General features: G+C 39.9%; 2 protein-coding genes and 2 long non-coding RNA genes across 8 annotated transcripts; 3 read left to right on the top strand and 1 right to left on the bottom strand.

Moving 5' to 3' along the window:
• Positions 1–9578: 9578 nt before the first annotated feature.
• On the top strand, positions 9579–13323 carry LOC122823021. Its single transcript, XM_044102217.1, has 5 exons — positions 9579–10212; positions 11513–11645; positions 11713–11926; positions 12013–12297; positions 12662–13323. Exons 1-4 carry the CDS (start codon positions 9835–9837, stop codon positions 12230–12232), a joined length of 945 nt encoding a protein of 314 aa, XP_043958152.1. The 5' UTR covers positions 9579–9834; the 3' UTR covers positions 12233–12297; positions 12662–13323.
• A 78443-nt stretch (positions 13324–91766) lies between these two features.
• On the bottom strand, positions 91767–534470 carry grid1b (glutamate receptor, ionotropic, delta 1b). Of its 5 annotated transcripts, XM_044102209.1 has the most exons (19): positions 534027–534470; positions 510444–510599; positions 277504–277788; positions 227739–227944; positions 164787–164840; positions 159439–159612; positions 154253–154414; positions 150858–150977; positions 135371–135472; positions 134386–134508; positions 132494–132568; positions 131997–132342; positions 130446–130584; positions 119904–120099; positions 115513–115679; positions 109151–109391; positions 102659–102797; positions 96272–98720; positions 91767–94489 (listed from the first exon to the last, which is right to left on the bottom strand). In XM_044102209.1, the coding sequence occupies exons 1-18, from the start codon at positions 534106–534108 to the stop codon at positions 98254–98256; spliced, it is 3234 nt and encodes a 1077-aa protein (XP_043958144.1). In that variant the 5' UTR covers positions 534109–534470; the 3' UTR covers positions 91767–94489; positions 96272–98253. The 5 variants fall into 5 exon arrangements, with proteins under 5 accessions (XP_043958144.1, XP_043958147.1, XP_043958146.1 ...); XM_044102212.1 differs by lacking the exon at positions 96272–98720 and having other exon boundaries at positions 91767–95114; XM_044102211.1 differs by lacking the exon at positions 102659–102797.
• Positions 159537–170350, top strand: LOC122823019. Its single transcript, XR_006369270.1, has 6 exons — positions 159537–159622; positions 160762–160911; positions 162513–162694; positions 162802–162855; positions 162933–163006; positions 168159–170350. It is a non-coding gene; the product is annotated as an uncharacterized LOC122823019 (long non-coding RNA).
• Positions 527041–528554, top strand: LOC122823020. The gene is made up of 2 exons (XR_006369271.1): positions 527041–528150; positions 528229–528554. It is a non-coding gene; the product is annotated as an uncharacterized LOC122823020 (long non-coding RNA).
• Positions 534471–541906: the final 7436 nt, after the last annotated feature.

Here is a 541906-nt window from a genome sequence, read left to right as displayed (position 1 = left end):
CATTTTGATCAGACACTGAGGAAAGTGTGGGTAAAAAATGCTGGGACAAACCAACCCGGGAAGCTGAAAACGGTTGAAATGAACAGTTGCGCAAAATAACAAACGGCAATGTTGGCTGTCAGACAACGTGCTTGAATGTTTTCCTGTTTTTGCTCTAGCTGCAGCGAAGTGAATGCCCGCTAGCCGCCTCATTGTTCCTCTGTGCTTCCATCGGCGAGACTTTGAAATAAATGGGATGAAGCACAAAATACGGTGATGAACTGTTCGCATCTCTGCTGCAGAGCTGAGAAGGTGTATTTAACTTCCAGTCAGGTTCCTCCAGAGCAGAGTAGAGTGGATACAGGTAAAAGTGCTGAAGCTTCTCTCCTCGTTATTTCCCCACACAGATGGATTTTCCTTTTTCCATCCAGCTAGTTACTGCAGCTGAAGATTACAACTCCAAAAAGACGAGAGAGGAACAACAGGAAGCCATGTAGCAGCTCTTCTAAGACCAAGGTCAAAGGTCAGCACAAAAGCAAAGACGCCTTCTGATTGACTTTTTAAAATTTCAACTCAGACGCTGCTGTCTTTAACTTTTTACGCTAGAAAGATAAGGGCATATGGCTTTAAGGCAAATGGTTTTCAAAGCTTGCCCTCACTTTAAATTTCACCCGAGCCATCAATCATAATTTTAATTCAGAATTTTTTATTTTTTTTTTGGTAGATCATCTGGTTCTGTTGGTTCTGAAGCTAGAAAAATGCATCTAATTTAGGAATAAGGCAAGATGGAGTCCTATGGTACTCCTTTGATGTGGTGGAAATTGAATAAATTTGAAAAACAAAACTCGGAAGTTGAATCTTTGCTCCATATTTCAATCCTCACCTGCCGACATTAGAATTATCAGAGACATACGTATTCCACAGTGCACAGAGAACTGGGACACGACATCAAATGCATCAGTTCCTGAACAAACTTTGACTTTACAGTGGCATTTAAGTGAAAGTGACTGGCTGGAAACTTTTGAGTGGCAAAAATGGTTGGGACCACTCCATTTAATGACCAAAACACAAACAGCTGTTGCTGAAATAACTTGAAACTGACAAACGTAATACTGAATAGACATGTACTTAAAATGAACCAATGAAAATTAGAAGATGCCAGATAGGACAACATTTACAGAACGTATAATTTAGCGAAACTGTTGCCTGACTCCTTAAAAAGGTCCTTGAAATTGAAGCAGCGACATGAAGTATATTTTGATTAAACTTCCAATCAATTGCAACAACAACAACAAAAATGGAAGGAGTAGCTTTAAGTTCACCTCTGAAAGGTTCACACACACAAAAAGTTTTGAGTGGTCTAGTCAAAGTGCAGCCTTATGTGACATGACATCAGAAAGTCATTTTAAAACTCTTATTTCCGGTGTGATGGTGGCGTTGCGTGAAAACGTCTTCCCGTCATTAAAAAAGAGAGCATGTGCTGCTTTTCTGATTCCAGGGCCTGTCTACGCTACCCAGACAAAATGTTGCGTTCAAATGATCCCATTCCTATTCTTGTCATGAGCTGAAAGCGAAACCGTCCGTCCAATTATCTTCATCCTCATATGAGAGCTTCTGGCAATCTTGAAAGTGGATAGATCCTGCAGCACCGTTGCAAGTAAATGGGGTTTTAATGAATACTGTTCAGTTGTTTCGGCACACTGTGAGGTCAGTACAGCTACAATATTAAACCGGTTTTTTTAATATTACTGTTGACTGCAAATGCAGGACTGCGAGCGTCCTGAGGTTGTTTTTATGAGACAAAACAACAGAAACATCCGAAATTCTTCACAAAAAAGTGAACGTGGCTGCATATCTTATGTTCTGCCTCTTCTGCTCCCATCAGTTTATCTTTAAGTTCTGGAGGCGGGCTAATCACAGATGGACTTTTTTTCCGTGTCATTAACGTGAAGTTAAGCAGTGAGGCTCGCCGCGGTGCTAGCTAATTCGCAAACATAAAACGTGTGTGCGTGTTTTATTAGTGGCTTGACCGTAGGTTTAAAAAGAGATAAAACCTGCGACGGCTAAAATGTAACGGTCAGTTATTTTAGAAAAGAAACTGAGCAAGGGGTTTACAATGAAGCTCTGTGATGCATGAACGTGTACAGTCACTTGAAAATGTTTCCACATTTTGACATGTTGCAACCACAAATTTCTTTCTTTTTTTTTTTTTTGCTCGCACGTTATTTGATAGGTCAATTCAAAGTGGGTATTAATTGTAAAATGTACAAAAAGTGATACATGACTTCAAAAATGTTTAGACTAAAAATTTTAAAATGTGTGGTGCTATCCAGACCTCTTTATGCTAATAGGCCTAGCATGTTAGCGTAACAGTCAACCTAAACCTGCATGTACTTCAGTCTCAGTAAAAATCCATTTCTGTGGAGCTCCTTTTCTTTTCTAAAATACATCAGTGAACAAAAAGTATAATAAAGACTAAAAAACACAGCAGATAGGTCAGGGATAAATAACATCTCATGAAAGAGTAGAAAAAAAAAAGTGAAAACGTCATCTCATTTTCCTTTCTCTTTGTTTTGGATAAGCATCTTGTAACACGATAAAATACAAACTATATTGCCACCTGGTGGAGGAAATAATGATGACAACTGAAATAGCAAGTCCAGGTACGGTCAAATCTACACGGATTGTTTTTGCCTCTAACTTCAGAAGCATCTCAAAAAAAGTTTTTCGAAATAACCTCAAATAGCTTCTTACATTACTGGCAGGACAGAAAGATTGTTTCCAGTTGACAAAACAAGGAGCAGCTGAATGAAGCCATTAAATGTCATTTACATGCAACACATCTCCACTTCCTCAAACGGCAGGCTTTCATTGTTTCACTCAGTTTGTTCTTTAAACCCAGCGTTGCTGAGCCGTGACATGTGTGAGCAGCGATGCGGAAGTTTAAAGTGTTGTGATTGTTGAGAGTCGCAGAGGGCAATGATATCAGCCAACACATCAGCTGAAACAGAAATACAGGAGATAAACAGCGGCAGAAAGCAGGAGGTGGGAAGGACGCAAAGCCGGTGGATGAAATCAAGTGGAGGTGAAAAACAAAAGTTCGTCCAAAACCGACTGAGGAACAGACGGTTGTCAAATGAGTGTGCAGTCATCTGCCTGAGTGTTAAATAATAGGTTACTGATAAATCTTCAGCTAAGATTTATCAGTAAAAATGTGAAAAATTCACAGTTAAAGTTCCTTCTTTCCTTGATATTATCTCAAGGAAAAATATCATTTGCAACAAGAAAATTCTAGACTTAAGAGAGGCTCTCTTCTGTGCAATATAGACAAAGTAACTATATTTGATTTCCTTTGCCTCTTTACTCTTTCACCGCTGGGTCATTGCCTTTCACATATAATTGAAAACATCTTCACCTTTCAGCGTTTCCCTCTGTCAGAGTTCAGAAACAAACTCCTACTTTCTTTGGGATCTTTCAAATTCCTTTTTAAACTCATGTTCTAATAGTGTCATAGAGAACTGCGCTAGAAATTGCTTATTGACGAATATGGTACCGAACCCATTAAATATTACCTTTTACACCTTTTCACCTCCTGTAGGCGCTAGCGGTCAATAACAGCCCACACCACCAGAGATTGAAGCTCAGTTTCTGGCCTTAAGCCAGCAACCTCCGTCTAACCCTGATTAAGTTTCTCTCCCTGCTATGTAATACCTTAACGTTATTAGTTTTCTAATTTAATATCTAAAATTTATGATTATTATATATGTAAAATGACTTGTGTGTATTTTGACAGGGGGAGAGAGGTTGGCTGCTTCTTTAATATTTTATTTAGATTTGAATAGTGATTTAAAAATCTTTTCAATATGATACTTTGCCTAGTTCTCATCATATTTTACAGGTTTTGCCACTTTGAGTTCACCATCATTATATTAGTATTTAGATTGAATTGTTATTGTTCTTTTATTTTATTTATTTGTATTTTTTCTCAGCGGAAATGTAGGAATAAAGTCAATAAAAAGTCCAAAAACAGAAAAATAAAAAAATCAAGTGGCTATTTGTCTTGGTAGTTCACCTGGAATTTACTTATTTATTTTGATCTTTCCAATATTCTACACAATTAAAAAAAAAAAAAAAGCAGCTCACATGCGCAATAAGGAATTTTAATACAAACAAGCATGCTGCTCGTAAAAGATAAAGACATTTTTTAAAAGTGTTTAAAGTTGGTGAAAATTTGCAAAGACTGAAAAATTCCAGTCAGACATCACTTGTCATTATGTAGAAGTAAACTCTCCCATTTTGTTTCTTTGTGCTTGAATGCATCACGTTGGAGCAGATGATGTGTCAACTTTGGAGGATTAGATCATGTGGAGGAAACCTGACAAGCATCTTAAAGAGTGTTTAATGAGTCCTGCTGTTACACGGAATGAAGAACAAGTGAACCCGAGTAAAAGTAAAGAACCTTATTCATGTTTGCTTTATGCTTAAATGTTGACTCTGCGCTGACACGCTGCTGCGTTTTGTGATTTATGATTGAGCTCATAAATAAGCTAGACTTTCCTGAACTGATCTATGGTATATTCGCCTGATTGGCTGAACACAAAACTAAAAAATAAAAGCTGGATGAATGTTCTTCTTTTGTGGTGTGATGCATCAGAGGATGCTGATTGACGTCTCCGTTGTGCATTGTGAAGAAGATTCTGTCCCTTCGTGAACCGGTTCGTTGAAAGCAGCCAGAAACCTGCTGCGTAAGATGAGTGCTTCCTGTGTGTTGCAGATGAATCTGTAGTTTTGTGTGTGTGTGTGTGTGTGTGTTTTGTCCCGTTCTTGCCTCTCAACTGTTTGCACGTTGCTTTGTCATGAGGGCCTCGGTCTGAAGTGTGAAATAGCTGGGCTGTTTGTGTCCTCGGTTTGTCCTCCTCTTAGGTTTGGCGCTTTATTTTTTAACACTTATGTGGAAAATGGGAGGTGCGTCTGCGTGAGGCTCGCAGCTGAGACTGCATGTGTTCAGTTTATTGTAAGAGCACAGTCTGTGATTTACATTTAGATGGCTGTTGTCGCTGCTCAGTGTGACACCGGCGGTGATGGAAAACCTGCTGAGTTGCTGTACTCCAAGGGCGTACATAGTTGTTGTTGTTTTTTTTTTTGGGGATTATGCTAAGTTTGTTGTTTTCTCCAGATGATATGCTTATTTTCAGAAAGCTGTAAAGAAGAACATCTGAACTTTTGACCTCACAGGGCCTGACTTTTAAGTATTTAAACAACGTAAGCAGTATTTCTTTTGAAGTGCGAACAATTAGGCACAAAAACGTAAAGTTTCCTGGTAGATTTGGGTTGAAGATCATCTTTTATCCTTACTAATAAGTTTCTCCTGACTAGAAGTAATATTAATATTTTATGGTTAAGTCGGAATCCTGACTTGAATCTAATGATTAATCTATTGAGGGAGCTAAAGATTAGGGAGATGGCAAGGAAACTTTTTTTAATCTCAAAGACTCGGAGCTCATGCCCAAAGATAAATTTTCAAGAAAAACTGGAAATAGCTACTCAGCAACCACAAGATGGGTTTCAATTGTCGACTGATTATTTAGAAGGGCAGAAGTGATTTTCAACGTGCCTAACAATTTTAAAGCAAACCTATTGGCTAAATCAAAAAGACGCTTAAATTTAAATCTGCCAGGCGTATAAATAATTCTGCACCAACATAAACTTGTACGATTCATCACTACTATTTATTTGGCCCACATAAACTTGAGTTTATGTAACTTTTAGAAAGTTATAACATCGGTATGTTTTATGTTTTTTTTAATGCCACATGTAACCTAAGCAACTTCATTTCCTGGTTTAAGAGTTTAGTATTCACTTTGAATGGATTTGATTGCTAAAGGGACCATAATTAGTTAATGTGGTGACTATTCAATCTGGACAGTTATGAAAGAATATTTGGTTACTGTAAGTCTGCGAACATGAGGTTCAGTGAAGAAGAAGGAAAAAATAAATGGTTCTTAAGGGGAAATTGATCAGTTTTTAATAAGATTCCGGCTCATGTGTTTGTAGAATGTTGCAGATTTTTCCATGAAATAGATAAGAAGTGAAACATATTCAGAAACCCTCAGCAGAGTTCTCTAAACCTGTTTTATGATTAGCATTTTGTATATGTGTGCGTGTGTGTGTGTAGGCGTGTGTGTGTGTGAGTTGTCGGCAACCTGCCTCAGGGAAGGTTGCCTGACTCTCGGCATATGTAATCACATCTTTATGTACGTGTCCTGTACTGTGTTTACACATTTCTACACTGTTCATTCCAAGTGTGTGTGTGCGTGTGTGTGTGTGTGTGTGGTAATGAATTTGCAGTTTCTATGACTTATTCACATTGAACCTTCTGTCAGGCAATCTCCATTTTATTATTATTATTATTATTTTATTTTTTTTGCTTGAATCTTTCCTTTAACAACCTCACGTGGTGAGTTGATGGCAGAAGAGTGTGAATGTGTGTTTGCGTGCGCAGCTGAAGCCAATCATGAAGGCAATCTTTGGTGCCTGTCGTCCCATCAGAGCGAGTATATAAAAAGCGAGGCGGCTGTAAATCGGAATGACGGATTTAAGAGCCGCCGCCGCTGATTTTTTTATTTTTTTTTTTGTGTCACCGTCTTTGCTTTTGGGCGCTGCGCTGCAGTTCTCCCATCCGGGCTCACAAACAATATTACCCTCATTATCATCTGGTTGTTTCTGATGATGTCCTCGTTGTTGCGTCCTCAATCCTCTTCATTTGCATCCTGTGCGCCTGCAGAACGGACACGCTGCGGACAAGCCCAGTTTACTCAGGATAGTGTTTCAGTCCCATTTTTTGAAATCGCAGTGGGTGAGGTTTAATTTTCATGGACTCTTTTCATTCTTTCCCAGAACTTTTTGGAGGAAATTCTAGATGGAAAAAGATGGTTAGTAAGATGTTTTATCTTTATCAAGATATGAAGTTCCCTAACCTGCTGCCACACATAACCCAAAAACACTGTTTAAAGCCAGTACAAAGTCAGATCCAGGTGCATTGGGATTGTAAATCTGTCACTAAACTGGTATTTGAAGGATTAATCAAAGAAAAAAATAATGTTTTAATGTCTGTCAAAGTCCTTGTAACACAGATTTGGCAGCCCAAATGACAAAAAAAACATCAACAAAAAAAAAAAAAGGAATTAACAAACCACTCCTTTGGTCACAATCCTCTGCACTTTGGCCCTTGAGGGCCGTGTTCATGAAAATAACGAAAGTGGTTCAAAAATAATGAATTAGTGTGTTTAAATTTTGTCCCGATTTTATGTAAAGTTAAAGTTAATGCTTAGTAATCTTTCACATAAAAACTTGGAGTGCCACTGTTTCAATACCAAGTGTGTAGTCAAGTTTTTTTTGTCTGCCCACTAACAAGTGCACTAATATGAGGTTATGACTTGAGTTTAAGGTGTAGACCTGAATCATGCTTAAGAGGCACAATAGCTGAATCTACTCACTTAACAGAAAACATACTTTGCATTGAAAATTGTAAGTCTTTTTTTTTTCATTCATTTTCCTGCTTAACGGAAATATATTGAAGGATCTCAAAGGTTGACGCGATAAAGCAATATTACCGCCCCACTGAAGCTGAAGCTTTTTGGCAATTACTGTGGCGTATTAAAACTGTTTGACGTTCTGAAAAAAGGCCAAAGCTTCCTATTGTGTCCGGTTGGTGGGTTTCGTTTGATCCCTAAAGACAAAGGAAACTTTAATTAAATGCAGTGGTCTCAAAATGTCCCAGTTACATGCAGGTTAATTGGGTGTTTGAATGAGAAGCAGAAAGAAAGAAAACAAAAAACAAAAACACGTCATAAGCAGCGACATTTTTCAGAGTAGATCTTCACTCTGACATCTCACTCTGTTCTTGTTGTCTCCTGAGGGACTTGTGATGCTGAACGGGTGCCGCGCGAGAGTCAGAGAAGCGGAAACAAGGGACAGTTACAGAGAAATGAGCAGAATCAGAACAGGTGCAGGATCATTTTAGATTCCGCAGCTGGTTGGATGAATCCAAGGTGGTAAATAAAGACACAGCGGAGGCTGTGAAGACATAATCTGTCTTCAGCAGATGTGATTATCTTGGGTATTTACTGTCAACCCGCAGAGGAGGGAATGCGCAGTAATCTGTGGTCAGGGAAAATCTGAAATGGAGGTTTGATATCTGCATCGTGACTGAGGCAGACAGATGTGAGCTTTTACGCGCTGACGCTGGGACACAAATTGGCTTCAAAATGAGAACCTCAGACAAGCATGCCATACAGGTGGAGGGAAGAGAAATCCCAGTGTGGGAGTGATTTCATGATGTAAAGTGTTTTAATGGGTTTTATGGAAATCGGGGAGGCACACGGTGACTCAGCAAGTGACTGAGCACAAACGCGGCTTTTGTTTCATTACAAAACAAATAACCTTAAAGGGGTAGCAGGATGTAAAATCGACTCCCCCTCTCCTTTTACCACAAACATACCCAGAGTATTGTTTGACTCATTCACATATGTTTGAGAAATCCTTGAAGCTCCCGTGGCAACCATTCAGGAGAACAAAAACACCTGGCGTAACCGAGGACCGAGGGCCTTTCTCTCTGAACTGCAGTCTCCAAGCCAAGCTTCCGCATCTTTAAGCACCCTCCTAACCCCCACAGCTCCTGCAGGCTAGCAGCAGCAACAATTAGCAATAACAGACATCTGTTAAAGCTGTGGCTCTGGCCAACCAACCAAAAAATATCAAGAAGAAGAAGAACTGAGCATGAGCGTGTGTTCCAATTGGGAACACCATTTACAGATTTATTCTGATGGAGTCAGGCGGAGGTCAGAGTTGTTCTTGAGTCGGGGCTGATGGTAACTTTGCTTCTATTCCCATCTGAGGAAATGTACCACTCCCGGTCAAAAACAACCAATCAGAGCCAGAAGAGAGGTCTTAGCACTTTCAGTCACCTTGTGTATGTGGTGCTCAATGTGCTAATGGCAAATAAACAACTTACGGTGACAGAAAGACAGTTTTTTTTGCCATCATCAGTGGCCATGCTAACTAGCCCGAGCATTTGTGGTAGTCTCCATTGTGGTGAATCATTTGTAGCCTACCAGAGAGCAAGGGGGAGTGTCTGAGAAGCATGTACATCAGGATGATTTACAGCACTGAGCCCCTCCTCCTCGCTCTGATTGGTTGTTTCTCCAGATACCACTGAGAAGGCAGGGTTTTTTTTTCCACAGATTATCTATGTCATACCATACTGTCACGACATAGTTTTATCAAATATGTAAAATTTGTGCATATATATATGTTGCATAACAGATGGAGCACATATTTTTACATTTTATGTCTCCATAGCGATTCAAATGGGGTTTTATCTTTCAGAAATCTGAAGAATAAATTTTCATTAAGTGTCAGAGGAGGCGGACACTGAGAGGATAACATAATTTATTTGTCTCCCATGGGAGGAATTTATCTTAGAAGAGGGGATGAGGCTGCACAAGGACAGCAATAAAATCAATAATGACAAATACATAAAACTAGTGCAAAAGATTAAATAGATATGTGGAAAGAAGCACAAAATTGTATCTTAATAGTCAATGTGAATCTTGTGGCAAACTGTGGATCTTATTCTGATGGAGTGCAGCAAGTTCAGCTTGGATAGTAGAACTCTCTTTTCAGTGATGTTCAGTATGAATTAAAACCTTACTTGGTTTAACATTACAATTGCAAGGAGTGTTTAAATCCCTTATGGCGTTTGTTTTTGAAACAAATCTGTGATCAAGTCATGTAGTACGCCATCTCCACCAGCGAGAGGCAGTAATGCGCTAGTTGGTGCACAATCTACCGGAAATGGCAGAAAGAAAATACCAAGAAGAAGAACTCCGCACATCTACTGAGCTAACTACTCAGTCCAGTCCTTTTTGGATTTCACAAAAAAAAAAAAAAAGAGAGAAAGAAATGAGAAGAAAATGTATTTTCGGATGCCCAGGAGACTACCCTCTTTTTAAGCTTCCCAAGGATGAGACGGTTCTTAAGCAATGGCTGGACTTCATTATACAAAATAACACTCCGACGAAAAAAAATTGGCATATCTGTGCGAGGCACTTCACCGATGACAGCTTTCTAAACAAAAGGGAATTTGACAGTGGACTAATAACAAGATTATCACTAAAAGACGACGCAATTCCAACGCTCAGAAGAGCCCATACGCCGTTGGCGTCTGCTCAAGTAAGTTGAAAAACAACTCATTGTTTTTGTTAGCTTCGTTGTTTGCCCTATGTATGATCTACGGTTAGCATTCATAATATTTTATTATTATTCTTATTATTATTTTATTACAATCTGTGTTCATTAGCTGGCTTACACCACATTTTAAGAATACCATATTCTGCCACGTTTGTGGTGCATTTTCATTTACTGAAGCTAAACATGATATAAAAAGACAGAAGTTTTTCTACAGCTGTAGAAAAACGGTTAGCTAGCTGCCGAGTCACCTCCAGTAAATATGACATTTATACAATCCCTCTGTGAGGGTTCATGTTTGGAGAATATACATAATGCTTGCTTGGCTCGCGAACTTTCAAAAGCCTCAAGCTTCATTAGTCTGTTGTCACATACTTCCTGGTTCTTGCACAGATGTCACAGAGCTAACCAATCAAGAGCAAGGCGGAGTGAATTTAGATTATGTGTGCACCGATTGCAGTTTTCTGGCCGATTCTGATTTTGGCCGATATAATTATAATTTTTTTTGTCTGAAATGTCGCTAAATATAGCAAGAAAGTTGCTGAGTTGGTAACAGTGAGGTGACTATTGTTAACTGCAAATGTCCAGATGTGATCTGGTGGGCCGGTCTATCAGTCAGACCTCTCTCACTGGAGAGCAGAAGAAGACAGTTGTTGACTTTTAGACCTTTGCTGGGGCAGATAAGATGAGATTCACATGTTTGTATTTGGGCGATCACAGATCTCCCAGAAGTAAAGAAATCAGATGCAAATCGGTGTGCCCCTAATTTAGAGAAAATGAAATGAGCAGATTAAACAAATTAGAACGCCAACTTTGTTTGAGTTTAGCCGATTAAATGCAAACATCAAGGGTGAAAAAGTAAATCAGCAATTAATAATTAGCATATCTTTCAACCTCTTTTAATGAGTTACACAGAAATACAACAATTAAATATTGATCCTTACTGATAGTAGTATCCCAGTATTTTACTCTTTCCATTGTTAACAAAGATTTTGTAATGTAAAATATTAATTAAGTCATTGGATGCTACAGTGTGAAATATGTTTACCAGTAATGACTAAGCATTTATAGGGTTAGGGTTATCTTTTTTTTTTTTCCACTTTTTGCAAAACATGGAAGATGTCCGCAATAACACTGAACTTATTGTACTCAAATGCTAGTAACATCCAAGTTGTATATTTTATGAAGTAATAATAATGTCAATTCAAATTGAACTGATCATTCTTGTTGTTTTGACTTCATTCTACCCAAATTTTACTATTTGTTTTGACATTTTAATTCCAAGGGACTTAAACAAACTCGTCCGCCTGGCGCCACAAATTCGGCATTGGAACACACTGAGTGTTTCCTTAGTACAAGATCGGTGTCTACACAGTTGTCAGCTGGAACGTTGAGGTTACAACACTACCGGAGTAAAGGTAAATATGGTGTTTAACTTCTAAAGTTATTGTATGCGTCACACATTTCAATTGTGTTTCTGCACAGGTGTACAAGCCACTGTTCACACTGCAAGCAGAGGCACGGACGCTGAGCAGTCTTTACCGCACTTCCTGTCAACACCGGGGAAATCTGCACAGTCAAAACGACCTCGAATGGAAGTTGGGAAGGAAGAGGATGATGACTTCAGGATCTCCAGTCCTGTATCTCAAGATTTAAACTATGACCCAGGAGATACAGTCACAAACTTCTCTGACTTGATGTAAGATTATTTTCATAGTTTTTTTTTGTTTTCTATTTAATGTGATTATTTAATGCATTTAACATGATTCCATTTTCTTTGAACAGTGACATGGAGTCTCCCTCTGAGTTAGAAGATGCAGAATACATTGTATCTGAAAGCGCTCTTAGGGAGATTTTTGAGAACTGCCCTGTGTGCGAGAGACACTGCATAGTACATCTGCGCAGATGTGGAGCAGTTGTTGCTTTCAAGCAGGACTGTCCACATTGTTTTTTCACTCGGAAATGGCAGAGCCAGCCAACGTTGGAGGAAATTACCACAGAGTAATCTGGAAGTCTCGACTGCAGTGTATTTCAACGGGGCGGGGAGAATCATATACGACATTTCAAAGGGTAGGTTTCATTATTACAGCATAACGGGGTTTCCTTCAGTTTATTATAAGCCTGGAGGGCCACCAGGCTAAGTATAGCTAAGTATAGCTTTGTTTTTAAATGTTTAAAAAAAACCTGAACACTTTTTAGTTGGTGTTCAGGTATTAATCTTCCAATGAAACATAATAATCAAGGGATATTTTCAAATTTCCTGTCAACTTGAAGACATTTTTTAACTCTAAAACACAGCAGGCCGCTTGATGAAATGCTGCTCGACAACCACCAGGCTTAGCAAGTTTTCTGGGGGAAACCTCGCATGATTACATTCTAAATTACATGCTAAACATAATTCCTGACGTATTTTTCCTAATTGTGTTTTCTGTAGATTTGCGACACCGTAAGCTTTATGGTGCACCGCTGTGATGCGCTCAGGAGGCAGAGGATGATGGGACGTCGAGATTTAATTCAGCTTTGCTTGGGAACCAACATGGCTTCCGCAAGAACAACGACCCCAAATCTGTCGCCAAGGAATTGCCAGCATCAACTCACTAAACTAAGACATGTCAGAAATCCGAAACGTCTGAAATTATAAGAAATTGTAAATATTATAACTATTAAGGATTATAATAAATGTTTGTACAGTTTGAAAGGTTTTTTTTTTCCTATTTTCTGAAAATATTCACTACCACTGTTTTTCTCCAGAGTAGTTCATTATCAACTCTGTCTATATTGGTGATATTTTGTAGGAAGTTTACCTGAAATCCAGGAAGGTATCTGATGCAATTTAGTTCTGCAGGCAGCTGATAAATCCTCCACACCTTACAGAAAAAATAATGTTAGTTTTTGTTTTTCCTGACAAAAAAATAAAACAAAAACATTGACATTTTCTGTCAGGTAGTGGTTAGACTTTCTTCTCATTCTGTCTAACCAAATAGGATTATACCTTTGACAGAAAAGACCAGATTAACTTGTCCTCTAGGTAATTAATGACATACGCATTTCTAAATAAATATGCTGACTAAAACTCTTGTTTTAGTCAATCTTGAATGTTTTGAAATGTTCCTATCAGAGAAGAAGGGACACAGCTTTGGGATCTCCTTGCAGCAACCATAATAGAAAATATTTTTGCAAATAGAAACGTGTTTCTCTTTTTATTATTAATTTGAGGAATTCAGTCAGAGATTTTAGTTCTGAGAGGAAGAGAGTAATATATGTTGAGTTTGCAAACTTTAGTTTGTGAATGAAAACATTCGCATATGTAATAAAATGATCCATATCTTCAAATTTGCAATTTCCTGAAAAGGTACGGTAGTCGGCAACATCTATGAATTTAGCAAAAATATGGTTAAGTAAAGTATTAAAGTGCTTCTTTGGCTTTGTTAGAGAGAATATTTGTGAGGAGAGTTTGTAAATTTGTGCTGAAGTGGGATTGTTGGAAATGTAGGGGGTTCTTAAAGAGGCAGGAACCCAATTTCAAGGTTTTAGATACAGCTATGACAGTAAGTCAAATCAGTTTTTCTTATAGACAGCATTGTCATCACTGAAGTTGACATAGTTACTCGACTTTGGTATAGAACCGCCTGGGAAACGGCCAATACTGCCCCTTTAAATGTTCTTGTCTTCCTTCCGACCTTGTTTTCCCGTCTTCCCGGTGCCTTCCCCTTCAAAACGATCACGCGTCTTTGTTGTTTCCCGCCCTCCGTGAGATCCAGTCTGAGCGTTGCTCAATCAAAACCTTTGATCACCTCCATCTCAGCTCGGAGCTGGTTGTTTTTGATCATGCGGCCGCAGAGCTCCTCAAACAAAGCCCCCTCTCTAATCACTGTAAATACTTATCCAATGAAACGCTGTAGCTGAAGCGTCTTCAAGGCCCGTGCTCTTGTTTGGATCATCGGCGTGGATTACGGCTCGCTGAGAGGCACTTGCATCAGATTCTCACCGTTTGGGGGGAAAAAAGGGGAAAAAAAAAAAAAAGAAGTGAACAAAGCCAACACTGCTAAGCCTTCTTTAAACCTACAGCGCTTAGCGGGTCTGAGATTTCATTTCTGGGAAGAAACGCACATGCAAATGTGTGTGGATATGCTTCACAGCTGGGACGTGTTTTCAGCGGGAGACTCCAGACTCACGTCTTGTTATTAATAAGGATGAACCTCCTATCAAACCCCTCTAGACGGCAAGAAGGAAGAAAGGCTAGTTCACACACTTTAAAGTCTAGAATCTCGATTTGACTCTGAAGACTTTCTAACCTGATTGTGCAACTGACAACAAAACAAGAAGTTACTATTTGCTTGGCGTTCATTTAGATTAGCAGTACTGTTTAATAAGGGTCTAGGCTTAGTTGATGTTGTAAATATGGCTGGAACACCAGAGTCAGCACTTAATATTGCTATAGATATGCATTAGAGAAGCATTTCTTTCAAAAATTAGCACTTTCAGTGGGGATTATTTCTGTAGAAAAAGTTGATGGTCAGATGAGAAAGACTGAGCCGTTGGTTCACAGTGAGGAACTTCTGGATGAGTGAAGTTGAGGTTTGCAAACATGAAAATGATTATCCAAGCTCGACAGTTAGACACTCCTTATTTTCATGTGTCATACTCCCTGTTACAGGCGTCCCTGTTAATGGGCTTACAAGACACAAGAAAAACATACAAACAGCCGGTGAGACAGGAATATTCTTTTAAACATAATGTGTCCTCTTTCTAAGGTGCCAGGCTTTCAAAATAAAAGAAATCTGGATAAACATCAAGTATTTTAGTAAGTAAATAATTTCTCAAACTCAAGTACAAAGGACAGTAAAACAAAAAGTGCATTTCACTCAATTCCCCCCCACCCCCAAGTCACACAAAGAACATCTTTGGTCGTCCTCTGGGGCCGAACGAGTTGATTACAGGGCAGTAAACTGAATAAATTCATTGACTAAACCTCAGCTCAACAGCTTAGTCTCAACCGCGGGACTCTGACGCCCAAACTGGTTTGGGAAATGGATAGAGAGGGTCGACGTTTGCAGAATGCCTTTTTCCAGAAGTCTGACCTGAACACTATTAAAAACTAGACTGGAATCAAACCAGTTTAAATGAGCTCTACCAATTCTGTCAAGACGACTCGTCAAACTCTTAGCCAGAACGATGCCAGGAAAACATGGTGCGACTCGCGACGCACCTCGCTCAGGGATTTACTGAATACATATGTGTCGTATAGTAATTCTCAAGGAGGATGGAAACTTCTAGATTGACACGTTTGTCCACCAGTGTTTATTGGTTATTAATGCCAACAAAAGAAGCATTTCAACAGCCTTTAACAGGCTCTAGACCAGAAGCCAGCTGAAAATCCTGACCTCTGTAATTGTAAACAAAGGCTTCTGTGTCATTTTACATGACACACTTGTTTCACGGATCAAAGTTCAAATTACTATTTAAAAATCATACAGTGTGAAGTTTCTGGATTTTTTAAAACATGTTGAGATATATTACAGTTAAGGTGAAGCTTAAAGATTACAGATCTCTCCATTCCTTTTAAATTGGAAAAACTAAAAAAAAAAAAAAGAAGGAAAAGAAAATGGTAGTATATAAAATACTTATTTTCCCCCACTGTAAATAACTTTTAAACCTGCCTTGGTTTTCAGAAAATGGTCACCAGTTCATATTTCTTGTGTGCTATGATAATTCACGGAGCCCAACGGGTGTCACTCTGCATTTGTAGAAATGTCGGGCTTTTGTGCCAGTGGGTGTTTGCTGCAGATGAATATCCCAGTGAGCAGAGCCCGCGTTAAGGATTGTATGTTTCCATCACTTTTATATAGTTCTGTGCAGCTTCAGAGGCTGAGCTCGCCCTCTAGAGGTTCCCTCTCCAATAGCATACAGAATTCACATTCAGAATGTGATGCGGCCATAAACGTTGCGTTACGATACACAGTTTGACGTTTCCGTCCTAAACGCAGGAAAGAGAATAAAAAAAACAGGTGATAATGCCGTGGATGTTTCTTTTTAGTTCTCGTGGGAGCGGCGTGTTTCTGCAGGGCAGACGAGCTGATCGTCTTAACAAGGAGATTGTGTGTGTGTGTGCGTGTGCGTGTGTGTGTGTGTGTGTGCGCCCGTGTTAGAAGTCAGCCTTTGTTTTCTGCTGGGTATCAGAGATACGGGAGACTGCCGAACAGCTGAGAAGAGCTGCTAACCACGAAACCATGGCAACATCAAAACCTCAAACATGCTGCGGCAAAAAAAAGCCCAAAACAAAACAGAATCTTCTTTTCCAAAAGCGAAACAACACCCGGTGTTTTCATGTAATATACAAATGATGCTGTTGTTTTCTGTCTGTGAAAGCTGTTTGCTCAGCTGCGTCTTTCTGTAAGGTTTGCATTTTTCATGCAGTGAGACGTTTGTGTTGTACCAGACTGTATTTCTGGAGATAAAGAAAAAGAAGAAGAAGAAAAAACCCCAGTTCTTTTGGAAACTAATCTTAACGTGCCAAGAGCAGACAGAATATCACTTTGCCACACGGAGAAGGATGCTCAGTTCTTTTTATTGACACCCAGATGAAGCAAAGATGAGATGCATAAACACATCTTAAGTTACCTGCAATGACATTTAAAAAAAAATTATTGTTTGGATCTTTTTTTTGTTTGTTTAACTTGACAGGGTTCACACTACATAACAGGAAGGGAAGAGTCCCTTACGAACAAATATATGAACAGATCTTATCGGTAATGCTTATTTATGAACTGGAACCGATAAGTGAGAATTGAAGATGCATGGAATAAAGATGATAAAGTTGGTAGGAAAACAAGATTTGTATGCGGAAGGCAGTGAAAACGTGACCCACTAAAGAGCCTGTTGAATGTTGGCATAATCTGGACTTTGACTGTGCGAGGAAACCTTCTCCAAGACATTTTCTTCTCATTACGCACAGAGGCGAATTACCGGGGCTACCCTCTTTCCCAGCTGATGGTGGGTCCTCTTCGTAATGTTCTGGTTCGTCCGTTTAATTGGTCACCGGCTCACCACAATTATTGGATCACATTTATTGTATCCAAGGGTCTGATTACAATCTGCAGGGCAGCCAAAACACTAACGCCAAGGTTTAGGCCTTCGATGGAGTAAACCTTCACAATAAAAGCTTTCTCAAGGTATAAAGCGCTCTGACCTTTAAATTGTCTAAAGCTAATTAACAGCAAGCCGACTCATAAACTGCCTGGTGCCTTCGTGTAAGGCAGTAATGCTGCTTATTATTCTGTTTTACTGTTACTCCTGTTCCGACTCAGAACCTAAAGCCCATTTCTTTTGAATTCAACTCGATTCAAACTTCAAAAATACTTTATTGATCCCAAAGGGAATTTCAAGTAATAGCATGAAGTTATGAACCATTCAAAAAGGCTGATTCAGACGATTTGGATGATTTACTTTTAATCTCCGCCCTGCTTGTTAGGAAAATAGGAATGCAAAATTGACACAAATTTCTAGACCAAACTATAATCATAATCTGTTTAAAAACACGTTTAGTCTCCATGTCCTCCGTCGGTCTTTAAGAATTTCTGACCGGGACTCGGTTGTCATAAATGCGTTGTGCTTTTCAAACGCATTGAAGCCGTTGTAATGGAAATCATGGTGAGCACAGCTCATTCTCAGTCAATTATAGTGAAGATTTGCCGTAAAATGAGGTTTTTAAAGCCAAGAACTTCACCAGGCATCTACAAAATCTACAAAAATGGAACTAGGTAAATATTACACAACAACCTTTTTTCCTCTTTTTTTTTTTTTTTTATTTATTCCAGCTTTCAGTCGAACCTCTACACAAAACCAAAATTCTTGGTTTTAATTGCCAGCAGGAGTTTTTGTTTAAGGATCTGTTTAGAAGTTGTGAGCTGATGTTTGCTGTGTCTTTTTTATAATTGTTTTTCTTTTTCTTTTACGTACTATTCCCCGCACATAAATGTGCAAATACATGCTACCTCCAAGCTGAATTTCGGCTATGGAGCTTGGTTTGGAGAGGTTGTTTATTTGATCATTGAACAGACAAAAGTGGAACCATAAGTTAAAAAAACAAAAAAAAAACAAACCTAACATTATTTAATTTTTTAGAGCTACTCTGTGCGTTTGTATTTGATGACAAAATTAAAAATAAAAATCAGTCAAGTAGCTTATAAAAATCAAAGTAAACATTAGAGAGCCAAGAACAACCTACGCATTTATACAGACCTACGATATCGTGAAGGAAAATGAATATTTTTTTGAGATTGTTGTCAGATATCAAAGCAACCAAGAGCGCCGGTGCGCTTCCTGGGGTTTAAGAAAAAACACATCCTGACCTTTTGCAGGGTCGGCCTTGAATAGACCAGCCGTTGATGGCCACCTCCCACAACTTCTGTAATTCTGGACATAAAATAGCCATCAAAGGGGAAATATTTGTATCAAATGTCCATGCCAGCCTGGTTCTGAAGCAGGAATAGAGCGTGAAGCAAAGAGAAGAAGCACTTCTGAAATCAGATAGCATTCTTAAACCATTTTATATTTTCTGACAAAATACTGAATCACTGCATCTTTTCAAGGGGTTGGGGGCAAAAAAAAAAGAAGAAGTGTTTAGACTTCATTTTCCTCATTTCCACCTCCACTCTGATGTCAGCAGTCATGGGATTCCGCAAGTATTCCAACGCATTTGTGAGAATCAGAGTATCTATGGGCTTTCATTGTATTTTGTGCTGTCTTGGTGATTGCACAGACACTCGAGTGTTCACGGGTCACAGCACGAGGAATAAAAGATGAGACTCTGAGTGTGGGGAAGAATCGATCTTGCTCTTCAGGGAGGACAAAAGGGCCCACTTACAGAGCGGATGCATGAATAATGTGCAGATGATGTGAAATCGGGACGGGCTGGTTTCTGACGCGGCTGACCTCTCGCAAAACCCTCACGTCCGCACGTAACATAAACGACACGCCGCAGAGGGCTTCAGTTTCTCATCGGCTCGGCTTGTCTCGGGTTTGTTAAGGGGCGGACAAACCCGTCCTGACCCCGGGAGACGACTCTATAAAGATCCCATTTAATCTGATGTTATATGTCGTGGAACAAGTGCTCCAGAAGGCGCCCAGCTACGTTCTTTGCCACAGAAGACACAGCCGCTGTTACAAGCTGAGCCACAGTGGAAAGAGAATGAGAAAAATAAAAGCCACACAAGCCGGGATTGGGAAATCATTTCAATGTTTGACTTTGTTTGAGGAGAAGACGGGCAAATAAGGTCTTCCGACGTTCCAAAACCCTTCTTATTCATTAAACCCGCGGCTGACTTAACAGTCGCAGTTAAATTCTTGTTTGGTTAGGATCAAACGTCATGACGGGTTTCTCTTGTGGTGTCGAACGTTCCCTGGTAACAGAAGCATCACATGTTAATTGAATCCGCAGATTTGTTGTAGCAGACTGATCCCGTCACTCAGCTGCGAAGCTTATCTCAGTATTTAGTGTTTGTGCTGAGATCTGAAGTATTTCTGTATGTAGATTTCAGAGGTTAGATCTTCAAAGTATTTGAATAGTTGAATATAATTCCATGTTCTTTGGCGTGCCACGATCTACCTTCTGAAAACATTTGTTGACCTCCAACACAGTGTCTGGCTTGGGTGCACCATTCAAATAAAAATTTAAAAAAACAGTGTGCTGGTAAAAAAAAAAGCTAAGGCTAATAAAGCCTTTTTTGCAGCAGCACAATTTCTCAGGATGATTTCTTGTGAATGGAGTTACCACTGCAAGTAATGAGCAACCTGTTGCTGCTTGTAAAATGTTGCGTTCCAAAATAAATGAGCCCTTCTGTAAAAAGGGTCCTGTTATAGAAATACGGGCAGCCTGGTTTGCTGAAGAGTGAAACTTATAAATGTGACAAATACAGTGACTGGCTGTACTGACGTCACGTTGTGCTAAATAAAACAAATCAGCTTTGGGAAAACCCAGCAGGCTGCAGTCTGGCAGGCAGATTACAGCCTGGCTATGAAAAGACTGAAAATGTTTCAGTTTATTTTCAAAATAATTTTGTTTCATAAGGAAGAATTACAAAGTTTTGTATAATTTGTGTAAAAAGTAAAAAAAAAAGAGTAAAATATTATATGAAGGGATGTTCATGAGATTGGCATAACCCTGTCATAAACACAATATAACACCTGTAATAAACGTGAAGGCATCTTTATGAATGTTTACCACTGTTGTCATTCTGTAAATAAGGATACTTTTACTGCAAAGTGGTACTAAAAGTTGCATTAAAAGTCTATTAAAATTGCTAACTTTGCATTATTTGTTAGATAATGACATGTTTAATGCAGCTTGCGTTCAAAGTCCATTAAAAGTGTCAAGGGTCATTATGTACCAGATGACACTTCATGACAACATTCCTAAAAAGTGCTTCATGTTCAAAACAGGTGCTATATCATGTTTATGACAGTATTAGGTCCGTCTTATGCACACTCCTTCAAATAAAGTGTTACCGCCCCCCAAACATAAAGAATTAACAAAAATTGATTTCCCTGTATCTGAAGAGCATAGCTGATTTGTAAAACAGACAGGCTTGCGAACTTGCTGGAAATAAGAAGATACTCTCAATAAAATAAAATCCAGATTTTAAATGCGCATTTTTATTTTTTATTTTATTTTTAGTATTTATTTCTCCGGGTTGTGGAAGGGCTGAATGCAAAAAGGCTCAGAGACTCTCTTCTGATGCATAAATACATTCTGATGTGGAGAATGTTCTGGCCACAAATCAACGGGGTTATGTTTTATGAATCTTTGCAAACGTATAGAACTCGTAGAACAACGAAAAATTCCCTATGGGCGCTTAATGATAGGTATTTTTGTTTTGTTTGGCGCTTGTTTCCGTTCATCATGAGACCTCGTTGCATCGTTACACGGCACAATTTATCCCGTCATTTGCATGAGCTCCGCCAACATTTCCCTTCTCGCCTCCCGTGTCTCACTCAGCCCACGGCCTCGCGAGTCCTTCGCCGCGTTTCCTTCGCTTGAGGCAGACAAAGCCTTTCTGGTTCTCTTTTTAGCTGTAGAGAGGGAACACAGCCCTTCAGAAATCTGTGCAGCGCAACACATTTCGCAGGACTGCCTTCTGAAAACATTTGTTGACCTCCAACACAGTGTTTTGTTGAGACCCAGAGTGAGGTTTAAGTCGGTGAGCACTCTCCTGAAGTGCAGGCTCATTCCATCCCCTGCCGGACGCTCTTGCCCTCCCCGGCTGACAAAGCAAACAGCAAAAACCTCCAATCCATGTTCTCGTTCTGCGGCCGCTCGATAAGGGAGCCGCAGGGCGGACTCCGGCTGTGGCATGTACTCATTCAGAGCTGAAACACGCCACGCATTGAGGTCGTCTATCGCCGCTGTGCTTCGCAGGCACCCTCTCAGCCTTCACAACAAAAGACTATTGATAAATCTTGTATTCGGGGCCGGCTTTCAGTCGTTTGAGCAATCTGTTTATGTCGAGCACCTTTCCAAACAGCCGACTGTCATACACTTAGAGGATGCGTGTAGTATGCGGTACCGCAGAAATGTACGTTTATTCATTCCGTTTTTTTATTTTATTTATTACTCTGAAGCTTTTCGGCTGCAAAACCTCGTTCTTATTCCCAAATCTCTAAGAAGGCTTGGTTGAATGGTGCTTTTTCCATTGTATCCAGAACTGTTTTCGTCCATAATGTATTACCTCTAGTACTTCAGGGTTTTTTTTCCCCCTGATCTGCCCTGCGTTCATTTTTTGTGTGTATCTGCTCATCCATGCAGAATCCAGGAGAAGCCAGGTCTGATGCACATGAAGCCAATTATTCTGCCCCCTGCAGGATGGCTTCTGATTGGTCCTGACTTGTTTTTTTTTTTTTCCAGGTCGAAATATAAATTCTTGAAATGAACTGCAAAACAATTACTTAGATAAATGAAGTTACATTTTAATCTTAGGCTTCATCGACCCTTCTCTTAAAACATAACAGTTTGTGGGTGCAGAAACACAAACAGCAGCTGGAGCTTGGAAAGATATTTTTACACATTTCTGACTGTAGATACCATGAAACAACAGGGACGTAAACATTCATCTCAAAGATGTTGGTGCTTTACTGAACCTTTGCCTGGACCTGGTTCTGGTTTTGCAGCTCATTGTCCTCTAATTTAAAAACCGCAGCTTACTTATTAAAACTAACCCAAATTTTGTTCCGTTTTGTGCTAAATGCGATTCACAGTCCACAGCCGCTCATCCGTGGTCATGCAAATTCCACTTCCTCGCTGACCTCTGACCTCCTCCTGCTCTTAAATTTTCTGCTTCTCTCCCAGATGAAATGAGAGAACCTGCCTCGTACTCGTTCGGAGCGCTCTGCTGTGAAACAAGGTTAATCATTCAGTAGCAGATTTTTTTACTGTGACCCTGTGAACCCTCAGACTCACAGCGAGGTCCAACCTTTCAACTCAATTAGCTTCAATCCTGGCCGAGCGAGTAAAATGTGGGGCTGCTGGGAAATCAGAGGAATATTTGCCGAATCTTTTTATTATTATTATTATTATTGTTATTTTTATTATTGTTATTATTATTTTCAATGTGGAGTAAAAATATTCCTTTTTTGTGTGTTTGGCTGAGGAAAAAAAATCACAAAGGCAGCAATGATAATGTATCATGGCCATTTATCCAGTCTGTCTTTTTACATTCACAGTGGACTCCTGCCTGCCTGCCTGATCCAGTATTTGCGGATTTTTCTGTGGAGCACAACTTTAAATTATTCACGGAAAATTTACGGATTTTCACATTTGAAAAAAAAATATGCATATAGTCAAAAGAAGATGCAGCATGGGAAGCTGAAATTCATTGGCCCAGTGCTACTTCAGATGCTATTAGTTTGGGTAGCAGCCAATCAAAACCAAGCCATTTTTCTTAGTCCGGATTGGTTATACCCCCAAAAACAGATTAAGAGACTGTTGCTATTAGCAACATTCCTTTCACTAGACACATTAATGAATATTAAGGTGTATTTGTTGTTTGAACTATCAAAGTACAGCTTTTTTTTTTTTTTTTTTTTTGATTTAAGCTATAAAGCCGTGGAGTAACACCTTGTTTTTGAGTAGATCAAAGCTTAAAGTAGAAACTGACCAACATCGTGTCTGTAGATTCAAAGACACCAGTGTTTCAAACTGCGTTAGGAACAAATATGAATATTCGACCCAAATACCGGACGGTTATTTGTAGGTAACAAGTCAAAACTCAGAACCTCGTGCCATATAACAAAAAAAATGCCTGTTTTTTTGTTTTTTTTTACAATGTTGAAAATTTCTCAGCCAACAAAGTCTGACCGCTGTCAGTTTTAAAACAGTTTTTGCATTTTAATAAAGAAAAATCTTAATTGTAACTGAAATATTCTTTTAATATAAATGGAAAAACAGATTTAAACTTACCATTATATATAATTTTGAGATTTGTTTCTCCAGCAGGTAAAATATTGACTGTCTTCTCGTCACAGTGGAATTTTTGAGCTATAACGTAAACCACAATCAGCCTAAATTAGTCCATTCTTGCAGAACTTCCTCACAAGGCAGGATGGTTAAACCAAGAAAACATATTTCACAAATATTTTTCTAATCTTTCGCAGACATTAGGTCATTTTAACATACGAACGGGTTCACCATCTCCGAGCAGAACCAACGAGGGGAAACGCGCTCATTAGTTTCTTGGTTACGTGAAGTTCGACCTCTCTGTTAATTGAGTCTAGCAGTTGTTTAGGCACCGTGTGAGTACGGGACACATCCCTGAGGAAAATAAACCGAGAGAAGCACCAGAGAAATAAGGAAATCTTCTGCCGAACCGTGGAAATGAAGCTCTCCGACTGTAAAATTAATTCTTCTGCTTGAGAACTCAGTTTCGTAAAAAGCCAACAAACAAAAATAAACTAAAGTCTTGGTAAGGATTAATTACCGATGAGTGGAGGAGCTCAAGAGTGAAGTAAACACTTGTGTGAAATGAAATTTCCTCCCTCCTCTCCTCACGCTAGACGTTTTGTACCATGGAGGCTAGCTTCTTAATTTTGTTTTTGCGTAGGCCTACTGCAAACATTTGGACTTGGCATCACAAATGTGTTGAATTTTTAAGGATTTTGTTGCTGCAACTTTTTTTTTTCTTTTTCTTTCTCCTTGCGCACTTTTCCAGCTGGGGAAAATAGTAAAAATAAAAGGCGCTGAAAATCAGAAATATTCTTGGAGTCCTTCAGCCGATGTGCTTCCAGCGACTCCTCTTTTGTCGAGTCATGTTTCTGACTTTCCTGCAGTTTTTTTTACGAGCCCTGGAACGTCTCCTGTCAGGTGTCCTTTATGCGTCTTTGCAGCAACAGCGTCCGTCCAAAATTTATGGCAGATGTCTTCCCTCGCTTGTGTGGCAGTTACAGTTTAGATGATATATGTCTGTGTGTTTAACTGCTTCTCCACAATGTCCTGAATCTCCTTCCTGACTTGGGTTTTATGCGTCCAGGAGAGAAAAGATGCAGCCTCTTCTCTTTTTGTGTGTGTGTGTGTGTGTGTAAAAGAATCTCTAGATTGATGATGGATGTCATTCCTTCTGTTGAGCATTAAAGAGGGAAATGACATTAAAACCTTTCATTCTGTACAGATATTTTGGAAGCAATTTTCTCCTAGCTTCAGTCTGACTTTTAGTAACTCCCCTTGTCATATTGGTAACATAAACGTGTTTGCACTTTAGCACAAGGAAATGTCAGCTTGGGAGATTGAGTATTTTCATGCACCCGTTTCTCACCTGGAGTCCCACAGGGCTCTGTTTTTGGTCCCCTTCTTTTGATTTTCATGTGTTCCTGCCAGGGAACGGCGTGCAATTTCACTGTGATTCTGCTGATAGCAGTCATTTAATTATGCCCTATTATTGGCTGAATAGCTCTTAACTTTTGAAAGTTCAGAGAGAGTAAGACTTAAGAAGGCAAGGCTGTGACCAATTTTTTTCACCAATTTTGGCTGGATTGCTAATGAACTTTATCAAGGAGTCAGCAACTCTTCCATTGATAAGATCATCGACAAAGGAACACATTTATTTTGCACTCTTTTCACTGTTTTTTGACCTGTTTTCATTGCCCTCGATGACTTTAGCCAAACTGATGTGGTCCTACTGACATCTGCAGAAATATACTGCTCTCGGAGAGACACAACCGATCAGTGCCAGTAGAGCCAATAATTGAAACTTACTGTTTGGTACATTAAAGGTGGCATGCATGATAGCTCCTTAGAAAACCATGGCTCTTGGACTAACACTAGAAGAACGTTTCCTGTATTAAAAAAACTAAAACCATACGTTATACTGACATTTTTACTGATTCGTGTGGATAACTGGTTAGGCTGCAGTTCAGTTTTGTTACAAGAATTAAACTCAGTGTAGTTTCATTCTTTGTTGTTCAGGTTTTTCAACTGAATTAGGACTATTTTTGCACCTTCGAATCCCAAAAATCAATTTTTCTCAATCAGGTCAAGGTTTTTTTTTTGTTTTTTTTTCCTAATTTGATTTTGAGAAATGCGATCCTCTGACTAAATTGATGAAATCTTTGTGACATGATCAGTTCATTTTCGTTAATATTCCTCATCCAAAAAAGGTTTTAGGAGGAAAAAAGAGAAAAGAGTGTCTAACAGAGTGTGTTAATTAAATGTTACAAACAAAAATTTCTGTAAATTAAATAATAAACACTGATGTGGTTGTTCAATGTGAATTGAACATCATGTCTTCTTTGTACAAAATTCTCTGTCTCTTTGACTCATCACTGATTGATCCCAGTGTCTATAAGTGAAAATGTGAAAAAGTGAAAATGTTCACAATATCTCTTGACTGATGCGATATTTTTCTGGGTATTCTTTGATACAGAATATCATAATGCACTATTTGCTTTGTAGAGTAGTCTGGGGGATAGTGGGAGTTCTGCTCTCCTTTAGACAGAAACGCGTTTTCATCGGTCTCCACGTAATGCACACGTACTTCCATCAAAAGTTTGACCCAAGCTCCAAAACTAAAATTCGGAACTGGTATTCAAAAGACGTCCCGAGAGAATGAATTTACAGCTAACCAGCTCCAGGTGTCAATAAATAAATAAATAAATAAATTTAAAAAATGAAAATAGAAAACTGGAGAAGGCTGGCATTTAGCTCACTCTGACTCGTTTAGAGATAAAAGCTAATGGTTCATTAGAGAATAACAACCTTAGTGAGCCAGTGTTTAACAAAAGGATTTATACTGTTCAATTTTTTAAAATCTGTTTTCATCTTTAGAACACCATTCTACCCAATGCTACCAGTGGGAGAAATATCAAAAGAAAAATAATCAGGATGTTTTCACCTCTGAGGTGTGAACTGCTCTCCGGTGAGTTTTAACTCATGCACATCTCCCCCGTCGCGTAGGAGGAAACTCCTTTTTAATGATCTGAAACCAGCTACTTCAGATTAGAACTGGGGTTTTTTTTATTGCCATTTCTGGCAGAACATTGTCACACTCCAAATTCCTTGTTAGTATCTTCGTGGTTCAGTACTACTTCATCTGACAATGACCCTGTAAATGTGTGAGTTTGCCGCTCGTACAAGACAAAAATGTGCAAAATTATTGAAATTGGATTGTTTTTTGTTTTTTTTACCAAAATATTAAAGCCACATAGTAACACAATGAACCTTCCCTCACACATTTTACAGCTGTGCTATGTTTTCTACCGTTTGTGGGTAATTTTGCTGTTCATTTGAGTCTTACCTGAAAGTTTTTTTTTTTTCTTTTTTAACCTTTTCACACGCTGAAGGAAATTGATCTTGATGTTGATTTGTTGAGTTTTTGTTTTTCCTGGTTGGGGCATAAATGTCTCGCTTTTGAGCTCATATTGTCTACTGCTTGTTACCAGACTGGTTCTAATTATTGTGTCTGAATAAATCAACGTTTCCTTGGTGCAGCTAGCAAAACTGAACTAACCAAAAAAAAACCAAAGACTGCCAAGTTACAATTTTACAGTCTTCAATCCAGAGGTTGCACTCGTCATTTTGACCAACAGTCAAAAACGTTCCGTCATGATCTGGTTTTACTCGTCAATTTTTTATTTTTTGTTTTAAATGATAGCGAGGACATCTTCAATAATACTTCATTTTCATTTGTTTTGATTTCCAATCCGAACAAGTTGTGCCATCACACATTAAGCACATGAACACAGTGACTGAAACCACTGGCTGTGACACATAAGACTGCATACGACCACTTTAAATATGAACGGTTATCCTGCTGTGGCCTGAATATGGTCTGAACGCGCCGCCTCACAACCACCCCGTCTTCACTGGCAGCAGCTCTCGCTTTTTCTTCCTCGTGTTTTTTTTGGAAGATTTTATGTCCTTCCAATTACAGATCTAGAACAATCAGATGAAAATTTGTTATCTTTTTATAGATTGTGTTCAAATAAAACTAGCTCATTTGTTTCTACCAAAAAGAGCTACATCTATTTCCACCAAAAAAAACCCACAAAAAAAAAAACACGTTACCTCCTGCTGTGCTGTGCTCTCTGAGGCGGACATGAAAACACCTTGTTCACTGTGATCCTCCACTTCTGTTTCTATTGGAATCAGGTTTTAAAGCCAATCATTTTCATCAAAGAAATTCCAGTTGGCCCCTTGGCACCAACCACCAATAGTCGGGAGGCTTGACGAAAACCAGCCCGGCACATTACATTAGACATCAAATACGGAGAGTTATCTCTGTGTAAGCCCGAGGGTATTTTTTTATTTTTTATTTTTTTACCACCAACGCTGTTCAGAAGTGAGGCAGTGTGACTGAAGAGGCCCCAAAACGACCGTAAAGCTTCGGTTCACTTCCAACAGAACCCTCTGTGGAGAAGTGGAAGGTTTGCGCTCTGTCTGTATCTGAACAATTATACGTTTCCCTTTTTTTCTTCTTCAAGGTGTCATAGGGAGGAGAGTTGGAGATTTTTCTTAATGGAAAAAGAATAAATAAATGTTGAATTCTGTGAATTTAGATTCAAATGCAAGGACGGAACAACAACATTCTGTTCAAGAGGCTCATCCAGCAGAAGTTTCACGTTTTGTATTTTGGTTCTTTAACATCTAGACACAACTGCAGGAGCTGATTGACAGTAGAATTTGTACTTTCATTCTCGGCCAGAAATGAGAAATGGTCAGTAAAATGTTCAGTTTTACCTCTGGATGTCTTCTGTATGATTCTTCCCCACCGATTAAATTTTTATTTTAATTTTTTTAAAGCGTTGAGTTAAATGCCTTTGTCAAAAAACATAAAAATAAAATAAAAATTCCAACAACAATTTTAAAAATACTAAAGAACATTTTGTTCACAACCTGAGGCTTCCAAGTATTTTTATAAACTCGGATCATTTTGTGTATCTGCAACTTTTTAACCCGGGCTTCAACTTTAGTGCGTTTTTTTAAAACATTTTTTAAATACTTTTAATATTTTGTTCCATGCTTTAAGCTTAGGGCTGCACAGTGGTGCAGTTTGTAGAGCTGTTGCCTTGCAGCAAGAAGGTCCTGGGTTCGATTCCCGGCCCGGGGTCTTTCTGCATGGAGTTTGCATGTTCTCCCTGTGCATGGTGGGTTCTCTCCGGGTTCTCCGGCTTCCTCCCACAATCCAAAAACATGACTGTCGGGTTATGACAGTCTCTAAATTCTCCCTAAGTGTGAGTGTGAATGGTTGTGTCCTGTCTGTTTTCTGTGTTGCCCTGCGACAGACTGGCGACCTGTCCAGAGTGAACCCCACCTCTCACCCGGAACGTTAGCTGGGGTTAGGCACCAACTATGTATGTATGTATGTATGTACGGATGGATGGATGGATGGATGGATGGATGGATGGATGGATGCTTTAAGCTTAGGGTCGAATCCATAGCAATCAATATAACTCAAAAACACGACGTAACACTTGATTTCTGTGTCTCAGGCTCATGGGCCAAAAAGGAAAAGAAAAATTCACAAAGAACATCTCAAAAGAAACAACAAAAGCGCAAATGAAGCCTAGGCGAAAATTCAAGCTGGGAGACAAAACACAGCCGTCACACATCAGACACTCACCACGCTCCCGCCGCAGCCAATCAGGACAGGTGCGCCGCACCGCTTCAGCCAATCGTCGTTCACGGATCCCTTCAAAGGACAAGCTTCCCCGGATCTTCTTGCTCGTCAGCCGTGCTTCGACCCACCTCCTCCCCATCTCCACCATCATCCCAGGGACATCTTCCTAGCTCCCTCTCTGCTCCTTCGTTCAAGGCTCCGTTCCACCACCAGTATTCGGACCGGGGGGAAGACTACCCTGAGCTAAACCTGGACCGATCACCTGCCTGGTGATCCTCAGCTCACAAGTCTTCCGTCGGGTTCGAGCGCCAAAGTTTCTGTATCATTAAATCTTCTAACTGCTTCTCTTTCTCTGTGTGAGTCTATCCAGATTGAAATAGAGAACGTTAAACCACGTTAAACTCACCAGAATATTTCTAGTTTTAAAATGCAGCCTTGATCTGTTTTTAGCTTCAACAAACGAAGTGTACGAAATCAAAGGGACTGAAAGATGACTCTAAAACATTCTGCTTAGGTCTCGGTTACAATATATATATTTATATAATAGCTGACTCTTCAACTGGGTTATGAAGCTTTTAGTGTTGATTCTAAATCTTTTTAAAAATGCTTTTGTCAGCGATTGCTCGCGGTTCTACGTTGGCCAGAACAAATGTTTCCAGATCCGTACAGCAGCAGTGGCAGCAGGAGATTCAAACTCCTCTCCCCAGAGTGATTTCTCCGCCTGATTAACAACTTTCTCTCATCTATTTTCTGAATTACTAATTACGTAGATAATTAGCAGAAGTGATTCATGAGGCGGGAACAGGCAACATTGTGTCGGTTCTGTACAGTAACTGTGAGCAGATCAACACAAACACAGCTTTTATTTTTTTGTTGTTGTTGTTGTTCAAGAGTTACTCGTCTCATTTGGGGAATTCCTTTTTGACCCTTAGTTTCCATCTCACTGAGAAAACAGTAGGGCTGCTGTGGTGGCGCCAGGGTTATGGAGGCCTCAGTCCCCACTTTCCTGTCAATTCACTATCAAATAAATCCCACTGGAGCCAATAAAACCTTTAAGAAAAAGCAGTAATCAGTCTGAGCCCAGAGCTCATGTAACAAAAAATATTCAGTGTCAGAAGTGGGTTTTTTTTAAAAAAATTGAAATTCATGTGAATGGAAGGAAGTGAATACATTAAATCAATTCGTTCTGCTAAGAACGAATTGAAGTCATCTGACCTGAACTTGTTTCTATGGATCCAACACATTGAAATCTGTTGAACCGGCAGGGACAACAAACACATTTCACCACTCAAAGCTCGTTTTATTTTTATTAATTATTATTTTTTCTTCACCCTCTTCTTTCCAGGCCTGCGATCTATGACATTGCTCTCTGCACATGGTGTCAACTAAATCAATTCTACTCATTTCTGTTTCATGGAAGGTGATTTATTCTGTGTTAAGTACCGGTTCCTCCCTCCTCCATTTCCTGTGAAATTGCCCCCCGTTTGTCAGCGATAAAGACTCGAGGACTTGAGACGTATCGCATTTTCTTTTCCCCTGCCTTCCACGCGCTCCCTCTATTACGCTCCCCCTCATTGTCTGAGCTGACACGTCGGGCTGAGCGGCTTTCATCAAATAGTTTTATCTCAGAGAACATGACACTGTGGGGGGAATAAACAAAGGCTGGGCAGCACATGGAAATGTGAGCGATGACAGCATTTTAAATATGGAGCAGGAAAGTCTTGAATACCGGATTTTATTTAAATCTTTCTATTAGACTTACCTGAACTCAGATTTAATATGTCTCTTACGTTTATTCTTGAGGTTTAAGCCTTTAGAAAATGTTGGGTTTTTTGTTTGTTTTTTTTCACTTCCCACCGCCAAAGTAATATTTAAGCTTTACAATAATGTGATTTTTTATTTTTTTTTTGTCTTTAACATAACAGAGATTTTAATTATAAGGCACATTTAACATAACATCAAAGTGCTGTGCAACAAAAGAAATATAAGACAAAGGTATCCTGGCAACAAAGTTACAGTATCCAGTTGATTTTATATCATGTTTGAAATCGAACAAAAAATATTTTTTTAATATATTAAGTTAGCAAAAGTCTGGTAAAAGAGGTTCTCCTCTATTTACCTTTTCTCTTGGCCTGATCTCAGCGATCTAGTGTGGATGTAGGAGATGACGTACCTGTCCAGTTACCTGATCTCCAACCCCACATCTTTAGTGATTTTGAGGAAATCAGCTGCTTTTCTTCTCCTGCTCATCTTTATATTATTTGCTTTGGGACAACGCCAAACAAACGTTCCAGGATCATCGCCACGATTTAATCCTTCTTTAATCCAATCATCCTCGGTATATGACTGATTCTCTTTATTCTTCAAGCATGTTTTATTTTCACTCAGACTGCTTCGAGATTTTTGTCACCAACATTGTGTTATGTTTTTGTTTATTGAGCTACCAGGACAAAATCCATTTGTTTGGACTTGGTTTAAATGTTGGAACAGTTTTACAGGAAACATACAGCAGCTTTCTTCACACTCTGTGTTTACTTTAAGTTAATTTTAGAATCATTCTGTTTTGGCATGTTCTCTCTCAGCTTTAGTTGGTCTTTGAAGCGTGCAAGCTCTCCCGTCAACTGCAGACTTCGCTACAGGTTTAGACTTGTGCAGGTTTTTTCTTTTAGAAATGCATTTTGCAGCGTTATTTGCATTACGTTTTTGCTCTAGATGAACCAAATCAGATCAAGCTTTATTGTCAATTCTCCTGTGCATACAGTTATAGCGCAGCAAAATGAAAGAGCGTTTCTCCAGGGTCAGCATAAGTTATTTAAAAACTCATATATGAAGTGTCTAAATGAAAAGTCATTAAATACAACTTAGATTTACATATATATATCTCAGAAATTTTCAGCTGATAAATATATTTTTCCTTCAGTTCTCAAGTTAATAATCTAACGGCTGATAATAACTTGATGTGAAAAGAAAGGAAAGACATAAGGTTTTTTTTTTCTCCACGAGATTTTTACATTCCTGCCTGAGGCTGTGTATTTCTACCTGCAGGCATACTCAAACATGACATGAACGCATACATTAGAGTTTGGCTCATGAGGAAAATAATGCGAGAAAGCCTTCCGCACATTTACCAACACATTTTCATTCAACCAGATTTAGTGACCGAAAACATTTACCTTAAGTCTAGCAGATGAAAACAACCCTGTGGGAACACAGGTTTGGGTCTACAGGTTTGTATTGATTGGTAATGCCAGTTCTGGAACCTGGTCTTAATTTCCCACCAGTCCAGTGGCTCAATTCAAACCATGGTATTTTCTGGTCTTGTCTGAACTGGACAGCAGTTTCATTTATTTACAAAGACGTTCCATCTAAACCCTCTCAAATGCTGCTTAAATATTCTGGCATTTTTTACTTCTCGCTATGATAAATTGCTAGCATCTGGGTTGATAGTCTTTACCAGATAGTACATGTATCTTCTTCTGTCTGGCAAATGACTTGTTAGCAGCGCCACCTGGTGGTAGACAAAAAAATTTTACAGGCAGCCGAAGATAAAAACAATGCAAGCTTTGTTTACTCTTATGGAATGACCATTTAAAGATTTGATATTCAGTGGCCATTCCGCTGAATATCAAACATTCAGCGGAATGGCCACTGAATATTTCTGAGAAACTGAGTTTCTCAGTTGCAGAAGTGATTCATGATACAATTGATAGGATCTGGGTTTTCGTTTCAAGTTAAGAACAGTTCATAATTCCTCTCGGTTTAGTGACATTTCAACTAAAAAAAGTTTCAGTGTTATGCAGACCCTGTAATCTCAAAATCTGAATAAAACCCCATCTGGATCCTGATTCAATATTTTAGCGTCCAACCCTTTGTAAATCAGAGTGCCAATTAAAAATTTTGGAACTTTGCCATTTTATCAAGAACAATATTTTTTGTTTTTCTGTGCTTGTTGCTCATTTCTGATATTGGTGAAGTTGTGTAGTATAACACAATTAAAACAGCGTAGAAGACACAAATTGTTCAAATAAAGCGGTAAACAGAGCTTTTACCTGCTGCGTTTTAGGAGAATTCCAGCGTCCATTGTATCATCTCAGCTTGTCTGATGATTATTTGCATGCCTTCCTAAACATCCTCCTGAGAAAGATGTCACATGTCGTATCAGATGCTCCCAGATGTGTCTCTGTCCTTGTTTACAGAGGTTTCTGTGCGCCTCTTCAACAAACAAGTATTGAAAGTGGTACCGTACCTGACCGAGGCCAGAATAAATCCATTTAATGCCTGTAGCCTCAACTCCAGAGGAGCTGAAGCCTTGAAAAAGACTGATTTAACCGATTTTTTTTTTTTTTTTTTTTTGGTTTTGCCTCCGACATCTTAGTAGAAGAAGTATAGGTACGTGTTAATTTTAAAATATTTTGTGTCTTCTAGCTTCTTATATTGTGGTCCACGAAAGGAGTGTTGGTCACTGTTGAAATTTTGATAAGTTCACACAAAGATCCAACCCTTGTTTTATTTTATCCTTTAATTTTGGTAAACCAAACACTGTTCAGTTCATTTTCTCTGTTGTTTTTGTCCAAGAGTGTATTGTACGGTACACATCAAACAATAAAGTCAAATGTAAAAGAAAGAAGTGGTGCCAAAAAGCTATAAATTTCCTTCTTCTCTGTAATATTACCATTTCTGCTACTGATTTGACATAATCTGTTGGTTATCTGCAGCTTTATGAACATAAATCTTCTGATTAAATGAGAGCAGAAGAAAGGGGCGAGAGTTCACGAAACACAGCATAAGAGACCGATCTTGACTTAAAAAAAAAAAAAAAGTGAACTGAAAATTAATGGAGAAATGTCTCAAGGAAGATGAAAGGAATTTGGCAAAACCTGAAATGAGGATTAAAGTGAAAAAGGAGGCAAAAGAATAAGCTACTGACATAGACCAGGAAAAATAGTCGATGTCATGGTTGCGCGGTGAGACGGGAACATCAAACAGCTCCTGTCAAAAGCCCATTTCTACTTAGGCCACTGCCGTAAAACACTTGCATTATATCCTGGATCTTAAAAGGAAATCGGTGGCTCCATGTGACACACAAAGGTTAGTAGCTGCGAGACGGATGGAGGGAGTGGCGCAGAATTCAAACACGACTCCACAGATCATTTCCTATCCAAGCCTGGTGGCAATTAAACTTTTGGACTTCTCGCCTGTTCAGAGACTGGAATAAGAACCTGTATCTTTTCCACCCTTGCCTTTTGTTTCGCTCTAGTGTGAGGAAAGCTAAACTAACCCTAACTTTGTATTGAGATCATTTGAAATAACTTTACACACAGAGAGATGGATCATTAACCAATTTGTTTGGTTAGATTTGAGTGGAGCAGTTGCTTGGTCAGTATTCAAAGCTACAATATCTTAAAAATCTTGGGGGGAAAAAGGTTAAAAAGGACACAAAGTTACAAAAGAATAATCTACTAAAGCCATCAGCGAATAATGTATATCCTTATTGATTCTGCTAAAGCCACTGCCTCTGCCGGGTAAAACAATAAAGATAGAACAAGGATTTAAATGTATTAGAAAAACAACACTTTTTTTTTTTCTCAATGAATGATCTAATGGCTTGGGATTGAGGTAAAAGGCTCTTAGCTGGCATACTTGCACAACAACCGGGGAATATAATAGCCTCCCCGTGTTTTTGCCCCCTTCATGTCCTGTAAATGTCAGTAAGAGACTCTGGTATGTGCTTTTGAATGTCTCTTTAACAACTGCATTGCCGACAAACAAGCAGCACAGGGCGGACCATGGACTCTCAACAAAGTCAGGAAAGTTTAGAGCTTCGCAGAAATCGTTTCCGCTCGGCGTCCTGCTTGAACAAAGCCACACAAAGAGGGCCTGTCTCGTTCAGCATTCTTCTTCCCTGCTGGAGCTCAGGTAATTTCATTTTCCCCAAAGCACCTCATTCAATAGATTCCCCTCCAAACTGTTATTTGTGATTATTACAGGGCTGCATCCGTTTGGGAATGATACTTACTGGACCAGGAAATCGACTGTTCCAGGCACTTCTTTCTTTCTCTGTCAGGGCCGACGCCCGCTGGATCGATGCGCCTCTCTGTGCTGTAATTTTTGTTGAACTGCTTCCCATTTGGACCCTCGCTGTGTCCTCCGCTCGGCACAGAAGCCTCTTCCTCTCATTTGGCGTTTTATTGTGCCCCAACGGAGCTAAATGCGTCGGACGCGAATCCTGTCGTGGTAATTCTCTAAGAAGCCGATTAAACTCGCAGATCTTTCTGTTTAAACTGCTGAGGTACGCGGGGAGGGCTGGGGGTTCTGGACATCTCACCATTCATCTCGGAAACTTTCTGGAACATAAAGGCGCTAACCTCCATCCTGTCAGGTGCCGAAACTTCCCAAGAACCCATCAAAGATTAGTTTTGTGCTGTCAGATTGAGTTTGTGAGACATGTTTCTGAAACCTCCGGCAACTTTGAAACTCAGACCCCCTTTCCTGTGAATCACTGGAGCTATTTGGGCAGCTGTGGGGGCTTAGCGGGATGAGAGTTGTACTTTAAATCTACTTTCCCGACTGTCATACTACTCCGACCTTCCTCTCCCCAGTTTCATCTTCACGTTTCTCCAAGTAACATAGAACTAGTCGGTTTTCCTCCATGCTGCTCCCAGTTTGATACCATCAGGAGACGTTCCAGTTTTGAAAATTGAAACCCACAGCAAACCTGCTGCGGCGAGCCTGCAGGGTCCACAAGCCAGATGAGATGAGTTGAACGATTCAATTATCTGATACTATTATCTGCACCGATGCTCACATGTGACTTTAGACTCAGCTTGCCTGTCTTGAGCTGAAGGCACGACAGTTTACCTGTTGCTCGTTAACACGGAATGAGATGGGAAATTTTAATCTGAAAGATGTCTGCCAGCAAAGATTTAGTGGTTTAAAACAGTCGAGGGCTTTATTTACGATGCGTATTACATGATAATTTGATTAAATCCTGCCTGGAAGCTGGAGAAAAGTCTGGATAAAAATCTGATGTTGTTGCTTATTTGCCCCCCTCCTACCTAGAAGGGATGTCAGATGTCAGGAATCCTACTCAATTACTTGTTTGCTTCAAATGAAGGATTGTATATAAGTTGCATAACCATTCCTCTGTTTGCAAAATGCTATTGAAAAAAGCAGTTTCATTGTTATTTTGCACAATCACCTTCCAGTATTATATTAGAAACCCCTTAGCTGTCACCCTCAAAATACCTATTTATAAGTCAGTGGGTCCACGAGGAAACCGATGTCACCGTGAAGTTTGAAGTTACAGTATATAACTTTTACTCAAATGTGTTTTTTTACGTAATTGTTCAAGCTTTCACCAATGTCGTGACCGTCTAATACGAGACAGATAATCAGTGAAAAGATTCCTGCCAGGGCTACTATTGCCGTCCGGAGAAACGTGCTGCCTCCGAACTAAAACAACCAATCAGAGAGACGGGAGGAAGGTCCTGGCGCTGTCAGTCAAACTCATGTACGTGCTGCTCGATGTGCTAATGGCGGAGAAACAACTTAAGGTTCTAGGAGAATCGTTTGTCCGCCTTCATCTGTGACCATTCCAACACGCATCCGCGGCAGACTCCGTTATGGTGAGCCAGGAATCTCGACCACTAACTAGAAGGTTTCAGTCGTCAGGTTGTCGGGTTAAACAGAGTAATGATGGAGCAGCAGGAGGCCTCATGAAAACCAGGTCTCAACACAGAGCTTTTCTTTGTACATCTGTCTCTTCATATTCCTCTGGTGACTCTTATTTTTCTTCTTTTTTTTTTTTTTTCCATTTTCTCTGCATCTTCCTCTGAGCGCTCCTCTTCATCTTCACTTATGATTTCAGGCCTTAAGAGGCTCTCTCTGATGGAAAGCGGCTCTGTCATGTGTTATGCTCTGCTGGAAATTGCCTCTATGGTAATTTTCTAACTTGCCTAACTCAAGTGTGAGTAATCTTTGAGCAAGGCCTCCATCATGCTCATGTACATGTAGATGCTGATCACAGACGAGGCTCATAATCTCTTTACCATAAATATGGCCTGTTAACAGCCACCGATCTGAAGTTATTTCCATCAGATGTTTTTTTTTCTTTTCGGGATTTACTTTGGCGGAGCATTTCAGCAAAATGAATCGTTCCTCATGTCTTGATTGATGTTGTTATTCTATGCTGCCTATAAAAGATTATAGACAGATGGTTGAAAGGAAGTTTGACTAATTTGGAACTGTTCAGTCTTTCTAATGAGCTCACAAAGGACTAATAGATGTTTCTACTTTCTTAATATAGCATTCAAGACAAGTCAAAGAATTACTTTATTCACATTTTGGGTTTAGAAATTGAATTCATGGTTTCGACGGTCGTTTTGTTGCGTCGCAGTTGCTCGTCTTCCTGAGGGGCTGCCGCGTTTTTCTTTTCTCTCCTCCTTTCGGTTTTCATGCCTTAACGTCCAGGCAGAAAATCACATTGTGGGCTCTCTCCACGCCTCGATCCTCGGTTGCCACGGTGACGGCGAGCATCACTGCCGGCAACCTTAATAACATTCCTGGTAAAGTAAAATGGAATCCTCTCCTGCCTCTTTTTCCCACCTCCTCTTTTTGATAGTTTCTGGACATTTCTTCCCCTGGCCTCTGGTGTTCGTTTCCTCTTCACCTGAAATTTTCTTTTCATTTTTCCGTTGCCCTCGTGTTGTGTCACGCTTGTTCAGAACGTCTCCTTTTTCATAGATTTGTTTTTAATTCTGAACGGAAAACCACTAACCAGAAGAAATGACTTTTGCGAAGGCTCGTCAGTTTCATGAGTCCCATGAAACCTGTTGATTTGAACCAAATCATGCCAACATTTGAATTCTACAGACACAAACATGCACAGATGGAGAGTGAACTAATATATATATTTTTAAGCAAGAGCTGAGCTACAATAGTGAAATAATTTAAAATTCTCTTAGAGACAGTTGTTAACTTTGACAGTGGAGGGATCTCTTCAGAAGGATTAGTGGATAAACTGAATTAAGCGAAGTTTAAATTATATTGCAATAGCAAACTCAAAACGTTCACACGAAATATTTTCATCCTGTTCAGGGTTTTTTTTTTTTTTTCCCGTGGTTCTAACAAACCTCGCCTCAAGATACTTTGCAGTTGAAACCCATCGCTGCTTCTCAAAGAATTAGAAATTACAGAAAATAAACAGGTGAATATGATCTTGGACATCAATGAGGCAACTTGCATGAATAAAGGTCAAAGAAATAATAATAATTATAATTTTTTTTTTAAAACCCCAAAGAATTCAAATTTTCACTCTGTGCAACGAATTTATAGAACTCTAATTTCACTTTTATAAGTGAGAAAAAATATCAGATTTTGTCTTAATCAGATTTTTTTGTATGTACATGTAGAACCCAATAGAGCCTAAATTAAGTTCAGTTTAGTCCAAGTTGTCTATTTGGCTAGACAAGTTGGATGAAACCACATTTAGTCCAGTTTGATCCTTGTTACAGTGATATTGCTCGACTATCATAAACGTGCCAAACTTTTCAGCTCCTAAAAAGCTCTTCATCTGGTATTACTTAGAGCCCTCGAGTGTAGCTATTATGACTGGTTTGAGTTTTCACAAACACTCTAATTTTACTTGTTTTGTTTCCCTTGTCAAAAAATAAACTTACTGTAACTTAACATTTTCATCAAAATTTTAATTAAACGTCAGTTAATATAAAAAATAAATAAATAAATGAGAAGGACATGAATACTAATGTTCACATAAACACAAAATAATCACATAAAAGCCCCGGACAGGTCTTAATTGTAACTCTGGGCAGACTGGAGGACGGGACAGATTGCACTAAACACTGGTTGTTAACAGACTGTTATTACATTTTGCTCACTTCACAGGAAATGTTTGAAATGAGTTTTTCAGCACATCATATCAAGTACTGATGTTCCCACAATTAAATGTGGTTGAGCTGATGCTGCTGTGTTCACAGTGTGACTGCGACTACAGTCCAGTTGCGAATCACCAATGAAATGTTGGAACAGCTCAACCTTTCTATTTTATCTCCAACAACTTTAAGCTCTGTGTTACAATACAACTTTGGCGCTGAAATAAATCCAGATTTATCATTTTTTTAGTTCCCCCCCCCCCCTCACATCAAGTTTTGTTCTTCTTTTGAATTACACAGAAAAAAAAAATCGAAAAGAAAGTGTAACTGTCCAAAGTCTGTGAGGATTTTAGATTATAAAAAAAAAAACAGCAGCTAGGAACAGAAAGTCTCAGAGCAGAGTAATGGGGCTGTCAGTAGAGGCGCTTATTAAAACAGACTGAAAATTAGCAGTGTAATTTTAGAATCATGTAACTTTGTTCTCGGTGATCCAGCCAACAGTTTGCTGTGTGGGTAATTATATCTGACAAGCTTGCACACAAAGAATGAGGGATAATTGGCTTTATGGATGGCTCCTTGTCCTCAGCATAGTTCATCCAGCATGAAGTTCTGCGAGAGCGATGGAAACACAACGACATCCAGCAATAATATCACATCTATTACACATTCATAGTAAAAGCAACACTTTTACTATTCTTCATGTTAGGATTTCATATGCTTTTCCAGGTTTTGTCAGAGTTGGTCCAAAACTGTACTGAGCCCCGAAGCAGAATTTATTTTGCGGCTCACCTCCTGGTAAGCTCGCCAGCCACTATGTTGGTATCGCCCTCACACTCATCCTCACCTAGCGCAAACATTGGTTTATCAGATAGCCTTATCATGAAGCGCTATAACATTACTGACAATGGAAACATTTAACAAGAAGTATTTTTGTTTTCATCCATCTAGGATTAGCTGTTATCGGTTTTCCCTTCTAATGTCCATATGCATCGAAACATGATGCAGCGTCTTACTCAGACACTGACAAGTTTCAGTTGTAATCAAAGATTGAAATTCTTGGTTTACACCTAAACATGAAACGTGTTACCTCATGTTCCGTCCTCTTTGGGAAACAAGCCGGAGGTTCAATCCTAGACATCCAGCCAGCGAAACGATGGAGTAGTTCAAATTAAAACAAAATTTTGTCCAGTCAAAGTCCAGGCCTAAACCCAACTCACAGTATGTTGCAAGATTTGAGTCCAATCAATCAGACTTTGAGTTTGAAAAGATGGTAAAAAAATAAAAATAAAAAATACATACCCTGAAAAACTTGCAGTTTTACTTCCGCATACAGTCCATAAAAATACAGTTAAGTTTGTAGCTCTGATGCAAAAAAAAGAAGGAAAACTGACAATGTTGGAATACTTTTGTTGGATACTGTGTGTACTGTGGCTGAAACATCCCTCTAGATTTTAAAGATCATTTTCTGTAGCATAACAAACAGCTGTCTATCATTTTATGCATGCTGAGCCTCGTTGAAAATGTAGCTGGCCATAAAGTTATTGGATCTTCACAGTTGATCCTGTGTCAGGCCCCTTTCACTGTGGGATTAAGAGCAAGCTCCGCTGCACTACCACTACAACACATCTGAATGTTGCCAGCCAATCAATATGGTTTCTGCTCCAGGATGTTTCCTTCAGCTGGTCAAAGTCCTGATGGATGTGGCAGATTTCTGCGCCTAAACCATCAGATTCAACCTTGCAGTGGAAGAAGAATCTTTCTTATTATTTTATCAACTTACCTGCAGCTTGAGAAGAGATGAAAGAGAAGAGGACTGATCATGCCAATATTTCTAACCCAGGGGGATTCCTTCTGTTAGTCACTGATAACAAGGCACAGCAGCAAAAGCAGAAGAGCTTCTTTTAGTAATGGCTCTATGAAGCTATGCTTTCACATTTCTCCCCCGTTGTCTCTGCTAATAAAAATGCCTGACCTTTTTCTTTGACGCCCGAGAGGAATCATCGTCTGGACCTCACAGGAAACCTGCTAGCAGCAAAACCCAAAGTGAAACTGTTCCCTCCTAATCCCTTCATCTTTTTCCTGGTCACCTCTTCATATCCTTCTACCGCTCTGGTCCTCCTTCCCTTCACAGGGGCCCAATAGTTCCTCTCTGGCTGCCTCTAATTGACAGCGGACCATTAAAAAGCCATCGGAGACGTTTCCCTCTCGAAACGTTTACGACATTAGCCAGAAAACGATTTGTTCTTTATTCCTTTTGCACTTCAAACTAGCTGACCAGGTGAGGTGGGGAAGAGGAAAGTTTAGTCCTTTTTTGTTCTTATTGGATACCGATTGCTCTTTTGATGACCAATAAAATAACCGAGAGGCGTAGTGTTTGGTTTTTGTGGCCTGCGAGATTAAAGTTTTCTGCGCCAGTGACGAGATGTTGCTTTCTTAAAAAAGTGACATGCTGACAGCAGCAGAAGGTTTTACGTTTCAGAAAAAAGTAGCGTTTTGGCCCGACTTTCCAGATTACCAGAGAATTTAAATCTCTAATTTTGTCAGATATGTTTGGATTTGAAAGGTAGAGCAGTTGCACAGCATGAACTGCTTTAGACTGGGGTTACTGGGGTGTGTGTCGTGCAGGTGGCATGTGTTTGTTGCACGCTGTCAAAGGGAATGCGATGCCCAAAATTGAAACTGTTTAATTTTAACCAGGTCATGAAGAAGGTTAAGGCTTTACTCAGTGGAGGATCACCTTGATGTGAAAAATGTCTGAACCTGCCAAACTGGACACAAGGTTTGGACTATTTAGTGCAACATGACATTGCTTGAATCTTTGTGTGCATTGATGTACTCATTATTTCCAATTGAGTACCACTTTGAAGACATTTTTAATGCGACAAATGTTTGCAGTTTAATTTTTTCTTCCAGCCTCATGACTGGTCCAGAAGTCGACAAACTCAGAAGGTTTTTTCGTTTTTCGTCAGCGAGTCTTTCCCAAAACAATTTTTATTAAATTATTATTATTTTTTTTCCATCGTCTGCATGATTTTCTTCTCGGTAGTAGATAGGACACAATGCGAAGGCAAGAAAAAGACTCAACATGCAGCAGCTGAAGTGAAAGGTTCATCTAGTCATCATTTAGTTACACTGGTTGTCAACATCAACAAACAAAAGATGAGTTTCTGAGAAGTCCACCATGACAACAAATATCCAAATGAAACATCGATACAATATGGATGTATTGAACCTCTCAGATTTCAATTAAAGTGAACTGTAAAACGTCCTGCTGCTGTCAGACTTAAAAATTCACTGCCCCCAAAATAACTTTCTATATATATATATTTTTTTCTTGGCTGTTTTGTTTCGCTTTCCATCGTCAGAACTCAAACTCCTCGACCAACTTTCTTGTTTTTATTTGTTGCTTTCACGCATTGTTCTGTTCGGCCTCGTTTCACACAACCCTCCATCAATAGTGCCGAGATGGATTCAGCAAAAGCAGCATCATAGAGGCGAGCAGCTTTTCTCTGTCGATAGTTGTGTGAGGTTTTTCTCTCTCTCTTCTGTTTTTTTTTTTTTTTTTTTTTTAGCCCTCTGCATCTTTTCTCTAATGCACCTGAGTGCCTCACTGAACAGCTACTTGGATCATTTGGGCCACAAAAGCCATTTTGAAGAATCCATTCACTCTCTTTGTCGGTCTTGTGAGGGCTTTGTGTGTTGCTGAAAAGATAGGGAGATTAGGGGGAACTGGAAAAAGGAACGTGATGTTCATCGCTTGTAGTGTTTGAGACAAAATACAACTCTGGATACATTGCCATTCCGCACTTTACAGATTGGCCTCGTTTTGGTTTCATGACTCTCCTCTGGAAAAGTTTCCAGCCTCCCGAGAGCCGAGGCGATGTCTGGCTGCAGCTCCGACCTTTGACCTGCAGAAATCGACTGCGAGGACGATTTGACGATTTCATTGTAAAAAAATTACAATGAATGGAACTGGAGAAGCAACCGTACTAAACTTATTGCTTTTTACGATGGTGCCGTAGATCGTCAACTCCCTTACAGTGTACAGATGAGCTGGTTTGGAATATACCACACATGGATGAATACCTTTAGTAAAGTACTCTGTCATTTTCAAAGACATTGATCAGTTTGTTCCCGTCTTTGTCTCCTCTGGCTTTTTGAGGAATGAACACAGGTCCTTGGAGAGTTTTGTGACCACAAATCAAGTTTTTTATTTCAATTTGAGCCAACTTTTGCTCTTCAGCGCCACGTCAAGGTTGGTATGTCGCATTCTTAAGGAAGCTTTAACCTAACTCTTGATTCAGTATAACAGCTTCACCTGTGCTAAAATAAATGTAGCTGATCAGTGAATTTGTATTTTGTATAAGAATTTAAATTATTATTATAATTTTTTTTTTTTTTTTTTTTGCATCAAATTAGCATGCATCTGTTTCCACTTCTGCTATAAACCCCACTACAGCTGTCATGGATTAACACTATCTTTGTTCAATTTTAGACGCATAACCTGTCCAAAACTATTTTGCTCGTTAAAATCTCTACAGCAGCTAGCTGGAACTTAAAAATTAACCTTGAAACATAAAAAAAAAAAGTTTCTGTGCGTAAAAATGTTGCAGACAAACCTGAACAAAGTTCATCCAGACTTGATTCTGCTCTCCCTCGTGTGTTTCTCTCAGTCTGACCCGTCTTTTGTCGTCCTTTGTGAAAATGTTATGAATAGTCTAACATTCCCAGCATACTTTACAGTTTAATACATTGCTCAATTGTCAGTATTTTTTAGCCAGAGTCACTGAGGACCGTAGTTGATGACTAAAAAGCCACATGCAGTTCCAACGCTGCAGTTTGCAGATCCCTGGCCTGTGTAAATCCTCTGAACATTCTCCGTCATTATATTCTGCTGAGCTCCAGACATTACAGTGAGATATATGGGACGTTTCTGTTAAAGTGCAGCTTTGGAGGACAATTCATCCCTCGGAACTTGGTAGAAAGTAAAAGGACATGCTAATAAATTTAGTGAAATATCACTTTCATTTTTTCTCTGAAGAAGCTAATGAATGAAAAGTCAGATTTCTGTATTAGGTGTACAAGAGGGCACCAACGAGGGCAGACTCTTCAAAATAGCCTGAAGAGTTTACCCTTGAGGAGGAAGAAGAGCTTTGCTGTCTTATCATCCACATAACATCCACTCAAATTTGTAAAAAATAAATAAAAATATAGTCATGTCACACTTACAATCCACCAGATTGCGTTCAAAAGTTTAGCTTTCAGAAAGAGCAAGAGAGAGAGAGATTTCTCTCTTTTCTTTCATTAAGTCAAATCTATAATGTTATGAACATTCATTCTGAGTTTCCTTTGTTTATGCTGTTATTTATCATTGAGATAAATTAGTGTGATTGCTAATAACATGATGGCGTGATTAGGTCCAATATAATCATTAAAATTCCAAATGAAGTGCCAATATTGTGATTGACGTCAAATCATTTATTTATAAATTTATTTATTTTTTAACAACGCATGCCTCTCATTCCTCTTTATGAAGAATGCAATTAAGGCCCGCTGAAAGCAAATTATCCCTCGGAATATTGGTAGATTTATAGACGGATGAGAAATTATGTTTAATTAATGAGACTGATTAGATTCTCACTATATAACAATCTGCTGTTTACGACGCCATCAAAACTTCTCAGCACAGACTGGATTCCCGACAGCGTATCTGAATTCAGACCACTGAGATTTCTTGTGACTTTCTGTTCAAACCAAAACAATCTGATGTTGAGGTAAGTGTTGGAAATCGTTTTGCTCGACGCTCCGTGAGAACAGAGCCTGCTCGTCACAGCCTGCTGCTGCTGCAGCTTTGAGAGCGCCGGCCTCCGGCCTCCAGCGCACAAAGCAGATCGTCACCTCATTCGCTTCCTCCGGCTGCCGGCAGCGACCCGCTCCTCTCTGGGCCTTTGAAGGAGAGAACATGCCAGCTAATTAGCAAACACACCAACCGCCCCGTTCAACGGCCGCCGTCCTCCGCTCCGCCCCGAGGTCGGAATCTAATCAGTAGCCGCGACTAGCCAGCTGATGTAAAGCAGCGTTGTTCCCGTCGACACGAGGGGTTTCCGGTTTCCCCCTGGAGGCCTGAGTTATGGCCCGCTGGAGGTTAATAAGAAACAACCATGCAAACATCGCCCTCCTCTCTCCTCCTTTTCACCTCCTCACTTCATTACCTGCCCAGTCTTCCTTGCTCTCCTCAGTCTCCTCCAGCGTCTAATTTACGAGCCCAGACTCTGAGTCAGTCCTCCTTTGCTCCCTCCTCGCTCTGTTTGAAACAGCCTCTGGCTTTCCAACATGTTCCAGGTGAAATAAATTGACTCTGCCGCTGCCCTCTGCTCCCTCTCCTGCTCGGCTTTATCATATTATCAGCAGATGAAAACTAACAAATCACCCCGAGAACTTAATATTAGCCAGTTAGGCTGAAACGCCGACCCACTGCTTTAAGGTTGCGGGATCGATCCGCGTAATACATTCCTGTTTAATCACACCCAAACTCACCCCTCTCACCCCAAACCCCGCAGTACCACTTCCTTGGCATTCACTGGAAACTGGATATGCTGCCTGTGTTGCAAAATGTTCCAAAACGCTGAAGCACTTCGGGATCAATCTGAAGTTGATTTATCGTGGCTTTATTTGCAGCATTTCGATACTTTACTTTAGCTAGCGACTACCTGTTTTGTGTTTTATCGACTGTCGCGATTTAACCCAGTGGAAAACGTCCCTCATGTGTAAATAATACTAAACTCAGCAGGTGATAAATCTCTAACGAACTTTTGGCTCAGACTTAATAACACTGTTCACTTTTAACAGCTCGATTTTATTTTTCCCTTGAAATAAAGTGACCAGAAAGCGTCGAGCGGCCTGGTCCAGCACAGCCTCGTCAGTTTTTATCACTCTGACATCAAAATGTTGGCTGATATTAGACCTTATCTTCAGTAGTTTTACCAAAGCCATGTTTAGCTTTAAGGAGATTGCCATTGAATGAATTAATAGGATGGTTTAGACCAAGGTTGTCAAACTTAATTTGGGGCTCATCAAGATCTTGATGTTCTCAAGGGTGAGTTGTGCCATCGAGTGTCTATAAAACCAATTAAAACTCTTAAAATATTAACAAATAACTGTCTCTGCATTCAAGAAGTTCTTCTTAAAAAATCAAATATTGAAGATCCTTTGACATTGACCAGTCTCTCCAGGACTTTGCAATTGTTTTTGTAATTTTTTTTTTTTTTTTTGCTATCAAAATCACAGATTTTGTGGCGCTAGTTTAGAAATGTTTAGGTGGTGGTTGGAGGGGTTTAGTTTGCGAAGCCGACTTTTTCTTGCCATCAGTTGCAGAAAGTTGTTGCTTGCATGGGTTCGTCATGGGCATGTGAGGTCGTTTTACCTGACTGATAATCTGCATGTGTAAAAATAGGCCGACAGCATGATAGATGACGGGCGTCAACGGCGGCGAGAAATGAAAAGAAAGTTTAGTGATTGCCAGATCCTGATGAGCCCTCATCAATCTTATCAACACATACACACACGAACACACACCAAGCCCCGCCGTGGCTCCTTACCTGCCTGATGAGAGCGAGTAATGAAGGCGACACCCTCAAATAAAGATGAGTGACTGTGAGCTCACACACACACGCACAGCAGCAACCAACAGCCTTACTGTCATTGTAATGGTAACAATTCAGTTTGTGGTTTTGTATTTTACTCATCCTCAAAACATTTTTGTCCCATCCGGCCTCTGAACATAAGAAAAGGCGGTTTCAAAATATTTAGCCGAAGCTGGACAATTGCAAAGTGTCAACCCAGTTAAAAGCATATCTTCATCCCTACACTGGACTTAAACCATATTTTGCTGAAATCTTTATATTTTAATTGAAATATCAAGAAACAATTACACTAAATGTAAAACATTTTAACTGTTATCCTGTTTATGATATTCTTGGACAATGTTTGTAGGCATAGTTGTGGAACAGAGAGTGTCTGATTTGGGATGACAGGAGAATATCAGGGGTTTTAGCTTTTAATTGATGTCTCTTTTTTTTTGACAGGCTTTCTGGTATCTTCAGGCCATTACCTTCAGTGTGAATGTGAGCATTTAGTGGCAGAGTGTGAATCCACAAAAAAGAGTTTGTTTCTTTAAACCAGGTGTCTTCAACCCTGGTCCTTGAGAGATCCAGTCTTGCAGGCTTTCGATACAACCCTGCTCCAACGTACTTGAATCAAATAAAAACGATTTGCCAAACTTTGTGGCATGCCGAAGCGGTAATTCAGTCATCTGATTAAACTGTGTTGGAGCAGGAATATATCTAAAACAGGGTTGCCTATAGTTGGTCCTCAAGGGCTGGTTTGAGATTTTCGCCCTGCTATACCTTCTCAGCATTTCGATATTCTGCAGAGGCCTGCTGACGAGCTATTACTTGATGAAAGTAGGACGAGAACTAAAACGGGAGGCCAATCTAAAAGTTGTAGGGCGGTAGCTCTATAGGACCGGGGTTGGAGACCCCTGCTCTCAACCTCAGGCCAATGTTCTCAGCTGGAAAGGGGAGAGCGTTCTTTTCAGTTTGGGGTCACTCCCTGCCTCAAGTGGACACATTCGAGTATCCACTTGTTCCTTAGTGATGGCAGTAGGGAGGAGGAGATGGACAGACAGATTGGTGGGTTAATTGCAATAATGAGGACGTCCTTCATACGGTGGGGAGGACTCTGACTTGGACATGAGGCGAGCAGCTCCTCTGGGCATCACATTAGGATTTCAGTGGCTTGCTTTTTCTGATGTGGCATCAGTAATGTTTCTATAGAGTTAACACTGCTACAACACAAAATGCTACAAAGTATTTTTGTTCTAGTTACTAGCACAAATAAGTTAGTGCACTTGAAATAAGACAAACCTAACATATCAGCAGGATAAAGTAGCTTGTTTTAAGTAAATAATTCCATAATATTAATTAAAAAGCACTAGGTCCATTGGCAGATTATTTCACTTATAACAAGACATTTCTCACGTTACTGCAATGCACCCCGCCTCTCCCCGTTGACAGCTAGGCACCAGCACTCCTCCTGACCCCAATGGGTCAAGGGTGTAAGGAGATGGATGAATTTTTCACTTTACTTGTGAAATAATCTGCCAATGAAACTAAGTTTTAATCAACATTAAAGTATTATTTACTTAAAACAAGCTGCTGAAAAGTTACTTGCAAGTTCGTTTTGTCTCATTTCAAAGATACTAATATATTTGCACTAGAAACTACACCAAAAATACTTGGCATGTTGTTCTGTTTCTGCAGTAAAGATTATTAACTCAGTTATAATTCGGCCTGAATTCTCATTACTTGAACGGGAATTGCAACTGTGTTACTTTGGCTTTTACATTTAGACTGATGAACAAGCTGAAAAGGAAGCAGAAACTTGAAAAGGTGTCCTTCCTCTAATTGTCAATACGAGGACCGGATCCCACAGAGCAAAACGACACGGATACTCCCGCCCAACCCGTTTCCCTTTTTCAACGCTTCATTAAAGCTCATTCCTGGTGAGCCGACTCCATAAGCAAGGCTATCCATTCTACTCTCAGAGTTGGTAAATGTTAATGATGAGGTGCCGGCATGACACGATCTGTCGGCCTGCTGGGACTCAGATGAAGGATGGGGGAGCAAAGGAGAAGGCAAAATGCAAGCCTGCATAGTCACTTCATCACCAGATTAGACCTGCTTCTCCACAGTGAGTTTCTGGGTCATTAGGAAACATAATGTGTTACCTCCCAAAGTGTTTGCCAGCAAAAATGTACAACTGACACAAACATGACTTGGTTTTGGGTGTAATAAAACCACTGTGAGAGTCACCTATTTGAAGGACTGCCCTGATTCTTGAGCCAAAACGATTATTGAGGACCACCTTTTTATTTTTAATTTTTATCTAAGACAAAACGAGTCACTGGAGATGCAACTTTCCATTGTGTTGTCTTCTCCTTGACATATTTCACTCAAAAGCAGACTTTGATGTTAGTTCAGAGTTTAGGGCGGGATTATAGTGGTTTTATGGAGGAAGGTTCAAGCTTAAAATTCAAGCTGTATAGACATTTTCAGTGACAGTAGATGAATCTTTGGGTTATTGACATAACTGGTTATAATGCCAGAGAATTCAACAATCAGAATCCCAACAAGACTACTTGCAAATCTTTGAGTCTAGGACTATCTCAGTCACTGAATCCAAAGATTTAGAGAAGAGTGGATGCCGAGCCTTAGTATTTCTGGAAGGTGGCACTAGAAAACCGCTGTGCCAAGGTTCCTTCTTGAGGGGGCAAAAGATCAAGAAATTGTTGTTTTCCAAAAGAAATGCAATTATTTGGATGTCAGTGAGTGAAATAAATGTCGAGTCTCTTACAACCTAACTTAAAATTTGACCCCCATTGTCATATGGCACACAAATCAGTCAGCTCTCTGTGTATAAGAAGTGCAACAGTAATACCAGGGACAAGACATCAGATCCGCACATAGCTTGAATGCTCTCAAAGACCATCGACAGAAAGCTTGCTGATGATGAAAGCTGTTTATGGGCTTTTTGAGGAAATAAAACAAATGCAAAAATTACCATCAATACCCATCAGTCATCTCTGTGAAGCAGGATGTTAGTTTCTAGTGTGAGGATGAAGCTCGCAACTAGGCAACAGGTGCTCGTTAATGATCCTAAACCAATTGGGACCTCAGGCACCAGAACACTGCGTAATGCTGTAATGGAGCCCCCTGCTATAGAGCACATTCATAAACCTGTTTTGGGGTTTGCTGTGCAACATCTAAAACGGGGGTGCTCATTACGTCGATCGTGATCGACCGGTCGATAGCGGGAAGGTTTTGAGTCGATCTCGGCAGTAGGTGACAAACTGAATGCCATCAGGACGATGAGACCAGCACTTCCTCTTTTGACGCGTTTATCAAAATACTCACAAAAATCCTAAACGTTTGTTGCTTCATTACAGAATAATAATAAGAAACAAAACAAAACCTGTTAAAATGTATATTCTCAGTAACTATTGTTTAAAGAAGGTGTTGCGCAATTCAGTGCGTTTCCGTTCCATTAACAAAAAAAAAAAAGCGACTCAAAAACCGACTAGCTACTTTAAAGCCGCTGAAGTTTCTAAGCGTTGGACCAATTACCTCGTTCGTTTGTGAGTATACGTCATTCACAACACACATCAAATAGAACAAATTTATTTCATAAAATTTTAACAAACAAATGGCTTCTATCGCAATAATTATGTGAAATTAAATTAATTACATCCCAGCTTCAGAAGATTTACCTTTACCTTAACAGAGCTCTTTGGTTCCTCCTATCAGTCTGTAGCGTCTCAAATTAGCTGATGCTAATAGCTATTAGCGTGTTAGCATAGCATATTAGCAAATTTCAGATCTACCATAACTGACCGACACCTGCTGGCCTCAGGTTTGCAACCAGTAACCTCCTCCCAGTGTCAGAACCTCACTGAGGAAGAAACTGCATTAGGTTTTCTATCACTTTATTATTTCTGCTATAACTGATCTGTATTCGCATAAAACATAAATCAATAGAGTTTAATTTACAATTTTTATGTCTTTGTGTCATGAGGAGGGTCTCAGCTGGCTGGTGCGAGAAAAGGTAGATCTTGGTCTCAAAAAGTTTGGGCGCCCCTCATCTAAAAGATTTAGACAACAAGGCATGTCTAAGGAATTACACTGAGGGTTATGAGGTGGCCTCGTCAGTCTGCATACACCATTCTATAGAGGGAGCTGGAGGTTTTCAAGCAGGAGCCAAAAGACCAAAATTGAAGAGTTTTTGTTTTGAGGAGTGGGGCCAAAATCTTCCATCATTCCACTCAACATCCAGCTTCTGAAGTCACAAGGGAGCCATCAGGCAGGTCATCCTCCATCTGTGGCAAACTAGCACAGATGGAGCATGCACTTCCACCCTTACATTCTTCCTGCTCTTTCCACATTTAACGCACACGAAAGTGCAGCGTTATTTGTTTTCCAGGCTTTTCCGAGGATTGACAAATCTAATATTATTAAAGCCTGCAGAACATATGAACACATAAGTTGATTCAGAAGACGTTTAGGAGAAAAATCCTGTCAAACGAAATAAAACGTGAACTGATGCTGTCGGTTTGTGCGCCATTAGGAAAAACACTGGCACAGCATGTAATATAATGGTTTCATCCTGAATCTTTATCCTTTTTAGCCTTGGACTTGGTTGGAAATCCGAGCAGATAACCCTTCCTCGTCTCACTTGTATTAGTTAGTAAAATGAAAGTAAAGTAATAAGGGAATGTGCACTTTTCTATGAAAGGGGATCTTTAATATTCAGAGCCTTTCATTCCCGTCTAACCCCCCCGATGTCTCTCCGCGCAGCAGATCTAAACCTTTCATCTAACTCTATCTGATCACTTCGTCTCCAGAGAGTCTCCTGTCCAAAGTCTTCAAGAACTTTCCTTTTTTATTTTTCCTTTTCAGGGAACTTTCTTTCTGATGGGGCTAGATGGGTCTTTTCTGCGGTAGAATGTAAAGTGGCTGAGGAGCTCTAAATATATTTACCTTAAGGCAAAATAAAATGTCTGGAATGTTGACAGCAAATCCAAGACAGATTCAGTGAAATAAAGACACGATTTTAAACTGAGCAGAAAACCCAATGCAACAGTTTTGGAAGCTGAGGAAGACACGTTCTTGTGTCAGAAGTATGAAAACTCTTGCAGTGTATGAAATAAAACAACTTTGACAGTTTGTGAAAGAGAAAATGATGTGGTGTTTTTCCTAAGTACTTGATTTTTATTTTTATTTTTCAATTGGATGATGGTCTGCAGTGTGGCAAAAGCAACAGGTGGGCATTTTTAGTTTGAAGTAAAGCATGCTACTATCATAATACGTCAAAACACAGGAAACTGGTTTTATTTGAACCAACTGTTTCCGTTACTCTTTAGTCAAATCCCAACGGTGTTTTCACTGCTATTGGAGTCAGGAGGGCTGAAGCAGAGAGACATCTAAAAGTTGAAGGACTTCGACTCCTGAGGACTGAAGTTCGAGACCACTGCTTTTAAATCAAGGTTGAAAACCTACTTGTTCAGAGTTGTCGTTGACCAATCACTGGAACATTGAGGTTTGATGATTATTCTCAGTGATTTTGATGCCATTGACAAAATGAAGCGCTTGTTTCACAAACTGTTATGTTTCTGTCATGTAAAGCACTTTCAAATGCCTTGTTTCTGCAATGTCATCCAAATAAACTTCATTTGACTTAGAATTTTGTGAAAAATAATGAGCCCCGTTCATAAATTGCAACCTAACGAAAAGGGGAATACAGATTAGAAAAAAACTAAACGTTTGTTGTTAATTGGAACAAAATGAATAAACTGAATTGAATCACTGGGTTAGTTGTGGAGCTTGTTATCTGATCGCAGCAGAGGCTGTGACCACACAGCACACATTCAGCCATATTTTACATTTGGCAATGCAGTGGCTGACTCAAACAATTAAAAGCAAAGATGAATGAATGTAAACAAAGCCAAGCAAAGAAGTTCCTTAATTATTGTCAACCTGTATTATATATCATCCATGGCTTTGTTTCGCCCCTTTAATATGTCTCAAACGTGCAACTCGGAAGCATTGATTGTTTGACTTTAATCAACGGGGGTATAATTATGGCCTCTACAGAGCAAACAAAGCTAATCCATTGTGTGGCCTACACTCTGGAACATGTTTATTAATGAGGACTGTAATACTAGCAGACTGGCCTCTGTGGCTGCTTTCCTTCTTCCATCTGATGATATTGATATCTCATTACTCCATCTCTATCAAGCAGACCATGTGCTGATGAATGAGTCCCACATGCACAGACACAGCCAAAGGTTTGCAGAGTTCAGCGGAGGTCCGATTATTAGTTCAGGACGGTGGTGATCAGGTGTCACACAGGAACATGCAATCTTTCAGAGTTGAGTATCGTCTTTTACCTGCTGCTATCCATGTCTGGAGGAATCATTTTTCACTTTTGGCTTGGTAACCTTTGGCCATTGGACTGGTCAATTGTACAAGTCAGCTTGATTTTTCTGCTGTTGATAAAATGATGAACCTGTAAGTAATGCCCCCCTAGAAAAGGTTGGTGCTAGTGACTACCAGTTATTTGTGCTTTAACCACAGTAACTTTCAGCCTCTAGCTTCAGTCTATCTTGGATTTAACTTTGATCTGGTAGAGAGGAAAGAACCTCTTGTCTAGAGCAAGGAAGGAGACTAATTCATTGAGACCAAAAACCAATTTAAACAACCCAAGTGCAACTCTTACAACTTGGTTGTGCTTTGAAGGCACCAGATTCAAAACAACTATTGGAGAGACTCAACATTAACAGAGCAACATGACCATTGGTGGGTAGAACACCTGAAAGATTGTACTCAAGAGTACAGTTGAGGAGTTGTACTTGTAAACAGATTGAAAAAAACAAACAAACGTTTTGGTAGAATTGCCAGTTAAACAGAATCAGAACATTTGGGGGATTCCTTTCTCAAGCAGTTTTAACCCCATTCCTCTTGATAGATCAGGTTTGCTGGTTGCCTTGTTCATACAGATCTGCTCAGCTCTTTTTATAGGGCTTTCTTTGTGTTAAATGCTCAAAATCTTGACTTTTTCCATATGCCACATTATGGTCATTCTCTCTTTGAAAGACCCATTTGTCCCCAAACTCTAAGTTTCCTGTTAGATGTCTTCAGATGGGGCTTCAATTTTACCAAACCATGTTTTTCTGTGATGACGCCCAACAAACCTACACAAGATGCTACTGTCACTCTTTTACTTGTCAGGCCTCACACAAGGTGGCAACACAATGTTGCTTCAAAAAACATCCATAATTGTGCCTCTAATTTTACTTGTCAGAAGCTCAGAAATCTGTGATGTCATGGTCTTGGCTTTCCCCCCAAAAATTAAGCATAGTATTCTTATTGTTTTTGAAATTCTGAATTTTTAAAATAGCAATAGATACTTTCTGAAAATTCTCATAATATCCTGGCATTTAGCAGGTGAAAATAATTTGGGTAATCCCAGTCATGTTGAGAAGAATTCTGGTCTAATCTGGATGGAGGACTGAAGCCCCTCCAAAACTTTGCAGCAGTTTCTAACGTTGTTGTCATGACTGTGGGCATTTAAATAATAGACTCTGTTGCCATGGTAGCCTCCTGGTATAATGTTTTTTTTTTTTTTAAAAAAAGGTGCTCTATATCTCTGCAAAGCCTCCACCAGCAGCAAAATCTTCTTGTTGTGCTCAAGCATTTCCTCTATTTTTCCAGCGAGCAAATTGTTTTTAAATGCACTGTCTCTTCCTCTTATTGCTTTTTTAATACTGTGTTTGTGAGCCTTTATTCCACTTGTCGTTTTGTGCTGATGAATCCCATTACTTCAGCTGGTTCTGCGAGGGCCTAATTTCCCTGCGGGGATCACTCAGGTTTCATCTCGTCTCATCTAAGGAGCTGCATTGCTGTGAGCTGGGGCTACAACAAGGCTGCTATCGTGCAGGTGACCTACTGTAGATGCTTGTTCGCCAATGCGGTAATTGTGCAAACTGCCCAATTTCTCATTTCAGCAACGATTTACCCTTTGGAGTCGCTGTTGTTGCTTTCTGTATTTACTGATGTGCACCACCTTCCTGCATTTATGGATTTACTGATAACTGCTTGCAAGTTTTAGCTGTCTGTGTCATTCGCTCGCTAGAACTACAGGAGTGTCACCAAAGGCTTGATAAGGTTTTAAAATTGCAGGCAATCTTATGCTTTATGTCAAAAATTTGAATTATAAACTCCACTTTTAAAATTGGAGGAACACTCCGTCACCTGCTGGTGAAAGATCCTCCTCATTAAACAGACTTATTGAATCATATTGTCTCTGCGCAACTATTGTGCATACAGTTTTGGGGTTTTCTTTTGCATCCAGAACTGTATATGACCCTGTGCACAAATGCGAATGAGAACTGCTTAATGCTAGTTTTGAGCGTCAGTTGATGTTTGCATTTTTTCTTGAAATAAATCCATTTGCGTTGACGGACACTTTGATGCTGCATATAATCCTAAAGTTGACCTCCTGATGCCGATTGCTTTCTCCTTGCCCTCGTATGCAGAGGCAGAGCTCTCTGTAAGTGCGAAAGTGTTTAAAAAAAAAAAAAAAAATGTTGAAAGCAGCTCTGCAGAGCAAACCTGACTGGGAGTGTAATAATATAGGCTCTCCTCCAGTCACGAGAGCAGCCATCCAGGTCTGACGCAAATCAACTGGGAGACAAAGACAGCTGAGTTGAATTTAGATTCTGTAATTTCTCCCGACATTAAAGCCCAAATGCACCAGAGTGAGGGAGAGCTGCTGGTGATTAGATATTAACTCAGATTGTGTTTCCAATCTCTGGGCCTCACGGCCCCTGACCCCCTCTGGTTGTCAGTCCAGCTGTCTAATCAGAGGCAGATGAATTATGGAGCTGGCAGGTAATTTATATGAACAGCAGGAACTAAAGTGGACAAGTTTATTTAATTTTTAATTTTTTTTTTCTAATCTATTTCTGATAAACATATCTGTCTGAAAGCTGTAAAAAGACAAACTCGCTGAAGGATTAATGAAGTGCTGCCTGATGAAGGTGATAAGTCCTCCACTACACTGTAAAAAATAAAGAATCCTACAGAAATGAAACAAAAGAAAAACATAAAATATTTCTGAATTCCATTACATCAGTTGCTTATGTTTGCAGTCGTCGTTTAAACCAACGAAGGCTCTCTGTATCAGGATACAAATTATTCAAAGTTCAAGTTATGCTTTTCTGCAACTGTGAATCAGCAGCCCATACTTGACATAAACCAGCTGAATTATCCTTTTGTTATTTAAGGTATCTGTGGTATTTTCAAAATTTGTGTCTACATTATTTTGCTAATGGCATTTGTTCCCGCTTGTCTTCTTTTGTCTATTGGAGGATGTCTCCTTTTCAGTGACATACAGTTATTAATAGATTTTGTTTCAAAGTATCCATGGTTGGATTCACAGGTCTTCTAACCAAAGTCTAATATGTCGGTTAGACTTTTTAAAAGGTTTAACAACAACTGACGCAGTTCAAACTTAAAGGGGCGGTGTTTTTTATTTTCCACACACATAATGCCATTTTGTAGCACAATCAAGTAACAATGTCAACTTCAGCAATCATAGAAATGCTGAATATGTCAAACATGACTTAAAAGAAATTTGACTTCCCAGTTTGACACCTTGAAATTGGCATCTGTCTCTTTAAGAAGCTCCTACTGTGAAGTAGACACCTTTCTTTAATGAGGCAAACCTATGGAATACTTTTTACATTTTGGATCTACAATAATATACAAATTCCTTTCCAACAAACAATTTGACTATTTTACTCATTTAATTAAACTATTGCAGTATTTTCCTTTTTTTCTCTTATTTTTTTTGGTCCACAAGTCTTTTTTTTTTTTTTTTTTTTTTTCCCACCAGGGGGTCTTTTTGTGGGCTCTAGTGTCCCTTGTACCACAGTAGGCTGACAGGAAAGGGGGAAGTAGAGAGGAGAAGACATGCGGCAAATGTCGTCGGGTCCGGGAATCGAACCCGCGACGGCCACGTCGAGGACTGAAGGCCTCCAAACGTGGGGCGCACTACCCTCGACGCCGCCGGAGCACACCCCGTCCACAAGTCATTTTGACTGGACGATTTTGGCCCACACGACAAAAAGTCTGGACACCCTGGATTTAAGTAGTACCCCCACCGACTCTTCAAGAGAAAAACACACACACACACACGCATACACACAGGGAAAATTAATGCAAAAGAAACATCTGAAAACAATAAATTATTGACTGCATCTGTTTTACTTAATTGTTCACAGCTTTTGATTTTCTGTGTCTTGCTGAGGTACAATCTGTCCCCTATGTGGTTTCACAAATACTGCTTTAAAAACACAACGTATCATATAGGCCAGTGGTCACCAACCTTTTTATTACAGTGGACCGGTCAACCCTTCGTAAATTTCCTGCGGACCGGGGAGGGGGGGCGTTGTGAGGATCGAAAGAAAGCTGTAGTTTCTTTCGATCCAGTTGTTTCTTACTCATTCAGCTGCATGTTGGCGCGCAAGACATAACCGACAACATCCGGTTTAGGATTTTCAAAATAAAAGCTCCTCCAGACTCAATACATAGAACGGCCATATTAAAAAATTTTTTGCGCGGCCTGGTACCAATTGGTCCACGGATCGGTGGTTGGGGACCATTGATATAGGCTACTTAGAAGAAATAGCAAAGCTCAACTGTATACCCGACATGCAACACAATAATTGCATTCAGTTATATTGTCAAATGTACTGATGCTCCACTGGGTGTTTTGTGTTTCCCTAGTCATCACGTTTTCTCTCTATTTTTTTTTTCCCTTTTTATTTCTTGTTATTTTCTGTTGTATTTGTCGTCGTGTTTGGCGTCCAGGGTTGTTTTTCACCTGAGGAAACCTTTCAAACCTTTTTTTTTCCTTTTGGTGTTTTTTTTTTTTATCTCTTCTCTTTGTATTGCTGCTTTGAGGTTATCTTAATTCTTTGCAGGGATGTTATTTTTTTTTTGAAAGTCTTTTCTTACTCACGATTAAGTAATTTTGTTTGGATTTTTTCCCCCTGGTTCTCTCGTCTACACTTACTCGTCTTTCTTGAAGGCCATCCTTTGTTTCTGTGGCAACCTTGTTTTTCTTTGCTTGTCCCACTCGTTCTTTATGGTTTCTGTCCTTTACAGGCTTTTTTTGTTTGCTTCCTTTTGTTGTGCTTACAGCTTTCCAGAAGAGGGGTTTAAAAAGCACTTTCTGAACCCAAATAATAACGTGTAAACGTTAAATTATGACATGTTGCCACTTATCCTTTTATATTGCGTTTATGCCCTGCAGTCGTATTTGTGCAGCTGCTTGCACGCGTTTTATTAATTCGGGCATGTTAGCACCTCAGGAAGTGTTGCAAACATGATCAGTGATTCACTGCCTCCAATTAGTCTGGAAAGTGTTGACACTTCACTGGCAGACAGTGAGTTGACTAATGATTTACACATCATTTTGTCAATAAAGGTAATTATGTGCAGCAGATTGTCATTTATTAATACCTTTCAGGGATAATGAAAGAAGTGTGTCACGGCCGGGCAAGAAGTAGAAAGTGTAATCAAATTTCATCAAAACGCCACCTGCTTTAAGATACAGCAATATTTTTGTTCTATTCATGCAGCTGTTAATCTGTTGGTTGTTTGTTTGCCCCTTTGCAACATGAAAGAAAAACGGTGAAAACATGGTTTTGCGTACGAATCCCATTCTGTAGAGGTCTTTTTTTTCGTAAATACTTGTTATTTCAAACTTTATTAATGTTATCCAAATGCCAACATGTTGTCATACACAGATATCAATCAAGTTGTGAACTTTTGTATTTATTCTTCAGTAATCTGAACAAAAAAAAAGGAACTTAGTCCTAAATATGCAACAACTATGTTACAGTTCAGCTAGCTGTGCTTGGCCTTTACTGTCCTCTTCTCTGAGTTCCCTGTCGTTTTGATCTTTCAATCAGGCTTTGGCTTCATTACTTTTATCAACGAGTGTGTTGGTGCCATCAGTCGCCTTCCTTGCATGACAAATGGTATCCATCGGTTCGCTGGTGCAGAGGGGGAAACCTCCTGCAGGACGATTTAACATCCAGTCAGCACTCCACAATGAGCAAAATTTCACATTTTCGGGTAGAAAGTTCACGTCTGTGCACTCGCCCCACACACACACACACGCACGAACACACACGCCCACACACCGAGGCATGGCTTCTTTTATTTAGGGAGGACAATCAATTTAGAGTAAGAGCAACGGGAGCGTGAAGTTTGATCTCTCTTTGGGAGTCGGCTGTTGTAATTTGTTCACAGAGGGGGAAATGTGCGGCTGAGTTTGAAGTCCGAGTTTAATTTGAGTTCAGTAGGCCATTTTCCTTTTTCTAAACGAATTGTCAGTTAATATGCTGATTTAATATTTCCTGAGAGGATGGCTCTGCTCTTCGTATTTCTGTTGAAATAGTTAAGGAGCAATAAGAAGTTCTTCTTTTTCTATTGGTAATTGGTAACTTAAGGTGCTTGCTTTAGTGTTTTTACAAAAGGACTGATGGGAACTGGACATGATGATCTACAAACTTTTCATAGTTCATCTACTACTGCCACAAAGCTATATAGATGTAAGTATATATATATATATATATATATATATATATATATATATATATATATATATATATATATATATATATATATATATATATATATATATGCTGGCAGGATAGCTCAATAGATAAGTCAGCGGGTTTTCACCCGGTCGACCCGGGTTCGAATCCAGGTCGAAACCGGAAAAAAGGGCGCTATCCTGTCTGGGTCCTTAGGCAAGATCCTTCGAGCTACAGCCTACCTCATAACATGAGAGACACAAAGAAGCAAGGAAACATGCCGGCTCAGACGTCGCCCGGCCAAACAAGGTCTGCGTCAGGTGCTGGGGAACCAGAGCACCTTGATGATAAATGGGCTACTGGAACAACGAGGCGGACAACGAAGCGGAAATGGGCAAGAGATGAAAACTTGGATCTGTTGGAATGCTACTACTCAAGTAGCCCCGATCGGAGGGGCTATATGCAAAGACTGAGGGAGGAATGGTTACTTCGACATCCCCAGTCCACACTAAGTGCTAAACAGCTAGTAGCTCAGTGTTCCAACATCCGCAAACGGCAGCTACTATCACAGCTTGAGATTGACGAAGTACAACACAAACGCTACGGCGAAAAGGAGGAACCTGGATGTCAGAGAGGGCGGGGCTTAACTACAAGCCCCCGCCCAGAGAGGGAATATGCAGCCACAATGATGGAAACAGAGCTGAACGAGGCTGCAACGGACCTGAGAAATAGAATCATGGCAGGAATGACAGACAGATACCCAAGAAGTACAGCCAGATGCACATACCTGAAGCACTCGAAACTGCCAAACAGAGACTCCAGGCCTTGGCCAGCCGCCTAAAGAGATACACAAGGGAGAAGGAATCCAGAAGGATTAACAGGCTCTTCTCCACCCAACCAGCTAAAGTGTACTCTCAGTGGCAGGGGAATAACAAGGCTGGAGACCCACCAAAGCTGGAGACAGAACAATACTGGAAAAGCATATGGGAAAGGGAGGCGTCCCACAACAGCAATGCAAAGTGGCTGATCTCTCTACGAGATGACCACAGCAAACTCCCTGAGCAAAATCCGGTAACCATCACTGTGGCAGATGTCCAAGAAAGAGTCTCAGGTATGAAGAACTGGACAGCACCAGGGCCAGACAAGATCCATGCCTACTGGCTAAAGAAACTGACTGCCCTACATGAGCGACTGGCAGACCAAATGAACCAGCTGCTACAGAACGGGAACCACCCTGAATGGTTAACTGAAGGACGCACAATACTGATCCAGAAGGATCCAACAAAGGGCCCGGTCCCATCTAACTACCGACCAATAACCTGTCTCTCCACAACCTGGAAGCTCATGTCAGGCATCATAGCGGCTAAGATAAGCAAACACATGGATCAATACATGAGCACGACACAGAAGGGCATCGGGGTGAATAGCAGAGGAGCCAAACACCAACTCCTTGTAGACCACACAGTTGCCAGAGACTGCAAAACCCGACACACCAACCTGTGCACGGCTTGGATTGATTACAAGAAAGCCTATGACTCAATGCCACACACTTGGATCATCGAATGCTTAGAGATGTACAACATCAACAGAACCTTGAGAACCTTCATTGCAAACTCAATGGGGCTGTGGAAGACCACCCTTGAAGCCAACTGCAAGCCACTTGCACAAGTATCCATCAAATGTGGCATATACCAAGGAGATGCGCTGTCCCCGCTACTGTTCTGCATAGGCCTGAACCCCCTCAGCCAAATCATCAACAAGACTGGCTACGGATACCGACTCAAGAATGGAGCCAACATCAGCCACCTCCTCTACATGGATGACATCAAGCTGTATGCCAAGAGCGGCGAGACATAGACTCACTGATCCACACCACCAGGATATACAGCACGGACATTGGGATGTCATTCGGACTAGAGAAGTGTGGTCGGATGGTTACAAAGAGAGGGAAGGTCATCCGCACAGAAGGGATCTCACTCCCAGAAGGAACAATAGCAGACATAGAGGAAGGTTACAAATACCTGGGAATATCACAAGCAAATGGCAACCTTGATGAGATCACAAGAAAAGAGCCACAACCAAATACCTCCAACGAATAAGACAAGTCCTGAGAAGCCAGCTCAATGGCAAGAACAAGATCCGTGCAATAAACAGCTATGCCCTACCAGTAATCAGGTACCCTGCAGGAATAATTAGCTGGCCAAAGGAGGAGATACAGGCCACAGATGTTAAGACCGGAAACTACTAACAATGCGGAGGGTTCCACCCCAAATCCAGCACACTGAGACTCTACACGAACCGCAAAGAAGGAGGCAGAGGACTAGTGAGTGTGAGAACCACTATCCAAGACGAGACATCCAAGATCCATAGATACATCAGGGACAAAGCCTCAACAGACAATGTGCTCAGTGAATGTCTCAAACAATGGGGAACAGAACCTGAGGTGCGGAGGAACCATCATGGGAGGACAAGCCCCTGCATGGGATGTACCACCGCAAATAACCAAGTGGCTGACATCAGAAAGTCCTACCAATGGCTGGAAAAAGCTGGACTGAAGGACAGCACAGAGGCCCTCATCATGGCCGCCCAGGAACAGGCCCTAAACACCAGAGCAATTGAGGCCCAGATCTACCACACCAGACAAGACCCAAGGTGTAGGTTGTGCAAGGAGGCCCCTGAGACAGTCCAACACATAACAGCAGGGTGCAAGATACTGGCAGGGAAAGAATACATGGAACGACACAACCAAGTGGCAGGCATAGTGTACAGAAACATCTGTGCAGAATATGGACTGGAACCCCCAAGATCAAAGTGGGAAACACCCCCGAAGGTAGTGGAGAATGACCGAGCTAAGATCCTGTGGGACTTCCAGATCCAGACAGACAAAATGGTGAGGGCGAACCAACCAGACATAGTCGTGGTGGATAAACAACAGAGGAAAGCCGTTGTGGTGGATGTGGCAATACCAAGTGACTGCAACATCAGGAAAAAGGAGCATGAAAAACTAGAGAAATACCAGGGCCTAAGGGAGGAACTGGAGAGGGCCTGGAAGGTGAAGACCACAGTGGTGCCTGTGGTCATCGGGACCCTCGGGGCAGTCACCCCCAAACTGGAACAGTGGCTACAACAGATCCCAGGAACAACATCAGACATCTCAGTCCAGAAATGTGCAGTCCTAGGCACAGCCAAGATACTGCGCAGAACCCTCAAGCTCCCAGGCCTCTGGTAGAGGACCCGAGCTAAGAGGAAGAAGAATCACCACCCGCGGTGGGTGAGAAGGGAATTTTTATATATATATATATATATATATATATATATATATATGAAAAACCCTGAAGAGCATTATCATTGAAACAAAAGAAATTATTTTTGGAGTTTATGCAAATTTGTAAACTTGATGGAGAAATATAATTTTCTGAAGACAAAGACGAAGAGCCTGAACTTCTTATTGAACCAGCGTCTCCCATGTTCACAACATTCTCGTCCCACTGCAGGAAGCTCAGCTCTGCAGGATGCATCAGTTTTTTTCTCTCTTTCATTCAGCTTTTGGCCCTAAAGGTTCTGTTAGCAGAATGTTTTTTTTTTAATGTAACTGACCAATGTTGCCAGATGCCCTCCTTGTGTAGAATTGGGGAAAAATGCATTAAGGACTTGCAGCTCCAACTGCAGCAAAGGCACATTCTGGAAAAGCACATCATGCACACATCATAAAACAAGCAGACAACAAAAATAAGAAAGACATATTCATTACTTTGTCCCAAATAAATCACATGTTGTAAGTTCCAGGGGTGTGAATACCTTTACAAGGTTCTGCATAAATCTAATGGCACCTTCAGTCATGGAAAAATCTTGTGTATAATAACTGGCCACGCTCATGGCGATGGTGTGATTTCCCAGCTGGCTGCAGAAATCAATAGAAAAATCGATGAATGCCCACAGTAAAACTCTTTCTCCCTTGTGAGAAATCAAAAAAAAAAAAAATTCAGATTTTGTCCTTCAGCAAACTGCAGCAGGTCAGAGGTTTTCCTCTTTTGTTCCCCAGAGGTCAGAGGTGACTGAAAAGACCGAACGCTTCATAAACCGAGCTGCGGCGATCCTCCTGTGGGTCTGTGAGAGCGAAGCTGGGAGATGCTGCAAATGAAACCTGTCTCCATCACTGTGGGTTAATTCGAGACAGATCATGTCATACAAAATAATGCTTTGCGTCTTTTCTTTTCTTGCATTTTTATTTTTTTTTTAAATATAATTAAAAAAAAAATTTTTTTTACTGTTTTTCCATAACGCATCACACGGTCATCAGTCACATTAAATAAAATGAACCTTTCTCATATTGTTTACTCTGCAGAGTAAATTCTCTGAATCCCTGAGTTGTTGTGTAACATTTCTCGACAGTTTCATGAATGTCAACTAAAGTGCTTTTGATCTAGGATGCTATTTCCTGGGTAAAACCCAGAATGTAAACCAATCTTCTTTGGAGATCGGTTTATATTTAAAACAGTCTAAAGCTTTCTTTCCCTTCTTCCAAAAGTATAAAATTAACTCATTGCAAATTCCCAGAGTTTGCAAAGCTACGGAGAAAGCACCATCACCGGAGTCCGCTGAAGCTTTAAACGGTGAGTTGGGTTAAAGAGTGAATTATTGTTTTGATGTTTGACGTTTTGATCAAATCGTTTTAGGTGTCACATAAAAGTAATAAAAGCCCAGTTGTATTTTTTATCTCTGCCAGAGTGGCTCTGAATTATGTGGGCTGTCTTGGTGAAGCTGCGGGGACATTTCTTCCTCTCACAGCACCAGGAGCAGAGCTCCCTCCTCCCAGGCATCACTTCCTCTCCCAGACAACGTAACATCTGTCACAAAACGGTGGCGTCCATCTAACCTCCTTTATCCACACGGGTTTAGCTCTTTGTGAGGGATTGGTAAGACAGATAACTTCTTCAGAGACTCTTTTAGGCACAGGTACACACATCTCACACTCCGACAAGAACTTGTGCAGAAGACCTACATCATGACTTTCTTTGAAGGATTTGTTTTTGGATGGCTTTGAGTTCTCATTCAAATAAATGAGGGTAATTAAAAATAGGTAATTAATGACTAAATGGCCATTTCCAACAGTAATTGCATTTCAAGTGAACTTTGTGATTCCTCAAGCAAATATAGTTTTAAAATCTATACATTTTGATACTCTGTAATACTCACCACCCGGATAAAGGGAATTAACTCAGCTTTAGATTGTTCCATGTATGGAAGTCCGTTTGCACCACTCTGATAAAAATACTAAAATAAAATAGACTCTCTCATCATAATGATGTAGTTATCTCATCATAATGAGATATATTGAGTCGGCTCCCTGGCATTCTAAACATCTTTAGTCATCATCAAATGATTAATTGATAAAGATTTTTTTTTCTTGATATCTTAATTTTTACAGGATATCGTAAACAAAACTGTTGCTAACATCATTAATCAATACTTCAGAAGTAGTTTTACAGTTTTTGTGATCTTGCGAGTTTTGGAAGACTCCCGTACTATCAAAAAGACAGCCAAAGAACCAGTTTTGGCTATGAAAAATAAGGCAGATGCGTGTATAAGTACATGTGTTTCCAGCCCTATGAGTTCATAATCAAGAGGCAGAGATTGTGGAGAAGGAAATTTGATGTAGCTGTGCAGCCTGTTAGTGACCACACTGGTTCCCAACATGGCTCCCAGAACCGAGGGCCGCGACTGGGCCTGAACGTGAACATTTCAGCTTTGTGTCATTACGGATTCAGGAAGCGGCAGGATGGGTGCCCTCGAGCAGCTGTACATCCTGTTGGCCGATCTTTGAGGACTGAGGATTGTGAGAGAATGTAATGTTGAGGAAGGCGATTAACATTCACCGCCTCCAGGCTCCTGATCAAACTGGAACACTGATATCTATGTTTTTTTTTTTTTTTTTTTTTTTTATCTTTCTTGGTTCACGGGGAGGTGACGTTTTAACAATGTGTATTCATCTCGTTCCGACGTCCCCCCTCTCCCCCCGCCCCCGAAACAATTTTCCGGTGAATCCAGGAGTATTCTGGCAGCAGCGTGAATTAGTTCGTGGAGGGATTCTTGGAGGACTGTGGGGAGTTTTTAACTAATACTCTGTGTCACAATGAAGCACTTTGCAAAAGTATTCGTTCTCTTGAACCCATTTTACACTTTGACATAAAGTTGGGCATATTTTGTTTTACATAACTCACAAATAAGTTTCTGAAAGGTGTATCAAGTCCAGCTTTACGCTAATGCTTCATTGAAAAACAAGCTTTCCAGTCTAGCAAGTACTACACAGTCTGTCTGCGTCGAGTGTTACTAAAATAGTTTTTTTTCTTAACCTGAAATTACTCTGTCACACCATCACCTGAGAAACGTGCTGGTGGTAGCATCATACCGTAATGACGACTTCAGTAGGGCTTCGATCAGAAAGCGCACATTACATCAGCGGATTTAAAGCTGCTTACTGTATAAGAACAAGTTGAATAGAATAAACATAATTTGCTGCACCGCATCACGGGCGGAAATTTGGGGTTATTGCGCAAGAATATTCTGGAAGGACACGAAACTTTTATCATCAGAAAAATGCGAAAACCGCTTTTTTTAGCTTTTTTTTTTTTCTTGTGATATTCGTTGACATTTTTTATTTTTTTCCCCCAAAAAATTTGTATTCTGAAGCTGCCGGCAGCCAGCTAACCGCCATGCTGCATATTTCTTCCGTTTGTGGGGCTCTCTTCCAGGTCAGCTTCTCTGTAGATTTAATTATCGTCTGGGAGAAGAAAATGAAAACATGGAAATTCCAATAAACTTGAAAAACAAATTAAGCTTTCTTTTATTTGCCTGTTTTAGTTTCAATCTATCCAGGACTAGATTGGAAGCATAATTGCCTTGCTTGAAAAATGACTTTTGTTTCCCCAGCTCCGTTTTTCCTGTTGCAGAACACAAATTGCACTAACAGGCATGTTGACACAGAAGGAGCACATTCGGAGTTGATAACAACTGGTTTTATCGGTTGCTTACTTACTGCTAATGAGAATATCATGTGATCTATGAAATCTCAGCTCACAGAAAAGGCCCCTGTCAGAGTTTCTGAATGTCTGGAGTGTCAGGGTGTAATTAAAAATATTAATCTTTCGTCTTAAGGAATTGATTTGAGCACATATAGTGTGCACACATTATGTCAGCCAGACTCATTATAGAATCACTGGGATGTTCTGTCTGCGTGAGAAACAGTAGGTATGACTACTTGGAGAGTTTTATGTTTCGTTTCCAGGTTTAACTTGGAAAAGTACAAGACATTCATTTCAACAGGCTTGAACACCCATCTTATGAATCGGTCTTTATTTTCTCATCTCTCACTTTTCCCTTTGATGGAGAACGTCTTTGGAACGATATATTTCTTTAGACTACTTGACTCCTGGAAAAAGGTCTGCGTCCTAATCTCAAGATGGTGGGGCCATTTTGTCTGGACTCTGTGGGAAGTTTTAAAACTGCACCAATTGAGCAAAATGTGGCCAAATTCCTTCCTTGACATGAAAGGGCAGGATATGTAGTTTCACCAAAGTCTTGTGGGAACGCAACTGGAGGTTCTATTGCATCCATACCAGCAGTACTATGTCCACACCCCCCAAAACGTCACAAAAAGGTTTCAGCCTTCACTGAATTGATGGTAATGTTTGAGCTATTTGCATATATTTCTTTGTTTGCAATATTATTCAGAAGGATTGCATCTTTTTCTGGTTTAAACTCAAGGTGGCATGAAGAACCCAACAGATCCTCACTTGGCAGAAATCACAGATTAAAACTGTTAACGTCTTCCAATAATTCACACACCCACAACACGCTCTACACAACACGGTACAACAAACCTTTAACCCCTCTTCAGTGAACTTTGTCGTCTCACACATCGTGCGGTTTCCCGGATTCATTAGTCATTTGACACGTTCTGCCCTGAAACACGTTTCAGTTGCCCCAGATACCACTGCAAAACTAAGAGCAAGTCAAGACATTTTTATATTTTTCAGTCTTTTTTTTTTTTTTTTTTTTTCTTAAATTGAACGTTTAGCGATGGAAGACGATATTTCAGATACCAAGTCAAAACAAAACTAATTATTTGACAACGCGTGAACAAAGATGTGAACTAATCCTCAGTTTGTAGATCATTAAGAAAAGGATAAAATGGCCGATAACATGAGCTTCAATCAAACATTCACCACGCTCTCTCTCTCCCACAGATACGGACATGTCTCTGTTTGAACCCCAAACGCCGCTGTGTTCAGATCTCTTTGCACAAACAGGACCCATCTCATGATTTGCGATGCTTGCGTGAAAAGCGTTCGGCAGGCTTTTTTTTCCGCCCCATTCGCCTCCTCCGCCGATTGTCTTTGGAACAAAATGTCACTGTGCATTTCCTAATGTTTCTGTGAAGGTGCTGCCCAGGAGGCTGCCTGAGTGGGCGCAGAGCATTTGCAGGCCGTTACATCTCACAAGATGGCACTGAAGCTGAAGCGACAACCGGGGGCACCCAGCATTTAAATCTTTTGGGCACAAACCGGGATCTCTCACAATTTTATATGTGATATCAACAGTTCAATTAAAAAATAAAATCAGTGAAAAGCCTTTCTATGTTATCATAGACTGAACGTTAGTATTTTTTAATTTTTTTTTTGTTACCAAGCTCCAGTGGACAATAACTTTGTGATGTTAAAGCTCAGTGTTCATTGAGTTGCTGTCATGCTGAATAAATAAATGTGTTCACACATTTCTCGATTTTTAAAGGCTTGTCTTTCTACTCTGACTTAACTGAGCCATCAAAAGACGTCGCTGTGGGAGTTTAGTTAGACAACATTAGGAAAATCTATGTAATAGCTGGGATCTTTTCAGGTCTGTAACCCCAAAAGGAAAGCCGCTGGTTCTCTTCTATTCTCCGGTCTCCACAGAGACATGGATAAATGTCCCAACGTGGCTGGACGGGTCAGTAGATGGAAATCAGAGACGACTGCTCTGTTTTCGTTAAACTTTAAAAGACTGTGCAGTTAATCAGTGTTCTTACCAAAAGTAGGAGCTGATTTGCTGTCAAGAGGAACAACGTTGACCAATAGAGATGTCATGTTGTTTATTAGTCTACACAAATCTTACCAACAACATTTATCAAACCCTGTTTTTTAGTGGGGTAGTGAAGATTTAAGCTTCACTTCCAAGTGAGTCTGATTTTATTAAAACTATCCTTCATAGTTTATATTTTTCAAATTTGACTATTAATTAAATCGGAAGACAGTATCAACTACTACAGTATCTTTTCATAAACATCGTTAACAAAAAAATAATGACTAAAGTTCAGTTATTTGTTTTAGATTCTAAAGCTAAGTGAGATAAATTAGAAGTATTACTAGTAGGAAAAACGATGTCCACTGCTTAACTAAGTCAAAAAATTATTTTCATTGTATTACTTTTGTGCTCAATTTGAAGCTTAAAAGAATCCCTTTAAAGGCGATAATTTATTGACATGCAGTGCAAAGTCTGTCCACTGTATAAAATCACCACCATCATGAAACACTTGCATTCAGGTAGCTTAGAGATGCTGTAATTAAAGAGCCCTGCCAGTAGGTGGCAGTGCCAAAATGAAACGCCAAGAAAACATCTTGACCATGGCTTAATTTCCCTAGAAATCACTTAATGTGGGAAGAACTCTTATCAATGTTTACTCCTATTTCTGCCAAAGCAGCGGCAACATATTTCTCTCCTTGTTTTAGATGAGGATGAAACAAAGCATAAGTTCTTCTTATCCAACAGTGATCCAGCAGAGTTGCATCACCTCAAAGTGCTGAAAAGGAGTCATAAAGGCAGTCTTCATCAGAGACAGAGTTCATTTACTTTGCACAAAACGTGAATAAAAGTTATTACCTGTTCGGACTGAACTTTGTTCCCTATATGGAGGTGTGTGCTGCGGGTCCTCATATAGAGCAGCTTTGAAAACCGTTTCAAGTGGCCCCACCGCAGAGGTTTTCAGTGGATTTAGTGAATAAAACACTGCTGACGGGGCCACTCAGCGGCTGATCAGAAACCTTCTTCGCAGAAAATTCATTAGGCAAGCGTTACGAGGTTCAGCAGAGGACCGAGTGTTCACTCAGCACCGTTAAACGTGCTTGAACTATCTATTGAATATTTATAGTCATGTTAAGCCACCTTTAACACTTGAGAGCCATGTGTCAGCAGCGGTTTCATTTTAAACTCTCATTACTGCTTTTAATAACTGGAGAAAATCGATAAAAGATCTTGGGGGAGAGGGAGGGATCCCGATTTGAGCATAAAATAAAGTCAGTCATGCACTCATTTCAAACACAAGACAACTCTAAAATGCTTTTAATTTCACTATCCACAAAATCATAACCATGAACACACATGCACATATCTGCGCTCTGACTGACCCGGGACATTAAAGATGAACAAACTCCAAACTCCTGTGAACTTTGACACGCTTTGATCCAGTACGTTTCAATTCCACTGAATGTGATGCAACTCAATTTTAAGACAATACAGTCTGATAAATCAGGATGAGTCAACATGAAAAATCAGCCATGTAACCGAGTTTTAGGCGAGGAGGAAATGTGATTTATTATCATTAAACGCAACCTTTCAAAAGAGGTGCGCTTTGCTGATAAATGAGAGAGAATGTAAACTGAATTCACAGGATGCAAAAACTGGTCCGACTGTCACATTAGCAACTCTAACACCAAAATGAATCGGCTAGAATTGGAATTAAAAGAAAACGACCAAAGTATTAAAAAGCGATGGCACGACAACACCTTTGCAAAGCAGGTTAGTTTCCATAAATCATGAACTGGTCAGAGCTATATTTAACCCACACGTCAAACATTTGTGAATAATCTTTTATGCTCACTGAGATCCATAAAGGCTTCAAATTTAGGCTCCAAAATTATTATTTCAGCCAAGTGGTTCGTATGCGACTAATAATTTAAGCAGAGAACATTGAAAATTCCTTTTGAGCATCGGCCGTTTCCCAGCTCTGGTGGAACCTTTCTGGACTTTTCACTTTCCTGCACAGCTGTCTCGGTTCATTTCTAGCTTACTTTGTTCAAAGCAGATTTTCAAGTTGAAACTCCTCACTTGTTGGCGTCGCAGCAGGTTACCCGTAGTCCGCATGGAAAGTCATCCAACGCACCGCGGTGTCGATTAACATCTCCTTTTGGTTTTCTCACTCAGCAGATTGCAGTTTTGATTTTCAGCAAAACTGCTTACTTTCCTTTCCCCCCCACCAGATCTCTGCCACAAGTAGATAATGTGAATCCTACAATAAGAAGATCCAAATCAGCAATTGTAGGGGTTGATAATTTGGACTTTCAAAATAAAGCTAAAGGGTAACTTTTCTGATAGATCTTAAGAAAAAGAAAGCAACATTTTAAAATTTTATGACTGCAGAGGTATGTTCCAGGTGGATATTGATAGAGGAATGAAAAAACTGATTTTGTTGACCTTTCAAAATAAAATGCACATACAGGGAGTTGAGTTTTAAATTTAAAATAGGTTTTAAAGACCAATGCTAATCTATATTTTGGGCCTAAATTCTGGTAGGTTTTTGTTTTGTTTAACATAAAGTCTGTTTTAAATAAAGATAATAAGATAATAAAGATTATCTTATGGTTTCAACCCTTCCATTCTTAAAACCACCTAATTGTACTTGGTCACACAGTAATGATCCAAACTGATCTGTCAACTTTCAGACGGATTCGCTGCCAACAGTTTCCTGATTGTGCTCGGAGATTTATGGAAAGCAGCTCCTATTTGTCTGAAGTGAAACTACCGCGCACATTTCTAACAAGCTATTAAAGGCTTCAATTTTGATTCATGTCAATTCCTCCATTATGCTCCTTCTTGGCAAGCATCGCGACTCCCTTGGCTCTCGTTGGCATCCGCGGATCCCCTACGATGCATCTTGATAATTCTGAGTTTAAATTTGACGAGGGCGGAGGGCTAATTATCCGAATCAAATGGGAGTTTAATCAGCGAGGAAGACGAGGGGATCGTGAGAAGTTTTGCTATGGAGAAAAGGGGGTGGGGGAGAAAGGGCGCGAGGAGGGGTGCGTGCTGGGTTCAATTTGGAGATGTTTGTGTGGGTAATGGTGTGGGTAAATGAGGATGGAGATTCCCCCTTCCTGGCTAACGTTGAGGCAAAAGCCCTGCTGAGACTCAGCGGCCGACGAACGTCGCCGTGACGAACAAACTAATGATCATTTACGGCTGCTTGTATCAGCATCAAACAAACAACATCTGTTCCTCGGAGCCTGTGTAGACTTTGTTGTGATGAATGAACGTCTTAAGCTCTTTGCATGGAGATGAGGCGACATTTGGTGCCCGTGTGGCGTTCATGGGGTTAATCGTCAGTAGGAGGTTGGAGGGAGAATTTAAATTTGAAGACATCATGGAATCCTAAACTATTTCAACATACTTTGTCAGACTCAATCATAAATTACATTTTATCATTAGCTTCAAATGATTAAATCTATTCATCTCAATTTATTTATCGTCATGAAGCCGTCTTCTGTTGAAATATAAGACAAGACGAGATGGGAATAACATTTATATAGCGCAAAATATACTGAAAGCTGACACTTCATGTACAACCGGCTGATTATGTTGCAAACAGTCGCATAAAAAAATGAATGATTAATCTAACTGATATTTTAGATTGATGAAGTAAAGAAGAAAAACATAAATATAAAACTTGCTCACAACCAAATAGAGTTTAGAATTAAAGTTCAGAGTTTTATTAGCTGATTGAAAGTGCGATAACTGTCTCTATGACATCTAGACGCAAACATTTAGCATATAATTTGGAAGTAGAAATGCGCCATACCGTGCAATGAGAAAGGCAGAACTGCAAAGTCCTTTCAGCAAAAAGCTTTTTTTTTTTTCTTTCTTCCAAACAATTTTTTTTGGGTACTGAATATATATTTCCTGGAGCAAATATCTGAGTGTCATCCAATAAAACTGAGGGAAACAATTTTATTTTTATCATCAATGCAAACAAACATTGGTTTTCTGAAATTCTACACAGCAGAATTATTTCATAAAACTACTTTAATGAGGTCCCATTAAATATAAGGATGAGTAAAATAAGGTGTTTTTTTTTTAAAAGAGAAAATAATCAAACAGCTGCTTCTGGTCAAGTATCACTGAGACCAGGATGGTTCTTTGTAGGCATTTTTGAATTCTAAAATCTATCATACAGAAACTAGTAAACTCATACTGGCTGGCACTGGTTGAATGGACACCGGGTTTTCAGCAGATAGAGGCTGAAAACAATAAGGAGGAAAAACCAACAATGGGCCTATAAAAGTAAAGAGAAAGATTTTAGATTTTATTCATTTATTTTTTTCTGATCTGAGGTTGATTCAGACTGCAGCGGTCGATTTAAGTGGGCAGAGGTCACTGGGGAAACAGGTGCGAGAAGCAGCAGCAGGTTGATGTCAGGAGGAGAGAGAAAGGTTTGGAGGTTTGGAGGTGAGGCGGCGCAGAGGAGGTTCCACTCCACTGTGTGACCTCTGACTCCTGGTTTTCCACTGCAGTTTAGCTTTCAGTTCTTAGAGGAGGTGTATAAGTTCAACTAAAAACGCTTTCAGAGCACAAAGCTTTCAGTGACGGAACTGGAGAAACACCTTAATAATGGCTTTTCACAACTAAATAATAATAAAAAAAAAAACTAAAAAAAAAACATCATTCTGATTCATGTCTCATGTTGAGATCCTCTCCAGTTGTTTTTTGTTAGTATCATTATAATAAAGCTGCTTGTGGATAATGTATACACACCATATATATATATATATATATATATATATATATATATATATATATATATATATATATATATATATACATATATATACATATATATACATATATATATATGTACACAAAAAAAACAACATTTTTAAACGCCACATTTTCACTCATACTTTGTCTGCAGAACTGTTACCCGTTTTTGGCTGTGGTAACAAAGTAAGACAAGTGGTGATGCAGTCAAGAAGTTTAGGTTTTGTAACGTCAACAAGATGAAGGTACAGAGCTGAAAGGAGAATTGATATCTAAAGAGAAGTACGTTGATTAACCAGCAACTGAAAGGCTTTGCACAAAAGCAAAATCAGAAAGGGAATAAGTTCTTGTTCTTTACATGACCTGTTATGCAGAATTCACATTTTGCACAACTTTGTACTTCCATTTGGGTTTATACTGCTTCTAAAATACAACCCATGTTATTTTAAAAAACACACTGTTTTATGGTAGCTAGAAAATGAGCCACTTCAAAAACTTCCAGAATGTAATGTCACAAATCAGCAGACACTTCCCCCCTCACCTAGCAACCCCAGTGAAGCCCAGCCTGTCACCTAGCAACCCCAAACTGAGCTGCAGCACTTTGCAGTGCCGGTTTTACTGCTGTATGCGTTATACAATGGCTGCTGGAAAACACGTGTTTTGTTGGTGATTTACCATCCAGAAACCACTTGCTGCATTCCAGTTGGTTGTGAAGTAGGCTCTGCAAACAGATGCACAGTCATACCACCATACATCTTTGAAAATCAGAAGTAGCCATTTTCAGGTGTGTGTTCAGTGTGGGGCATGGCCAGAATCAGCTTTTTTGGATTTAAAGTGACAAGAGGCCCTAAAATAGCTTATTCTGAAAGGAGCTCAAAGCAGGCGGAATGGACCAGACTAAAACCTCATTATCTAAAAAATGATTTTGTGCAAAAGGAAAAAAAAATATATATATAAATAAACAAAAATGTTTTGTGCAGCTCATACATGGAAGTTGTTCAAGGAAGCATAATAGAAAACACTTAAAATTAAATTAGATTTAAAATTCAGAAAACATTCCAACACCTGACAATTTTTGTTCATTCCAAGGCAGGACAGATCAAGAATAATGTCTTACAAGTACTAGCTGGCAAAAGGCAGGCAGGAAAGGGGCTTTGTCCACTTTCTAAATTCTAATTTCAGGAAGACTTTAGTTATCTATCCCCTGGTTTCCCTCCCTGCCTTATTACTGATTAGCAGTAAAACATGTTAGATTTAAATTTTGTTCTTTTTCTGCCTGGACCTATTGACAAAAACTCTTCTAGCTGACTTGTGGTCAGACCTCTGCTAATGACCTTTATGAGAAAAACGCCGACTCATCATTCGGAACCTAAAATATTTCACAAGACTGACATCTTGGATCCGAGGGATCGTCCGTAAAGATTTTTCAGTGTATTATCTGAGCAAGAGATAAAAACCGAGATGAAGCCCTCAGACACGGGACGTGAAGGTCTGACAGCCAAAACAACAACAAAAAAAATAAAAAAATGGAAAGACAATGAAGTGCACAGTAGTGAAGAAGAGGAAAAAGATTTCCTCATCCGAAGGTCACTGGTAGAGGAGAGGAGAGAACAGTCAGAGGATGAGACAAATGGAGCACGGCGAGGAGGTGACAGTATGAGGTTAGGCCACCGAGGCGGGATAGGAGTGACAGGGGAGCGAGGTAAACAGGGCCAGCGGAGGAGCAGCAGAAAGCCGGAGGAGCACAGAGGAGCCGTCAGGGTGGAGATGACTCACAGCAAGAAGGTCACTGCCTTGAGAGGAGGGCAGGGCGACAGGAGTGATGGATGGAGCCGGACGAGGAGGTGAAGAACAGGAGGCCGACGCAGAGGGACACGGAGGAGGCGACGCTGTCACGGCTGTTTGCCGCTCAGACACGCAGGAGAAGGAGGAAGTGAGAGCATGAGGAAGGGAAGAGGTGCTTAGGCTTTTGGTGAGGTGAGGAGAAGTGACAGAGAGGAGCAGAAGAAGACTCCAGAGAGGGAGGCGGGAGACGCCACGCTGGACCTGGCAGACACAGCGCTCGCTGTGCAAATGCCGTGTGACGTGACAGCAAGAAAGGAACGAGATCAGCAGGAAGCGGAAGCTCTGACTCCACCAAACGTCCAAACTCAGAGCCGTCACATTCACAGAGGTTTGAAATTTCAAATGCAGAGAGGAGAGTTTTTTACTATTGTTGTTGTTGTTGTTATTTATTTGTCTGAATCAAGTAACATAATAAAAAAATTACAGATTAAATTTTATTTAATATATCTTCTAAAATCATGAAAGAAACTTTCATTTTAGTATTTTTTTCCTGGAAAAAAATCATCTAGGGATGTACAAAATCTGCCCAACTTTTTTTTCTTCCATTTAGTCTTTCTATAAGCACTTTTAAAATTTTTTTTTAATCATTTCCGAAGCAAGCATTTAGTCTCGTTCTGCTGTGAAAGGCTAGTTTTTCGGTGCTTGTTGTAGTAATTCCTTACTCTACCACTAGAGGCACTGGAGTAAAACCACAGGTATACGATCATAGTGAGACAGAAGTCACTGTGAGCTTTGCTGGTGTGGAGATGGCCACTTTCTAATGAATAAAGATCTATAAAAAGAACAAAAACACATTAAGAAAAATTCCAAATGAATACTCTGATGCCTGATATCCATCTACCGATCCATCTATTGCATTCTGCTTATCCGAGATCAGGTAAAGATAGGTACATAAGAGGCATCCAGATCTGGAAAGAAAAAACAAAAAAAAAAAAACAAAGACAGGAACCCCCCCCCCCCAGAAATGTTCGCATTCTTAATGAATACCTTGGGAAGGCACTGTAGGTGGATGACTTTTTTTTTTTTTCCTGGAGAAGATATTAACTGAAAATCGGATCAAAGAAGGAGAAACTGTTTCCTTTGAGAATGCGAATGGCATTTCGGCAGTTATTATATATCTGCTTCTCTTCCAGTTGCCTTTGAGCAGCACATCAGTCAGAAAGAAACGCTCCTCCTGCTGACGAGAGTTTAACGGGTTCTGTCTCCCCAGGTTTCTTCATCAGTCTTCCACCTCTTCAGCGAGTGTTAGATTTAAAAATGATGCTGCCTCAGGTCTAGAAAACAAACACAAGAAGGGGCTTTAGAGGTCTTCTGTGAAAGCAGAAACGAGACGACGGGGTTAAAATGGTGGTTAAGATCTTATCAACAATCTGCAGTTTACCTGCAACTGAAGTTTTATTGAACACAGTTTGTAGAAAGAAGAGGAAAAAAATCACACTCGGGAGTCACCGCTGCTTACACCGAGGCCTCTGAAGGAGGAAACGTTACCCTATATAATCTCTCAAACTCTAATGTTTTTATTGCTGCAATGCTACAAGTATTTTTCCCACTTTAAAGCTGTTAACATTTTATCACGCTACAGCTGATACTTTTATGTAACAGACCAACACACAGTGGTGGATAAGTAGTTTGCCATGAAGTGTTCATCTGGTGCCATTGTGTAAAATCCAGCGTAAACCAGGTGCTTTCAGAATAACACCTCATTGCTCGTGTGAAATTTAACCTCAAAATACGTCCAGAGAAACACAGCAGCCATGTTGAAGAGCATGATGTGGCTAAAGAAACTAAAGCTGAAATTACAATTTATGCTATGTAATCTACACTATGGGATTTCCCCCCCAGTGTATTGTAAGCCTGGCGGGCCATCAGGCTTTACTTGCTTATTTAATTAGGACCTTTTAAAATGTTTGTAGTTTTTAAGACTTCATAGATGGTGCTCAGGTGTTAATCTTCCGATCTTTGAATAACATGAAGCGATATTTTCAAATTTCCTGTCAACTTTAAGCATTTTTTTCAAACTCAAAAACACGACGGGCGGCTGGATGAATGACTGCCCTCACGCCCAAGCGTCAGGCTTAGTGAGGCTGTTTTTTGGGGGAAACCCTGCACTACATCCACACAAAAGAAACAAAACAACATTGCATAATCACCCTGTGAATGATGAAGTTGTGTGGGTTGATCTTCTCCAGCAGGGACAGGTTTGCTGGTCAGCACTAATGGGAAGACATGTGAGGTAAAAGATAAATCCATGTTCCTGAGCCAACATGCAATGTGTGGTAGCACAAAATTGGTTCAGCAACACTTTGAAGGTGCAAGGAGAAATGTAACAAAAACTATGTAAAGGAATAAAAATAGCACATAAGTAGTGCTGCCATATATCAGGAAAAAAAAAATATTTCTTGTGTACTGCAAGAAAGTAAGGTATTGATTAGAGGTATGGCACTGCTGTAAAAGCTGTCCCTGAGTGTATTAGTGTGACCTCAGCACCTTGGACAGCAGCTCCAACAGCCTGTGTCATGGGTGTGTGTGACCCCCTCAGAATACTGAGTCCTGATAGGTTCTTCAAGACAGGGAGAGGATGGCTGATGTTCAGGGAGGTGTTGATGATGCTCTTTAGTGCCTTTTCTTTTGGCTGTAGCTTGAGAAACGTGAAAGAAATGAAGTAAGTTGACTCATTTCTCAACAACAAAGCAAAACAACAACAAAAAAAAGAATTGTATGCCTTTGAGATGGAGGAAGCACAGATAATGTGTGCAGTTTACCCCCACATCCAACAGGATGTCAACCACATTGGATACAAACACATTTTTCCGATTAGCTGGCCTTCTTAAACCCATCACTCCTCCCTTAGATGTAGTTCAGGCGATTCTGTTTCCGGGCGCCTGATAGTTTTGGCTCCGGGCAACAAAGTGAAGCGGGATTTCTCCGAGGAACGCTGCGCCCTCGCCTCCTCCTCCCATCACGGACCCGTCTCTGTTCCTCTTGTTAAAGAACATTTCTACCTTTGTCTATTTGTCAAACAACATTCCAGTGCGTTTCCTCTATATCCTTCCCTTTCACATTCATCCCCCCTCTGCCCCCCCACCACCACCACCCTTCCTTCCTCTCCACTCTGCAAATATTGATCAGGTGAATTACTTCTCAAGGTTGGCGACATCTCCATGGCAACTGGTTCCTTGTCACGATTAGCCCATCGTGAAGGTTTCAGCCGCCGTCACTGGCTGAAGGCTCCGGGGGTAAACGGCCAAACCCTTCCTGTCGATACAAATGTCAGGTGAAAGAAGTTCACGCTACGACCAGGAGGGTGACGTCTGCCACACGGGGGCAGTTGTGGTAGTAGATCTTATGGATGCATAAGAATTAAAAAAAAATAAATAAAAAAATAAAAAATCAATTTAATTTCCTTAATTTTATGTTAATGATAATTACCTCTATACCAAAAAGAAAAGAACAAGAAAACTCTATCGCAGCCATGTGAGTTTAACTGCGCGTTATTTGTCCAATATGCCCATTAAAATACAGCAGAAGACGTGCTGCTCTTAAATACTTACACATAATAATTAATTGTACATCATAAAATGAAGTAAAATACACACACACATGCACACAAAACACAGATAGCAGAACAAAAAAAAACAGACAAAAAAAAGAGAAGAGAAAAATACTGTTTATTGGCAGAGTTGACCCATCTCAAGAATAAAGTGGATATCAACATGTTAAGCTCAGCCTTACCCACTTTTGGGCTTCTGCTCACCTCTGTCTACCATCCTGTGCCACATGTATTGGTCATATAACCCTGATACAATGAAGCCATCTCAAAAGCAATAAGAAGGAAGAGATGAAGGAAGAGATGAGATAATGGCCTCAATCCATCTGATGGATGACTTAAAGGCAACAGATAACCCTTTTGACAAAGTGTGGCGCATATTCAATGCACCAAATGGCTTCTATAAGATGTGAAGATGTGAGGTCATTAATTAAACAATCAGTCAATAACAGCATAGTACCCTATTACTGTCAACCAAGGCTGCAGGTACTTTATTAGGGGCCAACATATTCAGATTGGGTACAAGTTAGGGAGCCTAGCTTCACCCATGGGGTAGCTGTTCCAATGAGTCCACACACATCTTCCTAAAACTGGCTCTGGACACAGTCCAAAAGTTCTGGTTGCTATGGTGGAACAGAGTTCCTCCTTTGCCTCAATGATTAATGACAGCTGCTTGAGACAACGCCATCTGCAAGATATGGCATTTCATCTTTATGCATCCTAAACAGTTCTGAACACACTTGTAGTCATGCTTAGTTAAGATTATGCATGACATTAATTTCTATTTCATTTTTATACTTTAATTTTTTCACGTGCGTAAGTAGGTCAGATTTAGGAACAAGTACACATTTTGACTGCGGTTTTCCAGCGACAACTGGCGTGTATAAAGTTAAACAACATGGAATAGAATCATTCACAAATATTACGTGTTGGGGAGATCTAAGGATTAAAATGCATGGAAATATTTTGCAGGAAAAATTTGGGGACTAAACAGGGTTAAATACAGGCAAGATCACAGTTCCAGGGAATAAGTGTGGGGTATTACATAGATTTGCAGGAAGGTAGCAAAGTAAATTTGGCTTTTTTTTTTTTTTTCCTTAGCATGTTTAGGCAAACGGTATCTTCGGTCAGGGTTGCCTTGCAGATTCAAGAAATACAAAATTTGCAAAGTTTGGGGCAAAACTTCCACACCTCTTGCACATTTAAAGACGGAGGATGGTTAGAACAGGGTTGCATCAGTTGTGTTCTCCAAGCAAAAGCAGTAAAAGTCCTCCAGTTGTTTCCAGGTCTGATCGCAGCTGAGCCTGCTGGAGGGACTCTGACGGGTTTGGAAGAAGAGATGCTATCAGAAATCTAAAAGTAAACATCAACCCTGGAAATAATTTCCTCTGAACGGAAGCCCGCTGGTGTGACTGTGTGAAACTTGTACTGCTAATAAATGCGGATTCAGAAGTGATGTCAAAAGCTCTCCCTGTTGGGTTCCTCGGGTTTCTACGAGAAAGTGTGAAGTGGAAAGCATTTCAAAGGTTTGGTTAACTTGCATTGAGCTAAACTTTGTTCATGCGTGCATTCCTGTATTGTGGCGAGAGAGAGAAGGGTGATAGGTTTTCGTCGTTTCTCTATATCTGTAAAGGAAAGTATCGACCGATCGCCCGATTAACGAGGCCATAATCAGGAGTTTGATCAAGGCTAAAAAAATATAATCAATCTTTCCGGTCAGGCATTAATATTTGCGTTTTTATCGTATCGATTTGAATGTTGTGCAGCAGCCCGAGCTTCACTTGCTGCAGCTGTAATTTCTGTGACTTATTGTCGGCATTTAAAACACCTGAGCACATGCAAGGAAAAGCAGGTTAGCAGAGGCAATCCTGCCGACACACAAACGCACACGCCCACACACACGCACTCTCACGCAAGCTAATTATATGGTTCATCATGCTCCCTCTCATTGCTCCCCCTCTGCTCTTTCCTCTCCTTTAAGGCCGGTCATTATCCTCCTTGATGCATCACCTTTTCACTTGCAAATGACTGACACCATTGAATCAGGGCACTCACACTCGGCAAGCGGCACTTTTTTTCCTCCAAGAACAGAACCAGTAATAAGTCTCATTGTGGTCAAGGACAATAGGGGGGCTTTTTATCTCCTTAATGACCATTGCGGCTGCAGAGAGACCATTTCTGCAAACTCCTGCATGGATCTGCTGTCGCAGTCCTTAAAGAAACACACGGCATTTTTAGAGCTTGTCAAAAACTAGAGGAATTTGCATGTGTTAAGCGTCGGATGGACAATGAGCATTCTAAGTTAGGGGAGCTTTCGTACTTTGAATTTAGTTTTTCTTTTCTTCCTGTTGGGAAACTTTTGTTTTTTTTATCAAATAGTAATAAGTCGGGGGCCTGGGGGTGATGATGTTTTCAGACTGCTGTTCGCAGTTCAATGACGGACCTTTACAACTGGATGAATGAGTTATTAGGATGTTGTTAGGATGATTTCCTCACTGCTCGGTGAGCAGCAGAACAAACATTTGTGTAAAGCAAAGACGCCGCCGTCAAAAGTGCAGGAAACATTTGAAATTGAAGCAATGTTTGTATTATTTCTAGAGTTTGCGTTACAATCATCTGTGTTTTTAGTAATCTAGCCCACCGATGCCAAATGGAAACACAGAATCAAAGTTAGAAGATTGTGTTTTTTTCTGTTGACAGGAGACAGCAAATTGTGCGTGATCATCTGTGATGTAGCTTCCTCCATAGCTTTCAGAAAGGTCACACAGTGCAGACGGCCTGATCAAAGCTCTCGCTGGACTCGGAACCACGGCGGTGTGGTTCCTCGAATGTGTGGTTGGACTATGTGGCCCCCCTTGAGAGAGAGCCAAGAGGCAAAGCCATCTTCTACATATTCAGCTTTTTTATCTACTCACAGGGGAAAGTAAAAGTTTTGGGAAGTGAGCTTGTTGGGACCAGAATTTTCAGAGAGTGATGATGAAAGGAGAAAAGTCCGACAAAGTCACTGGAAAAAGCTTTACCCGGCTGTTGCTAAGCCGAAGCAGCAAACTTTTTCTGTGTTGGAGAAAAACGGGAAGAGGTCTAATGTCTGAGCAGTTCCTACAGAGTGCATCTTTATTTATTTATTATGCTTGTAGGAAAAGTTTGAAATCTCTATACGTTGTTTACCCCGAACCTTTTCGCTTGCAGGAGTGCGAGCATACGCAGCAGAACACATGGGAAGACTTTAAACCAACTGTATCGTAATGATACTTTAAAGTCTGTTAAATGTAAAGGTTCATGGCAGAGCAGTTAAAAAAAGACTGAACAGGTACGGCTTGAGTAGGTAGGAGACTACCTACTCTTTTAAAAACCATATGGCATGAAGGATTTGGTTCGCAAAGTATTAACCAAAAACAGACCAAGATACAACTTTAGACCATGGATAAATGAGATCATGTGTGGTCATAATGTATTGCTCAAAAACCATATCAACACAAACACCAAATACTAACTTCCAACTATGGTGGAGGGCACATGATTTGGGCTTGTTTCGCAACCACCGGACCTATGCCTGACAGTCTGCGAGTTTACTATGAACTCCTTTAGAGACGACTGTGAAGCAACCTGTCGGACAACTGAAGCTTGGATCAAACTTGGCAAACAATAGCAGAACAATCCATGAGCTGTAGCAACAGGAGGTTAGCTGTGCACGCTAAAAACTGTATTTGGGCTGTAGTTCCTGTAATGGACTTACTTCTTTTGGTTGAGTGACGACAACCTACTATTTTGAGTTGAATTAACTGAAAAGTTACACATTTTTAACTTAAACTTTATACTTTGACTTTATTTGAAGCAGTTAAGTTCCGTGCCGCGTTCGTATCGTACGTCTGACGTCATGATGCAAGCGTCACCAGGGACTGACCCTGTGCTGACCGGGATGCCGTGGTGGTTTAGGGGTGGAACACAATCCACATAAGGAGACCTTAGTCCTCTATGCGGCCATCACAGGTTCAATTCCTGGCCTGAAGACCTTTATCGCATGTCTTCCTCCACTTTCCTGTCTAACTACTCTAAAATAAAGGTCTCTTGAGCCAAAAAAACAACAACTATCCTTTATTAGTTTACTTCTTTATTTGAAGTAAACTTAATGATTTGCGTAAGACTAGCTTAAATTTGTCAAGTTAAACCCACTTAATAAATTAATTCATTATTCAGTGTATATGACAATCTGAGAGACTGACTGATGTAGCACCTTTGCAAAATGACTCCTGTCTCTTAAGATTAGTCACATTTTGTCATGGATTGCTTCTATTTAGCTCCGTCCAGCTCGTCTTCAACTCCAACCACCAGTTGAGTTTTCTTTGTTCGGACAGAATATGTCTGTAGTCAACACTATTATTACCTATGATCTCTGTTTTTTGTTTGGTATAGCACTTAATTGAGGAACGAATCCCTCCTCTTAAATTCGAAACATAATCTTGAGATCTGCTATGCATAATCCTTTAATACTAAACTTAAATCCCCACCAGGGTCGATTCTATTGGAGTTATAATACGGTATTCATTGAGCTGTCTCCTCCCCCCGTTTTTCACTCTGAAATCAGATCAGAGGCCGCAAGGCTCTGTAGGATCGACTGCTGGCCAGCAGGTGAAGTTGCACACGCTGCGTCCTGCTCTCTGGACTTTTCAAAAGGCTCGGGATTGGGCTGCGAGGGCGGACAGACCGTCACCAGCTTCCCACTGATCCCGCTCCCTCTCACTAACTCTGGCGCTTCAGTCTGTTACCACGCAACTGCTTTCAGAGTGTTTGTATGACAGAGCGATCGGCGGGAGAGCAATGTGTGTGTGCGTGTGTGTGTGAGAGAGAGAGAAAGAGTCAGAGAGAAGCTGGTGTATGTGTGTGTGTAAAATGAGGGGGAAAAAAATATGGAGGGATTAATGGGTGGAGGACAGAGAGGCAGAGGTTGTGTCCATGAATGGGTGGATAAGAGCTCAGACACTTCTTCCTCATGTGTAAGAAGAAAAGCTGTGCTTATGCACGTTATGAACCAGAAGAAAGGAAGCGCAGAAACTGACGGTAAAGTGAAAAGTGAGATTTCCCCCCCCCCCCCACCCACACACACACACACACAGTCAATGTTTTTGCTCTTTTCATGCAAGAAAGCAGCGTAGAGGAGGATGTTAAATAGACAAAAGTCACCCAATGAGAGTGAGATGACACCCTTGCTGGTTTTGCACAATCATTAAAAGCTTCACTGAATTCAGCTAAAGAGACGTCTGAAACATCAAGGCCACGTTCACACAGCGGGTCTTGATGCTCAATTCCAGTTTTTTGCTAAAATCAGATTTTTATTTTTGTCAGAACGCAATGAGACTTACGGCATGAACGGTCGACGTTTCCGAAGCACACGCAGAAGAAAAAGGTTGTCGTCACACAGCAGCGCACCGTTTACAGACGCATCGATGGACGGGGTGGTTTATGGATCAATTTTAACGTTTACTCTGCAATGGGAGCCGAGATTAATGTCAGAAGATCGTAACAAGACGAAAGAGGCTAATAAACTGAAGCACAACAAATAGCAATGGCGTTTCGTGAACTTCTATAGGGAAGTCTGTTTGTACGAGTAGTCAAAGTCAGGAACGAAGGGATTGTGATTTGATGCGCTTGAGCGACAGATAATTTCATCATCATAAATTTCAACCATTCTTTATGTCTGGCTAAACTGGCTTCTTCTGGTGGAGAGCTATGACGCTTGTCTCACATGAGTGACATAAAAGCTGGATAAAATGCGACTTGGCTGTTCAGATTGCAGATGCTTTGAAAACAATCGAATACGTATCTGAATCAGAACCGCATGTGGAAGTCGCACAGATCAGATTCGTTTGAGGGGTGAAAAGTTTGGAATTGGGTCGTTCAGATTGCCCTGAAAAAGCCCAATATAGGTCATGCATGTGCAAAAAAAAAAAAAAAAGGATTACAATTTGTCTACTACGCAAATGTAGTCTTAGATGTCGACTGTACTGAATCAATGTAGGCGTCTTAAAGATCAAACTCCTTCACTTTTTTTGCTTAATGTATTTAATGTGCTAAAAGTATTTTGAAGATTTGTGCTCCGCTTCTGCAAATTAGAATTAAAAAATGAATACCCCCCCCGAAGTATGCCTCCATAACATGATTGCCGTGGCGACGTTCTAGAAAAGCCCCGTCATGTCCGACATTAGAGGTTTCACACGCAGGGCAACAACAGCTCAGCCTAAAGCTTCACAGTTTTCTCATCAGTACATGCTCACCTTCATAGCAATTAAACAATAATAATGAAGATCTTCTGCTTGTCAATTAAGTTACATAACAGTTAATCCCTCTAATTACTCCCACATCAGCTCAGAATGACTTTCACTTCACTGCACGGTGTCGAAGTGCTGCAGGGCAGCCGCAGGCTTTGTTATGACATGTTTTTTTTTTTTTTTTTTTTTAAAACCATAGCACTCGAGCCGACGCGTTCAGCTGGAATGCAAAGTCACACGACGCACCGGGAGATTGCAAAATGAGAGCAATCACCTGGTCAGAGTGAGCAGCGGGAGAGGAGAGAACAGGTTTTAGAGGACACGACGGTCCGCAGCCTGCAGGAGGATGTCGGCTGATGGAAGATGAAGTGGCAGGTGTGATTTAAACAGATGTCCATTTAGTGAGCAGCAGGATATGTACGGTGTCTCAAAAATGATCTGCAACACTTCTGCATTTGTCATGTTGCATCCACAAACTACATTGCTTTATAAAGGTTTTTTTTTGGTTTTGTTTTGTTTTGACGACAGACCAACACAACTGGACAGTGCTAATTTTTTGAGAAATCATACTTTGATGATTTACTTATTACTACAGTGGAGGTAAGCTGTGCACATATGGACTAAAATGTTGCCTATTTCATTTTGCAAATGAGCTCAAACTCGCTCCAGTTGGCTGAATGGTGTCTTTGATCATCGGTTTTCTTGCTTGACCACCAGAGGAAGGTTGAATGGCGTTTATCATAAACTTCAGAAATCAGTCGGTTTCTGACAACGCCTCGGAAAAGTGAACACTCCCTATTCAAGGAGCCGTCATTGTCACAAAAACTGAGTCTTCTCATATGTTTGTCAAGATCTGGGATTATTTAGGCTTGCAAAGATAACTGACACTTCTACAAAATGAAAATATTGCAAAGTAATCACTGTTAGTTAAAATCAAAAACCCAAATTTATAATTATTCAACTATTTTCTAACTATTGATTATTAGAGCAATAAATGAATACAGGGTTTACCCCATTATAAACTTGTTCCCCCACCAGGGTAAGCATTGCTTATTTTTTTTTAAATGTTTGCAATTTTTTAAGACTTTCTAGTTGGTGTTCAGGCATTAATCTTTTAATAACCCATAATTATCAAGTGATATTTTCAAATTTCCTCAGCTTCAAAAACATTTTTTTAACTCAAAGACATGACAGGTCGCTCAATGAATGACTGCCCTAGCGCCCAACCACCGGGCTTAGCAAGTTTTCTGGGAGAAACCTTGTAAATAAATTTATTTGATTTACATTGCACTTTAGATTTACATTTATTTCAACTTGACACTAATAAATCTGCACCCTTCTTCCTGAAACAGAGAGACATTTCCTAACGTAGATACTGACTTAAAAGTCATCAGTTGCAGTCCTGTCATCAACTGTTGGGGTAGCACCATCAGAGTTGGTCAGAAAGACTAGTAAGCATGTAGAGATTGCTGGTTAAGGAAGGATTCTGCACAAAATGAAGGAAATTATTGACAATTATTGACAACTCTTCCTCTTCAAGAGTTCTTCTTCAACTCTTCCTCTTCGTCAGTCAGAGGCTTTCGAAGATTCACTGTAATACAGATTGGCACAGGAGATCCTTCCTGCCCACAAGTATCAGCATCTACAAGTACTCTTTGGAGATAATGGTAAATTAATTATATCAATATTAAATTTACCTCTGGGAATTGAATCATGGGAGGGTCACAAAGTGTGTTATCTATAAATTATTTGAATGCATCGCAATCTCCAATTTCTGAATTTCAGGAAAATTATTAGTAACTTCTCCAACCGAATTGTCGTTCTGAGATCACATAAACAGAACTGACTTAAAACAGGACCAGCTTTATTTGCTTTATGTCAGTCAGTGGTGAAAAAAAAGTTGTGTTTTTTTATTTTTTTTCTATATACAGTGTGTGTAAATATCTTGTATCTGCTGTGGCTGCTGCATCTTTGAGTCGAGGGATACCGAGCTCTCGGCACGAACCAGGTCGTGGCCTTTCACAGACTCGCAGGTTCAAATGTGTCACAACTGCAGAGGGGAGTAATGGGGGAAGAGGGTGAGGGGGCCCACTCTCTACAAACATGACTTTGTGTTTCCTGACTCCCTTCGGGGCTTTTCAAGGCTCCTGCTGATTTATTTAGTCAAACAGGTGCTAACTTCAGTGACTTGACTCTAATGATGCAACACAAGAGGCTCCGACAGAAAACATGGCGCCTCGAGCGGATTTAATTTGCCCACCTGAGCTGTTCAATATCGGCATTTGATGGCTGGGAGTCTGCAGCTCGTTCAGTGCATCTGCATATTTATGGCAATAAAGCGGTTTCCATTTCATGCCTGTGTGACTTCAGAGTTTCTCCGCTCGGTAATCGAAGTGCACGGCTCTGCCGCGTTAACATAACCCCACGGCCTCCCGCTTGATTTATGAACACTGACCCCCTCTTCAAGCGTGACAGCGGCTCCGCCTGTAACCGTATAATGGCCCATTACTGCCTGCACAACTGGACACTTACATCCACATCAGCTTTTATTCCCTCCAGCTGCTCAGCGTAAAGTAAGTAATGATGTGTTTTATCCGGAATGCGCAATGTTGCACCATGGATGACGTAAATTTAGCTGTTATGGTTTTAAATGCATCTCATGGAGGTTTGATCAGGGCTAACCTCTAAGAGACAAAACAGACTTAATATTGAAACCTTTTTTTTTTTTTGGTGGAATCCACATTAATTCATCTTGGCTTAATTCACTTGATAAGCACCGAATATGAAAGTCATTCAGAAATTGCATTTAAAATAAACGTCAGCTTGTCAGTTTTTCTAAATTTTCAATATTTACTCGTACAATTGCATGGAGACAATTTGATTGCTGCTTTTACTCTAATTTAAGGGAACTTTAAAACATGGTAGGAATATCTGGTCTCCTTGGGAACCAGAAATTACAAGCGAAATAAAAAGCTTAATGTGCAACTGTGCTTTAGTTTAGTAGATGCTAGCATTCCATTAAATGTCACTTTTTATACCATTATTCGTTTGAAAGAAAAGTACTTTAAACGATGCTAATTCCAGGATATTTTCTTAAATGAAGCAAAAATAACTGGAACGTCTTGAAAATTGTGAGAAAATTTGCTTAAAAATATTTTAGAAGTTTTCTGGACCGAATGAACGATTTATGGGCTCAGAAATCAGCCAATTTAAACCAGATACACCTGCGGTGTCATTGACATAGTAATGAGTAATCCACATAAGGAGACCTTAGTCCTCTATGCGGCCATTCATTGACAATACAATTTATTGACTGAGGTTTAAAAATGCCTGGGCAGTAAGAGAACGATAGTAGGAGTGAGTTGGTGACGGCACAGAAACAGCAGATGAGAGTAAACACAAATAATTGCACCAATCTGAATTTCACAGACACTTTCCAATGTCCAGATGCGTTAAGATTCGATCAAACAAGACAAACTTCATTTGCGTCCAGTTTTTATTTCAATTGTATAGTCAACAACAGAACTCACCAAACCTTCCTGCTAAAAGCAACCAGTTATTTAAATAAGCAGCAGAGGCAACTTCCAACCACGTGAGAGTTATGTTCAATCAAAACTATTTGGAGGGCATATTTAAAAAACTTCAACTTCAAAGGAGACCGCCCCGCAAAAGAGTTTAAAGCTGCACAGGTAGCGCTAAAACTGTGACTGTCGACGTTAAAATGCACTAACTGAATATTTAAACATGAATAATTTACTCTTAATTCTAACGCCATGGAATCCATAAGCATAGCAGCAGCACACACCTCGGGATTACACCTCCAAACACATTGCACCACACACAGCAACAGGACACGATAGGTCCAAGGTGCAACTTATTAATCAGGCAGAAAGGCTGAACATCTTCCTCAGATATCTGCGACCTCTGCCGTCACCTCCTGTAACAGTCGATCGTCTGATCCCACAAGTGAAACCCGACGCCAGCAGGGCGGCCTGCCAGTTGACTGATCAGATATTCTCACCGTCAGCCCCGTCAGTTTGTCTTCCCAACCAGGTGGCACATGTAACCATTTAGTCAAATCGGCCGGCCAGCCTGTCCTTTGCCTGCTCAGACAGCCAGCGCCGTGACAGCCAAGTGTGTTGTGGATGAGTTGAAAGCCAGAGGACAGCTGGCATCCTACACATCTTGTTGTGTCGCTTTAAATCCTCCTGCCGGTGCGTCAAGACTAAATCTTACCCCTAATTGACAGAGCAGAGGATGTTTTGTGCCAGGATGCAGCAGAGGGAGAGAGAGAGAGACGCGTTCACACATTCATGTCTGCCTCCGTTCAGAGTTCTGCAGTGCTGAGCTAATGATGTGGCAGCAAGCAGAATGCTTGGCGGTGTATCAAATATTTTAAAAAAGCGCATACTTATTCATATGAGGGAGGTCTAATAATCGGCAGCTTTTTTTTTTTGTTCCCCCCGCCCCCTATCTACAATCTCAGAAACATTCAGAAAATATTTTAAAATGATCAGCCGTTTCTTACCGATTGAAACTACGCTGGATTGAAGCAATGAGGCTTCTTTAATATCACTCCTAGCCTCAGTTGTCAGGTGTTTGAATAACATTTAGATCCAATTTGCTTCTTAATGTAAGACACGTCTGAGCAGGTGAGATGGAAGGTCAGGGAACATCCTTCAGGCTGAATATAAATCAGGGAGGGATGGAAACAAGTACGCACGGTAGAAAAAGAAATTGTTTCATTTGCTGTCAAATGTTAGATGCAGACGTGTAGACATCTTCCACAAAAACAATACCTCAATTGAAATTAGCTTACTGTAATCTGTAGCGCCTTCCAATTAATTTGTGCCACCTGTTTGACCTGCTGATGAGCTGTTGTCCTTCATGTAACAGCTGAAAAGACGGCAAATGAAATTTTTTTTAATGTTGTTTTATGCTCATTATCCAAACTCGGAAACCTTGGAGTTTCATCGACTTATGGATTTTGACATGGTGTTGTACATATTCAGGTCTCTAGCTGAAGATCCCAACCAAAACTAAGCATGGAGAGAATCTTCTGCGAAATAGAAAGAAACCCCTACCCTTATGCATCTGCTTTGTGATGAGATAAATGTTTGATTCTGTAGCTGACCACTTGAAAAACTGTTTTTATTTATCCTTTCTGATGAAACTTGTTCCTTCAGTTCGACGTTTTTATGTTTCTTTTTCTTTTTTTAAATCTTTGATACATAGTAGGCTTGAAGTTAAGAGAGCTCATCTGCACTCCACATCTTCGTGTCTCTTACATTCCTTGAATTGGCATATGTTGAGTTTGGAAAACTAAAGTTTTCTCCCAAAAAATGCTTAGAAATAAAGACATTTTGTGTTTCATTTGCAGTAAAACAACAACAAAAAAAAGACACATTATTGATATGTCTTCATTCTTTCGCGTTGACTTTCCAGACAGAAAATCCTGACACAATTCTTCACAGTAGACTGTTTAAAGTCCATCATGTTTGTATTGTAGCTTTGGGTCTGAAGAGCTGCAAGTTCTGTTTCAGCCATCCAAAACCAAGCCCATCTATTGTTCCATACATGTTGACTTGTCTGATCAGCCATCTACATTTTCTTTTTTTAACCTTTTTTTTACCATTTCATATTAACCCCAACAGCAAACTCCAACCCCGTCCATCATTGATGCATCCAACTGTCATTTTGTCTGTCCCACCATCATTCATGCCAACCCACACCTACAGATCCATCCATCCATCCATCCATCCATCCATCCATCCATCCAGACAGACAGACAGACAGACAGACAGACAGACAGACAGACAGACAGACAGACAGACAGACAGACAGACAGACAGACCATTCAACTATCTGCCCATCTAACTCTCCAGCCATCACTGCCAATCCACACCCATCATCAACTCTACCATCACCCATACTATACTATGGCGTCGACTCATCCAATTTTCCATCAGTCATATCAGAATGAATCTATTTATACCACTGGTCAACCATCAGATAAGTCAAATAATTCAGATTGCATGCTATGGGACTGCAGAAATGCCTAAGTAAGCAGCTATATATATAATTATTATTTTTTTTTATTTGCCAGATTGTTAAGGGCATGTTCACACCAGTCCTGTTAAATCCCACATTCACTGAACTCTAGTTCCATGTATTTGGGGAGCTGTGAACTCTGGTCCACCTAAAAACAAAGATCTCGGTTCAGTTGAAGTGAACTCTGGCGCGGTTCAAATGTACAGTGAACAAGAAACCGCTCTAAAAGCAGGTCGCTTATTATAGTTCAGGGGATTTCAGGTAACTACAACCAAAACAAATACGTAAGTTGAGCGCTGGACTCGCGAGTCTACCTTTGTGATTTTTTTTCCAAAGACAAGAAAGAAATTCTACAACCACTATACTTTCATGCATTTTATGAGAAAGAAAATTGCTCTCAGTCTCTTCTTCAGAGGGTTTTGTGTCACTTCGTTCAGTGGTTCTTGGTGCAGCACTACCATTATTATGCCAACCCACACCCGTCCTAACTCATCAGTTGTTTTTGTACACAAGGTGAACATTTTTTTCAAAGGGCTTAGTTAGCGTGAAAGCTAACTGGACCAGCTGAAAATAAAAAACAAAAAAACAAATGTTGCAAATTTCTCCTGCACTACCAGGTGGGGGAACACCTGAAGATAGTTCGCGAAAGGAACAACAACAAAAAAATACCTCAAAATATATTTTAGCAGATTTTATGGGGCTATTCGCTAAATATCTTTGTGCTCACCCAACAAGAATCCAGTCATCGACACGCCAGACAAACAAATGTGTAAACCATATTTCTTTATTAAAGATTAAGAAACTCCAAGCAGCATATTCATAAATAAAATAGGGATTTCCCTCAGAGATGGACTCGTGACAGACGATCAGCCTCAACAGTTCGTGTCATCATCTCGATTCAGGGCGCTGGAGTTTGAACATAAAATCCACCTCCGCGTATCTGACCAACCGTAACCTCAGGGTCTTCACTCAGTCAGGATGTGAAGCACAGATTGAAAAGCAAACCGAAACACAAGATCAACTACTGACACCGATAGAAAACATCAATGTAGAGTCTGTTTAGACGGGAGCCGAAAACCTTCGAGCGGATAAAAACAGGTGGATCTACTTCGACGGATCCACTTTAGCACAGTGATATGCATCGTACATGTTCTGCCCTGCCAACTGAAGAAGTACCCACTTTTCAAATGTTTAAAAATATTCCTGGACAACTAATCAGCACAAAATATAACTAAGAGTAAAAAGCTGAACATGATGAATCCCCTAATTTTCACTTGGTTCTGTCACTCATCTCAGTCTCAGATCAAAGAAGGGATAACGACATAATGATTAAATGGAAATGTTATTTTAGTTCTAAATCACCACAATAACCCTCTTGAATAACACCAGTTACGTTTGTACTACGAGGTTATCAGACTGTAATATGACATGTTTTACATTTTCCGGCACATAAAATTCCTCATTTGGTCCTCATCACACCTTAAAATTAGATTAATACCACCTCAGAATAACAACACATTGGGTAATTTAATAATTATTAAATTAATTATTTAGAAAACAACCAAATCATTATAGCACTGTGTGGAAGCTCTATGTTCACTCTGACTTAACAGTTTATAGAATCACTTTAGACACCAATAACTTTGATTTTCTGTCTGATTTTGTGCCCCACTCTTCTTTCAATTCACTGAGTTTTGTGCTTAGCCCACCTCTCTAAATGTCCAACAATTATGTTTCAAACAGGTTGAGGTCTAGACTTTGACTGAGCCACAGCAACACCTTGATTCTTGTGTTTTGGCCCTTGTGTCTTTTGGGTGGGGGGTGTTTAGTCTTTGCTCATTATACTGCTGACGACCATGTTTGGAACAGGCTTCAGCTGTCAGATAAATGGCCTTACATTTGTCTCTAGCACACACTGGTGCATGGCAGAGTTCATGGTTCAGCCATCAACTGTGAAGTGTTCAGAGCCTGTGGCTGTAAGGCAAGTCCCATATCCACTCCACCACAGTGCTGTTACGCAGTGTTTTGTTTCCTCTAAACATGGTCAAGTGAGTAATAGTGAAACATCTCTACTGTGGCCTTCTCTGCTCAAAGGACAGTTGCAGATAGGTCTTCAACCGTTCAACACAAGCCTCGATTCCTTGACGTCTATTCTTGGGAACATGGCCAATTGTTCAAATGTTCTTCATTTAAGAATTAATGTCTCTCTTGGTAGAATGATGGAATTCAACATTTGTAGTTGTGGCCTAAATTACACCTGGGTCCAGTCCATCTCAAAGTCTGCCAAACGTAAACATTTCGCTCAGGTCGGGTATGGGTCACTGCAATAATCCCAGCCAGAGTTTAGGCTTTACCCAGATTGTACGAAGAATGTGGCAGATTAAATCATGAATGGAAGAAGAAAGGCGACAAGGACGCAAAGCTTGTTTTAAATAGATACAGTGAAGAGAGGTCTGGTGTTTTCCCTGTGTGAATAATTTAACTTTCAGAGACACCAAGGATGCAAAAATCTGCTTTGATATCCTAGTGAGAAATCCCTTGATTCTTTTTCTCTGGCCTCTCTCCCTTCACCTCTGCTCTTCATATGTTCAAACCAGTGTGCCATCTAAAGAGCTGCCATGAAGAGTCAGTTGAGGTTGAGTTGAGATTATAGTGGAGCCCCGGTATTCACAAAGGGTAGGGAAATCCGGTGATATTTGAGGTCCCTTTTAAAAAGCCTTATAATTGCCTGTTTTGTTAGTTCAAACACCAGATGTACCTTAACATGCATTAATTCTCACAGTTTAAATGATGTGAGCGCTACTGCAGAAGCTAACATATTCCGTATCTCTGCTCTTGGGAGTACAGCTAGTCAGCGCCAAGGGAAATGAATGGTGCTTCTGGATTGGCTGCCTTGCAAACGTCAACCAATAGTTGTGCACCTTGGTAGTTCAGCTTCCTAAGCTTTCTTCTAACTGTTTTGACAGCCTCTATAAAAACAATCATCAAGCCGGCAAAGTTTCCACAAGTATGGAGTTTTACAGAATATACTGAACAGGGACTAGGCAGGAGTTCACTGCGGTTTAAATAAGAGGATGGGCTTGTCTGGGAGGCTAAAGTGGTTCATGTACACAGGGAGATACATTGGTAATTTTACGCAAAAATGACCAATGTTCTACGCTCCCTCCAAATTCAATAAGAACAAGAAGGTTGGACATAGCTGTCCAGTATTGTGTGGTGGCATTCATCTTAGTTTAAGACCTGTTGAGGACTAAATCATTTCTTAGACACTCCTGAACTGATAAATGAGCAAGTGAAAAGAAGTATTTTCTCTTCAAATTGTGAGTCGTCTTCAACAGCACCTATACACCACCTAGCTTGTTTTTCTAAACGCATTTCTGAAACGCTTCGTTTTGCATTAATCTCAGTATTAGCATATTAGCTCAGATTTGTGAACACTTATGCTGTGGAGTACATGTTATCTTACTTTGTGTGATACTTCTCATCTTTACCTAGCTCTGATCTCGTCATCTTTAAGGTAGCTAAGAAATTCACAGTTTAATCAGAAAATGCGCAGGTTTTGAATAGCCACATTTTAGACATGATTGTAATCCTTTTTGACTGAATTCAAACCCTTCTTGTGAATTTTTCTTCGTGTGGGCTTGAGTGTGTGTGTTGATGAAGTAAATTCCAGCAAAAAGAGTAAAGCGATGCAGTACAGGAGTCTAAAAGACTTCAGTTTCTTATCAAACCGCAATTGCTTAGACACAAAAACAGTGATCCATCTACAGTCTTTGTCCTTGTCAAGGTGGATAAGTGGAGACAACATAAGAAGAAACAAGCAGTTTAAATAACATCAGCATCATCAACAACACATAGAACTTTGCAGGATTTGTGGAATATATCTACTTTCTGCAGCAGAAAAAAAATAAAAATAAAAAAATTCAAACCTGATGTCCAATCTCCAGAAAGGAGGCCATTCGTTCCTGCAAGTCAAAGTCTCTTTATTTCTTCTTTTCCGCATTAGTGCGTGAGGAATGGGAACCCGTCAAAGGCGAGTCGGTCTGCTCCTTGCTGCTTTCTGGCTGTTAATGTCCTGAAACCTCTGTCGTGAGCGATCGGCAGGCTTCCAAACAGCCCGCACTGGCAAATGAACATGAAGTCAAAACTCATTAGGCCTGTACTGTAAATACACATTAATCGCACTTATGACAGCAAAAATGCCGGGGTGAAGTGTGGGCTTTAGATTTCCTTTTAAACAGTTTTCTTTCAAGGCTCGTTATGATATTATGAGGAGAGAGAAGAAAAAAAAAACAACATTCGGCAAACGCGGTAAAACTTCCTCTGTTTTACGAGTAGCTGGGGTATGGCACCTGCCGAATCGCCTCCATCGCGAGCCTGCGATTGCACTTTGGATAATGACGCCCTCCGTCATCCCCTCAGGTGATAATGGGCCTCATTAGGAATGACTTGTGGGAATATGAGGCCTCTGTCATTTTGCCCTCCATCCTGACAAGAATAACTACTGAGAAAAACCTCAACACAAGTGACAATAACTTCTCCGGTAGGAAAAAAACAAAAAACATTTATATCATTTTAATATTCTGGTTAATTACACCAAGGTAAAGGTGAGAGACTCTTAGGCTGTGCTCACACTAGCACCTGTTGTCTGTTACTTTTGTTTCACATTTGCACAATAATTCGAGAGCAAGTCTTTTTCTGCGAGCTTTGGCATGCCGGGGTTGGAATTGTGTAATGGCTCGATTTGATCAGAAAAAAATAAAATAAAATAAAAAATCCATGCAAGTTTCGGTTGACAGAAATGGGCTTTTTGTCTGCATTGTTGATTTTTGTCTACATTTTATGGACTGATGACCCCAACTGTGTCGGTCGAAATTATAGGTTGGAAATGAAACTTCTGGCAATTAAAAAGACAATGCCAAGTGTTTTTCTTTTTTCTTTTGTCTTTCGACATCTGAGAAGTTTTGAAGAATTTGCAGCTTTAATTTGATAGTTTCACATTTGGCCCTCAAGAATGCTGATGATGGATTTTCTTAGACTAACAATAAAAATATGAAACTTTTTAAACCACTACCGGATGAGTGTTAGACATGGTCCTATCACTGATAAGGTATTCTAGGGTCTTCCTGTTATTTAAAGTAATTTTAACCATAACTGGGAACCTCCTAGCAGCTGACTGATAGTCCTACCAGAGCAGATAGCCTGATAACCAGCTAATAGTTCATGTTTTTTTTTTAATTAAGAAACAAAGTTATATATACTATTGTGAAAAAGGAGACCTGGTGACAATTATATATTTTTCATTCTATACTTCCGGTTAAGCCAATGTATCAAAACCTACATGAATGCAGGGATAGTTTTAAAGCATTTATATCAGCAAAATCTCATTCCAGTCCTCAAGGGCAGATGGCCGGCAGGTTTAAGATGGGTCGGCTTCAACTCCAATTGCTGAATTACCTTCTCAGCATGCCGTCGAGCTCTGCAGAGACCCACTAATAAACTATTCATTTGAAGTGGGATTGTTGAATTAGGGAAACATCCAAAACATTCAGGACTCCAGCTGCTGAGGCCTCGGATTGGGGAAACCTAAAATGGATCTAGTCATTTTTTTTTTCTAGTTTGAATTTGGTTGTGCAAATGCTGTCGCCACAAGATGGTAAAACCTGTTTAAAAAAAAAGTAGCAACCTGTAGGAAAAATATCATATTGCTGATGGTTACATTTGATTATCAAGTCAGGTTGTTCGCTTCTTACCGGGATTAGAAACGACAACAACAAAAAAGGTCATATCTATAAATTTGGATAAGTAAGTAGTTCATGCTTTAGCAGATTATCCTATTAAAATATGTAGGGAGGTGATAATTGTCAGGTACTTCTTGGTGAAATACTGAAAAAAACTGTCTTCCTTGCTCCATTGGTTAAGGGCAACAAAATTAAGAACTCCTATTATTGGAATATAGCATCTTCATTTATGGGCATTTAAGTAAAAGAAAGGATAAACGTTTGAGGCAACTACATCTATGCATTAATTGGGATCAGCTTCTGCTTTCTGTGTAAACCACCGTCTCCGTTGTTTTGTCACATTCCAGATGGAAAAAAAAGAAGAAAAAAGAAATAGCGATCAGTCAAAATCAGAACTGAGAAAACCTAAAGTCAGTTAGGTTTGATAAACCCGATCAGCACATCTCTAAACAGGTCAAAGCTGGATATGTTCCATTTGAAGAGCAAATTTTCTTGATTATATTTTAAAATGGTCGTCTTCATCCACTAATTAGAAACATGAGGGGACCCAAAGTCCAACAGCGATAAAAGTGGAAGTTCTCCCTCAGATTACAGGCAGCGTCTGTGTGATCACAGCCTGAAGTCTTCACCTTCTTGCTCTACTTTTCCTTTCATTCATCTTTTTAAAAAGCGACGGCAAATAGAAAATGTCCATATAAACAATGTATTCGACTGTGTGAAACAAAAACATCTCTTCCTCATACAAACACCGTTTACAAAAAAAGAACAGATGTCGACCTCGGCTTTGAAATGAAAAAAACAAATAAATAAATAGTAGAGCTTCGCTGCTCGGGCCTAATGAAAAAAAAAAAAATCAAGTTTATTTTATAGTAACACAAAAGGGGGAAGAGTGACCATTTTTGTCCGATGAGTCTGAAGGTATACTGGATATAGGTTTGGTACAGAGGTGCATAACAGTAGGTGTCCAACACTACAACGTCCCCTACAGCAGTGCATCATGGGTAGTACGTTTACACGGATGAGTTGTGGCGAGAGACATCGTTTAATTTCGGCACTTAGAAAACAATCACGATGAAATCCGCGTCATTGTTTTTAATTGAACAAAATTTACAAAGCCATTCAAACAGTCAGAACGTTTCATCAGTGTATAGATATAGATTTTTTATCTTTTTTCGTGTTTTATAACTCAACTTCAAAAATTGAGAATATTCAAAATACACTTTGACCTCACTCATTGTCTCGATATTTACAGATATGTACAGAAAAAAATTACAGCCCGCCCGGAACCCGTCTGCCCGCCCCGGGCCCCACACATACCCATTTTTTTCCCCCCTCTTTTAAACGTATTCTCTGAACGGATGGTAGGATACAAAATGTTTTTAATTTATACATGTTTTTCCCCTTCTAAACCTGCCCAACCCACCCCCCATGCCGACCTGGGTAAAGTCCAGAGCGGCCGCCACCCACACCCCTCCACCCCCGTCCCATCCTGTCTCTATATGGATGTACTGTGGGTGGGATCAATGGCTTCGGGTATGGGTCCTGCGGAGACTGCCTGGTAGGACATTGGCATGGGTGTCTTGCCAGGGCTCTGCCGGAAGAGCCCCCCGTTGGGAGCCCGGTGTTTGCACTGCATGGTGCCGCTGAGGCTGGTGCTGCTGAGAGGGTGGTGCGGGGGCAACGTGGTGCTGCCAGGGCCCTGGGATGGGGGCAGTGTCCTGCCTAGGGTCCCCCCATGGTGAGGGTGGGGAAGAGGGGGAGGTGGGGGTCCCTCCCCGGGCAGGTAGGTGGTCACAGTGAGGGCCGAGGGCGGGTAGTCCCGCACGGACTCCGGCCCCGGTACCAGAGAGGCCTGGCTGGGCTGCATGCTGCCGATGTCCAGCGCAGAGATCTCGATAGAGGGACCGGTGATCTGCTTGTGGGCCAAGTCCTCGTCCAAAAGACTGTTCATACGACGATGCACCTGTTCCAGATTCACCTCCTTGTCCTACAAGAGGAGGGAGTGGGGGGTGAGGAGGTGGGGTGGAGGAGGAGGACAGAGGGGAGACAGGGGGAGAAAGGGAGAGGAGGAGGGACACAGAGGCTGAGATTGGCGATGGGCCGGTTTCTGCGACTGTTTCAGCTCTGCTGATGCTCCATGCATTCCTAATCAGGCAGTGTTTGTGACGGACGCCAGCTGATAGACTGACTCCGTTCTGCGGTTTGGGTTGAAAAGCCCAGTGAGAACTGAGGCCACAGGAACCAATATGTGTGTGCACTTTGAAATCAAACTTGGCCAGTGAGTATTAAATGTTTGATGCGTGGAGTGGGGGGGGGAGAAAGAAGAAGAAGAAAAAAAAAAAACAATCCTGGGGCCAAACTGACTGGCAGGAGCTTGTTGGAGAGCTGTCCACTGTTGCTTAGCTTATTGCTAAACATGATGGCTCTTTTATTTCTCCTTAAAAGATTTATCAAAACCTTCACGTGCCAGATAAACACATAAAAGTTTACGTTTTTCAGATTTATGACTATTTCCCCAGGTTTTACTCTCCCCTCCGTGGCGTGCTTTTCCTCCCTGCCCTTGGAGCTGAACGGCTCCGTGCAGCAGGACTGCGGAATCGGTTCCCTATCAGAACAATTTAATCAAAACATTGGCTGACGCTGCATCTCCTGCTGATTGCAGTCATGCATACTTGTTAGGCATTAATAGACACTTCAGTGTTTCCCTGTTGAACCGCAGGTCTGCTTCAGTACTCTGGGTTAAGGGAAGGTAAAGGACAAACAGGCGGGGGCGAGAGGAGGAGGGAGTGAGAGATGGAAGGCATGACCAGCATATTAAGCAGGCCTGGGGGGCTTTTAGTCCAGATTTTTCTGCATGGATGTTTGTTCGTGGCTGCGCTGTGACTGCACAGCGCAGCCACTTGGCGTTTGGGGAGAATTTAAAGCAACTTTATTCACTTTCCAACAAGCACGCGAGGTCAGATCCTGAACGCGAGCCCCGTTTGGCTCCAGGATCAGATTCGACTCGACAAACGATATTAGTCACACTGACGACAATGCAAGTGTTACATCTGCACTCCGTAGTAAAGCGCACATGTTCAGGTCCTGTCTTGTCTCAGAAGCACAACATTTTATACACGACCAAGGCATGCACCCCCTGCCTCTACCCCTCAACCCCGCCTGTAGCAGCCTTTCCAAAGCATTGTTTTTCCTTTGGTAAAAATGAGTTAAGAATCCAGAGGCATTCCTACTTTAAAGCTCTAAATTTAAAAGCAGCAAGGTGTAGGTGAGGACTTTGTGAAGATACGCTTTCAACTTTTGCTGATGGAACGTGTTGCTCGAGCAGGCTGCAGGTGCGTTTGAATGATCCCACTCGAGTCTCGAAGAACAGCTCTCTGAGCCAATTAAAACACCTCAGCCCTGGTTATTCTGGCAGACTGGCACCTCATTAAAAAATATGTTTGTTTTTTTTGGGAGTGTCAGGTTGGGAGCCAGCCAAGACAAATAAATACTCGGGATTAAACCTCAGCCGGTTGTTAAAAGTCGGACGGGCGATGTAAGTGCAGATGGGGGGCGGGGGGAGTGGAGACAAAAAAAAACAACAGCTGCGTGAAAGCCTCCATTAATTTTGAAAACAAACAGCTCCGGTAATAAGGGGTCCCAGTGGGAGGGCGTTTGAAATCGTTTTGCCTCCTGCCACTTTGTAAATACAGTAACTGTGGAGTGGATTGTGCTCAAAAGCGATAAGGAGAGTTTCTGATTGGTTCTGACTTGTTGTAGATTCAAGTGGTCTTGTGAAATATTTAAACTCCTCACAAGAGGAGCTGTTTTTTTAACTAGTTCATTGCCTCACATCAAAATTTACTGTGATGCCACCACCTCTGACATGATGTTCTATCTTCTCTTTGGGCGCCAAGCAAAATACTCTCCTCTCCAAAGAAATAGTGCTTTTAAAAAATAAAAGACAAATTATTTCTAGGGAACCTGAATTTGCGGTATTTGAGTTTTGTTTTTTTCCCCAGAACTGCAGATATACAATGTTTTTTCTATCCTTGATAGCAATGATAAGAATTTTGTTACTGTGGCTTAGACTTCATATCAGCTATATAAACCTTTAATGGTAGGATTTGGCAGAAAATAAACATTGAAGAAAAAGAAACCAAACTTAACCGATTTTGATTCTTCAAACAAACAAACAAAAAAAAAAAGAATCAGCTTTTGTCAAAAATTTATGTTGATAATATAAATAAAGCTTGAGATGTGTAGTTTTTAAAAAAAATATTCACAGCTAGGATGCCTTGATTGTTGGACATCTTCAGGGAAATTGTTTTCATGTTATGAGTGTAAGCTTCAGATCTGTAATTTCCATTCAAACATAATTAGACAAAGATTACAGGGGAAGGTGGGAAGGAATACCTCTGTGTCTTGTGTCACTAAAAAGATACATAATACAAGTAGAGGTTATGTTAGGAATAGTGTAAGGCTTTATATCAACAGCAAATGGAAAGGCAACAAAATCTGCAACGACTTTTGTTAAAAGTGCTTGCTTCTGCACTACTTCAGATTATGAAAAAAAGCGTGGCAAAAACATTTTTTCCCCCAATAAAGCTGTGGCAGCTAATTCATTTCACCTTATGTCAACAATACTTTTTTAATCCTAAAATTTGTTTAGTAAGTCATTTATGCACAGATGGTTACTGAAATTGGGAGGAAAGATCTCTTGCAAAGGTTTGTGGTGCGGTGGGTCTGAAGAAATTATCAGCTGAAGAGAACTTCCTAAAGGAAAACTGATTGATTGATTGATTGATTGATTGATTGATTTATTTATTTATTTATTTATTTATTTATTTATTTATTTATTTATTTATGTCTGTCTGTCTGTCTGTCTGTCTGTCTGTCTGTCTGTCTGTCTGTCTGTCTGTCTGTCTGTCTGTCTGTCTGTCTGTCTGTCTGTCTGTCTGTCTGTCTGTCTGTCTGTCTGTCTGTCTGTCTGTCTGTCTGTCTGTCTCATAATGGAACACCAGTGGTTGCAGCAGATTCTCCAAATGATCAGGTTGGTTATCTTATTGGTAGACAACCAACCCAGATCAGATAATCCTTAAAGAACAATACTACTAGTGTATTTTTCAAATAACAACTTTGTATTTGGGGAAAATTACAATTGATCACCTAAGACAAATAAAATAAACCTTTTTTTATGCCTTAAGGAAAAAATAATAATTAAAAAAATTACGCCTGACACAGAGGATCATAATTTATGCATGAAAGGGTTAATCCAGGTTTTCCCATTGGGTTGAAAAAGCCTTACACTCCCCACCACATCTCATAAAGAAAATATACTCTACTAAAGCTCGTTACTGCAAGAACAACGCTCGCATTAAAGCATGGTTTAATGCTAACACGTTCACCAATCCTGAAACGGCAGAAAGAAAGGTCAGGGGTGAGCTGTTTGGAATTTGTTCACACACTTAAAAGATGATCAAACAAAACATAAAAGAGGGGAAAAACACAAAAATAATGTAACAACTGAGAGGGTTTCTTTTGAAGGAAGGATCACTGTTGCTGGTGAGATGATTCCAGTCAGTGTCTGATGAACAGATGAGACTGAGAAACGTTTAGGTTGTTGTGTTATAATTAGCTGCCGCTAAAAAAAAACTGAAAACCACTTTTGGCTATTTGACTTGGAAACGTTTAGATTTAAAATTTCAAAGAAATTGGTTAAATTTCCCCTAATTGATGGAAGTCTTCAAGGTGGCTACTGGGCTTGATTTAAGATTAAGAACTGAAAGATTTGCTTGCCTCAATCAAGCACATTTCTGCTCAGGTTATACCAGAAATAAGTCCACCTGAAATAAAAAAAAAAAAAAAAAAGAGCTCTGCGACGGCACAGAAATTGATAATTTGTTCGGGTTTATTTGGATGGTTGCATATGAGCTCTAATCTGACCTGTATCAATTGCTTCTGCTTCATCCCAGCCTCTCTCTCTGTCTGTCCAAATGTCCCTCCTCCCCTCCGATGAAGCAGTTGTAATGTCATTATATGTCAATGGACCAGAAACCCTTGCCAGTCTGTAATCCTTAGTGACCTGCACGAGATCATAGACAGTCAAGTGTAAATAGAGAGATGAAGGGGAGAGGTGAAGAGAGGGAGAGGAGAGAGAAGACGGGTGTCCACATTGACATATAATCTGCAGCATGACGTGACACAGTGACAGCAACAGGTAGGAGTTAAAGAGACAAGGGCGCTAAAGGCCAACACAGAATTGTCTGCTCACACTTTAGTTTATGGATCCACATCAAAGCTTCATCCAGGCACTTGATAGAGGTCGCATGGTGCAAATCTATTCTGCCTGTGGCTGGAGATGAAACTCAGCCGATGTCCTGACACCACAACACACAGCATACACTGCAGGTTCATGCTACGGGGTCTGAAAGCTGGTTTAGTTTTAGGTCCCGATGACCCATCAAGATCACAACCCCTCGTGTGTATAATTGCTACGGTACATTCTGTCCAAATACGATTCAGAATGTTGACGACGATTTTGTTTTAAAATGCCAAAAACTTAACTTTATTCTACTTTTGACATAAAGCAAGTGTTTGGGGTTGAGCAGGTGTTCTTTTGGGGAATAACATGTGAGCAAGATTCAATGGCGGGTCCAACGTTTGTTGTTTCCTGATATTCTGGCAGTTCTGTGATTAATAGCATATGCGGATCTATGAAGAAGATTGTTCTGGCATCGTTATGGGTCTTTGACTCTGCCCTGAACTGTGAAGGTTGGGTATAACTGTGTGTACCCTTAGCGTGTTCACTAGATCCCAACTCTGGTCCTCAAGTTCCCCTGCATGTTCTGATTTAGCTTCTGCAGTAGAGAAGGTTGAGCCATCATTTGAATCAGGTGTGCTGGAAGCGAGACACGTCTACGGGTGTATTCACATCATTCCTGTTTAGTCGAAATCTAGTCTCTTTGCCAATAAAGTCCGGCTCTTTTGGGGACGTGTGAATGTGCAATCAAACCTTTATGTGGACCAAGAAAAAGCAAACTCTCTTCCACCTAAAAATCTTCATACTGAAGTGAACTCTGGCACGATTCAAATTCATAAACTGCTTCAAAAGCAGGAAGTGAACTATACCACAGGTCCTTTTGGGTACATAAATCTAGCAGTAGAGGGAGAAATGGCTTGTGGTCTTTTGCCAAAGATAAAACCACTAAAATCTGATGCTGCTCCATTGTTGTTTGCATTTTGAGAAGAAGGAAAATGCAAACATGTCTACTTCTGAGGTTTCCGTGTTGCTTCCTTTGGTAGTTTTTGGTGCAGCGACACCACAGGCATGGGGGAGAGGAACAGGTTTTTCAATTGGTTTGTATTGTTTGACACAATAGGATAACCCAAAAATATTGAGAGAGAGAGAGAGAGAGAAAGAGAACTGCTGCAGGTGAAAATATAAAACAAACGTTGACATTTTGGTCCCTAATTGAACCAAGTCTACTGGACTCACCCTAAAATATGCGCAGCATGGGTATTTGATGGCGAGGGGTGAGAGTCACAGCTCTAGATGTTGAGATGTTGGCGAGAGAGAAAATGTTTTATCTGACTCTTACTCAAAATGTAAAGAGTCTTCAAAACACACACTGAAGGAATATCCATGAATGGTTTTAGGTGCGTTGAGTGACATCCTCACACTTATCCTGGAGGCATTTCTGGAGCGGAAAACATGAACATTAGTGTGTTAAACATAAAAATAATTTTAAAAAATTACTGGGAAGAGCACTTGGTTAAATTGCTGTCATTTTAAAGCCTCCAGCCCCTTGACTTTAATTTGTGCCTGAACCGTGGTGAAACATCGGGAAATAGAAGGCAGATTTTCCTACATTCTGATGACTGAAATGCTGCTAGCTTTAAACATGAACCAACTGCTCACGAGTTAGTTCAAAAAAAATGTTTGTTGATGTTCCTCACAGCTACAATGGTCCTCTAGAGAAAGCAACATTTGTTTTGCTTGACAAGAGGTCAGAGGGTGCAAATTTACAGGGGAATATTTATTCAGTAAGATGTGGTTTGTGTGTGTGGGTGTCTTGATATACATTTTTGCTAAGATGGAGAGTTTTTTTTTTTAATTGATTTAATTTATTATTTTTTAAACTTGTGAGAAAGCTTTCTCAGGTTTATGCGGCTCAACACTGGGTGATTCTGGCAACGGAGGTTGTCAGCACCAGCTTCCTCCGGCACATTAAGCGTTTTGGGCACTGAACCCAACCCTGTCTCTGATCTGAGGATTACTTCACGCCAGTTTCAGTGAGAGGACAGTAGGGTTTTCGTCTTGATACTAAAAACAGTATGAATATCCATTTACAAATAAATATGTAATTTAAAAGTTACTTCCAACTATTGAGAAATTATAGACAAGACAAGACTGTGACATGTTTTGGAAGTGTTAACATTTACTGGCATCATTTCCAACTATGAGAATTATTATTATGTTTTTTTCCATCATGTTAAATGCTATTTTCATTTTATGTTAACCACCAATGGTGACAAATTCTTTATTTTCACTGTATGCTTTTGGCATTAGCCAATATGTGATTATCTCACCATGTCAGTTTATAATAAAAATCGAAGCACAACTCTTTTCTTTAGGTGACATCAGTGACATTAATAAACCCCTTAATCCTCACCTCTGGAAAATACAATAGAAAAACAGCACACAGGCATTCGGCTGCATGTTAAGGGGTTTTAAGGGACTTGATGGCATGCGTTGCTAACTTTTCATCTTGTTGGAGCTCTGAAACGCATTTCAAACTGTTAATTACTGGATTTTATTTGAAGATCTCATTAGCTGTGGAAATACTGTACAAGAGTGTTTTTTTTTTTTGTTTTTGTTTTTTGTGCTTGTCACCTAAAAACTGGTCCACTGGCAAAATCAGCTCTCCATGGCTCAAAGGTGCTGACACATCCGCTGCTGTTGCACAAGTCAAACCCTGCTTCACCCTGGCTTAGTTACCTGAATAAGGGGGTTCTTTGTTGTTGCAAGACCTCTGGGATGACACTGTAGATCCCACTGTATTCGTGCGTGCATTCTACAACCGTAACAATGAACTCGCATCGTTTAAAAATGAAAAAGAACTCAAACTTTTACAGATTTAGCAAAAATTGTCTTTGCCAGATATAAAACCAGCTGAGTCCTGACCCATGAAAGAGACTGTTTTTTTTTTTATTTAATCTGTGAAAGATGCTATGTAAACAAAATTTAGCTTACTTGCTTGGATACAGCCATCAGACTAATAGAGAAGCTTAGCACCTATTGTTCTCTTAGAACTCCCGTCTTTACATGGATCGCTTATCTGAAACATTTAACTGGCTTTTGTTCTAATCCGTCTGATAAACACGAAATGAGACGTTTTACCCTCGCTGCGGCTCGGCTAAATTCCAGGTCATCGTTATCGGTTTACTGTCGAGATAATTCATTTACGGAAGCTAATTGCATGTTTAATTAGCCTCTGTTTAATTCTCGTTACATAAAACTGTGGAACTTAATCACATTCTGTAAGTGGATTCAAGAACATGTCTAAATGATACCAACCCCATTTCTTTTGTGTGACACACAAGCTCCTTTTATTTTCTAATTAAATCTGATTGAATGCGTGGCTCCTTCATTGAGGGTTACTGCATCCGAGCTCTGACGAGACGCAGCGAGTGAACAGACAGACGATCTCTTAACTGTTAAAGAAACTGATGCACGACGGTAGTGAAAGCGAAATCGGATGTTGCAATGAGGCCTGCATTCAGTTGAACAGCTCGGCTTTCTGCGCTAAACTGTCATGATGCTGCATGGGTTTCTGTTGGATGTGCATCTATTTCTTCTATGGCCTGGTGCACTGCACTTATTCAGCACTTTCAAACCAGAAAGGCATTGTAGCTATGACACGATTGTTGCAGATGGTTGACTGCACGTGTAATCGTAGAAATGTTCGTTTTTGGGGAAGAACGTATTGGCAATGTTATGTCAATACATGAGTGCACAGTAATAGCAAGCTCCTTCAGGGAACCTTAGATTAGTTTTCAGAACGCTATTAAGAGTGAGTCTTGCAGGGCCTTGTACTAAACTTATTGGATTCTGTTCGGGTGTACTTTTTAAGGGGTGTTAGTGTTCTGATTGATTTATGCAGTCTAGCTTTAAGGGTAAGAACCTGCGTTGTCTCTGCTCCTGAGGTTGTTAAATCAGAGGAGTGCGACAGCATATATTAGCAAAAAGTCTCAGGCCAGGCAGATGTTTTGATCAGTAGCTTTTTGGAGCTGGAGTCCATATTGTATATTATATATGTTATTTGTGTCTGACCTAGAAGTCCTTCAATCATAAAAAAGGCTCCAGATATGTGTAAAACCTTTCTAGTCTTTGAAATCAGTGGGAAAGGGCTTCTAGTACATATTAAACTCTATTTCCCCAAAATAGTGCAAATTTTCTGGTAGAATAGTATCATGGTGGCAAATAGTGCCAGCAGTGAATTTAAAATGGCCACACTACTGCTGTGACAATTCTACAACTTCCTCAAGACAGTCATTGTAAGGCACTGTGCCTGCTCTGTGCATTGTGTCCAGCTCACTCTACCCAAAAAAATATCAGCAGTATCTGAAAAAAAAAAGATCATACTGTTCATGTTAAGGTGCCTATACCAAGATCAAACATTTCTTACATAAAAACATGGAATAAGTCGAGCCAACTGGGCCAATCAGCAAACAGAAGGAGATGTTGTGAATGAGTTATTCTGCGCTGTTTTAGAACTGTAGTCTGCCTGTAGTTGAGTAACGGCAGCGGTGGAGGTGAACAAAGCCGTTCAGTGTGTGTTGGCCACGCTTCCAAATATTGAGTTAACACCAACAGCCATCTTGTTTAGGTTGGCATTTCTCTCTCCGTGGGTTGAGGATGGTTGTTAACGGCGCAGGTCATTTCCGGAAAGCTTCATAGCCTTGAACTGTCAAGTTAAATACGGCAAATGTTAGCGACTGGGTAAAATTTCAAACTTCAACAGAGTCCACGATGTAGCAAGCAACCATTTCTGAATAGCCAAGGGTCCAAAAGGGACTTTTTTTTTTTTTTTTAGAGGCTAGATTGTATCCATTTTGTTTTAGGTCCAACACCCCAATTCTAATAAAAAAATGTGCCAAAGGAAAAACTTTGAAAGAGCTTCAGATATGTGTAAAACCACAACAAAAAACTACACGACGTAAATAATAAAGAGGAATAAATTTAAATTCTTGTCGTCTGGCAACACACATTTATCAGAATAGACTAATGGATAAATGCTCACAGGCAAGCTGGAGAAGAATGCTTGTTTTCTTGTTTGCTTGCTTTAGTCGTCACAGAAAAGCCCCGACGGTGCCATGTTGAACTCTCCACTAGACTTTTTTAAATTTTTTTCCTTATAGCAGCAAGTCTTTCCAAAACTCAAGGGCCACTCAGGGATTTGTGCTAATTATATCACATTAAAGTTGATCCTCATCAGGCGTCTTTCACAACTTGCAAAAATATAACCATAACAGTGAACCATTTATTATACATCAGGCACTTATTAAGATGGGTTTCAGCAATAAGAACAAATATTTGGACACCACTTGATGGCATAACTGCTAATGGAAACTGCTTTATGACTGTTTTTGTCTCCTGATATCTCGGTAAAATTGAAAATGTCCATAAGCATTAAAAAGGTTTCGGTGTTTGACACCATTATCCCCGGCAGCCTGAGCAATCACTCATTTTCTTGGCTAATTATCGCCTCCTTTCAGAACCCTTGGGTTAGGGAAATTACCAAAGCTTTACTACACAAAATGGGTTTGTAACAATAATTCAATAGCGGCTCTTAAATGGTTAGAAAGGCGTCACCGTGGGGATCGATCATTAAAGCCTGTGGTGCACGCTGTGCTTTAGTGAGAGTGAAGGTTTGCTGGGAAACATGCAGGATGTGTTGGAAGGCAGAACCTGTCGTGTTGAGCTAATGAGGGGAAGCACAGATAAGTTTCTTTATGGGTGAATTAGTAGAAGTAATGGTCGGGCGGAGTATGCTGTGTGCTTCTCGTGGCTAGGAGAATTTGAGCTACAAAAATAGCTGAAGTCCTTTTTTAGGGCAAGGTGAGAGGGGAGTGATGGACGGATAAAAGAAAAAAAAAATGAAGCGGGTTAAATTATAAGAGACCAAATTTGATTTCAATTAGTGGCCTGGGCTAATGAGGCACAGAGCATGTCGACGTAACTCTGTCCTACCTTGCCTCCCTCTGTCCCCCAGCCTTCCTCTGCTAACACTACCACCCTAAATCTCTCCTCTACAGCTGGGTGTACTGGAGCTCCACTAAGTCGGGGCTCGCGTCTGCGGCTGGATCCTTAAAGTAGAGTGTGGCAGTGTCTTCCCCCCGCTGGCCCGTCCGCCGGGCCCTATGCTCGGTCACCTCTTTGGGCTGCTCCTGCCGGCAGCGGTTGCTGTTCCACCATGCTTCCAAGCCGGCCACCAGGCAGGCCAGCAAGAGGCCGGCGGCCAGGATGCAGAAGATGCCAGCGAAGCTGTGTAGCTTGAGGGAGCGGCCGTCGGGATGGGCGCTGGCGTGGCTGCTGAGGTCGCAGCGGCCGGTGCGAGGCCACCACTTCTGCTTCATGATGTCCAGGTCGCCTTTCTCCTGCAGCTCCAAGATCCTGAGGGAGGCAACAGGAATGCCACAGAGACGTTTTAGTCCACTTCCCATTGCTTTATGTGGCTACTGGTTTACAGTACATAAAAAGGGAATAAGTAATGTTAGTGTCAATAAATGCATTTCTGATCATGCTATTGACATGAAATTCACACCGGAGGTCGGTAGCAACCTGAATAATCTGCACAAATAAATCCATCTGTTAATTAAGTTAGAAAGTGAAATGTAACAGAAAAATAAGTAAGCCTTCAGTCAAGATGTGCTCATTTGTCCAAGTTCTTTTGAAAATAACCACCTCAAGGCAGGTATTTTATCATTTGTAAACAAAGAAAAAAAATTCTTACCCATTAAAAACGATCTATTGTGACTCAAAAGCAAGTGCTTCTTTTAGATTAAATGAAGCAGCAGGCATTGTTATCAATAACAAGCCTCCCAAAGAAGTGAGTGCCTGCACACCTCTTTGTTACAGGTTCACTACGAAGAGCAAACGCAGTAGACGGCTACGGAGTTTGATGGAAAGGTTCAGAGTAATGCTTTCAAAAACTATCTATGCTAGAGCTGTGAGTCTACACATCAGATATGCTGTTTCTGAAATAAAGCTGAGGTAATCAGGCCATAAAACTGTAGCCTAATTTGATGTGTTTAATCGGCTCAGCTGGGTGTCAACACGCTGAAGGTCAGCATACGGTGGTTTCCATCCACAGTCTCTCCTCTAAACGCCCCGAGGATAAAACAGTTTAGCAGCACATATTCAGCAGAAGCTACAAAGTCTGCGGAGGTTCTTAGTGGCCAGATTATCGAGCAGACATTCGGCAGTGGAGGTAGCATAGCAGTTATGGGATGTGGTATTAACATGATGGTTGGGAACGCGGAGATAATGGCTTCTACGGCGAACAATAGCCCTGTCCTCATTTTAACACTCAGACACATTATCCCTGCGAGTCCCAGAGCGTTCCGCCGAAAAGATGCCTCCGGCTGTTGGACGCCCGTTGAACCGGGCTGGGCCCAGAGCGGAAAATTCATTAAATAAGGAGCAGCTCAGCATTCTCCGAGTGGCACAAATTGAACACAGAGTTGTTTAATTGAAGAGGGAGGGGAAGAAGGAGCGGAGGCACCTCCACGGGGTCAACGCCGAGCTGAACGCGACCGCAGCAGGGACCAGACAGGCAAGACAAAGAGGAATGAAACGGTGAAAAAGTTTTCTTAGATCACCACAGCAAGCTCTCTGTTCAGACTGGATCTGGATTAAAAGTAATTTAAATACTGTTTGCTATGCAAAGAGGGGGTGGGGTTATGGTTAGATTTTTCTTTCAATCTCTGGCAGAGAGTTTACTTTACACCCAGTAACTTCTGAAAGAGAACTGGGATTCATCTTTCCACATATCTATCTCAAAATTAGCGTAGTTTATCAAGATGTTTAAACTTACACAATGAAAAACGTGAAAGATGTGAGTTATGAACATGCTATTATTAGTCAGTGTAGCAGGTTTGCTCCATATTATATTGAGCACATCTGAACATAAAGTCGCACCCACTAACTTTGGGGGAAAAAAAGAAATTACATATGTAGGTCGCACTGGTCTACAAGACACGTTTTTGTGGTTTATTCAGTTATACAGTTAGAATTATTCCAATGTCGCTGTCAAACATTGAGTCAGACTCTGTTCCTCCTTTCAACAGCTGGAGACATACAAAAAATATCTGCTTTTACAGAAATCCGGACTCTAGATGATTTGACCATGTTTGTTAAAAAGTTAATCAGACTGGCAAGGAAATCTGCAACAGCTAGCCATTATCTATATAAAATAAAACTAAATGTATGCGAACGTCTGTTAGCATAAATATGAGCCAAACGCCAAAACACCATCCCAATGTTCGGGGATGGATGTCTGAAGGAGCAGCATTTTAAAAGCAAACCACATGTCACACTATCAAATCCCAACCGGTGAGACAGTAGCACAGTCTACATCACAGATACACACTGACCTCACTCAGACTGTTACACTCTACCTGAATTAAAATACTATAACAAGCCTGTTTGCTGTATTATTATTATTATTATTTTTTTATCTGAACAAGAGCAGCATTTAACACTAAACAAAAGAGAAACTTCTGTGGCGTCCTGTATTTGCAGAATTACTTTTGTTTTTCTCAGACAGCAGGGAGCTTTCCAAACTTCTTGGATGCAGTTGATCTTAGCTTTGTACCTGCTCTGCAGGAGCTGAGCTGATTGTAATTGCTAAAACTCCTCGGCTAGATTGCGTTAGCGTGTTAGGAACCAAACGTAATTTAACACTGAACTTTTGCTTTTGCTAATCTAAAGAAAACACAGAGCTGAAAGTAACACTCTTCACAGAGCTTATGTGTGGTGCAATTTTATGGTGTCATGTTTACTCGCATACCCACCGACTCCCTGTGGGGACCAACGTCGCCTCAGCAGTCGCATCAACGGTGTGAATGCAAACACAGAGAACGCCCTTCTACTGTTGTCTTTTTGCTCCTCTAACCCTCAGAGAACTGCTAGAAAGCGTCAGACGCCGACACCGTCCTCAAACTAATCTGCCACCTCTCTGTGCGGCAGTGTTTCTGCATTTCAGAGGTTTTATCTCTATCCAGCCAGTGCTGCTGACTCATCGGTCCCCCTCAGGTCCACGGCTCGTCACATACAGAGCTGACGATCTCAAAGAGAAATGAGATTGTTGCGCGTGACCTCGGAGGATGAAAGAGGAGGACACGGAGCCGGGAGGAGGAGAGCGAAAGTGGGCGGAGGTGTAAGCGACACTCGATGCGAAGACGTACCCTCCGTACAAACTTTCTATATTCACATCAGAAGCTCTCAAGGCAGCAGACACTTTGAGCCCCGCGAGTTTTTTTCATCGCACAGAGGAAAATCCAAGAGCAGGTGCGTGGGAAAATTCCTCCCAAAATTACCTGCCATTGAAAACTGGTTGGCAGCTGAATTCATCAAGAAGGAGACGAATAAATGCTTTTCTTCCTGCATGGTAGCTGCATGCGTGTGTGACGAGCAGCGCGTAACGCACTGCATGTAGGACACCACGTGACCACAGGGAGCACCATGAAATCTGACTTGTGAAAAATCATTCCAATTAATCGTAGCAACATATTTAACTGAACAGGTGTGAAGATTGTTATTAGTTATGGGCTAAGCAAAACAAAAGCAACAAATCTGCTCCAGAAAATCCAATCGAATGCCCACTTGCGATTCTGTTTCAGTGGGCAGACACCTGTGTTTCTGAAGGCAGCCTTGAAAAGAGTCAGGGTGGAAAATATAGATAAAGAAACAAAACAGCGGAATGATGCGTACACTTTGCTCACGTCACTCGCCTCACACACACTCTCTGTCTCTCTCTCTCTCTCTCTCCCCTCTCCTGTCACTCACTTATCCAACTCAGCACATTTTTTGGCGTTCACAATAGTTGAGGTAGTTGCAGAGTGAGAGCGCTCGGTAGTGATTGGAAGTTCACAAAGCCCTTGTTCTCTTGGCACCAAAACGTACGGCTTCTGAGCAGGGACTTTCAAAAGCTACTGCCAAGTGAGGCGTTAAAGGAAAACTTTAAGATGTTCGGATGATTTAGGATCTGTTCTGAGTAACACTTTTCTCAATTTCATGTTTTCTTTGTTTTTGAACAACAAAGCTTCCTTCACGTTCATGTGAAGAAACACAATTGGTACATATTCTTCTACTGCTGGTACTCTTGTTTAAAAATCCGGCCAGCTGATCTCTGTTGTCCCAGGTCAGTTCTTTATATGTTATTTAGCCAATGTGTTTATTGTCATTCTCCGTTCTTTGAACCTTTTGTCCAAGTTGTACTATTCTCTTCCGTCTTCAGCGCCCAGAAGACATTCAGTCTATTTAAATACTTGAATGCAACATTCAAATTTCCTCTCAGTATGAATTTTATGACTTTTCTCAATTTTCTTTGGCTTTAGCGAAGGTTGTATTACAAAACCTTTCATAGATGAGATCTTATTGACTAGGACCCAGATAGGAGTGATGAATAAAGCTCATTTCCTCAAACTGCATGCTGCATTTATGACCCTGGCTGTCGGGATTTTCCCATCGTGTTATAAGTTTTTTTAATCTTAAGTTTCTCAATATCTGAGACTAAGACAGAAAGCAAAAAGAGGTTCTATGTGGAGATACATAATCTCCCTGCATGCAGATGACACAGCTTTCTTACTCTCTAGTTTCAACCTTATAGTAAGTTTTAAATGAAGTTATATTCTCCAATAAGTCCCTTTTGAATTACTAATATAAACCGGTTTGTATTATATAATTTCGACTTTTGTATGCTAAAGTCACACGCAAAACATGTTAAAAACATACTGTAGCACTGTACCAAAAATACATCCTGCACCTAATAAAAGTGGTCGTCTTATGTTCACTTCCTCAAAGTGAAGGAGCAGGTGGATTATTGCTTTCATGTCTTCAAATTCAAGAAGGAAAAAAAAAATCAAATCAATAGCAGATGGATGAGAAAGTGTTCAGATTTAAGTGATCTCGTTGCTAATGACGTAATAATGCGGGTACTATAACCAATCTGCATAATTTCTTATGATCTCTCTGGGATCAATTTGTGTTTGATTGGGGTGGGGGGAGAGAGAAACTTTTCTCTGCAGTCGCTCGGCTTCATCTGAGGACGATGATCCAACTTCCTTAAATTTACCGGCTCTGCTCAGACATCTGCCTCGCAGAGACGAGGTGAGTAATTAGCACATGTACTTCTGCTTACATTCACATACCGTGAGTAATCCTGTTTCCTTCGCAACAACGCAGCTTAATGCGAGCTCCTTTCATGTGAGCCTAATTGACTTCAGCCTCGAAGGCGTTATTGATTGAACAGCGAGAGCCCGACCGGCAGGAGGTGTTTCTTATCTCCCGATCTTTTAACTCGCAGGTTTAAGAGTCAGTCGGTGTGACACCACTTCATCTTCCAGCAAGAATGTTCCTCGTTAAAAACTCTGTTGTAATTTGCCAAGACAGGCGGCTCAGTGAGACCCTTTACTCATCATCACAGGCTTTTTAAGACGATAATGAACTCTTAACGTGGATTAGAGGGAAGAGAAAGCCTTCAACCTCCATCATCATCTTTGTTTTCCTGGCCCTGTAAAGCAGCTAAAACCCTGAGGCACGTCAGCTGAAGTTTCACATTCAGCTATCGACAGATAACTGTAATAGATCTCAGCTCAAACCACTGAGTGACGGCGACCCCTACAATTTAGCCGTCAGCTCGGTGCTGGTCTGTACATCTATCCTTTTACAAATATTAACAACACTCTATTTTAAATACGCTGTATTTGTCTGAAACACATGTTGATATACTTATTAGGATTACATTAACATGTAATATGAGTACATTTTTTAAAAAACATGCTTCTAATACTCTTTTTAAAAAGTGTATTTTGGCACAATTTCTAAAAGTATGTTTTAAAATATAATTTAAATCCCAATTAAATATATACCTAAAATTATACTTAAGATAATAACGTTAAAAATACACTTTGTATGTATTTGTAAAAAGGTATATTTTGAACAAATTTTAAAAATATATTACAAATGTATACAAACAATACTTTTCTGAAGTTGTACTTTTAAATAGGTTCTGTGTATATTTTAGTTAGCTTTTATAGCTAATGCCAAAATCAACTGATGTTATATTTAGTACCTAAATATAACAAACAATATACTGAGAAAACATCTCAATACAGTGAGAGTATTATACAGTACTATATCTCATTAAATAGTTATGAGATGTAATGACATACTCCAATATAGTATCTCATTTGAGAGATAAGTAATGAGATATAATGTTTTAGGGCAAGCAAGGACTAGCAAGTCTGCAGCGTTCCATAGTTGCTGTTTTTCTTGCTATTTGCATCTATTTTCCCATTTTGTTTATATATTCTGTGATAAAAAGCTTTTTTTCTTTGCAGCATTTTGCTGCTGCACTTAAGTATTTTGGAATTTTCATCATTCGTGTGTTTGCAGCGCATTTTGCTGTTTTGCTATGCAGTTGCACCTGTCGGCCGCCATCTCAGGAGGACCAAAAGAAGCATTCCGTCCTTTTCAATGATCTCCTCGTCATTATCTTGTGTTCACTCACTTCTGAGAGAAGAGGTCTCTGTATGGGCTGCCGTGCTGCATGGCGATGCCGTAGCCTTTGCTGCTCATGCTGTTTCCTGAAACCGTGATGGTGCAGTCGTCATCCGTCAGCGCCGCATACTCCAGCACCGCCATGTCCCACAGGAAAGCGTAAGGACTCTTCTTTGCCTGGAGCATGAAGGAAAAAAACACCATGTACAGAAATTGAAATTTGGTCAAATTTGGTCCAGATTTCTGCTGCAGTTCCAGACCCGACTGACACCAGGTCGTAAGCAGGATAAACCTTGCGATAACAGAAGCCTCTCTTTCAGCTAAATGTATTCTACATGAATACATTCTTTTCTAACAATTTCTAAAAATGACTGGCCTTTTTCTCCAGAAGTTTATGGCCAAGAATGGCAGCAAACAAAAAACTTTGTTATAACACAGAGTCACACTGAACACAGAGATGCAATGAAAACTGTATAATTGCACTTCTGCAACTGTAATGTAATGGAATCGATCTGTCTGTCTGTCCTATGTATTTGTTTCATAATCCAAACTAATTGAAAACCGAGTTAAATCTTGTTCCAGTTTCTTTTTGAACACTTTGCACCTCAACAATCCCTATGAAAAATAAAAAAATCAAACTAATCTCATCTAATTGCATTGATTCACTGACAAAAACTACATCTAAAGACTAGTGATGTTTTCTCTCCTTTATATCCCGAATGCTGTTTTCAATAGCAATATTGAAGCACCACAATGTGGGTTCTTTATTATCGATACCGGTTTTGACAGAAATTCGTTGTAGCTGATCTCCACCTCAAGCTGTTCATCACTTTTGTTTGTTTTTAAAACTTTAAAAGTTTTTTTTTTATTACGACTTGCTTCAGAAGAGAGCGCAAGTCAGAAGTTTTTATGATTTGAATTTATGAGGAACAAAACTTGTTTCGTTTTCCAACGCAGAAAAACTTAAAAGTTTGATAACCATTCTTTTTCCCCTCCCCCTTTTCTAAATCCTATGAACAAGTGGGATGTTTGCAGGAGTCAAAGTCAGGGTTTTTAACCACAACAACATTGCATCATTTCCAATCGTGGCGGTGAAAGGATCATGCTGTGAGGTACGGCGGCCGTGAGGTGCAAAGCACTACAAAATTAACGAGGCACAATTACAAATTACAAAAACACTACAACATTAACAATGCACAATTACAAATTGCTAGTTGTGATGTTGTCTTTTGTGATTAGTTCCTCATCTATTTCTTGTTTAATGACAGCTGACAGTTTAATGGAGCATTACAACCACTAACTGGTGAGGAGTGTGAACCGAATGTTGGCAAAAAAAATCCTGGTTTTCTATCCTATCATACCAATTACATTGTCTTGAAAATATATCATTGCCTGATTGCTTTTATTTCTTGAGTCTGTCTGAAATAGATCAATATGATCATGTTTTGACTATGGTTCGTTAAAACATGAAACAAAATGAGACTAGGAATAAAAATACATACCTAGGATTCTAGCCTGGCCATTGCATTCCTATGCTCATGTTAGCAGCTCTCCTAAGGTGCTTTGTGAATAACTTATCTTACTGAGGTAAATGTCTAACAAAAATTGTGTAATTCGAAAACCTTTTATTTTTTACAAATATTCGTAAAATGACATCCAAGTTCAGGTATATTGTAGCATATGTTTGAACCTGTACAAATAATTTCGTCAAGTTTAGAGAAAATCCAAAATTTTTAACTTGTGGACCTGGTTCTGGTTTTCAAAACCCGCCGAAGATGCATGATGCATCACCAACATAGGAAGCTTATAAAAAATTAAAAAAAATCTGAAATAAATGACCATGACAGATGAACGTAAAACGACTGCAAGGCGTTGTAGGCATTCTTATTTATGGCGTTTCTGTGTACTGCTCTGGCTTGCTCCCTGTTGAAGACAGATAAACCCAGTGTTAGGTAATCTTCTTCCTGCAGAAATGAGCCAGAAGCTGATGTTTAACGGATTAAGTTCCGTTACAGTGTCAGGAACACGCCGACGTGCGATACTGCTGCCGAGAACAGAAGGCTTTGTCTGTGTTGTGCTGCAGAGGCGGTCTGTCGGAGGTGATGGGTAAGGATGAGGTGACAATAACACTCAGCGGCAGCAGCAGTGAGGTTTAAGTGGATGAGGACGTGGGTGTTTTCCCTGCATCAGCAGCGCTGCTGCTGCAGGACTTTCTGCCTCCACTGTTTTGACCTGTGTGAATGAAAGCACATTGTTCTGTCCGGCGTGTTCTCTCCAGAGTTACACAAAGACGTGTTTTTAGATCATTTCATGCTGTTGCCGTCCTCCAATGTGCAGCATGTAGCTGCTGCTGTCGGCTTCACGTCTCATCGCTGCTCACAGTTTCCAGCCTGAGTGAGATGCTCCTCTTTAGCAGCGTTTGAAGTAACGCGCAGCAGAAAGGCGATTTTCAAGAAGAAAGGAAGAGAAAACCCGAACAAGACAAGCTTGGAGGAAGCTCGGCTTCACAAATAACATCTTAGGCGGTCCCACAACTGGAGAACTACAGCGACTACACTAGAGTGAGATCATCTGTCAAACAGCTGAAACTTGTTCCAAACTGGGTCATCAACTGGCCAATTAGGGATGCAAGCAATTAATCGATTTATGATTGATTCTCAGTTAATGGTTTAGTAAATTAAAATAGATTCCCATCGATTAACTAATAATGTCCACTTCCTGTCTTTTGGTGTTGCGGTTTGGTGGCCATCCAGTGGAGAGCGCTGTTGGTCATCCTTAATCCACAGCCAGTTGATAGAGGAATGAAGATGGCGGGGCCATACCAGAACAGGAAGGAGAACTAGTCCAAACTGAATCCAGTGTTGGATGGAAAGTGAGCTTCATGCTTTTCTGTTTTGAAACTAAACACTCTACAAGCTTTTTAAATTCCACCTTAATAGCACTAATTCATCCTAATTTGCCAATGTGCTACCAAGGTCAGGATGTGATGGCAGAGAAACAAGGAAGTGCAACAGAGAAACATTAAACATCTAAACTTGATTAAAATGCTGTGCTTGGACCTCCAGTTAGCTGCACAGAGACAGATGTCTTCAAACTCCAAAGGAAGGAAGAACAGTTGGAAAGGTGACAGGGACTAATTCTTCAATGTGACAAACTAATAACGTCAAAAACACCAGAGAGCGTTATTGCTGCTAAAGTTGGTTCTGAAAGCTGGTGAACCACTGCTGAACTAAATTTATTCACATGACTTTTTGTCCACTGGCCCATTCTATGAGGCCAATTGTTCATATTTCATTTCATGGTCGATCTCGACAAATTCAAAAATTGATTTTAGCTTCGTTTTGAAGGCAAACGCCAGACTCTCTCTTTAAAAAGGCAATTTAAGGATTTTGTTTTTAAACTGTTAAGCTGCCTCAGCTCGTGTGAAGTGCATCCTAATCAACTGAACAACCAGTTGCAGGACTGGAGGTTCCAACACTGAAAAACTGTCTGTGTATGGAATGGTTTGAGCGTGGAAAAACGTCAGTGGTTCCAGGGGGAGGTTTATCATGCAAACGGCTGAGTAATGGATGCGCTCAAAACCGATTTGTCTCCGAAACCAATTTGTCATCGGCTTTTTGGGAGATCTACGAGCATTATACCGCGCAGCAGCGGCGGGGCAGTGGTCTTGCTTTCACACGCACACACACACATGGGATACTGCCTAACTAATTGGTACATTGTTCAACCGCAATTAAGTAATAGATAAACAGATGAATGTGTGCGTTTGCCTGTTGTGAATGAAATGAGGAGAGCGTGCGTGTTTTAAATGACTACTGACGATCATTTGGGTTCACACAAACAATTTACAACAGGAGCTTTTTTTTTTGTCCCCCACAGACTCTGAAGGCTGCTTCTCCTAAATACCCTGTTTGTGTCTGACAGATTAATTCAGGTTCAATCTAATGCAACAATTTAGCTTTGATCCAGCAGAGATTAAAATGCATGCAACAAAAGTCTCCTTCAGATAAAGCTGCACCAACATCTAATAGCGTTGTTGTTGACTTTCATCACCTCGGTTTTAACGTACCTCTGCTAAATTTACTAAATTTACTAAGGTGCACCTCACTTGGTCTGTTTGAGACACCCCAGCACAAGCAACGGAAAATTACATGGTTTTCAATTTTTACAAGTTAAACTTTCAAAAATCTGCCATTTGCATTAAACACCATTTAATGTGATACCCCCAAAGAAAACCCAACTGGAAGCGTTTAAGTACAGTCCAGCTGCACACAATCCAACTTAAAGGGGCAGCTCCTCTATCCCTTTAGGTTTTGTTTTTTGTTTTTGTTTGTTGTTGTTTTTTTTAAGAAATTCAATGATTTTACACTCATAAAGTTTGCCACAGACTGAGACACAAACCTTGCGGATGCCTTCTGACGGGCTGGACACGGAGAAGTCCATGCCGTCGTTCTTGCTGATGGTTCTCCACAGCTCTGCGTACGTGCTGTCCTGCTCCAGAGGGTTCGTGCCTTTATTCCTGAAGTAGTCGTAGACGGCGGAGTCTCTCACTGTGCCGTACTCCACGTCGATCTGCCTCGCCAAGTCCTGGAATGACCTGTAGGGGGCGTTAAAACACAAGTGTCATTGTTAATGGGCAGCGTGTCTCTCAGTTGATGTATTAATTTTGCTGCTGGCTTTTTGTCCCCCAAGTTGTTAATAAGGTACCACTGGTAATGCAATAATAATAATAATAATAATAATAATAATAATAATAATAATAATAATAATAATAATAATAATAATAAAATTAAATACAATTAATTAATCTTTTACCACAGTATTGCAATCTAATGCTGGAAATATTAGAAAAATCTAACTTTTAATTTGAATACATTTATCTAGTAGTGAAGAAAAATTCCATGTCAGAAAATTACCAAATATTTTCCCCCTGTTCATTATTTCTTTACATGTTTTTTTTTTCTTTCTTTTAATCATGGCATAATTTTGCAACCAATAACACTTCTTGTAAAATAAATACTTATTTTGTAATTTAGAAATTACTTGGTATAGTGAGTCAGGGTGTGTGGGAACTCTGAATTAGTACGTTTCAGTTTCCCAGGGATGTAAATATGATGCATCGCGAATAAAAGAAAAGGGAACCTGGACATTCAGGACAACAACTGCACAAAGATGGCCGAGGACCCAAATCTGTCTTCCGTCACACATAGAGAAGATGTGGGTAAAGGTCTCCAAAGCTCAGTGACAAAGAACTGCCACTTGTGGCGTCTTGGGCTCACCAAGTCTCCATGACAACAAGTAGACACCATCTACAGTAGAACTCAGAATTCAGTACACATGTCTGGAAGCAAACTAAGGCTTTCATAATGCAAAAAAATAAATAAATGAAACACCTTAAATGTAACACATATATATTTAATATAATTCAAGTGAAAAATTAATCTATTTGCAGGAGAGCTGCTGCAATTCTCTCAGCTTGTCTCCTGTGGCCGATAACACAGGAATTCCATTATTAGCCTACTTAATACTAATGAGTTAAATGTTTTGACAAATTTGTGCTTAAAATATTGTTACACAAGTAGAATCTGGTTTGTTACCTAGTCATCTTTTGGTAACACTTGGTCTTTGTGTATAATTATACATTAAAAATGAATGCAGAGTGAATAATTTACACAACACAGTGTATTTTACAACAAAAAGGTCTAGTTTTAATAATAATAATAATAAAAACCTAGTCAAAGGATGTTTACCATAATAATTTCACTCTGCCTGTCATTGTTAGTACCGCTAGCCTATAAAAGCAGCAAGGATGTAAATAACAATAATTTATTGCGTTTTTTTTATTTATTGTGCTTTTAATTAATAGAATCACAAAACAAACCCCAAAAGCTGATTAAAAAGTAAAAAGACAGACATGGAATATTCAGGACCACATAAACTCAAATTCAACTGAATCCATCACCAAAAAAAAAACGGCCAAAAAATGCCACATTGATTAAACCAGATATTTGCATACTTTATGAAACTTTTTAATTAATTTCTTAATGTGTTGAAATGAGCTTGAAAGCAACAGAAAAAAAAAGAAGAGAATTTACAGCTTAAAAATACAGACAGGAACAAAGACCTTAATTTTCAGAAACGCATCCTGTGGTCTGATCAACCTAAATTGGCAATTTCTCCATTTGGAAGGAAATGAGAGAAATGTTCATGCATGAGAAGACCTTCTTTACATGTGAGTATTTTGATGCAGGAGGGACAGGATGGCAGCATTTTTAAGACTCCAGCCAGGAAGTTTACTTTGGAACAAACGGGTCTTCCAAATAGATAGTGACCCCCAAGCATCCTGCCACATTAGCTACAAAGTGGCTTAAAGAACAACAAAGTCAAGAAAGTTGGCCTTTCTTTGGAGAGGCCAAAAGAAATCCCTGATCTCGGTCCGACAGAAAACCTGTGGGCAGATTTGAGACGATGTGCGAGAGCGAGGAGAGTAACCAACCTGACCAAACAGCTCAGTCAGACGAAATATCCGGCAAACGTTTAAGATACACCTTTGGACGAACACCCAAAATGTTTAACACAATTCAAACTTTTAACCTCAAAGCAGGAAAAGAGAGAAATCTTAATCTTCCGGCATTCATCAAATGATGATAGTAATCCAATCTGACCTGGAACAGGAAATGTTGAGTCAGTGAGGTTTTATTTTTGGTGGGAACAAAAAAATAAATAAAATGGTGCAATGGCCTTTATGTGCTTCCTTAATTCCAGTCCTGTCTTGGTCCCCAACCTGTTTTCTACATGACTAATGATGCACCTAATTTTGCTTGAGCAAGAACTATTTTTGAGGAACAGTTGAGATCTTGTTTTATGTTCCATTACCTGACCAAGAGGAGGACGGCATTCGGCTCTGACCGATCATAAATACTCCTGTCTGGGAGATAAAGTATCCTCCAGGCATTTTTCATCCGGGCGAAAGGCACAACGGTTGTCAGTCAAAGAGGAGACGTCTCCCTTCTGCCGGAGTCTGCAGACGATGAGTCTGCACCGTGCACACTTCTCCGTCTTGAGTGCTCACTGTTTCGCTCTGCAGGGCCGCGACGCGAAACTCAGACGCCTCGTCCTTAACACGGCGACGGGGATTCGCTGATGAAAATGTCAGCTTGAATTTGATACTCGGAGGAGAGGAGGCAGAAAAGGGATCGGGCTGTGCGTCACGGAACAGGTAGCAGATGGAAAATGAGAGATAACATTCGCTGCACACGCGGCGGATAAATGATGATGCACCTGAGCTGAGAAGGTTCTGTCAGAAATCTGCTCAAGCATTCAAGCTTGGGAAAGATGTTTTTTTTTTTCTTTTTTCTTCCTCTGGAGAAACATTTGAGTTTTAAATCAGTCTCTCCCTCAGGTCTCAGAGGATCACAAAGTCCTTTACAGCTTCAGCAATTTGAAAAAAGAAAAGAAATGAGATTCGTCCTTCACTTTTAGAATCAGTCAGAGGAGACAAAAGTCTGCTCTGTGTCGTGACTTCCCTCCGAAGCTCAATCTGGAGTTCATTATCATTTTAACACTAATGTGCTTGCACTTCATTGTCAGCGGATTTAATTTTTAACAGTCCAATAAGCTGCAGATTTCTTCCAGGATTGTTCTGTATTCTTCCCATCAACTGACCAGATTTCCCTTTGTGTTTTTTCCTGTTGCCCTACGCCCAAAAAGGCAACATTTGTTGAGTGTATGATTAACAGCTGTCCTATCAACAGGTTGTCCAACCTGCAGCTCCTCCAGAGTTACCATGAGACTCTTGGCTGCTTCCCATTGATATCGGCAGGAAGGACAGTGGCAACATTCCCTCTGTTGCTGGTCAATTTATTGTGGTGCTGACACTTCAAGTCTGGTTTAGATTATTTTACACTGCCGTTAAATATCTGCTAATCATCTGCTAACGTCAGAATTAGTAGTGCTAATGGTGATGGAAGATGAAGCAGTTCTGCAGATTACAGCAGGAAATATCCTGGTTAATACAAAAAAAAAATAAAATAAAATGATTTTGGTTTCTACTTTTTGCCTACTAGGGCCAAATTGGTTCTCTGATGTTTAGCTGCTACCTTGCAGAATCAAAGCATCACCAAAGGGACACATTTAATTAAAAAAAAAAAGAGAGAGAAAAAAACCCGCCAGGAAATATGTATGGGTGGAATCAGAAAAGCTTTGATCGGGTGACCATACGCAGGGCGCCAAAATCGCCAGGTTATTTGTGGAAAGGCGGTTTCAGTCCAAATAAATAATTTACACTGGAAGCAACCATCCAGTGATAAACAGCTGATTTATATCTGAGAAAGTGTATCTGTGGCTTTAAGTCAGATGAAGCTGAGACAGTTTGCACATGTGCAGAAGAGGAGACGCTGGATATGCCCTACAAAGGATGCTGCACAGAGTGAGGAGGAACAGAGGAAAGGTAAACAGATGAGCCAGATGATCCACTGTGGCGCCCCCTAGAGGGAGAAGCTCAAGGAAGATGACAAATAAGATGCATCTTTTAGAAATTTTATGTATCTCTACACTGGACCAAAAAAACAAATTAATGCAGCAGTTCCTATGCTTATGTTGGGGAATTAATACATAAGAGAAAAACTCGACATCTTCTAATGTGTCTCTGAAACAGATGTTAAGGATTTTAACTTCTTTTACAATCATGTTTGATTATCTGTTCTTGAGTCTTATTGAGAAAGCATACATATAAAAAGTGGAGTAATCTAAATACAATTGAAATAAACAGAAAAGCATGTTTAAAAGGGATTTTTATGTTTCTAAAAAGAAGATATGCACTTTAGTAATTAAATCCTCAAATTAAAAGGGAAGTAAAAACCTTGACTGTGTCTATAATTTAAAGTCTCGCACTTGTTTCTGATGCAGCAGTTGCTCCTACACTTCCCGATTTCAAGTTAAAATGCACCCCAGAGGGCGTCTTGACTTCGCGACTGCCTGCACAACAGAGGACTGGCTGCTGTGAAAACCTTCCAGACTTGGAAAGACTTCAGACTTCCCGGATCAATGATTCTCTTGCAGCACCTGCAGCAGCAGACCAGACTTCAGATCAGCTAATCACTACTCTGAGCCAAGCTGGGTAGTTCGCTCATGAATATCGAGCAGCGTTTAGTTGCTTCTGACCCTGTGGTGCAGAGCCGTGAGGCGTGTTTGTTTCTCGTTCTGGACTGTAAATACGGCTGCAGAGCCGATGACGCTGGAATCAGAAGATAAGCAGGCTGTGATGTTCGACCGCTGGGGGCTTTATCAGGGCGGAGAAGGCGACGGGAAGAAAATAAAATGCCACATTTGATGTGGCGCCAGGCCGCCGTCCAGACACTTGAGGACACTTGACATGGTTTGTGAGGCTGGAGTTTCTGAGGCAAAACATGGTCCAGGTTTATTATCAGAGCAGGAAAAAAAGATTCTTGATGTTTTGTAAAACATCTCAAATCTGCAGTCCTTTTTTTTCTTCTTTTTTTTTGAAGATTTACATGAAGACATGGAGAGTGTTATTGTCCAATAATAATAAAAGAAAAATGCAGTTACTTTTTATACATTTTACAATTATTGAAGAAAAAAAAATCTATGACATTCATTGTCGACTTAATGAAATAAAACTACTTTGGTCCAGATAATTACCATAAAACTTAATTTAAAAAAAGTTTTGATGAAGTTAACTATTGCCACTGTTGAAATTATACAGTTATACAAATGTATTTTATTGTAAGTACAGCATTTCTTTGAGAAATGATGTTTCTTTTTACACAAATTACTTAAAAATCTGCTTTCTACTCTACATAGCATAAAACCTTAGTTAGCATATTGCATTGTAGGATTTACAGATCATGTTAGAATAATCCACTTTTATGAAACAAACTAATGTTAAGTACAAAATCACATTTTTAGGTAAATACATTCGAGTTTGTTTTTCCAGTGGGAACAAACCTCAGTTCAGTGGAAGATCTCTGGTCACTCTGTCATGTGTCGGACAAACATTTAGAGCTCTACTAACTGGAAACTTTTAAAATTAGAAGCTCTGTTGTGATTACTGAAGCATGTTTGCTCTCTGTTCTAATCACAGCCTTCATCTTTTCCTGCTTTACTTCACAAAACAGCGGCCCCGACCCTGCGCTGCGGTCAGGGACAGAATGCTTTCGCCACAACACAAATCCAAATTAGTTTGGCTTCCGGAACATTCAATTACCATCCAACTGAGCACATTGAGTCAACGAGGTCCACCCGGTGCACTGGGATGATGAAGGTCGTCAACTCCACTAGTTTGTGCATTCAGCTAGTTTTCATTAAGAGAGCCGCAGTAAACCCGAAGTTACATCTTGTGAATGACGTTTTAGGTGGCGAATGGAAAAGATTTCATAACGAGGCGGATATTTTGGCGCCGCTTTATAATTTCACGTGCTCTGGTAACAGTGCGCGTTGTTTTCTTTTTGAATTACAGTGAAGAGAGAGAAACTACGAGAGACGAACAATGCTATTGTTTTTTTTAACAGTTCCATTTCAGCTACAGAATAACCTCTCAGTGCATTTCATGCTTCAAGATGTCTCCTTCTGAAGAGAGTAACACAGAGTCTCGTCGGCAGAAGTGCGAAACGTCCAACTTTGGCAGCCGATAAATATGAGTGCATCTGCTCCCTTTTAAAAAAAAAAAAACGTATCCAACATTAAGGCTAAAATAAATAGTCAATGCTGCAAATATTTACTCTCCACAACATTGATTTGTTTGCTATTTGCTAAGCCTTTAAAACTTCAAAAGTATTATCATTGCTCTTTCAAATATATATATATAAAAAATCCAAACACCTGCCTCTGTCTTGTTTGAATTAAACTGAGCTTTTTATGTTCCTTTGGTTATAGGAAAAATAAAATCTATGAAACCAGAGACTGTTCCAGCTCTGCTTTGCAAAAAAAACAACAAAAAAAAAACAAGTGTTCGTTCAAGACAAAGTGAGTTTAAGATAAAAAAAAAAAAACTAAACTTTTGTAGTTTCTAACATTACAAAAAATCTCAGCAGCCCTCCTGCTCCTCTCCCTCCTCCTCAATTTTCCACCTCCCTGAATCTCTAAGTTTCTGAGATTCAACGCAGCGGGTTTCACTTGTGTGAACTGTTTTTAAAAGAACAGGCTCACATGTTTTTCACAACTTCTGTCTCCTCCTCTGATATCCAGCTTTATAATGAAGACCACCAGAAGTTTTCACGCTATGAAACTACGTCTTCAGAAGACCAAATCAATACGGAAAAAAAAAAAAATTAAACTAACAGAGATTTTGAATTTTGATTCCTTTGTTTGCAGTTTCTTCATTTATTTCTTAAATCTCTCAAGCAAATCACAGACCTCTCAAGTTTCTTTTGTTGGTATATTTTGCATACATAATGTAATTTATAAAACATGACCATAGAAGAAAAATAAGTTGTGCAATCTTAAAAAAGACAGCAGGATGCGGCTTTTATCCAGAGAGGATAATCTAGTGGTAGATTGATCCACATTTCAATCATCCACATAAACATTCAGAAAACAGCCATCAGTAATAAAACAAGTCTCGTTTTTTGAACCTCAACCAAAGAAAAACATCAGAAAGAACTGTAAAAAATCCTGCTCTTAGTCTGCAAAAAACATTATTTTCTCTTTCAGCACAAATTCTGGCGAAAGCCTTTCTGAAAAGTTGTTGGAATAGCTACTAAATTTACCACACAAGCCATGTGACACACGTTAGTAAACAGCTGATGAGCCACTTCCCTCAGACAGGGAAACTTCAGATGTTAGATGACCAAGTCCTACCACCCACCTGCAAAGTTGGCCAGATCAGAGAGGATATGGAGCAGCTTCCTGTATCCCAAAGGGTTATAATAATAAGACATTCAGGACCAATTTATACACACAGTTAAATGTCCCTTAGAGAAGTCCCATTCAACCACACACTTCTACGACAAACTTCTGCCATCATTCTTGGTGGATATTTGACCAATTTTCTACATATAAGAGGTAGAGTTAGCTTAAAGTAGTTGGTTTCCTGCCAAGCGCCTGGCTTTTAAAACCGGGTCACAAACTTTCAACAGGGTTGAAGTCTGATTTCGGGTGGGCCCATTTTGAAGCTTGACCTCATTTGGGTTTATCCTGTCCAAAAGCAGTTTGGATGTCTGTTCGGCGTTTAACTTGTTCAAAACCCCAAAATGTGTTCACGCTCCAACCATCTTGCTGTGGATTTGTGGCACAAATTCGGAGGCAGTGAGTTTTCATTACAATGAACGCCTGCTATTCACAGGGGTCACAGACGTAAAGTTAAAATCTGTGAGCACTTGATGTCCCCCTGTTGTTTCCTGGGTTGGTCTGGTTTGTCCTCTGAAATATTCTGCGTTTACTAGATACAGGTATGCGTTTCGACCTAAGTGGTGAAAAAATGTGGATAACCTGTTCTTACAGATCTGACCGAAAACATGGTAATGGGACCTAAAGTTGTTTACAAGAGTTTTTACCAATTGGTACAAATCTACTAGAAATATTTTTCAGGTTTGGACCATGTAATTATTTCAAAAAATTGGTCGATCTAATAAGTGCTTCTCATCTTGGATAAATAAGCTCTCATTTGAACACTCAATAACCAGAAGGTAACATGCTCTGATCTTGGAAGGTCAAAATTCTGTTCAGTAACACATAACAAATTAATGCGAATGCATATGTTCAACTCTACAGTTCCAAACATCTTTGCAGTTGTATGTTGTGTCATGGCCCAAATTAAAAGACCAAATTCACATGATGAGCAGACTGAAACCTCTAATAACCAGCTAATAAGATATGTTTCTGCCAATTTGCTACCCACACAGACCAGCAGGTTCACTTTATTAAAACATTTATTCCACTCAACTCATTTTGATTCATTAAGGAGTAAATGAGCTTTAAGAGCAGGATCTCCTCACATTGTTTTGCACAACAGGAAGTTATTTCTTAAATGTTCTGTTCAAGCAGTATCTTCGTGGCTTTTTTGCTTAGTGTTAAACTGCATGATTAAACAATTAGCAGCTCAGAACTTTTCCTTACAGTCTCCACAACATCTGCAAATTGAAAATCCACAAAAAACTGAATTATTAAAACCTGTAACACATAAGATGTAGCTTTCACCGTTGTACCTAGCCTAAAGTCCCAACCCAGAAAAAAAAAACCCAAAAAACAACCGCACCAACTGAATTCAAATCTCATTCACAATGAAATTAATCTAATTATGTCAGACAAAATATTATAGTAATAATTTCCAAATCGTTCTTCAACAAGACACTTTCATAAAATAATTTCGAGCTCCCTCTCAAGGATCTGCTTTGTCTCCAGATAAGCCAATCAGATCACCCCAATCTTCCCAAAAAATAAAAAAATAAAATCATAATTTTTAATCTTCTTTTATGAGAATCTTCACATCAGCTCAATAACTTTACTGTTTTCTGACACTTAATAAGGCTGCTATTTACCCTCAAATTTACAGTTTTGATGGGGCAGAAATGTCAGGCTCTGCTAATGATGTTCCAAATGTCATTATGAGCTGGAGACGGAGGCACAGAGCCCGACATGCTGTTGTTCTGCGAATGATGAGTTTCCTTGAGAGGCTTACAAGACACAGACATATTTTTAAAACATTTGTCTGCTATACGAATGTGCGACTTTTTGCTCTGTCTGTAAAGTTTATAACCAATAAAAACATAACTCCCCCCATAAAATATTTTTTTCTTTAATGCATGCATTACATAACACATTACTTAAACACACTGTCAGCTGGAGCTGAAATGTTTCCTGAAGTCATTACATGTGGACTGCGAAGCTACAAAATCAAAATAATCTCACTGTAGCTCAGAATATTCACAGTCTACGTAATGACATGTAATAAGATTAGTTCATTTGTAGAATTGTTTATGCTTCACTTCCACTTCTTCAACCTCTAACTGAACCAAGCGACTGCATTTTCTCTTGTCAAGTTAACTCAATTTTCTTTCTGGTAGGTATATCATTTCTTCATTAGTTATACGTTCTTAGATTGCTTGTTGTGTAGCCTAATTAAAATAAGTCTGAATTGGGGTGCTGTGGTGGTGCAGGGATTAAGTACAGCCCTTAGTACTCAACGCGGTTGTCACAGGTTCGATTCCCGGCCTGGTGATCTCTGCTGCATGTCTTTCTTCTCTCTGATTACCAACTTTCCTGTCAAAGCACTTTCAAATAAAAGCTACTAAAGCCACGGGGAAAGGGAAGGGAAGAGGGAAAGAAGGGGGAAAGGGAAGAAGAAGGAAAGAAAAGGAGAAAAGGGAGAGGGAAAAGGGGGGAAAAAAAACTGTGTGTAAAAAAGAAAAGAAAAATCGGAGAAGTCATGTAAACTTTGCAAAATGTATGTAATATCAACATATGTATGATCTCCTGATGAACAAATAAAATACACAGAAAAAAAAGCTACTAAAGCCAAAAAATAAACCTTAAAAAATTAATTAAAAAAATAAATGTTAGCAAGCAAATATATCAGAGAGGAAGACAATTAAAAACAACATGAGTGAAAGTAAGAGGATTCTGAAGGAATTGCAGTGAGCAGCTTAAGCTAGACAGCTGTGACCTCTGACCCCTCAGACAGTGGATCAACACACTCCATTCACGGTGGCCGACCAATGTTCAATACCAGAGATCTGCTCTTGTGAATATTTAAGACTTTAAAACTATTAAGACAAAATCTGCAGACTGAAGATGAAAAACTCCTCCAGAGATTCAGATGTATTTTCTTTCTTTTTTTTTTTTTTTGCATTTACATCTAAATAATTCATATGTTTACAGGAGTTGCAGACAGAAGCCAGCAGCACGAGATGCGGTTCACCTCAGGGTGAGCCGCTCAGAAAACACAAAACAGAAAAGTGCACGTTGTTGTCCGTGCGCGCATGTTACCGTATGGCGTGGTCCATGCGTGACACGGTGAGGTACGCCGCCAAGTTGGCCGTGTACGACGAACACACGATGAGCGTGAAGAGCCACCAGCTGCCCATGACGATCCGCAGGGCCACCGAGCCGACCATGCCGTCACCCCCTGCGAAGAGATGTGCGGCACACGGGGGTCACCGGTCAAAATCTGAACACGGGTACTTGTGAGAGGTTTCGGGGCGAAGACACACTGAGCATCAAGTGGAAGGTGACACAGGTGTTCGGGGGAAAGGAGGCGGAGGTACCAGGCCGGCCACCTCTCAGTGACCGCAAAGTCGAACAGAGAGAGGTGCTTTATCACTGCAAGCCCAGAGCCAGAGTCTAATCACAGCCGTCGGTTCAAAAGGTTTCCCAGGCAACCTGCCAGACCATAATAGATGCATCTGGGAGCCTCTGCTGTGAGATGGTGTGCGTGTGTATGTGTGTGTCTTCCAGCTTAAGGATGCGTCTCCAAATGTGTGGTTTGTTTCTGTCGGCCTGTTGCTGGGCTGATATTTCTGTCTCTGTGGGGACACTTCAGCTTAGATATGTGAAGCTGGGACTTGGGGGAGAAAAGCGGGAGAACAACAAAAGAATTCAAGATCTATTTTGAGAATGTGACAAGAACGCTGAATTTTAAAAGACAGACACCTTCTTTAAATAGTTTGTAAAGTTATTTTGTTGTTTCCATACGAAGCAACAATTCATACGCAATAAAACTCAAATGTGGAAGAGAAATTCAAAGGGAAATCTCGGAGAGCGAAAAGTGCAAAACACAATTCGAACTTCAGAAGTTTTTAGGACAGTATTACACCTTATTTGAAACGGAAGTAAATTAGAGCACAAACGTGCTGGTGAGAGAGGAAGAGTTGATGCCAATCAGATTCATGTCCTTTAGTCATGTGACAAATTACCACCATTCTGGTTAGCATCCATTGGAGTAATATCGACTTCTTACAGCTAAAGCTTCCAGACATCCACAAGTCTTGTTAAGTGGGTCTGATTCTAAGAAGGCCTGATTAAAAATAGGACATCTTTAGGATTATGATTGCAGCTGTAAGGAAAGTCATCACAAAGAACTGAAACAGAGAGAATGGATGTAAAACAATGAATAGAAACACCGGAAGAGATTCATAACAGAGTCACTGATATTTATTCCAGATTTCTGAAGCAAATCTGAGACGCACTGATGCTTTTAATACCTTTATAAAGAATATCAGTGGTAAAGTTAGCTACATTTCCCTGTGCAAAAACTGTGTTCATGTGTCTCTTCGTAAAAATATGTTGTAAATGGCTTATGGATATCTGCCATTGCTGTTCCACTATTTCTTTCTTTTTTTATTGTTTATTCGAATGTGGACAAGTGTCAAGTATAAACAAGTACCGAAAACTAGTCTTCGCTAGCTCACAACACGTAGCCATATGGGCCTTTAAGAACATAAAACAACTTGAAGACACCAAAACATCGTAGCAAGTTAGTTTGAAACTTGAAAACAAGTACTTCTGTCCTTTGACTAACAGTGGGAACTTCATGCTCACCTTGCTGAACAAATGCTCCATAAACAATCCAGATGGCGCTGTGCAGCGTGCCCGAGCCCACTCCGTTGGACAGATGGCCCGGCGGTGCATTCTGGGAGGAGGAGAAGGAGCGCAGAGCTTGCAACCTGTTGAGCAGGAAGATGAGCACTCCCACCACTGGGATGGCGGCTGCAATGCAGGCCCACACGGCCAGGTCGAACGGCGCAAACAGGGAGAAGATGTTGATCTTCTCTTCGGATTTCCGCAGAAGGATGCCCACGCTGTAGTCAAGGTAGCGCTTGCTGAAGTCGACCACGTTCTCCCTCTCTGGTGTGATGGTAATGGCTGACACGGCGAGGTCGGCTCTCTGCAGGAAGAGAGAAGGCAATGGGACAAAGATGGACGTCAAACAGCTACGTCTGCTTTCAAAGTAAGGCGACTCAACAATGGGAACATTGTTAGGTGAATTTAATCTGCGCACTTCCATATTGTGTGTGTTTATTTCAGTTAAGTTTTACCTTGCTGATGAGATCTCCAATCATCCCATTCCATGAGCCATTGGGAAGCTGAGAGCCGTATTTGCTGTCAGCGACCTGAGTAAAATAATGAAAAACTTATTTAGTTTTTTTTTTTTTTTTTCTTTCAGTAAAACCTTTAGCACAATGTGACCAGGTGACTTTTGACTCCATCCAATCACTGAAGAGATGCTTAGAACAGATAAATGTGTGGATGTGCCAAAACTTTCTCCAGCTGAACAGAAACAAAACTGAAGTTATTATTTTTGGACATAAAGAGGAACGATCTAGAGTCATAGATCTAGAGTCATAGATCTATAGTCATCGATCTAGAGTTATAGATCTATAGTCATCGATCTATAGTTATAGATCTAGAGTCAGTGTACAGCTTCAGTTATTACAACTAAAAAACAGCGATCAGGCCCTGGGAGTGATGGACTCTGACCTGAACCTTCAGAGCCACATGAAGACAGTTGGAGGTGAAAAAGACAGTTAGGTGAGAGGATTCTCGAAAAGGTTTTGGAAAGTTTGGCTTTCCAGGACAGCAAAACAAAATTAAGCCAGGATGCAGAGAGATTTATTTCAGCCTTTTTCTCATTCTGCTGCTGCTGGCGTTCTCACTAAAACCAGGAAGATAGAGCACATAACACCAGTTTTAAAGTCCCTCCACTGGCTCCCTGTGGCTCAAAGAATAGACTTTAAAATACTGTTAGTTCATAAATCACTGAATGGTTTAGCACCACAATACATTAAAGATCTGCTGCTGTTGTATCAACCTTCCAGAACCTCTGAGGTTCTGGTTATGGTTCTGCTCTGCATCCCCAGAACCAGAACCAAATGAGGAGAAGCAGCATTAAGCATCTATGCACCACAAATCTGGAACAAACTTTCAGAAAACTGCAAAACAACTGAAACACTGACTTCCTTTAAATCTCAACTAAAAACCCACCTGTTTAGGATTGTATTTGAAATGTAATCAATTACAAATTTACTGATTGAACTTGACTTAATCTTTTGATTGTTGATTCTATGTTGCATAACTTTGTGTTTGATTTGATGTAAAGCACTTTGAAATATCTTACTGCTGAAATGTGCTATATAAATAAAAGTTTGATTGATAGCCAAATAATTTAGAAAAAGCTGAGCAGAAAGGAGGAAAGAGACTAACCAACCAACTAAAGACAGACTTTTCCAGACTGCTCTGGAACCCCGTGATACATATAAACATGTACTTATATTTATAAAATGGTTTACCATATTTGTGTACAAACACTTTTGAAAATCAGTGCTTTTGAACCCGGCTTTATGTTCACCTTTTGTCACTTTGCGTATTACATACACAAAAACAAACTAATGCAGGGAGCTGTTGTTTACCACTTTGTCCAGCTGTCTTTTTCCTGACCTGGTCGGCATGAAAGCGCCGAGCTTGAAAACTCGGAGGAAATTGTAACACCAATTTAGTCTTAATGCAAAATGCGGTCTTCAAGGAAGAAAACACACAGTTTGCTTTCATATTTCCCTGGAGGTCCTTTCACTCTGATTTCTCTTAAATTATGTTTGCATAAAGGAAAGAAAATATCCCCCTCCTTACTTTTAACTAAAACCTGAGAAGATTTTTGAATTTTTCTATCCCATCTCAACTTGCTTGAACTTGTCGTTCTCTTTTTATTTCCTGAAATTACTTTGCAATACAAAATATTAATGGCTGGCTTTGGGGAAAAAGCCATTTTTTTCCTCCCTTCCCTCCCTTTACCAATTCAGTTAAATAATCTCACTAATGCAAGATCTACATTTGCACATTTTAAATGTGTGAAAAAGCTAGAAGTAGCTGTAAGTCTGCCTTATAAAACATTAAACCTAAGCAGAAAACAGCTGGGTGTGAAGCTTAGTCTGACCTGATAGATCTCATATTTAAAGCCCAGGATCTTAGCGAGGGCGTCCAGGACATCGATGGAGAATCCTTTATATCTCTTGGGCTGCCCGAGGATGTTCTCTGCCACCATGACGAAAGGATCCTCCTGCAGGAAGCCAGTTGGAGAATGGAGAGGGTGTTAGTGAGGATAAAAGTCGCAGCGTGAGGGAGGCTTCGGCTTCACAGTAAGAGCGGGAGTTAAAGGAACTTCTGTCAGACTGAAGGGAAAATGTGACGGCTACTATAAGGTCGGGGTGTCGAAGGCAGTGTGTGCCAACGTGGCAGTTGTGTTAGTGTTTCTGCTCGGCAGCACCAACACCTGGAGGTACTGCAGCTGCTAACTGAGTGACATGCAGTCATGCTTTCAAAGACCCTGAAGACAAATTTGTTCAAGAAGGTAAGGAGTCTAATTTACAAGAGCATGGCTCCTTAATTTAACTGAATAAATGACAAAAGTTATATATAAATAAAGAGAGAGAGAGAGCAAAGTAAATATTGTTCATAATAATCTACAGCCTCTTGTAAAACAAACACTGTTTTACTTATGAGCTAATATGAGCACAATCGCCTCATATCAACCAATCAGCACGGTGGTGAAACCCTGGTGGTTTAAGACTTGTTCTCCTAATACAGAACCTAATAATATTTCATTTAATTTATTTAATTAAATAATGTAATATCCCACTGAAAAAAAAAGAACAAGATCTTATTATGACGATGACCAAGTCAATACCTCAACGTGTCATGATAACTGCAAGCGCATAAAAGAGATAAACAATAAAATAAAGCCACAGGTCAATAGTTTGGTATGCCAGTATGTTACAGTGAGACAGAAAACCACCGGTGAGGGGTATTGCTGCTAATTGAATCACGGTGGACAAATGTTCTAATATTTGTTTTCTTATTTTCCAAACAAAACAAAGCTAGTATAAGATCAAGTCAACACCAGGCACACACACATCACTTACCAACAGAGTAACCACTTTAACCGTCAGCCCTTGCATCCCGTTCTCTATGCGACTCTCCTTCAGGCTGCCGTTCAGCCCATGAACAGAGTCCCATGTCGCCAGCTGCAGAGAGGACGGAGAGAAAGCAGCTCGTAAACAAAAAGCGTGCAGTTCTCAGGCATCAGTGACACCCTGCTAGGTCTAATCATGTCATTTGTTTAAGTGTCAGAGGTCCTCGGAGTTAAGAGACCGCACCGTGCAACCATCAATTACAGAACACGGCGCACAGGCTGCAATTTGACCATTTATTCACTTATCTCATTGGCTTTCATGTGGCACAGAGCTCCGCTGAGAGTCGGAGACAAAACGCGGAAAATAAGGCCAAAAAACATCAAGAGACATCCGCGCCATGTGCCAACAACCCACTCTGCTGTTCTCCCATCAAACACAGTCATGCACAAAGCAAACCTGACCTAGTTAGGTCTTATATATATCCACTGCCCTGTTCAACCACCTAATCAGGGAAAAGAGCACAGTATTAGGCTTTATTGAGTCCAGTCTGTATGTGGAAAAAAAGTAACAATGTGTCTTCCTGCAAGTATAAATGAAAAAAGAAATCCTTTTCATCTTTGGCAAACTGTGCTGAGTTTTCTCTGAAACTCTCTACTACAAACTAAACCTACAGGGTAAACAACAACAAAAAAACCTGTGCAGTGAAAAAAATCCATATGGGTTAATTAAATAGCAGTCCATCATTATAAATGCAGAAAAAATATTTAAAATTACCACCAATACCCTGACTGTCAAGAGTTCCAATCAGCCATAATGGTGCTGCTAATGCTAATCACAAGTTTTCAGTTTCTTACCCTGACATATGGCAGGTTGAGAGCAAAGTCTTTGCAAAACCAACTTCATGCAAGAGCTGGAGGCTAGCTTATCAAGACCAACAACTAAATAAAAACCTAAAAAACACCAGAGTTGACCTCACTTCATATCTGCCTATAAAACTATAAAAACAGCATACTTCATATCACACAGTCAATAAATCTTGGTGCTAATAGCGTTGCTGTGTTTTTATAGAACTAGCTTAAAAGTAGCATCACAAGTTTAGCTGGAATGTTGTTTGTGGCTACTGGTATAAAGCCAGCTGCTGAATATTAGTCAGTAGAAAATGGGAAACAAAGCTAGTTTATCTAAAAAAAAAAAAAAAAAAAGAATCTACAAACAAATACACCAGCCTGCTGCTGTACATCATAGACACTACCTGAGCTATGCTAACGCTCCTGATGCTAACGCTCCTGATGCTAACGCTCCTGATGCTAACGCTCCTGATGCTAACGCTCCTGATTCAGCACTTTGATGCTGAGCAGCCTGTTTTAACCTGATCCTCTCCATTAAGAGTGGACGAGTTCACACTACACAACAGAACTGTGGATGCCTTTGTTTGCGTCACTACTTATGTGTCATTCGGAGGATGAAATGACCATCTCAGTAACCATGGAAACATTCAAAAATAGCTACTTTATTTCTCTTTTACCCTGTGTGAGGAATCAGAGGGTTTGTTTCTAAATTAAACGTTCCACAGGGAGCTCTCACACAGGTTTATTGATTTGCCGGGACTCACACTGATGCATGTCTCTTCACTGTTTATACCCACTGCAGCCATTTAGGGTTTTGTTGAGAGCTCTGTTGTCTTTTATTTGTTGTTGTTCCCAGAAATAAAACACCTGGTTAAATACAAGGCCTTAATATATATATAAATGGTGCAGTTTTAATAAATCAGTTCAGGCAAAGAAACTCCAAATACCATCAACATCCTTTAGGAGAAAACAAACATGGTTTATGAAATGATTCTAATTCACACAAACTACAGCCTTTCATAACATGTTTCAACCTATTTAATATTCAAAACTGAACACAAAAAAGCTAAATTAAACACAGTGCAGTAACCTAAGGTAGCACAGGAACCTATTAGGCTTAGAGACAAACTACAACTTCAATGCATGGGTTAAGTTTCGGGATGGTGGTTAGATATTTGATTCCCTTACGAAATGAAACCATTGCATTTAGTCAGGGTTTTTCTTTTTGTCTGATATACATTTTTTTGTGATCTGAAACATCAACCATAATAAAGAAGGAAAAAAAAAACAGAGGAAAGAGGTCACATGTGTTTACAGCACTGTATTTAACAACAGGCAAATGCTTTGAACTTACAGGATATACCCTTTTCTCCCATGCTTGTTTTCCACGAAGAGGCGTGGCCTCGTGAAGGTGGATGAAATCAGAGCAGACCTTTCAAGGATGCTGAGATAACAGAGACACAGCAAGAGTGATGGACACAATCAGAGGGAGAACTGGAGGGAAGAAACGAGGAGCGCCTCCTTATTTTACTAAGAGCTATTCTCAGCACTGCTGTCCTCCGCATGATCTCCATCCATCCCTCTTCTTCTTGCGTGCAAGAAAGTGGTGGGTGTTCCTCATTAACACAAATAATTTATCTTCTCCGTTTAAAGTCGCGATTCCATCCAAGTCTTCCCCTCCATCCAATCTAAACTGTAAAACCATTACGGCCGCTGCCGAAGTCAGACGTGGATAAAATACCATCAACCAAAAGTGAAGTTATTATGAGAGACGTCTGTTGTCAGGACGATGGAGATGCAGGCTTTTTAAATTTGTGATCCGCCCGCAGGAGCAGATTAGAAGTGAATTACAATTTAAGGTTCTTTACAGTCTGACTCCTGTTTGAAGCTTTTTGCAATGTCACCTCCATAAAACACTCAAATAATTAAAAAAATGCTCCTAAATGGTGCGATGTAAAATTTTGTGTCTCCTTCTATCTTTATTATTTAGTATTATGCATGTGAAAAAATAGATTTCTTTTTTACACTGGATAATAATTAAAAGTAAGCAGAAAGGCAGGCATCCCAGAAATTAATTAGTGTTTCCAACTGTGTCCTGAAAGTCCTGGAAGGTTTAAAACATCTGGGGGAACAGAGCAAAAACATGACACCGCACCTACAGAAGACAAACACCGACCAGATTTTACAGTTTGCTTCAAAAGTTTGACATTTGTACTGCTCCTAGTCTCTATGGTGGGTTTCATCACCAGCCAAAATTTATTCTGTAAATGAAGCACAGCGGGAGGTACAGACACAAGTTTCTGTCCTTGTTTCTTTATGGTAGCAAAGCAAACTCAGAAACTGTTTTTTTGCCTTTACTAGGTAATTTTACATCATTTAATCTCAGTAGTTGATTCCTACACCTCTTATAAACTTGCTACCACAACCAACCTACATACTCTGTTGGTAATAGAAGTGCCAATATCTTGCAAAGCACACGGATTTTGGAGCGTTTGATTCATTTGTGTTAAGGTTTTTGTGTACAACTGCTTCCTTTCATGCTTTGAAACATAAAGTGAGCCGTCTGAAACTGATTTTCTGCTTTTCTCTCGGTTGCAATTTTTTGTTATTACACAATCTATTTTCAATGTGGACAGACAGAATCTCTAATCCAAGTTCTTCACCAGACTAAGACCAGGAAAATGTCTTTATTATGTCCTGCTATCCTGCTGTCATTCCCACAAAACTTGTCAGGATACTAGAACTTCTGCTCCCTGAAGACAAGACCACAAAACTCCTTTTGTACCCAATTAAACTACCTAGTCAGTAACTTAAGAATCCCAAATCAGTGTCATCTTGGTGACGAAGAGGCTCAAACAACAGCAATGTGACAGTCAGGACCTCGTTGTAGAATGAAACTGCGATTTATGACCCTTATAATAAAGGTGTCTTGTTCTGCGCGGACTCATCAACTGCAAATTTTATGTTGTTCTGGTTTAGGGTTAGGAGGAAAATAAGACATTCCTGTCTGCAACCATCAACAGATCGGGGCTGTGAGTACGCTCCCTGCACTTTATCCCTCAGGACGTCTGGATGTGAACACACTTGATTACACGTCTACTCTCTCTTTCTCTCTGTCTCCTCCTCTCTCTCTCTCGCTGGTCTTCATTGTCCAACACGCCTTGCTTTATTTACAGAGCCAGTCAGGAGGTCAGTTGAGGTTAAGAGCTTAAATGGACTCTTTAAAGCTAAAAGAGGGCATCGCCGAACGGAGCACTCAGACCCAAACCTGTCTACCTTTTGGGCTCCTATATGTCTGAACAAACATGATTGATGTAGCACTTTGCTGCCGAACAGGTCCTGGTATTCTTTTGACAGCTCAACCCAGTATGTGTAAATATGTTCTTAATATATTTTCCAAAACCGCTGAACTAAGCGAAAGTGAATCAAAGAAAATGAACATGGGAGTTAAAATTGAAATCTGGCCTCCTACAGCGACATAATTTGTCACAAGTTCAAGAAAACAGAATGTTGGAAACAAACAAAAGTAATAAAGGTAAACGACAAACATGAACACAGATTCATTTCAAACCTTTTCAATTAAAGCTATGAATTATTTTTAGTGGATGTTGCACAGTTGAAACATTTAGGGATTGAATAGGATTAAAAATTTTACATTAAACTTAATTTGCTGGCTAGCTAGCTAGACAGACAGCAAGTCTGATAAAAAAAAATAAATAAATAACTCCAAGATTTTTTAGAGCACTTCCCTCAGCCAACATGTTTATAGTGATGCTGATTTCCTGTCCTGCAGGACTTCACACCTGCCTACACATCCAAAAGAACCAATACCTCCTTTAATGACCATTGCATCACTATGCTGGACTGGCCAGCAGACTCCCAGAGAGAATCAATAGGGTATAGTCAGGAGGGAGGGGATAACAGACACCAGAGCCAACAATGCAGATGAGCTGAAGGCTGGCATTAAAGCAACCTGGGCGTTTTAACACCTCAGCTGAACCACGGGCTGATCTCCTCCTGGCTGCTGCAACGATGCTATAATCCATGTAAAAACCAACCAACTGGGGAATACATGGAGATACATCACAATAGGCACAAATTTAAACAATAATGTCTGAATTTCACTAGCTGTGAATTAACTCTGAATCTTTACGATTTCAAGTTTTGATTTGAATAGGACATTTTATTGATGTTTTCCAACTTGCTGAGATAAACCGATATGCTTCAGTGTCGACGCACGGAGCTTCGACGGCGTCCTTTTTAAAATATTCACCATAAAGACTTGAAAACATCAAAAGATTTCCGGCCTTTAAAACGAATAACTTAGTTTGCGGAAAATAGACGAGAGAGTTTTCATCCGTTTTTCAGTAAGAAGCTTAAAATTTAACGACGATCAGCTGAAGCCTCCTCATAAAGCAGCAAATTTGAAAGTCCGTCCCGCTTCCTCCCCCGCTCCTTCTCGTCATGTCGCACCGTTCTCCCCTGACGCTCATGCATTATTCCCGATTCCCCTCTTCTCACTGAAATGTCAGGCCTTCCCTCTCTCCTCCTGTCATCCAAACGGACGGCCTGGTTGGATTTTGGTAACTCGCTCTCCCATGGACAGCAGAGGGAAAAGCCAGCAATTGGCACCGTTTCTCACTTCACCCCTCTTGAACCCCCACACCTCGAGTCCTCCCCCGCCTTTTCTTTTTACTTCCACACTTTCACCTCCTCCTCATCCTTCCCTTTGATTGGTGATCTAAAATGACTTTTTAGAGGGTGTGAGTTACAGCTCCGAGCCCTCGTGACTCGGCTGTCGCTGCAGTAAGTTTGTCCCAGAGATCACCTGTCAGTCCGACGGCGTGGGCTGTAATGCGTCTTCTGACAGAGCGAGGCTTGCCGTGTGCAGAAGCCTTTGTGCTTTATGCTGCGCTAAACACTTGGCAATAACTTACAGAGTGACTTGAGCTGATTGAGTTAAAGCGTCTCCGCTTTTGCACCGACTTTTAATTATCTTGCAGTGCAGAACGATGCTCTTAGCGAGAATGTTTTTTAATGGAATCATGATACCACCAGTGCAGAGCTTACACTAGAAGCAGCACGGACAGCAGGTGAGTTTGAGTCTATGTGAATGTACAGTAAATACTTTTGATAAAAAAGAGCAACGAAGAAGACAGTTATTGAAGAAAGACATTAAGTAAACTCTTGATCACCTAAATTAACTCTATATAATTTAGATATATAATTTATAATATATATATATATCGAGAGATCGAGAGAGAGAGAGAAGAGTAGTGGACAAAATATAAGAAATAATAAAACATAATTGCCTATGTGTCAAAGTAAAACAGCTTCTATGTGTTGGTTTAATACCAAACATGACACTAGCTGCATTTCTATTGACCATATATACATTTGTTTAATGGAAAACCAGCAATTTGGAAATAAAAAAAAATAAAAATCATTAAAAAAAAAGTTTTGTGGCAGGATGAGGTGGTTTTTCGGCTGTTTTGAAAATAATCTACTTTGCAAAACTGCAATGTGAAAATTTTTTCTGCATCACACAAGTCATGTGATCAACAACCAGACGTTGCTATTGGCAGAAAAGACAAAGAAGATGACAGGAAATGGCAGGTGGAAGACGGCGCAGCATGTTTCTTTAAAAACTTGTTGCCTGAACAAATGATTTTAATTGTGTTTCTTATATATGCATATAATGGAAACATTACAATTGGGAAATTATGTTTGTTTCTTTAGTTGTCGTATAGTTTTAAGCACACTTGCAATGCAAACGCAGCTACTGTTAAGCGATAGTATTTGCCATGTTGTAACACAGAACTTTCCTCTCTGCTGTCTTTGTTTCATCGAACACAACAACGTCTGATGAAAGGGAGCTATTTGATGTTTCTAACACTCACCGAGCTTCACACTGTGAGAGACACTGACTTCACTGTTGTGTGTGTTTTCATAAGTTATTTTTCCACTTCCTTTTATCTTCACCTTAACATGGACTGGTGAGGGTCAGGGAGTTAGAGCAGCATTAGAATAGCAGGAACACTTGTTTTAATTGGACTTTTACAGGGAGAAATGTCAGAAAATGCTGAACAACCAGGTTCATACCAGCATACTTTAAATTATGATCAACGGCGTGTACTCAAAGGAAGTTGGATGTTTTTCTCCTTTGAGAAATAGGGGGGAAAAAAGAGAAAGAAATAGGAAAATGAGTTCAAATTAACTGAGCGGCCATTTTATTTTATTTTTCCCAAGCATCTGATCAATTTAACCTTAAAGTGGTGCGAGTTATTTTGAGCTAAGCAGAAATGGAAAAACAACCTTCTTAGTGTTCAGAACCAATTCTGACAAATACAGCTGAGGTTTTTGCTTTATTCGCTTTATATTCTCGTTCCCCTGAAATCCTGCGTCTTAACAGACACACAGGGAACTCACTTTATCCCTAATCATGCTTAGGAAGAGTTCCTCTAAATCGGCAGCTTGTTAGCAAAACAGTTCAGAACTTTTGATTCCGCTCAAATGTTCTTGCACAATCATTGCTCTTGATTTCAACTCAACTAAAAGCCATCATCCCGGTTAGTAGGATAGAGTGTCCTGGAAATCCACACGGTTCTTTACAAAACAAGGGTGAAAACATTTGATAATAAATTGCATTTAATTTATATGCTACACATCGTCCACCTCTGTGCTTCAGTGGTCTCTAGGGTACCTCCTCTGGTCTTATCTGGGAGAAGTCCAAAGGGGTTCCAAAGACAGACTTTCAGGTACAATCTTTGCAGGAATAACTGTGGCTGCCTGGAGCCTTCCCCACAGTGAACCATGAAAGATTTCCAGAAGGAATCCTTACTTAAAATGCACAAACTAACATGAAATACTAAGCAGTGGAACAGAAACTCTACTATGTGATCCTTTTAAGTCGATGGAGTCCAATCTCTGTGCAGAAGAAATTCAGTTGCTTGTTTTGCTTTCTTCCCTACAGTTTATCATAAAATAATTTGCAATAAATTACAATGTGCATTCCGATAAGGTTCATTTGCTAGATTAAAAGCGCCCTTTGACAACTGAGAACCTTTAGGCAGGTATTAAGTCATACTTTTCATTGAGACTACTTTTCTGTATTAATTTTTCTGATGCAATATCCGAATTTTAAATATGCTTCCATTAACTAGAAGCAGAAAACTATCCAATTTAAAAGAAACAAAGGCTTTCGACATCCATTTGTGTGTAACTAATCTAAATAATTTGGATTTAGTGATACGGTACCTGACATAAATGGACTTTATAACAATATTTTAATATATTGAGTGGATCTAGGAGAGGGCTGGAATGCACATTTCATGTTTTGCTTCAGTTCTCTTCACCAGGCTGTGGCTCTGTAAGGCCATCCTGAAAAATTTCAAAATCTTGACACCAATGTTCACGGTTACCAAACCACAATTGTTTGGATAATTAACTATTTAATTTCCTAAAATTCTACAGCGCTGAGAACTAAACTCGATTGAGCTACCTGGGTGTAAATTAGCACATTCTTGAAAGTAGAAAAATTCTTTGAAGCATATTAACCAATTGTGTTGTTTAACCAAATGTTAAACCTACAGTTTGGTTTTCATTAAATGGTATGCTCCCTGGAATCATTTCTAGTTTACATTTATAAGAAGAAACCATCCAATTTCACTCAAAATGAAATAGTCAAAGTCTGATTTCTGCTTCCAGAACTTTCTAAATTGATGCTTTTTCTCATTCTGGTTTGGCACCAGAATCAAATCAAATCAAATCAAATCAAATCAAATCAAATCAAATCAAATTTTATTTGTATAGCACATTTCAGCAGCAAGGCATTTCAAAGTGCTTTACATCAAATCAAACACAAAAACACAATGCAACATAGAATCAACAATCAAAACATTAAGTCAAGTTCCATCAATAAATTTGTAATTGATTACGTTTCACATACAATCCTAAACAGGTGGGTTAGTCTAGATTTAAAAGAAGTCAGTGTTTTGGCTGTTTTACAGTTTTCTGAAAGTTTGTTCCAAATTTGTGGTGCATAGATACTAAATGCTGCTTCTCCTCGTTTGGTTCTGGTTCTGGGGATGCAGAGCAGAATCAGAACCAGAACCTGAGAGGTTCTGGAAGGTTGATACAACAACAACAGATCTTTAATGTATTGTGTTGCCAAACCATTCAGTGATTTATAAACTAACAGTATTTTAAAGTCTATTCTTTGAGCCAGTGGAGGGACTTTAAAACTGGTGTTATGTGCTCTATCTTCCTGGTTTTAGTGAGAACGCCAGCAGCAGCAGAATGACAAAAAGGCTGAAATGAATCTCTCTGCATCCTGGCTTAATTTTGTTTTGCTGTCCTGGAAAGCCAAACTTTCCAAAACTTTATTTGAGAATCCTCTCACCTAACACTGTGTTCCTTTGAGGCTCACCAACAGTGGTTAGCAGGCGAAAGCTGAGCGCCAGCTGATGTTTTTCTATCTGGTTTCTCTTGAAAGCCAAACATTACATCTGGTTTTTCTTTTTTTTTTTTCTTCTTTTTTTTGTCTGTTTTCTCACAGCTTTTTCATTTTCTGTCCTGCTATTATCAGCGAACCTAATTTGGTGTCTCTTTATAGGATGTGCGAGAGCTCAGGAGCCATTCATCACTGCCCACGCCTATGAGGAAAAAAAACAAAAAAAAGGACTCCATCTTTGCTGCTTTGAAAGCAAAAAATGAAAAAGGAACAAAATATCTATCTTGTTTAATGTATTATTCATAGAAATTAGCAAGCTTCTAGTTTTCAAAGGCACAAATTGTTGTTAACGACTTCAAATTACCTCAGGGATTTGAAATTAGCACCAACTGAGTCTCATTTTTGTTCTCCAACGTTTCTAATGGATTCATTTCTGAGGAGACGGTAACAATGTGGGACCCATTACATACAAATGGGTGGGTAATTTCTGTCCTTGTCAAAATACCACAAAGCTCCTTCGCTCTTTTGTGAAAAGTACAAGAGAAAGAAAAGTGTCGGCAGCAACAAAGATGAGGCGGAGAGACGAAAGATGTAAACATGCATTGATCATGATATACTCTGCCATTCTGTGCGTTTCATTAAAACACAGCGGCTTATGTACGATGCTTTGCATTTATTATTTAAGGTCAGCGCAAACATTTGTCTACGTCGGCCAAATAAATGCACAGCGGATGACTGCTGATTGTGAGGGAAAGGTGGAATATAAATTAAACACTGGAGAGGCTGTGGAGATGCTGGAGTTGCGTCGTCTATTACAGGATGAACAACAGCACACAAATCCACCGGCGAGTGGACTAATCATCTAATTTCACCATAATTGGAGAGTTCTTCAGTTCTCTCTCTCTTTTTTTTTTTCTTTTTTTTTTTCGGCGACGGGCTCTTGAGAGTTCTCAGATCGGAGTTTGAAACCCACTGGAACTAAATCTGGCCCTATTAAAAGTTGGAGAGGTTATCTGTCTGCCGCAGTCATCCCAGAGGCCGTCCGGCGTCTGATTAAAAACAGTCACTCACAGACACTCCCTCTGAGAAAAGTGGGCGAGAGCATAATATCTTCTGACACGTTGCCATCTGAAGAGGATGGGGTGGGGAAAAGAAAAAAAAAACAAAACGGTTTTCTTAATCTGTCGGTTGGAGGAGGGCGATTTACCGACAGCAAATTGGTGGGACGACGCATCAGAAGTGAACGAGATGAGAAAGACGAGGACGGATGGGATGGCACGTGGGGGAGGTTTGAAAGACATACAAGTTTCACAGGAAAACAGGGAAATAACATTTCAATCTCCATCAGGTCTGATGTGAAGGTGGAAAGTGGAGGTGTGTGTGTTCCATCTGCGGGGAAAATTTGCTTTGAGGAATGGCCGTACGAGGGGTGAGCAGAGCCGAGAGCGGCGTGCAAAGATGGAGATGGAGATTGGGATAAGAAGAACACTGTAGGGGGAAAATGAATGGAGCGTGTGCGCATAATGAGAGCGAGCAGCTGATAACTCACTGCCGGCCAGAAAGAAAACACCTACCTACACGTCGCAAACTCTATAAAACTTTTCCGTTTGAGCTCGACTCTCGCCGTCGTCATCATTCTCTCCCGGCAAACAGATTCACTCTGGAAGCAGCATAAGTAATGATGCCGGATAAGATGCATAGCTCACTCTTGGCTTTGGATCTGAGAAATCGGACAAGTGCGTATAAAATGTCCGACGTACAGGACGGAGACTCGTTTGGCTTTAAGAGTGAAACATTGTATATTGTCTTTTTTTTCTCCAAAAAACAAAAAACAAAAACAGCAGCAAGAGTTTGTAATTTCAGTAGTAATCAGCCTGATTAATGCATAGTGTTTGTTAATGGCATCCGTGTCAATTTACCTGCAATGTTTGCTTATGAGTGACACAAAACAACTCACAAAATGGGTATAACAAGCAATACAATACATAAGGCTGGGCCTTGTTTAGAAAAAAGGTTGGAATTACCTTTTTATGCTTTCTTGGAAACATTGTAGTATCTAACATACTAAATGTTTTAATAACTTGTTTATTTGATCATATAAGTGTCAGAATTATACAATTACGGTTAACTGGAATCCTCACCTGTTGCATCTGTGTTACAAATGCTATGTTGATGTATGATGAGGGCCCCAAGAAGAGTAGCCATTGCTTTGGCAATGGCTATTGGGAGTCCAAATAAATAAACAAATACATGAGTGCTAAAGTTGACTGGGAAGACCTTAAATCTTTGTATCTGTAGACTTCAGACAACCTGTAAATAGACTAATGGAAGCAGTAGTTGCCCCTCTTAAGTTTGTTGCTTTTAGCCTTGGCATGGTGTTAAAGCTCCTGTATGCTCCAGAGCAACAAGGCTACCAAAACATTTATGGAGGTCCTTGTCAAATAACATTTGATTTTAAAGTTGTATCGCTTGTGTAGTGTCACAACTAGTGTTGTCAAACCAAAATAAAAAGCTAAATCCTATCAGCTATTAGGTCCACTCTGGGGGGAAACCAGGAGCCTTTTGTGCGAGAAATCCTTTTGGATGAGTTTGGGTTAATCTGGTTTTAAGTGGCCTACAAATTAAAGGCAGGGTTCAGCTGCGAGCTGAGATAGCTGGGCGCAGGTGCTTAAGAAGTTCCCGCACAACACGCTGTGTTTTGAGCCTAAAACGGATTTTTGAAAACCAAAGAAACAACACAAAAGCCATCTGCGTTCCCAAAGCTGAATGCAAATGAATGTCACATAATTGATGCAAAATGTGCTGTGTTTTAATATCTATTTGTTAAATTTGTTTTCAAATATATGCAGACTGTGAGGTCTGCGCAGTGTGTGTCGGTGTTTTGATATGACTCTATTAATGTAGCAGCATGTGCACAAACACGCATGTGTAGCAGCGGACCTGCATTCTCATAACGGCCATTATGCAACCCAGAGGGAGTCATAACTCAAAGAGAAGCCAGGTGATTAAATCTTGATTACTGCAGCAGCAGCAACTAGGTGTGTGAGTGTGTGCTACGCTGACATACACTTCCTGCAGCATGATAAATCATCTGAATTGGCCAAACAGCAACAGCATTTCTGTGAATGTCTTATGTGACCAAATACATACATAGATAAAAAAGAAAAAAAACAACAGTTAAAAACAGATTTCCATTTACATGTGGTCCCTGGTCCTGCATTCATCTGCAAACTTATTGTTTTTATTGTGTAAATCTCTCTGATGGTGTTGTTAACGTACTCTTGTTCTGCTTTACAGCTTTTCGGTTTTTTTCCCTTCATTTCCTCTCTTCCAATTGGAATGTATTTTTTCTCTCTTGTTGCTAGCTCCCATTTCCGTATTGTATTTTATTTTTGGGTCATCTGCTGCTGCCATGTCCGTACTTTCTATCACTAATATTCATTCATTTTGTTTGTGTACATTTCACCACCCTGCTTGTCCTGTTCTTTCTTATATTGCCTCCTCCTCTTCACTTTGCCTTGGTGATTGTTAGTGCACTGTCGCTTTTCTTTGGGTCTTCCCATAGCACTTTTTCAATTTTCTTACCTCCTTTATTTTACTTTCAGATTCTTATGTACTTTTATCCTTCACTTTATGCCCCTACAGCTTAATATTTCTATTTGACTTATCCTTTTACGACACTCTCATTTCTCTCAGTCCTTTTTATTTACATTCCCTTTTTTTTTTACCCTTTTCTTCTCTTTTTCATTCCCTTCAGATTTTCTTTCCTTTAACTCCATTTTTACTTTCCTATTCTTCAGATCTTTTCAATCATTTATATATATATATATATATATATATATATATATATATATATATATATATATATATATATATATATATATATCTATATATATATATATATATATATATATAAATATTATTGTGTATTTTCCTGGCACAAAAGCAACTATGTCACCTTCAGTCGTTATAAAAATGCCGTATATATCAAACATAGCTTGAAAGAAATTCGACTTTCTAATTTGATGCTGTGAATTTGAGCCTCCGTCTCTTTAAGACGCTGTTTCCGACACTTCGTCTTCAGAACGTCATCACAAAAATGTTCGACCATTTTCCCATTTATGACCGCTCCTAGGCTATAAGTGAATCATGACTGAAATGTTTTCTTATTTTACTTTTTTTATGACCAATGTCCTTACATAATTAAATATTACGTAAGGACATTGGTTCATGGTATTGGCTGAGGGTTGTGCATTTTTATTCTTTTTTTACAAACTGATTGAAACAATGTAGCTTTGCATATCATAATTAAAAACACTGCACTAATATGCCTTCCAGTGCCGTACGTAATAACACTATCAGAACTTTTGCTCCATCAGAGAAAACGAGACTGATTGAATTAGTGGGTTTTGTGGGCGACAGAGGTTAATCATAAGTTCCATTATTGCACAACATAATCAAGTTTCTATTATCTCAGGCATGCAAAGCACATCACTGGGCGGTCAATGTGACGCTTGGAGATGTAGCGATGTCTTGCAGGGTTCAATTATATTTCGCAGCTCTTGCAAATGGGTTAAGCCACGGAAAGATAGCATCTTTGTGTATTTACAGGGTGGATGGAACAAAACTCTTCTGATTGATAATTAAAACCTCATTCGTCTTGTTAAGCACTAAGTGGTTTGATGGCAATGGATGACTGTGTACGGATGGGATCGTGAACGCTTTTCATCAAGGTTACCGTAACATGGTTCAACAACTTTTTCAATGATTGGAAAAATTAATGAACTGACAAGTGTTTGTGTTCACAGCTGCATAAATAATGGGTAAGTCAACAACTGTGGGTCCCACGGGGCACTAATGGGGATCCAATGGTTAAGACTCATGGGGAAAAAAATAATGCCAGGATTGTGTTGGTTTCTTAAAACGACACACTACAGCTGCAGATATTTAATGTTCTGGTCTGACGTTGCATGTTGTGCAGAACTGCTGCTGCAAAGAATCAGTTGCTTTCCACAAAACGGTTAACTGGAATACCAGTCCTCACCTTTTGCGTCTGAAAAAAGTATGACCTCATTTAAATACTTTAATGTAAATTAAAATGTGTTAATTAAATTCTAGAATGTGTGAATAATCCCTAGGTTAATGTTGCTAAAATGTTTTATTTGGTCTCAAATCCCAAATTATTCTGCTTTGCATAACCTGGTACAACCACCACTCAAATTATTTCCTTTTTCATGATGTCTTCTGCAAAGCATGTACTAAAGCGCCAGTAAACACATAGCCCATGTCACCCAACACGTCCCTTCTTCTAGACACAGCAGGCATCTTGTTGCAAGACCAAACTGACCTCAGGGTACAAGCAGTCATTTGAGAAACGTGTGCATTGTTTCACATCTACCCCAAAAACAAGCTCAGACATTCTCAGATACACTAAGACATTCATGGCAACTTCACATATTGTAAGTTGACCAGTAAAATGTATAGATTTCCATAAATTACAAATTTCTGTTTTAAATAAGTGGAATATCGTAAACTTCCCAAAATTCATAAATACTTAATTGTATTTAAAGGGAAATTAAATTAAACCAAACATGATCCATTCAAGCCTTATTGGAGACTGGAAGTATTCGTTTGAGTTATTAATTCCTGATTTCTAGATGGCATTGATCATCTCAACATGTAGAGACATAACAGTCTTTACATTTGAGATAACAATACGCAATAAGATGACCTACACGTCTTTGCAGTTCTCTCCTTCTCAGAATTTTAAGCTCAGAAAACTCAAGTGTGATCGTAGTTTGAGGGAATAAAAGTTTACAATAATCTACTTCATCGACCCTTTGGAAGCTTCCGGTTATAAAGTGTTAAATCTTCAAAAGAACTACTGGTAGGTGCATGTCCTCATGTGATCCCTGGATGGGAGTGACATGCATCACTACATTACATCTCAACAGGCTTAATGACAGATGACGTTTAATTGTAATGACAACAAAAACAGCCAGCAGCTCTCCTTTGGGCAGAATAAAGCAGCGCTGTCAAGCTCTGTGCCAACGCAACCTGCAGGGATTTGGAGAACCGTGACGTTTGTGAAAAGGTTTGCTAGAACTGGCCGACCGCATCACATGGCGAGGCGACTAAAGCGACGGCTGTGCAACGGGAAATTTTCAGGTTCAACTTCAACTTTACGTGAACTTACCCTTTTGATGTCTTTGCCAAAGGTCTCACTGAAACTGGAGCCAAGGATCTCAAACTGGACGTGGGAGTTTGAGCCGCTCTCCTTAAAGTCCATGATGCCTGTCAGACCTGTGATGTTCCCCTGAAACGACGGAGGAGCAGGGAGAGAGCGAGAGAGGAGAGGATGTTCAAAAATGGCTAGGGGTATTTAAACATATCACTAAATCAAACATATAAACCTTGCTTGTTTACTGAACTTTTCCAAGGAAATGATGATTAATCTGGAATTAAAAAAAGCTAATTAAATGAAAATATGATTACCATAGCAAGTTTATTGCTAGCATTTCAATATAACATTTAACATTGTAATAATGACTCATCTGTCATAGTCTACCTGTGTGGCTAAGCTTCTTGTTAGTCACAGGCTCTTTTTCATGAGATTCTTGGACTCTTGTCAGAAGTCATGGAAGTAGCAGTAACACAGTCCTCCTTGCAGGAAACATGTTAAACCTGCTGGTCAAGTGGAAGACGCCGAACCTGCTTAATTGTGTATTCAGTGACTCACTGCGTACGGTCACCAGTCTTAGCCGAATCTAAGCTTAAATTCGCCAAGACGAGACAGGTTTTCTTGCATCCAAAAAAAAGCAGGTTTTTTTTGCACTGTTGACATTTAAACTCCCGCTCTGTCCAAAACCAGGACAATTGCCCATTTATTTATTTAATTAGGGGGTCCGTATCTATTTGGAAGACCCATCTGTGAAAACCTTTAACTTCTTGGCTAAAGCCTTGACATGTTACTTTACTAGCATCTTCACAAAGTCTCCTGCTCTTTGCCTGGGGTTGACATGCACACATCACATCATAAGACTTTTCTTCTGAGCATAGAACAAGTTTCCTTCCTTAGAGCCATGATGACTTAATATTCCCATGTTGCTCCTACATGTGTACAGTTATTTGAATCCGATGAAGATGGCGCCTTCGGGCATCTGAAAATGCCACCCAGGGAAAACCAGCACAACTGGGGGTCCACAACTTTCTTCCTTAATAATGCCACAACCAGTAAGAAAAGGGGTTGCCTTAAAATAGAGCAGCAGCTCTTTTCATGAGCTGCTCCTCATGAAAAGCTTTTAATTAATTAAGGTGTAATTAATTAAAAGCTGTAATTAATTACAGCTTAATTACAGCTTAATTAAAAGCTGTTTTTTTTTTATACAGCGTATGTAAGTATTTGGTTCAAAGTTTTACAGATCAGAATAGGTTTGCTTCATACGTTAAAGATGAGCCAGCTGTTTCCTGTACCCCTCTTGGTCTTTCTGAAGAGCTTTTGCAGTGAAAGAAGACGCCATGAAAACTATCATAAGAAGTTGATAAACCTGCTCAGTTGGTGTCTTTTCCACAGAAAGGCTGTGGGTAAAATGTCAAACCATGACCCACGGTAGCTCCTATTGCATGTTAAGTAAGACTGAAGACAGGCATCTCAACAGTGCAGAAGACTAAATGACCCAATGTTGGGCGTAAAAGGTCAGTTGGGGTGTTTGCCAGGAGAGACTGTATGGTTCAGACGTCTGGGGTTTGGAAGGGCTTTCTGTAAAAACCTGAACTCCAATGCCCGTCTGTTCCTCCGTCACTTTCATAAACATTTCTTCATACACCAAGAGCACGGTAATTTAGGAAATAGTATATTTATTAAAAACCAGAATAAATTGCCCCTAATCAAAAGGTGAAGCTCAAATGATTTTCTTCAGAATAATAAATACCAGCAGCAATTTTGGACTGATTGAAATTCATCTCTTAGATTTGTAGATGAAATGAGTTGCTTTTTGAAGCAATTCCAGGCTAAGTTGTAAAATTTCAGTGCTTTCAACTCCATAAACCAAGAGAGATTTTAAAAGGGTGTAAGAGTTTGAAGACTGTGCTCTAAAAAGGCTAAAATGTTGAGAAACACTAATATATAATCAGGATCAAGTTCCACTGAAAACAGGCAATTTGGTTTCAGTCTTTGCCTCTTTAACAGTTAAACCTCTCAACCTTCAATCATGGTTTTGTTTGTTGTTGTTTTGTTTTTTTTGCAGGCTGAACTACCAGGAATTGAAGATTTTTCTTGGAAGCTAAGAAAAGGCCACACTGGGAGTGTATACCTGGACTAAAATGAAGGTCGTGTTTCTTCGTCATTTAGTAAGGAATCAAACCAAACACTGAATATTTGAGCTCAGTTGAGCGCACCGATAATTCAGCGATGCTATCAGCATTCACAATGAGAAGCTGCATCAAAGTAACATACAACAAAAAAAAAAACATGATGTCCGCATAAAATCAGGCTCAGCGTAGAACTCCTTCATTAACTGGAGTTTTGTATCTTTCATCGATATCGAATTATATTTTATCTTCAACTGCATCATAAAATCGTTTCCTCTGTGTTACCTTTATGAGTGTTTTAGACAAACAGGAATGACCCTAATGAGCTGTGCGGTTGCTACTTTCATACATGTCAAAGACCCAAATTGCTGTTTTTTTTGTTTTTTTCTTCTTTTTAATAACAAGCAGCACATTTTGCTCTGAGGAATTGATCAGCACGGCTGAAAAGCTTCTTTTGCCAATTAGAGCATGAGAACAAAAATCCGGCTGGAATTACGAGACGCATCAGAATCAGGTTTCACGTCTGTGTCGCGTTTACACGTCAGGTTCGATTCAGCTTCTGTTAACTGGAGGCGCTTTATTCTGTCTCTTGTTATCCCAACGTGTGATGGACAAATCCTGATGGTTATTTTAAATGAAATTAGACAAAAAAAAATAAAAAAACCTCTCCTATTTTAAATGAGGCTGAATCACACCGGTGATTTCTTGTGATATCACAAATTTCCATACAAATTAGCATATGTAATTAAGCATTGTAATTAAATGGTCTTATTGCAGCAAAATGTGATTTTTAGGTGACAATGGTATTTACTGTCTTATAGCAATTAGCGCAAGACAGTGCTAATCACCACTGTCTTGTGCTAATTAGTAGTTTTTCTGGTCTATCTCGGTTGCTTATTGTTTTATGGTCTACCCACACGTTACATTTTAATGTGGCTCAATTTGCAAACACATTTCTGCTTGCAGAAAGCAAAGAACAAAATCTGATGGCGATTCAGCTCATTTGCAACATATTTCGAGATACAGACAAAATGACTGCTGATTGATGGTCTAACTTAGACAATATCAAAAAAAAGAAAAAGTCAGAAATGCATATATTGGAGTTTTTCTACCTGACACCTACATATATGTGCCCACCCACCTAAAAAAATAAGAAAATTAATAAAAAAAATTGAGTGCAACAATGCACAACACTGATCAAAACCCTTGAACCATAAAAAAAACTGAAGAAAATCAAGAGAACTGAATGAAACTAAATGATGAAGGCCGGGCATCCTTTACCTTCTGAATGGTCTCCAGCATGGACCAGCCACCGTTCCATGGCTTGGTCGACTTTTTGATGCAGTTTAGGCTCGCCATGCTGTGCCACTTCCTGTCCTCCAGCTTCCTGTAGAAAGCGTTGGCCAGCATCAGAACGCTGTCGTACAGGTAGAGGTTGGACACCTGGTTGGAGAGAGTTCAGAGGAGAAAGTCAAAGGAGGTCAGGGACAAGACGATAAGCTGTGACAAAGCTTGGCACGAAGGCAGTTTGTGAGATTGTTGGGAAAAGGCGTATGATATAAAATGGCAACCGTCATCAGTCTGGAGCTCCATGGGTGATCTTTCCTCGAGAAGTGACTTTGTGATTATACGGTCACTTTAGCTATATTGGGAGAGATTTTTGTGAATTTGTATAGAGTTGAGTCGGCCAAAGAAGCCAGTAGCGACAAACTAAAATTGAAAAATGTGATTTTTGGCTTTACTCCTGCTTGTATAAGCAGTCAGAGATGTCGTTATGCTGCCAATAAAGCTTATGCGACAATAAAACCCGCATTTAAAAGATGTCACAAACTCCCCAAAAGGCATAAGAGTGGGAAAATGAAAAAAAATAAAATTTAAATACAATCACAAAAACAGAACTGTATCATTTGCAACTCGGTGACAACAGGAGCGAAATGAGCCACTCGTAAGAAATCAATAAAATAACTTGCAAAATGATGAGTTGAGTTGAGTGGTCCACTTAGGTTGATGACTGACCACCAGTCACCGAAATTAACAAGAATGTAGAGAGAACTGGAAAATCACAGATGGGTTCATATATACATAAACTCTCAATTTCTGGTAAAAATCTCACTCTCGTTCCTGGTAAGCTACTGACTGCTCATAATTACTACACAAAGCCCAACGTCGAATGTCCAACCTAACGATCCCTTCAAAATGTGGAAAATAAATAAATAAATATAGAAGCTTTCCATGCCAACCCACACACTGACCACATGTGTGACACATCTGTGGAACTGCATCATCTGCCAGCACAAATCTAACACCACCAAGAGCGCTGCTGGCACCCGAGCGCACAGACGAGCTGGATGGTGTTGAGACGACAGTCAGCTAGCAGCCAGCCTGTCCACATGTCACCCTGACCAAGCACCCAGGAAACACACACACTGTGACACACGCCTGCACATCCCCCCCCCCCCCCCCACACACACACACACACACGCAGGCAGGAAGGAGAGACCAAATGCAGGGTGACAAATGAGCATCACGCTGTCCAGATAAGCAGAGCTGACTGGCATGAAGGCCACGCTGCACGCTTTCCGCTGACCCTCTCTCACACACACACACACACACACACTTCTCTTTTCTGTGTCCTCTTCGGTCATGGAGAGACTGAAGATGAAATTTTACATGACAAAGGTAATATGAAAGGGAATGATAGAAGGACGAGGGAGATAGATCATTGGCTTTTTAAAAAAAAAAGAAATATACTTCCACACAAATTCGGCTTTTGTTTTTCTTTTTCACTGTTAATTCTCAAAGAGACATTTGACGATTTTTTGCACAAAGGATTGAGACAAATGTCCTCATCTTGCTTCTTGCCGAACGTTCCAGGTGAGGACGGAGAGCGTCAGCAGAGGACGGGGGAGAGGGAAATGAAAGAAGAGGCAAATATTCCCAGGTCATCTGGAATGGCCAGAGGAGACAGTGAGGGATGAAGACGGGGAATGAGACGAGGCACGGAGGAAAAATAACCAAGACAGCTGAGCAGTTTCAGGGGAAAAGAAGAGACAAGACTCTGAATGAAGAAAAAAAAAAAAAAAATGAAAAAGAGAATGACATTGGTGCTTGACGCTCGACGTGGCGGGGAAAAAAACCCCAAAAAAAAAAAAACGGAAAAAAAGAAAAACTGAACTCGTCTCCAGCAAATGTCAAAACATGATGGGGAAAAAGCCAGCATTTGTCAGTGTTCATTACAGTAATTGTTCTGTTTGTTGTCTTTAAATGTCAGCCGCACATCACCGCCGAGATTTCACAAGTGGAAATAACACTCGGTGTGAGTAGGAGGAAGATTGTGTCTGAAGATGAGATGTGACCAAATTTTCTGGAATGAGACCAATTTGAATTTGTTTCTGGTGAGGCGCGCTGACAGATGACATCAGAACCTGACGGCAAACACTAAAGCCGAGACGGAGAGCGAGCGAGAGGGATCACTCCACCACAAAAAAATACACAAAATGAAACTGCTGGAGATCTTACTTTCTTAAGGTGATTTTCTATTCTTTTCTTCTTTTTTTTTTTTTTTACCATTTCATTCATGAATAATACTAAATACATCTGCACCCAAGAAATATCATTCAAAAGAAGGTTTATACATTTTGGACTTTACTTTCTCTCTCTTGCTTTTATGCTAACTACTTTATAATGAATATAATTAAAATCCACGGGTTTTGTTTCTGTTTAAGATCTGTTCAGTAAAAAAATATCTATATCTGAGAGAAAAAAAAAAAAGAAAATGTACAAATCGGTACCTTCAGTACTGTTCTAGCTCCTTTCTGACGCTCTTCTCTTCCGCCCAGCCCACAATTTTATGATGAGATTTTGGTCTGAGGACTGAGATGGCAATGGGGAAAAAAAATCAATTTTGTGTAAGGATTAACAGTTTCTTTGTTGACTTGGAAAGTATATTTTGAGTCCTCCTCATCCTCCTGAGACACATACACTTGACATGATCCAATTTTAGCAGTAGATGAGGTTTTTTTCCATATATTCCCTGTTCACTGCAAAGCTCAACTTAAAGACTCATTTGACAAAAAAATAGTGAGTTCCAGTTAAAGTCCCACTGCTTTTCATCACAATCCAGACATTTACATTTGTAATGGTAGGACTGAAGATGCTTCTCCCTAGATTTAGTCACAAACAATCAGTTACCATGTGGAAAGTGTCTAATTGTTGCCATGGAGATTATGGCTTTTTTTATGCAGTTGGCTTTAGGGGAACTTTTTTGCACACAGTTACTATCGAGATCACTTAACTTTGTGGCAAAATAAAAGGCTAACTTTGTTTGCCACTGTTTCAATAGTAGCATTTTTAAAAAAATTATTGCCTTGACTATGGATATGGGACACTTTATGCTAAGAGCTTTTGTCTTGCTGCCATTTTCAAGAGAGGAAATAGGAAATAGGCCTCTGTGTCAGACCTTTTACACTGAATGAGAATACAAGGATTACTAAATAAACGTTTATACATAAGTTATGGCGTGGAATACAAATATGATCTGAATGTCGTTCACCCAGGGCGCCAAACAGGCTAGTACGTACGTTAGCCAAACAGGCTATGTCGTTATGCCTAAATACAAAGCTGCCATGTGATTGGCTGATTCACTATTGTTGTAAACAAGGATTTGAACAGTTAAACATCATAAAGTGTGTCATTGTCACCACGTTAAAAGGCGCTGTAGTTTGTGGAGTTTGGGATTCTAGAATCATTTACGTTCCTTCTGTTCAGGATCCACGCAGAAATTTGGGAACGGACAACCTGGATCCCTCTGATTAAAGCAAAATATGTTACACATCCAACCTGAAAATATGTATTGACATAGAGGGAACATTTTCATACAAATAAAAACTAAGATGGCACTTTGTGACTCTGCCTTAGGAAGACCACTGAAGATTATGAGAGCTTTATTCCTTCATTTAAGAGGGAGCTCTTGCGCTAAACTGATTAAATCCCATCATTTTATGAATTTGGCTGCTTATTATGTCTTTCTTTGCCCTTCATTAAACAGAGCAAACCCTCAAATTACTCTTTCTGTTCTCGAAAATTAACGTTTTGTGCTTTTGTGGCAGAGAATGACTAAAATCGATTCAGAAGCGACGTACAGAATTTGAATTTTCATGTTTAGCCGTGGAGGTCAGGCCGGTATTTTCAACCCTTTTCAAATGCCTGTCTGTCCGTCCGTCCGTCCGTCCTCCAGGAGAAAGAATAATTGGTACATACAAGGGCGGCAATTATTTGGAATAAATTAAGCATTGCAAGCACACAAAAAGTTGAATGAGAAAAATGTGAAGGTTTCATTTGATCAAAAGCACTGAAATAAAAAAATAAATTATTCAAAACCACGAGAAAAAACCCCCAACTATTTACTAGCAAAGATTATCCGATTTATCGGCACCTTCTCGTGGAACTTTTGAGAACGTTTGTTTTATATCTGAACATTAAACTTCTGAACGTCAACTTAAATATGGCCCCCAAGAATTGTCATACCTGGAAGTTATCAAATCGCAAATGTCTCGGCTGCACAATCAAACTTGAAATGTAAAACTGCAGCAGGCACAGATGGCAAAACGTGGGGGGAAGAAATGCAAAGCTGCCGATTGTCTATGACAGTAAAGTGATGCTTCCATTTAATTATTTCTGTCAAAAATGATAATAATAAAAAAAAATGAATGAAAAAAATGATCAGATGGCTGCATGCATTCAAAGCACTGATTAGCATATATATCAGGGGAACACAAGGTGAAATCTCCAGTTATCAGTGCACTGAATCCCTTTCAGTCCCGTTTCCTAAGCATCAAAATGATCACAAAATGAGGTGAATAATTCACGGCGCGAGCCTCTTGAAAGCCCGATGCTTTTTGGTCGGGCTCTCACATAAATATACATACGTTTTAGGGTGGATTTTCCTCAAAATATCAGCATGCATATTTAAATGTGTGCAACGTGTGTCATCACAGAGTCAATCTGAGCCAGAAATGTAAGGAGCAAATCTACTGGGAGAGCATTTGGAGGTTTATATCATCTAATCGATATTATTAAATGCAGATGTTATGTTAATTCCTGATTATCAAGAGTCAAAACAACAATTTTGTGCCTTGATAGTAATTATTTTAATAAATGTGTTTTTTTTTTGTGTGTGTGTGTGGGTTTTTTTTTTTGTCTCCACAAACATGCACACAAAAAAGTTGTTCACGCTGCTTCCCAGTAACCAGAAGCTGACAGACGTGGTGTAAAACCAGCCTTTTTCTTCACTTCATGTTTCCCAACCTGAAGTACAACTCAAACTACGGCAGGTGTGGAGAGTGGGCACATCACCGTGCCAACAGGTGTCAGTTGCAAACTAAAACTTACACATCTGCTGCTTGAACATTTCTGACTGACATACTGACAGCCAGAAACAAAGGGGTTATTTATTTTATTTTTTTTACCTCCAGGTTCTGCAGGTATCCTTCCTGCGGGTCGCACAGCAGCGATGAGATCCGGTGGTTCTGCCTCATACACCGGGTGCTGCTGTCCTTCCACAGGGGGAAAATCTGTCGGATCACAGTCATGCGCCCCAGTGCACTGTGGGTCAGCTCCAGGATCTCCGTGTCGCTGACTTCCTGCGGTCAGGTAAGCAAAGGGAAGAAACGAAAGGCAGAACAAAGGTTTTGCCGTAAGTTCGAGGTGTTTCATAAAGCGACGCTGTCACGTTAATTAATACGACTAAGCAGCCGGTTTTAAATCATAACAGCGCAGTCACACTGTCTCTTAAAGCGCTTCCTATACTCGTGTACATGTTTAACTGCTACAACAAGGAGAAAACCAATTATTTTCTCCGAGTTGTAATTATAGATAGTCTCCATCCGAAGTAAAGTAAACCCACACTGTTCGGTTTCTCCTCTTGTCTTCCTCGTCCAATTAAACATGAAGCTGTAAACAGAAGTGAGTCAGGTTGTTGTTGTTTTTTTTTTCCATTCACTGGAAAGAAAACAGTTTCATGTGACAAAAAAAAAGAAAAGAAAAAGGTTTTAAATGTCAAAATTTGGGAGCCGTAAAAGCAACCGAGATACAAGACACACTGTTACTTCTACTGAAATCTAATTTATTCCATCCACATAAAAAGTGGCAGGTGCTTCACATTAGAATCTCAACGTGAACCCCATATTTTGAAAATTTTTTAAAGGGTAGACAATAATTATCTGTGCTGGAAACTATGTTTCTTTTTATAGAGGTTTTGTCTTAAGTATGAAACACTTTCTGTGACCAGAAGAAGACCCTGTGGTCATCGGCATATTTCTTCACTTTGCTGTTAAAAGTTCTTTAACAATCATGTTGTTTTTTTTGTTTTTATTTTTTAGACCAGCTGTGAAATAAAGTGACTTTATAAGAAAGTGGTAAAAATCTGATTTTTCTTTCATTTTAACTTCTGCAAAATGAACGGTAAATTTCAAAGAGACCAAATCGCTCAAACGCAAAGTTGTTAAAAAAAATAACTTACTCATATTAACTGAAAGGTATTTCTTAATTATTGACGTGAAAATCTAATGTTATTTTTGGATTCTAATTTTAAATCAGAGTTCATTCTGTTCCACAGACCTTGAAATTTCACTTGCATGTAATAAGTTACTTCATATTTCTAGCATTAGCTGGATGTCAGCATTAGCCAAAATAAGATTTTTTTAATTTTTAAATTTTTTTTAAAACAATCACCAAAATGGAGACTAAACTGCATGTAATGACACATTAAACAATAAACCACCTCCATTCAGGCACAGGCAGGCTTAAGAGCAGCCGACAGCGACAGCAAACAGGAAGTGGACGACTAATAACAGGAGTCGCGTTGAAAGAATCAGATAGGAGGTTTTGGAGGGCAGTGATTTTTCTGAGAAGCACGGAGCGACGCCGTCTCCAGGAAGAGGGTAAGGATGCAGTGCAGAAAAGTGCATTAATGTCTGACAACGCTTTACAGTTTTTTTTTTTTTTTTAAACGCAGCTCATGCAAAAGGAATGAGGTTTGTTACAGCCTGGCAGGGGGTAAAATGGTCACTAGTGTTGTTTTGGCGTACGTCTTTTGAGCAACTTATGGATCACGTAATAACAAAACAACTTTACAGCGTAAAAATGGGCTGTTTTACATGTAAACCTTCAAATCTGCGGTAGATGTATTTTAAATCTACCGCTGTGCTTCAATAACTCACGTTAACAAAAGCTCAGTGGAACATGTGCAGCAGTTGGACTGGTTCTGCTGGCAGCTTCTTCCTGGTAAAGGGGAAACTGACTGACTTAATGCAATCGGTTGGCTTTCCTGAGATAGAAAACCGTTTTACCGATCTCAGAATTACACTGCAGTTCACTACTTTATTTTTTAACTAGCATCAAATTGAAATGTACAAAAGTGCCTTTAAATCTGTCTGTATGATTGGATTTGTTGTGATTTCATACAATGTAGATAAACTTATTGAACTGAATACAGGCATAATTCATTTCAATTCAGGTTTAATTCACCAAGGCCAGCTCATTAAACTATGTTACATGTCAAAAACAAAGCTAACGTTGTTTTGTATGTTTGTTTTCTATCCAAAGGTTCTTTCTTAAAAAACAGCAATTTTTTTTTTATTTATTTATTTTTTTTTTACATATTCCTAGACTGGAATGACTTCTCTCTAAGTGAATTCACAGTGTATTTTTTTAAATTATATTTTTACTTTATAAAACATGTCATTTATTTTTTTGGTTCATAGGCACAGCCGAATTAAGGTTTTGATTCCTAAACCCAACAAACATCATTTCAGTTCATACAACTCACCAAGTTACTTCACTCATTAAAATCGGAACGTGTTCTTTGTATCTTGTTTTATTTTATTTTATTTTTTTTACTGGATCAAGTTTGTTTACTTCATTAGCCTAACTGACACGTTTTGGTTTTCAAACCACTATGAATTTTGTTTAATTTTCTACACCAAAACTAGCAAATAAAGTAAAAAAAAAAAAATCTAAAAAAAATCCACATTTCACATTCAATTCTTGTCTCATTCTAAGTAAGCAAACACAAACAAATCACACATTTATTTTTCACACATTAATATTTCACTAACCAAATCCGCTGCAGGTTAAGAAAGACATTCTGTCTCATGTTTGCTCAACCAGATGACATTTTTTTTTTTTTTTTTTTTAGCAGAGGAAACGAGTTCAAAACACAAAATATGTTTTGACATCTTATCAATAAAATAGATTATTTTAAAATCTAAATCATAGCTAAATTTACCAGTAAAAGCTAACAACTTCATAACGTTAGCGTGTCTAGCCTTCTAGCTAAATCTATTTAACTCGACAACATGCAACCCAGTAGGGAATTTAAGGTTAGGAGCATTGGGACATGTTGATATGTGACAGGAGAAGAAAACTGTAAAATAATTTTAAAAAAGGTCTGGTATCACCAGATAATTAGCACTTTTAAACGTATTTATAATCATCAGCACTCACATAGTTTTTCTCTCTCTTTTTCTCTCACCACATTCAGACCAACAATTACCCGCTGCTTGTGTTTCCAGCACTTACGGTAGGACAGAGAGGAGAAAAATGAAAAGGGATAAAGAAGAAAATCCCAGACAGAACACCGCGGCGGCTCTGATGGATTCAGTTGTCAATACGGGTGACGACTTTAACGGCTGCAACGGGAGCAGCTGTGATGTAACCTGCGAGGTGGTTTTTGTTCACAAAGAATTGGATTTACATTTCAAAGAGAAGCACCCGGTGTCATTTACAGTTATCTCATTTCGTCTCTCGTTAACGTCGCCTTTTTCCGATAGGTTCCTCGGGTAATGAGCCATGAGAGGAAAAAACACCAGATGAAAAAGAAAAAGGTAAAAAGTTACTTTTTGAACACTTTTTGGCTAAAGAGATCATGGTTTTTTTATATTTATGTTTTGTTTTTTTCCAGTTCTGAAGTCCAGTCTAAAGTCAAAATACCAGTCCAATGCAACCAGTAGATCCTCACCAGCAGCACAATCTTAAGTATGAGTCTCACAGCAAATTCCAGATCATAGTTAGCTCGGCTGACTGACTAAATGTAAACGGATCCTAAAAACCCACTTCTATGTAAAAAAAATTTTAATCGGTGTTCCTTTCAGCTCCATCATATTAGTATTTATCTAATTTTAATCAGGTTTTCGGGAGTTGGAATATGATTTTCCTGGCCTAAAGAGTCTCTGGAGTAATAACAGCCTGCTTTTGTTCTCTGTGAAAACATCTGTCTGTGTGACTGATGTTCTGACATTGTGCAATTTCTGCACGAGGTATTTTTAATCCAGTTGGTTTTTAGCAGCAGAGTATTCTTCTGAAATGGTCAGCTTCTAGTCACCTTTATTTTCTTTATTCTCTTTCTTTCAGATAATTTTCTTCAGATTAGTTGAGGTGAATGGATGTATTTTATTTATATTTCTGTGCTAAGTTCTCTCTCTCTCTCTCTCATTCTCTGTCTCTTCCTCCTTTGTTCCACATTCCAGGACTTGACCGAAACAGTTCTTTTGTTTTCTGAACTCGGCAGCTGAGCAGCTTCAGTGTGCTCATCAAAGTCATTGTGTAGGTTTTTGACTGTTCCGAGATAAAACGTGACAGCTGCTGCTTCACACACTCGGAGCCATCCATGTGCTTTCACTGTGACCCTGCTGAGATCTTCACTCCTTCCTCACTGCCGAGCTTTTTGTCTTTCCTACCCCGACCCTGCTAATTTCCCTGAGTTTTGATTCAAATGGTTGTCTTAATTAATTTATTAGTTCTGCTTTAATTAAATTGCCGGTCAGTCCGATTGATTGGTTGATGATGCGCAGATGAATCCGATAGAATATTCTCAAGAGTATAAAGTTGCTACGAAGCTGTGAGTTAATTTTTATTTATTTTCTTGGTTTGTTTGTTTATGCTTGAATTACACTGTCCACAGTCCAGTTAGTCGGCTTGATTGGTTGATGATGCACAGATAAGTCCCATAGTTTCCTGGCTTTGAGGAAAGCTTTGGAGATTTGCGTCGTTTCCATTTTATGAAAGTGCTTGAACATCTATGGCTTTCACACTAAGCTTAGGTTTAACATGTTTAAGCTTGAAAGGCGAAGTTTGGGAAAGGTGTAAACATTAAAGATGATCCTGCGTCAATAATACCAAACAATGAGCTTCACTTGAGGCAGGAGTGTCACACTTTCAGTCCTGAATATTTTTTTGATGAGTTCCTGATTCAAAACACTTGAACACAATGGCTTAATTAGTCGTTCGTTGTGCGATCAGCATCTCAAGTGGCCTGATTGTGACTCCTTCAGGTATTTGATATGTGTTGAAGCAACACAGGCTCCAAATCACAGGAAAGTCGAAAAACACAAACTTCCATCAACACTCATCGCACCCTGCTGACTGGCTGGTGAAGTTTTATTCCTATTTGAAGTTGTAGTGTACAAAGCTTAATAAAGTAATCATGGGTCCACCAGTGTAGGGCTTTGAGCAAAAGTCACTGAATGGATACACTGTCCATTCAGTGAAATATAAAGAGACAGAAAGTAGCATGGTTATTATAAGATGATACGTTGTGTTAGGCCCTACATTTTCCATTGTTGCAAGATTTTAATTTGTCAGTGACAATGTAGACTCAATTGCAGTCATCACAACATCAGTTCCGAGGCAACAAACAGTCCTCTGACCAGACTTTTGACATTCTTGCTTTACAACATAATGAAACACTAAGGCTGCCTTCTCCATCGTGACTTGGAGGGAAATTTTGTCTCATGGATTTAACATCGTGGTGTCTTACCTCATTTACAAACACCCAGTGACTGTCCTTGGAGGCCAAATTTGTTTCCACAGCCTGCAGACACAAACAGAGACAGAGAGAGAGAGAGAGAGAGAGAAGGAGAAACGGGAAAAGTTTAGATCAATTACTCCGGCTTCATGTAAACTTTTCTGAGTCTCAGATGCTCCTATTTGGCCTCGGAGCTGCTCTATCACGTTGCTTTGCTCCACTCCTATTTGCTCAGCCTCTGCTGTTTTCCAATGATGGGTTGCTCTGCCAAATGTCAACAAATAAAAGTTTTCCACAGAGACCCGGCCGAGTACCAAAAACTCTTATCAAAGCGCTGCGAGCTCGTCTGGTTTGGTGTAGCTGTGTGATAATCCTAGCAGCATCCATCCGGCTTCCGACTGATGATAACGAAGAGCCGAGTCGATAAGGTCCGCGTTCCAGAAGGGAACTTTTGGTACCAACTCGTCACCTTTTGTAACCGGCAGAATGCAGAAATAATATATATATATAAACTGATCACTAACAGGTGATTAAAATCTTATTTTTACTTATACGCTGATAAAGAAGCTTCCTTTTCTAGTACCACAATCCTCAAGTAATTTAATTTCCCTCCACTCAAACTGCACACTCAATGAAAAAAAAAATGAAAAAAAAAAGTGACATGACAACACGTAACACGTATCAAAGCATATGGACTGAACAACGAGCCATGTGGGTGTTCAGCCTCTGGGCGCCACGCAAAAACGTGCAGTTATTAAAAAGAGCACTGTAACCACGTCTGTATCTAATGATCTGGACGAAATGAAGCAAAACGTCGTCATTTAACATGATAATAGGAAAACAGACAGGAGGGAGCATCTGGTCCGTGTGGGGAGTGAACACGGTAACAGTCATGGAGCCTGGTATGTCACGGAAGGGAAGGGGAAAGAGCTGAAACTGGGTTTACCGCAACCAATCTACTCAACACACGGAACCATGGAGAGGAAGACTGGACCCAGACACACATCCAAACTGCTCTTTTTAGGCCAGAAAAAACAAGACTAAGCTTCTGGAAAGGACTTCTCAAAGCAGAGACTGTGGTCCTGCTCTCTGGGTTGTGTTTTACAGTCAGGAACCCAGCTCATTTGAATAAACATTTTCCAGTTTTCCTAAAAATTCAATAAGTATCAGAAGCTTGATAATGGCTACAAAAAAAGCACACGGCTAAACCTACTGACATTAGTTAAATGTCACTGTCTTTATATTTAACCACATATTATGGGAAACAAATGTATATATTTTAGAAAATGTATAGTTTTGACTCTGGGTAGATCGGATATTGGAATGATGTCCTCCTTTTTAAATCAGGTAAGGATTTTGCAAAATGCACTTTACACGGTTTGCAATGCATTTCTATATACTGATGTGGAAACTAATATTTGGCATTTTTAATCCCACTTGTTAAACACTAGCTACTTAAGAGTTACTCCTTTGGAAATCCCCCAGAAGTATACCAAGAAAAGTGTTTGGAATATGCAGCAAAATATGTTTTTCCACCAGAGCACCAAAACTGGGTTTAAAGACATATCAGTTTTTCAATATTAATATCTTCGCCCTCCTTTACAGACCCCATGTTTGGTTTCTGCTCCATCCAACACACTCGCCCAGGAAGCCCAACACAGATGTAATAATATTCTTTTCAGTTTGATCGTTTAATCTGTGTGTCGTGGGGAGCTGTGGGAGGAGGGTGAGAGGTGAGGATTAGGGACGTATTAATAACAGAAGTTGGGACCAAAATGTCAGTGAATGTGAAGGTTTGTGATGAAGTCCAGCTTTTTTTTTGTGTGTGTGTGTGTGAGTTGATGATGTTGTCAGTGATTTGGTTAACCTATCGTTAAAGGCCACGACCCCACTTTCTGGAGATACTTCACAAGACATCTCCCATTCGGAAATATTACACCTGTCACTGTAACCTTTACCAGACCAAGAGGCACACACACACACACACACACACACACACACACGCCCACGCACACATAACAGCAGGGAGACTTGTAAAACCGCCTTAAAAGATAGATGTGCTATTCTGAGCCAATTTTACTGTGATCTATGTTGAGGATTTTCTATCCTGAGTTCCTTCTCTGTCTTTTTGAAACCAGGTTGCTTGGTTGTTGTTTTTTGTTTGCTTATGTGGATGCAGAAACTGTTTGTTTACTTTGTTTGTTTTTAGAAACCTTTGACATTTTGTTGCATTTAATGAAACGAGCTGAAGTAAAATGAGATATATGCATATATATATATATATATATATATATATATATATATATATATATATATATATATATACAGTAAGAGCTGACAGAACATTAAGACCTCGTTCCAGACACACATCTTTCTTGAATGAGTTTGGCTTTGCTCTTTCGGCCAGATGGACATTCCTCTAACCAATTAGTTGCATTTAGCTAATTAAATTTTGGAAGAATCAGCTTTAACATGCACAACCAAAACTCAAAATCAAAGTTTGGATGATTTCGTTGTAAAATGTAGACATTTCAGGGAACAAATATTTTAAAAATGGCCCAATTTTATTTCAAGAAAAATGTTATCCGTTTTGTTTTTGCACAGTTTAAAAAATATGTATATATATTTTACGGTGTTTGATGCAGTGACATCGAGTACACAGATTTGTGGGAGGACCCAAATGCTAGTGTTCTGCAAGCACTTTTTGATTATGTCTCCCTGGTCGGAGTCTATTAGCATCCCACATTTGGGCTTGGTATTACTTGTCCACCCAGTCATGCAAAACATTCTCCAAATATGTCAGATTGAGAGGTTGTCTCCTGTCCACAGCGTGCGAGCTCACAGATTTTTAATTAAATTTAGCTCTGACTGTAAGTTTGCCCCTAATGAAGAAATTGCCGCTTTGCTGATTTAGCTGTAGGAAATCAAACTTGAAGTGGTTGGAATCAAACTGATTGGCATTTCGAATTCTTTTTTTTATTTCAGACGTCAAGAAAGAAACAGAGAATGGAAGAAGGAAAGAAAGAACGAGAGCAAAAGAAACTCAGAAAGAAAATCCCCCCCCCCCAAGCAGTTTGAAATATCACTGAGTGCATATTGTATTTATCTCTCATCATACATTAAACTATCTGTTGTATAACAGAAAACTCCCACGCACGCAAGTTTAACTGCTTTTAGATTTCAAGAAAAACATTTAATCAAACAATTTCATATGAAAGCTACGTTGTAAATTCCATTGAGGCAAATTGCAAAATTCATTGTTTCGTCTCCTGTTTTATTAAAACGTAATCCACTTTAATTCATGCAATCCTTTTTTTTCTTTAAATATATAAAGAATGTGCAGAAAAATGTAAGTTTAAGTGGGTCTTTTTTTTTCATTCGCAGCTCAATCATCTCAACCCGTTGTAACCGAGGAGGCCGGGCTGCAGTCCGCTCGCAGGTCATTGGGCCGGGCAGAGTTGGCTTGACCTCAGTGACCACTAGATCAGCAAGATGGGTCTCTGAGCAGGTCTGTGTGTAGAATGGATGATGGGACAGATCAAAAAGTGATTGCATCAACAGCCTCCAGCTAGTTCAGCAGCGGGCAGCCGGTGCAACACTCTCGTCTGCTGCTGAAATCCTTCATTTGGATCTGCACTAACTTTCCTTCGTGTAGGAAAATTCAGTTTTAGCCGAACATTCAGCTGCCAGAACAAATAACTTCAACGTAGTCTACTAATTAAAAAAAAAAAAAAGCCTTCAGGGATAGTTGCAGTTTGCCTTTGAAATGTGGCTTAGCAGGACATTACCATCAGAACTAGAGAAAGAGATGTAAGTGTATTTCACTTGGATTTGCACAAACCAATCAGATGAATCGGAGACCAGGGAGATGATCTGGAAAGAGATTGTGCGTCTAACATGCATTTAGACGTTCAGATATTCTGCAAACAGACACGATGCAACCAGAAATAGAAAACACTGCAGCTTTATTCCATCTGCATGTCTGCACGTCGCTGTCAGGCTGAGAATGAATATTTAAAAGCAGAAACAACAAAACACAGCATGTAGGAATAGCTGTATTTTTTTTTGTTCCCACCAACTTCAGCTCAACCTTGCGAGGAACTGATGAGGTATCGACCAGGTAGGCCAATCCGAGCTGAATCAAAGTTTCATGAAAGAGTCAAGAGTTGCGCTGCTAAGTATCGAGCAGTGGGAGGCCTCTGTGGAAAGACGGAAACTTTCCGCAGCGGCAGAAACATGTTTCGCTTCCATTCTTGGTTGTTCGGGATCAAGCAGGACTTGGGGAGTGGAACTACCTGCCTGAGGAGCTCTAAATGATTTAGACGTTCAGGAGCGAAAGGCTGCCAACATAATATTACGGAAGTAAGAAAGTGCAGAGAAAACACTTTAGTCTCTTCATGGGACTTGTTGACTTTAAGAAAAAAGGGTTAGCAGCCTTGCCTTTTCCATTTTTTAAGAACCAAAGAACCTGCTTTAAAATTCAGAGTGGGCGGCACGTTTGCTGAAATTCTGAATAAGGACTTCTTGTTGAAAGCATATTTTGGGGAAAAACTCTTCTGCTTCCATCAGCAGTTCTCAGGGGAGGCAAAGGGTCCGGTGAAGGGGATGGGGTGTTAGAGAGTTAGGCAGTTTATATTTTTGCTCTACTGCCTCCACCATGACCACCTCTGTGGGTTTAATAGTCCTGACAACAAGCATTTTAGCAGGCTGCTGGGCGGGCAGCAAGCGAGGATGTTACACCAGAGACAGACTGCTTTTAACACCATGCTAATGGAGGCGACAGAGATGAGTCCCATGAGGACGCCGCTGACCAGGAAATCCGGCATGCGCGGGGTCAGAGAAGAAACAACAACTAAGTTAAGTTAGACGTTCCTCTGATTCTGTCACAGAAACACAATTCAGTTCTTTGTTTGGCTGTGGGGCATTCTTTCTTTGTAGCTCGTAGAAAACAAAGAACATACATAAAGACAAAGTCGGCAGTGGCCATTTTGGTGCCCTAGGTTATGGTGCTCCACTACTATAAATCTGCAGTAACTTTTATAAAAATGTTTTTTGAGTACTTCTAAAAACTGTCACTATGTTGTAAAAGTATTACATGAGACAGAAAAATGGATGTTTCTCATCCTGGTAGGAAACAACCAATAGGAAGCCAGGAGGAGAGTCAGCGCTGTCAATCAAGCTGTGTACGTGATGTTCACAACATCCCCTTCGCTCTCTGATGAACTACGGCTTGAACGATGACGAATAAAAAGTTTTCCTGCAACATTAGGTTGTTTCTCTCCATTCAACACAGCTGCGGCAAACCGGCAATCTTGACCTTATTTGCGCTGTTAGCTTTCCCTCTTTAAAACAAAGCCACCCCATCTCAAACTGAGGCCACTTTCGACTTTGCTTTTATCAAATATGAGCAACAACGCGTCACACAAAGCAACTCCAGGGAGAAAGCAGCCACTGACCTGACCTACTGTACGGGAGCTCTGCTTCTCGCTGCAACACGAAGACCTCCGTTTCAGGCCACCGAGATTCGCTCTGAACTTGATTATGTCATAGTTGACATGCTTCCTCTTCATGTTCTGTGTTACTCAGTTGTTTTTTTATTGTTTTTTTTTTTCTTTTCAGAGGTGGATAGAGGGGGGCTGTCGCTGTGAGGCTCTGTCTGGATGTTGATGTCAGTGAAAGCTGTGCTAAAAGCAACACTTCGCACAAAGATGAAGTGAGAGCTGAGAGGCTTTGGTAAACATGGTGCTTCATTATCAACAAGAGCTTATTTATTTGGAATCCGTTTGCAAAGGCTGAAACCTGCCAATTTACTTAGATCTTAAGGACCAATTGAATGATTAAGGCTTTCTGTATCTTGACTGTAATATTAATTTGCTTTGTTTGTATTGCTTATTTCTGTACAAAAAAAAAAAAAAAGGTTAAACACTCCTGGCTATTTTGTTTTCAGTTTTCCAAAAATGTGTACTCTTGCGTCCTACGAATCAAAATGTTTATCAAAAGTTTCTCAACCATATCTGAAAAAACAATGCGTGATGCCTAACAGAATCGCACTTCTGTCACCTGCTGGTGTTTGACTTTAGTTCCTCTTGACATTTAACTTCCGTCTCCTGATGTGTCATTAGGAGAACTGCCCTCTGTGCGCTCAGCTGTTTCCCATTTCTTGACTCTTATGCCGTCTAAGTACAACCGGGGACTTTGAAAGCCCTGAGTGTTCTCTGTTCCAACAATATGAACAGACATATGGAGGATAATTACAACTTTGCTCAGCATATTATAATTTATCTACATTTATAGCTGAGATGGCCTTACTTTTCAGTCCGACTGAGCAGCCCTTTCTGGGTCTTACGTCTCCGGCTGACAGGACAAGCTGGGCTTTAGATCTCCCAGTCGTGACTCTTCTATCTATTCTACTGCTTTATTGTCCACCACTGTCACTCAGCCTATTATAAGTGCCCCCCAAAGAGGAATGGAGCGAGACGGAGACATCGGATGGAGAAAGAGATTGAAGAGGGACTGAAGTGTCCCATTTTAAAGAGCAGGTAAAAGTGTCTCGTTGCATGATAATAGAGTTGAAAAAGGCAGAGGGCAACTTGGGATATGCAATAAATTGCGAGTCGTGATAAAAGTGGCAAATAATGAAGTCTGTGTTTATGAAACATTTGGTAAGTTTGATATAACATGAACTGATTCCTGAAACCAATTAAGTTGAAGGCTCAGAATATCCTAAGCCAGAAAAGTTTACACATGGAAATAGTGAAAGAAAGGCTGAGGTGTTGGAGCAACGACACTTGTATCCATGGCAATGGCAAGTTTCGGTTTGAAAGACACTAACCACTGGCAAATAGTTTTCCCAGCATCCATTTATTCTGATGGGATGAACACAAAGTATATTTGTAAAATACTTTAATTCTGTGGTGTGTGAACATGGTTTTATTTTTTTGGAGGTCGGTTCCTTTTTAACAGCCCAACAAGTCCAGTCGTCTAGAACTTTTGATTTGTTTAGATGCTTTTGTGTTTATTTCTGTGTTTGTTACTCTCCCTCAGTTCCTCTGGTATGGCTCTACCAAACTGTACTGCATTTTCTTGATTAATCTGACCTGACCTGGTTCTTATGCCACATAATAAAAGCCTGTCAGTTCTCTACCCAAGAAGTTAAATTTGACTCTTGGGTCAAAAACCTGAGTATCTGAAGATAATTATTCACACCTACGAAATTGAAATCTACATTAATCAGAAATGCGTTTATTAAAGATTGATCTCAGAGTAATTGTAAAAGATATTATAATGTACAGCTCTAAGAAACAACTAATTAGTATTGTAAACACAAAGGTCCAATAGTTTGTGTACTTTATTATACTAAGCTGCTACTTTGCTGTTTTTCCTTTGTATTTGTATACATTTAAACACTATTTGATTACCTTTTGTTCAAATCCCATTCTGCTGTTTTTGCCATTTTGCTCACCAAAGTAATGTTAATTGAACCTCGTGGAGTTAAATTGAATATATAAGACATAGAAAACAAGTGAAATTTGAGAATGAGGATCAGACAGATGGGGTGAATGCTGGACAGGCGAGGTGAGAGCTAAAGCCTAGTACAGGTTTGGATGGATGCTCGGGCCTGGAGCAGCTCAGTCCAGGAAAAACAATCTGCTCTGTAAAACCACTGCCTCGGAGATTAGCACAAAGTTGACTGCTGGGAGGTGAAGAGTCGGAAATTAGAAAGCCAATGAAACTCTCACCTAGGAGCTAACCAAGCTAACAGTAAAACCAAGCTCTATCGTCCATTAAAAGTGGAATATGGGCTGCTGCTTGTGTAAGAGATTTGAAGCACAAGATAAAAAGTAAATTTACTGAGCAACAAGAAAATGTCTGATCTATGTGTATATCACTAAAGACAACTCCCGACGAGAAAACCAGAAAGAGAACTAACATAGGTCAAGTGATGTGGCATTAAAATGGACAAATGAAGTCCAGAGTGGGTCCTCCCGCATTCAAAACATTCGACAAGCTCAAGCTGACTGCTTCTGGTTCAATCATGGCCTCAGAGTCACAGAGACATCCATCAAGCTCAATTTATTCATTGGTGCATAGTGGAAGTGTTGGGAGAGACAGAAAAGGTGGTTTAGGTGAGTGTCATTACCAAACATCTCAGTCTGACACAGATGGCGTGATTCAGCTTCAAGGCAGTTGATCTCTTGAGCTCCCCAAAACCTCCCAGATAAAATCCTGAGCAACAACATGGGGCTCTCCCACATCTTGTTAGCCTTCATGGTGAAAACACAAACACAAGCTAAAAATACTTTCAACCTCAGTATTTTTTGTATAACATGTAAAGTGTATACTGGCAAAGAAACAGAAAAGTTCAAGAAGAAGCAAAAGGTTTCGTTTTACACACATAAAGCTAAAAAAAAAAATGCAATTTTTGAACTTTAGATACAAATAAAAAAAAGGAACAATAGAAAATTACAGGAAGCATCGCTCAGTTGAACAGTTAATCTGGTTGACAAGCTGAACTTATTCATTAATATCACAAACTAATACAAACAAGTCATGTACATTGGGCACTCACATATTTGCATTCATTTTCCAAATTATTTGTGGAAAATTTGGCTATTTGTGGGTTTTTGATTCGTAAGCAAATCTAAAACATTTGAAAGAAAATGCAGCTTGAGAACGTTAACGTACAAATGTGCAGTGCAACTTGATGTTTGCAGATCAGCCCATTGTGTGGCATCATTTATGTTCCTTGGGTGTGATTGGTTGTACCCACAAGAGTGGAGGTAATGAAGACTGCGCATGTTAACTTCAGTCTGCAGTTTTATCAATAAAATAGTCAGGCGAGGTTATTTGATCGTGGCCTTTGAATGTTTTCTGGGCATTTGTCCCGATGGGAAAGCAGACCAAGAACTCAATGCAGAGACTGAATATTGCTGCGGGCTTCTGGATGCCCTGGGGCTCTCTGGGAGAAGCTGCAAGATGTTGCTAGGTGTCAGGTTCTCTTCTTGACCCGTTGGTGAGTCGGTTGGTCGGTCATAAAGATGGACGTAATATGGGATTTATAAGACACAGAATAAGACATGCAAAATGTCAGAAACCTTAATGAAATTGTACTTTAGAAATACATGACGACGGAAGCAGCACTAAAATAAAACATATTAAAGTATTTCAAATTCTCATGTTTGAAACTGAAGGACAAACAAAGTGGACGTCTGATGGCCTTGTGAAAAGCTTTGATGGGTTTCTAAAGATGAGTGGGGTTGCAGAAGGAGGCTGTATGTGATTTCCATCAGTGAACCTTGTACATTCACTTTGAAGAGCCATTTCCTCGCAAGGCCTCACATGAACAACGTCTGATACACACAGGCCAGCGCTCGCGGCTCGACCTTTATGTCAATTTTTTTGTTTTTTTAAAAAAAAGGAAAACATTGATCAAATGTTGCAATCAATTTTGAACATTAATGGAAATACGGCTTAAAACTACGTTTAATTTTGTTCGAGTTTTGACGTTCAAGTGGAAGGAAATGAGTTTAGAAGTTCAGGACCCACAAACCCAGACTCAGATTTGTCATAAATTTTAACCTGATCGGAAACAAATTACTCTTATGGCAGTGAAGCAAATTTAACGTCGACATGAGCTGACGTGACATTAGAAAACTGAAATCCCAGTTTAAGAAAAAGGCGGCCCAAAGTAGGTTTGGATTGAGAACGGATGGGCTTGTGCCCCGGAAAACAGAAGCCTTGGGCAGGAATTTAGTCAACGGCCACAACGCTGGCCGCTTGTGCCTCTTCAAGGCCACGTGATGTGAATACAGACCCGAACCTGTTGAATTAAAGAAGCCATTTGCATGCATCGTGCTTCTTTAAGCTAAGCCTCCATCAATCAGCAGGGAGACAAAGACATCTGGGATGGAACGGGGACTACCTGGAGATAAGCTCACTCTGCATCACATTAACCGTGGAGCTTTGCCTCTCAGCCTAGATGCCTTTCTGCTCCGCACCTCCCAACGAAATCCACATCTGAGAATGTAAGCTTACAGAAAGAGAGATATACCTCTGTTAGGAACATTGCCAGTCCCCTCGCGGACGCCCGTTAAAATACCGGACTCAGTTGCTAGGAGATCTGTAATACAACCGCAGAGTCTCTGCACACATTTGTATGCAACACCACATGTTGCTGCTTTAATTTTAGGCTGTTCTGCTTCTCCTACAATCCTGCTGATGCTTTTCTTTGCTTCAGTCCTCAGGTGTTTTTGTCTCATGGCCCTTCTTGTTTTCCTTTGAAAGTGTTTTTGGGCATGTGCGTGTGTGTGTGTTTGTGTGTGCACTCAGATATCCCCCCCCATAATGAGGCCTGGGTGGCTGATTAGCTCTTAGACACAATATGGCCAGAAACAGAATGGGCCATTGATTCCCTCAGCAGAGCCAAAATGGCTACTTTGGTCCAACTTGACACCATGTGAGAGGAGGTGTTCCCTGGTGTGTTTGTGCGTGAGATGAAAGCAATAACGTGGGGAGGCGAGGGTGGGAAAAGCTCAGCGGCTCTCCGATATATTTCTGTGCTCGCGAGCCAAGTTCAGCTCCGATCTTGAGCTGCAGCAAAGGGTAAGCATGATAAAAGTGTTGTTATTGAGATATTTAGTCTGCTTAAGCAAACACAAAAAAGCAACCTAATAACCTAAGCATCTTGTTTCACAAACGAGAAAAAAAAAAAAAAACGTTTTTTTTTTTTTTTGCATTCAGCAAAGTAGAAATCCTCTGACTCCTGGCATAATTTTAGGAAATCATTGGATAAATAAAAAGAAAAGAAAGCAAAACAAAAAGACAGAAAATGTTGGATCTGATACTTTTTTTTTTTTTTTTTACATGTTAGAGTCAGTAAAGTCACACCTTGGCGGAGGTGTTTTCATGATTTCCAGCGTTTTGAACCCTTTCGACCAAGCTGCCCTCTGGCTGTAGGGACTGTAACATGAAGATGTTGGAATGTAATCTTACTTCTGTTGGGCTTAAGGTGTTTTTGTACAACCAAGATAAAACACTGGGTGATGCCGAAGCTCCAGACTCTTCCACCGGATCAAAGAAAAATAAAGGAACTTGCAGAACTCGACTTGCATTCCTAAAAGCACTTTATAAGTCTGCATCTCGTATATTAGAGTACCTCTAAAAGGTGAATTGAATTCATTACCTCAGTTCAAAAAATTCATCACTGAATCTTTGCGTTTCATTTTCACTTTGCAATAGATCTGGCTGAAATGTATTTCTTGAGATCAATTACTGAAATTAATGAACTTCTCATTGAGATTTGAGATACGCGTCACAAAAATTTATCCTGAAACTTAGATTCTTGTCAAATGAAGTGATAATCACTAAAGCCATGACCAAAACCAATGACACTATTCAGAATAATTGTTGGTTTTCTGTTTTAAATAATCCTAATTGATAATTTTACACATTTTTAGTGTAAAATTTTGATATTTTCTTTTTACACATTTTTTTAATAGAAATTGTTACACCGGCCTATGCCTAAGATATAGAAAAATAACAAGTAGGACCATCCAAAGAGGCTCAGACCGTTGAGCAGAGAGGACACAGAGGAAACATGATTACAGTCTCTATTTCCGATCACTTACTTTTCCATTAGGGAGATTAATGATGGCGCGTACAGATAGGGGACGCCATCTCTGATGTGAAAAATTGTGTCATTACCTGTTCAGGATGAACAAAAAGTGAGTACGTGCGTGTGTCTGTTTGGGAAACTCTTCGTGCTCCAATTTTCACACCTGCTGCCGCTGTGGCTGCTGCAGAAACCTAAATCCACATCATGTTTGTGTGCTTTGATTTTTGTTCTGTTTTTTTCTCCTTTTGTACATACCGAAACCAGTTAGGTTCGTGTGAGGTGAAGCTACGTGGAGGCGGTTGGGGGAGGGAGCGAGCAGTCAGTCTATCTACTGGGAGTCTGACAGATGATCTTAAAGGAAAACTCACATCAGAGTAACAGAGCCGACAGGAAAGTGCGTGTTTAGGCGGCGAGTTCACCCGAAGTTAACACATAAAACAAAGAGAACGGTGAAAGTTCTGAAAAGATTCAGCTTGAAGGAAAACAAGATTTTTCCCTCAGGCATCTCAGCTTTATCCAGTTCCACATCAGTATTATGCTAGCCACTGTAGAGAGACAAAACATGTTTAAAGCTGAATAATTTCAAGTATTTAAGGTGTTCATCTGCAAAAAGACAAAGCACTCCTTGGTTGAAATGCTAAGAAGTATTTTAAAGCAGCTCATTTGCAAGAAATTTAGTGAGTAAACTCAATGAATTGAGATTAGTTTTCCAGCTCAAATTGGGGAAGTCATTTCAATATCAACCTATGTCATCAATTTGTAAGTTAAATATATTTTTTTGTTTATGGTGTTGCAAGGGCTAATACGAATAAACCACATTGTGCTCTGTGGCTACTTTGAATGTAAAATGTTGGCAAAATGATCTGAAAAGTTGCCATATTAAAATGACAAAATCCACTCAGTGTAATTCAAAGTTTTTATGATGTGAATGAGCAATTTGGGTGTTTTGCTATCAGAGTACAATGGCTCCCATTTTTGCTTCAATGCAGGAGCAGTGGCCACTAAGCTGACTGCAGCATCTCCCTACACAGATTTTTAAATATAATGGTGGTATGGGTTATGAATTTCCATTGAACCGTTTAACACTTCCAAACTATATTTTTTATTCGGTGTTGGGATTTAGGCAAACCAATCTCTTATGTCACAACTGCTTAATGGCAGTAAATATGAGAGAATATTACAAACAATTCAAAAATGTGTGTTATAATAATTATTTAAGTTGTTTCTAAATTTTTAACCAACTGTTTTAATTTATTTTATTTTTTTTTTTTTGCTGAGGTACTTCTTGCCAAGTGGACAACATCACCTTTACTGGATTGTGACAAAACCTGTAGGCTGATTTAATAAAACCAATTAAATGGGAAAGAAAAGATGTATTTATGGCAAGGTGGCAAAAATAAAAACAAAACTAACAAAAAACAAATGTGAAACAATTCATTTACTTTTTCTAATGGCAGTCTTTGGGTCACATACTTCAATAAAGAGACATAACCACAGTCATTTTTTATCATTATTATTATTTTATTATTAATATTATCATTATTAGTCTAATCTACCAGATCTAGGAAAGGTCTGAAACAGGTGCACAACTAAAATCTATCAAGTTTAAATGTAATTTCAAGCTGGTTTCAAGCAACTTTTCTCTAAAAAAAAAAAAAAAAATGTAATGCAAATTTCAGAAAACCATGTAGAAATTAAACAAAATCAAAAATGTAGTTTTAAATTTAACTGGATTTAGAAAACAGGAGATTAAAAATCAACTTGTTCCAGCAGTGACTTTGCGGACAGACCGCATACGTCCACATCAATGAAGTGAGTGCATGCTGCAGGTGACCTTGTCAGCTTTTCTGCTCCTCAGCTCATTATCTTCAAAGATGCAGGGCTCACAAATGAACAGGCAGGTGTTTTTAAAAGTCTAAATCAACCTGATCCCCAAACCATCCCTTCACAGAAACAACAGGACTGTCTTTCTTTATTTGTCACGGACAAAAAGCGAATTGTTGGGTAGATTTAAAATGACTTACTGAAAGCGGAAATCTAAGAGCCATCTCTGCCAGGATAACCCCAGATTCCAAATTAAGTGCTGCGATTAGAACAGCAAAATTTCTAGCTTCCAGATGTGTTCAGGTAAAACAAATTACAGAATGACTTCAGAGCAGAAAATCACCTCATCCTACCGACGACAAATCAGCCACTCGCGTGTCGAGCATGTAACGCATGTTACCCAATTGCAGAGACGCACGCCGGTTTTACTGCGAGGACGCGCTCAAGGTGAGAAAATACGAGCCTAATTTGCTTAATGGCAGTAAATATGAGGATATTACAGCTGCGGCTCAAATGTGTGTTTTACATGTTTCTGCACACGGCAGCGGATGTACGAGAGATTAAAACCAGTGAAGTGTGAGTGGACATTTTGGAAATTGGGAGCGGAGGCACGTGCAGCAAAGTTGTCCCGGGAGCTTCGAAGTGTTGCTGGAAAGGGAAAAGGAAGCGGAGACGACGTGAGGAGGGGCAGAGCTCAACAGACAACTTCACAGGCGACGCCTTTCAGGAGAGAGAACTCATGGACAAACCAGGACGTGTTCTTTCAACTCATCGGTGAGTGCTGCTCCGCTCTTCATCGAACAACAGAGGAGACCTTATTTAAAGAGATCAACGCCCTTCTGTGTTTCCTGCTCGACACCAAAGTTAGGGTTCAAAATGTTGTCGGTTGTTACGGTGGCGGCCATTGCTCGTCGTCATCTGTGCAATCTGAGTGTTCAGGACAAGAGGACACAGTTTGGACGTCTTCCTTCGTCTGTGTCCTTGTTTCTCAGAACTGAACAGCAGGGAAGATGTCCCTGTGGCGGACTCATGGAGGGGAAGGAGAGGCCTATCCTCTAAATAAACAGAGGGAAGATAAAGATGTATTGATAAGGTTTATTATGACACAAATGTTCCACAAACCCAGCCATTAATTGTCAGAATTCCTTCAGGAAAAAAAAAAAGAAGTTTTAACTGAAATGAAAACACAGAACTAAATCAGTTCCTTGAAGCTATAGATCAGCTACGTCAATGTTCAATGTGGATGTACGTAATGTTCAGTACATCCACAGGATCAGCAGGAATAGAGGGATAGATGTATGAAAAGTGAAATAGTGACCTGAAAAAATATATATTTGCTAATAAAATGCCTCTGTTTTAAAACAATCCAACTTGAGATAGAAAGAAGAGGAGGATGCTGAAAACATAGAAAAATAAGTGCTAGGATAACATGTAGAGATTTAACATACGGAGAACATCCATCCAATCACTGAACAGATGCTTAGAACAGATAAATGTGTGGATGTGCCAAAACTTCCTCCAGCTGAACAAAAACAAAACTGAAGTTATTATTTTTGGGCCTAAAGAGGAACGATCTAGAGTCGGTGCACAGCTTCAGTTATTACAACTAAAAACCAGTGATCAGCCCGAAACCTGGGAGTAGTGATGGACTCTGACCTGAACATTCAGAGCCACGTAAAGACAGTCACAAAGACGGCCTTCTATCACCTGAAGAACATTTCCAGGATTAAAGGACTAATGTCTCAGCCAGATCTAGAGAAACTCATCCATGCGTTTATCTTCAGTCGTATTGATTGTTGTAACGGCGTCTTCACAGGCCTGTCCAACAAATCAATCAAACAGCTGCAGCTGATCCAAAATGCTGCTGCTCGCGTTCTCACTAAAACCAGGAAGATAGAGCACATAACACCAGTTTTAAAGTCTCTCCACTGGCTCCCTGTAGCTCAAAGAATAGACTTTAAAATACTGTTGTTAGTTTATAAATCACTGAATGGTTTAGCACCACAATACATTAAAGATTTGCTGCTGTTGTATCAACCTTCCAGAACTCTCAGGTCTTCTGGTTCTGGTTCTGCTCTGCATCCCCAGAACCAGAACCAAACGAGGAGAAGCGGCATTTAGCATCTATGCACCAAAAATTTTTTGGAACAAACTTCCAAAAAACTGTAACACAACTGAAACACTGACTTCCTTTAAATCTCAACTAAAAACCCACTTGTTTAGAGTTGTATTTGAAACGTAATCAATTACAAATTTATTGACAGAATCTGACTTGATATTGTTTTTATTGTTGATTCTATGTTGCATCGTGTTTTTGTGTTTGATTTGATGTAAAGCACTTTGAAATGCCTTGCTGCTGATATGTGCTATACAAATAAAGTTTGATTTGATTTGAACATGTGGAGAATGTCAGGAAGGCGAACTTTATCTTCAATGCTGGTCTTCTTTTCTGATCACTTAAAACAAAGAGTTAAAGTTGAACCAGACACTAAGTACTAATCAGAAGAACAATAACGGAGAGGAAAAAAGGAAATTAACCGCAGAGAATAAATAAAGCTCAAAACAAAACATGTCACACTTCCATTTCCTGTTTCAAAATAAAAGCATTTCAATAAATTCATCCTCAATATAATCAACTTACTATACTGATTACCCAAAGTTATCGCAGTCTTATAATTAGCGTGGATGTGTTCCCTATAAAGTCTTTGTTATTGTTGTTTAACTTAAACATTTAACAGTGACCATACCAGCTTCCACACAATCAAGATAGTGAGACCAGTCATTCCTTATGTTCCAGAAAGTTAGTCTAATCTACTTAAATCTTAAATTCACACTTGTTAAGCTTTTTAGCACGCCATGTGGAGTGTATAATACAAACTAATTAAACCATAGCCAGAAAAGATTAGTATAATAATCCTGAGAAAATGATCCGTTTCATCTTCATTCCACTCAGGTAGCCTAATTGTTCCAGTACGCACATCCAACTGTGCATATGGACAAACTTTACAAACCCTTGTTTGTTTGTTTTTTAATACAAATCGGAGAAATTAAGACCAGACCAAAAACCAAATAAGATTTCGGTATAGTGGAGCGGACTTCTGCTGGAATTGCTTGAACAAATTCCAGAACGATGTGATCCAAAAATGGATGTGTTTCTGTTTAAGTGAACTAATTCTTGTAAATTTCACAGCATTTAATATAAGTGAAGTCCTAATATGCCCAATCACACTGTATGAAGACCTCACTATATTATTATCAATAATTTATTTAAGATCTTTACAATAGTAAATGTTTGAGGTCTTTGGCCAAATATTCAAACAAAGATAGTTCCTACATGTGTAGCGCAGCTTTTAGTTGTTTTTTTTAAGGAAAGCAAAACATCTTTACGGCAAGTTTGCCGGTGTTATCATGGTTGCTGTGAACACATCATGTGGGGGTTTGTCAGGACTGCATTGGAGATCCACACTGAGATGAACTCTGTAAATGTCCGTAAATAATTACGCAACAAATGTCCGACCACACGACTATGACGCAGCACCACAGAAAACGCTGTAATAGATGTGCCGCTCCAGTTGGTGGTGCTGTGAAACAGGCGGAGAATGACGGAAAAAACACAGAACAGTGTGGAGTTTGTTATCTGTGAAAGGGAGGCGCGAGAGAGAAAGAGCTACAAAGTCATCATTTCAAAAGAAAGACTTGGCGTGCACTAAAACACAAAATGTAATTTTTTTTACTTTTTCACTCTGGGAACTGTTTTTTAAAAAGTTTGTTTCTGGTCTCCCAAAATGATGGACGCACAACCTAAACACACACACACACACAAAAATAACTTTGCAGATGAAGCTAATCCAGTCTCTGTGTGGACAATGTCCTAAACCATTAAAAGTCATGCTCGCCTTTAACCAAGATGTGGTTAAAGCCATGCTTGTACCTCACCATCACCATATTATGCTGACAGTCCTGTTTCTGCAGCTAATTAATAATCACCCCACAGAGCCACAAGTCTTCATTGCCTCTCCCTGTCTACGTTCGTCTCAGCGATCTATCACCATCACCTAATGAACGAGGTGAGGTGGAGAACAGTCTGGACAGGTCATTGATTCGTCACAGAAAAACGTCACCATGGAGACATCTATTGATGTCCACTGCAGTTGAATAGGACCCAGTTAATGCTCCAACCGTTATGGATGAAACCTGATGTTTTTCAAATGAGGTGTCTTCCTGGTGACTCTTCGAGGCCTCGCTGCTGCAGCACCGAATTACCAGGAACATTAGCCGGGGATGCCATCATGAAAAGTTCAAAACTGGAAACGCGGACTGCAGTGGTTGGGTCACATGTGCAGAAAGAAAACTAACCCCCTGCTGTGACAACTCTCACTGAGTTTGCAACCCGCACAGCATAGAGTCCAATGAGATCAGCGGGGGGGAAAAAAAAAAAAAAGACTTCAAATTTTGATGTTTTGACCTTATTCAAACAAAGGCAGCCGTTTCTATTTTTCATGTAGTTCTAATCAGTAATAAGGAGGAAAAAAGGGAAGCCAAAAGCTTAAATAGTTTTTTTTCCCCCCCACAAATAAGAGAAGAGTGAGAGAGAGGCATTGTCATTGTGTGAATTTAAGACAGCGGAGCCGCAGCCATCTGGCTGATGGGTAAACAAAGAAAATGATTAGAGTCCTCCTAACATCACTAATGACTGAGGCACTCAGCATGCTGCTGTGCATGTGTGTGTTAGATAAGGCTTAAAAAAAAAAACCGCACACACACACATAATAAAGAAGAGATAAAGAAAATGCAACACAGCAGGGACGTAAGATATTCAGGTGCAAAACAAAAATCCATTAAAAAGTCTCATCACAGGGATAAAATGTTTAGTTCTTGGCAAACACCAATCCTATAGCGATTTGGTCCGTGTGTGTGGGTGGGTGTGTTAATGCTTGACCATAACGATTCAGGTTAAATATATATATTTGGCCCTATTTAAAAAGAAATTATTGTAGTTCTGTATCATCTCTATGTAGAAAACAATACAAGTACCATCAAAAACTGTAGCATGGTCTAAAAGCAAAGCTGCCTGGTCCACCTGCCAGAGAGGAAAAGATTTAGTTGATTTCTCAAAACATTTATGGAAGTGCCTTTCAGATCCACTCAGCTCAAAACTCTTACAGCATCTATCAGATTATTTTTAACGAGAAATCTGTGGAATGTATAGATTTTAAACAAAGTTATTGTTGGAAGCTATAGTGTTGAGAAATGTAATATATAATATTGTGTTAAATCGATTTTTCAAACGCTAGAATACGAAAGCCCATGAAAAGATAACTAAATTCTGCATTGATGGCTAAGCTGGGACAAAGTATCTTTTTACGCCTCCAACTACGTAGTAACTTATTCCCACCTGACTCCCTGTGTGTACCTTAAGGGAGGTCTCTAGTTCTTTGACAGATCCTCCCTTTTGTCTTTCTGTTGCCATTTGTATTTGGTGTGTATGTGCAGTAGTTGTAGATATTTGTGACCAGCACTGCATGCTGCTGGTCGCTGTGTGCTTTAAGTGTTGGTTTTGGGGTCAAGGTTTTATTTAGTCGTCAATCTGTTTCCCTTCAGCTTGTATCTGGGTCCTCGTTTCACCAAAAAAACCCAAAAAAAGTCTATATAAGTGCAGACAAAGGCCTCAGAAGCTGTCTTTTCTCCTTTGACAATAGCTCTGGGACAAAGATCTTGGTACAGTTGGCATGAAAAGATGTCGAGGAATTCAGAACCTGTTTGTCGGTTTGTGCAAAAACACAAACCGACAAACGTTTAGTTTTTTTTTTTTGTTTTTTATGATCAAGAACTGTATTAAAATGGAAAAGTGTGTGAGGAAATAAGCAAGTACAATGTTGCCACTTTTTTTCAGGATGGAAGAATCTGAGTGGCAGATATTTGTTAATGACGGAATAAATTAACTAATAACCACCAATGTGAACATCTTGAGGCCAATGAGAAGTTTACAAGTTTGGCATCACTTTTAGTGTGAGCCAAAAAGAGAAGATGTCAACATCAGCAAAGCAACTGTTGCCACCCGTCAATCTGGGAAGGGTTGCCGCGCTGTTTCCAAACTATCAGAAAAATTTCATCTGATGGAGTCACAAGACGTTGAGGAACAATGTCCCCCAAAGGAGAGAAGACTAATGTAGAGATGTTTGGTCATAACCTTATTGTGATGATATTAACATCAGAACAAAATCTTTCAGAGATAACATCTTAATCCACAAGGTCTAAAGTTGGTTAAAAATATTCAAATTGAAAGGATGTTTAAAGATCGGCCTAAATGACAAAAAATAAGAGGTAAGTTAAAGACAGAGCTTTCACACCAAAAGCAAAATCTGAACAAAAAAAAAAACTCAAATTCTTCCAGAGTCTGGCCTCGGTAACAGCCTGAAGCTTGTCTCTCACCAGCCAGCTGTGGAGACATCAGTTCCTTCTGATCAGATGGAGCAGAGGTGCAGAGCCAGCCGGACGAACTGAGCTGGAAGCAGATTAGCAGAGCTGCTGTCAGCCAGCACAAAACCATCAGAGGGATTTACGCCGATGGACAGATAGCAGGAATTCACCTCCAGTGGAGCAGATTTTGGACCCTGACTGGACTTGGAAGATGGTGAGCGATAAGCATGTGGAGAGGTGGAGAACATGGAACTCAGAAAGAAAAAGATTCGCAGTTTGGAATAAAACGCTGCAAACATTTTTTTTTTGGCCAGGTTAAAAACTGTGACTGAATGTTTTTTTTTTTTGTGATGTTCGGGTACTGACGAAACCTACACTTTTGGGTTTTAAAAGGAAAGTTTTGGTTATACACGTAAAATGTGTACATTTACATCAAAGCATTTCAAACATGCTTCCTTGGGAGCTGGTTATTTTAGAGGATTCTGCCACGTCTGGCTAAAAAAGGGATAAATTAGATCATCAAAACAAGTAGAGCAATTGGCAAAATGAGCAAAATACAGTGACGCGAGCAATTTATTGTAGTTTCTAATTTAAAGTCTAATTTCTCTCTTCCACCTCGCAAAGGGAATTAAGCTCAATAGGAGGAATTGCTCACAGCTGCCGAGTGCACCCATCGCCAAGCTGCAGGAGTTTTTACTAGTTTCATGCACGGCTGCTTTTAATAGCCGCTGCTTGACCAGTTACCCACTGGGACAAATACAAGTTGCACTTCAAAAAGCAAGAGGGTAAAACAGAGACATGGGGATTTAGAGATGGAGACAAAAAAAAGAAGAAGAAGAAAAAGGGAGAGGCCGACGTTATTCCCAAGTGTGGAGTTGATTTGAATATCAGTGAGCTGAAGACCTGAAGGGATTACAATTCCCCAAACCATCCCCTCTCTGTCTTACCATAGATGTAGAGACAAAATCTAGTGAAAGTTGGAAAAGTCATTATTACAAGTTATTGGGGTCTTACAAACTTTTACACAGATTTCTGTTGGCAACGTCAAAAGTGGTGAACTCTCTGGGCCTTTTATGGTGCCATTTTTGGCACTAAACCATAGTGCCAAAAATGTTACCCCAACTTTTGAAAAAAACACAATTGATGTTGTGTTTATTCTAAGTTTTAAAAATGAAGAAATCTTTTGTTAAAAAAAAGGAGAGATATATTTTCATCTAAGCTTGTCTTTTGGAAAAAGTCTGCTGTGCTTCATAGTGGATGTCAAAAAAATACATAAAGTAAAATAATTGGTCATGACCTTCCTCTAAATGGGCAGGTTTGGGAATCATAGTGTTCATGGCAACTTCTGTTTGCTGTGGAGTTCTCCAATCACAGCTGAGCCTCTATGTATTTTTCCCTCTGAGTTAGCAAGAGTTCACTCAGGGGCCAAGAAGTTGCTGGCTGGTGTGTTTCTGAAATGATGGTCACAGTCAGAAGGATGTTGGAGCTGTCTGTCTGTCGATGTTTCCTTTCAACACAAAATTGGATTGTCTCACCAAAAAGAAAACCTTTCACAAGGTGGGGATGAAAGAAGTGTTTTTCTCTACGTGTGCTCATGACCAAGTATTGATAGAGTCAAAGGTCACAGTGTGCTTATTACTTACAGAGCGCAACCTGTTTTACATACTAGCACTGAATCCTACTGGACTGCTGATGGGACCGGACATTTTGTTCACTTGATACCACAATGGAGGATAAAAACAAAAGTGTGATTTCTCGTTATGATCTTCATGGTTGTCAGTAATCAAAAAGTAAGTTTTTTGCACTGTTACTTTTATTCTGTTTCCCTGCACTGCTGTTAATCAGCTATCTATTCAAGTCAGCTGTGTGCCATGAGGGAAAGCCCTAAAACATGTAGTGGAGTGGTCAGTGAGGGATGGAATCGAGAACCACTTCTTTAGACCAAATGTTGTTGGTTTTTTTTTTGGTTTGATTAACCTTCAGAAGCTTTAACAATGAGTTTACAAATTCTTTAAGACCTGCAATTTAAGGGCACAAGAGACTTTGAATTGTGACCTTCAAGGTCTCATGAAGGTCCTTGAAAGTCTGGTTAAGCTGAATGTAACGAAGGCTGGTCTAACAACTGCTGCAAAACTTTCAACTCTACGACCAAATGACGATGGCAGTACCGTTTTGTTCAGTCAAGTTCGGATGCAAAACTCTGGCTTTCTGCATACTTCAGAGACTCCCAGTCTGTCAAGGATGATGCCACCTCCAGCCAAGCAGAACCACACAGACAGAAGACAAAGATGTCATCACTCACACTCAAAACACAAACCTTCTCGCCAATCCCAAATCTGGACCTTTTCTCTTCTTCGGAAGAGGGGGGGGATGAATCACTCAAATGCTGCATTTGCAGTTTTATTTTAGATACAGAAATACGCAGTGCAAATCTGAATCATACCACCTGCCTGGTTTCCATCTGTGTGTTCAAAAACTGATCTGCCTTCACACATTTTTTACCTTTATGACCCGCCATTTTTAATCCACGGGATTCAAGAGCATCTTGACTCACCCTTTGTAGCAACAGCAACTTTAACTCTCCTGAGAGTCACAAGGTTTAAGTGTTTGTTTATGTAAATGTTAAAGTTCGTCGATTCCTCTAGAAGTTCATTGCTTAGGTTAGACACTACTGTTAGATGAACAGGCGTGGTTCGCAGCCAGTGCTCTAACTGATCCAAAGTGCGTTTTTATCAAGTTAAGGTCAGCAGTCTGTAGAAGTTTGTAAAGCTCTTTTATACCATGTGTTTATGACCATGCGTTTGTGGCTCTTGCTTTGTGAATTGGAGGAGTTATGATGGAACAGGAAGGAACTTTTCTCAAACCGTCTTCACAATCTTGGTAGCCTGAAATTTTCCAAAATGTTAAACCATTGGTGAACATTGAAGGCAGCTGTTGTCCTCCTGACAAATGACAAACCAAGAGTCATCCACTGGACATCCAAACAAAAAGGGATGATTTGTCAGTCACTCCAGTGCTCTAGAGTCCAGTGATGCTGTGTATTACACCACCGCATCCAACATATAATGAGATGTTGCAGGTGTTAATCATCCTTTCCTCCTCCTTTAAACTTGTGGACTCATAATAGCCGTTCTTCTCTGCTAAGATGGCTGTGGTCACTATAGTGTTGTAAACCGCACATGACGAAACACTATGCCATACACGGCAGCAGATGAGTTTTCACAGGAGCTCGGTTTGGTGTGTCTCGTGGACCAAGAAGGGTGTATGTGAAAATAAATGTCCCCAAATGTGGCCGTGTGTCGACACTTTGACTTCAGTCTGGCTAAGCAGGGCCCTTAAGTGGTGAGGACATTTTTACAACTGCACTTACTCCTTTCATGGCACATCGCTGGGGATCAATAAGCTCCTAAAAGTGGCTGATATTTTTTTCTAAAAATATTTCTAGAAACAGTCTGGATAACAAGGTCGTTGATTTTATACTCTATGGTTATGGAAAAAGTTAATCATCTGAAGAGGTGACCAAATACCCTGGTCCCCTTATTGATCTTAAAAGACATGATGGATGTCTTTATGTAATTAAAGTAACAAAGAGAAAATGTCAGTAAACAATTATGGGTTTTTGATTCCAGAATCAAAAACTGTTGACTGAGTGATCCCTGGACTCAAAAATAAATTTATATTAACATATCTGAAAGTCGTTTTTATGAGAATATTCAAAAACACAGAGTCTTGTGTGTAACTCATTTTATTCACCCTTCACAGTGGGTACAAATTCACCTGCTAGTAGGGATATTTTTTCTTTTTGTATTCTATCAAAAACACGTGGTCATTTGAGACGGTATTGGGCTGATTTGCTTGTTAAACAAGGTTATATACAAAAAAGTTTTATGAGTAAAGTTTCTGGACAATGTGTTTATTCTTTGAAGAACCTGGAAATTGCAACACTTCCTGTTGAAGGCAGGATTTTGGTGAGTGCATGTATCAGCTGTTGCACTCATAAACTTTGCACGTGAGCGGCCGGTTATTGAACAAATGAATGCATCTCCTCTTCTTTACCCCTTGCTAATTGATGACACGTTGTCCCTGCCTGGTGTTTCTGTAGCTACTGGCGAAGGCAGGGTGTAAGAAAACTGAGGTTTTCCAAGTAGAGCTAAGAGAATCTGAGAAAACATTCATGCATTCTGTAACTCCTCACTTTTCATTCTGGCTAATTCATATGCGATTTTTAAAGTAGAACCTCCTCTACATGTGGATAAAATAGCATTAGCAGGGAAATATCAAAATCTTAGAACGAAAACAGACAAATGAGCCACTTAATTGATTAAGCTTATGTGAGCAAAGAACAAATGATTATTTAATAGATGCAAACAAGAATAGTAAGCTTCAAATGGAGCATGATTCCTATGATGGAGCATGATTCCTATGAAAGGAAGTAAAAGAGGTCTTTTACTTCCTTTTCCTTAGGGGAAAAAAATACAGAGTAAACAAACAACTATGGCCTCCAACCATCAAATCTTGATAGAGAATAGTTTTATGAGAAAATGCAGGCCTAATATTTAAGACACAGAACCCAATAGAGACGGTTGAGTTTGTTAGCAGCTTCAGAAACAAGGACACAGAGGAGAGACCAATCTGTAGGTGACCATGGAGCTGCACAGAGAATTGAAGGGTTGGGGTCACGTTGCTAAGGTGACAGCCGCTGCAACTGAGAGGAGTAGGGGGAGGAGGAACATTTTCTTTACACTAAAGTGAGAAAGTGCCTGTCTGACCCAGACTGGAGGGACGGATTCAGGCCATGTCGCCACCTGTGACTGGAGGCTGGCTGCTCATCAGTAACACTAACAAGCTGCTCTACAGAGAGAATAAACTCGCCAAGAGACTGAACTTCAAAAATGATCTAAAGACAAGTTTGGAACATTGCATTTGAAACTCATGTTATGTCATGCTGGCTGTAGCTGAAAACATGTGGAACACTCTGCACGTGGGGTACGGAAGGCAAAAAGTGCCACATGTGGAAATGTAAATGGAGATTATTTAATTTATCTACACTTATCCTAAATGAATAAATAAAAATTGATTTTTCTTTATCTCAAGAGTTTCAATTAGCAATTGCAGCATTATTATTCAAGGTTATGGTCATGTGCCACAGCACACAATCATTTTTTTTCATCTTTCAACCTTAGAAATTCCTAAGTTAAAAGGTGATTGGTTGGCAGCTGAGTTGCTCTGCAGGTTAACCAATCAGATATTGAGTTTTATTAAGTGACATGCAAAAGCACTTTCAATTATTTTCGTTGATAAACTTCAGCACAGGAAACAAGTTCATACCAAATAACACAGAAGTATGCATGTACTGTATATTTGAACTGTTTAAACTGGATTTCTCAATTTAATAATAATCTCAGAGAATGGCTGTTATTGGATGAACCCTTGAAGTGAAAATAAGATTATTTGCACAGAGGGCGTGGGTCAATGGTGCACATAACATTTTTTTTGCCAAAAGATGATCCATTACTTGTGAACATTACTGTAGATGCAGCCAAACACATAAAACCTTTGTACAAATCAACAAATCTTTGTGCAACAGTTCTGGTTTGTCCTCTTAAGATCAGACAAATGCCTCTGAAAAATGTTTTAAAAATATTTTATGACAAAGTGCATGGATGTTGAAGCTGTAAAGGCTTAAAAAAAAAATTCAGTAAAATCTAAAAAACTCACACCAAACACCTAAAACCCTACGTTAATCATAAACGTATAATGAGTGGTATTAATCATGACTTCACACTCAGATTCAAAGATCATTTCACTTGTCATATCCTTCATCTCTCTGATTCATTTCTCTGATCTTTCTGGTTTTTATTCCTTTCTCCATCACCCATTATTTCTCCCCTCTCTCTGTGTTCTCACTTCTTGATGCTCCGTCTGACATGTGGGCCTTCCATATTGAGTCCTTTATCTACTTTTCCGCCGATATCTTTTACCTGCTCCAGCTCTACTGTGCCTTCTTTTGTCCTCAGATGTCCATTCTCCTTCAAAACACTGCAGGTTCTTAAAATTCAGTCTTTTACTTCCTCCATTCTTTGTTTGCTGTCCTCAATTTTTTTTATTTTTTTTTTTACTTGATTACATCCCTGTCTGACCTCCGTTATTGTTTTATTGTAAATTACATTTAACTGGCTCCTATTTCCTTCTGTTTACTTAACTTTTTTATTGTTTTTTTTCCCCCACTAATGTTTGAATTGTCCCTTTTATATTCACTTGAAAGCCTCTCTTTCATTTGTCCTTTTATTGTTGATGTAATAGTGCTTTAAGTCCTCATGTTGAAGACTTAAAGTTCTTCTATTGGACATTTTCTCTTAAGCTTTAAGTTCTTCCTTTAATCTTTGATTTTTTCATTAAATCCATCACAAAGTTATTCACACATGCTGACATGTTCAGATTTCTATGGTTTTTATTTGACTTTTATGGTAGGTTTTTAAACAAAACAGCAAATGAAAATCACGGAATGAAGGAGAACTCATCCACCACTTTCAAATTGTACATTACAGTTACTGCAGAAAGTATTTTGGAGTACAGCTTTGCCTCTGTCAAACTGAATCAAGAGAAGATCGAGCAATTTTCCACGTCTGGACTTTGACTTTGCCATTCTACCACATGAACATACTTTGATCTAAGCTGCTCCACTAAACTGTTTGTTCACTGATATTCTCAGAAAAACCTCTGAACAACTTAAAGAACATGGGAATTTCTCATTAAAACTGCACAAAAATCATCTCCATTTACTAATTATCTGATCTCGGTATTTGGTTGCATTTTGATTAGGGGTGTCAGAATCGAGGGGTAAAAGCAACCATTTTTAAATTTTCATTTTTCAAAAGTTTTCAAACTATGTAACATTTTCCTGATGGAACTAGGACGAGGACTTTGCCCTAGTGGCAGCTTGACTCTTTAAGTTGAACAGGCTAAAGACGAAACTCGCACGAAACCTAAATAAAAATGCAAACACCAGCACTGAGGGTGAAAATGTGAGAGTACCTATTATTTCTAGCAATTATTATTTCACGTCACTCGGTATGTGATGACTTACAGATTGTACTGTCAAAAACGCCTCGTCTTTTGTAGCCCGAGGAACGTGGATGCAAGTAAAAGGTTTGCCGTTCAAACACAACCTCTCTTCTGTTCTTCTGTTAGCATGAGGACATCTTGTCCTCAACAGCTGTTTCATCCAGATTTACTGTTCTCAGCCTTTCCTCTCTGCTCTCTCCACCCGTCGCCCACTCTCTTTTTGTTCATCACAACACAAGGCTTCCTGGAGTCGTGTCTCCACATCTAACTCGGTGCCGATGTTTGCGCTGAGGGCTAGAGATAGCAGGCGGGGAACGGGGCAGCCGGCAGATGAATCAGCTGGGAACCACAGTGGTGGAACAAAGGAAGGAAGAAGGCCATCCTGGTTTGCATGATGATCTGCCATAAATGAGCAAAAAAAATTAAGGAAATACATCTTTCCTTTTCTCTCTTTTTCACTGAAATAATGCCAAACACTAAGTTGACCAGTCAAACCAGGTTCATCGTATGCTCCCACAGATTTGGGTACACACATGTATATATACACGTCTTAAAAAAACAAATTGAATTTTGTGAAAAAGTTAATTTTTTATTCAGTTCACTTTTTTACTGACCTTAGCAACTTATCAGCCACCAAAACAGACTCGGTACAGATGTGCTAAACAAATCCTTCACTTTGGGCTAAAGAAGCGGTTAAACCGAAGGTTGAAGTGTCATCCAGCGCAGAGCTACATCACACTGGTGATAGAATTTAAAAGCCGAAGTAAAAACATCGAGCAGGCGAGGTCATGATAATCTCAAACGTACAAACTACTGAAAGATGCTTAAGTTTTGCATCTGCTTCCATCCAGCACTTGACTTCAAGGCTATTTTGATGTTTTTTTTTATAAATCTGGAGCTCATTTGATTATGTCTGGCTTACAGAAGAAAAGATTACCTGATCAATTTGATTAAAAATTGTTTCAAACATTTTGAGTTGGGACCAACTCTCAAACAAAAAAAAACAAAAAAAAATGGCTGCATTGGGATACTAACTGAAGTTCAACACTTTTCAGCTCTTATACAGGGGAAAAAAATATTATGGAGAAATATTCAAAAGTTATATGAGATCTCATATTTCAGAGTCCTTTCCTTTCAAATTTAGTTTTTAAATGTGATGACGCAGTTCCACATTTACACAGTCCGAATTTTCGGACATTTCCGGCTCGTTGGGGGCATTTGGGGACGGGGATATTTGATGCTTTCCATCCACGGAGGGATTATCATGTGGATAATCTGGAACATTACAGATGAGTGATAAAATCCCACCTCTTGTTTCTAACCCGGGGCTTCCAACTGCGGAGTTTTGCAGCTGTGCATGGATGCCTTCGTTGGATGTTTCCTACTTAGACGAAGCTCCAGACGGCTCAGTGCTGCATCTGTTTTTCCCAAGGGCTGACAGGAAAAGCAGCGTCTCTATGAGAATTTCTGAGTGTTCAAAAGTCGAAGCTGCCTGAGAGAAGCCTGAATGCTTCGTAATGAGATAGATAATAATAATAATAATAATAATAATAATAATAATAATAATAATAATAATAATAATAATAATAAAGACAGATTCGGAATGGGTCCATTTCAAAGACAGCGCTTCATCCTTTATCACTTTCCGACTCTGTGCTCTGATGCAGGCCACAACATGTCAGCAACACACTCTCAGCAGCCGCAGGGCCTTTCTCCATGCTCGCTGCGGAGACGCTCGCGCACGGTGTGGGACAGAGAAGCCTGCCGCAGTGACAGCCGCCACACATCAGCACGCAGAGTGGGAGAAAAGTGAGACATGCTTGTGTGCTCCCTGCTTTTTCCTCGTGTGTGTGTGTGGTGTGTATGTGTAAGGATACAAGCATGTCTGGCGTGCAGTACTTTTGCTGAATATTGATGCATGCGACGAATGTGACGGAGCGACAGCAGAATAATACGTCGTCACGTCTGCAAATACGTTGTTGCACATGTTGAAATGAAGAAAAAAAAAAAGAGTCATTTATCCCGAAATAGTATTTTGATCCCTCAATTAGCAGAGAAACAACTGTCTCAAGAGCCTGGGTGAGTGCTGATCAACAACGTATACACTGAAGGATCAAAGTTCCTTCTTACTTAGATGTTCCTTCCTTCTTACTTTTGTTTTTATTTTTTATCTTCTTTGCATGTTCCTGTTGCCATCACCATATTCTTTAGTTCCCTCTGCATATTTTCTATCAGATTCAAGTGAAGACTTTGAATGGGATGCTTCCAAAATGTTATTATCACTTCTAGTCAGAGGAAATGTTAAAACGTAAGATGACTGTAGGTTTTTAGTCTTGGTTCTCAAGACCGACAGTACTTCATGTTTTAGATTTTTCTCTGCTCCAGCACACATGAACTAAATAACTGCACTACCTCCTCAGCCCGGGAGGCCATTCATCATCCATTTATTTAAGTAAGGTGTGTGGAGACGACACCTGACGACAAGCAAAACCTCTGCTCTAAACCTAGATCTCCCAGGAGCATGAATCATTTTGAATCTAATCATCTATGCAACACTTCAATTTATCAAGGAATTATTTGATAGAGTACTGAATTTGTAATATATTCGAAAGCCGCAGCTCTACGACTTGGAGACGGACGGGTAACTTCTAAAATTACACTGGCAAGGAATCAATTGTACTTTAAAACCTTTCCAAAGAATTGAAAGTCATTTTACTTTTGTTGAAGTTTGCCTGGATATGCCATAAAATCTTAGGGTGGGATGTTATTGTAGACTTTATTAGTAAGACGAACCTGTCTAGCTTCATCCACCAGAATTTACACATTGGAGCCCTGAATTACCAGGATAACAGGATAACACCAACAGGCTCACAAACAGCCAGTTATGCTTTCTAAAATCCCCCCTTTTTGACCAAGCACACTCTGACATCCACACTTTCAGACTTGGTAAAAGAGGCGGCAGTTGTGCTTCCAACCTCGCCGTTATTAGCGCTTCAGCAAACATTCGTCATTCGGCTCAACACCTCGACTTTCACCGCCACTCCCGACGTGTTTGTGTCTCATCTCCTTGGGCAGGAAGCTGCGCGCATGGCTGCATCAAAGTCGGATGTTTTAGGGCAAAACTCTTAACTCAGATTCAGTGACAGTGGCAGAAAGCTGCTTGTGTGACAACTTTGGAGGAGCGTGTGTATTTTAGTGCGGAAACTAAGAGGTCAGCAGTGAGTCATGTGTGTTGGTCGGGCGTTAAGAATGTTCCGCTACACGCGCAACGACGGCGGCGGTGACTGGAGAATGTCGGGACTGAGCAGAGTCTAAATGAAAAGGAATTGCTAAAATGTCACATTTTTTGCTTGGAAAAAAAAAGAGGTTTTCTATTGAAAACATTTATTGATGTCAAGGGTAAAAAAAAAAGAAAAAAAAAAGGCATTGCCTGCGAGAAACAGCGAGACCCTGAAAACTGCAAACACGTTTCCATAACGACGGTTCAAGGAGGACCTTTTCAGTTCATTTTTCATTTAAAAATCTAAATGCAACACATTTCTGTTAAAAAGGATGGATGGGGGTCTTGGAGAGGGTCACATGCTTCAGAGAGGCAAAGTACAAAAATAAAATGTTGATGAATTATTACTAAATAAACAGTATGTACCGACTGCGAGTGGTCAAGTAGGAGGCATTAGCCATTTTATATGTCGTCCGACCACAAATTCAGCTTTTTTTAATCTTCAGCTTGCTTTCGTGTTGTTTTCCATTACGTTTGGGGCAGCAATTAATTTCTCTGAGTCAAAATGAAATATCTGGATTCAGTTGACTTCATCAGAACCCCAACATGAAGGTTCTACACCGCAGAGTGTCGCTGCCAACGTCATCGGACAGTCGACCTTGTGGCCTGCCCACGTTTCTGTCTGTATTCACCCCCACAATAGTGTGGAACAGACTGTAACGCAGACACTCCAAACTACAGCAAAACCAAACCAGACTTTAACCAGTTAAGAGTGAGACTTGGTAACTGTTTTGAAATGGCTACCAGGTCATACAGTGGACTGTTGGATAGGTAAATGTAATGTTTTCTTGTAAAAAGGTTGGCGTCACTGAATTTTTATTTTTGTTTTTGTTTTACACATGCAGCAGAGGCATTAGAGTTTCATCATGTTTTCATCCATCCATCCATTTTCTATACACCCTTCGTCCCTAATGGGGTCGGGAGGGTTGCTGGTGTCTATCCCCAGCTAACATTCCGGGCGAGAGGCGGGGTTCACCCTGGACAGGTCGCCAGTCTGTCGCAGGGCAACACAGAAAACAAACAAGACAAACAACCATGCCCACACACACTCACACCTAGGGAGAATTTAGAGAGACCAATTAACCATGTTTTTGGACTGTGGGAGGAAGCCAGAGAACCCGGAGAGAACCCACCATGCACAGGGAGAACATGCAAACTCCATGCAGAAAGACCCCGGACCGGGAATCGAACCCAGGACCTTCTTGCTGCAAGGCAACAGCTCTACCAACTGCGCCACTGTGCAGCCCTTCATCATGGTTTTACAAACAAAAAATATGATGACTTTGCTAATATGTACCAATAAAAGCTCAAAGTTCAAGAAACTTGATTTGCCCGTGATAGAATTGTTGATTCAGAAATAAGTCTGAATCAACAAGAAATAAAAAAAAGAAGCTACTGCCGCTAAGGTTTTACTGAAAGATTATGTCATCAACGAAGGAATTGCATATATTTATGATGACCTCATAATTGACTTTATGAGTCCCAACATGATAATCAGACTTTTTTTTTTTTTTTTGGAAAACCGTGGTTGAAAAATCACCCCCTGATTTAGCTTTTGCCAGAAGATCAAGAAAATTCAACCTTTGTTAGTTTGTGTCACACATTTCAGAGCTGATGAAACCCAGTTCTGTTGCATTTGTCGATGAAAAAGCCCTGGGTCACCATGGTGATACATATGACTAGAGATGTCACCTTGACCTATCCGACATCCGCCCAGCTGAGTTGGCTCTCTACAATCAGAATACATCAGCAGAGGCGCTCCATGGCATTTCAACTGGTTTTGCTATTTTCGGAAATAAAATGCTGCCCCGTCCAAAAACAATTTATTCCTAAAGGTAAGAAGAAAAACATTCATCAGGTGTTGCAGAAGCGCCTCATTTATTTACCCAGAACAGAGCCTGTGTGCTATCTCCTCAGAACCAGCAGGTTTTTCTTTCAATCAGACTAAAACTGGCATTGTTTCTTTCAGCCGTCAGCAGAGAAAGAAAAATATATAAATCTTCCGCGCAAATTTATTAGGATCTTCTTGGGAAAAGTCTTCCTGCTGTTCCTGTTGAGAACGTGGCAGATGGGAAAGAACTATCCGACTTTCCTCATTCAGTTTGCGTGGCTTGCAATGAGAAATCCATTTGTCTGCTGAGGGTAAGGATGAGTCACATTCAACCATTGACAAACTAAGATTCCAAACAATCTAACCCAACTTAAAAAAAACAGCCAACACACCCTACATAATAACATCAACTCACCACGGAGGATGTAGCAAAAACACCCAAAACGCCTCCTAGTGGCTTACAGAGGCAACTTCAGTTTTGTTGTATGTATTTTTACAAAATCTGGTTCACTTTTCCACATGGAGAACTACGCCCTGATAAAACCTGCCTCAGATGACCTCCAGCTGTCAAAATGTCTATTTGCACAACATGAAAAGACGCTATCATTTCTACTCACTATGTCTAAACCTTTCCTGCTTTGGGTCGGGTAGGATTTCCGAAATTAAAGCTTTTGTTTAAGTAGAAATTACTTTTTTTTTAGGGCCTTTAGGGTTAGGGTAAGTCTTCAAAGTTTGCATATATTTCTTTAGCATTACATAAAACACAGTAAAATGTTTGACTGGGGTCAAACGGTTTTGGGGTCTTTTGACAAGTTTGTCACAGTAGCTGACTAAATACTGTCCATTCATTCTGTCAGAACTAGTGTAACTGAGTCACATCGGTTGGCCACATTGCTCGGCTCTGTCCGGTGCACGCAGTAATTATACCCAAAGATGAATGGGAAAGAAAGGCATCCGGGTTTCTCTTCACAATATTATTACTGGTTCGTCGCTGTTTTCCCTTGATATCTAAAAACAAATAGGTGTGTCCTCTTTTCTGCCCTATATTGTGTGTTAACCTTTCAGGAGCTTACAATTTAATTTATATGATTACGACAGTGCACATTAATCATCATTACCACAATTAATGGCAGTGCAAATGTGTGGGAATTAGCACAACGGCAAAATTTCTATCCTTTGTCTGAAGAGAAACACACACACACAAAAAAACAAAAACACCTCACTATGCAATTCACAGGACAGAACAGGGTACACACAGTTCTATTAAAGGAAGCAAAAACAAAAATACACAGGAAATTACTACAACAGACAGAAACGATCTAAATACAGGGCACAAGACCCAAACAAAAGACAATAGCAGGCATACATTCAACCAAGGCTTAAATTTCTTTTTAAAAATTTTGTCGTCTGCACTCTCCCTGGTCGCTGGTAATTGCATTCCATGAATGTGTCCCTTAGATAGATGCCACCTTCTGGCTAAACTGTGTTTTGCGCCTCAGTACGCTGCCAAATTTGCTTAAATTCCTAGTAACCCTAGTGCTTGTATGCTTCTGTTTTAGCTCATTTTAAATCTGGAAAAGCTTCATCTGATTTCAGTGAGACTTTGAAATTAAAAGAAACAAAAAGGGTGTGTGTTGGAAATTAGATGTAGAAATTGAGAGCATTGATTCTTATCATTCAGTTCTTTCTTCAGCCCGAGTAACCCGAGCATTACTGCAGCCGACGGATCCGTCTCTGAGCGCAAGACACCGCAACACATCAAGTCTGCTACTCAAATCAGAGACTCAGCGCCTCCGTTCCCACCAGTCCTATCATTCCAACTATTCTAAATAACAAAGTCAGATTTAGAGGAATTAACACTCATTCCAGCTGCTTCACTACACACTGAACCTCTCTGTTGCTGTCAGATGGAGAGGAGTCCGCGAGGAGCCAAACTGGCTCCAGAATCCGGATGCACATTTGGCTAATTAATACATCCTAAAGAAATACACTGGGACATTAGTTACATCTGGACTTATTAGCGAGGTCTCTGAAAGCTTTTACATCTGTATAGACAGAGGCTTTGTTTTCAGCTGTCTCTTTTCCTTTCTGTGTTGATGGATAGCACTCCCTGTAGGCTTGTTACAGACTCAAACAGCTTCAGGGCTGCTCAATGCCGGGATAATATATCATTGTGGTGTAAGTGCTTGCAATAGCAACATCACAAATAATAAATTGGGATGTAATTATTAATGACTAGTGATTTCCATGAGTGTAACTTCATGCTGCACACAAGTAGAAATCTTGGTAACACTTTATTTGAAGGGGTGTGCATAAGAGGGACATGACACTGCCATAAACACGTCATAACATAAACATGTCATAACAACAGCCATGAACATGAAGGAGTCTTCATGACTATTTATGACTGTTGTCATGAAGTGTCATTTGGTAAATAATGACATTTTAAATGGAACGTTGACACTTTTAGTGGACTTTTAATGCAAATCTTAATAGATCTTTGTGATAAAAGAGTCAGTATTGACTGAATACTGCAAGTTTACACATTTAATGAAACTTTTAGAGCAACTTTGCATTGAAAGTGTCATTATTTACCAAATGACACTTCATAACAACAGTCGTAAACATTCATGAAGCCTCCTTCATGTTCATGACCGTTGTTATGACATATCAGTTTTATGCACACCCTGTCAAAGTGTTACAGGAATCTTTTGGATTTGAAGCCCAAAATGCTAAAGGTCCCAGATTATTGAGGAAGATGTGGCTATATCATGATCGCATGATACATTTAATCAATTTAACATACATTTGTTTAAATATGTACAACCTGTTTGATTAAATGAGAATGGGATTCTCTTTTCCTAATGAAAAGAGAATGCTTCCATCCTACAGCTTCTTCTGAGTGATCACGATGTATACCCAGGTCGAGTATGGCATACGATCCCCCCAGCAAGCTCCGGGTGAGCCCTGGGGCCTCTTTTCAGTTAAACAGACAAACGTCCTGGGAGACTCAGATCACATGATGAAAAACATCAGCTGCCTTCTTCAGAAACAGAGGAGCAGGAGATGTCTGAGGGTGAGCTGTCAAGAGGAATCGTTATTTTAGTCGCTGATGCTCTCACACTGCAGAGGGATGGAAATCTGATCGGCTGCTTGATTTCCTTTTTCTGTTTTTTTTTTTTCCAACGACTATCTGCAGCTCTTTAGTTTAAATGTTGAAATGACAGCACATGCTGAAAGTTGTTTGGGATGTCAATCTGCTGGATGCACACAAATTGTTGAATTACAAGTAGAAGATTTAAATAAAACAGGGGAGCAGATGGATATAGATTTCAAGTTGGATATGTCGTAAACACAAAAAAGAAGATCATGACAGTCTTTAAGCTATCAAAAAAGAAATGGCACATGCAGGATATAAAACACATCTGAGTTTACAATCCAGAAGCAGACTGCAGGATCTTGTCACTGAAAATCTCACCTGGCCGTTCACTCAAATGTAACACCCATCAAATGTCATCAAAAATATCTAAATAAAATCTGCGCAGTGTTTTATGCCATTTCTCCAGCTGCAGAAATTAGCAAAGACACTGTAGATAAGCAGGAAATGTAACACAGAACATCTAGAGATGTTTACATACTTTTCAGCTGCCATAGAAAGTAAAAGTCAAGTCCAGGTTGGTTCGGTAAAGTAAACTCAATTTCAACATCCTCTGGTATTATCTTTACTATGCAATAAATGATTTAGTCAGAAGTAGGAGGAATGCTTCCTCCGCGGCAAGGGTCAGCTTAAGCTCATGTGACTTGCTTCTAAAGCAACTTCCACTTTAACTGGTCCAAGCAGAATGCTCTCCACTATCACAGCTCCTGTCCTTTTTTTTCCAAAAACTCCAAATAGCAAAAATCACAACTCCCACAGCGGACCGGTGTACATGTCATCTTCTATCAGAGAGTTGCTCAGTGTGGAGGAATGTAACCATGAGCAGCATCTGGAACACAAGCGAGAACTTTTGGAGTGAAATGACCGTTATTCATAAGTCCTGCAAGAAGCACAGCTCGCAGTGAAGAGGAGATGAAACGGTGTAGCTCTAGGCTACGTTCTGTCAGAGCTACAGCTTTGAGCCAGCTGGGCTGAAACCAACAATGGCGAGAAACAGACCGCAAAGGAGATGATCCAAACTTGACTAGAACGGAGTAAGACATTAACTGGCTACAATGAAAAATAAAATAAAAAAAGGAGAAGTGGCTTAAGTGATGCCAGGAAGGAACAAGAGATGGATAACTATAATTATCCACAGGGACAACGATCTGCTCTGTTGTGATGAAAAAGAAGCTGAACTGAAACATGAAGCTCTGGATTTGCTTCTCCATCTTGTTCTCTAGTGTGTGGTCAATGGACGTGGATTGTAACTGAAAAGAAAACAAGCAAAAGGGATAAAGTTTCCTCTGGTGGGTGACCAATCTCTGCCCAAGAGATAAAGAGAGGAGCTCCAACAGATACAGGTAAAGTCACTGCTCTTAAACATCAACAACTGAGGTGGTTCTGGTGTCTGATCAGGATCCAGCAATGTCATAATTTGGACGTTTTCTGGAAATCACACGGCAGACCCAGAGTACCCTGGAGTGACTGAGCAGAGAGATAATCTGGTTTTATCCGTGATCTTCCGATCCCCAATAAACATGACCGTCCAACCAAACGCCCGGATGAATTCAATAACGCAAATGTTCCGCTTGAAGACCTATCTAGAATATATCACAAGATTCCCATCCAAACCTTTGGATCATCAATTGTGGATAGCTTTGGTTCCAGTCATTCACACTCCCTAAACTCGTCCATGCACTAACACACTCTCCTTTTGTTTATGAGACTGAAAACGTGGCACAAAGACCCTGTTCACACCTTCTGCCAGCGCTTTCCGTGAGCAATCGTATCACGTTTGAACCAAGATATATATATATATATGTGTGTGTGTGTGTGTGTGCGTGTGTGTGACTCTCGTGAATCTCAGCCCCTTTGATAGCTGAACGTGAAGAAAGAGAACGTCTCTGTGGAAACATTAAATCTGCTTACCGCAGCCCCGCTCTGTGACGAAGCCGCGTGTTTATTTTGCATGTAAAGCAGGAGAATGATCTGATTGCTCAGGACAGATATTAAGGCTAGCTGTGAGTGGTCGTTGCTACTCTGACCTATTTACGTCTGAATCAGCCTGAAGGTTTTTTCGATAACAGGCCTGAACAGGACCTAACTTTCAGCTTAATGTGAGCCGGTCACTGGCTGAGGGGGGATAAAAAAAAAAAGGGTTTCTAGATGTAGCTGTGAGCAGAATTTACATTTAAATTAAGATAAACTAGCTGTTGTGTCCTTTGCTGCTTCTTCTTGCTCTTCAGACAATATCGACCCCGACCAGAATTATGTAGCAGTTTCCCCAAATAAGCAACTCTTTCTTTTTTAACTTCTCTGTGCTGGCAAAACTAACCACCTACTCAAATAACCATGAAGAAAATCTTCAAAAATTAAAAGTTAAGACTGACCTGCACGGGACAAAAAGAAAAATCAAATTGAGAAAATGCAGGCTTTTTTTTACAACTAAGCTAGAGTTGGGATAGAAAAGAATTCCTGGGAAATCTCATCCATCATCTGCATGGTGGCCTTTAGAAAAATTTCCCTGTTTTAGTGAATCTGGTCCTTGAAGTGGCTGAACTCGCACCAGCTGACATTCAGTTTATGAACGTGTTCAGCCATGAGCGCGACCACCCTCGTCCCGCCTGCTCGGCCTCTCTGAAAGAAACCAACACAGGTTGTGAGATTGATGTTTTTCTATCAGCAGTCAGTCCTCCTGGACAGACACTCCACTCGGCTGAAGCTTTTACCTGTTGGACTCCTGCTGTGGTCTGTGTCACCTCTGAGCTGCAGCACGATCCCTTCATAAGCCGGCAGGACCAGAGGCGGTTCATCCACACAACATGATGTAACGCTCGGTATCTAATCGTAACGTTTCAATAAGGAAGATCATTCCTTTGGAATCATCTTTGCTCTTTCTCTCGTTTTTGGTCTTTAACTCGCTGAATTTTCCTCTTGTTTTTCCTCCCTTTTTGTTTCCACCTTTCTTTCAGTCTGCCTTTGCTGCCGGCTTCTGTACGAACAGCGACTCTGTTGTCACGCCAACTGACGCTCAGTGTTGCATCATGAACGCTTCATCTCCAGAGTTTTGCGAAGCCTTTGTGAAGCAGAACAAAACAGACAAATCTCCACTCGCATAAGGAATACATAATTGATGTCGTATTTGTGTTTTAAACTCATGTTGAATAAATGATGCTGTGTCGTAAAGGCTTCATGCAGCAGAGAGGACGGCTCCAGCTCACGGGGGCGTTTAAACTGACCCGACCCCCCCACACCCCCCTGCTCCAAATACTCTCCTGCTGTGACGTCAACCCACAACACGCTGAAGGGTTTTCAACAAATCAGTCCTCAGATCAATCTGGGCACATTCTGTCAGCCAGATGAGAAGAGGATTTGATTTCCCTGTGCAGGTAAAAGCTTTAATACCAGCATCCCTTCTCGCCCGGCTTACGTAATCATCAAAGGGATCTTTAATGAATTAAACTCAAGTTGTTTGGAGGAAAAAAAGAATAAATTTTCCATAAAAGAATCCAAGCTCTTGACTGCATATCTAAGGCGTGGGGAGTGCGTTGTCATGCTGCTTCCTTATTATGCATGCGCGCTCCACGTTTCTTTTGAGTTCAGCGTCGAACGTGCGCCTCCCGGGGTTCTGTGGCAACAGGGAACGTGAACGCGTGAAAAGGCGCTCAGGTTAAACTCCGTTCAACAGGCAGCGGCAATTATGAAAACTAAAGAGACACAAATTAAGGCCGTGAGCAAAAGAAGAAAAACTGAATGAGCAAATTGCCTGTCTGCAGTTTGCTAAAAGTGTTCCAGAGTGTGCAGTTTCAAAATGTTTAATGCTTTAATAGCTCCCAGGTCTCATTTAGAAATGGGTAAAACGGCATTCCAGGCATACATGTAAAATTACCTCCCTCACATTCATTATATATTTGATCATTTTTAAAAGTTAAAAACATTGTTTTAGAATTCAACAACAATTCCTCTGTTGAGCACTTGATAGTTTTGTATTTCTAACCTTTGTGTTTTCCAGTCTTTGTATTCATGCATGAATATTTTTGCTGCTCAGTTTCAGCAAGAGTCCTGGCCAGAATAGATATTTTATCTCAATGGGACGTTCTTACTTCTAATAACTGAATGAAGCAGCCAGAAAGAATCCAATCCTTCCAACCCTGGGATTCTCAAACCAAAGACGAGGAGTTATGGCATCCATTACCTTTCATGTTTCTGTTGGAGGTTTTAGTAGATAGTCGGTTTCCTCTATCATGATTCCTGAACGGCAGAAAATTTTCCCCACCAAGACATCTGGTCGTGGTGGGGGAAATTCAGCTGACAGAGGTCACATCCACCGATGAGCACAGGACAACTAAGTGAATGAAATTTTAATGAGCTAAAAGGAGTAATCTGTCCTCCCTTCCAATTATCCTTTTTCTCTAGTTGACATTTTTATTATCTTTCATGGTTATTTTGGCCCTGAGGCAACATTAATAACTGACCTGTGTTAGCCGAACAGACTGTTCATTTCCTGATTTTGGCCAACTTGGTGATTCTTCTCCGTCTCAGTCAGGCACCAAACGCATCGCCGCATCAGTGAAGACCTCTTTTCCAGGGAAATCTTCTATTCTTCCCTTGAAGCTAGTTGGACCCACCGAGCGTCTGATTCTCAAGTGCTTACAAAGGACGAGCTGATCCTAGAGCACAGTCAACCATCAGTATTCGCAGAGGTTAGAAGCTACAGGCGGCCTTGCATAGCTAAAATCTGCAAATAGTTGAGATCCAATTGTAAAAAAAATAATACATAGAACAGACTATTTTATTAGATCAAACATCAAATCTGATGTTTGATCGTGGTAATTAGAGGGTCTTATTTCATGTGCCCTGGAAAGTGTTTTACCACGACAGCAGAGGCTGGTATCTACAGTCATGTCTGTTCTTGGGAGTAAGGCCCCTCAATGCCAAGGGGAATGAACGCTACCACCTGTTTAACACATGCCTAGTGAAGGTACTTGTTTGATTTCAAACAAACAAACAAACAAACAAACAACAACAAAAAAAAACTGGACACACTGAACTGACTGAACTGAAGAATCTTTTGCTTCTGGATCATACTGTAGACCAAAGCCTTTCACTTTAAAAAAATCTAATTTGTGAAGAAGCAACATAAATGTCTCATTTTTTATTTTTTTTTAACAGCTTCAATGTGCGCTACAATTAAAAGTCATTCTCCTGAATAGGTATGTATTTTACTTTATGACCCAGGGAAAGAAATTGACCATAAATAATCTCCGAAAGGCTGAAATATTTTTTTTATTGAGTTTCTGTGTTCTGCCTTGTGTGGAGAAAGAAGTCAGGGTTAATAAACTTCACCCAGATTCCTGTCTGACTTTTTCTTGGTCTTATTTTTGATTTTATTCTTATTCTTCTTTTTTTTTTAAATCTGTCTATTCTTACTGATGCTGTAACAAACAGAATACTCTGCAAAAACCGACCAGCGCTGAGGTTCAGCCTGCGCCGTACGAATTATGAGATTTCTATTTCATTCCAAGCATGGCTCCTCATATTTCAACAAGAAAATGAAAGAAAAATATTATACAAACAAGGAGCCTCCGTAGCAAAATTAAAACACAGAGAGGCAACAAAAAGAAGAAACACACACACACACAAAAAACACTGCAATATCTCTGTGGCATGTTGTTGCCTGAATGATTGCATTCAGTGTTTGCCTCTACTTCTAAGCCTTTTTGGAACAGTGTAGAGAGAAATAACAATCCCTCCCTCCTGTCAGCCTGAGCTCTCTGCCACCTCTTCTCCTCCACCGTTGTTGGTTTTCCATCTACCCTTCCTCCCTAACGTCTTGTTTTTCTATACTCTGCACCAGTGGAGGATGAAACGACATAAAGAGAGGGCATAGGTGTTGTTTAGAGCAGCGGTTTAATGAGACTGGGGCAACAAGAGAACTAACTGTAAGCACATCAGCGGACAAACGTGGACATGGAATGGAGAGAAACAGACAGCAGCAAACAGCATTCGGTCTTTGTGTTAAATCCTTGTTTCATTAAACGTCTTTCTACTTCACACCAGAAACTCACTGAAGACGATCTCTGCATGCTTCATGCAGATTGTGCCTGCTGTGCCGGTCGCTTTGTTGACGTGAACGTGCTTGCCCATAGTTTGTAGATTGGATTGGTGTGTGCTAGCAAGTTTGCGCCTGTTTTTGCAGGTGAAAAAACCTTTTCAAAGTCAGGCCCTGTGTCGCACAGCTCATAGAATCCCAAAGTGGTTTTCCTGGACGTGGCGTTGAATTCACCGTACTCCTGCAGAGTAGGAGTACCATCAAGAAAAGTTAAAAGAGGGGTACGAGAGTAAAGGATTTCCTACTAACATCCTAGTGTGGGTCAAGTCAAATGGCCCTTTACATATGATGAAGCTGTGCGATCCTCAGGTGAAGTATTAAGAGGAATTAAGATTCAACTCTGGCAGGGCAAATGTTTGTCTTTGTTCGAACAGGAAGGATCTCAACAACATCAATAGTCGGTAAATCAGTTTTAAAACTAACAAACTTCAATGCTAATGAATAGTAGTTGGAAGTTAACTTTACAAAGCAAAATCTCACACAACTTCAAGATGTATTTTAAATTCAATGGCATTGTAAACTAGACTACCTCTCACCCATCGATTGGACACATTTAGCATGCATGCTTATAGATAACAGGCCAACAGATGGTAGATAGATTTTCTGTGCAATCAAAACTGATGCTGATCAAATAGAAGTGTTATTGAACAAACGGCAATAATGGCCGCTTTCAGATGAAAAATGTGCCAAGGTTGTTCCACGAGAGCCCTCCTTGTGCCCTCTAGATCTTAGATCCAATTGTGGGAACTCCACCAGCAGACAGCACAACTCTTGTCCTGGAGGACGGCTGAGAAGGCGGATGCCTCAGCTACCCTCAGTCACCCTGCTCTCATCCTGCCGCCCTGCTGCTTCCACCTCCAGCGGCGCTGCACTCAGCTGAGTGTGCCGTGGTAATTAGAGGGTCTTATTTCTGCTGGTGGCTGTCAACTCCTGCTGAACTGCAGCGAGTGGGAACCCCCAACCTCCACCCAACAAAAAAAACACACAAACAGCCAGAGGTTCTGTAGTAATGATTACATGTAATTAAACTTGGCTGCTTCTGTTGTGACTGCATATTAAACGGACGTAGGACGGGGGGCAGGGAACAACAAAAAACGCAAAAGTACTTAACACTGATTAACTAAACCCATTTTAAATCTAAATCAAATCAAACTTTAGTTGTATAGCACATTTCAGCAGCAAGGCATTTCAAAGTGCTTTACATCGAATCAAACACAAAAAACACAATGCAACATAGAATCATTTTAAATAGACTCCGTACATCCGCACATTAACACACAGAGGCTTTTAGCTTGATCTGCAGAATATGAAGAAACAGAGGGTGTGATGAACTCCCTGGAGGTGAGTCCAGCTTGTGAAGTTGCGTTCCGCAGCGTCCGTACGGGAGTTTCCTCTGAGGACGGATGTTCTGACACCGCAGCGCAGATTGTATCAAACGCAGAACCACAGGACGCAGAGGCAGGTCTGGCCCTTCACTCCGAGAAATTCTGAAGGACTGCGGCTCTCATTTAAAAGACTCCATGTAGAGGTAAGAGGTGACTGCCTCACAGAGGGAGGGATTTACTGTGTGCGGAGTAAAAAGGGTTGTGGTGGAACCTCTGTCTTTGAATCGGTTTCGCTTCCTCTGACCATCTTCACCCACTTTTCTTCGGCCAAGAACACAAGGTCTTTTAGGTCGTTTTGTTCCCCCTTATACACTTGAAAGGGTGACAACTGCTTAAAAGGCCTATTTATTTTCTGCTGTAAGTCAGACTCCTGCCACAAATCTGCCAACAGCTCAGGAAAGCAGGCACGCCGGTAATTCTTTGGAGAGAAGGTGAACCAGGTTTTTATTTTTTCTTCTTTTTTATTTTTTTTTAAAGCTGTGATATTACTGTTTGAACAGTGAAATGCCTTCTGCCCTGCTGGGAGTAGAGTAAACTTTCTGCTCCAAGCCAATAAAGGCTGTGTTTATACATCCTGAAATTAGAAAGAGCTGCTTCTGATTCCAGTCATAAAACATACAAACAAGCAATCAAAGTGCAGCATTAAATCTGATATTTTTATGCATCGGCTGCTAAGAAACACCACCTGGTCCAACAGGAGACAAAATGTGATGCCGCCTGGACAACGGCTGAAACGTGACACGGACTGGTCAAGATTTTGGAATGGCCTAGTCAAAACCCTTACTTCAAAGGTGTCATAGACCGTGTAAAAAGTGGCTCTCTTAGATCTTATCAAACCACAAGACAGCTGTGATCATTTTAGCTGTGATAAAACTGACATCAGAGTAAATGAATATTTTAAGCACATCCTTCGTCCTTCGCAGAGTTACAGTGACAGATTGCAAGAGGAAGTGGACAAAACGTGTGCAGGGGACAGGTAGATATTTACAAATCATTACAAAGTGGATTTTTTTATTATTATTATTGTTTTCTGATGGGGGGGATGTAAGACACTGGGAATCAAATGCTTGTTAGGTTTGAGATTAGTGAGAGGTTGCAAAGTCTGAAGTCAAGACAAAACGGATTCATCGAGGTCTGAAGGGCAGAAATGAACAAGAATGCGTTTGAACTGTGATCAATAGGAGTCGGGGAGAAAGATGAACTTTAAACAGGAGGAGAAATGAAATGTGGACGGATCTTAAACAAGACTGCGCATCAGACAGCAGAGCATGTGGGAGCAGCTTTTTTTTCTTTTTTTTTTTGCAATCGGTTCAGGTGGACGGGATTGTTCCAGGCTGAAAGGAAGAAATAATCCAGGATGTATTTAATTCTGGATACATTCTCAGTTCTTTAAAAAAAAAATAAAAAATCTGCGGGGTAATGAGGTGCAGAGCTCATGCTGGTTACATAACATCTTCATTCATCAGCTTTGGTTCATACAATAAATCCAATCAAAGTTCTCATGTAAGGTGAATGGAGACACCGTGTCCCAAACAGGCACAAATAATAACTCCTAATTTCATTCACACTGAATGAATATTTGATAAACTATTGTGTCAAGGAACAAAAGCTCCCTAATTTGGAAGCTGCTGACTATTTAAAGACTTGTTAAAAAGATGTTCAGCTGCAAAATTACCTTCACTTGTTGCTACCTTTTTTTTTTTAAATGCTTGCGCTCAAGCTTACCTCTTGGTTGTCCGGGTCTCCTCAGAGGAATGTTCAGCTCTTAGGCATTCAGACTCAGCACGTTATGCTGAAACGCTCACTTGTTTACTCCATGCCCAATTCAGAAGTGAGCACTTAAAGCCGGATGTTGTCCCCACTCTTTTCTTTCAGCCCCAGCAGGAGAAAGTGTTAATAACATCCAGTGGGACAGCGAGGGTTTTGATCATGTCAAGTTTAATTTGTACACAAGCAGAGTGAAACAGCACACCCAGCAGAGCCTGCTGAGACACACAAAAAAAACCTGATGACAGCAGCAGAAAGCACCCCAGCCTGACTCACAGAATGACCCATCACCTCTTCTCTTATTTTATTCCTCCTGCTCCGACTCCCTGAGTTACCTTCATTTTTGCTATTGCCTTCTGTTTCCCTGTCTTATTTTAAGTCCTTTAATCCTTTCTCAGTATCTGACACCAAGAAAAATCCACAATGAAACAACAAATACTGGAAAAAAAAGGCTCAGAGTAGGAGAACGAGTGGTACATGATCTAAATAGTCCAACATATCAAAAAAAGGCTTATTTGTAACACTGCAATTAGCATGTGTGATAGTTAAGTAGCAACTGAAAGGAGCTCTGCGTATCAAAAAAAAATCTGACATTTCCAAGAGAGGAAAAGTTATCTAAGACTTTAAACAGAGCAGAATGAACGCTAACAGTGCTACTCTTTTGACTGCTCTGATTATGTTTGAAGAGACTGAGCTCCAAAAGTTGACACTCATGGTTTGATTTTGCTCTGAAAACATTTCGGATGAAAGCTACAAAAAAAAAGAAAAAAAGAAGACATTATAAGAAGAAACTGTTGTATGAGGGACTTGGGCAACAAAGGACCGTCAATGCGAATGCGCTCTACTTTAAGGAACATTTTTCTGAAGAACTGCTGGAAATTCCCCATTCATCCATAGATGTAATTCTTTGATCCGTGTGTAAAGCGGTGTGAAATTTTCTCTTCATTTGCCGAGAACGATTTGATTTTCATGTGGATTCTGGAGCTGAATTACTTGCTGGTTGGTACAATCTGAACTGTTTCAGTCGAAGACTTAATCAGCCAGTGCTGGCATGGAAATAAAGGGAAGCAGTGCAAGAAATGAAGCAAACACGGAGTGGCTCATGCATCTTTAACCAGTGTTTGACCAGTGGTGTGGCGTGTGGTTCATGACTGGGTCAGACACAAATATAAAACACACGATAGGGGATTCTATATTTGCATTTTTTGTCTTAATTGAAACATTTAGTTTTAAAGGTCTTTATGTGTTAATCAACTGCAATCAATACTGCCCCCTATCAGAGCAGAACTGTACTTTCAGCCTCACCATGAACATTTTTACAGCTAAATTATGACCAATCAGAAGGACTAAATATGTGATTCACATTCACGAGACTCATATTAGCATGTGGAACGTTAACACGTGCATCACATGTGTAACCAAACATGTACACTGGATATACAAACAAAAAGATAGGGAAGTAATTGCTTCCTCATTGTGTGCGACACAGCGCCACCACAGGTGAGATACAGATCAGCCTCTCTCTATACTTCTTCCATGTTTTTTCAACAGGCTGTACGTAAATTCAACAGTATTGACCATAATGTCGAAAACATCCAAAAAAAAAGAGAAAAATTCTCATCTCTAGAACACAGAAGAGGTGAAGCTGCTTTTCTCTTATTGTTAGAACCCATTTTAGTCGTCATGAAAACAGGCGACTGCACACCACAGTGTTTGACAAAACTGCCAGCCAGCCAAAGCATCACAGTTGTCTTTATTTCAGTCCATTTCACAATCTTTGAAAAAAGAAAAAAAAAAGAAAAAGAGCAAAGTAGGGAGTAAACAGTGACTCATCTTGCTGCTGTGACACTTTCTCTCATTGGCGAATAAATGAATAATTATAAAACTTCTGCTGTGTTCATGGAAATAGCTTAATATTTGTTCAGGTTTTGTGTTTTGACTAGAATTTCTCCCTTTTTACTCCCTCTTTTCACTCTTTGTTTTTTATTTTTAAAATGCTTGTCCAACTATTTTGTAAGACCAAAACACCTTTTGCAGTGATTTCGATTCAAAATGCTGCATTGAAACAGCATTTTGAGTTACATAATCTCTAATGAAATCAATTTAAAATGTCATTTTTTATTAGCATCCACATGGTGAATATATTGTCATATTTATTATCCAAGACTCTGGATCTGCCTTCCTCTGACTTTCAGATCAGCAGACTCGGCGCCTTACTTTAAAGGTCAACTAAAACTTATCTTTTTAAATCAGATTTTTTTTTTTTGTATATATATTTTTCTGTTTGTTGAAGCACTTTGTGATTTTTATCTTGAAGGGTGCTTTGCTTTCATAAACTGCAAATATACCAATTTGCATGAATTGGAATGGGGGAAATCAGTCATTCCAAAAAAAACAAACAACTTTTTAAATAATGAAAATATTTTGTGCAAAGTTACTTTAAAGTTCCCTCCTCCTGCTTCTGTTCCACTCATTAAAATAACTTTTATGTGTAAGCGGCGTCTGAAGTGTTTTGACTCCAGATATCATTGAATCAGCTTTCTGTCTATTATTTTCTGCTCTCAGGCGTTAGGGTATCAAAACTACAATTAGAGGGGAAAAAGCCTTTATCAACAGCTCTTTGGCAATCAACACGCAATCACTTTGCTTGTTGAAAATGATAAAAAGAGCAACTTCTGAATCGACTTGAAGAAGAGAATTGATGAGAAATAACAAAAAGCTGCAGCTGCCTTCTACTGAGACAAAAAAAAAAAGACTTCGGCATTCTGCAGAAAAGCAGCAGAAATTACAAAGTCGATACAAGTCCAGGTACTTGAAGACAGTTGTTTGTGTATTAACTAAACTATTTTTCCAAGTTGCTGCGATTAAACTCCGTTGTCTCAGAGAAACATGATGCTCTGGGCCTTCGCTAGTGCTTAAGGACCCTCCATGTCATGCAGCAAATGATAGAACCATGAGATGCCATACCATGACACCAGAAGACTGGAACATTTTAAAATTCACCCCAAATGAATATAGTTGTTCAATTTGAAAATTGGATCAATTAAAAACGTACGCATGACAAAAGCATACACACACAGTCAACACCTTTGCATTGCACTTGTTCTGCTTAAGCAGTAGTTGGGGCCTGCTACAGTAAGACAGACAACTGCCACCCATGTATTGCATGGCCGGCACCTATTGTTCTACCCCTCAAAATAACTGCCGCTCCCTATTACCGTTAATGCGGCTTGTACCGCAGCGGGCCACCTTACATTTTATATATATATATGCGGGACTGATACAGCACTTAGAGCCATTGCAGTCCATCACTTTCAGTATTCTCTCTGCGGCGGTGTACGCTGTCGGACGGGATTACATTGTGATGAGAACGAGCGCTGGTTCCAAGAAGCAGATTGTTGCGGCATTGTTTGAACCGAACCAAATCCAAAGTCAAAGAGGACGAACGTGAAGCTTCAAAAATTTTGAACATGACTTTATTTCATGTTTTGAGTGACACGATGTGAAGTTCTGATATTAGCTTTCAGGTCAGGACCATAACATTAGATTTAAATCTCAAATTTCCCTATGGTTTTCACGTTTGTTGCTATATACAACATGCCTTCTATGACTGCATTTGTCGCATAGATACAAGGTTGGTACCAACTTCAAACACTTCCAATAATGTTTGAAATATATTTTGTTAAAGTCGTCTTAATAAGGACCACAAAAAAAAAAGATGTGATAAGAAAAGAGTTAAAAATCAGTGCAGCTCAACTTCCAACCGCAATCATGGCTTCACCTCGTCTGACAGAAACATGTCTCCTTAGCTTGGTGGTGGTGGGGCGGGGGAGAATTCCCAGTTCATGTCAGTATTCCAGTTCTTGCTCTGAGTGCTCAGGCTTGTGTCTGACTCAGCCGATCTCTGCCGAGAACGGATGGGAAAAAATAAGCTGCACAGTGGATGTCTGTGCTCTCCTGAGCAACATGACAGATGGATCATGACAAAGGAGAGCAGGAGAAAAGAGAGGGAAGGTGGAGTGGGCAACAGCTAGAGCGAGTATAACACGACGAGGCACAAAGTGGGCGAATTCGGTTAAGAAAAAAAAGGGAATGTGTTTGTGGGGGGTGCGGGCGGATGAGAGGAGGCTGATATATAAGAAGTGAGACAGAGACGGATGGTCGAGCCATTCGGCTTGAAAAATATGAAGAAAACGGCTGAAATAAACACAAGAGGGCAGGAAGAAATTAACTTTTTTTTTCCATAACGCAGAATATCAAGACACCTGAACATCAGGATCTGAATCTTGTTTGAAAAATAGATCATCGTTGTGCATTTACTCAGGTTATCTGTGACTTTTTAATCATTTTAAGAGAAGCAAAACAAAAAGTAACTCTGCATGTGGTTTAATTAACCTAACGTTAGTCCGCGCAACCTGTGTCAGAATGCGCTGGAACTAGGAGGACAGAATGAATAAAGTCACGGAAAGAATTGGATTTGCTTTATGAAACAGTCCACAGCAGTCGATTTTCGACAACACAGCTCCTCTGGACTCCGGCTGCTGCACAGGTGTGTGCTCACAGCTTGTTCCTGAAAGATGATTTGATATTTTGTCCTGTGCGTCACCGCCCTGGGCACCGCGTTGTTTCTCCTCGGCTCTCTGGTCCGATATCAGATTAGCCCTGTCAGACTGCTGCTTTATCAGCCGCGCTGTTCGCCAGCCAAACAAATGACAGCGGCACCTCCGCACCCACCATCACCGCTCCCTCTGTGACAAACGACACGTCAGCCCGACTCCTATCCATCTCCTGTCCACCTCATATCGCTGCCAGGAGGGGAGATTGCCACGCGGATGCCCTTCCACCAGCTGCCGGCGACGCGGGCAGAGCAGGTCATCGCTGATGCAGCTTCATAAACTCTGCTGCTATTCTAGGACCAAAACAACGATTCTCCACACTGCAAACTATCTACTCTAGTTTCAATGTTGAACCCATCTGGCAAAGCAGACTCTTTCCAGTACTATTTTAATTAAACATGAAAGAAAGAAGCAAATAAATAAATAGATAAATAAATCCACAGATAACAGTTTGACCTTCTGCTCTGTAATCTCCGTCAGTATGAAGACGTTAACCCGATCAGCCAAAGGTGACGTCTCCTGTGCCGATCCCCAATCAGCGTGAATGCTCGTCAAGTGCTCTCCATCCCTGCCTCCTTCCAGGCAATTAGACAGCGTCCAGAGCATTTCCACCAAAGAGCTACAATTATAGCAGAAAGGGTCTGGGGGGGTGAGATCAATTATCATACAAGATAGTTCTATTCTGGACCATCTTGCATTCTGCAATCTCGTGGTTATTCTCAGCTATGGTGGCACTTTGATAAAACCCGTTGGTCAAAGAGCCGTATATTAGCCATGTCGCAGCGCTCAAAGCGTGTGAAAAAAGTAGAGGCTGACAGTTCAGAAATTACATTACATGCTATTTTTATTTCTTTGGAAAGTGGTGAGCTTAGTGAGGTTATTGAAGATAAGCTCGTGGTTGTCGGCACCGAACTGCAAAAATACAATATGTTCCTATTTTTACAGGTACATGTATGAGAATTTCCAAAGGCAACACAGTTTTGACAGAAAGTAGAATTTTGGTTCCCATATGGTGAAAACTCAGTGCACAGTAGACGCCATTGAACATATTCTGCTCAATGGCTTAAGGGTTATATTTTTAATACTGACATTTTTTCCCCCTAATGTTGCGAGGTGTAAATCAGTTGGAGGGAGAACTCTTTCATTTTGAAATAAAATAAGTCTGTTTTTCAGATATTTTATTTTAACACAAACACAGAAAACAAAAACAGCACAATGATTTATTTGTCGCTGACTGAAACGAGTGACTTTCAGGGGGTTTCAGTCACCAAGACCACCACTGTAACTCTACACCATAATACATTGACTTTGCAACAAGTGGCGCCTGTTCAAGCTGGTCTTCTACGTTTTCCCGCAAACACATAAATGATTCAGAGGAGATCTCAGAGTAAGTGCTGTTGTCAGAAAAAAAGAGCAAAGTCAGAGGAATGCTGAGTCTGGAGCACAGAATACCATGCCCACACAAGCACTGAGGTCAAAGCTGTTTTCTACTAGAATGACTTTAGCATATTGTGGAGGAGGCACACAGGGTCGTTGACCATAATTAATTCTGATGAGATTCATCTGTCAGATTAAAAGAACTTTCTAGATAAATGACCCTTTTAGCAGGTATTGAATGTACCTTTTAATAACCCAACGTTCCTGTACATATATCTTTTTATTGGTCTGATGTAATATTCTAATCAGAACCTCGGTGTTTTCATTAGCTGTCAGAGTTCATAATTAACAGAACAAGAAAAGCTCAAAAAGAAGCGTGTCAATTTTTATAACGTGTTTCACTTAGTGAAATGAGTTTCTAAAATTAATTCCGTTTAATGATATTGTAATGTATAAACTGAGTCACTCCAATTCTTAAGAGAGGAGGGGATTTCTGGCATGATGGCTGTAGAGTGCTGAGAAAATTATTATAATTTTTTTTTTTTTTTTTGCATGTTTTTCCACACTTAGGTGTTTTAGAACATCAATTTTTTTTATATATATATTTCCCAAAGACAACAAAAATAGACACAAAATGCAGTTTGCTCTTTGTTCTTAAGGGAAGAAAAAAAAATCCAAACCTACATGGTCCTGTGTGAAAAGGCTATTGCCCCCTGATAAACCTGATAACTGCAATCAAGTGTTGTCAATAACCAGCAATGATTGTGACCCACTCATCTTTGCAGAACTGTTGTGATTCAGCCACAATCAGCCACACCGGAAAGTTTTTCAAAGTCAGAATCTCAATAGGACTCGGATTAGAATAGGCTACTCCAAGCTCTATTCAGCAGCGGGCTTGCTAGAGTGTTTTTGGAACGATGTCTACACACTGAAAATCTTGGTATTATTCATCTGGAATGAAGCACAAACAAAATCCCAGTGATGTGGAGCACCGGCAGTGAAAAAGATTAGATTTCCATCCACATTTGTCAGGGAGCATCATGAGAAATCTTTCTGACAATAGGTTCAGTAGTACACAGATTTGTGAATGACACCAGTCCAGTTTATCTTTGTTCCAGATCCTAGATTCAAAGACAGCGAAATATCCTAATTAAAGAGCTAAGTGAGCAGTCAACTACTAGCAATACTTCCTTACTTCATAACATTGTATTTGGCTTCCTTTTGCTACTGGTGTGATACACCATAAAGTGGGAGATTTTAATCATCACTTGTTTGTATAGTCAAGAAAATCTGCTTAAGAGTATAAGCCACCACATAAATTATTAGTATTCCAATGTATTATATATGTTTTTTTTAGACTGAAATTGACCGAAATACCACATTTAACCAAGAAGAAAAAAAAAAGGAACCAAAATGCAGACAGCGTTTCACCAGGAGGCCTAGAGTGAGGAGCCCCGCCCCCTCGCTCCTCAGACAGAGTTTGGGTTAGACGATGGCGGTCCTTCCTTCATTCGCTGAAGCGTTTCATGTTTACGGGTTAGTAATGTGAAGCTGGTGAAAACTGTTCCCCCTAAAATGTAAAGTGACAAGTTAATTCAGTACTGGTTTTGCAATCACATGCTTAGACGTTCAAAAAAAATAAAAAAATAAATAAAAAATAAAAAAAGTGATTTCTGTCATAATTGCAGTTAGTGAGATTTTAGCTATAATGGTCATATAATGGCCGTCTCGTTTTAGAGATAACTACGTGTATTTATAAGCTGCCTTCCCGATTCAACTGTATTGAGGTTACGGTGGTGTCCTGACGTGTTGTGTTGTTATCTGTTAAAAGAAAGAGTACTTAATACGCGCAAGTGTTAAGGTCACTCCCAGCTATATGTAATCAGTTCTCATCAGAGTTTCAAATATGTATTATAGACGTTACAACTTTCCCCTACTGTGCAATAGATTCCACAGTACAGTCAGTCATACAGTTATTCAAAGCTTATGAGAGCTTAAAGTAGATTTGGTCATCTAAACATGTCCACATTGAATTATATAACTAATAACATGATTAAGTCTTTCAGAATTATAACGATTCAAAGACATTAGTACCCTTAAAATTTCGCTGCACTTGAGAAATTGGTGTTCTTTTTATGTAAGTCGGTGAGATTAAAATTTCTTGCTGAATTGTTGTGATTTGGCCCTTTGATGCTGTCAGATGCTGTTCACTGAAGTGGATGCTAAATGCTGGTTTTAGAACAACAGAAGGACACTTGGACATGATTGCACAAAGGAATGTTCATTGTATGATTTTTGGGAATTTTTAATAAAGAGACCGAGTTTGGGGAAGAAGACGGCGGCCGTAAATTCATTCACTGAAGCCATTCATGTTTACAGGCTTTCCACTCAGAAGGAAGGAGAAACGGAGACAGTAAACATCATTTGTTGCAGTTGTTTCGACCCAGCTGAGACGTGTAGCACTTGCATAAAATGTTTAATAGGTTAGAACAGCTTTTTGTATAGCATACCCGTGAATAAATTTAAATATATTGTCAAAAGAAGCAAAAGGCCAAGTAGTTTTGTGGGTTTTTCACAAGCAAAACTTGTGAAAACATGGTTTCAGAACTGTGTATAAAGTTCATTAATAGTTTAACTAATAGTCTTCTTCATATACTGTTTAACTTTTTTGCATTGTATAATTTTCTCAGTTCCTGTTTCAATAAAACGTCCACTATTTTTGTTTCAATCGTGAAACATTTTATAGCTGGCATCTTTCACAACAAATAAACTAATCAGCTTTACCATTGTCCTTCTTTTCTTTCCTTTGCCTTTCCCTTTTCTTTTATATTAACAAAAGTACTTTCTTCATAAAACAAATATGAGAGAGTTAATGAAGAATGATTAAGAAACTTGCTGCCAAAGTGTGACATATTCATGTGGGACCATTAACCTCCTCTTTAAAGTCTCTGAAGTCGAAGATTTTACAAGCCCAACAGATGGGTTGGCATTTACATCTAAATCTCGTCGGGAGCAGATTTGTCCCAAGAACAGCCATTAAAGTGCACCACTTTCCCTCCGACTCCAACTCTAAAGGTCAACCTGAAGCTGGTGGATCAGCTGGGAAGAATGCTTCTTTGTCACAAACCTTTTAGTTTTCTATTTAAAAAGTCAAAGTAATTAGGAACAACTCGGTCCTGAAGATACTGTGAGTTGGGAGCATCTATTCAGTAAAGGCTCCCCAGAAGGAAGAGGTCAAGGTAAAAATCGATGTTTACATGCCGTTATTTATATTCCAATGCGTCTATTCCGCAAATTAAATCAGAAAGCTATTTTGAAACAATGTAAAATGATTCATAGGAAACAATTGAAAAGATTGAAACAATTTCTAACAGCAAGCATAATGGAAGTTATGTCTTCACCTTTATATCAATGATACTCTTTTAGGTTTTTTTAAACAAGAACACTGATCAAGTTTCCAATTACGTCAGAACATACGGGGTCAGCATTTGCCTTCATGTGTCATCAAACAGTAACCCTGGAACTTCAAGCATTTCTATAAGCTTTCTGGACAAGATACACTGTCAGGGAGCCTCATAAGTAGGGATTTATATTCTCATCTAATATGCATCGTCATGGGACAACAAGGCTCAAAGTAAATTAACAGTCCCTCAAAGTGTATTATGCAAATGAAAGCTCGCAAACCTAAATCCTGGAGGATCGCCTTGTACTGCGCGAAAGGACAAAGCGATCTGCAATGGCGGCAATTTGGTTGCATGTTTATGGCAGAGCCGTGACGTCAGAGGGTCAAGGGAGGCTGAGAGGAACTTCATAGTAATTCTACAAAGATGTTGCACTACTTTCTCTTGGCCTATGTGAAAACACAATAAAAAACAATGAACCCTGTGTTGATAACATGGCAAAAAAATATTTTTAAAAATGAATACTTTACAATTATGAGTAATTATGAGTTTTTAACTATACAAGTCAAACCTAGCATACTAGTAAGGAGAATGATGAGGTGCTTCCTTAAACCCAATAGGACATGTGGGACAATAGATAGAAGAGAGCGAGAGGAGAAAGTATCTGAGTTTCTGTTTATTGGGGTCACTTTCAATTTGCTGTTGGGAATTCTTTTTTTCTGCCCCACGGCTGTGATAAATGCACCCGCGCACACAGACAGAGCTGTGGGTTTGCGAGGAACTGCCAATCATCACTGCTCAGCGAACTGGTGGGATCCTGTCAGGGCGTTTCCTGCAGTCAAACCGAAACCTCCACTCCACTCCTCCGGTGACTTTTCTTCTGACCTTCCTTCCACTTTTTGAAGTCAAATAAAAGTCAAAACGTTTGGAGAGGAAGAGGGGAGATGAGGATGGCAGTGGGAAGATGCTGAGCAAGATAATAGCGGAAAGTGATGCAGATCAGGTCACTGTTAAGCCCTTCTGCGGGGAGTTTGACCGAAATGACACGGAAATTAATTCTTCTGTAATTTACACTTAATGAAGAAAGTTTAGCAGCCAGACGGAGAGGCAAGGGGAAAATGAAATTGCGTGTGTTCAAAATTTTTGAGCAACTTCATTGCAACAACCAGAATATTGGATCAAATGGATGATAGAGGGGGCTGCACAGTGGAGCAGTTGGTAGAGCTGTTGCCTTGCAGCTAGAAGGTCCTGGGTTCGATTCCCGGCCGGGGATCTTTCTGCATGGAGTTTGCATGTTCTCCCTGTGCATGCGTGGGTTCTCTCCGGGTTCTCCGGCTTCCTCCCACAGTCCAAAAACATGACTGTCAGGTTAATTGGTTTCTCTAAAAAAAAAAATTCTCCCTGTGTGTGCATGGTTGTTTGTCTTGTATGTCTCTGTGTTGCCCTGCGACAGACTGGCGACCTGTCCAGGGTGAACCCCGCCTCTCGCCCGGGACGCAGCTGGAGAGGAACCAGCAACCCTCCCGACCCCATTAGGGACGAAGGGTGTTCAGGAAATGGATGGATGGATGGATAATAGAGTCGGCTGTGGTGACACACTGACATTTTGTTCTTTGTCAGTGGGGTGTTGCACTGTACAAGCAGCAGCTTGGTGCATAGTGCATTCATTCATTCCATGGTGGTTGGACAACAATCGCTTTGACAGACATTCAAGGCTCCAAGTGCAATAGCTACACTTAATGTATCTGACTTTTGACACTTCACAAAAAGTGGGAAAAACCCCCAAAACAAAACAAACAAAAATAAAAACACAAATCCAAATGTGCAGCTTTCCTAGATGAGAAAGGTAAAAACATGTGATTGATGTATTGCTGTGTTTGGCTGCACCGTGCTTTGCTTTAACATTTAAAAGAAAAAACAATGCACAGTTATATTACTATATTATATGAATGATAGTCATTTTTGTTTTTTCTTTATACTTTACCTCAAAGTAAGCATGGCTAATTTGCAATGTTCGTTTGCTAACACTATGCTAACAAACGTTGCAAATTTCTTAGCAATTTGCCACATGAATATAGCAAACTGCTATGAACTGTATATTTCAGTTTACGAGGGCCAAAGTGAAGGCAGTGGTCAGAGGCCATTAAAAAGAAAGAGAAGTTTGGTTATTGCAGTGTTGGTATCTTGCTATCCAGCTGGTGAAAAATGTAAAACTCAGGCCGAGGACAGCACACAAATTGTTCGCAGTTATTCACATAGTCTGTTTGGATCCCTATTTCATTTTATACCGATGGTGATCTAGACAGTTAAGAGCTTTGTCTGTTATTATTTCTTAAGGCTTAAAAAATGAAAAATTGTCCAAAGAAAATTCTGATTTGTGAGAACTATTAATCTGAGCCGTCACAAGTGTGAAGTTCGCATCTCCATGAAATAGGAGGACGGACAAGGAAACCCTGAAAAAAAAAAAAAAAAAAAAAGAAGAAAAGGAAAAGGACAAGGAACATTACAAAAGGAGTTTATAAAGGAGAGAGAAGTGAGATGGTGGGGAAAAACCCATCAAAGCCAGCCAGGAAACGTTTAATGAGATTATGACTGGAGTTTGAGGAGATGTGGAATGGTACGGGAGGAAGCAGAGAGTCTGATACCAGCGACAGATGACAGAAATACTCTCGCCAACACGGTAAAGTGTGAAGACACCCAACCACGCGTGTGTCTGTGTCTGGTGTTAATTTCCCGGCGTGGATTCACACACACACACACACGCACGCACTTTATAATGATTCACACAGTCACTGACAGGTGACTGTGTTTCTCGTCGAGGCGCCAACAGAGACAAACAGGTGGAAGTTTCTAAACACTTCACAAGCAGTTTTACTGGGTGAAAGAACAGGATGGACTCTAACCTGTAAATAATGACACTTTAATGCAAAGTTGGCACTTTTAATGGACTGTCAATACAACTTTTAGAGTAACTTTGCATTAAAAGTGTCATTTACTGAATGACACTTCATGACAACAGTCATAGACATTCATAAAGACTCCTTCACGTTCATAACAGGTATTATATCATGTTTACGACAGTGTTGTATCAGTCTAATGCACGTCAAATAAAGTGTTACCGGAGGAAAAAATACATAGTTGAAATGCATTCATTTATATGAAATAAATGAATGCATTAAGAGATTTGAGGCCTTGAGGGTGTGTTTAAGTTTATAAAATATGTCAGGCTCAAGAAGCCTTTATTCAACAGTGAATGGACAGGAAATAGCGAGGAGAGAAAAGGGAAAACATGCAAAACAGAGCTCTGCACTCCTTTAAATAGTTGACAGTAAACAGTGAGTCAGAGGATTGTTTGCACACCAGACGCAGGTTACTTCGTTTTGTGGTTTGGCAATATCAACAATGCATCAACATGATCTCTGTTGAAAAGGGAAGATATTTTAAGATGGTATGTTTAATGACAAAACTGAACATTCCATAGCAACGTATGAAAGTCGTCTCTGGAGTCAAAAAGGGAAACTGACCCTGAATGGCTCTGAGTTAAGAACAAATCAAGAGTATGTTTGTGCGCCCATGATGATCAAGATAAAGTTCAGATATATTAGACCCCAGTTGTTGTTTTTTTGGCCTAATCTAAACTCTAATGAAGATGCTGTAGGTAGCTACCCCCATGTGTGTGTAGGGGTGTGTGGGCGTGCGTTTATGGGTGTGAAAACTTGCCAGAGCTTTTAACAGGTTTCCATGACATTACTAAGGAGTGCAACTTTCATTGAGCCTGATCTCACCCTCCCACGCCAGACATGTCCTGGTGCTAATGAATGTCTCAGCTTGGAAACACACACACAAGTCGATTGTTTCCGTGCTAAAGCCTCCCACTCTGTAGACACTTGCATTCAGAGCATTAACACTATTGGAAATGGTGTGTGTGCTAAGAGCATCTATGTGCGCACACAGATGCAGTGTTGGAAGTGTTAGGCAAAAGATTTTGTTCCTCTTAAGGTGAAAAGAAAAGACTCCACCGAGACTCAGTCATTAAAATAAATGTACGTCAAAAAGATCTCCAATTCAGAAATTGTCTGCTTTGGGTTTGTGATATTTCTGATTCATGAAACAATTGTACCAAGATGACAGCGTCATTGAATAAACAAACCTACTTGGTGCTTCCCACAGCATTAAATTAAGAGCAATGCAGTGTGGCTAGTGGTGATGTAAAAATTTTAGCTAATTATATCAAATAAAATGCCATCGTCATCACTTGTCAATGTGCCAAGTGATGACCGTTTGGCAAATTGATGAATAGGGATAGAATCAAGAGCGGTTCTTCCAGCAGTAAATTACTCAACTATTTCTTGGTATCCAACTAATTATTGCCATAATATTAATATTACTAATATTCGGATTGTTAAATGCAGCTACACAGACCTTTGGAACAGAAACTATATTGGCCTAAAGGTTTTTTTTAGTGGTTCAGTGCCTTTAGTTGCCTCTTCACCTGACTTCTAGAGACAGGCAGCAGAAGGAGTGAACCATTATAACCTGATTTGCCTGAAGACACAGATGTGGAAGCAAAAAAAAAAAAAAAACAAACCAAAAAACAAATCAATGGCTGAGGTGGAAGATTCAACATTCGAGTTGTGACAGGAAAGTAAGGGTGGGTTGGATGCCAAGAGCTTGTTTCTGAACCCTAAACCTCTCACACTGCCCAGCTGGAGGTTGCTCCACCTCTTCCTTCCTGTCTTTAATCTGGACGTTTGTGTATTCATGTGTTTGAGATAGGACATTTTGGTAAGAGTAGTGTTACTGATGAGTTTCACATAGATTAACGTTGTCCTTTACTAGGTAATATGCTCATTTTAGCAGTTGGTTGATATGCTATTAGTTGGATGTCAGCTGAAGCAAATGTATTGAATAATCTAAGGCAAGAATGATTTCCGTCTTTAATGCAATAAATTATTTCCCATCAACAGCAACGCTATAACGCTATCCAGCATGAGCAAAAAGTCTTTCTTTTTCATAATTGAATTATTACAAACAAAGGTTCCGTGTTATCTTCGGGTTTCAAAGCCCAAACCTGATCCATTCTGGGCCTAGCTCAGCGACAACACCTTTAACGAGGTGCTGATTTTTTTCAAAGCACCTGGAGGGCAACATGAACATTTATTCATGAGTTTCTTTATCTGGATAACACAGCCACCAGAGTTCTCCTTTGTCCTTCTGTTGCATTGTTGTTTAACAATCCTGCGATGGGAGTGGATTCCAAGAAATGGTACAAAATTTAGAGAGTGGTGACCAATCATTTTGGTTGGAGTCTACTCAGTTTAAAGTGAGTTTTGACAATGTCTTCTTGTTCAAATCACTTATCACTGCAGCAAACAAGCAGTGATTTCTGGGGCTCTGAGTGAACAAAGGGCATCTGGGTTTGTAGGAACACTTTACTGTACCTTTGTACATCACAGTTGCTCAAATTACCTCCTCATAATGCACTGCACTGTGATGTTGGTTACCGGGCTTTGATACAGCCTCAGTGGAGAGTCTTATTCTTGTTGCTTTTTTCGTTCTATGGGAGGCTTCTTTTTTGAATGATTCCTGCTTTCTGATTAGGCCCTCAGCGGTGACCCTGATTCTTCTCCTCTGTAGAGTCAGGTCAGTGAAACACGTCACACTTCCAAGGTGATCATTAAAAAAAACAGCGCTGAGGCAACTTTAGAAGAAACTCATAATGCTACATTCAGAAATAATGCAAATAATTTGTGTTCCTGTGATTATGCCTAGGAGTTACATATGTTCAAATCTAAAATCAATATATATTTAGAGGTTGTGGGGGAAAAAACAACAACTTGAAGGTTTGAAATAACTGAATTTAGCTATGGAAAAAATCCCACCATAAACTCTAAAGTTTATGTAGGTTAAAATTGTACAGTTTTCATCATATGCTACATCTGTAAACGTGTGCAGGAAACTTCCTTTACATCAACATAGTCCTGACCCTGGTCCTGATAATAGGCTTTAGAATCCTCTTTGGAAGCAAACACTCTTAGTACTACCCTCTCATATCATAGCTTAGTAGTTTTCCAATGATGCTTAATTTCTTTGAGGTTTGCAGAAAAGCAAATCATTTCAAGCATGTTGAGGTCTGGACTTTGACTGGATCTTTGCCTCAAACATCTCCTCCTACAGCTGCTGTTTCTGATACATACTTCCAAATCATCATTCCGTCTCCGCCGTGTTGGACAGCGGGTCTGAGCTGTCGTTGCCGTCAGCTGTGACTGGTTGTCCTCGAGCATGGTCATGCGCATAAAAAGTCAGATGCACTTTACAGGCAGCAGATGTTTTTCTCCTCCAACTCTTTCATAAAAATAACTTTTTTCAGTGTTCTTGCGTTGGTAATATCAGGAGTTTTACCAGTGGACACTGTGTTGCGTTTGCACTGAGAGTCGAGGATTTATTAAGCAACTGTTGTGAAAAAAATAAAAACAACTTTCAGACTCTGAAAAACTGTTACTGAGGTTCTGGGTGCTTTTAAGCTAATGCAAACTGCTTCCACAGTTTGATGTATATTGCTTAAAAGGCCAGCAATCAAGTCCAATTCAGAACCCATCTTGTATATATTAGTTATTTTTATCGCTAATAACTAAAAATAAATCATTTTTCTTTGTCCTTTCATGTAAAACTCTACCAAAGCAAAAATAATGCAAATGGCCACCATTTAATCATGGTAACAGGAGTCTGTAGGCAATATCCACCCAATGCTTTATTTATTCTAAGCGAAAACTGCCATAGAGAATATATGTTAGCCAAATGTAAAGTGAGAAACAAGGTAACAACGTACATGTCATCTATTGAAGCACCTGTACAGGTACACCTGGACTTCAGCCTGTATTTTGTTCATACGTTTAGACGGATCATTCATATTTTAAGAGAAATAAGAAGCCGTCAACATGCCAGAGTTGAACATCTCCTCCTACAGTTTGTTCTCCAACAATTCAGTACTCTGAGACTCCTACAAAACAGCATAAATAATTAAAAGCCACACACTTCAGTTTCATCCACAGACAGAAGTTGCTCTGAAAAATGAAACAGGTCATAAATGTTGAGCAAAACACAGCAGCTCATTTGCAAAAGCTTCTGGAAAGGTGTCTGTGTGGCAAAACCAGCTCCATCTGTCACTGCAGGTGGCCCCACAACACACACACACACACACACGCACACACGCGTGCACACACACCAACACACCACACACGCAAACAGGCACACTAACTGGGCAGGTGAACAAATGACTACTGATCCGAGATGTGCAAAGCAGAAAAAACATGGACAGATATGCTAGACAAACAGCAATCTTTCATGCACGCTCTCTTGATCTCCTTAAACACTCATTTATTCCCTGCTGAGAGTTTCTCTTCCCACTACAAGCACTCACTTTTGGTTTATTAATGTACCTTGTTGTACATTTTGCACTCTTATTTCCTTCTTATAGATTTCTTCCGTGCTTGTTCTTTTAAAATACGTTAAAAGACTCATTGCTGCTCCCACCAAAAACTCAGTGTTGTTTTTTATAAGGGTCAGGGGAACTCTCCCACCCACCCTCCAAAATATATAAATATTTCACTAAATGCATTAATATGAGTTAAAGTGAAGTAGTAACACTGCCTAAACATATTACAAATTGTGTTTTGGAATACTAACTAAGTCACAGAACTATTTATTTAATGATGTTCTCCATTTAAATTTCGCCAGTGTTAGACCTACTGAGAAATCAGGTTTTGGCTCTACTTCCTGAAGAGAACCTGTTTGTTTCACATCTCTATCATTCTCTTACACACGGGCTCACTTTATCTTTTAATATCCGTTTTTCCTTATTTCCTCCACTGCAGTTTATACCCTAAATACTTTATTTCATCACTTCTTCATATTTTGTGTAATTATGGCATAATGATTTTGATTACAAGAAAGGATATTACCAAAAACATGAAATGACTCAGAAACAGACAAACACTTGCCTAATGCTGCAAGCAGTGTTCAATACAGATAGCAAAGACGAGAACTACAGCCAGAATAATGTAGCAATGTTGTATGTTTTTTTGTTTGTTTGTTTGTTTGTTTTTTTAAGTTGTTTGATTTTCTGCATTCTCCATGTTTTGGTGACTTATTAATTTAATTGACAAGTGATCATTGTGGGCTAATGTACACGAACATATTTCCATCAAGTCATGCAAATGAGCGGAAGTGAGCTGTTCTTAGATCCTTACGATGATTGAAAAGATCATAAAAAAATCCACTGCAGAACAGCAGCGGTGTTAGCAGCAGAAAACGACAACAGCACTGATGTGGCGCTTGTGTGGCTTTATTTCCACTCACCCTTTTGTCTCTTCCTACTTAATGCTTAATGTTCGTTCCAGGAACAGGACGGATTGTTTCTGCCTGCGGACATGCATGCAGCCTGTTTGACCGCTCGACGAGGATTGCTGGTGCATTGCTGAGCTAAAATCCGAAGGGACATTGCAAGCTGAGGGGCGCTGCTTCGGAGATATGACAGATACTGATTAGCCCGTGTGTATTCACACTATTCTGTCATATCTGTTATGTTCCCACAAAACGCTGCAGCACGACATTTTGACACTTTTCCAATATAACAAACACCCAAGAAACATTTTTGTGGATGCTGATGGAAAAAAAAAATATCTAATCGCAGCTCCTCCATAGATCACTTGCACCAGCAAAGTGGGTTTCATCATTCATCATGTGGGAGGGATGAACGTTTTCACCGTCCAGCTCAAAATGCTGTGAAATATTTGCTCTTGACATATTTACCTTGGTTCAGTTCATACGATATGTAACAAATCTTCTTTCTCTTTGTTTCTGATCAGTTACATTTGTGTTGAGGCACCAAAAAGTCTGTTGTTTTCCATTTTGCATGTGGAGGCTGTCAAACACATGCAAGAATACAAGGTTGCGCATTTCAACTTTGTCAACTCTTTGCTGTTAACACGCTAGCATAACAGGAAGTACCGGAAATGTTCTGTCCACTCACACATTCAGCTCATTTGAATCCATACAAACGTGGAGGAAAATGGAGACGAACAGGCTTCAAGAACACAGCATCTTGTAAAGAAAACAAAAGAGGAAGACCGACCTGCTGGATGAACATGTGCGCCCCCTGCGGGCTGAGCAGAAGGATGGCTCTGCGTAGCGTGTCCCGGTACCGATTCAGCTCCTCCGTCCTCATGGTGGTGAACAGGTTGGTGAAGACTTTACTGATGTTCCTATCCACCCTCTGTAACGCAACATCAACACCCTGACGGGACGTCTGATCAAGGAAGCCCTGCAAGCCACGGATATCTGGGGAGACAACAAAGAGTCGAGCAAATGAGAATGCCTTTAGAAGAGTCAACAAACTGCACAAAGAGAGAATAAAGGCAGTAAGTAGCTTTTTTCCTTCTTTTTTATTCCAATTCTAAACTCTTCTCTGCACACACTCGTCCTGACCCCAAACCCAAACTTTACAGGGAACATTTTACGGTGAACATGAGGATTAAGAAGAAGAAAAAAGGATCAATATCAATATCAAAAACTTGTGAGCCCAGAAGCGAGTCAGAAAGCTGTTCATATCTCAAGACAATCTTTACATTCACATTTTAAAACTTAATATGGGGGTATGATAGAGGTCTTGGCCTTGTCATGAAAAACTCTATCCTCTATACACACATAATTGAAAATAAAAACATGCATTCAGTGCAATGCAAACTGATGCAGAAGATCTTTCCTGCCAACAGCCATCACAATCTTCAATAACTCTTTGCGAAGAATCTAAATTAATGAGTTCCAACAACTTTTGATTTCCCTCTGGGATTAATAAAGTGTTTTTGAACTGACTTTGATTTTGAATAAGATTTGTGTGGAAAAGTTTGGAAAAACCAACCCAACATCAGGACGACCAGTATCTCTCTGATGGTATTTCTTCAAAGCCAGCCTTGAACATTAGTTATCAACCTGCTGAAATGGGGACAACTGACCACAATCCATGCGACAGCAGTTTTATGAATTAGCAGCATTTATTGAAATGACTGTGACTCATTAAACTGGCCCACAGCCAGCAAAAAAAAACCCAGATGACTCAAAGAAAAGCCTACTCGTACGAAGATGACTCTTGGTTTTGTAGCTATCGAAGGTGACTGAACCTCTGAGAAAGCCTTGGTTCAATCTCTACATCATCTGCGTCCGAACATGACAGCATCGCTTTTTTTTTTTTTTTAAGCATCTTTCAAACACTTTTTCGGTTACATTTCTTTCTCTTTCTGCTCAGAAAACGGCAGCTGAGCTGCTTTCTGTACTGTTGGAGAAGCTGACAGGTTGTTTGCCCTGAATATCTCTCTTTTTGTAGCCTCCCTCCATCTTTCTTAGTCTATTAGCGCTGACAGCCTGCTTGTTCTGAGCACCCACTGCCACACTATACTGCAGAGAACTTTTTTTTTTTTCTTCAGCTGGGCTATTTCATTTACCGTTCTCCCCTCCGACCCCCTTCTCCCTATGCCGCATCTCCGGCCCGAAAATAACCACCATTTCTGTTCTCCCTCAAATTTTCTTTCCATCGATCCAACCGTCACTCAAAGCCTGCCTCCCACTCCTTCCCAGAAAATCGGCAGGGACGTTTAGTCCCGGAGAACAAACGAGAAACTGTTTTATGAAATCTGAAAGTCGGCCCTGTGACTCACCCTTCCCCGCTGATTACAAAGGCAATACCTGGAGGCAGGCCCCGCGGAAAGCAATATTTTATCCAACTTTAAACTTTTATATCTCTTATCTAATAAGCGGTTCATCATTCTATACAAACAAAGCAAAACAAACAAACAAAAAAAAAACAACAAGAAAAACTCTTTGCCCTCTTATGAGAAGAAATAACCCAAAAGAAAGAAATAGGCATGAAATTTTTCCACTCCTTCAAATTACGTTTTGCTGAACTTAGCGGCAACATGTTGAAAGGTAAAGCACTCAGTGGAATCAACTAGACGGCATTTGCATCCACAGCCTGAATCGACATACTGCAACTAATTCAGCACTCAGAGTTTCTGTCTTCACTCCTCCCCCCCCCCGAAAAAAAAAAATAACATTGCTGCTGAAAAGAGAGAAAGAAAAAAATAAAAATAAATCCGCCCTTTTCTTGAGCGCAAGCACTGGAACACCACAAGTGGTGGGGCTTGAAAGCAATTTAAAGAGCTGCTGCTGCTTGCCAGCCACAGTTCAATTTCTCCTCGGCCACTTTGAGCAAGGCACGGTGGGGGCGGAGGGACGCGCTGCTCTCCCAGCAGAAATGCCATCATCAGCATCACGCTGACCTCTCCCCGCTGGAGACCCGGAGCAGGTGAACCTTCGGCCGCGAGATTCAATTTAGATTCACGCGACACAACTGTTGTCTTTCACGTACGGTGCAAATACCTTAAAGGCCAGTGATGCCTAATATTTGCATCATGTCCGGATGCAGCAAACATTGCTGATATTTGCAAGCCCTGCAGAAGGAATGTCAATAAATTTTTCAGCATGAATTTTTATCAGGCGGGAATCCCTGCCAGCTGAGGTTGGCAGGCCCTCAGGCTTTAAGAGACGAGAAGAAAAAAAAAAAAATAAATCATGGAAATATTATGTCTAAAACCAAAGCTTGTTAAGTTTTCCCTAACCTTATTTCATCAAATAAATATTCATAGAAGAGATGAAATAGCGTCTTTTTTTTGTTGCTGCTGTTGTTTTCTGATCACAGCACATTTTAATTGCTAAATTCTAATGACTATTCGTGCAACCTCATGTAACATGCCAAATAAGCAGATGTTTGTTTCTCTAGCACAAAATCAGATGAAATTAATGGCTGCCTGGACAGAGACTAAAATTACACACACAATCGTTAAACAACCTTAATTTGTCGCAGAACAAAGGTTTGCTGCAGAACCAGAAATGTGCACTTTTTCAACTTATTTTTCATTGTTTTTTACAATTAAATTATTTCAGGGGACTTTTTGCGACAGCAGCAGCCCATTTGCTGTTTGCGCAAACAGAGGGAGCCTCGGGCCTTCCTCTGATGCAGATTATATTGATGGGTTGGTCCAAATGGTTTTCCAGCTTCCTTCGAGGATGTCTCCAGCTGGCACTCACTGAGAGTGTCTGTAATCAGAACTGTGACTATAATAATAATAATAATAATAATAATAATAATAATAATAATAATAATGGAGGAAGTGGGTTGTGGTCTAAGAGTTGTGGTCTTTGAATTTTTGGTTTTCAAATGAGAAACCGAAAATGCTTGGGATGAAACACTTCTCAGTTGTAAAAAAATCTATCTACATTACCCTAAATCACATGTGTCACACTCAAGGCCCGGGGGCCAAATCTGACCTGCAGTGGCTTTTTATGTGGCCCCTCTAGACTCCCGATTACATCAATACGTCCCTCCACCTTTTGCAAAATTCACGCAAAAATCAAAAATTTTTCTCAGATTTTACTGCAATTTTTTTTTTTTGTCAAATTTGGCCAAAAACATTGTGTTTAAGTGTCTGCTGTCTCAGCTTTACTTGATGTCAACACCTAGTATGTGATGGATACGGCGATATTTGAAAAACATCCTTACAAATATTTCTAATTTAGCACCACACAATCTGTGATTTTGATTGCAAAAGAAAAACAGAACACACACAAAAACATTCTGGATGGACTGAAAAGGTTTTCAATTATCATTTCATCTTAAGGAACACTTATGGAATGTTAAAACCAAGAGATATTTATTAATATTTTACTATCAATAGATTCTGGCAGCACCAGCCCTTTAAGAACATTCAGATTTTTGACATGGCCCAAAATGAACATGAGTTTGACGCCTCTGGATTTAGATCCTAAAGGTATCATATCTGTATCTGTTGGATAAGGGCAGATATTTTTCCTTTTCTCATAGATGCTAGGTTGAGGTTTAAAAAAAACAAACAACAAACAACAACAAAAAAACAGCTGGTGACATCAAGAGCAGCGATGACAACATTCCCTTTTACTGTGATGCCAAATATATTAAAATCTGCAGTTGAATGTGTCTACTTGCTAGCCAAGCACATAGATCAACAGACTGTGGGTTGGAGATGTTGTTAATTAACTGTACGGATGTGAAAATACTGGAAGGAACAAAGTGAGGGCAGAGAGATGAGAAATCAGAAGAAACACAGAGAATGAAGGGATGAAAAGGACGAGTGGTGGGTGTTTTAGGAGGAATAATTGAGCCTTCTTATCCACACAGGCAATGACAGGCGTGACATTTCAGTTTTGGAAAGCCTCTCGGTATTGGATATCCATGGAACACACACAGGAAATCATCTTTCTGTCTGGTGTGGCCACTTTTGCAGTACCTGTGAGGACTTACTTTAAAATGAAACATCTTCAGTTTATTTCCAACCTTCGTCTACTATAAACATGGAAGGAGCTTTCCCCCTGTAGTGGTTCCATTGTTTTACCAGAACTGGAGCTACAGACAGTTTTCACCTGGTTTAAAATAAAACGATGGGGTTCTCCACATCCGGAAAGCAAATTTGGTGTAATATTACACCACCTACAGTTTCTCTTTACACTCACTGGTGACTTTATGTTAGGTAGACATTGCCAATAACACTACGGTATTCAAAGTCAATCCTGAAGGGTGGTAATTCTGTTCTAGACGTTCATCTGGTTCAGCAAACTGGTAGAATCACCTAATTTAATCATTATGTTACAGAAATGTGTATTTTTGATTGTTTGCCTGGGTTTCTGACCAGTATTGACCAGTAAAAGAGCTGCTTGTAGATAATTACACACAGATATTTATCTATTTATTTATTTAAGAAATATGTAATTTCATAAATTATGATTAGGATTATTTTCAGCTTCAGAAACCAGAAGTCAACACATTACGTCAGTCACACTGACCTACTTAAATTCTGTGAAGGGTCAGTATCAAAATACTAAAAACACACACGCACACAATATGAAAATGTTGGGCTGTTTTACATCCTAGTAACGAAGGAAAGAATTGAAAAATGACTTGAGTAATCCTTGTCATGAATTAATCCATGCGTCATTCCCTTTTATTGTACATAATTTAACTTACCGACTAACTTCTTTGTATGTGTGGATTATTCGTGTTGTTAGCTTGATGTAAATGTCATTTCAACAGCTGCATTAGAAATACTTTTTACCAGAAGAGCAACACTGGCGTGTTCAATACTTGCTTTATCCTGACTGTAAACAGTGTTTTATGGATAATTTATCTCTGGGGTAACCTTTAGAACAAGTAGCCGCTTGTTTCCAAATCATTAGCATTCTTCACCATGAAAAATAGACCCATATTTTCTCAACAAAAAAAAAAAAAATGTGGCAATAAAACAGCATTCCTGCAACCGCTGGATTTATTGTTATTTACCTTCACAGAGATATATTTCTTCATTGCTGTTAGCCACCTCTGCTTTCCACAGAGGAAACTATTCCCTCTTGGCAATAAGGCAACATTCCAACCTAAAAACTCTTCCATAAGAAGCTGCAGGATTACATGACATAATGGTGTAGACGTTGGCACAGATTCGCGATTTGCTTGGTTTCAGCTCAGAAAAGTGTTTTTTTTTTTGTTTTTTTTCTCTGACGGTGATATTTTCAATCTACAGTTGGCCACTTAGATCTGCATTAAAGTTGATCGTGTTGTTGTAGCTGTGGGGCTTATAAATTCACTCCTCTAACACACACACACACACAAAAACAAAATGAGTGATGTGATGATGTGCTGGATAATTCATTCCGTCTCCATACGCCTCTCACATACATGCAGCTTGTCTCAGTGTGTTATCCTCAGAATCTCAACATTCATGCAAACGAACCCGCACATCAACAAGTCTCCCACTAACCAGGATGATGTATAATTTAACTGTCAGGGTGCTGCTCGTGATGAGAATGCGATGCCGACGTGCGGAGCGTGTGAAATGCTAATGCGGGCCTCGCGAACGCCCCATCGCTGCTCGGCTCCTGCTCCCCTGCCAAGGTGCTATGCAAATGAAGCCAATCAAAGAGCGGGCGTGCACTTTTACAGGCGCCACCGCGAACCAATCAGCCGCCGTCTGAGGAGACCGGGATGAGGGCAGCTCCCAGACCCGGAGCAGAAACGAAAGGCAGACTTTGCTCACGTTCCATGTATTGATGCTTAAGAGCTCTCGTGTTTTATGAAGAAGCAGCGCTCCGGGATCTTGTACTCGGGAAGCGTCTGTGAGTAGAGCCGTCTTTCCAGCCCGATTCCTTTCACATCCATAAAATAAATTAAATATGCCCACTTCATTATTCACACTAAACAATTTCTTCGGATGATATTAATCCTTATGAGGAGAAAACGATGTGCACGCGGCCCTGATTATCAAACTGCTGAAACGCGTGGTTATTGAGACACGAAGCTCCATCCTGCTGGTCAATTACAGTTTAGGCTGATGAAACTGAGACTATTACTTCATATGACTCCCGAGGCTTATCGTAATGCTGCTGGTGTACGGTTATATAGATGCAATATTTGGGAGTTCAGGTCTTTATTGCTGCTGATCAGAATTCTTCCACCGGCAGCACAAAGATAAACGTGACTTCCATTCTGCCTCCCTATGCACCGACTTCCAAAGTTTTTCCATACTTTATCACATCATATCCTCAAAGTTCAATAGATTTTCTTCAGGTTTTATGAGATGCACCGACGCAACAAAAAGCATAATTGTGAAATGAAACGGCAAGTTAAATATTTATCAAAATGAAGGTGATCGTAGAAAATGCTGCACATTTGTGTTTGGCTCCCCAGGTGCTTGCACCTTTTGCTGCAGTTGCAAGTCTTTCGGAATATCGCAGGTTTCTAAATTGAACTTACGTCCACTTTGATTGGGATGAGGGTCTCTGCAGGCTTAAATCAGGAGTGTGTGTTTAAATTTATTGTCTTCCAACAAACTGAACAAGATTCCCCATTTAAAATCTTTCCAACAGGTTTCTTTCCAGGAGGTGTTCGGCTTCATTCTGCTTCCCATAATCTGAAACAAGCTCCATGTTTTTGATTAAGAAAACCATCCCCACAGCATAATGATGCCGTCGCCATGTTACATCTGTGGAATGATGATGTGCAGTGTTATGGATCATCCAAACCCTGCTGTAGAGGAAAAGTAAATGGCTGAACTTTGGTCTTGTCTGACCAGAGTTCCTTCTTCCACATGGTCGCTGTACTTCTACTTGGCTTACTGTAAACTACTATTAACTACAACTAATAGCTCTCCAGTAGAAAGAGTGCTTTAGGCTTTTGGCCATATCTTACATTTACAGTAGTGCCAAGCTCTTTCCATCTTTTTTTTGTTGTTTGTTTTGTTTTTTGGTTTAATGGAATAAGCAGCGATCAGAGATATTCAAAGCTCGGGACGTTTATTTTATAACCCAACCCTGCCAAGTCACACTTTGTTTCCTCTAAAATCCCCGAATTAAACTGCATCTCGACGAGACATGCATCATTTATATAGTTTGTTTCTGTCCGTGTGTCTAAGATGAATTGGACCGTTGGCAGCGGATTGAAATAAATCCTCTTTTGGCGACAGGCAACCGAAGTATTGGCATGTTGCAGCTGAGATTATCAAATCATAAAAGAGATCCGAGCTTTAAAAAAAGAAGACTTAAGTGCTGGTTACAAAGACTACTTTTTTTTCTTTGGCTCCTAATTCACACATAGATGAATTTCACAAATTATAGTTAAAAATTGCATTAAAAGTCTAATTGCCATTTTTCTGAAGGCAATTAAACATGCCTTAGGATGGATGTCAACACTTTTCCATCATTTATAGCACAAGATTTCACTTCTTTGACGGAGTTTCACTGATTATGCTGAGTGCAAATGATTGTGTCGACAAAGACAGCTTGGGGTTTAATGTTACCATGACAACTGTAAATTACCAGAGGTTTTTGTTTTTTTTTTACTTTTTTTTATTTATTTACTGGTGCGGATGGTCAAAAATAACCCGTTAAAAGAAAACGGGACGAGTTTGATTCTTTAAAAAAACATGGCCCATTAAAAAAAAAAACAAAAAAAAAAAAACTTTTTTCTTTTCAGTGTCTGCAAAATTCTGCTTAATGAATGATCAACTTTACACTAAAAAGACAAACAAACATTCAGTTAAGGCAGATGTGTGTTGATCTTTAAAAGCCAAGAAAAAGCTCCTTGACTAAATGTACCCGTAGCTCCAGATTCAGCAGTAAATTAAAAGGACATAAAGAAAACAAACCACAGAAACCAAGGAAAACATGCGGAGTGGAACATGCCAAATTCAGCTGGGACTTTACCTGGAACTATGCTTTCGTCAGATGAGACTGAAATTGAGATTTTCAGTTACAAATACTCTACCAAGTTTGCTGTGAATCAAGGGGTAAATATGTGGGGAAACCTGAGAACGTGTTAGTTACTGTAATACAATAAGAAAGTAGAATATCCAGCATAGTACAATTTAGCATAGAAAAATATTTTGTAACAGATTTTTTTTTTTTTATTGAATAAATATAGTAAAGGTAAACCTAGCCACAATCCATTTTTCAAGTATATCCATTTATTTTCCGTCTCTTTTCTTCCCGTGTGCGCAAGCTGTCACACTCTTGACACCTGCTCTGCCGACGCTGGAAGTTGTAACCTAAGAGGAGAACGCCGCTGTAATTGGTCGCAGCAGATGAAGAGCAGTGCCCTTTTCAAACTACACTCGTAACAGACGGAGCTGCCAGGCTCGGCTTGTTTCCACGTTGTTGTTCTGTGACTCTGCTGTGAAGTTTGACTTTTTTCGGCTTTTTTAATTTATACAAGACGCTCTCCTGCTGAGCTCCTACATGTCAAGGACTTTACTTGCACACCTAAAAAAAAAAAAAACATTTTGCAGAGGGATTTCGCTCTACCTCCATATCCCTCAATGATTGCATCGTTAGAGTTATTGCGCAAAAGAGATTGCGTGATACGTCGAGGCTCCGACACGACAAACGCAGTCTTTAAAAGCAGAAGGTGCCCATAATGAACAAATATCATCGATTTAGAAAGTGCTGAAGACACAGATGTCTGTAGCCAGACTGGAAGAAGATGAAGTTCAGTGCACACAGTCAAACACGAGAAACTCGTTACAGAGCAATGCAATGCGCTTATTTGCTGTGACTGAAGCAAATCTAATAAAAACCCACAGGAATCATGTTTGTGTTATGCTACATTAATAAAACAATAATCTTGAGGTGTTTGCTACAGTAACAAGAACTTGTTCACTCTCTATGATTGTCCCCAGGGCTTCGCACCATCTAAAATGAGAAAACCATTTAGTTTGAGAAAATAAGTTTTGATGATCTCCGTCCAGGAGACCAAAAAAGAGGAGAGTCTGCAAAATGTCATAAAACTGTGAAAAACTATCTCATTCTTTATCTTGTTTGAATGCCTTTTTTAGCTTCAGTTTCTATTACACATTCTCACAGAGAAAAACTAATTATGACAATTTGCTGACACAGGAAACACAGACTTCCCTCTATGGAACTGCCAATTAGGGTTGTAGTGAACTACAGCCACTAAAATTCAGAAGGAAATACTGCGGGAACGTTTTAAGGTCAAATACAGCTGGTGTGGCACCCATGTTTCTTAACATGATGCCAAGCAGAGAGAAAAAAAACCCATCCGCAATAATCTGCTACCGCCCAATCAATCAGGAAAGGTTATAGAACCATTTACACACAATATGAAGTCCATCATTCTGCAACGAGAAAGAGGACAAGAGTTAACAGAACTGGCAAAGTTCCCAGAGGTGAACATCCCAGCAAATTCACCTCAAGGTCAGAGTATGCGACGTTCGGATTAGTTGCAATAAATTCTTATAAATTCTTCAGGTTCTTATGTTTATTTAAAATAAGTTGCATTTCTACACACAAATATCTCTACCTCTAATGCTACGCTTGAACTGCACTAATTCACGTCTCAAAGCCCTTCACAAGACAACAGGGTCCAATGTGTATTCAACTCCATCCAATCAAATTCAGTCTATATTACGTTCCAATCAATTCAATTTATTCAAATGTAATGATACAGTAGCATTCAGATGCAGCTACAGCCTAGTTATATCAAACTCAATAGCTGAAATGGCAATACAAAAATATTATACCTAATAATTAGCACTATTGCATTTTTTTCTATTCAGTTGTTGCCTCTCTGCTACTCGTAGCGGCACAGACTGTCCTGTATTTTCATTTAAAATCCTTGAAAATGTTGGTGTAATAATGGGAAACTGCAATACTTTTACTGATGAAATATTGTGGGAATGTCAAGTCCGCCTAACCCGTAGCAGTAGCAAAAAAAACAAAAAAAAAAACAACAAAAAACACTGAGGAATAAAACCTCATAAAAGAAAAGCCACCACTGCTTTGACCCTGTGAAATTTTGTGCTCCTTTTTAATCCTAGAAGTTGTTAGTCTACCTTTCAGACTTGTCTTCCCTGCAAAATGAAAGAACTCATGGCCACCCGAAGCTGCTTGCCAGACAGTTGGATGTAAGTTCATGTACCTGAGCATCACTCAGCTTTTTGTTTCAGCTCCCAGAACTATCTGCGGAGTCACAGATTGTCGATAAAGCCTCGAGTTGGCTCGGCAGATAAAAGCGGGAGGAGAGGGGGGTCGACTGCGACTTTCGTGCATTTGTGCAGAGAGGCGAACACGCTCACTTCGTAAAAAACAGAAAACACTGCCGCCCTTTACAGCAGAGCAGCCACAGAGGGCGAAACCTGATGTGTGGAGGCGGAGGAGACGCCGTGAGTGCCGACATTAAACACGGAAGGGTTGAAATCACGGAAGATATAACCTTTAAAGGAAAGGAGAGATGTGACAGAGGAAAGAGGGAAGCGTTGCAACAAACTAGAACAAGAATTGATCCATAAAAATACTAAGAGGCAAACTCTTTCGCCATGATCTCAACACAGATTTTCACTCTGAACGATGGCTCCATTTGTTAATGTGATATTCAAAAATGAAAACTTCCCACAGAGAAAAAAAATAAAAATTCAGTGACTTCAACTACAGGCTTACAATGCCCTGCATTTTGTGACACTAAAATATGTTTGCAACAAAGAGGTCTTTAGTAGATAAATCTTGAGCTAGAGTAAAGAGCGATGAATACAAACTCAGACCACATTTTTTAGATTATTTAGATCGCACTGAGCTGTAGGGATGTGAAGACTTTTTCGAGGTTCTACATGAAGAAGATATCCAGATTTGGATTATGTCATTTTTTTATCACGTTTTTGCTTGAGAGGTTTGTGTTAGTACAAAAGAAACAAGTTCACTTGAGGAAAAGAAAAAAAAGGATACAAGTCTGTCCTCATTAGTACTTTAACTTCAGATCTATAACAGAGAGGCTTAATATTTATGTTGTGAGAGAAGTGGAGCTGCTCATGATGCTGCTGCGGATTATGAAGGAAGGTTGGTAATGTCTAATATTTCTTGCTCACCTTGTTTCTTCCCCACACATCCAAAATTAACCACTGGATGAAAAAGAAAAATGAAAAAAAAAAAGGATCAATGAAAACAAAGCAAGACCGACACTTAAAAAAATAAAAAATAAAATAAAAAATTCCTAGTGATTTTCATTCCAGTTCAAAACACTGTTACTTTTTAAAGTCAAACCCGCGGCTCCAGATCGATCGGTTTGTTCCCTGCCAGAACTAGAAAGCTGAAATAAGACGGGGAAGGGATTAAAAAAAGCAGCGAGGAAGAGACGCGGAGGGCGGCGTCTCGCTAACAAACCCTCGGATACTCCGGAGGTGCACTTTATGAATGCTTTTGTGTTTGTGTTCCAGTGTTAATGGAAAAAAAATAAAGCCGAAGCCTGAGCAGGTGCGGAGACAAACAATTAAAGGGCAGCGGCATGACGCACAGCGCGAGATGCGCTGCATCTCATTTGTCAGGACGGAAACCCATTTCACCAGGCAGCGGCTCCTGAACCTTCATGAACTCTGAGCCGAAAAGATTCAGAACTTGTTTCTTTCCATGCCACGTATCTGCGCTCCTCACCTCTGATACTCTGTACCTACAAATGCATGGCCCCTTTAACTAAAGACAGCATAAAATTTGGCTTTTTTTTCCCCCTCAGACTAAACACATCAATCAACATATCTAATCTCTGCGGCAAAAACACACATGCACACAAAAATAGGTTTTGAATGTCTGACTGGATTCCCAAGCCTTGTTCTTATAGTACAATAGAGTATGTGATCCACCGTGGAAGAAAATCATTGAGCTGAATCGAAATAATGTTCCTCAGGAAAGAATTGGAAGATTTTTGCATTTTTCTCCCCATTCAGTTCGGATTATAGTGAAATAACTCAAGAAACCTGGAGGAAGCCGAAGAAGGGCAGCTATGATCGCCAATCCCTCAGACGGTACTGTTCTAAGAATTACTTTCCTTTAACAGCCTTTTGAACCACATGGCTACTAGAGTAAACAATTGTCAAATTCTGTTTGATCAGCAAGCCGGCTGCAGCAATCAAAAGTTGTTTTGTTTTTTTTGGTCCTCAACAATCTCCTGAACATCTCACGTTTTCAGGCATACTTGACCGGCAACTCAGAATTGTACTTTGAACCTGGACCAGCCTAAAGTGTTGCATTAATAGACCAACATTTTAAAATCTTAATTCTAAAATGTTGGTTTCTAAATCCGTTCTTTGATGACCGATGGTGAGACCCAACCCAATTTTTTGCTGCTTCTAACCGAGATCTCGTTCTTTTCAGTTTATGATCCACATCTCATGACCATGGCTTTGGGCTGGGACATGGATAGACCAGTAAACAGCAGCTTTTTTTGTTGGGTTTTTTTTCTGGCTCAGTAGTCTATGGAAAGACAGATCAGTGCCGCCCTTACATTATTGAACAGTCATCTCCCGCTTTATTCTGTAATCTGCTGTGAATAAGGCAGCAGTAAATTTCATCTGAACGTAATTAAAGTCAAAGCAAAACTGTTTTTAATGACTGAACCGCTTAATGGCTTTGCATCCTCAGTGATAAAGTAGCTTTAAGAATTGGCAGAATACATTAGGAACAAAACAGATATGAGACAGAAAGTTTGACCTAAATACCACCTGCAATTACACAATTCAAAGATGAACATTCTCCAAATTAAGCGTTGTGGGTTTTCGTTAAGTAGCAAATAACCGAATTCGGTAACATCGCTTTTACACATTTTCTACCTCCTTTCGCCACCGGTTTGCATTTCTGCCTGTCATTTCTCATCTCTCCTCAAATTTCAGGCTGATGAGTCAAACAGGCAGGTGAGCAGCCAGTTCTCTAACCAGGTCAGAATGGCCCGGTTGAGATGGAGGGATGCCGTGTCCACCGACAGACCATTACACCCATCAATCAGCCGGTCAGCTGAAGTGCTCACCCAGGACGGAACACGGCGTTTGTGTGGGGTGGGGAGGAAGCGAGGAGGGGGAGAGATTGAGACAGATTTAAGAGGCCTCTGCTGGGAAATTCATCACTCCTGGCAGAGTCCTCCATCAGAGACAAGGAGGGAAAAAAATATTCTCCAGTCACTTTGAATGCCAATGCCTCATCCTTCCACTGTGGGAAAATGAGTTCTTGGTATCAAACTGCCCTCACGGCAGCCAGGAAAATCAGGAACTCAATTTTTGCTTTGATCTATAATTGCACATTTTAAACCAATACATTAGTTATCGATGAAAAGCTAAACCAAACATGAGATTGTGACTTGTTTCAAAAGCTTGCAAGCTAGTGAAGCTTCTTTCTGCTTCACATGTGAACTTTCTCACACTTTGCAAAATATACCAAAAGTATATTTTGCAAAATGTTTCGAGAAATTTTGTATCCTTTCAATATTTTTGACCTGTCGGGTCCTTACGGTTTTTATCATTTAAATGTGTAATAAGACACCTTATTAGCTTAGCATTTGTCATCTTCTTTTAATTTACTATTGCCTAACTTGTAAACAAAAATGACATTAAAATACAATCTGTATGGGTGTATGGGTCTTTTAAATCTTAAGATTCACCGAATGACATAGGTGGTCTTTTTAAAATCGTCCGATCCACTCTGGGTTTCATGTGCTGCTCCTGCATGACTCCCTGCTGCTGCCGCTAGCCTCTTCCTCCATCTATTCAATTTAGCCTCCCATCAGTCATTTTTCTTTAAATAGCTTCTCAAACTGCAATCAGTCTATTTCTGTCCCAGACCCCCTTGGACTCCAACAACGACTTATCGTCTCCAGGTGAGCGCAATAGCTCTCAGGTACTGGAACCCTGAAAAGGACGCCTCGCGTTCAGGTTCAGCTCCCAGTTCACTCAGAGAGACTAGCCAAATTTCCTTTGTATAAATGCAGCACATATCACTGGCATACATACAAGTTTGATAAATATTTTTTGTGACATCGGAGATCATTGTAATCAAATCCATTCTTCACGTATTCCAAAGTGAACCCAATGAACAAAACCATGTCAGGTCACCAATTAGTTGGCTCCCCTTCCTGGCACTTGTTGGTGGACAGTCACTTGCTCTGATTTTTTCCCCGCACCTCATGATGTCATATATGTTGTGTATCTGAGGCCAAGACAGAGCAGGACTTGTACAATGTCAATTAGGCTTCTTGTATTTTAGGGGATAGCGATACACCATGGCATGTTGAGCAGCATAAAGTGATGAGATCATAACTTAGACGGCTCAACTCATACATATATTATAGTGGCTAATTAAAGATGAGTTAAACAATTACATACGATTTGTCTGTGGGATGTCAGGGAATGGGCATGATCAGCGTTTTCACAAGTCCAACCACAAATAGGACCAAAATCTGATTTGAATTTACATCATTTGTATTTACTCAGATTATGTGTCAATGACATGTAATGGTTGGAAGTACTTAAGAGTGACACAAATATTTTAGAGCATTTTACGTTTCTTCTGCAGAGATCAGAGAACGTATAGATGTCACACAGAGTAACCCGCTGCATTTTCAGGGAGCCAAACTGTTAATCTCTTTCACCATTTTTTTCTTCTTCTTTCCTTTACCTGAAAGTGACACAGAACCTGAAGAGTCACAAATCGAATTCAACAACAACAACCTTAAAATACAGGTTTAAGATTGGCTTCTGAAAAGGTTGTCAGAGTTCAGCGTAATAATGGACCGTGTAATAATTTTCTGCGGCCCCAAAATACTGTATTTTACTTTAAACCCAGTCATCGGTACACCTTCGATTTTCTTTCCACGCTCAAAGAAGAAAAAAAAAAAAAAGTTGAGAAACGCACAATTTCTGATTGGACATTTTGAAAACACGTCAGATGGTACCGCCAACTTTCTACCCTGTGGCATAAGCATAATAATAATAATGACAATAATAATAAATGTTTAATTGAATAGTAAGTTTATGGTGGACACAGTGCTGATTGGAAAAACAAAGCACACTGAAACCTCTTAGAGTTTTGTCCGCCTGGTTCATATTTAAACACTTGATGAGCTTTTCAACCAATAATAATACAATCACTGAGCAGCTAATTGATAAGCAGACAAAGCAGGTAACTGAGGAACACCGCAAAGTGTTAATGAAACAATCAAATCAATCGATATTTAATCAGCCATAACATGGCTGATGAACTGACTCTGACAATATGACAAGCTCATATTGTCTTCATCCTTGAAGCAGATCCCACAGGAGCATCTGTGATGTGTTTTGACAGCGTTTCCTTCTGCTATGGTGGGACAACTTCCTGCTAAATGTTTAGGAGCGTCCGTGTATAGGAAAGGTCACTAGTTCCTAATGCTTCCCCAATCATGTGTTTTTGTTTTTTTGTTAAGAAAAACAGACATCTCTAAAATCGTGTTTTTTATCTTGAGCGTAACCAGAGACATTCTTCTCCTGCCTTTGTAAATTTTTTGCATAGATCCTGCAGGAGTAATGCGTTTCACTTCTGTTAATGTTAGACATTTCTCCTGAGTTTGAAAGAATTTCCGTTTTCATTTAGAGTTTTAGCTGCCGTAAAACAAATGGGAGTTATTAATGGCGGCTAGAGAACCCTGGGTTGTACCAGATTAATTGTGAGGGAAGGAAGCCTACTACATTTGTGAAATCCAATTAAAACTTAGTTATTACACAATCGCGTAGCGTTTTGAGTGACTTCACTAAAGTTAGAGAGAAGATGTGGAAGGATCATCAGTTATAGTTGGATAGATTGTTTTCCTTCTCGCCCTCAGCTGGGCTGAGAAAGTCTTCAGCGGGAGAATCAGGTTCAAACTGCTAGAAAGAGTCTAAACAGACAGTGTTTAGCTCCTGTTTCAGATTGCCAAACAGATTAGTGCTCTTTTGTTCTGATTTCACCGATTCCTTTCACTTTCCGAAGCAGTGAGCTGTGATCTCTGCTGACTTCACAGAAGACAGAATCTGAACGTTGCCTTTGTCGGGACGTGGGGTGTGGCTGCACACGGCTGGAGAGAAGAGGTGAAGCAGGGCGTCAGGGTGCAGTGGCAGGTGACGCCGATTAAGAAACGGTGTGTTGTCTGTTCAGAGTCCGTCTCTGTGTCTTTAATTCCAGTGATATGATGAGGCCCAGAGGCAGAGACCAGGAGAGCATTGGAAGTGTGGACTTTACGCACAAGCAATAGCTTTACCAAACTTGTGTGTGCCAAGCAATTTGTTAATAAACGCTCGACTGTGCCAGAAGCTGCCTGGGGTTATTTGTGGGAAGGAACCTCATAGCTCAGGCTACAGTTTGCAGACAAATTACACAGAATAAAAAAATGAAAAAGAAAAACCGGAAGAGATTTAAAGTGTTTTCACACCTAGAGTTCATTTATTTCTTCCAGAATCAGTTGATAAGTGATACTTTTGACAATCCAAACTTTGCCTTAAGTGGACTAGACACATTCAATGTAAAAATGCCCAAAGGGTAATGTAAACATTACCTTGCTAAAGAGATTGTTCAAACAGAACATCTTGAGGGTCGTTTCCAGAGTTTTAATATAAACCACAACAATAACACCAACGGTTCGCCATAGACCACAACCCCTACAGGTGTTCACTGGGAACATGGAAAACAGGTTCCCAGATCTTCTGGAATATAGAAAAGTCCAACAGAAAATGACTTATTTCCTCAACACATTATAGTTGTTTTTTTGTAAGTCGTATATTCTATTGGGGAGGACAGCAGATGTTGGAAAGCTGCTAAACTGAGTGCAAACAAAGCCCATATGCAGCCTACAGGCCTTGAGAAGCAGGCTGTCTGTGATAGGTCAGCTGTTTAATGTCACAATCACTGTTTCCTGTTGAAATCTGCTGACTCGAACAGAAGTTCAGGAACCAGGTGGGCCTGAAACCGAGGGTCTGTGTCAGCACGGAATAAATCACTGTTGCATCGCTTCAGCTTCTCTTCATAGTCAGGCTTCCATGGGGAGGGAAGATTCTGCCTTGTTGGGTGAGCGTTTACCAAACAAAACACAAAAAAGAGAGAGAGCGTCTTTTTTTGGAAGAGATATTAAAGGAGAGAGTCAAACGTTCGAATACGAACAGCATCCTACCAGTCGTCCAAAACAACACCACTATACAATGGACAGAGTTTTTCTTAAACATATATTGTTTGTCTGATCTTCATTTTATACTAAGTGTTTACATCCATGCTGGCACCTGTACAAATTTACTCACTCTGAATAACATTTCTGCACATCTTTAAATTACCCAACTCGGTTGCATATTCCTTCTGACTACAATGTGTTTATGTTGTAATTTTGCCCTTACTGTACCATATTTTTATTCTTTTTTCTGTTTTACTTATTCTATATCCCATCTTTATGTGACTCTAATTGCTCTGATGGGCTGTCACCTTACTGCTGTTGCTCAGAAACTCCCCCGTTGTGAGAGAATAAAAGATATTTCTATTCTATGATCAACTGAATTTGAGAGTATTGTAACATAAAAAAAAAAGACCAAATTGGACTGTGACTTGTTCTGAACCTGAACATGTGATTCAGTTGTGTGTGAATGAACAGGCAATTTAAATTGCTACCATGTAATTTGACTAAGTTGAACTGTGATGGAGAGATTTCCAATCCGGCATGACGGGATTCCCAGTTTCAGAAACTCCGTTTAAACCTCACCGAGTCAGAGCTGTCGGCACCAACTAATTATCACGCAAATCTCTGCAGGACTTATCCTACTGTGAATTTTTTTTTTTTACATTTTTTTTTTTTTTTTGAAAAGGAAAATGAAATGTTTTAGCAAACGAGGCATTTGCTTGCACTAAATAAACACGACATAGGAAAAGCTCAGGTAATACGAGCTGCAACACAGTCAGGCGGGAGCACGTGAATAAACACCGCCGTGTGTTCCAGCATGTGAACGTCGACGTGGCTTCACTCCATCTGTTGAATGGCCCAAGTTGGAGCAGATAAACAGGGAAACTCTGCCGTTTAATCTCCATAAATGTAACTTCTCCACATTAGCAGACGAGCGGTGGACCAAACAACTCATTAAGCAAAGGACTGACCAACAAAGCTGCCGACCATCTGCTCAGCTGACTCGCTGGTATTTCAGAATGAGATCTGCCGTGTTGCCCGTCAGTGAGTGGGCGTTATTTACCGAGGGTGTTAGCGGAGTCTGAGTTTCCAGCACTGGACAAATCTGCTTTAAATGCACCAGAGATGACTCATCGCATGAGAGCGTGCCACGCTCGCCTGCTGCAGCATCACAGCCGGGCTCGCTTCTTTGTGTGCGTGCGTGTGTATTTGTTAGGCAGATGAAGCAGAAGGAGATGAATTGCGCCCGTGCCCCAGAGAACTGTTTAATAAACATTTTTATTAGCTCCTTTCACATGGCCGCTGTGACCAAGGCAGGTGGCTGTGCCTGAACGCAGCCCGGTCGACTGCAAATCTCCACCGCAGCCGGGGCGCCGCCGCGGAACGCTGGTCAAAGCTGAGCCACAAGATTTAATAGGCCTTCAAGGCCAATAATGACTTAAAGCATTGTGCGATACAAAATGCGCAATGTGCAGAGTTTTTGCCGATGTTCCAAACATAGCATGAGCAGAATAAACCCCCTTCTTTAAACTTTAAATCCAAGTTGAACGAAATTACATATGGGGTTCCCCAAGGCTCCATCCTGGGGCCGCTTCTTTTCAATATCTATATGCTTCCATTAATTCGAATTATACGAAATAATAAGATAGAATACCACAACTATGCTGATGACACACAGCTGTACATTAGTCTTTCACCAGGAGTTTACAGTCAGGTTCAAATAATCACTAAATGTATTGGGCAGATTAATATCTGGATGGGCCAAAATTTTCTCCAACTAAATAAAAACAAAACTGAAATTTTAGCAAAAGAGCATAGATTAAAAATAACCATCCACCTTCAGTCCGTTGGATTAAAATGCTCTGACAAAGCCAAGTGATCATGGATCCCAATCTGAACTTTAATAACCACATCAAATCTATCATACAAACATCATACTACCATCTGAAAAACATTGCTAAAATTAGACGACTCATGTTCCCACAAGACTCTGAAAAATTAGTTCATGCCTTTATTTTTAGTAGACTCGATTACTGCAATGGCATTTTTACTGGATTATCAAAGAAGCAATAAGACAACTCCAGCTTCTCCAGAATGCTGCTGCAAGAGTCCTGACTAAAACAAAAAGAGATCAGCATATCAGTCCAGTTCTCAGATCCCTGTACTGGCTGCCTATTACTCAAATAATAGAATTTAAAATCTCTTTAATGGTTTACAAAGCGCTTCATAATAGAAACCCAGACTACATTTCTGATCTTCTTCAACCATGTATACCACTCAGACCTTTAAGATCATCACAATCAAACCTACTAATATTCCGAGAGTCAGAACTAAACATATTGAAGCAGCTTTTTGTTTTTATGCCCCAACACTCTGGAATAAGCTTCCTGCTCACTGTAAGTCTGCCCCTATCTTCAGTTTATTAAAAACCTTCTTATTTGACGTTGCCTATTCATACATCTTTTAAATTCTATTCATTCACTATATTCAAAATGTGTATGTTTATTTTGTCTATTTTTAATCTGCTTGATTTTTTTTTTAATGTTTTTAATTTTCTTGTACAAGCACTTTGAATTGTCTTTGGCTGAAAGGTGCTATATAAATAGAGTTGCCTTGCCTTACCTTTTAAAATTAAGCCGTTATGCGGAGAGGGTGCAGACGAAACAGGGTCTGAAAAACTGCTATTGTCAGATTTTGAAAAGATTAATGAGTGAAACCGTCGCAACATGAAGTAAATCTGTGTTGTTGCGTGAATGTTTCAGGGAGAGTTTCAGGCTTTCTGCCAGTCAACCACTTAAGGTTTAAGTCTTTTGGACAACATCGTGACAAAGGTGTTGTCATTTCATTTCACCTTCCTCCAGAATTAGGCTTCATTTTATTTATTTATTTTTTTTCTAGGCTTTTTTGTGTCTCTGAAGGACAAGAACAGTGAAAGTGACTTCACAGGAAACTGTCATAAAACGGCCATTTTTCAGAATGGGTAATTGACGTGAATGGTTTCTTTAACCAATGTGATCATCGGAATTACAGTGCCTTACAAAGGTTTTCACACTGCATCGATTTTTCCAAATTCCATTATATTGCAATCAAGTAACTTCGAAGTACTTTACTGATATTCTATGCAGACCAACACAGCACTCTGCAGTTATGGAAAACTTTAATTCAGTAGTTTTGACATGGGTGACCCGATACTTTGGGCAATTTTGTTTAGCTTAAGCTCAGTTTGGCTTGAGGGAGAGCCTGTGTGAACATTAGTTTTAAAGTAATTCCCCTGACTACTATTGTATTCATACTTGGACTTTGACTAGGCCATTCCGTTACATTAATTTGCTTTGATCTACAAAATTACATTTCATCTCTGGTGATGTTTATGGTAGTTCTTTGGCAATAAGATTAACTTCTGTCCCAGTCTCATGTCTTTTGTAGTCTATTCAAGGGTTGTCCTTTATCAAGCTTTCCCCATCTTCTTCTCAACTCTGAAAAACCATCCCCACCGCACGATGCTGTCAGCGCCATTCTTTCTCAGTGTACTGAGATGTACAATGTACTTTCAAAAGATGCTTTCCTCCTCATGTGCGCGAGTACAAACCGGATGAGACGGCAACATAGCGAGGCACAGAACACCGTTTAGAAAGAAGGAGGTGGACTTTGTGGATCAGACAACAACCAGTCAGTAGCTGCGTTTTTATTGACCTAATAATCGAGCAATTTGAGCTTTTTGAAAATAAACTTGTTTAATGGGAAAAACAAAACATTTCAATAAGTTTTGGCGCTGGCTTGAGGTGCCTTTTTGGCCATGTAGAAATTGAAATTCTATTTTGCAAATCTAATGGAAACACTTTGTTTGCAAAACACAAATCCTGTGATTAACAGTCGGATGTTGCCACTGGAACAAATCATGCCGAAGTGGAGGAAAGGAAGCAGTCAGAGGATGACGGCACATCATGTTTTTTAGTAACTTATCGCATGAACAAGCCTACTAATGTGTGACTTGATTTGCATTTCTTATTTAATGGAAATATGTTATTTGAAAAATTGTTTTTTTTTGTTGTTGCTTTTTTTTTTTTTTTTTTTTTTTCAAAATTAGTGGAAGACAAAGTTTTGTGCACATTTGTAACGGGAGTGGAAACTATGCAATGTTTTTAACAGACCCTTAAGAATTTGTTGAAGGCAAACCAGTTGTCTGGCCGTTCATGACGTCTTCCACTGGTTATTGTTGAGGCTCTCGTATCCTTTCAGATTGTTTCTGTCTGTTGGGGAGTTATTTCTTATGTAAATGTTCTTTTTGTTTTCTGACTTCATTGAAGAGAACGATGTGTGCCGTGTTCTGTCCTGTTTATTGTATAGTGAGGTTTTTTGCTTTTTTTTGTGCTTCCTTCAGACAAAGGATGAAATGTACCTATTGTGCTAATCCTTGCATATTTACGCTGTATGTTGACTAACGTGCTCTCTCCTACTCAAACAATCCAAAATCAATAAAGACTATATTGTTCTACATTTTTTTCATTGATGCATTGCTTTTCCAAAGTCAATGATAACTAATCATAACTAATTTCAATTAGTTATGATCGAAATAATCATGATTATATATATATTTTCCCTATGACAAATCAGCTATGGTTGCATGTGTGGCATTTGGATCCAACACCTTTCTAACTAAAACATTCCTCACATCTTGGTGGGCTAATCAGCCCCCGCAAATGTTCAGCGACGCAACGTGTAAGACCATTAACAGTCTGTCTGGGTGCTGTCTAACCTGCAATTCCTGCAAACAAATTTAGTCGGGGACTAAATGAGGGTGATGACATTGAAGTCACATCTGTTCCTCACTGGGCCAACCGGGCAAATATCGGGGGAAAAGAAGCCAATCAGGAAGAAAAACAGCTGTCGAATGTAGAAGGGGGGGGAGAAAAAAAAGAGCAATCAGCAAAGAGGAGTTCTGCTCGGCCATGTTGGAGACAGATTTACTGGCCCCACCCCCACCGCCCCCAGTCTGTTCATCATCCAACGGCAGCCATGTTGGCATGGAAAGCATCGCGTCGGGTGGCCGCGCCGCTTGGTGTGAAAATCTCCTCGAGCAAATAATTAAACTATCAAGAATCACAAACAATCATTAATTAACTGCCTGAACTTTAAGTGAAGCTTATTGTTGAACTGAGAGCAGATGGCTCGTAAACAATAACCTTCAGATAAAGGTCAACGCCGTTAAATATTTGAAAAAAAAAAAAAAAAAAAAGAATCAACCAATTACGATTAATAAGCAATTTTCTGCCGGGTGAAACCGGGCGAACTGTCATGTTTAAATAAGACTGACAGCATTTAATTACAGCTTTCTGTTGATCTGCTCATTACAAGGCAACTTGCTGATAGTTTTACAGCTCAGACTTAAATTAAAAGGACATAAATTCACTTTAATGCTCAGGGAGATTCACTTTTCTCTGGGTTTTCCATCGGTGGACAACCAGCTGTCACTTTGGAGCTTTGTATAGATAAATGCCCACAAATAAAACACCAGGCGCATAAACTTAAAATAATGTCAATTCAAAGCTAATGACTTTGGACAGTGTTTAATTGCGGTAGAATTTTCTGCGACGGTAAAAAGTGATCAGAACCTGCTGAGTTTGCTTCAAAGCTTGCAGACAGACGGAAACATCTGCACTTTAATTAAGCCTAATGATGTCCATGCGCCAACCGCGGGACACTTTATGCCATGCAATCATAACTACAATAACAACTACAGATGTCACATTCAATATTTCATGGGAGCAAACAAAACCAGAGCCAATTTCAGGCCAGTCCACGCTGGTGTAAACAAACTGTCTAGATGGAAGGTTCTGCCGACGTGATCTTGATCCGTCCTAGCACAAAAGATCAAAATTTCAAGTCTTTAATTCAACATATTCAACTTTTTCAGTCTTTACAATCTGGTCTGCTCGCACAGAAGGTAAAAAGTGAGACGTTACCCTAAGATATGTGTGCTGGGAAAAAGGTCTCTCCAGTGACAATACCTCCCATGATCCCCTCTCCAAATCGGGACGTGCTGGTTCACGAAAAGCAGGAGAAAAGCCGCTTCTGCTCTCCCGATTCTGCACACGTACCAATTTAAAACATCTTCTGCAAATGTCTAAAGTCTGACTCGGCCCCTTCCTGCTGACCTTTTCAGCTTTTTCTCCTTTGCATTTCACGCCATGCAAGTTGATTCTCAGAGTTTTACAGAGTCACAATTAAAGATGCTTCCCATCCACTCAGAGGCAGCCATTTATCACTACTAATCATAGTCAAAGCATCTGGCTTTAGTCTGCTGATAACCCTTGGTGACGGCTCAACTCTGTTAGACTTTAGCAATTACGATTTAATGTGGTCTCCAGACATCTGATGCATTAATTTATTAACGGACATAAAGATGCATTAAACCCCCACAGCTTGGGGGAAGGAAGCCTGGCTCATGTAAACTGATGCTCATTCATTTAACCAACTGTCATTGTTATGCATTTCTAGCCTTCAGATTGAAATTAGAAATTGAAAAATTCAGAGCAAACATTTCAAGGTAAGAGCTGCGAAATGGAGAACAATAAATCTATGTAAGCCAGCGTAAGTTAGGTCATTTTATTAATGCAGTCCACACTAAGAGTGTTTATGTATTCATTGTACAATTTGATCTCAGCATTGACTTAAGCATTTTTTAAATTATTGTTATTTCTACATGAGTTCCTTGGATAAATGTGTTTAAATTAAAGGTTGGATTTTTATTTTAGCAAAATTTGGTTAACCTGACCTTTGTTCAAAGTTTTCTCCAGCCCAGCAGAATTTACTCAATGTAACCCTTGTTAGCTAAAACCAAATCTTAGTAACACTGCATTGTCGAGTCATTGTTAAAACAACATGAGTCCGTTATAATTTCCTCCAGGCACCTTTTGATAAACAAACAAACAAAAAAAAAAAAAAAACTTTCAGTACTGAATCAAACTTTTCTCTTGTAAGCTAAGAACACATTTTAATAACAGGAAGAAGTATTCCTTTTACGGCCATCTTGTTTAAATGTCTGTTGTGGTGTGTATGTTTTCATTCTACCTATTTTTGTTGGAAAATAAATTACGCCACAGATTTTCATGTTTTTTCTTTCTTAAAAAAAAGGTTTCATGGAAAGAGCAATGAAAGTTTTCCAAAAGAATCCGGAGTGAAGGGAACTTCATCAGGAAGCAGAGCGGAACATGAAGCCGCGGCGATATGAAAACACTCGCCTCGGCTCAGTGAGCAGAAGAACAACAACAACAGAGCTCAGGTTCTGGTCGGTTTGCTGTCTGGGATTATCCCACCTCTCTGTTTCCTCTTCCTCTGTGAAACTTCTTTACTTGATAACAAATGAAGAATAAAAACAAAGCCCAAACTTAACTGAAGAGATATATTGTATTTTTCACGCAGGATCAGGAATCTAGAAGGCAAACCTGTTTGGATTAAAAAAAATATATATGTACCGGTATATATGAAATGTATCCTGTTCCAATATCTTATTTGGAACCTAAGACAGAATGTGTGGGAAATGTGGAGTTTTCCAAAGATGACTTTTGGCACGTTTTCCTAACTTTGTCCAGTTGCATGTTGATGTAAGGGAGTGATTTTGTTCAAGTATTATCATCAGAGAACATTTCTGGTTGAAGCTGCAATGTTTTGCTTCAGAAATATTGAGGTCATATTAATGATTTTAACTTTATAGAGTTTTACAGCATGGAGGTGAGAATGTGTTCAACCGTCTCTGACAACAAATCTAAGCACAAGATTTAAAACATGGGACACAGATGCTGCAGTTGTATCAAACTTATAGGAAATAACATTTTACTTAGTTTTTTGTTTTTTTTCCCTCCATTTTTTGTTAATATTTTAATTTGTCAGAAGGCGGTTGAACAATAATATGCCAAGCCAGAACAAACAAAATTTTTAACAAAGTGTTAAAAAAAAAAACAAAAAACTAGCAGCTTCGAAATCCTTTCATGGCAATGTATTAAAACAAGTGAAAACCCACATCTAAATATTCATTCATGGACATAATTTAAGTGATGGTTTATTGATTCGCACTTTAGAAAATAATTTTTCATTAAACAGCAATAATAATTCTGCTGTTTGCACAAAAATGTACGTGGATAATAATGTAAAAAGATAAAAAGAAAAATAAATGATCCAGGTTTGTGAACTTTTCTCTTCATCTACCTAACAGTTACGTTGCAGAGCTTCTGATTTTGACACTAAACCAACTTCTTGACTGATGCAGCCTCAGCTCTGAGACTTTAGGCTACTTTGAGCGTTAGCAGGCTAGCGCTGCAAAACGCCGACTTTGCAATGCATCACAACACTTCCTTCAAACTGTCAATCAGCAAAGGAAACGTACCATCAAGCCAACAGAAAAACACTGATTTCCTATCTTTTCCCCGTTCATTCAGACTTTATATTTCCTCTCTAAAACTCGGTCAAGCACCTCAGCTAAGACACCATTCATCATATTATGTTTGCAGATAATTTTTGCAGTAAAACCTAGTCACAGTTTCAGGAAAAATGCAAAACAGATTCAACAAATTTCAGATGTAGCGTTAAAGCAAAACATTTCAGGTCGCTTTAATTCTCTGGCAAACATGTTAGCTGCCCTCTTCCGTCTCCTCGCCAGACTTCAGCTAGACTGACATGCTGAACATGCCCAGAGATTTCTGTTTAGAAAATAACTTATTATATGTTTATTTTACCCACGTGAAAATGTACATTCATTTGATGAGACTACAAAAAATAAAAATAAAAACACAATTTCAAAAATAGGCTTTGTTTTAATTGACCTGTAGGGGGAGCATTAGCATGTCGGTTTTTGTGGACAGCAGAAAAACAACAGGACTCAGTTTAGCTGATAAGATCTAACAGCCAATTAAATACTGAAAAAAAATAGGATGAAAACAAACCGCAAACACTCACGTCTTTGCTCCTAAGCCGTCAGCTGTAAATGAGAGGATATAGAACATTATTACACACACTCTCTGATAAAGCGACAAACGCAGAGAGACGAAGACAAAACAATTGGGCCGCATAATAGTGCACTCCATGGCAATGAAATCTATGCACTGACAATCAGAAAATTACATTGTGGGTATGAATTATGCTTATTTTAATCCCATTCACTACAAAATATGGCACAAAATAACAGCGGGTTTGGAATGAACCTCCCACTGATACTTTGTTAAACGTCTCGTTGCATGTTTCGTGCGATTCCCGGCACGGACGAAGACTTGAAGCACAAATCTTCCAGTTACTGATCTGAGGTGAGGCTGACGGATTTGGAGGCAGTCCGTCTTCATTATTCGATCCCCTTTCAGCAACACGCCATTACCGCTGACAGAGGGATTGAACCCATTTGGCCGGTCCATGTGGGCAGGCGTTTGCTAAGAGACAATTTAGCCATTTATTAATGGAGATCTATTCATATATTTGAGTCGTGTAAAATTTTGACCCTGAGTGCGTTATGTGTTGCTCACAACAGATTCGAAACTGTGCACTCCTTCCATTAAAGTGACTGTGATGTGTCGTATAAAAAATAGTTTCAAACATTCAAACAAACTTGACTGATTGATTTATTTGAGATTTCTGGGGTATATTTTAATCTTCGTAGCTCTTGATAACAGTTTTTCCAACCCTCTTCCCACTAAATGGAAGCCATTTTTTTTATAGCAGCAGCATCTAAAAATCTTACAAATCCATATTTTGATGATTTAATCCATCCACGCACATATGGGAATTGATTTTGTACATATGTACAAAAAAAAAAAAACATTGTGAAAAGTTCAGGATTCCTGCAGTACGAAAACCTCCTGTGGTCACAGAACCTGTTCCCAATATGACTTGTGTTCAGGCTGTTACTGTTAGGCGCTATGAGATGATAAGTCTCTTTAAGGGCCCGTCCCAATCAGAAGGTCAGAGTTGGAGTGCAATAGGAGGTCTCCAAGGAGCCTAAGGAAAGATTGGGAGTCTTTGCGATAGCAACAGTGTTGACCCCAGAGAGAGAGAGAGAGACCAAACGGCTGAGCTCCGAGCTCGTCCACAAAGGAAACAAACAGCTCCTGGATTGTTTCACAGCGATCCATGTCGGAAAATTAATGGACAGGAGCCTGAGCGATTTGTCTTCCATTGATTGGTTATTCTACCTCGTGTTCAGCTGTTGCTTCCCACTCATTCCATTTTACACGCGTTCGCTCAGGCGGAGAGCAGAAACCGGCTCGAATTGCTATGCAAAATGTTGCCGTTTTGATCAATAAAGCGAGCACAGGGCGATCCGTACACGCAGAACCCGGCCGGCCTGGTGCTCCACTAAGGCCGGCTAACTAACTCTAAATCAATAAAATACAATTGTTTTTTTGTTGTTGTTTTTTTAAATAAGTTTAATTTGGGACTCTGAAGATTCACAAAAACCTTTGAACTGCTCGTGAATAAACCACAATCAAATGCCTCTGTGTTTGACCCACTGCAAAAACGTAACCAAATTATTCCCAAAATATCAAACAAGGCAACAGCAGTCAATAAAACACAGAACACTGAATCACTAAAATACCTCAAAAATATAATATGAGTCCGGTTCTCACTTTAAGCAAGATTCTAGGACCTGCAAACTTGATTTAGCCATCCAAATTAAGTTAAGTTTACTTGAATAGGACATTTCAGCAACAAGGCAGCTCAGAGTGCTTTACACCATAAAATCATCATGTAATCATCAATTATGAAACAAGCAACACGCGTTACACTTTGCCAAAAATCCAGATCAAAATCACAGAGGAACTACTCATCATATATGTTGATCAATGTTTCACTTACGATTTGAAGGAACTCAGTGTTTCAGCTTTTATAAATAAATATATAAATAAATAAATTTATTAACTTCTAATGTCTAACATATTCTCGATAACATCAAACTCAACTATCTTGTTAAATTAGTTCATGTTTCATGTGATGAACAAAGTTTTATCTGTCGGCTGAAGCTGGTTATAGAGAGTTGAATTAAATTAAACCAAAGTAACTTCTCAGTTGTCATCTTTATTTTAGGTGGCAATTTTGTAGGTTTTATATTTTTTAAAAAACTTAATCAAGATTTTATCAAAGACCAGCAAAAAAAAAAAAAAAAAACCCTCATGGGAGCTTAAGTGTGGTAGCAGTTAAAGTTCTGTCTCTTTGCCTCTTTTTAGTCTGAATTTCAGACTTGTTTCGCTTTTTTGAGAAGTGAAGCAACTTGAGCATGACAAAAACCTGACTTTATTCCATTACACAAATGCCAAGATAAAGAACCGGGACGCTTGATTGCGGATGGGATTTTAACCCGTGTGTACGTCTTCACCCCGAAGCGCTTTTCAGCACCGCCAGACAGAAAGCAGGAAGTCTCACCTTCCCGCGTTCCCGTGAAGCAGATTGTGGCTGTTTGTGTTTCCCAGAGCAGGTGTTCTGTGTTACAGACTGGGTGCTGAATCAGAGCACAGCTGACGGGAACACAGTCGGCCACACAGGAGGCGGAGACACACCAGGTGGTCCTATTACCAATGTGACACACTCCGTCTCCGCAGCAGGACACATCATCTCCCTCGCAGCTCCTATCGTTGCAGAGCCATGCTTCTGTCTGAACTAGGGAATTCACAGCAAGCCGTGAAAGGCACATGCAAGACTTAATCATTTCTGCAGACACAATAGTATTTTTGACTCAAAGATGCATTTTAAAATGGTAGACATACGTCAATGCGACTTCTGGACCTCTGTCTGTTCGTCAGTGACTTAATCTGTTGAGCTAAAATCAACTGGATTTTCAGTCCGATTCATATTCTCAGCCTTGTGCGTAAGATGGTTAGTAACAAGCATTTGATGAGCACATTTGATTTTGGCGATGGCATTCATCAAAATGTTATGTTTGTTCAATTTTTGTCTGCTTGGCTTTTTTCTTAAAACTTTGTAATTTTGTGTTCTTAAAGCACCTTCAACCGAAACGCCTCGCTTTGTGAAAAGGGAGATTATTGGGAAATATGTTGTACGTGTTTCAAAGACCAAAAATGCTACTGATGATATAAGAAAAGAAATAATAATAAAAAAAATACATAAGCACATTTAAAGATGAGAATGTGAGATTTAATCGTCACGTAAAGTGGAAATAATTTAAGTTTATCGGGTGTTTGGAGATTTAAATGTTTACAAGTTGAGTTTCAAACAGACAATGTAAAATTGCATGTCAATTGTGCATGACAATTTGCTTTAAAAAATTTTGTTCTTTCTTTCTGGCTTTTACTTTTGTGTGTTTGAAATAAACTAATTTTAAAAAAAGGAACAGGAGCCTCTGTGTGAGAGAGATACATTTTCATCAAACTGAAAAAAGAAATACCCAAAGACGCATGGCTCTTCTGTGCTAATATAAGTATTCATCATCACTGTTGCCGCCTCAGCAAAAGATAGTTTTCTCAGCTCACTATGCTGGAGCACACGGTTGGACGCCAACACAAACACCGTCATCATCGTCTAGTCACGACTTGGCGTTTAGGGAACGGAAGGCAAATCTGACAAAAATCGTTAAAATAAAGAATGTTTTCCCATTTTGCATTAGTTGCATTTGGCCAAAGACCTGGCAGAGGCCTCCATCTCATTTCCCAGCCCAGTTTCGAGATGATTGGAAAGTTCCTGGAGTTTCATGAAGTGTTGTTTTTATACCGTCGGTCCGTCTTCACTGCAACAGAGTAATAGGCTATCAGGTCACGTGGTGGCAGACGTTTTCATTTTTTGTGTGTGAAAACAAAGATATTGTGCCTGGCTCTGATTCATGTCCGCCTGGTTCCTCGCTGAAGTGTGGGTCCTGCAACTCCAGCCGTCCAAAGTTTTCCAAATCTCTTCCCGTTAACGTTCTCTCGTTAGTTTGTGAATTACCGATTCACTCACTGTCCCACACACATCTGTCCGTCTTCAATCAGCTGTCAAACTCAACCGTGCTGCTGCTTTTCTCAGCCACCTCCAGAGTGTTCAGCCGGCAAACAGCCTCACAAACACAACATGCACACTGAGGGTCAGGAGCAGGAGAGGTGAGGAAACCTGAGGTGATGACCTGAAATGAAATCTGAGCGAGTCAGACCGTAGCATGATGACTAGAATAAATAGAGTGCTTTCAAGAGAAAGCATTTGGACAAAGTTTCCTTGGGAGCAAAACAAAACAAAAAAACACAGATGGAAGGCCACATGTGTCACTTTGTAAAGAAAAAAAAAAACTGCTGAGGATTCTTTGCCAATTTAATGAAGAGAACAAAGAAAAAAAAGGATTAAATCAGATTTTCCCTATCATCAAAACTGTTGTGTGACAGTAAAAAAAGAAAATCGAAGCAAAGTAAAGAACAAAGAATACAAGCACTTGTGAAGGAAACCTTGGAAACAACCAGGCCTAAATTATCTTCAATTTGATCAGTGTTTAATTTGAATGAATTCCTACACATCACTGAATGCTGAGAAGAAAACATGTAATTTAAATGCATCTCTTTAAAATAACAAGATGATTTCAGCAAAGGAATAGCTTGACTATCTGTTTTAACCTGTTGTAGTTTATGGAATTTGATTTTCTTCCCCTCTATTCTGAGTCCTATTAAGAGATTTTTGCCCTTTGCATGACGCTTAAGGCTATAGGAACAGTTCTAAATATTTAAGAACAGATTTATTTTGTATTAACTAAAAAAAAACCCAACAAGATAAAAAGGAACAGCAGCAAACTAAAAAGCATAATAGAATATTATTTTTACATAAAAAATCTATCAAATTTGGCTGAACATGGTGGAGTATAAGCAGTAATGTTGTAAAGTTTGCGCATAAAATGGTAAAACTTTACACCTTTTGAAGAACATGCTGACCAATAATAAATCATGACAATTTTAAAAACTCGTCTAGATATGTACATCCCAGTGAATCTTTTGCACGTTTTCTCTATTGAGAATCCCACAGACTGACCAGTCTTGATTAAATGTTACCGACTGAGTTAATGAACTCAACTTGGGAAAACTGTATTATCCCTAGGAGGGGGGCAAGACGGAAAATAATTGAGAAACATTGCATACAAAGATGAAGTACTTTGTGTTGTGTCTGTCATATAAAATCAGAATATAATACATTAAAGATTGTTGTTATATTGTTTAAAGGTTCTATGGGTGTTAATAGCGAATACGTGTCCATCAGGGACCGAATGTGGAAAGACTAAACAGATTGTTGATCCTTCCTCAGTTTGTTTCCATGAAAAGAGTTAATCATTTCTTCCCTCTTTTTTTTTCTGTAGAGATAAAACCCAAAGCTTCCACTCCAAGGTCCTGTGGGTGCATTAACCATTCATATCAACACATGCAAATTTATGTGAAAAGAGGCACAGAGGAGCTAATGAAGACAAATGTCGAACCTTTTGTTTTCCTCTTTGTTTTTTTAAAAAGCCTCCAGAACAACACTGGGGACGCCATCATCAAGTGCAGCGCTGGTTGACTGAAGAGTAAACTTTAAGTTTGCTACAGTTTTACAAACTCTATCTCCGTCTCCAACCAAACTCTGCTTCTGCCTCCTCTGGGGATGCTGGAAGGGCAGAGCTTCAGACAAACAACGCAAATCCAAAGGAAACAGTCCATGAGCTGCAGTCTTTTTGGAAAACTTTCTCGACGAGCAAAATGAGACTGCAGCGTTTCCAGGGCTCAACCAAGATTTGTTCTCTGTTCAAATTTTTAGTAAAGCAACCCAGCAGTCAATCAGGGTGCAGGTTGATGGGGAAAAAAAAAATTAAAGATGGAAGTAAGAAAGAGAACAACTATGTGTAGCTTGAGAAGGAGATTATAAATGACATTTACTAGTTTAGAAACGCCAGATGCAATTGTGTTCGTTAGTCTAGTAGGAACTGTACTTCATGTAGCGAGGGTAGCTTCTTGAAGGACTTTTTAGAAAACCTCTCTCACCTCTCAACCTTGGATTTATTAGTATTTTTAAATTTGTATATTTTAAAGGCAGAGAAATGTCGCTCGACTAGAGGAAGTCTTCTGCTGTGAACTGCAGTAATACTGTAACGTTGTGACGCAAACTCATCACCATAGAGACGAGGACCTCTGCCGACCTCTTCCAGACTAGCCAGCCGTGGTATGACACCCCTCGAAAACTTCGAAGCTCTATCGTTCCACTTAAGAACAAAGCTCTCAAGTCACGATGGAGTCGCATCCAGTGACTCATGTCGAAAATATCTCCTCGTCTGAGCAGGGAGGTACCTAGTCAGAGAATGAATCTTTCTTCGATCTTTCAGTCTACAATTTTCAGTTATTGGACTATTTTTTTAAATTTTTTTATTTAATTTTTTTTCCCTCCAGGGGGTCTTTTTGTGGGCTCTGGTGTCCTTTATATGAAGGTAGGCTGACAGGAAAGGGGGAAGAAGGAGGGGGCGGGGGTGGGGGGAGCAAATCTTGCTGAGTCCGGGAATCAAACCCGCGACAGCCAAGTCGAGGACTCAGGGCCTCCAAACATGGGTCGTGCCATCCTCTAGACCACCACGGCACGCCCATCTATTTTAATACTTTTCTGTCTCTTGCTCTTATTCATTCATTGTGAGAAAAAAAAGACGTCCAGGCTACGACCTGACAACGATCCAGCAGCATGAAATTTGAATAATTTTAATTTCTTCGCTGGTCTCAAAATTTTAATGAGGCAATCATTCAAAAGCAGCTCCAATTCCAATTTAATTAAATTAGAACAAAATGAAAAAAAAATTAAATAAAAACAGGGGGTTAGAAAATCTTTAAGCAATCATGTGTTTATGTCAGAAGTGGCAAGCTTAATATTTTAGAGTAAAACATTTTGAGGCAACGATGATGAAAATTCAACTCACAAAACAGCCACAACTATAAACCATAACCTGGTTTATAAATATCCACATTAAACAAAGAAACCTAGAGTGTACCGTCACTTGGAAAATGCCTGTGAGTCCAAAGCAGTCTGCAGACATGACTGAATAAATAAGAAGAGAAAGGAAGACGGTGAAATCAGGCATGAAAGCACTTCTGCCATCTGTTTCTTTGCTCTATTCTTGTTCGCTTTTGTCATCTTGTCCCAATGAATTTGTGTCATGCCACGGAGGGAAGGGGATCTGCATCCATTCGCGCAGAAGGGGATTCATGACGCTGCTTCACAATTCGAGATGCCTGAGACATCCCAGAGACGATACCTCTATACCTCCATGAACTTTGATGGGACTGTCTGCTGAGATCCCATGCAGGATCTAAACTGATCGGTTTAATAAGGATTTAAAACTTTGTCAACCATCCCGATGAACTGTTGGTCACAGCATCCAGCAGCGCTGCAGGGGCAAAGACCGGAGACATTTTCTGTGTCTCTTCTTCTAAGACGCAGAAAACTGATGCCATGCGGCATGGATTTGGATTAATAATGTCCATGGACAGAAAACATGGCACGGCGGGACATTATTGCATGCTGCAGTTAATGAAGCAGAACGCTTGGAATTAAAATTGTCACGCTCTGGACGCAGCTTTCTCTGTTGTTTTCCTTTAAGAAGTGCTAAAGAGTCAATCATTTCAGGTGATTCCTGAAAAATTAGAGAGAGATCAGCTAAGAGAAAAGCACATACCCTCAAGGAATATGAATTTGGATTTTATGATCGTTTGCTTTTCTTCTAAAACAGAAATGAAGTGCCTGCCATATATAATGGCTGTTTGTTGGCAAATAACAATCAACAGATCCACCTTCTTATATCACAGAAAACTTTAAGAAATTAATTTGAAAAAAAATTATCATATGAGATTGGTGTGCCAAAAGCGAGAGTAACTCTTACCACCCAAACATTTTCACTCTCCTGAAAAAATACTAATTAAATAGATTCAGTCACACCACATTGCTACTGGTGAGATAATTAACTGAAATAGGACCAGAGGATCCAGTTTTAATTTTAGCTGATGTAACGACATAGAGTTCATTCCAGATTGTTTCAAAGAGCAACTGCAAGTCAAACAATAATAATAAAAAAGAGACCTAATGAAACACGAGCTGGTGAACTGTAAAACTTCCTGATTTCATGTTTGATCTATGAAAACTGAACATGAAACCACTTCTTGTTAGGGAGAGGCGGCGGTAACAGAGCCGTATTTGACACCTCTCGGCTCGTCGTCTCTGTTTTATAAAACCACATCTCCCTCTTGCAGAAATCCATGGAGACAACCTGTGGCTAACATATAATAAAAGACACCGACATTTCACTGCCTGCTGCTCAGATTCTGCCCTCAACATGAAGCTACCGACAAGAACAGAGGGGCTGAAAGCAATTGACATCGACACTTGGCTGAAAATCCTCCTCGAGACACTTTTCGAAGAAAATCTTCTAAAATGTCCACGCAAAAGAAAAACAAGTTACATGTTTTAAATGGTCATTTGTGTTAGATTTGGGTGGCTACTGCAGTCATTTGTGTCAACATGGTGGCATAACAATGATTTATTTTGGCACACAGCCTCGTCCGGACATGTTTGTTCTAAACAAATGATGGCGCATGCTGGACCAGGTGCTCATGATGAAGGTAAATGTATTTAATATATATGCTATCTATTTGTAGGTAAATATATTTACTTTGGATGTTGTATGAAAATCACTGATATCACTGAGCATATCTCGACCAGTCCAAGTGCTTCCAGTATGATCCTTGGTATGTGTTGAATATGCATCAACAGGCGTTACTGGTGTTTATGCATCGTCTTGGCTGTGTGGTGGTTAAGGCTCCATTGTGACAGCGGTGTGAGGGGTTAAGAGGACTAACAACGTGGTTCTACATCAAGGTTTTAGGAATTAATATTCTGAGGCAAAAATGTGGTTTTAGAGTTTAATAGCCACAACTTAAACCTTCAGCTACATTCAGCCTGCCTGCTACACAGTTTGTGATGTGCAGCTCTGCATTTTGTTACTGATTTTGTTTGCTTCTAGTGTAGAACAATAGGTAATATTTCCCCAGCTCCGTTGATTCCACCAAAACATATACAGGCATGAAATTGATGTCAACAAAAAATGACCACACAGATTTAACGTATTAGTGAAATTGTTGTCACTGCTCTCTACAAAACAAACACATTGTCTGAGTTTGCTTACTTGTTTGTTGTGTTAAATATTTGCCATAATGTTGGCTGCAAAGTTTTTTGCTGATCCGCTTGTAGCTCAGAGACGCAACAGAAATCAATGTTTTGCAGAAGGGTGTACGACGAGTATAAAGACATAATATGTCATTCCGTCACCGACACGAATAATGCGTAGGATGGGACAGAAAGGCCAGAGACACAAAGCCACGTTAGCAGGTAAAAAAAAATTAAAAATAACAGTTTGGTGCTCTTCACTGGCTGTCTAATGGCTACGTTACGCAGTAAATGTGTTTTCAAACCATTGTTTCTCGTAAATGTTATTAAGAGAAATAATGACTATAATGAGACTATTATTAGAGACTTTTATGTCGAGACTATTATTCAAATAATGGATAATCCATGTCAAAGGCTCCTCCGTAGATTTGTAGAAATAAAGGGTTTTAAAGACATAAAGAGTTTAGCAGTATGCTATAATGGTTGGATGACTATTGCTAACATTAGCATGTGTCTATAAAAATGATCCATTAAAATAGAACATTGAGTCATCGCGGTTCAGAATTGGCCTCACTAAGTTTACTCCCTGCCACCATGTGTTCCTCTGTGTCTTCTGTCACAGTTTGTCTTCTCATGACTCAGTGATTGGTCATCATCTTTCTCCCCACTGATACATGTGATTCATTGCAAGAGTATATATACATTTATATGTAAGATTTGAATTATGGCTTTTTTTCCCTAGTAAACAAGATCATGCATATTGAATACAAACGAGCTCTACAAGAAAGCAAAGACATTCACAGCGCTGAGCCTCAGGCAGACATCTCCTCGTCTGGAACTAATCCACCCTGTTTGCCCTCTCACCTCTCTCTACTTTACTCCACGCTTTGTCTTTAGTTTCCCTCCGGAACCACTAAATATTCATCTCCTACACATTAGCCACTTTCCTTCTAATCTAAGGCTTTTCAGGTTGCCACGACTGCGTAGAGATCTTTTCACTCTTGAGAGTTTAGCTATGCCTGACGAAGCCCGTCTGTGATTATCCATTGATAAAATGTCAACACAAACACGCAGCGTATATCAGGTCCAAAGCGGAGAGAAGGGACAGAAATACAAAACATGTGTTGCTCTGTTGGAAGCCAAGCAGCAAAATTTTATTTAATAACCGTCCCTGGATTTAGGGAACAAAAACTTTGCTCATCATTTCTTTCATGTTTTTGCTGAACAATTGTCTACCAAGACCAAAACCAGCCACTTGTAGAGAAAACCCATTTTATTCTCTACAAAAAGGGGTCAGCACAATTTAGGCTTGCAGAGTTGCATCTAAATGAGGTATGAGACATTCAGCAGCAATGTCTTTTTGCAAAGGTACTGAGCTTAAGGTGCCGCGTTAATGGCTCGACAGACTGGAGGTGAAGTCGCTCCCTCTCCATTCAAATTTGAGGCTGCAGCGTGCCGACAGCCGTAGCTTGGATCAAAGCAGGCCATCGACAAGATGACTCTGGGAAAAAAAAGTAGAAAATATACAGCAGAATTTGTGCTAAAAGAAAAAAAAATTAAAAGAATCAAGGTTATGCAATGGCCTAGTAAAAGTCCAGACTTGATTGAAGTGCCGTGATGGGGCAGAAAAAACCCTTTTTGAAAACCTGGGTTAAGTGATGAAAATTTTAAGAGGACTCTGGGACAAAATATGATCCTGTGAGAGATTAGTTAAGCCAGATAGAAAACTGTTACTGAGATATAGCTGCTAAATTTGAGCAAACAGGTTTATGCATCACATGGCACCATCTTTTCTCATCTCAATGATTTCTTTAGTAATCTGAACTACTTAATAGTTGATAAATGCCATCACTGCATTTGAGATGTTAAAAAAATAACTGCCTTAATAACAAATTTTAAACTTAGATTAGTGCTTTTACCAATCTGTAGGTTGGTGCTTAGCCTATGCAGATCTGCTGCATAGCTGCAGCAGATCTGACGGCAGTAGAAGTGGCCGCTTTTGTAAGATTTAAAATAAATGCCTTAAATGATGTCGAAAACACAACAATAAAGAAACACAATGTGGATGCTTCTGTTGCACACATGTACATCTTTATCTCTCGGTCGATATCTTTGCCAGGGTTTCCCCAGAGGACGTCCGTCTTTTCGGCCCGATGGAGATCTCTGATTGGGTGTTGATGGAAAAACACCTTTCGCCCAGAATGCACTGCAGCTCCGACCGACTCTCCCTCCACCGATTCGGCCGGCCGGTGTGTGGCCAGTGTGACATTTCGAGGTTGGCTGCGCTGCTGTGTCACGGTCAGTGGAGCCACAAAACAACTGCCACATTGATACCCTCGCTGAAGGGCAGAAATCAATCCTGCACTCGCCTGTGATTGTGTGAGCTGCCGGAGATATTTCTTTTCCTCCTGTTAGCGACGAGGTGCAAGAAAATTGATGAGGTTTAGTTACAGAGTTTGTCACTAATGCATAAAAAAAAAGAGAGACATGGAAAAATCATAAGAAAAGATCCACTTGGCTCTGCATGATGCATGCCTTGCTGACGCACTCGGTCCTGTTGATCTTCACATCTGGGAGATCTGTTGAATTCCAGAGGATGCATCCAATGCTTCAGTGGACTGCTGAACATCCAGAAAAGGACCCATATGGACTGTTAAGAGTCTTAGTTGTTTATGGATGTGTATGTTTATCCTCAAGCAAAGAAGAAGTAGAATTCATTTTGCTGAACGTTGCAAAATGTGGAGAGTAACATTAGATGAATTATACAAAAAGCCAAATTCACGTTCCACCGTTGGATTAAGAGGTTGAAGGTAAGGTAATTTTATTTACATAGCACATTTTCAGTAGCAACGCAATTCAAAGTGCTTTACAAGAATTAGAAGGAAATACAAACAAAATAATAAAACCAAAAGGAAGACAAAGAAATACAAACAAAATAATTAAACAAAAAAAAAAAAAAGACAGAGACAAAAGTATAAAATTACATATTGGTTCCCCACGCTTAATAAGAATAGGAAGAAGTAGTCCATAATTCATAAACTAGTAGGGGTTTCTAAACTAGATTTTGTTTCTCCTTGTTAGGTAAGATTAGTGAGGTACAAAATTAAATGTTGGTTTTCCGTGTTTGATTCCATTTGAAAGAATAAAACTAAATGTTGGTTCCAGCTATTCTGGACTGAGTTCTATATTTGAACAATATGAAACTAAATGTTTGTTCTCCATGTTTGATTCTTGTTCCGGGTTGGTGAGTAGATGGGACTTTCTACGTAAATGTTAAGTTGTTTTGAATATTCAGTGTCCACATCCAACTACAACTTAGCAATTAGACGGCAAATACAACAAATGTATTATGAAATGATCACATTACCTCGCAATTACCTGTTGATAACGGATAATAATAATATGTAACATACTATAGCTGGTAAATGTGCACCAGCCTAAGTAAGCATGTTATTATCTAGTAGTATCTGAGCACATCCAGTAACTAAAAAGTGGAGAATTATTAAGTTCTCAATTTTTCCGAGCTGTAGTAGGAAGTGCTGTCAATCTAGTTTTTTTTGTTGTTTTTTTATTAAACATTCAGACCTGAGCAGAGCCTCAGTCTGACTACGGTTGTGTTTAGATTGATATAGTTGATATAGTTTCAGGTTGACTGAAACTGATATATTGCTTTTTCAGGTGCAATTCATCACAAGCAAAAATTCAGAGAAACATTAACACAGTGTTAGTCAGCATATCAATTAGCATTGTTAATTTCCCTTGGGATTAATGAAGTATTTGTTTTTTTAAATTGAATTAAACCGAATATCAATCCAAACATCTATTATTTCCAAACAAGCTGCTGCATTTAAATAATTAGATCAATAAAACATCAAGCAGACAATGTTGATAATTGGCTTCTGAAAAGAAAGAAATAATGGTGGATGGTTGAGTGTGTGTGCATGGTAGTTTGTCATGTGTGTGTCCTAACGTTGCCCTGTGATAGGCTGGCAGACTGTGCAGCCTTCCTGTCAGCCAGTGAGTGGATTCACCAGCCCCTCAGCGAACCTTCAGCGATAAGCAAGGAAAGAAAATGGATATATGGATGAGTGAGTTTTAAAATGAAGTATTTTATACCTCTGGAGTGCCAAGTTTAATTGCATTTGTCTAGCTGCTTTTAGTTTAACAACAGATATTTCTGTTTTCCTTCTAGTGACTTTCTCCGCTCCTGATTTTTCTTCTACTCACTATGAACACATGCTAACCAAGTTAGGAATATTTTTGTTTTAGTTAAGCAATTAAACACAATGGACCAAAATATATATAGATTTAAAATAAATAAATAAATCTCATTAACCCATCAAACTTTCCTGTTCATTACATTTTTAATGAAATCTAAACAAACTGAAATGAAAAACATAAGAGTTTCTCAATATCATTGAACACCAAAACAAATCAAGAAAGATTGGCTTTTTACTTCATTTTAGTGCCACCCAGCTGATAATTGTGCCAGATTTTCTTTTTCTCCTGACCTGCGTAATACATCACACTGCAACATTAACACTGACATGCATAATATCACAACACAGTACACAAATATAAACAGTAAAGATTTTTTTTTTTGTTTGCTTACTTTATTTTTTGCCACATATTCAGTCTCTACATACTAAACAAATGTGTCACCAACTGGATGCACATTCGCCATCTTTTATGCCAAAACCTTGAATTTGCTCAAAATGATAATGACAGAATGGCGCGTCGAGATCATAAATATAAAGAAGGATTTAACAATAAGAATCCAGTTTGAACTGCTCCTCATATTATTAACCTCTATTTAGAATTAGTGATACTCAATAAATTAGAATACACATACCAATCAGTCTCGTTTGTCAGCTTTAAAGTACCTTTTAAAAATAAAACCAATAAGTAGGTATTAAACATACTTTTCATTAAGCGTATATTTCTGTTTGTAAAATTGATTTTTTTTTTCATTGGTCTGATGTAATATTCTAATTTTAAATGTCATGTTTTAATTAACTGTAAGCAGAAAATAATCCTAATTAAGCAAAGTAAAGGTCTTCAATCATCACCTGTGTGTAATTAAACTTGCTGATAGTTCATAAAATAAATGGACTTTGCAATAATAGAATTTATTGTGCAAAAAGGATTGGAATGTTTTCTCAGGATTCATTTATTCCTAATTTAAACATATGTGGTAATTCTTTGGGGGCAGGATATGAATGAACAGCTGCAAATATTAAAGTTTAATATTAAATCATAAAAAGCCATAGCCTGCCTTCTGCCTGTGTTTCACTCAATGTTAAAACAGATCGACATACTGTTATATGAATAATAAAAAATAAATAAAAACTTCCAAGACTATATTACAATGTCCATGCTTCAGACAACTCGACAAACACAAGGCAGGAAAAAAAGAAAAGAAAAGAAAAGACCAGATTCCTGAGAAACGCTGTGAGAGAAAATGAGTAGTTTGAAAGGCACACACTAATAATATGTGGGATGAGTCAAAGAAAAGAGATAACTCACTTATACAAAGACCTGGGAGACAATTTTTAACAGCTTTATGAAATGCTGTCCTTTTTTATTTTTTTCTGACCACACATCATCATTCTACTAAAACCATTGCAAGGGGCAAACTGACATTTCTGAATGGATTTTGTTGGCTCGGCGGGGGTCAGGGCGAACAACGAGAGCGGAAATGCAAAAGGAAAGTAGCAGAATCGGTGGGAGACAGCGCAAGCAATAATGACGGAGCGGACTGGAGGAGGATGGAAGAAAACAGAAAGACGTTAGGAGGTGTGGGTGGGGGTGAGGGGCGGAGGCTGGTCACAGCAGGAGAGCAGGAAGAGAGGCGGCTGTCTGAACACGGAGAGATTATTAAAAGGCCATCAGGGGAAGTGAAAACATTTACTGACCTTTGTTAGTGTTTCTAAGGCCTACTGCCTTCTAGAAACAGTGTTTATGTCATGGACTAAACGCCAAAAGAAGCTGAACGATCAGGAAACAGTCAAAATGTAATCAGGAGGAGTGAGAGGATATTTAAGATCTAGGAAATAATGCTGAAAATCTTTAGGAGTTTTTCTAAAGATGGAGAAAAGAAGAAGAAAAAAAAACCAAAACGATGAGGGAAAGGTCAGATCGGAATAGTTTCTTTAATCATCATCACGGTCGGCTGACAGTCAGAAGGGGCCCGTAAAGACTCGGCCAGACAGCCAAAGCAGAAAGCCCATCTGCTGCTCGTGTCCCTCAACAATGAGGCTCTAATCTAAATGAATGGGCCGGCTGCTCCACTCACACTTATAATGGCTTTGCTCATCACACACAGTGAGGAGGGGATGAAGATGAAGAGCAGGAAAAACGGGGACGGCAAACGGCAAGAGGAAGACGCATCGAGTGCGTCTGCGCTCAAAGTTGGTGTCAGCGAACTTTGGGATGAGTTCGACTGCAACACCCGAACTTCCGGCACTACACGTTTATCTACGTTTCTGTGATTTTTGCACTTCGAACCCCACAACCCTTGCCGGTAAACTATGTTCCCATGTCATGTTGACTGTTTAAGTGTGCTGAAATCCGCTGGTGAGACGTACAAAATGCTGATCTCGTTTCAACCAGGACAGAAGAGGGAGCACAGAACAACAGCAAGGAAGAGCTGGCGGATCAATAAAGTTGTGTGATTAAAGTCCCAGGGAGGAGTTTCAGCTTTTACAATGCATGCTTTAGCAAAGTGAATTTGCCCTCTGAAGGGACAATTAAGTTTCATACTAATGTACTTAAGTGCAAAGACAACTCCTCTGTCATTGACATATTTTTACAGATACGGTGTGAGGTAGAGATTATGAACTCTAATTTAACACTTAAATACCATCATTATTATTTTCCAAAACAGCATTATGTCATCATTACTCTGGTGTTAAACATTCATCAGAGTTATTTTCCAATCCATTTCTCTGCTGAAGACTATGAGCCGACTATAGATTAATTTCAATAATTCTATGACAAAATATGCTGGCCTCAAAGCGACCAACAATTATAAAGTACAAAATGGCCAGATGCTATATTCGCAAAAAAAAAAAAAAAAAAAAAAAAAAAAGGAGCAAAAATGTTAAGAGAAATATGTTCTGACAGAGAATGTGGACGCTGACCTTTGAACTCATCTGAAGTCCAGCATAGAGGGTCAAGTCTAAAGGTAAAATCTCAGCACTTAAGCATCCACACCCCTCTCCTGCTGTTTGGATGATTACCATCCAGACATTAGAGTGTTCCCTCAGAGAAAACAAACTGAGACTAAATGCATTTTCTCCACACACACACACACACACGCACACACACACCCCTGATGTTGCCTCAGCTAATTGCTGAGCGCTGCAGTGGGATCACACAGCGCAGCATGTCTCCGCCACACTAGACATGGAAAACATCCATTTTTCCACTTAAAAAAAAATGATTCTCTATAGATTAATCTGAATCAGCTCGGAAGCGGGTGCTTCAGGTCCATTTAACAATCCAAGAAAGCCAGACGCACAAGCTCATAAGAACCCACTGTGACTGCTGTGGTGTAGGAATAATTACAGGGAACTCGTTGGGATGGAGTCGACTGAATGTGGAGTCTGAGACTTAATAAGCGCTGGCTCATTACTCTGCGCATCTCTGTCTGAAATGATTCAAAGCTAGACGCGAGTGTTTCAAAACATTCAGACACACAGACATAATTGGACAGAAATACAAATGATTTAAACCTAGTCCCACAAACTGCTGGACGTTTGATGTCCCAAATAGACGCACCTGTATGGACTCATTCAGATATAATTTTTTATTTGCTCAATGAGAAGCAAACAGAAGAAGCCGTTTCATATTTAAAGTCTAAAAAGCAAACTGCTTGATGTGTTCCAGCAGCGAATACTCACAAGTAAATCTGTGTAGGTACTGAAAGTCCAAGGGTCAAAGAAGAAAAAAGAAAAGAAAAAAAAGAATTGCAGTCATTTTATTGGGAACCGATGAACTAGTTCTTTCTCAGAACTTATTTTGAACTAAGACAGTAATTTCGACAGAAGCTTGTAGCTGGTTCATAAAGGCCAGCAACTGATCAAAAATGTTTAAAATCTGGAGTTAAGTTTTCAATCCGTCTAATTTGTAAAAAAAACAAAAAAAACCAAACACTTCAGCATCATTAAAATGTTATTTAGGCATCAGATTAACGCAATGTCTCATCTTCACAGTTTGTTGACATCACCCGTCGCAGGTTTATGCTGTTCAAAGCTTCGGACTGAGCCGCATCCACAGCTGATAATTTCCTCTTCGTCAACAAATGCCATTCCTGACTCCGTTGAAAAGCACTGCTGGTGTCCGTGTCAACCAGATGGCGTTATTAAGTCCTGCTGTAAACACGGTGGGTCTTTTTTCAGCGAATGCCTTTGCAGATCAGTTATCAGCTGATTGAGACTGTGGAGATTCACAAACGACTTTCTGAGTTTTTCAGTGACCAAAAAGTGGAAGATTTTGAAAATCTCAAGTTTGTGGTGGATCAGTGTAAGGCTAGATATCCAGAAATTATTATTAACGATACACTGTCACCAGAATTTTTTTGTGTGTTGCTGCAAAATGACAGTTTTCTCTGGAGACTTAGACTAAGATAACAAAAAGACAGATTATTACTCTTCTCCAGCTGAAAACTGCAGAATGTTTAAAAAAAAAAAAAAAAAGACAGGCTTTTATCAGACAGTAAGGCATTGCGATGGGAGTCTGATTTAAATTCTCATGTGATAATATTCATTTCCAATGGCAATTTCCATGTTTAAATGTTTCAAAAACCAGACATTTACTTTGCTTCCGCATCAGACGCGTCATCCATGGTGAGGTCAGTCGAGGTGGTTCGAGATCTCCAACCCACAACGACACAATATCCAATATCCAACACAGTAAGTGTTGGCTGCCCTTACTGACGTGAAACATATCAAATGGAGACGTCATTTTTATTGCTGGGTGACAAAGCCAGACACACATCAGACGAGAAAAAATAAGAGTGCTGCTGTCCATGTCCCCGACTTCGTGAGGAACGCACCATTTGATTGGACCGGCTGATTACTGGCTTCCAGAACTGAGAAGTGAAAACCCTGCAATTATTTACCTGCTTTGTATGATTTATTCCTACAATTCTGGATAAAAATAAAAAAAAACAAGAACATGTTATTCCATTATACCCAAACATTATCTCCTGTTGCTGATTGCTGCATCGGGTCACATTATCAGAGATAACGCCGCGACGGCCGCACCTTGTTGGTAGTTTCAGTTGATGTGTCCAAATCTGTTGCAGCCATAAGCTGACGTACTGAGAAACGGATTTACTTCTGGGATTTTTAAGAGAACAAAAATTGATTGAAGAAAAATTAAAAAAAAAAAAAAAAGAGAGAGAGAGAGAGAGATTACTACAGCGTTGGTGAACTCAATGGGACTGACATACAGATTACATCATATTGTGGTGAGATTTAAAATAGCAGAAATCCTTACATGACTTACACACACACAAAAAAATAAATACAGTCATTTATAGTGAAGTTTTGAATCTTTAACCCTGGACTACACCAGCTAAGCATCTTCAGTGTATGGATTTTTTAGGCCAATAATGTCAACATTCTGACATGCAAACATTACCTATGAAACGAAGTTGAGAGAGCTGCAGTGTCGTCATGCTGTTCAAACATTATGACTTCCCTAAACTGTGCCTCGAACTCAACAGTACCGCTGAATTATCATGACACTGGAGGACATTTTGCTCATCGCCTTAAACCTACAAAGCTCAGCTCCCTGTAACGAAGGATAATAGGCTTCAGCTTGTGTGTTTTCAAGCACAAACCAGCTGTTTGGAAATAAAGTCTTTGCTTTCGTTTCACATTTTTGGAGACGACTTCTTGAGAAACTTTACAAACAAGATCCAAGGACCATCAAACCACCTGCTGTGAAGGACTCACCAGTTAATCTCATGCAATTAACTCCACAGCTTCAAAACGTGACCAAGCACTGAGGTGGATTCTGTCGAGTCGATTCATTCAGGTTCACAAAGTCTCCTCCAAAATTCTACTTTCATGTAAGGATTTGCTACACATTTAATGTCATTCTAAACCCTTGATAGGACATTGATCTTTCCTCAAAATCTCCTTCTTACAGGAATAAAAAAACCCTGTGTGTGTTATTGTGTTTCATCCTTCAAAAGTGTCCAGATGTCAGCCCAGATGGTTGACAGTTCAGTCCATTTTGTTCCCCACCTGCCGTCACAACAAAACCCCGAGCTGGACGCCGGCTGCGGAGTCTTTTGTGACAGACTCCCCGCTGACCCAGGCGGGGTCAGAGGTTCTCTCAGAGCTCTCATCACGCTGACCGACACTTGTTCATATCAGAGCCAGAGGGCAGCAGCCTGACATCAGAGCACACCGTTTGTTGAATCTGTCCACAGACTCTTGGTTTCACAGTTGAAAAAATAATATATAATTTTAGTTAAAAAAAAAAAGTATTTAGTTTTTGACTCAATGAAACCATCTCTGAAATAAAAAATAAAATAAAATAAAAAGCTTTCAGTTTAATGGTAAGCACAGATATTAATTAAAAATGTTATCTGCTGGCAAAACACTCCAGCATTCCAGGAAGCTAAATAAATAAATAAATAAATAATAAAAAACAAAAGCATAGTAACATGGTGAATAGTAAAAGTGTTCAGAACTGTTTGGGAATTTTCGAATATCAGCGATGCGGAAGCTGGAAACAAACGGGTCATAAACAGCTTCACGCAGGGCGCAACGCCATCGATAACCGTTTTTGCCACTTGCTCGTTGCATTGAGGGTTCAGGCTGCATTCTGTTGTGCAATTATCTCGCAGCAAAAGATACAATAACGGTTGTGTTAAACTGCTTGAGCCTCAGAGAAAATGGAGGGATCATTATGGGAAGAGAAACAGAGCAGCAACGAATCTCAGAGTAATAACAGCTGAGATCGGCTCAGCAGGGAGAGCAGAAATATGATAACACTCATAAGAAAAAGTGAACCTGCAGCTGCTGCATCTCCTACAACTCCAACCCCTCACCCCCACCACACACACACATCTAAGCACTCCAGCATAGAGAACGAAAACATTGTAAAAACATAAATAAATCAATCAATTTAAAAAACAAAACAAAACAACAAAGCCCTTGTTTTTGGACCCCACACTGTGCTGCATCGGTCATCTACACAACATTTATGAAGCTTTTTTACTTTTTTTAAAATTTTTTAATTTTTTTTTACTGAATTCAGTCTGAAGCATCACATGTGAATCCCTCCAATTAAAACCCCAAATACAGAAAAAAACAAAGTGGTATAATTCATTCCAATTAAAAGAAGATCGGTCATTAAATAAAAATATGAAAAGTTTTAACTTCACAACTTCTTTCCCCTAACAGCAGCATCATCCGGCAGAGACAAAAGGAGAATATTGAAAAACGATCAGTTCTCGTTTATCTGTTTCACAGAATGAAGCAGCTTTAAATCAAACTCCCCAAATAAGTTTGACGTGACTGCTGATCAATGCTCAGCTAGTGCTGCTAGCTTCAGGCAATATTTTAACTAAATAAAACAGCATGTGACCAAATGACGGTCAGTGCTTCATGCTCCTGTCCAGGCTGCAGAAGACAACATAGCACTGCACCAATTCACTCAGAGTGGTTCAAGTGAGGTCAATGATTGACTTCTTATAGTATTACTAAACTTTTTACAGACAAAAAGTTGCTTTCAAACCTGCTGAAACTATCTGAAAATGTTCTCTCTGGTGGTACAAAGATTTCCGGATAAAACCACTTGCAAGTTTCCGATGTTGCATGCACTACAGAAGTAGAAGACGTGACATCCAAAACAAGACCAAACATTTTAGTGTGAAAGGAGCAGATAGTGGAAATCAATGCCGACAACCGACTCTTGTTCTTTTCTCCTGTCTAAAGGACTAAACAGCTGACAGTTGACACCTAAATGCCACAAAACACATACAACAAAAGGTTTGTCATTTTGGTTAAATACACATTTACAGGATTTTAAAAACAGTAATGACCAAAATATTGACATCTAAAACTGAGAGCACACAGTTAACATCAAATTTGAATCTTTTGATCCGGCATTCAGGTGAGTGAACAAATGTTTATCCAGGGACTAATAGGTGAAACAAAACAAAAAATTAAATTACATTACGTTCTTACACATTTCTTAATAAACACTCCTATATGGGTTATTTTTTGCCTCGTTCAAGCCTCAGTGAAGTGGGTTGAGTCACCCTTTTGCCTGCTGCTATTCATGCTGTTCACACATCCAAACCTAGCAAACTGCATACGTTTGCTAGATTTCAACAATGTTTTTTTTGGGTTTTTTTTTTAAATCTCCATCACTGAGGTGGCTCTTAGCATTAAGTGCCACAGAGTTTGGGGATCATCATTTTAGAGCACTTACGCATTTTAAGGATTTAACATTATGTGAGAAAGTTCCCCATATTTTCAATTTGTTTATTTTATCATTCTAAGGTTTCTAATTTAGCTCTGATGCATTAGCTTGAAATCCCTATGGCCTGGAAGAGAGTAAGCGCCCGCATCGCTCTGTATCCCTATATTGTAATTGCCACCATCCCTTATTGATCACACTGAAGAACCCATGAAGGCTAATGTGATTTCATTAAGATGCAATCAAAGTGAGCTATTCCAAACAAACACACGGGAGAGCCGGGCCCTAAAGTTTCACTGCAACAACCTCCCTCAGTCTGGAAACGGTGGAAATCATTGAGGCACTTAGAGCTTTTTCCTAATGCTTTTTCAATTATTTGCTCACAACTTATCCCTGAGAGTTCACAGAAGGTAAATTCACAACAAAGTTAAGAAGAAAAAAAAACAAAAAAAAACACAGTAAATCAGATAAAATGTTTCAGATATAAAAAGGAATCTAAAGTGACAGTATGTAAGAATAAAGAAGGATGCTTACAGAGACAATGGAGCGCAAGTCAGGAAACTCCGAACAAATGAAATGCTGGCTTACACAGCCAGAGGGAAAACACTCCGGTGTGTTTCTGCAAGCAGAGCTCCATCATCTGTCTACAGAAGCTGGTGAGTCATCAGAAAGAGGCACAGGCACCATGTGGCGATGTGGTCGGAGACGCAACATACCACAACATCACAGCTGAGACTGAGAAATGGAAACAGGCGATCTTCAGAAGCAAACAAAATGTGTTTCATCAAAACAAAAGGATTCCTCAGACTAAATCAGGAAAAAAAAAAAAAGAAAAGAAAAACATAACTCGGCGCGAAGTGCAACAGAAGAAAGCAAACATCTGTATGAACCCCATCTCTGCCAGCAACTGCACGAGGGTTATATCAAACACTAAATGGAAAACAGTTCAAGGGAATAAAATAAAAACAAAAAACTAGAGCGTCAGCTGCTGGGTAAACAGAGTGTGACAAATTAAAAGAACAACTTTCTAAATATGATTTGATTCAGGTGGATTCAGGTATTTAGCAGATGGGAGGGGCTTCATCACGAGTCAGATGTAAAATTAAGATCACCTCTAGCTTAAGCCAGGTTCCACCTGCAGATGGAACGGAGAGATTTTGCCCACTTGTAATAATACCTCCATAGACTTCAGAAGGGAATGTTTATGTCAGTCCTTCTGAGGTCTCAGAGAACTGGAACAGAAACAGTGCTGCTCATTTCACCACTTTGTAACCGAATCACTCAAAATGCAGCGGTCTTCAACAAAACATTTCACACCGACCACGTCTCCATTTGTCACCTTCACAACTTGTGATTTGTTGTAAATTCACCCGCTCAATTGGTCCAGAGTGAGCAAAGGAACAGAATAATTGGAAACAACTCGTGCATTATGGACAAAACCAGAGACTTTTATGATTTCTAATACTTCCTCAATAACGCAACCACCAACAAAAGTAAAAGTATATCCAATTGTTCAGATTTAAGTAGGAGAGGATAAAACAGCAAAGTGTAGGTACAAAACGGGAACATGCATTAGCAAGGGGGAGAACGTTTTGATAAGAATACAAGGAATCCATATACACTTATTCCAAACTCTGCTTTCTGGAACAGAGCCGCTTTACCTCCTCTTTGATTTCCAATGCAATCGTCTCCGCTAAAGCACACCCCTTGAATTTTACCTCTGAGATTCCGACAGAGCAGCAGACAAAAAGAGCTGACCCCTTACCGTACTCTACGTCGTAAAACACGATGAACTTCTGCCAGCGCAGCTCTTCCACCAGCGTCAGCATGACGTTGTTGAGGCGTACGGGCGGCCGGGCTGCCAGCGTATAGCGCTGCCCTCCGGGGCTCGGGTTGAACTGGCAGGCCGTCCTGGGGGAGCCGTCGCCGTTCCTCTGGATGTACAGGTGCGGGATGTGCATGGCGTCCGTCAGGGACTGCAGGGCGCTGGCCGAGGCGCAGCCCGTCGAGGAGACCAGTGCCAGGATGCCCTGGTTCATCAGCTCGCAGGCTGCAAAGGGAGAGGAGAAGGAGAGAAGAGAATTTGTTGTTTTTTCGATAAAGTATATATAATTGATCAATGACTTCACTGAAGCACATTATGGAGGTTTAAAGTGAAAGTTGAACTACATAAACTGTTACAATTGATGTTTTTAGCTTGCCGGGAGATTTTTCGCCTGCATGCTGCAAACCCAAGTTGAGCCTGACAAACTGTAGAAATACAAACCAAGTTCCTTCTCATCGTATTCTATCTGAACCACGGCTTTGGGTGTTAAAGCCTTATCAAACTTTCATTACCTACATTTTGCTGCCAGTTGTCCCGTATTTATAGCTTTTGGTGGTATCTAAATTGAAATGTGTACGTGAAGATGGTAAACTCATGGCAGCAGACCAAATTTAACTATGGGTACGGAAACAAAAATCAAATCAGGCCCTTTTTGATAGTCAAAAGAACACAGAACTCCCAGCTCGTCCTCCTCTTGGAGAGCTCTTGCTTTAAAGCAGGTGCGTCAAACTGTTACAAGGACAAAAAAAAAGAAATAAAAAAATGACAGAGAAAGCAACAAAAGCTGCACAACACATTTGTATCTCTTCCCTAAGGCTATGTACGCATCTTTGGTTCCAACAAATTACTTTAAAGTACCAGCAGGACGGGACACAAATCAAATCTGTCCAGATTTTACCCACAAACGTCCCTCAATTCTGTTTGAAATTTATTCAAATTTGTCTGTGGGAGGAATTTGCTCTGGTCTATTGCAACCAAAAGCTATGTTTGGTACCAAAACAACGCAGCAAATCACCGGAGGAACATCCTGATAAAACAGTAAAGCACAGTAGTGGCAGCATCATGGAACCGTTCATCTTCCTCTGGCACTTGGATACCGAAGTTTTTCCAAATGCCACATGAAAGAGGAGCTTCATCTTTCGGCGTGACAACCTGAAGCATTCAGAAAGCCACGAAAACAAAGTGCAAGTGTTCAGAGAACCAGACCAAAGAGTCAAAAACTGAATCCAAAAAAAAAAAGTCTTTGAGCTACTCTGAAGAGAGACCTCCACAGATTCTGAGAGGTTCTGTAATGTTTTTACTAAGTCAATCAGCTTAAAAGTGTTTGACTTAGTAAAAACAAAAAAGGAAATTAATTTGGTGAAGTCAAGAACAAGATCAGCTTAAAAGTGTTCTTGTTCTCGACTTCACCAAATTATTTTCCTGGGTTCTTTTCCCCCACTCGACGTCTCCGATAGGTTTCACTAAATGTGGAAGAAAAAAAAAAGTGAAATTATTCCGCTTATCCGCCCCCCCAAAACAAAAAACATCCTTCAAAGTTGTTTCTCAAAATGAGATTTCTTCTCTCTTATCTCGGATTCAACGTCTGTCATTGGTTTTAGTTTCACCTCATGAAAACTACTGCCAAACAACTTTGAGTTCCCAACATCGAACTGGAGCCGCATGAAGGCTCTTTCACCTGCAGTGTTCAGACAAAAAGGCATAGTTTAAGTCTTTTAGACGCCTTTCATCTCCAGTTAGAGCCCAAGTTTCTCTGCAGGAGAAGATCTGTCCGGACTAAAAGGTCAAGAAACGCTTCAAAGGACAGCAGGAGTGTTATGACTGAACTCCCACCAGGGGAAAAGATAAAATGGAGAAAAAAAGAAGAAGAAGAAGAAGAAGAAGAAGAAGAAGCACATCCGTTGCTGAGGCAGAGGAGCATAAAATGAAGGCTGGTCGCCTTCAAGGAAAAAGCAGGAAAACAGCAGCAGGAGAACAGCTGGCAGGTCGCAGGAATCCTGCTGCTTAATGTTTGATGAGTCAAACTTGGCTGAACTCGGGCTGACTCCCTCAGAGCTGAGAACAAACCGAGGACACCAGATCATCAACAGTCAGTCGCCTAAGTGCACCGAATCCGTCTTTATTTTGTGGAAGCTTCTGTTTTAGAGAGCAGCGTTGTTTGCGTGTCTGGGATTTTTTTCTTTTTTTTTTCCTAAAGGGATTCCCAAGAGGGGAAAAAAATGCAATCAACCGGACTAATAGTTTTTAAGACAACGAGACAAATGTTGCCTCTGAAACAGGATCTAATGAACTAACTCTGATCTAATTAGCAAAAAGTTAGTTAATAAAAAAAACATGTTTTTTTTTTTTGTTTTGTTTTTTTTGCCAGCCACTCTCTTGATCATATTCTGAGTTCATAAATCAGATGCAACCACTAGATGTGAATCTTTAAAAGCTGCATGAAGTCTTCAAATTCGGCCTGAAGAACACGCTGCACCGCTTCGCAGCATTTCTTCTGTTTGCAGCTCTATTTTCACACGTTTGTAAATGTATGCTTCGAATTAGTTTTTAAAAAGGCTGGGTGTAGTTCTTTCAACACACTGAACACTATTTTATTCCCGGATTCGAAAAAATAAATAAATATAAAACTTCTCCTGGTAGCGAAATACATATTAAAAGAAATATATTTATGCAAATATGCCAAGAAGTCCCCATATTTTTGACAGATGTAGTGTATTATTAATAAAGAAGCTGGGGGAAAAAAAAGAAGCTAAGGGTACAATTTGTATGCATCTTAGTCCATTTGTAGTCCAGCAATGCTTCAATTTGCAGAGAACATCCAATTGGTCTCCGCTCTAAAAATTGGACCGATTACATCCTGATCACTGGCATGCATAGGAACCAAATTATTTCCAAATCAGACTGTTTTGATCGGTCTGGTTAAAAATGCATTAGCCGCAATAGCGGCGATAATTAGGAGCGAACCCTGAAACAAACTGGAGGCACTTCGAAATGAATCACAGCGTGTAGCCTCAAGTAACATTCACCTTTCCTTCAGCTGCCTGCAGACAGGAGAATAAACATTAGTAATAAATGGCCAACATGACTGTCAACTCAAGCGCCATCAAAAATATGTGGTTTTATTATTATGTTTTTTTTTTCATTTCCACTAAAACAGTGGTGTCTAACTTCAGTTATCGAGGTCTGGTTTAATGCATGTTTAGATTTCGATCCGCACTCAATTCAGATGGCTGAATTGCCTTCGCAGCATATTATGTTCCGCAGAGGACTGCTAATCAAATATTCATTTGGTGTGACGAACAGGGGAAGTGTCTAAAACATGAAGGACACCAGCGCTTGATAGCTGACATTCACACATGATGGATTCGGACTTTAAAATTAGGCTAATAGTTTAACTTCAGAATAAATTTCAGTGGAGTTGAGATGGACTAAAGTTATAGAATAGTCTCAATTACATTCCTTACTGTGCAACACTCAATTTCAACAATCTAAAAAAGACAGAAAGGTCTGCCTAGAAAACCAACATAGCATTTGGCAGGCCTCTTTAAAACCCTTCAGGTCCTAAATTTTAAATCTCCGCCTGGATATTCTTGCTTATTTTAATTGTACGCAGTTCTTTAAGTGTCCTGTGAGTAAAAATATTTTCCCATTTATCTATGGCAACTGGAAGTTTCAATACCCAGCAAGTTACTAAGGGAGCGCCCCTCAGATTAATTTCACTCCCTGCTACAGTGGGGGGTGAAATTACCGTAATAACCCAATATTGGCTGGAAAGCGCAAGGTCTCATCTTTCAGAAACCGTTGGACTTTTTCAGATAGTGTGGCGTAATTACGGTACTGCAAATTTGGCCGGATAGCTCCGTTTAGTACTCAGAGGTTTAAATGGCAACCTGCAGGTCATATGTAGCAGACAACAGACAAAAATGACAATGTTTTTGCTTGCAAAAGACAGTTCAGAGCCAACACCGGAGACGGCAGCTACAAACTCACTTACCGCAGCATGCCTAAAATATCAAGGACAAACAGTCAGAGCACTTCTTCAGAGGATGGAAGAAGTGAAAGCATAAATGTGCTTCCACCGTCTCTTTCCTTGTGCTTGGCAGACTATTTGCATGTCTACCACTCAGTGCTGAACAGGTAATGTACGGTGAACTATCACTGCTCCTTCACGTCTGCACATTGCCTCCCTGTAGCTCGAAGAAACGAGGTTTATGATAGATGCAGATTTTAAAAAGAAAAATAAACAAACAAAAAAAACCAAAACCAAGATAAAACAGACCAAATGTTTTAATTCAGCCTGAGTTGAACATCATAGGTGAAATTTCTGTCACAAGCACAACAGATTGCAGAAACAAGAAGAAAAAAAAAACAAAACAAAGACCACCTGGCTCTAAACCGAATTGGTTTGAGCCACGGATGCATTAGGGGACGGGAGAGAAAACAGCTTAGCTTTAGAGGTATTACATATTTTTTCCAGTATTCCTTCACTTACCACCGTTTGACTTAAAGAGAAAAAAGAAGCTCCAGGAGAGATCACGACTTTCATTTCTGTCTCTCCACAAGAGAAGAACAATCACCTGGTTAATGAGGCACGGAGCAGCAGAGACTCTGACTAGCAGTCAGTCCGCCTCTGAAATCATTGAGCACCAATTAACACAGCACACCAGAAAGGGACTAATAGGCTCGGAGGCTTCAGATGCACAGTGCTGGTGGCTGCTAAGATAACTCTCTCAGCAGCCGGCTAAAATGATTTGGGTTGCGACGCGACTCAGTTGCTCCATGAGTCCGCATTGAGTCACGGTTTCATCTGTGCTAAATGAAGCCAGCACAATATTTTGCTGGAGCGACTCCCTGTGCATCCTAATGACACTTACAGAGTGACTTGGAGCAGACGGCGGGAGACAAAGACCGTTAGAGCTGGGAGAAGACAAAGATCTCCCTCCCTCCACCCGGCTCCTCATTACTGGGATCTCTGGTCAATATCTTGCTCCTAAATTAGCTTACATAAATAAAGCATACTCCTCTAATCCTTCAGCAGAGGGTTATGGATTTAAATAACATTCCTTTGCATTTCGCTAAGTCCTCTCAGGCAATTTAACATGACTGTTATAGATGACGGGTCAGTGTTTGACATTACATCTAAATACCACATGGATAGTCGAAGTAGAAATCATTTGTTCAGGATTTAAGATTGTCCATCTGTATAAACTGTGGTCAGGAAAGACATGTCTAAATAAGTATTTCCATTAAAAAGGAGGTTGGTGGAATCCTAACATCCACTCCCGTTATATGGTCATAATTGAGCCGTATTGCTTTAGGAACTTTAAACAGAACGGTGCCCTGCATCGGAAAGAAACTATTATTTTACATCTGCTGACAACAATCAGCTGTTCTCTCCCCTACACTAATTTCAAGGATTGTTGTTCTGCCAGAGACACATTTTTGAGACCGATGTCTCCCCACTTAAGAAGTATAAACTCCTAAAGCAGATCGTCTTTGCTACCGTCTCTCAGGGTCAGTTGACCAAATGGGAAGATGCTGAAACAGGGGAAAAGCCTTCTTTCAGAGGTCAGAAGAAGACGTGACGAGAGGCAGGATCGAGCAGGTACTGAAGATTTGGAAATAAAAAAGGTCCGGCATACCTCATCGTCAATCCAGGGCTGTGCCTGCCCTAAACTTTACTCATCGAAAACGTAAAGCAAACTTGCAGATGTGTCAAATCAGATCTTGTACAACTGGAAGGGGTATGGATATGCCTCTTTATGTGTAAGTCCATGACCTGGTAAAGACAATGGTTGCAGAGGGGTTGTCAGGAAAGTCAAAAGCTTAGCAGCATGTTGATTCAGAGGAACGTTAAAGACATTAAGGGTCCGTCTATTTATAGAACTCCTAGATAACATGGTAATGCAGGATGATGATGTTGAAACCTTGTGAGGTGCTGAAACACCTGTGAAGGTAGATTCAGACCGGATGAAGCATCGTCAATCTTCAAACAAAAAGGCGTCGGCCCCATTGTGCTTACCTGATCTGGCTTGTAAGGCCTTCTCAGAACTTGACGGCATGCTTCAAAAGGTGCCAACTTCCTTTATTGGTCTGCCTTTTGAAACATCCAATAATGCAAACTATGTGTTTAAAAGGTGTTTAATCAAAATATGAAGATGCGATGTGTAAAGCAGCACTAAGTCAAGTAGGGTTCATTTTAGCTGCTTTTCGTCAACCAGCCACAAAACGCCCAATGAGGTGGTAGGAAATATTTTCTCATTATTCGCACTTTCTACAGTGCATTTGAGTTCCACTTCCACGTGAAGAACTAAAAAAAACCCTCAAACACAACACTCAAACCATTACGATATTGTGTTTTCAGGACTGATGGTTATTTTTGCAATAATTTATTTGTGGTCCTATTCAAAACTTTCCAAGCAACACTTACACCTTTCAAAATTAAGTAACTTAATTGTTTGATTATGGAGTGAAGAGTATCCGACCGAGGAGGCTAATTTCACCTCCAAAGTTTCCCCAGTTTGTATCTCTGTAGGTTATGCCGCACAATAGGACAGGAAATTAGATTTCAGATGTTCCACACGGAGGGCAGGGGCACACATAATCAATGAGTAATGAAAACAGATACAGTCGATGGCCCGTCAGAGGAAAACAAAAGAATTAAAGCTGCCAGGCAACACCTTCTTCAACAGATCAGCAGCACGAGATAAAGGAGGAAGATGAGAGGAGAGACATGGTTCCCGTTTCATTATTAACTCGCATTTTCACATTATTTTCTTCAGCATATACCACTTTCATGGCAGTGAGGATCTGTTTGGATCTATGCGGAGACAATCAGCATCGAGAGAGATATACAGAGACTAGTGTGACCCTATTAAAGGGAAGGACTGTTTTGTTGGAGCTGATCGTATTATGAAAATGAAGGCCAAATTCAGCTGATGCGCTTGCCAGGAGATGACTTCACTGAGATGCTTTCACTGAGATGACTGACGAACGACACGGACAGCAGGAGGCTTGTGAAACAGAAATGACTCAACTGGACGGTAGAAGCTCACATCAAACGGAAATATTTAAGTGAAAGTGACATGAAACTTTGTCATAAATTTATGCAAACCTTACCAGTGAAGTACATGCAAATATTTAATGTTAAAATAAATCAATATCCATCTATCACAGGTTTTTATCCAAACTACTTCTTAGTCTGTCATAAAGAAATCTTAAAAACAAGAAATTGTCAAATTTATGCTCCCTATTAATTGTATTGTACTCATCTGGTCCATCTTTTTCATCCCCTCCTCAGTTTGTCTCCTTCCCTCATTTCTTTAGGGTGTCTATTCTGTGGAGGTTTCTTTTCATCTTCTCACTGTGTGAACCATCCTTGTCCTCCTCCCCCGCCACTTAAAACTTCAAATTCTGAACTTTTCTTTCTTTCATGTGCCATGTTCCATCTTGATAAGTAAGACGAAGAGTCATGTGGTGTTTTACCACCAGTCGCCACAAGGAGCACTCCACTTCAGCTTTGCACAAATTATTATTATTATTTTTTTTTTTTTTTTTTGACATTTTTGAAATGAGCATAACCAAAACTCACAATTTAAGCAAAGAAACCAGCCTCTGGCAAATATATAAAATTTTAATAAAAGGGCATAATCACTATGTTTTTATGCACTGAAAACTTATTTTCCCTTTAGAAGAGCACTCTGTATTTTACTGGCTGTTTGTGGAAGACCCCTCAATATTTTCAGATTTTTTTTTTAAGTCAATCCTTTTTATAATACAACATTTTGCTTTAGTTTCCAATATGTTTTGTTGTATTGTATAGGGAATTTTAGTATAGTTTTCAGAACAGCAGCAGACGAAAAATATAATAAACTTTATATAAAAAAAAAAAATAAAAAAAACAGCACCAATATCTGTCAGATATTTAACAAGCTCTTTAGTTACCTCACTGTAGGGTGTGAATGAGTGGGGTTTTATTTATGTTTATATATAATGAATGCATTTCATAGTTACGCTGTGTTCAGTGTTCAGTTACCCTTATCAGATTTTAGATCCCCACCTCAGTGCTCCTTCTACCTGGACCCTTTAGAGCTCAATTTAATTTTTACCTCAAGCCAAAGGGGTTCTAATTTCTCTAGTGCTTAATTACACTATCCATCTCCTTGGATCTGTAGCCCCATTACCCATCATACCTCACGCAACGACAGCGCCGCTGACCCCCCCCCCACCCCCACCCCACTAGAAACTTCTCACTGCATCGCTTTGCTCCCTGACAATGTTTCTGTTAATAAGCAGATTAAAAGAATGGCCTGTAAAGCTAATATTGCTGCTGCTCCGGACTTCAATATGGCTGAAAATCCTCTGGATTTAGTTTGCCACTGGCTAACGCTAACGTCGACAGACGCAGAGAGGAAATGATCTACAGGTCACCGTCAGGAAGGGATCCTTACTGCCCCCCCAAAAAAAAAAAAAAAAAACGACAATTAGTCAAGAGACAGATCAGAAAATTTTATACGAGTCAGAGATGAAACATTTGGGCACATAAGGATTTGTTTGATGGGCGGGATCTGATCAGAATACCTCCACAGAATCTCCTTTTGGAGATTTTCTGATCTCATTCCACATAAGGAGGAGACCTGGCAGTAAATCCAGAACTCAATGCTGATACTAAACAGTTGAGTCAAACATTATTAACTTTCAAACCTTGAGAGGAAACGTTGTGGTCAATGTGACCAAAAGATGGGCTGGCACAATCTCATCAATGCAATTATTTAAATCCAGGACTCCAGTCTGAACTTCTACCTGCAATCCGGAATTCCTACAAGTCAACTCTGAGGAACTAATTTATCATTCAGTTACAAATAAAATGATCTTATTTGTAACTGAACAGAAATATTTAAACACCTCATTGCGCAAATGATCTTTTAAAAGTAATTTAACCCCATGCATAGCAGCATTAAAGCTGTTAGCTTTTTTTTTTTCCAGTAAGAAGAAAAAAAAAAACAGCAAACACATATGAATGTATGAAAACCCATGCATCTAAAATGAGAGGGAACAAGCCGGGGCAGCAGGTAATGATGTATTAGACAGAGCAGAATTGTTCCTGAGCCTCATTCATCACAGATGGATGGCTGATGGCCGAGCACATCAGTCAACTTCTAAAAAAAAAACTGACAAAGTGCTGTTGGGAAAAACAGAGCTGACAGAACTTCTGATGAAAAAATAAATGTGGAGAGATATTCATGTTCAGAAAATGGTCCGAGGACGCAGAAATGAGCCAACCAGGGGGAGAGATGGACAGACAAGTGGAGGTGGACAGGTGACATGATGAACAGTGTTATTTTGTGAGCACCATCTTTCTTCTCCCACTCTGTCTGGTGTACATATAAATTACATATACATATAAATAACCCTGAATGCAGCAGGATATATATTTAGGCTTATCAAAGCAGTGAAGCTAAAAGAAAAACTGGGAACACAAAATCACGCAAGGTGGCTCTTTACGATATCATATCTACAATATCAGATTCAATGTCAGTCTGTATAGCACAATATATGGAATTTTAAGTATATCCAATAAGTTGTTACTTTGGGCTCCAATTGATTACTTATGCTAGCTTCTCATTGGAGATCATGACATAGATGTGTGTCTTTCCAGCCATGTGTGTTAATGACCTTACTTTGTCATTAGCCAACAATCAATTGAAATTACCCCAGATCAATGGACAATAAGCATAGGTTTAGAAGTAATTGGTGATAAAAAAAAAATAAAAAATAGAGTGAGCTAAACTCACAATGTTTAACCAACAAATATTGTTTCCAACTTTCCTGCCAGACCACGCATTTATACTGGTTGAAGTGTTTACTGGGGATCAAGCTTGACTGGTTGAGGGAAAAGCTAGTAGGCGCACAATAAAGCTGGTGCATTATTAGATTGCGCAATATATTGTTACATTGGGAGATGGTTTCTGGGATTAATAATAAAACAACCAGATATTTTAGCCAATGAAGAGGTCAAAAAATTGAGGAATCATCTCTAAAAGTAAGAATTAACCAATAAATGTCCTCAAGTATCATACTGGGCTTCTGGCAGCTTTAATTACTTAACACAACTTATATAATTGCTATCATAGTTCCTGTAGTTGGTCTACTGTCTGATTTATTTATTTTTTCCAGCACCGTCCCCCACCAAGACAAGTAGCCACATTTTGTCAATGCTAAGCCTGCCTCACAAGCCAAAAACCATTTTAGTCAGTTGAATTATTAGAAACAGACTGAGTGCCTTTCCTAATAAACAACGCGTTTCTCATAATATCACTAAAGGAAATAGTAGGACAAGAACCCCCAGTGAGACAAAGGGGACAAGCTTCACTTCTGGTGATGATTCACCAAGAGGAACTGCATCCTCAGAATCCATAAGAGAGAATCCAACTGAGGCAATTAGATGTCTGGGCTCATAAAACACAAAGGGGCCGTCCAGATTCTTTAATTTTTCATCTCCTGTGCAGTATTTACATTTGAAGACGTGACATTTTCGTGTCCTTACACACTTCTCCAGGAGTGTCTGCGGTGAGAGAACGCACGGATCAGGTATGTTTTCTTACCACCCGGGGTTGAGGACTTGCTGAGCAGTTAAAGAAAATCGGCGCCACGCTCTTCTGTTATTTAAATCCGTCAGAGCTGCAGAAGATGTTTCATTCTGCTCGCAGGATTTCTACCTCCACTGTGGACAAATGAGACCTGAATTATTTATGCGCGTTAGCCCAGACGAATAGTTCGGATCAGTGCTCAATGTGCAGACGTGACGCACAGAGTTTGTAGAGACAGCTTTCATTTTTGGGGTGGGGGGGTAAATGACTCGAGCCGTGAGTCATGCTCAATTCAAACACTTGACTTGTTTAGTTTTGAAAACAACCATCAAAGCGAGCTTGGACTCCTCAAACAGGCTGTTTGCCGACCCCAGACTCAGCCTGGCGTTGAGCAGGCAATGATATGAGCCCGGCTGTAATTGTGATGCTTCGGTTTTGTTTGGCCAGACCTCTCAGATCCCATTTGCTTGGTGGATTATGACTCCCGTATGCCAACAAACAGCAGCCTCTTCACCATCATCTGTCTCACTCCAAATACACCAGACCCCCGCCTTGGCAGCGCGGTGCACGTTAAAGCCGAGGTTGAGTGTGTGTACGGACGCCGTACGCAAAAGAAGCCAAAGGAACACTCAAACGTGTTGGCTGGAGTTTCATTTTCTTTATGTTTGAGCCAACGTGAAGAGTGAAACAGCAGGAGCAGGGGGAGCTTTCAGTGGAGAGCGTCAAATTGGCCGTTTCTGGATCTGCAACTGGCTTATTATTGGACAGCTATGACCACAGGTGGCCCAGTCAATGCCAACAGCAAGTTTCCAGCCTTAGGAACGAGCTGCAAATCTAATTAGCAGGCGACGTGTTAAATGAAAATCAACATTTTAACCTCGCTAACACCTCCAGATGGTGTTTTTCCATGACAGAAGATGTAATGAATCATTACGTCAGTGATCATTTTTAGCCGTGACCCTAGAACACTAACACTACCATGAAAAAGTCTTCAATCATTCTTTTTTTTTTATGTTGCCTTCAAGAAGCCATACTTTCCGGCAATCTTTTTAAACTGTGTTGATCTGTAGTTTTTCGGATTTTCTGAAGGTTCAAACGCTTCGTGCATCTTTGTGTATAGAGAGATTTGTAGGAAGAACAGATTTTTGTAAGTTATGCTTTTATTTAACACATAATAATTAGCAGCTTCAAACTAATTTGTTTGATTCAGTAGAACTTTTGTAAAAGTATTAATGAGTGTGTTTTTTTTTTTTTTTCTTTTCTTTTACAAGGACGCACATTTCACAGCCACTGATTTCTTTTTTTTTTTTTCTCCGAAGAGTTTTTGCAGCACTAGTGGCTCGTGTATTTTTTGCGACAGTAGGCAGACAGGAAAGAGGGCGAGGTGAAGGGGGAAGACATGCGGTAAAGGTCGCCGGGAGTCGAACCCGCGACGTCCGCGTCGAGAACTAAGGCCTCCAAACGAGTGGCGTGCTAACCCCCTGCGCCACCACAGCACGCCCCAGCGACACTGATGTCTAATAACTTACTTCTTTTTATTTAATGCTTTTTAATCAACTGTGTTAATTTTTTTTATCAGTTTTATTGTACCTAAGGCTTTTATATCATCTTAATGCTCCAGTGGTGCGCAACAAGACAGCACTTTGGAACAGGCTTTCGTTGAGACAACATCTGTCCACAGGAGGCTTCTGTTTAAGGATTAGGAAAAGGCCTTTATTTAGTCTCACGCTGTGCTATCCTTTAAGTAAAAATGCCCAATTTTTTTCAGCACCGTGGTATTTACATAAATTCTTAGACATCCTATGCATGACATGATCTAAAGACTTTTTTTTTAAAACAACAAAAATAATTATTATTCATGCTACTGCAAAAATATTACCAACATTAATCGTTATAGCTACAATAACATTTCTTTGGCATTTTGGAGATACACATTTATTTAATGTATATAGATGGTTTTGGCAATGGAACTCATCAAAATGTATTTGTTACTGGGTTGTTGTTTTTTTTTTTCAGTTGTTTACAGTATTTTTTATGACTTTGTATTTTTGTGTTTTTATGAAACCACCAAGAGAGGCTAAAGTGTTGTAGCCTATTTTCAGCCAGTTTAGTGTGAGCGCACTTTTAGCTGCAGTGACCTTTTGAGATATCAATAAAAGGTATTTAAACTTTACTAACGGGATAATGAATACATTTAGCTGATTTAAAACCAACCTTTTAAAATATTGGAGTACCTTGACACTGAAAACTGGCCCATCTAAGCGATGGATTGCTGGTATCATTTTTATTTCAGTGCACAGTTAAAATTTGAGAGATCAGCTTGGGTCACAATTACGATCCACAAAAAATATCTGATGAATTACGAGGGCCCGATTATAAACAACTATGATCCACTTCGCTGGAGGGGAAAGTGCAGCATTGAATTACTGCTTTATCCGGGTCACACCAGATCTACTGGAAACCTTGAAAGGGACACTGATGGGACACTGGAATCATGGGAAAACAGTCACATGACCTTTAATTTCTACAACTCTAGCCGAGTGTCTGTTTCATTTGGTCAGTGAGTGTACACAGATTTTTGTTTTTCCTTTGGAATCCAATATTTGACGTACAAATCCCATTTTCATAGTAATCACATATTTACCCATCCATCTGGTAGAATAGTTCTGAAACAACACATTAAACTGTGTCTACTGTCTGAAATGTTTTCTGAGGGTTATTTTGAAAAATACGAACTGAAATAAAACATTCCCTGATCTTAAAAAGAATAAAACTGATTAGATCAAAAATATACATACATGTTTTTATTTTTGCATTGAGTGTCCTACAACAGAAGCTTCAAAATTTTTCTTTAATCAGCACGAGTGTTTTCAACTAAATGAAAAAAACGAAATTACGAGACTTGCTTGAAGTGGAAGAAACATTTCTAATTATCATATTACTGGTGTAATGGGACTTGATGGGGGGGGAATGAACCTGGCTGCTTCAGGATGCTGTTGGCAAGTGCTTTAGTTTATTTATCAGTCGCTGGCAGAAAACCAGCAAGTGAAACTTGGGCTTCACTGATGGTCTTATTAACGCACATCCACCAATCAGTTTCAATGAGTGACCAGCTAATCAGCTCATCTTTCACGGGAACTCAAAGGTAAGCAGGCCAAAAAAAAACAAACAATAAAACCTCTGCTGTGTCCCGAGTGGAAAAGCCTCTGAAACTTAACTCCAAAATATCTCTGCCTGGTATCGCTGACCTCTCAGAGGAGATAAGCAGCCCACTGGTTCCTATGAGCCTTCATAAAGCTGCCTGGAGAGAGGTCAGGGGTCACCGTGTCGTTCCCAAAAACAGATCGCCACCGGGGGGAGCACAGCAGCACCCAGTAGACAACCCGTAGATCAAGGACACGCTCGTTTATCCGTGACAGAAGCAGTGGGAAAGATGAAAAACGTCAGCTAGAAAGATGATGATGGTTAGAAAAGTAGAAAAAAGGAAGGGGGCAAGAATGTGAGCAAAAAGGAAATAAAGGGTAGAAGGACAGCAGAGGAGGATGACGGATCGCAGAAAATACAAGAGGCACGAGAAGAGTGAAGGAAGAGGGGATTAAAGAGGGAAAATAAATCAGAGGTAGAAAGTAAAAAGAGATCATACTTCGCAAGGAAAGGAAGAGAAGTAGAAGAGGAAGAAAACAGACAATATTTAAAACAAGATTAAAAAAAGTTAAAAATAGAAGGACAGAGGAACTGAACAGGAATGTGTAATGGAGAGATTAGGGGAGCAGGATGAGAGACCACGGCGAAGGCAACTTGGTGAACGTTCTTTAAATGCCTCTGAGGATTAATATCTGTGTGAGGAGGAGCAGCTGGATTAGCATGTCGGAAGAGGAGGGAGCACTGCATTTATTATTGATAAGAGAGGAACTCAAAGGAGCAGGCCATTAAACAAAGTTTGAGGAGGAGTGTGAGAAGGCTATGTGATCATAAAGAGGTTTCCATGCACAAAATCCTGCAGGAAGCAAACAGATGAAGGCTGAAACCAGACCGATTCCAAGCTAAAAGGGCCAAAACTAAAAAGTGAAGCAAACTCATTTCTGATATACGTTGCTCTTCACACCTGCACCCAATTATTTCTAAGCCACAAACAATCAAAAAGAAAACCCAGAGCTGTTGGGTTGGGTAGACTAATTTTCGGTGGTATTATTTATACAACACTTCCAACTTAAACGCACAAGCCAGACTTTTCTGTGAAACCAAATCCCAATCACTTGTAGACAGTGTTCTCCACCTTTTCATGAGCGGTTTTAATCAAACAAATTCTGTAAAAGCCGCAGTAAAATACCGGAGGTGTGTGTGAGGCCGCTGCATGAATTCCAGGATGACTTCAAAATGCTCGCATGTGGTTTGTAGAGAGAAGCAAAGCTGTCGGGAATGTCGAGATTTCAACCCAAGATAAGTAGAGGACATTTCGAGTCAAGTTGTTACAAGAAAACCAACTTTCAAATCTTGATGAAATATCCTGCTGGGAGCTGCAGGACTCCAGTGTTGCTCTGCATTGCAACAGACCGATTTTCAGGAAGGACTATAATGAGAGCAGTGCCCACCAGTTGGTCCCACCATGCCTCCCCCACCTGAAACCCTACAGCAGTAATTCATACTTCATTACTTGCACGTACTTTTCCTGTAACGGTATGTAAACCGAGCAGAGCTAGTCTGAATGAAATGATCTGAATGTCAGGAATGTCTCCATTTTGTTTACTGTAAACTAAGAAATGATCTGAACAAACATCAACCATGTATTCTACAAAAAAATACATCTGGTATTTCAACAAAATTTCAACAAGAAACGTACCAGGATCGTGTTTTATGTAGAGTTTTTACTGCAAACACTTTATGACCGAACCAAAATCTATATCTTTGCACAGGCCAGCGAAGGCGTTCACAAGACGTTTTGAGGTCAGTGACCTCTGTTCTGACCATTTTCTATCGCCTTTAAATCACACGAGAGCAGGATGTTTCCCAACTGCTATGTGTAAAGTCGGCTTTGGTGAGCTTTTCTTCAAGTACAAGGGATTCTGATGGGGGATTTTTTGTATGTTTGTTTTTTGTGCATCCATCAAAGTCCTCAAACAGATTACGGTAGATTATTTTTTTTTTTTTCCATCCCTTAAATGCAAACTGGTACATTGGCAAAGCATAAAACATACTTTCATCTCACGGGAATCAATAAGACTCAACATTCTGAAGGCATTTCTACACCAATGTGAGGGGAAAGGAAAGCTGGAAGAGAAATAGTGATAGTGTAGCAAAAAACATGCTTTCTGAAAGCGAGTCAAAGACAATGAACTGATTGGTCGTTTTAGTTGTAAACAATATATGAAACATACATTTTCTTTGAAATTAATAGATTAATAGAAACAAGAAACAAAAGAGATTTTCACTGTATGTACAAAGCTTAAAAGGAAGGAGATGAAGACGACTTAAAATTCGCCTCAGAAACCAATCTTGCAGAATTGTATCACGTTTATGTTTAATGTCATTTAGAATTATTTATGTAAAAACAGAACCAGCTGACTGGCCATTTGACACACGGTGTAATGTAAAAATCGCAAATTGACATTGTAAAATACTCTGGATCAATCAAACAGTCGAGTAGAATTTGCACAATATTCCCAGTTTCCAATCATCCTTTAATGCTTCGAATCAAATAATACAAATGCATTTTAGAATTAAAGTGGAAAAATTATTTGCGTACCAAACGATTGCCTATTCAGAAATTTGAAAACACTTATTTAGTCAGACAAGCAAAGCATCAGTCATCTTTGCTGCAGATCGTGTTTGCAGACAAAATCAAACAGACGTTAGCCGGTCAAGACAATAAATCTTGTATCGGATAGAATAATGAGAGCGACAGGTTTGAAAAGAATGACATGAAAGTCTAATCAATGACTCAGCTCCATGTGCGTGCCTTTCAATATACAGCAAAAGCAACCAGAACTGGGGCATGGAGGCTCATCTGCACATGTCTTCAGTTCATAAAAAACATTTCCATTAACATAACCTAACATTTTACTGAATTTTTATTTCTCCTGGGGATCAGATAAACATCACACATTCCTCAAGTTCAGACTTTCCTCATTGTTATTCTTGCCCCGCCAGCATCGTCTGTTTGAAAGGGATATTAAAGGTTGGAGATAAAAGGCGAAGGTGAAACTTGAATCACAGAATTTGTCTGTTGGGATGAGATTTATATATCAAATAAGGATTCCAGGATTCTCTATCAAATGGATTATTGTTCTGATAAGTTAGAGGTATGAAAATGACATTTGAGTCCGTGCTTCTCTTGATTGTGCCACCCTGTTCTGTTCGTTCTGTGCAGCAGCCGTTTTCCAGTGATATTTACAGAAACACGTGAACATTCCGTTTCAGCCAACATCTCATCCAGACATGAAGGAGCTGCTGCTGGTAATTATTTTTCTGCATAGTGCTAAAAAAAATGAAGTAGATTATTTGATTATTTAAAAGGAGCCATTTCATTCGATGGACAGGCATATTTCAAAAAAAGTGTTTTTCTTGGTCACGTCGCTGTTGGAGTGGACAAACATAAGACCAATGTTTGATGGGTAAAACATCCAACACACCAATCTATCTCTCAGAAATGTTACCAACCAATTAGGAATTTAAAATCTAAAATCAAATATAATTTTTTTTTTTTTTTTTTTAAAGTGACCTCCTTTGGAATTGTAGACTCCAGGGTTTCTGACATCTTGATGAACAATTTATTCAAACAAATTTAAACAGAAAACATCAAATCCCTAACCTGTTATTTATTTTTTTTAGGAAGTCAAAACCCCAACGAGGAAATTTGCACTCTGGTGAGAAAGTAGATGGGTCAGTAAATTAAGATCTTCCCTTTTCAGCGCAAGCTTTTCTCCGTCAGGACAGATCAAAGGAACGGCCTCGTTTCTGCAGACGAACTCACGATCCGGCAAAAGATCGCCAGATTCACAGGCGCCGCTGGTTATTTAAAACAGCTTTAATAAACTGAGGCGGTGATATTAAGAGCCTCCAGTTGCAGGCGTACTGGGATGAAAGATATATTTGTGTGGCCGAATTGTCTTCATACTTCACAAAAGCACAAAAAAGAGAGCAACCAACCACTTAAGGAAGAAGACAGAAAGAGAAAAACACTTTGGGGGGGAAAAAAAAAAAACTGTTTGTAATAGATTTTCTCTCCTCAAACCTTTGATTGAGCTATGTTTAGCACGCTGCTACTCTTGCTACCATATCTTATTGTGATACCAGTCGATCTGTTTCTTTTCCCAGTTCAATTAGGCACCATGGTCTCATGCCTGGCTGTGAACAAGGGTACGTTTACCAGACAGAAATAAAAATTGACTTGACAGTTAATATTTAAAAGATAAGTTTTGACGGCAATAAACCACTTCTTAATCTAATTACTTCTACTGCTGCCATGCAAATCCAGTGATCAGGTAGAAGCTGAGTGATTGTTTTCCATTTCCTGTCCCTAACGTTACTTCTGTCAGTCACTAGCTCCATGCCTCACCTGGTCTAAAATCCACTCCTTTCTATATTACAGCTGCAGTTGAAAGCGACTTGAAGGGGCATAGCTTGATGGTCTAATTCTTAATCTCATTCTTTGTCAAAAGTCTGCTTTTTATGTCGTTTGTCACACTGCTTCCAGTAGTGTCTTTGTGCACATGGAAACACACTTTGCCCTTGGCCGTGCTCTCCGTTACGCTCGCATACCTGGCACACTCCTTAAGGGAGCACTTTCCTGCCTGCTGTTTGGTTTCAGAGTAGCTCTATTTAGTTTATGGGCAAGGCAAGCTGAAGGCCAGGTACAGCTTATTTTGGACTTCCACAGAAAATACTGATTGCCGGTCCACCTCTGGCTCTAGGGTTTAGGACTCATCAGACCTCAAAAATCACTTTCTTTTGTGTCAGTGTAGGTAATAATCAATCACAAGTTCGAGAGTTTCATTAAAAGCCAATGTAGAACATCTACCAAGCTAGGTGTGCAAATCACACACACACACACACACACACACACAAAAACAAAAAAAATCCCAGTTTGATAAGTACGCTGGTTTTAAGCTCTGTGTCCTTCAACACACTTGAATTAGGAGAAAATAGAAACGTTTCACCTTTTGTTTTACTTTGGTCAGCAGTAAAATCAGAATCTTTTCCAGGATTTTGATTTTAATATGTTCTAATAAAAGTTTAAAAATAACTAACCAGAGATTTGTTTGGCTTTTTTAACGAGTAAAGCAGCACAGACAGGCACAGCCAGTAACTCGATTGACGATGCAACCAATTAGCCGCTTGAAAATGTTTATGCTTACATTAAAAAATTATAATAATAATAATAAAAAAAAACTGTACCAATATTTGTGCATAAAACATGTTTCAATCACTTTGGAGTTCTTCTGAATTGGTGTGTCCCAGCTGAACCTGAAAGCAGCATTCACAGCTGTTGGGAAAATCTCTCCTGGTCGACACAGGAGTTTGAGCTGACTGGATGCGTCAGCTGATTTTAAACATAAACATATGTGATGTTTACATTCAGCTGATAGCTGTTCCAGTTGAGTCATTAAAGTCCAATGTAGAAAGAGCTACTGCACATAAAACATTGCTTGGGTTTGATCCACCTTTCTTTTATTGCCCAGTGTTACTGTAGCTGATTATCAATTCTTATTGTTCCCAAACAGCAAACTTTAGAGACGGCTGGAAAACCGCTGCTTAGTTTAGTTGCACGATGGACTGCACCTTTAGTCTTGTACATATAAACATTCTGCACGCATTCTCATTTAAAACGTCACTGTATTTGTGTTTGGCATGCATGTAAAACTGAACCAACAATGCTGCACAGAAAACGTTCGACGTAATCTTCTTTGCCGCCGCACGTCTAATGTAGACCCAAAAACAATTGTTTTGTGTTGTAACAGTAGGTCAAGAGTACAAGCACAAAAGACTGCAGTAAAAGCTGATGATCACAAACGCCAGCGACTCAGAATCATAGCATTAACGTTTGTAACTCGAGGCAGGACAAGAGGAGCACATAAACACCACATTAAATAGCCAACACATCAGAAAACAGAACAAGCGCATGATGCACAGACTGAGCTGCAGGCTGAGCCTGATATGTAGTAAATACCGTTAAAATATTCAGGGAGCAATATGATTAATTGGCTGACCAACCAGGCAAGGTTAGCAGTGATTTATGAACTGTGAGCTGTGACACTGCAGTAAACCTGAAGGACAAATTATGAAGAACCGACAAGCAGAAAAACAGCAAAACTCAAATGTAGGAATTGATGTAGAAACCCAAAAAAAAAAAAAATCTTTAAACAGCATCAGAATTATAACACCAGGACAATTCATAATAGTCGTATATATCTGCCAACCAGTATTTAAACAGCAGCAATTTTATAAATAACCTACCCGGAGACAAGGCCACTGCTGCCAAATGACCTTCAGTGCAGAGTATATGAAAAACATATCATTATCTATCTTAAGAATAAGTCATGTAAGAGGCCATACATCCACAGAAAACGAAAATTTCTTTGCCAGTACAGATTCAACTTCTTTTCATACTGCACATTCAGATTAGGATAGTTATGCAGCTTCAATAACTGTGTTGAAAGGACGTCTTAAAAAATCCTTAGGTCGTGCTCACGTTTTAAGATCCTGGAATAGAATGATCAAGGTGACTGAAATTTTCCTCCTTACAGCACTCCGAAGACCGCTTTAGAGCACACACAGAAGTTTAGAGATAAAGGTCAAAGAGTGGACATTTAGGTGTTATTCCATAATAAGTTCCCAATTTCATCTTTAGAAGAGTTAATTAGACTTTGCTGGATATAATATAATCGGTTTCCTGAGCTCTTTCTTCACCCGGTGCAGTCTAACCATGTGAGAATGACCTTTACCAATTAAAGACACAATGGAGCTTCGGAGAGGAAAAATGTCTCTCTGATTTAAAGCAGTGAAAAATATCCTCTAAAGCAGATCCTGTTTCACATTCAGGTGGTATTTATGCACATGGGATGTCTTCTCAAACCAGTCACGTTTCCAGCTTTCATTCCGAAAAGACTCGAAAGCCGTGACTTTTTAGTCACAGCTTTTTGTTGTGACTAACAACAAAAGGTTTTGTTGAGGGGAACATTTGAGAAGACTCAGAAAGTAAGCTGATTTAAAAAAAAAATTAAAAAAACATAAACTTATTGACCACAGCAGGACTGATCATTTAAGCTTGCGGTCAGTCACATGAGCTACCTCGCAGTCATCAAGTCAACTAAAAACCTCTCTGTACAACAAAGTACTCTAGAGTTACAGGTGGAATATCCTTTTCCAGCATCTGAAGCTTGGTCCAAACAGAAAAATGACTCCAAACGTAACAACGAATCCCAGGACAAAGCGGCTGAAGAAGAAGAAACAGAGCATTGCAATGGGTTTGTCGAAGTCCAAGTCAAAGTTTAAATATTGTGGAGGGACAGCAAATGTTTGCAGACATCAATGAAGTGAAGCAATGTTGAAGAGAAGAGTCAGAGACTTGTAAAGTGAGACAAAAACAAAAAACACTGCTGAAACTTATTCTACAAGCTGCTCGGCAAAGAAATGGAGTGGAGTTATTTATTTTCATAGCTCTGTTAAACAGTAAACTGAGACGTTTATCTTGCAGAGTTCAATTTACAACTTTGTGACTGTAAATGTAATTTTCTTTATTACAGTTATATTCATATATTCATCTTGCAGTCGTTCCTGACCAGGATCATAGAAGTTGTTTCCAGAATTAACCCATGGATATGTAAATACCGTTTCCATGGCAGAGTTAAGAAATATTACTCTCACTATCTATCATCTTTAGTGGCATTTTCATAGCAAGTAAGGACAGAAGAATACCTTTCAGTCAGTGATTGAATGAGATTGCAGAGGAATAAGAGTTTCTCTTGAAATAGTTCCAACAACAGTTCATGCAGCCAGGAGAGATGAACTGTCACAGCTCCACTGCAGACATTTCGCAGTGTGTGTGTGTGTGTGTGTGTGTGCCTGCATCCAGCTGACATCAAAGCTCTGAGGCAAAAACACAAAGCAAACAGCCTCGTTATAATAAAATACAATTTGCTAGTATGGAAACTAATTAAGCATAAAAGGCATTTATGAATCACAAATGTTAGCATCCATTTGACTCTTTAGAAGGTAACTTAATGTCTGCGTAGGCTGGGAAGAAAACAACATTTGTAATAAAGTATGGATTTTTTTTTTTTTTGACATTTTAAACAGATCTTTGAAAACTGTTGAAGCTATGAAAGCATTATTTGGGTGCAGATGGATTTATAGACAAAAACAACAGAGTGAAGGACAGTTTGACAGCAGAGCCGACGTGAAGTGCCAAAATGTCCGTCGATTGTGCGACTGTGTGTGTAATACAAGATTCCAATGATTATCCCATCTCCATGATACTGCGATTTCCTTCACGGAAGACTTGTCACAGACACCGGGGCTGCTGCGTCCGTGACGACTGGGAAACAACTTCCCCAACTATCAGTCCCCCCACAAACACAGAGTCATGTAAATCAAAACAACAAGCCGCAGGAGTCAGTGGCTGTCAGAAGGACAGAGCAAATAACCTGAAGGTCGAATTGACACAGCAGCTGGCAGCAGTAATAACCCCCGCAGTCGGTTTCTTTTGTTTCTGCAGGACTCCCTGCCATGCTCCTCGGTCCCACCAACTTTCATTTCATCCTCAAAGTAAGAAGAAAAAAGCAGAGTTGATGGGCAAGAGGAACGTCCTAGTCCATGTTCTGCTTGGTTTGCTAGTGCAGTCATTTATTTTCATTAAGCCACCATGATGCGACATTAAACACTTCAGAGTCTTTGTTTATAATGGAACAAATCCTCTGATCTTGGACTGCATCAACCAGAATTGACTGACTTTTGGAGGACTCTTATTTCCAACTAATACTAACATCCAAAGTTTAATGGAATTTTTTTGTCAGTTTTTTTTTAAACCATGACCTGTTAAATCCCAACCATATTTTCGTTTCTCAGCCATACCCACCCACCTGAATATTTTTGAAATGTCAGAGGCCTCACTCACAAGCCACCGTGTAAATTTCCTTCTTGCTCATCGCATACACTTAGGTTTAGCACACACAAACAAATTTAGATGTATAAAGTTGTGGATATGCATAATTCCTTTGTCCATCCCAAACGACGTGGAACTGAGCGCACATGAAAGAAAGTTAAATTCCTCCCCTGACGTGCCCCCCAGTTAAACATGCAAATAGATTTAAATATTCCTTGCGCATGTGATTCCGCATGATCAAAAACATGGATAATTGCATATCACTCGGTTGCCATGGTTTCACTCAGGCTTGAACGGCAGAGTGCCAACAGGTCACTCTGCTTCCTCCGAAATGCTTCGGATGTGGTCAGCAGCTGCGAGTGTATGGGCTACCAATGGTGCCACGCTTTGACTCTTCATACTGCAAGATTCCTCACAGCGTTGAGGACAGTTCAGAACAGGCTGCCCTTGAATGACACTTGTGGATTTGCACCATTTTCATTATGTTTTACTGTAGGTTGTTTATAACTGTACCCTACATCCTCTAGAAGAAAAAAAAAAAGTTTATTATAGTTGAATATGAATGCATGGAAAACAATGTTATGCCACATTCTGGATGAAACATAACTTTTAAACATGAGGCTAAAGGACAGTTTATTTTTAATCTGTGTTACCAACAGGTCAAATACAGTTTAAGCTCAATGGCTCAGGTTTAGATTTAAAGAATAAAATGACCTTAATCTGCAAATACAGTTCACTGATCATCATTAAATAATCTAGAGTAAAATCAAGAAGCACTCCACAATAAGCGACGTTTTAGAGCATCGATCGCTGTTGAGCAAAGTATTCGGTATTGGAACAGTTTCTATACAGTTTTGGATGAGGGTTTTAAGTAAACTAAACACGGGCTCTGGTTTTCAGCAGATGTGAAATTTATCTAAAATACCCCGTATTGTCTCACAATGAAAGCAAGATGATTCTAACATAATGTTATGAAATAATTTGTTATACATTAAACACCATTCGGGCACAGATGAGTGGGAACATTTCAACATTACTGAATTTTTTTTTTTTTTTTGTTCAAAACCTAAATTTATCCCTGTTTTTTTAGCCACCCTGAATCTACAATCTGCAAAGTTAAACCATTTAAAAGGATTTATCAATTACAATGTTTTCAAAGTGTAAGGTTCTGCTATAGCTTATCTATGCATGAGAACACTTACCATCCACAGTCATGTGTGAAACTGAGAAATGTGGGACTGTTTTTCTGTTTTACAACATAAACTGGACATCTTGATCATAAACCTGACATCTGAAATCTAGTCCCGTCTTAAAGAGGCTTAAAGAGTGTCATAGTTGGCATTTCCAAGCTCATCTCTAGGCTTAGTGACGAAAGATGCTGAATCATGCTAGAGTAGCCTTCTTAGTTACCACATTTACATCTGTCTGAATGTCGTTGTTAAAGGTTACAGGAAGCGACTGAACCATCAAACATCTCTGAGCTAAAACTGTTTCATGTGAAACGGAAACAAACATTCACATCAAGAGGTGTGAGAAGTTTTCAGTCACTTCCCCCCCCATCAGAAAGTGTATATAGTAAAGCTGTTGGACGCCAGTAGAAGTTTAAGTTGTAAAATTGAAAAATGTATTTTACTTCGTTAGTTATGCAATGAAAATGCATTACATGAAGATAAAAAGCACCCCACATCTTCAATTTGTCTTAGCGATTAAGGAAGATTTATCTTCACGCTGGAGTGTGTGTGTGGCACCATAAACGAGGGTAGCAGAAACATATTTTCCACACTGACTGAAGGCGTGTGTGCGCGAGTGTGTGTGTGCGCAAAAGAGGGGAAAATTTATGATTAACTCTGTAAATACTCATCTGCATAATCTGTGCAGCTTTGCACCTGCACAAACAAACAAATCTGCCACCCTGCATCTTCCAGTCAACAGCTCACAGTTTTACTTGCTGGGATTTCTAGCCAACAGAACCAACCGTAGCCCAACGTTTACCCTCGACTTCCCTGCCAAAACATCGGCTTTCGTTTTGCACTCCAAACTCGACAGAGAGCAGAGGTGCTGACAGAGTTTATTGGGTTTTCAGTCTCATTTCCATTCCCTACTGAGGGACAGGAACTTGGAGGTCAGAGCACTCGATCTAATCAGATTTCAGGATGCAATGGTCAGAGAAAGGTCGTGTAATTTTTTATTTTTTTTATTTTATAAAAGAAAAAAAGAGGGAGAGGCGGGGTGGGAGTCATAAAGATCCTAACATCAGTCTCTTGGTCATATCCACCGGGAGTGGAGTAAAGAAGCTGGAAACAAGCCAGAGCAAAATGACATCCTGACCTCTTCTGATCAGATACCACAGCACAAAGAGATATGAGCACTCAGCCGGCAATGAGATGCATCAGGCTGTGTTTTAAATATTCCATTACAGAAGCCATTAGGATAATTACAACACAGCCCCTTTAACTGATCTAACGTCTTCCTCGTGACAAACAGCCAGCAGATCCCCCCCACCCCCCTCACCCCCCGCCTTGGCTGGACTCTCCAGAACATTTCAACGGCACAAAAAACGAAAACATCAGGACAGATTTTATTAGCTTTACAACCAACGCGGAGCAGACGGAAGTGGCTTTCTGTTTCTTATGAGATTCAGTGAGTGACAAACAGCAGATGTTTATCGCATCTGATTTCCACGGCAGAAAATGAAAAGCAACATATTTGTGTTGACTTTTCTTGGAAATACTGACCTGATTTATAATTGCTAAAAAAAAAGAGAGAGAGAGAGATTAAAGAATACACAGATACAAATCACAAACAGAAAAGGTGGCAGATGATACGTGTCATATCGTACGCTCTGTGGAGGAATAATTGAACCCTTTAGAAAGTGGGAGGATCAAGGACGACTGCAAAAACAAATCATGGCGTTGCAGTCGGACCAGGAAACCTTGACGTGATAAACGTCGCCGTCTCTGGTCCGCAGTCGGAGCGTTTGTTTTACATCCCTGATTACGTGAGCAGAAATTTACAGAGCTGTTCCGAGAGAAACGATGCGAGCTGATGACAACATCGATCAAACGGTTGGGATGAACATCCACCGTGATAACGATCAGAGGAGATTCTTTTTTTTTTTCTTTTTTTAAATCCCCCAGAGGTCAAATTCAGCAGCATCAGTAAGCGAGGCAGCAGAGACTGACAGCAAGCCATAAAAAATCTGAACAAACTGTTTTGTCAGAAGTGAGTTATTGTGCTGTTATTTAAACATCTGCAAAATAGGGGAAAGTTGGAGTCGCTTTAATGGAGCATTTTGCTTTTCTAGCCAAGGAGAAATTGTACAGTTTGTCCTCTTGTGGTCTAGATAAAGTATCTGAACCCTGAATTATGGTCAAACAATTATGTTCAAGTCCAAACTGTCCAAAAATAACGGTTCTCCTAAAACTTGTCTAAAGTATTTTTCTATCCCAACTCTTCCTAGATCGATGGCTGCCACAATTGCTTCTCTTAAGTTCCATTGCTGAAGTTAAAATATCAAATGAATTTTAACACATTTCTATTATTGGCACATTCGTCAAGTTTTATGAGCAATATTTTGGGCTACAACATAAGAAATTTCATTGCAGCACCTGTTATGATGCTAGCCTGAGCAGCTTCATGCTTCGGGTCCAATAGTTGCCAGCAGGGCAGCCGAATAAACAAGATTCTGTAATTTGCATCAACAGCCCTCATTAATAAATCCCGGAGCAGAAAACAGGTGCCACGACAACATTTAGTGGGTATTCTGGTTGTTTACAGGAGGCTTATTAAAACCTGAGAATAAACCTTTTAAACCATCATCTGCTGCTGAAGAAGTGGGACCACTTATTCAGAGTGTATTATGTATTTTCCAGGCACATAATGCCTTTTTACAGCGCAATCAAGTAACTGTCTTACCCTGTTGTAAATCTGAATTTTAAGCAAAAAACGCATATTACGCTGCTATGCTGAGGCTACTGTTCTGAAAACATATTTTAAAAAATTAAGAGACCACCACAGTTTCTCTGACTTTACTTTTTATAGGCATATATTTGAGTAAAATGAACATTGTTCTTTTAGTCTGAACTACTGACATCATGTCTCCGGAATTCCAAGCAAAAATTTAGTAATTATTTGCAAAAGGTGAGAAATGGGGCAAAAAAAAAAAAAGACAAAAAAAAAAGATGCGGCGCTTTCAGGACAGGAGGTTCGGAGGTTAGAACGTCTCACCTCCTAGCCTGACTCATATCGAGTAATTGACAAAACCAATTCCAAAAAACACAGAGTTTAATTTCCCGCTCTGACTGATTAAGAACTAATTAGTAAATTCAAATGCTCAGGACAGCGCGGGCTGCTGCTAAACCCCAGAACAATACAGAGCCAGACTCTCACCTCTCTGCCTCTGCTGAGTCTTATTGATTCAAGTCTGACATTTGAGTTTAATCTGCGATTCCTGCTCTTCCTCTGGGTCTCCCTCTGCTTCCCTCTTTAATTTCCTCCCTGTTTCTTTGTCCCTTTTGCTATTTTAGTTGCCCAACACTGTTCATCTGTTCCCCACTAACATCTCGTAGGGCCTGAATCCCTTGTACCGCTAAGCATTTGATGCGGTGGCGTTCCTTTCAAAGTCCAGATCTGTTGATAATGTCGCAACACCGCAAAAATAACAGCTGTCAATAAACAGAGCACAGGATTTTATGCTTGAATCGCTATATTAAGGCAGAGGGGGAATTGGTGAGGTCTGAAATCACTTTGAAATTGATATTTTAAAGAATATAGACAGGGCTACTTACAGCCACCAGAAGAAATGCGAGTATATTTACTGCTCCTACTGCAACAAACGTTCGTTCTTACCCTGATTCATCCTTCAGTGGCATATTTTCCAGCTGACATTCTCCATCTTCCTGTTTATTCTTCCTTTATAGCATCTTTTTTTTCCCCCTCTCTCCACTGTCTTCCTTTCTTCTCCAGCCGCCCTCCCTCATCTTCTCATCAAATTCTCTCTTGCGCAGTTCCCTCCCCGTCAGAGCCTTTAATGAGATCTCTTGTCTCGTTCCTTCTGTAAATGAACAGCCGCCCTGCTGAACCGGAGTCAAAGGAGAAACCTTAAATAAGTCATCAGCGCAGAGGAGCATATTTTCACAGAACAGAAGGGAACGCAGCTGAAGGAGAGGCTCGACAAACTGGGTTTTCGGGTTCAGTTTAATGCAACACAGCATGCTATCTGTGCATTTTAATGTGAAATCTTCAAAATCGTGGGTAAAAAAATTGACCCTACTTTCAAAATCTTTGGAAAATTTAATTCAAAATCACCTGGAAACCCCATGTTGTTTTGTCTGAAAATATAGTTGTGTTAATGTGTGTAGACGGGGATGTAAAATCGATTCGACATCATCAGACATGCTTTGATTAACTGAAGAAAATGTATTTTTTTTCTAATGTCCTTAATTTGAATTTTTATACCAATCCAAAAAAAAAAAAAACCTCTGTTCTTCATTCTTTTCTTATCTCATTCCTTTTACACTTTTTAGATATTCAGAACATTTATCTGTCTTTTAAACTTCCTTGAACTAGGAAAAAAAAGATCTTTTAAATGCAGTGTTTCATATCTGCCACCAGGAACATGATTGTTAAATACTGTCTGCTGTTTGACAAGCAGTTATTATAGATCAGTTTTATGACCAGTTCATTTCTTTTCCTTTAGCCTTAGCAACTTTCTGTCGTTCTTGATACTTTCTCGTCATCCATTATCCTTTCAATTGTTTTTTTGTAACCCCTTTACTACCATCCGGTGGGCACAAATGGGATCTGACCGGAGTGAAAAGCAAAGTAACACTGAAAAACTGCCTCATACGGAAAGAAGAAGTTCAACTCCACAATCAGAAAAAAATGAAACAATTTATAAACACATTATAACCAAGTAGTTTCTTTGCTTCATCAGATCAATTTTTTTTTTAGTTCTTTATTTCCTTTATTCATCATCACATATGGGACCTCTTCCCATCATCATCATGTATTTTAAATTTCTATTGAAACCTTTGTAAACCCCTGGCTTTAATCCTGGTAGTCAACTCTGTTGAGTTTTATGACGACCTAACATTCTCCCCAAAAGGTTCATATACCATAAAAATCACTCCATTGTGACACCATTATACATTAATTAATAATCGAAATTCAATTTCACTAGTTCTAATGCCTCTGTGTGACTTTTTATTCTCAACATAAGTCCGTCTCATCAGCCTCTCTGTCATTAATTTATCATCCATAGTTTCATTGAGTCTTTACTACAGCCCTTTATATCATCTACATTCTGTTTGCCAGCCTGCATACTCCACTTTTCTCCTCTCCGTAGACTTAGATTTTTAGCCGTCCCGCTTCCTTCGGTTAGGTTTCCCCTTTCCATCATTGTAGCCTCCCGATTCCAACAGTGTTTGGCCAGTAAACAAGTGTTACCACAATGTTTTTGACATAGCTTCTCCAATTCATCCATCCAGACTGTGTTTACACGATGAAACGTTTAACGGCTAAAAACGCTGCGACAAGCTGCCAACAACGAGAACAAGACTGGAGTCTTCCCTTCGGTGCAAACAGCTCATTATGTAACCAAAACCAGTGCAACACTGTTACCATAATGAGTCTAAGAATAGCAACAGCACTGCTCAAACTAGTCTCTAAGAAGAGAGAACAATGGATATCTTAACAGAATATGATTGTTTTTGTAAGTTTTTCTGTCAGAGTGACAAATAGTCTGCTCAGTCGTCCTTCAGTGTGGCTCTTTCCTGCCAACACATTAAGAAAACAGATGCATTGTGTGAACAACAAGGATCATACTTTTTCCCTGCAGTGTTCAGTAAGCATTACAGCTCCAAACAATGCTGCAGAAGAAACACTGCCCTGAACAGCATGACTGTGGTTTTGTCTCAGCGGGGCAACTAATCCCTTGAAATGTTCTCAGAAACACAGTAAAGGCTCTACACAAAGGAAATAAGTGCATGGGGTTAGAACTGGCATAAACATCGATTACCACCACACTTAGGGGCCTTGTGTTGAAGCTTGAACTAATCAAAGTTGTTGTAAGGAATCAACCAGCATTGTTGTAGGTTGTTTGGTTGGGGAAAAACTAAGTCAGTCTACAATGTTTGTGGAACCATGCTTATAACTGTGTTTTTCTGTGTGTGTGATTTTAACTTTTTTGTTAGTTTTTTTTTACTGATTGAAGTGCACAATTTAGCTCTGGTCAGCCATTGGACAGATTTGACACTTGAATGTCTTGGCACCGAGACACTCAAGGTCAACTCAGTAACCAAAACATGGCAAGATGTTCTGGCTGCAGAAAAAAAGTCCAAATTTACTACTGCAATTACTACAACATGTATCCTCATCGCAGGGCGTTTTTACCCTCCAATCCATTTCTAATATTAGTAAAAACAGAAAATGAGCTGTGCATTCCCACTTGTGTGCCCATTTTTAAATGCTGTCGGCTTTGGATAAAATTACATTCTGAACATCTCGAGAGTTGTAGCGCCATTTTATAGCGCCATGGCAACACCAACATTAATTACACAGCAACAGTGGCGTGCTGAGTCATGTTGAGCTTTTCAGCTTCTGACCTTTATTTCTGAAACATGGAGAAAATGTTTTTCATGAAACTTTTTTCTTTTTTCTTGCTTCTTTTATAGTGATTTAATTCAGGTATGATTTTAATACCATGTTCCCTTTATTCACCCAGTTGTTCCGAAGCATTTTTACTTCCCATAATCATAGATAATAACAGCTTTTTTTTAAAAAAATTGAATTTAGAGCAAATTTCAACCAGATGAGTTTTTCCAATTTTGTCCTCTAAAGTGTCTATCAGATGGAAATTGTTGCTGCAGGGGAACGCTAGGTCATTACAAATATCCAGTGATATGGTTATTAATTTTAATGCTTTTCGCTAATTCTTTTCAGCAAAGATTTAACTTCCTCCCACTGGAAAGTTCCCCTTCTGCCCTGCATTGGTAATCTCTTAAATATCTGATGTGTGTAACAGGTTATCTCGGAGTTAGAATATGTTCTCATATTACCTTTTCTCTGTGAAGTGTTTTTTTGTATCGTGTGTTCATGCAGTATATTTAAAAGACAGCTGCAGGTTCCGTCTCCCATCACTTTGTTTGGTAATGTTTGTGAATGTTGTCCTGCAGTTGTCCACTGGGGGGTGAGAACGAGTTCTTTTCTGTCACACACACTGTTCTGAAGAAGAAGTTGGACCCTTTAATAATAATAATAATAATAATAAAAAAAAAAAAAAACAAGACAACATTGTGCCAGAGTAATATAGTGGACTTTAACACTTAAACAAAACAGGCGATTCTGTAGAGATAATAGCTGATCTATATGATCAGTTCAAATTAGTTTGTGCTGGACTCCTAAAGATTCTTACAGATTATTTTTGCTACAGTCGCTATAATTGCTAAATCAATAGGAGTTGCTACTCCGCGGCAACAACAGCAGCAGAAGACGAACCTTGAGGGAAGTAATTAACTAGTGTAGCTTTAGTTTTCATCTGAACAGATCAGATTTTGATCATATAAGGCTTTGAAAACGAATGCATCGACTTTTTATCCAAAAGCTGCATCTGATCACTGCTGCTCCATGGATAAACTCGTACTTTGCACAGATATCTCCAAATCACTTCATAACAGTTTTTTGGGGGTTTTTTTATGTCTTCTCAAACAGTTATTCCCAATGCAGCAGTTTGCAGCCACTATATTTTTCTGAAGCACACTCATGTTACATTGGCATCACTGCAATTTTTAAGAAAAGGAACACAGGAAAACATACAGTCAGTTTAGTGCTTCTGGTAAAAATGGGGAAATCTGGTAGCTTAAAGTTTGACACTGTATGAAAACAGATTCCACTGTATTTGATGCAACAGGGGAGCTTATAAAGCCAGAGCTGTGGGCAATCTGGGAGGTTACTAAAAATAAATGTTTTTTACTTTTCCAAATTAGCTAACATTGCTGTATCTTCCAAAAAAATGTTTCCACACTATTGATTTCTGCAGGAACCATCAGTACTTCAAAACCACACTGTTGAAATGAATTTCATTTTAGCCACTGACCCCCAAATGATGTGCAACAATAAAATTAGGATTGCATCGACATGCCGCTGAACTAGCACAGTTCAACACTCAGTGCACAGAGAGCAGGAAAACTACACAATGCAATGCAGCTCCACTGCTACAGCAACAACCCAATAAACTTTCTGCCAAACTGTTTTCATGCGACTAATTTAATAAACGATGTGCAGAAGTCTTTTCTAAATGAGGTGAATGTTAAGAGGTTAAGTGTGATAAATGAGGACCAGGGCTGTGTCACTTTTCTGCATGCTAATGAGTTATTTTCAGGCCTGCATTTGCCTCGCTCGCGCGACTCTGCCAAAACGACGAACACGGCAACATGATCTACGTCGCCTCCTCACGGCCAAGAGTTTGGGGTCAGCTGAAGCGATTCCAATGTATTTCTTCCATTTCTTTGTTTTCTGCAAACACAAAACACCCCCTCCGGTGGCAGAAATGTTTATTTAAGTTCCCCTTTTGTTGATTATTTGTTTGGATTTTAATGACGTCTGCCCCTGGCTATGATGAATTTTAACCGCAACAGTAAAAATCTGACGGCTGCTGAAGGACTATAAAACCACCAGTCCCTCGATGTGAACGAGGGACTGGTGGAGGTCGAGTGGAGTGGTGGACGAGTGGAGGTTTGTTTGTTTTTCTGTTGTTGTTTTTTTTTTTTATCATTGTGAATGCTGATGTGCTTCGCAGAGCTTTCTGTTGCATGACCAATAGAATCTGAGTTGATGCAATGAGAAAGTTCACTGAATCTCTTCATTTGAAACATAATTTCTTTCCATTTGGAAAATGTTTTGGTTTTATGCAAATTAGAACAAACAACAAACATGTACAGAAAGGAGAAACTGAATAGAGCCGTTTTTTTTATGCACATGTCCTGCATTTCCCCCCAACTTCTATTCAGTGAAAATGTCTACTGGACAAAAGGCTGATTGCCGTCGGAATGCAGCTCAATGGGAGCGCTTTCCTCATGGGCTGAGGATGAAAAAAAGAAAAAGGTGACGAAAAAGGAAGGATTTTGTTAATGACGCTACAACAGCTGGGATCACAGTCACCACAGAAATTCTGCAGCCCTCTAATGTAGGGTACACCAGGAGATTGGCGGGGATGAGTAACAAGTCTTTTAAGCATTTTAATGATGCAGAAAAGGCTTGGGAGAAAGCGCTGTGGGCCCAAAATCAATTGGAATCAATTTGACACAACATGCAAGAAAGCATGACACAGTCCTCAAAAAAGATCAGTCAAGCATAGCAGTACATGCATGATGGATTGGAGCTGCTTTTTCATGAATGGTACAGTATGGCTTTACGGCCATATAGGGGCGTGTACTATAAAATGTTGGTTGAGGACCTTTCTTTTCTTAGAACACTTAAGATATGACATATTTCCTCTTTTGGAGTTGCAATTAACTGGAACTAAATGAGCAACATATTGAAATGTTCTGCAAACAGAAAATAAACCGAGTAAACTCAACGCCTTGATGTTGCAGGAGCCATCAACAACTTTTAAGGATTTAAAGAGTTTCTCCTCCATGAGGTGGCCAAACCTGCTTGCTGACAAATAGCAGAAAATGTTTCTAACCTAACCTGGCCATTGCCCTTCCTGCGCATTTCCCCCTCGATTCTAGCTTCCTTTCGGTGTTTCGTCTGGACTTTCTTCCATTGAACTGGATTTCTCCGGTAAAATTTCAATCGGTCCAATCAGCGAACAGAAGAAGTTGAGAACGACGACGTCGATTTTCTGCGCCGCTTTAGAAATGTAGTCCGCCTGTAGTTTTAGCAACCGCAGCAGAGATAGTGCACAAAGTCGCTCTGTCTGTGTCGGCCATGACACAGCCCTTAGCCGTGCTGATTTAAATACTAAATTACTATGAACAGCCATCTTGTTCAAGTGGGAACTTCTCTCTTTGCAGCGGAGGATGTTCGTTTACAGTGCATGCAATTTCCAGTAAGCTTCAGAGCGTCAGACTGGCACATTACAGACATTACGCCCAAGCGTTAGCAGTTGGGTAAATTTAATCTTCAACAGAGCCCACATCTTCACCAAACAATCCTTTCTCCATATCTGAGGGTCCGGACACTCTGTACAAAGCATAGAAACAAGGGGCTGGTTTTACCACTCTAGTACCGACCAACAGACCACAAAAAAATAAAATAAAAAATACATAGCTGAAAACATGTCAGCTGCAATTCCACAATTAAAATGCATGATAGCCACATGTAAAGTAGGTGAATATTTTCACTTTGCAACATTCTCATTCTCCACTCAATCACCCGTTTCAACACCAATTCTAATTTCTGGAAGATTCTTAAGCTTTTTCCACACAAAACCTTATGAATGTCAGTGCTTGTGTCTCCACAACACTTGAACAGCTTTCTTGCTTTTCTTCGGAGGTTGGCCTGGTGAATACAGTTACTCTGCTGCCGAGAACGGATCAGACTTGTCAGCTGTTTTGTGGAAGCTTAAAAGGACAGCATTGTGCACACTCAGCAGCGAGTTGTTCTTTGTCTATTTGATACAACTCGTGCTCGTTCTCTCAGCGTAAAAAAAACAACAAAAAAAAAAAAAACGTTTCTGTTAATCGTCCTGCTGGCAGAAGTTTGCTTCCATCCACATCCCCTCCCTCTTTCTTCTCCTGCTCTCCGTTTTCTGCGTCTCCTTACGCCCCAATAGCCTGACTCAGAGCTTGAAATGAAAAGTGAAGCACCTCAGTCAGACAAGGCGTTGATGATGGGAAATGAAATTGAAATGTTATGGGGTTGAATTTAGACGCTGGAGGCGCAGAGCGGAGGTTGGAGCGGGAATGAGGGGATAAAGAAAAAAAAAAAAAAAGAGTCAAGGTTGGACGGAAGGTTCGAGCATGTGGAGCAGATAAAACAAGAAAGAGGAAATCTTTCAAGGAAAGAGGAAAAAACAGGAAATAAAAGAAAGAAATGTTAAGAAGGCCAAGTAAAGAGTGACTAGAAACAGGCTATTTACAATAAGAAATAACAAATAAGGATGATGATGAAGAAAAAGAAATAGTTGCACAATATTCTGAATTGCAATTGCAGTTGTCATGCTTGTACTTTTTTGACTATATATATTATATTATGACTGCTTTTTTTTTTTTTTTTTTTTGACTACACATATAAGAAGCAAACTGACAAAAATCAAAGTAAATAAACAACCACAAGAAAAGCTAGTTTGTGTTAAGCTTTGCTAAGTTCACAAATAAATCACTTCTTGATCAAGAAAAATCAGCTCTAATGCAAAGAGTCGTCAGGGTCCAATAAGGACGAGGTGTCGAAAAACCACCGTTTGTTTGTTGTGAACTTGGACATCAGCTCGTCACTGTCAACATTTTGCAGTTTTTGTGAAAGTGTCAGTTTTGCCAACAAAGGAAGGAAGAAAGTTTTGACAGAGTCAGTTAGAAAACCCAGGTGGTTGGAAGCTGCCTCACAGCTGAGATGGGCTGTAAGGTAGGTTTCTACTGAAGCATATTATGCTTATTATTTATTAAACAGGAACAATCAACAACAGTGTCCAGCAAACTTCTAACTCAGCACGGTTTTACTCTCCTTTTTTTGTTGTTTTTGTTGCTTTGTATTTAAAAGTCCCTGGGGCGGTGAGTGAGACAGAGGTGGTGTGTGTGTCCCATGCACAAATTAGTCCTTGACGTAGCTGTCTGAGGTTCAATTCCCAACCTTTGCTGAATGTCTCCCTCCATTTTCTCTGCCCATATCCTGTCTGAATACTGTAAATAAAGGCCACTGGTGTTATGTTACAACATTCTTTAAAAAATTCAAAAGTCTGTATCTACAAAGGGTTAGGCTTGGAATATGTGTGCCGTGGCATAAAGGTAATCACTCTCTTAAGATGACTGGCGAGAAATATTGCATTTTCTCCAACATTTTTTATTTATTTATTATTTTTTAAATGCACCTGTAGATATTCTCCTGCAGTGGAAAACATCTACAGCTACATAGTGGAATTGCTATGGATCAAAACGTTCAGTGTGTGCAGGTTTATGAAGAGTTTTACAGCATATAACGCCACAGAAATGGCAACTATGGTGAAGATCAGCTACATCAATGTCTGAATAATAAAGAAGTTTGTATCGGAAAATGTATTGGTGATGTTACAGGAAGATTAATAGACCTGTTGATGCGCTGTTTGTTGCTCAGCCCTCTCTCTGACATGTCTCTACACTTATTTGCTTGTAAAGAAGGTAAACTGATATCTCATCACTTAGCGTGGATTTAAGAAGTTGCGATAAAAGGTCGTGCCTAATGAGGCCTACTTTTGTCTACGTCAGCCAAGGCAGATGTTAATGCACCAATTTGCACAATATTGCTGCACCATCAAGGTTGCCTTTCTATGCAACAAGGGGAGAGCAGCACAGAAACGTCTGGTCATGGCAACCAGTACAATTCCCCGTTGCGTTTGCTAAAAGAAACATGCAGCCATCTCCTGGCGCAGTGTTATCGTTAAATAATGAGCGGCTGTCTGCGGTTGGCTTTTTCACTCTGATGTTTCACAACATCGACAGAACATTTCCACCACAGAAATGTTCTGAAGCAGTGAGAGTAATCATATGTGTGAAAATGGCTCCGAAACTTTGGACGCCTTGAAGTATTTAGTTTTTTTTAAAAAGCATGATGGAAGGAATAACTGGCTGCATGCTAATAAAACAATGCTGCCTGCAAGACACAGACAAAGCTTTATTAGTGAACATATAGCTGCAAGTAGAAGTGCATCTTTATTCCCTTGTTATGCAAAGTTAGAACTGAATTTGATTGGTATTGGTATATATATATATATATATATATATATATACACAACACCCTCTTTACTGCGATAGCCCTAAATAGAATCCAATTTGGTAGAGTTTTGCCAAACAGCATCACAAAGACCAAAGCAGACCTATCAGGAATAAAGCTTACAGTGCATCTTTATTTTTTTTATTTTTTTTTATTTTTTTGTTAATGGTAGAAAAATATTTTCAGAGGTCAAAATGTAAATCTGGTTGCTGTACTTGGTCTGTAATTAGCGAATGAGTGTTTAAGTTGTCGTACATTGGTCCAAATGCATCTCACAGACACCTGAATAATACACGACGATAAAAAAAAGTCCAAAAATTCTGAGAACTAAAAAGAATTCTCCTTAGTAGACTTTATTGGTTTGAAGAAATTTTATGTGTATAGAATTAAGCAACAACAAACTAGGCTTGCATTTATGTATAGCAGTGACATGGGAAATGAAAACATTTCAGATACTTAATCAAAAGGACTGGGGTTTGTGGAGAGAGTTATTAAATTTTCCAGAGCCTAATTCTATAGTAGGCTTATTTGTTTATCTTGTCTTGGTTGATATATTTCCATAAACGTTTGTCACAGCTCATAGAGTGGAAACAGCCTACATGTGGGGGAACCTGCTGTGGTTAGATGAGTCAAGAAATACAGTCGAAATTCTGTCTTTGGAAGAAACCAAACCGTAAACAGCACACAACACCCTAACGGTGAAACAAGGTGACGGTCGCATGCCTTTTCAGAAACTAGGAACTGGTCAGAGATTATATTAACATGGATAGAGCCAAATACAGCAATAAAATCTGTTAAAAGACTTGAGACTGAGGTGGGTGTTCCTCTTCAAGGAAAACTATGACCCTAAATATACAGTACCATGATTGAAAAGTTTAGATCGAAGCCTTTTCCAGAGTGAAAAGGCTTCAATCGAGAATTAAATTACATCCAACAAATAATCTGTCCCAGGGCTTGAAAACAGTTATTTATATTTGGCATACCGGAATGCTTCAGATCAAATGTTCATTTTCAACAACAATAACCTGGGTAAATACAAAAAGCTATTTTCAAATGGTGACTTCATTTTTCAAGGGAAACAATCTGTCAAAACCGACCCGGCAGTCTTCTAAAAGGTAAATATGAATTAACTGTCACTAAAGTAATGTTTTGTTTTTGTTTTTTAAATAGCTGAACTCAATTTTATGACGTTTGTTTATTACCTGATCTGCCGATATAATAAGTAATTCAAACAGAGTGCATCTGACAGCTGAAAGACCTCAAAAAGTAACACAGCAAAGAAATTTCAAAATCAGTAGAAAAGCAGTCTGTCAGTCAGAAAGGGGTTACAGAAGTCACTCCTAAAACTCTGGGAGGCCAGCAGAAACTGAGAGCCCCCTCAACTGCAACATGCCAGAATTGACAAAGACTCCTGGAAAGCTGCTGAAAGGTCTTCAGGAAAAACTGAGCAAAAGTTCACTTGGCTTCATTTTTAAGAAAGTTTTAGCAGGCTAAGAGTTAGTAAGACAGAGGCTGGGAAAATGTGGGCTACACGGGAAAGAGCCAAGGCCAGAACCAGCACTGACCCGAATGGACAAAGGCACGTCTCACAGCTGCTAGAAAGTATTTTGATGACCCCAAAGACTTTTGGGAAAACATTCCACAGAATATTTTGAATCAAACATGTAAAAATATTTTTTCTATCTTCATCCTTTAAGTACATTTTGCTCCTATAAATGTATGTAACAAAAAGCTTCGGCTCAGGTTATTTTTGCTGCAGGAGGAAATAACAGCTGATTTTTTTTTTTTTTTTTTTTTTTTAAATGGGTCCAGAGGGACACAAAAGATAAAAGGGTGTAATCATCCATATGTTTTCAAGGTGGATCAGGTAATTCTGTTGAAACGATTGCTGCAGGCAGGATGTCCACAAGAGAAATGGCTCAATCAGATAGATTTTCATCAAAATGTAGCACAAAATATGCAAACATATACTCAGTAAAGAATTCAAAAGGTTTTATATAGTTAGGGATTACCATATTAGTGCTTTCTGTTGCTACCAAGCTCCATTCAAGTTACTGTGACCCTGAAAATAAGTTTGTGTTTGTTTAAACATGGTAAAGGTTTCTTGGTAAATGGCCTTTGGTTCAAGTTTTATTGCTCTACTTTGGAAGGACAGGAAACAGGACAATCAAAACTTCAAATAAAAACTCAATAACTGCCAACTGTGATCTTTCCCACTCTTCGTATTTGATAACTTGAGCTTTATGTTTCGGGCTTGAAGGCCACAGTTCAAGACGTCCGCTTCCTATCAGGGCCCACCTCCTCGTATTTGGGCCAGGTCTGGTCCAAAAGGTCCTGGCCTTATTGTGTCTGAGCTGGAAGTATCAGAGGTGGACTAAAAATATCAGCTTTCCACAGAATCAGACGTTAAGTAATATGTTTAATTAAGAAAGTTGCAGAACATCGTTCTTAAACTCTTTTTATAGTGCAGACGGTGCTACCAGCATCTCTGTTAAAATGGGTCTAAAAAAGCTGCATTTCTGTGTGAACAGTTCTAATTTGAAGCTTTTTTTTTTTTTAGCATTTCTTTTTGCTTTGCCTGACATGTCACGTTTATGCAAAGGATTCTCCTGAGCAAAAGCCACACGGAAAGCAGTTTGATTGCTGCGATGTGTTTTTAGAGGCGAGAGGTGAAAAATGCAACTCAAGCGCACGCATATGCATATCAAAAAAAGATGAAACACAGAATCCTAAATAAAACGACAAGCCGGAATAATGGCAGGTACGCCTTGTGATGGAGCTATTTTGGTTCAAGCTTGAGTGAATTGTTATAATAGTTTTGTGGCTGGCAGCTTAAAAACAAACAGAAAACCATCCACTATAGTTTTTTTGCTCATTGTTGGTATTGATATGCACTTTGGACAAGATTTGACCTTAGAAAAGCAATTGTAACTGCCCATCAATCTGGGAAGAGTGATCCATTTTGTTCCAAATAATTGAATACACAAGGATTTAGCTCAGTTCAGCGCAGGCAGTAGGGGAAGCAAACGCCACCCCCAAGATCTACATCATCTGATGATGAAGTGGCACCAGTAACACTTGGGGAAATTCGGATGCAGCTGTTTGTTAGACCACAAAGGCATCGCTCTCCACACCGAGCCTGAGAAAGCATCAGATGCTCTGGAAAAGTGTGCAGACTTTTCATTTAGTTCCCCAATATGGCCTCTATGCTAATCTTTATTATAAATGCATCAAAACATTCATATCCAAAGGGAGCAGAGAGATGGACGTTAGCCGAACCGTTCAGCTGGTTTGAAAATGACCGGCTGAGTTTGTAGCCTTATATTCAGTTTGGTTATTTTCCAGCCTTTTCTTCCATGTAGATGAGACACTGTGCGTCTTCCACAACAGCTTCAGATGGTGCCAAGTATCGGCACTTTTGGACTGCGGTTTACATTTTCACACCTCCAACACTTGTGTCTGTGAAAACTGAAGCCATACGCAAATTCCTACAGAGCATATTTTATATACAGACACTTTTAGAGAGAATAAATACACTTTTTTTTTTTTCCCACCAGGGGTTCTTTTGTGGGCTCTAGTGTCCCTTATATGACAGTAGGCTGACAGGAAGGGGGAAACGTCGGCCGGGTCCGGGAATTGAACCCACGACCGCGAATCAAACCCACGACCGCCGCGTCGAGGACTGAAGGCCTCCAAATGTGGGTCGCGCTACCACAGCACGCCCCAAAAATAAATACACTTTAAATAGTGTTTGGAGATCATTGTCCTTGATTTTGACCCTGTGTTACACCAACATACGCCAGATAATGGCTGCCATTTATCCGTTACAGCAGGCGAGGCAGATTTACGTTGGTATACGCGTCGGTTTGGCCTTGGAGTCGTCTTTGATGCAGAGTAATTGGAGGAGCTCAACCGCAATAGCTTGATGTACGTGCTGTCTATATTTAAACCAGTGTGCGAGTGTGTAAATGCAGCAGAGCGACGACGCTGTGCTTTACCTTTGATGTTAACACAATTGAAGCACATACAGCAACAGAGAAAGTTTCCGACAAGCTTGTCAACATGAAACATCGGGTGATGAGGCCAGCAGTCGTGGTAAATTAAGCAACCTTCAATGTATTTCAACTTGTTTACTTCTCAATTTTGCGCCGATGTTGAAGCGCTGTTACACAATAGGAAACAAAGAAAGAAAGAAAGAAAAAGGAATGTAGATGAGAGAAAAGCAAACTGCTGACACCTAAAGAAAAAGGTTAGAAAGAAGAAGATTTCAGAATTGTAAAAGTGGGCACTCCCGATACAACAAACATCAACTTTCTTTTATCTAGCTCGTTAGAAATGTATAGCTATTTAAGTTTTAGAATCCATGAAGAAGATAGACTCTTATTTTAAAAGAATGGCCGTGAGCCTTATTTCAAACGTTTATGTTAAAAGTTCTGCACATTTGCTGTTTAAATCTTTACAGACTGGGAACACTAAATTCAGCCAAGTCTCTCACTAAATTCCAACAAAATCGTTGAACTCATGCAATACCTACGGAACAGTTCCATGTATGAAATACTATACTGGTGTTATTTCAAACATGTTCTCTGTCCTGCTTTCCAAATAACTCAATTTTAGACTCTTTTTTTTCCCAAAAACCTTCTGAGAGACGTCCCTCAAAGTCATGACGTTGAAATTCTGTTTGCGGGAATGTTAAACCTGTCCGCACATATAGGGTGTGCTAACCTATCCCTCAACCAAAACGGCATTTTTTAGTTGAAAGCTTTAAGACCTATTCTGACATTTGTTTCTAGCATTTAACGTTAAATGGATTTATTACCATGAACACATTCACAAGTGCTAATTTTCTTTTTCATGACAGTAAAGCAGAATTATGGCCCAAACAAGCCTGGGCTTTTGGTTTACTTATGCCAAAATCACACAGTGTATGCTGAAATTTGTTCTACTTTTTAGAGCTGGACAAGATAATGAATAGATTTGTGCCACACTCTGAACAATGTGTAATATCTAAAATGATGATATGACTATTCAGGCATAAATTTCCATAGCAACTACTTCCCATCTGAATGCGAGTTGCTGGAAGCTCAAACTCGCAGCTTGTGAACCTGTCACTCCCCCTCTGCCCTTAACCACGCAGAAAATTACAGAACATGCCGATTGTTAACCGTCTGAGGTGAGGTGACAGCATGCTTAGAAACGTAAAGAAAGAATCAAGAGTTACTGATTTCCCTTTTAGAGTCAGATCTTAGATAAGTAGATGGACAGTATTTAGGTGGAGGTCAAAGAGCTCTGGAGGAATGAAAGGTTTTAAGCAGAGACTTAAAACATGGAGCAGTTTAAGCTCACAGTCAGCCTGGAAAGTAGATTTCAGCTCAAGTTTGGGAGAAGTTGATAAACTGAGACTATGATGATGAACTGAAGTTTCACCATCTTCGTCAAGGCGATTGTAATTTTGTCATAGACGTTGTAAGTAATTTGTTTTTATGTCTGCACTGCTGTTTTTTTCCCCCCTGTCTTATATGTATGGTTTGTTCTTGTAAACATTTTCACCAGTTCTTTTGTCATTTTTGAAATAAATTTGAAATCCCAACACGTGCGCCCAAACAGCAGCCAGCTAAAATGTCTGTCTGCTGTTGTTGGGTTATGTGGAAAGCAGCAGCAAAAAAACCCAAAACCAAAACAAAAACGTTGCTTTTGTTCTGCCGGTAAAACGACGGTGAAAGACTGACTTAATGGTTGCAGTTTGAAGTTCATAAAAGCTTCATTCTGTGTGCAAAAACACCATGAGAACATTTTAATTTGGCAAGGAGAGAATCCTTAACATATGGACTAATCAAACATTGTCTATATTATTTTACAGTGATTCCCAATTGTGTAAAACACTGGTAGGAAAAACAGATCAGTTGGAAGAATTTAATCTGCATGCTGTACTACACATAAAGTGGAACTTGCAGATCATTTATTTTCTGCTCCAAACTTGAGCATCCCCCCTTCTCTTTCAGTCTACACCTTCTTCTGCCTCTTTTGCATCACGCCTGCTGATTCAGCCGTTTCTCCGGCTAATAACAGCAGGAGACAGTTCCATTAATTACCGCCGGCCCTGCAGCATTCATACCTCGAACAAATATTCATGAGTCACGCACAAAATGAAGCACACGGGAGAATTTCTGGATGTTGGGATGGCTTGAGAAGGAAGCCAGACATCAAATATCTTTAGGCGGCTGAGCTAAATCAGACCGCAACTTTTTCTTTCACATTCAGAGTCCAACAGCTGTCTGTGTCCCGATACCACTGAAACGTCGCATGAAAGTGCTTCGGGAGTTATTTTTGGGTGTACGTGTGGTTTGATTTTGCTAAACTAAGCCATGCACTTCCTAGTTTGTTGTAGAATGAGCTAAACTCACTAGGCAACACAGAATTTTTAAAAAGACCTTTTTGGTGTAACTTCTTCCCCGACGTCCACAGATCCCAAAGGGAAAGTTTAAATAACAAAAAAAAAAAGAAAGAAAGAAAGGAAGAAACTTTAGATCTAGTTCTCTGATGGAATTTCTTTCTTAGGATTCATTATCTCTAATAGAACATTCAAGGATCTAATCTTGCTCTGGCTTGAGTTTTCCTTTCCCAACACCAGTGAAAAGCTTTAAAAAATAAAATAAAATAAAAAAGCAGGTCCCATTCTAATGGTCCAAGACGAGACCTGACGTGACCGACAGCAGTCTGTGTTGACACTTCTTCGGTCTCCTGTGACTTGATTGCAGACAGCCACTAAGTCTCTCTTACTCCTGTCATGCATAAACTCACCAGCAACACAGCCGGGCTCACACAGGCACGCTGCCCCTCTGATGGGACGTGTCATATTTCAGTCTCTCTGCTGGGACATGTCGCATCTTGCCTGCAGCAGCATCTGGCTGCTCACTGGCCAGCCTTTTACAGTTGACTGACTTCCAGGAGCTAATATAAACTTTAGGACCCACTTAGGGGAGGACAGTAAGGCTGAAAAATGTATCGCGATTATAAATGTTTCGTATTGCAGGGTTTCCCCAAGAAAACATGCTGAACCAGGTGTTTGGGGTGATAGGACAGTCATTCATTCATTCAGCGGCCTGCCGTGTTTTTAAGTTAAAAGATGTCTAAAGTTGACAGGAAATTTAAAAATATCACTTGATAATTAAATACAAACATTAAAAAAAAAATACTAAAATAAATAAGCAATGCTTAGCCTGGTGGGGGTCCAAATAAGGCCTGGTGGCCTGCCAGGGTTATAATAGACTGGGGGAAACCCTGGTATTGGTTGAGACTCCTAATTATTTATTAGGTTTTTGTTTTAAATACCCGAAACACTGTCAAACTGGTGGTGTGACCTTTCCTGTTCTAGCCACTGTTTTCACTCCGTGTCATTGTTTTGTTTGTCTGTTTGGGTTTTTTTAAGCAGGTACAAAACTGTGCAAGTTACTCAACAGGTTGTTGCTAGGTGACCAAAGAGTGAATGAGTTGGTCGCTGCCACCAAAGTTGCTTGGCTAGCTGGGAGAGGTTGAGTGAGAAAAGCCTCTCCCCTAACTACACCCCCCAGAATGCTATGCGAACTTCCTGATCGAAGTTCAGGAAAATTATTGATTTTGATCAAGTGTAAATCAGATTATATGTTGTTATTGATTTACTGTGAGGGTTAGATGGACATTTTCAGATTGGGTTAGAAACTGGAAAAAAAAAATCTATTTTCAATTATTAAAAATCTTCATGGTAATCAGTTTAGATTGTAACTGAACTAAAAATAAAATTTGCTATTGTTTTTTTCCTTATTGTATCATCATCATATTGTACCAGGCAAAAAGGAGGAAACTATTTAAAGTTGGAAGCAGTCAGCAGCAGCCACCAAACTTCATCAGTAGGAGCAGTGGGATGAACCTGAAGCTAAACAGCAGCATTCTTCATTATTTTAATGGGAAACTTGAAGGAAGTGCCAATATTTAGTCGTATTTAAATAATTTGATAAGCAATTTTAATTCTTGCGTATCTCCAGGCAGTGCAAGTCAATAAGTCTCTTTCCATTTTTTTGGTAACACTTTATTTGACGGGTTGTGAATAAGACGGTCATGTCAAATGAATATTTATGACTGTTGTCATAAAGTGTCATTATGCAAATCAACCAGACATTCTTGTTCAACAAGTAATCTTGTTCTTACTTTCACAATTTGATACAAAATATTTATATCAGCTGTATGAGAATGTGGCGATACCCCAATAAATAACATCTGTCAGGATTAGAGTGGACATCTTACATTTAATCATTACTTGTATTCATCACCGAACAAGAATATTGACATGCCGAGACACAACGGTGTGCAAAAATTAAATATTTGGCTATGAGGTGTATTGTTGATGAAAAGAAAATACCTGCTTATAGGTACATGTTCAAAAGGAACCTTTGATCTGGCAAGCCATATCGAAGCATATTTTATAAGAATGTGTGGGCATGGTGAAGAAGAAAAGCTATTACATTGTTCCTTTGCACAGTTTGTAAAAGGAGCTTGGTTTTGAGATGTTACTTTTCGATTCCATGACTCGATTAATTTGAAATGAATTGTCATCTGACAAAGATCACGACTCAATCAGAAATACACTTGGAGCTTTTGCAGTTATGCTGCCCACACAATTAACTGAGTACGTCTAAGCATCCCTTGCCGTAAAGAAAACTCCTTACTGCTCACTTAGTAAGATTCTCCTTAATGTTAATGTTTCTGTTAAAGCAGTATGAGTAGTTAGCAAAAAAAAAGCATCTCTCCATTCCCCGCATACACAACACACACAAACATCTGGGTGACCTTGTGGATAAAAGGGTGTTTCCCTCTTCCCCTGTTTGTCAACTCATCTCGCTGAATGACGGCTTCATTATCCCAGACTCCCGCTCGGAAGCCGAGCTGTAGCTCCCGGGAGCAACTTCCACATGAGTGAAAGTTTGAAAGTGAAGCGAGTTTGCAGACCTCGGGATGCCACTGTGCTCTCAGATAAAACGGCGGCGCCTGAAGCCTGAGCAGGAGGAGAGTTATGAGGACGGCGCCGCCAGCTACATGACAATAATATCCCGACTTCACACGTCCATGATGGGCGCACTGATGCACGAGTGTACAGCAGCTAGTGGTGTCTGAGAGCGAGTGTGTCGATGCAACAACACACACAGGCAGATCTGAGTGAACGACAGGCTCTCAACCTTGGATATCCTCTCCATCTCTTCACTTTGCAGCCCCGGAGGATAAAAATAATGCCGGGTGTGTTGGCGTGCGTGTGCGTGTATGTGACAATGTGGGGAGGTGTCCTGAGCACTACTGTCAGCTATCCAGAGGCAGAGTGACAGTTGATGTGTTTGGACTGCAGAATAATGACTCCAGCGTCTCGGGAATGACTCTTTGATCCCGTTTTTTCTTTTTTTTTTCTTTTTCCTGAACAAAATGCGCTTCTGATTTTATCGAGGTTTATTCTGATGACTGTAGTTTTTGGTTTTTTTTTGCCTAATTCCACCCACAACATCAGCATAGCAACACGGTATGGTGGCCGACAGGTGTAAACATTCAGCAAAGGGTAAAACGCAAAAACACAAACCCATGACTCCTAACAGACTGCTCTGTAGCCGAGACTGCTGGAAATTGTAAACTTGGCCAAAAAAGGGTTACATGTGTGGATATCTGAACTTCATAATGGACATTTTAATCTTCATTTTGTATTTCAATTCATGGTGTCAAATTATGGAACAAGTTCAATGAGGAGTTAAAACAAAGTCAAAATTTAATGCATTTTTAAAGGAAATATAAGAAGGACATTTTCACAAGATACACAAATAGGAGTGAGAGATAGCACACATTTGTAGATGTAAATTGAGGCTAACGCATACGAGTGTGTGGGTATGGATATATAACTTGTGTATTTTTTTATTTTACATTTACAAGGCCTTCCAAGAGTTTAGCATCTCTTGGAAAATTGGTTTGTCTAAAGTGTCCAATGATGCTTGTTTTCCATAGATTAGAACAAGAAAAAAAACGTTCAATGGTATCGAAGAGTGTGGCACAGTTCACCAGGGGCAGCATTTTTCTTTTTACAGAAATCTTCCAAAGTTGCTTCTGCTATTTTTAAGTAGCACAAGCTTTCAAGGCTTACTAAGTTTATGTGGACGCTTTCTGTGACTAAAGCAGAAAACCACCCACACCGTCCCATAGGGATGACTCAACCCTGGTGGAGCAGCATCCTCAAAGCAGCACTGCAGCAGACTGACAGGGAGTCGTTGCCATGCTGACATGCAGAGGCCAGGGGGAGGTACCTCTTCGTTTAATGGTAAGACCCAGGAGTCCAGACCAGGATCTCCAGTTACTTTCTTCTGTCTTTGAAGACAGATGAAGAACATGGACCAAAGAACCAAGTCAGACTCGATCCATCTGGATAGCGGAGTTGCTGCGTCTCGTTTGCGCCACTAAACTGCAGATCTGCTCTAAAGTACTGTAAGCAGAGATCCATCTGAGGATGGTTGATCAACTGAACTTTTGAGTTTTAGACTTCTAAAATGGATAATATCCTAAAATAAGTCCCAAAATTCTCGTTCATGCTCAGATTCACCGTCAACAAATATTAACCCAGTTGGTCTGCTGAACAACTGAAGCTTTAGTGCAAAGAAAGATTAGGGAAAAAAAGGGTAAATACTTCCAAAAGTAGCTAAAACTGTGCAGAGGCAAGCACTTAGCTAAAGTGAAACTAACACCGCTTAGAAATTAGATGTTTTAGGTCGACTTCTTTATTTTGATGTGTTTCTGCTCCTCAGGGAGGCAGCAACCGGAAAATTTCAAGTCTTATTTCACCAATTCAACCACTTAGCCGATGCCGTTTCCGAGGTGACTTGGAACAAGTGCAGTGGGAAAAGGTGCTCTAGTTTCTTGGAGAACATTTCAAAGAGCAGCAATCCTGGAGATGATCAAGCAAAAGAAAAAAAAAAAAAGAACCAAAAGGAAGGGATAATGACACATGAGGTGAGTGAGTTTCAGAGTTGGTTTGAGAGACGATGGAAGGAAGACGCACACTGGAGCAAAGATTTAGTGAAGAAAATAAGAAGAAATGGACATTAAACGAAATCCAGCTCATCTATTTCTCAGGTTTATTCTGTAAATCTAAACCTCTAATATTTAGGCAGTTAGTTACAAAATAACTAATTGCCTAAGTAATATTTGCAGCTAGTTTGGAGTTTGCCAGAAACACATCTCCAACATATAGCTGTGGGTTTGTCAAGCAGACAGATAACTGCTAGTTTGTGGAAACGAGAGCAACGGAGCAGAAAAACATGTCACATCAGCTTACGTTCAATGAAAAACATCTGTGCGCATTTTTTGCAGCAGATCCATGTGTGTGCGCACGCGTGTGTGCGTGTGTGTGTAGCAGAAATGTGCTGTAATGTAAATGTTTTTTAGCCAAAGAAAGCAAATCACAACAATAATGCATCCCCCGCCTTCTGTTCTAGAAGATAAGATTACATTTGTGTAACGTTACATCGCCTCCTAATTGAACCAGTAGATGATATTTCCATTTGTGGAGTAAATGGAGTTTGGTTTTCCAATTAGAAGATGTTAATAGAACTCCACAGCTAAATCAGGAGATGGAAATGGGATTTTTCTGCGAGGGGGAAAGTGTGTTTAGGACGTCACCACGGCGCCTCTACATCACCTCTTCATTCATTAGGTGGATTTTCTGCCTTGAAACACAATAGAAAAGTGACAAAAAAACATACTTGTATATTTTTTTGTGTGTGTGTGTCTGTAATAGTGGATGCTGTCATCAAATATGCTCATTATCTCCATAAAATCTGAACAAAAAAACAAAGAAGCAGACTCACTACTGTTGGATCAACCATTGGTGAGTGTGTGGCATTTAGCACAAATCATACACTTGATCTCAAAAGATTAGCAAACCAGTTGAAAAAGCCCGACTTGAGGTTTTATAAAAGGTCTGACTTTTAACAATTGTCCATCTTACATCTTATTTTGTTTTGATTCAGTTTCTGCATTCTGTACATAGACTGGTAATATTGCAAAAGATTGTGAGGGACAACTGTTTGAGAAACACTCAACTGATGTTGAAAGACTTCTAGGTATATATATATATATATATATATATATATATATATATATATATATATATATATATATATATATATATGTGTCTTCTTTAGACGAGGCATGTTAAAATCAGGCTTGCTAGTTCACAAAACTGATTCAAATAATTTAAGCATAAATGTTTGCTTATACACTCAGAAGCATCAGATTAGCAAAACGGCTCAGAATGCAGAACTGTACATATTTGACCAAGTCAGGAGTCTATTTAAAATGCCACCAGACTAAGCAGTGACAAACTCCAACAGTCTTTTAGAATAGCTGTTGTCACGTCAGATAAAATGCCACACATGGCAGCAACCTTTTTCGTCCAGCACAGGTTGCACTGTGTTGGATGTATCAAGCTGAAAAGACACACTGTGGCTATGAAGACTGCTGAATACAACAGAAATTGTAATGTTAATTAGGTAGGATGTCGTTGCTGCAAGAAGTACAGTCAGTTCCTTTGCGGGTCAGGAGATCTTAGTTTAGCTTCTCTGTTTCTACTTCTGTGTGGACTGAAGTCATCAAAGCAGGACAGAAACTCTGAATATGATGTCATGTAGATTGACTGGAAGGGAGGTAAGTAGATGACTGATCTATGTGTAATAGCCTTGCCACCAAAATAAATTATCCCGTCCTACTTGGCCTGCTTTTCTGTTCGTTTCCACATCTGTCACTTTAGATAGCTTCATTTTCTTGCCTCACGTAAGACGACAGCGGACAGCTCATTGAGATGACTGTCCCGTCGAGGCTTGGTCACTCTTGATTCACAGCGTTGATCTCTCTACCTCAGCGGCCCCCCACCCCCGTCACATTTCTCCCGCCGACTCTAAATATTGAGCTGCTCCAGGCTGTGAGATTAAAGTATGATTTCTGAGGGAGGGTATATATATAGTCAGGCCCTCAGGGGGGAAAAGCTCGACACGAAGACCCACTCGTTCAAGCAATAAGATCTACAATTACGCAGAGGACCGAGAAGAAAAGACAACAGAAGAGCTTTCGATTTCAGTTTAAAAAATTAAGAACAACAAAACTGAAAACAACTTCTTATTTAAGAAGGGTTTTAACAGGACAAAGAAACTTTAACAGAATTACAGCTGCGGTTATTCGTGCTCTTTTTCTGATTGTCGTCGAGATCTGAGAAATGCGGCGCCACAAAGCCACCAGGTGTTACTGAGTGGGTCCAACAATGAGAGTCCTTCAAGATTTTGGAGTAACTACCTCTCTTCTACCCCTGCATCAAAACTACAGACAATTAGCTTTGTAAGAGGCTCCTATTGTGCGTGTAAACAGGAAAACACATAATGCTACTGTTAAAAAAAAAAAAAAAAAAGACACCCTGTGTTCAGAGCAAACAAAAGATGCAACACAGAGGGTGGTAGTCGATTTCTGCTCGTGTGTTAGTGGAGAGCAGCAGATTTCATGTCATTGTACAGAAAGGCAACAACAATGCACTCACCCAGCAGTCAAAAACAAGGCTGGCAGGTTGGAACTGTTCTTTTTCATACCAACACAAAATTGCAAGATTGCTGTAACTTGTTACAATTGTTATAGATAAACTAGCAGTTATGCTAATGCATATTGATTGGCAAAAAAAAATAAAAATAAATAAAATAAAATAAAAAAAATCGCCTGTGGTGATGTAGATGACACTAGTGGATCTGAATGAGCTTTGCATTCATCAGAGTGGCTAAAAGTGTGTTTTGCAAGTGAAAACTGCAAAATTTACTCAGGCTCTGATGAAGACAAGACAATGAGATTATATATTCGGGTGCTACAGCTAAGTAAAGCAAAAATGTGAACAAACAAAAAATCCAAAACAAAATTCTTTCCCAAATCACCTTCTGATAAAGAAGTCATCATATTTGCAATAGTCAATTTTCTGTTCTTCATCTGAATCCTAATCCTGAACTAAGAAAGGAAATCGATTGACATATCAGGCCACGTAATGTTGGACTGCCACTGCAATACTGATCTTTTCTTTTTTTTTCTTTTTCAGATCAAGTAGGACTTCTCTAGATGGGTAGAGGCGCCATTTCGACTCCAATTTCCAGGAAGTGTGTTTTAAACCACAAAGGTCTGAACTAAACCAGGGAGCCAGCCTCTTATGACTGATTGCATTCTTTTTCAAGGGGGCTCCATTGTCTAATGCCAGACACATTGAAGTACAGACACTTTGAACAAAACCCTCATTTTGTGAAAGGGCTGAAAATGAGTAATGCATTAAGATTGGTCAAGCAAATTTCTCCGGGGGGCGGGGGGGTTAGAGATGGCGAAGTTTTTAAAAGCCAGGATGGAAACCACATTATTAATCTTAAATCTAAATTGTGCTTGTGGACTTTACTCTCAAAGATTGGCAAGCGCCACCCGCCTTGGAAACAAAATATGATGATGGGTTATAAGTGATAATAAGCATTTAATATGGCCACTGTTCGTGTTTGCAAACAGCTTTGCTTTGCCCGAAGGTTTAGGGAAAATATGCCAGACTGAAATAATATCAAAAGAATTGGTCATATCTCTATTTCAAGTGCACTCTTATTGTGGAGCGTATTTTTAGCAGAGCTCCTGTGTCATATAGCTGAGCCCTGGCAACAGCTGCTGTTGTCAAAAAATGAACAATAAACAATAAAACACGCTGGTAGGTAAAGCAGGTAATGAGAAACAAGGGAGGCGAAGACAATGAGAAGCAAACAAAGGAAAATAAATGGTGCAGAGAAACGAATGAAAATTCTGCCCTTACGTCGGACACCAGGATATACAGAGATCCTGAAATGGCAACAATACTGTTCCTAAAGCTCTCAGCTGCACTCTTTGGCAGCGCCAGTACTCGTCATTTTCATAATTCTCCTGATAACATAGAGGGAGGGAATAAAAGAGAAGGCGAAACGGAAAGCTAGCTGCTCCTCATCTGTCAAGATTACAGCTCTGTAATCCTGAGAAGCTCCTTTTATCTCCCAAAGTGAGCACAGACCTACACCCTGCAAGAGTTTCAAAGGCCGGAGAGCCGCATTTACGACGCAAGCCGGTCCCCGCAGAGAAAATGGGCAGCTGAAATTGTAAGAACAGCCCCGCAGACGGAGTTGAACCAACACTGAACACTTGAAACATGCTGGAGCGATTCTGCTTTTTCCTTCAAGACAGTAAAACACGTTCAGCGGGAGAGGGAATCGTTCCTGCTACAATAAATCTTCTTATTCGAGAAGATCTCTCATGTTTCATTCAAAAGCTGGTATAGGATGACTTTAAGTGACATACATATGAATGAGTGTAAGGCAGCACAATTTTCTATTAGCCAAAATTTTCTCTTCATATTGCAACTTAAACTCCCAGCCCATATATAGATTTGTAATAAGTGTTTTCAGTGAATGGATTATCAAAGCTATTTTAAAAAACGTGCCGTCTTACAAAGTGAATGATTTTTTTTTTCCTTTTCATTCTCTACATTTTCAAAAAAACTGTGTGCACTGTTAACCTATATCCACTAAAAAAGGAGGAAATAAGGAATCCATAAATAATTCACAACAAAGTTGCACTAGGAATATATAGATGCAGCGATGAGGCTTCCTGTAATAAAAGTTAGTCAGTTTCCAATGCATTTTAAATAATTCAGGCTGCATACTGATGTGACTAAAATAAAGCTGCTCTCTACAACATTTTCCGATAACATTTTGGTTCGACTTTTCATTTTTAATACCACAGAGATCAGTCCTTTTGCACTGTGGTAAATGGGGAAACACATAAAGGAGCACCCAGCCTCCAGTGGAGCTTCCACCTCAAAGAACTCTCCTCCCCCGTGACTATTCCACACAGCTCCTCCAGACTAGCGGCAGCAGCAACTGAACACCTAAAGCAAGTGCACATCTGCTTAGCTCGTCCTGCCAACCACCTTTCAGTGCAACTCTACTAAGAGAGTTGTGAATGGCTTAATGGAAAACCATTGTGACGATGTGTTGAAGGCGACGTGTCGGAAAGAACAGGAGCTTCTTAAAGAGACAGAGGTCGAATTCCAAGGAATTAAATGGTGAAGACAAATTTGTGTTAAGTTGTGTTTAATATATACTCAAATTCTACATAAACTGAAGGTAAACATAGTTACTTGACTGAAACAAATAATGCCACTATGTACCTGAAAAATATTTTATACTGTCCCTTCGAGGCAGGGGTGTCAAACTTATTTTCGTTTTGGGCCAAATTAAGATCATGAATGCTCTTAAAGGGCCGGTTGTGCCAGAACGTATTGATAAAACACATTCATAAAATGTTAAAATATCAATGACTTCTTAAAATATAAAAACATTGAACATCTTTTCAGTCCCTCCAAGATATCCCAATGGTTTTGTGATTTTTTTCTAAATGTTTTTGGTACTAATTTGGAAATATTCTCAATATTTGTGCTTATTTAAGTCGGTAAATGCGACTTTTTTTTACCCGCTGTACAGATCATGGACTATAATCTGACATCAATTACGGCTGAGGCAGGTGTTTAGTACAAGCAAGAACGTTATAAGCATTTTTTGAGAAAAATTGGCAATGAATCCCCAATTATGTATTAGTGCAAAAAAGTGTTGGGAGTTGTTGATTTTCCGTAAATTTCCACGATACTTTGCAAGAAACTGGAGGGATTGATTGATATAATTTGGCACTAAACAGGTAAAAACTGATTGATAAAAATGATATTTAAGCATACTAAATGTTTAGTCTAGAGTTTATAGGGCCACATAAAAAGCCACAGCGGGCCGGATTTGTCCCATGGGCCTTGAGTTTGAAACGTGGTTTAAGGGATAAGGCTGCAAGCAAAGAAATATATATATATAGCTGAATCACACCCATCCAGCCTCTTCAGTCAGCTGTTTTTAACATAGCCCAAATTAAGTGTAAAACAGAAATGACAGATAAGCAAACCAGCGGAGCGGCTTCTTAGCTCACAGGTCGACTTTCGTCTTCTGGTTTTAGTACTTGGAATCTAAAAACGGCCCCCAGGCTCCTGTGACACAGAGTTCACTCCAACTTTAATGAGTCCAGTAGATTTGTGCTTAATTAGAACAACATCAGTGAGAACGACACTATTATTTTATTATAGCTGCAGTTGTTAATGCAGCTGAAATCCATTTAGAAAAACGACATCCCCATTCTGAATCATCGCATTAACATCCAACCACTTAGCATCGCTCAACAACAACAGCAGACTATTTGTTTGATATGATATGATGATTGTATGACACAGAATCACTGAGATTTGGGGAGGATGCTGCGCAGCAGTCTCAGAGTCAGAGCTCATCTGTCAGCGAAAAGAGCTAAAAGGAGCCTCCAGGGATATAAAAAATAGCACCTCCCCAACAAGATAAGAAAACAACAAGGAGCAGGAGGAGGAGAAAAAGATGATTCAGTCCCTTAATTATCTCAAAACAGACTTCTTTTTTTTTTAACTGCTCTTCCATGGGAGTCATCAGTGTGGGTCTTTTTATATGGAACCCTCTGCTTAATAAGGCTTTGATGAATGTGTGTGTGTTTGAGCGGCGATGTCAGTTCTGCAGAGTTCACGCCTTAAAGGAACCATTAGTGCCAGTGTGATTGCCATTTAGCTCTCACACACGCACACACACCCCCCACGCCAACACACACGGAGTGATGAAATTAACTGGCAGCTCTGAACCCTCCTCACACACTGAAAATCCCATCTCACCCCGCTGTGACTTCCCCCCCCCCCCCCCGCATGACGCAGCCCAACACAGAGCCGAGGGCGAGCCGACACTAATCCTTTTCAATTAAAATACCTTTACTGCAGAAAGGAGAGACAAAAGGCTGACTTCCAGGAACCGAAACTGTAAATAAAGTGGGGGTTTTGGGCCCGGTATGGAGGCTGATAAGAGAAAAATATATATATATATTTTTAAAGCTTTGAAGCCATTTCTGTGGAGAAAAAAAACAGAGAACAATTTTACTCCAACTGTTAAAAACACCACCTATCCGGTTACAGTTATTCTTCAGTAAGATAGTTCACAACGGTCAAATACCGTGTAAGTGAGCAAAAATTAATAAAAAAAAAACAAAAAACACCCACAAAAACTCCTTTTGTTATTGTTTTAATGCATCTTTCATTAAGACTAACATTGTTCTCTCGCCAGAATTGAAACATTTCTTCCTTTTCTTTTCAACTCTAATTTCTGCACATTAGTTATGTTAGATTTTGAATGGAGCTTTACAAATTCATAAGAGAATAACTTAAAAAGCACTTAATAACAAGAAAAGCTTGAATATCTCAATGGACTATAAAACATTCAGATTATAGCAAACGGGACAAAACATTGGAATATTAGCAGAAGTAGTTCATTGTAATTGCTCAGCACGGTGGGGGAGGGTTGATGATTTGGGCTCGTTTTGCAGCCACAGTGTCTTCCTGTCATTGAGCACATCATGTCCGTCTGCATGCTAAAAGTATTCTAGAGCCAGAGCTGACTAACAGCTGGATCATACAACCCATAGATGGATGTTGGAGCATTTATTTTCCTCAGTAACCTCTTGTCTTACATGCCAAATGACTGGAATTATTGTTAACTTATACAGTCATATTTCATTTACCACCTGTGCTGAAAATAGCTAGTTTCTCCACTTTAATAATCAACATGAAGACCACAAGTTTGAGCAAATTGAATCTAAGAAATTGTTTGATTGCGAAGCATTAAATCAAAATGCATATCTGAGTGCTTAACGTTTGGAAGCTACATTTTTTCCTCTTCCTTCCTGAAATTTCTAACCAGTCATCTTATTCTGATTTTTTTTTCTGCCCTTTGCTATTCAAACATCAGTCCTATCTCCCTCCCTCCCTCCCTTTTTTTTTTTCTTCTCTGTGGATCTTCAGCCATGTTTCCTCCTCTGGCCACTCGTCCATCTATCCCTTCTCACTTCATTCCATTCTGCTGCCATCGCCTCAGCATCAATCAGCCCTCTCTGTGTGGACTGGCGCTGAGGCTTCATTATGCCCTTTCCTCGTCACTCATATTTATTTCATAGCTTGCAGGCTTGAGAGAACGTGAGCCCTGCTGGTAAGTGAAAGGGTGAATTTCCACTCGCATTATTCTCACGTCGAGCCGCCATGGGGCTCGCCACGGCTTGGGAAGCCCTGCAGCTTCTCGGGCGCAGGCTGACAAATAATGTATATGATGAGAACATTCTCACCGTCATCTCTGAAGGGAGATGTGGGGTAAAATAAAACGCCACGCGTGCGGCTTGTGAGACTGAGAAAACAATACGTAAAACTGTGAGCGTGCATGGAAAGCGAAATCCAGGTCTGTCAGTCCTAATCGCGTCTAATGCAGCAGCAGCGTATGAACATCTGTTGGACATTGAACATGATGTCGTTTACCAAGATGGTGAAATACCAAAACAAAACAGCAGAAATCAAGTTGATTTTCCGTAATGTGGTCAATATGATTCTCTCTTTTTACTAATCTAATATCAATATGTTACGATTTAAACACTGATCCATGAAGAAAATGTGATGTAGAGAATATAATGCCAATGTTGAAAGCGAAAGAAAACTCCCTCTCCTCAGAGCTCTTCCGCTCTGCGCTCCCTGCAGAGGACACCACCATGCACAAGACATAATGATTTACTTTTGTAACTTAGGCTCCGTTAGGCAAATTCAATAAGCTATTTATAGGTACAAAATATGTGGAAAGGAGTCATTTGTGTTCCCTTCCAATTTCAGAACAAGATCACGCTAGATGAATTCCTGAAGTAGGATTGGTAACAAGACTTGTGCCAATGATGACCAAAGACTTTTGTCATTTTGTCCAAAACCAAGTCAAACTTCAATGCAGACCAAAACATAAATATATTTAAAAACATAAATCAAATCACAATAGTAGAGTTTTATTTGCTCAGCAATAAACTAAGCAGGTGACATTTTACCAAATGTGTTTACTAAGGCATAAAGACTTCAGATTTGACTTGGAACTTGGAGAGCGGGGCATCCAGGGGCAAATCCATTCATGCTTTCAAGTATGACGATTGAGCTTTTTTTTTTTTTTTTTTTTTTTTTTTGACCAAACAATGTATGAAAAAAATAATTTAAAGTGAAAGTGAAAACTGATTTACATAAAATAACTAACTATTAAATATTTTTATTTGTCTTTATTTTGTAGAAATCAGTTTTCACTGACAATTGTTGTTTTTTTGTTTGTTTTTTTGCTAATTGTCTAGTAAAAACGGAAAAATTAAGTTGACCTTGACTGATTTATAAAACCAATAAAAGAATAAAACATAAAGACGGTTAGAACTTTTGCAGGCTATATTGTGCAACAATTGCTGTTACACCTTTTGTCTAAACAAATTTTTTAAATGTTGTCAGTGAATTCTGCTCAATTCCTGACTTAAAAGGTATTTGCCATCAAAGCTCACAGAAAATAGTTAAACCACTAATAAATATGCTCAGTGGAACTTGTTAGTTACAGTACAACATTAGATACTAAACATGGTGCCCTGTCTTATTTGCACCTTAAAAACAAAAACAGTCTTCTTTTTTTTATCTGTTTCTTGCAAAGAACAAAAAGTGTAAGAAAATAAATAAGAAATTGGCAATTAAGGCCATGTTTACACGACAACAATTTCTGGTGAAAATGGAAGATTTTTGTTTTGTTTGTACTGTACGTTTACATGAAACCACCGAATGTTTCCTCAGACATCGGCACAGTTTGAAAACGGGTTCCAGAGTGCAATGGTTCTGAAATGTACCGGTGTCCGTTGTCTTGTAAACAGAGAAAATGGATCTTTTCTGTCATGGAATCCCGACCTCATGCGCAGTATGACGCAAAACACAGCTGCTTCCTACAATCCACAGAAGAAGAAGAATCTACTGACTATGCTGGTATTACTACAATTCGCGTTTCCCCATCAGATAAGGTTCCCTCAGCGTCTCTTCACCGCTCCGCACCGCCCAGGTGGCAAAATACACACGTGCTTCTTCAGCGATCATAACAAGCACTCGTTTGTTTAGCGCTTTTATCTAGAGAACTACGGAAGCCGTGAAAGCTCAAACAACGTTTGTTTCAGCGAAATTATCCCACTTTTTACCAACTGTGACAAAGTGCGTTTTTTTTTCCAAAACATGCGCACTTTGTTTCAAAGAACCTAGCTCCAAGGTTTGGTAAGAGCATTACACCTTTTTTATGTGCACCATTACTGTGTAAACATAGATTGTAATTAAAATGCCTTCATGTAAATGTGTTAACAAAAACTGAACAAAAATTAAATTTCTGTTGTATCATTGTCATGTAAACAGGGCCTAAGTGTCAAACTGCAGGAATGACTTTACTGCGGCACAGAGGGAAAGGAGGGATGTGGAACTAGCAACATTTCTCCTGAATATTTGCTTCTGTGTGTTCAAAGAGTTCAAAAAGAGACACATAAAGCGCAACTCCAGCTGTGTAAATAGAGCACATAGCCCGAGAGAAGCATTTCATCAGCATAACTACACACTTTGGATCCGTTAATGGAACAGAAAAGAGACGGTCACAGCATTTTTGTCGCAGGGATGTTTGCATGTCAAAATATTCCAACTCGCATGTAAAGCGCAGCTGCTTTTCTCTCCCCAGTGACAGAAATTCTTAATTCTCCCTAATGTCCCTAACGAGGCAAAACGAAAAGCGGGAAGAAAGGCTCTGTGAGGAACAGGCCACGGGTGAACGATTTGAGTTTATATTAACCTTGTAAGTGATTCAGTTGGCCGGCTGAATGATTGAAGAGTCCCCGCTGTTTATCTGAGACGCAGAAGGAGGACATGTGAAGTCAGAGCAGCCGTGTAGATTCACTGAGTATCCTTCAAGTGTATTGACAGGTCTCTAGGAGCAATTAATGCACATATACAGAGATCAAAATGGATGCATAATACGCTTTCCGGGGGACACAATGCAGATTTAATAAAAATTAAAAAAAATAAAAATATCGGAAATATTTTGTGATAAAATTGACAAAAACAACCAAAAACATGCCACTGAAAAACTAGAAGCAACTAGAAGCTCTAAATCTATAGAGCTGTTCTGAGTTCATTGGGCTCTGAGCTCTGCAAGTTCAGAGTCAAAAATATATATATATATATATATATATATATATATATATATATATATATATATATATATATATATATATTTTTTGTTTTTTGTGAGTTTGTTTTGCAAGAATTGCTAACTCCAAATCATATTTTTCATAAAATCAAGAAAATTATTGACAATCCCCTTCATGAGACCGTCTTGGGAAAACAGAGCATCTTCAGTCAGAGGCTTCTTCAGATCTGCTGTGATACAGACTGCTTCAATATATGAATATTCATTTCAAAGGTATTGTACAGTTCTGAAGCAAATATTTCTGAGACATTGTTAGAAATATGTAAATGGTATTATGATCCTGCACTCCTCATGAAAAATAAATCAAGATATAAAATATATACAATATAAATACATAAAATTCTACATTGATGTTAGTGTTTTATCTATCTATTTATCTATTCTAGAACTATTACAGGTTATTTTCAGTAGGTATTTTTAATGTGGCAAGAACAGATATTCTAATTCATTGAATATTACTGTATATATTAGTCTGTATGTAGAATAAATAAAATAAAAAATCAACAGCCAGTTCTTATTTCGAAAAAATATTGTAACTATAGATGGCACAATCACTCCTCCGTGAAACAGGAACACTGGATAAATTATTAAAAGGCAAAACAACAAAATCCGTGTGAACAAAATCAATGACAAAATCAATGTCTGTTATTTCTAAAGCACATAGCTGTAGTTACTGTCTATTATATGAAGAAGAATAAAAAAAATTGAATAAAAGAATAAAGTAAGGATGGAAGAAACAGTGAAGCAAGACACAGTTAGAATGAATCCTTTAACCAGAAATATTGAGACCTTATTAAGTATTCTGATATGAAACATAAAACTCTGTCTGGGACGAAGACAGAGGCTTCGTGTTTTACTCCTGATCTCATTGAGCCTAAAATCTCGGCGTAATCCCTCGTTCTAAACCTCATCACAGCATGAGAAAGGTTTCTGCACAGACCCGAGGCAAACCATCTCTGAAATTAAAAGGATTTCAAAAGGGCTATATCAAACATACCTTTATTAAAATCAATTCTTACAATTCTCACACCGCTAAAGGTCGAATTTGTTTTTAGAGCATCAGAACGACTGGCACGATCAGACATCCACTCGAAGCAAACGCATGCAACTTCTGACGACTGCAAAAATGACTGAGACTGTTATTTCTTCCAAGAGCTGGTGTGGTTGGCACGGTGAGCAGCTCCACTCGCCGGCTTTCTTCTTTTTAATCTACTCATCCCCATCACAGCATGTGTCATTTAGGATGCCTTGCCAAGGGGATACAGAGGGAGGTGGTGAGGGAACTAAAATTAGATGACAGAAAGATTGAAACTTAGAGAGAGGGCTGGAGGGAGAATGACAGCAGTGAGATCAGGATGTTTTCATATAAAGGAGATGAAGGAGAGAGAACACTGACAAATATAAAGGTGACAGGCATATTGAAAGTGAGTCAGAGTGTGACCAGCTTAATGTTTTGTTGTTGTTTTTTTCCCCTCCAGACAAATGAAGTGTTTGTTGAGGACAAAACAGTAACTCTAAAGCAATTATGTTCTTCTAAAATGGTCTGTTTACACTAAACATGATCTCATATACAAAGTCAAGTTAAACATCTTTCAAAGGAAGGTCATTGTGGTTTACTAAAGGTGAAGCAGAGTTTCAGGATCGTTGCACTCCCGTTGGACAAGCACCACTCCATGCAACCAAAGCTGATCGATGATTCACCTGTCCCACTGAGCCATTTATCTCACCATGGCTAAAATAATAATAACTTTAAAAACAAAACATACTCTCCACACCAATTCACACAGTACCAGGTTTGTACTGGTTGCTGGAAAGTTTTCAGGCAGCAGTTTGAATCCAGCGTCTTTCTTTCAGACTATCAAAAACGGTCCAGGATTGTTTGTAATACCGCCATCACACAACTGCATGTTAGGATGGGAAAGGGAAGATCTGTGCGTTAGGTAATTGATGCTGTACCTCTGCCTTCAGATGCATCTAATGGTGCATTTGGATCTCCAGCTAAGACGATGACATATTGGATATTCATGATAAATCATGTTTCTTAAACTCATGCTGTACTATGCAGATGCTCTGTCTGCAACGAAGAAGATTCACTTATCTCAGCATGTAAAATGCTAAAGAAGTTCCCCACTTTTTTGATTTTCAGCTGATAATGATTTGAGCACTGAAACAGTACCTCTCCGTTGTATGTAGAGTGTTGATTCCTAACATGGAAGACAGAGGAGAGCAGCATATATAACAGACAGAGTGTAAATTACTTAAATGTATTCATCAAACTAAGTTGTGTTAGTCAAAACTCATAGGATGCACTTTCTTTTTTAGTCAACGTAAATCAGATTTTCTCCAGCTGGAGCGCATTTCAAAATTCTCAATCGGACTTCCAACAGAGCAACGCAAATCTCCCTCCTTTATACATAGACTATAAAAACAGATGTGTCTGAGTAAAACTATGAACAGTGCTCACATTAAGCTGCCAGATCTGACAACAAGATTAAATGTTTTTAATCCAAATCCAATAGGAAAATATCATTTACTTGTAGAAAAAGCTCTTCAGTAGTTCATGCAGGTACTCAGTCTGAAATACAATGATTTCTGTCTGCAGTGGAGTTCATATTAATGCTAAGAAAGTTGAGAGGAGAAAGGTCAGAGAGAAAGTCAATCAAAAAGAAAGAATGTTAATTTTAAAAAAGTCATTAATGCCAAAAGGAGCTGTGTTTTCAAAATGACCAACTGAGCAGCTATTCGCTAGGAACACTGAACACATTTTTCTAAATTGTCAAAAAGTTACAGCACAGCACGCAGCAATTCTCCAGCAGGAGCCAACAAATTAACATCTCAACACGATTCGCTCTTTTGTGTTTGACTAAACGTTCCACATAAATTAGAGTTTTTAACTACATGAACCGACTCAAAGGCTCTGCAACACAACCTCTGTTTTCCTCTTTCAAATTAAACTTCTGGCACCTTCTAAGTGCTTACTTTAACCCGGACTCTGTGCTTCGTACCAAAATCATTAAGTACCACTCTTCACAAGTCCTCAACAGGAGTAAGTAAAGCACCAAACATTCAAGACAGCAAAAAGTTTGAAATGAGCTACTGCTCTTCGATCGCAAGATCAGTATTTCCAAAAATACAATTATTCATTTGCCCCTGTCTTTTGAGAACAACACACAAACACACAGAGGTAACTGGAGAGAGGAAGGTGGGTTTGATTTGCTTACCTTTAGTTTTCCAAACCAAACCAAGTGAGGGAAGAGCGGCGATAGTTGAGCAAGAGAATATGAAAAGAAAAAAGAACAATTTGTTGGAATTACAGAAGTCATGAGATATGTTCAACTGGCAGCTCTGGAAATAAAAACTTAAACATCAGAACGAAAAAAAAAAGCAACCAGTTTTGACCAAGTCTTTTTCTGGAGCTAAATGGGTTTTCTGACTTTGTTTAATAAATGCTGATGCCCTGTAAAAAGTCCGGAGATGCAAAGATTGATCCACTGTGGTGTCTATGTAGTATGCCGGTCATTCGGATTATCAATTGGAACAAAAACACAGAATGGAGAGACGGATGCAACCTAAAAGGCATCCCTGTTTTTAGGTGTGTTTGTGTAATTTTATTTTCTTCATTCTAATCTTCAGCAAAAATAAATAATGAAAAAAGAGATTAAATATTTCCGCTATTCAGGTTTGAGTTAAGTGCCACTGACTTATTCTCGGATATCAGACTAAATTAGATCAAGCAATGCAAAATCAAACCAAGCCCAGGATCATATGCGTAAGCGCAATATCCTCTCTGGTATTTCAGATAACGAGGAATGTAAGGCAAGCACAAAAAAGAAGGTGATTTAACTAATGAGAAAGATTTTGGCTTGTGCCAAGGTGGATGGAAACCCATTAGAGGACCCAAAAGACTTAAGACTGAGCAATAAGTTCACTTTCAGTAGGACAGCAACCCTAAACATATAGCTGGAGTTATGGTTGAATAATTTAGACCAAAGAATATCTCTGTGTTAGAATGATCCTGTCATAGTCCAAACCTACATCTAGCTGATAAATCTGCAAAAGAAGTTCAACTAAAACCTCTACAACTTCAGTCCGCACTCTGATCATCACGTTTTGTGTACGTCCACCATTTAGGCCTGATCCAAATTTCCCAACAGGATAGTGCAATTTACCGTATTATATTGTATCGTGTCACGTCACCTTGTTTCCCTTTGCCCTTAGTGGCCAATCAATGCAAACCAAAGAGTCAGCATGGAGCCTTCTGCCACTTAAAGCGACGCTTCTTGCAACGCTAGCTCATCTCGAACCATTTACCTTGAGAACGGATTCCTCTGTGACCCTCCTAAAGGCCAAACAAATATCTGCAGCACTTCCATAGAGTCAAATGAAACTCCTTAAGGTTTCCCTGAGTCCTATTAGTCACATTGCTTAACTGACACAAGCGACAGAAACTCATTTTGGAGTTTAAAGGATTACACATCTATGGGATTCTACTAGGAAAGCTGAAAGCCCTCTAAGAGCAACGCATGAGAAATCCTTAGATAGCAGAGCAGACTGGCTGGAAACACTACCACACACGCATACACGCACACAAAAACGTGGCGAATTAGCCTTACTATTAAGTGTAAAAGTGTAATAAGTATCAGCTGAATGACTGTAACAAGGATTCAGAGCAGGGTAAGGGGAGTTGTTAAGTGGGGAGGGAAATGAGCTGACCCATTACTGTCTACAGCCCAGAAACCCCAAAGGAGCAGGACACACACACACACACGCACGCACGAAAGCAGAGTGAGAGGAAGATAAAAAGTGTATTCAACCTGATAGACATAGTGGTAGTGAAACTCTCTAGGCTAAACAATCACACAGAGATACCCATCTGCTGACTCACACCTGCCATCACTACATCCATCACAGACTCATGGCTGTCAATCATCTTCAAACACACACAGACAATTACCTCACCGCCTAGGCCAACACACACTGCAGGCAGGGGAAGAAAAAAAAAAACACAGTCAGCAAGCTTTTCATCAGATCATTCCCTTAGCTGGACCAGAAAGAGTGGGAGTGTCAGGAGCCGGGGGTTATGTGGGTGAGAGTTTGCCACATAGCCGTCACTGACGGAGAGGAGAGGCAGATCTGAAAGCTCTGAACAACAATCTGGAAGGATTTTAACATCCAGTGTTAATGGAAGGACTGGACTCCCTCTGAGCACTTTAAGCTCCCTTTGACTCATTATTTTGAATTTGTGGTACACAAACACACCGTTTCCACGTTTCTTCCCGTCGTTTCCTGCTGCGACAAAGAAATGTCTCTGACAGGCTGACAGGCATGAAAAAACTGATGCTGGAGAAACATGTTGGAAAAATGAAGGAAGAACCCTGATTTCTAACCCCAAGAGACATTACTCAGTAAACTTGGTATGACTGTCAAGACTATCATAGGAAAACTATTATCTCTTAAACATTTAAGAGAGCAAGTAGATTCCAGGAGTTCATAATCAGATGCACTGATTGATCATCAACAGTGTGTAACTCACTAAGGTCAAGACTTTTGCCAGTTTGCTGCTTGGGAGCTTGCAGTTGTGTGCTGACTGTTGTTGCCCATCAATCTAAGAAGGATTACAAGGCCATTCCTAATCTATTTGAAGACCATCATTCTACAAAAAAATTAAAAACACTGAAGGCAGATGCATTGTCTTCCAAGTAGTGGAAGTGCCAGGAAAATCTGAGCCAAGGATGCAGCATGATATGGTCAAAGCCAACAGTCTTTCCACTCGCAAAGACTTCTGGTAGAATGTCTCCAAGAGAAATGAGACAAACACATTTTTATCCATAATGTACACCGCCATGTTTGGAGAAAACATCAGCATAAACACATTATACCAACTGTCAAGCGCAGTAGAAGAGGAAAGATGAGAAATTGTGTATTTTTCTACCACAAGACCTGCGTACCTTGCAGCAATTCATTCACCATGAATTATTGCTGTATGTTAAAGTGGTCTAGATTAAGATGCTTCTCCATCTGTCTGACAACTGAAGCTTGGAGCAAACTGGTTCATCAATATGATAACAACGGCAACAAATCTACATTTGAATGGTTAATTTTTATTTTTATTTTTTTTTTTTAAAGATGAACAAACCCTAATAAAGCCCAGACCTTAACCCAACTTTCCTCAAGACTGTGTAGCGAAAGACACATAGGGTGTTGGCTGTTCAGAGCTTTGTGTTTTCAGGTCACTTCAAATGGCCTCCCTGGGCCACAGACTTAGCCAAAGCAGCATCTTATCCACAGAGGTGGCAGACCACAAATCCTCCACTTCAGTAAGTGAAAATTATTTGTGTAGCTCAATTGTCCGCGGCTCAAGATCAGAAGGCTGGTCAACCTATTTCAGTCAATAGAGTTTTGTCCTTGTAAAAACATTTTCTTTATTGATTATTGTCACCAACTCACTTCATTATACACTCTCAAATGATGTACTGCAGAAAAAAAAATAAAAATTACACGTTAATTAAAAATGCTGTTTTCAGGCCGCCATAATTTATTCCCACTGATTTCTACTGCGCCTTTCGGTGTAACATGTGCCGCGACACACACCTAGACGTGTATTCTCTCTGAAATAAAATAGTCAATCTGACTCTAATGAGAGGAAAAAGGATTCGTGCAAACACGGCTGCCACAGACTCAGAGTTCATGTAAATGCGGTGGAACACGGCAGCAGGCGATGGCGTGAGCCTGCGAGTTGCTCTCCTCAGAGTTCACAGAGCTGTCTGGCTGCAGCATTAACAAGGCTAACCTCATGCATAATTGAAGTGCAGCAATCTTGACCCAGTTACACAGAGGCTGAGATGATCACAGCGGGTTTTGCTCCTTATTAAATAACTGAAATCAGCCAATCAGAGCTCCTCACCTCCTGACCTCTCTCTGACCGATGACTGCGGGGCTCAACGATGACCGGTCGCCGGCTTTTTCCATCAGATTTTGTCCAGATAGAAGTTGGCAATACTTAATTTGTCTCTGCGGCAACAGTAAGTAAAACAATTGTGTAAATTAGACAAAGCTTATTGGAAACACTGTCGTTTCATTTCAAGAACAAAATCCACGTATAGATTAAAGCAAAAGTTAAGACGTTTGATTTCTGTGTGCTGGAATAATCTCAAAGACATTTTCCACGCCAGCACATGTTGATTAATGAAGACAAAAAGCTGCTAATAAATTTGTTCAAGGTCAATATTCATTTTATTTAAAAGGATGTCACTTATATTCATACTGTCAGACTAAGCAGAACACTCCTTTTTTTTCCCTGAATTGCTGTTTTCAAAAACAAACTGAAAAAACATTGACTTAGTGGGTTTGACAATATGCATATAAAATGTGAATAAGTAGAAAATAAAACTGATCAGCAGAGCAAGACAATAAAAACTGACACACTTGAGTATTGTTCTCTAATCATGTTTAAAGTCAAGTGAAGGTGGATGGTGTGGAGCAGCTTGCCGAGTCAACTAAGCGGTTCATAAAAAAATAATAAACCACTTCCACTTAATCAGAGTGGAGATTAAACAGTCTTATTTTTTTTTATTTACCCTATAAAAATGTCAGAAACGGACGAAAAATGATGATATTACAAGAGCGTCCCTGTTCACATTTCAAAGCCTATGTCTGCAATATTTTTTCTTTTATTAACTCAAAGTTTACTTGTTGGTTTACGTGTTTGCAGACCAAAAAAAGCGAGGAAATACTTAACAGAAAAAAATGCATTCCCCTCTTCTGGCAATCGATTGATGTATCTGAAATCAAACGTCAATGCAACTCAAAAGCTTTTAGTCATTCCTACAGGCTTTTGGTCGCCATGAACTCCTCTCCGGCCACAGTGAAGTCTGTTCTTTCCTTTATGCTCCCTAAAAGCAAAGCAGTTTTAGAGCATCAGTGTTGATGGATGAGAGGCGAAGAAACATATGCTTATAATCTAAGTTGAGCTCCATCAAGTTTTAACATGCTGCGTTTTTTTTCGGCCAAAAGTAAAGAGTTACTGGGCCTCAATATCTCATGGATTTTATTTTCTAGAACAGGCTCAAGAAAAGTTTACATGTTATATCTATCATTTTAAAAATAAGCATTTTTAAAACAAAGCAGCATTGGACACAAGATGGAAAACAGGGACATACAAGAAATAAAAACAGGAAGTAAAAGAAAATCTGAGCAGACCGACAGGAAGTCAGTTGTTTGCTTCTGATCAGTCAATCACATTTTATTTGACAAGCATAAAAGCTTTCAAAACTCCAGTTGTAACAGACATATAAAGGTTCAAAGTCCATTCCAGTAACTTCATTATGTTAGCTTTGTATTCTCAGTCGTGATCAGAACATTTGGGCTCGCACAAAAGTTTCGCAATGGGTTTAAGCAAATGTCAATCTTTTTGTTTTTTTACTCAAAACTTGGCGATTTTCTCCCGAAATGTTGGCATGCGTCCGCGCTTGCCACATAAATGTCTCCAACTTCCAAAAGGAGCAGAGAGACCGCAGTAAGAAGTGAGAAAAAAGGGGCGAATGAAGCAGCTTTTTTAAAAAAATAAAAAATTGGAAGTGGGAAGCTGCTCCAGCTCAAGGGTTTGATGGACACCTCCGGAAGATGAGGTTCACTGAAATGTGTCGAGAGCTGCGGTCGCTAAGACTCCATCCATTTATAAGCTTTTCAGGACAAAAAACTGAGGACAGGGGAAACGTGTTTCCTCAGAAACTACCAAGCACAGAAACCATTTTACATTTTAATGTTTTCAGAGTTATTTAATGCTTGTTGGGTTAAGTCACTCTTTTACTTTTTATTTTACATATATGTTGTTGCTTTCTATTTAGTGTTTACTGGGTCAGTTTGCATAAGGCATCGTCAATTTCATAAAGACTAAAAGGAAAATTACTGCCAACGAAAGGTAATGATTAAAAAATAAAAACTTGAAGGAACCTTTTTCTTCTAACTTATGCTGATAAGTTCTGACTGCAAAACCATGCTACAAAATTGCACTGCAATTAAATATGCAGGTTATTCCAGAGAGATTGCAATGTGTTATTTTTTAACTTTGAGGAATCCTGGATTCATTCGATCAGAAAACGAAAAGATGTTTGTGACCTTAGCAGAAATCACATCACATTGTTTTAGCTGAGTGGCCACACATGCCGGTACATTTGTTTAGCAAAGAAGGAGAGATTTAATAATAATAATAATAATTATTATTATTATTATGTATTAAACCAGGTGAGAAGTAAGTTATTTTAGTTTTCAGACAGCTGGTTGTAGTCAGAAATGTTGCTTTTCAGAAGGATTTCTGAATCCAATTGATTTTTTTTTCCCACATTCACTGAATCCTTTGATATATATATATATATATATATATATATATATATATATATATATATTTTAAAACCTCTCATGTTCAGTAAACTGTGAGGTCAGAATGTAATATGTGTCATCGGGGTTAAAAACCGAAAATGGTTCCACTTCCTGAGGTTTTCGACATTTTGGCCCATTTTAATTGCCAATGCCTATGGCAGGGACATTTATTGATCTAAAACCAATAAAACCCGACTCTCAAGTTTGCTTCTATTGATCCACGTTGCCACAAAGTGTGACAAGCAAGAGCGGATTTCTGAATTTATTTATTTAAAAATAAAAAAAATAAAAATAAAAAAACACTCACAATCTCATAAACAAAAGTACTTAAAAAGCTATTTTTTATGTTGTGCTTAATTAAGGTTGTGGCATCTGCTGAGTTATTTTTTTATTTTTATTTTTGCACAATAAACTACTCTGTCTGATTGTGTTTGAAGAACCAACAACTTCAAACTTGCAAACCCATTCTGTGGTGTACAAGTTTGAATAGTTTTTGATTTATCACATGACATTGAGAGCATGTACTCGGCTATTAATGAAGCTCTGTGCTTAGATGTCACTTGCTCTGTATGGTTCACATCTGTGGACTGTACAGTATCTCCACACTGTTTGGAAAAATGTGTCTTTCATTGCTGCAGTAGATCAAACTGAAATATAACTCAATTTGAGCATTTTTTTTTTTAAACAATGGTACTAAAACTACTGTAGCTGCCTCCTGTCAGCTAATCTGAAGGGTTTCCACAATATTTCTGAAGACATTTGAAGACTGAAATGACCTTGGAAGAGGGTTGATTGTGTGCTATTTTGGCTTTTAAGTTCATATCATGACTCTGCTGAAAGAGCCAATCACAACTCATTTTTGATATTTGGACAGCGGGTGACAGGTTTCATTTAAAATGTCCTGATTTTTTGAAGATTTCGTAATGAATGGCACGCTTAAGATTTCCAGGTTCTTTGGAAGAAAAATAGGCTTTCATCACCTCAGATCCTCCGCTATGCTAACAGTAGATGTGAGGAGCATTTCTGAAAAGCTCAAGGATAGTCATCTAATCAGAACAGAGTGGTCTAGTTAAAGTCTCCATCGAGGTTAGCGACTTCTACTGGGATGTGGTTTTTTTTGCTTAGTTTTTTTTTTTTTCTTTTAACCTCCCTCACCATCTGTGATGGGTGAAATAATAGCTTCTTGTGTGGCATTTAAGATTTTGTTGAAAATGTATTTCTGAAGTGAGACTCATTTTGTATACTTAAATGTATCCCATTTAAATTATGCATTTTCTAATACTGGCATTGTAAGCCTAAGTAACTGCAATAGTGTTGTTGTTTTTTTCCTTTTCTTAAAGAAATCAGGGTTCATATTATCTGTTAGAATCATGTGAATGTTCAAAGGAGCTATAAATAAATGATTTCCTAAATTGTATATTTGAGACTCTATTTATAGGTTTAAGATAAAGGTAACAGAATTTTTAAAGGGTCTAAAATATTATGGTTTCATCGTCAACAACAAAGTAGCCATTAATACATATTGAATTGTATTGTACCCTATGTATTTCTGCATTGTTATTCTTGCGTAATAAAAAAATAACTGGATAGTTTCAAAAATTCATACGTTAAATCAGACAAACATTTCCTCAAAAAAATTAAATAAAATAATTCCTGAAAGAAGCGCAAACATCTGTTTCATTCTGAATGATGTAGTCCATTATAACTACAAGGCATAGACGTATAAGATGGAACACCTTCATGCTAAGATAAGTGTTGCTCTGGCTTCATTAAAATTCAGCTTAAATCACCAAAAAAAACAAAAAAAAAAACAACGGCAGAGATGCAGGGAAAAGCAGTGGATGTCGCCCTCTGGGGTATCGGGACAAATGAGATCTGTAGAGTGAGATGTTGACAAAATGAGGCTGTTAAGGTGAATATAGTCAGGACCAAAACACATTTGAACTCAGGCAAATGGATGAGAAGGCACGGTTGTCTCATCGCATGTTCTCATTACAAACTACAGCTCTCCTGACAGCTGAGGGTGGAGACACCGACCGTGAGGGGTGGCTGTTTTTGCTCCGACTCCGCAGAGGAGTCTGACTCCACAATGATGTGGGAATGGATAAAACAGCGACGGCTTTTCAGGAGTCAGGAAACTCCTTTGAAGGGAACTTTCAAACATTTTCACACCGCGTAATAATTGAAATAAAGAAAGACATAGAAACTGTTCATGCAGTGCCTTTTATTCTTGTAAAACCAAACCCCTACACATTCAAATAAAGAGAGGAATAATGTCATGAATTATTTAAATCGGACTGAAGTCAGACCAGGATTTAAAACTGAAACTTTGTGTGCATATTGAAGAGAGTCAGTTTTGAGAGGGACAAATTTTTGCATTAAATGTTTCATTATTATTGAGACAAGATTATTTTTCTTAAATGGAGTAAATGTGAAATGGGAAAGATTTTTGTGGATTTTTACACTGAGGTCTTTCAATACACATAAAAGGAGGTTCTGTTTTTATAAGTGTGATAACAAATGGCTTCTCTTGTTTTTTGTTTCATCTAACTCCATAAATATCTATTATTCTCTGATCGAACCCTTAACATGCTTCTTTGTTTTAGTCTTTGATACTTTTTGGTCCTTTAAAAAAACTGGTTGTTTAAACTTGATAATATCTCAAATTTGATCACATATTTCAAGACTCCAATGAATATTAAGCAGCAGAAGGTCACAAAGAAGTCACATAGTTTAATCAAACACACACATATGTAAATAAAAAAATTGTTTGATGATTTGCCTTTTTCCAAAAATGTCACATTTTCCAAAAGGGACATTTATTTTGACTCCTTAATATTATGTAGGCTGGGATGGAGCTTGGTACAGCTAATGAGAGATGTGCCACTAGTGGTTTTGTTAAAAAATAAATCTATTTTTAAACTATGTTCCCCCCCCCCCCCCCCACTAAACACGTGAACTAATTTTAAAAGTTGAACTTTGTTTCTACATGTTTCAGTTTAAGCTACAATTAATATTTGAACATTTTTTTCACACATCCACCAGAGATGCCAATAAATACGGTTTGTGAAGTCTCAGAAAAGCTTTTAATCATGCTATTTTATTTTATTTTTTTTTGGGGTTTGTCTTTTCATTAATGGACATTTAAAAGTGGACAGTAAGTCCACAGAACTTTTGCTTTCTACCGAACAAATGGAGTCGTGAGAATCGGCTGCGAGACTCCGATATGCAGCAATTTCACCGAAAGCCATCACCCGCTGGCGGCCATGATTAGCCCACAGATAGAAAATGAAAATCCCACTTAATAATGTGCCAAAAATGAGCCGAGCTGAATGGTGTCCAAACAGCAGCACGACACGCAGCGAGAAGCTGGATTCTGTTGCACAAAACAGGTTTTTGTACAAAACCGAGCAACATCTCCCTCTCACACTTACACACGCCCAACGCAATAATTCCCCGCATCAAAAACAATCATCCATCTCTGCAGCCGAAAATGTTGCTCAGGTGAAATTAAAGAAAAACATGTTTTTTGGCCGTAATAGGCTGCTGGAGAGGAGAGGAGGGAAATGAGGGAGCAGGAGAGATTCTAATGATGTGCTGCAATAAAGAATGTAACCGAAATAACTCTGCAGGGTCAGATTGAATGTGCTGGACTCCCTCTCGTCATGCTGCTGCCCTCTTCAGATTGTATTTCAGTTCAATTAAATAGACATCATCTCTATTTTTCATTGGTTTTCTGATATTTAACAACCAGTAGAGAGAGCACTCATAGCTCTCTGACTGGATATTTAGTTTAAGGACAGATAAGTCCAGGTTGAACTAATCGTGACCATTACCAACTGCAAGTTTTACCAGAAATCCTGTAAAGAACAAAAAATAAATAAATAGAAAAACCCTGCTGTGGGATTTAAAGAAACGGTGCTGTTGGAAAGGTTCAGTGAAGACCTGGACTGATGAAGCTTGTTTGCATCAAATGTCAGTTCAGAATCAACACTCCTGACATAATTTCATTTTGTAGATGTATGTATCCTCCATATTTAAAAGGGTTAGTGTCATCTGATTGGCTGGATTGTTGGAGCCATTTGCTCACTAAAGTTAGCTCATGACTCAAATTAAAACCCTGCACTCATCCAACTCAACTGTGCGCGAGTTGCAAACAAATAAACAGCTGCGTCACACGAACGTCGGAGCAGTTCAGATCAGTGCCATTTCATCAACTGTCGATCATTAACGTGTTTGCATTGGATGGTTATTGACATGGAAGCCAATGGTTAATCAAACGGAAGGTAAGAGGACTGAGGAAAGCGGTGCGCCACCAATGACCTTCCTGTGTGAAACACATTCCAAGTGTGTTTCTGGACAGAATCAACAGAAGTAAAAACAGCAGAAATCATCACTTCTATCAGTCAGAAACTCTGACGTACAACATGTTTTCTTCTAAATGTTTCACCCAGAAAGATCATCGGAGTGCCATAATTCCTACCTTCATTTCCTGTGCAAGTAGTGGCCCAATATATGATGTTGGTTTAATGGTTCTAAACAGTCTTAAGATACTATGGATGTTTTCACATTCCTTTTTGTTTCTTCTAAATGTAAAGAAAGATGGAGGCAGACAGTAAAAGCCCACTTTGGTCTTTGCTCCTCTCTCTCAGCAGCTGCTTATTTTCTATCTCTGCAACTAGATTTATCATAAATGAAAATGCTAATATATATATATATATATATTTTTTTTTTTTTTTTTTTTTTTTTTTTACTCCAGGTTAACTTTATGTAGCCTTTAAGCACTTCCCTTCACATTAAAATTCATGATGCCTTTGATAAGTGTTTTTGATTCCTTAAATACCTGGTATGCTATTATCTAAGTCTGGACAGTATTCCTGCTTTAGAGGGAACCTTCAGCTTTTTAAGCTTTTGACCTATTGAATTTAATCAAGTCTGAGCGTATAATTTGGGAGACGATAAGGCAATTTTGTGCTGTAGGTTTCTTGAAGGTGTTGGAAAACATATTTACATCATTTCTTTTACATGCACACCGCCGAAATCAGGCAATTCTAATTTCTGCATGGTCCTTGGATGCATCTCTAATGTTGCCAACACCTATTTATCTCATAGCTAAAACAAAATAATTGTAAAAGCTTTGTAATGATGGAAGAGCTCATTAGATTATGTTAATGCAATCTGTCATGCCATTGGATTCTTTTTCCTCTCAAACTCTATGAAAAGTTGAGTGTTCGTCTAAAGGAGAAATGATGGAAATATTTAAATCTGGTGAGGTCAACCTGGAGGACAAACCCTGAAATAATGCACCATTTCCTTTGGCAAGTATATATATAATATATATATATATATATATATATATATATATATATATATATATATATATATATATATATATATATATATATATATATATATATAATATTATATTATTATTATTTTTTTTTTTTACTAAAGAGGTTCTCCGAGAAAGCGAATGCAGGGGTCACTGAAGGGTTTATTTATAATCGGGCAAACTCAAGTCCCTACTTGTATTTTTCACAGTGTTTCCCATTAATTCCCAGGAATTTTATTATCACACTGTATCTATTGGACACTGACATGAGTCCTGTTCAAAAGGTTTTCAATTATATTTACTTCTTTAAAACTAAAGTAGAAGATAAAAAGTGATGAATGATGTCGGTAATAAGTTTAATTGAACATCATGTTCCTGACAGGGAGTGATTCTGTTTTACAATGAAACTCTACGCTATCCCACCTATCAGCTGCAGGAAGGAGCAGAAATGAAAGGAATAGAAAGAAAAAAAATATGCATTCTCATTATTTATCAGTGAAGATATTTTAATGGAATAGCATTCAGGCTGGAACCTTTTCTCCTGCTTTGCTTGCATGCTTTAGCCGTGTGCTATTAATCATTTGTTCGTAGAGGTGTCAAAGTTTTTCAAAAACCCGCCGAGCGGCGCAGAGACGTTTCTGAACTTCTGGAAGGAGATTTCAGAAGTTGTGCAGTCATATCTTTGGTCTCTTGGTGCAGTGCTTTATTAAAAAAAAAAAATAAAAAATAAACCAAACAGTACAATTTGAAAAGGTTTCCACACACTTGACAGGGACAGTTGTAAGAAGAAAAGAAAAAAAACCCACAGAGCTATATCCAGAAATAGGAGGCACTACTGAAGAGAAAGAAGAAAATTCTTAAGAGATTCTGAGTTGTGTTGGGTTACAGCAGTAGGCAAATCCTCATGAACAATTGTACTCACCCTAAAATCAAAGCCTTGATTAAAATTTAAGAAAATAGCCATTTTATGCAGAGCCACATGAGAATACTCCTTGAATCTTCTTGTGTTTCGTCACCAACAAGCTTTAGTTTGTTATTTGGATCGTATGTGATGCAGGAATGATGGATAAGTGGGAGAAAAGAAATCAACTATAATTGCTATGCGGAGTGCTGTGCAATACCCTCTTAATATTTATATTCCTAAACAAAATCCAGCGAACCAACTACCATCAAAAGTCACCCAAGCAGCAAATAGAGTCCAGCTGTAAGTACATTACTCTCACTATAAATCCAGCTGTTCTGTGAAGGCCTAAAACGTTTGTTCGAGAACATTAGTGAGCAAAGGGCAGCATGAAGACCGAGGAGCACAGCAGACAGATTAGGGATAAAACTATGAAGTTTAAATCAAGGTTAGGTAAGCAAAAAAATCCCAAGCTTTAAAAATCTCAAGAGAAATCTGTTCAAATGTCATCTGACAGTGGTAAGGGTATGGCAAAAATGCAAATCTACCAATAAATCTCCTTCTACCATGACGAACAGACCAGACAAATAAATCGTACATTTAAAAAAAAAAAAAAAAAGCAAAGAGACCAATGGTAACTCTGGAAGAGCTGCAGAGATCAACAACTCAGGTAGAAGAAGATATTGACAGGGCAACTTTTAGTCGTGTACTCCACAGATATGGCCTTCACAGAAGTTGTCAAGAACAGTTGTTGGAAAAAAGGCCATAACAAGTCACTGAATGACTTTGTTGGGTCTATTTTAGTTCCTAACCTGCAAGGAATCAACCAAAAACACAAATTGCTTTTCTGCAGAAAAGGGAAGCTGACCCAGACGCGGACAACCGCCGTCAAACACCGTCTGTGGTCAACTCTGTCGGCTCTCAGTCCCCAACTGCCTTTTATTATAATTACAAAGAAAGAGGTTGGTCTTCTTCACACAGCCACACAAAGAAAGGATCTTCACTACAGGATGTTCTGGAACTTTCTGTGGACCTGCCCTTACAAGGGCACGAGGCTGACCGTTACCAATCAGTTTCATCAGGAAGCTGATAACACGGGCAGCTAATGACCAAAGCAGCTGAGGACACAGGAATGTGTAAACGTTTCTAACCCCCAAGAGACAGTTAATAATATACCACAAGAGAAAGGAGTCTAGTGAACAACAAACAAAATAATAATATGAAAACATTACCTTTCAAATAAACTCATAAGTAAATGAACTTAGATCATTTTTTCTAACAGACTTACAATTGGAAAGTGGAGGGAACAGGGAAGGTAGTAAGAGTTGATAGAAGGGTGGACGGAGAAAATACAAAAAATAAAACCTTTTAAGAATTGCAAAACAAATGGCATAGGTTCACCTCTCACCACTATGATTCTAGATATACAACCTGAGCTGATGTGAAGTGGTTTATATAAACCAATACGAATGTTTTAGAAATGTCCAGTCAATGTCTTGACCTAACTAATAGAAAATCTGAGTAAGATTTCAAAAGTAATGTTCACCGACACATTATCCATCCATTTTGACTGAGCTAGAGTCATTTTGTATGGATAAATGAGCAACTATTGTGATAGGTGGCGCTATGAAGTCTGGCTTTATGGAAATGGGGACCATATTTTTCAATCATTCTAAAACCACTGCGCCCAAGTTTGTGTTAACATCTTCCAAAACAAAATGAACCAGGTGGCTAAAAATGGAGTGAAAACTTCAAGAAATATTCCAAATATTTTTTCAAGGTGTTGAGAACGTCGAAGAAATAAACCACTGCTGAGCTCATGTGGTTCAGTTTTCTTTGTGTTTGTCAGTAATTGTTGTTTTGAAGTAATATCCGGAGAACCTGACTTTGTTTTTCTACTTCCATGTTGTCCCTGGCGCTCACCTTTCAAGGGTCTGTCTGAAGCTTCTCAGAGAATGACTGGCGCCGAATCCTTCTTGTTTTGTATTTTCCCATATTTCTGTTATCAGGGCAAAAGATAGCGGGATAAAAATAAGTCATTAGGAACAACGGCGGCTCTCCGGTACCTGGCACCGTATTTATCTTCGTCCTTCTGGTCCAAGCCAATTAACGTTTCTCCTTTTCTCTCCACTCACACTTCATCCGCCTATGAACCTCTTTTCATTCGACAGGTCCTCTGCTCCCCCAATTACCCAGTGTTCATGCTGTGGAGGAATTTTGCCTTAGAAATAAATTTACATGGAAAACGGCAGCGGAGTGAAAGTGCTGCTCTGTAACTCCCGTTAAATGCACAAAGACGAAACAACGGCGAGTCCGCATCATTAAAATCCTGCGGCGCTTCTCAGAGGCAGGTCAGCCTTTCAGGTTTCATCGCAAACTCAAACGGCTGGAGGGAAAACTGGAATATGTGTTTGTACCCCACGCTCGGAGATTAAGCTGCAGATTCTTAAGGGACCAGCATGAAAAACATCCTGTTTACTCTTGCTCTGTGGCTCATCTTTATTTTAAAAGGTTACGTTTCAGCTGTTTAAACAACACTATTAATTTTAGCAGATTGAACTGTTCACAGATTAGGATATTATCAAGCAGTTACTACAGAAGCCTTAAATATTTATTTGACCAGCAACATTTGGTTATTTACACTTTCTCTTAAAGAACTTTTTTAGGCTCTCAAATAGAAGAGAGGGAAATATTTACAGCAAAATAGCTAGAGACCGGGAATCGAACCCAGGCATGTATTCATACGTAAGCTGGTTCAAACAAACAATGTCTAAGTACTGCTCCCGCCCCTCCCTCCAATCTTTATTTTTTTGGCTTACAGCTCACAAAATGACTTTGACCATCACAGCTCATTAAATCAAATCAAATTTCACATTTCAGCAGCAAGGCATTTCAAAGTGCTTTACGTATCAAACACAGAAACACAAAGTCATCAAGTGGGGGGTTCTTGCTTGTGCATCTATAAAACGTTTACACTCCTACTGTGGTATATGGAATAAAAATACCTATTGGTATTTTTATTCCCACTCACGCTCACTATCACGCAGTTTAAAACAATGTAAACAGCCTTTCAACGGACTTCCGGCACCAGGCTCCGTACACCTCTTTCACAGAATTTTGAGCAGGGACTCCGCCGTCCCTCACTGATTTTGGTGCAATTTCTATGGTACCTGTTAGTGTCTAGAATTTACAGGGTTCCTGAGAAGCGCAATGACCCTCAGTCACCCGCCGATTTTCTTCCGGCACGAAGCTAAAAGATTTAACACCAGAAGAGTCGGTGATCCTTTTTTTTTTACACCCAGAGGGATTTTAAATCTTGAACTGAAAATCCCTGGTGTCACATTTATTAACTTCTCCTTAAAAAAAAAAAAGATTTATTATTAGCTCTTCAGATATATTTGCCGTATGAAATCAAAGAGTTATGACAAATAATTTAATCTATGAAGCCCTTCAGTTCATCTAGTTTTTCTTAAGGTGCTTTACAAGTTCTTACAGAGATTATATTTGCTGTGATTCGGCAATATGCATCTGAAATCACATTATGAACATGCAAATAAGAGATACATATTGTAACATTTTAAATGTCTCCTTGGTCAATATTAGGAAATATCCCACAGGGTGGGAAAAAAGTATTTTGTTTTAAACTTGGCATTAACGCAACAACAAAAAAGGTTTATATATATATATATATATATATATATATATATATATATATATATATATATATATATATATATATATATATATATATATATATAACATTAGCTTGTTAGATTCTGAGGACCTTGGTATGCGGTAAAGATTCCCTTGATTTAAGTTTCTTTTTAGGTATATCACACATATCAAATTTATATGTGCTAAATCCTCCTTTTATTAAAGAAGCTTTAAAAATATAAGTTAACTTGAGTTGCATTTAATTAAGAAAGAAAAAAAGTCATTTTCAGTCTTAGTTGTTTTGCCCCTCTGTGACAAACACCTTTTAAATAAACAGCAACATCCAAGTAATAACTAAACCAAAGGACTGTAAAGAATCTTTATTGTATTGTAAAAAAAATACTTTATTGTGGATTTCTTTCCATTTATGTTCCCTTCCTTTCTACATACTTTAACCTCTCCGTCTTTGTCGCTATACCCCTCACATTAAATTTACAATCCCTCCTTTCTCATTCTTCATTCTGTGCAGCTTCTTCTCAGTGGATGGATCCAATTAACAGCAGAGTAAACAAGTATGCGATTTTATAATAAGAAAAAGGTCTCCTGTTACATTGATTCCAGCAAAGGCCAACGGGATCCATCACTGTGTCTAATCCTGACAACAAAGAACACTTATAAAATGTTATTAATATATTATCATAAATAATCACTTCCTTCAGCAGGGTAGCAATTGCTGACCTGTTGCCATGCCTTCTTCTATTTACAGTCTAATGGTTCAACCACTGAGTCACTTCTCAGTGCTTTGAAGTAGCTTTTAAAAGCTGGTATGAATACACGAAGGACTAAATTTGCATAAGAATCAATTGAAATATGCTGTTATTGGCAAAGTGTGGATCAGATTATCTGTAGGATTTTTATAGGGTCTTGATGACTCACAACCTTGGAGTTATATAGAATAAATAAAACATTTTTCTTTAATCCAAGCAACCAATAAATTAGAAACCATTAGTAGCTCACTCCTCACTAAGTTACTTCCATCAGGTGGCATCTTAGTGAATAGCAAGACTGGAGATGAAATGCAGATAATTCCTCCTTTCAGGAGCATTACCTCATTTCCATTACCAACACTGTTCTTCCCATTTTGGCCCTGGGCTGTGTTAATCTCACCAAACTAATACGATGATCTGCTTTCATCTGAATGCGCTGGCTTGCTACTAATTGCTTAATCAATTTCCACACTATTTAATGCGTATAAGGATAATTCCCAAAGAAACAATCACTTCCAGCTAGCACAAAGCAGAAAGATAAAGAGCCACCCAGCTAAAAAGACGCCAGTCACACATATTCCCAAAGAAATATACACTCAGGCAAATGTGGAAAAATAACACATGAGAGCAGATGTTTAAGGTGGATACTGTTTGCAGTGTCACTATGATTTGGTCTCACCAATCTTCATGAAAAATTTAGCCAAACATCAAGAAGGAATCCCTCAGTCTGGACCTAATTATGCAGATCAGTGGTGTGGGTGTAAATGGCTCCATTATCAATTAGCAGAATACCAGCACAGCATTTAAGTGTCGGCATCGGATGTGATGTTTGATTGTTAACAGGACGCTGCCATAAAGCCCAACGGTAAGTAAGCACAATGAAAGAAGGTCAGAGGACAATTCTTAAATAGCACTTGATAGTGTTTTTGATGTCACAAAGCTCAACGCCGGAACCAATGGCTTTTTTAAGATACTCGTGTTGGAATTTTATGTAGCAGTACACCTGATAGACAGCATTAAATGCTTTATTTCCTCAAATCCCACATATTAGAGCTGGTTTTTACACCAGTGTTAGAATTTGAAATCGAAGGGTTTGTACAGATGCTATTAAAACTACCAGAAAGGCAAAGGAGAACAACAAAAAGACACAGATATAACAATAAATATGCACAGAGAAATTAATTGATGATCATACTCTGATTCATTTTTAACTTGATCAACCCTGATTGAAAGGCCAACGGGAAACTCAAAAATCTGAGCTTTTAAAAATGAGGAAACGCACCATTTGCTGCTAGAACATGCTGAGAACACACTCCGTGCTGACGGTGTTACTAAGGGATGAAAAATCAAAGTACTCAATGCTTACATGTTTTAATTCAGTTTATAAACCTAACAATGTAAAACCACACTGTAGCTTGACATTATTTTCTTCAATAATAAATATACTTCTGTATTTTATTTAATTACCTCGTTTTGGCTGACAGATGGAAAAAAATTTCCGTTTGAAGAAACGGTGTAGCCATAAGTAAGACGACACTGTCAGCTGATCAGGATCAGGAAAACCCTCATCAGCAATGTGGGTGTTTTAACTCATGTAGTGCTAATTTGTGTTTGGTTGCTGCTGATGTCCACCAGTCTTTCCTTTATCGTGTCTCAATGGTTACACGCTTTACACACTCAGCTTTTATAAGTTAAGCTGTGTGTGGTTTTGCTTGTCAAATAAACATTTTATTCAGTCAATATTTTTTTAGCAGAGACATTTTAACAGGCTGCTTTCGTAGCCTCTTGGGTGAATAAAACATGGTCCTGGATGCATTTTTCCTATTTCTTTATGCTTTCAATGCTCGGCCTCGTCTTTTATTTCAACTGAGGAACTAAGAAATAAAGTCAGGAGAAGTGCAAAGGCATAAAACACAATTTTAAAAAAGATTTTATTTTTTTTTCTCAGTATGTGGACTGCAGGTGTATAGTGAACACCGACCTAGTCGTGGTTGGGGATTCGCTGATTTTTCTGTGGGACGCGACTCCAAATTATCCATAGACAATTTGGATATTTGTTGAATTCTTCTACATAGCTTAAGATTTGAAAAGAAAATGCAACTTGTGAAGCTGAAATACCTCAGAGCAATGTTCACTTTAGACCTTATTGACTACCATTCACAAAGCAGCCGATCCAGGAGTGTCATTCATTATCCTTGTTGCTGATTGGCTTTGTGACCAAAAAAACTGAGGCGAGATCGTTTCCACAATGAGCATCAATGCATGTTAAGGTATATTTGGCATTTGAACTATTAAATCAGCCAATTTTAAGGATTATTAGAAGGGGGTTGCAAGTATTCACAGATTTCAGTTGTTTCCGGCGGATATTAAATGAAAATCACCGCGATATGGATATGCACAGCCTCACAGTCACGAAGCACTGCTTGGATGAAATATGTGCCACGCTATCTAGTTTTAGATTCCCTTCATTCCCGCTCTGTGAAATATTCACTGCTCACAGAGCATAATCGTCCACAGCAAACCGCACATCAGAGAATAAATATTCTTTAACCATAAGCCATGAGTCAGAGTGAGAGTCTTTTGTCACGTGTGTCCCTCCAGGTGGTCCAAGTCGCGCTATGGAATTGACCCAACTGGAGCTTCCATTCAATGGAACAATAGCAGGCAGGGATGATGGATTTAGGTCAGCAGTGAGCCAATGCACAGGATGTAGAAAATGCCAATGGAAACCACCTGCGGCCACTAAACAACGATTCCGTTTGTTTGTCTTACCTTCAGTTTCCAGACAACGTCAGGAAGGAGGAGAGGAAGAAGGGCCAGCAGAGTAGGGCGGCACCGAGAAGAGAGGAAAGACAGACATTTTTATTAGCGTGTGAATGAGATAAAGCAAGGGATCAGCAAAAACAAGCCGGTTTTACACCTCGACCCTGCAGATCACTCAGCATCTGGGGCCAGCTGACATTAGGATTCCTAAACGGCATTCATCACATCACCTAGACTGTTTATTCAGCCAGAAAGCAGCCAAAGCAAGAGTAGATATGGGAGCAGCTCAGTCGTGTTATTGGACTTCTGCACTTGCCGGAGCATGATGCGGCAGAATACAAAACACCCCCTGGATCCTGAAAGCGTGACGGCCGCAGCTGAATGTTAAAGCCTTCCCGGGCTCGGTGTGGGAGCTCCCGCTGTCTGCTGCATCGCTGCGTCCACCAGAGGCTGCTTTGTCTCCAGTGTCCCTGAATGCGATTCCTGCATATTTGTTAGTGTTGCTGAACAAAGCCACTCTCGCGGGAATCAAAAGAGGCGGACTGGAAAGAAGAAAACTATCCGGCGACAGCTTATGAGGCCGAAATATGGCTGAACCGAGTCCCTGCGTGCCGATAATAATCAGGCCGAGTGCGACCGTGTGGCTTCTGCCAACGCAAACGTTCAAATGCAAGAAGTCCGACAAGGCCGACCCATTTGTGCAGCTAATGTTACGCTTGTCAGGATCATTTGCCTCGGAAAAATGGAGATTAAAGGCACCAGAAGGACGAGGGGATTCCAGAGGGAAGGAAACGGAACAGAGCTCATAGAGCGCACCAACAAACACCAAAGGAAAGGCTGAGCAGAGACGAGCGGTACTGAGTAGATTCTGTTGAGGCCGGTGTAATCTGGTTTAATAAAGCCTCAAAGTCCTATCAGAATCACTAGGTATTGCAAAAACGGTACTGATGCTCCTTTTGATACGTCTGAGTGTCGAAATTCCCCTGTTTTTATGATTGAAATTGATAAACTGGACTAAGTGCTGGACTGAGTAGGATTTTGATTGAGGACACCGACACGCCAAATTACATTTTTTTTTTACAACCTGATGAAATCATCTATTAAAGAAAAGTTCACAGTGCTACTCAGACACAGCAGCAGGGGTTTGATTTCTGCCACAGCCTCAGCTAACCACTGAGTGAACTTTCAATCTGTCCCCTGATTAACTGTTCCTGCTTCAAAATGTCAAATTAGTGCAGTTAGTGGGAAAAAAAATTGGACGAAATCTTTAAAAACACTTAAAGACCAGTGTTTTTAATCTAATTAGATCTAAAAGCTGTTATGTAGATGCTGCCTCACATCTTCTGACTCAGCAGCTGTTTAAAATTTTCTTATGATTTGTTGCATATGAGCTAGATTTAAAAGCCGAAACCCAGTATTTGATATCACCATGAAATGTTTTGCAATAATTATATTACTCAAGAAAAAGAAAAAGGTACAGTGCAGTAAAGCTACTTTTATAAGTACCTTTTTCTAAAAAAAAAAGTTACTCAAGTGAATGTAACAAGTACTACCCACGTTTGAAGATGGACAGCATCAGTAACCTGTACTTAACAAGCTTAATGTGATATATTGGTATTAGCCAGTCATCTTTTAGATAACATTACCTGCATCCAACAGCTTTACTCAACTCAATCTGTTAATTTGGGGGGAAAAAACTGTGCAGAGTTCTTTGCGTTTCTAATACAAACCCGAGTATCTCTGCACAGCAGCAGCAGGTCTCCTTCGCTGCCGCACAGGTGTAAACCCACCGCGAGCTTCTTAGCGCTCATGTTGCGTTTAAAGACGGCTCAGAAAAGCAGGGTACGACACGTTAACAACGGATTAAACAGTTTTATCTGCTCAAAAAAAGCAACAGAAGGCACAGATATGGGAAGTGCGGAGGCCCCTACAGTATCCAATCGATATAGGAATAACAGAGTTGACCACTTTAAAGTAAAAACAACAAACAGCTTCCAGTCCAGAGAGGTGGGGGGGCCCAATAATGCCCCCCCAATTGTGAAAATAACTTTAAACTGAAATCTTTCCACAGTATGAATAATTTTGAACTTAAACATATCTGGATTAGGCTTTGAGCAACACTTATCTTGAAAACTCATCGGATTTCTCATGTTCGACAGGAAAGTGGGCAATGAGAGACGGGGGAAGGCATGCGGCAAAGATCACCAGGCCAGGAATCGAACCTGCGATGGATGCGTCGAGGACTGAAGGCCTCCAAATGTGGGTCGCGCTATCCCTTACGCCACCACAGCACGCCCTGAACATATCTTTAACATCATTTGGGAGCACAAGCATGGACCAGATTGGCTGGGATTAACTCAAGGAACGTCATTGGATCAGGATCACATCCCAGCTGTAGAAACCAGGAGCTGCCTGCTGCTCTGGCTGCCTCAGGCTGAGAGCTTCAGAGTGAGGAGAAATGAGCTGCAGCAGTGGAAACTGCTTTAGCAAAAAAAAAAACCCAAAAAAACGTGGAACTGAAATGAATTACTTTTACTTAAGAATTGACTAAAATACTGAAAGAGCTATTTTAAAAAAGTGCTTTAAATATTAATGAAACCCCTCCCCTGCTGCAGAAACACTTTTTTTGAGTGAGCTCCACAATTTTCCCTTTTCATTAGGAGCTTGCTTGTAATACCCCTACCAATTTTTCTTCAAAGAAATACTTAAACTTTATTTCAAAGCTCCCGTGTTTTCCCACGTTCATTCGTAATAATCGGGCGCGTGTGCCACACGCAGCAGCTCCCGTTTATCCATCATGAGTATCTGATGCGCGGCTCGCGTGGCCACATCACATTGACCTGTGTAAGTAGAGGTGCTATAATAACCATCGTTCATCAGAGCTAATGATTTCTGCTCGTCACTGTCCGGTCCGCTGTCGTTTAGACGGATGGTCTCGGCCCGACCGGCTGGTGACACCAAAGGTGACACCGCTGTTTGCCGGTTAATGATGAGAGCCGCCGCCGCTGCCGGCGCCGCTGCTGCTGATGATGGGAGACGAACGAGCTGTATACTTCCACCGCTGCTGCCTCCTCCGCTCTGACAGATGGGAGCCTGGATTTAGACAGATCATCTTCAAGAGTCGCACTGTGCCAAGAGTCTGATCTCAAGAGGGAAGCCTTGTTAGTTTATCACCTTTTCCTTCAGAATAACGCGGCAGGCGGTCATAAATGGCTGAGACTGAAGCCAAATCCCAAATTAATCCTGAAGGAAATCAATCTGGAAGTGTTTACTTTATTCCCAAGTCTTGAAATGGCTACAAATGGCATAAGTTGAGTGTCTGGTCGATGATGAATTCTACATTTCTCAGTTAAACGTCCATCCAAAGATGAGTATCCAACATTGACCAAACATGTACGGCATGTTTTCACATGTTTACATTTACAGGTTTCAAAATCGGCATCCACTGAACAGAGCGAGAAGGGAGCATTTTGTTTAAACTGACTTAAGAAGATGCCAAGATGCCTTTATCCTCCTTGCAGGATAAAGGCTGATGGATAAAGGCTTCAGAGGGGGAAAAAATAAGTCAAATTATGTATGTAAAGCATCATCCCTTTTTTTCCAGTTTCTATATAATCTAACAGGTTAATAAACCACCCACCTCACATGACACCCTACAATGTAAGTGAAGAAAAAGAAGAATTGTGTCCGCCTGTTACACAAGAACACGCGACAGGTACCAGAAGTGATTCATCATCCCTCCAAGGGGGGGTAGTGCATGTGTCATCCTCTGTTTAGTGTTAAATAATTCAGGCGAATATCTCCAAGGGGGCTTAGTTTCTGTGTGAAAAGTCTTAAGCTGGATTCAATGATAAACTCTGCGGGAGATTTAACTGGAACGCTTGCAAACATCCCATGAAAGCAGGTCGTCACACAGATCGTGCAGCTTCAACTCTTGTTTGAACAGCCAATGTCTTGCTTGCCGAGACGCATGTGCACAATGAGGAGTATTTTAAGTTCAGAGAGAGCAAGGCTTTCCTTTTTCAGGGTGCTAAACGTCACTAGATTCTGTCGGTGTACTGTTAAATCTCAATTTTCTAAATATCAAGGCCAGACACGCTGCTTCCACTCAAACTAGAGGATGTTTGACATCAACCTGCACCACAAAGCAGTTTTGCTCTTCCTGATCAAGAAAATCAAACCTCATTTTCAACTAATTAATATTTCCAACTGTAAATACTTTTTTAAGGAATTGCTTTAGGCTAGGATAGCCTTGGGAGTTTTTTGTTTAGCTCCAATACCTGTCTAGAGTACCAAGAAACTCCTAGAAAATACACAACAAGGGTCACAATATGAGTCATCCTATAACATAACACAGAACTGTACAGCTTTCAATAGAAATGTCTAGGGATGTACCAACTGTTCAGAGCAGGCTACGCTTTTTCTTCACATTATATGGAAAAACCAAACATAAGTGGGCTCAGATTTTATCTTTCTAACACCTACTCTGCAGTCACGATTCTTCTTTTACAGCGATCCAAATCCTGGAACATGTGACCAAAATGACTCACACGGCATTATTACTGGCATGTTTTGTTGATTTGGATCATCAAGCAATAATGATCCAAACATTGAGTAGTGACTCACATGTCCTAATTACCTCAATAGTGATCTTAAAGGTCATACGGGTGTGCTTAGAGGTGAGCCTTTGGTTGAGAGGTGAAACGTCTGCAAGGAAAAATAAATTCTTTACCTTCTACTGAAGAACTTTGGTGGCCAGGGGTATTCGTACTTTTTTTTTATGCGATGGCGTATAAATGTTCTGTCAGTAAGTGGGTAGGAGGAATCTTAAGAGTAACTACACTTATTTTCACAGAAGCAGACATCGCTTTTGAACTTTACTTTCCAGCAAGTAATCAATGACTCTGAGAAGCGGGGGCATTTTTCAAAAGGTCAGCCTCAAGCAGACACACTATTTTTGGTTGGTCTGAGAAACAGAAGCTGACATCAAACACATTCGGACAATAAGTCATCCACTTCACAAAAACCAAAGCACTTCCCTCCATCACTTCAAGAGATGTACCTGTACCGTAACCATTAATATGCCACAGAAGGACAAGAACACATTCTATATTTCATGACAAATTCTTATAAGAGGACAAAGACCACTGTCAGAGAGTCTTTAGAAAGGTTGACCAGTTTCTGTACAAATTGAAACCAAGGTTAAACAGTGAATACAGCAACAGTGAATTATGAGTCAAAACGAGCTGTTCTTTATCCCCTTTACCGAGGCGTCGCTCACAAACAATCTGATTCTTTTGAACAGCTCTTTACTCGCGTCTCAGTTAGTGAGAGTCGATTGTTGTTTGTTGCTTGCCTATAATGCACTGAGTACACTGCGGTAGCTATTACTATTTTATATAAAATGACTTTTACATCACTGACTGTAACGCTGACGTATCCTTTATGCAGCGAGAGCGCGGATCAAACTGCAAGGAGTTAACTATTGCGGTGCGAAGAACGTGGCATGATAACTAGATATTACGTTCTAGCATAAGAAAAAAGCTATTAATTTCAGCTTTGTTAATATATGGCCAAAACACAGCAAAGGTATTTTCAACTAATCTTACAAACAGGTGAAATGTATGTGATGTTACTTGAATCCAGTTCAATCTGCATCAACTCAGTTACCTTCTAATGTGATCTAAGTGATAATATATTTAAGTATATTTTAAATATGCTGCGTTTTTCTGAAATACATTTTAGCATGTTATCAAGTTAGGATTATATTAAAAATTAAAAGAGAATATTTAAAAAAACAAACAAACATGCTTCTAATACTCTTAATTATACTTTGGATAATTATTTGAAAAAATACACTTTGCATATATTTGTAAAAATTTATATTTTAAATGCACATTTTAAAAATATACGACAAACGATACTTTTCTGAAGTTGTACTTTTGCTAGTATTTTAAATAGGTTCCATGTATATTTTAGTAAGCCTTACTAAATCTCAAAATACATATATATCAATAATATTTGTAAGTACTTTGTAAATAGTGTCCAAGTATATTTCAATTAAACACTTTCAATTGTTAGCATACTTTGTTAAACTAACAAAGTTTAGCTTAACAATACTTAACTTGCTCTTATGAGGTGCTTTAATAATCTTTTGCTATTTTTTTAAAATGGCTATATATATATATATATATATATATATATATATATATATATATATATATATATATATATATATATATATATATATATATACATATAGAGAGGGAAGGTCATCCGCACTCTGGGATCTCACTCCCAGAAGGAAGAATAGCAGACATAGAGGAAGGTTACAAATACCTGGGAATATCACAAGCAAATGGCAACCTTGATGAGATCACAAGAAAAAGAGCCACAACCAAATACCTCCAACGAATAAGACAAGTCCTGATAAGCCAGCTCAATGGCAAGAACAAGATCCGTGCAATAAACAGCTATGCCCTACCAGTAATCAGATACCCTGCAGGAATAATTAGCTGGCCAAAGGAGGAGATACAGGCCACAGATGTTAAGACCCGGAAACTACTAACAATGCATGGAGGGTTCCACCCCAAATCCAGCACCCTGAGACTCTACACGAACCGCAAAGAAGGAGGCAGAGGACTAGTGAGCGTGAGAACCACTGTCCAAGACGAGACATCCAAGATCCATAGATACATCAGGGACAAAGCCTCAACAGACAATGTGCTCAGTGAATGTCTCAAACAATGGGGAACAGAACCTGAGGTGCCGGAGGAACCATCATGGGAGGACAAGCCCCTGCATGGGATGTACCACCGGCAAATAACCGAAGTGGCTAACATCAGAAAATCCTACTAATGGCTGGAAAAAGCTGGACTGAAGGACAGCACAGAGGCCCTCATCATGGCCGCCCAGGAACAGGCCCTAAACACCAGAGCAATTGAGGCCCAGATCTACCACACCAGACAAGACCCAAGGTGTAGGTCAGGGGTGTCAAACTCCAGTCCTCAAGGGCCGGTGTCCTGCAACTTTTAGATGTGCCTCTGCTGCACCACACCTGTATAGAATAATTAGGTCATTAAGGCTCTGGAGAACTGATCTACACAAGGAGGAGGTAATTAAGTCATTTCATCCGGGTGTTTTGTACCTGTGGCACATCTAAAAACTGCAGGACAGTGGCCCTCGAGGACTGGAGTTTGACACCCCTGGTGTAGGTTGTGCAAGGAGGCCCCTGAGACAGTCCAACACATAACAGCAGGGTGCAAGGTACTGGCAGGGAAAGAATACATGGAACGACACAACCAAGTGGCAGGCATAGTGTACAGAAACATCTGTGCAGAATATGGACTGGAACCCCCAAGATCAAAGTGGGAAACACCCCCGAAGGTAGTGGAGAATGACCGAGCTAAGATCCTGTGGGACTTCCAGATCCAGACAGACAAAATGGTGAGGGCGAACCAACCAGACATAGTCGTGGTGGATAAACAACAGAGGAAAGCCGTTGTGGTGGATGTGGCAATACCAAGTGACTGCAACATCAGGAAAAAGGAGCATGAGAAACTAGAGAAATACCAGGGCCTAAGGGAGGAACTGGAGAGGGCCTGGAAGGTGAAGACCACAGTGGTGCCTGTGGTCATCGGGACCCTCGGGGCAGTCACCCCCAAACTGGAACAGTGGCTACAACAGATCCCAGGAACAACATCAGACATCTCAGTCCAGAAATGTGCAGTCCTAGGCACAGCCAAGATACTGCGCAGAACCCTCAAGCTCCCAGGCCTCTGGTAGAGGACCCGAGCTAAGAGGAAGAAGAATCACCACCCGCGGTGGGTGAGAAGGGATTTTTTTTTTACATATATATACATATATATATATATATATATATATATAAGTATATAGAATCAAACCTTATAGTGGAACTTACTGTAATGTTTAACAAAAATGATAAATAACGTGTTCATGCCTCAAAACATCAAACATAGACAGTTCAGTGTCAGAGATTCTTGGTTCTTAATACTAAATGTAGAAGATGTCTTCAGTTTTACATCTCCGAATATGATCTGTTTTTCTAAAATCTCCTCCAAATTTCATGGTCTTGTGGTGTTATTTTTTGTTTCGCAGGTGCTAAAATTTCAATATGTATTCATTTCGACTAGGATATGGGCTTTTTTTTTTTTATTTCTGACAGAAGCGGATATCTCACAGGACCATGATCGGTGTGTTGTTCGGCCAAAAGTTCAAATGCCTGCCTAAAACTGGAGATGATTTTCTGTAAAATGTAAAACATCATGAAATTTCAGCCTCACAGTTTTTGTTCTGGTCAAGCAGAAATCCCAAGTGCACAACTGAAGGTCTTCAGTGCTTTCAAGTGTGTTTTCCAGCATTTCCTGGAAGTCTGAGGTTAGAATGCTGCATTCTGGTAATGAATTTTACCCTCTGTCCTGAGGTGGGCCGTCCTCCCACACAGGAGAAACACTGACAAGACAACACAGAAGGATGGAGAAAACTATGTCCGGCTCTGAGGTCAATTGTTACTCCTTGGCACAGAACTCCATCTGTGTGTGTGTTCACCTCTGATACAGTCAACACAAACACACAGATCCCTCGGTGGCCATATATATAAAAGATAGAAAGCGGCAAAGTTTGAGGTCGGGCAGTAAATCATCAGGGATACTTTCTGGAAAGTGAGCCAGCGGGATTTTAAACTTTTCCAGAGAGTGTCCTCATCTCTGTCCTCCCTGCTGTTTTGTGAATAGTTCCAAACCTCTGAGGAGGAGTCGGAGCAGCCATTTGTCTTTTTAATTGTACACCTGTTAGTCTCAGGTGTAAAGGGCCTCCTGCTGCTGCTAAAGTGTGTTCTGTCTTCTGAACGGACTGCCGACCGGGCTCACACAGACAGGGAAACTGATCCTTGGTGAATAAATTAATAAGGGTCAACAACTCTACAAAGTTAGAATATTTTAACATACTTAAAGTTCCTGGAGGCCACAGTACCAACTTAAAACACTGAGCTATAGGAAACCATGCAAGTGGTTTCGTCAAGCTGCTGATTGTACCACAGACCTGGAACAACCAAACAGTTCCCAGTAATCTCTTTAATCAAATCACTGAAACCCTGTTTTTTATTGTCTGCTTTTATATAGAAGGTCAGAAAGGAAATTTGGTGGAGACGAGCAGCAGATAGTAATTTGCTTTGCAGGAGAACTGTCAGTAAAATCATCTGGGTAAAAGCATTGTTTTATGCAAGAGATATACGACAGATTTATACAGTTTTCATTTAAATTGATAGAAAAGTCGAAATGTTCTAGACATAGATGTTGACTGAATGGATAGTTTAGAGAAGATACTGTCTAAGTTTCATTTTGAACCAGGGGAGATTCTAGATTTTGACCTTCACATGTGGAGGTCAAAACGTGAAGTGGGTTCTTGACTGAAACAGGAATTAAAAGGTACTCCACATAGACTCTTTTTTTTTTAATCTATTATATCAGTTTGAACTGAGACTTTATACTTACTCCTCTCATACAAAATGCTGGTAAATGACTCAAGTTCTCCGACTACTTTCTATCTTCTGTGCTTAAAATGAAAGAATCAGTGCTGAAATATTATTGTTGTGTTTTTGCAGAAAGTATGAAAATCTCAGCCTGACTCGGCCTCTGAAAGCTGCACTATGTCTCCTCACAGAGTGATTAAGATATTTAACCGAGGTCATAGGGTCACGAAAGAAGCTTACTCTTGATTGGCTCAGGTTAATTACAGCAGCAGGCTCATGCACAAATGTGTGAGAGGTCAGCTGAGTGTGACTGAACCCTCCACACTATCTGATGTCCAAACTTTTTCACTGTTCCCTCTTTGGATCGTCTTCTCTTGTCTGATGTCATCATCCTATCCAAACCACTTGGAGACCCTAAAGGTCTCTTCCGCTTATCTGATAGTCTTCCTCCTATAATCTCCTAAATCCTGAGATTAGCTCACGTTTGACCCCCAATAGGAACAATTAATGACAACAGAGTGAAAGGCAAGACAAGAACAACATGTGAGCACTGGGAATTGTTCACGTGTTGAACGGGGCTGAAAACATTGCTATGGCAACTGATGTGTGAGGGTACATTGAGGTGGTAGTGTCAGAAAAAGTCATTTCAGTTTGTTGAGTTTGTGGCAAAGTCTATTAAAAACATGCAGAATAAAGCCTATATTTCATTTTTTGACTTTTCTTGAAAGTAATATAAAATCCCGTCCCCATCTTGTTCTCGTTAACTCTGTATTGTGTATCATCTTGTGAGTTTTAGGTGTTGCTACACCCCTAGTCGTTACCACGTTCTCCTTAGTTGACAAGGTCATTTTGATCGCGATCGAAGCTGATCTTGTTTCTGTGTGTGACAGAATGGACATTAGAAGTATTACACCCCCCTCCCTTTTTCTCAGGGCTTAAGGAGAGAAGATCATATAGAGGCTTAGCTATGCCGGAGAAGTTTGGGATGTAACTGCGATAGTAGGAGACAAATCCCAATAATTTTCTCAGTTCTCCCACTGTGGAAGGTTTTCTCTCTCTCAAAGCCTGTACAGGAGCAATATCTGCAGGATCCACTGTATATCCATCTTTTGTGACCAACTTTCCAAGAAATCTCACTTGGTTCTTAAAGATGTCACATTTCCTTGGTGTCAGCTTGACTCCTGCTTCCTGATAACGCTGCAATACACTTCTAAGATGATTCAAGTGGTCTTCAAATGTTTTAGAGTGCACCAAATTATCATCCAGGTAAGGCAAACACACCTCATCACGTAGTCCAGTCAGGCACTCCTCCATGGACCTCTGAAACTCTGCTGGTGCTGATGATAATCCAAATGGTATTCTCACCCATTCATACAGACCCCACGGTGTGATAAATGCAGTGAGCGGGCGACTTGATTCTTCCAGAAAGCCCTGGTGATAGGCTTTTCCCTGATCAAGGACAGAAAACCAAGAACTTCCAATCAGGCTATTTAGCATGTCCTGTATGCGGGAATGGGATGACGATCTGGCAGAGACTTCTTATTCAACTCTCTGTAATCACAGCACAGTCTGAGGCTACCATCCCTTTTACGGACACAGACTATTGGGCTAGAATAATTTGACCTAGACTTTGTGATCCATCCTCTATTTAACAAATCTTCAAGATATTCTTTTACCTCATTGTGCAGTGGTTTTGGAACAGATATATATGTTCTTGTCACTGGTGTGGGATCTTGCAGTCGGATTTTGAGCTGCAGTGAGGGGATGGTTCCAACATCATAATCATCATGAGAGAAGGCTTTACACTCATCTCGGAGTAGTTGTTTCACCAACTGCTGTTGTGCTGGGGAAAGGTGGCTGATGGGAACTGGTGGATCCCAAAGATCTTCACTTTCAGCCCTATTTTGGTTCTCCTTTTTTCTCCTTTGCTCTCTGATCCTGTTGAAGTTCCTTTTCACAATTGAAATTTGGTGTCTCTATTTCATTTATTTTTGTTGATTCTGTTGGTGCCACATACATTGCTTTTACTGCTTGGATTTGACCTACTTTGCTTTTGGAGGGTAAAATAATGTCATGAGCAGTATCATTGTTCACTGGGATTCTGAAGCAGGACCAGGAACTCTGATGTAGGCACACTATTCCTTCTTTAACCCTTAGTCCTTCTGGTAGCTGCGACTGTGACAGAGGTTCAAACAGGACTCCTTGCTGACCTGCAAGTGGACCAGCTCGTGTACTGCACTTCACCATCTTCGTCTGGCCAGCTGGGATGATGAAGTTTTCTCTCGATGTTTTAACAGTACTTATGCCCTGTTCCTCCTTCATATTTCTCATGACTTTTAGAAATACCTCTGCCTTCTTACTTTCAATGGAAAATGCTGTACTAACAGCTTCTGTGATGATGGTGGGAGGATCTAGACCCCCTTTTAATAGGTACTCAATCACATTGTAACCAATGATTGGTTCTTCTCCCACTGCATCCTCTTCAGCAACTAGAACTGGCACCCAGAGCTCTAGTTGTGTTTGACTCACTGATGGTAATTTAAATTTGACCTCAACCCAGCCAATAAAAGGGATTGGTGTCTTATTCACTGCTCTTCCATCCAATATTCCAGGCCCAATAAACCAGCTCGAGCCCCTCTTACCAACATCATCACTACATACCCATTTGAGTTAGTCTCCATTGATTTCTTACATCTGGAGAAATGCAGTGGTGGGTATGAATACATCCTTGTAGTGATGGATCATTTCACACGGTTTGCCCAGGCTTATCCTTGCAAAAACAAAGCTGCCAAAACAGCTGCAGAGAAAATATTTGGGGATTTTATTTTGAAGTTTGGTTTTCCCACAAAGCTGCATCATGACCAGGGTAAAGAGTTTGAAAACAAACTATTTGCATCACTCGAAAAGTACAGTGGAGTCAAGGGGTCAAGAACAACGCCATACCATCCGCAGGGTAATGGTCAGGTTGAAAGGTTCAACAGGACACTACTTGCCATGCTGAGGAGTCTGCCAGAAATTGAAAAAAAAGATTGGAAATCTTCTCTACCAAAAGTGGTTCATGCATACAATTGCACACGCAGCGAAGCTACTGGCTATGCTCCGTACTTCCTCTTATTTGGTCGTCAGCCCCGGCTCCCCATTGATCTTATGTTTGGTCTCAGTGAAAAGAACCAAAGCTCTTCCCACCGGGATTATGCAGAAAAATGGAGGACAAGGATGAGTGAAGCCTATCAGTTGGCATCCAGGACAGCCAGTAAGCAAGCGATGAGAGGGAAGGCTCACTATGATAGGAAACTGCATGGAGGGGAGTTGTATCCAGGTTGCCGAGTGCTTGTTAGGAATCTGAATGAGAAGGGAGGACCAGGAAAATTGAGAGCATTCTGGGAAGATAAAGTGTACCTTGTTAAAGAAAGGAAACATCAGGACAGTCCTGTCTATGAAATTCACCCAGAAAGTGGAAAAGGGCGAATCAGGACCATCCACAGAAATCTGCTGCTTCCATGCGATTTCCTTTCAACGACAGAACCAAAAGTAACCACTCAACCTAAAAGACCCCGAAAAGAGAAAGAGAAGCAGAGACATGCAGACAGCTCTGATGATGAAGACGACTGGGAAGCCATCATTCATCCACCTCTACAGCATCACAAAATGGAGTCAGATCATCTCATCGAGAGTCAGCTGAGAGCGGAGGCACCAGAGTTCCACCCAATCAACGAGGACATGCAAAGGGACTGCATAGCTGATGGTGGTGGACCAGGGCAGCAACCAACTCTTGGTGAGGACATGGATGCAACACTAGAAGACGACTTTCATCCAGAGAACATGAACAGTGGAGATGAGTCTCACCAGTCAGCTGCCAGTGACCAAGAAGAGACTGACATATCACCCCACAGGGTGGGAAGGTATCCTTTTCGAACAAGAAAACCTATGTTACGATTCAATTACCATAATTTGGGACAGCCTTTTCTCTAATGTGAATAAGTTAGAATGATTTGCATGATTAACTACTTTTTGATGTATCTTAGGTAGAATGATAGATGAGTACCCATGGTATCAATTTCAGCATGTTTTTAAAGGTAGAGTTTACTTTTAAGTTAAAGTACCTTACTCTCAGAAGAGATTGCAGATATTTACGCTACTGGCGGATCAAGTGGTGGATTGTCATCGTGCACAATGACGTCGACTGCAGCAATGTACGTTAATAGGAGATATATGTCATATTGTCGGACTGGACACAGCATAGCATCTCTTTGAACATTCATTCTGACTCCTTCCTAGAAGTACTCTGCATAATTGTAAAGCATTAAAACATGTTTGCTGATTTATTTGCTGTAACGCTAGGGTACCCGAATGTCGGGACGACATTACATTTTGGAGGGGAGAGTGTGACAGAATGGACATTAGAAGTATTACACCCCCCTCCCTTTTTTACTTTACTTTATTTAAAGACTTCTTTTGACCGTGCCTTTGGGCTGCACTTCCCCTGCTTGAGCTGGGATGCAGTTACAGCAGTTCGCCACCAGTTGGCACATGGAGCACGGTGAGCACTCCTGACTCAGCGAGCCAACGGCAATTTAGTGCAGTAACGGCTGGTCAGCGGAGGCGCTCACTGTCGCTCTTGTCTGTGTTAACAGGTAAATATCAATTAGCGCTGCTATTTACATAAATTGTCTTGTTGAGGGGAAGTGTGCTAGAGTAAAGTAACTAAATGTTTATGTGTAAGTTTTGAATGAGCATTTTGACCTATATTGTAAATATTTATTGACTCAGCGAGCCAACGGCAATTTAGTGCAGTAACGGCTGGTCAGCGGAGGCGCTCACTGTCGCTCTTGTCTGTGTTAACAGTGTAAAGAAAATAAAGAACCTGCGAAAAACACACTGTCTAATCATTAAAGTGTGCAACATGTGGCTCCTCCCTGTCTGCTCAGCTTCTGAGACATTTAACGGCATTCACTAACACACGCAGATTATGTGCTCACAAGCATGTGTTTTCCAGATGAAGAGTATTTCTGAACCTTTGGGAACGTGTTAAAAATAATTGCTTTTGAGATTCTAAATGCTGAAGTTACATCTGCCTTCAAAAGACAGAACAGAGTAAAAATGTGCAGCTTCTGAAATGACAAATTGCATATTTCAAGAGGCTACATCTCTAAACTCCCAACATTTAATGCAATAAATTTGAACATAAATGAAATGTTCCTTTATTTCAGTAACTCAACTAAGCAGAACACGCAGACTGATGGTAATCCTTCATCTATGTTAATTCTGATGAATTTTCTCTTTCGGCTCACGACAAGACATTTCACTTTTACTATTTCAGAGTATTGCATCAGACCACTAAAAACATTTCAACGCAGCATTGTGAGCTTAGTGAAAAGTATGTTTAATACATGCCTGAAGGGTTTATTTTCAAAAGTTAGTTTTAATTTGACAAATGAGCTCCACCAGGACGTACAACTCCAATTTACAGAGATAAACGTGGTTCAAGCTGGAGCTTCTGCTGAACTGCTCTGCTTTATTTTCTCACTTCCCTTCGGTGACCTTTAGGCACACAATCCGATCTGCGTTGTGCAACCTGATGATTTGACATTGCGTTGTCAAGCAGTTAAAACTAAGACAATAAGTGAATCCAGGCTGTATTGCTCCAGTATTCTTTGTGAACTGGAAGCTGGGAAACAAGCCGTCCTGTTCTCTAATCACTGCAAATAGTTCTGTCTGGAAACTTTAACTGCATCTCAGGGTGAACCAGGAACCAGAAAAGAAAAGAAAAGAAAAAAAACATTTAGCACAATGATTTTATGAATTTCCAATCTAATAAATTGAATAGGGATGCATTTTTGGCACCTATGGCATAGTTCCATCCAGGAAATGAGCTTCTACTGGATATTAATTGTCCAGTAGAAGCTGTTTGTTAAAATATCTCATATTTAAGGTCATTCATCTAGCATGACAAGCAGCAGAGGCCACAGAGGAGATGGTTTGCTACTGAATTGAATTTAAAACTTGGACAATTTCTTCTTTCTTTTTTTCCTGTGTAGGATTTTTGTTTGTTTGTTTGCAAATAAGAATATATTTATGGTATCATTGTGAGTTGTATAACTAGCATGAGACCCATTCATGCTAAATAAACAAGAGTCTACCTAAAACTGAGGACTTCAGGAGTTGGGACTGGTGGTTCACTGAGCATTGTTTGGGAACGGCGACCGCAGTGATGCTGCTTAGATAACAACTCAGTGGTAAAGATCAAGCTGAATTGAAGGTTACAGCCCATTATTTACTGGTTTCTCCACATAACCGGACATAAACTGAAGAAACCTAAGGCAGCTTTCTCTGCAGAATCTAGGGTTTTGTTTCTTTTCTTTTTTCTTTTTTTTTGTCAAGACAGGTAGAGAAATGTAAAATATATCAGTTTCTAAAAAAAAGAAAAACTTCTCATTTTTAATTACTGAGCAGAATATATTTGCCTAGTCCCAATTATTTGATCTGGTCATTAAAGAATGACCAATTTCCCCGATTAGCATTGTAATGGCTATTCTCTCTTATAACCTTGAATTCTGGCAGAGTCAGATGAGGATGCCGGGATTATTTTTCTCTACTCTGCTTCTGTTTTAATATGGAAGAACAGAAGGAAGGTTTGGCCCAACCCAAAGTCCTCCTGGGTCTCAGATAATCATAGGATTTCCTGGTTGAGTCCCCCTAACCTGGGTCACGGCAGCATTTACCAGCTCTGCTAACTAAAAAATTTAATTAAGATGCTAGCACTGTGACAGAAGGAAAGAAATCTGAATTTTAAAAGGTTTTTTTTTTTTTTTTCTCATTTCCATTTCCTATTATTTGGTTTCAGTGTCTTTTGGGAATGGTCTGTTTTTGGCCTGTTGAGGATTTATTTACCTGTTTAGGAATATAATCCCTCTCCATTGTGGCAATCCATGTTTCCCTGGAAGAAGACCGCATTGGATTATTTTCTATTTTAGGAACACACTTTCTACATAGTGACACTTTAAGACTTTAAATGACCTTTAAAACTTTAAATATTTCTATTCTTTTCCTCCCAGATAGCTTTGATGCTGCATAACCCAGAGCAAAATCCTACCCCTGTTTTCCTAACTTTCTCCCAAAAGTGCATCAGACTTTAAAGGTTCCTTAAATGGAACAGGAAGTTGTCGTGGCGCACGGCAGGAGGCCTCGCGGTGCAGAATTTAGCTGTCGCGATTTCGGGGTTACTTTGTTCCACCAACTGCCTCTTCCCTCCCTGAGCAACACTTTTGCTTCAAAAAGTGACAAAATGAAGTCTGATCATTGTTTTTCCACCCATCACCGACACTCAGTCGAGACGACTTTCAACTGCGACTCGGAGGCGGCTGCTTTACTCAGTCCTCTGCAACACATTTCCTTCAGAATCAGCTTTCAGCTTAAATCATTTCACAAAAGTGTTGCTTTTCTCTGCCAATTTGCTTCCATTCCAGGGAGCAAAGTTGTGTTTTTATTCAGGTTTCAGTGAAGTAAGGTGAATTTCCCCCTGAAGGAACAACCACAATACGTCTGCAAGCTCCATTAGACGCAGAGCTGTAATTTAGTAAAAACTGTTCTGCTCATGAAAATGTCAAGATATTAGAACACCCACACACACACGCACACACACACACACAAGCTCTAAACAACTAAAAGACCTAAAACTAAACGTCTATTGGGAGTTAGTAAACAAGGAAGCCTCTGCCTTTTAGATTTACACTTTATTCCACTTTAGCATCAACTAAAACTGTTTCTGGCCCAATTTGGAAATCCTGGCTGTATTTAATGTAAAGTTATAAATTACAGATATCAGTCTGTAGATGAACTGCAGCTCAGATTTGCTGCATGCACTTAAATCAGGAAGCAAAGTTTGGGTCTGTTAATTCTGCAATTAACTGCTCCTATTTAGTTTTCTCTAGTATAAATTCCTGTTATATCTGATTTTTTTAAAAGTGCAATTTTACCCCAATATTGCCATGGAATCTGAAATGTTCCACAGGTTTGAGATGCAAAAGGTCGACTTTGTACCCAAACTGTTTTGTCCAAATGTAACAAGGCAGTTTTGGCTCGTCGACAAACGTAAGCAGCCTATTTTTATCGACTGCTTTGCTGATTGCTGATGCAACCACTGCTGCATGCTGCCGAAGGATTTGAGAACATTTTCAGAAGTTCAACCAAAAGCAAAAACTCTCTGCTTGACTGCTGGAACGTCTCTCTGGAGATTACGCAAAAATAAATGAATAAAACTATCCAACCAGCAGGACACACCAACATGAATCATATCTGGTACTCAAAGTGGGCACTACAGTTTTGGGCACTACACAAAAAACTCAATACAGCTGAAAAACTAGCTAATCCTAGTACAAAAATTTTGCATTAAAAATATTCCATTCTGAAAATGTATTTTTCTAATTCCAATTTACACAAATGGACAGTCATTGTAGGTCAATGGAACAAAAGGTTCCAGTAAAATACTTTGAAGTGCATTGTTGTAAAAAAGTTCATAGTGGAAAAATGCTTTTTGGATTAGATTAACTGAAATTTTACTAAGCCAGTATCCAGAACATTTCAGATTTTCACTTTGGGTGACTGAATCACACCCTGCTGGATGCTGTCTGGAATTTTTTCTTTTCCTCTGACCTCCACATGGTGATGGTGAGACTTCAGTACCTGCCTGACCTCAGCTGCCCCCTGTGGGGTCAGAAAAGTCTTTCTGGCTCGGTGGCGTTTCTGTGATTAAACACTAATTCGCCACGGCAGGATGCTAAGAGTGGTCCATGGCGTCCTCGGTGCTCCGGTCAGGATTACGCGACCCCCGCAGCGCCTCCGACCTCTCGTTTATCCGTGATACCCTTCCTGCAGGGCGTGGAGCATTTCCAGCTAAACTCCAACAGAGGAGTTTAAAGAGCAAAGCTCGGGCTGCTTCCCCAGAGAGCTCTGCTGGACCGAAATGTTAGCCGAGCGTGTCCTTTTGCCTCCTGACAGATGCAACAGAGGAGCAGTTATGTGATTTCAGCAACTGTTTATAAGACAAAAGTTTTTTTTTTTTTTTTTAAAGCATTTTGGCACTAAAAAGCGATTCAATAATTTATCCAGCATACAAAACCAACAACAATTTGTAACTAGACCGATATAACTAAACTGAATGTTTTTTTTGCTTTAATCAAGAATATTGTCAAACCTGCAAGATATAGAATAAAAGCCAAAACGCAGGAATATATTTGATAAGAACTGGGATCTGAACGTAGAAGTTGCAAATTATTCCTGCGTCGGACAGCACAGACGATGACCTGACCCTTTGGTTTGTTGAGACTTTTAGGTACACCGAGCATCACGGCGTCCTTGTTCACCCTCTGAGTGGAACAGACACAGCAGAGACGCCCATGGCGCCCTGCTGGCTCTGGTGTGAATGTGGTGATAATTGGCCTCCCATCCACTTAAGCCAACAAACCAAATGCTGGCAGGTCGCTCAGCCAGCCACCTGTGGTGCATTATGGTCTCCACTCAGCTCTAATAAGTGCTAATCCTCTGTGATGAAGCCTGCCGGGGCTGGTCATCAGCGAGGGTCCTCCACGCAGGCTGTGTTCAACAACGGGGGACGCTTCTGAGGCATTACAGGTGGCTCTTCGCCCAAATATGTCCAGGATAAAATGTTGCCAGCAAAGCTGTATGGGTGGTTAGTAAAATGCATCTATGTTACTGATCTTATAGAGTGAGAGGTGCATTTAACAACATGGCATTACTCCTTTACTGAAAATGTTCAGTTAAGTGATGCTCATTTTTGAAGAACACAAAGCAAAGAAAAAAAAAGAGCTGCCTTTACTTTCTACAGCTAAAAATGTTGGGGGTTTTTTCCCCACACCAACAAACTTATGCTGTTGCCAGATAAGACAATTAAATTGTTTCTATTTGTGAGAGATGTTCTCGCTGCAATCAGGCAAGTCCCAGAGGATAACGTCGCATCTTTGTGAGCGTCAGCCTTTAGTAACAAAATGATAAATTGTACAGAATGGAACAGTAGAGCCAAATACTGTCAGAAACTGGTCCTCCAAATGCAAAATTAAAAGAGTTTGACAAAGATTTAGAAAATGAAACACGGGGGTGATGAGTGTGTGTTTTGTAGCAGGAGGGAATCACATGTTTCAACACTGAAGCTACAGCTCAACTGTTTGTCAAACAACAAAATGAACTAGAAAATTCCTGAAGAAATTTAACCGGGGCCTGCCAAAGTGTGCCCGTCGGTTTGGACAGAGCGTTCTGATGCTAAAAACTAGCATTAATGCTAAGCTTAGCTAAATAGTAGTCATTAGCTTGTGGAAAGTCACAAGCATGTTAAGTAAGCTGGACGTGCACCATTGAGTATGTTAAAATAAGTGTATAAGCTGATATTAGCCTAAATGCTAATGTAAGCCTACATACTTTCAGTATCATTAGAATGTTCTCTGTAATTTACAAACTCCATTCAGTATATTAAACATGGCTAATAGGTAAGAAAAATAGCTAATAGCTTATTTAAGGTAAAAGTCTAATCTTAATGACCTAACCTGAGAGAAGAATATAAAGCATTCTAATATTATTGCACCGCCTATGGCGGTGCATTAACCTGAGGGGAATATAAAGGCTTTTAGTTTGAAAAAAAAAAACAGAAGCTTCATATTAAATGCCCACATTAATCCAATGTCTAACAGTGTTTGGATTAAATCCGTTATTTACTGGCCTAAACAGCCAGTAGTTCTAAATGGCAGCTCAGCCCTCTGTTTTAACTGAGTGTTGATAAGTTTTCCTACCTAAAACAATCAAATTGTTACAGGGATAAAAAAAATAAAAATTGTTACAGGGATGAATAGATGAATATAATGTTAAGCAACCCGCTACTTTTGTTACTTTATGCCTCAAACCGTAAAATTTTATTTTATTTCATGGAACTGCAGGGGGTCTTCAACGCCTCCAAAAAGTCAAGCAAGTCATGAATAGATTGAAAGAAATGGACTCTAAAATTGTATTTCTTCAGGAAACGCATCTTCTTGATGAGAACAACTTAAAGGTGAGGAGGAAGTGGAGGGATAATATATATATATATACGGCACCGTTCACATCGCATTCTAGAGGAGTTATGACTCTAATACATGAATCGGTGCCACTGCAAATTAAAAACATTATTAAAGACAAAAGAGGAAGGTACCTAATACTCCAAGGCTCCCTAATGTCAGAAACTCTAATTTTAACTAATATATATGGACCCAATGTGGATGACAGTCATTTTTAGAATGATTTATTCCTCACCCTTTCAACGCTTAAAGGATCACACATAATGGCGGGGGGGGGGTTTAATTGTGCATTAAATCCAAAAATGGACAGATCAACCAGACTAGATCAGTCGCATAACAACTGTAGAGCTGTAATTCATAGAATGATGAAAGAGCTAAAGTTGCTGGATGTTTGGAGAGAGAAAACCCCAGCTAATAAAACATACTCCTGTTATTCAAGTACTTTCAAAACCCACTCCAGAATAGACTATTTTTTTAATCTCTACAGCGTTACAGTTTGGAATTCAAGATTGCTCTCATGACAATATTGTAATTTCAGATCACGCTCCATGTTGTTTGGTTTATAAAGATGATAAATTAAAGAGAGACCCGCCGAGATGGCAATTCCAACATGACTGGTTACAAGACGAAAACTTTGTGAAATATTTAGGAAAAGAAACTGATGAATTCTTCCAAACTAATACTACAGAAACAACAGCAAGTATAAAATGGGAAGCATTTAAGGCCTTCCTTAGAGGACATATTATTAGTTATACAGGGTCTAAAACAAAACAAACTGAAAAAAACTAGAATACAATTGGAAGATAAAATAAAAGTAATTCAATTTAAAGTAAATAAGGGAAATGATCCATAACTAGAGAAGGAATTATTGATTATGAGAGCAGAATATGATAAATATTCAGCTTCCAGAGCTGCATCAAATCTTTTGCGACTCAGGCAAACATTTTATGAACAAAGCAACAAAGCAGGCGAGTTACTGGCATGGCAAATAAAACAGTTAGAAACTAAACAACCAATAACATCTATTATATCAAATGAACTAATCTTGCAAGACCCCCAAGAAATGAATGCAGCTTTTAAGAACTACTATGAAGACTTGCATAAAGCAGAAACAAACATAAAATTAGAAAACAAAAATCAATTTTTTTTTATTATTAAATATACCTAAATTCTCAGAGGAAGACAAGGACAACTTGAATCTAGAAATTATGAAAGAAGAGTTAGGGCAAGTTATTGACAATATGAAATCAGGGAAAAGAGCAGGACCAGACGGCCTTCCAACAGATTTATATAAGACCTTTAAAGACAAGCTTTTGACCCCATTATTAGACATGTTTAAAGAAATTTTCCATTCAAATTATTTTCCCCCCCTCAATAAACGCTGCCATGATTATTCCTTTGACCAAGCCAGGCAGAGCTCCAAATAAATGTGAGAACTTTAGTTTAATAAATTCTGAACTGAAAATAATCTCCAAGCTGCTAGCACGACGTTTACAAAAGGTTTTACCAAATACAATTGACCGAGATCAAAATGGGTTTATTTTGGGGAGGCGAGTATTAAACATAATTCATTATAATAAAGGCACCTCAGATTCTGCTCTTTAATCATTAGATGCTGAGAAGGCGTTCGATAGGTTTTCACTGGGAATATCTTTTTCAAGTTATGGAAAAATTCAATTTGTGGAAACAATTTTGTAAAATATGTCAAAATATTGTACAATAATCCCTCAGCTGAAATAATAACAAACAGAAACATATCTAAGCCACTAAAGAATGTGATCTTATTCATATCAAAATTAAGTCGATCAATACAAATTATTATGGAAATAATTAAATTATTTAGTGAGATATCTGGATACAAAATAAACAAAAACAAGTCTTCTATTCTATTAATGAATGCAAATGAAAGAATTACCCCATCTTCAGATGTATTACAGTTTAAAATAGTTAATGAATTTAAATATTTAGGAGTACACATCTCTTCAGATCTTGAACAGGTTGCTGCGACCAATTACAAACTCATATTGAATGAAGTAGATAATTCATTTGAAAGATGGATGCCACTACCAATATCTATGATTGGAAGAATAAATATAATAAAGATGAACATATTGCCAAAGTTACTATATATATTTCAGAATGTTGCTCTTCCGCCTCTTCCTGAATACTTTTCACAAATAAAGAAGAAGATGTTACGTTTTTTTATGGAACAATAGGAAGTCCAGGCTCTGTTTGTCTTTACTGTACCTTCCTTATGACTGTAGAGGCTTGAAGTGCCCAAATTTTTACTTGTATTATTACGCTGTGGAGTTGAGATCTACGATGTTTTATTACAGTAATCATTCTCCACATTGGACTGACATGGAGACTCAGGATTTAAAATTGACTCTTCCTTCATATTTATATTCAAATTCAATATTAAAGCTTCTGAAACATACCAAAAATTCATTTCTTAAGAATAAGCTAAGAGTATGGAGAGATGTAAAAAAAAATTTAAATGAACCAAATTGTTTATCGCTGTTCAGTCCGGTGTGGGGTAACCAATGTTTTGTACCTGGAAGAGCTGATTGAATATTTAAAGTATGGAAAGACAAAGGAGTCCAAATGATTCTGAATTTTTATGAACCAGACTCAGATATGCTAATGAGCTTTCAGGATCTGCAACATATATTTCACCTAGATAGAAAACATTTCTTTAAATATCTCCAACTCAAAAACTTCATAAGAACAAATCAAAATAATGAGTTGGCAAAACCTGCCAAGTCAACTTTAGAAAAAATGTTAACAAAGGACAGTTTGAAGAAAGGCATCATATCAGAGTTTTATCACTCAATGATATTACATACATCTGAAGGATCCCATGATAGAAAAATACTTCTGCAGGAACAGTGATGTCATTAGCTCAAAGATCATGACATCACTTATGACATAGTGATGTCATAGTCAAACACTTAGACTCTGTCAGAGTCCCTGTCAGGGTCATTGTGTTCCAAGAGTTCCAAGGTAAGATTACATTCTCCGATTGTAGCCGTTAAGAGACGTAAAGCGATATCCAAAACCAAGAAGAAAATGAAGCGTTCACCACAGGCATCGAAAACCATGGCCAAGTCAGTTCAATCAACTGACAAGGATCCCCAGTCCAAAAAGAAACTCCAGAAAAAAGTTGCTGAAAAAGCCAGAGACGAAAAACAGCCATCCGTAGTGCTAGAAGAAAGCCAAAGAGCATATTCAAAATGCAAGGAGAGAATTCAAAGCTTGGAAAAAGATTTACGGACACAGCTTGAGAATATGGTTCAGCAGAAGAAGGAAAATAAAATGTTAGAGGTTAAAAATTTTAAACTTTCTAACAAAAATAAAGAGATTGTGACTAAACTTCAAGAAGGTACGACTAGAGTTCAGGAACTAGAAGTTCAGGTAAAATTTATGGAGCGAACTATTTCAGAAAAGAAATATTCTCTCATGGTTGAAACTGCACGGAGGCGCGACCTGGCTGAGCAAATAAGAGGACTGAAGGTGTACAAAGATCGAGCGCTGGAGGCAGAAAAAATGGTGAAAGAGCTTAAAGGTGACAACCAAAGATTGAAACTAGAGCTAGACACGTCTCAGGTAAAAGCAGCCGGATTTAGAAATGAAACGGAGGACCTTAAAGTCGAGCTAAAAAGGCAGGTGGAGCTCGTGAAAACTAGAGAGAACACAATTGGCAGTCTTAAGGTCGCATTGGAGGCAAAACAGAAGAAAATCGAAGCTCTAAAAGAAGAGATTCAGAGACAACGCAAAGTTGCACAAGAGATAGAGCTTGAGGCAAAAAGAACTCGCCTGAATGAAGAAGCTTCAACGACGCGGGTGAAATTCAAAGATGAAGAAAATTTGAGCCTACGAAAGGAAGTCGCGTCACTACACAAGTCTGTGCATGATTTAGAGACGAAGATGTCACAACAAGATTTGCAGTACCACGTCATGCAGGAGAAAACTGAACGAGCTCAGAGAGAAAGAGCAACCCTGCAGAGAAAAAATGAAAAACTGGAACTCTCTACAGCAAATCTTGATAAAGAGGTTGTTGAAACCCAGAAACTCCTGGAAAGGTCCAAGGAAGAGAATCTGTTTCTTAAGAAGCAAGTGGACCAGATTAAGGCAAAGCTGGCTGAAACGATTGAGAGCAGCAAAGACAATCAGAAAAGATTTGAAAAAGAACTCCTGCGTACACGGGAGGATTATACAAAACAGAAAGCGCAGAAAGAAGAAGCTCTCACAACAAACAGAAGAGCAGCAGAAGTACTTCTCAGTAACGACAGAAAAATTGGAATACAGGCTGATATAATTCGCGAACAGGAATGGAAGATTGTACAACTAACTAAGGAAGTTCTGCGACTCCATGAGAATGAGATGAAATTTCAATTGGTTAAAGAAACTTATTCTAAGGTGCAAAGGTTGGGGCTAAATGAAGACAATGGAGATATTATACTTCTCCCAGACACCGACAAGAACACAGAAAAACTCAAAATGTATCGCTTTGAGAACCGCAGATTGTCCAAAAAACTAGAAGAGAAAGAGACAGAAATTAAGGATCTCAAGCTCGAGGAGGAGAGACTGCATGATATGGTGAAGCTTCTCAACTCCAAGTTAAACTATGTGCCGGAAAATACAATGCAATTTAAGTATGAGAGTCAGAGCACCATCAAAGAGCTCAGAAGACAGATAAAAGCCCAAGAAGCAGAGATAAGTTCATATGTAGCAAGAATAAAAATGCAAGATGTCAACATCAAGGAGTTGACAAACAAGATTAAAGAGATCTCATGTTCGAAGACAGCAAATCTTCTATCCATTCGGTCAAAAAATAAACCGAAATCTGAGGACTCAGAGAAAAAGAATACGATGAAACCCCAAAACATTGTATATCTACCAGACCTTCAAATAACATCATATGGAAAGATAAAACGTTAAAAGGATGTGGTTGTTTATGCTTGACTGCCTCTGGGCAATCACAATGACAGTGAGACCTGGAGGTGCGTGGTTGGGAGGAACGCAGTTCGATGATCAACTTTCTGCGGCCGTATGTCTTCGACACTTGGGTGACGAGAGGTGCGGAGCTGTCCACTGACCACTGACCACTATCTGGTGGTGAGTTGGCTCCGCTGGTGGGGGAGGAAACCGGTCAGACCTGGCAGGCCCAAACGTGTTGTGAGGGTCTGCTGGGAACATCCGGCGGAATCCCCTGTGAGGCGGAGCTTCAACTCCAATCTCCAGCAGAACTTTGAACACGTTCCGGGGGAGGTGGGGGACATGGAGTCTGAGTGACCATGTTCCGTGCCTCCATTTCCCAAGCATCCTATCGGAGCAGTGGCCCTAAGGTTGTCGGTGCCTGTCGCGGCGGCAACCCTCAAACCTGTTGGTGGAGACCTTCGGTGAGGGATGCCGACAGACTGAAGGAGTCCAATCGGGCCTTTTTGACCTGTGGGACTCCGGAAGCAGCTGATGGGTACCGGCGGACACAGCCTTATGTGGCCGGGGTGAGTGCTGAAGGAAAAGCTCGGGACGTGGGAGGAGTTTGGAGACACCATGGTGAAAGACTTCCGCATGACTTCAAGGCGATTCTGATCCACCATCTGGCGTCTCAGGAGGGGTAAGCAGTACAGCACCAACACTGTCTATAGTGGGGATGGTGTGCTGCTGCCCTCGACTTGGGACATTGTGGGATGGTGGGCAGAGTACTTTGAAGACCTCCTCAATCCCACCAACATGCCTACCATTGTGGTAGCTGAGCCTGGGGACTCTGGGTTGGGTTCTCCAATCTCATGGTCGAGGTCGCCGAGATAGTCAAAAAGCTCCTCGGTGGCCTGGCCACGGGGGTGGATGAGATCCGCCCAGAGCTCCTTAAGGCTCTGGATGTTGTAGGGTTGTGTTGGCTAACACGACTCTTCAATATCGCATGGACATTGGGGGCAGTTCCCCTGGATTGGCAGACTGGGATGGTGGTCCCCCTGTTCAAAAAGGGTTGACCAGAGGGTGTGCTCCAATTACAGGGAGGTCACACTCTTAAGCCTCCCTGGCAAAGTCTATTCAGGGGTCCTGGAGAGGAGGGTCCGTCGGATAGTCGAACCTTGGATTCAAGAAGAGCAGTGTGGTTTTTGTGGTCGTGGTACAGTGGACCAGCTCTACACCCTCAGTATATATGCAAACCTTTTCTGTGGACAAATTTCAAAGCGTGAAAGCGTGAAATCTCACCTAAAACACTGGAATCTGACTATATTCTTTGTTATTTGGACCAGGAAGCATCAAACCCGATGTTTGATGCTTCGGGTTTGATGCCACAGCACATGCTTATGCATGTGCTGTGTCACAATTATGCTAGGTTTAGGTAAATTGTAGTCAAAAGGAAGGGGCTGCACAGAGGCGCAGTTTGTAGAGCTGTTGCCTTGCAAGAAGGTCCTGGGTTCGATTCCCGGCCGGGGGTCTTTCTGCATGGAGTTTGCATGTTCTCCCTGTGCATGCGTGGGTTCTCTCCGGGTGCTCCGGCTTCCTCCCACAGTCCAAAAACATGACTGTCAGGTTAATTGATCTCTCTAAATTCTCCCTAGGTGTGAGTGTGTGTCTGAGTGGTTGTGTGCCCTGGATGTTTCTGTGTTGCCCAGCAACAGACTGGCGACTAACATGGAGTTTCACCATTCAGCATGATAAAATGAATGCATAAACTAAAATTAGACAAATGCTAATGTAATCCTAAATGCTGTCAGTAGTATGTGGGGAATCACTAGCATGTTGTCTGTAATTGACCTGCTTCATTCAGTACACTAAACATGGCTAATGAGTAAGAAAAATAGGTTTATGCTAGGTTTAGGTAAATTGTAGTCAAATTCAAGGGGCTGCACAGTGGCGCAGTTTGTAGAGCTGTTGCATTGCAAGAAGGTCCTGGGTTCGATCCCTGGCCCGGGCTCTTTCTGCATGGAGTTTGCATGTTCTCCCTGTGCATGCGTGGGTTCTCTCCGGGTGCTCCGGCTTCCTCCCAATGTCCAAAAATATGACTGTCAGGTTAATTAGTCTTTCTAAATTCTCCCTAGATATGAGTCTGTGTGTGAATGGTTGTGTGTCCTGGATGTCTCTGTGTTTCCCAGCGACAGACTGGCGACTAACATGGACTTGCACCATTCAGCATGATAAAATGAGTATATAAGCTAAAACTAGACAAAATGCTAATGTAATCCTAAATGCTGTCAGTAGCAGGTGGGGCATCACTAGCATGTTGTCTGTAATTGACCTACTTCATTCAGTACACTAAACATGGCTAATAAGTAAGAAAAATAGCTAATAGCTTATTTAAGGTAAAATAAATACGCTATTATTTAAGGTAAAATAAATAAGCTATTATTTAAGGTAAAATAAATAAGCTATTATTTAAGGTAAAATAATAGCTTATTTTACCTATTTTGTATATAGACATATACGTACATGTATATATGTAAATATATGCATACATGTATATACGTATATACATATGCATACATGTATATATGTATGCATATGTATATGAAAAAAAAATATATATATATATATATATATATATATATATATATATATATATATATATATATATATATATACACACATATATGTCTGCATACATACATATATGCAGTGACTGGCAAAGTCAGTCATTGCTCTCCTTATGCATTGCTGTGGGCAGGCTCCAATAAAGAGACATTCTATTGGGTGTAGAACAATAGGTGCCTGCCATGCAATGCATTGCTATGAGTAGGCCCCAACAAGAATCCTAAACTGCCAAAACAAAATAAATTAATGTTTAGGCCAGTGATTTCAAATTACATTCCTCAGGGGCCAGAGTCCTGCAACTTTTAAGAAAGGATATATATATATATATATATATTTTTTTTTTAAAAGTACCGGTAGTTCAAAGGAAATGTTACCAAAGAGCTACACCAAACAAAGCGGCAGACATAATGGGAGTTTCATGGATTTATAAAACTAAATAGTTTTAATTTTCCTCTTGGCAAAAAAAATAAATAAATAAATAAAAACATATGCAAATGTTTTCTTTGATCTGACTGGTGATTCCAGGTCCTAACCAGAATCAATCTGCTGCTCTGCAGAAAGGTGAAACTCTATTTCAAACAAAACAACTTGGTCCTCTGTGGGTCAGTCAGATAGGCTAGCTGCATAAATAAATAAAACATTTGACACTCACTCCTCTGACTGAAATAATTTCCGGAACCAAGTTCATCACCCTGACAGTTTTATTAGTTTCTGTTGGAGTGGCACGTAGAAAACGTGTCGGGAGGCGTTGACAGGCGGCGTTCAAGCTGATATTTGCAACCTGACATTTTACATAAGGAGAAAGTCAAAAACAAGACATTACAGACTTGCACCATGAAGGAATGCTTTCCTCGTAAGGTATTCAATCCGGACCGGTTTGGTTTTAATGCTTCAGATCGGGTGTTCTCCGGAGCTCAATTACGTGCGGATGCAGAAGGTACACAGGCAAACTCTGGCAAATGGCAAAGAGCAAAGCTTTATTTCGTCTGCAGACAGAAAACAAACAGCAGCAATATCCAGCTGGTGCACCAATTTCTTAAAACTCTGAGCTGGTGATTTTCCATAGAGAAACTTCTTAAGACTCAAGGCTTATTCCATCACACTATATCTATCTAAACTATCTGTTCTTTTCTGTTAAAAAAATACTGACCTTTGCTGTGGTACGTATGGCGAGTGTCGCTATCAGCCTGCTGCAATTGCTGCAGGGAGAGGTCAACAGGAAACCTTATCTCACTGGTTCTGCAGAGACTCTCTAGCCTTCGTACTCTAACAGGTTGAACAAAACTAATGTGGTTAAGGTCAAAGGTCAATCTCTGATGAGCTACATAATGGAGTGTCCCACATAAATAAGTGAATATTCAGAAAGAAGATAGAAAGTCAAGCAAGCTGCGTGTTGACAAGAGCCCATGTTTACCACTCTGAGCAGCTTATGTCTGAAATGAATAATGGATGAATGTGTAATTATTAATCCTTCTGACAGTGGAAGCGCCGGGGAACGCTGGGACTGCCAAAAGCAGGACAGAACCCCAACAAGTGGAGCTGTCCAGCCCAACAGGGACTGAAACTTGACAAACACGCTCCAACAGTTGGAAGTGAGAGCTGGACTTAATAAATCTGGTTTAATCACTGGGAATGATGGTGGAGAGGGGGGAATTTGCTCCAGTCACCGACTGGGTAATGAAGCTTTCTGGATCTGACCCTTAGAGATTCTGTAGTTTGGTCCAGGAGGGCTGTTTGTGATGCTGCTACATTTAAGAGTCTTGGTTGGTTCATGGAAAAATATTCCATCAAAAAATGATTGGAATACAATTTCAAAGAGGACCTGGCGTTATGGAAACAAGTCTCCACTGAGGTCTGAAATCAATGCTGGCGCTGCTTCCTGTGATCATAGCTGTCTCCGTTTTAATCTTCAAATATTAAGCATGTGACGTGACGATGAGACTTTAACCTGGACAGTTGTGTCGGCGCTCAGACTCCCATATTGTGCAAGATGATAATCAACATGACAGAGCTTTTGCCCTCGACAATTCCTGCATAAAATATTTGCTCTACAACAACCAATAATCGTGTCAATGTTGCTTTGCTCATTTTAGACAACAACTGAATTTCTCTCTCCTAAATTTCTAAACAGTCTCATCCGGGGTTTATAGAGCTACTCTCAAGTGTAACATAAAAACATTCATAAAACTAATGTTTCTGCTGAGGATTTGGGCAATGGGAGGTGTAAACAGGAAGGTAACAGGATAGTGTTAGCCTGTTTACTCTTTGTTGTGATATTTCTTGTGGCCATTCCTGCCCGTAACACGATTTTTTTTACAATTCTGCTTCTTTTTCTGTATTTTATTAACTAAACACACCATAATTATTCATGACTTGCGCTCTAGCAGCAAACGTCAAATACAGTTCTTTCATTTGATCATCGAAATAAATGTCAGGTGAATCGAATCCACGTCCAGCATTTCATGGTAATAAATGTCTCCAAATTGTAAAGTATGAATTTGCTATTAAGTCCATGTTGTCGCTGGTGCATAAAAGTAAGGTTTGGAATAAGTCCACACTGACGTGTAGTTTTGTCCAGGTCGGAGTCCAAACTTGATTTGTTTACAACTTAAAAACAAATGAAACACAAAAAGAATAGCAGCATGAATCATTAAGTTTGCTATACATTTATGTTTTTTATGCAATATGTTTAGCTTCAGCTCATATTTTGTAGGGTTTTTTTATGTTATCTGCTGTTTAAATGTTTTAACTTGTTAACCTGTTGAGCAGAGGTCTGGGGAAATAAGCATGAAATAACAGTGCACATATTTATTGTCCAAAAAAGCATTTAGACAACCTTAAAATTTGGGGGGACTGGATTACACCCACTTGCTGCTTGGCAACGTAAAATTACTACAATTTTCTGGTTTATTGAAATTCTGGTAACTAAAACTGCTCAAAAGAGGCTTTTTGTAGTGAAAGAAAATTATCATTTTGAATGTATACACCATTAGAAAAAGGGCTTTGTGTTTTAAAAGGTACCAAACAGTCTTCATAAAATACAAAGATTCAAAAAAATATTTCTGTCTTTAATTAATCTGATTTTGAGGAAATATCTAAGTAATACTTGTTTTCAATTTATGTAAATAAAAAAAACAAGGAAGGACTTTAACATCGAGCCCTTCTTTGTTTTACTTGCTTTGTGTTTAATATGTGAATTTGTACTGTTTATGTGTGAATATATAAGAAAAGATGCAACTTACTGTCAAATATAAGACGACATATATAAACCACACAAAAGGCTTTTAGAATGAAGGATGCTTTGTGACGTTTCATCTTTTAGAAAAGAAAACAGAAATGTGTTGTGTATAAACAGAAAGGCTTTATGTATTGTGATTTTTCAGCACAATACATAAAGCAGGGAAAAGTATATTTACATATTAATTCCTGACAGCATCTGTTTACTGTACATAAGATGCAACATCTTACAGCTATCAGCTGGGGATCATTTGGAGAAAAGCAGAGATCAAGAGAGATTTGAAATGAAAAGAGCTGCGACAACGAGGAGACAGATTTCAGTCGACATTTTCATTTTAACTGCAAACACAATGCTAATTCAGCAGGGAGTATGAATTTTTTGTTTTTCCTTCCCCCCCCCCCCCCCTTTTTTCTCTGTGCAGCATCTGTAGTGATGAGTCATGTTTGCCCCAGGCTAAACAGTAGAAAACACAAATTCATTTTTTTTTTTTAAATGGAAGAGTGGAATAATATAAAACCATAAGGAGGACTTTTTTTTTTTTTTTTTTTTGAGTAAAATACCAATTACCCTTCAGATAATGGACGTCAATGATCATTTACAGCAGGCAGGATCCCTCTCCCCCCCGTCAGTCAGGCTTCTGGGTAAAAACAACTGTCGGCTCTGAGTCACGGGTGGGAAAAAACACTTTGGAAGAAAAAGCTGCGAGGCACGAGGTGCTACATGGATCTGCTTTACCAGAGACAACGCTCCACTGATTAAATGTGTTGTATTTTCAAAGTAAGAGCAACTGATATCATGACAGCGAAAGTCAAGCTGGTTTTATTTATGACCCCATTTTACAAATTTCTCTCAGAAAGTCAACACCCAGCAGTTCAACATCTACAGCTGCAAAATCTGTTGGGTTGGCCTGATTGATGGACAGGTTGCTGTAATAAATTTAAGGTGGTTACTTGTTAGTCTAAAAAAAAATTCTTTTTTTTTTGTGGTATCTCGACACTATAACATCAAAAACATCAAGCCCTTAGATCCACTTTGTAGGTTAAGAAAATAATTCAAGCCTTATCAACCACGCCTACAAATTGTGCCCAGCCCTTACTGCGCTCGAAGGAACTTGTACGATTTTCACGCCGCGGTTTAACTACAAAATTTGCGAGTCAGACGGGGGTAGAAATTACCTGACATTAGGTTTGGTGATGAGGAAGAAGATCCACGGCATGAAAACGTCAAACTGCGGTTGCTGTTAAATGATTTTATGGTTTTTGATGGTTGGATGAAAGGACAAATGTGTTTTTCCATTTTCCCTATTTGTGAACTCTTTTTCCTTTATTCAGACATCTCAGCGCTCTGAAGCCCTGCGTTTGAACAGGAAACCTTTACACAACCACAGGTTCCTCTTAATGCGATTTGTTCAAGAACGGAAAATGAAGCTCTGACATGGAGGCACCGAGGACATCCGCTCAGACGATGGCTCTGCTCATTAAAACCCGAGGTGCCGTGGGGTAAAATGATCCGACAAAGGGAAGATGGTAAATGTTAATGCAATAAGGAAGCTGATAAAGACCGATATTCAATAGCTAACAGCCTGCACTTTTCTTGCCCATGACTGTTTATAAATGTTAAGCACGTAAAAGAAGGAAAGTACATCAGCTGGTGGACAAAAAGAAACACTAATGTTTTTTTTTCCTTTAAGACATTGACTCGTCTTTATCATGATGAAGGTCTGATGTAATTATGTCATTTTCAGGCTTAAAGACAGGTAAAACTATAGTCTTAGTTCCTGCTACTATGAATAAAAACATTCAGAGTAACAAGGTGTACCTTCATATAGACAAGGAATTTCACATTTATAAGACAAAGAAAAACCAACAAGTTAACATTTTACCTATTTTATGTTTGTCCTTCAGTTGAAAATAAGTCATAAATTATTTATGAAGACATTTTGTAAGGTTAGTGGTATGAGCCTCTGTTCTACAAATCTGAATAATTACTAACCTCTGTTAGACTTTCCTATCAAGAGGCTTGGAGAGAAAAATATGCCAAAGTTGGTACTTTGAAATTATTTAGAACTTTCTCGTTTTACTGTCACAGTCCTTGCACAATCAAAATTTGTCAACTCTATGAAACAAAAATGGAGGGTAGATCATGATTTTTTTATTTTTTTTTTTTTTTAAGAGTCCAGTCAAGTTGAAAAATCTTTACTGGCCCCGCAGGGAAAATCTTTGTGCGGCCTGATTTTGAGAGACAGCTGTGGGAAATTGAAGGAAAATTTTATCTGGAATGACCTCAGAAATAACACAAGTTATGAGGTCATAGCAATTCTGTCTAATTCAATGCAGATCAAGTTTTTGGGGCAATTTTTTTTAGTTGGGGGCAACTAAAAAATGGACATTTCTGACTAAATTTACAGTTAGATTTTAAGCTCCGTGTTCCCAGAAGCCTTCCACTTTACAACATTTAATCATAAGGTGGTGTTTTAAACACCCAGCTCCCCCCGTTTGGGCTGGAAATAATCCTCTGGTGTTTGTTACCCCTTTAGGTCGGATGTTCCTCTAAAGCCCCGCGAGCGTTTTATCTCGCGAGCCCTGTTTGTATTTACTCTCCAGCCTCCTCTCCAGTGAGCTTTGCGATTTATTTTTATGTTCAAGTAAATACATGCCGAACCCTGATCTCTGTAAATATTAATTCTGCTGCTTGTAGCGTGTCATGACATCTAGACATGAGGTTCGGCTCAGATGCCCCTGGGTCTGCAGAGGTGGAGGGAATTATGGAGGAAAATATTAAAATATGTCTACTGTTCTACCAGAGTAAACATGTCTTGCGCAGGCCCTGTATTTCCAGCACAGCAGAGGTACGCGACAGTAAGAATAAATCATGTAGCGAGAGCACAATCCTCGCGCGCCGACCGCGCATCGTGCCTACGTTTGCATGCGTTCACGGCTGCTCGCAGGCAGAATTGTTGCTGGTATGTGCTGTAGAAGAGCCGTGACTCTGAACGCTACATATCATGAATGAGTTCGCCGCACCGGCAGAACAAACAAGGCTGGACTCGTTTCAAAACGCCTCGAACCGCTGCCATGTAGAAAGCCAGCCGAGACGATGGGAAGGGCGGGAAGAAGAAACGGAGGGTGACGAGGAAGCGCTGCCAAGATGGGCGTTTCTATTGCCAACCACGAAGAACGCTTAATTAAAACATGTCAGTTTTGCATCCAATTTCTTTTCATAAATACAAGTCATGGAGTCCGAGTTAACTTTCTTTTCTTTTTTTTTTTTTTTTCCTGCTGAATCTTAAGTTCTGTTTCAGTTTCTGCTTGTTTTGTTTAATTTATTGCAGCTGGTGTAAATATTTTACTCCCAGGGTTTTAATAAACTCAGCTGCTGAGGAGAAATAATGAAAGCAATATTTAATGACTTTTGTAAGATGCTTTCAAAATTTAACCCCCTGTGGCGTTATCAGTGTTGCCCTGGCACCCTGAAATCTGCAAAGACGCCATCTCTGTTTCATAGGATTAAAAATGTAAAAATAGTTTCTATGAATGTAAACCAACGGGGGCTTGAGCTGCAGAGAAAAACCCTCCACCTTGTCTTTAAATTAGGTGGTTAATCTTGTCAAAGCATTTAAGAAGATTAAGTTGATTCCATTTGTGGCACATGTAACTCACACAAAGAAAAACAACAACAACAACAAAAAACATACAGGTAGCCGAGATGCAACACGGACCATCGGGCAAGAATCCTCTAAACACTTTTGTTGCAAACCTGCAAAGACGAGTCCTTCTTTAAACATTCAGGAAACCCAAAATAAAAACATTTTTCTTCATCTTCAACGAGTCCTAAATAGAAAACTTTGTTCCTGTGTTTCCATGTTTACTGCATGAGGAAGGATGACAAACAATGACATTTTGGTTCATCCTGGTTTCCTTACTTTGTTTACCTCTAACCCCGTATGGAGGTTTTATGCACAGAACTCTTTCTTCATATTTAGCGCCATTTCTGAGGGAGTGGAAATTTTATATAGAAGCGCTGGTTAACAAATACTAAAGCAGTGATATATGTGTGGGTAATCATCTCTGTCCTCTCCAACAGTGGATTTTTGACTTTTGTTAAAGTTGTATTTAAGGAATATAAGTTACTGGTGGATTTAAATGTCACATTTAATTGTCGTCACAAAGCTTTAGGTGATTTAAATAACCTTGTACGTCAAAGCCTCAGCTTTCCGTTAATGAGGTTCCGACACATACTTCATCCAGTATTTGTGCAGAGTCTGTGGCTCTTTCAAACTAGAAATTCATTGTGTTTAATACTCCGTGTAACAAAAATGAAAACAATGCACTTCGGTAAACAAAGCGATGGCTCACAGAACTGTTTGGGTTAGCGAGAAGTGGTAGTGAGGTAAGAATATGAGGGATGAGAGAAACATTTATTTCGTTGGTTGGGTCATTTTTATTTCTGAGAAAAAGTCTTTGGCTTGTCAAATATATTCCCCTTTAAGCCTTTATTCTTGTGTTTCAGTGTGCCAGGTCAAACTTGATTTCTATGCAAAAACTATAACATAAGTAAATGCAAAATGCAAATCTGTACATTCATTTATGAGAACAAAATAATCCAAAGAAGCCTGGTCTGATTTGAAGATACCCTTTCCACAAATTCATAAAGTCACTTTGATAGACTTACCTTGATTTAGAAACTACGTCTAAATCAAGGTAGACGTAGTTTACCTAACAACTGTGGCAAGTCTCAGTGTTGAGTTTGTTTGAGTGTTTTTGATGCTTTGGAAAGCACCACAGCTCTTTTCAATCATTTCTATTTAAGGTTTAAAACATGGTTCAGGGCAATATATTCATGTTTCACAGTCAAACATTTAAAGTCATCTCCAATTTCTGTATTTTTCTTCTCTAATATTAATGTGCCTTTTTATTTCCATGTCACACCACTAGAACCATTCGCTGTGCATTTACATTTGAATTTCAGTTTTTGGCAGCAGTCATCCCTGAGGTTCTGTGCTTCAAATAGAGAGCCGTTTTTTCCTGGTTGTGGTTTTGATTCTGCTGCAGATCTCGTCTTGTTACAAAATATGCATTTTCTTCTCCGCTTTTACCCATCGCTCTGTGCCTGCTCTGGATGACACAGGTAATGAATGTAATCGTTCCATCTTTAGGTTTCCTGGTCTGTAAGGTATCAGGAATCAGGCGCAGAAGAAGAAATCAGATTAAAGTGAAGCGGCCACAGTGGAAGGACATTAACATATCTAAGGACTTGAGCTAGATCGAAGAAAATATCTCATTGTGAATTTGAAAGAAAATATTCTGATTTTGAAATTAATCTAATCTACTTTTACCTTCTATGTAATGTGAAGTTTATTAGGTTGTGAGGTGGCACTCTGCGGATAAAACTGAATCGTTCGAAATAGACTAGGTGACAGAGGGTGGTGCTCTGTGTGACACACTGACGTTATTTAATTTGTCTTAAGATGAAATGTAAAATCCAGCAGCCGCTGTTTGGAAAAACTCATTTGGTTCCCATTAATCCAAGTTGCATTAATCTGAGAACAGATGGAAACGATTCATCCCAACAGACGAAGGTTCATCATCTAATTCATTTCACTTTTATAAAACTTTGGCAGAAGTATTCAAACACTGGCTGTTTGTGCACCAAAGCATGAGATGATTTTATTTATTTTTTTCCCCGCTGACCAACTGGTGACCCTGACTGTACACACTGGGGCTAATTATATTTTTTAAAGTACTGTACAAGAGGCACCCCACACACACAAACTGAAGTGTGTGTTTGAACCTCAGGGGGATGGAGGGAACTGATGCACATCAAACACTTTACTGGTGGCACTGGGCCCAGGAGACAGATCTGCAGCTGGACTTTTTTTTTTTTTCTCCCCCCCCACTTATTTCCAGCTGGGTCTGACTCCAATCAACGACTGTTAATGTTTACGTGTACACAGAAGACTACATCAGATGAAAGCCACTGAGATCTGGAGGGTTTCACAGTTCTAAAAATAGATTTTCTTGGTTGGGGTGAAACTTTAACTGTCAAAACAAAAAACAAAGTTCACAAAAAAATGCAGTATACTTTCTGTATTTTAATACTACTGAACCAGAGTCAGATTTACAGCCGAATTCTGTAAATGCGAGGTAGCTCTCCTGGAGACTTTAAAGAAACTTCTTCAGGCAAAAAAAAATTTAATCACTCATCTAATCTCATTGTTTTTCCCCACACAGACTCGGGATTAGCCTCATCTTCAACCATCACTTCAGTCCTTCTTACCTTCACGGGGAAAAAAAAAATTTAAAAAAATTCTTTCGACCTCGTCTCATCCGATTCCTCAGACCTTCAGTTTGTCTGGTTCACCAGCGAGGGCAGTAAACCTGCGGCCCGTAAATCGTTAACATCGCAGACCTGACGGGCCTGTCCTTCCCGGCTCTGCTGCTTGTAAACTGATGAACAGACGCCGCGTCTGATAAGGTCGTCCTCGGGAGAACGGTCGTTACGTTATTGAGTGAAAGACGCGCCGTTCTTCCTCGAGATGCGAGTTGGAGAATACAAGGAGCGGACGTCCAAGAGAGGGAGCGCGAGAAACCAGCCTCCATGTCGTAAACGCCGTTATAGTAACAACGTTTTCAGTTGTGACTGTATCTGTCAGGAGGCAGATAAAAAAAAATATTCATTGACATGACTGCAATCATTTTGGACTTCAGTCATTTATTTAAATGTTTGTTTGTTCTTTCGGGGTACAAATTTCATACACCGTGTTATATGTTTGAAAGCATCGTGAATTACAGGTTCCTATATTTACATTCCTTCACCTAAATCTGTCAAATTAGAGTAACCGAGGATTTCTAAACAAGTAAGGCCAAGCTGTATTAACTTTTGCTCAGTGATGGTGATTGAAAGCTGACGCAGTTATTTTGTGAAGAATATTTGTTTGACAGCAGACGGTGTTAGTTAGGTTGATGAAGACTTCAGATTGAAGCCTTCATCAACCTAACTAACACCGTCTGCTGTCAAACAAATATTAAGGACTTAAAATCTTTTTTTTTTAAATTTAAAAAACTGTACCAAATGATATTCATGCCATTAAACATTAAACACATTAAGCAATATGATTGAAACAATAAAAGGAGAACTACTGCATCCAAATTGCTCAATTTCACCTCAAATCAACAGGTAAATGGTAAACGCTTGGACAAAGTTGGACAATGTTTTTCTACACATTTAATGGATAAAGCTGGCTAACACTAAGCTCTAAGAATTGTTTTCCCAAAGACAGAAATTATGCTTATTACGTGTTTGCAAAACCTCGCGAGTAGCGAGGTTTTTTTAAATTTTTTGTCTTCATGTTTTAGTTATTGGGATTTAAACTTTTTAAAACCAAAGCAAACGCCATTCCAGTACGTGTGCCTAGACTCTCACCTACTGGAGATTCGTTTAGTTTGCTTTACGGCTCATGCAAGGAAACCAACTAATTTAAATGAATTCTACCAATTCAACTAAGAAATGACTTTACGAAGTCGAAAAACAATGTCACATTTATGCTTAAGACAATAGCGTGGAAGCTTCTCTGGCAATGCTGCGTGATTTTCTACTGAAAAAACAAAAATGCAATTTTAAGAAGCAGCCAGGAAAAACTCCATGTGTCATGTAATCTTCTGCTCTGCAAGCAGCCTCTGTGCACATTTTTCATTCACTCACATTACACCATGAAGTGCAACCATCAAACATAAGAAAACTTGAAAAACAACTTACTTTTCTGCAACTATTAATACCCATCAACTCTCATGCTGAGTATTTTTAGACATAGATATTTCTCACATTGTCAAGAGTTCACAAAGGTGTAGCGTTCTGCAGCGTTATGCAGCCAATGAAGGCGCCAATGGTCAGGATTTGTCCTCTGTTTTTATTTTACCTGTAATAAATTACAGAGCAAGGAAAAGGAACACAGGAGGAAGGAGCAGGAGGAGGCTGCAAATAGACAGAAAGAGATGTTCTTCATGTCCCAATTCCATCTTATTCCCTTATTCTTCAAAAACAAATGGCAACTAGAACCCATTACTGTTTCATTCCCTGCAACTTCGCTGAACTGTGAAATCCACAAGCCCAAGGTTCAGAGGAAGGGGGAGAGATGAGGAGAGGAGAGAGACCCAGCAATTAATTATTTGGTAGAGGCGTTGCGGTTCATTTAAGCCAAGCAAAGGTTGTGCAGAGCGCCGGCGACGCACCGGTGTTCATACCGAGGCAGGAACGCGTGAAAAATCTTTTTTTTTACCCAACTCCGTTCAGCTAATTCCGATTGCATCAGATACATTTTCACTTTCCTTTAAAATCACATGAAAAAGGCACGTAGAGAGGAAGGAAGGTGTAAAGTTATTTAAAAAAACCAACAGGGTGTCCCATCCTCAAGAAATAAACTATGTACAGTCCCAATTTTAGAAAACTGAAATGAAAAATCCGAGCAGCCTCTCTTAGCCACAGTGATAAATAAATAATTAGCTGGGTCTAGGACGAGCTAAACACAAATTAGGGCCACAATGCAGGAATCAATAGCACTCCAGAAAAAGATTACCACAGACAGCTGGGTAAGTCATGGAGCTTGGTGGTAGGTTCTAATTAATGCAAAATGGTCATTGGCAGTGGTTCTCCACATGGAGAGCAGCAGTATCCCATTGAGGTGGTTTTGAGGCAGTGACCAAGAGGAAACTGATAATAGGGTTAAAACACTTTGTTTACCTGTGAAGTCACACACAAACGGCGGCCGATGTTTGAAGGTGACTGAATTATAATGTTTCCAAATTCTAACCGTCAGTAGCAAATGCTACCGAAGTTCAGGTCTTAATGTCAAACGTACTTTGCGTTCAACCTTTGCGACCAAGTTTTTCTACTTAATCATTTGTATGCTGGTTCCTGCTAACAAAACTTAAATAAGGAACTACCTTTAAGATCAATAGTAGCTAATGATTAAGAAGCTGTGGTATTCTCAGAGTGTGTACAAATTACTCATATTCTGTCGATACGTGGAATGTTGAGCTTCCACTAATACTAATACTGTTAGAAAAACTACGTAAAGCTGACTTACAGAAAAGGAATGTTTCGAGGCAGCTCAGTGAGACGGTTCTTTCACCCGACTGTCAAATCAAGACAACACAAAATCTACTTCCATTCTTACTTCAAAAAATAAAGAATCTCAAGCACATATGCAACAGGGTGTTTATGTCTGATCCTCGTAACGAAAAGTTTAGACTTAATTTACCAGACGAAGGCTTAAACTGACAGCACCTGGGTCAATTTTGCCAATGGTGTTTTAACCCCTTAAGTGTCGTGAGATCACGACTGTCCTCGTGTAACCACTGTCTGAGTGGTAAGTGATTTTGGGGAAGACCGTTAAAAGGGTTAATATAACAATCCATCATGCCATCAGACCTCATCACAACCCTGCTGTATTTGTACACTACTTGTTCCAGCATAATGAGGAGTGAGGTGTAGGTGCTAACCAGATGAAAGGAAGTAATTAGCCCAAATACCTTAGCTAGCAACACTGCCAGAAAGACAAACTGAAATATGGTTTGATAAATCAAGACAAGACAGGACACCCAGAGTGTTCTGCAAGACTCAAAACCTCTGCAGGAGTTTTCTGCTGTTTGCTGGTGAACTGGTCAGCCAATCAGTATACCAGCCCTGGTTAAAGTTTACTTCCCTTTGATTGTTCCCTGCAGAGTTGAGTTCCAGCTTCTCTGCAAATCTCTACAAAAACCCAAGTGATTGTTCTTTACAGATAGATACAGTCGCTTATGTCAAAATGAACAATGTGTCCATTGAAAATTACTGAAAACCCTGTCCAACTAACTTCTCCATCTGCATTCATACAAACAACCTTAAATCCACTGAGGCAGATTAAAAAAAAAAATAAAAAAAAAATAAAAACTACATCTGATTTTTCTATCAGATGATCATTTTTCTAGAAAAAAGAACATATGATAAGGGCCAGTGTTGCCCTTTTTCAAAGTGTTGAAGCGGAATAAATATTTTTAATATAACATTACACTGCTCGAAATGAGTGGGAAATAAATGGTGCCAATGTCTGAAGTGAAAACAAAAGGGTTTCTGAGTTCACTGAATCTGTAGCAGGGCCACTGATGGACCGTAGCCAGGACAGAACTGTGTGTGTCAGCTCTGGAAGCCAGTCTCTGATTTAAGGGTTTTCCAGTACACCAGTAACACACTGAGCCTCATCAGGAGCTCATCCGCGTCAGAGGTCTGAGTCAGCAGGCATCTCAGTGCAAAAGGAACATCCCAAATTCAGATTACAGAGGAAGAGAGCGTGCTGCTCGTAAATTACATCACACGAAAACGGTGAGACTTCTGGAGGCCCTTGGAGAAACACTGGTGAGTAAATACAACCAATTTTAAAGTCTAAGTTGAGATATTTACAGATGGGAGAGAAACAAGCAAAAAATGGCATTTATGACTTGGTTGATCAACAGGGATGTGCAGTCCGATTTTGAATCAGTGAAGGAAAACTGAACAGTCATGGGATTTAAGGGGTAGGGTTACAAGCCTAACAGAAACAAAAATTGAGGCCTTAGTGCTGCTCTATTTCAAAGGTAATGCTGGAAGTCAATGACTGAGGTTGAGGGCTGCTTTTATTTTATTAACCTAGTAAGAGACTCTTAAAAATTCTTTATTAGAGTTGCTATTATTTCAGCCAACCATCATAGGGGAGGAGGATGAGGAAGTGAGGAGTTGCTGATCTTCCATTTAGACTTAATGGGTAAAGATGTCACAAAGGACACATTACACATTTGTTTTATCTACTTAACCTTTATTTAACTGGCTCGTCCTACTGAGATTAATGTCTTGTTCAAAGGAGACTGAGCGAAGCCAAGAGAGCAGAACAAAGATGAGCATTAGAGCCAGAGACAGCCAACAAAGAGAGACTGACAAAAAGTACAACTCTGAAACACAGATGTCTGCTGTACTCTTCCTAAAAACAGAAACTACAGTTCCTCAAATGCAGACTCAACAGAACCTGCATCAAAAGTAGCTTTCCATTTACTTGATCATAAACAAATCATTTTTGTTTGTTGATTTGGTACACCGTTCAGTAACTTAGATTATGTTCGTTTTACATTCTCTTATATTAGTGAGCAAAATGTATTCAGATCTGACCTGTAGCGCTGTTTAATGCAACGTAGCATGTCAATGTTTCCTCTTTTTTTTTTTTAAAGGTTTTTTGTTGGCTCTAGTAGCCTTTATTTGAAAGTAGTTTGACAGGAAAGAGGGTTATGAGAGAGGGGGAAGACATGCGGCAAATGTCGCCAGGCAGGGATTCGAACCTGCAACCACCGGCACGAGGACTAAGGCCTTGATACATGGGTTGTGCATTGCCCCTGCGCCACCACTGCAACCCCCCCAGCATGTGAATGTTTCTGCTCCAAAATCTGGGTCGGTTCTTGTTAAATTAGTCTGGGCCTTCGACAACATGAAAATGTCAAACAATACTTTCTCATCCAAACTGATTACCTCCAGAAATATTTTCTGTGAAAGTAATCTGCACCTGATGGATCATATTTTTTGCATCAAAAGAATTTGGATTTGGTCTGAACACAACACTGAAACCACACCGATCCGTTTTCTTCAAGTTTAATTTGAGCAGATTATCATATTATTATTCTTCTTCATTTTAAATTCAGAGCGTGCCCGACACTGGTAACGATGCCAGTAAGCTTTCACTTCATTCCCAGAAACCATAGCTGCACTGAAAAATCGGTGAAGCAAGTGTTAAGTCTTTGTCGCACCGACACTAAATGGAACTACCAAGATCACTTCTTGAGAGACATTTATTTGGAGAAACTAAATGCTCCATTTAAATTGCTGCTTCTGAATGTGTGAAGAATAAAAAAATTTGATTTGTGTCAGAAACGAGTGCCTAGGAAAGTTCAAAGTTCAAGTCCAGAGGAAAAAAAAAAAGCAGAGAAATATGTTAACACAAAACCAAGCAAAGCAGATGGGAAAAAAAAAATACTCAAACTGAGATGCAGGCTAACAACTACCCCAGTCTAACATGAATAATATCTGTAGACAATTTCACAGAGTTATCCCAAAAGGTTACCGGAGATCACAAATGATCAGTGGTGTTCTTTTGTCGTACATCTGCTTCATGCAGTAGGACATTCAGTTTGGTCAGTCAGCTCATAAATGATCCCATATGTAATTGCTTTAAGATGCTTTCATCCACCCAAAACGTTAGAGTCCATGTCATGTTTCCATGCAGCCTTTCTGCCCTCTTGTCTTGTGAATCACCCAACGACCGGTCATCCTCCAAAGCTGTTAGTTGGGCCTTACAGCTGCAATCTCCTCCCTGAGCCAATAAGACCCCTCTGGTGGTGTTAGCGCTAAGCCTTCATCCTAATGCCTCAAAGAAGCCGGAATCAAAAGTACAGCAGCCATCAAGGAGCTACTGTGACCTTCAAACTTTTTTCAGAGAGGGAGGGAAGCGGACCACAGGGGGATAGCCAGGCCTTTATTCCTCTGAATGAGCAGATTAAGTCACACAAATGCGTTGAAGAAAGTTCTACTTCAGGATAAGCCATGTGTGGTGAGAAATAATAGCATGCTAATAAAACTAAGACAGCTAAAGATCAGTTGGAAACCAGTAGGAGGCAAAATCATTACACTCGTAAAAAGGATTAATAACCTCTGCTGTGTTTATGCTTTAGAATAAAAAAAACGGGATAAAATGGCACTTCAAGAAGCCGACGTTGATGTAAAACATCAATAAAATTACAGAGCAAAGAAGACTGAAGTGGTGCTACAAAGATGATGAAAACTAATGAGAATTTTTTTAGAAACATGCAACGGAGTTAGAAGTTTCCATGGTTATCGGGGGAATGAAAGTCGCTAATTTATGGCTATCATTTGAACAGCTCTTTTTCCAATGTAAATATTATAATAGATTTTTTTCAAATCTTCACAGGATGAAGTTCATGCTCACAAGCATACTGAGAATTAGTTAAAAGTCCAAGTAAATCTCAACCGCACACTTTCTGTAGACATGAACAAATTTCTATAATCTGATTTCTGATGATTTCTGATGAAATCTGGCCACTCTTCTCAACAGAAATTGACCAAGTTAAATAAATAAATGGGTTTCCTGACAGATTAAACTTTTGACCAGCTATTAAGGTTGTGATCAGAGCTTTGTTAAGGCTATTTCAGAAGCTTAACATAAGCTTGCTATATCTACTCCAAAACCATGTGGAGATCATTGTCCTGTCAGAATACACAATTGTGCACATAGCAGTGGATACGCCCAACACTACTAGGCTGATACCACCATGCTGGGGTAGTTGGTAATGTGTTCTTGGGATTGAAAGCCTCAATTTGATGGTTCTAGACATTATACTCATCATTGTGGCCAAACAGCTTAATGTTGTTTTGGGGGTTTTTTTTGTCTGATTGGTGGGGTTACCTTTCTCCAGAAACCTTCTGATGAATGGCAATCCCACCACAGCATTTACTGTAATTTCTGTTCTATAGACCTCTACTTTTTTTTTCCCCCCCACATGCTTTGAACTATAATGCGGCTATGACGGATTTTGATATATATTCAGGTGTTCTCGGTAGTCTGGAAATCATGGTACAATAACATACGAATCCAAATCTCTGAAAGTTGTTTGTTGTTTAGTAACATAAAAAAAAAGATGAGTTAGACAACTAAATATCATTTTCACCCTCCAGCTAGCTGCAGAGCAATTTTACTCCATTAAGAACAAACATGGTTGGGGGGGAATAAATGATCTCATTTGGAAGAGACATGAGAAAACTACATCACCACTGCAGTGGTTTAGCCCTTTGACCCCTTCTCTTCAGGATTCAATTAGCTCAGCAGATCAAGTGGAACCGCTAACAAAAAATATATCTGCATGTAAATTATGAGGCAACACAACCACTACTATACTGCTGGAGTAAAAAAAATCACCTAAAACCCAAAACCTCTTTTCATAGACTTTATTTGGTTAAAGATAGATCATTCTTGAAATTAGGGCAAGGGTTGGTCTCTCTTTAAATACAGGGAAAGCTCGATTATTCAATAGTGGTACATTTACTCAGTATGCTGAAATAAAATGAAGACTCCAGTTAAAATGACTAGCAGAAAGTCACCCATAATCGGTTTAATCTGGAGTAAGAATATGTCATGCATATGAAAATAAAATATTTACAGATCGCCGATTGTTCAAGCTTTCCCACTTACAAAGATTGGAGAGCTCTACAATTTTCATTGCAGGTACACCTCAACTGTGAGACACAGAATCAACCAAACTGTCTTTAAAAAAAAAAAAAGAAAGAAAGAATCTTCTGGTTCTCCCATACCTGATTGTCTTTAGGAAGTCCTTCTATCCACCATTCATTACCTGTATTAATTGCACCTGTTTGAACTAAATACCTGGGTACTGAGGTATTGGAATCATTCAGATTCTAAGCTCTAAATATGGCAAAAAAACTGTAAACACAAGACTGAGATGTTCTACAAGAACATGGGCAAAGGACTTTGTAAAGAAAGCAACAACTATTAGGACAATAACTAGAAATTTAAAGATGATTCTCCCTCATATTGGGGTTCTGTGCATCTCACCACGTGGGAGAGATATTGCGATTGCGATCATTGACATTGTGGCTTATCAATGATCATGAGAAAGAAGAGTAATCAGCCCTGGTCAATGACCTGAGCAGAACTGGGTCAAAAGTCTCAATGCTACGTTCACATAGGAGGTCTTGATGCTCAAGTTAGATTTTTTGATGAAAACTTTTTTTTTTCTTTTTTTTTTTGGCTTTATCATTCAAATTACTCAATGATGCCACAGCTGTGTGAATGGTTTCTGAAGTGAAAGCAACCCACATAGACGTCTCACAATCAATGGAATGATTTTACAGTTATTCAAAAATGGGAGCTGATAGTATAGTCACAAAATCATAAGACAAAGGAAACTAATTAAAAAAACACACACACACAATTTACAGCGCAACATTGACTGAAACTGCTGTAGAGGAGTCCGTTTGGATGCATAGTAGAACCAGGAATGCTGTGATTGTGATTTGATGTACTTCCTTCATAAATTCATAATTCTAATTTTCAGCCACTGTTTAGGTCTGAATTTAATCCATCTGGCTTTTTTTAGTGCAGACATGTTGCATGTCTCACGTCGATGATGCAAGAGTTGGATGAAATGCAGCATGACCTTTCAGACTGCAGAAGCCTTGAAAACAAACGGATGTGCATCCAATTAGCACCACATATGGATCAGAATTTTTATTTTTTTTTTATGTTTTTCTGAGGTGCTTAGTCTGCCATCAAAAAGTCAGATATGGATTGTCTATGGACAGGAAAAAATGGATTTGGGCGGCATTTGCCCGCTGTGTGAATGTAGCCAAAGGTTACCGTTAGTAATGCTCTATGTAAAAACATACAATATGATCTGCTGGAGGGAAAGAGGCAGATTTAAGTGTAGTTGTGGTGACAATTACAGACTACTTCATTCTTTGTTGGTGAGGAAACATCAGAACAAAAAAAAAAAAAGCAAAGAAAACAACAACTTATTTTTCCTTCTCTATATTCCTATCACATGCCAAATTCCAAAAAACAAGAGTTTATTTTTTTAAATCATAATATGTTGCCTTTTTATCTGATATTGAAGCTTTATTAATTTTTTGGCTGGTTTCTTGTAAAAAAAGGTGGCAGTTGACAAGTTGTCACACTCTGAAAGATCAGACAGAAAAAGAAGAAAAAAAAAAAAAAAAAAAGAAATGTGCCAGACTTGATTAAATCCACAGTTTTCTTCGGAAGCAATCATTCCATGATATTCTGCTTCCACTGAGCTGAAAAGCAGTATGTTTTTCTCCCCCAACCGAGTCCACAGAAATCCCATTTCAGTGCTGTAAACCCCCAGTCTGGTTTGTTTAGAATGAATGCTGCTTTTCCTCTTTTATTTAGATTATTTTTTTTAAGTATTCGCGAATGAAATAGTTCAGCTATAGAATTTTCTAAACCAAGGAACTACATAAAAATCCCATAAGTATGGCTCATTTCTGCGTCAGCCCTGATTTGTCCACACAGGCTGTCAACACACTGCTTTCAGCCACAAACATGCTTCTGACAGGCGTGAAAACATCCACAGGATGAGACATGGCAAATGTCACGATGTCTGCCTCGGCCGTAACACCAACTGTGCTGCACAATGAATTATTCAGAGCGCTGCTTTTCAAAGTCTTAATTAGCCTTTTGCTGGAAGGACTCTTCCCATAGAGAGTAATCTGGGCAACCTTTGTTCAGACAGATGGCTGCAGTAAATTGCCGCTTACAGTTTTACATTTTTAAGCATGTATGCAAAAATGATTAGCACACACAAAAAAAAAATAAATAGAAAATGATAACCTCAAAGTCACAGTATCTGTCCATCTTCCCCACAGAGTCAGCATTCAGTCGGGTCATCCCTCCATCTGTTGGGTCCAGATTTGGGAAAAGGCCCAGTGTAATATTTTGGAACTGTCAGCATGCAGAAAGCTGAGTCATGTCGAGTCGTTCTGGTCATCTAATCTGTTTCAACAACCATTCAAAAAATGAAGCCGTCATCAGATTCAGAGCTTGCAAGCAAAAGTTCTCATTTGCAGGAGGCAGGCTCCGCTGGTGGATTCCTGCACTTCACCGAGAGTAATTAATATCCTGTCATTGGTGAACATCTCCATCCAGTCTCATTTAAACACCAATAAAGCTCTGTAAGGTCAGAGGAGCCACAGATGAGCACAGACAGGAGGGTTTTATTTTCTTTTGTAGATACAAATTTAAATGTTTCTTCCATTTCAGACTTCACACAGAAGTTCTACAGTAATTCTAACCTACCCAAGTTGGAATTACTGCATTGCAAAAATAAAAGATAAAAAAAAATCTCCGAAGTTGGAGATTCAAAACAGAAATAAAAAAAAAACAACAACCAAGACCTTACAGAATTTAACTGATGCTGCAGAAAGAAAATGTTTATTTGCAAATGTGTCCAAATCACTCCCACACACAATAATCTGCCAAATGTATTTATTTATTTCTAGATTTTACTTTGTATTTGCATAATATGTTTAGACAAAACATCTTCACCTTGGATACCAACAGTAGTTAGACTTGTCACTTTGCACAAAAATGAGGAAATCCTACAACATTTCCAACTTATAAGAGAGAAAACAATTCATTGTGTGAAAACACTTTCAAGAGCTATTGTTGTTAAAGCAAAAATAGCAATCACTTTGCATTCGAAATAATAAAATCTGCAAACTATATTACAAGTATTACATTGTACAAAAACGTCACCATTTGATAAAGGAGGACTCGTTGGTACAGTGTCTAGTCTCGGTTCAAAATTTGTAGATTCAAAGGATTTTCCTGACTAAAATGTTGACAGAAGGTTTGGCTGTTCGCAAATAAAAAGGTGATTTCTTTTTCTTTTTTTAGCTGTACCTAAAAGTTTTACGTCATTACATTAGCATTACAACTGTCTCTAATAAATGCAGAACAATCTTTGATTGTACCAAAAAGACAAATCAGACCACTGGGTCTATTCAGAATTGAGAGACGGACATTACATCAGTCCAGACACTCTGCTGACACTACTGCTTTTGTTGCCATTGGTCATTCAAATAGATACATTTTTAATTTCACCCAGTTCTTTGGCAGCAGATCTCTTCCAGCCATTTTTGCATTTCTATTTCTATTCTCCATGACGTATTGTCCTGTCGGTGACGCCCCCTCTCGCTGTGCGAGGAGCAATTCCACACAGGGCGGCCGGTGACGATAATAAGAACAGAACATGAGGCGTCAAGCAGACACAGCAGAGCCCCAGTGAGCTGACCTCAGCACGCGCGCATCCGCAACTTTTACTTTATAATTAGCCGAGCATTTTTCGGCTTTGCGAGCCTCGTGCGGCTTGTTAGAAGTTAATGGCGGCGGGTTCTCCATCTCCCTCGCCGACTGCAGAGGATAAATTAGAGGAGATCCATCACGGAGGCCCTTACGGTGGCAGCAGCGGCTGTGTGCAGATCGATATCGATGTGCTTTGATTTACAAACCAACGCTACCAGTGAAATAGCTTCTCTGACGCTGATATGATCCCCTTCAATAATCGTTGAGTTTAGTGACCCGTCCTGCAGCCCGTAGACTCTTCAGCGTTAATGGCCAGCTGCCCTGCTAGCCTCCAACGGCGTTTGGATTGTCACTCACTGATGATGACAAGTTTGTTTCACCCCGAGCGCGCAGCCTTCAGCTTGGTTAGTGACTGCATTACAGTCACACTTATCCATTCATTCGTTTTAATTCAACTCCTCCACTCGACCGATCAGTCTTTAAAAGTGTCAAAGTGTCAGAAGTGATGAAGAACGCCGTTTCTAATGAGTTTATGTAAAAACTATGAATAACAAGCAGGCTGAGCGAAAACGATCCATCACTCTCAGTTTTCACGCCAGAGAGATATTCTTTCAGTGTTTGGCTTGTTGTCATGGTGACGTGATGGAGCTACAGCCGGTGACGGGTTCAATTCACAGCATTAGTTCTGATTATGCTCCGATACTCCAGGGCCCTGATAGGATTTCAGACGTCAAGAGGATGATGAGGGAGTTTGGGGTTGAACAAAAGTCTGGCCATTTAAAAATCAACAGCGCACCAGCATTTCTAAATATTCTAAATTCCCCACATATAGCAGTTTTAAATCTGACAGAAAATGCCTTAATCTCCCTTTCCGTGTGCCGAATGCCTCGTTTTCACAGGTGGAACTGTGAAAGTGTCGCAGAAACTTTACGTTTGAGAATGTCTGTTAACGAATCTGTTATAAATCTAGATCTATCTAGATGAAACACAGCCTAAGATGCCAAAAACAAAGCTATTAGAACAAGCTGCAATGTCAGAAAGGTTTGTTGTTTTTTGTTTTTTTTTTGTTGTTTTTTTTTATTAAATCTGTGTTTTAAACAACCTCTGTTCAATGAAGAATTATCTAGTTCAGCAATGAAACACGTCTTTAATTTTGGAACCAAAGAAGACCAGGCAGTACAGCTTCAATATAAATGAAATTGGACATTTAGTTAGATAAGAAGCTCTGCAAGACATGGTTACTCAGCTAGAGGTTTGTCAACTGTATATTTACAACTTTTGAAAAACTTTATACTTTGTCTTTTCTACTACAACACACACAAAAAAAACCTAAAGGAGGTGAAGGACTTTATGTGTTTTCTTAGAGTGCTTTGGCAAGCCAATGTTCTGTCTTTATTAGCCGACATCTATTTTCTGTAGCACTTCAAAATACTACAGACATGAAAACGAGAGAATATCAAGGATAAAAGCCTATATGTAATAGATGAGAACAGAGATTTTTTTTGTCTTTTGCCCAAAGTGGTCAGATCAGGAACAAAGTTATTTTTGGTTACGACATTTTGTAATTCACAAAGTTTGAAAGTTTGAGGAAGTTATCCACAGCAAGATCTGTTAATGAAGCGACTACATCTACTAGAGTTTTCCAACTTGCTGAAATACAATGTTACTGATTGTATGTTCACACACTCTGAAATGTTATTTAGTACTAGCTACTGCATAGTTTGGGTTGTAGAGGTGTCTAATTTGTACTGATCTTACTTTTCCCGTTTAAAGCATAAGATGTTGTGGAATCTAAAACACGTTCCAAAGAAATTTTGTAATTATCTTCTTTTTTCCCCAGAGAAAGTTTTAAAGAACATAATCTGCCATCGGAGATGTGACGCAGTGACAATGTTATATATGATATATAAATGATAGCTTTAAAATGATGAGAAAAATTTCTATACGGTTAAAGAGTACAGAGTGAAATATGTGAAAGTAAAAGACCTGTTCACAGAGCAGGAACAGCAGGCAGAGAAACACAGCATGAAGATCCCCGAATAAAAGCCAAGAATTTGAGGCAAAAAAAAGTGAAAAATACAATGAGAGAGAAGCCGAGAGAAGAATGAGCTTCATTTTCATCAAGGAACTAACAGCGGGGTTTTCCATCAGGGCCACTGCTGAGCCACCGCCATCCGGTCATCAATCTCTCTCCGTCTATGCTTTTTTCTCAAGCGTTTCAAAATTTCTCTCTCTCCCTTTCAAAACCGGTTGCTGGCCATTTTTCCTTTCCTCACCTGCTCTCTCGGCAGTGAGACGAGGACCGAGGGCGGACGTATTTACAGACGGGAGGAACTAATTTTAGATCACCATCGGGGACTCCAGCGACGTCCGAGAAAAGCCGATAGAGCAGTAAAGGAGGAGCTGGTGTGGGGGGGTGTGCTGGTGATTTTAGATAGCGCTAATGGTGCAGCTCACCTCCCAGAATGCTGCAGGAGAACTGTGACGTGTTGGTCAGTGATACAATGTGAAAATACCCGCACAAAGTTAGGATCCAAGCCTAAAAGAACATGTTCAGCATGCTGTCCGTACATCCTTTAAGACTCTTAAATCTATCTAAAATCAAGACTTTAAGAAGTTCTAAATTAATTGAAAAACATTAAGTTGGTCTTGAATAAGTTAGAAGTCATAGGTCTTAAATTTTATCAAGGTAGGTTTGTTTGACCTCATATTTCTTTTTTCTTGCGAGACTTTATTCCTACGCAAAACAGTCAATAGCCGTTGACTGGATGATGTTTGTCTTTGCCATTGGCTCACCTTTGTTGCCAACCTACATGATTTATTTATTTGGAATTTTCTTTTGTACACTTCTGCCGTGATACAAGTCTTAAAATCCATTCACAATTGTCTTTAAAAGGGTATTTCTACATCTTAGACGCGAAACCTGCAGAAACCCTGTTCTGATGAAATTGGATTCAACGCGAAGAGCGAAGGCTTTGCCTACAACTCAGAAGGCAAGAACCTCAGAATATATTTGATCTGTTTTGTGGCATACTGGGGGCAGTAAAAGTGGAGGAAAGCGGTTCGCTCTGATGCTAAAAAGCTAACATTTTACATGCAAACTTGAAAGTTAACACTGTACCGTACATGCTCACATCATTTGTATGAGGAAAGAAGCTACTGCCAACATCCTGGAAGAAGCATGATTTTCCTTAAATACATGGAGTTTTATAGAGGTGATGAGACGTAGTGCGAAGAAAGCCAAGGGGAAGGATTCATTTGTAAGATTCTTTAAGATGTCAGGACTATTTCGTAGTAGAACGGGATATCAGCGAACTCAAGAGTCAGAGCACACTAATAAAATTTCAAGGGCATGTTAAGTTCAAAATTTGAGATTCACAGGACGGTGTCTTTAAAATCTGAAGACTGAATGGCTGCTTCTTTTTAATAAAGAATAATTGGAAATAAATGAAATCAAAGCTTTTATTGTCTTGTTAAGCCGTAGGGGAGCAGGTACATTCATCTGTTGGTGCGCTCAGTGGGATTCGGACAATAGGTTCGCAATGTGAGACTTTGATAAGAGTCCCCTAGAGCTTCCACGCAGCAGCGCTCATTTGATTCACATCACTGGGACAGTGTTCGCAGCGTGGGAGGTCACAGCAGTATCCCAAACTCCAACAGTGACAAATTAACGTTCTGTGCTGTTCATTATGCTCCACACAGAGGAGAGTCTATCAGCGATGTGATGAATGACAAGATGTCAAACATCAAACAGTTGGAAAATATGTCGCAGTGGCTACAAACTAAGCCCAAACTTCTGCAAACTCATTCAGTCTATATGAACTTTATCTGACGAAAATATTGGAAATATTCATTCTGACTCCTTGTCCTATCCTGAGCCTTGTGAGCTTAGTGGAGAGGTTTGTACCACAATGCTGCTACCTTTAGCAACATACAAATATTTCTTTCTTCTCCAGCACAACTCTTCATTCACACTGAAAGAGAAGTGTCAGTGGCGGGAGCCAACTAGTGCCGACGGATTGAGACTTAAGAGTCTTACTGGCAGTGAGCTTATCTCCAACCTAATCCAATTATAATAAGCAACAACCCAGTCAAAAGGCTGTCAGGACTGTAAGCCTATTACAGTAGCTCCTGTTTCCTGAGACGGTTGGCAGTGAGGTTGGAGGGGTGGAACAAGGAAAGAGGGATTGAATAAAGGAGAGTAATTGGCTTTGGATAAGAGGGAATTGTTTAAATAGGTCTGAAAGAAAGTGAAAAGCAAAATGTGGTTTTCATCCAAGTTCAATTAAGCGACTCGTACAATATTATAACAATGCAAGTCTGTTGTATGTATAGATGTGTTACGCAGCGTATTAGGAAAGAACGTCACAAATCCCAGTCAACTTGTCAGCTAGAATTAATTTAGGAACCGTTGGATGTAACAGCAGCCAATAAATTTTAATGTAACCCATATCAGCTCCAGCAACCTGCTAAGATCCACTTTGCCATTTGCCTTAGGTGATGAGCTCAAACCTATTACATTTCTCTTTATTCGTGACTAGTTAAGAACCGCTTGCAAACAACATTTGTAGTTCTAACAAGTATTACAGAGTTCCCTTGGGGGTCTACATCCATCCCTTCAAAACGTTCACCTTTTCACCGACCAGTAGACCACAGCAACACATATACTATAAACTTGGTGGAAATGTTAACTATATGCCACCTTAAATGAATAACAAAACTAAAATAAAATATCACAAAAACTGCACTAAAACAGTCATTTTGTCATACAGCAGTTTAGTTTCTTCGTAGATCAAAAACTCCTTGAATTTGCTGATGTTCACAGCAAAGCAGCTCTCATAAAAGACAAATGGTTTATTTTCTTGTTTCAGATGTAACATTTCTTTGATTAGAATCATATAAAGTTAATGTGTGTGAAAAATATTTATTATATAAAAAACACATATATATATATACTTATATATATATATTAAGAGATTAGCTAGCCGAGATTGTCCGACTTGAATACATGTGCACTGGGATTCTCAAGAAATCCACAAAACTGGATATCAGATTGGATGGATCAGTTTGGGATCACAAAGTCTCCAAAACAACCAATAGATCCCATCAAATTGCCAACTGGTTGCCATAGAAAAGCCCTTTTTTTCTGTCAAATGTGAAAATGTGGAGTAGTGCTGTAGATCTGTCTCTCTCACTCAAAGGTGCTGGGAACAATGTTGGAGGTGCATTGGTATCATGAACTGTTTGAAGTGGTAGTTCATCGGAAAAGAAAACAACACTCGGTCAAACACTGAAATAAGGTCATTGTGAGGTATTCATCACGGTAATTAACTTAAAACACATGGTCAAATAAACACACAAATGGTCCAGCAGGCAAAAAAGTATAACAATTAAAACATTTGATGTTTTCCTAAACATGTTTATAATAACTGCTGCCACATTTATTTACATCTGCATCAAAAATCCAGTTCGAGGAACAGAATGCATTTCCGACCGACAAAGAATTGAGCAGAACGACAGTATAAAGAATCAAAAACTGAGCCTGACACACACATACAAATATCCTCTTTAATCCTGCTTGACAATCTTTATCCACAGACCTCTCTGTGACCCTCCGCAGAAGTTACATCAGAGAGCTGTCAACCTACAACATCTCCCGTTTCAGACCTCAGACAAAACACACAACACAGAAATAGCTCCGACGGCAAGCTGCGTACACACGACATGGAGCCAGACACGCACTGCCTCACACCTCTGACAGAGGCTAATAGCCTGTAATCATACCGGGAGAGGAGCCGTCACTTCAGACCATCAGCGAGTTGGGAGGCCACGCGATGACAAAGGGGGCAGAAATTAAGAGGCACGAAGCCGCCTAATCCCGTCCTGTAGAGCACCTGAGTGCAGACCGAGCCACTCAGCATCAGCTAGATAACACACTCTCCTGGGTTTTCATTTGAAAGCCAGGATTTCTGCCTCTATCAGTTCATTAGCTTGCAGATACTTTAAAACTCAAACATATCAGTAAGGTAAATACTTCTCTTGCCAAAATCACTGGGAATGAATTTTCCTTTTTCATTCAATTGGGAAAAAAAAAAAAAAAAAAAAGAATAGAAAACCATTTCTCATTTGGTTAGAATGAGCCTGTTTATATTGCACGGCGATAAATGACTGAGCAGATCGCATCAAAAACCTGCAGGACTTGTGCTTCGCACCAGGGCTAAATGCTGATTAAAGTGTCCAAATCATTTAAATTTTCTTGTAGATTCTCGCAATCCGTCTCAGCCATGAAAGAAAGCATGAGACATTCTGCGCTTGTTAAAATCCATTTAGTTTATCTGCAGCATTCCTTCTTCAGAAGGAAAAATAAATAAATAAATAGAAAATAGAGTTGAAGCCGGCACATTCTGAGGAGCTACGGCTCTCAACCTGTGCAAGTCTGTGCTGCTGATAGCACTTTCATTTAGAGTCACTTTTATTTCATTTACAGAGCCACAGATAACTCCAGCGCTTCTCCGATGGCTTCATAAAAGTCATAAAATGCCGAGATAGAGTTTTATGGATACTCAACAACTTCACGTTATTATTATTATTATATTTTTTTTTTCCCAGAGAGGATCTTCTGCAGAGCTGGAGGACAGAGTGTACACAGAGCTGAGATTAAATTAGCATCTTTTTTTTTGCACACAAACTGAAATGAGAAGCAGCGCTTCTTCTCCTGCAGCTTGCTTCTCTGAACAAAAAAACTTTGCTGTATAATCAGATAGCTTCCTGCACTTACCGTCTAATTAGGGAGCAATTTGGGTGGAACTCTAAATCTGAAAATGACTAATTTTGCTTATTAACGCAGTGTTTGCTCCTTGTAGCGGTAGGATCACTGTGATTAAAGAGCCAGATACATAAAGTAACCTGTATTGACATAGATACGTCCTTGGTAAGGTGATCCGGGATTGTTCCACCAGAGGAAAACCCAGGACACGCTAAAGGGAACGACATTTCTCTGCTGGGAACACCTTGGGATTCTCTTGGAGGAGGTGGAACAAGTGGCTGGGGAAAGAGAAGTCTGGGCCTCTTCGTTGAGGCTGCTGGCCCCGCGGCCCAACAGCACGGAAAAGTTTGAAGATAATCAGCAAACCGGACATTAGCGACCCAAAGGTATCCAGGCTCTGCTTTCTCGCTGGAAGACCTGCTGGTGGGATTGAGGAGGTTTTCAAAGTGTCCAACTGACGAATGATGTCCAATGGTGGAACCACCGATAACTCAAGCGCTTCTCCAACGGTTTCATAAAAGTCATAAAATCCTGAGAGGGTTTTATGGTTCATGTTATAACTGTATATTTTTCCAAGTGAAGGTTTTCTGCTTCTTTTGACGACACTGGAGGTACATAAGCAATAAAAATGTACTTAAATAGCTACATATCAATCACTGAAAAGGATTATAGTTCTCATGTTGATAAGAGTTTCAGATTGTAATGGTTATATCACCTTTGTGATGCATCAAAACAGACAGAGATAAAGAAACAGCAAATGTTTTACCTTGAAAACACACAAGTTGAGATATTTACCATGGTAAAAGTGTTTATTCAGTCAGTTTAGGATATTAAGTCAATACAATTCTTAAATTTGGATTAAGAAAATGAAAAGGTTTTTATGTTTGTCTGGATCAAACTATGAAATCCCAGTCCAGTGCTCTCTTACTAGTTTTTACTAAAAAGAAAAGCAGGTTGCTGTCATCAAGTACAAATGGCACAAATACTGATAAAAATGGGTTTCCTCATTATATCTGGGAACAGTCTTAATATTCAGAGAGAGTTTATTTGCCAAAACAAACTTATTTGCCAAAGCATCCTTTGATCACCGGTCTGCAGAGTGATTAGTGCCTGTACTCCCTGCAGAAGGTGAAAATGAGAACCAAGGCTTGTCGTTTTCGAAGAGAAAATGACAACAGTTATCAACTGGACAAGTTTGACAGGCATGTTCGCACTTAAAGCATAAAACTCTGAAGAAAGCATCCTCAGGATTATAATATCTCTCTGAAGTGTGAAACCCCCCTGTGAATATTTGCTTGGTGTAAAGACATCGTTCCATGGTGAGTTCCTCAGCTGTCAATCTAGCAAACGATGAGCCAAGCCAAAAAGAAATTAAAACCCCAAAGTCCCTCCAATAATAAGAAAAAAAGCAACATCGCAGCATCATCTCCAGGTTTTTATCTCAAACTTTCAGAGAAAGGGAAAGGACTATAATAAAAACAGCATCAGCTCTGCTGCATGTAAATTATGTGTGCACTAGTTGACTAAAAACTGGGGGGAAAAAAAAAAAAAAAGGAAAAATTCTGTCCTGGAGTGAGTCCAAATCTTCCACTTTTAGCAGTTTGGCTCCCGTCACACTCGGCCCAGTTTTCTTTCTAACAAAAAATCCACAAAGCATGGAAAAGCAGTTCCAATTGGCTTTGGTAAAAAATTGTTTCAGTCGAGTATTTGTTGAATAGAAATAAGTAGTAACCTGTCTCCTGGCTGCAGCGGAACCAATTGGCTAAAACATAAGCACCTTTTTGTCACTGGAACGGGGTTTGAAAGCTCACATTAAACTCAGTCTTACCTCATTTGCCCCGAGGCATCCCTCCAACACACACACACACATGCACACGCCCACACACACACACACACACCCACAAGTTTCAGCTTCTACCCATATAAGGACTCTGTATTGACTTCAATTAATTTTATGCCTAATCCTAACAGTGGCCATACATTCCTAACACTGACTAAAACTTAATTCACACCATATGTATTAAAATACCAAAGCGATTCCACAGCATTAAAGCTTTTGCTGCCATAAAGCCCATCAATCTTCAGAGGTTTAGTGAATATGCTAGAAAAGTCGTAAATAAAGGGATAAAAGCGTACACATTCACACAAGTATGTTTTCTAAAAGTCTTGGAACTTTGTATTTATTTGAATGGCCTTGTTGATACCTAATTTCCTTCTTAATGCATGACGTGGAACATTAGGGCTGTTTTTACACCTAAAGGATATTCTGAGGGCCTGTGTATGCGTGGTCTGCCAGAAAGCCAGATGCAAACTCTGTAAAAACAGAGGTTTGAATAGAACAGAATATAGTAAAAATTGTCCCACAATGGGGAAATTCCAGGGAAGGAGAAGCAAAGTGACAAGTAATCAAAGCAAGAAGGTTCAGACGAAGATAAAATATAATATATATATATATATATCAACAGAAGTACTGCACAATGAGGGATCACTTTCAACATAAATGCTGTATAGAAATTAAAAATATAAACTCCAGTCAATAGGAATGACTGGAGTTGGCTGGGTTGGCATCTGGTTAAAACCATTTGACACTGCCAGCATGTGGTGACAATTTGTTATGCCAAAGAAAGGATCACTGGGCACTACCCCTCAGACCTGTGGTCAACAGGTCACACCCCCGAAGTGAGCTGCTGTAATACAGGTGCATCAAACCCGGCATTGAATATCTTCAGTGTGTTACCTCAATGAGTCCCGTTCACAACATTTGATCATCAGTTACACACTGGTGGTCTAAGCTTTATCTAAGCCAAGTGGCTAATAGCTAATATGGAAATAAGAGTTGGATTTTCCATGTGGTTCAGATTATTACATCAAGAACATTACACTGTTAGAGAACTAAAGCTTTCAGAAACTAAACTTCGGATTAATTGCTCAGTATGGAATAATACAGCCCAGGTTTAAGCAGTTTGTGTTTTAAGCTTAAAAAAGTAAAAGAGCAAACTAAAAGTCGTTTAACTTTTAGTTTGCTTTAGCTTTAGTTCTCTTTCTGAAAACAAGAGTATCTGTTCAGTGTATAATTATCCAGTTTATTTTTTTTTTTCCCCACAAATCACAAACCATATTTTAAAGAACAACAATCCAGTTTAAGTTTGACTTTTAATTTAGATTTTGACCTACATCTTAAACACAAGTATTTCCAAATTCCTTCACTTTAATTGACTTTACATTGTATGTACAGACTTAAAAATAGTCTGCCAGCACTGAGAGCAGAAGGTACGTCAACAGAAACCACTAATTGTCAAAAATCATGGTCGGCAAAACAACTAACTCCTTAAAATAACTAACAGATTAGACAACTGCCAAACAAAAAGCAGTAATTAGTTGCAACCCTAATGAACTCCTAACAACCTAAACACCCAACTCCAAAAAATAGGGGTCTAGGTACATTAGGACGGAGCTTTGGTCCACACAGACGCATCAACTTTCATAAGGTAAGTGAATGTACCAGAAAACTTTCTACAAGGAAAACAAACACATACACACACACTCGAACGCATCGTGGCCTGGCTGGCAGCCATCAGGGCAAAGAGCTGTAGGACATTTGTATACTGCAGGGCGCATCTCTACACCCCACACACACACACACACACGCCAACACACGCACACACTCACAGCTGAAGCGGAAGAGATAACGGCTAAAACGACTACAGCAAAACATAATCAGGCCTGCTCAGCCATGCAGGGAGCAGAAACTTAAGCAGAAAAGTTTGGAGCTTGATTTTTGGTTTAACATCTGGGATGGGAGGAGGCAGTTTGGGGATACGGGTCTGGACAATTTGCAGAAGTTCCTCCGCGATGTTTGTCCTGGGCATTTTTATTTGTCCTGACTGCTCCTCACAGCATTCGAGGAAAAAGTGCGGTCTTACGAAAGGCAAACATGTTGTGTCTCATATCAGCGCTTGGCTCATCTTGTTGTTGAACCACACAGGTGGTGTTGAAGCGAGGAGAGAAGCTGTTGCTGCCGAGAGTCTTCAGAAATGAAATAAAAGAGCTGTTTGCTTGGATGGTAAACCACTGGGCTCAGTATGGTTTGAAGAAATATTGACTGTTGGTTCAGGAGGAACTCGGCAGTACAAGGTCACTGCTGAAGGCTTCTCCTAGATTCAAGTGAATAATAGTGTCCTGGAGGCCCTTCAGCATCTCTCCTTGATTTTAATGTAGTGGATTTTGAATGTTAATTCCTTCAGCTTTATGTTCCACCAAAATTACTGTGGAGGATGGCTGTATGGACCATGTCATGCAACCATTACATTACTTTTCCAATAGGAGGTTCATACCAATTTGATTAGTCATATCCCCCGTTTTTGGCCAGGAAGTGCACCATCAAAGTCACAGAACACAGCTGATGATGACAGAGCCAAAATGTTTTAAATGCACGCCACTCTGCCACAGACAAAATGATTAAAATGTCAAGGAGGGAAGCATAAAATGAGAAAATTTAAGTGTCAGAGTCGGTCTGATCTTAGCTTTTTATATTCATGACTGTTTAGAGAAATGACAGATTTTCCTTCATAAAAGTGGAAGACAAGAGTTTCTTTCTTCTCTTCCGTCTTTACAGCCTACTGCACAGAATGTTTCAGTCTAATACTCAAATTTAATACTTCTGGTCAGAGGTTTCTATGAATACATCATATGGCAGGAACCCCATGGGCTCTTGGCGTTTTATGGTTTTATCTTGAAGAATGACTAAACAGCTGCAATGTATCTGAATGTACTGTGTGCGTATTCTTCCAGGCTTTGGAGACACATCTTGATTAACTTTTGATCTGGTGGCATCTACTTTAAATTAAAAATATAAGCCAACTTGTGGAAAGCGACTTGTTTTCTTCTTAGATATCGACTCTGTTCCCATTTCCGTTGCTCATCTATCAGTCATACGAGTCTCTCAAAAATAGTGTCATTTACGCTGAGAAGAGAAATCACCAGCTGAACTCAATCATATTCCCCAACAAATACACACACACACGTATGGTTAACGTGTGTGTGTGTGTATTTGAATCTGCAGGAATATCAGATATATTCCTTATTATGTTCTGAATAGTTCAGCCATTTCAGTTATAAAGTCATTTAGACTTGAAAAGGCAGAACAAATCAAACAAATTATAAAATTCATCGTGTGATGGGCATCCATGTCCCTCATGAGGAGATCAAAAACTCTCACCACAAGTGTGGTCGTCCACAGGAGAGTAAAATGATGTTCACCTTTTTCCCTTGCAAGACAAAACATGTTAAACGTGTATCACAAATGGACCTCAATCAGCTCTTCCTTATGTAGGTGGAACCCAAACTCAAAGTTAAATGTGGTGTCTGCTCATGTTACAGAAAGTTCTGCAGAACCAGCCGGTCTCCTTAGGGCCTAATGAGATGCATGCAGAGCTGAAACGCACGCTACAATACTACTTTATTCCCTGAAAGCCAAAAAAAAAAAAAAAGAAAAGTTTCCAAAACAACTTCTAGTCCACCTTGAAGGAAAACATGCTTAAATCATCGCTGCGCTACAATGATTTTATTAAAGCCTGAGGCACGTTAACAATGTTATCAGGACCTCTCCCTCATAGAGACACACCATGGGACTCCGGAGGGAAATATCCAAGGGGCAGGGAGAAGAGGAGGGATAAGAAAACAGACAGCAGGAGAGAATGTTGAGCTCCAACATGAAAGGCGAGGCTTATTTCTGCTCTTTCTGCTCTCCCCGTTCTCCTGGTGGCTGTGTGGAAAAAGAACGACAGCCAAGCTAGTGGGAGGAAAGTAAGAATGTCACACACACGTCCTCCTCATTTCTATTTTCTTCTGAGTTAATACTGCTTTTCGTTGCCGAGCCAAAAATCAATTACAATCTCGGGGAAACATCGCCGACTGGGGAGAGGTTTTCACGCTGACCAAGTGGGCCAGAACCAGAATAGAGAAAACAAAACCTGACAAGGTCACACATGGAGTGATGAATAATACTCGGGTAGCAGAGCACACAATGAAACATAAAGAAAATATGTTACAATAGACAGTTTGGGGGATAAATGAGTAGCTTCTAGTTAGTTTTAGAAAACGGTGACCAACATATTGATTCATGTTCTATCACAGACAGAATTGTTTATAATTTTGTGACGAAGCAGTTATCATGGGAATAGCTTGTTAAATATCACCCACAGTGGAGGGAAGAACTCTACAAGAATGCAGCAAGGGGTATGCAGTTGAAATGGCTTAATGGAGCATTAGTCCCTCTAATAGCAACTGACTGCTTATGTTGAACCCCTGCAAGGTAATTTATCACAAGCTGATCTCATGAGCCACCAGCAGACTAATAATCTATGACCTCTGATCCCTTTCAAAAGCTTTCTTCAATTCCAAGATTGGCTGCCACACAGGTCAAGGTTGTTCCTTTGTGTCCAGCATCCTGCCATCACTTCACTTCAACTTGACCTAGGCCAAACAGAGAGACGGACAGGAATCTGATCTTGCTACCAATGTGTATTTGTTCAGGGTGTGGGGAACTTGACTGAAATGAGGTAACAAACAAGAAATGACTTTCGCACATACCATGTATTGGATTCAGATTCAGTTATTCATTTTGTTTGTTCACATTTCTGCACAAAGTAAACCTCAGATTGGTTGAGAGTATACATCTTGATAGAAAAAAAAAAAAAAGAATTTGGAGTGAAGAAAGACACTTTTGCTCCCAAGTAAAAAGAAAAATCAACTTCCTTAACTAAACCTTGCTAAACATGTTCTTTCAGGCTAATGACAATTCTACCTTTTCTCTACTTTTACTTGTAGGCAAAGAACACTGTACAACGATGAGCCATATGCAACGTTCACCTAAAGGCACTGCTTGGTCCAATACCATCACCGACTAACTGGACAAACATGATAAAACAGCACTTCTTAGGGAACTAACCAGAACATGAACATGAAGCTGCAGTGAAACATACACAGCCCAAGGAGACACAGACTAGCTATTACAGCGAGAAACCTCCATCTTCGACTCCCGCCTCTTCCTCACCAGCTCATTTTTCATCCACTAGCTTGGCTCGTCCTAAGGCAGTTGTTTGTTTCTCGAACAGTGTGTGTGTGTGTGCGACTCTGTGTGCGTCTTTCCTCGTCTGTACGTTGACTAATGATCTAAGTAAAATTATTATGCCGTCTTTGTTTTTTCCCCCTGTTGGAGCTTTAACATTTAGACACTGACACACCCTGTAAATTTCTCAGACTGTAGGTTAAGTTCAGCGGTTTAAGGAACTAATTTGCTGAAGTCAGACGGAAGCAGCAGTTATGCATAAAACAATGAGTGAGCTTGAGCTACCGTTTAAAGCTTCATCAAGCTTTTTTTTTTTTTTTTTCCTCTGCAGTTTACTGCTGAATTCCAGATCTCTGGGCAATATAAAAACAGTCTGCAGCAGTAATGAAACCTTAACCTGGTGTAGCCAAGTAATTTTTTCCATTTATCAACGTATTCAACTCTTAAGGCCACTGGATCAATTGCGATGTGGGATCCAGTTTAAACTGTTAAACGTTACATTTGCTTCAAGCATGAGTGAGAAACATGCAAATTCCTTAAAGTGTTTCTTAGCATTTGGGGTGCAGAGGAAGATGGCGGCTTTTAAGAGCCTCACTTGAAATGCCATTTGGATCACTCAGAGTAATGGCCAATAGCTGCTGCGTCATTATCAGTTGTTTTAATAGAGGGGAAGCATTGCTCTGTATAATGATGCTGTGGTTAAGTGCTGCGTAGACGGCATTTTAAAAGCTGCATCAGGAATGCATTCATAAATAATGATGAGGTCGTCTGAGTGCCGGTACAAACATCTAACCGAGACGATGACGGAGGTTCTCCTGCCCAGCTCGGTTTCTCCTTTATCAAAATCAGGCCTGCATGATGGAAACAAAAAAGTCCAAAACGAAGTTTCCCCAAAGTGGAATAAAGTAAACAGATTGATTTCAAGGGGAAAACAGGAAACAATCGACTGGGGGGGGGGTTGTCGACACTCTGTTGTAGCCATCAGCTGCTGCGGTCATATTTCTTTCTGTCTTGAAGCAACAGAAATCCATTCATCAGGGCTTTAATGGGTCAGCTGTAGACACAAAACTAATGGAACATTTCTCAAAAGTGAATCAGCACACAGTGATTTATTTACTGGGTTTTAGTTTGGAAACCCAAACTTAAAAAGGGACTGATGCAATACATTTATCATATAATCTCCTTAAGGAGATGTTTAACAGAGATGAGTTCAACAAGTATGAAAAAATAGGTGGAGCACATCTTTCACAAACCGTTAAAAAAAAAAACCATGTTGCATCAACAGCCTTCAACTGAGTGAATTTTGAACATTGGCAGTGGAGGAGAAAGTAGGTGGCATTAAGACCAAAAGCCACTTGTTCCTCCTCAGTAACAAAGGGTACTATGAAGCCATCAAAATGCAGATCGGATTCAATACCAACGCACACATACAGTATAGACACGGACGAATATGTGCATATTCCCTATCCGAGCCCAGGTCTCTCAGCCTCTAATAACTCTGCCCTGATGAAACATTCATGAGAATTCATGAGCTCTGTGTAATGAGGCTGACACGGATTCTCTCATCTACACTGCCTCGGCTGGATCTGCAGCAGGACTGTCAACGGCGCGGTGCAGCTTGGACGTACGAGGCGAATCAGAGCCGCCCGGGTCAGGCCGAACCTCATCAAACCACACGCGACACACAGAGAGAGGAGGTCGCGGATTGGTTCAGAGCGACATCACAGCCCGCCGAGATTACATTTAAATTGCATCAATTTAAATTTGTCATGGTTGGTTCTAAATGGTGATTCAGAACAGGCGGGACGACTGAAATGCAGTCCATCAGGAAGTTACTCAAAATACACACACAAAAAAAAAAAAAGATTTGAGAACATCAAGGTGTCTAAACTGGCTCATTTTAAATCCTCTAATAAAACATCAACTCTTTTACCACAACATCTAACTTTCACATCAATATTCATTGATGAATGCTGAATGCTACATCACTACATTTAAGTAGTACAAATGAAGTACAGTGGAATCACTAAAATTTCTTTAAATCTTTCTTGGGCATATCAAAAGAGCAGTGTTTTTCTAAGACTGGCCTTCTTGTGCTGCTAGTACTTCATATTTAACTTCTTATCCTATCCTCATATTCTTAACGCCCCTACGGCCTACAAAAGCAGATGTATAGAACTTCACTGCACATGCCAGAATTGGGGAAGTTATGCATAATTCAGATGGTTTCATGTCATGAAGTCATGAGTAAGAATAGAAAGGATCTCGATTCCAGAGATGTTCGTTGTGCACTTGCAACCTAAAGGAGGTTTAGGTTGCTTCCAATTTCTATTACATTTAAGTCTTAATGCTTCAAAACTCTAATGCAAAAGCAGTGAAAGGGTTCTACTCCTCAGTTGGAGATTGTAGCTTACTTGCACTTTCTTGTAGGTTTTCAAAGCATATTAATGTATCATTTTAGTTCATATTAAATAAATCAGCCCATATAAAAATAAAACAAAAAATTTTTTTTTGCAAATTTAAGACGTTCTAATTGGGGTTTAATCCTGATCTTAATGACTTTGTTCTGATGCTGAGTCAGTTGAAGGTCCTAGATGAGTTCACATGCAGGATGTTTGGCTCATTTTCGTTTTGCACAGATAAGTGTTATTAATGAACCTGAGAGTGCTGCCACGGTTCATCAGCTGCTATTTCAACGCATGAACAGTAAAACAGACACAGATTGCTGATTTGCAATTTCTTCACATCAGGCATTCGAGTTCATTACCGGAGTTTCCTAAATAATTCCCCTTAATTATCTGCTCAGGTCACACGGAGGTCAATTTATGATTTTAAAATGGCTACATTTGGTGAAAAATAGCAGGAGTGACCAACTTATAATTCATACTCCTAAATTACTTGAATTTGATTTATGTGGCAGTGAGGGGCAACGGGAGGCCAAAAAGAAGTAGGGAGACGTGTGTCACTTTAGGTCAGAGAATATCTTTTAAGCAACGGGTTTTCCATTTTGGGAACCCACTGATGATCACTGCTGGCTCAAAGTGAGAAGCAATCATTACCTTTCATAAGAACAGGACATCAAAGTCTAATATGACCTGGTTTTCCCATGTTTTAAAGAAACATGACAAAGGGACACATCCAGTGGGATATATAAAGTAATGTCCTCAGCTTCTGGCAATAAAAAAAATGTAATGTTGATGCTGAGATAACCAGTAGTTCGCTTTTATGTAAGTTCAGATAAAGGTGCTTATAAACTTTCCTCACTTGGCACTCTGGCCTATAAAGAAGGCTTTTTATGTTCTCCTGAAGTTGAAGAATTTAAGCACGTTGTGGGAAAGATCAAGTTTTGAACTACATGTTGCTTTTTATCCAACCCATTTTATTAGCAAATACTGGAATGACATTGCTTTTTGCTTTACATTCCCTTCGCACTCGATCACCCAACTTTCTACAGATGAAAGTTTATTTGTTCTTTCACAGGCTTTGAGTGCCTCAACGTGCTCCAATAGATATTAGCTTAATTAATCAGAAATTATGTCAGGCTGCTGCCAGCAGAGGTTGTTTCAAGCACCTAGCCAGCTGAGTCGAGGTAATCTTCATCAGTGCCGACAGAGCGCCTGCATTGCATAGTGTAAGATAGCAAAAACCCATTAATGGGTCCTTGTTGAGACATTTGAGTGTGTGTGTGTTTTGCATTTCTAGCATCAAGTTTCAATGTTCCTACCAGAGTGATTGTCATCATGGTCAGATTGTGTCCAAAGCTTCTAAGAGATCCATATAACAAGGTAAATACTGAGAACCGAGATAATTCAGTGAGATGATAACCGAGATGTAGCCAAGAATCTTTCAGCGGTGATAGATTGTTAGATACTACTGTATCTATATAGCTACTTGAAATTTCCATACCAGCAGCTGATAATTGGTTAGAAGGCAAGATCTTTCAAACTGGCATTACCATACTCAGCAGAAAAATCTAATAAATACTCTCACTCTTGTACCCATAAAGGTTTTGGAGTGAAGAGGATAAAAACTTAATTCTTCTCTTTCTGGATATTAAGTTTGTAGGCAAAGTCTATAATAAACTAACTTTACTGTTACAGTAAAAAAAAAAAAAAATGATGAGAAGCCTTTTGTTTTGCCTCAGGATTAAATGGAAAAATATGCTTTGTCCGTTTACCTTATGCTTTGTAGCATGGTGCCATCTTCAGATGAAAGAAGACTAATTTACTGTACTATTTCACAGAGAAGCAATAAAAACTGATAAACTACTCCGGTGCAACAAACACCATATGTTTAGAAAATGAACAGTTTTTATAAACCAAGATCAATTTAAGAGGAACATTTGAAAAAAAAAAAGGCTTCAAACAACTTATAAATATTCTAGAGCAGCATGAAATATTGATCACCTTCACACAACAAAAACGACTAACACACTGTGATGAAGCTCGCTTCAAGCATTTTATATGCTCTACACGGTGTAGGGTTTATTTGAATGTTTTTAAAACATTTCTGCATGTTCTATAGCGTCACCAGAAGTTGCCATTTTAGTCCAGAAACTTCAAAAAGTCCTCCCTGTAATCTTAAACGATATTGAATACATCAGTTGTGACTGACTGTGCTCATTTCGATTGGGTTCAGTTTGAACAGACGAGGTAAACTGCATGCATTTTTCAAACATGGGCTTTTAATGGCAACATTGGCTTGACAACTTGACAAGAACACCAGAGCTCTATTAGCAAAAGGGCTTTTAGGTACATCAAGCTCAGCACAAAATACATTGTCCTATTATATATAAAAGGCTTGCATTAAAAGCAAAATAGAGGCTATTAAAATAAAAGCTTTTTTAAAAGAAATTTTAAAAGAAATAGTGTTTTGTTGCAACTAAATAAATGTTGATAACCTCATAAAGTATAAAGTGCACTCCTACAACTCCTGAGGTGGTAAAGATTTTTATGCTGATGCTCTTTCTTGGCAGTAAGTTCATGTTTTTTGGTGTCTGGAAAACAAGCCATTTCACAAAACTCATCCATTACCTAGCAATCAGAGCAACCCAAGTTGAGCCAAAGCACAATTGGATCAAGAAGTCAGAGGACTAACACAGGAAAAAATACAAAACAGAAAAACCAGTATCAGTATGTGAGAAAATAGTTATTCGTTTTCTGCAACATATACAAGTTGATGCTACCAGGAAACCACCTCATGCTTTAAATAGCTGTTCCAGAGGTTTTAAAATGGTGAACTTTGCAATCGAGCTGAATCCAGACAGAGTAATTTGAGCTGGCAGCACATGCGAGTTTGTGCGAATACATTAATGACAAACCTGGAGTCCGAAAGGATTAGCGGGTTGGATTATCAGGATTCCTGTCGCTCACAATGGCTTTCTGTCTGTTGTTTTGACATTTGATCTTAATTGCTTCCACTTGCTCACTGCAACCATATTTTTTTGCATGAATTAAGTAGAGAAACGCAGATTTAGCAGTGTCCGTCAATTTTACTTCTTTAAGCTAAATGAGTGTTTTAAGATTCTATTTGCAAAATTTAACCTCTTTCATTTTTAAAGCTTTATCCAGCCATTTGGCTAAAGCAAAGCTCCATCTTTGAGCTGCAGTAACTGTGTTGCTGTCTTCATTAATATTCACTTCATCCAGTGAATCCACTTCCAATAAATGCAGGTGCAACTTTTCCTTCAAACCTCGCGGTGCCTCATCTCAGGGATGAACTCTCCAAAACGCATGCAGCTTTCTGGACTGACGGTCATGAATGTATTAACGCTGGTAAACAACGAGCGCTGCCACCGGGCTGCGCGGCCAGTCCGATGCTTCATTTGCATTTCAATCTCTTCATCTCAGATCCCTGTGTTTACCCGACTCCCCTCCTCCTCCGCCGAGCTCATTTGTCTGCTCAAGAGAAGGATCAAGCTTTGATATCAGAGGAGACTCAAAATCCCTCACCTCAGTTGATATAGAAGAAATTGTGGAGAAGAAGAAGGTGAAAGCTGGGTAATCAGGCATGGATAAATGGACAGGGGGTAAGCAAAATCATCGAGGAAATATTAATAATTTATATTGAGTGTAATTCTAGTGTTTCATCTTTACATTAGCCAGGTTTAAAGCTAAAAAGCAAACCTCGGTATTGGGTGCTTTAAAAGTTTCTATGCTGAAGCAACGTGAATCAACAAATCACAGAAACTCATTCTTTCATCTGTTGGTTTAGATTATTTATGCCAATCAAGTTGATTGGCATAAATAATAATAATAATAAATAGTGGCATTGATTTGAATTTACATGGCAAAGAAATTATATTTATACCAACGCTCAAGTAGGTCCTCCCACTTCAAAGGCTTGTAAGGCGATTTATATTAGAATAATTAACATTTTAAAATGCTGTCTTTGCCAAAATACTTTGGTATTCAGATCATTTTATAGTCTATGAAGCAGTGATATGAAGTGTTTGTGGTTGGATTTTGACAAACATTTCTACTTTTAGTGTCATAGGCTGTAAAGTTTTCTGCCCTAGGTGCCACACCCTTTGGTATTTGTGTGTCTTATCAAATATCAAAGGCTGGTATTGTGGGATATGTTGATTCTTTATTCTTACCCAAAACCTACCCATTACTTGACATGGGTAACCCTTCACCAAAACCTAATTTACACCTTAGTCCTAAACCTAACCCCTAACCCCTAACCCTATAACAGAACTAATTCTTATGGAACCCATAAGTAGCAGCAGGTCCCCAAAATATAGTATCTATTGCGAAAATGGTTCTTACAATGCATCAAAAATAAGGGCACAAACACACACACACACACGCACCCTCACACTTGACTCGCAACACATTCGTGCTGCATTTTGCAATCTCAGAGACATTTTAATCATAGTTTCTGTTTAATCCAAATCAAAGCTAAAATTCTGTTTAATCCCTCAACACGTGCACACACACACACACACCTGCTAAGAACTGTGCATGTGTGTGACAATATCAGATGCCTCCTGACCATCTGCAGAGGTCTTTGATAACCTGATCACAGCAGCTGATACCAACAGAAGCACTCTGACCTGTTAAAGCTGCACTGAGGTGGATAAAACAGGGACACCATCATCAGATGTGCAGCGGTTCCACCAGCGATCGGCGCCGGGCAAAGGATTTGTCTCAGTCGTCGGATAATACTGGATTGCAAAAGCAGATATTATGATGCAGCATAACCCGCTGACATCGTTCTACCTGTCTGGCACAAACCGACCCCAGCTGTCAGGGGATCAAGTTTATCCTCAACTCTGATCATATAGGCTGCATAAAAAACAGAGGCTCAGAGGCAACCATCAGTGACTTATAGGACTGTTACCGTCACTGTAATCATCCTGTAGTGATAATCCTTGACTATATGAGGTCTGTATGTGTAAGGGGTATAAAACATCAGACATTCCTGTTCAAGAGCAACTGTAAATCACACACCTAAATCTACTTTTATGTGGTGTGTTGGGATGGGGACCGAGTTAAGCACTTGCTCTTCAAGTCATGCCTCGTTCAGGTTGCAAGATTTTTAAATTATCAGATGATTTTCAAACCTAGGAGACCGCACACAACAATAAAAGAATCTTGGTTTTACCAGGTTTGTCGTAAAATGTGTGGCATTCAGCCACGCGACAGGAGCAACACGCCGCATAAACTAACTTCACTTGCCAACATTTAGATGTCAGACAGAAAATGCCACAAAACCTCTTGAGACCAAACATGAGTTCAGAGTAAACAAACATGGCAGACTGGGAAGAAGCAATGAAATATTGGGGGAAATAACAACACAGACGTCTCCAGTGTCCACAGTTCCTTCTGGTTCACAGTGGCAGTTTTCTTATCTTCTGTGTATATTAATTGATGAAAACACGGCGGGAAAATTTAAATTTCCGATTGGCTACACGTCACATCCAACAGGCTGCATTGTTGTGTCTCCTCAGGAAACACTGCACACGCTGTGATATCAAGTCAAGTCAATGTGCTGCATATCCCGACATCTTTCCGAGTGAACCAGATCACAACGCGACAAGAATATCTCAAGAGCCATCCCCAATAATCAGATTGTTCGCAGGGAAAAATCGGACCAAAAAATTGGCACAGAAATCTTGCCGTGTTAACTAGTTCAGCTGATTTTAGGGAACTGGTTCAGTCTTCTGGGTTCTGGGCCTCAAAGATGGGAACGCATCAACAGCATGAACATTTTTTTTTACTGCTGGTTTCTCCTCAGACAGAGCTGATCCAGAGTATTTAGACCAATGAAGCCTCTCAACCACACTTTCATAAATCTTTCTCAAATATGTGGAAACATCAGATAAACATTTCCTGTTTTGCTGTGAATCCCAACTGATAGTGCAACATGCTGCTGTGCCTCTGCATCATATCAACCGCGGTCTGCTCTGTGTGTATTAATAAAGCAGGCTGTGCTGTGGTCGCTGATTTATTCTATGCTGTGTCACATAAACATTAAGAGCCTGACACTCTGATAAAATACTGCCTGCTTCTTTGTCCTTGTTATCTTTTTGACCTACGCTTGTGCCCAACAACTGTCGCATTACTCCACACAGAGCAGCCACTGAGGGAGATCCGGAGGTGGCTGTCCAAGACAAACTGTATTTATGAAGCGGTGGCTCACAACAAATGTAAGATTATGCCCTTTGACAAAAAGAAAAAAAAGAGAGTAGACCCAAATGTAGTCCATTATAATTCCATCTATTTTCTAAACCCACATGTAGTTGCAGGCCAATGTGGGAGCTGTTAATGCGTGAAAGGCAGGGTACACCATGGACACTGTCAGCCCATCACAGAACAACACAGACACACGCAGTCATGCACACACGCCAATTAACATCTGAGAGGAATTTAAAGAAAGCAATTTACCTAACAGTCAGGTTTTCGGAGTGTGGGACGAAACCAGAGTAAACCCCGCTTGCACAGGCAGAACAAGCAAACTCCATGCACAAAGACCCCCAGTGGACTCAAACCTGGGTCATTCTTGCCGTTGAAGGCAACAGTGGTGCAGATTGTAGCACTGTTGCCTTCAACAGATTCAAATTCAAAGACATGTGTCCTTGTTATATTTCTACCATTTCTAATGTGCTGTGAGAAAGAGTTCAGGGCATTTTTGTAACACTGCGGCTCAAAAAAATTCAATACAAATATAATCAAAGCTAATATGAAATGTTTTTCATTTGGTTTATTGACTACCATGGGCTTAGACTCAATAAATCACTTAACCAAAGTCTGACAGTATTAGATAGGTAAAAGAGCTTAAAAAGTTTCATATTTTGTCCCAATCTAAAATAATTCTAATACAGATGAAGACAGGTTACAGTCTTATCGATTTGTAAAGTCCAGTGAACCACATAAGTCCACAAAATGAGAAAACAAAGAAGAGTGCTAAACCATTTAAGGAGTGATTGGCTTACCAAAATTACTCCAAGAAAGGACTCATGCAGAAGGCCACAAAATAACTCACAGCAGCATCTAGAGTACTGCAGGCCTCAGTTATCTCAGTTAGTCAGTGTTGATGATTCAGGAGTCAAAATGAAAAACAGCATTCATGGGATAATTTTAAGGTGACAACCACAAAACAGCAAAAAGATTATGAAGGTTTTTGTTTGTTTGTTTGTTTTCTTTTCTTTTTTTTCTCAGAAAAACATCTTGATGGACCCCAAAACTCAAACTATTCAATGGAGTAACCAGGCAACAGTAAAACTTTTTCAAAGGTGCCATTCATCTGGCATAAAACTTACAAATTTCAGAAAAAGGATCTCAAGCCCATTGTCAAACGTGGCGGTGGGAGTGCAATAATCTGGGGCAACAAAAAATAAAAAATAAATCAGCAAAATATTCATGCAAATTGTTATGTCAACATATTTAGTATTAAGTGCAAGACTCACCGCTTCTTGAGCTTCCTTTCCTTTATTATGGTTTTAAATTTTAAATAATTATTACATTCAACACATCATTAAACAGAGTCTTATTTGAAAAGCACTTTAACAGTGTGACATTCAGTCGGAAACATACAGCATGCTGATATGTGAAGGGACCGATGTAATCCTTTCCTCTGACAGAGAGATTAATGTAAGCTTGGATATAATAGAAAACTGTTCAGAGGTCTGCAAATTAAATTCAAAATAAATATTCACCACTGGTTTGATAATGCTACAGCTACATGATTAACATATAATGTTATTTTTGGGGTGATTGCATTTCTCCTACCACAGCAAAGATGTTTTACAGTCACAATTATTGTAACAGACTAGCTTTTGCGAATGTCAGATAGTAATTTGTCATATATGAGCAGTTCTATAGTTGTCTGTGAAAAGGATTTAAGTTGTATTTTTGCTTGACAATGTAGAAAACCGTTTTTTGTTTTTTTTCTGATCGCTGCTGAAAGATTTTCATGTTACACCGACGCTCATAATAAAAGTAAAGATTTATTAAGATATCAAGTCACAAACCATCATTATCTTGCTTCATTTCTTAGATCAAATTGAATTTGTGTTTTGTTTTGTTTTTTGTTGTTTTTTTAAAACACTGAATTGAACTAAATGAGGTTTAGAAGGGAATGTTGAAAATTCAGTGTTTTGTCTGCAGATCGTATTGGTCAGGAGAGACACTCTAGCTCAGGTCCACTCGAGATTTTTTTTTTTTTTAAGCTACAATAAATTCTTAAATGATGGGCCAATATTGATCAGAGGCAGTTCATGACAAGCCAACTCATTAAAAGCATTTCACATATTTCTGCTGAATGCTACAGAACAACTAACCAGTGCTGCTTTCTGTCTACAAAGACTTTTATTCATCTGCATCTCGTTCATAATAATAACTCCTGGGAACAGTCACTCACCCTGCTGTTATTTCAGCTCCATGTAGAGCGTTACAACATTACTTGGTCTGAGATAATGTTTCGGTTTAGCTCTGTATAAATAACTTCTAATAGGGTTGTAAATTCCTCTCCGTCCTGAAGATCTACTTTTGTGATAAATAATTGAATCGTCTGTCATCTATCATGAGTGTTAAAGTGAGAACTCACTCCTAGCTCCCCCATGAGTTTAGCCGCGCTGCTATAAATAAAACACACTGATCGTGTCTGAATGATCTGCACTTTCATGTTGGCAGGAGCGCAGAGACGAGCTGACCGCGGGGCTTCGGGACGTCTTCCCTTTTCATCTGAACATCAAAATCACAACATTTCGTTTCTCTAGCTGCTCCTTTGTGCCTATCAATGTTTTTTTTTTTTTTTCTTTTTTCATAAGGTGATAAAAGAAACTCTAAAACGACCTACTTTTTTTCTGTTTTTGTTGTTTCTTCTTCAAAAAAAAAAAAAAAAAAAAAAGTCTTAAAATACTCTGAGCATTTTCGTTCAGATGACAGACAGGAGGAAGTTGAAGCAGTTTATTTTTGTCTCTGGTGGAGATCTTTTAGATACCTCTTGGCTTCCGTGCATTATATAACGTTACCCTTTTGTCTTTTTTTTTTTTCTAACTTTTAAAATAAACAGAAGACGACAAAAAACAACCAAATTGACTTTTCACAGGTGAAAGGTTGAGTTTTTCCAAAAGGAAGGAAAAACGCAACGCTGATGGATGGAGCTGCTGATGCAGCAGTGAAAGTGTTAAAGGCCGGCATCGCACCTCTGCTTCATTATTTATCTGGCCTTTTATCCTTTTGTTGGCTTATTTATGAGCTTCAAACAAGGAGAAGAGGAACGGGGTGGGGGGAAAGAACTGTGAAAATCTCAACTAAAGAGGTGAAACAGTATTTAAAAAATTTTAAGCTGTTTTATACCAGGGTTTTCTTTTTATTAGTAATATTACCTCTAGATATATACAGTTTTTCAGCGTGTGTGCAAGTATCTATTAGTTAAAACCAACACAACACCTATGTTTGATTTTTCTTTTCCCCAATTTGCAGACCTTCAAATTACTCTCCTGCAGTGGTTTCCAAAGCGTGGGGAGCGCCCCCTAGGGGGCAAACTTTTCAGCTTGCAATCAGCGCATCCTTAATGTTGGTGTTGTTGTCGTTGGTCTTGTAAACCTAACCAACAACAAAGAAAAACTAAAAACCTTTCACGACTACGTTTTTAAAACAATTCAGAAGTAGCTTTGCTTCTCGATACTATAGAGCATTAAAATATAAGCGTCAGCCTATAAACCCAGACCGTAAGAAGAACCTGACCTGATCTGTCCATCCCCAATATGATATTAAATTGTATGGTGTGAAAATTGATCCCTTTGAAAAGCTGCCAAACGCTGCTTCATTTCCACCCACATTATATAAAAAAATAAAATAAAATGATGCACCCTACTAACAGGAACAGTATTTTGAGACCATGGGTTCCACCCGCACTCTGCAGCCAGGCTTCAGCTCATTTAGCAGACTGCTACTTCATACAGTTGAACTGTATTTACAGCTCTGTGGAGGCCTATTCAGAGTTGTGCAATAAACACATGCAGTTTGACAGACTCTGGAAAAAAACACACACACACACACACACAAAAAAAACAAAAAACTAATTTATATGCCTCATTATATGCCTGGAATTACCCGTGTTCACACAGCAGGTTAAAGGTGCATCAAACTGAGGCGTGTCTAGACTCTTTTAATGTAACAGCTAAATTATAATCAGAATGTTTCAAACCTCTGCTAATTTAGGTAATACTTGTTTTGTCTCTAAACATTCACATTCTGGTGATTTGAAAAACAAGGAAAAAGTGAAGACTCATTCAGATTTAAGCTACTATTTTATTCTCGTGTTGCAGGAGGAGACAAACATAACGTCCAAATACTAATGTGGAAATAATTGAAAAATGTCAAGTCATTTTCCTGGACTAACAGTGGTGATTAGTGTATCCAGCTTTTCCTCGCTTCAGCTCATGTAGAACTATGTCTTCCTCTCATCACTCCGTGTCTTCACCTCACTCTCTTCACCCACACTTTCGGCACTCAGCAGGTGGTGCAGCCTCATTATGCTCTAATGAGAAAATCACCACCCCATTTAATCATCATCGGTGGTTGGAGGATATACATAGATGAAGGAGGTTTATGAAGGAGAAAGGAGATGGTTGGAGCGACTGGAGGAGTCCCGCCACGACAACACGCCAGCGCGACGCACACCCTGCAGACCGGCTAATCAGAACCTCCTGTTCCACGGCCAAACACCCCGAATGGGTGTTTGATTTTTCTTCAGCCCGAAGGAGAATCCGACATCCTTCCGCAGCATCGCAGAAACTTCGTGAATTTAGGCACAGACACAGCCGAGAGGAGTTGCATTTAAATTGAGCGTAAATCAATCAGAAGACACATGAGCTGGGTTTGTAGAATCCAAAGAAATCCTAGAGGAGTTGGTTAGGGTTTTAGAAAGAGCGTTCTACTGAAAAGTTACGAGGAGTAAATATTTTAACTGCTTGTCTAATTTAGCTAAGTAGAAATTAGCTTCTGTTCTAAAAAAAAACTAAAAAGTTGGTTGTTTTGCATTTGGCCAAAAATACATGAAGAAATTAGAGAGATCCTGCAAAATGATTCATTTCACGAATAATAATTTTGTTGGTAATTTTTACATCAAATTTTAAGTGCGAGTCCAAAGACTCCACATTTACAGGTGATCTAAGGGAACCCCGGGTTCAGTGAAATGTATATCCAAATGTGCTACCTCATGTTGAGAATTGCCGGTTTTAGGAAATTCTGATGATGAGAAATCTCTTAGCATATTCACTTGTTGGCTGATCCTATGATGTTTGGTTGACGATTTCCTCTAAAATAATATACATAGTTCTGACTTGGGATGAAAGAGGGAAAATTCAAATGTTGCTCTGCTTGCCTGTCGTGTGAGTTAGATGTTCACTTCATTTACAATCTTCTGAGCAGACAATGCCTGCGAACCATCATGTATGTGGAAACACCATATGGTTCATTTCATGCCCTTTGCGATAGTGTCTTACTGTTCCAAGCATTAAGGAAATCAGCAACCTAAAAAAAAAACATCCTAAAAATATTTGGAGTAGAAAATTCAGTTCACATAAGTTTTTGACATTTGTGCTAGCAACACAAAACATGCATTATTGGAAAAGTCTTTCAGAACCAACTTTAGCGGGATTGTAACGGTACAAGAAATATCGTGTGCAGCCCAGTTGGTTTTCTAATTTGCATTTGAAGTATTTTGTATATTCCATTAATATGCACAGTTGTAACCTTCTTAGCACTAACTACTGTGGAAGCCAAAATCTTCAGTCTTCAGTCACCAGCCAGTTGGTGACAAGGAAAGTCACCAATAATGGATTCATTATTTAAATTGATGGTTGGCAAACGTACATGAAACCATTCTGGTCGCAGAAAGACTAACATTATATTAAGCCGAGTGAGAAAATGCCTGTGAAATTGCAACACCAAGATGTTTTTCTTTCTGTAGAAAGCTACCAACTGCTCCCGACCTTTCTAAAGAGCCTGGATAAAATACCCTGGACTGTGTCTTCAATGGGAAAACAGTCACACAGACAGAAGCAACGAAGAGAAGGAATAATGCAGAAAATGGACCAAAGGAATTGAACAGCAGTCCGGATGATAAACTGAAAGCTGATATATGTCCCTCTTAACATCCTTCAACAATTAGCCAGTAAAGCAGCTTGGAGGTTAGTTCCGGGCGGTGGTAGACGCCTCCCTCTCTAACAGACGGAACATAAGCTTCACCTCCTCCGCCAGTGAGGAGGAGCTGATGATACATATGGAGCTACATGACCCCCTTACACACTGCTGCAGGGCTTCATGTTCCTGCCACAGAAACACCAAGTTTTCTTTTAATATCTCACATTAGATTCATCCTGGAGGAGTGTTGTGAGAAACTGAAAGAGGGAAAACATAGAAACGGAAACACAAGCAGCTTGGTCTTCAACGGAAAAGTGTTTCTGACTCTAAAGAGGGTTTGGAGTCAAGTCGTTGGATTAAAAGGATGCGAAACTTGTATTCAAGTTCTGCAGTTCGCGCTGTATTAATGATTCAGAGATGGAAAATCTGGTGCCATTATTGGAAGACAAATATAATACCACATTAAGATTTTAAAGATGGTGTTTCAGGCTGAAGGAGGGATAATGTGTCTGCAATCAGTAAAAACAGCTTTAAAGCAGAGGCTTCCTGATGGAGCCTTAAAACCAACGCTTTGTCGTGCATCATCTTAGAGTTTGTCCTTCGTTACTTCTCCAGCTTCTCCTTCTCTGTTGTGTTTTTTTTTTCTTTTTATACCCAGCCAAGGAGCGCATGTTGCTGCTCATCTTGGCAGTGGTAGAATCTAAATTTGTAATATCTGCTCAATAATACATGCTTCTCCTGCTGCAAACAACTCGGGATCGCTCAAACCAGACTCTGCCGCGTGTTTTACCCGAGTCTGGACTGCATACCCTCGGTCTGAGGCAACGGACAGAAATAAATAAATGAATCCTTGACGCAGAACAAAACACACGCGTGCACACGCAGCCAGGATCGGAACAGGCTTTGGACAAATACCTCAGTGATATTCCTTCTCGAATAAAAACCAAACGCTCAGGATGCAGCGTCGATAAAAATGATTCCTTTACTCAGTCTGTGTGTGTTATTCCTTCACAGAGCTGATAACAGAGAAAGTGCTTCTGCGGTAATCACACTTTAATAACCATTATCCATCTTATTGTGAATGCTTATTGGTTTGTTTGTGTGTGTGTGTGCTTGTTATTCCATTTATGTCTCTCAGGCATCTTCTGTAGATGAATGCAGATGTATTCATGGAAAGCACGGCGGCAGTTTACGGTGATAACGTCCGGCTGGCTCTTTGGGAATGTGCTCTCATCACACTCCACACTCCAACACCAGCTTTATTGTGATGCATTACAAGGTGAGCTCAATCAGACCGCCGAACGTCTTATTTGTCCATTTCTTCCCCGTTTCATCAGCGCGCATATTTTTATTTAGAGATGATTGCAGAGAAAATCAGGAATATGACAAGAAAAAGGTTATTGGAATTTTATTTTGTTGATAAGACGAAAGAAAAAGAAAAGAAAAAGAAAAGACCTTCAGTATATTCCTCAGAGTTGGTATTCTGGGTCGGCTGAAGACAGCAAACCGTGCTGCAGTTGAATCTTTAAATTCTGCTGTGAAAATGGGACGGTCAATTTTCTCAAAAAGTTCAATTCTACATAATGCAGTCTAAACCACAACTTCTCTGAATATAAAAACCTGGAAAACTAAGATGCATTTTTGCATTTCAAGCTTACAAAGTTGAGCATAATGATAAATCACAGCGCTAGCTCAATTTTATTAATCGATTGACACCACTAGTAAATAGAGGGCTGCAGAGAAAAGCAGATTATTATTATTATTATTATTATTATTATTATTATTATTATTATCAGTTGTTGATGCCTCGCCAAGCTAAACAGATCAGGATGACTGTGTTTCTGTTGACTGGTCTTTTCTGAAGATTGACTGTTTTCACCTGAGCTTCCAGGAGTTCCAGGATACAAACAGGTTTTGTCAGAGCTGCGTTGTTAGAACTCATCGGTTCTGGTTCTTCTTGGCGCTGCCGGATTCCGTGAAGCCCTCTCGGATCCCCACCGCCTCGCTCCATTTTATCTCATCTCGTGCTCTCGGACAGAAAGAGTTGCTCTCTTTTTTTTCTTTTTTCTTCTCCCCCCCCCCCTCTTCACTCTGTGATCTCTGTGGTTTCACTGCAGCCACCTGCTGCATCAGAGGCAGACCAGACGTCGCACGCTGAATTATTAAACACCGTGCCGTTAAACTCGAACGGTTCCCCTCTGTCCATCTTGGAAACCTCGTGCTTCCGGCCTCCTGAATCATAAAAACAAATGGCTGAGGCCGTTTCCTCCTCTGTTGCGTCATACCGATTCATAAAAAAAAGCCGTTTCAGTTTGGTTTCATGTCATCACCACTGTCTAACTCAGATCTACTTCTTTTATGGGACTTCAACAGAGGTCTGACTATGAAGTCCTCGTTAGTATTTATGGGATTTAGATACCGGTAACCTGTGCGGCTCGACAAGCCGCCTCAGTTTTAGCCGCTGCGTGTAAATGACTCATCCATTTATTTGCTTTCACAGCTTTGGACTTTTAAAGTAGAACAGAAGTCTCCTGTGACCCACTTCAGCTTCTCCACTTAGAAAGTCAAAAGGGAAAAAAAAAAAAAAAAAAAAAAAGAGGAGAAAGCCAGACTCTGAAGGCAAATGCGACATGATATCACTTCTCCATGTTGCCAGATGTTACAGTACAACATTCACACCAGATGAAGACCAGGCTGCAACATCAAAGATTAAACGTCGACAAGGAAAGTCTTGGCACCATTTCAGCAAAGTCTTCTGCAGAGCATTAAGCAAGTACTGGGCATTACAAGTAGTAGAGGAATCCAAACTTCTGCGGTTAGATTGTAGTAGTAGTTAATTAATGTTGTTTGCAACACACTGCGGTCCTTCAGGGTAGACATTATGCGGCTACTCCGCAAACAACTGTGGCTCAGTCTTCAAGGATTTCAAGCGGGACTCTGACTCTCAAAGATAAAAAAACGGTGGACTGATGATTGAAGATCCAGCATCGGCGTCAGCTTCAAGTGGAAGAGATTTGGGACGTTGCTCACGTACTCCAAAAAGGAATTAGCTCTTTATTTTCTGGTCCGTATGCATTCCAAACATGGCCAAACTGAAAAATTTGAGAAAGCAATACATATACAGCTCTGGAAAAAAATAAATAAATAAAAATAAAAAAATCAAGAGATCACTGCACTAAACTCACTTGAAAACCTCATGGTTGTCCCACCAAATATTCATTTCTGAACTCTTCCTGTGTTACAGTACTAGTATTGTTGTTTCTAAATGAATATAAACTTTTTTTTTTTTTTTTGCATTATTTGAGGTCTTAAGGCACTCCATGCTATTTGTTATTTTCACCATTTTTCTTTTTTTTTTTTGCAAAAAAACAAAAATAAATAAAATTTTTGCTTGGAATTTCGGAGACGTGTCGTCAGTAGTTCATAGAATAATAAAAACAAAACAATGTTCATTTTACTCAAACATATACCTATTAAATCAGAGAAACTGATCGTTTTAAGTGGTCTTGATTTTTTTAACAAAGCTGTCTAATATTTCTGTAGCCAAGAGATATTAAAAAAAAAAAAAAAGTTGTTCCTCTATTTTGTTTCTCCCTGAATTTTGAATGGTCTGTAAAGCATTGCACACTTTAAATATTTATCCAAGGTCTTCAGACTGCAAAGAACAGAAAAGGAGTACTTCACAGCCGACGCTGGTCTTGTTTTGAATCAAGGGTCCATCTGGGAACGTCCGCACTCCGGCCTTGTCCGCCTCCCTCCTTGTTGCCTTGGGGTTGCAGCGCCTTGCGTTATAAAAGCAGCAGCAGTTTTATTTTCTATTCCCAGCTGGCGCCCAAAACCACGCCGCGCAATCCGAGAAGAGATCAAGACAAAAGGTGACTTCACTGTCAAGCATGTCTTTCCTCTGAGGAAAGACGATCTCTAGCAGGCCAGCATGGCTCATTCGGTCACTGCAGAGAGTCCGTCCAGATCTGCTTTTATGGGGGAAACTTTATTACTGAGAGGAGGCTGCTGTTTTTCCGTCCGTCTGATAGGTTTTGTGAACAGCTCCATTGAGCATTTACTCAGAAAATCCACTTTAAAATAAAAGAGGGGGGGAAAAAAAAAAATCCAGCTCCGTTATTTGCCCTCATCTGTTGAATCTCAATAATATGCTTGTGCTAATTCTGTCGTCTTCTCCCCATTCTTCATCTTTGATTTCTTTTCAAACATTTCAAGGCATTAGAGTTCTTTTCATCACCTGGTTTTGATGTATTGGTTTTTTTTCTTACCATCCCTCGGCTCCTATAATCACAATCTCCCGTTTCTATTTTGAGGCTCATTTATTCATTTGTCTGGACCTGGAGCTCTGTTAGGAAGGTGGTTTCCTGTTTGCGCTCGGTTCTAGCAGATGTGGACAGAAGGAGGGAAGAGACGTGATGAGAATTCTGAGCAAATGTTTTGCACCATTGTGAACGGCTATTTTAGTAATTGAGTAATCCATCGATTATTAATGATAAATCGAGCCATTGAATAAAATACATTGTCACGTTCTGTAGCAACTGCTTACCTAGCAAAATAAATAGAAATAGATAATGGACGAAACATCAATTTTAGTATAAACACTGATTTCATGAAAAATGTGTGGAAGAAATGAGTGCACTCCTTTGAATGAGTAACTTTACTGTTCTTCATCTGCTTAATTCTGTTTCAAATGTATTTTTCTCTGTAGATACAAAAACGTCCATCATGTGAAAGTATCATATGCAGCCACAGCAGCCAGGATGGGGTTTTTTGTCCTGTTTTTTGGACCGCCCCAGCTCTCCCTCCCTTGCAGGCTGACCCGACTGTGATGGAAATCATTTTCCTAAGTGTTGTTGTTTTTTTTTTTCACATTTTAACACTAAAACAAAATGGGACAAATGTAACATCCTAAGGTGGCGCTCCTCTATCCGTGCTCCACCCACCACGCAGCTTCTAGATGTTTCCTCTCTGGTGATGAGCCAGTCAATGAGTCCAACCACAGCATTTCTATCTGATTTAGATCTGGACTTTTGCAACACTGATTTTTTACCTCCTAGCCATTAATGAGTTGCTTAATATCATAACCCTGTTAAGGAAGCATTTTGGCCCTTAACAGTGATTGACATCAGGCAGTTTGGAAATGACCTCATAGCATTTCCTATATTGGTAGCCATCAACAACTCCTTCGCCTGAGCATTGTGCTAACACACAGCAGTAAAAGCTCCTGCTTTTGTAGAGGTGCCACCAAGTTAATAGATAAATGTATGCGTTGCACCAGGCTGCCGCTTTTCCTCTTTAATCGTGTAGATCAAGACGACTTAATTGTTGCTTTGGACATTTATCACCACGGCATCAACTGAAGGTCATGGTAAGCCCTACATATAAACATTGATCCACCAGATGACCACAGAACAAAGACTGCAAGCTTGAGGGGAGTAAATGTGATGAAGTCTCTGTGGTGGATCACAGCAGAACTCTGCTGCCTAAACATATTGTTCCCTGAAGTGAATTATCTCCTTCAGGCTCCATCTGTGGAGGCATTTTAACTTCTAAACAGCATCTAACATTGTGATGAAATATTTTAAGACAATATGCAACCGAGTCTGTGGTTAAGAATTTTGTATCATTTTATATTTTCCTATTTTGCTTGTTTTATTTCACACGTGGTGTAAACACGGTTGGTGAATCAACAAACAGAGGCACTTTAATTCTGAGTTTATGGTGCGCCTGCTTCAGTGTGATGAGGTGCCTGGATTATCGTGTTAAATTTACTGAGATGTTTTACAGTGGGAAATAAAAATCACTGTTAACGTGTGACTGACAGTCAAGCTGGTTTTCATTTAGGGTAAGTTCCTTTATTCTCTCTCTTTTTTAAGTGGCTAGGGTTTATTTCTGTCGACTCATTCAGAGTTCTCACCTTTCCACTTTATTCTGCCCTGCTGAACTTTGTCCATCTTTGCTCAGGAGATTTTCACCCTCAGTCAGACTGAGACCACTGCTTTCACACACACACACACACACACACACACACACACACACACACACACACCTCTTTTATCTTCCATGTCCTCCCTCTTTGCCTTTATCTGAGCTTTTCTCGGATTGTTCAAATGCACTAAAAAAAAATAAAATAAAATAAAAAAAATTACCGAGCAGCACCTCACTGTCCTACTGAGAAGCTGAGGCTGTGGAATCTATTTTTGTGGTTTTGGATCAGCTACATCTTAAATAAATCTCTGAATGCTGTGTTTTAAATCTTCTGTTCATCTGCTGAAACGCAGACCTCCTGCATGTCGTCGTCACAGAGACTTGCAGAGCCAACAGAATCAGGAGTTATGGATTTTTTTTTTTTTTTTAACCCAATTTGATAAAAACCTCTATGAAACTGAGACGCGTCCATTTTAAGACTGACAAAAGGAAGTTCACTTACACTATTGAACCTAGTTTCTACTCTTTGGCTTCTGAAATTAAATGGAGAATGACATTTTTACTGCTTTTTTTTTATCAGTCATCTCAATCATTTCATTATTTCTCATGTGCAGCTCTTTGGTGCAACTTGCAACCCATCTCAGACTGAGGAGCAGCAACAGTTGCTTCTATAGGGACGATGCTGATATATTTGTACCTTGATGTTTGGTTGGCACACTTGTGTGCAGTAGAGCAGAAAACCGCTTAGGTGCTTAAGGAGCTCTGACTGGTGATGACTGGGGGATAAAATACATTTTTCAATGCATCACAATGTAGACATGGATGAAAGGAAGTTGAGAATCAGGTTTTGCACGACAGAGCACGCTTTGAACATAGCATCCACACTATAACAACACCGAAACAAAGAGACAGGTGGTGTACAAGGTAGCTGCAACACCTGATGGATGGGCAGCAGTTGCCATGGAGTCTCATGTGACCATAACGGCTCGTTTTCTGATGTGTGAATGAGAGTCACACAGATCTAAGTATAGATGGGGTTTATTCGAATGAAGCAGAGAAATGGCAGGTTGTTGAAAATGATCTGTTTTACATTCACTTCAAAGAGATATGTATACTCAATATTTACTTGTAAATTTGGCCACTTGTTAGTTCAGGATGTGAGGAGAACCACAACCTTCTTCTTCGAAGCTGGTGGCATAGATTTTATTTATTCTGTAGATATTGGGTTTTTTTAGTCTCAAGCTATTTAATCTAGATTTTTTCTGTTGAAACTCAAATGTTTTGGCTTGAGGTGTATTTGTGAGCGTATGGAGGTTCTTTGTTACCTGAATAATAAAGTCAATCGCAGCCTTCTGGATTGTAATTGAATCGAATTGTGAAGCGCTCATCATTTGATCCATTCATTTTTATGAGAACCACGAAAATTTTAAGTATTTAAATCATAAGGAAGCATTAAGATTCCACTTGAATCATTTTAAAACTTTGCAAAAGCAATTTAATTTTTATGTCCCGATATCCACAACTTTCTAATAAAAACAGCATGTTTTCCTTTTCCAATAACAGTAACCAAGTACTGATCTTATGTACTACAAAAAAATCCTAGCAGATTTTAATAAAACACATTTCACTGAACAATTCTGTTCTGTTGTGAAGATATTTTTATGCTATTGAAATCGACCAGAGCATCTATCACCTGATTGAAACACTGGGAAACAAAAGAACAAGCAGAAAAGAAAACCAAAAGCTGACAGAAAATAATTCTTCTTTCCCTCAAACAACTTCACTCACTGTAAACATTACAGTGGTACAGATGTGTCATAAATCAGCATTTAGACATACAGCAGATGGTACAGTTTTAGAAAAAGCCAAGAAAGAGAAAAAAGAAATCAAAAGAGCTAAAGTGGAGCCGATCGGTTTGAGAGTCTGATCAGCAGAGGGCTGGAGGGCTGTCAGGGGAACAGGCCGGCTGGATGCTGATAATACACACACACACGCACACACACACACACACACACACAGAAATTCAGATACATGACAAAAGCTGTTAGTTTCACTTTTCGGGACCGATTATTTCCTGGCATTTTGCCTCGTTAGAAGATTATACTCATTTGCTGGAAACCTGGACTAACGTCCAGTGTCTGCATGTGTGAGAGACGCAGAGCAACAAAATATTTTAATGGATTTGTCTATAACAAAACTGAACCGAACTGTCAGGATTACCCTTTCAGCCCAGAGGCACAGAGCACCTTAGCCCAGCCGTTCTCTCGCCGACACACAGACACACCATTGATAGCTTTGCACACAGATAGCTCTATCCCCAACCTCATAGGGTAATTGGGTTTAAAATTAGAAACGGCCAACAAATTGATTATCAAGGCCGTTAGTGGAGTTGCTGTAAGCCAATTGGCTGGCTCAGAGGCAGTGGTCCTTGGATAATGGAGCAGGGATGTTCAGCAGGGATGCTACTGGATTAATCGGGGAGCTTATAAAAGTTCAGATAAGACACACAAAAAAACGTGTGCATGTGAACGTTTTGTCCAGCTCAATCTCACTGTTGTTTGGGTCTTTTGATTGGAAGCACAGATCATTTATGTCAGAACAAAACCTTACAGTCAGGACAATTATCTCTGTTCAAAGCGTCACTCAGCATATCTGTATCTTGTTTAGAAGAAAAAAACCCAGTATATTTAGATTTTGAAAATAATATTCCTTGTGGGTTAAAACTCATTAATTTGTTTCGAGTTGATTCCCCGAGGCGAGGACGTCAACAAAATTTAGTGGAAATAACAACCTAACTTTTGCAATTGATTTGGTCGCCACAATAACTGGGAATACCTTTCAATCTGTTTGTGACCAGCCAGGGGGAAATAAAACTACAGTGATTCGCAAAGTTTATTGAAGAGTTGATTAAAAACTGTTATGTGTTGACATAAGAAAATACATTTCGAACCTTTTTGCCAGAAAAAAAAAAAAAAAGCTGCAAAGGAACACTCTTCTTAGTCATCGGACGCCACAAATGTCAGTGAACATTGCTATGTGGCAATATTTATGAAAGATTAAGCTGTAATAATGCTGAAATAATCTTGTTTTCTTGGGTTGAGGAAGTCTGCTGCGATCCCAGGCAAGCCCTCATTTATGAACAGCTTGGCTCAGTATCACTGACAAAGATAAGAATAAAGACATCAACATATTGTTTTTTCTATTGAACAAAGTAAATCAGAAGTGGGCGTTTCAAACTGCTAAGATTATTGACGTAATACCATGAATGTTTGTCCATGTTATGCTGAAAGCTTTAGATGCAGTCTCACAGGTTTCCCTCTGCCACAACAACGCTTCACAAATCACTAAAACCTGGTAAGATATCTGCATTATTTTGTTTCCGTTATCTGGAACAAACATCCAGAAAACTGCAAGACAGGTGAAAGACAGTTTCTTCAAATCAAAACTAAAAAGCCACCTGTGTAGAGTTGCCTTTAATTAGTACAGTAAGTGAAACATTAATCAACATTTCTGATGTGTATTTGCTTATTGATTTGGATGGCATTTAACAAAATGTGCCGTTTATAGCTCGTTTCATAATTCGTGACTATGTGATGTTTTTATGATGTAAAGTGCTTGGAACCGTCTTGTGGCTGAAATGAGCTCTACAAATAAACTAGATTGACTTATGATACATCAATCTTTATACACTCGCATCATAGCTTTCTAAATTATGATTGAATCATGCAGCGTCTAAATATTCTCAGCCCTTCGTAGATGCACAAAATGCATCATCCAACTCAGAATCCTTAAACAGCACTAAAATGAGCCATGATGGCAGGTTATTCCACAACTTCCATTGTTGCAATGCCATCACATTTTCAGAACGTCCACAAATCCCAACATCCAACTCAGGGCTGTCCAAGTCAAGTCCTTTAGAGCTACTATTCTGTATTTCTATTCCATTGCACCTGAAAATGAGTGCAAAACACACAAGGTTTTGCTTCGGGTCTGTTTTTTAGATTTGGATGGAGTTTAACATCTGAGTTTGATCAGAATCCAGTCACATGTATTTGGTTGGACCTCATCTGCTCCATTTTTTTTTTTTTTTTCCTCCAGCAGACTGACAGGCCAAGACCCTCAGAAAACTGCTTTGTTTAGCTGTTATCGCGTTCAGGTCAGTGTTACGACACGTCCACTGTGTGTCAACGCTCTGGTGCCTCAGTCATGCATGAGAGAAAGCTTTACAGAGACTGTAGCTGTTGATCACAGATTCAATGCTCTGAGATTTAAGTTGCTGTATGATGAGCTTTGCTTAAAAACCATTGAGGTTTGCTGATGCTGGTGGTACAGATCTCCTGACGGACACAAGGGAATCCGAGCTTAATTTATTCCGATCTAAAACAGACAAATAAGACTTAAGCGGGTGGAAAGTATTAAACCTGAGAACTGAAAGTGTCCCAAAAACTACTGAGGGATAAAAATAATCATCGACCTATCTGAAAAATATTGGTAGTGAACTAAAATAGTCTTCAGTTGCCGCTCTACAATCAACAGTGACATATTGCTTTGATTGGTTAGATTTAAATGTCTTCTTAAGCTATCTAGCTTTTAAAAAGTCTACATTTTTATCTACTGTGGTTCTCATTAAATGATATTGCCCTCCAAAAGACAAAAAATGCACTTTTTTTAAAATCTAGGATAGATTTGATATACAGGTTAGTATTTCAGTTTTCATGATTAATGATTTACCCAAGGATATAGATGTTGCTCTGATACTCTCCGTGATGCTGTAAGAACAACAACATAAAAAAAAAACTGTGTGTATATTCTCCAGGTCACAGAAGATTAAATGATATTTCAGACAACAGTGAGCGTCCAACTGCGTGTCAATAGCCCGTGTTTGTTCTTCTGCACCATCAACGCCACCGTGACCCCAAACACGGAGCTGTGATAACTTGACTGGAATGCTCAGAGTTTCCAGATGAGGATGAACTGGAACCGAGTCAGAATTCACTGCCCACCAGCTCTGCTGGACCTCACTAATGCTCGGTCGGCGGAGGATGAGCAGACCGAATCTTCAGCAGATTTGACATCAAACAGGGCAGAGAAAAGCTGTAGCTTTCACAGCGTCCGCATTATATATGTCTTTTCTACATTTTTGTGATTAGATGCACAGCTCCGGCTGATTTCAGGATACATAAAAACATAACTAAAGAGAAATACAGCAGTTCTTAGGGGTTATTAGCATCTGACCTGTACACCTTTACCTTCCCTAAGCTTCATCCAAGGCCTCCACTGTGGACTTCCTGTCATGAAGAGGATTACAGTACCGGCTGGGAGAGTCGGTCATTTAAGGACAGATTAAACTGGACGTTATCACTGAAGGAGGAGGAATAAAGAGAGACACTGCTGCTGCCGTTCAAGGGCTTAATTTGTTCTGAGGCGTCTTACATGTAAGGACATATTATAAATCTTGCTAATGAGAAGAGCAACGAGGCGGAAGTGAGACGGGAACAAAGAAGGAAGGGGAAGATAGGAGGGAACAATAGGACGCAAAAGGAACTTCAAACGAAGGCGAAGAAGGGAATGACGGAAGAAAAGGTGATGAAAAAGAAAGACGACATCCATCCATCTACTGTTTTCTGATTGCTGAAGCTTAGAGAGAAAGCTTCACTTGTAGGAACCCAAACCAGGCCCAGGCCAGAGGGAATCACAGAAAGATGAATCCAAGGTACCAGAACTACACTGGCTTGTCCTCTGGAGAACCTTAACCTTGGTGTGGTTACGGATTTTGGATATTCCCAGGATCATCAGGCCTGTGTTGTTGGGAGCTTTCACCCTTATTTGAATCTTCTAGTGCAAAGTAGCATGCCGGAGAAATTGAAAGACAATGTATGAAGATCAGAAACTAGTGAAAACATAAGGCCATCAACCCAAGAAAAGACCAGTTCAGTGAAGAGACAAAAATTATTTTTTTTTATATATCACCGAAACATTATCTGAAGTCATTCTGTCAACTGAACACCTGTTTCCATGTTCACATCTATGCAAGTATTATGAGAAGTAGTAATTTAGAGCTCAAACAAAGTTTATGTTTAATTATATAAAATTGTTAACATTTTAGATATCTGCTTGGCACATTTAGATGTTACACTTAAACTTTAATAGTTCAATAGTTTATTGTAAATGCACCTTTTCTCTGTCTCCAGGAGGAAAGAAACATCCGCATTTTAATATCTGTGCTGCAGGAACTTTTGTTGTCATTTGATCTTTAATTGAAACATGTCTAAATCATCTACTATTAAACCTGTGGGGAGGGGGGGGGGGGGGATAAATAAAAATTTCAGCGCACATCTTCTAATCTAGCTGAACACAGAATCACGCCGTAACGCACAAGTCTCACCGACTGCACTTTAACATAAGATATCCATTACTTCCTAACCGCTGCTGACAGTTCAGCCCACATAGTGCACCTTGGGTAAACTTTACACACCCACCCACGCACACGCCTACACACAAACACTGCTGCATCTGCAAACACGGCCTGCTGAGCTCAGAGAGTTAATCATCTAGAAATTAATTAAATGCAATAAAGCAGAACAGATTGAATAGAGCAAAAAAAAAAAACAAAAAAAAAAAACAATAGCCATTAACTGATAAAGCTTGTCTGATCAATGAGTGAGGGAACCTCGATGACATTTTGTGTTTCCTACGGCTCACCAGGGTGAGAATTAATTGTATTAATAGACATTAGATTGACTAATATTAATTTGAAATAATCTTACAATGCAAAATTAAGCTTCTCTACAGTGGAAGGTGCCAACTTTGAACCTACCAACACGAAGTTTTCACTGCAGTAAGTCGAATGTGACAGAAAACTAAATTTTCCTACCAATAAAGTTTGGACTATGAGGAAGGCAACCTGTCTAATTCTAAGTACATTTCCAAGTCTTTTAAGTAAAGTGACCACTTCTAATTCTCACTCTCCAGTTTGTAATTCAGTTAATGTCGATATCTTTACCTCTTTGTTTCCTTCCGATTGAGAAATTACCTCTATCCCAATATTGTCTGCTTCTTACCAAACGTCTTGCATATGAATGCGACTAATTGATCACTTTGCAACTTTCACAGGATAAAAATGTGAACAAAGTGATAAAGATTATTTAAATACCCTTCAAACAATAAAGCGTTGAAACCCTGTTTTTCCTGATGAATGAAATTAACGTCTAAATGTTTGGAAGGAACACGTTTTCATGCCTTCCACTTCACTGGAAGTCATGGTATCGTCATATCTGAAAGCAATGCAAATTTACATTTAACAAGAGTAGTATGTGCAAAGAGATTCATAGACGTTTTAATATTTTATTTGACCAGCTGCGTATTGAATATTCACGTGTGGAGGTCCAGCATGAAGAGAAAGAAATAACATCCAGGAACGTAGAGTCCAAACAACTCTTCCCACACTTAAACTGGTGAAGAGAAATGGCTCAGTAATGCAGAGAAAAAAGTACTGAAGAAGACGGATGAAAGGGATGAGGAGCGAAAGATAATCAGAGGAGGGCACTGATGAGGAGACGGGCCATTCGGCAGAACAAAAAGACTAATTTGAAGAGCGCCAACCGAAAGCTCGAGGGTCCAACTTCGAAAAGTTCAACAATAATCAGAGGTTTAAAAATTGACTGACGGGCTCCGGAGATGATGATTTAACATTTAAAGCCCGAGATCTATTTCTGTCCGAGACCGACCGAGAATACTCCTGTTCCACAGCTCTGTTCTTATAGCAGATATCTACTCTTTGAAATGTTAAATGGCTGACAGACTGGAGACACTGTAAAACTTATTAAAGAAGGAGCAGTTGTCCTGATAAGAGCAAGCCAATATAACGGCCTGGTAGCGCAACTGCGGTGGGAGATTAGATGGAGTGTGAAAGTGTTCTGACTCCGTGTGTGCCATGTCGATATAGAACGGGGGGTTTTGAAGTTGAACCGTTAAAGTAATGACTCTGAGCTTTTAGGAGAGTACATCCCACACCCTAGTTTGAAAGTAGATGGCGAGTGGGGACAGTATTGTTCAACTCCTTTTATGAAGTACATTATAGCTTTTCTACACATCTGATGCACTTTATCTCCAGGTAAGCCAGGCTGAATCTTAGGGTATCAGTGAAAATTCACTCAACTTGGCATTTTGAAAGGTTTCAGTGTAGGACATGGTAGGGGTGGGTTGACCTACTCTGTAAATAATTTACTGAATAACCATGTGTCCACTTACAGGCACTCAAAGTCCATCTACCAGGCGATCATTGGCATGAGCAAATACAAAAACAAGATGGTGACGCCACTAGAAAAAAAACTTGAAGACTAGTATATTCCAACAAGGTGTTATGTTTAAGTTCTTGCTCAAACATCAATTTGCAATCTGAAATGGAATAAGACAAAAAGAAGAAAAAAGGACTAGCATAAATTAGAGCTGTGGGATCCAGTAATGGTCTTGAGTTTATTAATGATGAGTAGAAGCACAGCATTGACTGACAGCAGCGTGCGCTCTCCCAGCAGACCCAGCACAAATGTGATTATCCCGGGATAATGCCGTTTCCTCTCAGAATAGACCCTAACCGTCTCAGAGGGGAAGGATGAGATTTAATTAGTCTCTACCGCTGATGTCAACTGGAGAACAATCGCACCTTCGCATGCAAAACGTTGGTTACAAATCGGGCGGGAGTGAAGGAACAAGCAGAAGGTGGATAAAAGAGACTGTGGAGAGAATCTTTTTGCATCCGTGAGCCACATCAGTGCTTCCAGTCTGAGCACAAATTTTTCCGTATTTTCATCAACAGTCAAACACAGCTGACCTGCTCAGCGATGTTTGAATATCGACTTTGAAACCATTTCTGCAAGTCAGAGACGAACTGACAGCTCTATTTTTAGACGGCAGTGTAGTTACAAACCTGATGAGGGGCGTTACATTAAATCATTACTGTACCTCAGCTATGCAGCTTGGCTCAAAGAGAGCTATTACGGTAAAATTTGAGGAGCTTTTATACCGTTTATGTTTCAAAAAAAAATGGAAGTACATTTTGTTCAACCCACACCCGATTCTGTTTGAACTAGTTCACGTTTCTGTTCCGGGATGCGCCACCCATCTTCATTTCTCTTACAACTGGCTCTGCTAAAGAATGACCAGTGGAGCCCTCTTCTGGATGCCAGTCGAACTACAACACTGAAGGAAGGCGTAAGCGGAAGTTTTTAGTAAATCCAGTGGCACTAATTTTATTACAATAAACAAACAACAATTAATTGGAAGCCAGTTCATTTTTTTTTTGCACCTCACATTCATATCAACAATGCCTCGATTTGTTTTATAGGTTTATCAGATTTCAGATTTTCTCAGATTGTGCAGGAGCCTTGTTTTGTATGGTTACATCATTTCAGAGCACGTGTAGATAGTTTGTAGCAGAATAACAGCAAGAAAAATGATGACCACCACTGACTGAAACACCGCTCACTATTTAAAGTAGTCAGAGTTACTGAGTCAAAAAACAGCCACCTCATATATTCAATGTGAATTCAGAGATTCCTCCTTTAACTCAGTTTGCAGATAACGCTGGTTAACATCACCTTATGCTTTTCTTTGGAATGTTTATCATTTTTTTGTGTGTGGCGATTTCCTTGGAACAGGTTGACATGCAGGTTTAAATAAATCACATGGACTTGAATTCAAATATCCTAAAGTCAAAATGTCTTTGGAGGACTGTAAATGAAGTAATTACCTGAAAAGACCATAAAAATTATGTTTTCAGACTCTCCGTTCTGCACTGACGAAGCTCAGCCCGACAGATTCAGAGGATTTGAAAAAAGTTTAATAAAATGCAAAGCGAGCGTCTTTTGATGTCAAAGCTGTTTAAGAAACAAATGACTCTCTTTAGAGGAGCCGTCATCGACACGGTGAAAATGAGAACGTAATGGTGTTTTATTTGTCGTCCATAACTTCATCTAAGCTGCTGCGTGCTGAACATCAATGATTAATTTATAATATACAAGCTAATGTCTCAGCTCTCTGCTCAGACGTTATGTTGAAGCAGAGAGACCAAACAAAGAAAGAGAGACAGGAAATATAAATGAGAGCAGCAGCAATTTATTTAGTCTGAATTGTAGAAAATAAATAGGAGATTTAGGTGTTATGAAACATCTGCGCTATTCGGAAGCACCAAGGTTTGTTTGATCCACAATTTTCTTAAAGTAACCTGAATACAGAAGCTCATCTAGGTTTTACAATACTCTGCGGGGATTTCGGCAAAATGCAAGCATGCAGATCTTCTTTCAATACAATTCAAAGCAGGTAACTAAGCTGAAGGAAAACCTTCATACCGGATAATCTGCCTGTACTGTCAGCAATTTTTTACAATATCTTTGGATGTTTACAGTTAAGATATTTGGGACACATCCTTTTCAATGTTTGACCCACAGCTCATCCACAGAGGGCGTGTGAGAAGCATCTCGGAGGTAATCAGATCAACATGAAGTACAGAAAAACAACCAAAAAAAGCTGTTTTTCTAGAACAGAAAAACAGCTTCTGAGTACAAGAAGCTGTTTATTATTAGGAAAACATGAAATTACAATATTAGCATCCATTTTTTCCCCCCCATCACTCTAAGTTTCAGCATCTATTCCACAATATTCTACATCAGGTGTGGCCAGGAAAAAGTCCACAAGTCTGGCCAAGTATATCACCGGCATGCAGAGGGTTAATGTTTGGCACTTTGAACTATTGAAACTTATTGAATATCACATCCAAGGGGACCTTTGAAATCGCAATAATGCAGACAGAATTCACAGCCTTTCCCTTTAAACATTTGGTTATATTACAAACTTCCTTAAAAAGAGAATTGAGAATAGTTCTTAAACTACCAAAAGAAATGATTCTTTTTGTACTTTTTAAAGAATATAAACATTTATGCAAAAAATAAAAAATAGCAGAACTTATCTTATGACGACACTCCACTTAGCCATCTGATCTGGGGACGAATGCTTTTAAAATGCTGGATTAACTGGCACTAAAAAAAAAGTTTAACATCTTTCTACAAAAGCTATTGTTCTGGATTGTGTGTTGTACGCACATCATCCGATGAAAATATTCAAATCTATTCCAGAGTAGGTCTAACGTAACGAAAAAGTGAAGGCCTCACATTCCAGAAATCCTTCTGTCCATCATTTAGCGTAAAGAGCCTCTTCCCAAACACTCCAGACAGGAAGAATACCACACCAAGTGCCAGCATGACTGCTCCTAGTTTACGAAAAAGAAAAGATCTACTTCATTTCATCAAAGAGACCAAATTCACACCAGACACTTCAGTTTCCAAGGGACATTAAGAAAATTTACTTTTTCAATGCACAAAAAAGGGAAAATGTAACACAAAGGCAGCACAACGGAAGATCAGAACTCAAAGATCAGTATTGTCTTTGAAGAAAACGAGTTTTCTGAGCATATTTACGAGATGCTCAGAGATATTTACGAGATCACCTCAAGGTCAGCTAAGGTTGGAGAGAGGACTCCGACGTTCAATATTATGATGCCTCGGATCAATTCTGAGATATGCCGAGGATGAGTGAAAACAGGCTGAATTGAAGGTTATGAGCTGATTTTCTCCTAGTTTTTATTTCAAGGCTGGCAGCTTGGTTCATCGCCGTATGAAGCAGATTGATGGATTTTTGGTTGCAGCTCCAAACAGGAGAGGTGCGAGGACAGATTACCGCAGAGGCCGTCTTTGGCACGAAAACGGGGCATTAATCCGTCGTCTCTAAAACCAAAAACAAAACAAAAAAAATCCTGCAAGTTGTAGCAGCTGCCCCAAAGTTTTCTGGGTATTTACAGCCTTGCGCGTTTGCTAAGAGGAACACATGGCTGTTGATTGTTACTGATGGAGGATCTTTGACTCCGAATGCAACTGCTTGTGCTGCACCTTCACTGCTCGGTGTAAACAGCTGGAGGAGACCTCACCTTTATGTTCGAAACCTGGTTACCTGAAGGAGAGCCCAGCAAAGAGCATGTACACAGAACGCCAACAGCAGGAATGTGAACATTCAGATAGACAGCCCTTCTGACAAACAAGACTCTGCAGAGCCAGAGGCAAACACTCAGCCTGCCTGTTATAATATCCAGCTCTATCAGGTTAGAGCAGGAATCAGATAATGACTTCTATCAAACAGCCCTCCAGAGCTGAATAAAACTTCCTGGTTTTCCTCCCACAGCAGAACACAGAGCTGTGTGTGTCGGCGTGTGTGTGTGTGTGTGTGCGGGCGTCCAGGTAGCAGCGGCCGATGTAGGGGAGATTTACAGCCGCGTGTCGTTTTCCTGGGCCTATATGTTGCGCTGTTTGTATGCATCCTGTATCTGTGACTTGACAGAACTTCATCCTTCGTGATCCGACAGCCTGAGACGTTCCTGCTGCTGCTCATAAATCATCCCAGCAGGACCACAGACTGAACATGTGTGTGTGCGTGGGTGTGTGTGTGTGTGATGGGATGAGAGACAGAATGAACCAATGCCGGACCCTGCACCTTCGCTCCCAATACAAGCGGTGTCTGCTACAACAACAACCTGTTTTGTGCAGGATGCAGCAACGGAGAGCATCGTGGATATAACCTGTTGTGACGTCCTCTGACATTTCAGTTAAGACTCTCGGAAGCGAGAGGGAAAATAAAATAAAGAAAAATAAAGAAAATCGGACTGCTTTCTGTCACGGCTCGGGTGTCTACAGACGAGAGTCATGGACTGTAAGGAGGCATTTGAGTCCAGTATTTTTACAGGAACATAAAGGTAGATCCTGTTTTGTTTTGGATCTTTTTTGCTTTTTTGTTGAGGGAGAAGAATTAATTACACCTAAAAAAAAAAAAAAAAAATATGTAATGCAGAACTTTATCCTGAGGAACTTTATTCATCCATTCATTTTCTGTTCACCCTTGTCCCTTAGAGGGGTCAGGAGGGTTGCTGGTTCTGATCTCCAGCTAACGTTCCGGGCGAGAGGCGGGTTTCACCCTGGACAGGTCGCCAGTCTGTCTCAAGGAACTTTATTCTCCAACACAATTACATTCCTTTGCTAAAGTATCTATACCCCCTTTTAAATTTTCCACATTTTCTCACATTGCAATCACATTCACATAGTATTTCTTTAGGGATTTTTGTGTGGAAAAACCAATTGAGTTTTGCATTACAAACCGGGGGGAAAATGATACATGGTTTTTAAACACACCATCCCTAAATGAAACAGGACAGTGTGTTGAGAAGTCAGCTATTTAGAAAAAGGGTTCAGCTCTGGGTAATCCAAGTTCAGCTTAAATGCAGCCACAGAGAACGCGAGTGAGCAAAGAGCATCATGCAGATCGAGACACACAGCAGACAGGTCAGGGAGAAAGTTGCAAGAAATCGCTTTTGCATTTTCCAGAAGTGATGGAGGGAAAGCTGGCAACACGTGGGAGTTACAAATTTTGGCCTATGAAAAACGCTGGGTATTGAAAAATAAATCATAATTGTTGCAACCCTGAATGCACCATCCTAACAGTGGCAGCATCATGCTGTGGCGACGCTTGTCTTGTGCAGGAAGAGGGAAGCTGGTCAGAATTAATGCAGCTAAATAGAAGCCAGGATTAACCAACTGAAGACCCGACTGAAGAAGAGACACTGTCCTGCAACTTTTGGATGCCTCCCTGCTTCTCTATCTCTGGGTGAAATGAATGGCTCTTTATCAGGTCTCTGCAGATCCTGAGAACTTGCTGAGGAGGTAATTCAGCCATTTGATTGATTGTCCTCTACAAATTGCTGTCTCAGGAGGGCTGCGCACAAATGCACACCACAGATTTTTTGATTTTTTTTGTGGAGGAAAACCAAGAACTTTGCTTCTGTTTCTACGTCCTCGTCACAAACTACTTTGAGCTGATCTATCAGACAAAATCCAATCAAACCCACTGAACTTTGTGACTTTGTGCTAACTGTACATAAGCACAACTCAGCCTCCGATTCTCCGTCCGTCCTGCTGAGGCTCAACGAGAAACAGGGCAGATTTCCAGCTGCACATTCTCACGTCAGGGTAACTTTCATCCTTTTAGTTTCTTCAGAACTTTGCATTAAAATGAATGCAACACATTTTTACACTAACATACCTGATCGATCCTGGTACTGTTTAAGTGATTACTGTTGTTTTCGCTCAGTGCTGACTTGGGGAAAAAAAAGTAATAATAATTTTTCCCAGCTGTTTAAGACGTCATAACTTTTCAGATTATAGAAGGACTTTAGAGTCACTTAGAGCAGCAGTTAATCAGCGTTCAAACAAAACGCAGTCTTCAGAGGAGACTCTGCTCTCCAATTTCTGCTGTCCAGATAAAAAAAAAAAAAAAAAAGAGAGCCAATATTAAGTCTCCAAACAGTGAATTCGTTTAAGTTCTATAGATTTTGGAAGAGCAATCAGCAGAATTTTCTGGTCCGTCGCGAGTCTGTTCAAGTGATTCAACAGAATGAAATGAGCTCTGCAGCGAGGATCCGGCAGCAGCTTCGGGAAGGATTTTTTTTTTTTTTTTCCATTCCCATTATTTATTACTGCCACATTTGAAAGAATTCAGTTTTTTTTTTTTTTTTTTTTTTTTGTTGCCGTTCAGTGATAATATCAGAAAGTGGTTAAGCTGACTTGGACTTGGCTGATTTCTCAGCAGCAGTTAGAGAGGATCTGTCACGACACCGTTAAGCATCTGTCAGTCACTTTCCCCCAAACTGACAGCAGCTGCTGAAACCAAGAGTTTGTCAAAAAGACAATTTTCATTTGACATAGAGCAGATTTCGTCTAAGTGGTTCTTCACAATGAATACTAACACATAAGCACCATATGCATTTCTCTCCTTCCTCTGCAACAGTCTGCTGAACTACCAATAAGCATTTATTCACTTGTGTTGTAGTGATTTTTTTTTTTTTGCATAAAATATAAGCACACAGGCATGCACAAAAATGTGCTTTATAAAAAGGACAACAACTAACTGCCTGCATGTGCACTACCAATGTAGTTTCAGCAATCATATTTTGAGGATTTTCGGGCTTCAGTCAAAGGTTCACAACTAGAAAATAATAATCCTTAAAAGGTTTATTCCCGGCATTTTACGCCCCTATTTCTGCTTCTTAATTTTCTTGGCTCTCCCACTGCATTTCTCCTCACTATTAAATAACACATAACGTCTCTGGAAGGTTGTTTTGCTTGCTAAAGAGCCAAAAAATGAGATTTATTTTTTTTTTTCTGTAATGCTGAATTAAAATGTTGTGAAGACGGACCAACTTGTCGGTGCACCCCGGGGGGTTGGCCCTTTTTGCAGCAGGATGGATGAAATGGACGGAGTCCTAACGGTCCGATTTACACAGGCGTTTCAGGCCTTTTCAGTGACTCGAAACGAGCGAAGGAACAGCAGGAGGTGGTTCAGATCTGTGCTAGCAGATCTACAGCCTCTGGGCCCCATTAATATTTTATACTTAGTTAAATATTCAGAATACATTTCCTGCCAAAAGCTTGAAAACTTGAGTTTGGGAGGGGGTTGGGGGGCTTGACAACTCGTTTAGGAAGAGCTTCTTGGTTTCTTTTCTGGTCATTTTTACGCTGTCCAGCAAATTTAAGCGTTTTCCAAGGCAGCAATGTTCCTGTGTTTGATACTGTAGTCGGTCTAAGAACATCAGCTAATAGCTACGTATAGAATTTGACAGCCAACCACGTGTTATCATTAAAAACACTGATTCAGCACTTTGCAAAATTAGAATTTGAGTCCTAATGACACTCGTCAGAAAATAGTCTAAGAAGGAATTAAATATAATTTTCATTAAGTTCATATTTCTGCTTAAGTTCTATGTTTTTTACAAGCTGTAAGCAGAGTGTCATCATAATTAACAGTGTTAGGAGGCTTGAAAATACGAGCCTCCTAACACTCTTACAAGAAAAAAAAAACAAAACTATTTTGTCTAAATCAACCAGATGCCCAGACTTGAAAAAAAATACACAAATTAGTTCTTAAATCAGTAATTAGTGGGAGAAAAGGTTTTAGAGGAAGTAGAGATCAGAAAGACCTCTCAGCACTGACGATGCTGCAACCACAGAGATCTGAAATGCATCCTACAGCATACATGTACAAGATTTTAAAAGTCTCTGATTTTGATTTCTGTAAAGTAATTTTTACATAATAATAATAAAAAAAAAAATTCAGTTCAAGTAATTTTACAAACTTTCGGCTTGTAGTTTCCTGTGTCTACGTGAAGCACAGAGCAATGCAGCGTTTTCATTTTTATTTTAATACAAATGATACAAAACTTACTTTTTAACGTGAAATTATCACGCTGTCTCATTCTCATACCGACCTGTGTTTTCTGCAGAGGGGTTTCAAAATATTCATACAGACCGGAAAAATGGAAGAGCAGTAGATGTGGAGCTATGATTAAAAATTAAAAGGCAGTCATCTGAAATGTCTGCTGATTTATTCATTTTTTTCTTTTTTAACTTCTTCTAAAATCTTAAAAACAACAACAACAACAAAAAATACTCTGCTCTTTACATGTCACGGTATCCAGCAAAAACTGGTTGCTGGGTAAAGCTGTCAATTAATGGCTTGAGGCATCAGGAAAACATACGTATTAATTGCTGGGTCAAAGCTCAGTTGATGACATTATTACTGAATCCACTTCTTCAATGTCTTTATTCGATGCATGACTTATTGAAACTACGCCGGCTTTATAAAGGTGATGATGAAAGCGGGTCGAGCCAGTCACTTAAGTCCCAGCAGTTCCTGTGGATCACCACTAGAGGCGCACGCTGCCGAGCCCTGATAACATGATTGATTACAGGATAAATATATTCGTCGATTCCAGTGTTCAAACTTCCATCGGATCTACTATTTCTGCTGCTGAGCCTCTTTTTCCGGTGGCCTGGAAAAAAACTTAAGTCGACTAAAAGGTGGTTTTTATTAGAACGTGTTCTTGATTCTGTAGAAGTGTTTTAAAATACCAACACAGACTCAATCTGCAGCCTCCCAGAGCACAACAGCTCATTAAGGATTCAGGGAGGGAGGCTGCACGAGTTCCTTCCTACCAGGCTTCTGGTTTATTACACAAGCGCGCACACGCACACACACACGCACACACACACACACGCTCGGCCTCAACCCTTATCCAATCACACTTAACTGTGATGATGTTGTCCATTAGCATTGACTGACTTTGCTGACGTTTGCAGAAAACTTACACACCAACGCGCATATACACGCACACACACTTGTCCTCTTGAGAAATTCATTAGCATATCGTGGCGCAGAACTATAACCAGTGTTGAGATGGAAACGAGCAGCTTCAGGAGGAGCGAGCTCAGGGTGAGCACTTCATGAAATTATGTATTTTAGATGTTAAATGTAACCTTTGAACCCAGCTTGTTGAGCATTCCCTAACTCACGCAACATCAATGTGTAATATTAATGTTGGTGGATGCGAGAGGCGGGAATATTTATGAACTTCATGATTCTTTTACTATTTAAAGGGATATGATGCATTTATAAATAGATTTTTTTCCCCATCCTATAACATTCCCTCGTTTGACCTATGTACATACTTGAAATGTGCCCAACTGGGCCAGAACCTAAACCCAGAATGACCTCAAGTAACCTCTTTGTGAATATGAGCACATTACGCTCCTCTCCACTGGCTGCCTGTACATTTTAGGCTTCATTTTTAAAAGCCATCCATCCTGACAGACCCTAACCTGAAACAGACCCAACATGTGAACCATTGGGTATAGGAACTAACTGAACAGAGTGAAGAAAAAAAAAAAGAAGAAAAGAAAAGGCAGCTTAATTCTTCAGAAGAGGCTCCAGAGCCTCAGATCAGGAGCGCTTTAAGAAATAGCCACAAAGCTTGAGTCTATGGATTCAGAATTTGCTCAGCAAGCTATTAAACTCATAACAGTACAAGTCATTTCTTTACAATCAAGGACAATTAATTACTCAATCACACAAACCGGATTTCGCTGAGCCGAGTTTCTATGTCTCTGATTTAGTCTCTGCTGGTGCTGTTTTCAGTCTGACGCCTAATTGCCGCTCTGAATAATCAGCGTCTCAGTGTCACTTCAGTCATTTATCCCCTCCCCCTCTCATCTCTCCACCTTCGCTGCTCTAAAACGGCTCTGAAACTGCACTCACTGTGGTGAGTGACAGTTCAGGCAGACACCGCGGGCCAACTTATAATACACTTACACGCTGTAATGTGCTTTGACACACACACACTCTGCTAATAGCAGAGAGATGCGCACTGCTTTGATTTTCCGCTGCCGTTTGTTCGCCGCACACGGACACGCCCGGGTGTTTGTGAAAGCCGATTATTTACAACTTGAAATGTTCCCACATATAATTTGCTGCACTGTGCACGCGTGCACGGCCTCTGCGGTCACTCCTTGTGTGATGCAGGTTGCCATGGAGACGCTGCGGATTCATGGTTAATTCTGCTAACTTTGCGCAGCAGGAAGATGCAAGAGGAAGGAGAGGGAGGGGGAGAGAACCGTCGCACCGAATGAGGAGGAAGAGGAAAGCTGAGCTGGGAAGAGAGGAAACGAAAAGATTTGGCGAGGAAGTTGAAGGTTGAAGTTGATGTCAACCTGTGCATAGGTCTACAAGGGTACCAAAGTTATTACTTATTTTCACTAGCTGAAATGAGCTAGAAATCCCAAAGCACCCAGCAGTACAACCAGCTTTTTTCTGCTAAAGGTTAACTGACTTTACAATAGCCACAGTGCAATAACCATGACCACTTTTTGAAAGAAGACAGGAAAACATGTGTTACAACTCCTCCACAACGGGGAGTAAAATAATGATGAGTCCATTATGCAGCCGTTTCTGGTCAAATCAGATTTTAACAATGACAAACTGTTAAAGCTGAATATCAAATTATGTTCAGCTTTGATTTCTTTGCAAAGATTTTGACCAAAACCTTAGCTATAAATTGTTTTCACCATATAAGTAATGACGACAGACCCAAAGATGTGTCCATTAAAGTTGACTTTCTACAGTAATTAATTAAATAATTAAACAAACCAACAACATGGCAATAGAAACAATTTTGAGTAAAACTTCCAAAAGGCGATGCTCAACTAACGACACTTATTATTATGCGAGTTTCTTCAGGCATATTGAGTTAGAGTTATAAAACTCTGGCTAACGTGCTTCGCGATTTGTCTCGTATCTGCTGATGAAAGCTCCCAAAAAGCCTGAACTGACGCTACTATCCATATGCTCCCTTGATGCCTAAGCTAAAGTATTTTTGAAAACATTTACCACCAGATAAATGTTAAAATTAGTATCCTCTACAAAGGCTCGGTTACGGTGTGGCATGAATACAGGAGTGGCAGATAAGCAGCTCTCAGCCGGCAGTGGTTTGATATATAATAGCTTTGATGTGCTGCGAAGCTCTAAATATTAATTAGACCTTCATGCCTCTATGGTTCTTGCAATTATTGTTGACCTTTAAAAGAAAGGATTGATTTTCCGTACAAAGTGAATGGTGGTCTGCAGCAACAACATATCTGTTATCTCAGGGTCCATTTCTCATTTCCAAAAAAAAAAAAACATCACAGCAGGGCTTCAGCATCTCTTATACTGAAGCTCCCTCTAAGTTTCTGTCACCGAGTATCCAAACTAGAGGAGGAGAGCAAAGTGTAAACATTTCTTTGAGCCAGCTAGACGAGAGTGGAAACGTAATGGAAAACTTTAAAACCAGACACGAACAACTAGGAATACATTATGCATAAACAGAACTCTGCTGCATTTCTCACTGAAACAGCAATCCCTGCAGAAACAATCGGTTGTTAAATTGAGACAAGCAGGCAGATGGAGCTTCTCGAATCATCATAAACTAGTTCAAAGTTAGGAAAATGTCAATCAGGGACAACAACAACAGATGGATCAGCGTGGTAGACCTGAATGCTTCACCCACTCCCTTACGACGAGCTTTAGAAGAAAACTGAGTCAAGTCTCACAAAGTTTCATAAATGCAATTGGGAGCGGTGGAACGCCTGCATTTTGAGTGTCTTTGCCGACAACAGTGATGAACCAAAAAAGGTGAAGCTGATTTGAAATCTTGAAATTAGGTTAGATTATATTATTTTTAGTATCATAAGAAATCAAAAATTGTCAGGAAGCACAGACATGCAGGAAGTTATTTAAAATGATGTCTGTTTGTTCAGATATCTTTGTGGTTCATTCAGGCTGCAAGAGAGTAAAAGAGAGCAAGACTTTCAGCGGAAAACAGGAAGGCAAAATGGGAGAGTTGCTCTGTTCTGTCCTTCCGAGGTCTTAAACTCTTAAGAATCCTTATTTTCTCGAATACAAAGACAGAATGGTCTGTATGAAGCTAACAGCTAATGTATAGTGTTGTAAATAGCAAAATTGGCAACTCCATAATAATTAATGATAACTGATAACTCGTGACAGCTGAAGGCAGACTAGACAGATTTTGCGTGCTGTGTGAAAACCAGATCAGCTAAAACTGGTATCTGCATCGCAACATCTTACACAAAATTGTAAATCAGCAACAAGCTTTTGATTGGAGCGCCTTTAATGTCAAGCAATTAAAGTAAAAGTATCAGATGAGTCAAAATTCAAATGATTAAAACCTCCATGACAAACAGTCACAAACATTCCTACTGACTCAGGATGACTGACATTAAAAAACATGGTTGCTGAATTCATTTTTCTTTCTCTCTCTCCAAGACTAAAAGGAGCGGTAACGATTCAGCGATTCTAAAATAAAAGTCAAACTTTATAATAAAATGTTGCAACCCTGGCATTAAAAAAAATCGAAATAAATATTTTTACAGATCCCATCAGGGACGATAGTTGTTTATTAATACAACTATAGTCATCGCACTGGAAGTGATGTCCCAAATTAGATCATCCTCCTAGTGAACTCCTCCATATCCCCTCAAAACTATGTCCATCACCATGGCAACGGGCTACATAGGGAGGCGGTGAGGGTTAAGCATCACTCATCCGATATTTATCACCCACTTAGGCTTTATGGCCTCATGATTGGATCATCAACACATGGACCCGTGTGTGTGTGTGTGCGCGTGCGTGTGTGTGTGTGTGTGTGTGTGTGTGCGTCATGGTCTGTCATTATGTGTGACGAAGTGATGGTAAAGGGAGGTTTCAAAACACAAAGAAAGGAAAATGTCTAAAAAATTTAAAATAACCGGGAAAAGGAAACAGCTAAAAAGAGAACTGTTCTCTCTTCCTTGCCATTTTATTTTTTTAACCCAGCTTTGTTCTCCACGCAGCACCTCCCACCTCTACTCCCTGTTGCAGGAAGCCGTCCGATATGGACCGATTTCTCTGCTGATTACGCATGACGCAGCAACACTCAGCCGCCTCAGATAAAAGCTCCAGCAGCGGCTGAGCTAGTGAGTGAGTGAGTGAGTGGGTTTAAAGTGCTGCTGTGACGGTGCGTCTCCTCAGGTGTGTTGGTGTGCGTGTGTGTATGTTGTTGACCCGTTGGGTGAGGCAGGTCTTGAATGATTGTTCTGGACATCCATCTAATGAGGGGCTCAGGTTTACTCCCGTCTCTTCCTCCGAGTGCGGCCTGTGATTGGTCGGCGGCGTGTTTGTGCGGGACCTGCATGCAGCTCGCCTCTCGCTGCTTCCATCACGCGCATTATTTTCAAAGCAGCCAGTTTGGATGGCAGTCACGTAAAGCTGTAATGAAGTGTGAAAGGCACATCAGTGAAGAAGAAGTTAGCGTCCTACTGCCAGGGGAGGACCAGAACATTAGCAGTACACATTCACCTGTTCATCTTTACAAGCATTACTAACAGAGGGATTTATTCTGCTACTCTGCTTTCTGCTGCAGAATCAGACACCTCTGCACCAAGAGTACACCAAAAAAAAAGAGATCATAACAACAAAATCTTCAGCCTTAATATTAAGTAAATATAAGAAAACAGCTACAAATCAATCTAAAAAGAAAACTCAGCAGACGGCAAAAATTTTTGGATTTCAAAAGCTATTATTTTGAAAGTATAGAGTATAGATCTCCAATCCAGTTTCTCTTTAGATCTCTCTTGATTTTATTCAACAAACCCATGAAGCCTAAAAGTTACTTCACGTTTTAAGACAGACGTTTAAACAAAATCTGACGCGCCTCAACATTTTTTCCTAACAACTTCACTGAGTGTTTCGCTTGGGAAAAATAAAAAATAAAAATAAAATGAGTTTGGAGGTCTAGAGTGGAAGTAAAAATTTCCAGCAAATGAAGCACACAGTGTGTTAAATATTTTATGCTATATTTCAACATTCTCAGCTGAGCAGCTTAGTATGTAGAGCTCAGTATATTCTGATGAGGCCGTTTCAACTCTCTCGCCATCAAATCGTTTCCTGTTCAACTCTGCTTCTGCAGAAATCCTCTTGCGTTCCCAAAAAACACCAACAAACCCGTAAAAGCATTCCCGACGGTCATGAAACGACAGTCACAGACCGATATACAGATTAACTGGAGCATATACTCTCCACCAGCACTTTATTAAATACACTGTGGAGTATAGATTTCTAATCAAGATTCTCAGTTTCAGGGCAGGACCCCCTTTTAACATCATCTCTAAAAGCAATCCTGCAAACTTCCTCTGCTCTCTCTCAAAAATGTCAATTCTGCTTCCAGATTTAATGCCTTATGCACAAATATTGTTGTCTTCTGCTTCCATCCTCCTCCTCTTGCCCAGCACCATATAAACCTGCTCTCTCTGACATGTCAACTTTGTTTGCGCTCTTGCAGACTCTGGTAATTCATCTGCCTATCAACAATTCCTTGCGTGTTTCTCACCTCTCCTCTATCTAGTGTCATTTTTTTGTTGTTGTTGTTGTTGTTTCCATTACTTACAGCTTCTGGAGCTCGTTGTGTGGTTATGCTGTATTATTTTTCTAAAAGCCTTTCTAACTTTTCTCATAGGATTTATTTACATCTCCATTCTTGATCTCGGTTTCTTTGATTCTAAATGGAAGTCAAACAGAATTATTTTGATCAAGCTAACAATAAAATATGTTTGTGGTTCTGATGATGATGAGGCGAATAAAAGGGAAGATGTGTCTCTGGGATCTCACAAACACAGGCTTGAATTATAGGATACATATTGGTGAACATAATGCATCTGCATATTTGAGAGTGAGTTTAATACAAGAGTCGGCCGCGTCATATGGGATATGATGAGGCTTTGTTCCCACGCCTGAAAATGAGCTTTAACGGACCAAGAAGCTGGAGAGTAGAGTAGAGTGGGTGTTTGAGTGTGTGTGAGCGCCAAACACATCAATGTGTTTGAACAGTCTGACTATGTTCCTTAAAAATATATTAGTCAAAATCAACTCCCACACAGAAAGTTACAAATCAGCCAAGGGTTCCTTCAGATGAGGTACACCGACTTTCTCAATTTGGCTTGTTTATTTTGCAGAAAACGTAAATAAATCTGAGAAATCTCCAAGAGTTTCGCTAAAAGAACTCTGAAAAAAAAAGGAGATTCTGAAAGTATTCAGAGTGAGGTGAACTCCAGCTTCACTTGGAGAGAAAACAGTAAGTTCAGCCGCCAGAAAGAGGAGCATATACAATAAAAGTGAAACTACGTTTACATATATTTTTACTTTTCAGTTAGGTCAGTCACATCAGACATGAAGTTGAAAGCAGACTGAGGTTATAAAACAATATCCCAAACATTTCAAAAGAGCTTTTAATTAGTCATCTGTACATAAAGAGACGTGGCTGTCCACCTAATCCAACAGGCCAGACAAGAAGACAATAACTCTGAAGGAGCTGTATTGATCCACTAAAACAGTGGCAGAATCCGTTTATAGCATAACCTTTAGCCAATAACTAAATAAATCTGGCATTCATAGAAGAGTCAAGTAGAAAGTTGTAGATGAAAAATGTAATCAGAAGTCCTGTTTAAAGTTTTCCACAAGTCACAAAGGTAGTAAAGGAAATGTGGAAGAAGGTGCTTTGGGCACCAAATTGCAACTTTTTGGTCCACACTCAAAATGCATCGTAGGAAAAGTATCACTGGGATGATTTTGTCGCCAGGAACATGGATGGTCATAAGAATTGATGAAATGTTGGGTGGAGCAAAGTGCAGGAAAATCCTGGAAGAAAACCTGACAGAGGCTGCGAAAGGCTCGACTCCAGGGCAGGAGGTTCACCTTCCACAAGGACAATCACTGAAGCAGCCTGAGCTTCACTGGAATAGCTAAGGTCAAAGCATATTCATGTGTTCAAAAGGCTCAGTCAAAGTCTAGACCTGTACAAAGCGCTCAACTTCTGGGCCCAGCAAGTTTTCTTCACTTCATTTTGCTGGTCAAAGTACCCAGCAAAAGCACAGAGTCGTACCAAGTATTTTTTGTTTAGTTTTTGTGCAATATATATTGATGCACCTGAAATAAGACTCAACTGACTTAAAAGTGACTTTGCAGAAAGATATTGGAGCTTATTTTAAGCGAATAGTTCTTGAATGTTGGTAAGAAGCAGTAGTTCCACTGGCAGATTTTTACACTTCTAAATAACATGGGAAACATGCTTGATATAAATAAAAAGAAATCTCTTAGTGGAACTACTACTTTTTACCAACATTAAAGACTATTATTTACTGAAAATATTGTCAGATTTCGAACTTTTTTTACAGTGTAAAATCTCTTCTGTACAGAAGATCTTTGTGTTCTCCCATGTTGGTCCCTCTGCTACACCATCCCCAAACTACCAATTGGTTCCCAGAGAGCATCTGCCTATTCAGGAAGGAGACAATAGAGGAATCTACCGACCAGAAAGTTTGGTTCAACAAATTGTTACAGTTCGGCATAATCTTGCATTTAAATGAAACTTTTCTGATCATTAAAAGAGTTAAAAGCGGTGCGTACACCTCGCTGAATTTCTGTACCCATTCATCAGACTGAAAAGAGAAAAGTGATCATTTAAACTTTCCCTGTTATAACACTCCAACAAAAAGGTGAAAACGTTTAACCTCAAGTCTGTGATCTGATGGGCTCAACTCGAAGATCTAATGAGAATCAAACCACGTGGACATTTAACGATACGCAGCGTAATTTCAGCGCATTATTATCATTTTACTGGATAATACGCACTGAATATAGAATCTGTTCCAGACACCAACATTTCCACAAACGGATACTGAAATCGTGGAAACTGAGCCGCTCGAGGGGGGAAACAAGGATTCAAGCAGAATATTGCACCTAAAGGATGAGCAACACAAACAAAAGGGACGCCGAGGAGGAGCCGGTTTGAAAAGGAGGGCGGAGATTTTAAGGGGAAGGGAAAATGAGCGTTTGTGAGTTTAAACAAAAGTTTAAGGGACCATTTAATGCAGCCAGGAGTCAACTTTAAGGCCAATTTAACAACAGAGATAATGGAGGAGAATCTCCCAGCTTCGGCTGCTTTCGGAGCAAGCAGATAATTAAAGCTGTGAGGCGCTAAATGAGCAGAATACCAAAAAAGGACGGCAGGTTCAAACTCGCGTGACCAGCTCAGGTCACATCCAACTCCACAAATATAATTGTCTCATTATCCAAATAGAGCTCTGAACATTTTATAAACTTTCACTGACTTATCCTCTACCAATTCATGCCTCAGATGAATCCAGAAATCAGTCAAAGCATTCTGATAGAGAGTTTTGAATTCATCAAGGCAAGGCAACTTTATTTATATAGCACCTTTCAGCCAAGGACAATTCAAAGTGCTTTGGGCACCAAATTCAAGGTGCTTTGGGCACCAAATTCAAGGTGCTTTGGGCACCAAATTGCAACTTTTTGGTCCACACTCAAAATGCATCGTAGGAGGGTTGAAGAAGCTGCAAATGATCATCTGAGACATTTCTGTGGATGAAGACAATAAAACTGCAGAGCAGAACTGAATCACCGAGTGGTTCTTAAATAACCAAGACCGTTCCTGTGATTGTCGGTGGATCATGAAATAAAAGTTTTATCTTGTATGATGGTGGTTTTGTCGCTGGATGCAGAAAAGGATTTACACTGAATTTCTGCCAACAGGTTGTTTCACCCTGCAGCCATCAGCTGGGCCGGCACTAGCTGCCTGGTGCATTAGCTGAGAAATGCACCAAATCACCTAAGAGGTGTCGATTCCTCAAATTCTGCATAACTTCCTCAAATTAAGTTGCATAGTATTTTAGATCATCAGACTCTAGCTCAAATTAATTCAGTTTTGAAACAACAGGCTGTACATTTCTCATTTGTTGTTTGTTTTTTTTTTTGATTTTCTACTTTATTATTTTTATTTGTTTCATTTAGTGTTGCTTCAGTGGTGAATAACTGCAAGTAAAATTAGGTTTTATGCGGACCCCGGTGGTCGGCGCCCCAACCACAGGGCTTAGCAAAAACCCTGAACTCCCGTGACCTTTCACATGAGGAGTTTGCGCTTTCAATTTTGTCGACAATTTTTTTGACAGTCCAATCCTCCCAAACCTAACAAACTGTGCGACGGACCCAGTTCTGCTGATGGCTTTCTTGCCATCAGCTGTAACTGTCATGAAGTGGTGTGGTGGTGGCGGTGAGGCAAACGCAGTAGACCCAGATGAGATGTAGATGATGAAATTTAATAATGAAAATCCAAGAATACTCTGACCAAACAGAATCCAAAGACCTGGCAGCACAGTTGAGCGGAAGAATAGGGCTCAGCACTGGTAGCCACAGGCTATACGAATGGACCAACAGACTTGACAGAACAACTCAGGAAAGCATGAGCGTAACTAGACGTACCAAGACGTAGGACCCGACGAAGACAGACACACACAGGTGACACTAAATACACAAGAGGAAATCAGGGAACGAGATACACCTGGGGACTAATCACGGGGAGACAGGACAACACAGAGACTCAGACACACAGGAAACTAGAAATAAACATACAGAAAAACACAGAACACAACAGTACCCCCCCCTTAACGGGCGGCTCCCAGACGCCCAAAAACTGAAACACAACAAGGGTGGGTGGAGGGGAGCTGGACGGGGGGCCAGAGTCTATGGAAAAACAAAAAACAACCTATCAAATAGGCGGAGACACTAGGGTCCAAAGTCCATAAAACAACAAAAAACTAACCCAACCGGGTGGGCGGAGGCACACGAAGGCCAAGAGTCCAAAAACAAACAAAACAAACCCAACTGGGTGGGCGGAAGCACCGGAAGGCGGGAACCACAGAGGAGGTCCGGCGGCCGTCCGCGGCGCCGGAGGCGGGAACCACGGAGGCTGTCCGGCGGCCGTCCGCGGCGCAGGAGGCGGGAACCACGGAGGCTGTCCGGCGGCCGTCGCGAGTCTCTAGGACCGCCGGCAGCGGCGGCGGGAGCACAAGGAGTCTCTGGGGCCGCACGAGGCGGCGACGAGAGCACAAAGGAGTCTCTGGGGCCGCACGGGGGCGGCGACGAGGAGCACAAGGAGTCTCTGGGGACGCACGGGGGCTGCGACGAGGAGCACAAGGAGTCTCTGGGGCCGCACTGGGTCGGAGGCGGGGAGCACAAGGAGTCTCTGGGGCCGCCTGAGGCGTGACGAGGAGCACAAGGAGTCTCTGGGGCCGCCGCAGGGGCGGACGAGGAGCACAAGGAGTCTCTGGGGCCGCCGCAGGCGGCGGCAGGAGCACAAGGAGTCTCTGGGGCCGCCTGCAGGCGGCGACGAGGAGCACAAGGAGTCTCTGGGGCCGCACGGGGGCGGCGACGAGGAGCACAAGGAGTCTCGGGGGAAGCACTAGGAGTCTCGGGGAAAGCACTAGGAGTCTCGGGGAAAGCACTAGGAGTCTCGGGGAAAGCACTAGGAGTCTCGGGGAAAGCACTAGGAGTCTCGGGGAAAGCACTAGGAGTCTCGGGGAAAGCACTAGGAGTCTCGGGGAAAGCACTAGGAGTCTCGGGGAAAGCACTAGGTGTCTCGGGGGAAGCACTAGGAGTCTCGGGGGAAGCACTAGGAGTCTCGGGGGAAGCACTAGGAGTCTCGGGGGAAGCACTAGGAGTCTCGGGGGAAGCACTAGGAGTCTCGGGGAAAGCACTAGGAGTCTCGGGGAAAGCACTAGGAGTCTCGGGGAAAGCACTAGGAGTCTCGGGGAAAGCACTCTCTGTAGCGCCGGCTGGAGCGGCGGCAGGAACGGGCTCGGGTGCGCCGGCTGGGCGCGGCAGAGCAGGCTGGGTGCGCCCGGCTGGGCAGCGGCAGGAACGGGCTCGGTGCGCCCGGCTGGGCTGGCGGCAGGAGCAGGCTGGTGCGCCCGGCTGGAGCGCGCAGGCAGGAGCAGGCGGTGCGCCCGGCTGGAGCTGGCAGGAACGGGCTCGGGTGCGCCGGCTGGAGCGGCGGCAGGAACGGGCTCGGGTGCGCCCGGCTGGGCGGCGCGGCAGGAACGGGCTCGGGTGCGCCGGCTGGAGCGGCGGCAGGAACGGGCTCGGGTGGCGGAAGTGTTGCTTGCGGCTCCGGCTGCGGAGGGTCTGCTGGCGGCTCCGGCTGCGGAGGGTCTGCTGGCGGCTCCGGCCGCGGAAGCGCTGCTGGCGGCTCCGGCCGCGGAAGCGCTGCTGGCGGCTCCGGCCGCGGAAGCGCTGCTGGCGGCTCCGGCCGCGGAAGCGCTGCTGGCGGCTCCGGCTGCGGAGGGTCTGCTGCTGGCTCTTCAGGCGACGGAACGGGGGTGGTGGATCGGGAGGACAGAGTCTTGGGTCTGGGAGGCAGCGGTTCTCCAGCCATGACAGCATACGCTGCCTCACGCTCCCACTCTGCCTCCCTCTGCAATGCCACCAGCTCAGGAAGCGGAAAACGTGGAACCCAGTAATCCAGCAACAGACCCAACCGGATGGCGAATCCAAGCCGTTTTGTCGCCGCGTACGGCTTGGCCATGGCAGCCTCATACTCCCGTATGGTTTCCGTTAATTCCTTAATATCATCTGGGTCCATGTTGGAATGTGCGTGCCTCACCGTTCAGTTTGGTCGGGTCCTTCTGTCATGAAGTGGTGTGGTGGTGGCGGTGAGGCAAACGCAGTAGACCCAGATGAGATGTAGATGATGAAATTTAATAATGAAAATCCAAGAATACTCTGACCAAACAGAATCCAAAGACCTGGCAGCACAGTTGAGCGGAAGAATAGGGCTCAGCACTGGTAGCCACAGGCTATACGAATGGACCAACAGACTTGACAGAACAACTCAGGGAAGCATGAGCGTAACTAGACGTACCAAGACGTAGGACCCGACGAAGACAGACACACACAGGTGACACTAAATACACAAGAGGAAATCAGGGAACGAGATACACCTGGGGACTAATCACGGGGAGACAGGACAACACAGAGACTCAGACACACAGGAAACTAGAAATAAACATACAGAAAAACACAGAACACAACAGTAACAATTCCTTAAGGTTTGCAAACACTAGGCAAACATTCATTTGCATATTTAGATCCTTGCAAGTCTTTCTTTTTTCCTAAAACACAAAGCACCATGTTTTCATTGGGGGGCGTTTTCTCCCCTACTTGATCTGAAGAGAACCTACATTCATTGACAGCAGTGTTGTTTAAGTTTTAAACTGCCACGATGTTCGGATGCTAAATAAGCAAATTACTTTTCTGCGGCAGCTGAAACATTTTGAGCACACAGTTGGATCCTCCCAAACGGTTTTAACAGCGTATTCCTAGTGCGCGGCTGCTGCGACTCCATCTAATTATGCTTTAATTGTTTTGTTTGGTGGCAGCTGGGTGGTGAAAAGGTTAGCCTGGAATAAACAGTGATTAATGACTTCCCTCCATCTCTCTGGCTTCGTCCGTCAGAGCTCGCCAGACGTACCGAAGCACGTCTCCCTCAGATTCATCTGTGTGAAGTGACACGGTGGCGGCTCGCTAAGGAGTGGGCTGAAGTGTTCTTCGCTCTCAGAGGTAAGAAAAGAACAAAGACGGAGAGAAAGACTCTCGTCTTCCTTGGGCTCTGAGCAGCTCTCGGCTGTAATTGGGGTTTCTTTCTGCCATGATCCAGCTCTGATGGCTACTTATCCTTCACGGAACAAGCAGCAGCCATCTTCGTAATGAGAGGCCACGGCACTAACGTTGACATCTAATGGTTTTGCCACATGAGGCGGGATGCCGTAATGGCAGCAGGAAGGGCTCACCTCCAGCTGTGACCTCAGCCGCATTTTGTTTTTCTCCATTTGTGTAATTTTTTTTTTCTTTCTTTCGGTTTCGTTTTGGGGAGAGGGGAGAACATTTCCATTCAGACGTTTCATACTTCAGTACAATCCGACACTTGGACCCTTGACTCAATTCCAGCAGCGATGAGCACAGACCAGATTGAAGGAGCAGAATTACTGCAGTCTTACGGAGAAAATGACAGATGTCATTTTGTGAACGACTGTCAGAGGACTCTGAGAGCTCCCTGCTTCACGGCAATCTGGCAAATTGCTTCATAATCAGGGAAGGAAGGGAGTGAGCACACCGAAACCCTCCACTCGACCTGTGCTGCAGAATGACTTTCAGATTTTAATTTTCTCCCCTTTTCTTCTGATCCCCCTGAGAAGCAAATTCAGAGAGGTGAACGATTCTGAGAATTTCTCCTCTCGTCTGAATTACGTGGAAATAATTACAGTGTTCTGAACATTTGTATTTCTTTCATAACTTAAGCACGCTTCTGAATGTTTTTGTGTTGTTGAGCAGAAGCCCCTAAAATCACATATTTGTGCAGGAAAACAAATTAAAAAAAAAAAATTGGATAATGACGGTGTCTGATTTGCAGCTCCAGAGATCTGTCATGAAAACAAAGCTGATTTAACTGTGGTCCCTTCATGTTTCCTCTTCATGGTTGTACAGTCTGATCAACGAGTCAACAAGGTTATAATGAAGAGATTCTTAATTAGAAAGACTGTGCTGAACTCACTCAAAGGCGAAGAAGGATGGGACTAAAATGTAGATGTCTTCTCTAATATATTAAGATCATTAAAGCGAGAATTTAACATGGACTTTTGGGAGAGATGCAAGTGAATATTCTAAGGATGGTTGAGCAGTTGAGTTCTGCGTATGAACGCGAAGCGATCCCAATCCAGATTTCTCATTAGTGTTTCCAAGATGGATGAACGAGGCATCCAAGGCCTTCAGAGAGCGAGTGACCCTCTCTCACCTTTAACTGTCGTCTCTCTGTTGTTCAGGACCTGTTCTGCTTTTACTCATCGTTTGCAGCAGGAGGACTCTGGTCCAGAGAATTTAGCTGCCTGCTAAATGACCGACTGAACACGTCTGCACGTCATTGGACACCTGTGAAACCGAGACGATGTGAAGCGCTCTTCAGCTTCTGATCATTACATCAAGGACGCGCATCAGATCAGTCGTTAACGAAGTGAACACCGTTAATCAGATTCTTGTTAAGCAAAGGAACTAAATTTGCAAAAATTACCACGAGCCTTTCACGCCTTCACAAGAGCTCAGCGCTACAAGTGCCGGGGGAGGAGGGTTTGTCTCTGTTTTTTATGTTTAGATTAACAGCAAAATACTTTAAAGATGTGCAGTTGTTACGATTTAGAACACTTAACTCTCAAACTCTGAGCACATCTTTTTCTCCCCCATCTAACGGAATATTTCACTTAATTTTAAGAGTTCAAAATGGGTGTAAGACGAGTTTTTAAAACTGCTATTAAACATTCGAAGCAAAGGAAAGAGGGGTGATGATGGTTGACAGGAGGAATGCTTTCATATTTGGAAACACTTCAAAGAAAAGCTGAAATTAAATTCCACATAGCTGAACCCTGTTTATTAACCTTACTTCAGAAGGTAGTTGGTTGGACAGGATTTTATTCAGAGGTATCAAATTAAATATGGGATGGACAGCAATACACACCATGTTACATTTTTTTTAAAATACATTTTGTAAACTGTATGTTTCCATCCACTTTACATCTATGAACTACTTTTTGTTGGTCTTATCCATAAAATCCAATTAAAATAATTTTTGTTGCACGATGTGAAAAGGTGAAAAAGTTTGAGACTTCTGAGCCGCCCGTTCTTCCAAAGAACACTTTAAACAGATGCATTTTTCAAACATCGGCTGAACCAAGCTTATTGAAAATTCTCCGATTTTGGAATTTCAAATGAGATCTTCCGCTTTTACTGTAAAAAGGTGTCGAGGATAAATCCCATGCGACAAGAACCAGAGAGGCTCAAACGTGTGCAGCATTCATGAGCAGGACTGATGAAGTGTGTCACGACTGGCTGGCACCCTGAACGGATGGCTGGAGAGGAGCGGTGGGAATGAAAAAAATTAATAAAACGGACAACAAACTATGAAGGGAAGCAAAGGGAGAGAGTGATGGAGAGGAGGTGGCGCATCGGAGGATGAGAGGGTTGACAGGGGAAGAAGAGCGACTGCTGGTGGATGACGAGCAGCTGCAGAGTCTCTCTCTAGCACAAAGTTTCTTTGCAGCTTTCAAGCTTTTGGACTAATTCATCTGCAGCAGCTGAACTTCCTCCAGGCTGGAACTGTGAGTGAGGAAGCAAGTTCACAAAAAATGTCTTAGGAGCTTTGAAAATCTATTTCTGTTTTCACTGAATGGTTAGCCGTGAATTTACTACGGGAAGATTACTTCAGAACTTGGAGAATTGGGACGAACAAGACCAGAAATTGAAAAGCTTGGATTGGATTGTAGATCACACTTTCTCCATCGCCAGGTTGTCACCTTTAGGAGGCGTCACAATGGATCACCCACTTCCATCTCTCCTGTTGTCCCTTCCCTCCTTGTTAGCTCTTCTTTTTTTAAAACCACCACTGGAAATTATTTCTGGCTTCTTATTTTTTTTCACTAAGGAATGAATAGCAAAATACTGCCGCAGGACAGGAAAATGTGTTTTAAAAATTCTCTTATTTATTTGAAATTCTGGTAAAAATTAAAAGTCCTTCAACCTTAACACCAGGATGTCATTAAAAGAAAAATACTGGACCTAGATTTTCAAAATGCTTTTAGGGTTTTATCATTGCTTAAATCTTACTTGGGGGATTACTATCCATATTCCATGGCAGAACGCATTTCTTCAGTTCACATTTTCTTTGTTTTATCCTAAACAAAGAACAATACCTAGGTAACATGAGTCAGCAAAGGGTCAGAGTAAAACAGCACAGTAACCAGAACTGGAAAAGCATAAACTCCTCTAAATGGCTTAACTTATGCTGATTGAAATAGTTCAACTTCGCAGCTGCAGAGATGGTGCTGCAACTTTTCACCCCTGACATTTCTAGTTAAGCTTGTTTGCATGCAAAGTTTTACCCCGAAAAAGATTGAGCATGTTGAGCATGACGGTAATAAACGCCGACAGGACAGTTCACCCGACACCACCTGCTGCTACCACCGACGCCCCGTGGGGCCCATAAAGCCAGTCCTGACATTATGATGAGGTAGTCGTACTGTGAGGGAAAGGCCAGCGCTCGCCATGTCAGGGCAGGAGGTCAACAGCAGCGGTAAAACAGTAATATATTTTCACACACTTACTGGAAAACTGCAGGAGGTTCTAAACAGGCAGGCAAATTTGCAATTTTAAAGGCTAAAAATGAAAGTTTTATTAAATTTTATGAACCAAAGATCTAATTGTCTGGGTTCAATTTAGTAACAAGTGGGCAAATATCACCAGTGCAAGCAAACAGTGTTTATTTAAGTAGAAGTGAATGCTAATTTTGCTTCCTATTCATTCTGATTATTAAATTACGTGCACTTGCAAAGAGTATGTTGATTGAGAATTGTTGCATAACTAGAAATAAAATAAAAGCTTCCAATAAATTATGTAAAACGGTTCAAGCAGCGTCGACTCCAAACATTTGCGTTTCGATGCAAACATAATCTACAAGTGTGAAAATGCAAATTTTATTTACTTTAAATGAAATGCAACACCACAGTGAAGAGCAAACTGAGGTTCATATGCTATAACTACAGAGGTAAACATTTCCATGGCAACACAATCTTTGCAGATTCGCTAAACGGGAATTACTGATAAATCCTCAAACTGTGAGCGTCCTGTGAACCACCAGCACAAACAGTTAAGTCAGAGCCGTCAGTCTGTGGAAAAAGTTCAGATGTGTTAAAGCACATTGGAACATCCAGACGCATCCAAAATTAACATGAGTTACAACATTTAATCTCCTTTAGGGATCAGTAACGAATATTTGAATCGGAACGTCATTACAACAGAACTTCAGAGAACATTTCAAGCCAAGTTGTAAAAACCCGACAGACTGGTCGATGGGTTCCAATAAAAAAGTTGTTTTTTTTAATGATTCCAACAGAACTGCTGCATCATTTTCTTACTGCTACAGTAAATAATCTGCCCATTCCTACCAGTAAGGTAGGTTCTCCACCTGCTCTCATCACTTCATTCACTGTTATTTAAAGCATGCTGAATGCTTCTTGAAAGCTAGACAGGATTGTGACTCAGATCTCACCTAAATATTATTGCATTTTATAAGCAGTGCTGCCGAGTTAAGCCCCTTTTGCACTGCACAGCCAGACCTGGGCCGGTCTGGCTGATCATTTTTGCAATAGCACTTCCAGCTCGGTACCACCCGGATCCCTGGAACCACGAGAGCTGCGGTTCCAAACGAGCCGGCCTCACCGGGCCGGTTTGGAGTTACCCGTTGATTGGTTCATTGGCTGCAGGGGCGGGACAAAGACCAGATTTCTGGGTCAGAGGAGCTCTAGACTTTCTCCATGGCTGTCATTTCAATATGCTGCATCAATAAATTCCCGTCATAATCTGTTCTTATCCTACACTGGGATTACAATCGCCTCTTCAGCCAAAGATTTTAATGGTAAACGTAAATAACATTTCTCCAATTGAACCGATCAGAAGTCAGCAAGGCTGTGAACGAGGGGATTTCCGTACCTGGGGTCGCTCCAGCGGGGAAATCCCACCAGCGGTAGTTCAGCTGGCTGCGAGTCCAGCTCAGAGACGACAATCAGATGAGAATTTCTATTTACATTTTATTTATTTGTTAAATGTAAAGCTGGGCTAAACGTTTCCCTCAGCTTCTTCGGGTCGGGAGAACCAAGAAGGAAACTGTTCTGTGGTCGCTGGGGAGATCGCCTCGGTAGCTTTAGCAAGAATTTGATTTACGTGACGATCCCACTTAATGCAGAACTACTAGGGCTATAGGACCAATAGGACCGGGTCGAATGGAGCCGGGCTGGGCCGGACCCTGCAGTGCAAAAAGGGCTTTAGACTGGCAGCATGTCTTGAAGCTTCGCAGAGCCCTGCGACTGTACCAGTTTTACTTGTGTGATATAAACTGCCATCAAATGAGATTTTTTTTTTTATTTTTTTTTTTTATGCTTAAGCCTTTTTGGGGGTTTTTGTCTTTGCTGCATTTTCACTGCTTCCTTCCTCAACAAAGCCTTTACAGAGAGCCAGGTTCTTCATGGCATATGACAGAGTTAGAAATATAAAAAGATTGACGTGCCTTTTTCACACCAAGATTCACTCATCTGGTTTGTGCCAAATCAGCTGTAAAAACCACGTTGATACATTTCTGATCATTTATTTCTCTGATTGATTGCATTCTAGTGGGCCAGAAACTACGAGGCAGGATTAGATGGAAGTCATTTGTGATGCAAAACCTTCAGAAACGGATGCAGAGTGTCCCTTAGCGATCAGCCATGTTGGCCACTGCTGCCGTTTCATCCAGATAATGCACCTGAATCCAAGGTGAAGATGTCACCTCTAGCAAAATGTGCACTCTCTGCCAGATTAATACCCGACTATGCCTCTGAATAATGCCGCCATCCCCACATTAATTCAGCTGGGTAACAAGAGCTGGCATCCTCAACCCAAAAATGCACGACAACAAGTGGCCATCAGTAAAAATTAAGGGCGTTCATATGAGAGTCAAACTCCCCAAAAGTGCCGTAAATCCTCAACATCCATCAGCGGAGTAGGAAACAGCCACGGAGTGCAGAAGAGTCCAAATGACACTTTGGTTTTAAACCGGCTGAACATTTTAGAGGTTTTCATTGGCTCCAAGGATGTTTAGATGTAATATGAAAGGTTGCTTAAGTGTTATTGCCTCGGTGGGCTGATCCTGTCAAAGTCAGGAGCACCAACATCCGTCTGAGGGGTTGAAACTCAAGAGGGAAGACGTCAGCTGCCTTCAGAAGTGTTTGCAGCGCCAAACAGAAAGGATCAGAAAAAGAGTTCCCCAAGTAAACAGGGTCTCATCAAGGCAGAACAGATGTATAAAGACATTTCATGAAAGGTGGATAAACTTTCTGACCCTAAAAGATTCCAATGTTTACTTTGCTCTGTTTGCAAAGCAGACGCAGTGCATCCTTCAGTGGTTAATTATGACTAAGCATATAACAGTTCTCACTAGCCAACACTGTTGTTGAGTTTTAAGAGGCTTGGCTTAGATTTAAAAAAAAATGTTCAGGACAAGAAGCCAAAACAGTACACTACATTAACAAAGGACACATTTAGCTACTTAAAACAGGGTCCAATGATCATAAAACATAAAGGAAGATGTTCCTCATCATAGGACAATTTCCAATAATTAGTTCATTTTTCGCATTCAACACTTTAAGGCAGTAGAGCTGGAAACGACCCCTGTCCTGTTCTCCTGAAGTCTGGATCCCCCCATTTTTTTATTCTTTTTTCCTCTGGTTTGAGCAATTAGGTTTTACTGCTTCCAGAAGTGAACGCATTAGCAAATGGGGGCAGAAAAATCAATCTGGATAGCACTGTAATAAAAAATAGTGCTGCTTATAATGCTTAACATAATGGAAGACCATAAATGGCATCATGGATAAATTATTCAAAACGCCCGAGAGGACCGTGCCTCTTCACCTCTGGCAGGTTGTGGAGACTGAGGCAGCCGGCTGCACTGGGAGGACTACTGGGAGACTTGACGTTCCAGAACTTCACTGATGTGCTGACGGAGCAGACTGGAAAAATAAATGACTTCTGCCGCGCTTTGGGTCAACACCATTGTAGTGTAAGTCCTGCAGGTGGAAATTATTGTGCAAGTTTCCCCCCCACACACACACAAAGGTAATGATGTTTACAGGGTTGACTTGTTTCATGTCAGTGGATATCTTAATAGAAGATGTTTTCAGACAACTAAAGATGGGTCAACATAAACAAATGTAAAATCAAAATGTTTACCACAACCAGTTCATAGTAATGATTTCCTAAGAAGGATTTTGATAGAACCAGTAAACCCAGTTTTTTTTGTTGTTTTGTTTAGTTTTACTTTATATTCTGTCAGACAACCACAGCATACTGTGTGTGACTTAGCTTTTAGATTAATAAGTCATCAGGCAGCCATCATTGTTGTTGAACAACCAATGTCACTGTTCCTTCCTGCCTGAATAATTTTTATCAGCCTGGCTTCTAGTAAAACATATCCCTATGGCTCATACTTTGTATGAACAGAAGACAGAATCCAGTTCAAAAAGCTGAAAATCTGATGTTTTTCAAACAAAACATTTCAGAAGATTCAATGCTCTATTCTCATGCGATCTGGGAGCAAAAGCAACATGTCTTGGTGTGAGCGTGGCAATGCATAATGGACTCCAAGAGCAGGAAAGGCCTTTGAAACAAGGCTCAGACAAGACGTCACGTTTTTCCTAAAATGTATTCAGCCGCAACAGATTGAACAACATCAAAGGATGGATGAAGAAAAGGGGCCCGCCTCTGCTCTTCCATCCATCATGTTTTCTCATCTTCATTTAATCATTCATTGCTAGTCTGACTCATGGTTTCCCTTTGCATCCCCGCCTCTAGCTCCCCTACACTTATCCTTCCCTGAATACATGTCCGCTCACTCCATCTTTCATGTTCTGTCCATTTATTCATCTGTCTTCCAGTGGAGCTTCCATCCACTTCCAGTAAAAACCCTAAAAGGCCCCTCAATGTTTGCCTTCAGATCCTCAGATTTACACGCACATGTAGTTAGTGTTGCTTACACTCAGACTGGTCTGATTGTGAGAAAAAGGACAATTATGGTGTTGGTTGTACAAACACTTTACTTTGTCTTCCATTAAAAAAAAATTAAAAAAAACGCTAGAAATTCTGGAACTTACCTTAATGTTGCACCCATCTGCAGGAAACCCAGAGTATTAGTCTAATTTTATCCAGAAACATCACAGCTTCTCAGCAGACTACTCTGTGTGTGAACAGTGGAGCAGGCTGAGTAACTCAAGGTCTTCCTCGTGATTAGGGGTAAGATGGAGCAGGAGATGAAAGTGGGGAGCAGAAAGTCCTCTACAAGGGTGCGACTCCAGTCTGGTTTATTGATTCACTGCTGCATCCATGTTTTCCCTCTCAGCTATGGGAAAGAAATCAATCCTGAGGTAAAGAATGGGACACGGTTGGACTCTGGGTGAGGAACGCCGTTATCTACTTCAAGACAGATTTCTTCTGCATCCGAATGAGTTGGAGGAGGCGTTCCGGACATCTAATGAGGATGTCGCTACGTTGTCTCCTTTTGAAGGTTTTATGGGGACAGAGACCTTGGAGCAGATCCAGACGTCACCAGAGGAACTAAATATCTCTGTGAATGGGATCCCCCAGGAGGAGCTGTAAAGAGGGATGCCTGGTGGTGGACAAGCATGCATGGAGGAAATATTTCAAGGTATGCAGTACAACACGTTTCATCTAGTTTCAGATTTAAAGGCTGAACAATAAATGATGTAACACAGTTGAGCTGCTGTCACAATTGTTTTCTAACTTGTCATTTTAGTGGTAATCTCTGAAAACATGTCTTCCATGGGTATTTAGTCCAATCACTTCTATGACATCTGTTTATTATCTGGTGATACACCCCCACTTTGTAAATTCTGCGTGTGCGTGTGTGTGTGTGTGTGTTTTGTAAAAAGGCGTGGGAAATCAGGATTCCACAGTTTTAGGACTGGAAACTTACTTTTAAGGCAACAAACAATTTACTTCTAAAATTTAATTGAATTTATGTTCCTTTCATTCATCTTCATCACCACAGACGCACCAAAGAAAGTCCAACCCTGCTATTGGGCTGAAGCTGGGGAACAAATTATTTAACCTCAGAGTGCGACCAGAAATATGCAGGCGCCTGTGGACACAGCAGCCAGATAGTGAAAGCCGATTAGTTAATATCAACAATGCTGTCAGAATGAATTGCTGCATAAAATACATCCAGAAACTTCCAACCAATCACACAACACATTGCCCAGAGCTCTCTGTGAAATAGTTCAACGTGAGCTTCATATGGAGAAGATGGAGGTGGATGTCTTCCTGCAAACGAGATGATGCGGTTTTCATCACTTAACCACGTCAATAAGAACCAATTTTGACTCTCGAGATGAAGAATGGTAGAGCCTTTCGGGTATTCCAGCGGACTAATTACCTTCCTGTGGAAGATGTTAGATTATCTACCTGACTGCATGTTTACGCTTCCATATGATGGTAGGTTAGGTGGGTCCCTCCTCGGAGACAAACAGCAGCACCTACAGCCCATTTTTGATTTTTGACTCCTATTCAATGTTCCTTGGTGCAGCATGCTAACTTGTTTATTACCCACCACTGAAGTGATGCAGAGTAATGGTCATTTTGGAGCAGATGTTTATTATCTACTTGCAAAGCAAAGTTCCTGTCTCTCAGAGGGAAGTTTAACATTTCTTACCCTCGGTTTGCATATCTTTCCTCACCCCAAGAGGCAACACATGCAGGATTTACATCTAGATTGAATTAAATGGGCGGTGGATCATTGGAGTCTTTGTTGCTGAAGGCCACAACACACACGCCGACACACACACTTCTATTTGCTGGTAGATTTGATTATGTTTATATTGGTCCATATGGTTGTTTCTCTCACACACTTAGGAATCAAATGAAGCAGACCTTATAAACTTTTACAATGCAAACAGCTAAACATTAACAGCCTTGTGGAGGCTGACAAACCCAGACAGGCTGATGAATGTGGATTGGTTTCACTGCAGACAAACACAGCAGCCAAGTGTAATTCAGATCCTGGTCACGCCACACTGACAAAGTTTTCGACGCGTCACAAAGCAGAAGCAGCTCTGCTGTTTGCGTAGTGAGAGACGTCTCAGACAGAAAGTTGCTCTGATGCACAGCCTCTTGCTCAACAAAATGTTGGGAAAATTATGAGGTGGTCTAACAACAGATATCTGTTTTACAGGCAACAGCTCAACTGGACTCTAAGGATTATAACGAACTAATCATTCAGCCAACGTTGGTCAGGTGACCAAAACTCTGGCTTACAGGTTTTCATTATATGAATTTATACTTTATCTGTATAACAAGTCCTGCTGCAGTGGAAACATTTAGTCCGAAGAATGTTCAGGATAAACAGTTTAATTAGAAATGACAAAACATCTTACCAAAATAGCCATAATGTCAAAATTCAGATTATTTTCCATTTGAAGCCTTTAAAAGTTAAACTTCTAAGATTTGAAAAAATATAATTAATTAGAGTAGGGAAGATGTCACCCAATTTCCATTTCTTTTTAAGTCACACATTTCATAAAGAAATAGTGGCATGGTTTATTTCAATTTTAAATTAAATTACCAAATACAATATTCTAATTTTACATGTAAGCAAAACTTTTTTTGAAGTGTTGCTTTTTGGCAAACTATTAAACTATTAACAGTAAAATATACAAAAGAAAACTACAAATACAAGAGATGTAGAAAATGTTTTCAGGTTTAGGAGAACGTGTGCATGATCTAAAAAGCAAAAAGGCATTTAATAAACCTGGATGTAGGTGGTCGCTGGTCAGAGATCATAAAACAGCATATTTCCGTTTCTCTCCAAAGATCCAGATTAAATCTTTATTTCCCTTATCACCAGAAATCAAAAGAAAGCAATTTTCTTCCAGCCCGTCTGGGGATGGCTGTCAAAGAAAGTGAACTGGAGAATGAGGCTGATTGACCCAGCATGCACACTGACTGTAATAACTGAAGCTGAATGTTACAGGACATTAAGATTCATGACACACCCTCCACATTTTACTGCAGCCACTTGTGCCTCTTTTCCCCCTCTGATGATTAAGTTACCAAAGTGGATCTCATGGAGACACGAACAGATTCCCAGCAGCCCTTGGCTCCTTAGAATCCAAGAACAAGAGCTTTTATCTTGAGCAGTCAGTACATCAGGGGAGACCAACTCCACCCGTCACGAGTTGTTGTCCTGCATTGTTTTAGATGCATCCCCACAAGAACATGGCCAAGTTATCTTCTGAAAAGGCAGGACAACCAGGCAAGCACCAATGGCTGTTTTCACACCTGATAGTTCGGTAGACGAACCTTTCTTATATTTTCAGCTGGTGCGGTTCGCTTTCACAATCTACTGTGTCAAACAAGCCAAACTAATTGTAAAAGCTGTTCACGCCTTTCCCTGTGTTGGCACTGCACCAGGAACTATGAAAGGAAATGACACAAAAACCTCAGAAGACAAGAGCTCAACTTCCTTCTTTGCAAAATGCTAACAAAAACAGAGTTCCCGCTGAGTTCAGTGGTTGTAGGATTTTTATTTTGTCTTTGGTAAAAGACCACAAGCCTTCTCTCCCTTTAGCATTAGACCCTTGCTTTGGTTTTATTTACCCAGAATGCCCTGCGCTATAGTTTGCTTCCTGCTTTTGGAGCATTCTCAAGTTCGCCTGCATCCATATTTGCATTCGAACCGCAGCAGAATTCACTTCGCCCAAAATGAGACCAAGGTTTTAAGGCAGACCAGAGTTACATTTTTTGATCTACATCTGAGTTGGACTGCGCATTCACATCTCTCCAAACAAACCAGTCTTTCTTTTCAAACAAATTAGAGTTTGATTAAAGCGGACCAAACAGGCCTGGTGTGAATGAATCCTAAAACAAGCAGGATACTGGCTGTAGACTGCAAACTCATGAATTTAAGAATTGTATTGCAGCAGCTTTTTAAATGTTTTCCTATGTTTACTTTTACAACATGTAATATTTGGTGCGTTTTGTCTCCTTACCATCAATGACATAAGGAAAAAAATCACATATAATCATTTATCCCAATGAACACAGTAAGACAGAGCGGTCCATGGTTGTATCAGAGATGCAGTGCCATATGCTAGAAGGTATATCAGATCATAAGGTCAAAAAGATTTACCAACTCTTACATCAGTATGAGACCAAACTTGAGGCCTCACAGTGTGATATAAACTGCATTGTGCTGTGAGGATGATATCTGCCCTTCACAAGCGCCTTGCGACAGACTCGTTTAAATCCCAACATTTTCCGACCCACTGAGCAAACATCCTGGAACAGATTCAGACGAAAACAGAGCCGACGCTTTTTCTACTATCATGAGGCTGTCAAAAACACCTCCAGAGCAACGATAAGCACCGGGTCGGTCAGGGTGTGCTACTGGCAGCCCACAGCAGACATTATCTGGATGCATGTACTTGCTTCAGGACAATGAAGGGTTTTTTTCGTAGGTGGAGAAACTCGAGTGCACTTCAAGTCTTTCACGGCCACTCAGTGGCACACTAAGCTGGAAAAATGCTGAATAATCAGAGTCAAAGGTCATCTACAACTTTATATATGAAGGACGTCTGTGCTCTAAAAGGCTTTGCTTGGAAATAGGATGAGACGAAGCAAGTTTACCTGAAAGTGGAATAAACCCTTTAGATAAGACTGATTCTCAATTTATGATGACTTTTATGACCATATTGATTGTGATAAATTCTAATCTGCCTACTTATTTCCTCATGATGCATCCATCAGTTTTTGTGAGTTTTGGCATCCTGGGTAGAGCTCTGAGAAAGAGTGCGTAAACGAGAGCCTATCAGTGTTTGGAAGAGAAGTGGGGTTCACCCTGCATGTTGTCAGTCAACCAAAATGGCCGCCATTGAAATAAGTAGCCACACAGCTTAGACTGGCGAATTAACGTAACATGTATGTTTGTAGATGACTGAGGAAAACATACAAACACCACATTTTAACCACTGGCTGAGGGTTGAACCTGAAATTTTCCAACTGTGAGGCAAATCTATGGTCCACCCCATTTAGAAATTGAATGTAAGCCAATTTTACATCACATAAACCTTAGAGCTGGGCGAATGGTTACAAACCATCATGTCAACATCTGCTGCACTTGGAAAGCAAGCTGCTGGAAATAGAAAATGAACAAACGCAAAAGTCTCCGTATTCCTCAAAAGTTCTTTGAAACTGTATCTCTCTTAAGAGTTGACCGACTGTAGCTGGACCATCACAATGCATTCTCTCTAGCTCCGTCATCGCCCGTCTGCAATGCCATCAAGCAAATGAAGAGCAGCATCCTTTAAATGTGCCATTTGGAAAGCATTAAACTGACTAATCAGAGCATGCAGACAAGCCTGAGCTTTTAATGCACAGGACACCATAAAATTTTAAAAACAGCTGTGTGAACAATGAGATAAAACCATGAACTTTATTTTGTCAGGCACCGAATCCATTTTATTTTGTCCCGTTTCGCTGAGCAGAGTGTGACGAACCATGTTGCTGTTGTTTTGTCGCAGGATTTCTGCGAACACGTCGATGCGTGTCACCGACCAAGAATCAGACGGTGCCGGGATCTGAACTGCAGCGATGAAAATGATACCCAGATAACCGCCTTCACGCGTTGGCAGTCTGTGGCTGATTGCTCAGGCCGCCCCAAACCACGCACGTTATTTCTACTATAAAAATCTGACTAATCCTCAGCAGAATCGGGCTGCACACAGAACAAACTGTTCCACTGTGTTCTCCGTTTGCTATGTTTATTCTAGTTTGTTGTGGTTGTTGAACAAAGTGCTTCCTGGCAGACTGATAGCTGGCAATAGAGAAGAGCACATTTCAAACAAGTCACATGAGCCAAAACCTACTGTAGCTGATCAGAGGAGAACAAGCTGATCAGACTGAAAAGGCTGCACATTTATCTGGTAGCCCACTGAGCAGGGCCATTTCCCTACTGAGCTTAATTTGATTATTTAGCACCTTTTATCCAACTTAGGTGCACAGTCTTAATACACAGAGATGCAGTGTGCAGGATGGGAGTAAGAGGGCAAGCTCAAACTTGACTGAATCAAGAGTGATGGCTTTGAATCAGCGCACATAGAGGATTAACTCCATGCATTGCGAACATGCAAAATTGCACAAAATACTTGCACACACGTGTGGCCAAATTCCTACAATGTAATAGGTGAAGTTCAGCACGAGCAGTCTGTTTGTTATAGAGTTGGTAGTACAAAGGTGTTGCCGTTTTTATGGATAAAATTCAAGCAAGTAAAAAAAAAAGAAGAAGAAGAGAGAGAGAGACAGAAACACTACTGCAACAACACCAACAAAGCAGATTTTTTAAACTAGTTTTGGACACAAACAGAGAACCTTCAGGGCGACAGCCAGAGAGTAAAGCAGTGCACAAAGGAAGTGTTAGAGAGCACGATGAGAGCCGGCGAGGACAGCGAGAGAGCAGCGTGAAATGTTTTTCCACAAAAATAATCTGCCATCATCGCCATGCAAATGAGAAAACGCAAAGAGGGAGGGAAAAAAATGGGACAGAGGGAGATTTTGGTTAGAGTCGGAGGCCCACAGATCAAACACAGGCTGAACTTACATGATGTTAAGATGGAGACTGCAGACATGATTTTTCATCTGCCGAAGTCTTTAGGGATTAGGAATTAAATGATCTCAGAATTGGAAAGGTTTAACATTTTGGGACATAAAGCGCCCTTTTATCAGCAGCCTTAAAGTCAAACAGGGGTGTACTGGGAGATGAATACAATATGACTTATATTTAAAGGATTTTAGTAGCCAAAAGGTTCTCACAGACTGATATTGAGAAGCTTAAGCTTAGTTAAAACAGAGACTCAACTATTAAACAGAGGTTTGTGTGATCTGCATACACGTCCGACTTTCTCGTGGTTCTTATCAGATATGCTGGCAACATGCTAAAGTCTAAATTGTTAATAGATTATTAATCCAATTACTTTCTAATAATCAAATGTCACAGTCTGATTTGTTAATTCCACAGATGCGCTTTAGGGTCATGTAATGCACCATTAATAACTGACCAACAAGGCAAATTAACAATAACTTGTTACCATGAAGCTTCTGGCCACATTCAGTTGAACATTGATCAAAGTCACAGAACAAAGTTAAATTACAAAATTTAAAAAGACTGCTGTTTGCAGCTTTGCATAAAGTTTCATTTTTTTATTAATCCTGACAACTAAAGTGAACAGAAAATCAAAGTCAGTGCAAGTCCAATCACTGCTGACGTCACCACAGCATCAGTTTGGTCACCAGTAGGAAACAGCAGCACTCCCAGCGTCTGGAAGGGGATTAATTAATATTCGTCTCCACACCACAATCAGCCAAAACCTTTCACGGCACTAAACAACAACCTGAGGTTGAGCATAGCTCAGTCATACTGTGTGTATGAAATTAAAATTATAAAAACATTTTATTTGTCTGAAAAATAAAAGTTATTTTAAAATATTTCCTGAATACACAAGAGTCCAGTTAAGAGTAGTTGCAAAAGCTAATAGTTAGTCTACAAAGCTGAAAAGCTGGGAGGTTTTTCTTAGAGTGGAGGGTTCCCTGCATGTAACTCAGACTGTATTTGGCGTCTGAATGCCAAATGCAATTTGCAGCATGGAAAAAGATGCTGCTCACCTTAATTACGAGCTGGTGTCTGATTACGTACAAAAGTATTTGCATGACCATACAAGAGCTGCTGAGAGAGGAGAGCCAACAGGTGGCTCCCGCATGGACCGGTTGCTCCGTTTCCCTGGAAACAGTTACCATATCAACTGCAGAGAACAGTATGAGTGTACGTTTGGCATGTGTGTCTGTGTTTCAGTGATCAAAAGACAAGTCTCTCGTCTCAGGAGGCAAACTCCCACTGAGCTTCAGTTTGGGGATTTTTTTTTTTTGTATGTTTTTTTTTTTTTTTAAGATTTAAAGTTGGCAAGAGAATCCAGAAATGATTTAAAATATTATTTCAAAACTCAAATCTGTTTAGAAAGGCTTTGAAATGCTTCAGACAGATTTTTGCCTTGACCTATTTTATCCTCAGAGCTGCACTGAGGAAAAAGACTGCTGTTTGCAGCTTTAGCAAAACACTTCACGTTGTTCTAATTGGGTTTTCTTCAGATTACAGCCTGATTACATCTCCTTCACTGAAGTGCAACACACATAATGGCACAAAATGCAGCATGTACTTCTCAGATTCTGCTTTCACTAGACACATCCTCACAGCTGTGGCTAACATCTGTCCTCACAAGTCAAAACATTGTGCTCTGATCCCTTAATAAAGCAGATATGTAATGCCAACACTTTGAAGTCCGCGGTGCACTACTCCTTTTTAATGTTCTACGTCTGTCATATTTATCAGGGTTCTGCTTCACCCACAGCATTAAAACCTCCTTATGGCCAAGAACAATGGCTTTGGCCCTTTTTTATCTCAATATTGTGTCTTAGCTGTAAAATTTGACAAATTCAAAATGAAAAACTCTGCAAAAAATTTAATTTTAGCACAAAAAGGCACAATTTGATGTTTATATAAATTACAGAAAGTTGGGATTCACCTGCATGAAGGAGCATTTTAACTTCTTTCACAGTTTTATATACAATTAATTCAAACATGTGCTATAAGAGATATTTCCTTACGGCTAAAGATAGGAATTTGCGACATTCAAGTTCCAAAGAATATTTTTTGGATGAAGCCAAAAAGCAGCAACAAGTCTGTACACTTATCCACAGAGGAATCCCAGATCTCTGATGTACCGAGAGGAGGCGATGTAAATTTAAGAGAGTGATTTAAAGCCAATAGCTTCAGCCAAATTTGAAGGTGGAATAAGCAGTAAATGCGGAATCCAGGAAGAAAAAGGTTTTGTTGAGCAACATTTATTTTTAACATTTAAAGTTAAAGTGAAATTTGTTCCACTCTCCATCACTGAGGCTGTTTGTTTCATTCACTCTGCCAACGAGGCTGCAGAGGCTGACAGGAAATGAAATAATTCATGTAAAGAATTATAATTGCACATAATGAGCCGAGCAGGTGAAGTGCAAAAAGCACCTCCAGTGACTCATTCACTACATCGGTTCTGAGCCAAAACAAACTACTTTTTCATCAAAAGTTCATTTTTCTTCTCTTTCTACCATTTTTTTTTTTTTTTTTTTTTTTTTTTTACCATTTTCTCCTGGATTATTTCAAAGATAGAATACAAATATAGTTTGGGTTTCATGCAAATATATGTTCAACTGCTAAGGAAAGGTTTCACGCCACCTTACATGGACATCATGATCACATGTTTGGAAGTGAAGAACGCCTGTTTCCCTTACATATCCTTCATTTTTGGGGAAAATGTCTAGACAAGCAAAGAAACAGTGAGAAACCTCCACATGCTGGAGTGTGATTCTATCCAGTCTGCATGTCGCCCTCCATCTCATTCACTTCTGACAAATTGGAAAATATGCGACTTGACAGGCACTAATGGAAAAGCCTAGTGGTGCGATTTTCTCAGGTTCTTTACTTCAACATCATCTGTCTTCTGTGTCAGTCTTCTCTTAACTGATGAGGCCTTACAGTTAAATATTCATATCGATTCAGGTTAACGTGCCGATTTTACAAACACAGTCACCAGTTCCCCTGCAGATTTTTAACATATACAGTCTTTACTCCATAACATAGCGTATGATCTAAAGGGGAGATTTAGGAGCAGTCAAATTAATCCAGGGTTTAACAGTTAAAATTTAATGAGAGCCAACTGGTGAGTGTTTGAATCAGCACATTTTGAGGCTAGATACCCATACAGTTTCTGTATGAAGACGTACATCCAGCGAATAAACATTTAAACTGCACTGTTGTCAAAGTGTGAAACAAAAGATAGGCATCCGGTTTGACCGATTCCGTCCAAACATCTGCAAAGAAGCGGAAATCAAACCCATAATCTGAAAAGCTAGCGTCAGTTGAGGAGTGCTAATTAATTATACAGCTTTTAGTTGGGAAGATGATCTGAAAGACTCCTCAAGCATCCGTGGCTCTTTACACAATCTTTTTCAAGTTACTGAAGCATAAAAATTCTAAGGATTCAAATAAAAAGTGCAAGGGATATCAGTCAGCCTTTGCACCGCTCTGTGTTCCCTTTGGCCAACAAACAATTCATAATTGGACACAGAACTACTGACGGTTCGAGCTGCTGTATATGAACGTACATTACTCCGAGTCGGGGTACAGCGGCACATTTCCTGCATCCAGCTAGCAGGGGATGTTATTTTTTGACCCTGAATGCGCCTCAGGAGATAGCAAAGACATTCATGGAGTGTTTACAGTGCCTTGTTGTCGGTAGATGCAGACTGTGGCTGTGTGGGAGTGAAGCCCTGGAGTATCTGTGGCAGCAGATTCTGCCTGTTTGAAAGACCTTTACACGGAAGCAGATCTGTCACTTTGCATTGCTGCACAAAAATAGACAAAAAGCATTCCTTTCAAGTGTGTAAACACTTTTTTGCCCTTTATTGTGAGCTTTAAGGCATTATGTGGTAAATAAATATGCAAAATGGGCTTTTAAAACTCTAAAACACAGCACAGGCTCAACGAAATCACTGCTTTCAGCTCAATGTGTGTGTGTGTGTCAATAGTCAGCGTGCCAACATTAAAGTTATGAGACTTTATGCATTTAGAGGCTTGAATCAAATGGTTACAAACTACAACCATTTGGTTACAAATGGTTACAAACTGTACAAACAATTTCATTTATAATCAATAATCATTTAGAATCAATCATTTTGAATACCTGAAGCTGGAAAAAAAAAATCATTTAATAGACATGATTAGGGTTTAAACACGGCTGTCAATCTTATAATGACTGTGTAAAGTTTAAAATATTTAAAGTTAGTATTTCGTCAATCATTTAAACTGGAAACTTTATGGAATCAAGTGGTTTTCTCTACTTATTGTTAAACTTTGCTCAAATAAATAGTCATGTGGTTTTTAAAAATCTACAATACGACATCTATCTTCAGTATTATTGGTGGCAGCTTCATTACAACTTTTGGTGATGCCCGTCTCTTTCCTGTCTTGGCATGACAAAGTGCCAGAATTAAAGCAAACTTTAATTTCTTTACTTCATTGCTTTTTTTTTTTTACTCCACCTGTCACCCAAACGGTTCTGGATTAGGAGCTTAAAACTTTTCAGTCATTGTTAGAACTATAACAGTACCAGGACACTTGTAGGGTCACATATAAGTCACTGATCCACTCAAAGAAATAGCTTAAAAGATGCTCCAGTTGTAACTTCAAAACCTAGTGAGTTATTTTGCTCTATGACCAGAAGATTATTTCTACCCAGACTAAAGGACATTTTTAAGGCACCATGTAAATGTTTTGCACAATGAACTCATTGTATGCATCTAAATGAGCTGCTTGTATTTCCCCTTTTATGTGCTTTAGCACTTTCATTTTAACATAGAAAATAAGACATTTTTCTTGATGTTCTGCCTGGTGAATTAAAGGTTTGTCTAACCACTCTGCCTGTTTTTTTTTAATTAATAAAATGTAGAGAAGCTGCACTAATTGACAAATCAGATCAACTTCTATGGACTTTGTTCACTTGTTCAGTCATATTCATTGTGCTGTAAAAGCTTTGTCAAAGAAGAACATCTCAAAGAAAGGGGGTTGGGCTCCAGAAGCAGGAGAACATCTAAAATATGCCTCCCATGGAGACTGAAATTGCCAATCTCTGTTTAAAGGAAACTTAAAAGCAATAGAGGTTAAAAAGACTTTAAAATTTACTCTGAAAAGCAAATAAATTTAGCATTACCATGACATTCACTATGCATCCTGGAACCATGCTAGATTTTCAGTTCTGCATCAGTGAAAATCCTCCAAACTCACAAGTCACCATGTTGACTTTAATGAACTTCTGCTTCATTTTTGACCTCATGGGGTCAATATTTTTCCCCCCAAATATGTAAATGAAAAATTGGTGGGGCATTGTCTTAAAACCGCTCATTGAATTTCCATACATACACAAGTAAAAATACGTTGCAGCTCAAAAAATGCTTGGGTTGCCTGAAGCTCAGTGCTAATCTCTGCCTATTCACAAGCGTCCAAGCAGAAAACAGAAACTTTTTTTTTTAGACAGAATGCGTTACACAGTTTAACCAACACAACCATGAGGTCCCATGTACTCACAATGTAACAGCCCTTATTAACCGTCATCAAGCGCCTGTAAACCCTTCTGCTGCACCTGCACTCATCCGTGGTGTCTGCTGACCTTCACTCAATGTTCTGATTGCATTACCAATCAGAACATTGATTGGTAATTCAATGGTTACCGTTGGTTACTACAGCAATTTTACTCTAGTTGCGCGAGTAAAACGCAACATGCGTGATTAGCTTTCTGCTAATCAAATCCGCATGAGTGGTCTCCATGTGGATCATATGACATCTAAATTTGATTATTTCGACAGGTTTATTTTCTGAAATCACATGTATGTTTTAGTCTTATGTTCACCAGGTCGATGCTTTTTCTATACCATATTGGTTGCTGAGGAAAGCCAAGCAAAAAGGTGTAACTTAGGGTTATGTCTAACAATTTCAAATTTACTATCAATACAGAACGATATGAAATAAACAAAACCTAGGAGATAAAAAAAAAAAAGACTCATCAGATTCAGTCTTAAACCCGCAAATGTCAGACAAATTATTTTTAGAATGTTTGTTTTAAAATGCGTTCCAAATAACTGAGCTGACGGTGGTAAAGCCCTGTTACATAAACTGGTTGTTTTCTTGTCAGACATTTCAAAACGTCTCAAAGTGGGGAAGGAGTGGGACGCACAGCTATGAAAGCAGTAATAGTAAGTCAACAGTTTCTGCCTGCGTGCTCGGGAGAATGCTTGTAAAGAAGTAACACTCCTCACGGTGACGCAACCGTCTCTGATCACTTACACTCAGTCTAAGAAAGCTCTGCGTGCGCTCAGGACGTGCTCTCAACATGCAAATGAAGTCACAGCGAGGTAAGGAGGAGTGTGGGAAAAATGAAGAGTCTGAGAAAACGAGCAGAGCCGGAACGGGATTGGCTGCTCGGCCTGTTCCTTTGCTTTATAATGAGGGACTTCTTAAAATGCAGCAAAGAACACCAGCAGTGAAGGCAACGTAGAAATCTGGCAGAAGGAAAGAGGGCAGAAAATTCAGAGGGAACAGAGGAAACAATGATGAACCAAAAAAAAAAAAAAAAAACACAATGGTAAGATGGAGTGATTGAGAACGACTACTACTCATGTTGACAAAGTTAACACTTGCATTTTCCTATTCCAGAAAGTATTAAAAACAAACATATTTATTTAATCCTGGTGTTTATATGAACTAACCAAAACATTTGAAAAGTAATAACTACAACATGAATAGCCTTTGACACTATTGTTATAGCAGGACAGGCAGCACACACACCCATGTACACATCACACCTACTTGCCGTAGTCCCCTTGGGTCCCAGTTTAGGGCCTGGAGAAAGCTTGTGATTAGTGCATGCCTTGATTTGCTGCCTGGTCTGTGTGGAGATGTAAGAGGAATACATATGGAGGGGGAAACAAAGACTAACATAACACCGAAAAATGACCTGCTACTTTGGAAAAAGTCCCAATACCCCGAGGAGTGAAATTTAAAAATGATTGTGCAGCATACCAGCCCACTTAGAGCATTGCTATGAACTGAGACCAATGTGCAATTAAAAGCAAGTAGTTACAGGAGAGCACAGGAGGTGGAGGTTTGTTTTAGAATTACAAGCCAAGTCAAGTTGCTAGAACATGATTCTACCAACTTGGTTCTACGATTCTGTTCTCACATTTTGTGTCTTTGTTGCTGCAAACAGTTTCTAGGAGCTTCAGTACAGTAAATAAATGACACCATTAATTTGTGCATCTTAAATGGCAGCTCTAAACAGGTACAGAGGTGCACAAACGGTGCAAGGTGAGTGTTTTACTGCAACAGCGGTTAGAGTAGGAGAATGGCGTTTCTCTGTTTTGTTCTATATGCTATTGTGAGTGTGCAATTCCGGCGTAATTGGTGTTACTTTAATCTCCCGGCTCATTTCCTGCATTCAGAGTCTGCATGCATAAAACAATGCGACTTCCTGCTGCGTCACTCAACCGTTGGAGCTCTTTTGAACAAATTACCTTTAAAATGTATTGAACTGCAGGGCAGAAACACTTCCATATCTCTAAGACACAAACGATTCATAAACATTCAGTTCTGCAGATTGCTCCAACCTCATTAGAGTTGGCAATAAATCAACTGAGACATATTAAGGCTTAGACCGCACCCTCGGATCCTAGCTGCAGCGACGACTTCATCTGGCTAATAATTACTAAGTTTAACCAGCGGGGCATGTTCAGGATAATTGATAATGGTGGCCCACTAAACTGGAGAGAGAGAGAGAGATAATTCCAACAATGTATTTTTAATCACTTTCATCTCATTGCAGGCCTGCTGTTCTCACTAAAGACTGTGCAAACATAAATTAATCCGTTCTGGGTAAAAACGGGAATGACAAAGTCGTTTTCTGTACAGATCCGTCACCTGGAGAGGCTGTTTGGTATCCTTCTTCCACTTGTGAATACAACTTACTAAATGTTAAGCGTAAATAAACATTTGACATTTTTACAGCACAGAATAATTTTCCTGCATTTTTTTATGATTCCAGCTTTCTATTTTCTACACTCAACAATCTTTTGTGATGGAATCGTGATGGCAGTTGAACCTCGTTTCTCTCAGGTCCCACCTGTATAAATGCATCACAAGCTTCCTGTGGATCCCCAGGGGTGGATGTTAATGTCTTGAATTAACCGTGTGGGTAGAGACGGATACCGCAAGTCAACCAGACTGAAGAGTTTCAGAGAAGCACCTTCGTCGGAGGAGACAATGAGTCACTCAGACAGTTTCTCCGACCAGATGTTTCCAGAATTTTCTTAGGATTGTGAAATTATTTATTGAACATGCGCCCCCTTTTCTGGATGTTCTGTTGGTAATATGTTATGATTCTCAGAGAGTCTCTTTGCTCTCACACCCATACATTTTTAAAACAGAGTTGAAAGCATAAATAAAGTCGACACCTAGTGATTTAATTCTGTTCACTTTAAACAACCGGTTTGTGTACGACTCATTATATACAGCTGTGACAAAAAGCTTCAGCTCAGTAAATCTAACACGTATGTGTTAGTTTCTTGTTGCTCAGAGCTCAATGAGCTAACACATTTGTATTTTACAGACGGTTTCTTGTAGTTATACACAGAATATGCTATTCTGTTATTTAACCCTTTGGGATTTGCCCTCAGGGAAATTGTAAGAATGAGGCTTTGCTGTTATGCGATTAGTAAATATTGGTGAAGAAGGAAAAGAAGAAAGATTTATGTTCTCAAACTATATAAAAAACTAAATCTACAAGTGGACAGACTGACGACCTGTCCAGACACCAGCAACCCTCCTGACCCCACAAGGGACAAGGGTGTTAGAAAATGGATGGATGGATGGATGGAATCTACAAGTCTGTGACATGGAGTTGCATGTCCCCTACATGCCTACATGGCATTGTTGACGTATATAGCCATACGTCAACAATGGCAACTACTAATAGTTGTCCTGTTCTCCTTTTTTTCCCCCAGCCAAGCAATCAATCTCTGACTTCAGAGTCTAAGTCAAATGTTGGGTGCAAAGTTTCCAAAAATTGATAACCAGCACTCACTGTCTAGCCGTCTTCATTCTAATGTGGGCAAGAATTACACTGAGTGCTGGTCACCTCTTGGCTGCTGCTCTGATTTATGCTAGCCAGTCCATTTAGGTGGCCAGATATGCTTTGGAGTGGTGCCTTACTCTTTCCATTTTCACATGATTGATTAAACAATTGGGAGATCCTCAAAGCTTAGTTTTACAACCTAACCCTTATTTGTATTTCAAAACAACTTTCCCTTCCCAACGAGAGCAACTCTAAGTAATGCATGTCATATATAATCCAAATGAAATGCATTGAAGTTTGTGGCTTTAATGTGACAAATTCAGATTTTCAGGATTGTAAGTAAACGTTAAAAATCTCAAAGTGCAACAGCTGTGGATCCAGTCGGCCAGTTTCCACATTTCGAGTTCCAGAACCTCTCAGGGGAAAGAAACCATTAAAGGAGTCTCCAGTTTAAGTTGAGGCTGGAAGGATTTCCCCAGCTGCTCGTCTTCATCATCTCCTCTCTCGCCATCAGTTTTAAACCCTGGAGCTCTGAGAATTGCAGCAAACCCCTCTGTAAATCTCATCCGTCATATTTGTGCCGGAGAAGATCTGTCAGAGGAATCACGGGTCCCAGATCTCCATTTTATTGTAAAATCACCCGCCCTTCTGGGACGCATTGAAGCGGGTCAACACAGTAAACAAAGGCAGTGCACTACTCCAAACCTAATAATAAGGTGTTATTGTTGGAATCAAGCATAATCCTGCTGGGATGCTGGAAACAATACACCAGGCTGGGAAATATCAGGCCAGCCTGTTTCCATTCACTGCGGCTTTACAACCGGCTTTTGTGTCTCATTGTGAGGCTCATGCAGCTCCAGAATCCCTGAACTGGTTGTATATGGATCTGCTCAGGGGACTTTCTACCCTTCCACTGTATTGCGGAGTCCAATAATTTACAACAAAGAAAAAATGTGGAAAAACCTGAAAAAAGCAAATGAAAGATGGAAATAATTTACTCATTTAAACTGCTTTTTTTGTTTGTTTGTTTGTAGAGAGTTCATTTTGGAGCAATATGAATGTTAATTTTTTAAGAACATGAAGTCAACAAATATTTACAACCAGTGTGTAGCTGACCCCACATGATGAACTCCCACTAGAAAGGAGACAAGAAGGTCTCGGCATCACATTTACAGTTATTCTGTTGGATGGAGGTTCGATGCAACGCTAAAATCTCAGGGCTGTCATTTTCCCCAACATAAAGGAAGTTTGAAAACATGGAAACCGAGGATATTTACAGGATCTGCACTGATTCAGAGTGTATCTGTGTGACGTCCGTGTCAAAAAAAAAAAAAAAAAAAAGAAATTGAGGTCATGTACTTGTCAGCTGTTTGGATTACAGCCGTCTGATTTCAACTCGTCTCCGCTGTATTTTAGTTCAATCATGAAATTCACACTACCATGACTGAAGGCAAGATTATAATCTCTAAAACTTCGAAGGGATCACAGTGTTGGTTAAAAGGTGGAGTAGCGGAACATTTTTATTCCTATCCAACTCCAACTGAATCATTTTTTTTATCAATTTGTACTAAATTATAGTCAGTATGATTGAATATAGTCATCTTTTGATGCTTGAGAAGCCACTCAAGGCACTTAAGATGTTTGTTATGGACTGGCACATTATAAATAAGCTGAATTAAATTAATTTAGCACCAACTATACTGTCATTAGTCTATTTAACCAGGGTCTACAACATTAGTACCTCCAGTAACAGATACGTGAACAGCCCACACACCCTCACTGGCAGCGCCAGCAGCAACCTGCATTGTTAATACAGCCACATTTAATCTAGAGGGCATCTCTGCTGGGGTCTGCCGAGCCTTTCACCACCCACAGATATCATTTACCAGCTGGCCAGCTGCTGTTTTAAATGAGGTAATTGTGATCCTTGGTTGTTAACATTTGGAGTGCCCCCGACAATCACAGCAATAGTCCTAATTGTCCCTGCTGTGGAAATTGTGCAAAAAATCAAACCCTCTTAATTACATCAAGTGCTCTGTGTCTGTGTTTGTGTGGAGTGGAAACAATCAGCTGTGATCCACAGAGTTCATCTCTTGGCAACATCAAACTTTACTTCCCTCTGGAGGAAACCCTCCCCTCATTGCTATCTAAATGTTCTTTGTCACTGGTGACTTTAAAAAAAAAAAAAAAAAAAAGCCAGTTACATTTATGCCCCAATCAGACATGACAAGCAGATGGACCAGAACTGATCTATGGTACCAATGAAGCCCTTACTGCTGTCAGCCCTTCTCTAGTTAGCTGTGATGAAGAGGAAATGTGGGCCCGTCGCTGATCTTGTTGCCTTAGAGCAGCAGAATGTAAATTCTCCATGTATGACGGACTTCGGCACTTTAGGCCTTTATGGCGGCTGGTATTGACAAGATTAGATTTATGGAGCAATTGGCATTGGCAGATACTGTAGTCAAAGACTAAAGTAGAGGAGAGAGCAGGTGGGACTGTCAACATCTGATGGAGAGAACTCACCTTCTCACCTTCATCTCCTGCCCTTCAGTTTCTGTCAATGGTTTCAGGTCAGTTTGGATAACCAAAATCCTTCCAATATATTTATGAACTTAGATATATGCATACATTTCCTTACATGTCCAACTGCATTCTAAGAATTACTAAAAAACAAAAAAAAACATATTTTCCTTTAGATAAAAGGCTAGCTATTATAGACAAACACTTTGTATTTAGTTTAATCAGGCAACAAGGGTCTCCAAAACCATTAAGGTCTCTCTAACATGTGCAAACTGTAATTGGGCTGTTTGTATTACTTCTAAACCAACTAAATCTTCCTCGCTGAGTGGCATGTCAGCTCCTGTAGGTAGATGACGCGTTTCAGCGTCATTGTGTGCATTTTGTTTTTCTTGTTTTTGAGTTGACGGGGAACTTGTTCATCTCAGACACAGAACTCGTCTCCTTCCTGAAGAGTGATTGCTGGATGCCGTCATGCTATATAAACGTCCGACCATCAGGAACATAGAAATTGAACCAATCTTACAGAGGTCTGCAATTCTCTCCCTGATATCTTGGCCAGTTTCTTTTGATTTTTACGTGAAACGTGAAGTTTTCTTTGAGGTAAAATACAGTCACAGACATGCTTCAATTTGAAACTAGTCTTGTGAATCAATCCATTAACTTATCATCTGGGTTTCCTTTTTCATACAATTTGTGTAAACATTTAACTACATGTCAGCTATAACTCAAGTATGTATTGATGAAGAGGACCAGTCTGCAGATGCAGCACAATAATGGCCAACAAAAAGAAGAAATAAAAGATTTGGTCACAACAGACAGCACTTTAAACTTTGGGTAAATTGCGCAAATAAAAAAAAACAAAACAGACATCAGTGGACAGCTCCAACGTCAAAAACAAAATACTAACAAACATACTGCTGTGTCGCTAATTTTCAGGGTTTATTGACAGGAGAAATATTGCTGAAATGACAGAGTTTCCTTTGAAGACTTCCATTACATTAATGCAGGTTTAGGTGCTGTAAACGTGTCGCCTTCTCTTACAAAAAGATTGCCTGAATCAAAGTGGAGCCCATTACACACAACAGGAGGATTTATGATCGATTTTAAAGCCTTGGCTTACAAACCCGTTACGCTTCGATTGAGCAGCATTTTTACGCACATGAAATATCGACAAGTGGACGTCCACCAAGAAAGTGCAACATAAAGCTTTTGGAAACGATGACAAAGTTTGTGCCGATGAATAAGCTGATCATGTTCGAATCAGTGCTGCACTGCAGATCATCACTGATCATCAACAGGAGAGTTGAAGGATTTATGCTTTTAAAGAAGACGACGTCGGCAGGGAGCAATCTGGACAAATGAAATGAATAAACACTCACTTGTTACAGGGCCATCTAACGTCACCCGACCCCATCAGCGAAGCTTCAAAAAGAAAAAGCTCTGCTATAAGAAGACTTTGACTTAAATGTCAGGTGCCTGAACAAGGGTATGCTTAAATATAAAATTGAAAAATGGCTCATCCTGATACAGTAGTGCACTGCTTAATTACCTCATGCCTAGAACACCACAAACGGAAAAGATATGCAGAGATTGTCAGCAATGACATCTAAAGCACTTTAGTACAACACTTTCACTGCTTTTCATTAAGCAAAACATCTTGAATGCAGAAATAAGAACAGAAAGCACGAAAAGAAGGACTGAAGATTGTGTGAATTTCAATTGGATAACTAAATGTTTCAAATGCTGTTGCAAAAAGAAAACAGCCTTTCTGAGTATTTATGGGAGAAGGAGGAGGTGTAATCTAATGACGCGTAATTGCAGTTTGAGCAGTGCATAGTTGTTTGAAAACAATCACCACAGTTCTAATCTCCAATGGGGAAAAAAAATCACAACCATTTAGCATGATTACCCTGAGTTTAAAAACACTTTGCATTTATTGCACTTGAAGATCAAAAGAGTATGAATACAGTATTTTACTCAAGAGAAATGTGGCTAATCATTTAACAATAATAGCCGTTTGATTAAATTGTTTCCGTGACTACTTGTAGCTTAATTGGAGAACAAAAAAAAACAAAAAAACAAATCAAACCAATACAGTGGCAGTTTCAAAAGCTTTGCAGGTTAAAGTCGAAAATGAAAAATAAAACAAAGCAGCATGAAAATGGCTGGACTAAAACACAAAACAGAAGCGTTTGTTTTAGGCTTGGGAAGTAATGAAACAGCCGCTGCGTCTCGGCCTGAGGCTTCGTCTTCACGGTCTTTTAAATTTGTTCCTCTCACCTCTTCATTTCACAATGTTATCCAAACGTGATACAGTAGTCAAAACAGAGTTTAGGTCATAAAAGCAAGAGCAAGTCTTTGGCTAGGCGAAACACTAAAAAACGATTTGGTATGTGTAGAGGTTTTATCCATAAAAGTCTTGATGTTGGCAAATAAAATGTGAGCCAGGAGTCTAGGCAATAATGGAGGAAAGTGAAGCAATGTCCCTTACTGTCCATGAAATCATCAGTATAAATGGGATTAAAATGTCTATGTTTGATATCCAGGCATCACAACACACATTTGTTTCTTAATTTGCTCACAGTGAAGGGAAAAACGTTTTCACATCATTAATGCGATACGAGACGACCAGATTCGTCGCTCCAATCCCAGCGTGAGTGAATCCGGTGAGGATCAGAGCAGCAACTTAAGCTGCGACAAAGCAGTTTTAAAAGTTTCTTTTAAAACGTGCAAGAAAATTAATCAAAGACACAAAGCAACATTTATATCCTCAAAAAGAAAAAGAAAAAAATACAGACAGCAAAGGTAAATCAACTCTCTAACTTCGCAGAAACAATCTCTGGGTGAGCATGAAAAAGACCAGTGGATTTTGGTTTTTTCATTATTTGGAGTTACATACAGGTGACCGTATTCTACAGGTTTGAATTTATTACCATTTTTAGACACAGTTATAAATCAGGAAGAATTTTCCTAAATATAAAATATTTTGAATCGGATCATGTGATCTTGATTTTTGTTGCATAAGGCCGTTACAGAGCACTTATAATAGAATACACATGATTTTATACACAGCAGGCCACAGACATCAAAAGATGGCAGATTAACCTCCAACTGCAATTTTTCCTGGAACATGACAAAATTAGATTTTAATCAAGGAGCTCTAGAATTGAAAGTGCTAATTGTGCTGGTTTTGATCGCATGAATACGTTTAATTAATAAGCATTAGTGCAATTTTTGCGTCAAATCAGAGAAAGATTTGAATCTGAAAGTGACCGCGGGATCATAGTTTCTTAGAAAGTTGAATCGCTGGCATTCAGCAGCAGTAGCCAAGGCAGCAGAGATCACAGTATGGAGAAGAAACCAGGCAACATCAGAGCTGTTAGTGTAGATTAACAAAGATCACAGAGAGAACCGACAGCTCAGATTAGCAGCATCACAGCGAGAACAACGTTCGGAAGCTCTTCTCCTCTGTAGCTCCCGATTCATCAGGAACAAGATGAAACCAACAGGACGTTACGGTAGCTCGACATAAACACAGACCGGTTCTGATAGTGGTTTAGTTTTGATCCAGTTCATGTACTACAGGAAAACATTAAAAAAATAAATAAATAAATAATAATTTCCCCCCAAAATCTACAACAATTATGAACTTTTACATGGAGGACACATCTAACCACCACGGTGTTAAATATACTTGTGCAGCTATGTTTGTCCTCCCTGCAGCAGCATGCCCTCCTTGTAATCCAAAACTTTTTTTTTCCGCATTTTCTCATGAAAAAATTGACACCAATTCAATCCGAAGATATTCTAAAGTGTAAATGTGTAAGTTTGTACCTGCGGTGTTAAAACTGCACACCATTTCCACTTGTCAGTTGTTTCAAGTCTGTGTGGAAAATGTCTGAGATTCTTGCTCCAGCTGGGAAAGCCTTCCCTGAAATAAAAGATGCATCCACTGAGTAACTTCATTTCCAGTAGATTCTGTTCGCTTCTGTTTTCTTTGATCGCATCCTAAAATTTTGTCTCCCCACGTCTTTTTTTTTTTTTTTCCTTCTACCTATGCCAGGTTTTTATCGATACCAATTCATTTAAAAAGAAGGATGCTTTACAGCTGCAGAAATCTCCCCTTTAAAGCATATTTACATTTAAGCCCAGAATAACCAGATTTGGGTTAAAAGTAACTCTTTTGTTTTAACCATCATCTTTCTTCTAACTAGAGGTAATATGAATGTCTTAAAAGTTGCCAACCAGACAACAGTGTACAAGAGTATTAGTTGAATAAATAAAACAGTTTAGCAGAGACTACCTCAAGGATCTAAAAATCTAATAATGTTTCATTATTTCAACACATTCTTTCCCAATTTAAGTCGCATCTGATCTGTAAACTAGCGAGGAAGACTATGGTCAAAACCAACAGATGAACCCACATTCAGAAAGAGTCACATCGCTGTTATTGATGTTTTTAAACCCTGCGTGTTTTATTGATTATTGGGAAGCTACGTTTGTTCCTATTATTTTGAGGTTTGTCATGAAAACAAGTGCCACATAATTGGCATCCTTCAAAAGTGTTACGTTTTCACATAAACAAAAGGAAAAAAAAAAACCCTGAGCTGCTCATTAAAAAGCTTTACCAAAAAAAAAATATGGAAAATTGATCCGTTGTCACATTTCTCAGCCTGAAGGTTCATTCCTTCACTGCCTGCATGTGGAAAACAACTTTATAATAAGTATATTGTTTCAAAGCAGATCTTCTGATTAAATATTCTCATTAGTAAGGTATTGGTGACTTTATAGAGAAAGACACCAACATGGGCATCAAATAAAAGAATCGAAACTTTCCAATTGGTCCAAGCATCCATCCTGAGAACGAGACCAAAAGTGATTTTGGGTTGTTTTTTTGTTTTTTTAATCCACCTTTGGTAATATTTTATTCAGGCTCACACCTGGCCCTCACATCTGATTCTGATCAGTCCTGGCGGAGGGAAAACCTGCTGCTGGGAGACAGATGAGGCCAATTTGTCTGCAAAGATCCAACAGCAGGAGCTGTCACTCAAACACAGATCTCCATGCACATACACTGAAAAAAAACAAAAAAAAAAAACAGCTTGTTTAGCATTTAGCACTCATGATAATTCAGGTTTTCTTCTTCATTTTACTTTATTATGCATAGCTATAAACTCTTTCAAACAAAAGACAAATTTTGAGTACAAATAAGAAATGAAGCATATCTCATTACTGCAAAAAACCCGTATAATACGAATCAAAAGCACATAAAGAAATAGGAAATTAAAAAAAATTAACAATATTGGAAAAGAATTATGCAACACAATCCTTTCAGACTTCTTAGGTCAAGTAATTTCTCTTCTAATTATACAGTTATTGAGCTAAGCTGGACATGATCATAATAAGACAATTAGGCTAATTTGTTTGAATTGAAAAGCCAATTAAAGAATCAGTGAGCAGTGTTAAAAAGTTCATCACATTATATCCGCATTACAAAACGGCAGGTCAGGAAGCCAAGACTGCTGGACTAAAAAAAAAAAACAACAAGAAAAAACTAAACCATCTGTGAAAAAAAACCACAAAAAAAAACCAAACAAACAGTGTATAGCTGGGCTTCCTTATTGAATATTCAGCTGATACGTGTTAAAAGGATTAGAGATGTGCAGTCCCAGGCTCTTTGTTGGGAACTCCAGGCATGTAATCCAGGCGGATTTCTCCGCCAGATGGTTTCACTGAGATTTTCAACAGAAGGTTTGTTTACTGCATTCAACTATTCCATGTGTTAGTGTGTGGATGAAGAGCTATTCCTATCCGAACAAACAGCTACTATTATGACAAAGAGTCAGGATTGTGAAAGGCTGTGCAGTCATCGGTTATACTGGCAGCCTTAATGAGATGAGCTGTTTAAGCAGGAAATGAATGGCTGTGTCTCAGATCTCATAAGCGAAAATGTTTCAGATGATGCGACAAACTGTGTAATGGAAGACGGACGGTTTGTCCCTTTTCTGGAAGGCCGTCACAGAGTCAGGTTATTTCATTCAGCCGTGGAGGCACCATGCAAGTGGATTTGGCACATTTCCCATACCAATGATTTAGTACGTTTCCTCAATAAGATATGATGTACCAGTTGATTCTGGGCCCTTTTTCACATCAAAAGATAAGTCAAGATTATTGTCGAAATGATTTGAGAGAATTTAAAGTTCTATTTCAGACGCAATGCAAAAAAAAAAAAGAAAAGAAAAAAAATAGTAAAAAGTTAAAAATCAAAAAATATATTTTCTGGACCCTAGTTTCCCCTCCTCCCCCATACTACTTCATCTCTAATTAAGGGTAACTAAGTCCTTAATTAGATATTGGCAGGTTTCTTAGTTTTCAGGTTCAACCTGGTTACAGAAAAAATGTAATTTTAATTGCTTATTTTGAAACAGAATTAAATTTTCTTAGAGAAGAAGCAAAACAACATTTCTGGAAACGTCAAAGTAGTTTGCTGTCACAATCGTACTTGTTCAAACAAATCGGTTTTTATTTTCCGGTCATTCTGTTGTAATGGTGTCTATACGAGATTCTTGAGGCAGCTGCAGCTCATCCAAGATGTTGCTGCCAGAGTTTTAGCCGACACCAGGAGAATGCATCACATCGCACTAGTCCTTAAATCGCTGCTAAAGCTCCTAGTTTAATAAATCTAAAACCTTAATTTTAGGTAATTAAGCCTGTACCATCTGGCAAGGACACACACAATAGAAATCAGCCTTTGCTATAGTTGGGTGAGTTTATATTTCTGTTGTTCAAAATGTTAATTAATGCAGTGTCCCTCTTCAGCAAATAAAGCAAATTAATTAAAGATATTAAAGATTTGGTGGTCAGGTATGAACCATGAAGACCTCTCTGGTTGTCTAAGGGTTTCCACTCCTGATAGTCTGGTAGGCTGCTTGATTGGGGAGCTACAGTGCAACATTTGGAAAGTTCATGCGGTTCCCTTTCACACCTCACTGTGTCAAACAAACCAAAACCTTTAACCAACTCGCTTACCCACGTCGCCTGTGGTGGCGCTGCAGCAAGAACCACAGAAGGAAATGACACACTGAGCACAACCTCCGTCTTCACAAAATGTCAACAAAAATGAAGTGACAGATTTTTGCGGTTGGACTGTTTGTTTTCGGTCATTGGCAAAAGACTACGAGCCATTTCTCTTGCTAGTGCTAGACACACACACACGTTTGTTTTGTGTGTACTGACGCAAAATGCCCGGCACTATTGTCCACTTCCTGCTTTTGGCGCCATCTCTGGTCCGGTTGGCATTTACTTATGCATTCAACCGGTGCCACAGTTCACTTTAATAAAACTGAGATCCAGGTTTTTAAGTGGCTCACTGTTTTTGGTCTGCATTAGAGTTAAATTGCACATTGGCACCTCCCCAAGCAAACCAGACTTTGTAGGTAAACAGACTAAAGTTTGATTGGAGCAGACTGAGCAAGGCTGGTGTGAATGCACTCTTAGACCTGTTCCTTTAATATGATCAGGACCAGAAGGACCCTCTGCTCTGTTTAGCTGTTAGGTAATTTAAACTGTTTACTGAAGCTTTTGCATTAAGGTCAAAAATTACTTTTATCTTTTCTGTCATGTTGTGGATTTTTAATTGGCTTTTTAACCTTTTTATGTGATGCTTTAATTTTTACTATCGTCTTGCTTTCAATGTGAATTCTCATCCTTGCTTTTATGAACAAACTTGCTTTGACTGAAATCAAAGGATCAAAATAAAATGTTCAGCTTACTGTGAAATAAAAATAAAAAAAAACATTATTTTGAACGGTAAAAATCTTAAATAACCTTACCATTAGAATTGGAGAGGCCAATGAGAAAATTGTCAAAATATCAAGCAAGGTTTTATGAGAGTAAACAGATATTTATAAAACAACACAAACAGCCCAAGAACACACACAGCAGAATGTGAATCCCTCTCTTATTACCCATAATCCACTACAGCCCGGGCTGTGGGAGTCTCCCAGGGCCACGGATCACTGGAGCTCTGAGAAAGGTCAAACCAACCAAGAAAGCAGCCGGGTCATAATCATCAGCACACAGAAAAAAAAAAAAAAAAACATCTCCCCATCGTCCCATAGCACCATGATTTGATAAAACAATCACTGAGATGTTTCATTTTGCATTCGTTTCCTCCATCCTTGTCTGCGTCTTTGTTTTTGTTTTTTTTCCCAGCTCTTCATGTATTCCTCCCTCCCGTTTCTTCTTCAGTCGCTTCATCTGCTGCCCATCCCTCTGACATTTACTGCTGGACTAACTCCCGCCGCCCTCCGTTTCATCTTTCGTGCTCCCTCTGTTCAGGTATTTAACCTGCATGAAGTAGCACATCAAGTTCATTACTCTCTTTAATGGTGGTGGCTGTTTAGCCGTCAAATTTAACTGCTAAACAGGGAGAAAGTGGATTAGGTGGCGGTGCACCAGGAGTAACATAATTTTAGTGCATAAATGCTTCAAAAAGATCAAATGAATTAAACCGCAGCATTTATTGACATATTTTCACTTAAGGATATATAATCTTCTTGCAATGGGGATAAAAAAAATGTAACAGCTTCATGCTGATTAAGTCAGTTTGAACCTCTTTAATAAAAAAATACTTTTTTCCACATAAATCCTTTAATAAATTGTTTAAAATTACATAAAAAAAGCACCAAGATTTGCCACAAATTCTGACTAATACCCCCTGGCATTCAGCATCATCATCATCATCATCATCATCATGGTAATCAAATGCCCTTAAACAAAGCATCTAAAAGAGCAGAATTTAAATGGCTAATGACTACAGCAGCTACGTGACTATTTTGTCCTACGGACCTTTAAACAGCAGGTCACATCCACGTATTCATACACATCACGGCTATCACAATGCAGAGGAGGAAAAGCATCTCTATTAATGTTCATGCACTTTAATTCAGTGCATGTTAATCAGTTTTCAATTATGTCGATGAGTGGTAAAAACGCTGGTGTTCTGTTTACGTCCCGCAAATCACATTTTCATATGAATGAAAGCAGCATTTTCTTTCCTTCAATTAGCAGAAAAATCTAAACAAGACCAAAAGAATGATTACGGTACTCAGCATAGAAACTATTTAACTTTTTTTTCCCCCACTAAGTAAACTTCAGCTTACAGGTATAAACATTTTAGACTTTCTCCCAAACATCAAAAATCAGCCTGAGTGAAATAGTCATATTGCAAGTGCACCGTTTCCATGGGAGATTTAAAAAAAGGGGTTTTAAGGACTTCTCAAGCCTGCTAAGGTTTCAGAGTTTGGCGTGTTCTCACCTCCAGTAATTGTCAAATGCTGACTGTAATTACAAAAGATGTCAACAGGTATGAAAAGTGCAACTGAAAAGTTAAGTCCTTCCATCATGCTGTTCGTTCTCATCCTTTAAGATTGTATGAACAACACTCTGTGAGAGTGGAGGGTGGAAAATGCAAAACAAAACCAAGATCTGGCTCCTCATGAGTACACTCAGGTTTAAATGTATTGTGGATTTTCACTCATCCATAGAATCAAAATAAACTGTCCCAATAATCAAGAAGTCAATTAATTGCATAATAAATAACAAACTCAGTCATTCTCATTGGCATGATTTATTGTTTTTCTCTTTTTCTCCCTCTCTTTAAAAACTGAATGATAAAAGTCTTTAATACTTGGGCTATAATCTGCTTTACAAAAACTTCATAATTCATCTCATTTATAGCTTTGAGTTTTATTTTTTTTATCTTGGATATTTAAAATATCTTCATTGACCTTTGAGAATGTGTTTTTGGATTATTACAGTTATTTTACTTAAAAATGGTCTCAAAACAACAACTTTATGGATTATGGAGATAACTTCTGGAGCAAAATGTGTTACTGTGACACGCCTACTCCCGACATTAGTCAGATGAGAGGCTCCAAGGAGGGTCTGAGTTTCTGTTATTTGAGCGCTGCTCCTGAAGAAAAATCAACTATTTTGACAAAAATGAATGCGTCAGTTTGCATCAATTGTCTTTTTGCGAAATTAGTTTAGGTTTAGTAGCCATCATAGGGAAATATAGATTTTAACAGCCCTGGTTTTGATTAGAGGAAATCCAAAAAGTTCATATTTAAGAATTTGTAAATATAAATAATGCGGACAGGTTTTATGAGGTAAATTCATTTCTAACCAAGACATGTGTCATGAGACATTTTGACTAACAGGACCTCAGAACAATTTTTACCAAGCATTTTTCTCATCCTTACTGTAAAATGTGGCTAAATGTAAAAATTGGTGAGTAAACATTAATATCAAATCAATGAATCATGTTGCTGTCTCCCAAGTGACTAAAGAAAAACCTCATCTTTACGGAACAACACGAGACAAACCAATTATATCCCTTTCAGCTCCTGTCCACAGTTTGTAACTAATCGTTTCATGTCTTTGAGTTTAAGGCTTCAGCTTCTTTAGGTGAACCATCACATTTCCCGTTTTATTTTTTTGAAGGGTCGGATGTAAAACTGTGGCAGCGCCTGAGGCATCAGCCTCTATGCTTTAAAGTAAACCTTTAGAGAACTTGGCTGTAGTCTGCCAAGTCAGTAATGCTTAAGATGAACAGCTCTAAGTCTTCTTTCTGAAATATTCATGTTTGCCACTTAGGCGTTCAGCTGGAGGGGGGATTCTTAGGCTTATATATCCGGGAACTAAATGTAAGACCGTGTTTATGTGCGAGTTATTCTAAAAATAAAAATAAAACATTTTTTAGGTTTTGGTTTTGACGACAATGCGCTTTTTTTTTTTTTTTTGAATCTCAAACATTTCTAAAAATACCCAATAATAGTAGCAAACGCAGTTAGTGCAGCTAAATTGTGATAACAGCATCACCTTCTCCGAGCACGCATGAAAACACTTCGGTTTTCTTCCACAGTTGTAATCACTTCAGCTGTAACATTCACACTGTAATCAGCGCATTCGACAGCATCGGCATGCAGAAAAAGCACAAGTATCTGTTTATCCCCAACATCTCTCGCCTTACTGGGATGTGTGATCATAAGTCTGTTTAAAGTGGAAAGGCATACAAGCGGGCGGAGGCTCAGGGTTTCCCTGAAAATTTCCAAACGCTCAAAAGAGGAAGCGTTCGGAAAGAGAAAGTGTAGAAGAAACAAACAGCCACAAGCACACTCTCAGAGCAGACTGCTGACCCAGTTTAAAAAGCACTTAGAAGGTTCAGATGAGGGTCTTTCATCATGAGACTGCTTCAGGGGGAAAAAAAATAAATAAATCAACAGATGACCAAACTAAAGGTAAACACATCCTGACAGCAAGAGTAAACCACACCTAAAACAAAAGCGTCCAGAATCGCCATGTTTCAGCGCGCCGTCGCCGCGTCCTTACCTTCCTGCACCGCCTGGAAAGGGTTGTTGGGCTCGATGAGCTTTATGGAATGCGTGATCTTTTCGCTGTGCAGGATGTCATCGCTCAGACTGAGGTCGGACACGGCGAGCTGGAACACCTCATCGTCCCGCACGGCGTTCTCCTCAAATATCGCACCTGGGCAAGTAAAGAAAAAAAATCCTTCAGGAGTCAGGAAAAAAAAAAAAACAAACAAAAAAAAAAACCCATCGAGGTTTCATTTCATTTATTTTTTCCTGAGTTAAGCAGGAACACTGACAGATACAAGCACAAATAAGGAAAACTAAACATATCATAAATCACAGACTGTCACACTTTGATTCCAACTGAATACATCATGCGAAGGCTAGAGTCTTTTTGTTCTGTTAAAAAATATGACTACAGGGACAAGAGCAATCCTCCTGTGAATGACTGGGGGGAAAAAAACACACAAAGTATATCAAATAAATGCTCATTACATGAAGGAAACAACTTGAATGACGTGAGCTCTTTAATCCTGGCATCAGTATTTATAACAGACAACATCAAGACGTTGTTGCTCTTTATCTGGTGACAGTATTAGTCCACTTTAATATAAAAACAAATAGCTCAAAATTAGAAAACCGTTATTCAGAATAACACAAGATAAGCTGCTTTTACAAAAGCCATGTCAAGAATTTTGTATTATAAACTTTCACAGCAACAGCATCTAATGTTCTTTTCCCCTGACCTTAAAACAATAATAAAAATGAATTATTACTTTTACTGTCTTCCTTTTAGGCCACTCAAGCTTCCATACTTGATACTAAACTCCACTTTTTTTCTATACAAATATCTTCTTACTTTGTTTTGACACAGCAAAACATAGTTTTTAATAATTATTTTTTTTTATAATAATTCATCTCAGGAGTATTTTTAGAGTGCTGAATTTGAACGGAGGAGCACAGCGTTCCAGATACATTTTTAAATTTACCTTTCATTAGATCCTTAAGGATGAACGTTATAGTTTTAATATGTAAATGGCGGAAAAATGAAAGGAAACATGACCATTAATATGTAGTTGATGCAATTAAAATATTTAGTGTAAAACCAGTTTCGTTTTGTTTTTTCTTTACGATTTAAACATTTATATAAATAATAGCATAGACACACAAATATAGCAAAACATGTGCATGAACCCTTAATTCCTAAACATGTTTGCCTGATAGTCTTCACAGGATTAAAATATGATATGATTGTTTGTGCAGCTCATCTTCTGAAAGGCTCATTACATCTGAACATTATTCAGCCTATGGCTGTTTCCGCGTGACTGCAGTAAACATTCGCGTTAATCAGCGATCAATTAGCAACAAGCGCTCCAATAGCGTCGAAAGGCTGTTGTCTTTTACATGAAGTTAAATTCAACCGTTTTACCCGTTCAAGCAAACAGAGCCTTGAGAATCTAACACTTTCTTGCTTTTGACAAACCTTTTGATTCTGTTCGGTTCCGTTACCTTCAGCCAACATCTTTGATTGATCTTATAAACCGGAAACACCCGAGTTGACGCCTCCCGTTCATCCGGAGCGTAGAATTTAATTACATCACCGGTTCTGATTCACATGAGCGGTTGTGAACCTTTGTGTGGCTGTAAACCGGTCCAGAAATCAAACGCAGTCCATTTTTGAGTCCTAAACTATTGTTTCTAAGTTTCTAACTAATTCCTGAAATTACGTCGCCTTTCACCTGCCGAATTTTAGCCAATCAGCAGCTACGTTCCGTTTCCGTTTCACGTAGGTGGTTTGACCCACCGTGTTCTGCAAGATTCACATAGGTAGGAAGTTGATGCATTATGTAATTATTCGTGGCCTTAATGCGCCACGAAATTTGTTGCTGTCCGTCATAAAACAAGAAGTGTAAGATCTTAAAGACATTTATAAAAACAATATGCACACATAGGACATGATCTGGTAATCATACACCTTATTTACGGGAAGGTTGAGATATTAAATACTAAAATGGATTAAATAAAAAAAAAATTACCTTACCCTGAAACATATAATAATGTCTCACTTTGTTCAGACCTTGTCCGAGAAACACAAACATGATATATAAACCAATTCTGGCATTTATTTGGGGAACCAAGAGTTCATTACTGATGATCATATATTAGAAAAAACCCAAATTTATGTCTTTTCTATATTTAGTTTACAAAAATATGGCCTTTCCACTCATGGACATTTGGGATACACTGACTCATTGACTCCCCGGAACTATGGTCAAGTAGTGAAATGTAAATAAAGAGATTAAATCTACAAGTTGTATGCCACCAGTGTAGTTATTGTGGGGAAGCATTTCATCATCTGACCAAAAGGGTTCATATAGCTGATAAGTTTGAAATGGGGTTTATCTTCTTTTCTTTTTTTTCTTTTTTTTTCTTTTTTTTTTGGCATCCACATTAAGTTTCCTTATGAGGTTTTAGTACCGTTTTGAGATCCTCTGGAAAATAATCAGAGTAAAGAGAAATATTTACATTTTCTAATATTTCAGGGGTAAAATAGCTCAGGATGCTTTTAAGAATCATATCAAAGTGAACCACTGCAGTATCAAAGTCATGAGAAAGACTTCAGCAGGGACCCTCTGCATACTGAATCTGATTATTGGGAACTATAGTGACTGTTTGGACAGCTGATGGAGAAACCAATTCAATTAAGTTGGTTCGTTTAACCCTTGATTCATAATGCCATCTCAAGCCTCTTTTCATGACAGACAGGTTATAGTTCACATGCAATAATATATACAGTCCAATCATACAGACAAATATACAATTTAACTAATTCCTAGTTATAGTTTTCATGATAACTCATTAAAAAAAGTTTCCTACTTAACAAAACTGAGCAAAGTGCTTCAAGTTGTAAACTTTGCAGCAATCCCTTACACTGAGCATGAATGTAGCGACAGCAGAAAAGAAAACTCCCCTTTAGCATGGTTCTGCATGCTGAAGGAAGTTTGCTGCAGCCGATTGGCTGATAGAGAAGAGAGAGCAATTACCCTCCCAGAGAAACCGTGAAGCCCTGGTTGCAGGAGCACTTTCTACTTAAAACAAAAGAAAAAAAGGAGAAAAAGGAAAAAGTCTCGGTAGTCCCTTTAATGGCTGCATCTAGGACAGAAATACAGCTAAATACAAAGTCTGAGACACTAGCACAATCTATGGAATGAAGAACAGAACAGTGTGCATGTGGTTAGTGACAACAGTAGCTCCTGCAGTTGCTTTCCATAGGATAGAAACAAAGTACAACACAGAAAGGCGAAGTCGAGTGTTTTCTCTATTAGGTTATTGGCAGCAAGAGCTCAGTCAACAGAGAACGCGTTATTGAAGAGCAGTGGGAGAATATAGCCGCTGCATTACAGAGGAAACTTTATGCCTAATTGAGTGTCTGCCTCATGGACAAAAACAAGCTCATTTCAGCCATCTGAGTCCAGGAGCTTCTTATTTAATCGTGACGCTAACCTGACCACAGGTGAGGACTGGATTGTAAAAATCCGACCCTCTGAATTGAGCGTCCCCTGTTTCAATATTTCTCCTTTCCTATACTGCAAAAGACAAGATCGAAGATGTCACTACAACAGAAAAAACTCAGATCGTCCATCTCCTGTTCCTTCCCACTGTCCGTTTTAAACAAGACACTTACTTAAACTCCTAAGCTCGAGTGAGATGTTTTGAAAATTTGTCAAGCGCAGTCAAGAAATTCCCGCCTCTGTGGAAGAATTCCCCTCAAGCTGCGTTTGCTCATTCCTTTCACGGAGTTTCCAAACAAACTAATCTCCGCAGCAGAAAAACTGGCAATGGGGGTTTTAGGGCCTTTCTGGCTCTGCAACAAGAGAACGCCGTCCAGCTTCCGGGCTTGATCGATCAATCACTGGGTTTGGAAATTGCAGTCATTCAGGCGCCTTCAATTAGTGAGGAATCTGGTTCCAGCTGTCAGAGACATGCTGAGGGAATTGAGGTGAAGTTTACATTTCTCCTCGTGGCTGCAGGTGGGAGAGCCTTAAATTTCAACGGGTTTAATTAATAATGAGTGCAGCTCGGGGGCAACAGGAGGTAAACTGCGGCCCCTTGCAGCCCTTTGGTAGCTCAAGATCCAACCTCCATGAATGGTAAGCTCCTCTGAGTCTATTTCTCATGTCTGTTTTGAGAAAGTATTTCTAAACTACAAAATTTCTGAAGAAATTTAAATGGGGCCTGCCAAAGTGCGCCCGTCGGTCTGGACCCGGCGTTCCGACGCTGAAAGTTAATGTAAGACTCGTGGGTGTCCAAGTACTGTGATTCTCCTTGTAGAATAATCCACAGAAACAATTGAGCTCTTTCTCAATGTCGAACATTTAATTTCTTCTCCGCTACCCAGCCGTTACCACACACCAACGTAACCCCCCCAACTTCCTTCCAGCCCGCCTTTCACAATAAAACATTTCCCAAAACATTTTACATTTTCATAACTCCAATTTTCACTCTTACATTAATTCCAGGTGTTAGTTATTTAATGGCCAAAAGAGCAAAGACATGATGTAAAATTTGACAAGGCTTTTATTTTGAAATTTCCGCTAAGCTTCATTTAAAATTGACACACTAATCCTGTGTGTAACAATGGTTGGTTAAAATCAGTTATAAAATGCCCAAAACACAAGTAGTTCTAAAGGCCAGCTCCTTCCAGAGAGTCCTGCCATAGTTAGAACTACAGTGATGCGTTTTTGTAGTCCTAATCAGCTGCTCCGCCCTCATGTATTCCGTTGCTATGGCAATGAACCCATTTCTGCGTGTGTGAGACAGAAAGGTGGAGAAAGAATTCTATCTTTGTGAGACACCCAGTCAGTTCATATGGAAAAAGCAGTCTGAACAAACCTTTGCCGTTCAGGAACCGAGAGAAATATTCGAAAACCGTTTGAAGCGTATGAGAGGGCTATTTGTCATCGCCGATAGTACCGCAATTCATATTTGTACCTCATTCACAGTAATTGCAGTGATGAGACAAAGATAGTGTGTGCATGGCTCAGAAAATTTTCAGAAATACATGGAAGTGAATCTGGGAGAGCGTCAGTTACCCTGGCGCATGATTTTGCTCTGGAGCACCTGGACAGAAAACCGTAAGCGCTAGAGAAATTACGAAAGCATTTTACCGGAGCAGGCATGCGTATCAATGTCATGACCGAGTTTGATACCGATAGGGCAATATTTGTGGGCGTGACGGCAATTTCAAAATTGTTTTGGGGTCAAAAATCTGCTTAAATTCTCATTCTAAAAAAGCAGCAGTTGGTGTCAGTTATGCTCTGCGTTTCGGCAGTTGGAAATTTTGCTCGTCTTTCGCTTTTTACGTCGCCATCGTAAGTCCGATTCCTTATAAAAATAATAGCACCCTTCTCGGCATCGAGCCGCACGTTTTGATACCACTTTTGTATTAGAGACATTCTATTGTTCTATACCCAATAGAATGTCTCTTTATTAATGGGCAGGCCCCAATAAAGAGACACCTTATTGGTGTAGAGTAATAGGTTCCTGCCATTGCTTTGCATGGCAGGCCCCAATTAAACATTTATTATGCCCCAGCTAGAAAACGATTACGATTACGATTTAAGTCAGTTTCCAAGCTCAGAAAAGAAAAAGTCTGTTTCTATTTTGAGATGCTATCATTCTGTTCCTCTTTATTTCCCATGGGTTGTGATTTGTCGGATCAGAGCCGGATGTACAAAGCACCACATTACTCTTAAGTGTGATAACTGAAACACCACTTCACTTTAATCACTAACCAGCTAAGTGGCATCATGTTGGCAAAGCCGGCGTTCTCGTGCCAAAAACATATTTTCTGACTCCACAACAACCTCCAGCGTCGTTTTGAATCATCCAGTTCTGCTCGTTTCTGGCTTCTTATCAAGCTGTCCGCTGCCAAATCAACACCTAACGCCACCGAAGTCACTGAGACTGCACTGGAAAAAAATGACTCTAATGTGTTCCAGCTAATTTTATGAGTTTTGCTCAAGCTGTTATTCTGATTTAAATGTCTGATTTAAACAGAATTACGAATCAGAATTACAGCTCGAGCTGAACTCAAAAAATTAGCTGCAACAAATTAGAGTCTTTTTTTAAGTTGGTTGAACGAAAAAAACATTTCAGTTTTGAGTTTGAGAAGGAGCTCTTTGTTATTTCTCTGAGCAATTGAACCCTCTGACTTAGAGATAAATTTGCTGCGATGTCCAGTCTTGGGAAGATTTGTAGCTATATTAAAAATCTTCCACTTTGGAATTATTTCAGATTTCAGATGGTTTAGAAATAATTTTTCAGCCCTTCCCAGCTTGATTTTTTTTTATATCTTTAGTATCCTTTCAGTAAATCGTCTTTACTTTGAAAATATGCCTTTCTTGCTTTAGTGTCTCTGGTTATGGAGTGAAGCTTAAGCCAGCTTCAGTTTATTCTGATATTTATCAGTAAAACTCAAATGTCTTAATGCCTCCTTAGCATGCAGCATATTTCTACCGAGCAACAAGTTAGTTAATTAGCTAACTGCTGAGTCAAGAGTGTTGGAGAAGTGACACATCTAAAAGTTGCAGAAACCTAACCCTCAAGGACTTGCCCTTGTGAGGCCTGCCCTAAAAGAAATAGATTTTAAATTTTTTTTGGGGTTCTTTTTCATTCTTTGAAAACCGTAAAATTACTTCAGCGGCGCACATGATTGATTTGCATAAACATGCAGCAAACGGTGTCCAGAAATATTGCTTGGCATTTACCGCACACAAATGCTCCAATCTCTAAGGTCAGATTATTTGTTTCTGAACGAGCCGAATAGTTAATCAAGACCGCAGAAATGTGGAAATCCTTTTAAAGTTGCCAAACAACCAACGTGTGATTTGTGAGTCTGACCTTTTCCGCAAACGTTCCTACATTACGTTCAAGGTGGGAACTTCGCACTAGCCGGCAGCCAAATGCAATTTATTTGCCAGTGTTGCGAAAGCACAATGCATCGGAGCTGTTGTGTTTATCAAGCCTCCTCCTCACTCTGGCAGGTAATCAACCAGCAGTACCTGGCTTTGTGTCCCGCTGGCTGCAAAAACCGAGGAGAGAAGCAGGTTTACTCTGAGATTTAGCAGCTTCTGAGACGTGGGATCATAAACTCTGCGCCTATTCATCTCTGAGAGGCTTTATGGCAGCTGAGACTCACACAAGGTGACAATATTCTTAGATTTTGTTAAAAGTACCTACTGGCAGTCGTACATAACAACACAAGCCTTTTTTTTTTTTTTAAGTTTGATATATATTTAACTTGATTTGATTTTTTTTTTTTTTATCCCCCGATGATTATCAGTGGTTGATATTATTTGATCACTGAATGGAAAGTATGTTGCTTGACAGTAATGGAAATAATCGTAATAAAAATTTTAAAAAGCTCTACCTTTTGATTGTTTTCTATAGAAAACCTTATTAAATTTGACATTTCATTGTCTCGGTATGTTTAGATTTTAATAGTTGCAATTTTTCTACAAATTTCTACGCATTTCTACAAAGTATCAAGTATGTTTTTTGGGGGGTTTTACTGATATTAAAATAGGAAATAAAAACACAATCAGCAAATTTGCAACTAAAACAGCTCCACAGAGCAAACCGTGGCCGTCTCCCAAACAACAAGATGAGATTTTATGAATAAGGGGAAGGTCTGACCATTTTATATGTATTTTAAAAAAATGTAAGTAAGTGCAAATAGAATCAGAGGCTGAAAGACAAAATACTTCCTGTCTTCAGAATGATAGAAAACATCTGCTAAAATCAGACAGAAATAGAGAAAAGCGATCGGCTGAATGTTCGTTTTACAGAAAACAGAGATATGATTGCAATGCGATAGCAAATAATTTGTCTAATCTAACACATACTGTACTTGCAAAAATGTTACAATCTGGTGTATTTTTTATTTTTATTTATTTTTTGCCAACTTCAGTATCACTTCCTGATTCAAAAAGTAATTCAAATGTGATTTCTTCTTGATAAGTCACATAATATACAGTACAGACCAAAAGTTTGGACACACAGTTGCGTCCAAACTTTTGGTCTGTACTGTATATAAATAAATATTTTACTTCTTTATGTAATAAGTAAAAAAACTCATTTTTTTCTGTTTCTTTGTCTGGTATGTTTGTCTATAGAGGAAGAGCAACAGCGTTCAGGTGCTAAAATGTGCTCAACTTGTTTAATTGGGCTTTCGGCTCAGTCTGTCTTCTGTGTGCAAGTGGACTTTAGAGCGTCTTTTCAAAACGTCTCTTGGTAAAGTGAAATAATGTATGTAATTTTCCACCAAAAATATAAAACGGGCAAATGATTGGGAAGTTAGTAGAAAACAATAAATCAAGTGCTCACTCACTACTGCCGCTTACTGACATTGGACTTTTCACCGCCCACATGCAGGAAAATTCAATCTAATTTAATGTCAGACCGAGAGAAGAAAACGACACGTGTCTTTTCTACGGCGCACGTAAATATGTGGTCTCACCATAAACCGGGTCTCGTAATGTAAAGAGGTTTGTTGCAAGTTAAAAAGACAAGCTGTGGTTCTCTTTGTCGTGTCGCTGCTTTACTTTGAGTCCAAGGAACAGTGAAAGAAATCAGTTGGAGTCCGCAGACGGGAAATTCCTTGCTTCTTCATAATTTCATTCTTACTTATTCTAATTATTTAAAAAGAGACAGACTCAAACTGGGCTCTGTGTTGCTTTAACTCGAATTAAGACGCCACCTTTTTTTCTCCAGAGCACAAAACGCATTAAAGAAAAATTAAGACTGCCATTTGTTATCCTGCAGGTGGCCACAGCCGGACTTCACCTTTAACAATCGAAGAAGAAATTTGGAGGAGGAGCTTGTTCCACTTTCTTTTTTTTCTCTTTTTTTTTTTGATCACTCGTCTGATTACTCCGGGCCCCGTTAATCAACAAAAACTGACCACTTCTGCGCACGCAGTCAATGCAATTATGCTTACTGGCCTTGGTCTTTTCATCGCCCTCATGCAGGAAAATCCATTCCTATTAGGTGCTTAATCATTGCTAATACAAGAGGTGTAATCTATCTCCGAAAGCTGCCCATGTGGCAAATCGGTGGCGAGCAAAACCCGCTGAGAATTAAAACACATGTAGCAGACCTCTCGAGTAATATTACATGGTGGACGAGAGGTTGCTCTTTACACAGTACAGATTTCCTTAAGCCTCTCGCAGAGAGACTCAGTGAACTGTATATTTTACTCTCCAAACAAGAATTAAAATGTCTGAAATCAGTGTAATTAAGTCTGGAGGTCTGAGTATCTCGGCGGTGTATAAATTAAACCCCACCACCTTTTTTTTTTTCTTGGTGCTCCTTTTCATATAAAACCTTTACTTTAGTTTGCTTCTTTGTCTTCACTTAAACAAACACTGAATATGTAAATTATAACTATAGATTTATTGTCAAAGAAACAAAAAAAACAAAACAGCGATTGGGTCTGAAGGTAGTTCTCTTAACCTTTGCCCTCAACTATTCCTGCCTGCTTCATTCCCACACGATTTTGTAGGGATGCGACGAGGTTCGGTTCCTTTGAGTCTTGATATATTCACGCGTTGCATGTTAAACCACCGACACCAGCAGAATCTGGGTGTAGTTGGATCAAAGTTAATGTCGGTAGAAATGGATCAAAAGGTTGAGTTTCATCTGAGGAGTCTAATGATTAGAGACCAGGAAGGAGGAGACCGAGGGCCCAGGCTTGGTAGACAAACGAAGAGGAAAACTTCAGACCTCCCACATGGGAGAGGGGGGGAAAAAAAAGTAGAGATGAAGGCGAACGAGTGTATCCAAGTAGGACTGAAAATGAGATGAGACTGAATTTTCAAGTAATCGACTGGATCTATAGGCTGCATTGTGGGGAAACTGGCAGCGCCGTTGGATCGTAGCTAGAACGCCCTGGGTTTCAATCAGAGCCATAGTTCTGTCTGCGAACTTTGTTTATTGTCCCTGAGCATGTGTTGGTTCTTCATTTCCCTCCAACAGTCTGAAAACAGGAATGTCAGGTTGGACTGAAAATAAGTAAAGATGCAAAATATATCTGCATCAGCATGAGCGTCGGCTGATGTTAGTCATTTTTTAACTCAATAAGTAAAACTGGGCGAACATTAACAACTGATGTTCATTTCTATCGAGTCGCCGTTGTATTTCAGGAGGCGCAGAGGGTTAACCATGTAGTATTTGTTCAGTCATGTGACGGTGATAATGATGCAGTACCTGACTATGGGATGTCAAGCTGAAGCAGAGAACCAACGTAGGCAGTACCTTCACTTTTACACACGTAAGATACCGGTAAATATCTGTTATTCATGGCAGCAGGATCGATATCGATATCAATCTAAATGTGCGCATCAGTGCATCTGTACAACTAAGCAAATGAATGAAAAACTGCATCTCTATTTAACTATTTTTTTTAAGTGCTAAGGAATTCAGAATAGTGTAAATGATATAAAATCAAGCAAAACAGAAGGAGTGCAAAGAAACAGTTATTAAGAGAAATAGGTAGGATGAGTGGGATGTAATAAGTGGGATGTGAAGAAGAAGAAGAAAAATGAAGGAATACTGGGAGGAAAGAACTTTGAAAGAAGGCGGGATGATATGCAACATGTCATAAAAGCAGTCTAAAGAAAGAGGCTTAGCATTACATCGGAGGTGAGTAGGATGAGTGGGATTAAAAAGAGTATTTAAAAAGGATGAGGAATAAATCACAGGATCAAAACGAGAGTTGAAAATTGCACAAGAAGAAGTACAGATGAATGGCTGTGGGACGGCTGTGCAGCCCGGGACAAAGTGTGCTGTAGGGTTGAGCCAACGGTAAGCAGAGCAGCAGGGTAATTAGAGGTGATGCTTTGGGCATGACCAGACTTCTGAACTCAGGATAATATATAAACCTCATTTATGAGTGGATCTACACCGCTGATGGCTCTGCTGTTCCTGATGGGATTAAAACCAAAGCACAGAAACTGTTCAGACATCTAACAATAAGAATAACAGCACAGGGATGCGCTTAAATATTTTCAGAATAAAAGACAAGAACTGAGCCTGTCCTTGTTCGTTTACTTGAACTCAACACAAGAGAAGAACTGTGTCAAACCTTGAAAAATAAACTTTACAGAACCGATTATTAAAACCGATGAACACATTTCAAAAGATTTCTTCTGCTTTGAATTTTTTGGTCATGCTAAAATGTTTCAAATCATCAAATTGGCTTTAATATCAGACAAACATAACTAGAGGTAGTACAAAAATATCTTCCTGATTATGATTTCGTTAATAGCTAAATGTACCCAAACCAACCTGGTGTTATGTGTAGGTATAGTTGTTTCCAAAACCTTCTGACTCGACACAAAAACCCTTAAATGCGTTTGAATTAAAACAGTTCTGATTGTTTTACTGCTAGTTATCACAAATGCTTGGTGGCAGTTGGGGAGCAATTACTTTTTCCACATAAATCATTTAGTTTGAATAGTTTTTCACCCCTAGTAAACAAAATAAATACATTTTATAACAGTTTTCTTTCTTCATTTTTTTTATCCAGGTTATCTCATTAAAATACGGTTGGTGATCTGAAACATTTGAAGCATGACAAAAAAAAAAGAATAGACAAATTCTGAAAGGAGGCAGATACTTTTTCCAAATGAAAGCAGCTTGAAGAGAGAATCTGAAGAAACTGAAGTTAGTTTCTTTGCTGGGTTGTCTTCGAGGTCTGTGCCCCTACAATTAGCCTTTATCAGCTGGATGTTACATTCCAGGAAGAAAAGTGTTTAAAAAACATTGGTGACCTGCTGGTATTAGATGGGTCCAGGGGAGCGGAGGCATCCCTGAGCCCATCAGCCATGTCAGCTTTAATTGAGTTAAATGTGAGGCAGAGCATTGGTGTAATGTGACCTGAACACATATCTGCAATTTAGAGGCACTTATCATGAAATCCTCCCACTCAGATAGAGGTCCTCTGAAGAGGGAAGGCTCCATTTAGCAGGTCTACCACCGCAGATATGATATAAGCTGCTGTCGGCCGGTCGAGGTGCGTTATTGTGACAGATTAGCCTTCGGGGTTCACTGTGCTTAAGCAGAATTATTCCGATCCTGCGCCAGAACACGCTTAGAGTGAAATACTGTGGGGGTTTAAAACGCTGCCAAAGACTGAGCACAACAACAACGAGTGGATTTACGGCGGTTGGAACTTTGTGGATTTATGACAAGCTGTTTTCATAATTAAACACCCAAATCAGTGACGCCCGCTGCAAAACATCGAAGACGATTCCGCTGGACCGCTGCGGACCAGGTCCAGGAGTCTGTTTCCCTTGTTTACGCCGGGATCCCATATGTTCTCACCCCCGCTGTCGTCCAGCAGAAAGACAGCTGTAAAACCTAAACACGAAGCCCAGCTCTTTACTCTCCCATCTCCAGTGCAAGATGCTTTGCACCTCTCTCTCCTGACTGACTGCCAACTCATCACCTTCAGCGAGGGCTATGCAAATGCAACGTGCATCTGCTGAAATTAGAGACATGATCAGCCAGGCTGGCTGAAACAAACAGGATTCATTTCATGTAGGGGATAAAATGACAGATATTGAGATCTATTGTAGCTCTGCAGCTGGGAGGTGCTGTTAAGCTAACAAACGGCATCCTATGATAAAAACTCCACATTGGTTGTAATTCATCGGGTTCCACATGACGAATGACATCATGGCAACCTTAAATATGTCAAACACAGGAGGTAGGGTAATTGCTTATGTAACTCACCAAGAAAAAGACAATCAAAAGGCACAAAGTTCTTCAAATTAGAGATCTTTGGGATTGGAACTACAGCTAATCAAATCCTTACACGAAGGCTGATGAGCTTTAACTCAAAAAGTGAAGGCAGGTCAGACTTCCACTGAAATTCTTGAGATGTTTCGGTCAGGTTGACTGCAGTCCACCTGTTCAGCTGATTTCATTCAGGCGATCAAACATAATTTGGAATTAAACACACTCGCCTAAATAAGGTCTGACGGCTGACAGTGTGCTTCACATCAACCGCCAACCAAGAAAGAACCAAGATGAGAACATACTGGGTCATCTGTGGCAACGTGCAAACATCCTGATAGCTCTGTGTTCGCCGTTTTATCGGGAGAGGACGTTTCTCTTTTTCGAGACGTCAATCCCCTCTGGGCTGCCAAACAAGACAGATTCTTCAAGAAAAAACTGTTCCACGATGCCCTGGACCTCAGACTAAGTCAACAATTCATCTTCCAGCACTATAACATGAAGGACACTGCCAAGACGACAAGAGGACGGCTTCAGAAACCATCTGTAATTGTTGTTGAGTGGCCCAGACTCAAGTCAAACTGAACGTCTAAAACCGGTTCCCTAATGCCACTGCCCATCAAACGTGACTGAGTGTGGAAGGACCAGCGAAGAAGACTAATGCGACACTCTCCAAAGAGTATGTGCCACGCTTGTAAAGACGTACTCGAGAAGATTAGAGGCTGTGATTGCTGCTCAGTGTGCTTCAACAAAACATTAAGCCAAGGATATGAATACTAATCAAGATTTGGCAATTCAAAAATCTTCAAGGTTTTTTAGAAAGATGCTGTGCCCCGTCTTTAAAGGCTCCTGTGTCCAGAGATGGATAAAGGGACCCAGAATACAAATGTTAAAGATCGTATTAATAAAGGCAAATCTTCACGATTTGTTTTTATCAGTTTCAATGCGTTGTTTTGAAGTCAGCAGGTTTTACACAGAGCTGCTCGCGAACTTAAAAGATCTTTGACTTCTAAACTCACCGCAAATGCATTCACTAAGCTCCCAAACATTATTTATAATGCATGAGTGTGTGAGTGGAGGTGATGCATCAGGGCGAGGGATCCAGTCCATAGAAACGATTTATGCTCATTCTCTCCATTTGACCTGATTTTCTCACAGTAAAGTCCCTTTTTTTGGTTTCTCTTCTTCTCTATTCGTACATTAATCATGCTTTTCTTGCATCCATGGGTTGTGAGTTAAAAAAGTTTGTTTGGGACCCAATAGTTTAGCCCAGACTTGTTTAAAGTCAGTCTTTAAGCACCATGTCCTTCTTGTTTTAGACCTTTCTTTGGCCCAACACACCAGAAATGGTCATGCTGAGAGAAGCTAATTTAGCCATTTGCATCAATTAGTTGGAGCAAGACTTTATCAAGAACGTCCAGTCCAATGGGGCAATTTGCTAAGCAGGTTCAACATAGCCGGGCTTTCTTTCTGTGTTTTGGCTTAACAAAGCTTAAAGCTCTTCACAGACAAAACAGGAACGGCAGCAGCAAATAAGAAGGTAGGTTGTTAACTCAGGCTTTCTGCTTGCAGACGAGAACATCAGACGATAGAAGCAATTATTTTCCACATCGTTTGACACTTTTTCTTTTCCACTCACAGCATGTCAGTCTCACAAATAAAGTTACAGAAAGGAAGAAAAAAAAAAAGAAAAAAAAACTGATTACACAACACCCTACCTAATGCTATCTGCAAACATGCAGGCTGTATTTATGGAGACAATCAGGGTGAAAAGCTGCTGTTAAATAGGAGTGTTGTAGAAAATGGTTGAAAGTAAGTAAGTTACATAACTGCAGCTGCAGACAGGAAGCACTAAATGTACATCTCCAAACATAAAAACATACACCGGTATGTGTTGCTCTGATTCCTGCTGATCAAATATTAACAGATCTGTGTCTCGTTTTAATACTTACTCAGTCTAACATCAGCATTCACTTCTTGGCAGCCCCTTTTTTATTACGTTCCAGAGAGATGACATGTTTGCATAGCTTTTACTTTTCACTCGGGGTTTCTTGGGTGAAATGGCTGTAATTTAGCAGAGAAAAGCATTTGTGGTTAAAGAAGAAAAGACAAGAAGGATGAATTGTTATGACTGCAATCCATTAGGCTTTTATGAGGATAAATTATGCGATTAAACGTCATTTAGATCAAGGCATGATTATGGGATAATGGGAAGCTTTTGAGATTTTCAGTTGCTTCACTCAAACTTTTCCGTCTGAGACAACTGAGAAAAGACTTATTGGACCAGTGGAGATTCTTTCAGACAGTTTAAACTGGTAACATTCTCACAGAGCCAGGTTATGTAATGTAGCCAGGCTCCGTGCACCGTGATGACTTTGCAAACCTTTCAGCTCAACATTGCCAGCTATGCTGCAAATCTGAGAAAGTCCTGGGGTCATATCACTCCACAATTTGTTCCAGAACCACAAAATGTGATTAAGCTATGTATGCTAAAAAAAAAAAAAAAAAAAATAATAATAATAATAATAATAATAATAATAATAATAAATAAATCTAGATGCTATCTGTACGTTTTGTTATTCTCTTTAAATCATACACTATTTTTAGCACTTGCGCAAATGAGTTTGCACACAATGAAATGGGGCGTGTTGGGTCAGTTAGTGGGCGGGGTTGGATGTTTGATTCCACCCTCAAATGGTATTGATAGCCTTTCTGCTTCCCACCAAATGTCTGTTTTACTAGTGGCTTTACTCCTGCATCTGCATGAAACTGTACATGAATCACCTCTCGTGCTCGTGGGTCGTTAAGAGTGTGTGAATCTGAATCCGACTACCGAAGGATGATGGTTTAATAGCCCGGTTCCCCCATAAGGAGCGATGTTATTGACGTATTGAACCAGCCAGTTAACACTATCTACTCATCATCAGCAGTCCATTTGTCCGACCAAAGAAAGCCTCAGTAAGTTTAAAATATGATCTGAAAAAATCTGATTTTACGGTCTAATTCTCAGAGACTATTTTTTCCCCCCCATGTCCACTTACACTCAGAACAAACCACATAGGCTTCGTCATCACAGCATCAGGAATAAAACCATAAGAGCGTCTTTGTGGAGCCTGTTATTAGTCAAAGCAGTTTCCATTCTGAGCCCGTTCCTCTCGCTCTGCCCACACAGTCTGCATCTGTTTGTCACTGTGAATTAGAAAGAGCGCTAACACTGCTTGCTAGAGTATTTGAATGCCTTTCTCAGGGTCAAACAGTCGTCGGCTGCCGCGTCCGTCTCAGCATCTGTGTGTTTTGTGCAGGCGGTGGAGGTAAAGCGCGGTTGTCCGGCCCCTCACTGAGAGGAGGCGGGAAGCTTTCTGCGTTCCTCCCTAACCCGGTTAGTTCATCTTATTTAGTGGCGGGGCGAGAAAAGGCCGCAGCTGCTCATTTGCTTTGCCAGCTTCAACAGATTGGATTCCTGCAGTTCGAGCTCGCCTTTTCCAAAACTAGCCACCGCATACGCAGGCTCTCCTTCTGCTAGCCACTACAGCGGCGCCGTAAATCATCCCTCGTCAGCTGCCTGGCTCGTGGGACGGGCTAATCTCTCCTCCTCTGGCTCTTTATAAAAAGTGACTTGTTATCCGCTTGGCCTGAGGGGCGTTTAGGGGACCTTCTGAACTGGAAAAGTGCCCAGGTGGGAAACAAAGAGCTACAAACCTGAGTGTGTCTGGTATCAGCTTCTGTGAGGCAGATAGCAACACTTCCACAACCTGATAGCTCTCGCACTGAATACATTAACTGCTGATCTGTTACAGAATTTATCTCCTGTTTGGTTTTTTTCTTCTTCTTTTTTTTTTTTTTTTTTTTTGTTTTAGGATCCAATTGGATCATCTTGGGTGCCTTTCTGTGAAACAAATAATTAAACTACAAATGAAAATGGCTGCATGCGGTGTAAGAGCGCTCCCTCGCAGACCGGGCGCCATTGATTTTTCGACTTCCTGCAGCTCATTGTTTTGGCTTTACGACGCAGTTACAATAAAAAATCACTCTTAACTCTCTAATTACCCACATTCCCAGGTCGGTCTTTGTTGTGGAGAAACAAACAGCTAAACACAATCCCAATTACAGGCTGAAGTAATGCAGGTATTGGGCTTTGCTAAAGTATTCACACCACATTTTTACATTTCCTCATATTAGAATCACCGACTGCAATTCATTTTATTAGGCAAGGGAAGTACATAATTGTAAAGTGGATTTTTATTATAATTTAGTTTAGTTTTTTTTTTTTTGTTTGTTTGTTTGTATTTTTTACAAATCAAAACCTGAGTAGTGTGGTCTGCATTTGTACTCCATTTATTTTTGATAACAGCTGTAGTTTGGTGATCCTGGTCGCAAACATACAACCAAAAGGCACAGTGGAGAGTTTAGATTAAATCCTATTCATGCGATTAAAAAGGTCCAATCAATTTTGCAGCTGTAACAGCTGCTGAACAGAAAAGCGCTCTCCTCTGTTCTGTCTTTTACTGGTCAAAACACTTTAAACTCTTTTCCTCCCTCTGTACAACTATGTGCTACCAAATACGTCAACATTTGTGTAGAAAGCAATGCAAAGTGTAAAAATAAGAAGAAGAATAAATTAACAGGTTTGAAAACTTTCGCAGCACATTTAAGGACTTGAAAAGTTCATAAAAGCCACAGAACCGAGGATTCGCCCGACACCGTAGAACTGAGCTCCACACTCTTGGGATGTTAAGTCCTTCTACCTATCAGCTAACTGGGTTGTTCCTGTCTGTGTGGTGCTTTTTCCGGTGCCTGAAGGTTTCTCCCGGACTGTGGGGATGAGAAGCTTTGCTCCCACACACCTGAGGATCATCAGCCATCAGCCTTGGAGGATAAGAGGAGCGAGCTGCTGATCATTCTTCGTCTGAGTGTTAGCTTATGCGGTACCTCTAGTCTTTCCTCGTGTTTTCCGTGTGCTTCAGACCTCTCTCACTAATTATTTCCTTGCGCTTCCTCCTAAGGTATTTCTGTGAGCCTCCTGCTGGAATAAAGCTCTTGCGATCATCCTCTGAAGCCACGTCTTACCGCTGGAAGAACAATTCCCCCTGGATCATCCACCACAGTCAGCAGCTTAGATCCAAACCGCCATCATCCTCCAAGCCAAGACTCGACTACCACACAGACCGGCAACCCAGAACGCTCACATTCCTCCAGCAAGATTATTCCGTCATCCTTATTATCACAATCTTCTTCCCAACTCTACATCGCCCTCGCAGTTCCCTCCCTGCACAAAACCTTGAGAAGTCTGGACTTTATTACGTCTGTAACAATAAACTTGATGAACTTTCTTTTTTTTTTTTTTTGCTGGTCCCCTGAGAGTTTTCCTGCATGTGGGTCAGTAGTTTAAACCGTAATGTGACTCTACCTCTTCCGAATGTGCGCCAAGTCACAGCTTAATGTGCGCTGTGAGCCAAAGCTGAATGGCTGAACTAATTAATCCGGTGAAAATAATCACAACACACACTATAAGTAATATTGTAAGTGGGGCACTGATCTAGCCCCTATAAGCTCTTTCATACAAGACACATTTCTTCACAAAAAAAAAAAAAGGACTTTGAATCCAGTTGCTATGTTTATGCTTTTTCTGGACTTGATAAGAGGAAACACAAAAACAGATCCAGAAAATAAATAGAAAGTGACATTCAAAAGACTGCGCTACTCTCAGTGCACCAGAAATCTACACAGCAAATGCTTTTTAACCTTTTTAAAGGGGCGGTATTATGTATTTTCTTGCCACATTGTGACATTTTACAGCACAATCAATTAACTGTTTTGGCTTTGTTTTAAAAATGCTGCGTATATCAAAAGATTTTTGACTTTGTAATGTAATGGCTTAAAATTGGGTCTCTGTCTCTTTAAAAAAAACATTTCTCTTTCTGAAACTCCACCTTCGTGTCCTCGTCACAACATTGCTCTTCTATTAACTAGCTCCTGTACAGCAGGTGTTTGCTAATTGCTGCTGACTAGTTTGAAGGAGCTGAGTGGGAGAGACATGGAGTAAGGCTAATCTGCGAGGTAGACGCTCAGGTTCTTGGAAACTGCGCTTTTAAGGCGGTGAGAGATCCAACCAGGCGTTTTGCACAGCTGAATGGTTGCATGAAAGAATCAAGGCAACACTCCAGGTATGTTTTTATGAGGAAATAACATTATAATATGGTGTAAAGCTCAAAAACGTTGGTTTTAATAAAGCTAATTATTCAACAGCCAATCAAAAAGCCTCACGTAATAAACTTAAACTACATACAATTCCGGATGCTTCTGTTTTTTTAAATAGCAGAGTAGCAACTGTAACTCACAGAACCAACTCCGGTAACAAAAAAACAAACAAAAAAACAAACAAAAAAACGTATTTTGCTTTATGTTTTGTTCATATGGCGTCTACAAATATCAACAAGAACACAGTATGAGCTACTAGAATTATTACATTTGTTTATGTTTTTACAGTATAAATACATATAAATATACAATATACAATAAATATTACAAAAGCATAAAAACAATGCAAATTCTTTAACTACAAAATATTTTAGAAGTTAAATTAATGTCTCAGGTGGAAGATATCTACCAATTTTTTCCCCCAGTTTTATGTCATTAATCGAGTGCCTCTACTGCTAAATATTTTTAATTTACCCCTTTTAGCCTCTTTTGTATTTTTTGTGTGTTTGTTGTCTTTGAATTGGAATTAGATGCGGTTCAGTCGGGATCTATGAGGCCTTTAAATTAGACATAAACACCAGTGACACCAAGACAAACGCCGTTGACCTTATCAAGTCAAGGATGTGCTGGGAATCGAGGTATTCTGCTGATTTTATTTTTATTTTTATCATTATTATTATTTTGAATCTCTTAAGCGCTTTATCAAAGCTTTCCTTGTGTGTTTTCAGTGACGCAACGTAAATTTTTTTTTTTAAAAAAAGGAAGGCATTTTGCGAACTGCTGGGGAGCTCCTGACACGGTGCTCTGAAACTAAAGATTTTTGTTGTTGTTTTTGTCCAGAACACGCTGCAGCTTGTTTTCTCCATCTGCGAGTGGTGGGTGGGGTTGTCTGTTCAGATTTGACATCCTGCTGTGCGTCTGCTTCCCATCATCACTTCCACTGCTGCCTCTTTGGAAGAAGAATGTTCTCCAGAAACCAGCCGGAGGGCTCCTGACGTCCTGGACGTACCTGTCACTGACGACTTGATCTCTGAGATCTAATTAAAGGCAGAAATTAGCTGGAAGCCGATTTGCTCCGGTTTGCCACTCTCTGATGTTCTTCGACCGCTGCTTTACTTTCAAGGCACAAGGAGAGAAAAAAAAAAGAGAAAAAAAAAAGAAAAAAAAGCAGCTGTTTTTACTGATTTTATGCACATTGAACCAAAGAACAGGGAGTGTAACTAATTAGAGAAAGCAGCTGCTGCCGCTGGGATCTGCACAGATACAATTTTGCAGACTCTTGGACCTTCACTGTGCTGGGTTTTTGCACCAGTGCTGCACTTGAACGCAGCAGCAGCAGACCGTGTGGTCAAGGGTTTGGTTGACTGAAGGGCCCGGCTCCCACATTTTATTGCGCATCAGCTCTTTTACCAATCGGCCCCCTCCTCCTCCTACCAGCACCTCGCTGCTGACCTCCCCGCCTGCCGCCGATCCTCCGCGGCGGACAGAGGAGACGAGGGGACAAACAAACCGGGGAAACGTCACAGACGATCACCAGCGCGGCTGGACGAGACAGATGCTGGAGTAGGAGGGTGCGCGGAGCGGGGTGTTCAGAGCAGAGGCTGAAAAACTGTCACATCTGATATGCGTCCTGCTGCGCCGCGTTGCCAAGTCGATCCGGCTGTCAGGAGGCTGAAGGAAACAACAGAGCCCCCGAACGCAGCCGAGCAACCGCTGCTGCTCTGCTCTGAGGTTCGAGAGCTCCCGTGCATTTTCGTCGGCGTGACCGCACAACAGCGTCCTTAATGTGGAAAATGAATTCACCTTCCTTGTAAGCCAACAGAATCTGTTAAATGATCCGGAAGAGAACGTCTCAATTAACCAGAAGCTGGATAATCGCAGATGACTGACATGAGTTATACTCAGCCGACAAAACAATCCAGCTGCAGCCACCAACCAAACCGGAGAAGTAACAGCAGTTAGAATCTAAGATTTCAATTCCACTTGAACGGTCTTGACATACAGCACCTATAAAACTTGTGGGTGTGAATGAAGTGATAGCGCTCAGATACAAATAGGATAAATTACAGACAAAATGGATATAAGCATTCTCCTATGAGAATTCTGTTTTAAAGGGACAGTATTATGTGTTTTCCTTTTCTAGTCACATTATATCCAGATGCCGGAGTATTACCTTCAACAGCGATACAACAAATGTGACTTAAAAGAAATGTGACTTTTGTAAGTTAATCTTTAACAAAGTCATTCAGAAAGTCATCACAACATTGCTCCTCCATCAACCCTTTAAAAATGTTTCTTTGTTTGTTTGTTTTGTTTTACCAGTGTTTCATTAAGAAGTAGCTCCTATCATGAGCTCAGTAGATTCGTATTTCCACCAGGTGTTTGCTAATTGCTGCTGGCTAGTCTGTGGGAGCTGAATCCTCCCGCCCCGTCGGAACGGGTAGAAACAGCTTACATTGGACCTCCTGTTTGGGTTCCAGTGTTTGCAGAGTTTTCCATCTAAACAACCCAAATGTATCAGTAGCAGGTCTTAAATCTCTCTCACACTCCCGTGAATCATCGACACAGAGCAGCATGCTGGGGTCAGGCTGCTGGTCTGTTGTATTTACTGACTTGTGTTTTGTAATAATCCCACTTCACTGTCCTGTGTTGTTCCCACTGAATGCCGAGTCCTCCCAGGGGGATACTGATATCCTCCCATCTGTCCATGCATGCATCCGAGCCTGTCCCCGGACTTCTACTTCATCCACACAGGGACAGATCCGGCCAACAGGAAAGAAGGAAAAAGAGGAAGAGAAAGAAAGAAAGAAAAATAGCTACCCCAAAGTCCTGTAAAACCTTCAGCTGAAGGCCGCTTTAGACCCACTTGCTCACTTTGGTTAGCGTCTCAGGAAATGTTAAACCGTTTAGATGGGAGAGTTGTTCCTCTGTTCCTTGTTTTGGTCGATTCAAGCAACTTAGTTCTATTTTTTAGCCTTTTATCTTAATCTCAACAGATATGTTGGAGGATAAAAAAAAACGCATGAAGGTGATAACATTTAAAGGTCCACGTTAAGAACAAACAAACAAACAAACAAAAAGCTGTTTCTTGGATGAAACCAAAACAAAAGAGATCCTGCATATAAGCAGCAGCAGCAGCATCAGCAGCAGGTTCTAGCTCAGAGAACTGATGCTCCCACGCAGCCAAAGGAGTGAACTGAGGTGGTTAGACTGCCTCACTGAAGGTCAGTCAATCAGCCAATGGATGGATGGATGGATGGATGGATGGTTTTGTCACATTTTAACTAGAGATGTGGAGCCAATCTTCATGTCAGCCTCATGGAAAATGTCCTTTCCTCTCTCACATAGTTAAAACGCAGCATCTTAGCCATGAAAAACAGTTCAAGTTTTAAAATACCAATAGCTACAATACAGCACAGTCTCAACCTGGCCCTGCTAGGAATCAGCCCTTAGCAGCCGCAAACTGTGCTTATCCTTCAGGCCGGCCGTGTTCGCTTCATCGCCACCCAAAACATGCAGCACCAGGTTTGACTTCACAGAATTTGGAGGCCTTTGTTCCTGAGCCGATTGTTCTGCCCTCATGGTTTGTTTTCCATCCACCACTTAAAGAGGGGACGACTATCCTTCTGCAGAATGACTCTGCAGCCTTCCTCTTCCTCTTCCTCTTTCCCTCTGCTGGCTTCAGCACCCATGGCCCACCGCATTGCTGCCACTTGCACAAAGCTCTGGCTGCAGGACACCAGGGGGGATCAGGATCATCTCTGCCTGTGTGTGACTTCCGTTCCATCCATTCCAGCTACTCTCTGAGCTCTCATCATTTTCTTCTTCTTTTTTCTTCTTCTTCTTCTTCTTCTTTTTTCTTTTCTCTCAGTGAAACCGTGTCTGGACTGAAGCAGCAGGAAATAACGTGACAGAAAGGGAGGCCAGCGCTTGGACGCCTGAAAAGCCCGGAACAGTCGCCGTTTGTCCCCCTCTGTCATCACTTCCTCTGCCGGAGTTGATTAACATTTCACTCACGTCCAACTGAAAGTTCACGCTTATAGATGAGGGGGAGGAGTGGGAAAGATGGAGATGGAGTGTAAGGGAGGTGTGTGTGTGTGTGTGTGTGGGGGGGGGGGAGATGGAGAAAGTGGAGCCCTCTAAACACCCACGGAAGGGCGGATGTGACGGGTTTCAGCGTGGAAATTACAACTGCCTGTTCGAGGAAAGCGAGGATGGATGGATGGATGGATGGATGGATGGATGGATGGATGGATGGATGGATGGATGGATGGATGGATGGATGGATGGATGGATGGATGGATGGCGCAACCCGGGCGCGGGGCGCTCTATCAGCCTCCACTCTGCGTGCGTCTGAGCCAGAATGCAACAGTCTCCTTCCTTTCTTCCTCCGCGTAGTAATCCTGGCTCGAAAGGATGGTCAGCTATCAGAGTAAGTAAATTTTTTTTTAATTATTGTTTTCTTTGCCATGCGGAGACGTTTGGCAAGGAGCGCCTGGACCCGCAGCCCTACCAGCACAAACCACTCCACATTCCCCACTCCGTCCCCGCAGCCAAAACCCGCACAGCTGAGCGCCAAAATAAAGCCCGGGTGCTCTCTTACCGATGTGGATGATGGAGTCGGCGCTCGCTGTGTTGCACTGCAATATCCACAAGGAATGAAATAACAGTATCAGCATTTCCATCTCCAGTTCGAGCCCCGGAGGCGCATCCACGGATCCACCTCGCCGATTCTTGGGGTTCTTCTTCTCACTGGCGAGCAAATCCGAATGGGAGCAGCGGCGGCGGCGAAGTGTTACAGAAAACTAAATCCCACAGAAGAAAGTGTTGGTCAAAGTCGAGCTGAAGAAGGAGATTAGAGAGAAGAAGAAGAAAAAAAAGCAGGGAGAAGCTTCCAGGGGCTCCAGAGAGGAGCGAAGCCGGGGAGGTGAGAGGGGAAGAGGGGGGGAGGATGACAGGAGACACCGGGGGTTTGTTTCAGAGGTGAAGATCCGCCGGACGAGCAGCTCTGACTCTCTACCTCCGAGTCTGAGACATCACACACTGCAAACTGCGGAGGAGCAGGAGGAGGGACGTTCTCTCTCTCTCTCTCTCTCTCTCTCTCTCTCGCTCTCTCTTCCTCTCTCTCTCTCTCTCTCTCTCTCTTTCTCTCTCTCTCTCTCTTCCCTCCCTGCCTGCCTCCTTTCTCTCCATCACTTCTCTTTCCTCTCCTCCGACCCACGTGACTGCAGAGCATCTATCTCCGGTGCTGGAAGCCGGAGCGGAGAAAAGAGAGGCGCGGGATGGAGATGGAGATGGTGGGATGGAGGGATAGAGGGATGGAATGGATGGGAGACGGAGCGCAGCGCAGCGCGGAGGAGGCGCAGAGGTTCTGTCGCCCCCGGGGTGATGCTCGCTCTCTCGGTAAGGTTTCGGGTGTTCATTCGGGGGCAGAAGAAACCGCGCTGAGACTTTCTTAAAAAAAAAAAAAAAAAGAACCTGGCAGTACTTTAAAGTATTAGTCGCTTCATGGGAGAGTGAGATTTTGTGCAGACAAGAAAGTGTAGCATGTGTTGGATTTACGCAGGGACGCGCTTGCCTGTGCTTTGTGACTCTCGTGCTGGTGCGTAAATGTTCGAGATCTGACCTCTCGGCTTCATCCATCCCATCGCATGAAGGTGGAACGAAAGACCGGGAAGCTGTCACACACAATGTGGGTGGAGTTGCAGGGCGGAATGACCGCTGTTCTCCTCCGTAACATCTGCGTGAAGCCGCGTTTCCATTTCAGCACCTTGGAGAGGTTCTCAGTTATGCGCCCGCGAACGGACCGAACCAAACCTCTGTATCAGCCTTCCTTTATTTATTTATTTATTTATTTATTTATTTATTTATTTATTTATTTATTTATTTATTTATTTATTTTGTCCCGAGTCTTCATTCATTTATTCATTCTACAGATTACACGATCTTTTTCTTCTTCTTCTTCTCATAAGCTCGAATACGAGGAAGCGTGTCCGCTCTTTTGCGTTTCTGCGCGTGAAACCGTCTCGATGGATGAGAACAACCGCGACAGTGGGAGGAGGAGGAGTTCCCAACAGGTCTCTGTGGTCAAACCCTGAAGGGTCTCACACACCCACACACACACACACACACACCTTCTGCAGAGTGGAGCCTCTGGCCGATTGTGTGTTTGTGACGTCACTGACATGTCCCGTAATGTCCTATACAGGTGAGGAGCAGCTGTCGGTGCGGCACTGTTACCGAGCAGCGCGGAGAGAGAGAGAGACAGGGAGAGAGGAGGAGAAGTCTGCCGGAGAGTGCTGCACCTGGCCTTACAATTAAAGGATATTTCTTGCGACCGAATGAGACTCAGAAATGTCTTTTAATTGTTTGACTACGTGTGGTGTGAAATGCTGAGAGCAAGATCCGCGGTCCGGTCAGAAGATGATGCATCTTCTGGACAGCTCTAATGGATCTTCAACACACCCCTCCCCCCCCTCACCCCAATGTAGTTTCATTTTAAAGCTGAGATGGTGAGGAAAAGTAAATAAATAAATTTAAAGATTGACATTCTGATTAGTTTAACTTTCCTTTTCTAGAGCAAATCCAAATGTTTCTTGTAATCGAACTAGAATTCGTACATGGAGGTTTTCTTGTCTGAAGTGGTTTCTGCTCTTAGTTCTGTGTTTCTTAAGGTGACAGTGAGACGGTGACGTTGCTCCTCAGATGGCGAGACGTGTCCGAGCGTCTGCTCTTCACTTTGTATTAACGTCAGTGAGCTCTTAAATGTTGGTCAAATTGATCCACATCCGAAACTCTTAACACGCAGTTTAACTTTATTCTCTGCCGGGAAAGTGATCTTATCTCCCAACTGGAACCGGATGCAACTTTGTTTTGGCCCATGATCTCTAAGACTCATTTTTTTTCCCCTCATTCATAATTTTTCAAACCTTCAAATAAACGTTAAAGGTTTTTTTTGTTTGTTTGTTTGTCTGTTTTCTACAAGAATTTAATCAACAATCTTCTTGACTGAGAAGAACCTCTTGTGATCTGCAGCAACCTTGAGATCAGTGCAGAACTAGTACGTATTTTTTGAATTCCAACTTCATGGGATTATCCGGAGGAAAGATTATACTTTGATTTTCACCCATCAAACGTTTGAAAAAGAAAAAAACAAACATGCTACTTTAACATTTCAGTTTAGTTTTTTTGATCCCAGAATGCATCTTGTTGATTTCTTCCTTTTTTTCAATGTCTTAATACCAGTTTTGGATACTTTTTTTTTTCGTCGTAGGAGAAAACAGCCTAGTTTGAACTGATTTTATAAGAAGGATCCAAACCAAAAACAGACATTTAAATATTTCCAGTTTAGAGTGAGACCCCACAGAGAGAGTTAATAAATCTATAAAACACTGAACTGAGCCAGTCAGCTTCATGAAAGGAGCATCACACCTCCTGCTGGCCGAAACATGTCACTACAAGGTGTATCAGACCTTAAAAACAGGAGGGTTCTGTGAATTATTCCCACCATGACATGGAAACTTGTTAAAAAAAAAAACACAAAAAAAAACAAAGATATTTCTAATGTAATAAACCAATCTTCATACTCTAAGTAGCATCGATAAACTGCAAATAAAATGCTTACAACACCATATGTATTACATACAAGATGTGTGTGTGGGGGGGAACAACCTTTCAGCTGTAAAACATAATCTGTGACATTTTTGCAAAACTAAAGACATATAAATGGGTGAATCAGTTAGTTCATGGAACATTAGCTGCTGAAATTTCTGTCGCTGTGTGACAGACTTTGGCCTTTTGACCCCTCTCTGTGGCTTCGCAGGCAATCTAAATATATATGTATATATACTTAAAACTAATCTTTCTGTATTTCATTCCTCATTACTCATCTCATCCTTCTCTCCTCAGGTGCCAAGGCTTTCAAGGAACCTGATGTGTTGCCACCGCCGCTGCTGCTCTTAAACATTTATTTGCACTCTCGGACTGAATTGCCACAGTTGGCTGAGCTGTAAATCTGTCGCTCCATTCAAAGCGAAGTCTGGTCTTTTCAGAGGGAGAAGTGACAAGAGGACGAGGAGGGAATTTTACTTCACCCAGAGGAAAACCTCACCCGGCTCCTCGTCCTTTAAGCAGCCGAACATCACGACGATGCCGATCAGCAGCCAATAATCACCGTCTCTCGATCATTTTTGGCCTCCAGTCAACGACTCGTCCCGCTCGCCATGAAAAATCTTGCCTTTCTCCAGAGACAAGAGCCTCCGTCTTTTATTTGTATTTTTATTTTCTTTCCCCCCCTTCACTTCCATCCATCTGGTTTGTCGGCTGTAACTCTAGAGAGGGTGACAATCTAATTGTATCCTCATCCTTCTTGGGTTTAATGGGCTGTCAGGTGGCATCGTTACACAACTTTCATTGCCTCGTCATGTATTCGCATTAACTGAAAGTGTGTGTGTGCGTGGGCGTGTGCGTGTGTGTGTGTGTGTGTGCATTCGGACGATGGAGGGAAGGACCAAGCTGAGGGGCTGAAGATAGCAGCATTCATAGATTCATAAAGAAAGCGTGAAAAGGCAGATCGCTCTGAGTCCACGGTTTCAGGCCAATGATTCTGAGCAGAGGCAAAAAAAAATGTGAATCTTACACCATCGTCGACCAGAGGAAAGCTGATGCTCAAATGAAACGCTGTGATCATGTACAGATAAATGAATACATTTTTTTTAAACGCAGATTAAAGGAGAAGATTTTACTTCAGCACAAATTCTCAGCTGAAAAATCTGCATCACTAGTTCCAAAATGCTCTGTTTTGTCGTTTTTCTGCGGAGAGTATAGTCAACACAAAACATGAAGTTCTGAAAAAGTGCCTTTTCAGAGTTTTCGTTTTCGTTTTAATTTTTTTAGTTTTTATTTTTTGTAATAAATTTGTGATAAAACAAAAGGGAGTGAAGGTTCACGAAGGGAACCAAAAGGAAGCACAAAAACTTTGGAAATCTTTGAACCAGGTAGGGATCCTTGGGGGACTCCTCACACGAGGCAGCTCAAAATCAAAAACTGATCTGCCCTTGACAATTTGTCCAGCGTCACGTTTATCCAGGCCTGTTTCTTATTCTCGTTACAAAAACTTAATAATATCAACTTCTGTTTTGTTTTGTTTTCATTAAAAGAAAAGAATTAGAGTTCAGGTGCTTGGTTTTATAAACCGTGAGTTGTAACCACATCAGATGTAAACATATTTAAGTCAATAATAAAGGATAACTTCTAATAAGTAGAAATTGTTGAGGAGACACAATCGCAGCTCCATCTGTAACACAAAGCGATGCACTTTAATCTTAAGCAAATAAATATGAACGTAAAAATTTCATTGAACTCATAATGAACGCTGCCACAGTCAGTTGTCCGTGAAACTACAATTTTAGGGAATAAAACGCATTCTTTGTTAATGTGCTATTTGCAAATCCAAACATTTAGCTAAAAAAAAGAAAAAAGAAAAAAGAAACAGATTAAACTCACTGTAATTTTGGTGGTTTAACAGGAAAAAAATTTACAATTTCATGGCATCTGCTCTGGTCTGTGGAGAGAGAGCTGTGGCGCTGAGCAGCCTGGTGGTGGGAGTGGAGGGGAGAAGGGGGGGTGATCTGTGTAGAAAGAGGTGACAAACCAAGAGCAAAGGTGAGCTCTCTTCATCGGGCCCAGGAGGTGCAGACTCTGCAGAAACAGGGCTCCGCCGCATAGAGATTAGAACGGAGTACTTAAACCGAATGATTTGTACTCTTCAGGTGAACATCTGTGTTATCTTTGACTTCTGTTTAGTCGAGCTTCCGCCAAGTCCCTGTTTTCCGATCATCACATCTCTCGTCACATCGTGTTTAAGCCCCTGGTTTGACCCGGCAGGAAGTGTTGGACATGAGGAAAGAGTCAATAAGAGCTTGATAAACCAATTTGTCGTATGAGGCTCAAAGAAAACATACGTGTTTGTGCGGCGTGTGGATTAGGGGCGCAGAGAAGCTGCAGTCTACCTTCCAAACAGTGTCGCTCAGATTGGGCTGAGCTGTAGAAACATCAGACAGAATCCATCAGCGCTGAGATAAAAAATAAAAAATAAAAAAAAAGCAAAACTTTTTTCTTTTTTTTCCCGGTTTTGGAGCTATAAATATTCTCCATTGTTACCGAGCAGGTTTAAATCTGATCTGAAATGATCCCGTCTCGTCTTAGATCAGACAAGTTCTGATCATGTTTATTTTTAGAAAGAACAGAGACGTTCTGATTGTGGAGCTCCAGTCAGAATCGTTTTTTTGTTGTTTTTTTTTTCTGCTCTGATGATGGTCTTTGAACAATCTGTGAAAGAAAAAAGAAAAATGTTCTCTTTTAAAGTCCAAACTTCCCTCCTGAAAACAACATGCAGTTTGGTTCGGTAATGGTGGTGCATTAAAAAAAAAAAAAAGAAAGAAAGAAATTACAGTTTGAGAGTCGGAGATGTTTTCGAACAAAAGTTCAGGCATAAAAGCCAATACGGTTCAGAGTAATGGCTGAAGTTTTTCTTTTTCTTTTTTTTTTCTCCCTTGGAACAATTCTTTAAAGTTTCTCCAATCAGTTATGGTCCCAAACGGACCATTGGTACTCGGTAAGCAAAAATAAACTGAAGGCTGAAAGTTTGACTGCTTAAAGTAGTTTAGGTTAATCTTTACTGTTATCAACATAAAGAACTAACTAAACAAATCAATTTCGGGTTTTCTTATTTGTGAAAACCAGGACTGTAGCGGCTAACTCGCCATTTCCTGATTACTTCCTGTTCACACTGCCAGACACTCGACGAGCTATCTCCGGGAGGGTGACCAGAAAGACGATCCTGATCATCATCTCATCATCTCTCTCGTTTTGATCATCAATAAAACCGCCGGTTTATCCTTTCCTGGGGTGTGGAATGAGTTTTGAGTCTGATTTGTACTTTTAAGAAGCAGCGGTGGAGAACAGCGAAGAAGGAAACAATTAGAGGAAGAATGCAGAAAGGAAACCAACTTTTAATTGATGAAAATGCTGAAAGCCTCTTTTTTTTAAAATCGTTGTGCTTCTACAGAGCTCTGAGGCTCCAAATGCAGATAAATGGCGTGCTGAATTGCAATCTATAAACTATCCAGCTTAATGAAATCACAAGCATGCATATATGATTTGCTGCTTCATGCCTAAAAGGTTTAAAGATTCAGCAATCAAAAGAAAACGGCGAGGTTCAACTTTCCCGAAACAATTGAACCTTGCAGATTTAGCTAAATTTATCAACCCTTATACTTTAAGGTTTTCTTGAAATCTGACACTCTGGAGGTAGCCAAGCTTTAGTTGCCCATGACTGAGTATAGCCAATAAGGAAGTTCACGAGACAAAAACATGCCTTTTTATGCAGGACGTGTAAATGCTTTGTCTAAGCAATGACGCTTTCCTTATGTCTCATTATGTTATCTTTAAACTATTTGTAGATCTCTGCTTTGATCTCGCACCTTCACCCAGAGGAAGCTGCGGAAAATAAATTGGACGTGTGGATGTTTCAGCGATGTCTTTCCTTTGTCTACGTTTTGGAGCTGGCCTAATATTATCCTGTGTTGTGCAGCTCATAAAACATGCCGCAGGAAACATAATGTGTCTTTATGCAGATTGGTGTCTGAGAATTCACCTCTTTAAGCTGTTTTTCCTTCGCCCTGTAATCACTTGGCCCGCATTATCGACATAGTCGTCCAACTCGGCAACTGAATATCTTCCAGCATTTAACGCAGACCCTCCCGACAGGGAAACAGAAAATTAGTTAAACAGACGCGTTTGTGCCAGAGACCCGTTTCTCATCTTAGACGTTCATTTGTTTGGATGGAGACTAAATGAGGTTGTTCGGCGAAAAGAATCGTGCTTGCTCACGGTTTCTTGTTTAGCTCGTCACCCGACCGAATGGAAGTTAGTAGAGACGCGCCCCTCCTCCACTTGTTGTCATCAAAATTGTTATCTTTGCTAATACTAGAATTGATGGAGAAGAGATAGAAAATTAGCTTTTGCAATGTTCCAAACTCTGTTCTTGAAGGCTGTTATTTATTTATTAGTGATACTTATTTAGACATTCTGAAAGAAGCATATATATATATATATATATATATAAGCAATATTTATGTCATGTCACCAACACAAGTTTTATTCATTTGTTTTATGTCATGAACTTGAAGTGTTTGAATTCTTATACATTGTATAGAGCTCTATTTCTCTTTTGCTTACCAAGAATAAGCGCATTTAAAATACTGTCTTTGATACTGAAGCAAATATTAAACTGTTGTAGTTATATAGCTGGGTCCATGTCAGTCACTTTTTTGGTGCTCGGGTTACATTTTTGGCTCAGTGGAATCGTTCTCAACTACATCAAGACAAATAATTGCTTTTGGTTGCTATAATAGTCCAACCAACTAAACTCCGCCCACGCCTTTCTGACTCCGCAGGACCTTTTGGGTCGTTGCACTGTAA

This window comes from Gambusia affinis, linkage group LG20, assembly GCF_019740435.1.
Source record: "Gambusia affinis linkage group LG20, SWU_Gaff_1.0, whole genome shotgun sequence".
NCBI classification, from domain to species: Eukaryota; Metazoa; Chordata; class Actinopteri; order Cyprinodontiformes; family Poeciliidae; genus Gambusia; species Gambusia affinis.
Note: the sequence above shows the minus strand (reverse complement) of the source record. Positions and strands in the feature narration are given on the sequence as shown.

Bases quoted from the DNA above. Each gene is read 5' to 3' on its own strand.
- LOC122823021 (XM_044102217.1), top strand. From the start codon at position 9,835: ATGGCAGAAAGAAAATACCAAGAAGAAGAACTCCGCACATCTACTGAG. The intron at 11,646-11,712 runs GTAAATATGGTG...GTTTCTGCACAG, and splicing joins ACAACACTACCGGAGTAAAG to GTGTACAAGCCACTGTTCAC. The intron at 11,927-12,012 runs GTAAGATTATTT...TTCTTTGAACAG, and splicing joins ACAAACTTCTCTGACTTGAT to TGACATGGAGTCTCCCTCTG.
- grid1b (XM_044102209.1), bottom strand. From the start codon at position 534,108: ATGGAAATGCTGATACTGTTATTTCATTCCTTGTGGATATTGCAGTGC. The intron at 134,509-135,370 runs GTAAGTGATGTG...GGCTTCCTGCAG, and splicing joins TTAAAGTGGTTACTCTGTTG to GAGGATCCTTTCGTCATGGT. The intron at 98,721-102,658 runs GTCAGATTAGAG...CTCCTCTTGTAG, and splicing joins AGCAGAAGCAATTGATACAG to GACAAGGAGGTGAATCTGGA.